General features: G+C 41.5%; 39 protein-coding genes and 3 long non-coding RNA genes across 70 annotated transcripts in view; 18 read left to right on the top strand and 24 right to left on the bottom strand.

Moving 5' to 3' along the window:
* Positions 1-1474, top strand: part of mfsd3 (major facilitator superfamily domain containing 3) — a 23747-nt gene extending 22273 nt beyond the window's left edge. The window contains exon 6 of the mRNA XM_056376934.1: positions 1-1474. This exon is cut by the window's left edge and continues 505 nt beyond it. The gene's annotated coding sequence lies outside the window, so the exon portion shown is untranslated.
* A 66102-nt stretch (positions 1475-67576) lies between these two features.
* Positions 67577-91951, top strand: rorb (RAR-related orphan receptor B). Its single transcript, XM_056376347.1, has 10 exons — positions 67577-67907; positions 83842-83927; positions 84042-84183; positions 84423-84854; positions 85353-85474; positions 85885-86017; positions 86180-86287; positions 86522-86632; positions 86724-86836; positions 87061-91951. Exons 1-10 carry the CDS (start codon positions 67901-67903, stop codon positions 87223-87225), a joined length of 1419 nt encoding a protein of 472 aa, XP_056232322.1. The 5' UTR covers positions 67577-67900; the 3' UTR covers positions 87226-91951.
* On the bottom strand, positions 91268-109337 carry trpm6 (transient receptor potential cation channel, subfamily M, member 6). 2 transcript variants are annotated; one of them, XM_056376345.1, is made up of 41 exons: positions 109081-109337; positions 108872-108951; positions 108617-108655; positions 107835-108024; positions 107290-107503; positions 106833-106957; positions 106548-106719; positions 106269-106443; positions 105990-106113; positions 105830-105902; positions 105405-105505; positions 105152-105286; positions 104417-104470; positions 104153-104287; positions 103914-104033; positions 103170-103441; positions 102670-102898; positions 102224-102370; positions 101950-102105; positions 100957-101085; positions 100454-100705; positions 100187-100361; positions 99482-99596; positions 99185-99381; positions 98929-99061; positions 97939-98377; positions 97017-97692; positions 96647-96744; positions 95697-95799; positions 95377-95423; positions 95194-95252; positions 95049-95074; positions 94893-94943; positions 94673-94738; positions 94275-94573; positions 94048-94130; positions 93767-93972; positions 93594-93645; positions 93345-93457; positions 92650-92710; positions 91268-92573 (listed from the first exon to the last, which is right to left on the bottom strand). In XM_056376345.1, exons 1-41 carry the CDS (start codon positions 109096-109098, stop codon positions 92492-92494), a joined length of 6021 nt encoding a protein of 2006 aa, XP_056232320.1. In that variant the 5' UTR covers positions 109099-109337; the 3' UTR covers positions 91268-92491. The 2 variants fall into 2 exon arrangements, with proteins under 2 accessions (XP_056232320.1, XP_056232321.1); XM_056376346.1 differs by lacking the exon at positions 92650-92710.
* Positions 109338-110785: 1448 nt separating this feature from the next.
* On the bottom strand, positions 110786-112442 carry wu:fa19b12 (uncharacterized protein LOC560551 homolog). The gene is made up of 2 exons (XM_056376602.1): positions 111897-112442; positions 110786-111619 (listed from the first exon to the last, which is right to left on the bottom strand). Exons 1-2 carry the CDS (start codon positions 112293-112295, stop codon positions 111449-111451), a joined length of 570 nt encoding a protein of 189 aa, XP_056232577.1. The 5' UTR covers positions 112296-112442; the 3' UTR covers positions 110786-111448.
* Positions 112443-114294: 1852 nt separating this feature from the next.
* Positions 114295-119341, bottom strand: carnmt1 (carnosine N-methyltransferase 1). Its single transcript, XM_056377517.1, has 8 exons — positions 119205-119341; positions 118546-118741; positions 118255-118421; positions 117880-118020; positions 117536-117714; positions 116896-117009; positions 115217-115320; positions 114295-115129 (listed from the first exon to the last, which is right to left on the bottom strand). Exons 1-8 carry the CDS (start codon positions 119339-119341, stop codon positions 114935-114937), a joined length of 1233 nt encoding a protein of 410 aa, XP_056233492.1. The 3' UTR covers positions 114295-114934.
* Positions 119342-120529: 1188 nt separating this feature from the next.
* Positions 120530-123175, bottom strand: LOC130169718 (serpin A3-5-like). 3 transcript variants are annotated; one of them, XM_056376667.1, is made up of 6 exons: positions 123068-123175; positions 121659-122304; positions 121477-121547; positions 121175-121368; positions 120875-121022; positions 120530-120783 (listed from the first exon to the last, which is right to left on the bottom strand). In XM_056376667.1, the coding sequence occupies exons 1-6, from the start codon at positions 123098-123100 to the stop codon at positions 120589-120591; spliced, it is 1287 nt and encodes a 428-aa protein (XP_056232642.1). In that variant the 5' UTR covers positions 123101-123175; the 3' UTR covers positions 120530-120588. The 3 variants fall into 3 exon arrangements, with proteins under 3 accessions (XP_056232642.1, XP_056232644.1, XP_056232643.1); XM_056376669.1 differs by lacking the exon at positions 123068-123175 and adding an exon at positions 122408-122567 and having other exon boundaries at positions 120531-120783; positions 121659-122326; XM_056376668.1 differs by lacking the exon at positions 123068-123175 and adding an exon at positions 122408-122566 and having other exon boundaries at positions 120531-120783.
* A 3044-nt stretch (positions 123176-126219) lies between these two features.
* On the bottom strand, positions 126220-129383 carry LOC130170121 (serine protease inhibitor 2.1-like). 3 transcript variants are annotated; one of them, XM_056377274.1, is made up of 7 exons: positions 128745-128810; positions 128101-128259; positions 127352-128019; positions 127170-127240; positions 126864-127057; positions 126563-126710; positions 126220-126473 (listed from the first exon to the last, which is right to left on the bottom strand). In XM_056377274.1, the coding sequence occupies exons 3-7, from the start codon at positions 127989-127991 to the stop codon at positions 126285-126287; spliced, it is 1242 nt and encodes a 413-aa protein (XP_056233249.1). In that variant the 5' UTR covers positions 127992-128019; positions 128101-128259; positions 128745-128810; the 3' UTR covers positions 126220-126284. The 3 variants fall into 3 exon arrangements, with proteins under 3 accessions (XP_056233249.1, XP_056233247.1, XP_056233246.1); XM_056377272.1 differs by having other exon boundaries at positions 127352-127997; positions 128745-128809; XM_056377271.1 differs by lacking the exon at positions 128101-128259 and having other exon boundaries at positions 127352-127997; positions 128745-129383.
* A 1781-nt stretch (positions 129384-131164) lies between these two features.
* Positions 131165-134373, bottom strand: LOC130170120 (serpin A3-5-like). 2 transcript variants are annotated; one of them, XM_056377269.1, is made up of 6 exons: positions 134233-134373; positions 132287-132932; positions 132110-132180; positions 131804-131997; positions 131522-131669; positions 131165-131432 (listed from the first exon to the last, which is right to left on the bottom strand). In XM_056377269.1, exons 1-6 carry the CDS (start codon positions 134263-134265, stop codon positions 131238-131240), a joined length of 1287 nt encoding a protein of 428 aa, XP_056233244.1. In that variant the 5' UTR covers positions 134266-134373; the 3' UTR covers positions 131165-131237. The 2 variants fall into 2 exon arrangements, with proteins under 2 accessions (XP_056233244.1, XP_056233245.1); XM_056377270.1 differs by lacking the exon at positions 134233-134373 and adding an exon at positions 133045-133166.
* Positions 134374-134631: 258 nt separating this feature from the next.
* On the bottom strand, positions 134632-136469 carry LOC130170123 (dual specificity protein phosphatase 26-like). The gene is made up of 3 exons (XM_056377276.1): positions 135854-136469; positions 135165-135376; positions 134632-135073 (listed from the first exon to the last, which is right to left on the bottom strand). The coding sequence occupies exons 1-3, from the start codon at positions 136030-136032 to the stop codon at positions 134877-134879; spliced, it is 588 nt and encodes a 195-aa protein (XP_056233251.1). The 5' UTR covers positions 136033-136469; the 3' UTR covers positions 134632-134876.
* Positions 136470-136637: 168 nt separating this feature from the next.
* bag4 (BCL2 associated athanogene 4) lies at positions 136638-140848 on the bottom strand. Its single transcript, XM_056377275.1, has 5 exons — positions 140566-140848; positions 139861-139980; positions 139420-139650; positions 138931-139200; positions 136638-138643 (listed from the first exon to the last, which is right to left on the bottom strand). Exons 1-5 carry the CDS (start codon positions 140653-140655, stop codon positions 138173-138175), a joined length of 1182 nt encoding a protein of 393 aa, XP_056233250.1. The 5' UTR covers positions 140656-140848; the 3' UTR covers positions 136638-138172.
* Positions 140849-141345: 497 nt separating this feature from the next.
* lsm1 (LSM1, U6 small nuclear RNA associated) lies at positions 141346-144671 on the top strand. The gene is made up of 4 exons (XM_056377277.1): positions 141346-141515; positions 141670-141738; positions 141935-142050; positions 143263-144671. Exons 1-4 carry the CDS (start codon positions 141470-141472, stop codon positions 143431-143433), a joined length of 402 nt encoding a protein of 133 aa, XP_056233252.1. The 5' UTR covers positions 141346-141469; the 3' UTR covers positions 143434-144671.
* Positions 144672-146134: 1463 nt separating this feature from the next.
* grk5l (G protein-coupled receptor kinase 5 like) lies at positions 146135-172674 on the top strand. The gene is made up of 16 exons (XM_056377268.1): positions 146135-146614; positions 161428-161523; positions 161619-161731; positions 166093-166170; positions 166532-166629; positions 166808-166900; positions 168134-168197; positions 168312-168452; positions 168584-168774; positions 168906-168943; positions 169087-169176; positions 169270-169478; positions 169572-169709; positions 169937-170074; positions 170184-170315; positions 170412-172674. Exons 1-16 carry the CDS (start codon positions 146563-146565, stop codon positions 170493-170495), a joined length of 1755 nt encoding a protein of 584 aa, XP_056233243.1. The 5' UTR covers positions 146135-146562; the 3' UTR covers positions 170496-172674.
* Positions 172675-176110: 3436 nt separating this feature from the next.
* Positions 176111-178295, top strand: star (steroidogenic acute regulatory protein). The gene is made up of 7 exons (XM_056376370.1): positions 176111-176406; positions 176667-176774; positions 176924-177054; positions 177275-177433; positions 177550-177734; positions 177903-177996; positions 178172-178295. The coding sequence occupies exons 1-7, from the start codon at positions 176343-176345 to the stop codon at positions 178289-178291; spliced, it is 861 nt and encodes a 286-aa protein (XP_056232345.1). The 5' UTR covers positions 176111-176342; the 3' UTR covers positions 178292-178295.
* Positions 178296-182492: 4197 nt separating this feature from the next.
* On the top strand, positions 182493-192024 carry elmod3 (ELMO/CED-12 domain containing 3). Its single transcript, XM_056376369.1, has 12 exons — positions 182493-182629; positions 183466-183537; positions 183646-183720; positions 183807-183876; positions 184248-184310; positions 184414-184502; positions 185018-185141; positions 185248-185370; positions 185640-185770; positions 186499-186575; positions 186699-186826; positions 187896-192024. Exons 1-12 carry the CDS (start codon positions 182594-182596, stop codon positions 188144-188146), a joined length of 1239 nt encoding a protein of 412 aa, XP_056232344.1. The 5' UTR covers positions 182493-182593; the 3' UTR covers positions 188147-192024.
* A 4467-nt stretch (positions 192025-196491) lies between these two features.
* On the top strand, positions 196492-210084 carry aebp1b (AE binding protein 1b). Its single transcript, XM_056375672.1, has 22 exons — positions 196492-197367; positions 198438-198611; positions 198705-198767; positions 199898-200260; positions 202160-202234; positions 202806-202871; positions 203179-203262; positions 204426-204497; positions 204601-204710; positions 205052-205191; positions 205288-205372; positions 205461-205605; positions 205729-205817; positions 206096-206219; positions 206542-206738; positions 206875-207051; positions 207308-207471; positions 207627-208060; positions 208179-208318; positions 208638-208737; positions 208851-209017; positions 209104-210084. The coding sequence occupies exons 1-22, from the start codon at positions 197118-197120 to the stop codon at positions 209497-209499; spliced, it is 3615 nt and encodes a 1204-aa protein (XP_056231647.1). The 5' UTR covers positions 196492-197117; the 3' UTR covers positions 209500-210084.
* pold2 (polymerase (DNA directed), delta 2, regulatory subunit) lies at positions 209822-213936 on the bottom strand. The gene is made up of 11 exons (XM_056375673.1): positions 213666-213936; positions 213239-213471; positions 213021-213142; positions 212787-212910; positions 212581-212695; positions 212294-212492; positions 212084-212164; positions 211157-211314; positions 210922-211049; positions 210726-210827; positions 209822-210559 (listed from the first exon to the last, which is right to left on the bottom strand). The coding sequence occupies exons 2-11, from the start codon at positions 213462-213464 to the stop codon at positions 210399-210401; spliced, it is 1416 nt and encodes a 471-aa protein (XP_056231648.1). The 5' UTR covers positions 213465-213471; positions 213666-213936; the 3' UTR covers positions 209822-210398.
* Positions 213937-214075: 139 nt separating this feature from the next.
* Positions 214076-215812, top strand: nono (non-POU domain containing, octamer-binding). The gene has a single exon (XM_056375674.1). The coding sequence runs from the start codon at positions 214204-214206 to the stop codon at positions 215527-215529; it is 1326 nt and encodes a 441-aa protein (XP_056231649.1). The 5' UTR covers positions 214076-214203; the 3' UTR covers positions 215530-215812.
* A 4860-nt stretch (positions 215813-220672) lies between these two features.
* npc1l1 (NPC1-like 1) lies at positions 220673-231750 on the top strand. Its single transcript, XM_056376454.1, has 21 exons — positions 220673-220851; positions 222425-222586; positions 222748-223659; positions 223984-224277; positions 224369-224592; positions 224708-224808; positions 224908-225080; positions 225415-225543; positions 226206-226388; positions 226489-226603; positions 226786-227051; positions 227220-227309; positions 227402-227592; positions 228917-229044; positions 229162-229291; positions 229376-229431; positions 229527-229677; positions 229809-230040; positions 230460-230573; positions 230730-230892; positions 230988-231750. The coding sequence occupies exons 1-21, from the start codon at positions 220810-220812 to the stop codon at positions 231206-231208; spliced, it is 4077 nt and encodes a 1358-aa protein (XP_056232429.1). The 5' UTR covers positions 220673-220809; the 3' UTR covers positions 231209-231750.
* A 1359-nt stretch (positions 231751-233109) lies between these two features.
* Positions 233110-254546, bottom strand: LOC130169587 (rapamycin-insensitive companion of mTOR-like). 5 transcript variants are annotated; one of them, XM_056376453.1, is made up of 38 exons: positions 254471-254525; positions 254298-254345; positions 252647-252744; positions 249910-249974; positions 249474-249605; positions 249203-249266; positions 248490-248616; positions 248192-248361; positions 247767-247834; positions 247047-247114; positions 246853-246935; positions 245914-246001; positions 245555-245645; positions 245395-245461; positions 245053-245133; positions 244696-244796; positions 244312-244477; positions 243877-243978; positions 243744-243790; positions 243501-243636; positions 243194-243393; positions 242930-243056; positions 242568-242732; positions 242147-242223; positions 241963-242041; positions 241705-241814; positions 241508-241595; positions 241289-241381; positions 241058-241164; positions 240176-240405; positions 238929-240036; positions 238657-238737; positions 237151-237410; positions 236841-237047; positions 236599-236751; positions 235233-235356; positions 234987-235125; positions 233110-234900 (listed from the first exon to the last, which is right to left on the bottom strand). In XM_056376453.1, the coding sequence occupies exons 1-38, from the start codon at positions 254517-254519 to the stop codon at positions 234820-234822; spliced, it is 5280 nt and encodes a 1759-aa protein (XP_056232428.1). In that variant the 5' UTR covers positions 254520-254525; the 3' UTR covers positions 233110-234819. The 5 variants fall into 5 exon arrangements, with proteins under 5 accessions (XP_056232428.1, XP_056232424.1, XP_056232426.1 ...); XM_056376449.1 differs by lacking the exon at positions 238657-238737 and having other exon boundaries at positions 237151-237458; positions 243492-243636; positions 254471-254546; XM_056376451.1 differs by lacking the exon at positions 238657-238737 and having other exon boundaries at positions 243492-243636.
* A 441-nt stretch (positions 254547-254987) lies between these two features.
* LOC130169933 (FYN-binding protein 1-like) lies at positions 254988-260005 on the bottom strand. Its single transcript, XM_056376987.1, has 10 exons — positions 259941-260005; positions 259264-259654; positions 259019-259109; positions 257912-258002; positions 257686-257808; positions 257386-257491; positions 256446-257261; positions 256278-256329; positions 256062-256090; positions 254988-255327 (listed from the first exon to the last, which is right to left on the bottom strand). The coding sequence occupies exons 1-7, from the start codon at positions 259959-259961 to the stop codon at positions 256924-256926; spliced, it is 1161 nt and encodes a 386-aa protein (XP_056232962.1). The 5' UTR covers positions 259962-260005; the 3' UTR covers positions 254988-255327; positions 256062-256090; positions 256278-256329; positions 256446-256923.
* An 849-nt stretch (positions 260006-260854) lies between these two features.
* c5h5orf34 (chromosome 5 C5orf34 homolog) lies at positions 260855-263962 on the bottom strand. The gene is made up of 11 exons (XM_056376722.1): positions 263704-263962; positions 263524-263613; positions 263061-263432; positions 262718-262980; positions 262512-262610; positions 262020-262140; positions 261766-261857; positions 261600-261678; positions 261411-261496; positions 261263-261309; positions 260855-261129 (listed from the first exon to the last, which is right to left on the bottom strand). Exons 1-11 carry the CDS (start codon positions 263908-263910, stop codon positions 260948-260950), a joined length of 1638 nt encoding a protein of 545 aa, XP_056232697.1. The 5' UTR covers positions 263911-263962; the 3' UTR covers positions 260855-260947.
* A 1338-nt stretch (positions 263963-265300) lies between these two features.
* rnf34a (ring finger protein 34a) lies at positions 265301-272188 on the top strand. 2 transcript variants are annotated; one of them, XM_056376191.1, is made up of 8 exons: positions 265301-265445; positions 266072-266290; positions 267275-267661; positions 268436-268498; positions 268858-269059; positions 269264-269293; positions 269507-269548; positions 270179-272188. In XM_056376191.1, the coding sequence occupies exons 1-8, from the start codon at positions 265440-265442 to the stop codon at positions 270364-270366; spliced, it is 1137 nt and encodes a 378-aa protein (XP_056232166.1). In that variant the 5' UTR covers positions 265301-265439; the 3' UTR covers positions 270367-272188. The 2 variants fall into 2 exon arrangements, with proteins under 2 accessions (XP_056232166.1, XP_056232167.1); XM_056376192.1 differs by lacking the exon at positions 269507-269548.
* Positions 272189-272412: 224 nt separating this feature from the next.
* kdm2ba (lysine (K)-specific demethylase 2Ba) lies at positions 272413-283593 on the bottom strand. Of its 2 annotated transcripts, XR_008827838.1 has the most exons (11): positions 283440-283593; positions 279487-279711; positions 279128-279271; positions 278192-278278; positions 277528-277812; positions 276617-277434; positions 276250-276413; positions 275982-276143; positions 275324-275542; positions 274066-274157; positions 273760-273896 (listed from the first exon to the last, which is right to left on the bottom strand). XR_008827838.1 is itself a non-coding variant. In XM_056376190.1 (10 exons), exons 1-10 carry the CDS (start codon positions 283491-283493, stop codon positions 273715-273717), a joined length of 2340 nt encoding a protein of 779 aa, XP_056232165.1. In that variant the 5' UTR covers positions 283494-283593; the 3' UTR covers positions 272413-273714. The 2 variants fall into 2 exon arrangements, 1 of the variants encoding a protein (XP_056232165.1); XM_056376190.1 differs by lacking the exon at positions 274066-274157 and having other exon boundaries at positions 272413-273896.
* A 2696-nt stretch (positions 283594-286289) lies between these two features.
* On the top strand, positions 286290-290983 carry LOC130169900 (calcium release-activated calcium channel protein 1-like). Its single transcript, XM_056376948.1, has 2 exons — positions 286290-286650; positions 287920-290983. Exons 1-2 carry the CDS (start codon positions 286537-286539, stop codon positions 288466-288468), a joined length of 663 nt encoding a protein of 220 aa, XP_056232923.1. The 5' UTR covers positions 286290-286536; the 3' UTR covers positions 288469-290983.
* On the bottom strand, positions 290981-295701 carry LOC130169901 (uncharacterized). Of its 7 annotated transcripts, none has more exons than XR_008827903.1 (8): positions 295429-295637; positions 294533-294950; positions 293637-293673; positions 293367-293488; positions 293155-293255; positions 292899-293030; positions 291517-292779; positions 290981-291353 (listed from the first exon to the last, which is right to left on the bottom strand). It is a non-coding gene; the product is annotated as an uncharacterized LOC130169901 (long non-coding RNA). The 7 variants fall into 7 exon arrangements; XR_008827904.1 differs by having other exon boundaries at positions 294545-294950; XR_008827907.1 differs by lacking the exons at positions 293637-293673; positions 295429-295637 and adding an exon at positions 295649-295701 and having other exon boundaries at positions 294545-294950.
* A 1520-nt stretch (positions 295702-297221) lies between these two features.
* LOC130168939 (histone-lysine N-methyltransferase SETD1B-like) lies at positions 297222-305978 on the top strand. Of its 2 annotated transcripts, none has more exons than XM_056375299.1 (18): positions 297222-297281; positions 297505-297657; positions 297795-297899; positions 298035-298305; positions 298399-298511; positions 298662-299735; positions 299854-300558; positions 300678-300794; positions 300893-300971; positions 301083-301270; positions 301357-301495; positions 301589-302002; positions 302341-303360; positions 304201-304349; positions 304431-304559; positions 305146-305265; positions 305513-305650; positions 305790-305978. In XM_056375299.1, the coding sequence occupies exons 2-18, from the start codon at positions 297520-297522 to the stop codon at positions 305961-305963; spliced, it is 5073 nt and encodes a 1690-aa protein (XP_056231274.1). In that variant the 5' UTR covers positions 297222-297281; positions 297505-297519; the 3' UTR covers positions 305964-305978. The 2 variants fall into 2 exon arrangements, with proteins under 2 accessions (XP_056231274.1, XP_056231273.1); XM_056375298.1 differs by having other exon boundaries at positions 302338-303360.
* A 796-nt stretch (positions 305979-306774) lies between these two features.
* On the bottom strand, positions 306775-311049 carry hpdb (4-hydroxyphenylpyruvate dioxygenase b). The gene is made up of 14 exons (XM_056375300.1): positions 310992-311049; positions 310789-310815; positions 310490-310552; positions 310055-310159; positions 309784-309826; positions 309110-309192; positions 308872-308961; positions 308676-308779; positions 308475-308552; positions 307733-307895; positions 307560-307631; positions 307355-307477; positions 307052-307168; positions 306775-306911 (listed from the first exon to the last, which is right to left on the bottom strand). The coding sequence occupies exons 1-14, from the start codon at positions 310992-310994 to the stop codon at positions 306801-306803; spliced, it is 1182 nt and encodes a 393-aa protein (XP_056231275.1). The 5' UTR covers positions 310995-311049; the 3' UTR covers positions 306775-306800.
* Positions 311050-324338: 13289 nt separating this feature from the next.
* aplnra (apelin receptor a) lies at positions 324339-326643 on the bottom strand. Its single transcript, XM_056376418.1, has one exon. The coding sequence runs from the start codon at positions 326466-326468 to the stop codon at positions 325383-325385; it is 1086 nt and encodes a 361-aa protein (XP_056232393.1). The 5' UTR covers positions 326469-326643; the 3' UTR covers positions 324339-325382.
* Positions 326644-355657: 29014 nt separating this feature from the next.
* Positions 355658-365634, bottom strand: LOC130169865 (TBC1 domain family member 10A-like). The gene is made up of 9 exons (XM_056376900.1): positions 364950-365634; positions 363306-363405; positions 361637-361744; positions 361108-361214; positions 360883-360997; positions 360368-360433; positions 359586-359775; positions 359328-359482; positions 355658-358412 (listed from the first exon to the last, which is right to left on the bottom strand). Exons 1-9 carry the CDS (start codon positions 365129-365131, stop codon positions 357900-357902), a joined length of 1536 nt encoding a protein of 511 aa, XP_056232875.1. The 5' UTR covers positions 365132-365634; the 3' UTR covers positions 355658-357899.
* A 323-nt stretch (positions 365635-365957) lies between these two features.
* Positions 365958-371334, bottom strand: sf3a1 (splicing factor 3a, subunit 1). Of its 2 annotated transcripts, XM_056376332.1 has the most exons (16): positions 371235-371334; positions 371033-371111; positions 370151-370260; positions 369845-370049; positions 369485-369742; positions 369317-369391; positions 369076-369226; positions 368786-368982; positions 368440-368557; positions 368038-368345; positions 367637-367885; positions 367336-367543; positions 367094-367248; positions 366624-366725; positions 366454-366525; positions 365958-366353 (listed from the first exon to the last, which is right to left on the bottom strand). In XM_056376332.1, exons 2-16 carry the CDS (start codon positions 371078-371080, stop codon positions 366252-366254), a joined length of 2358 nt encoding a protein of 785 aa, XP_056232307.1. In that variant the 5' UTR covers positions 371081-371111; positions 371235-371334; the 3' UTR covers positions 365958-366251. The 2 variants fall into 2 exon arrangements, with proteins under 2 accessions (XP_056232307.1, XP_056232308.1); XM_056376333.1 differs by lacking the exon at positions 371235-371334 and having other exon boundaries at positions 371033-371228.
* On the top strand, positions 371298-376521 carry ccdc157 (coiled-coil domain containing 157). 2 transcript variants are annotated; one of them, XM_056376334.1, is made up of 10 exons: positions 371298-371662; positions 371777-371927; positions 372030-372732; positions 372816-372893; positions 373007-373176; positions 373318-373494; positions 373590-373758; positions 373963-374102; positions 374236-374330; positions 374461-376521. In XM_056376334.1, the coding sequence occupies exons 1-10, from the start codon at positions 371298-371300 to the stop codon at positions 374702-374704; spliced, it is 2292 nt and encodes a 763-aa protein (XP_056232309.1). In that variant the 3' UTR covers positions 374705-376521. The 2 variants fall into 2 exon arrangements, with proteins under 2 accessions (XP_056232309.1, XP_056232310.1); XM_056376335.1 differs by having other exon boundaries at positions 374236-374599.
* slc7a4 (solute carrier family 7 member 4) lies at positions 375894-382849 on the bottom strand. The gene is made up of 5 exons (XM_056376336.1): positions 382716-382849; positions 380326-381389; positions 379493-380199; positions 379159-379267; positions 375894-378170 (listed from the first exon to the last, which is right to left on the bottom strand). The coding sequence occupies exons 2-5, from the start codon at positions 381305-381307 to the stop codon at positions 377953-377955; spliced, it is 2016 nt and encodes a 671-aa protein (XP_056232311.1). The 5' UTR covers positions 381308-381389; positions 382716-382849; the 3' UTR covers positions 375894-377952.
* Positions 382850-383701: 852 nt separating this feature from the next.
* On the bottom strand, positions 383702-386028 carry dgcr6 (DiGeorge syndrome critical region gene 6). The gene is made up of 6 exons (XM_056376957.1): positions 386012-386028; positions 385650-385761; positions 385346-385506; positions 385164-385264; positions 384935-385075; positions 383702-384778 (listed from the first exon to the last, which is right to left on the bottom strand). Exons 2-6 carry the CDS (start codon positions 385751-385753, stop codon positions 384701-384703), a joined length of 585 nt encoding a protein of 194 aa, XP_056232932.1. The 5' UTR covers positions 385754-385761; positions 386012-386028; the 3' UTR covers positions 383702-384700.
* A 71-nt stretch (positions 386029-386099) lies between these two features.
* LOC130169905 (rasGAP-activating-like protein 1) lies at positions 386100-401487 on the top strand. Of its 4 annotated transcripts, none has more exons than XM_056376955.1 (22): positions 386100-386180; positions 386320-386483; positions 386986-387042; positions 388571-388684; positions 389057-389118; positions 390592-390721; positions 391310-391391; positions 391540-391680; positions 391849-391940; positions 392954-393071; positions 393268-393421; positions 395069-395133; positions 395421-395533; positions 396169-396361; positions 396577-396714; positions 397643-397787; positions 398454-398626; positions 399628-399765; positions 400040-400175; positions 400771-400891; positions 401098-401177; positions 401287-401487. In XM_056376955.1, exons 2-22 carry the CDS (start codon positions 386458-386460, stop codon positions 401433-401435), a joined length of 2427 nt encoding a protein of 808 aa, XP_056232930.1. In that variant the 5' UTR covers positions 386100-386180; positions 386320-386457; the 3' UTR covers positions 401436-401487. The 4 variants fall into 4 exon arrangements, with proteins under 4 accessions (XP_056232930.1, XP_056232927.1, XP_056232931.1 ...); XM_056376952.1 differs by having other exon boundaries at positions 386320-386682; XM_056376953.1 differs by lacking the exon at positions 386100-386180 and having other exon boundaries at positions 386227-386682.
* Positions 401488-403855: 2368 nt separating this feature from the next.
* On the bottom strand, positions 403856-449359 carry dtx1 (deltex 1, E3 ubiquitin ligase). Its single transcript, XM_056376695.1, has 10 exons — positions 448954-449359; positions 447830-448473; positions 423468-424215; positions 415897-415958; positions 415527-415688; positions 412647-412708; positions 412335-412493; positions 410497-410658; positions 409471-409560; positions 403856-408721 (listed from the first exon to the last, which is right to left on the bottom strand). The coding sequence occupies exons 2-10, from the start codon at positions 448086-448088 to the stop codon at positions 408497-408499; spliced, it is 1929 nt and encodes a 642-aa protein (XP_056232670.1). The 5' UTR covers positions 448089-448473; positions 448954-449359; the 3' UTR covers positions 403856-408496.
* A 279-nt stretch (positions 449360-449638) lies between these two features.
* LOC130169746 (uncharacterized) lies at positions 449639-452730 on the top strand. The gene is made up of 2 exons (XR_008827878.1): positions 449639-450421; positions 451486-452730. It is a non-coding gene; the product is annotated as an uncharacterized LOC130169746 (long non-coding RNA).
* Positions 452731-452851: 121 nt separating this feature from the next.
* slc20a1a (solute carrier family 20 member 1a) lies at positions 452852-459096 on the bottom strand. The gene is given in 12 exon segments (XM_056376696.1): positions 452852-453364; positions 453497-453581; positions 453670-453855; positions 453940-454411; positions 454535-454747; positions 454837-454956; positions 456107-456203; positions 456567-456652; positions 456752-456892; positions 457031-457270; positions 457273-457668; positions 458677-459096. Coding segments are annotated over 11 exon segments (1902 nt in total). The 5' UTR covers positions 457379-457668; positions 458677-459096; the 3' UTR covers positions 452852-453208.
* Positions 459097-463422: 4326 nt separating this feature from the next.
* On the bottom strand, positions 463423-467619 carry vgll4l (vestigial like 4 like). Its single transcript, XM_056376697.1, has 5 exons — positions 467347-467619; positions 465450-465573; positions 465069-465318; positions 464374-464455; positions 463423-464228 (listed from the first exon to the last, which is right to left on the bottom strand). The coding sequence occupies exons 1-5, from the start codon at positions 467411-467413 to the stop codon at positions 463930-463932; spliced, it is 822 nt and encodes a 273-aa protein (XP_056232672.1). The 5' UTR covers positions 467414-467619; the 3' UTR covers positions 463423-463929.
* A 2937-nt stretch (positions 467620-470556) lies between these two features.
* Positions 470557-481514, top strand: syn1 (synapsin I). 2 transcript variants are annotated; one of them, XM_056376692.1, is made up of 14 exons: positions 470557-470814; positions 471077-471567; positions 472508-472565; positions 473725-473816; positions 473973-474129; positions 474239-474328; positions 474886-474948; positions 475044-475186; positions 475330-475404; positions 475495-475597; positions 475685-475834; positions 476407-476476; positions 476607-477141; positions 478023-481514. In XM_056376692.1, exons 2-14 carry the CDS (start codon positions 471218-471220, stop codon positions 478156-478158), a joined length of 2022 nt encoding a protein of 673 aa, XP_056232667.1. In that variant the 5' UTR covers positions 470557-470814; positions 471077-471217; the 3' UTR covers positions 478159-481514. The 2 variants fall into 2 exon arrangements, with proteins under 2 accessions (XP_056232667.1, XP_056232669.1); XM_056376694.1 differs by having other exon boundaries at positions 470559-470814; positions 478061-481514.
* Positions 481515-487723: 6209 nt separating this feature from the next.
* On the top strand, positions 487724-495592 carry unm_hu7912 (un-named hu7912). Its single transcript, XM_056376691.1, has 2 exons — positions 487724-488007; positions 490870-495592. Exon 2 carries the CDS (start codon positions 490922-490924, stop codon positions 494132-494134), a length of 3213 nt encoding a protein of 1070 aa, XP_056232666.1. The 5' UTR covers positions 487724-488007; positions 490870-490921; the 3' UTR covers positions 494135-495592.
* Positions 495593-498411: 2819 nt separating this feature from the next.
* gapvd1 (GTPase activating protein and VPS9 domains 1) lies at positions 498412-527871 on the top strand. 4 transcript variants are annotated; one of them, XM_056376260.1, is made up of 28 exons: positions 498412-498570; positions 504168-504386; positions 505936-506203; positions 506321-506893; positions 506986-507069; positions 507168-507302; positions 508385-508577; positions 509194-509274; positions 510927-511081; positions 511417-511546; positions 511774-511899; positions 512011-512184; positions 514569-514706; positions 515985-516119; positions 516805-516924; positions 517267-517344; positions 518650-518996; positions 519164-519251; positions 520754-520825; positions 520927-521055; positions 521152-521278; positions 521411-521523; positions 522193-522352; positions 522511-522698; positions 523087-523300; positions 524117-524189; positions 524289-524486; positions 524814-527871. In XM_056376260.1, the coding sequence occupies exons 2-28, from the start codon at positions 504202-504204 to the stop codon at positions 524952-524954; spliced, it is 4425 nt and encodes a 1474-aa protein (XP_056232235.1). In that variant the 5' UTR covers positions 498412-498570; positions 504168-504201; the 3' UTR covers positions 524955-527871. The 4 variants fall into 4 exon arrangements, with proteins under 4 accessions (XP_056232235.1, XP_056232236.1, XP_056232233.1 ...); XM_056376261.1 differs by having other exon boundaries at positions 510924-511081; positions 520930-521055; XM_056376258.1 differs by having other exon boundaries at positions 510924-511081.
* On the bottom strand, positions 527700-529434 carry LOC130169472 (uncharacterized). The gene is made up of 2 exons (XR_008827840.1): positions 529231-529434; positions 527700-528893 (listed from the first exon to the last, which is right to left on the bottom strand). It is a non-coding gene; the product is annotated as an uncharacterized LOC130169472 (long non-coding RNA).
* Between the last annotated feature and the right edge of the window lie 24739 nt (positions 529435-554173).

Raw genomic sequence — 554173 nt, 5'->3', positions numbered from 1 at the left:
AACCGGCCTTATGTTTTATTTATGTTGCATTTAGACTGTCTTGAGAAGTCTTAATATTTACGGTAGTTTGATGAAACAGATACTGACGTAGGTAAGGATTAGTAGTTTTGTGGACAGGATGAGACTGGTTCATCCAGTGAGTGTGATGAACTGATGGGGTTTAGTGATGTACAGTCATACTGTACTGAGAGCTGAAAAGTACTTTGGGGGAATATAATCCAAGCTGTTTTTCTCATCTGAGCCATTTTAATGTTTTAAAAAGCCAGCAATAAGAGCTGTAGCCAAAAGCAATATCGCGACTTTGTAATGCTTGTTCTATTACACTGTACTGTATATGAATATGTTAGTCATTCTCCTGAGTTGTATGGTTTACAGTTCTAAATAAATGCATCTCTACTACCTCGTATCAGCATTGTATGGTACGATGCACCAGTAATGCACCAAGTAGAGTATCCACTCATTCACAATGAATAGTTTCAGCACATACACTCTGTTACCTAAGCTACAACAGTTAGCCAATGTAGGTTTTCAGTTACTGGGACTGTTTCACTTTCGAACGGGAAGTTCAGCTGTTGAATGAGGAGCATTTATTCTGTTTGATTAACCACTAGTTTTTAAAGTAAAATCCCAGGAACGCTGTATTTTATGGGCCCCATATTTTCTAGCTAATATCCTTAAAATTTGTATTTAGCTGTAAATAACAAGGATATTTCCAAGAAAAGGCCAACACAATTTGGTACGAACTGTAAGGGAAATGGAGAAAGTGTTTGTGGTATAGTATTCAGCTCAGGGAAATATGGGACCTGTAAAATAGAGCTTTACTATCATCTTTTTCCCTTTGCGATTGCATAGGTTTATCCTGACAGTCAGCTTACTTCCATAAGGAAACCTCAGCCTCACAAACTGCATGGTGCCATCTCCTCTCAGTTTTTCATTGTTCTTTAATGAACTCTGAAAAAAACTCTCCTCTCAATGAAACTTGAAAACCAATGCCACTGGTAAATTGCAGTTGCTGATAAAATTGTATGACCTTTGTGTTTTATGTAAAAACAAAAATGTCTAAAATATGTACTATATGATATACTGTAACTCTCCATGGTACTGTACACTATAGAAGAAAACTTTCTCAATACTTAAAATATGAATGAAACAGCAGCGCAGAATGTTTTTTTTTTTTTTTTTTTCTGTCAGGCTGTGGAAGAATAAAATAAAAACCCTTCATACAGGTGAATGTATCAATAGAAACAAAGTCTTAAAATTGATAATCGTGCGGAGACAGGCAGGTAGGTTTAAATAAAGGCAGCAATCTCAGCAAACAAAATAAAACAGCTGGTCACCTGCTTTCACCCACATATTAAATAAAGGGATGCCATAACATCATGACTGGTTTATCCACTTGTTGCAAAGCACATCTCTTGTCTTTCAGCTACTGCGCTGCCTGTGATTTGCACAAAAATAAAACTGCTGAGTGAAACCTGGAGTCTGTGATTTTGTGTCTCCTCCTCCTTTGTGTTTGTCAAAAACATTTTATCACATTTTCTACCCCCAGGAGAGAGGTCCTGTGTGGTCTGTGAGGGCGCTTCACCTTTGAAAATCCACCGTGGCTTGCAACTGCTCTGAACACCGTCTCTCTGCGGCGCACTGGCTGAGGGCTACAGGAGTGAATAGGGCCCGTGTCACAGGATCCACAAGCCATACAGCTCTAATGACACAACAAATGCTGTGAAGGAGGATTAGGCCAGCTTACATGGCCCCTCAATACACCTCCACTTTACACTTTCTCACCCGGCCTCATTATGTGGGCGTGCTGTTTGTGTAGTGGGATCAGCGATGCAGGGATAGAGAGGGAGGGTCTGAGGAGAGAGGCTTATGTTTTATCCACTCGCCATTCTCAGAAAAGAGCGTGCGTCGAAAGCGATAGGTCTGTTTAGTTTGGTGTCTTTTGAAAAGTTACATGAAACCACAAGCCCATTTAAACCTTTGAGTGTGGTATGTAAGAGAGGAGGGTTTATTTTTCTTTACAGTTTTCTCTGCAGTATGAGATCCTGTAAATCATCAAAAAAAAAAAAAAGACCACCAACCATCCAGAATTACATTAGCCTGTACACAACCAACAAGGTCATCTGCCTCCTGTCAGGAAGGAGCTTTTATTCATCTGCTTGGAAACCTGTAACTGCTGCAAAAAGCTTGCTTACATGAATACTGTGAGACCCTGAGTTTATTATTTGTGATGTGAATATGTGGTACGAGTGAAAAGGGACACCACAAGGTTGCTTAAGTAGTTGTTCTGGAGCTTTTGATTGTATCACACAATCTTCCTCAGTAAGATGGAAGTGGTCATGGAATTGTACATGTTCAAATTTCCTTTTTTTTTTGAGTACTTCTCATCCACGATAACTTAAAACACATTGAAAGTTTGAATTGAACTTTCAACTGGGCAAACAAAGAAGACCATGTAATACAATAAAAAGCTCCAGAAATGCTGCTCAAATGAACCTTATGTTGAGATTATGTTTCGTCCACTACTGTTTCACATCTCTTCATAAACAGTCTCCTGATCACTGTGGATCATCCACATGGCTGACTGTAAATGGTTTCCACTGGGACTGTTTTCTTCCGTAGAAAGTAGTTCCAGTAAAAACATACAATATTAAATGAGAAATGTGTTAACTGCAGGCAGATGATTTTGGAGCCTGCAGTTTTAAAGCTTGTGCAGACAAAAGAGTGAGGAAAGGTAGGTGGTAGGTGGTCTGGATCCTACAGTGCTGATGAGAGTGAGACCTCCTACTGTGGTTGCCAGATTGGCAGAGACCCCCTGTGGAGATATTGCGTGTCTGAGGGCCACCATCCATGCCACTGTTACCATTCGAGCAATATAATGGTGGATTTGATGTACATGTTGCCTCACATGTTAGCCGTCAACTTTGTTAGAATAATAGCAGTCATGGGAATTGCATATGTCTTGTTGCCAAGTGTGAAAGAAGCTGGGTCATTTTTATCAGGCATGTGTTGTGCACATAAAGTCTACCTAAGACTTAAAAGTGTTATCACAGTACCTGGATCAGGCAATTATTTGGTGGATACTTTACTTTGAAATAGCCTGGCACATGGCACTCATGTTTGTCCATGTGTGAATTCCTGAGCTGTTATCGTCAGAGTCAGATTCCCCATATGGAAGGATAAGGCTGGGTATTCTTTTATGTCAACAGCTATTCAGTTTCAGTCAATAACAATCAGGCCGGGGCACAAGTCTGGTCACATCACCAACTTTATACCTGTATCACACAAGGGGCACAGCAAAAGGATAGGCCTGCTCATTCAGCCCGTGCCAAGACAGATCTGCTAATCACAGCGTCACAAGACGCACCAACAATGACACCCAAACAATAGGAAACACCGCAATAATAAGGAAGATTTTATGAGCCACTAAGAATGGAGAGAGAGTTCACTGACAGTTACATCTCTTGCCTGGTAGAGTTACCCCTGGGGAGAGAGGGATAGAGATGTTTTAATCTCAGCAAACAAAGGTGTTGTATCGCTTTTTTTTTTCTCTTTTGTCTCTGAGCACCCCGGGGGGAGAGAGGTGTTGGCTTTTTGCGCTGCTTTTGTCCTGTGGCCGGCAGAATGGCCTTCTGGGAAACATGAGTGGGCAGGTGGAGGAGCGATCAGCAGCGTCAAGTGTCACAGTGTTTCCTCCACTGGTGTTTACTTTTTGTTTATTTGCAGAATGAGAGACATGGACACCTCTCTGTCCAGCTCCTCTCTCCTAAGCCCAACTCATCTCCTTCTTCCCACCGATTTTTGTCCTTTGTCTTTGTTTTCCACCTCTGCTTTCTCAGCTAACTTCCTCATCCACTCACATGAAGGCTCACTAAGTTTGTTTTTTGTTGTTGTTCTTCGGTGGATGGAGGGTGAGTAGCGTGGAGAGACAGTGATATAGTTTTCTTGATGATGGTTTCTTTTAGTTTGGAGGTAAGAGTTGTAATTTTCATAGATATTGGATATCATTCAATTTATTTGCATTTTATTATTGTCATTTGTTCTTTGTGGAAAAGATGATGATACGAAACTAAGCCTGGATTGAGAAAAACATTTTCAAACGCCAGCCGTTACACCTGCTGTTCAGTGGTGGGAAAACTCTAGACTACACCTTTAAAGAAGAAGCTGTTCACATAAAACATTTCTGTTCAAACCATTAAATATAATATGCAGAGGAAATTGCAGGTTTACAGACAGCTGTTATAACATGACCATATACTGTGGCCATATACTATAACTATATATGGTCCAGCCACAGTAATAATATTCACACTATTCACACAGGTGAGAGGCAAAGGACCAAAAATAGAAAGTAGGGCAGAGAGAGAGAGAGAGAGTAATTGAAATCAGATACCCGATGAGAGAATATGCGACAAATCGTTTCTGATAATGCTGGAAAGATCTCAGTATCATCTTACCTGAAAACACACATATAGTACAGATTTTTATTAAATGATGAATGATCAGCACTCACTGTTTGATCGTTCTAATAAAAGCTTTTATTTTGCTGTTGCACTCACATTCAGGCCAAAAAGGTGGAAAGGTGTTAATTTAAGTGTGTAGTTCAGAAGTGCAGCTGCTGCACAGATGGGCCACGTAGACAGTACATGTAAGGAATGATAACAGTAATGTGCGTGAATATCATAATCTGAGCATCATGTGTGTTCATGTTCCCTCCACAGGACGAACTTGAAGAGGAAGAGGAAATGAAACCAGAGCCATGGAGGAAGCATAGGAGAGAGGCGGCTTTAATGCAGGGCGGACAGAGGAGCGCTGAGGGTTCAGTTTGCTCTTAGCTAAGACACAAGGACCGAGCTGTAACTCTAGCCCGCGAAGAGAGCTACGCTAGTGTATTTTCTTTCACTGCAGGCGGGCAGATATCTTTACCTGGTGCCAACACACACCTGAGTGTAGATCACATGACCTGATCACCACAGTGCAGTGGGAACAGGCAGCGGGGTGTAGGACAGCAGAGGAAGAAATGGGGGGGGGGGGGGGGGGGGGAGTTGTCAGACAGCTAACTGAGCTGAATGATTAGTTTATATTTTCAGAGAAAATTACACATTAAGACTATTTCTGTGCATTTATTTTGCTCTATCTGGAGATAGATGTCTTTTATGTCAGATGTGCTACTAAAAATTTACCGTAAAATATTAATTTAAACAGTATTTGCCTGTTTTGTGTTTTAAAATTTGACACACACACACAACACACACACACACACATACACACGCACACACGCACACACACACACACACACACACACACACACACACACACACACACACACACACACACACACACACACACACACACCAAATCTGCAAAATAAATCCAGCACATGACCATTTATCCTGTTCTGTTATTTCAGGGTGTCTGATAATCGTGTTTTTGAGAATTTTCTTTTTGGGAATTACAAGTACTTGAATACAGTTAATTTAAAAAATCACACACATAATCCCCTGCACTTAATTTAGAAACAGCCATTTTCCATTTTGATGAGAGCCTGGGTAAAAATTTCAATTAGTTTCTGCTGAAAATGCCATGAGTTCACCTTATAACAGCCTCTGAGCAATAGCTACAAGCCTGACCCCACTGAATAACTTAACATAAGAATAAATTGTATGTTCTGTACTCATTTCATTAATAATACACAACTAATTTTCATACAGGATCTCTGCTCCCTGCCAACATAATCATAGTTGTCTATTTTTAGGTACAGGGATTTAATTGGCATGAATATTCCAATGAGAGACAAAGAAGTGCGTGTTGAAGATGGCAGCGTAAACAGTGTGTGATTCTCCCAGAAAAAGAGAGAAAGAGTCAGAGATAGAGAGAGAGAGAGAGAGTATTTTATATACAGTACAGTAAACAAACACATGTGCGTAGAGATGAGTTCATCTTCATCATCATCACTGTAGTTTGGCTTAGTTTTGGCCATCCTATCAGGTTGACTGGTTGATTGTCTTACTCATGTGTTTTTTCATCATGTCCACTGAGATCAGAGAAATCCCTGCCGTGTTTACAGCTTTGTATTCTATTTCTTAAGTGCTACTCAGAGGTTGATGTGTGTCGCTGCTCCAGTTACATTTGCATATTATTGGAAAATCCAATATGACATCAAACTAGTTAAAATAACCGCAATAATATCTGATACTGCAATCTATGCAACTTTCAGGTGATGGATAGGTATTTATGTAAATGATGCTTTGTCTTTTCATCAATTGTCTCGGATTAAAATAAAAAAAAAAGGGAATATTTAGAAAACGAGGATATAGTGTTCATTTTGGGCAAGCAACTAAAAGACCAGATCAAACTAAAAAGTGGCACAGTAAAATTCATCTGTGCATCTTTGCAAGGAAGGTGCTGCTAGAGGCTTAGTGACCTAGTGACTACTCACAGAGCTAGCTCACATATGCTAGCGAGTCATACTAGAAATACAACATTTTTCAAAAGATGTACACTATCTACTCACATCTGACACAAATAACCTACAATGGCTTCTTCCATTTTGGACTCTGTCTCTCATTTCCTTCAAAGCACAGCATTGTCAGGATGACTGAGTTTATATAACACACTTCACCAAAGTTTCACTTGACATTAAAAATGTGCACAGACTTATTGAATATACTGATCGCAGCCATTCCATTGAAATACATTAGATTAAATTTTAAGTTTTTAAATGCCGGTGTGACAGCGCCTTTATGGAAATTTCTATAAAAGAAAATGAAATTATCTAAACCACATGTGTGTGTGCGTTTGAAGTGCAGTGAAGCTGCTGTGGTGAAACAGGCTCTGCTATCTGGTCCCTCAGTGATGGGCTGGGATGTGACAAGCTGCCAGCTCATATGGTGTTGAGCCTGAGTCACTTAGCTCTGGTCTGCCTCAGTCTCCAGGCCCAGACCCCTTCAGCCCAACCCTCTCACATCCCCTATCTCTCTCTCTCTCCCTCTGTCACCACACACACCCCCATCCTCTCCTCCAGCCTCATTTGGACCATTAGGGCCAAGACAGGAGAAGCCTCATTCTTCTGCACACACCCCACTTCTTCTCTTTCATTTTCTGTCATCTATTTCCCGACGCCTTCCCTCCATTCCTCCATCTCGCTGCCTTCACATGCAGACAACCCGTCGGGACTAGTTGTTGACGGGGGAGTTAACAGCGCATTGTGGTGGTGTTTAAAGGGTTCCAGCTCTATATGGCTGTCCGTCTAACTGAGTGACTCCATGCCTCCGGGCCTCCTTTATAGGTTATCTATCTATCTATCTATCTATCTATCTATCTATCTATCTATCTATCTATCTATCTATCTATCTATCTATCTATCTATCTATCTATCTATCTATCTATCTATCTATCTATCTATCTATCTATCTATCTATCTATCTATCTATCTCTTTGCTCATTCATAACAGCTGAGAGAAGCTCTTTAAACTGTTCATTGAGGAGTTGTTGTTGGCAGACTCGATCATATCGTATTCCAGGCCTATATTATTTTCAGTATCTCTCAGGGAAATCATTCTTTGGCAGAGTTTGGCTGAGAACAAACTCCATTGTTTCTTAGAGTGCAGTCACACAAGAAAGACTCTCAAGTTTCTCTTAATCCCATATCAGAATGTCTGTGGTATGAAACTGAGGCTATGAAGAAATGGGAAATGTCAAATTTGTCATGCTGATATCATTTACAAGAGTTTTTGATATTGTGCTACATTGAACTGAAACACAAAGGTGCAGGTCTCCAAACAGTTTCCATTCACACTCATATGCAACAGTAATGTGCAGTTTCCACATTTGTGTGAGTTTGGCACAGACTAAAAGACTCACAAGGTTACATTAGCAATTAATTAAAATTCTTTGATTGGAAGTCTCTTTTTGTTCCTATAATTAGTACCAAACTTCTTTTCATGAAGTTATTAGAAAACTATTGGGAAATTAGAGAACTGTATCAGCTTCAAAAACTTTGGATTAAGGTTTTTATAAATGTTATTTGGAGCTTTTTGAGAAAGTATAAAACACAACCAAGAAACAGATGCTGAGATACACTCTAGTGTCCAAAGCTGCCGTAATGTAAATGTAAGTGTAAGCATCTTGAATTGTCCTGATACACACTCTGCTGAGGTTACATGTCCTTATTTTATTTTAGCCATTTCTTCATAGCAGGTTACTTTGTGATATTCGGGAGATCAGGACCAAAATGTTTCTCATGTATAGAGAAAACTGGTCCGTTGATGTATGGTATAAACAAAAATTTGTAATTTATTGCCTCATTAAGAAAAGCTGCAGTGTAAAAGACAAGAGATCTTTAAGTGCACAGCTACGTTCAGGAACACTACCATTAGAGACCAGTAGGTTTGATGAAACTCCAGATGAGAGCAGGCTGTGTTTGTTGTGTGACCTTGGTGAAATTAAAAATGAGGTTCATTTTTACTTTTTATTTTGCTGTCCTGCCTTCAAGGACGCACTGGATGTAATTTTTAGTAAAATGTCCTCTATTTATGTTAATTTCTTCTGGCTGGATTATAATCATTGAAAACTTGTGCTATGGGAGGGGAACTTCTTTTTGTAGCGGATTTTATTTGACAGGTTTGGCAAATAAAAAGCAGAATATTTAGTTTAAGAATTATCCTGCCTTTTTTAAATGAAATGATATTTGTCACCATTGCAACTGTACTTTTGGTGTCTTGTAAACCCATGAGGATCGGACACTATGTGTGCATGAAAGATATATACACACATACAAAGCCAATGTGTGTACTTTAGAAAAGGGAACTTAAGAGTCTCACGTAAAACACAAATCAACATGCTCCACTAAGTTGCAGTTAATTTTAATGTAATCAGTGAGGGGACCCCATGTCTTCATAAATTACCAGCAAGAGTAAGATGAGTTGAGCCTATACATCTCTAAATAAGCAGGAAACAGGAAACCATTGAATTAAACCATGTCTTAAAACAAAGAGGGGAAGATGATTTCCATTCTCACAAAATGTTTTAGCCATACAACACATTAAAACCGATCCTGAGGAGATTTCTCCAACTGTATGTTCAGCTTTATTGATATTGATAAAATAAGAGCAGAGGTTTGGTTTGTGTAGGAATATCTGAAAATTTCACAACGTCCAAATATCTGCCATTTTCCAGAATTGGTGTATGTATGATGGGTGTGTTGATGTGGAGAAAACATGAAGCGACGAGGTGATGGAGCGGAGAGGAAAAGGAAGGGTAGGGATCTGTGGAGGAAGGGAAGTAGAGGATGGAAGGACCAAAGGACAGAGGGGGGAAATACAGGACCATTACTACACTGTTAGACATCATCAGTGATTCAGCCCCAGGCCAGAGCCACTAATGGGGGTCTCTCTGCCTTTCTCTCCTGCTTCCTCTATCACACACACACACACACACAAACACACACACACACACACGCACACACACACACACACACACACACACACACACACACACACATACACACACACACACACACACACACACACACACATACACACACAACAATCACATTCAAAATGGACACTACATGTACAGATATGAATTCATGCATGCTTCAGCGCTGAGAGCTATACAAGCAGACGTGAATACACATGTACACTACTGTGCACACAGACACACACAGCTGAGCCTCCATGTCCAATCCAATAAGGTTTTTCATGCAGAGTTTAAAATAACAAATAGCTGAATCTACACCTCCTTTTTTTGGTACCTCAAACTGTTTCTGTCTTAATTTTGTTGCAAATCTGTACTGTACATATTGTTTTGATGCATTGAAATCGCTTCAGTGATACATACATTCATCCAGCATGGTCCTATACATCTATTTTCCTGCTGCTTCACGGGGAAACTAATCTTGTATTATGATTCACGTAAGTGTTGATGTGTCATCCGTGAGACAAAAGAGGAACAGTTTAGCCCCTCTATCTCACCCTGTACCTTGAAAGCCACGCCACTTGTGCATCTCCGTAGTCTTTGAGGGAAAAAGGCTTACAATGCCACGCTGCCGAGAAAAGCCAACTCATCCCCACCAGCATTTGTTGTGCTCTGCTTAATCTAATTCAACTGCTAAAACCCCTGTGACAGCAGCTCCTATGCTTCAAGCACTAAATTATAGTCTTACAGGGAAACGGCAGCAAAAATAAAGATGAGAGGGAGAATGAGCAGAGTGGAGACAGGGAAGGTAATGCATACCGATAAAAAGGAGATGGATGAGGGATAGAGGGAAAGTGAGAGGCAGAGATACAGCAGAGCAGTGGTGTATCTGGTGGGACCATCACAGAGGCAGTGTGTTGACTGATGTAGACAGCTGGACATGGATTTTTTAATCTGTCTAAATAGGATCTGCCCAATGCAAGCTTTTTCTCCCGAACAGCAGGCCCAACACTGGGGTTGTGACAGCCAGACGACAGCATGGGACCACAGCACTGCAGAGATGACACCGCTGCTGTGTGTGTGTGTGTGTGTGTGTGTGTGTGTGTGTGTGTGTGTGTGTGTGTGTGTGTGTGTGAAGGAGAGAAGGGTGAGAGTCCAACAATAAGACAGGCAGTCAAAATGTCTGCAAGTCTTGCCGACACAAGTGTCAGATAAACTTTGCGGATTTCGTTTCAGATTTCCATCTGATGCCAAACATTTAGCTGTGATGCAGTTTGTTGTGGACAGGCTACGTTCAGGTAGCAGCTGTGATGTAACGCAGACACAATAGTCTGGTTTCTGTCCAAATGTAGCTCAAAGTTCGACCAAATCTACAGAAAAACATCAAAAGAAAATGGGAATTAATGTACGGTTTCATCTCTTACTGTTCTTTGTACTGTTAGGACGCATTGAGATAAACAGTTTGTGGCATTAATTCTCCAGTTGGATGCTATTAAACCATTGAAAAACATGAAGGGGACAATGTGTGATCAAAAGATCATCAGTCAAACCTCAAATGATGGAAAACAATGTAGAAGACGTGATGGAAAGTTTGTTTCATGTATTAATTTGATGATGGTTATAATCGCTCCACACAGATGTTTTCGTCTGCTGCTATTTTTTTGTCTCTTCGGTGGAACCAAAGCTTGAGTGATGTTAAGTCACATATTTAACATGTAATTTTCTGTGTTTCTGTGTTTTTTTTTTATGCACAAATTGAAAATACACATAAAAGAGGTTGAAGTAAAATGTATTTAATGACAGGTATCATGTGCAAAATCAATGCAGGTAATGAGACGCCATTGGGAACATTAATAGTGAGGTTGTATGGGGTGTGAAATGGTTTTTGTGTGTGTGTGTCTGTGTGAGATCCCTCCTTCTGCAGCCTCCACTGGGAAACTGTACTCTTATCTGTAACATATGTATCTGCATTATGTGAAAAAGGAGAAAAAATATCTTTGGATTATTTGCCCGCTCTTCTGTGCAAACCGATGAGAGCCTCAGTTGCATGCCTAAGATCTAGTTTTAATCATTTCATATCTTCCAAATAATTTCTTGTCTTTATTTAAGTCCTATAAACAATTTCTACTGGTGTCATAAGACTTTAGTATGAAATTAAAGTTTGTAAAAAATTTATTAACATGGCAATTTCCTCCACGGTATGTATACTATATATACATGTGGTTTGTGTGTATGTGTGTGTGTACAGTGTAATGCATGTAGTTGAGTGGGTGTGTCAGCCTGGCCTATTGTCAACTCTTTCAGACAGGCTAACAGGCTCTCGGGTTCCTCGGACCCAGAGATGGTGATGGGAACACTGTTTAATTGGGGTAATCGGTGCGCTTTTAGGGACCTGCTTATTAAGAGAAACCCCTCTCACACACACACACACACACACCACACACACACACACACACACACACACACACAGAAACAGACACACTCTCGCCTCAACACAGACAGACAAGGCAAAGTGACAGCTCTGCCTCTTGCCACCCAATGCCTTCGCCCGAATCCCTGCGTCCAAGATCCCGAATCAGGAGGTGGGGATGCAGAGTATGATCATGAATGTGTGTGTGTGTGTGTGTGTGTATATAACAATGACATCTCCGTAACACTAACAATGTTTAACAATACTTAAATGTGTCAGTGATGCCATGCCTATGCTGGAGATGGAGATGTGGTGATGAGAAACACTGAGCTCTGGACATTTTTCACAATTTTTTTCCATATTCAAAAATTAATTAATAAAAAAAACATGTTATTTTGAAATTGATCTATAGTTAACAGATTTTCAGACACAGACTAAAAGAATATCTGATTGATTGTTTATAACTAGTTAACCCTGCTTTAAAATATGTTGCAGTAAATAAATAAGTATGGCATTGTATATCTGATTTCCAGTGAGTGGTGCGCCGCAGCATAACATTACCACTTAAAAAAAAAAAATTCTGTGAGCATGCTCAGTGAGATCTAACATCGCTTGAAATAACAAACAGCAGTTAATTCATTGTCTGAGGCAACAATGACTGAGATTGTTTTATCTTGTCTCATCCTGCTTTATTGTTGTTGTAAGAGAGAGGGAATTGAGGATTAGACACTGTCTGACTCTGCCTAACCCCCAACTGCACGCACGCACGCACGCACGCACGCACGCACGCACACACACACACACACACACACACACACACACACACACACAACCCCACAGAACACAAGCAAACTTTCCCCAACCCCCACACATACCATTTTTCCCTCACGTGTGATTTGCTGCTATGCTGTGATCAAATCATTTTGCTGCTGTCTGACTGGCCAACAGGTAACGAATATGGAATAAAATTACACTAAGATATAAATATGATACTTCTTGCTTTTACATCACCTATAAGCACAGTCTTCTGAGACCTGAGACAGAGAAAAATTGACAGAGACTGTCCTCTAAACATGTTTTGGTCTACTTCAACTTCCTCTCTGAAATATATTCACCTCAGTTTTTCATTAATTTCCCCACAGTCACCTCTTTCAGTCCTTCCGGTTTCATCCCTCCCTCCTCTCCTCCCATTATCCATGCATTCTTAACTTCATGAAACTCCACATTACAGCCCTTTGAGAGGCGAGGAGATGGGAATTCAGCTTTCCTGATTCCTGCTTCCCCTCCTCGCTCACTCATCCTAAGACAAAAGGTCTTTTATGTTTTGTCGTGTTTTCTGCTGGTCTTACATGTGGAGATGTTGCCCCGGTCTGACTGAGGGTCAATACATATTGTTTATGAAAAACAAAAGGATGACGACGTGATGTCATGTCTAGACTCCATGCAAATGAACAAGGTTCATAAAAACCTATCGCAAGCGTGTGTACAGTATTTTCAAAGCCACGTGACGACGCACACACAAACACACGCACATTCAATAAACCACACACACACACACACACAGTGGCAGACAAAGTGGGAATGATTATGGTAATGATAATAATCATGGCTGTCATCACCGTCTCCTCCACCATGTTAAAAATTAATCTGAGTTAACGGTAATCCACGTCTCTTCATTAGATTACTGGTGTGGGGAGGGGAGACTCACAGGCCATCTGTACATCATTAACAGAGTCTCAGTGACAGCCCACTCCTCCACCATCAACTTCCTCCATCCCTCCATCCCTCTGCCCTGTCATACATCCCTCCATCTTTGTCTGCATCCATGTTTATCCTGTACCACTGTCGCTCGGTCTCCTCTTCCTCTCTGGCTTCTCTCTCATTTATTCAGTATGTCAGTCTAGATGTGCGTCACATTTACAAACCAAACCCGGTGACAGAGAGGATTTGAAAATCACGCTGATGTGAGATTCTTTCCTTCTCCCAGGAGTGTCATTATCAGCCGGCGTCATTGTCAGTCCATTATTATTATTATCACATCTCATTTCTGTTATGTCATTGGACATTGTTGCCTCTGATGCTCCTTTAGTTCCTCCTACAAAAGAGCACTGTTGAAATACGTCTGACCAAAAGGTTTCATTTCTGCAGGATAATTTGCTTTTTACAGCAAAGGTCAAAGGTCAGGGTCAGAGCTACAGTACAGCAGAACTGCCTGGAGCTGGACAGGGATTCATTGTCTCGCTCAAGGACGTCGGAACATTGGCTTGAATCTACAGCAAAGGAGTAATCTTTTTACATAACCGAGAGGCTCCTCAGCTGCCAAGCAAAAATGAAAAAAGAAAAAAAAACAAACAGACAGAATAAACCTTGACACATTCATCATCGAATCATGTTGCTCATGTCACTGGAACAAGCACAGACAGGCAAAAAACAAGAGAAATAGAGGAAGATGCTGAGGGCTATGTACAAAAACTGACAATGAAAGGCATCGAAGATACAGGCAGGCAAATAAATCAACAGTTTAAGGACTAGTTCAACATTTGTGGAAATACAATTATTTGCTTTCTTGCTGAGTGTTAGATGAGGAGATTGATGCCACTCTCATGAATGGATGAAAAATATGAAGCTACAGTCAGCAGCTGGTTAGCTTAGTTTAAAGTAAAGACATGGAAACAGGGGGAAGCAGCTAGCCTGTCTCTATCCACAGACAACAAAATCTGCATCAACCAGCATTTGTAAAGGTGCAGATAGGCAGAAAAAGAGAAATACAACTCTGGAGTATCTCTATGATTTATCCAGGGAGTTGCTGCATCAGGCCAAGAATATGGCCACATATAACCGCCACGCAACCTTTCCTTATTTTACATTTTTTGTGAGGATTAAACAAACAAGATAAAACATGTTAATTAGTGCACTTTTGAGACACTCCTGATTTGTGGATTTGTTACCTTTAAATAGATGTTTCCCCTTGTTTCTAGTCTGTATGCTAAGCTAAGTAAGAGGCTGCTGACAGTACCTTCATTTTTACCGTACAAATACAAGAGTGGTTAATCTCATCTAGCGTGGCTGGCTGTGATTTCTCCCTCTGAGTATTAGTAAGCTTTAATAATTTTCTCAGCTAGAGTGATTATTTTTTGTGATTTTTACACTGTTGTATTTCATATAGGCTGTAATAAAGAGTGATATTGATTAATTGTCAGTTACTGTCAGTTAGGCTAGTGTTCTAGTTATCTTTTAAACTAGCTAGCGCCTGGTCGCTTTCAGGTTTAAATTTGCTGATTTAAATCTAAAACATTAAGTAACTTCTGCAGAAATAGAGCCAGGGTGAACAGGAACCTGTTTGCTGGTGCACAGAGCAGGTGAGGACTTCTTCATTGGGAAACACTAAGTGCAACATGATGTTTGCTCGCTGGTCCGCATCATGTCCAGTTATGAATCAGTGTAAATCTCAACACTCTATTTCCGAAAAATGTCGAACTATTCCTTTAACAGGACAGAGTGACTGCAGCCTAGACAGAGTTGTAATTAAGCAAGAGAAGGCGGCGATGAGCATAGACAGTAAATGACTCCAAGGCCTGTGATAATTGATAGCATCTGTGCCTTTATTTCAGTGTGGGGAGAGCCTGCTGTGGGCAAACACCTTCCACAGTCTGCAGCACCTATTTACAATCAGACACACTTACTACACTGTAACAGTGAAATACACCAGTGAACTGTGTTTTCTATGAGGGCTCAGCAGAAGTCACTACCCAGTCATTTTCCGCCTCGGCTTTTCAACTGTCAAGACTCCCAAATCAAAGTGTTATCTCACACAGCACCACAACGTGAAGTCGACAGTGGAGTCCTCAAGTCTCAGGTGTGGCTTCACATCGCTTTAACCTCAGCCAGCACTCCAGCTATCTCATCTCAACAGACGTGCGGGACGAGAGAAGCTCGTCAACTTTTACTGTGACATCTGCCGGAGAGGAAAGTGAGGAAACAAACAGAAAAGTTCAGCTGCTCCTCCTCCCAGGCCTTTTGTCTGTGTCAGAACTCCATTGATTTTCCTGCTGACTTTATAGACAGCTTTGAATATTGTTAGGAGGTGGAGCTCACATCCTTTCGGGTGTGCATGCATGAGTGTGTGTGTGTGTGTGTATTGACAGATGGTTGTCATTGTATGAGAACTCGTTTGCACATTCATGTAATGGAGGCAAAGAAACATAGGAAACATATGTAGTGGACAGCAGGACTCGCTGACTGGAACTAAATGATGCACGTTCACAACACATGCCAAACACACTTTGACTGCATAAATTCCATATATGCTCAGTTGTATATGAACTGTACGTCAGTGTGGTGTGATGCAGGTTGTGTGATTCATGTGTTGTGTAATAGAAGCTGAATCTTTAATGTAAAGATTTTGTTTGGCAGGAATTTTGTGACGTGTTTCTGAAAATGCATTGTTCAGATGAAATTAATTATCATCATGTCAGCACAGGAGCTAACAGACTGAGGGGGATTTAGTGTCTGAGACAGCATCAGGAAAAGACTGACACATGATGTAGTGAATGTCTGAAGGCGACAGGAAGAGGCAGATGTGAAAACAGAACTGAGAAAAACTTAAAAACCATGAGAGGAGCTGAACAGACAGTCCAGCTCTCATGATGAGAGTTGGAGACTCGTGCTCACTTATTACTTTGTGTATGTGTGCGTATGTGTGTGTGTGTGTGTGGTGTGTGAAGGCCCCCGCCCCTCTGCTGGCCCCGCCTCTCTATGCGCAGCAGCCTAACTGTTCCTGACAGCCAGTGGCTCATTAGAGCTGCTGTTCTATGTTCCTACCTCCATCCGCCCGCTCCTAGTTTCCTGGACCCAGCCCCCCCCAAAACAATATGTGTGTGTGTGTGTGTGTGTGTGTGTTGTGTGTGTGTGTGTGTGTGTCAGCTGGCTGCACTCAGGCCTGTGCCGGGACAGGCACGGGGGTCAGTGGGGAAGAGAGAGAGGAGGGAGTCAAGGCCTATTCACCGGCACAAAGACATAATTAACCAAATTGGCAAATGGTTTGAGAAACCGCCTCTTGAACATTGTGTGCTAGCCTTTGGTTGCTATAGCAACTCTAAATTTGTGTCTACATTTTTATGTGTGTGTGTATGTGTGTGTGTGTGTGTGTGTGTGTGTGTGTGTGTGTGTGAGATGTGTCCAATGTCCATAATAAAAGTCACAACATCCAAGCCCCCTACCCCACACACACATACACATGTATGTCTTTTATACAGATTAATTCTGGCGTTTTCAGTTTTTCTCTTGCTGTGTCATCCTTCACTCCGTCACTCACTTCATCATCCAAACAGGCAAAGACTTTTGCTGATATTTGACAAATGTCAACCTCACTGCATGTTATTTTATATGGTCTTTCAATATAATAAATACAACATGTGCTGTAGGAAAGAAGCGCCTCTGCTCACGTCTGCCTGTCTGTTTCTTTTCTGAGGTAAGAATAATTACAGAGAAGGTGATGACAGTCACACTCATAGAGCATCACACATTTTAATCATCACAGAGGTTTGTGTGTGTGTGTGTGTGTGTGTGTGTGTGTGTGTGTCTGTGTGGTCTAGGCATTTCTCATGTTGTGGGGACCTAAATATCTGTGTACATGGTCACATCATGGAGACTTTGTTATGGGGACAAAATTAATTTTAAGGTTTAAGATTGAGGTTAGGGAATGCATTAAGTCAACGACAGGTCCCTACGGATATAGTAAAACAAGGGTGTGTGTGTGTGTGTGTGTGTGACAGCTGACTCTTCCCCCTGTGAGTCAATGAGACATCGATTACAGTGACAATGGGACAGACATCAAGGACAAAGTGCTTGTAGATCAATAGCTGCACAACTGAACTCTGTGTATGTGTGTCTGTGTGTGCGTGAAGCTTGTATTGCTTTCCTGCTATAGAAAAAAATGTTTCATACGAAATCCTCAGCTGCATAAGACATCAACTTATTTATCAAATATAGATTTCACTGCAATCCAAAAGTTGAAGTCGAGTTGATTTGTACTTCTGAGCGGCACTAAGTTTAGTCCATAGAAAGTTGCTCCCTTTCAGAGTTACAGTAAGGTTGCGAGGTTTGTTTGTTTGTTTCTGTAAAGTTGTCTTCCTCCCGCCAACTCCAGCCCCGTTTTGAGGTTAGTTTCTGTAAAGTTGTGCCTTTTGGCACCAAGCAGCATTGTGGTTTGGGAGCTCGAAGCTTGGTTAAAGATAAACTTCAGGTCTGACTGAAGAGTTCACTCTTTCCCGCTCTCTTCCCCTCCCTCTGTCTCTCTCTCTGTTTCTTCCCCTCCCATCCCTCGTTCGGCCCCCAGAGTCACAACAAGAAGCAGCAAACAGCTTGTGCATCCCTCGTACCAGGAGAAAATGCCCCATTTTCATCTGTTTGAATCTGACATTTTTGGCACATTAAATATTGGACATTAATAAATTAAACGTAATGAACTGACATGAAAGAAGAAAAAAGTCCAGTGGTACAATGCAAGAAAGTATAAAAGGCAAGAGTGCGAAAGAAAGAAGCACAACAACAACAAAAAAGAAGGCTCAAACTTTTTTCTTTAATTCCAATTAACTATTGCCTTCTGTAGCCATTGGAGATTATTTTTCATGTTCATTTATTCAAACAAATATTGAATAATTTATAGTAGAGGGAATAACAACACGGGAAATCACAAGCACTTGGTGCCAATGGAGGGAAAGAGGTCTGTCTGTGAGGAGAGTGGTTGAGGAGCACTCTTAATAAGTGTGACTTATTGGTCATTTAATCTAATTAGACCTCCGCTGGGTGTTTTGTAACATTGAAATAATCATAACTGCTTGAAGGGAGCTGATGCAGCTGATCTGTGACCAGTAACGGCACTAATTTACTCGTTGATTAGATAAATTCCAAATTATCAGCTGCTCGGTTTAGTTCGGTCACCGCAGATAATGAAGTTTCCTTAATATATTTGTTGATATAATGGCTATAATGTTCTGTACTGCAAGGCATTATGTGCAGCATCAGTCATGCATTTTTAACACCTGTACCTTCTTTATGTACATGCTTGAGACTATCTGTGTCAGTGAGTGTATGTGTGTCAGCGGCCTGTATGCAGTATGTAGGTCGGTGTAAGCAACACCAGAGGTCACACCCTATGATTATGTTGCATAACACATTGACTTCCGCAGATCCCAAAGCACCCTTCCCTCCACCCTCTTCATCAGTCCACCTACTATGTTTGGGGTTCCTTCAAAACGTAAATTCAGGTAAATACATTGATATTGGATCATTCTGCAAAATCTTGAATAACATTCATTGTCAACAATTTCTTTTTTTTCTTACATCCAATGACAACATTTTTAAATTCTCACTTTCTATCATATCAGCCAACAAATCCTCCAAATTAAACAACAAAATAAATTGTCCATGCCCATGGAATGAGACATGGAACATGTTTTTTGATTAGATGCCAATATTGGCAGGACAATTGGCCTTCCAAAACAGTTACAAATCACTGTTGAAAAATTAATATGTTTTAAACGTGGCAACACTATAGTTAATGCTTGGTTATGGGACAGACACTAATCATTTCGGTTCAGGAAAAGTTTGTGGTTTGGGTTAAAATCCCTGCTTTGTTAAATGATTGTGGTCAAGCTTTAAAAAAACCCAAAAAACAGTGACTATTGGTTAGAAACATGAAGCTAGCAGCAACCTCCTGTGTTAAAGTATAATGTAAGTTTTCTCTGCGGCTGAATGTGGTTTCTTGACAAGAGCTTTGTTGCATTTACAAGACAAGAGGTTATGTTATGCCCTCTGAACAGCGCTACGCCTTCAGGGCAGATTGGAGACTACGGTGAGTCGCTATCGGAAAGTGACGAGACGGGCCAGGGCTGAACTCGTAACCTTTTCTCTAGAATTTTAGTAAACAGCTGTTAATTCTAAAGCTGGCTAAGCAAGAGCAAAACTTACAAATAGCTCGTGCAAAGTGTGATGTTCCGACCAATCCATCCACCTTGCCCTCTTCCATACATGTCTTTTGGGGCTTTATAATAATGCTGCCTGAATTCCTCTTTCGCTCCCCTCATCAATTACTACAGCCACTAAAGACTTTGTCACTTTAATGTTAACATACATTTCAAAGCATTTGTTGAAACGACTGATGCTTTCATTCTTCTTGTGAGGACACTCTCTGTCTGCCCATGAAAATTACAGCATTGATAAAATTAGCGTAATTAGATCGGGTGTGGCATCAGTAACGGCAGATAAGACGTTGGTTAGGGTGTAGTGTGGGTTAGGGTACGGTAAAGATTAGGTAATTAAAACACTTGGTCATATCCTGGGAAATATCATGAAATGTACAAAAGAATCTTTCACATTAAATCTTGAAGTGACTATAATGAATCTGCATTGCCACCAAATAAATCTTTTAGTCGTGATGCTCCCCTCACTGGTGACTGAAAGCAGCCATCACAGTGATAACTTTGTTGCAAATAGGTGACTGCTGAGCTATTAACTTTTTAACAGCGCTTTGGTTTTATACTTACCTGAAACAGGCTGTTGTACTTATTGAAGTGCGTCTGAAAAAAAGTGATCAAGCTACATTGTTGGTAGCTGTCAGTCTTTGAACTGAACTGAGTCAAATGATTCAAATCAGTAAAACAATTCATGATTTCTACTTCTCTCTGCTTTGGCACTGAACGCTGGCATCGTCTGTAAATCATGTGGTACGAAATCGTCCAGCGTGGAAGTAATTCCTGGGGACACTGGGCTGCTTATGTTCGCACTCAGGTGCTGTTGTTCATTGTTCATTCTGTGGTGTAAAGGCACCCACTCACAACTTGAGTAAGCTTGGCAGCAGCACTGTAGGTCTAATATCTTTCCAGTTCCAGAAGAGATGAAGAGCACACCATTTGTTACCAGAACACATTGTCATTTATCAATGAATGAAAACAACAAGTCTATGGTATTTTGCATCTGTTTCTATGGCTGCTCTCCCTGTTGAGCACAGACCGCTGTGATTTATAACACCTTGTTAAAGTGAAGGGGTGTGAGATCTCCTGGTAAATTGCAAATTGAGCATAGCAGCGACTGTGTGCCTGTGTAGCACCTCAGGACCAATTATCTGTTCCTCTCATCTTCCTCTCTAAGCAAAGAGCCCCATTAGTGGTCCATAAAGATATCACAGATAGACCAGAGACCAATTAGGTGTCCCTAAACTAATAACAGCAGGTAGACACAGTGACAACACAGGCGTCCAATCTACATCTCCCTCTCACAGCAGCATGTGTCACAGTAGTAAGTTGTGGCTAACAAAGCCCCAAGGCCCAGCCTGCACTGTTGCACTTAACAAAACTGGAGACAAACACATCTCTACAGACAGCCTGACTGATACCAGTTTATGCACACTTATTAGCAATAAAATAACATTTTACAAACATGAAAAAGTTGATAATGTTTTCTGCAAATTTTTGTCTAAAAATATCATGATATCGTTTCCTCTTGATGTTCTTTTGACGCTATACTTTATTTAGTATTACTGCGATGAACTCCATCACATTCCCAGAGCCCGCTGTGAGTGATTTTTAAAAAATTTTTTCTTTAGCACTCCTGACTTAACTTCACTTGGAAAGCTTGGCTCCAGCTCATATCCAACTGAGATGCCAAAAAGTGGCACCAGAACCCCAAAACACCCCCCACCCAACCATAAGCTCCACCCAAACCTCTCAGTCACCCTCCTCTGGATCGGGCATCTGGAGAGGGTTACACCAGGTCGCCTGCATGGCGATGAAAGAACCAAGAGACGCAAGTCCAACGACCAAACCAGAGGGGAGGAGAGAGGAGAGAGATGAATGGCAGCGGTGGAGAGGAGGAGATAGAGGGGGGTAACGGACTTCAAAAACAACAACAACGGCAAGAAAACAAACAACAGGGAAAAAAACAAGCGAGTGAAAAGAGAGAGGAGCAGAAGAAGCTCAGAGGCACCCAAGGTCCTCGAACTAATTAAGATGATTTGCATTTATTTATGAGGTTTAATGAGCAGCTTTTCAATAGTTTGTTTTCCCCTAATATGAATATTTCCTTTTCATTATGTTACATAGATGGAAAAGCTCATTCTTTCCAATAATCACATCCTTTCTTTTCTGTTTCTCCAGATACAGTAGCTGTTAATGTGTTTGTATGTGTGTGTGTGTGTGTGTGTGTGTGTGGGTGTGTGTGCGTTTTCCAGTTTGTTTGTTTGCTGCTGATGAACTTCCAACACTTTACACATGTCCATACAGAGCAACAGTGTATTTGTTTCCTTCTTAACATTTCTCTTCAGATATACAGTGTCCCAACAAAGACCTGCAGTGTGATGGTCTAACATTCGAATTTCATTTCACATCGGTATGAAACTGTTATCAAGATATCAAGTATCAGCACAATGAGCTTCTCGGATCACCAGCAAGATCACAGCAAAGGGGAACTGAAAGGTATCATCTCTAAAGAGAGTTCCTTGATAGAGACCAAATGAACTGAGTAAACAGCAGAAATGATTCACTGGGTAGAAGGTGGGTGTAAGGGAGTTCAAGGAATTACTCATGAATTATGTTTAAATGCCAGCACCAGTAATTCTGCATATTTACCACATTTCCTATACAAATGGATGTTGTGTAACAATGTTACAGTGTTGTGTGTGATTCTCAGCCATTATCAGCATGGCTCAAGATAGCAATGTCAGTCTGTTGGTCAGTCCACAACTATGGGATGGATTGCCAGAATATTTTGTACAGAGACATTCGTGTTTTCCAGAAGATGAATCCCAGTGACTGGCAGTAGCACAACTTTTGATCTAGTGCCACCAGCAGCTCAAAGTTTTCACCTGTCCTGATGTGAAACGTATCAACATGGTCGAGATGGACACAAAAAGTTTTGTACAGACACACAGAGTCTCCAGAGGGTGAATTGTACTGATTGTGGCGATCCTTTTGATCTAGTGCCACCACGTGGTTTATATTTATGGTTTTGAATTAAATGTCTCAACAACTACTGGATGGATTGCATTGAAATGTGACACATATCCATGTCCCCTCTGACGAACTGTAATCACTCTGTTGATCTTAATTTATCATCTCGTGCCATAACCAGGTCAAAATTGAATTTGCTCACTTCCCATCAGCCCCAGCTGTACTTAGGCTGTGTTTAGGGCTAATTAGCAAATGTTAGCATGTCCTTAGATTAAACTAAGATGGTGAACATGGTAAATATTATACCTATGCTGAACATCAGCATGTTAGCATGACGACGCTCTGCTGCGCCTAATTGTAGCCTAATGGAGCTGCTAGCATGACTGTATACTTCAAAATCATGTAACTGCTGTGAGGTAATGCAGTGAAGGAGTTTCCAAACAGTTAGGACATACAGTACATTGCATTACCATGTAACAATATGGAAACCAGTTGCTGCCTGAAAAGTAAGAAAAGTCTGAAAATGTACAAATCTACATGTGGTAGAAAATGGTTATATCATATAAAGTCATATAAAATACACATGATTTGTAGTTAAGCTTAGTTAAAGCTTGCAAAAACACATCTCCTCTAAATCCCATGCTTTACAATATTCTGTCTTCACATCTGGGACACCAGGTCCACAAATGTGTCTGACTCTTTACGTCAGCGCAGGACGGATTGATTGTTTCCAGCAACATTATAATCACCACCAAAACAGGAGACAAAATCAATGAGTAATTCCCAGCAGATGTTAATCAGAATCCTGTTTACCTCCTGCTGTTGTATAGAGGCACAATTTTCTGATCATCATTAACGAAAGCCATATTATCCAGCCATACTGGCCTGTACGCCGGATTTCACTGGCAGGCCCTGTGGCTGCACACAGGAATATGAATCAATGAATGAGAGAATGAATCACTATTGAATGTTTATTCTGCAGAGTGTGTGTGTGTGTGTGTGTGTGTGTGTGTGTGTGTGTGTGTGTGCGTGTGTGTGTGTGTGTATGTGTGTGTGTGAGCGTGCGTGCGTGTGTGTGTGTGTGTGTTCTCCTCAAAGCTGAACCCTGCCGGCCAGGCCAACAGTCCCCATGGCCATATGGCTGAGTGTAATTATACATAATGTACTTCTCTGTCAGGTTGGGGTTCATCTGGAAACTCTATGTTGGTGAGTATGTGCCTGAAACTGTCAGTGTGTGCAGTATGTTGATATATATATATATATTATATATATATATATATATGTGTGTCTTTTCCTCTTTATATATATGTGTGTGCGTGGGCATGCATGTACATCATGCCAGTGGTTAATATATAGCCAGATGGAGATTACAGTGTTTATACAATTACAGAAAAATATATTAAATTAGTTCTGTGGTGGCTTATTTGCTTTGAATGTCATGTTTCAAATCAAATATATTAGAGTTCAATAACTGTCTATACTATCTGCAGGGCTTAATTACAGGGACGGTTTTAGCTTTATCTTAACTGTTGTCAGTAACATCAATACACAGAGTAGCAGAATGATGGTGCTGTATGAGAATTAGAAGTTTTGCATCGCACACGTCAGTACAGTTTAGCATTTGCGGTTACTTCCCCATTACTCCCCATTTTTTTCCTGCAAAATTCTGTACACAAAAAAATGTAATGTAAAGGAAGAAAAACTAACAAACTGATCTTTTTTTATTTATTGTCAGTTGTACTATGAGTGATTATAACGAACATTTCTGGTGAGATCAACTTCAGTTTCACCTCCAATAAATTTTTACCACTTCTTCTGAAAGTCTGGCTGCATGTGTTGTTTGCCTTTACTGGACTCTAAAGCCCTTTACCAATAGCTATTATAGCCAAAATTATGAAATTAAAATCATTGTATAAAAAAAAAAGCCCACACATCTTCCCCTTAAAAACACACACATTACAGGTGCCTCAGTGGGTCACCTGGTGGAGTGTGTACTGCATGGGCTTAATCCTTACCACAGCAGCCATGGGGTCGAGTCCGACCCACGGCCCTTTGCTGCATGTCATACAAAAATTATAGTGATCTCATATTAGGATGTTAGTTTGTGTGCGTGTGCTTTAAAGGATAATCCCAGTTCATTGCAAATGACGTCTTTCATTTTCATTTATGTTTCATACTGATAGCATCATGCACACCGAAATAATCAATCAGCGGTCAGAGAATCAGACAGGTTGTAAACGTTACCCAGATTATCTAAACCCGTGACAAAACTATAGGAATAGGATTTGATATGTCATAAATCAGAAATATCCTCCTTGTTGACAGTCATGGGACATGTGGACTGTCACTGCCATTATTTGAAAGGTTTTCCTTGATGCCAGTAATCAGGTCTGTCTCAAACTGTTTTTGTAATCACTGCTGACACTTCATAGGGTCTGTCAGCAGTCCACGTCGTCCAGCATTTACCTGGGCTGGACAGCAGCCACCTGACAGAGGGGCAGGAGGGTGACGAGGGCAGACAAAGAGGACTACTGGGTGGTGGAAATTAATTTGACAACCACTCTGCCTCCCAAAACACACCCCATACCCCACCCCAGACCCCCGCTGTTGGACTCCTACAACACCCCTGTGTGTCTTATCAACATGTTTGCACATAACCATGTAAGGGTGTTTCTGAATTAGTGCATATATTTTAAGACTCTGTGTATGTCCATAATGTTTATATGGCTTTGATGTGATTTATTCTGTAGCCTCTTCTCTTTTTCTCAATGCGTGTGTGTGTGTGTGTGTGTGTATGTGTGTGTGTGTGTGTGAGGGTGATGAGTTGTGACAGGTGTTGTGGCCGCTAGTGCTGTTGGAGAAGGCGGAGGAGGAAGAGGGGGAGGAAGAGGGGAGGGAGTAAACGAGAGCAACACAGATGATTATTTAATTACTGTCTAATACTGTGCCCCCCACCCACCCATCCTCCCTCCCTCTCTCTCTTTCCCTTCTCTTTCTCTCCCACTCTCCTTGCCCCCCTCCCTGCACACACACACACACACACACACACACCCCTCCACCTCACTCCCCCTTTTTCATCCTTTCTTTATTAATGAACAATCCGGGCCTTTCTACAAATCCGCCAGGGCTTACTGTACCCCCCAGACACTGTGTGTGTGTGTGTGTGTGTGTGTGTGTGTGTGTGTGTGTGTGTGTGCGCGTGTGTGTGTGTGTGTGTGTGTGTGTGTGTGTGTGTGCGTGTGCATGCAGTAACGCACACAAATATACAACACACGCATGCACACACACATTTCCAGACTAATCAGTGTACTCATTCTTTCTTACTCTGTCTTGTATTTATGTATGCATGCATGTGTGTGTGTGTGTGTGTGTGTGTGTGTGTGTTTGAGTGTGTTTGTTTAGGGGATCAACATATGCATGCATGTCTAGAAAGAAGTAATCTGCATGTACAGTATAGTTGTGTGTGTGTACAGTATCTACAGTCTGTGCCTACGCCTCTGCTTGACACTATATCACATGGACAAGTTACGCAGCAGTGTGTGTGTGTGTGTTTGTGTGTGTGTTTCTGTACATACTCAGGTAACTGTCGCTGTGTAATGATGTCGCCGACACTGACTGAGTGTGTTGCATCACTCCAACCCAATTATGTCCTTATCGCAGCACACAGGGGTAGAGTATTGTCTGGTGAGTGTGTGACGTGGCACCAGGTCCTGCCAGTCTCCCACAGTAACAATAGAGATGTGATCAGTCTGAGACTGTGCAGCGAAGGACAGAGGGTCATTGAAGAGAAGAGTATCACCTTTCAGTGGCATCTATACACTGTGCTACAATATGGAAACAGAATAAACATGGGCAAGCATGTAGACACACTGACTGTTACACATCACGCAAACAATGACTTGAATTTTCTAAATGTATTGAAAAATCTAATCTTTAAGCAAACAAATAAAACCCACTTTTAGAATTGTTTCTCTATTGCTAAAGGAGCACTCCACTGACTTTACACATGGAGGTCTATTTACCCATCATGAGAAGCACTGCTTGGCCTGTTTCTGGTGGAGTGATGATGTCATCAGGGTTATTCTTGATATCAAATATTTAACATTAAAAACTGAGCATTTACTAGGATAGTCTGATGAAAGATGCTGTATGATGCCATTATAGGAAATGTCAAATCCAGGGTGTTAAGCATGTGCCTCATAGTGGAGCTAAAAGTCAGAATATATTATCTTCTGCTATTATTAGTTAACTTTCTTCCAAATTTCAACAGGAAATACATGAAGAAGCCAAACGTCTCACACAAAGCACCTTTGAGTGTGGAAGATCTTCATATTACCAATTTTTTAGGCCATTTACTCTCGTATCTGAGCTCAAATGCTATTGTTTTTAACTCAGTTTCCAAACATCATGAACATTATTTTTATTCTAAAACATAATATATTGCTACAAAGTTTTGGGAACAAAATAATACTGGCTCTTTAACAGGCTGATAACCACCCAACTGGTGGTAGCAGCCATTTACAAGCAGTATATTAAAACTGAATAAATGGGTTATAACACATATAAGTAGTAGTACGCAGATTTAAAGACATTTTGAAGTGTTTATTGATTGCTTTGTAACTATATCTCCTCAATTTTAAACCTGCTGTGGATATTTTGAACATAAATAATTAATAAAGGCTTTAGAACAAACTGTAAGGATTTGTTCACGAGTGACTATATGTCGTCAAATATCAAAATAGTGATGTTATACTATTATCAATCATTTATTAACTGAGAAATCACACGTTGATACTTAATAGAGAAATTAGAGAAGTTATAATTGACAAATACATCAATAAACACTTCAATTCTCTTGTATTTGCTTGCAACTGCATTGTAAGCAATTATTCTATCTATGTATTCATAGATTGATTGATTGATTGATTGATTGTTTGATTGATTGATTGATTGATTGACTGATTACTGTACAGGGAGTTACAAAACAACATTCTTATGCTAATAAATAGACATGCAAACTAATTTCATTAATTATAAAATGAAGAAAAATGTCTGTTACTGTTCTTTGGTGATGATTTCTACTTTCTGAGGTTTTGAGGATTTGCTTCAGCAGTGACTGATTATCACCAACTACAGCTTTAAGGGTTTGTATTGAGACATGAAGTATTGTGAAACCTTTTCACTGTCCAGTCCTCATCCTCAGCCTCCTCTCACCCTTCCTCCATCTCTCTTCCACCTCTCCACGCTCTTCTCACCTCACCTCTCACCTCTCCGCTACATCTCCACACCTCTCCTCCTCACTGCCGCACTCTGAGCTCCCCTCTCACTTCTTCTCTCCCCCTGTGCCTCCTCCTCCTCTTCATCCTATTCCTCTTACCTCCCTCTCCCCCTCTATCTTTCCATCTCCTCCTTCTTCCCTTATCTCTCTTGTAAATAATTCAACAGCAGTGCACACATGAGTGGTCATCGCAGAGCTTCACATGGGGGATCTGGAGGACAAATGAACCATAAGGATGGAGGAATTAAAAACTTCCCCACGGCTCCACTACAGGGCCAGAGGAATCTGCCGCCCGCCTGCCTGCCTGCCTGGCTAAAGCCCGTCTGTGCGTCCTTTCCCTCTCTTCCCCCCACTGCTAAATGTTAGCACGCCTTTTTCAGGGTGGGGTGGGGGGGGTTTTAAATGCTAAGTATGCCCCGAGTGGGGAGGTGGCTGAGCGGGGACCACCTGGTGACATTTTGTCTCTTCACACAGCTTGTTCTCCCATTAGAGAGCTGCAGAGACGCTCTTTGTGTCAGCGAGGACACACTCATTTGTGGATCTCAAAAGACAATGGGATGCAAACACAAAAATGTAAATCATAGATACTAACACATTCCACAACATTTACCCATGTGAATATAACAGCTAATGAATAACTCACCTATTAAAATGAATTTGATAGACATGATATAACCATTGTGTTTCCATTGTTACATCCACAGACATAAAAGTGAGAAATATTAACCTATTTGGATTTTTTTAAAATGATTTTGTCATGTGTCTTAATGAGTCATATTGAGGTTGAAACATCAACAGAATTTGTTAAAAGAGTATTTCTGGCTGAGTTTGTCCTCACTTACTTTTCAGCTGGACCACAACAGTGGGCCCTGTGATCTGCAATGTCACTGACTGACTGACTGACTGACTGACTGATCATATTTCCAACACTGGTCAGACGAATGCCACGTGACTGAGTTGAAGTCTCTGGTGCATACAGTTTCTATTAGATGGGTGTTTACAAGCTGCAGTGTTGCCAACTTAGTTCATTGTCGCTAGAATTAGCGAACTGCAGGGAGCCTCGTCTCCATTACGGCAAATAGACTACTTTCATTACATGTATCATTATTATTAAAGGAGGCAGAGGAATAACTAAACATCCAAGACACCGCACGAGAGAGAGCATGAGAGTGGGAGCAAGAGAGAGAAGTCATCGCTAACTGCTAAAGACACTAGCAGATCTGAATAGCATGTAAACAGCAAAAACACCAGCAACCGGAAATGAGACATTACGTGTAGTGAAACACAGCAATAGAAGCCCTGTTATGGGCTGTTGTGGGTTTCTGCCCACTGAAACACTAAAGGGCTTTTAATTTGAAATGATTACAGGAAGTATTGAGTTTGTAATTAACACATAATGCAGTAACTTTAACACGGCAAATGGGAGTGACTGAAAACGAGGTTTCATACTAAAATACCTCTATGACCAATACTACGATCAGACGGGAGTTAGAAATAAACACCTCCCTCTAATAAAAAGTTGATGTAAATAAACTAAACTATCGTGGATCCCAGACACAGGCTGTGTGAGAGACAAAATAAGAAAGATATTCTGTCGCTTTTAACTTTCTTTCTGAGGGATCATTTTATAAGTAAATATAGCTGAAATCACAGCACAGTCTTAGTCTTCAACTTATGTGTTTGGTGATTTTATCAGATGATGTCACAGTTATAAAATCAGGATTTAATCATAGGCGGTCCAGCCATATAAAAGGTTTTGACCTAGTCTTGTTTCATTAGTTGTTGCTCACCACTAAGTACAATATTGGGACATGCAAAACTATGTTCTGGCTTTCATTCAGTTTCTTATACTGTTGTCGAGCAGGAACATTTCTGTAACAGTCAGGCTCTCTCCTAAGCTTTAATATGACAGAGGATTGAAGAAGAAGGAAGATGCTTCACAGTGTTAGAGTCTAATGACCAAAGTCTTTCTCTGTTACTAACCTCAATAAGAAGTTACACAGTTAACTGATTTTACTTTTTCACAAACTGCCTCGACCAAACTCATTTTTTACTGCAGGAAGACCTCGAGTGTCTTCAACACCTTAAGTGAAGCTTCATCACACTAATTCAACAGTTTCCTTTTACTGGTAGAGGAAATAGACTGGACACATGTAGAGACATGTCCATCTTTCCTCATGAAAGCATGCTCTCATGCCCAAGATCACAGCTCACATCCACATCTGCATTTTTCCCACAGATATATTCCTCTATTATCAACAAAACACATTTCAGCTCAGTCTCGACACTCTTTTCTCCGTTTGTCTCATGAGCAGAAACAAGTTTGTTGTTTTCTTCTACAGGACGTGTGTTTTGAAATGAAGAAATTGACTCAGTGTGAAATCAATTGTGAACAAGTCTCGGGATGTATGGAGACTGCTCCAGTATTTTTTGAGTGCAGAGGTCTAACTACTGTTTGGCACACAACAACATCACCTCAGGATCACAGGGGGAAGAAAATCTGCAGGCTGCAGCTGCCAGTGAGGATGTACACACAAATAAATAGACACTTCCTGGTGTTTGAAGACAAGGAAGCAGAGAATAATAAAAAGTGGTCAAATTACTACATTTCTACTTGTTTCACTCTTGACCTTTTCTTGGTCAGTAATAAAAAAGATCATTACAACCATTTCACATAGGAATCTGGCCTGTTTATCTCTCACTAAATCTTGTCGTACATAAACAGAACAAGGGAAGAAGAGATGAGCGACAGGCCGACTGTCACTCAGAGGAAGGAAGAGAAAGAGGTGTGATTTGTTCCAACATCCTTTGGATTTCACCACGGCAACGGTCCTGTCAGTCAGGGAGCCAAGAAGCGGGCATTTGTCACTGCATAGTCGCTATGGCAATGACAAGCGCACTGATGACTCAGTGTGACACAGGGAAACACAACAAAGACTGCCAGCCCACACACACAGACACACACACACACAACTGAGTCAGTGAGGCACTGCGAGACACGATCACACTGGACAACACAAACAAAAACATTGACTGTGGCATATGCACAGTAACAGAAACACACATACACAGAGGGACAACATTTCATACTATGTGCAAGGGTGGGACACATTCTTGAACTGGCAGCACTGGGAGGCATCATGTGACTTCACAGGGTGGAGCAGACGCAACCAATGACATATCACCAAAGCAACCACATCTTTAAGTCCATCAAATAACTTATAGCTTGGTTTAACAGCCTGAAGATACACACAACTGCACACATGTGCACCTGCACCTTCACATACACCTACAAGCAGTACACGCTATTGTCAATTTAACAGCTTTGAAACAATAACAGTACTAATTTACATTATCTAACACTGTGACCTACACAGGCTGTCGTGAGGCAATGGTGTATAATATATAATTATAATCAAAATTTTCATACTTTGATGTAGTTGTATACTTGACATTATATCACGTGTTTGACAAAATACAAGTTTTGTGCTCTTTTTGTCCAATTTTTCAAGTTTTTTTTTATATACTGACATGGTTTTCCAAATGCAGTTAAAAAGAAATGTAACTGCTTTCTAGATTTTGTTCACTGGCCATGTTTATGCTAATGCGGCAGTATGACATCATGCTTTGAGCTGCCTAAACACAACCATAAAATTGTTCGAAAACAGTTCAGCTTTTTGGCAAATGTGCTTATTCGCCTTCTTGCCAAGATTTGGATGAGAAGCTGAAAACCACTCTCAGATTTGTCTGTTTAATATGAACCTTGAGATGGTCAGCTAAACATGACAGCAAATAATATCAAACAGATCAAATATAAAACTGTTTCTTTCTTTTATTGGTCAGGAGTGGAAAACAAATGAGGTTCAGTAAACATTTGGCAGATGCTGAATGTTTAAATATTTCCTCAATAGCTGGATAGAAATAGTAATCTGGGCAGCATTATGTTTCCAAACTATTCTTGCTGTTGCTGATCAGTTGTATACAAACATCATTTTTAGATGACATGGTTGAACAGTGGGATCATGGGTGCATCATGATGGTGCATTAAAACTCAAAACCCACTACCTTTTCCTTGTTTTTGTCCCAGTGAATGAAGTGTGTGTAACAGCTATGCCAGTGTGTGTGTATGGATACACTTTTTTCTCAATACTTGGCAGCAGCAGCAGCAGGTCTGAGGATAATCTCAGGAGTAATCTAACACAAGACACCTGCCCTATTGTGGCTGAGGTGTAAAGGAGCAAAATCTCTTTTACTTTCCACCACTTCCTGAGTGGAAGTATACAAGAAAAGGCACTTTATTGTCCAAACAACTCCAGAGTAATCTTTTCCCAGAGAGGTGGTTTTACTGTAGATGAGTAAATCAACCACAAGAGCAACTCGGCCGAGAGCTGAAGAGTTTTTAGTGTTCGGTTTGCAGCTGTTTTTAGGGTTTGGTTCAAATTTACACTTCATGCTTGCATCAGGTTTGCATCCAGTAGTTTCTGTGTGTGTGTGTGTGTGTGTGGTCTGTCTGGCAGAGAGGCCCAGCTGTAGTGAGGCTAGACACTCTTTAAGCGGTGCCTTCAGCCCCGCGGCTACAGAGCGCATTCTAAATTGAGCAACCAGATTAAAGCAGGAGGGAAGGAAAGAAAGAAGAAGCGAGAGGAAGGAAAAAATACAATACTTATTAATACTAATACAAAATCTTTTTTTTTTAACACTTTTCAAATGAACATGTTTAGTTTGCAGGTATGAGGCCACCTAACTGTTATCATCAATGATATTTCACCTTAACTTTCAACATCACGCAGATGTGGTTTGAAGAGGAGCTTCATTTAAATTTTATGGCATCTAAGTACAGTAGAGCTCATACTGTACTGATCACAGAGAGAAAGAGAGAGAAGAAAGGGGAGTGAGTGTATGAAAGAGGTTCACATAAGCGCATAGGAATGAGCTTTACATGTAGGTTTGTCTAGACACTCAGGACACCTCTGTGCACAAATGGAGCACTTTACAAGAAAGACCCATCCGTGAGTCTTATCCTCTAAAACTCACCGCCATCCCCACACACACACACACACACACACACACACATTTGCACATACATTTCTCTTACCAAAACACACATCTTCACCACCATGATCTGTCTGTTTGAGACTGTCTCCTCAGGCGACGAGGGGGGAGGGGAGGAAGAGGAAGAGCAGCAGCAGTGAACATTCCTTCACTAACGTGCTTCTTCAGCTTCAGCACTATGTGTTTGTCGTGTCTGATATTTATTTGGCTTGGGTGCCCTCAATGCAGAGTCTTCTCTGCTCTTAATGTTGTGAAAACGTGTTGGTATAGAAGAGAAACCGACTTTAATCTTAATCTGCAGCCACTGTTTTTCAAGTATAGTTCAAATGTTTATGTTTCTGTGCAATCAAAAAGATGCCAGCAGATCTCCAGCAGATGAGAACCACATTATAGCAAGCAGATTAAATCAAATACTTTAAATTCTAGTGGCCACTTCTATTTACCTTAACTGCAAGGAGTTTTGCATGTTTTTTTATTGTATAAGTAAACACAATAAAACATCTCCCTATTTTGTGATCTGCTACTCTTTTGATTTTCTGTTTATGGGGTTTGATGTTAATGCAAACTCAACCCTTTCTCCATGTTAACAGTCATGTCATACTTACCCCTGCTCAGAGTATCTTTATACACATATGCACACACACACACGCACGCACACACACATATATGTCTATACACATATATACATATATACAGTATACATTCATTTATATCCGCAAAATAAACATGCAAAAGTGTAATGAATGGATTAAACAGTGAGTGTTTCTGCTCGTAACCTAAGCTGCCACAGTTAGCATGTTTAGCTAACTACTTTGTATTCATACTACAATTGGGGTATGTGTGTGCCAACTTTTTCCACAAGTGTGCACTAGAAAACATGATGGTGACGTCCTGACAGCAAGAAGGCAGGGTTCTTCGTTCATAGTATTTGGCTGAACAACGTGAAAAAGTCAAAAAAAAAGAAAAGAGTACATGCAACCGCATATAAGAGTAGGACTGAGGATGGGAAATAAACAGTACATGCATGCGGAGCACGAAACAAGTGTCCGGTTTGGTCTGTTTGTGGGATCATAGAGCAGACAGCCTGCAAAGATTCAAATTTTGGGCTGCAATGCGAACGTGGACTATGTGCAGACTTCGATAGATGACAAAATCAAGCAGACCCTTGTGGACATGAAGTCACCATAAAACCATGAATGTTGGGATATTTATAACCAAATCAGTCTGGTCTGACATTTTTATGCCTCTGCGCCAGTGACAGCCAGAGGCATTATGTTTTCGAGTTGCCCGTACGTCCATACACCCATACTCCGTACATCCCATCCTTGTGAACGCGATATCTTAGTAATGCCTTGAGGGATTTCTTTCAAATTTGGCACAAATGTCCACTTGGACTCAGGGATTAACTGATTAGATTTTGGCGGTCAAAGGTTAAGGTCACAATGACCTCACATTCTTGTGAATGTAATATATTAGGAACACCCAGAGGAAATTTCATTACCTCTGGCACACTGTGACCTCACAAAACACATTTTTGGCCATAACTCACAAATAAATTCATAACCTAATTATGACACAATTTAACTCAAATATCCATAAGGGTGAAATTAGAAGATAACATTTCATATCCAAATTGTCAAAGTTCAACTTCACTGTGACATCATAATGTTCTGCAAAAACACTTCAGGCCATTATTAAGTGCTGTAGCTCAGGAAGGGAAGATGTGACCATATTTCCTGCAACCTGGCTGGTTGGTGGAGGCATACAACCACGAGGCGGTAATTCCAGTTTCTTATATCTTTCTTTCTTGTTTTATAATTCTATAGTAATACTAGGATTAAGACTGGCTCCTGGTTGGGCTTTTAATGTTGAAATATGAACTGCAAAGTAGAGGTCTTCACTGGAATCATTAAGTTCCTATCCAGGACCAGAACTGGGATCTAAAGTGTGTTCTCTCTCTATTTGGCGTTTTTCACATGAACCTTATTTTGGATCAAGTTTCATTATCTTTTCGAATCAGACCGTCCTTTGGTTACTTTTGAATCAGCTTTTTTAGTATTTATTCACGTTCACTTTGGGTTCAGGCAGGTTTTCCACAGATCCAATTGGGTCTAAAATGTATTGTTATTAGCCTTGTGTAAAGGTTTGTTGAATTCACTCCACCTGTTTCCTACCTGGTCCTTTGTTCATTCATGCTTGACAAGAACAACTCCTGCCATTATTTGAGTCCTGGTCTTTATTTGAGAATTCACAGTACTTCTGCCGGTAGAGCTCAATTAGTATGTTCAAAAAGAATGATCAATTTTTGTAAATATTTTCTTTCTTAGCAGCCAAAGAAGGTGAATCATGGTGTGATGATGTCTCTGCATCGGGAGTACGGCTGATTTAACGGCAGGTTTAAATTACAGATTGTGGCATAATTGTTTGTGCGTGTCGGGGTGTGCTCGTGCGTGTTTGCCTGTGTGCAATTGTGTGCTCCCAGTGCTGTGATTGGAGTTATCCATTATTGATGATGTCCTGATGAGATCAATCAAGCCAGAGTTTTCTCCTCTTTTGGCTGCTGAAGCTGATAATGCCGTTATGACATATTAATCGTCATGTCATGAATATTTAAATCACAGGGAACACACATTCCATATTCATCATATTCATGACCTCTGAGTTTTTGTTTTGCTTTTTTATTTTTTTTCCCCCTGTCTGGAGTCACCCCCCCCCCAACATACACACACACCCCCCATCATGCATTTCTCCCTTCTCTCCTGCATTTTAGACTGTATTTATAGAAAAATTAGTGTCTCCATCTAATTTTCTGTGAATCTGCTTTTGAATCGTGGAGCTCATTCATACTGATTATAACCGATCAGTATTTTCACGCCTGCGCTCTTCTCTTCAGCCATGACCAGATGTCCACAGAGAACCAAACCACATTTTCTGTTGCATCTTCATCTCTTTTCTTCTCGTGCTGCATTGCTGTTTTATTTACCTCAGAGACAAACACCATATTTATTCATGATTCCCCTCAAAGTGCTGGTAAAATAAACATTTGTTTCTTCCTAATGAAAAGCATGTTTCTGAAATGAGTTGTTTTGTTTCGCGCTCGACCCCAAACAACTCGCTCTCGATAAAACAAGTATGTGTGAAAATAATAAAGCAATAATGTGATTGGTTACAGTGTAAATACATTTGTTCCACCGACTATCCTTTGGAGGCAGGCACATCAGTAATAATTCATAAACAAAAGAGCTAACTGTGTTCATAATTCATGAGAGGAGAAACATATACACTCCTGTCTTTGCTGTGGCTTGCTGGGCCACTGTGGAGGAGATGAGAAGATGCTCAGATGGTGTCCTAAATGAAGGGTCGAAAAGTATCAGTCAGATCAGTGAGACCTTTTTTTTTTAATTCATACATTCACTAAAACCTGGAATCAAAAAGAATTCACTGTTATCAATCGGACAAAATTCAGATTCTTATAATGTAGATCCAAAATATGAGCAATCGTTCTACTAGCTGTAGCTGACAGGTGTGTGTGCGTGTGTGTGAGTGTGTGTGTGTGTGTGTGTGTGTGTGTGTGTTTCCCCTTCTGTGCTGGTTGGCATGAATGTTTCAGTGCTTAAATGGAGGTAGACATATTGAATCTTCTCTGCTCCTTGGGAGAGGCCTCTGGCACCACACACACACACTCACACACACACACACACACACACACACACACACACACACACACACATACACACAGCACGGCTAGGTAGTGCTGTGTGGGAATATTCACACAACATTAAAAAATAATGGATTGAGAAAATGCCAAATATGGCATGTGTGTGTGTGTGTGTATGTGTGTGTGTGTGTGTGTGTGTGTGTGTGTGTGTGTGTGTGTGTGTGTGTACATATTTCAAAATAAAGCACATAAAATGATTTATTACTTCATTGGGATCAGGGACCTTATAACTATTTCAACCTCTTTCTGCGTCTTTGTGTTGGTTTTGTGGGTTTTTTAATTGTATTGCATCGCTGGAGTTTAGTATGTGTCATGCTCACTTTTTTACTGACACTCTTTCATAGAGTTGTGAAGTGGAAGGAGCTATTTCAGTATCGCTGTATCCTTGGTTCTGGAAGTAAAAGTCCTTTTCATTTTCTCCACATGACTCACAGTCGGAGCATGAAACTCTCCCAGTTGAATTAGCAGTACTGAAACGATGAACAGCTGCATTAGAAAATCTCTGATTCTTAGGTTAAAAAGTTGAAAGTACAAACCTGTGTACATAAAAATGCAAGGTGACGTGTGAAATGCGACTCCCAAGGTGCATTTTGTGCAAGAATCATCAAATCACAGAGCTTTAAATTCTGCTATGTGCTGCCCCGAGCTAAAGATGATGAGAAAACTGAAAGAACAATCTGGTGTTTAAAAGAATTCACTTTTGGATTCAGGGAAAATTTGGGGATAAATTCAGTGACTGTGGTGCCGCCTTCTCTTCACAATTTCATAGACTAAGGGTTTTGAATTCACTACTGCTCTTATTAATTCTTCCGACTGGCCTCTTCTCCGTAGCAATGGTGGCCAAGACTCATGGGTATTGTGGTATACTCAGACCCATCCGCCGTGTCCACAATGATCGACAAAACTGATTCTTCAGTTGATGTCGAGAGTCGAAATTATTGAAACTTTTGGTCAAAATATGAATCTACATTCTTGTCACATTATCTGTTTCTGCATTAAGTCACATTGAGGAAATCGTTTTTGTAAATGGGACTGAAGCTCCGTCTGTTTACACTGCAGTCATCCCTGATATGAGTCTTTGCAGAAAATGTAGCACAGCTGGCATATATCCAGCGTCTGGTATATTCTGAGAACAGGGCAGGATTTTCATACATGCTAATGTCACAAATATAAGGCAAATCCTAGGAGAGCATGAAAGGCCTTTGGTATTTTTAAGTTTAACCTGAGCTGTCATTTGGTGTTTTTGGACACACTCAGGTCATTTCAGTCTCGCTAGCTGTCATCTCTCACTGGAATATGAATCCTGTGAGCTGGCAGGTTTATCCATCAAAGGTGGCATTGAAGAAACATGTTTTCTATCCCAATGCTGCACGTACGTCCTCCACTGTAAATTGGAAACCTGTCTATACTTGTTTGCCGCCTATAGTGGCTTCTTACTGTTGTGGTTCAGCCCCGGACTCTGTGGCAAACTGATACCAAAGCAGCTAAAAAATCGCCCACAAGTCCAGAAATCAGCAGGAGACCTGAGCCATGTTACTGTGTTTTTGTTAAAGTGCTTCAGTGTGCAAGTATAGGTTGATCCTCTGAGGCAGGGGATGGGGTGGGGGTGGTTGGTGGGGGTCTAAAAGTGGTGTTCTCTTAGTGGAGCTGTCTAGACCTCTTGGGATCTCAACAAACATTACAAGTGGCTTTTATTCAGACATACATAGACACATGTTAACACAGGCACACACACAAACACTCACCCCGTGACTTTAATACCCATGCTGTGTTTGTGTAAGCTGTATAGGTTGCCTCGGGTGCTGAGGCTTTATGCTGGAGCCCACAGACAGAGAGCTCTCTGGATGGATGGAAGGATGGATGGATGGATGGATGGATGGATGGATGGATGGATGGATGGAAGGATGGAAGGATGGATGGGAGACGTTACATTACATGCTGACTGACCATAGAGGTGGAGATTGAAGCCTTAGGCCCAATAGCTGTCTCTCTCTTTATGTCCGTCTTTCTTTCTCTCTCTCTCCATCCATTTTCTCGTAAACTCCCTTTCACCTAAATCCTTTTTTTGTATTCTGATGAACCACTTTCACTCCTTCACTCGTGCTCATTTGAATACGTTCAGTATTTGATCAGTTTTAGCAGAAAACAAATCACAGTTCTTTCTGTTTTGTATTTTCCTTTGCCAACGTTCATCTGTTCATCATAACACACACACATTCACACACACATGTAAAAACACACACTTTCTCTCTCTCTCACTCACACACACACACACACACACACACACACACACACACGCTCTCCCTCGTACCATCACCCCCTACTCTTCATAGGCCAGAGGGGGATCCATTAGCCCCTACCACCTGCTGTGATACACCCACTCATCCCCTCTCCTTACACACACAAACACACACACACAAGCATGCACTTGTGCAGAAACATTACTGTCCTTACTGGCTCACTATTTCTTTTTTTCTTATGCAGAAAAACAAATACAACGGCTCTGTATTTTATTGCACTTGTTTGTGCATTTCTGTGTTTGTTTGTTCATTTACAAACAACAGTTACTGTACATCTAACAGATTCCAATTATTTATGCAGCCCAAGAAATAATTGCAACAACATAAGGGGAAAACTACTTCATTATAAAATGTAAAAGTTTTAATAACCTTATAAAAGTTGTCAAACTATAAAATCTGACTTATAAAAGTTACAGTATGAAATTATGAGCAGTTAAATGTATCTGACGGTCTCTCTCTGAAGAATGGTTCCTTTCTGTCTTAAATTATTGATGCATTCACCTGCAAGTTATGTTTTAATATTGTAGCTGGTCTGACTACAGAATACAGTGTTGGCTAGTGTAAACTCTAACATTGTATTATATTTTATGATCTTAATGAAGCTTCACGTCCAGAACCTTGGAGAACGATCTCAGAATATCTCAGATAAAGAAAGAAATGATGTTGATAACAAATCTAACCATATCTCCCTGTCATTCGTCATTCTTTCTCTCCCTCTTCTGTCCTTCTTCTCACTCCTCTTCTTTCTTGCTCTAATTTTCATCCTTTCCACATTTAATTTAACATTAAATCTCTGCACCCCCTCCCTCCCTCCTTCCTCTCTCTCTCTCCCCCATCTCTCTCTCCCATGCCCCTCCTCAGCTCAGTAGCCGTAGCGAAGAAGGGGTGATGCGCTGCAATTACTCTAATTGGTTGTGACTTCTTCATTTACATGACAAGTGCGCGGCAGTCCTGGGAACCAACGGCCTGCTTTCTGCACCCTGCTGCAGCTCTGGTCAGCCAGGGCCCGTGGTCCTGTGGGTTTGTGTCAGGGTGGGTGGGTCGGTGGGGGGGCTATGAGGAGCGATGGAGGGAGACAAAGAGGGTCTGGCATTGGATGGTTCATGGGTCCCCCATGGGTCTTGGGGTCTGGAGGTCCCGGACCCATGGGAGAGGGTGGCAATAAAGGGGAGTTTGCGGGCTGATGGGGAGAAGGAGTCTGGAGGTGTTCTCAGATGGAGCATTAGGAGAGTTTGTGTAAAAAGGTGAGGAGGGCGGCAGCTCAGCGTCATCCAAGCGCAGAGTAGTGATGGGAGAGAGAAAGTGCAGATGAAAGTTATTGGTTCGCTCTCTGCGATGAAACAATCTGAGCCACTAAAGTCCTGATGTCCCCGGCTGAGGAGGTCTTGGGAGAATTTTACACTGGGAGTGACAACGTTCAGGGGTTAAGGGTGGTGGGAGTGTTGGATGGACGCTGCAGAACAATATTGTCTGCTTCTCGACATTCCTCCTGCTCATCGTCACGGCGACGCTGCCACCGCGGCCGCCACCCCTGACAGGGCTGCAATCTCAAACAGTGAAACTACTCATTAGCGTGGCTGGTGTATTTGTGTGCGCGCATGTGTGTGTGTGTGTGTGTGTGTGTGTGTGTGTGTGTGTGTGTGTGTGTGTGTGTGTGTGTGTGTTCTGCCCTGTTGGTTTAAGCATTATGAGTGTACTCAGCTGAGCTATTCTTATGGTAATTCAGGAGTTAGGGATTCGTTCGGGTGGGCAGCTCTAATGTTTGCTTTGCAGATAAAAAGGGGTTTTTATTACCAGCTGAAGTTCACTTGTCAAGACTAATCTCATTTAAACAGCTATTCCGCAGGGCGAAGAGGGCGAGAGGCAGCGGACATTTACTCCGCATTACTCAACATGCAGGTGCTATGGAGCAGGTTTACATCCATGAAACACGGGATTATTGGCTTCTAGACTAGGAGAATGTGTGGGCATTCAAAGGATAGGTTCATAGTTTTTCACAATAGTCTGGTGCCTACATACACACTGTAACAACTGTATAACTGTAAATACACTGAAAGATGTTTGGGCTGCTATAATCATTAGAGAATCCCTTCCTAAGGCAATATCAGTGTAAGTGATGGTCCTATGCAATAATTTCCAATATTCAGCTGAAGATAAAATGAGGCTTCAGTTTGATTTTGAATTTTTCCAAAATTACAGTCTTTATAATTAATTCCTTTTTTGTGTCACCCTCCCTCCACCACGACTCAGCGAGGAAACACTGGACTAACTCAGACTGCATATTGGCTTCAGACAAACTTTGGAATCATCTTTGTGAAGAATGAGGATTATGGATTTTGTCCCCTGGGTATTGTTTTAATATCCCCTAATAAGAGAATACCAAAAAGGTTTAGTGCAGGAAAATCCAGTAGTTGGATATTTGAAACAAATTAAAATAAGAATTATCGCCTCACGATTGTCTGCCTCCGCCACTCAGACTAGTTTCAGATTACATCCCTGTCATATAAATTATCAACCATTTGTGTGGAATTTTGTCATGACTGCTGTGTGAAGTCTTGAGTTATGGTTAAAAAGTGTTTTGTGCAGTCACACAGACCTTGACCTTTGACCTTTGACCACCAAAATCTAATCAGTTCATCCTTGAGTCCAGCTGAATGTCTGTGCCAACTTGAAGAAATTCCTTCAAGGCGTTACAAAACACATCGCGTTCACAGACGGACAGACGACCTCCGGCCCTGGCTGCATAAAAAGAAGCTCTCATCAACCGCATTTTGTGAACCTCATCAAGGAATTCGAGATAGAATTTGCATTCATCTCTCTCTGCCCCAAACTCCATCCACTAATGGAGACCTAGAATTGTGGTTGAGAAAAAGCTATAGTAATTGAGCGTGGAGTTACAATATGCAAGTGGGTTCCTTTTGTCTATCAGTGAAACAGCCTATACTCTATACTCGTCTGCATTTGAAGGAGAAACAGCAGGAAAGAGCAGCTACAACTACCAAAACTCCATCAGCAGAAAATCCAGTTGTATCACTGACTTCTGGAAATGCAGGATAAAAACAAAACATATCTTAGTGTCACCAAATACAACAGCTGCTTTAATAGTCGTATGTGACATGTAAACTTTGCAACATATGGATCCAGGTAAGCTCTTGTAACTTGGATACTCCCTCTTACGTGTGGCTCACGTCATGTGTGTAAATCCCCGCTTGTTTTCTCCCCTCTGGTGATCTGTACAGGGGCTGACCTGACGAGAGGTCAATGATGTCAGTCTTGACCTCTAGTTACCCCTACGGGCGACCCTTGACCGCTGATAGTTCAAACAATGGAGCATCTCCCTCAGGGGTCAGAAAGAAGAGAACAAGTGACAGTGATGAGAGATAAAACTGGATTAGGTTAGTTGAACATGACAAAAAGGTTAATTTATACAGCGTGTTTTCAAACATCACTACTCAGTCGTCTGATAAGGTTCCTGAAATGCAGAAGGAGGTGAAGAGACATGAAACATTGTCTGCAGAGCAGCTGGGGTGAGGAGGGTGAAGGCATGTTACCTGCATTAAAAGAAAGTGCTCTTTAGCATGTGATCACATTATACCTCCCCGTGTGATGAATATCTAATTAGACTTTTTTCAATATACATTTTGAAATCCAATTAGTCCACACAAAAGCGGAACATTGCTCTCCCAAGGTGACAATAGATTAAAATAGATTGGCAATTTCAACTGATCCTTTAAAAGATGCTTCATCTTACTTTTTCTCATTACTCTATCACTGTCAAATCAAGCTCTTTAATTCCAGGCATAAAAAAAATCCCCATCACCACCATCAATGCAAGTCCCACTTATCTACTTCCTGCTTTGATTGGAGAGAATTTTTTTCCTTTTTTGCCAAATTGAACAGGACTTTTTAGAATATTTTCGGATATTTAAGAAGATCCAAAGATTTTGTCACAAATGTCCCAACAAAATAAAGGTCTTTGAATTTAATGTGTTATCTGCAGTCGTTAGTGTTACAGTATTGCAGTAATGCTGTGCAAGAAATTTGAATGTGAGTCATTGTCACCTTTGAATTTGTAACATTCTTTGCAGTCGCATTGAAGAAATTTCCACTTAATGAACTTAAGATTTGACATTTTGTGAAGTCAGTTCAGTGGCCTTCGGTGCAGATTAACTTTGCTACAGCAAAACCAGTTAAGCTGCCAGTATGTGCCCATATCAGACCATCAATAAAGCAGAGTCCATAAAGTAATGGCTTCACCATGCTGACATGAAAAAAAAAAAAAAAAATCCGGTTGGTTTGATGAAGAATTCTAAAAAGCTCAATAGGTAGGTCAAGATTTTGTTTTATATTAGTAACTGGAAAAATAGTCTTTGTCTTTTTTTCAAATGAAATTGGATGGAAAAGCCTCAATTTTTTCTGAAAAAACAAAACAAAAAACCCAACAATCCTTAAAAAATCGTCAAACTCTCTTCTAACCATCCGGGTGAAATAAAATATTCCATTTGCTACACAATACGAAGGATTATTAACCCATATGTCAAGATGCGAGTGTATATCCTATTCAGACTATTCAAATATTACATATGGCCTCACTCTGTTTGCAAAACAAGAGGAAAATATCAACCCAATAAAAATGTGAAATATTGGAAAGTAAATAAATAAATATATGACAATATAAGTAATATCTTTTTTTTTTTTTTGATTCATGCTGTACCAATTGAGCAAGGGGACATCATTATTATAGTACGTTACTCTAGATTAGTAGCACACGACTTCTGAGGAGGAGTTTTATCAAAGACTCCAGGTGGTCAGTCTCCTCCTGCACGTACACACTCTGTGGCACCTTCAAACGCTGCAATCAGGAGAGGTTTTCACGCCACAGATCACCTTTGTTAGTAGCTATCTGCGTGCGACTGTGACCTGCTTACAAGGAGTTTGGAGCAGAGTTGCTTTGAGCTTGCATCACTTCAGACCTGCAACTGTGTTTGCGTGGCTTCCTCACTTTGAGCTAATGCAGCTATCAAAGACACCGCCTGAAAAACACGTCCGCTCTGCAGCTCGCTCGCTCACGTGCGAATGCAATCAAACAATTGAGCCCGCCTTCAATCTTATCTGTGTCCCAGTGTACAGAGAACTAACACACAAGGGTAGTTTTCATAAGAAAATCTGTTCTTTTTTCCCCCCCGTTACTTCCTCCTATCCACTCTGCCTCAAGGAATCTGCTCAGTGCTATGGCTGCCATAAACGCCAGTATCACTGCAATATAAAAGAGTGATTGTTTTTTTTTTATTCTCTGAAGGCTTTGTGTCCTGCAGAGATAGTGAGCTAGGTGTGTTCGCAGAGAAAGCTGTGTGCCTGTGTGTATGTGTGTGTTTTTTCTCAGTGATGCTTTTGTTGACTGTGTGAAACAGACACTTTTTAAAGTTGCCTTTTGAAGTTGTGGATCCTCAGAGAGAGAAAAGCAGTGAGACAGAGAGAACCTGAAGATAGTGACAAAGCAAAAGGTATGAGGTGTGTAAAAGGACAGGACACACAAACACACAAACACAAACACACACACACACAAACACACACACACACACACACAAACGGACATGTGATCACTGATACACACACACACACACATACACACTCTCAGTCTCTCAGCAGGCTGCCAGATTCCCTGCTGAACAAGCCAAGGATGAAACCCAAAGCTAACGTGTGTGTTCTCTCTCTGACCACAGCTGCTCCGCTCTCACGCTCCCTGAGGTGTGTCCCTCGCACACACACACACACACACACACACACACACACACACACACACACACACACACACACACACACACACAATCACACACACACACACACACACACACACACACACACACCACACACACACACACACACACACACACACACACACACACACACACAATCACACACACACACACACACACACACACACACACACACACACACACACACACACACACACACACACACACACACACACACACACACACACACACACAATCACACACACACACAAAAGCACACACTACAGGGACAAGATAGTGACTGAAGATACAGAAACACACAGAATTTGATAAACAGAGGGAGAGTTTTTTTTTTCCACTGCCAGTCTTGTCACCTCTCTCATCATCGTATCATTTGGAGCCAGGTCACGACCAAAGAGGCTTCAGAGATGAACTCCCAGTGAAGCCACAGAGGAAGAGCGAGAAAGAGAGGGAGAGGTCGTGACCACAGTGGCACAGAAATGAACCCTTGACTGCCATCAGGAGACTGAGCAAGAGTGGGAAGAGAGAGAGAGAGAGAGAGAGAGAGAGAGAGGTGTAGGATGGTATATTGCTAACAAATTAGTTTTGGCTCGTCTTTAGAGATTGGCCATTTTGATTGGCTCCCGAGGTCTCTTTGGCACACAGCAATTAGGAACCACACAACCCCTGCTCTCCACAGAGACAAAAGCTGGAGACGCCGCTCCTGCTCTGCCATGCTGACTGAACCCTGGCTGGCTTCTGGTGAGGGGGAAATGCAGAGGAATGAGGATGGAGAGAAAGACAAATAAATACACATTTTCATGGTTCGTAGCTAGAAACTAATGGAAAGCAAGAAGGTTCCCAACCAACACAGAATGGGCACAAATTCTTGGTTCACGGGGCTCAACTGCAGCCAAAGTGGCATTTTAAAAATCAAAAATGCAATGTTACGGTTTGGACTGGCAGGACAGTGTCAGCTGTTGCCCCTGGTTACCCAAAGATATGGAGAGAGGATTGTTGGGAACTGGCAGTCGTAAAGGATGTTCAGAATAACACCTTGTGTTTTCGCTGCTTCATGCACACAGCAATCTCGTCTCACACCTTTACAAACGCTGCACTCGACCCACAGGGCACAATTTTACCAAATGAACAGGCAAAACTCATTCCGAGGCACGGGAATATTTTAGATAGGAGCGTGTGGTGTTAAAGCCTCCAAAGGTATCAAAGTATGCTGATTTTTCATAATGCTGAAGTGCAAAATATCTTAAATGAAAAAAAAATGTTGTGACCGAGGAGATGCAGAAGACAGAAGATGAAACGCAAGTATTGCTAAGAGCAGCTATAGGACACACTCAGTGGAGATTTCAAAGATCTCCATCTGAATGGTCGACAAGTCGCTGGTGTGAGTTTTTCTGATATTTTCAGTGTGAAACATATGCTGCACTGTGTTGGAGGTGTGTGCATGTGTGCGTGTGTGTGTGTGTGTGTGTGTGTGTGTGTGTGTGTGTGTGTGTGTGTGGGTGCGTGCATGTTGCAGCTCTTGCTCATTTCCAGTCAGAGCACCCGTAGGGCATCGCTGTGTGGTCACTGTAGGGTGTCCTCCTGTCCTCCCCTCTCTTCAGCCACACCACCCTAACCCAATCTGACAATTTCACTGTCCTACTCTCATGGATATATGTGACTGTGTGTGTGTGTGTGTGTGTGTGTGTGTGTGTGTGTGTGTGTGTGCATGGGTGTGCATACTGTATATGTGTGTTCAGACTGTATTTTATTTATTCATTTTAATTTCATTCTGCATGCAGTGTGGATTAAGTCCAGAATGACTTGGTTAAAGTCAGTGTTGTTTGTATCTAACAGATGTTTTTGTTTGTTTGTTGGCTGTGAACAAGTTTCTGAGAATAGCTGAAACTTTTAGTTGAACAACAGAAAATTGATCTGCAACTATTTTTTGATATTCATTAATTGTTAAAGTCATTTTCCAAGTGAAAAAGTCAAACACTGTCTGTTTCCAGCTTCTCTCATGTGATGGCTTTTGTGACACTAAACTGAATATATTTGGATTTATATATATTATTTTGGATTCAAGTATTTGGAAATTGTGAGATTTGTTTTTCTCCATTCATAGCCCAAATGATCAGTTGATTAATTGAGATAATAATCTACAGATTAAGTGATAATGAACATATTTACATCTGAGCCTATTCTCAGTTGCTGATCCATAATGGACAACAAATTTTGAATATTTGCAGTACATGTTTTTCAGCAGTTGCAGTATTATTTGGTTGATAAATGACCATCTCCAATGTGCTATTTTCCCGGCAAGTTTTGAGGTTGCACACTCCTAAAACACACGCACATACACACACACACACACGTGTCTTTAACAACTTCAACTTTAAAAAAAAATCAAATTAAAATAGACTGAGAAAAAAAAAGTCAGAATTAACTTAGCAATCAGCCTGAGAAAATTAGATGTTTTCATTATCACATTATTTCAGTCTCTACTTTCTCTCTCCGCTCTCTTCCTCTCCACACACGAGGAAAGTTACAGAGGAACTTCGCCCAACTCCTGTGGCTTGGGTGGCTTTTTAAGTGTTCTTTATTCATGTGTTATTTGTTTATGTGGATTAATTATTAAAAATTTGGTGCATTTTACAAAGGTTCGAGTCTGCAGATAATGATTCCTCTCCATTCTCTCCCAATGGGTTGTGTTTGTAATTTTCTTGAATATAAAAGTTGCATAATTCATGTGTATCGGCGGGCCACATCTATTAATTATATCAGTCTTTTAGGTGCTCGCGTCTTTACGACGTCTTCTTCTCCTTTTATTCATCCTCTCTCTTCCTCTCTCCCTCCCTCTCTGTACCTTCTTTTCTGAATCACAACGGCAGTAAAGACTCGGCCGTGTTTTCCCCTCTGTTCCTCTCTCTTATTACTCGGTTCATGAGGGTCAAATGGACCGTGTCCAAGTTTCAACTAGAAAAAGATGAAAGGAAACAGTGGAGGAAAGAGGAAAAAGTTTGCAGTGTTGCTGTGATGTAAATGCCCTTATTTAGTAATTTATAGAAGAGGGAATTGAGCACAACACTGTGGAGATTCATAAACTATTGATGTGTCTAATCTTTCAGATCCTGCCAACATGATGATCATGATCTGTGTTAGCGTGAGATGCTTCACCCCCCACCCAACCCACCCACCCACCCATCCACCCACCACCACCACCCCTTCTCCTTTCTCTCCTCTCTCCCTCTCCCCACAACTCTTGTTTCTGTCACTTTCCCCCGTGTTCTCTCCTCGCCTTCGCTTTCACTCAAAATAATGTGAAAAGTCTTGATCAGGTTTGTAAAATCTTACTCGGTAACATTGGGAATATTTGGCTGGAGTCAACATGAAACGGTGTTGTGGTTGTATTTGTCAAAGCTGGTGATATAAACATGTGTCGTATGATTTTTTTTTTTTTTTTAAGATAACTGATGCTGATTTTATGCTTCACATTTAATGTATTTCATGTCCTCAGAGTGAGGCAACAATCTAATCATGAACTTCCTATTAAAAACCATTTAATGGTGTAGTGTTGTCTTCATTTCTCTATTCTCCTCTGACCTCTCCTCTCACAGGTCTGGGAAAAATGTGACCAGTAAACAGTGGATGTCCCTTTCTCTTTGGACAAAAGAAAGAAAGAAAAAAAGAAAAGAGAAAACACAAAGAGGCCTCTCCTCTCAGTAAAAGATAGGGATACTGTATGTCTGCTTTCTCCTTGTATGAGCTCTGTGACCTCTGACATTCAATTCATCACCTGCAGCCTTATCTCACCCTATATGCAGCTTAAACCCATTCCACTGGTTCACACAAACACAGTGATTGCTACAAGGAACAGATGAGTACGTTTAAGGTCATGTGACCCTCACCTCACCTTCCATGCAGGATTTAGTATGCACCTTTTTCTGTGAAGTGAATGACAACAAAGACCAATTACCAATGCAATCTCATCTAATATAAATAAACATGTAACAGACAACATGAATGTCTAAACGCAAATCCTAAAACAAGTTCTAAAGCACAGCAAACGTTTTGACCATATTTTATGTCGTACAGAAATGTACAATACCCAAACACACGGATCGAACAACAACAACAACAAAAAAAACTTGTTTTCTATGTGTGTGCATCTCAATAAGCTTACTTGCATAATAAACTCTCTCTTCCTTCCATCAGTGAAATAATGTGTGGTATAATCAGACACAGTTAACATTAGCAACAGCAGGAATAGGGATAGAAATCTATGCACATCTAAATAATACAACCATCAGTATACGCCAAAACTCCCAGGCTACAATCTCCCCCCTAAGGGTGCAGGCCTGGAGCTGATTTGTATACAAAACAAATCTAATGTATGCTTTCAACACATATTTAACATATGCCACTCACTGATAAATTATTCAAGAAAGGGGACTTAAATTTTTAATCGCCAATGTTTCGTCTTCCCAGCAAGTAATGAGGAAATGGGAACACAATGGGTCCGAGGAGAGAAGTGAAAATATTTTGTTGACGTTAATTGAACGTAATAGTGATGTTAACGTAATGTAATGTGCACACAGCTGTGTGTAGATAAAGATTCACTGTACTCTCCCTCCGTCTCTAAATCTAATGAATCTAGACGGCGTCACTTATTTCACAACATTTTGACCCAACTTCCGCTTCTCTCTCACTCTGTGGGTGAATCAACACAATACACAAACACACACACACACACACACACACACACACACACACACACACATATATATATATATATATATATATACTGTATATATATATATATATATGTATAGCTACACAGCACAACAAATGTTGCAGCAATTCTGCACATTTTACTCCACAAATAAACACATGTGCCAGAAGACAAGCACACGTGTGGGGGTCAGTCTGAGTCAGTAACCTAGATCTGTGCGTTGACTAACACACGAACTCACCCGGAGGTTGAACCATGAAGGTTAGACGTGTTCAGAAGGTGATTTGTAACACACAGATGATTCATAACGCAGCCATGCAAAATGTTCAATGTAATGAGCATTCGGGTGAATGGCAAAAAATCAACACAGGCAAGCAGACTTGGAACCAATAGGACACACAGATGCAAACACATATGCAAATTTCTATGCATACGTACACACACACACACACACACACACAAACACACACACACACACACATGAAAACACACCTGCCCCCTCGCAGGGAGTCACAGTGAAAATGTTCTGTCAGTCCATCTTTCTTCCAGATGTGTGTTTTTTAATGCCTTGTCTTGCCATGGGCATGTTTACTCACACATACACACTCACTAAAATACTAAGAGACAAATGTGTACAGAGAAATCATGGAAACACACGTCGTCCCAATGTGTGTCTTTGCCCTGAGCACGTTTTTTGTTTCGTGCTATTGACAGGACTTTTGACAAACATGTTGACGTGATGACATGTTGACATTAACTTATTTCAAACAAACTATCCTGAACAATAAGTAGTAAGTAGTAGTAATAAGTAAAATATTAGGCACCATAGGTAAATCTGTTAAAGGGGAGTCACACGAAAAGATAAAAACTAGGGGACATGTTGGAAAATTTCTGTAACATTTTGACATAAAGAAGATCATTATGTAATGAATTGTGTCTCATTAGACAAGTCACTTCACACATGTTACTATAAACCAAAACATCAAAATGATTCTGATTTTTAGTTCCAACTTTCTTAAATTGATTAACAAAGGCAAAAAAAAAGTTACATTGTTATAAGCACCACAAAATCTCTCAGGGAGGAGGTGGAGAGACGGGCGCACAAAGTTTCTAACTTTGACACAGAAAACCCTCGTTTGCATCCTGTTTTCTGTCAAAGTCTGACTTTGATATCGAAGACTACAGTTGGGGTTTGATAACATTTTATTGAATCCAAATCCAGATTTGACTCTGCTTATTGAACCAGAAGCCTTTCAAGTTCTTTATCAAATCTTAATTAGGTTTAGCTTTTAAAATCATATCTGAAACCTTCAACTTAAATCTGCAATCATCTTTTGTTAGCCGAGAGGGCAGAAACTTGAGTGGCAATATCTGCATCTACAAACTAAAGATGACGTGAACAGCATGAAATGTTGATTTAAAGTATGAGAGATGCTAAAATAAAATGTGTAGCCTCAACGTTTCATCTTGTTTTTCACAATGAGCTTTTTCCAAACAGCCGAGGTCCTTGCACAGAAGTAATGGATTGATCAAAACTAAATAAAGTAAATAATAAATAAATTGGGTCAAAGTGAAATATGGAATTTAACCCAACAAGAGTGAACATTTTCATTAGCTGTGACAGTGTCAGTGTTAATCAGCTGTAGGGACGATTAGTGCATTAACACTGGAATGAGAGGCCTGCTGTCTAAATGTTTTCTGCGTTCCAGAAAGAGCTGATCAGAGGAAACTTTTTTTTTTGGGGGGGTTTTTATTAACCTGAACCCGACCAAAGCTCAGCCATAGTGGCGGCAGATCAGAAAACGGTAACTCTGACAATTATTCACTGTCTGTTTGCTTCCAAAAGTCGCCACTGGTTTCTTATAACCATCACCATGGTGATGCCCTAACCTTAGCCAAGTAGATTTTGTAGCCTCAACTTAACTGAACCTCGACCACAGGGGTGGAAGGTTTGATAAAATGCACCTTTTTTATGTTGTGATTACATAGGTAATGGTTTTAGAAAATGCTCATATGGGTCGTTTGGGAAGGAAACGACACAACCTGTTTGATCCTTTAGGCTGCAGGACTTGTTGGGTTATGAGAAGCACACTTGCTGGCCCACTGCCCCAGAGACAACGAGGTGAGAAAAGTTGGGCGGAGATCTGCTCCACACATTTAAACAACACGGCAGACAAACTGAGCACAGAGGTGGGGACGACATAAGGACTAATAATGACCCTTTCTCAACTGCAACCTTTCCTCCTCCTTTTGTTCTTATTACCCACACTCCCCTCATCCCTTTATGATTCTCTCTTTCATTAAATGCTTCTCAGGTCTCTCAATCCTTCCCTTGCTTTTCTGTCACTCTGCTTGTCTCTCTCCCTCCTCTCTCTGGGTAAGAATAAGGAGCAGCAGTGCTATTCAGACCGGTAATTACATTTCTGTCCTTTGTTGGAGCCGAGTGTTATTTTCCATTAATGGTTGGACATATTATATAAGAGAGTCTTTATGGGAGTGATAATGGTTGGGGACAGAGGAGATGGTGAGCTGGCGAGTGTATCAGCGTTGCTCTTTTTTTTTTTTTTACAGAAGAGGCACGGCAGAGCTTTCATTAATCCTTGAAGAGTACACACCTGACCGTGCTGACACTGAACACACATGCACACAGCTAGGCACACAAGTGACACACACACACACATACAGGACACAGATACACTCACATGCCCATATGTGGTTACCCCCTGCACACATGCCCGGTTCACACACAAACGCGAATCAGCCCCACTCACCATTCAGAAAAGCAGAGAAATAGGCCATGGTGATATGCTGATGCAGAGGTTATGCCCACTTTCATGGTATAATTTATTCATCTGTTGTTTGCAAAATGCTGTATGAAATATAGATGGTCTGAGTTCGGCTTTAATGTTTCATACGACCATGACTGTGGGAGCAGGAAGGCTGGGAAACATGGCCTGTGCCACACACTCACATAAATCACACTGGATGGATGGACTGATGCATTGAAAGAGGAAGCAGAGGGTGACAAGGAGGTTAGTCACATGATTACTTTAACATTGTGCACTTATCTCTATATGTTTACTACATGTACATCAAGTTCAAAGTATACATGTTGTATGTGTATGGGTGGGTGGATGGGGAGCAAAGGCAACTACACATCAAAATACACAAAAGGAAAAAAAAAAGTTTGTCTGTCTGTGTTGGCTAATCTGAATGTGTATCTTGAAAAGTTATGGTCCTTTTAGGATAAAGGGAGGTCTAATAAGACATAAATGTTAAAACAGCTATGATATATATATACAAATATGATATATATTATATTATATTAAGTGTTATGAAGGGCCATATATGTCATATTCCCTCACACATTTATGCAACTCCTGAGCACCAGCATGACAAAGACCATTTCTAAATGTTAAATTGAATCTTTATGGGAAATTCTGGTGTCCACAGGTCAAAGTTAATCAGTATTTTACCACCGTAATTTGATGACTTTCCTGTTATTTTACAATATCACATGAGACATCAAATGACATATAATGATGATAATGACATAACACAGGGAGGGATCAGTCAGAGTGTAGACGATGGCAAATCCATTAAGGAGAAAAAAAATGCTTTAATAGCATACATAACACATTTGTGATAGTTTTGATGGTTGTAATTTTTTTTATCTACGTCTGCATCATGATGCATCCAAAAATAACACTGTTTAGGTATTATTCCATCCAGCAGCCTTATTTCACCAGTGACACCCACAGCATTAACCCTCACCATAACCATTGTTAGTCTCCCGGTTGTCCGAACTTTCCAGAAAGGAAAAGTGAGGAGATCGTTGTCATTGTTCATTTAAACATGAGTTTACTATAAAGGATGTGGCAAATATTCCTCGACACGGACTTTTGATGACAGTCTGGAACGATACAGTGAAGTTATGTTTGATGGTGTTTTGTCCATTCACCACATCCTATGTGTACTGGATGGATGGGTATGTATTCAGTATATCGTTTCAGTCGGATGCACAATATGTGTATTCTTCTGTAAGGGACATGAGAGCAGATGTATAGATGAATAGTTAGATGGATGGAGGCGAGAAAAGACTTCTGTTTGTGACTTTTGTTTTTGTCATTCACAGTATATCTACTCCACTACATGGATGACTGGCAGGGATGTATGGTTGGATTGTAAATTGACCCTCATTGATTATCTGCAGCTGTGGTTTTCCCATGAGACCTGTGCACAATGGGATCAATGTGCTTTGGTAAAAGGTAAAACATAACGCTGCTGCTGTGTCCTGTAATGTGGATTACGCACAGACCAGTTCACATGCAACAGCGGTTTGCTCCCTACATGATGCAGATCACTGGAAGTATGGGGGGGAATGTGTAGTAAAAATGATGCCACAGACACCTTTTCATTTTCACTTCACAATAAAATGCAACATAGATTGCAAATAATCTATGATAATGAAGAGTTTGCAGTGTTGTTTGGGGCAGAGAAAACGTACATAGCAACACACAACACAGCCATGCAGCGTCACTTTTTGCTGCCAAAGCAAAGCATGATGGGAGGTGACAGTGATGCCTGGGGCAAAATGGGAGAAAGAGAGGAGACAGAAATGGAAAAGGGGAAGGGAAACAGAGGATGGGGTGAGCTGTACTGTTACATCAGTGTATGTAGCAATGCACATATACGTCATACTATAAGTAAAGGAGGCTAGAAGGACAGATGATCGGCCCGCTGGATCTGCTCCTCTGAGATGTTTTGAGTTAGAGGCGATGACTTGGGGAAAACATTTGGGAGTACCGCACAGGTGGTTTTGAGGTATAAAATGTTAACACGTCAGCTTTGGAGTTGCTGGCTGGTGAATGTTGTGACCACAGAGCTAGGCTAGCTGTTTCCCTCCAGTTCCAGTGTTTGTGCTAAGCTAAGATGCCTCCAGCTACATATCTATCATACAGATGTGAAAGTGGGATGAATCTTCTTGCTTAACTCTTGTCAAGAAAGCAAATAAACGTATTTCCTTCAAATTATTCTTTTAAATTGTCAGCCAGCAGTTTCAGTTCATTTCAATACTTTATGAAAAGCAACTTGACTTGCCCAAGATGAGAAGCATAGACTAATCTAGAATAATCTTGTGTTGTAATGCAGTTTGGAGAAGTTTTCTTTGATGGGAAACTGAAGGAATGTGGATTATTTTTCTAGATGCAACTATATGACGACATGAAAATAAAGTATATAACAATAACAATAAGTATAACTATAAATGAATTGATCAGTTAGTTATTCCATAAAATGTCAAAATGAGCGTCCATCACAAGTTCCCAGAGCCCAGGACCAACAGTCCAAAACACAAAGAAATTCAGTTTACATCCATGAACATAAAGATAAGCATTACATCTGAAAAGCTGGAACACTCAAACTGTAAAATACACAATTTGTAACGAGTAGACTCAAACATGGGGTCACAGTGAGGAGACCAAGGCGTACAAACAGCACGCGCTTGTCAGAAATCAGCGACCTTACGATCTTGTCTCTGACCTCACACACACATTAACACTCCAGTACAAACAAAAAAGAGAAAAAAACCCCAAAACATCCCATATTATGCTCTGAAAGTCAAGTTGTTTGCTCTTGTATCAAGAGGATGCGTGTGATTGATTACATCGTGCTGAGAAGGATCTAACATGGTGCCCTTCAGCTCCACTAATATTACATGTGCCTGCAAAGGTAACATTGCAGAATAATCATAACAACATTGCTGCCCCTTGTAATGCTCTGTAATGAGATTTCCAGCCCCATGTCCATTGATTTCAGCCCGTCTGAACCCTCTCAAACAGAAAGAGGCTGAAATTGGTTCTGGCACCAAGAGGTACCAAAAAAGAAGCCGAGAAAGAGAGAACAGAGAGAAAGCAAAGATGCTTAACTGACATTTTCTCTGGTGCTTTTTAGCATTAAGTTGATGAAGGGTGATATAACGAGGTCTGTATGAGGTGTGTGTTTGTGTTTGGAAAACCATGTTTGCACATTTGCATATGCATGGAGGGCAAATGCACAGCCATCCATGCATGTGTGTATGCCTGTGCATGCATGCATGTGTTTACATTATGTGACAAAATGAGTGTAAATCATAGCTGAATGACTTGAGAGAGGATGTTAGTCTGCATGATCTAAAGACCTGTAATTAGCTGATACTTGGATTCATTATCAAGACGACACTAACGATAGACACCAATTTGTACGTGATCTTGTTGCACACAAACCTTTTTTAGTATGTTGGTGTGTGTGTGTATACCTGTATATAGTGCGTGTGTCTCCCTGTATTTGTCATATTAGGCGAGAGTTGAAAGTGCCAGTAGGTTTTCTCATTAGTGAATAAAGAAAGCTATTTTCATGCTTTTAACCCACGAGACTCTAAAGATAAAGGGAGAGAGACAGGATGACAGACAGGGGCTGGGAGGGGGATTATGGAGAAAGAGACTATGATTGACTCAGTGAGTGACTTAATAAGTTTTAAATGAGAGAAAAAAGAAACTGGAGAGAAAACAGAGGGAAAAAAAATAAGAAACAAAACCGGTGAGGTCGAGACAGAAGGAGGTAGACGGGGCAGACAGCAGACATAACATTATTTATGGGCTGGGAGTAAGGTAACATGAAGCTACATCACAGATTGACTTTGTCTTCTAAAAAGCCATGTGAAGACTCACTTTTCTCCCACTCTATGTCTCGCACTGTGAAACACTCATACATGCTGACAACATACACACACACAGCAGCACACTAACACTCCTCTAATCCCATTCATCTATCAATATTTCAGCGTGGCAGAGTGGGGACGCCACTGTTACCAGGCAGACTAAGAAATAATGATTTACAAATCATAATCATCATCAACAAATGACAAAAGTATTACATCAAAGACTGAAATGAGGAGTCACAACGCCACTGACATTGTGGTGGTGATTCCTCAATGGAGTCATGACTGACTGACTGACGGACAGGTAGGTAGATAGATAGATAGATAGATAGATAGATAGATAGATAGATAGATAGATAGATCAAGAGTTGCTACGTGTTTGCACAATTATTTCAAGTAAAAACTAGATTAAAGTTATTATTTATTGTTTGTTTGTTATTTGTTAGTTAGCGTTGTTATAACGCTAACTAGCCTAGCTTACAGGCCAGAGTGCTTCTGGTGGAATTCTTGTGTTTTTATCTGGTAAAGCCCTTAAATCATATATTTTAATGCATTTAAATAATTATTATTCATTTATTATACTAGCTCCTTACAAATGGACAAAGGAAGCTGACGAAGAAAGAAGAATACATTTTGTTGTATTCCCTACACTCTTCTACCCTGCCCTAGATACTGTAGTACTATAGCTACCTAGCTGGCTGATAGATAGATAGATAGATAGATAGATAGATAGATAGATAGATAGATAGATAGATAGATAGATAGATAGATAGATAGATAGATAGATAGATAGATAGATAGATAGATAGATAGATATTGAAATTGAAATTGCTACAATTGCAGTATTTACAGGCTCATGATTATTACAGGCTCTGTATACCACATATAACTAATGTGCACCCAGTGCATGTTTCCCTCCTGCACCCATCACGCCATTGGTCTGGCTGGCTATAGAGACAGAGGGCTGGCAGGGCTGGGTGGGGGGGACTGAATCAGTATCCAGGGAGAAAGAGGGGCGATCACATCTGGACCACAGACTGAGCAAGAGGAACAGCAGGGGGAGGAGGAGGTGGGGAGGAACATAGACTCAGTTGAATGAATCATTGCTCTAACACACACACACACACACACACCACACACACACACACACACACACACACACACACACACACACACCGTCACCCCATCTACCCTTCCCCACAGCATTTTGCACCCTGCAGCACCCACTGCCATACAGCAGCCGAACGACCCCCCTTTTAAAATACTCTAACACAGACGTAGTTACAGTGTGTTCAACTCACACAGAGACTCAGACAGCTGCACGTGAGCTGCATCCAATTTCATTTACATTTCATATTTTTGGGTTTTAACATCCATCCAACTCAACAAAGGAAACTTCATAGAACGCACCAGTAACACTCCTTTCATCAGCACTGAGTTTGCATTTATGCACACTTGGAAATTTCAGATCAATTTAAAGGAGTGCCTTGTGGTCATGTTTGCCCTGTTGTAAATATCAGCTCCCAACTAATGGCATTTACACTGACATTTCTACCACTCTGTTTTTCTTCACAGATGGCGTTAATGTTTTTGGTAATGCTCAGCGTGGTTGCGAAGCCTCCTTATAAGAACTTTGCCCCTCAGCTTTTTTCCTCCATGCGTGTGTTTTCCACACACACGGACACACACATAGGCACAGTCAGGCAGTCAATGGAGCTCCAGTGTTGTGCGGTGATTGTGCTGGTCAATGTGCTCCGCTGTGTGTGTGTGACTGCATGCCCCCAAGACTGAGGCTGAGTCTAGACACGAGTCAGCCAAGCCGCCCTGCTGACCTATATCCTACAGTAACACTAAGTGAGAGACATAGAGAAATGAAGAGAGAGAGAGAGAGAGAGAGAGAGAGAGAGAGAGAGGAAGAGCAAGGGAACAGATAGACAGAGAGAGAGAGAGCAATGGGAGAGACATGAAGAGAGGATCCAGAAAGTGAAAGGCTGCCATAAAGTAAGAGAGCAAATTGAAGGGAGGGGGAGAAAGAGATGGGAATGAGAGACAGAGAGCGAGTGAACATGCAGACAGGAAAAGGGGGGGGTGGAGAGGGGAAAAGAGGGAAAGCGAGGGAGCGATGCGGCTATGGATAATTCAGAATGAGTTAAAAGGGGGAAGGGATAGGAGGAGAGGAGAGATTGGAAGTGGCAGCCACTAAAGCAAAGAGAGGGAGATGGCTAAGTACAGTATGTAAAGCAAAAGAAACAGAGGAGGGAGCACCGAAAAAAAATCCCAGGAGGAGGACGACAGACATATTAAATTATCACCATGATATAGAAAAGCACCAAGAAGATGTGTCAAAACTTACATCAGGATATTATCATCAAATCCTCTTTAATATGATTGTCATTGTAAACTATTTATAGCATTTTTAAGTAAATAACTATTTTGTTTAGAATTTGTGATTAAATTTTCAGTTGATATCAGTTGCTAGTATAAGGAGGGCAGTCATCAATTAACCATTTATGAACTTTGAAACTTTGCAGCATGTGTGCATAACTAACTATTCTATTGTGTAGCAGTCATAAAATAAAAATGCATTATAACCATAATAAAAATATTATATTTATATTTTATATAACCTATAATAATAGTTTGTTATTGTTGATCAGCATTTGGTAGCTGCAGAGCCAGTCATGGCTGTAAACAGGTTGGCTTTGAATTCAATATATATATCCCTAAAATTGTACTCAGGTGTATGAGGGTTTTATAGTTTTGAATTTTGTAACATTAAATTTAATACAATAAAATAATATGAAGAAAAATAAGAAATCTGTTACAGTATACCAAGATATCAAGGATGGAAATATTACTGTACTTTTGCTTCATTTTTGCCTGTTGACATTTGTTTTTCTCCACTGTGAGTTATTATGTAAAAATGTATCAGTGTTGAAATCAGTGAGGCTTCTGACTTTTATTTGAGTTTTAATGTCTACTGTATATCATGTTATTGTGAATACATGATCAATGATATTGTAAATAAACAATCCTATTATTTTAGCTGCAGCAGCAATCTTTTTGTTAAGGTTTTGTACACATCCAAACTCAGTAAAGCCACTCTGAAGTAACTTGTAAGTGTTTACCATCTCAACCATAAACTTCAATGGACAAATCATCATCTATGTCTTTCCAATTTTTTCTTTCTCTTTTCCCCATTACTCTTCCTCCCATGTATGGGAGAATGAATAGGCCCAGACAGAGGAGGACAAAGACTTAACATGTTTTTCTCTCTTTTCTTCTGCGTATTGAGAGGATGAGCTGGACTGTACTAATAGTCTTTGTGTGTGTGAATGGGACAGAGGGCTTTTTGTGTGTGTGTTCCAGACAGCGGCGCATAAGGCAGGACTTAAGTAGATGTTCGCCAAAGCGTACGTAATGCCAGGGAAATATCAACTAATCCCTACACTCTTCTACCCTATACCCCTCCCTCAACATCCATTCTTCTCCTCCTCCTACTCATCATCACTATCATCATCCTACCATGTTGTTACGTTAAACACTTAAAGTCGTATCTCTCCCTACGTTTCTAAATCGGACAAAAAATTTTAAGGAACAGATGTGTCAAAATCTAAATTCAGACATGCAATCACACACATACTGCACTCTCTCTCTCTCACACACATACACAAGCACATTCGCACACTCCATGGGGGATTGTTGTTGTTTCTTAATCCTGGTGGATTAACAGACTAACAGACTCATTTTACCTCAGCCCAAACAAAGAGAGATGTCAAATCATCCACCCAACGCTAAAGGTGATGATCGTATTAACATGATGAAGCTGTATGTGTATGTGTGCATTTGCAAATCTGTGTGTGCATGTTTGTGGGACGGTGGGTGGGGGTTGCTGGTGGTGGGGAGTTATCTGGCATCAACTCCATGACGAAAAGGGAAAAAGGAAAAGGTTGAAATTCATCACACCTGTTGTGAACATTCATAGTCTCACTCGGACTCACACTCTCTCTCTTCAGCACTAAAACACACCACAAAATATATATCAAGCCCTAGTATTAAAGCATGCCCCTGCACTCTGACTGCATAGGATGTCATTAGCCAATGTGCTAACTCCAATATTCTCACAGAGCTGTGAGTGTAAACTGCTTAAAGACGTAATCTTATATGCTCTGTAGGAAACGCGGTGTTCTGTCAAACAGTGGTGCTGCAGAGTGTTCACTAATCCACATGCTAGACTCCAGATTAACGAGAGGGGATGGGGATGAGGGCAAGGGAGGGGTTAAAAACATGCCGCCCAGACCCACCCCCATCCTCACACCATCATTACACACATACACACACATGATCACAACCCCTCCCTTCAGATTATAGTGCTTAGTGCTGCCCCTGTGCGACAGACAGTAAGAGGATCTCTGGGTGGCGTCCCCCAGGGCTCCGTTATTGGTCTTCTAGAAAAGCCCCCCTGGAATGGACACCTAGAGATAGGGTGGGGGTCAGAGGTCAATGGTTAAGGGTATGAGGGGTATAAGATGAGGTGGTTATAAAAGATGCATCTGTTTGTTTTGATGAGAGGATTATCGTCCATCATCCCAGCGATGCCTCAGGAGAATAAGGTAGAAAAAAGCTTAGAAATCACTAAAGCATGACATTTTAGGGGAAAGGGTGACGTTTGAAATCTGATTATGATTTGACATTACTCAAAATAACAGTCCAGGATGTGATGTGAAATGATTTGTAATTATTCTGAAAAGGGTAAATTTGCACACACACACACACACACACACACAAACGCATACACACTGAAATCAGATACATACAGTTTCGGTGGACCTCTTCCATAAAGACTAAATATCAGGAAGCGTTTTTCTTCAGGCTTGTCTTTCTTAAACCATCAGTGAATATTAAATGAAGATGCTGATTTGCAAAGCTGTTGCTGTATCCTGCGTTAGTTTATATCATTATGAGCCACTTCAGAAAATCAACATAACTATCAAGTAGCCCCGAACATGAAAGCCTCACACAGTCCCAGTTTGCAATTTCCTCCCCATTTCAACATCGACGTTTATTAAGCTCTCCCAAAGAAATCAACGACGACTAAATTATTTTGAGAGAGAGCCTCGGGCTACAGCGGCATATTTGATATGCCTAGCAAAAAAAAAAAAATGTATATATATATATAAATATATATTAAGAGGAACAAGGAGAGAGGAGAGAAGGGGAAAATGACTGACTCAAAGTAAAACTAGATTTAATATCTTAATGGCTTTGTGTGAAGAAAAAAAACAGATAATAGAGAAATCCAATTAAAATCTGATGATTGGCACTGTGAGGTAGAGACATGAAACTGTTTGTCTGAACCGCTGGCTCTATATAAAGCTTTGATTAGATGATGCTAGTAATAGTAGCAGCCAGACTAATAGGTTGTATATTTTTAACTCTGATATACCACAGGCTCTAAGCACTTAACACAGATGTGTAACACTGTAGCATTAAAAAAGGGGCACTGACAAAGTGGCTGAATACCAATAATGCAGTAACTCATTAAAGGAAGACATGAGGATAAATTTTTAGATTTGCATGAAGACTTAAAATTGTACTGAACCATATTCAGAGTGTGTGTCTGTGTGTGTGCATGTGTGTGTGGTGGGTAAGTGTTTCCCCTAATGCCTCTCAAGGTGACTTGGCCTTCCTCCTTCAGGGCTTTCCTTTCAATTCTTTTTGGGATTGAAATTATGATGAAGTAATTTTTCTACAGAAATTGCCTATGTCACTTGTGGTATCTCTTGGCAAATTTCTCAAGTGTATTTTCAATCTCTCCCTCTCCCTCTCTCTCTCTCTCTCTCTCTCTCTCTTGTCTCTTCTCTCCATCTCTCATCTCTCCCTCTTTGGCTTTCTTTCTCTGAGCTCTCACTTGACATGTCAATGTGTCAATGTCACATTACATGGAGGCAATATACGAGAAACAATTTGGTGCATAATCGAAAAAAACGAGCAACCTCTTTATTTTCCAGCAGCAAAACAGCCTGTCTTTGAGCTATACGGTCATGCTCATATTAATACATAATATATATAAAGAAGAACAAAAAGACACATACACAGACACACACAAACACACTCCCAAAGTCAAAGACACATGTGCTCATACCCCCCACACACACTTTATATAGTTTCACAGTGAAAAATCACCTGCTTGTTTCAGGGGAAAATAAGAGGCAGTGTGGAACATGTCGTCAGATTGGAGAGGGAGATTCCTCAGAGACCTGTGGCCTAATTTCTTATTTTCAAGAGGAAACTTATCTAATTATATATAAGTTAACTTCCTAGTGGTCGATTCAAGGGCAGCACTGACTGGTATGAATGAACAGCCTTAAAAGAAACAAGGCTATCACATGTAGTTCTCTTCAGGCGTGTTGTTTTCTCTCTTTTCTTTCAACAAACAATCATATCTCTCAACTGGTGTCCTGTTCACACGTAATGGTAGCTTGGCCATCGAGTTGTTTTGTTGTTGAGTTACTGCATGACTATATGTGTGTGTGTTTATGTGCGTGTGCGTGTGCATGCAGACACACATGCATGTGAGGGTGTTCTTGGTAACTCCCCTAATCAGGGGAGGTGGTTCAGGTTTGGTCCTTTTTTTCTGTGTTTTAGTTGCATTACATCAACAAAACCAAATTCTCTGACATTAATTAAGTGTTAATCTATACAAAAAATGATGCTCAGATTTTAAAACGTAACAAAAATACTCTAAGACGTGCTTGAGTCCTGACATTTTTCCTTGTAACAGCAGCATCAGCAGAGTGTTTTTAAACTCTAATCAGATGTTGACTCTATAGGGGGTAACTGTAGTGGCAATATGAAGTGTCTATCACTTGAAAATCATTTGGCAGCAGGTGGTGGCGTGTAAAAAAAACCCATCTCTGGGACATACTGCCTGGCAGCACTAAACTTAAATATCCAGATGGATTTGGTAGAGGAACATTTCCTGTCTGCTACTCCATCAAAACAACATCTCTGTGTAGAAGGTACAAAGTTAAAAAGATGCATTAATGATGACGAATCTGTGGATGAAAAAGGCTTTGCATGTTGTCATGATATTGTTGAATGAAAGGGTCAAATGTTAACAGAGGCAGAACGTAATGGGTTTAACAAGTGTATGAGTCTGCAGCCACGCAAGCAGCTCTGTGAGGCTGCTGTAGGCAACTTGCACTTGCTAAATGTTGACCATCTTAGTGTAGGATATTAGCACGCTAATTTGCTAATTGGCACTAAAACAGAGTTCAGCTGTGGCTGATGGGAATGTAATAACAGACTGGGTTTATACCTTTCATGTGCACTAGGAAGTAGTTCACATTCAGCAAACCACAATGTAAAGAAAACGTAAAAGAAATCAGTGTAAACACCGTGTAAAAACTAGAATTTCCATCTTGTGGTTGTATCCCTCTACCAACCAATCAAGTCACAGTTTACAAGCCTGATAAAATATATGAAGTGTCGACTTTGAAGGAATTTGATAAAAGATGTCAATTGCATTTTGTCATAATTAGCTAATTAATTCTTGAGTTATGGTCAAAAATGTGTTTTTCGAGATACCAGTGACCTTGCCCTTTAACTTCTGAACATTCAATTTTGATCAGTTCAACCTCAAGCCCAAGTGAACGGAAGGACGGATAAAAAACAACACAATATCTGTGTAAAAAACATTCTGCTAGAAGATTACTTGTGAGAGTATTATGCTGAAATGTTCCCAGACTACACATTGTTGAGATCAGAATTCCCTTCTCTCTGTACTGTAGGTTCACAGAGAAAGTTTTGTGCATTTTCTGAAACGCATAATTCCAGGTTTATCCTGAATGTCTTGCAATCCACTCAGTAGTTGATGAGATATATCACTCAAACCGATGCATGCCAACCTCATGGTGACACCAGCAGGAAAATCAGAGGATCAACAAAGCCGTCAGGATATATTGTCTGGGAATGTTTGTCCAAAATTCCAAGTCAATCCATCCAATAATTGCTGAGATATTTCGGTCGGGACCACAGTGGTGGACCGACTGACAGATCAACAATACCTTCCCTGGAGCCATGCCGCTAGCACGGTCCAAAAAGGGAGGGAAGAAAGGACGGAAAATACAAACTGAAATAAAGAGATACATTTAAATAAGAAAAAACTGGATGCAAGCATGAACGATAAAATACAAGCATGACAGACACGAAACAGATTCACAGTCAATCAGCCAAGCAATTAGTACAGACTTGATGAGTGTCAGTCAGAGAGACAGACAGAGATGCAGCAGGCGATCAGGCAGCCAACAGAAATAGACAGTGAAACGTAAAGGCAGAAGGACCTGAGATCCCATCTCGGCACAGAGTGCTGCTTTCTCCTTCTCCGAGTTCCACCCTTAGGCATGGCCCGGTCTGCTTCTCCTGCTCCCTTCCTCCCTCTCACCACCATATGGACAGAGCAGCCTCCACTCCAGTGTATCTCATCAAACACAACCTCTATGTTCTTTTTTTTTCTTCCCCCCATCCTTGCTCAACAGACAATGCACATATTTGCTCATGTTTAAAGTAATTTCTCTGCTATCTCTGTGGCTTTGGGAGAACAGTGACTAGTTGGCAATGAGGGGTAATCCATCTTAATGGAGTCCCCAGCCCTCAGATGGATTGAAGTCCACGCAGCACACAGATCACATAAGGACAAATTTTTATTGCTTTGACAAAAAGGGATGAAACCTTTATTGTATTTTGAAGAACTAACTACTCCCTTGTTTCAACCCCCCACCCCCCCACCGCCTGTCTGTCTTCTACTGTCTCTTCTTTTCTTTATCTCTTTCTTCTGTCTGCCTGTCTTCAAGAGTGTTTCATCCTGACCAGTCTGGGATTTTATCACGCTTGCTTTGGTCATTACATCACAATTATGGCGCTGTTGGTACAGGAGAAATAAGAGATGAAAAAAAAAAAGCAAGAGTGGAAAAAAGCGACAGATGAAATGTAGGTCAGTGGAGATGTGCTCGGGGCAGTTTCTCTCTCTGTTTCTCTCTGTGTCTCTCCCTCCCTGGGCCACAGCTAAAGAGGCTAAAAGAGACCGGGGGTAAAAGTGGCTCTCACCCACACCTGCCTCTCTCCTACCTCGCACAGATCGACAGAAGCTCTGACAGTGTTATCTCTTAGAAAACCACTCTAATGACAGACGCTGAACACTGGGCATGACGCTAACCGTGTGTGACAGGAGTGGCTCTTTTCAGCACTGAGAGGACCGACACTCACTTCTGCACATTCATGACATGATCAGTTTTTACATTCTTGTGCTTACATTTCACTGGACCTCGCACCAGAGGTGACCAGGAGTTGGTCCAGGGTCAAAGAAGACCTGGCAGGGTTTCCTTTCGTCTCAGTCAGTCAGAGTTTACCCCTGTGATGATTACTGTAGTTATTAATCTGCTGATACACTGCAGTGATAAAACAAGAAGACCATGAAATAGTGTGAGGGATCAGTTGTCCCTCTTTAGCTTTGGAAATTCATTAAATAAGGAAAAAAAGAACACGCTGCTGCCTCATTAAGTTCAGACATGGAGCAAGTAAATAAAAATATGTTACCTCATATCTTAAAACATATTACTCATTATAAGGTGAAGCAGTTTATGGTGCAATGACTGTACGAGTGTGTAAGGTGTGGTGAAATTGTGAAGGATGCGTCAAACAAAGTCAGAAACTAGGACATACAGTAATTTTTGTCAGTCACCCACTTTATGTGTCACAACAGTGTGATCACAAGTAATCCATAGTTATAGATGTAATGTCTCAATCTGGATATGGTCTTAATTTCAAGGCAACGCCCATTAAATACAATGAAGGATTTCCATGGTCCTGATTGTTAGTCCATGAAACACACTGAAACAATTCTGCATGAGAGCAGTGCTGGGTTTTCAGATGTTTTTTTTTTGTTTTGTTTTGTTTTTAAATAACATCAGTGGAAAGAAAATTATTCATCTTCATGATCTGAAATTATGAGTATACTAGGTCAAGGTTTGGCTCAAACAAACTGTAATACATTTAATACTTGCAGCCTGCACTGGGTCAGTCATTGTTCAGTACAGTAGTGGACCTACTCTTTCATTTTCCAGGTCAGTATTTCAGAGCTTCTCAGAGGAAGGAGAGGACTCCACCCTGAAAGTCATCCTCAGGACACCTGAGACAACTCATGTCACCTGAGCTGCTCTTCTTTCTGTGACATAAGATCTATTAGCCTCTATATGTATAACCTCTACAGGACAAATGTAAAAAAGTTTTTTTTTGTTTGTTTTAAACATATATACATTTGTATTATATTTGTAGTGTAGTTATTTACTATAACAACTGTGATTTCAGCTGAACATCAGTGGGAGATAATCAGCTGATGTGGTGATAAAATATCCTGCTTTATGCATTAATCCATCCACATATTTACTTATACGCAATAAGGCATTAAAGCTTCTTCACTGAAACAGGCTAAACAAAAAATAAAACACTCAGAGAATATGGTGCTGGATCATCACGTTAAACCTGCCCAACCATATTTACAACAAACAAACATACAGTATATCTCCAATGCTTCCGTGATTATGTTTCTATGATATATATTGTCCGTCTGTCAGTCAGTCTGTCTATAGATTAGCTTTTTTATCCGTTTATATTTTTTCAGCATTTTTGTCACTTATCTGCAGCTAATATTTGAGCCACAAACAATCACCTTAAATCATAAAATCAAGTTGAAACCATGTAAATCAGTGTTGAGTCAAAGGATCAGTTTGGTCCCTTATGTTTCAACCTTCAAACCAATAAAACTGAAATGGGACAAACAGGAATAAATAACCTCTTCACAACAAGCAGCGTGTTAGATTTCAGTAGTCATATGAGACCGGATTAAAGATGGACTTTTTTCTGTGCATGCATGAAAATAGTCGAGAGGTGACATTAAAAACTTTGTTGTGACTGTATCTGTGTATTGTAGCGGCAGAGAGCGCTCAGGCTATGTGTGTGCAGTGTGTGTGTGTGTGTGTGTATGTGTGTGTGTGCAGTGTGTGTGTGTGTGTGTGTGTGTGTGTGTGTGTGTGTGTGTGTGTGTGTGTGTGTGTGTGTGTGTGTGTGTGTGTGTGTGTGCAGGCTCCGGGCTGGAGGCTGAGCAGGAGAGAGTGGGAGGAGCGGAAAGTGCTCCAGTCCAATCCGGGCCGCCGGGTAAAGCCTCTCCTATACGCTCTTCCCTCCCTCAGCCCGCAGAAAACAGTGAAACTCTCCCATAGAGGTGAGAGCGCAGATGTCATGAGAAAAGCGACCACACGACCAGAGCGCAACGACCGACGCACCGACCAACCTCAGCCCGCCTCCCTGCGCCCCGGTCTGGGATGCTTTTAGCGCAGAGACGCCTCCACTCAGGGCAGCCAGTGGACGTCGTCGCAGATCATCTACACTCTTTTCGTTGTTGTTATTTTTAACCGAGGATCTTCCCCCCAACCCCCCTGCAACCCCCTCCCCATCTTTAAGTGTTTATGTTTGTTTCTTCATGACTGCTGCTTTGGGAAGCGAGCCTCAGCACCAGCTCCAGCAACGCCAACACCATGCGAGGTAAGACCATCCCACTGCTCCAAACACCGCCGCCACTTTTGCCCAAGCTTCAACCCGCTTAACACACACACACACACACATGCACACACACATAGCACGGCTGGCTTTATCCCAGATTTGGCCTTGAAAAGTTTATTCTGGGAGTTTTTCGCTGCAAAGCTGTTTTGTCACTTTTCTCCCAGCAAAGCTGAAGGTGTGTGTTTGGATTTGTCTGCAGCCTGAGCAGCCACCTTAAGCATAAAAGTTTATTTGGATCTCTCTGCGTGTGTGTCTGTGTGTGCGTTTTGAGTCTAAGTGTGTGTTTCTGTGTGGAAGAGGCCTGCAGTTTTTGCAAATTCATGCGTAAAGCCGCCGGAGTCTGTGACTGGAAATTAAAAGTGGCGCATGATATTTGATTAAAGCTTTAATCATTTGAGCTCCACTCCACACCAGCGGAAATTACGGATAGGCAGCCACCAGATCCGATCAGAGGATGTGCGGGAAAACAAACTTTCATTTGCCATTTTTATGGTGATAAACTTTATTGAATGTTTCAGGGATACGCCACTTTTTCATGCGTTCCACTAACCCATTTCCATAACGCTCTGCACCGCGCCGGGGATGTTGAAATTCAACGTCAATGTCGCCCTGTGCGCGAACGTACACACACAGAGACACACACACACACACACACACACACACACACACACGCACACACACACACACAGTCTCTCACACACAGAAAACACACTCACACATACACACAGGTTAACACAGCTCTTTCCACTCTCACTGAGCCTTTCCTTCCACTCATGTTTGAATTCCCTTTAAATCAGAAGAAAATTTCGTTTCCTCTTCATCATCAGCTGATTGCAGTTCATCCGTCGTTAAACACGATATGCTTGAATATTTAACCTGATTATTATCAGCTCTGCGTTTTTTTTCTTTTAGCATTTGTTTTGATTTTTTCATGACAGGCTAATGTTGGGTAATTGTCGCTGAGGCAAAGTTGCAACACTCGTTCAACTGGACGATCTTGAACTGTAAATTATAAGTGGATCTGTTTCTAACTGGCTGGGCCTCCTCGTGCTGCCGTTTGACATTTAAAACAATTAATCTAATTCACAAGTATGTTTGAATGAACCGGTGTCAAGTTGGAGAGGAAAGAGAAAGATAAATTTGATTCACATGCAGAAAGTCTAAACTTCAAAATCGGCGCTATAATCTGAGGAAAAATAAAATGTTAGACTAAAATACAGATGGAATCTGTTTCAAAATAAAACAAACCTTTTCTGACTTTTTATATTGGCTTATTGTAATGTGATGTGTAGTTTTATTGTAATTGTTGTGATATCAGATGATAAATGATTGGTCAGTAGGTTGTTATTATTTCACAAATTCTTGTTCACATTATTATTAACATGATTATGAACAAGAATAATTAAACCAGTAATACTGTTTAATGGCTTCAAGTAACTTCATTTTAATCTAGTGTCTAATTTTAAATAAATTTGCAAACATGTAGCTAAACCATCTATCTATCTATCTATCTATCTATCTATCTATCTATCTATCTATCTATCTATCTATCTATCTATCTGTTTCCTGTTATGTTTTTTGTGTTTGAATGTCATATAAAGCTTTTCTGCTACCTAAACTTCAGGCCATCAAACCTCGGGCAAGAAAAAACATGAGAAGGCCAAACACCCCCCACCTCTCTCTCTCTCTCTCTCTCTCCCTCCGTCTTTCTCTCATCCCATGGCAAACTCCTCTGTCATGCACCTTGTATTTTATCCATATTTTAATGGGCCTCGCGACCACTCTCGTGCATGGGAGGCTTTGGGGGGTATACGAAAGCTCCTGCTTTCACTTTATAGCTGTGGTTGGCAGAAGAGGCCCCTGAAGCGTCTCTCTCACCCCTCTTTCTCCGTGTCTCTCTCTCTCTTTCTCCCTCTCTCCCTCTCTCTCTCCATCTTCCTCTCTCCCTCTGCACGCCCCAAAGGGTTTTGTCAGATAGAATTAAATCAGTGTGGGCCGTGCGGCCCCCACTCTCGACCTGTGTGTGTGTGTGTGTGTGTGGAGTCTCGGCTGCCCTTACACAGAAATGTGCTCACAACCACAAGGTTATAAAAAATAGAGGCCCCTCATGAGCCGTGGTAATTATCATTTAACAATAGCCACAACTCCTGAAGCCCTGACCGAAGATGATGTCACCACATCGCCCGGCCAGGAAAAGCCAGAGAAATAACAGATAGAATAATATCATCAGGGCCTTTTCTTCATGTCAGAAAATGGAGCATCGTGGGGTTTTTTTCCCAATATGGCTCAGTGTTGTGTAGGATGTTGTAAACAGGATAATTATTTCTGTATTTTCAACGGCACCATGATGATGTAGTGCTGTGAATCGTGTGCCCCTTAAAACCAACAAAGAAGTTGCATAATAAAATAACACCAGTAACAGTGGCATTATATTTTGAAGTTCAAAAGTTTTGGTGATCGCAATGTTTAATTTCAGGATATAATCCTATATAATAAACAACTCTAAATGGACAAAGAAATAAATAATCTAAAACAAAAATGATTTAATTCTTGTAGTCTCATTTGATTTGAATTGATATTAATTATAATTATTGCAATTACATGTTATATTTTAGAGAAATAAGTTTGGGTTTGCAAAGCATATCAGAGCCAATCAGCATCATCACCATCCTCCTAGCAAATGTTTCAATCAGTTAGAATTAGAACAGCACTGAGGTCTCTGCTAAATACAATCACATACTTGAATTTACAGAAACCAACAAAACCACACAAACATAGACTGACCCTGTAGACATGTATTCTATATGTCAATATATTCCTATTTTCTCTGTGATCTTTACATTAGTCCCCATTCGCCTGTGTGTATGGATGCTTTGTATTACTGCTACAAGCCTAAGAGCTTTTACACCTCATAGATACACCCGGGTCAGACAGGTCAGAGAGTTCAGCGATGGAGGGAGCAGCAGGGGGAGGACGGGTTCACGGCGCCATTTGATCTCCTCTGTCAGCGATATGTGTCAATCACATTCTTCCACACTCCTTCACCATGGGAAAAGATAGAATGACAGAAATTGGGAGAGTGTGATAGAGCAATAAACGAGAGAGGTGATGACAAGCGGTGTCAAAAGACGAGGACACAGCGACGTGGCTATTCCAATTTCAACCTATTACCTTGGAAGATGGCATGTGCTCACATACAAACGAAGAGAGCACTGACAGACACACACACACACACACACACACAAACACACAAACAGCTGCAATACTATGCATGACGGCCTCATGCCAATAGAATTAGTCCTATCCCGCTTTGCTTTGGAGGCTTGTGTGAGCATTGATTTGGCCGATTCTAAAGCATCCCGGGATCAATTTTTAGTCAGAGCCAACGGAAACAGTCTGTTTAGATAAATCTATTGCACATAACTTGAATGGCTTTACTTTACTTTTAATGCTAAAAGTCTATACCTTTTAGTAATTTGATCGCTTAGCACTGGCTCTAAATATTTATTACTTAATTTATTTCCAGTTTCTTTTTCTGTTGTAATGTTTGTTCCTATTATTGGTTTCAATATGTTGATATTAGTCGATGTGTTTATGAGATGCTGGTGACAGTTAACTTGAAGTTCTCCTATTTCGCATTCATGAGCAAACATAGTAAATCACAGTTGTAATGATATAAAATATATATTCAAATGAGACGTTATAATTGCTGACAAATACAGTACTATAATATATACTGTATATACTGTCTATAAATGGTGATGGGGGGGTTACCAAGATATCCACGAGCAAACCATATAAACAGCAAAAGTTTGTCCCAAAAGATAATTGAAATCATCAGCAAGGAGTCTGTGTGAAGGGCCTCTATTATCACCAAGAATGAACAACTGCACCAAAATATGAACTGACATATTGTTTGGAGCCTGTTTGGAAACAAGTGGGTCCATCCTCAGTCAGAAACAGCAGGTTAGCGAACAGGTTGTATCACCGAATCACTGGTTTCCATTGTTGCCATGAAATCACTCACTGCGCACCACAGTGAGCACCTGGCCTGAGTTGAATCCCTGGTTTGCAGTGTTATCACGGTATGTGTGGTCTGTTGTGGAGCTCTGTGTTGTTGATTGTGTTGTTTTTTGTGTGTTTGTGCTGACTAATGGTCCAGTGTTATGTAAGAAGAGAGGAGAGATTACCCCAAGCCCATGCAGGCCACACTGTTAATCCCTCAACACAGCCCTACTGACTGACTGAGGTACCACCAGAGTGCTGTTGCAACAGACAGACAGACAGACAGACAGACACACACACACACACAGACAGACACACACACACACACACACACACACACACACACACACACACACACACACACACACACACACACACACACACACACACACACACACACACACACAGACACACACACACACACACGCACACAAAGCTTACATTCAGCACTCACAGACAGTGGGAAGTCTGTGCACCTGTTTTCAGACACCCCTAGTCTACTCCTCACCTAAAGTGTCTGCCTGACCTTTTTTCAAGCCGTCTACTAAAAACATCCCACCATGCTGTGTGTGTGGGTGTGTGTGTGGCCTGGATGGCACTTCTGTGGTCCCACTGAGCCGCTATCATAGCCTGTGTTTGTTTAGCATGTGCTCAGCGTGCACTCCATGTTGGTTTTATCTCTCTGCGGCTGTCTGGGGGAGTCTAGGCGAACAGTTTTTCTCCCCTCTCTCTCTATTTCTCTCTCTTTCTCTAATCTTTACACACACAAAGCGTGGGCTATACGGCACGCTTCGGTTTGTGTCTCCACTTTATCTTAGCCGGGAGGGATTTCAGCCTGAACCACTCCTAAACTCTAAATCTGCCTTGAAGTCATAGAGTCCTCTGACAGCTCCTTCTGTTTTGTCAGTTCTACTCATCCATGAAGGCAGCATGTCTCAATGGAGGCACAATGATATTCAATATTCACATTTTCCTCCGATTTACACTGAAGTAAAAACCGAGGGAAGAGGGTGACTGTGCTTGTTAAACGCAGAAACTGATTAATGTATGAACAGAGGGACCAGAGATATCATTGGAGGGGTAGCTTTCATGAAAAATTTGCTCATATAAAGAGCAGGAATTAATTAATTTAATTTTGCTGTCTCATAATCAATCTCGTTTTATGGAGAGAGAGATAGAGAGCTACCGTTTAACAGCTCAAAGAGAGAGAGCATGACAATGTGCACGTCTGAACTCTGGGTTCAGGGGTCACCGACATGTAGCACTGAGAATCTGTGAAGTGAATACATGTCAAATTAAAAGTTAAAGAAGGAGATAAACAGAAAGTGAATGAATGAGTGAGATAAGAAAAGGGAGAGCAAGTAAGGGAGAGACTTAAAAGTTATATAATAGTGCATGCATGTGTGTGTGTGTGAGCATTTGCTTGAGCAAGAGAGAGTGAAAGAGTGAGGGATAACCGAATGGAGGGTGGGTAAAGCACTGAATCTGTGTTTACTTGCACGTTGACACACACATACACACACACACACACACACACACACAACACACACACACACACACACACACACACACACACACACACACACACAGTCCTCATATTACACTTGCTGTAGCTGCCTTTAGCAATGAATAACGCCAGCACCTGTAATAGTAGTATCCAAAGTCCACACAGGCAAACCAACCATTAGACTTTAGCTAACACTCAAAGCAGATTAGCCCATATTCTGTAGGTGTGTGTCAGTGTAACATTCCAACATCTACTTCATACATAATCATAAACATATAGATTAAATGCTCCTTTAGAAAAACTGTGTCTCAGGCTAAAAAACCTAAAAATCACATTTATTCACAGAAAATTGCATTTCTGCAAAGCTTAAAACAAGGCTGTTTTTCTTATTTCATTAAACTCTGACATTCTGGAGATAAATGGTTTTCATCTGGAAAAAGAAAAAGAACAAACCAGATTACTTGAGAGTGGCTGCATTGTTGTTACTGTGACTACTTTTGCATTAAAAAAAGCAGCACTTGTCTCCCCATAGTTACAAGAATAATGTAAAACTGATACTGTGTATGCACATTAGCCCGTCCGAAACTTAATGTTGCTAAATGCCTCCACTCTGTGAAGGTGTTTGGTGCTGGCAGGTGCATAGCACTAACAACAATAAGCCTATAATATGACTTAGCCTACTGCGGCATCTTTTCTTAATGACAAAGATTAGCCTGTTTTAGTGCTTGTAATCTCATTGAAGAGACTCTTATTAGGTCTATGTTTCTTTCTCTCTGTATCTCTCTCTCTCTCTCTTACTGTGTCCAAATCCTGAGTTACCCTCTCTTAACCCATGAGTGTGTGTGCTCACTTGTGTGTGTGTGTCCTAAGCAGTAGCTGTTGACGAGGGGTCCCCTGTCATTCACAAAGAGAATGCAATTATGAAACCAAGGCTGCTGCTGCTTTTGTTCTCTCCACTCAGAATTAATGTTGATAACACATTCTGTTAAATCATCCCACAAGAGAAAGAGAGGGGGAGAAAGAGAGAGAGAGAGAGAGAGAGAGAGAGAAAGAGAGAGAGAGGGAGAGAGGGAGTGAGCGAGAGAGCGAGCAGGTGAAGAGCAGAGCAGGCCGGGTCGAGCCAAGCTGAGCTGTGTGATAGTCTTTGTGATCAATTTGCCTCTGTGAGAGATGCCCCTGGGGCCACTTTGGGGAGAACCTTGTTAGGCTGAGTTAAATTGTTGCCCGAGGCGAGCTATTAGCGGCCATCCCTGGGAGAGGACACACACGTACATACTCGCACACATGCGTGCTCACACACTCGCTCAAACAGGCACGCTGAAACGCACACATACATTCAGACCTTTTGAAAGCACACTTAAACTCAAATGGGAACTCATTCATTCATATGCTCGTGTTCACTCTCCAAGCAGCCAGCCGGTTTCACTCAAAGAGATGCATAAACCCACAACCAGAGGGGCGAGAATATTCACATTAGTGGCAGTAACACTGTGACGTTCTGCTCTTGAGAGGTGTTATAGAAATAAACTTACTTACAAGTAATACCACAGTGTAAGAATAACACAGTTGGGTGTATTGGCCATAGAAAAATTAGGGAATTCGACAATAAACTTTCAAAGCTTAAATATAGTTGCATGGTTGGAGACACGTAAAATGCAGGTAGGTATTTGGATGAAACATGCAAAAATAACTGTTATGGTCGTTTCACGTTAAAGCACAGAAGTATAATTAAAAATGAACTGACAGTATTAAAAGTAAAATGCAGGACAGGCCATTTCAGACATATTATATTATTGGACAATAATGATAGATATGATGCAATGTGTAAACATAATTTTAATGTTGTTAAAACTAATCTTAGCTTCGTTATATACTCTTGGGTAGTTTAATCTATCATGTGCATGTTATTTTATTTGCTGGTCATATGATTTGTATGAGAATTGTTCATCTTCAAAGTAACTACAGTTGCCATATAAATTTAATAGAAGTAAAGTATTTCCTGCTAAAATCTAGTAAGGTGGAGGTATAAAGTAGCAAAACCTGTAAATACTCAAGTAAAATTTCCCAAAAAATGCACTAAAGTATTGTACATAAGTGAATACATCTAGTTATTTTCCACCACTGCACTTTTACTGCATGTACACAAAAGTCTATACATGTCTATACAGCCGATACACTACATGTACAGATGCATACACAGACAACTGCAACAACATCTAATCAGATTTAAAAGGAAACAGTTTCGATAGCGCTTCAAACAACACGGTTTCCATCCTTCCCTCAGTGATTTAATTCTGTCAGCTATTCACACTAAGTGCTGCTCTCTTCATTAATGCTTTAAAGTCCATTCAGCCTCACTCACGCTGGTGTTCCTGTTTCCCGATTTTATCTGATTGACCACCGACCATCATTATAAAGGATGTGACTCCAATGAAGCCGAGGGCAAATTTCTCTGCACCTTATGTAAGAACTGAGAGCAATTTTCTGTCTGTCTCTCCGTGGATGTCCCTCTCTTTCTATTTCTCTCTCCACACTGGGATAGCCACCTTTTCCTCTCCCTTCCCCCTCAAAGACACACACACACACACACACACACTCACACACACACTGTCATCTACAATTAGGCTCAAGAGAAACACCATAGGAGGAGGAGCGTGAGGTTAAGGGAGGATGAGGACATGGCCAACGCCAACAAAACGTTATTTCCTCACTTCAGAGATTTAAACGGCAGGATCTCAGTCAGTATGTGTGTACGTGTGTGTGTATGTCATTGTAAATACATTCTTTTCTGTAATGATTCCCCTCGCCCGAAACAAAACAAGAACACCACGACCAACTCAGCGTTTCACAGCTCAGTGTGCACACATGCATGTCTGCTAACGTGACGGTGAAGGCGTGAGAGGAAAAGAAAAGAAAGATATAAGAGAGAGCGCTTAAAGCACTGTGTGTGTGTGTATTTCTGTGTGTGTGTGCATGTGTGTTTAAGCAAGTATGCCTCAGTGTGTGTGCATTCTCATGGCTGCTCTCAGGACGGTAATGACCAGATGCAGACCTCTCACACTTGGACTCGTTCCTTCCACTCTGATGCATTCTCTCAGTCCTTAAGGAAAGGTCAAAGGCCACCCGGGTCCTACAGGTCACCCAGGGGGTTGGAGTGTGAGCGTACGCCTGTGTGTGCGAGTGTGTACAGTGACCATGAGAGGCAGATCTGAGGAGGCAGATGGGCACACTGTGTGTTTGTGTGTATATATATATGTGTTCAGGCAGGGGTTGGGTTTACCCTGTGGATTTTTTTCCCACGCCTCCCTCTCCTCTTATCCATCTGAGGTCACATGCTGCAATGGGTGGGAGAGAGTGTGTGTGTGTGTGTGTTGGTTGGGTGGGGGGCAAGCATAAAAATCATACATTATAGTCTGCTTTTTCAAAAGCAGTTTGCAGTAATGTATGCATTCAAGCATGTCTGAATGTGTGCCTCTGTCTGTCTGAATGTGTGTGTATGTGTGTGTGTGTGTGTGTGTGTGTGTGTGTGTGTGCATGTGAATCGATGCACTGGATGACAGCCAGTGGCCCCCTTCTGTTCCCTCTCTGTGGCGTCCAATCACACCGCGGCACAATATTCTATGAGCAAACTGCAGCTGATCCCAGACCTGCTATCTGAGCAATTACCCAGAGTGCTTTGGGGCCGCATGGCAAGCTGGACAAGCTCATGCCCTCTGACATACAGCATGGGGGGAGGGCAAGAGCGACTGTTTTTCTGACTGTTTGTACATGTGTGTGTTGGCAGAGTGTGGAGGGGGGTCGATGACGTTACACTGATGGGAAAAGCAGAGGTTGGGGGTAGTGACATACAACATGCAGCAACAGTGTGACTGTCTATATTACAGAGTGGACAAAGACATGCTTGGCAGCGAGGGATGGAGATGGGGGAGGGGAGATGGGCCTGCTGCATGGCATTATGATTATTACTGTAGCATACTGCACAGCAGACAAACAAAGACAGACCCAGTACACAACGTGTCACCTTGTGTTAATGAGGACGGTTTGTGTTTGTAAGTTGCTGTTATGTTTATCAGTCAGATCTGGCCTAGATGTTTGAATCAGGGATGATCATCTCTGGCGTCAACTTCACTGCTGCTGCAACTGATGGTTATTTGTTTTCAATTAGCTGATCAAACCTTTGCTCTTTAGCATAGTGAAAATGTCCATCACATTTTCACAAGCTCCAAGGTGACCTTATGAACATGTGATGTAGGACAGTTGTTTTATTTTGTCCCAAACAAGAGTCCAAAGCTCAAAGAAAATTAACTTTCAATGGAATAAACCAGAGAAAAGCAGAAGAACAGAGAAAGGCCTGAACCAGAGAATGACTGGCAGTTTTGCCTAAATAGTTACCAATTCATTTTCTGCTGATCAGCTAATCAATTAATTAACTTATCTATGCTACTGGTGTTTACAAGCTGTTTCCTAATACACTAAATAAAAGCAATTGATCAGGTAACGGTGATGCTGTCATCCAAAGAGCATGTTTAACATGAGCATTCAACATTGTTAAAATGAAGAGAAAGCACATATGGCTTAGTATTGAACCTCAATGTTTGGTTCCAAACATAAGTTGTCTGTAGCATTGAGTATTGAAAATTCCCAATTATCAAAAGTTGGCATCAGATGCCTGGTCAGATTTTTTAGTCTTATAAGATATTTACTGATTCAAAATCATACTTTTAACTGGATTGTATTTTAGTTTAATCCCATCCCACTGAAGTGTTGTTATGACAACTAATGTTTTGGTATTGTTAAAATTTGATAAGTTTGGCTTCTTTTGTAAAATTGGAAAAATAGGTTTAGCGGAAAAATGATCCATATCATATTGGCACTAGTATTGAAAAATTTTAAACGACACCTTGACCTAAACGCTTGGTGATCAGTGATGACACATATATACATATGATGACATATAAAATGCCTTTATGAGAGAACAGACAGAAGACACAGACAGGAAAGAAGGGGAGAGACTTTGCACTTCAAACTTTGCAACAACACCGTCGACATCTTAAACCATAAGGATCCCACAATGGCCTTTATGATAAATACCACATGCTGGTGTCTGAAAAGTAAAGAGGACGTACAGTATGGAGGACAGATGAAAGTGAGTGAAGTACACTTCTTTTTTTCTTTTTTTTTGGAAGGAGAGCAGATAGTCCTCCACTCTTCAATATCATTTTCAGATGTTTCAGACAGTAAAAAGAGACAAGAAAGAGAGAGAAGTATGACAGCACAAGTCCGTTTGAAACCATATGCAGTGGCAGTGTTTCATTGATTTTAATGGGACAGTATGATGTGAAAACATGACAGGAGACACAGGGGAGGTAACCCAAGCAGCACTGCTATACGCTATTCCCAGCTGTGTGTGCTCATCCACTCAGCGATCACGCCACCAAAAAGTTTTCTCAGTGTTTTTCATCATCGGCAGAGGAAAAAGAAAAACGCTCGTTCCTCTCTAAGCTCTATGAGACACGGAAGACAGAGTTACGCTGAGAGATGGAAATAGATCATGAAATACAGCAACTGAAATGATTTCCCAGTCACACAGCCACTTACAGCGAGTAGGAACACTCAGAGAGAAATGAAAAAGTCAAACAGACTGAAGTGGAGTGGATGGCGAACAGTGATAGCATAATTCACAGTATATAGACATCTAAGACCAGCGTCGGAGTTGTTCAGATTTAATAAGGAGGGGTGGGGTGGGGTGAGGAAGAGGGGGGGGTAAAGTGCTGATCTCCTTCATTTTCCCAGAAGATATCTAGTTAACTGGGAAGAAGCTATGCATATTTTTAATGAAGTGGAGATACCACCCACATTCATCCCCAACAAATCAACCCCTGGGACTGCAGTAGGAGTTGTGTTTGCATTTCTGAAGTGCCTTACATTTGGCAAAAGTTATGCCAGAAAGTGATTTTAACTGTTCCATAAACTGTGATACTACAGCACCAACCTCTAGTGAATACCGCCGTGCTATTGTTACCGCATGACACTGTGTATGTGTACATGTGTGTTGCTTTGGATATGTTTCTGTTGTAGACCCACCCTGCAGGCTGAATGAATGAAACATGCATGTCCAGTCTGCCCCTTTTGAAACACACACACACACACACACGCACACACACACACACACACGCACACACACACACACGTGCACACACACACGCACGCACGCACGCACACAGAAACTAAACATGTATAGCAACACCTAGTGGCCTTCATTTGCTGCTACATTATCAGTATAGATGGAGAGCGCTGCCCTTTTCAATAGTCACTGTAGGTGTTGGCATGTGTGTATTAATGGTACTCTGTGTGTGAGCTACATATGCATTTCAGATTAAGTATTACTAAGATATTGGTGCTATGCTCTGCTTTTTTTTTCTGCAGTGCAATGTAGATAATTAGGCCTCTATTTAGAGAGAGGGCCAGCCCAGGAAATACACAGGAGATCCTCACTTCATTAAAAATCAATTATCATAACACACGTGCCAGTGCAACACAACCCTCATGGCCACCATCAGCTACACACACATGCACGTGTGCAAACTCTCAGTAGTGTGGTGCACACTAAAACAACTATCTGTGCCTTGTTCTTTATGAAATCCACCTCTAGTTCGTTCTCTCTATCTTTTTCTCTCTCAAGAGATTGTGCAGGCCTGATCCTCCTCTTAGCTGAGGAATCGCCAGCGTTGCAGTCCCGCTCTTACATAATAACCTCAGGATAACACTTGCGCTCCCACTGGCCGAGGACACTGTCAGTCACTCTGTTCGGAGCGGGTCAACTCAGGTTAGAAATAAGTCCCACCCTCCTCTGTGAAAGACCTAGGAGCAAAGTAATCTCCAAAAAAAAAACACCCAGAAATGAGTGGCTTTTTTTCCACTAAAGTTTTGTTTGGAAATGGCTGCCTGTCAGAGAGACGTTAGGGGAATAGCTGCATTAGACTCCGTTCTCTGAAGTTCTACTCTATTTTAGGAATTCACTTCTACTAGAGCTTTGAAGCTGTAAGTTTGCTTCTCTAAACTATAACCATGAAATCAAATACCCCAAATGCATTATCATCCATCCAAACTTTGAAAACAATAAGAGCACAGCCTCTTCTGAACAGCCAACAGATAACACTTCTTAATTCTGCTACACGTATAATCCACCAATGCAGCTAAAGTGTAACAAGGCGGCAGGCTTCTATTGTTGACTAGATGTGAAAGTGGGAGTCCTTTGGTAAACAATTCACAAAGCCCCCGCTGCTGAGAGAGGGCGACAGGACGAACAGTGAGTTGGCTGCACACAGCGATGACATCACTTCCTTTAAGACTGTGACAGCTTAGCACATCATCGCTGTGACAGCCAGACGAGTGCAGCGAGTGGGTGGTCACCCTGGCAACAGCAATGCTGTCATGACCGTCTCCCTATATCCTACCTGACAGTCCCCGCTGGCAGTGGGCACAACACACTCTCAACAATGCAGACACCCACACTCAAACGCACATTCACAAACACTTCGTAGAACACACGCAGACATGTACACATACTTTATATTTCTCTGTGTCTTTCTTATAAGTGAAACGCTCACTCAAACCCTCTCTGAAACACACACTAAAACAATGCACATGCCCACACGCCCATGCTCCTTTGGGCATAATTATGTGATACAAAGACGAGCACAATCTCCCATGGGGTACAAAGAAATACACTGAAGATATACTGTAATCACTGGAGAGAAACAGTAAACACAGTCCTCTGAGGTGGGGAAATGTAAAGAGCTTTTTGGAAAAATCAACAGAAATAATAATAGATGTGGATATACACAGTCACATAATAACTATGTATGATAACTATGTATCTCCACATTGCAGCAGCAGCAGGTGTGGGATGAACACATTCAGCTAGTCTAAAGCCATAGAGACTCACTTGTTTCATGTTCAAAACTTCAATCAGGGTTTGACTAAAAGTTTGTGATAAGTGTTAACAACAGCAAAAAATAAGAGGTAACTGTGAAAAGCTAAGAACGAAGGAGATGCGACGTACGGCAGGTGCACTGTTGTCCTGCCGTCTGTTTGGTCTGATGATAACGTCCATGTCCCGGGCCTAACTGACCTGTTTTTATGGACTATAAATAGCGTGTTACAGGCCATGTTCACTGACAGCTCTGTGTATGTGTAGTCTGTGTGGCGTCCCAGTCCAGTGCTCTGCTCTGACCCAGTTTGGAACCAGTTGGCCAGGAATTGGTGGAAATGGGTCACGTCTTGAGCCACACCAGAACGCTCCGCATGAGCTGCGCCACCTTAAGCACAAACAGTCAAAGAGCGTGTCGTCCGGTCCACAGGTCATTCACTCACAGACTGTCTACTGCGGCGGGACACAACGATCCATTGTTGGGTTTTGTAAATTATAATTTGAGATGAATAAGGGCACTAAAGGCCCATTCACAACTATAAAGATAACTACGACAACACATGATGAAAGACGGTGCATAGTCCAGGGTTATGGCAGACTGGAGGTCAGTTTGTAGTTAGTAGACATTTATGCCTCCGAACAGCCACTAGGAGGCAGATAAGCGAGTGAATGAATGAAAAGAAAACCAAATGAATGACTACATGAGCATGTTGCTTTGTGGATCTATAAGGTTATTTGCTCCTCTTCCTGTTCCATCATTATCTCTGCAAAGGGTGTTCAGGTTCACGTAAGGAGAATACAGTACAAAGTAGAGATTCATTTACATGAATCAGCTGCCACCAGCCCACCAGCTGTGAGTATCTGTGTGTATTATAGCAGGGATTTGATCATATATATACTGTGAAACAGTCAAAGTCCCCGAGGTGCAGGCAGACTATACAGTGTATAGACAGCAGAGACTGTCTACACCTGCTCAGTTGCTTGGACAGACAGAACTGTCTCCATTGATCCGCATATAGGATTATCCAATTATATATACTGCAGACTCATTCCTCCACAGACATTTAGTATACCCACATACACTGCACTGTATATATATATATATATATATATATATATATATATATATATATATGTATATATATATATATATATACAGTGCAGAATATATATCTGTGCAACATATACACACAGAAACTTCTCACACTGTGTTAACAGTACATACATTACACTTGCCCAAATGCACAAAAAAATAACTAAACAGAGCACATTTCAGTATGCACATGCATTGATTCAAGACACATTCATACATGCATACAGTAACACAAACACAGACACAATTCTCTTTGTAAATACACACCTCTATAAGCATCAACTCCAATCACATAGTGCAAGTTTTATATTGTTCTTAAGGGGGATCATTTAGGCAAAACGTATGCAAATGTGGAATATAAAACTGAGAAAGTTGTACTTTCTGTTCTGCTTGTCGACCTTGTCTGTTGAGGAACTTCTGGGAAAGTTCATAAAACTTGCAGAATTTCCTACAGGTGGGACTACGCAAGGAGATTACATGTGAATGGCTATTTCAGCTGTGGCTAAGCCACTGCTCAGCAGAGGAGGGAACCTGCTCGTCGGGAAATAATTTAGGATTAGATAGGCTGTCTAATCTCTTTATAGAGAGTGTGCCATCTCAGCAGACATACCTGCCTACCTCTACATCCATCTCATATCACTTAGAAGGAACAGCGGCTTTCTCTTTCCATATATTATGGATAATAAGCTGAAAGACACCACTGACAGGTGCTTCAGTGTGTTACACTGAAATACTTGCAGTTGTTCATATTCCGTGCCTTTGGTTGATCTGTACATGGAGCTACCTATACACAGTGAGTAAAATTTTGACAGAAATGTAAGGTAGTTAAATTAGTGTATTTGTAGATTAGGTAAAAGCTACTGAAACTCAATGTGTGTGTGTGTGTGCATATGTGTGTGTGTGAGAGAGAGAAAGAGAGAGTTGAAGAGCAAGTGTGGTTTTTCAGCGATGCAACCTGTTTTCTCATTACGGGCAACCTTGCTAACCTGCAGGGGTCTCTCCTTCAAGCGCAACACAAAGAACACACACACAAGTAATGTCATACTGTTATTTATGAGTGTGTGAATGTGCATGTACGGTGTGCACGTATGCAGTCCTCGATGTCCCAGTCATTAGAAGAACTCCTACAGGGACATACAGAATATCCAGATGTCACTGTGCCCTTGTGAAATCACGCACACATCCACACACACTGTCACCAGGTCCTACAGCCAACCTGGTTATGTACTGGTTTTTTTTTTTACCTCAATTTAGACCACCAACTGAGGTCTAAGAATCTGTGAACTGACTGAATCAGGTGTTGGAAACAAAAGTCTATGTTCTGTCTAAAATGAGTTTTGTAACACACATCTTTTCTATCCTCTGTTTTTGCTTACAGCCCAAATCGAAGTTATACCATGCAAAATCTGCGGAGACAAATCATCAGGTATCCACTACGGAGTCATTACATGTGAGGGATGTAAGGTGAGACATTAACATTACATTACGTTACATTTGTCTTTATTTTGGCTCAGGAATGTCTATGTTCTACGGTTACCCAGAAGTCTGTATTCATGCTTTTTGTTGACATGCAACCAGGGTTTCTTCAGACGGAGTCAGCAGAACAATGCATCCTACTCCTGCCCCCGCCAGAGGAACTGCCTCATCGACAGAACAAACCGCAATCGCTGCCAACACTGCCGCCTGCAGAAATGTCTCGCACTAGGAATGTCCAGAGATGGTGAGACCCAGTGTGTCTATATCTATATCTATAAAAAAAGAGTAATGATTCATTATCACTGGTCATTTAGTGTAACAACACAAATACATGCAGAACCAGTGCACATTTGTATCTGAGGTAAAGTTCTTTGGATCAATTGTGCTGTTTTTCCCAATTTTTTTACTTTACCTAGAGGAAGTGAAACATTGTGGCAGGTTTTTAAATTTTATCTCTATATGTTGTATTTTCTTTCTATACAGCGGTAAAGTTTGGCCGCATGTCCAAGAAGCAACGCGACAGCCTGTATGCAGAGGTCCAGAAGCACCAGGCACGACTGCAGGAGCAGCGGCAGCAGCAGACAGGCGAAGCAGAAGCTCTGGCACGTGTTTACTCATCCAGCCTAACCAACGGACTGTCCACCCTTAACCATGAGATTGGGGGCACCTATGCCAATGGTCATGTCATTGAGCTGCCCAAAGGTGGCCATGGTAACGGAGGCGGAGTCCCGGGGGGCTACTATGGAATGGATTCCACCCAACCGTCTCCAGACCAGTCAGGGTTGGACATGTCGGGCATGAAGCACATTAAGCAGGAGCCGGTGTACGACCTGACGCCTGTACCCAACCTGTTCAGCTACGGAGGCTACCAGGACAGTCAGCTGGGACCCAGTAACGTCAGCATGGGAGAGCTAGGTAAAGACTGCATGATATTTTGCTCCGTTTGTGAGATAGACAAGGTAGTATGGTTTCACATTTAAAATCTACATGAATTATCCACATGGAAAATGAATGGTTACCCACAAAGTAGTCCTGCTAGAAAGCGTGAGTCAGAGTGCTAATCTGAGTGCAGAAAAGCAGATCAGACAGGCTTACACAGATAGCTGACAAGGTGTCATATTAGTGTATGTACAGCTCAGGCAGTTTGCACATGTTAAGAATTTGTTAAATTTAATCACTTAACACAAATCCAAGGGAATGTTAAATTAAGCAGTAAAAGGGGAGCAACGAAAAAAAAACGACTTCCTCTAAATATTCAACAGATCATAGCACCTACAGTAAAACGTGCAGAATACGTGCTTTCCCTACCCATACACATACCATATACCGCTGTATCAAGAGTATAACTGAGCTGGTAAATGAATGGACCTTCTGTATGGAAAGGAATAAATGAGTATGAATCCTCTCCTCCAGATCGTATTGCTCAGAATATCATCAAATCCCACTTGGAGACATGTCAGTACACAACAGAGGAGCTGCAGCAGCTTGCCTGGCAGACACACTCCTATGAAGAGGTCAAGATGTACCAGAGCAAGGTGAGACTTGATATTGATCTATGATATATAAAATGTCCCATGTATTTCTGCTCTTCTTGTGTTTTTATTATTCTAGTTACTTTAACTTTCAGCTACACCTGCCATACTAGAGGTATAAAATACATCATTGTTGCCGCGATCTTACGTCTGCATTAATGGCCATTTGAAATCGTTTTTTCATCATTTTCATTAGTGAACATTCAAATTCAGCTCGTCTTGTCCCCCTCTCTTAACATGGAAATGAAACACATCTGTATTTATTCAGGCAATGGGACAACATAACATACAGGCAACATAAATATGAAATGAGGGTGACAAGATTTTTAGTTACTGACATGAATACAACTACTATAACTACTATACCAAGTGCAGAATATATAACCATTAAACTGGGTCTGTTTGTTTCCTAGCCCCGGGACGTGCTGTGGCAGCAGTGTGCCATCCAGATCACCCATGCAATCCAGTACGTGGTGGAGTTCGCCAAGCGCATCTCAGGGTTCATGGAACTGTGCCAGAATGACCAGATCCTCCTGCTCAAGTCAGGTGAGACTAGTGGACTGACAATGTCGGGCCAGGCCCGTCCCTTTGTCTTGCCAGACGATGTCGTTCAAAGAAGAAAAAGTCCTTTGCTTGCTTAATTCTTTTTGCCCTTTGGTCAGTCTATCACTGTCAGGCTCAAACTATCTCTCTGCCTGGTTGTTCCAGGTTGTCTGGAGGTAGTCTTGGTGCGGATGTGCAGAGCGTTCAACCCTCTCAACAACACTGTGCTCTTTGAGGGGAAGTACGGAGGCATGCAGATGTTCAAAGCTCTAGGTAAGGCACTACTACCTATGCGTTTTGTCTTGGTATATATGAGGGAAAAGGCCAAATGAAACAGAAAAAAAAGAGGAAAAATGTAAAAAATAAATAAAAATAAATAAATAAATAAAAATCCTCTACCCTGTGAGGTATTTTTGCTCATCAGCACATTCATGACCAGAGTAAGTGTAATGAAAATCTCTTTTTTTTGTCTGCCCCTCCCTGTCCTCTTCCCTGTTTCCCTCCAAGGTTGTGATGACTTAGTGAGCGCGGTGTTTGACTTTGCCAAGAGTTTGTGTTCACTGCAACTGACAGAGGAGGAGATTGCTCTGTTCTCAGCAGCTGTACTAATTTCCACAGGTCAGTGAGCATTCCTTAAGATTATTACAATCATAAAGTAAACAATCTGCATCGCCTTAAAAAAATACTTAAACACTTTTTTTCCGCTCAGATCGGCCATGGCTGATGGAGCCTCGGAAAGTCCAGAAGCTCCAGGAGAAGATCTACTTTGCTCTGCAGCACATTATGCAGAAGAACCACATGGACGAAGATGCACTGGCTAAGGTAGGCCAAGCCTTTGTAGCGAGATAAGTTGTACCAGGACAGATATATCAAACACATACGGCAGCTCCTCTGGCCTCATGGAGAGGTGGTGCAATATGGAGAAAAAAAAAAAAACACAAGAAGCTCAACTGTTGTACAAAAACTGACTTCTAACCTTGTCCCTTTCTGTAGTTTATCAGTCTAAATTTCCTTGTCCTTGACTGTCTCTCCCTCTTGTCTCGCAGCTGATCAGCCGAATCCCAACACTGTCAGCCCTGTGCACTCTTCACACCGAGGAGCTCCAGGCCTTCCAGCAGCTCCACCCAGAAACAGTCAACGTCCTCTTCCCTCCGCTCTACAAAGAACTCTTCAATCCCGACCCCAACTCTGCCATGGCCATGCCCAAGTGACTGCCTGTGGTTCAAATGCAACAAACGGTGCCAGCGCAGGACCAAGAAAATAAGACCACAGCCACGTCTGATGAGACGGCAGTGTCGACTATGTCATCATCGTGGCATCCACATATTCCTGAGCTCCCCCAGCCTCATTTCAGGCTGGGGGTCGAGGAATCATCTGCCAGAAACTTACAGTTACCGCCAACAATACTAGGAATGTCCAGCACTTATCCCATCCTGTTCACCGATACAGTCTGAAGAATGTATATATAAATGAAACGCGCCCCAAGCCACGACCTGAGCGGGGCTTCCTCCTGTCTCCTGAACTGAACTGACTGACCAGAAATGTACAGACTTTAAAACATCTAGGAACAATTTTAAGCTGTCAATCTTTAAGAAAAAAAAATGGGTAAGTTAATTTGTTTTAACTTTGAAAAAAATCTTTTTTTTGTTTGTTTGATTTTTTTTTTTTTTTCACATGAAGACTTTGTGAAGTTGAAGAGGCTGGATGGGGGAGGGAAATGTGGATTTAGAGAAGCTATTGTAGATATTCTCCTAGTGCAGAGCGGATTCCAGTATTATTCTTGTTCTGTTAAAATAAGTTAGTCCTAATTTAAATATACAGCAGCCCACTGTGGCTGACTATACCTTGTCTATGTGTTTTTATTTTATTTGATAGTTTCTTGTGTACAGAATTTGTAAAGTTGAGACTTGTAAAAGAATATTGGGTAAAAACCGGGAGCCGATTCGGGTTTGTTGATATACGGAAGCCTTGTCTGGATTTTGTTCATATGTAAAGAAGGTACTAAAGCCTTCTGATGAGAACTTATAGAAATGTAAAGAGAGCATATGAAGGATTTAAAAAGAAAATAATGGCTACTACTTTTCAAGGTGAAGATATATACATAAATATTCTATTTTGCAAGAAAAAGAATCTGGCAGATTTGCCGTCCTATCAATCATTTTTTTCTCGCTGCAATAATTACGTCCAATAAAAGCTGGACTGCTTTCGAACAATCAACCAGAAACAACCAATCAGAAACTAGGACCTCACAATGAACCCCCCACCTCTTCCCAAAGTCCCCTCAACCTTCCCCATTATTTCTTATGTATTAGGGCCTTGACATGAGATTTCAGCAGACAGAAGTGTACAGAAATTTCACCCACAAAAAAAGATAAAATCAAGACAAACTCACAACTTTCCAATCTTCAAAGTGTGTATGAGCGCAGTATGCCCTCATCCCTCCAATTACTATTTGCACAATCCAGTCCATGGATGTCAATCACTCCGGGCTGTGAATATGAAGGACCCTTTTCTCTAAAGAGCAATAACTTTCACACTGCCTTTCTGATGTTACTCCTTTCCTTTCCTCCTCTTCAGCTGTTCAGAACAGGGTAGCAGTTTTAACTGGAATGCACTATATTTGACGATTCATCATTAATTCTGTCTAACAATCATCTCTATGGATGGCACTCATTCCACCACAGACTCTGCAGTGTTTTCAGTGTGACACAACATGATCTGGGGTTAGGACATAAGACAGAGCACTGACTGAAAGATGTGAAGAAATGCCGATCAGCCTCCAGCGATCTTTAACGGCATTTAAAGCTGCAATATTGCATCAATGATTCATACAGGAAGCTGTGATAGACAATCACTTTTTGCTTTTTTTTTTTTTTTTGTCATTCCATAATTATTAGCACTTACAGACATTACAATCTACAGTCATTTTTTGGTCACTTTTTCTACATTAACATTATGTTGATTTGCATTTGGCCACTATGTAAAATCACACTGGTTTTACTGGGCGTTTAAAACTATCTGATCATGGTGTCGTGATCATCTGGCAGTTATCCCTATCTTCTATGGTGAAGGAACAATCATTGAGCAGACACGTTGTTGAGGTTTGTGCAGTTCTGTGTTCAGCCACTAGATGCTCTATATGCATTGGTTTTGTAAAGAGGTCTGTAATGAGCTATGACAACAACAAAAAAATGAGAAGTTTACCAAAATAAGTGACCCACTTCATAATATTAGCACAAAATGATTCTGCTGGTGGTAAATTTACAGTTTGAAAACTTAATTCTTGTTTGATAAATTGGCACTTAGACTCTTACCTCAGCCTTAATTACTACAATTATATTAGTGGACTTAGATTTAGTGTTATTTATGATGACTAAAAGTGGATTTCTCCATTAGCTCGTCTGATGTTTTCAAATATTCATTGCACAGTGGCCAAATCTCTAAATCTCTATAGGCATGAACACAGTCACAGCAGTTATGCATTCATTAAACACTTGAACCGTTAACGTTTTCACCCCTCCGCACGTTTTCTCCATGTGATGGGCAAAACGTTGTGTACAGCAACGTTAAACATTAGTGTTCTGCTCACATCTATCTGTTCCATGCTGTGTTAGTGATCCATTCACAGCAGTTTCCTTTCTTCAACCACTCCCCCCCACCCTCCACCCCCCCGACCCGACCCAACCTGACCCCAGATCAGAGGCCAGTGACTCTTTAAGACAATCACTTGCTCATTAAGGCTCGATGCACTACACAGCATCTCTCAGGGAGCAGCTCTTTTTCTGTTCGCATTAAAAGAGGGTTTAATATTTTTGCAAATTTACAAAAAATTTAATTATGAAAGAATAACTTTTTAGGATAAAAAATGGCATACTGTACGCTGTCAATGTATGCCTGCAATTGCATCTGCCCAGACAAGGCTTTGATAAGTGTGTGTCTGTGTGTATGTGTGTATAGAGCATGAATTCACTGTCCAAATCTCTTTAGAGCCCAGACTATATAACAAGCATTGTTACGTAGCACAAGAAAAACAAAAAAAATATACATATACATATATATCAATATATATTTACACTATATGTCAGTGTGCTATTGTCACCACTGTACACTCATGTTTACTGCTTATTTTGCTGCTTTCGGGACAGTGAGGGAAGTCCACTAGTAAGCTGTGAATCAAGCGCCATCACAACACCCCTGGGACAGTGAATTCCAACTCTGAATATGAAGTTGTTGTGTGTGATGTTTTTATTTTCCCTTGTTAGACTGTGAATCAGAGGGGTGGGATGGGGTTGTGAAAGGGGATGTGCTGGCAAGAACGAGTGGCAACGCAACACTGTAAGTAAGATACTGTAGCAATAAGAACTGGAGGCATTTACTACTGTCATGTTTGCATTGTAAGATTATTTTTTATTTTATTACTATTTACTATTATTATTGTTCTTATTATGACTACTATTCTTCTATTACTATTAGCCTATTGTTGTTCTGTTCTATTTGCATGACGTTTCATTGCAATGAAACATTTGGGGCTTATTTGTGTTTTCTCTTCTCATGATATTGTGGGTTTCGTGGGAGGGGTTATTGGCAGGGTGGGCGATGGGTTTCAGGGCAAATTCTACGTCAATTCAATCAGTTCAAAGCAAAAAATTTTTTCACAAGCTGAAAGAATTTTTAAATAAAATACTCTTATTTATACACAACCAATTTAAAAATTTCTTGTTGGATTTGAAATGATTTTTTTTTTCTCAACCTTTGAATGTGTGAGTTGGTTTAACCAGACAGTGAACGGCCCTTTTCTGAACTGGCCTTATTGAACCAGATCAGAGACCCTTAACCTGCAGCGGGAGGGAACGATGCGGGGAGGGTCATCTATTCTGAATGTTATGGAGTAGCCTGTTCAGTGTGAGGGGCTGAACGCATCATGCGCCTTTACCACTCCATCGACACGGACTGACATCACAGAGCGCACAAGTAAAACCAGTCGTCATTATATGTGACAACTCGGACAATTTGTGCAGACATTTTTAATACACTTGGTTTGAAATGCATTTCCTACACTTAGTCAAATACACTCCAACCCAAACCTCCTCCTCCCTTTCCTAAGAAAACCTGTATGATCGTGTGTGTTTGTGTGTGTGTGTGTGTGTGTGTGTGTGTGTGTGAGAGACAAAGAAACAGAGAGAGTGAGATGATGTTTGCTCTACCAATGCTTTGTAAACTTTCTTGATGCATTACACATGCGTGCAATTGGAGTAGTGTTGAAAATTGTTAATTTATTGTTTAGAATGTCTTTGCGTCCCAGCAAGAGCAAATAAAACAAAATGTAGCAATCTGTAACCGAAACCTAAAAGGTGCTTGGGCTACAGAACCTCTTTTACACAGGACTAACAAAACAAAACGAAACAAAACAAAAAACACAAAAAAATGACTTTTTTTTTTGTTTTCAAAGTGCCATAGCTAGTGAGGAGACGAGGGATTGGCAGAGTGGGGCGTAGATGCTTTACTGTGTGAGTTTACTTGAGAAACCAATCAAAAAAAAGGGGAACTCCACGGAAAATGTGTATTTGATTACACTGACAAACTGTTTTTACATTTTATGCTTTTTTCATTTGGTGAGAGGGGACTCTGCTTGACTCTGAACTCTGACTCTACTATAACTCCATGAGCTCTACTGTACAGTTTTCATTTTCACACGAGAATGAAAGAGTGCGCGTGTGCATGCATGCATTTGCATTTAAAAGAGCCGCAAACACCCACATTTGATGGATCTGACTGGGTGGAAGTTCAGAGCAATGCAGGGCCCTTAGTGAGTCCTCCTTTGAGATGTATATACAATGTGAAGGTCTGAAGTGATTTTTGTTAAATTCTATATTTTATCGCTTTTGTAGACATTTTGTTGTGGGAAGAAAAAAAAATAAAAGAAATTTTATGGGTGCATTTCTGCCTCGTTTTGTGTCTCATGCATACACATTGTTAGATTATAACATTTAACTTTTTATATTAGCCAAACATGGAACAAGTTTCTCCTGGTAAATAAATCCATAATGTAATTGTCAACAGTAATTGTCTCAATATCAAAACATTTATAAAAGTACAAAAAATTGTCATTTACACTATTGTCAAGAAATCTGTTACTCCTGTGTTTCTTATAATGATTCATGAGTTTTAGCATAAAGAAATAAACTCTTTTTATAAATATACTCTGCAACACATCTGTCTTCCTGACAGTATTTACTGAATAAATTGAAAAAATATATTAGCATCCTTAGTGCAAATTACAACATATTATCCAATCATAGACGGCTCATGATGAAATATTGCTGTTCTATCACCTTGTTTCTACTGTGAAGGAAGAAGGTGTGGTGCAGTTCACCTACACAGTATTTGTATAGTGTTTCTTTGGTCAAACATGTTTTGGTACATGTGAGCGTGTGTCTTTTTTTCCCTACTTCCTGGGTCAGAGGTTACACCCCGCTTTCATAGTCCTCTTGTTCTTCTTTCTCCGACGTCGGCTCTGCCTCGCTGCTGTTCTTGCAGCTGTCCAGATGCTTCCTTAAATCTGAACAACAGAAACATCAGTTAGCGACATGTCGCTCCAATAACACAGTCATTACCACAAGAAAGAGAATACTGACAGGCCTGGGAGGAAGTCCACGCATCCAGCATGAATAATTTGGTTTGATTTGTTGGAGAAATCTTGGAGAGGACACAAGAAGAGGAAGAGGAAATACAACACACCTTTGAAATATCAAAACAACTGTGTCTGAATGTTTGTGTTTGTGTGTTTGTTTGCTAGGCTTGTTTGTTTTTGAGCACAGTTTCTTTCCGAGCAGTTATCCTCTAGATGCCGGTATCATGTCTACCCAGAGACGTTAATTAATAGCTAATCAAAGCTAATGTCTCAGCAGCACATCGCCAGCACAAAGAAATGATTAATACGTAATCAAAGGCCGTGCAGCACAACGCACAAAGCAAGGCCCACCCCCATGCCTCAAACACTACTGTTGTTATAGAAATAAACGAACATTCGTGGCTTAATTAGCTGGCTGTTGGTATGAGCTGTCTTCATTTGAAGTTGTTGGGGATTTATCTCAGAGCCAATGTTGGCCTCCTGAGTGACGACACAGAGGTGACATACGAATACATGCATATACACACATGCACAAGAGAAAAAAAAAACACATTGTGAGAAAAGAAAATCCTATTTAAATGCTAATCAACATGTCACACACTCATTTAGGCACAAATACAGAACTCTGCAAGTATTATGAACAACGCTGACACGCATGTTGTCTTTGTCTCACGGAGACTGCTTTTGTACATTACCGACCTTCTAAGCCCAGTCTGCGGCAGCAGACACTGCAGGAGTGTTTCTGCAGGAAACCGTTGATGGCAGCATCTCCAAGGTTATCGGGACCAAAGAGCATCTCACCCCTGCTACCACTGCAACAGGGTCAGAGACGGCATTGGAGTAAAGACTGGAAAGGGTTGTCTGTCTTTCAGCAATATATATTTGAGATCATTTGAATCTGAAAACAAGATCTCATCAATAATCTTGATGCATAAATGGTCACTGTACCTGTGGTCATCAGCCATAATGACAGTTGGATCAGTCAGCTCCTCTCCTACTCCTGTCAAGAACAGAAATAAATGAACAAATACAGAAAGAAAGAAAAAACATAGATACACACTCAACAACTCACACGTTGGTACACACACACAGGCTTGCCACAAACACACACAAGGATCTACCTTGTATATCGAGCACCAGCAGCTCTCTGCTGGAGTACTCATAGGTCCAGTGCGAGAACGCCAGCAGCATTTCTTCCAGTGAACAGTAGGGGGTGATCTCTTCTCCTGTGTTGTTGTTGTACTTCCTGAAGTCACCAGACATGTTTCTCTCAATAGTCAGCCACTGACCATTTGAATGCCAGAGAACCAGCCATACATCAAGAAATCTGGTCAATAGAAAACACAGTTACTACATGCGCAATCACACACAGATACATACGCACGAGAAAACACGCACACACCTTGGTGAATGGTGCATATCTTTGGGTTTGACCTGATTGAACACTTGCATCATCTTCTGGGCTGCTCTCTGCTGCTGGATCTCCTTCAGGGATGTCAAACACAAAGCAATATGAAGCTATACATACCTAAATAGGAGCAATTTCATTAAATGGCATTGCCACCGCCTCCTAGAAATATCATCAGCAACAATTCAGGAATTCTCTGCCTATGTGCACTTCACACTTACCCTTAAACAAAGCTGCAGTGCCGTGCTACCGTGGAAGTACCTCTGCCAGGCACGGACCACCTCTGGCCTGAAGGCTTTGACCACATATACGTGACCAGGCCTGAGCACCTCCCTTTCCGCCCAAGTACACAACACCCTGCAGCCGAGCCGGAGCCCCCCATCCAGAGAGCCCTCCTCACTGGAGAGGGGCTGCAGCATTGCAGACAGACCTCGTGACGACCAGGAGGAGACTGCGCTGGATTCAGGGTCAGCATCAGAGGGCACTTCCTCCAGAGAGTAGATGCTCACTTCTTCACCTCCTGAAGAAATAAGTCATTGGAAAGGAAAGGAAAGAAATTCATGAGACACGTATATTTGTAAAGTAAACAAAATGAATAAACAAAAAATACTGAAGTTACCTAAAATGGAAACAGGAGTGAAGGGGATGGTATGAGCCAGTCTCATCAGATTGTTTCTCTCCATGGCTGTTAACACACAGACACAACAGTCAACATTATTTGGGAGCTAAAATACAAGTATAATTCCAGGTAGGAGAAGCTTCTGGGATGTAGTGCACCAAAAATGTCGCAAAAATGCCACTGACTTAATAAAACAAATTTTCTGCATATGTTTGAATACCTGAATAGTGTGGATACAAATTTTCAGTGGACTGGAATGAGGAGCTCTTGGCTGCAGCAAACAAATTAATTAAAAGTTAATGTCACAATAATGAACAAATGAACTATATAAACATATTTTAAAGGAAATATATACAAACAGCAAGTTCTGAAATACCTTCAGGGGTAAAACCACTCTGTAAACTGCAACAAAGACATAAATAAGAAAATTTCATTATTTTATTATTACTATTAAATTATTATTAAAATTTCCAGTGTTTTGAAATTCACTGATATTATGGGAGGACAAAAGAAAAGCGGACCTGTGGCTCATGGATCTGGCCCAGCTGTTCCATGCTGAATGAGTGGGGCTCCACACATCCTGAAGGTCAGTGCAAAGATAATCAGACCGATCTCAATGACATTATATGCTCTCAATATTTCCTCAGTATTTTTAGTCTTTCCACCTTATTACAGTATATTGCCACAATTTGCCACAGCTTTACCTGATGGGAAAACACTTTCTTCTGAAAAAAGTCCATAGGTTCAAAATCTGAAACAACATTGATATCACCAATGTTCAAATATTCAAAACAAAATTGACACTGTAGGTAACTTCTACTTTGCATATTTTATAAAGCCATTGTTTGTTGTCTCTTTACATACACTTGGTTGTTTGCATAATGAATTCAGAAAGGCCTTGTATGACAAACGGACAGGCTCTCTTATTGTTCTCTGCTTCTCCATCTCCATCTGGCTGAAAGCTTTATACACTGATACAGTACAGCAGGTACTCAATCTAAATAGGATTGTTTATGGTCCTTACTGAGCTGACTGAGGCTGGTTGAAGCCGACCAGCATGTAGGTTCTCCTCTCAGCCACCGCCACCTTCTCCAGCAGGCATCTGATAAATGGGACTGCATGGTTACCTGTTTCCCATAAGACAAAAAGAGATGTAAACAGGGCCAGGTGGAGAGTCACAGAGTGTAATACCTAGTATATGGCTGGAGGTTATTTGCATCCTGCCTACTGTCAGCCGGTTTCAGCCCTCTGTTTGTTTCTCTCCAACTCTCTGCTCAGATATACAGTATTTTAATACAGCTCAATTCCCAGTAAATTATTTACATGTGTTTCTGTTTCTATTGTCAGAAAACAGAGCAAGTATGAAATAGTCAGTGTAACGTGGCCCATTAAGACTAGGTGTTAACCATCTTATAACCATGATGTCTTCTGACAAAATAACCATTCACATAAGTTCAAGACAAAGACTGTGCTGTGCTTTTGCCTCTATGTTTCTCAGAGAGAAAGGTAAAAACTCATTCACATCAGGTACCATGTGGTCAGCATACAGAGGTGTGCCTGCAGAGGGTAAGCCGTACCTCACGCTTGTGGAATAGTGTATATAGAATATATATATATGTATATATACGTATATATATATATATATATATATATATAATATATGTATATAGAATAATGAATACTGGAAACTCTCTACTGAGGAAAGTAGCTAAGCTAGAAAAGGCACTAGATTTGTGGCTGTGTGCTTATTTGAAAAAAAGTCACTGAAGGGGTCTGAAAAGACAGTTAATCTAGCAACAACGGCACTCAGTTGTCAACATTGCAACTCCAAAACTCAGCCGACTGACCAATGAGCGAACCTTATCAGTGACCTTATTATGATCCATGCAATGTTCAGTGCCTTACTGAACCTTTATGGTAAAATTTCAGTTGTCAAGAATGAAAATCTCGACAGTATGCGCTGTGTCACATTACAGTGTCTGGACTGCTCTCTTGTATCTTCACTGCCTTCCGGGTCTGGGTTTTGCCTCTGCTGTCCAAGACTTGAGTGAAGTCAGAGGACTTGGACCACTCTGAAGACATAAAGACACAAGTCATTAGTAGTTTTTTTAGTCATTAATTAGTAACAAGTTTGTTTTTCTATTATCATCAGGGACAAGACACAGAGATAAGGAATGCTACATATCTAAATAATTATAATATTATAATAATCTATGTCTTTTATAAATGACAAATTCTTATATTGATTGGCGTGTGGAGAAGCGTAAATGCATATTCTGTTGTCTTAAACCATTAACTCGTGATATATGTTTTCTAACATCTGAATTACAAGCTTAAACAATACCTCTGCTCTTGAAGCACTGTAGCGATGTGTCGTCCTTAAAGCCCCTCCCACTGGACAGACTCTCTTTGTTCATCGGTTCATTCAGAGAGGGAAATGATCCCCTCGTTGGACTGAGTGTTGCCCCAGAGAAAGTCATATTTTCGACGCTGGATGACAGAGACCTGCAGTAGCCGTAGGGACGGTCTCTGGACAGACATGCCCACCTGGGGGATTTCCCAGGTCTTACCCACTGGCTGGAAGATCTGGAGCGAGAACCTGGTTGGCTATTGTCCTGAGAAAAGGCAGGATTAACCAAACCCTCAGAGATGTCTTGAGGGTCAGACAGAAGGAGAGCATTGCTAGAAGCTTTGGATACTGCTATGTCCGACAGCTGTTCCTGTGTCCTTTCCCCTTCTTGCTCTTCCTCCTCTTCTTCATCTTCTTCTTCCTCCTCTTCCTCTTCCATGGAAGTCTCCCCTCGACTGGGATATAGGTATGGGTCACATGTCCAGAGTTTATGATGTGGTGACTCCAAGCCTCTGGGAGGAAGAGAAGACGCACTGCAGGACGGTCCACAGGAATCACACATGAAACCGAGATGAACTCCATGAAAGTGAGAGAGAGAAGCATGGGACACAGGTCGAGAAGCTCCCAGCAACTTCTCACTGGGATGTTCAGCAGTGGCAGACTGTGAATCCTGGGAGAAAGATATGTGTTAATATTTAAAACTGTAAAGTTATACATTTTATGTGGTAGTTTTATTGTTCTAAAGCCCTGGTGACAATGTTTGGTATCAAAATTATGATTCTTTACAGTCCATGTAAGGAAATTCTCTTTTGTCTTGGCTCACCTCAAAGGTTGAGGTCAGGTATGCAACATTCTCATGCTTCATTTTCTTTCACTTCCTACAACAGTGTTATTATGAATAGAAATCAGTAAGTACCTCCTTTCCTCTTTCCTCTCCCTCCTCAGCGTGTTCTTGTCTTCCTCCCCTGCTCCCCCTGGCTCCGACATTGCACTCCTGTGATGCCAGTCTACTCGTCGCCAGAGTGTAGCCCTTCAGCAAAGAAGGTGGGGTACTTTTACATGACTTCGCCATTAACCGTCGCATATTAAGCACCTCAGAGTCTGCTCCATTTCTGTGCGGGAGGGTCAAGCTGTGAGGAAGGATGTGCCGGGAAGCCGTGAGGGGTCGACACTGAGCCAGGCGCGCCTCCTCCAGTTGAAGGCTGTCAGAGGCAGAGAGCAGCGTGAGAGTGTCCACGGCCTGCACCGAAAGGTCCTGGAGTTGACCCAGCTGACAGTCCAACTCCGACATGCTGTCCTGAATGAAGTTGACCCTCTCTGAGACTTCCCCCACTACCATGCGCATCTCTTCTGCTCTAGAGGGGAAAAAAAAAAGACATTCATACTGTTCAAACATGTTTTTTCCTTTTAATAATGATCTCACAGCTGACAAAAAACATTCAGCACAGTCTACTATAAGCTCATACTGATGCCACAAGGTTACAGTCGCAAGTATGTGTTGGTTTTGGCATTGAACGCAGGTGTTTGACCTTCCACTTACTATAAGAATTATACTTTACTTCACTACACATAACTAGCTTGTACAGGGAAACAGCACACATGCATGTCTTTAGTTTTTAAAACATTCTTCTCACCTACATTATACTGTATAGAGCCACTGGTACTTCACATTTATATTCAGGCTCACTGTTTATATAAGATGTCACTGACATCCCTGTGCCCTGTGCAAGGATCCAAATGAAACAAACGTATAAGACCAGTAAGTAGCTAGCAATTGTGATTTTTCAGGAGAAGGGAACAGGTTCTGGTGCAGTGGGAACAAGTCATCCTATCTGATAACACAAACACTTTAATTCCACATCCCACACTCCTGGTTTATACGAATCGATCACAATATCAAACCAACCTCTCAGCTGTGGCTCTGATCCTGTGAATTTGACTGCCGTGGAGACTTTCACTCTTCTCATGGAAGTAGGCCTGTACACATTTCTCCTCAAACTCATGGAGCTTTTTACAATCCTCATGGCCCAAGTAGAGCTCTGGTAAAGACATGTAAGGCAGGAGAAGCGACTTTATCACTAGACGTGCTGTGAACTGACTTGTATGATGTGTACAGACAACTGCTGAATTATCTTGCTATCCACACAAACTGTGGTACTCACTAAGTCCAGAGCCTCTCTCCTCCCGCTCAGCATCTCCACTACATCTCCTGTAGACGGCTGTCAAACCCAGGGCCATGTGACTAAGGAGGATAAGGGGCGGAGGCAGCCATGGCCTGTCCTGATACGTCATTATGTAGCGATAACGATTGTACTTCCACAGTTTATTGGACGTTGATGCCATGTCAAAGTAGATGTTGCTGTTGGGAAGACAACATTCAGTTCAATAAAAGTACTCTTTATTGGGGGGTCCTCTACAGTAAAAACTTCATTAGATTTTTTTTTAATGAACAGACTTACTTAAAAAATGCAATAAGAATGTTGACCATGATGATATACTGGAAGAACATATAGACAGCCTGGAGGAATGGCGTGAGAAATGAAGCAGGAGGACATGGTTTACCACCGTCACATTCTGTCAACACACACAAACACACAGACCTTACACTGGTGGCCATCAATCACGTCATTAACAGTGGGAATACACTGTAAAATGTCAAGGGTCGTTTTTGAGTCACAATGGAGAAGTTTTTTCTAAACATGTCTTTCTGAATTTTGATTGAGGGAATGCTTTTGCACAAAAAAAGAAGAAGGATTAACTTGGACTTATACCGAGACTTTTTGTTTAAATTTTCAGTCACTTTGCATCTACATGTATGCATGTACATGATGTATGCATGCAGTATCAACTTCTGCATTAGATAAGGTGCTGAAACAATAGGGCTAACCAACGCATTCACCTTTAGCCTGCAATTGATAAAACACATTGTAATACAAAGTTGAGCCAAGTAAGCATCACTTGAAATGAGGTGACACTCCAGTACCATGATTCACTTTGCTTAAACAAAGTCTTACATCATCTGATCTGTATGTGTCCTCTCATGTGGCGAACAACATGTGGCAGATTCTCTTTGTAGCTAAGCTAAGAAACTTAAGGCAACACCAAAGCTGTCGCAGTTAAAAGCTGGTTAATAAGTATCAAGTGTTTTCTGTTAAACCACTAACGATCTATCTCTGTTGCGTAGACCTCTCCATAGATCATCCAGTAGGGCTGGAAGACAACGTCTCGAGCCAGGCTCCAGGACGGCTCCTCATCTGGTGACAGGATGGCCTTCCTGGAGACCCCAAAGCTCAGCAGCACTATTGCCATCATCACCACGATGAAGAACATATTACTGGTCTGGGCAGGCACAGAGAGAGGAAAGTGGGGTGACTAAAAAAGGATTTTCCACTTTCTTCCACTTCAACAAGTAGTTTCCAGTCTCTACTCACCATCTTAGTGATCATGGTGAGGTAAGGACCAGCATGCTGATTGACAGCCAGCAGATCTGTCACCCTGACAAACCAGAAGATGATGTCCAGACAGTAAGCGATGCGCCCTGCCGTCCGGTAGGGACCAACATGCCAGCGCATTGCCAGTCCAGCCAGGAAGAGCAGGATGGCAACGAAATCTGACATGTTCCAGTACTCTGAGAACCAAATCTTCAGCTTGTGGCTCAGCTTCCTTGGCTCAGACATTAGCACCTATTTAAGAGGTATATATTTTTGTTATAGAGCATTAAGCTATACTGCTCTATCAAACAAGACCCTTTTGCATTGTATTATGTACTTAACTACTTTTATTGTATCGTCACTAATATCAACACTTTTGTAGTGATGCTTTCTGTAGATAATGGATCAGAAATGCACACACAAATGTACAGAAATAGTTAAATAATTACAAAAGAGAGAAGAGAGATAAAAAGGAGAAAATTTCTGTCTACTGGCTCTCTCACCTCTCTGGTTTTTTCCACTGCAGTGGACAAAATGTACGCTATGACCAGCCACTCCTGAACACTGGGCTGATCGCCCATCTTCACCAGGACAACGTAGGAGAACATCATCAGAAAGGCCAAGTAGAAAATCTAAAATGGAGACAGAGCCAAAAATAAATAAATTAGGAAAGAGACATGAAAAATATACATTAAACTAAAATTACCGCTTTGTGGTTGTATGCCTCCGCCAACCAGCCAAGTTGCAGGAAATATGGTCACAACCCCCCCCCCTCCTCCTGAGTTAGAGAATAATAGCCAGAGGTGTTTTTGGAGAACATTATGACCTCTGACCATTTAAATATAAAATGTCATCACTTCATTTCTCCTTATAGACATTGTGTATGTAATTGTGTTATAGTAAGTGTATGAATTTGTGAGTTATGGCCAGAAACATATTTTGTGAGGTCACAGTGACCTTGACCTTTGACCACCAAATTCTAATCAGTTTGTCCTTGAGTTGAAGTGAATGTTTACATCAAATGTGATGAAATTCCCTTGGGGTATTCCTGATATCTTGATTTCACAAGAACATGAGGTCACTGTGACCTTGAACTTTGACCTTTACCCAACAAAATCGAATCAGTTCAGCTTTGAGTCCAAGCGATTGCTTGTGCCAAATCTAAACAAATTCTCTCAAGGTGGCCTTGAGATATCGCATTCAAGAGCCCAAAACCCTGCTTTGAAGTCACCATGACCTTGACCTTTGACCACCAAAAACTAATCAATTCATCCATGAGTCGAAGCGTGCGTTACTGAGATATCACGTTCACGAGAATGGGATGGACAGACAACCCAAAAACATAATGCCTCCGGACCTGGCTGTCGCCGGCACAATAAAACATGTACTGCATTAAGGACAAGGAGGTTCTCTAGGCCCATTCATCCAATTTGTTTTCAGAAAGAGAAATATATTTTACATTCATTCGCAAGTATAACAACACGAACTCCACCTACCGTGTGAAACCAGAACTTGACAACAGGAGCTGTGTAGAATTCATAGAGTCTTTTGATCCAGGAAAGACATTGCGCACTCATAGAGGACAACGTTTCTGACACAGGACCGAGACTTTTGTTATGAGAAGACAGGCCTTGCTCAGCATCCTGAATGCCCTGTGAGAGCAGAGTAGTGTAAGCCAGGAGACGAGAGAAGTACAGTACTAAGGCTATTAGGATTCTGGCTCCAGTTTGAAAACAGTGCTAGTTAAACGCACTACTGGCACCACTTTACCGTGTGATCAGTTCCCTCGTGGGCTGGCTTCACAGAGTCAAGTCCAAACAGTATTGCCTCATGGGACTGTGGTACATGGCACATTTCAGCTTTGCTTTTAAACTCAAGTAGCAAGATGGCAGGGGGCAGAAGAAGGCTCAAAATTATCTGAAAGAATGAGATAAGAAGTGTGTTATGTGAGCTTGCACAACTGTCCAGAAACATCAGGAAACATTAGGTGACTTAATCAATATTCTTGTAACTCAACACAGGATCAAATAAAGTATTGTATCGTGAAGGTGAGGCTCGGAGTGCCCACTCAGAATTATGTTTATTATATGTCAGTGCAAATAAATCATTAACTAACACAAGATGACACTTACAATCAGAGACAAACTTACAGGAATAAATATAAATTTCATCCGGTTCATTTGATTTTGAACTCTTACAATATTTACAATGTTCACCTTCAAGCAGGAGTTTTTTCTCATGTTGAGCGGACCGGTCCAGAGATCTGTGAGGAGGGTCTGGGTGCAGGAGTGTGAGACGAATGGTCTGTGACATGAGGAGACAGCCATCTGCAGACAGGTGAAGTGGCTCCATGCCTCCATCTCTGAAGTCAACAGCTTCATGGCCATCTGCTCGTTCTGACGAAATGCACAGTCTAACACATCCACCGCCAGCTGACCAAACTCACTGAGACACAGAGGCAGGAGACATGCAATCATACTGTATGCGGGTTTTCATACAAAGACCTGCATAAAGTCCAGAACAACTTAAAAGGATATTTATGAACATACAACAAAAACCCACCACAAAATTCAAAATGCAGGACCGAGTCTGCTGTTACTTTTAATACACAGACTCACACTACACGAGAAAAGGATGGACTGTAATTTAAATGGTCATAAATACTGACTGGGTCTTAAATCACGCTACTACAAACACACACACAGTATACACTTACAGGGAATATGACTTGAATCGATCTGCGATGTTGTCGTCCATGCTACTCTGTCGTGCCTCGAAGGCCATGGAGCGGTAAAGCTTGCAGGCTACTGCAGCACGTGCCAGTGCTTCCTCGCCATGTTGCCACAGGAACAGTGCCATCTGCTGCCGCTGCTGAAGCACCGCCCAGACAAACAGGTCGTTGAAGTTGAAGGAAACCAGAGGCGGAGAATCACCAAGGCCGATGCTCAGCGTGATCTCTCGACTGCTCCCGGGTGACGCATCTTGCTCCTAGATGGGAAAGTTTGAGGTGTGGACAAAAGAATAGGCAAGGGAATGGAAATAAAGAATGAGAAAGGTCCAAAAAAAAGAGAAAAAAGAGACCAAAAAAAGCAAAGGGACAAAAAAAGCAAACAGATAGGCAGGATAACACACAGGCTACAATGTAAAAACAAAGTGCTCTTTCAGTACACAGTAGACCTGGTCAATATGCAAAATGTCCGAAGATAACGTCTGTTAGTATTTGGAAGTGTATAAATAAAACTGAACAGAATTGAATTGAAGTTTTAAGATGTTTAAGATGGCTTATGGCTTAGCTAATGGGGATCCAAATCAATGAATGAAGAGGATTTCTCAAAAACATAAAGTATAAATGTAGTGCAAATACATATATATAATATATACACAAAGGTCAAATGTTGAAGTATAGGTTTGAGTGTCTTAAAAAAAAAACATCCCATACTGAAATAAACACCCCACCAACCTTGCGTTTGTAGGGCTGAGCAGTTCTAAAGAAATGCAGGTCCTGCAGACTCCTTGAAGTGTTTGGTATTAATCCTCGTCTCCTTTTAGACAAGAAGGTGGAGCTGTTCCGTCTTCCCTCCTATAAACAATAATGAGGCCAGTGCATTATGTGCCAGGGAAATTCAAGAACAATTACAATTAATAAACACAAGAAAAAAAAGAAATAAAGAGAAAAAAGTTCAAACTATGAACGCTCACTTTATCTTGCAGGCGGCTGTAGGCAGCTCTGAAGTGTTTGCGTGTGTAAGTGCTGCGGTACGCTCCTCCTATGAGATACTCTATCACCAGACCGATGTCAATGAGAGAAAGACGGTAACCTGTGGGGAGAGAAGTCTACTCTCACACACACACACACACACACATACATTAAATACACATATGCTTATAATGTCTAGGTGAGCGAGGCTCCTTGTGGTGTAACTTAATATTTATATGATTATATCCTTTCTCATCCTCACTTACCTGTTTCACATCTTCAACAAGGTGGTGCAGGAAACGATCCGTCTGCCCATGTGGCTGTGGAGAGAAATTTGCATTATTATTCAGAGAGAGAGAGACAAGTAAACAGAAAATAAAACTACAAATTCAAAGCAAAAAAAAACATACTGGTTACTTTTTAACACAGTTGCATATTGCATGTATGGAAGCAGCTCTGGGATCAGTAGCTTGTTTCTTAGAGGGACTTATTATCCCAGAGTTATGAATAAGTAAATAGGCTTTAATACACAAAAGATAAAGGCAGCGTGGAGAAAGCCAAGAGTGATTGTAGTGATGACAAACAGTTTTCAGATCTCAGCAGGATCCTAAAACAACAACCGGAAAAATACCCTGGATGCAACTGACCACAAAACACAGAGAATAATGGTGCAAAACACTTACAGTGCATTATTGTGATTTCAATCAAAGCCACAGTTTTGGAATTTGTGCTTCAAGAGCCACAAACAAAAGATCTGATTTCCTTCTCCTTGTACAGCAAAGTGAGAGCCAAGGGAAAACAAAAGAAGAAATAGCACAGCAAGACAAACAAATGTACTGTGGGGTGAAGGTATTTTCTGAAAAAAAATCTTTTAATAATAACTTTTTTTATTTTTTTGAATGTTGTATATCTATACCCGATCAGTGAGATGAGAAAATCAGAAATTGCAAAGGAGAAAGTGATAGAAATTAGAGGAAGATAATTAAATATATAATAATAACTGTGTTGTAGAGCTCCTCGAGGCGATCCACCGTGAGGAAGCGACTCATAGTCATGCCATTGTCAATCAGCAGTTTGACAAAACTGTCGCGGTCCATCAGCAGAGCATCCAGCATGGCTTGCTCCAAGGAACCCACCTAGATACAGCACATGAAATGAGGACAATCAGTCTGATCCCACAACAAAACAACCTGAGAACGTACAACATTCCTCATGTGCAACAATGGCATGTAATTAGACCACAGTCAGTCACACCTGCCAGTGCTGTCCATACACCAGGACGTCTTTTTGTGCAATGTCAGCCCTGTCCCAGACAAGAGCCATACTCAGCTGCTCTGCAGGACTGGCCTTGGTGCCTGTTCACCATACAGAAAACAAAAAAACAACACAACTTATATCTCTGCATGCCTATGGTAAAACACACATTTTTCGAGGCTGACATTTTGACTTATCATAGCAGTAAAAGCCCAATCATTAGTCCAGGTTAATGATTGTTGTTCACTTTAGGTACACCAGTAAGTCATGTTGTTGAGCAAGTCTGCACAATACCAAGCCTGGAACTGGTCAATGTACAAAGAATGCAGCAATTGTTAATGTTATCAATTACACGTGTGTGTGAGTTTTCCTGCAATGACGTGTCAAAATGTCTATTGTCAAACCAAGAGGAGGAAAATGATTACCCTTAAGAGTAGCTGTCAAGATGGCTGCATCAGGTGTCATCTGGTCCTCTGACTCAGAGTCAAAGATGGTTATCTGTTGTGCAAAGACATATTGAGTGAGTAGTCAGTAGTCCATGTGTCAAGTCACAACACGCACAGTCCCAAATGGTGTTTTACTTACAGACTGTCTGTGATCCATACACTGCAGGAGGAGACTGTAAAGGTGAGAGGCCTCTGCTCTGTCAACCCCAAACACATCTCCAATCTTGATGAGGAAGTCCTCTTTAATGTCTTCATCCAGCTGTCTAAAAAATGCAGTGAATATGTAGGTTATATTTTTGACACGTCTTCTCATTAAAGTTCTTACATGAGACATTACAAAAAATGTAGTTTCATTTTACACAGTTAGGAGGATCCATTAGACGTTCTAATGTAGATACACTGACGTAAGCATGAATACCTGTCAACAGCAGTCTGCTTGTGTAAGAAGGCGAGCAGGTCAGCAGCCCTGCCCGAGCCCTCGAACACTAACACCGGCACAGGGGGCACATTGCTCACATAGTCCAACACTGTGGACACGACAGCAGGGCTTCCCTCCACCACCACACACACCACAGGCACTCCCTGATTCAGTCCTACAGAAGAGGAGAGGAGTGGGTGAAGTGGGTTTCTCACTTCATGTATGTATTACACAATAACACACACACACACACACACACACATACACACACTGACTCACGAGGGTGTATTTTCTGTAGTTGGATGTGTTTCTCCAGCTTCCTCCTGAGGCCTTGCTGGCAGCCATGTTTTCCCAGCGTACCATCATCCACCAACAGAAAGTGGGAGTGGAAACCATTGAGACAGGCTCTCTTACTCAGAGGGTTCCCCAGTGGCTGGTAAGGCCTGAACAGCTGAATCATTTTGAGTGAAAGTCACATCAAGTGCCAACCAGGAGTCAATCATCGTAAAGCAATGAATTAGAATATGTTAAAAAATTTTTGGTTTCAAAAATGTTAATACTTACATCCCTGCCGATAAGGTCCTTGTTGTTTTCAATCACACCCCACGGGGTGATGCCGACTGTGTTCCTCTTCCTCAGGTTGTGGCTCCCGAATGTTTTCACTGCTTCGCCCACATACTTAGACACACCTAGAGAGTATGCAAAGAGCAGCTGAATGCACAGCAAATATACAATTCAACAACATAATAAAGAGTTGTGCTAACTCAAGACAGACATCAAACACACCACCTTGCTGCATAATAATCAAACAGCAAACAAATGGACACAGAAGATCAGACCGAGGGACACTGAGAGCGATGGACTGACGTTTCACACCAGGACCAACACTGATTATACTGAGCCTCATCCTACCATTAAGCTGCCATGCTGGTAATGTGAGTACATATAAGACAGTGGCCCAAGATCCAGTGTCATTTGAGAGTAATAAGAAATACTGACTCACACAATTTGTAACAGCTACCTGTATTAATGCCATCAGTGAGTATCCATGCCCCTGTGCTGAGGGCAGCAGTGATCAGCCCTTTGCTGAAGGCCTGCTTGACTTTAGGAGGCAGGGTGAAGTTTTCTGAGCCTCCCTGGACAGTCAGCAGCAGCTTGGGTCTCTCCATCTGCCATTCCTTCAGCATCAGTTGGAGCAGTACCTCTGCCTTTGAGTCCACAGCCACACGAACATACTGGAGAGGAAACAAGTGGAACAGTTTGTGACTGAAAGGCTCTTTGTGCTTTTCTCAGGTACTGCTAGTGTGATTGTTTTGCCACTACTGGTTAAAACAGATGGTATCTTTCCTTTCATACGGCTCGCTAATGTCTGCTTACATCATAGCAAAACAAAGTTTGTTTATAGACAACCATCAAAAGCCCGATTCCTGTCTTGTTCACTCCAGTATGAGTATTAACCTTAATTTTAGGGATAATACTTTGTCAAAAAATAGGAGTTATCTAAATTTTAAAGTTAATTTATTTCTTTGGCCTGGAAACACACAGACAGTTTGTAGATTCACAGACCTTGGCTCGACAGACGCGTGTGGCAGTATCTTGAAAGTCTATGGTCCCATAAGCGTTGGTGGGACTGGCTTTGGTATGGAGCTCTATGGACCAGTCCTCTTCCATGTCCTGTCCAGGACCAGGACAGAGGGATATGGGAGGAGGCGACTCTCGCCAAGAGTGCTCCCCCATCAGGCGGCCACAACAACATCTGGCCAATGCAAAGATAGGTAACTGATCATAGCTAGCAGGTGGAAAGCGAAACATAGAAATATAAACATCATTCATCCAAACCCTAACTCTAAATTGCATTATTCTTTCTGACCCTTTTGAGCTAAAAAAAAAAAAAACAACTGTTGGTGTATGTTCTGTAAAGCATCTCAAAATCAATGGAAGGTTGTTGGGTATAATTCACCTGATAGGCCTGTGACCTCCCCTGGCCAGGCTGCAACAATCCCTCCCTTTTTCCTGTTTCCCTCCCTTCCTCTTCACCTCTCTTTGTCCTTGGGTCTAATTCTCTGTGTTTGGTTGTGTTCATCATTTTACAGCCAACAGAATTAAATACATTTCTCAGTCATTCATAGATCTTCTATGCTGTTGATACCACTAACTTTCATATGATTCATATGACAGAAATGTTGAAATAAAGGGTGTGGGTGGAAAAAGTGACACACAAAAACAGAACAAAAATCCACACAATAGAAAACAAGAGCTTCATTTGAAAAGGGGAGAGGGTCATTAGGGAGATACATCAGGGTTTGAGGATCAAGACACATACAAACGCATAATTCATAAATGTATACCTGATCAGGCTTTGGCATACTTGACATACTGGAATACATCTGGAAAAAAAACAGGAAATAACATATTATCAAAGAATCGACATGGCCCCTATTCCTGGAAGGATGGGCTGAGTGCCAAATAGTTCTGTTCTCAGAAATATGTTGTTTCCAGTAACAAACCAGTTGTTCTTCTGAGACTCATAAAATCTTGTACTGTAGATATCTTTTTTTAAAACTCTTTAATGATTCAAGTTTACCTGTGTAAGTCCAGTTTACCTGTGTAGGTCCCGAGAGGAAGGGATAAACTTCACACACTCTCTCTTGCAGAAGGTTTCCTCAATCCAAGACTTCCGTGACTGAAATAAGAAGGATTACTTACAGTATACATATCCTGGAGCAGCTAAGCAATATATTCTCAGCTTTATTGTCAAATCCATCCTCCAGCAAGAAAACACATTGTTTCCTGAAAAAATGTAATCAGTGACCTTTTCAGTGAAGCTCATTTCATTACACTGCCGCCAGAAGCCTGGATGCTGGTCCCACAGGGAAGTAATCGTATGTCCCTCCCTGTCGTATAAACCTGAACTGCACTCTTAAAAACACAGACGGGATGTGAGATCTAACAGTCAGCCTCTCATTCAGCTTCACAGAAGTCCTTTCTTTATGCTTTCCCTGGTCTTTCAAGGTCTGTCCTGCTCCTGTGCTCCGTTTCCCATCCAAATTCAACAATGGCCTTGCTGAGAAGAATATTGTTGGTAGGAAACATACACACATCCCCTTCCGGAGATTAGTACACATGGTCGGGGGCTGGTGCACGCCCTCCCTGGGTAGGACTGTGTAAACACTAAACAGGGCTCTGAAGTGTAGCTGAATGCATTTCTTCATAGACAATAAACCTCACTAGTTTACCACGTGCCACAGCTGCAATTTTAGAACTGCCACATGACTAAGAAATGAAACACAAATCAGCTATAGCACCACTTAAAAGGTCATATACCAATATGGTAGTTATAAATACAGTTAGTTATGCTGATTTATGGCAATATAATTTAAGATGTGGGCAAACAAATGAAGCTGCTCTGCCTGAGACGTCCCCTCTTAGCATCCTTGATAATCATTTAAACAAAATATTTGATTGTATACATTATGTCAGTGACCTTTCAGGAGTAACTTGTGTTTATGATGACTGAGACAGATGCCGTGCACTAGATTCTAAGATTGCCATAAGATAAGGAGCTGACTATCTAAAGCTAACAATGTTTTCCGCCGAGATGCTCCCTGAGCAACATAAGTTAACAAAACGATAAGACCACCATAAAGTTACAACTAATTATTATCCAATTAAGTTGAAATGTAGCTAAACAGTATACCGTAGAAATGATATATTATTAATTTTAACTAGATGCTGGAGACGATATTAAACACAAAGTCCAGTTTTAGCTAACATTGAAATAAAAACGAAACTTTGCTAACATTAGCTGAATGCTAAGAGCTAATAAGTAATAAATAGCGTCAAGTTTTCAAACTCTCACGAGTAGCTGAACCTTTTGTCCACACTCGCTGGACACAAGCTGGCCTCTAATAGAAAGATTAGTTACACATAACTTACCATGGCTGTACACTGGCGTTAAAGGGCGTGTAGCGTTTAATATGAATGAGTCCACAGAGATCTTGAGTCAAATCCCCCCACCTCATCATTAGTCCTGACAAAGACTGACTGCCCTTTTATCAGCCGTGGTCCAAAGGGCAGAGAGAGTTTTTCCAAGAAGCCTTGAGGAGTTCATGACCTCCTCCTAACACACTCCGGACTGTTTCACTTCCTGAGCTGGTGGAGGTGCAAGTACGCCCCCCACCCCAAACAGTGGGGGCTAGGAGTATATATATTCTGTAAGGACAGTGGAGGAATTACAGGCCAAATTAAACTACAGCAAACAAATATTCAATAATCAATTTTATTATTTTATTTTAATTAATTTCTTGCTTTACTGTATTTTGACAATTATTGGACAGTTATTTGGTACCATATTAACTTTAAATATCGTAGCCTCCTGTGGCAGAATATATTTGATTTAATTTAAGGATGCATAAAAACATCTGACCTTCTGGTTCATTCAGCTTTTCTTTAAATAGCACTGCCCCTGACAGATACACTAATGAAAAACAGTAAAATTTGAAACCACAAAAGTATAGTAGAGTATAGAAAACTGTTTTAATTGCCAATGAAGACAGCTTGCTGAGATTTATCAGTAACATCTATTAAAAGTGCTAATACATGAGGTGTATTCAAAATTTCCCACATCTAAAAGTCAGTCACATAATCTAAAAACAACTCGAATGAGTTACACCAAGCAAACTCTGACATATTATAGATTATAGAGTGGTTATAATATGAACTGTCAAGTACAGACCCAACTTTTCATACCCAACTCATTTTCAGCGTGAGTTGGGTATGAAAAGTGTAATACAAAAACACAACTAACTGTTGTACACCTACAGTTTTCAGTATTATTTAAAAAAAAAAAAAAAAAAAAAAAAAAAAGAAATTACAATAAAAAAAACATGTAAAATTTGAGGGTAGGTGTACTTCCATCATTTTTACAGTAGTTACAGATCTTGTTGTTGCTTCACCTAAGTCACTGATCTTACACCAGCACAAGGCTCACTTACGGCAGCCTGCATCAATCCTACTGGACTAACGCAGCAGTCTCAACATCACGCTGCTGCCTCTCACCTGGGTGCATTTCTAGCAAACTTAATGTGCCCCTCATCCGCTCAAGAGCATCCCATTATCATCATCATGTTTTCATGCTGATGTTAGCACAGAGTCAAAGAAACTCACTGCACCCATCACATTCAGGTCTCCATGGCATCAGAAGAACAGTCTTTCATTTTTGACTTTGGTTTTATTTGGGAATGGCGATTGACATCTTCCAGCAGTGAGAGGTCAAGCTCAGGTAAGGGTACCCTCCAGTACTGAAAGGAGTTAAAAGTGCAGTCTTCGGTGCTGGTGTCTCCATCAGCGGCCTATAAGAGCGATGAGAAAGAGAGAAGGACTGAGCTCACGAGAAATGTCCAAAGCAGCTAATAGTAACATTTTAGACTGGCACATCAACCAAATTAGGACAAAACACAAGCCACTGAGATTTTGACAGGAAGCGGTTTAATACAGCGGGCTGCACACTGGGTAAAGGATGACATCTAGTGGCCATTTACTGCCATCACACCGAGTCACATTCTCTGGACAGCCCAACCATCTACAGACTGAACATTACGGACTTCTGCTACATTATTAGTAACTTACTTTATCTTTAGCTTTAGTAGTGTCTGGAAACGCGCAGTCCTCTCGGGGTCGTTTCTTGAGGCTCGTGGGTGAACTGGAGCTGCCTCGGTCCTGGAAACTTCCAGAAGTCTGCACCGTCAAAACATTTGCAGCATGCCTCCTCCTACTGTCAACGTGCGTGGCCTTGCGGTAAATAGCTGCTGCTGCTTCTTCTTCTTGTTCCCGCTGTGGGTCTTCGAAGTAGTAAGGCCTCTTTCTGCAGCGGCTGCCCAACAGAGCCAGCAGGGACGGCGGGCTCAGGCTCACACCCCCGGTTGGTGGCGTGCTCTCCAGCTGCATGTCAACACTGCACAGTGCGCGGCAGCATCTCTTCGAGGGAGAGTCGTGCAGCAGCGTGTCCTCAGCCCGTCTCTTTGCCATGAATGTCAGCGCTGTCAGTGCTCTGGTGTACTGAAGTAAACCTAAAACACGTGCTAATGTAACTCCGACACTACTAGCTGCTTGTGTTGAGCATGGATGTGTTCAGTTCTGTGCGTCAGTCGTAAAACATTGAGCACCGGTAGTGCAATTTTTGCGAGGCAGTCCGGATAACCAACCAGAGGAGAGCACTGGTGTTTGTCCCCGCCCACAGCCTTGTACTCTTCCTGTGGCGGCACATTCATACTGCTCCACGCGTTCAGTTTACACATTACAGTAACCGAGGCCTTAGCCAGGATCTTAGACATACTTGACATACATGAGTCCATTTCCTTCCTCTGAACAGATTTTTTCCTGAGAGCCACAGAGTTTAGTCAAAAAACACACGTTTAAGCTGGGCACTGTATTTTGTCCACATAATCTTGCCACTATGCACCAAATATGTATTAAATCCACAGTTGAAAATAGTCCCCAACAATGCAATTAACACTTCTGTTTCAACAACATTTGCTAAAAAACTACAGTGCCCAGGTGTTTTAGGAAATAAATGAGTCATTTTAAAAATGAAACTGTCATTGTCTTTGTCAATCTAACAAGATTTATGTCTTCAACATTAATGTCTACATTTTATTTCAAAGCTTTTATCACACTAGAAGGAATCAAATTCTGATTAGGCTATATTAATTTTGTTGTCTTTAGAAGTAGTAAAATGTTTATTGTGTATAAAAATACTAGAATCAGCCTATAAAATACCCAACATATTTGTTAGGTGTTGTAACACCTAGGACAGGTCCTCAGTGGTAGCTAGCCCTGAAGGTAATGATCTATTTTTTGGCATGCAACTTGATTTTTTGGTGACAACAGTCAATTCACTGGCTCCCAGTTCATGTTACATCAGCCTTTGACATGATACTATTAACCTGTAAAATACTGAATAGGTGTGCCCCTTCTCAAATGTGAAATCTATCACAGCTTTATGCATCCCCTGTTATCAAAGCACAGGGATCTCTTTTGTCAACAGAGTTTAAATTCTCACTGCTGATGTTAGATAGTCTGATTCAATCAACTTAAAACTCCTTAAAAAGCTTAAGGCCCTTTCCTGCAGAGGGGGGCTGTGTCAAAATATAGTTTTAAGTCTTTCCCTTTCATGATTTCAGCTGCTATTGTGCTTTCATGTTAAATGTACCTTTGTTAATTTGGCTTTAATCAGGTGACCACATGACAAACTTGTGGCTATGTATTATTCCAGCAGAGGTATACTGAACACTATGCATAGAAAGGAGGAAGAAATGGTGTTAAGTGGCATTTATCACAACATTTTGACTTGTCATACAAAAAGCACAGACATTTAACATTAACAATGGCTCTGTTGGATTCATGTCCTAGCTGTTGTTTCCTAACACGGTTTTGAACCTATCTGCCGGCCAGGGCCTCTCGCTTTGAAGTTCGCATGCTCTGATTTGAAATGTGACATTATGTCCTTTTTCATGGCAATGTGGGGAAATTTCGTTCAACTGAAACATGTGACATGACAGTGCGACATTAATTTCAACATTTTTTTTCCCCACATCTGTGCTTTTCCTACTGTGGCATCTATTCTGTCTATGCACATTTTTAGAATTATTAAACATTTGATTGAAAAGTTTACATCTATATATCCTCCTACACATCACTCAGTGAACACATTTTAGCAGTTTGGGTTCTCATGCAATTATGCACCATTATGCATAATTGCACCAGTGGGGCTGAACTTAATTGTTTCCACCCGTGCAAAATGTCTGCAGTGAAATCTATGTATTATGGTTAAGGCAGCTTTGTAATCACACGATCCTGTCGAACCTGTTACCTGCCTCCCAACTGATTAGAGATTTTGATGAAGCAAAGAAAATGCTGAAAAACCAGAAAATCCTGAAATTAATTAAAACATTTTTATATTCAGTTAGTGTGTTATGTTCATGTTAAAATTATATCAAATGTGATATAGTAAAACTATGGAGATTCATATTTTTAAAATGTTTGGCTTTATTCCAAAGTGTGATTACAAACCAGAAAAGTCAATGAAAATCATCTCCAACTTTAAAATAACGTATTCCTGAAAAGCAGAAACATGTTTTGATAACATTTTCAGAGGTGACTGATGAGCAATGCAAATGAGCAGATGTTGTTATTGGCACCATATTTGAAAAAAAATAAATAGATCTCAAAAGCAAATGTTCATGTCACATTCTCCATTCACAAAAACACAAACTCTCAGGCAGTGAAAGTCAATGGAGATAAGAATGAGTAAGTCTGCAGGCTTATTGGTTAAAAACAATATACTCTTCATGGTTTGTAGCTGAGACACAAACCACTAAAGCAAAGTAGCAGCCAAGGGTGACTGACTCATCGCACACCCAAGGATGAAGAAATATATAGTATTTTGACGTTTGTCAGATGACATAGTACTATAATATTTCATATTACCTGCGGTGTTCTCCATGAGATGCATCATAAAAATATATATATGACAAAAAAGAAAATTTATGTCCACTGATTTTTTTTCCTTCCATTTCCATTTTTCTTTTTCGTTTTTTCAGTCTACTCTTTTCTTGGTCAATGTTTGTGCTCCTCTAAGTTCACTGTTTTTGTCAGAGGAGCTCTTGTCACGTCAGGCTGTCAGTGCCTTCTCGCCGTGGTGACTTAGCAGCCGGAGGAGAAGTCTGTTGTTGGTCGTCTTCTTGACAGTCAAAGTACAGCTCTGCAGGTTTTCGTGCCACAAAGAAGACACAGTCATAAACGTATCTCAACATAGAGCGGTCGTTCTCTGTGTAGGTGGTCTGCATCGACTCCTTCTCCACCTGCAGGAGAAATATGAAAACTGCTTTACTACTGGAACAAGATTTCTGATATTAAGTTATGAATGATGATTAAAATCGCTGGTTTACCTCAATGTGGAAGCCAAAATTAACCATTGCTGTCCTAATGTCTTCATAGCTGAGTTCAACTGAGAGCTCATTTGCCATGTTCTCAAAGTGATACAGCAGTGGACCTGAATAGACATTAAAGAACTGAGATTTGTTCACCAAGAAAATATCATTTTTAAACATTTTTTCATCCTATTGGACATCAGACCGAGTCATACAGAAGTCCTTTATATTGAATAAGAAAAAAAAAAAATCACCCCAAAACTTGTAAAAAAACAATAACACTGATGTACATTTTCATTTTTATTAATTTCTCTCTATTTCTCTCTCTCTCTCTATAAATATATATATATATATATATATATATATATATATATATATATATATATATATATATATATATATATGTATATATTTATTTGTTTGTTTTCTTATTTGCTGATAACAGGTCAAATATAACTGATTATATTGATGTGTGACCTAATACATCCAAAGCATTGCCACTATTTGAATCAGAAGATTGGCTAGGTTCAGCTCCACAAGAGACACTGGTCCCTCTCTCTCGCATATGAAAATGTTTTCACAGAGAAGCAACGTCTCTCAAGGCTCAACAGATCTTAATAATGCAGAGAATTGCCAATTGATGTGTTTTTATTTAAGTAAATTAAGTAAAATGTGGAAAACCAATAAGGAATAATTAGTTTGATAATAATGGTTTAAAATTGTTGTACTTAGTCTCTTAATTATTGATGGGAGTGTTTTGGGCATCAGGCAACATGCAATAAACCAATCAGAGTGCCATCTCCCATTCTCTTTAAAAGCCAGGCAAGCTTGCACCTTGGCACACTGCTATTATAATAGTGCACTGTTTCACATAGAATTAGATTCTATTTGTGGCATGTTGTGACTGGTCAGTGAGCCCAGTCCCAGCACACGCACTCTGCAGCTCTGTGGGCTGAGGGAATCAATGTGCTGCACACAGCTCTGCAAACAAGCAACGGCACAAATCATGTTATACAGTTTTCATGTTGTAATATTAAAAGTGTAAATACATTTTCGGTTCTTAATGAAACTTTGGTGTTACATATTAAGTATAAGTGATGAATGGGAAATACTGTGGTGGATTTACCAGGTAGTGAGAAAGAAGACTTCTCTGCGGACCCTCATTTATGTCCAAGAGACATATAACACATGGCAATGTTATGCAACACACAACATGCCACAAACAGTGCTACGACCTTCAGAGTGCTGTACTGTAACGTTCCACTTGATATATCCAAACATCTGAAGTGTATTTTCAGCTCACTCTGCTTGTAGGTAACAGGCAGTGTATGTACGTTGAACACCTGCCAATGTAGACGCATATTATTCTCTTGATAATGCACTCTTAAAATAACAGTGAAATACTGTGGCATTAACCTTAGACCAAGTTTTTGTCGCTCCATCACGCAACTGCTTTCCATAGCCTCAAGATAGCAAAGCGCCAACAGTGCCCCTGACCACACCTCATGTATTTGCAATTTAAACAACATGGGCTCTGGACAAGAAAATGACAATTGCGTCGGCCTGAAACTAGCAAAGACACTTGCTTTTTCGTTTTGCACCAGTTTCGCTGCACACGTTGATGATGGTGCCACCACTTCCAAAAGCAGGTTATGTATTCATGAATAGCTTTTTGCTCTCCTGTAGATTTTACTCACCCAGGTTGATCCACACTCCACCAGGCTTCAGAATCTTCCAGATAGTCTCTACATACTCTATGACATTATGAGCTGTGTCAATAAAGAAGCAGGTAGCCACACAGTCCCAGGAGTCTGACAGAGACAGAAATATATTATCTAACACGATCACTTTTAATTAATATGACCAAGGTCCACAATTCACCAATGATCAATTAACTATGTGCTTTTTAGAGAAAATGTTATTATATAAACTTTTCACCAGATGGAGCAGTCTGCTGATATTTATTCATTATAGTAATAAGTACAATATAGTAGAATCTATAAGATGTGTATCCTTAATAAAGCCAAAACATAACCACATGCATTTTTGCTGCCTTTTAGTTATTTTGTAATGTTTAAATGCTGCAAGGAAACTGGGTCAATTACAACTGTTTTGTAGAGCTAACTGATGGCAAAATACAGCCTGGGTGTTAGCTCTGCCTGAACAGACATTTTGAATGGAAATATAGTTAATTCTTCCATTTGCAATATAGCAAATTCCTAGAGGAGCTAATGATTACGTAAAGTTGCCTGAAGTTCTTAAAGGTATATGTCTCTCCCATGCAATTTGACTGCTTGCGACAATGGTGAAAGCTGAATCCCAACAGCATTTATTTACCTGTCTCAGTGTAGACCTCCACAAAATCCCCTGCTACCATTGAAAAGTCCGAAGTTAGAGGTAAGCTCTGTGGGTTGACATCAGGGAATCTGATGGGTCGTATTTGGTCGGAGGATTTCTTATTGTTGCTGAACTGGTGGATCCAAGGGTACAGGGTCAGAGCGTTCACCTTTTCACACCTGAATGGAGCAATTCAATGAATTGAATTGTGATTTTCACTTACAAATAATTAACAGAATTAAGATATATAATTACGCGTGATTAATACATGGTTCCATTTCAAGCAAGCAAAGATATCCCTAAATAAGTGTATGGTTACAGAGGTGTGTTAGTGTCTGTGTTACCTATTGAGAACAAAGTTTGAGGAGAAGAGCATGAAGAGGCTCCATTCATTGCCCTGGCATATATAACCCAGCCGTGCTATCTCCCAGGCTAGACGGCCAAGCCCAGCACCCGGAACCAGCACGCTCACCTTAGACACATCACTGACATAATAAAATGCACAAAATGCACATATCACATGGAAAACACTGAGTAAGTCACATTATCAGAATTCACAAGGAGCTTTGAAACCATAGGCCATGAAAAAGCATTTTGTTTTTATCATTATATAACCATATGCCTTTATTTCTGATTGTTCTATGTGTATACTTAGGCAAAATAAGTATCATCTCTGGTATTGGCATGCATGTATCTAAGGGAGTATGTGTGTTTCCTACTATTGGTCACTTGGGAAGAGTCTTTGGATCTCTTGGATGATGGGCTGGTAGCAGGAGTCCCTCTCAGCCTGGCCTGACTCACTCCAGTCTCTGACAAATTGCTTTACCGTTGACTTAAGCTTGTCCATGTCAAATGTAGAGGATGGGCGAACCTTCCTTGGATCCTCCTGAAGGAAGAAGTAAATCTTAAATTCTTAAAGTAAATCACAATAAATAAACTAGTACACCACAAAAAGCATCTGTATATGCATGTACGTGCCTAGTACATGACTGGGTTTTGTCAAGCCTTACCCTCTCACCATACCCAATGTTCTCAAACATATCAAGGCTGTTGTGAATGATGGCCTGCAACACCTCTTGGTTGTGGTCTGCACACTGGCTGATCCGGGCCAGGTTGGACAGAACACCGGGCAGTAAATTCTGGTGGCGCTGTGGCAGGCTCTGAAACTGACGCTCAGCACGCTTCACCTGCTCCTGGAGATGGACCCTGATAGGAATAGACACAGGTGACAGTTAAGGTTCACAAGCTTTTTCACTAGCACAAGCAGTAAGTGTAAGGACTGATTTGAACTATGTGGGTCTAAACCTTTAATGCAGATTGTTCCTATATTATCTACAGTCTTCAAGTGAGATTTCTACATCACATCATTCCTCTCTTAAGCTTGTTTTAACATGTGAACAGTGTTAGAGGGAGCAAGGGTGGGACAAATTCTGACCAAGTCAGAACACTCATCAGATAAATGACACCGGAACCTAGTTACATACAAACTGATTTGACTATGGGAGGCAACGACCAACGCTTGAATAGAGATAAACTATCATAATTATCGGTTTCCCTCCAAACAGGGGGTTAACTGTCCTTTGCTATTGTTGTTTGCTAACGACATCGTTTATTGACACAAGCTGCCGTTTTTTGTCTCGTTCTTTATTTTAAAGCATTCTTATTCTACCTGTAAAATTTAAAAGCATCGATTATTCTCCAGAAATGCTGCCTTTCCAGTTTGGCCTCGTCTTCGGGGCTGTATTTTATTCTTTCTTTTTGAAAATATGGTCCACCTTGCGTCCCCTCTCCTCCGGTTTCGGCCATGTCTGAAACAAACTTACGGCCGTCCAATCAGAACGCGACTAAGCTCTTCTTCGTGAGATTTATTAATTCAAGCAGATCAGACTGCAAGAGGCGTATTGCTGCCGCCCACAGTCGGTTGATGACACTGCAGTTAGTTGATAGGATGTATCAGTGATTAAACAAATAAAATACAGCCATACTCAGCAGATTATACGAATTATTAGGACAAATATAATGTTTACACTGTGGTTATTTATATTAGACAGTAGGCTATTTGTAGTTAATGGACTAAAACATGTAAACTACCCTACCTTTTCAATCTTTCCGAAGGAAACCCTTCCCCCTCGTGATTGTTACAGAAAACTAAATTACATACATAATTATTCCAGTATCTCCCTTTTGGTACCCCCATATGCCTGGTCCAGTGGCTGTCGTATGAGGTATATGAGGTAATATGGGGATTTTATTAAGTGGGACAAACTACTTTGATTGTGTTGGGCTGCTTTAAAACTAACTCATCATCTAATACTATTTCTTATATGGTGAAGGACCATCTAGTGGCTGTTTGATTAAGTAATAAATAAGCAGGTGGTAATACTTAACATTATTTTGTGTTATATTTGGGCTGATATGACTAATATAAAACCATCTGTTCATATATAGCCAATGCTTACCTTTTCAGTTAATAACCAACCAAGGCAACCTCTGATTTCAGAAAACACAGCAAGACCCTCACATACAGTATGACATGTCAGAAAAAAAGGGTTCATATGTATGTATAGAAAATGTTATATATTTTTGGTTGGCAGGTAATGGTTATATGTAAATATATATTTATAGAAATGGTTGTGTCATATCTAATGAGAAGTGTTTATGTTTCGCTAAGTTAACCAGCTGCAGCATCATCTCATTAGATGTGTCATATCTAATGAGATTAATGTTTTTCTGAATGGGCCGTCTTTATTCACCATCTTAGGGACTGCAGAAAAGCTCCTGAAACTGAAAAGACATTGTTGTAGGATGTATTTAAAAATGCACCATAGTCCCCGAATTTATTGTATTAAATATTATGTTATAACTTTTGAAAATGCCTGTTAATGTTTCCCTGTATTATTTTTACTTCCAAATAAACAGTAAAACTGTTCGCTAAACAATCAGCCATAAAAGAGACCAGACCAAATGTGTTTTTTTTTTTTTTGTTTTTAATTGTTTATATTTTATATCTGATGCAACAGCTGTGCTTGAGCCAACACAAAATCTTTCTGTCATCATTCGTTTGGGTTGGTAATCTTGCCAATGAAGAGGGTTTCTTCTGTGATACGGTCAATGATGATGACCATAAATGGACGATTGAACCTCATGACAGGGATGTATTGGAGGGACAGAGGCATGATGCCGATGCCTGTGGCAGCTGTGGCGATGGCTCCGGCCTCATCCACATCCAGGGTAGCTTGGTGCACGACCTGAAGCACAATACAGGCAGGGTGAGATGAAAGGTGGATGAGATACTGGGTAGGAAATATGCGTGCAATGACATATGCTCGCTGTCCTTACCTCTGACACTGCCAGTTTTTGCCCCTCTGATATGCCACTCAGGTCTGCACGATCACCAAACATGTCTGTCATTCCCATTTGATTCAACACATCATTCAGCTTGTAGGAATTCTTGATGGAGAACTTTGGAACAAATATGTCATATGTCCTATAAAATTGGAAAATAGACAAACATGCAGTGATTGATCTGACAGTGATAATTGATCTGACAGGATGAAGATGAGTCACTTATTCAGTGTCAAATCATGCATATTAGAAACCAAGAATTTAAGGATGGTTATAGGATGATTTCTCCCAAACCTGGATTTCATCCACTTCAGCCATTTGGTGACATGGCCTGGGGAAATGGCAGTCTCCAGTTCTGCCATATTATTAGGCAACATCAGCAGCATGGAGTAGGAGCTGTTGAAGGGAAGGTGGAGGACTGATGTGTTAATTGGAAGGTCATGATAGACGTCAACATCTTCCTCCATATTCATCATCTGCACTGGAACCTGGAAAACGACAATTTAAGCAAAAAGTCCCTTAATAAATACACAGATTGATGGCTGCATGATGTATAATTATTGTAACTCAAGTCCACTCTGAATAAATGATCAAACCTTGGTGTTCTCAGCCACAATGAAATCCTCCTCCTTGGTCAGTTTAGGGTCAAATGGAGTCTGCCACTTTCCTGTATGATGGTGATGAGTGGAAATAAAACCCAGTTTATGGTTGATGCATCAAACTTAAATATGTGACCTCAGAACAAAAGAGAGACATGTAATTACATGATACCTTTTACCTTTGAAGTAGATGTAGCTGATGAGATACATGACTGTGTTTGGAGCCAGATTTTCAACCAACTTGTCTATCTTCCCTTTGGTCTTCTCTGCCACATACGTATTGATGGTATTGGCGCTGTCTGTGGTTTTGGAGAAGTCAACATTAAACCCCTCTGAAAAGTATGACTTCTTCAAGACCTCCAGGAAATCAGGTTGTGGCTTGAAGCAGTTATCCATGAACACAGCCGTCCCTTCACTGGTGTCTTCTTGAGACAGCTTGTTTGACCTTTCGAGGATTGTATGGCAAGCCTGATCTACATTTGCCTGTGTCAGTAGGGAGCTGTTGAAGCCCAGACCGCTGAAAAGCTGTTCGTGGGTCTCCCCCCGTGCTCCTACAGACAGGGCAGCCAAGGCCATGGACACACTTCTTGGTGAGAAGAAGATGTTCTTGCCCTGTAAGTCAGCATGAGCCGCTAACTTCCTGTACAGACTGTAGGTAAACTCTTTGTTTGCTGAAGTCACCAGTGAGACACTGCTGGTACCAGGGTCAACTGCAGTGTCTTGGCATGTCTTTTCCTTGCCATGACCTAAATGGGGATTGCTTCTTCCCAGGCAGACCACTGCTGATAAGATCCAGATACTCAGGGCTGCATGCATCATGGTGAACTAAGAGAAAGGGTCAAAAGCACTGTTCATTTGGGTTACACAATGTTTGCTGGGGCAAATACTCAACACAAGTAATATGTTGGTTTAAAATGACTTTTCTTACTATGAGTTATTGGTTCCTATAAGAACACGCTATTTTCTTCAGTTAGAAGAGTTTGTCATTTCACAAACAGATTTCTTTGAACTACCAGTCAAAAGTTTTACATCATGTCCATTTTTCCAGATGCTATTTAGATTTACATAATTCAATGTCTCAGTGTTTCTGAAATTAAAACATAGGGGGGAGAAAAAAAAAAAAAAAAAAAAAAAAAAAATTGAAGAAAACAATTTAGATTCTTTCCACAATTGAAATGAAACATCGTTCAGAAAGTTTGTCTGAACACGGTTACAGAAGTTGCAGTGTTACACTTGTAGGTTGCTTTGCTTTCATCTTCTGCCCAGTTCATCCCAAACCGGTTCTTCCCTCATGTGAAACTTCTTCTGGTTCTTTTGTTCCAATGTTTTGGGTTATTATGAATCACTCAGTTTCATTCTTGCATGTTTAGTTGAGATTAATTAACATAAGTACAGAAATACATAAGACTTCCAGCAAAGTTTTCAGGGGCTTCAAGTCTAAATTCCTAATATTACACAAACACAGTCATGTGTAACTGTGTGTGCACATCTGTAGGTGGAGCAGTTAAACATGTTATATATGGAAAAAACACATATTGCTCAAATAATTATTGTCTCTAAATCTCTGTAAATCTTTTTAACCACTTACCTCCTTCTGGCCGCTGCTCACAGTGTGTCTCATCAACCACAGACAGTGAAGCACAGCAGAGGGAGATGTCCCATTTTATGCGTTTGATGGAAGCGCGTCCTCGCCTGCTATGCCTCTGTCTCACTCTCCACTCTGCCACACCTCCTAATCAGCCTCATTGTCCTCACCTGTTGAGAGAGAGAGAGGGAGAGCGAGAGAGAGAGAGAGAGAGAGAGAGAGAGAGAGAGAGAGAGAGAGAGAGAGAGAGATCCAAGAGTAATGTGTGGACAGGCTAGTGTTGCTTTAAACTTGATAAAGTGATCAGAGATTGCAGAAGTGACGGGAGAGACAGTCAAACTAGATACCTCTATTCCACGGGATAGGATCAAGTCTAGAGTGTTACTCACTGCAGTGAGTTGGTTCAGCCACAAACTGGGTGAAACCAAAAGTCTCAATAATTGCTTGAAAAGGCTTTAAAGGATCCCAGGCCTTATTCAAGTGAATATTAAAGTCACCAATAATTAAAATGTCGTCGGTGTCAGTGACAAGACTTGAGATAAATTCACCAAATTCTTCCAGAAACTGTGAATAAGGGCCGAGCGGTCTGTAAAGTACCACAAGATGAAATGGTCGTAGTTTGTCATCCTGGTTAATCTTAGCTGAGGAAGAAGATTTCAGTACAAGAGCCTCAAAAGAGATAAAAGTCACTTCCCGTTTAGTTGTTAACCTGAAATCCGATTTATAGATTAAAGCCACACCCCACCTTTCTTAGTGGCTCGAGCAGCATGTGCATTAGGGTCATCAGGTGGGGAAGCCTAAATAAGAGGAAGGATAACATTTGGTTTAAGCCATGTTTCACAGAGACCAATCATATCCAGCAAGTCATTTATTAGTAATGCTTTACTGGACAGTGATCTAATGTTCAGGAAGCCAAATTGGCTGGTCAGTGAGGCTTGTGGTAGACAAAGCCTTAATAGGAATAACACATCTTTTTATCTTATCTCTAAGGAAAAATGTAGAGGGCCTGCACATGTGACGGTGTGATGATACAGTATTGATTTTGTTTTGGAGAAATGTGTCAGATGCTTTGTGAAACACTTCATTGCCACAGGTTAAAGGAATGGTGGCCAATATGTGTGGATTTGCATGTTTAAAGAACTTATGAGTAGTACGGCGGGGGAGGAAGACAGTCTCAATATTATAAATGTGGCTATCAGGCGGATAGTCTATACTATGGAGATTTTCCTCCCTAAACTTAGATTCTTGACTAGTGGACTCCAAAACCGCACTTCTTAAAACCCTAGCAGGCTCTAATCACCTGCGACCTGCTGAGCACTACGTCCCAAGTGTCAAACCTGCTGTAAACACCTGTCTATACAGGTGCATCTCAATAAATTAGAATATCATGGAAAAGTTTTTTTTTTTCAGTAATTCTATTCAAAAAGTGAAACTCATATTATATAGATTCATGACACAGAGTGAAATATTTCAAGCCTTTATTTCTCTTAATTTTGATGATTATGGCTTACAGCTAATGAAAACCCAAAATTCAGTATCTCAGAAAATTAGAATATTACATAACATCAATATAAAAAAACAAAAAAAACTAGGATTTTTAATACAGAAATGTTGGCCTACCGAAAAGTATGTTCATGTATATGCACTCAATACTTGGTCGGGGCTCCTTTTGCATGAATTACTGCGTCAATGCGGCGTGGCATGGAGGCGATCAGCCTGTGGCACTGCTGAGGTGTTATAGAAGCCCAGGTGTCTTTGATAGCGGACTTCAGCTCGTCTGCATTGTTGGGTCGGGTGTTTCTCATCTTCCTCTTGACAATACCCCATAGATTCTCTATGGGCTTCAGGTCAGGCGATTTTGCTGGCGAATCAAGCACAGTGATACCATGGTCATTAAACCAGGTATTGTTACCTATGGCAGTGTGGGCAGGTGCCAAGTCCTGCTGGAAAATGAAATCAGCATCTCCATAAAGCTTGTCAGCAGAAGGAAACATGAAGTGCTCTAAAAATGTCCTGGTAGACGGCTGCCCTGACTTTGGACTTGATAAAACACAGTGGACCAACACCAGCAGATGACATGGCTCCCCAAATCATCACTGACTGGAAACTTCACACTGGACTTCAAGCAACTTGGATTCTGTGCCTCTGCATTTTTCCTCCAGACTCTGGGACTTTGATTTCCAAATGAAATGCAAAATTTACTTTCATCTGAAGAGAGGACTTTGGACCAATGAGCAACAGTCCAGTCCTTTTTCTCCTTAGCCCAGGTAAGACGCTTCTGACATTGTCTCTGGTTCAGGAGTGGCTTGACACAAGTAATGTGACAGTTGTAGCCCATGTCCTGACGCACCTGCACTGACTCTAACCTCAGTCCACTCCTTGTGAATCTCCCCCAAATTCTTGAATGGCCTTCGCTTCACAATCCTCTCAAGGATGTGGTTATCCCTGTTGCTTGTGCACCTTTTTCTACCACACTTTTTCCTTCCACTCAACTTTCTATGAATATGCTTCAGCACTCTGAACAGCCAGCTTCTTTAGCAATGACCTTTTGTGGCTTACCCTTCTTGTGGAGGGTGTCAATGACTGTCTCCAGAAACACCAGTTATCTACAAAGCTATATCCCTGCTCTCTTCAAACCTTTTTGAATGAGATTGTTATTTGTTCCACTTAAAAGCCCCAGATAATCCTCTATAGTAACAGTGTAACAGCTTTTAATGTGAAAACAATGGGGCTTGCCACTGGACCAAGCATATGGGGGAACCAAAAGGGAGATACTGGAATAATAATGTAAGATTTCTGAAACAATCAGAAGAGGGGAGAAAGATCCCCCCCCCCATCAAGTGGAAACTTGCTGGGGTCCACTCTCCCCACATTTGCCACCCAGCATATAGATCTTTAAATAGACAACTTTTGATGCAGAAGCATAACACAGGCCTGTGAAGGCTTGAGGCACACAAGCTAAACCTGCTTAATTTTACTATAATTAATGATTATTACTGTCATTACTATTTTTAAATCAGGAGGAGCACTACAGTTGCCATTACTTTACCATTGCCGTTACCTCCACTATTATTAATATCACTATCATTGCATGTTCTTGTAGACATGTAAAAATGTTTGCTAAACAATCAGCCATAAAGGAAGACACCACAGACTAAATGTTTAAGTGTTTATATCTGATGCAACAGCTGTGCTTGAGCCAACACAAAAATCTTTGTCATCATTCATTTGGGTTGGTAATCTTGCCAATGAAGAGGGTTTCTTCTGTGATGCGGTCAACGATCATGACCATAAATGGACGATTGAACCTCATGACAGGGATGTATTGGAGGGACAGACAGCCGATGCCTGTGGCAGCTGTGGCGATGGCTCCGGCCTCATCCACATCCAGGGTAGCTTGGTGCACGACCTGAAGCACAATACAGGCAGGGTGAGATGAAAGGTGGATGAGATACTGGGTAGGAAATGTGCGTGCAATGACATGCTCGCTGTCCTTACCTCTGACACTGCCAGTTTTTGCCCCTCTGAAATGCCGCTCAGGTTTGCACGATCACCAAACATGTCCGTCATTCCCATTTGATTCAACACATCATTCAGCTTGTAGGAATTCTTGATGGAGAACTTTGGAACAAATATGTCATATGTCCTATAAAATTGGGAAAAAAGACAAACATGCAGTGATTGATCTGACAGTGATAATTGATCTGACAGGACAAAGATGAGTCACTTATTCAGTGTCAAATCATGCATATTAGAAACCAAGAATTTAAGGATGGTTATAGGATGATTTTTCCCAAACCTGGACTTCATCCCCTTCAGCCATTTGGTGACGTGGCCTGGGCAAATGGCAGTCTCCAGTTCTGCCATATTATTAGGCAACATCAGCAGCATGGAGTAGGAGCTGTTGAAGGGAAGGTGGAGGACTGATGTGTTAATTGCAAGGTCATGATAGACGTCAACATCTTCCTCCATATTCATCATCTGCACTGGAACCTGGAAAATGACAATTTAAGCAAAAAGTCCCTCAATTAATAAATACACAGATTGATGGCTGCATGATGTATAATTATTGTAACTCAAGTCCACTCTGAATAAATGATCAAACCTTGGTGTTCTCAGCCAGAACGAAATCCTCCTCCTTGGTCAGTTTAGGGTCAAATGGAGTCTGCCACTTTCCTGTATGATGGTGATGAGTGGAAATAAAACCCAGTTTATGGTTGATGCAGCAAACTTAAATATGTGACCTCAGAACAAAAGAGAGACATGCAATTACATGATACCTTTTACCTTTGAAGTAGATGTAGCTGATGAGATACATGACTGTGTTTGGAGCCAGATTTTCAACCAACTTGTGTATCTTCCCTTTGGTCTTCTCTGCCACATACGTATTGATGGTATTGGCGCTGTCTGTGGTTTTGGAGAAGTCAACATTAAACCCCTCTGAAAAGTAGGACTGCTTCAAGACTTCCAGGAAATCAGGGTGTGGCTTGAAGCAGTTATCCATGAACACAGCCATCCCTTCACTGGTGTCTTCTTGAGACAGCTTGTTTGACCTTTCGAGGATTGTATGGCAAGCCTGATCTACATTTGCCTGTGTCAGTAGGGAGCTGTTGAAGCCCAGACCGCTGAAAAGCTGTTCGTGGGTCTCCCCCCGTGCTCCTACAGACAGGGCAGCCAAGGCCATGGACACACTTCTTGGTGAGAAGAAGATGTTCTTGCCCTGTAAGTCAGCATGAGCCACTAACTTCCTGTACAGACTGTAGGTAAACTCTTTGTTTGCTGAAGTCACCAGTGAGACACTGCTGGTACCAGGGTCAACTGCAGTGTCTTGGCATGTCTTTTCCTTGCCATGGCCTAAATGGGGATTGCTTCTTCCCAGGCAGACCACTGCTGATAAGATCCAGATACTCAGGGCTGCATGCATCATGGTGAACTAAGAGAAAGGGTCAAAAGCACTGTTCATTTGGGTTACACAATGTTTGCTGGGGCAAATACTCAACACAAGTAATATGTTGGTTTAAAATGACTTTTCTTACTATGAGTTATTGGTTCCTATAAGAACACGCTATTTTCTTCAGTTAGAAGAGTTTGTCATTTCACAAACAGATTTCTTTGAACTACCAGTCAAAAGTTTTACATCATGTCCATTTTTCCAGGTGCTATTTAGATTTACATAATTCAATGTCCCAGTGTTTCTGAAATTAAAACAGGGGGGGGGGGGGGTGTTATTGAAGAACACAATTTAGATTCTTTCCACAATTGAAATGAAACATCATTCAGAAAGTTTGTCTGAACACGGTTACAGAAGTTGCAGTGTGTTACACTTGTAGGTTGTTTTGCTTTCATCTTCTGCCCAGTTCATCCCAAACCGGCTCTTCCCTCATGTGAAACTTCTTCTGGTTCTTTTGTTCCAATGTTTTGGGTTATTATGAATCACTCAGTTTCATTCTTGCATGTTTAGTTGAGATTTAACGTAACTACAGAAATACATAAGACTTCCAGCAAAGTTTTCAGGGGCTTCAAGTCTAAATTCCTAATATTAAACTAACACAGTCATGTGTAACTGTGTGTGTGCGCGCATCTGTAGGTGGAGCAGTTAAACATGTTATATATGGAAAAAACACATATTGCTAAAATAATGAATGTCTCTAAATCTCTGTAAATCTTTTTAACCACTTACCTCCTTCTGGCCGCTGCTCACAGTGTGTCTCATCAACCACAGACAGTGAAGCACAGGCTGGACAGAGGGAGATGTCCCATTTTATGCGTTTGATGGAAGCCCGTCCTCGCCTGCTATGCCTCTGTGTCACTCTCCACTCTGCCACACCTCCTAATCAGCCTCATTGTCCTCACCTGTTGCCCCCAGCTGCACTCGATCTCCAATCAGGCCAGTATATATGCATCCCCGGTTCACTTGCTCTTTGCCAGATTGTTCTCACTATCATGCTAGACCTTCCAGCAGTCATCTCAGGACTGACTTCCCGTTATCGACTCTGCTCGTCCCTGACCCGGTAAACGCCTCAGCTTCTGTCGCCGACCACGAGTTCTGCCTGTGCGCTTCCTGGTCCCCGTCTGCTTGTCCCTGTCCCTGTGGCTGTTTTGCGTTCTCCAGTTCCGACGTCGCAACGTGAGTGCTTCCCTGCTGGTTTCCCGATCCTTCGTCTGACTCCGATTGGCCGCCTGCCTGCTTCCTCCTTGTTTGTCTGCCCCGCCGACTGCTCCCCTGGTTCTGATCCTCCTGCTCCCTAACGCCCGGCACCGCCAGCCCCAGCCTTTGGGTCCACGAACTTTCCCCTGAGTGTGAGCTCAGTCACCTCTCTCCACTCACCTGACCCACGGCTCTCCAGCCCCGGACCCCATCCTCTACCCCTAATACCCACCTGTGTGTTCTCTCTGCTGGTTCATTAATAAATCATTGCCAACTATTCACCTGTTTGGTTGTGCTGCAATTGGGTCCTACCACACCCCGTTACACTTTGCCTTTGTTTATTTCTCCATCTACATGGCTGATGGCTTTGCCAGTAAAAAAGTCTCACCAATTCACACTGCAAGACCGGGTGAGCTCAGGTCAATGTCCACCTTCCAAGAGGGGGGTTTATCATTCAAGGATGCAGGAAGTTTAGATGTGTATGACGTAGCTTTTTTTCGCTCGCGGTTGATGCCAGACAGCAGAGTGACGTGACATCAGTGCTATCTTGTCCAGACTAGTCCATTAAAAATATACAAAGAGTTAAAAACGGGGAGGGGGGCGGAACTTCTTACACGTGGCTGTCAAAAAGAAGTCTGTTTATTAACTGAGAGGAGTAGCCTGCTCTAGCAGTGGAGAGAGAGCACACTTGTATTTTGACTCAGACTTGTGCCACTGAAGGTAGAGTGCTTCAGATTTTGACTTGCGCTCCATTCTCCTGCAGGCCTGCTTCAGCGCTGTGTTTCTTCAGCACACCATGGTGTCGACCTCTTTAACTTTCTGGTTTTAGTGGTGAGAGGGGCAACTGAGGCTGGACAGAACTGTGTTTATCTTATTTCTAAGGAAAAATGTAGAGGGCCTGCACATGTGACGGTGTGATGATACAGTATTGATTTTGTTTTGGAGAAATGTGTCAGATGCTTTGTGAAACACTTCATTGCCACAGGTTAAAGGAATGGTGGCCAATATGTGTGGATTTGCATGTTTAAAGAACTTATGAGTAGTACGGCGGGGGAGGGAGACAGTCTCAATATTATAAATGTGGCTATCAGGCGGATAGTCTTCTATACTATGGAGATTTTCCTCCCTAAACTTAGATTCTAGACTAGTGGACTCCAAAACTGCACTTCTTAAAACCCTAGCAGGCTGTAATCACCTGCGACCTGCTGAGCACTACGTCCCAAGTGTCAAACCTGCTGTAAACACCTGTCTATATATACATTACTAGACAAAACAGCAGCGCCTTTTCTGGTGGGATGAAGGCCGTCTGCTTTCAGCAGGTCAGGGCAGCCACAGAAACACCAGTTATCAACAAAACTATATCCCTGCTCTCTTCAAACCTTTTTGAAAGAGATTTTGTTATTTGTTCCACTTAATAAAAGCCCCATATTATCTTCTATAGTTACAGTGTAACAGCTTTTAATATAATGTGAAAACAAAATGGGGCTTGCCACTGGACCAAGCATATGGGGGAACCAAAAGGGAGATACTGGAATAATAATGTAAGATTTCTGAAACAATCAGAGAGAGAAAGAGAAAGATCCCCCCCCCCATCAAGTGGAAACTGTTGCTGGGGTCAACTCTCCCCACATTTGCCACCCAGCGTATAGATCTTTAAATAGACAACTATTTTGATGCAGAAGCATAACACAGGCCTGTGAAGGCTTGAGGCACACAAGCTAAACCTGCTTAATTTTACTATAATTAATGATTATTAATGTCATTACTATTTTTATCAGGAGGAGCACTACAGTTGCCATTACATTACTATCACTGTTACTGCCACTATTATTAATATCACTATCATTGCATGTGCATAATGATTTTCCCTGTATTATTTTTTTCTTCAAAATAGACATATAAAAGTGTTTGCTACATAATCAGCCATAAGAGAAGAGACCACACACTAAATGTTTCTTTTAAGTGTTTATATTTTATATCTGATGCAACAGCTGTGCTTGAGCCAACACATAAATCTTTCTGTCATCATTCGTTTGGGTTGGTAATCTTGCCAATGAAGAGGGTGTCTTCTGTGATGCGGTCAACGATCATGACCATAAATGGACGATTGAACTTCAAGACAGGGATGTGGCGGAAGGAAAGAAGTGTGATGCCGATGCCTGTGGCGGCTGTGGCGATGGCTCCGGCCTCATCCACATCCAGGGTAGCTTGGTGCACGACCTGAAGCACAATACAGGCAGGGTGAGATGAAAGGTGGATGAGATACTGGGTAGGAAATGTGCGTGCAATGACATGCTCGCTGTCCTTACCTCTGACACTGCCAGTTTTTGCCCCTCTGATATGCCACTCAGGTCTGCACGATCACCAAACATGTCTGTCATTCCCATTTGATTCAACACATCATTCAGCTTGTAGGAATTCTTGATGGAGAACTTTGGAACAAATATGTCATATGTCCTATAAAATTGGAAAATAGACAAACATGCAGTGATTGATCTGACAGGACGAAGATGAGTCACTTATTCAGTGTCAAATTATGCATATTAGAAACCAAGAATTTAAGGATGGTTATATGATGATTTCTCCCAAACCTGGATTTCATCCACTTCAGCCATTTGGTGACGTGGCCTGGGCAAATGGCAGTCTCCAGTTCTGCCATATTATTAGGCAACATCAGCAGCATGGAGTAGGAGCTGTTGAAGGGAAGGTGGAGGACTGATGTGTTAATTGCAAGGTCATGATAGACGTCAACATCTTCCTCCATATTCATCATCTGCACTGGAACCTGGAAAATGACAATTTAAGCAAAAAGTCCCTTAATTAATAAATACACAGATTGATGGCTGCATGATGTATAATTATTGTAACTCAAGTCCACTCTGAATAAATGATCAAACCTTGGTGTTCTCAGCCACAATGAAATCCTCCTCCTTGGTCAGTTTAGGGTCAAATGGAGTCTGCCACTTTCCTGTATGATGGTGATGAGTGGAAATAAAACCCAGTTTATGGTTGATACATCAAACTAAATATGTGACCTCAGAAAGAGAGACATGCAATTACATGATACCTTTTACCTTTGAAGTAGATGTAGCTGATGAGATACATGACTGTATTTGGATCCAGATTTTCAACCAAGTTGTCTATCTTCCCTTTGGTCTTCTCTGCCACATACGTATTGATGGTATTGGCGCTGTCTGTGGTTTTGGAGAAGTCAACATTAAACCCCTCTGAAAAGTAGGACTGCTTCAAGACTTCCAGGAAATCAGGTTGTGGCTTGAAGCGGTTATCCATGAACACAGCCGTCCCTTCACTGGTGTCTTCTTGAGACAGCTTGTTTGACCTTTCGAGGATTGTATGGAAAGCCTGATCTACATTTGCCTGTGTCAGTAGGGAGCTGTTGAAGCCCAGACCGCTGAAAAGCTGTTCGTGGGTCTCCCCCCGTGCTCCTACAGACAGGGCGGCCAAGGCCATGGACACACTTCTTGGTGAGAAGAAGATGTTCTTGCCCTGTAAGTCAGCATGAGCCGCTAACTTCCTGTACAGACTGTAGGTAAACTCTTTGTTTGCTGAAGTCACCAGTGAGACACTGCTGGTACCAGGGTCAACTGCAGTGTCTTGGCCTGTCTCTTCCTGGCCATGACCTAAATGGTGATGGCTTCTTCCCAGGCAGACCACTGCTGATAAGATCCAGATACTCAGGGCTGCATGCATCATGGTGAACTAAGAGAGAGGGTCAAAAGTGCAGCACTGTTCATTTGGGTTACACAATGTTTGCTAGGGCAAATACTCAATAAACAAGAGTAATATGTTGGTTTAAAAGGACTTTTCTTACTATGAGTTATTGGTTCCTATAAGAACACGCTATTTTCTTCAGTTAGAAGAGTTTGTCATTTCAACAGATTTCTTTGAACTACCAGTCAAAAGTTTTACATCATGTCCATTTTTCCAGGTGCTATTTAGATTTACATAATTCAATGTCTCAGTGTTTCTGAAATTAAAACATGGAAAAAAAAAAACAATTGCAGATTTTAAAACAAGGAATCTTCTTGTTGAACAAAATTTAATCTAAATTTTTGACTCATCCAGCAGCCGAACACACTTGACGTTCTTTCTACAATTGAAATGAAACATCGTTCAGAAAGTTTGTCTGAACACGGTTACAGAAGTTGCAGTGTGTTACACTTGTAGGTTGCTTTGCTTTCATCTTCTGCCCAGTTCATCCCAAACCGGCTCTTCCCTCATGTGAAGCCTCTGTCTGGTTCTTTCCTTTATTATCTTGCTGTAGGATGAACCCCCGTCCAACCAGCCTGTCTTCCTTTGTTACTTATTTTTTTTCTAACCATTCTGATATCAATATACAGCCCTACTTCCTGCCGTACTGTGTTGTCCCAATAATGCATCAGAGGGTGTAGTAACACAGTTTGTTCCAACACTGTCTTCATACAACAAAACAAGTTGTGTGACCTGTAGGAATTGTTAGCAGTCATTTTCAAGTCTTAATTTACTTGCATTGCTGCAAGAAAACTGTAAGTTAACCAATGTCTTAATCCCTGAAAACGAGGGACCAGTGTGTGTGTTCTAAAACTTTTGACCAGTAGTATACAGTAACCTATATCTTTTGATTTTTCTGTCACTCTATGTTCTTCTTGCTGGTTTGAAGTGGGCGGGGCTCAATTAGATAAGGCAATAACACCTACTTTTGTGAATCAATTACGATCTTCTTTTTGGTTGTTGTCAATCAAACCCGATGAAATCATTTTTATTTCCATTCTTGTATATTTAGTTGTGATTATTCAACATAAAGTACACAAATACATAAGACTTCCACCAAAGTTTTCAGGGGCTTTAATTTTAAATTCTTAATATTACACTAACACAGTCATGTGTAACTGTAACTGTGTGTGCATCTGTAGGTGGAGCAGTTAAACATGTTATATATGAAAATATATTTAAAAAAAAAAAATATATATATATATATATATGTGTTGCTAAAGCTCTGTAAATCTTTTTAACCACTTACCTCCTTCTGGCCGCTGCTCACAGTGTGTCTCATCAACCACAGACAGTGAAGCACAGGCTGGACAGAGGGAGATGTCCTATTTTATTAGACTGATCGATGCCACTGAACTTTGGCTTTGTTTATTCTCTATCACAACCTCTTATTTGCTTGGTCACTGTATTTGTTCTGTGTAATGATTACTATTCAACCCGTGGTATCAAATGGAGATCGCACAGGATAAATGCAAACGCCAAGTTGCCTACATGTACAATAACATGTTAGTGATGATAGCAGTCTCATGCTCATGCCCATGCTCCTTACCATCCATATCATACAGTAGAAACCCATTGGATGTGTTTGTATGTAAGAAGTGTTGATGTGTAAATTAAAATGACTGCCAGACATTCAACAAAAGCTGCATCAGATTTATATTTTTAATGTAAAACTCCAATCCATTTAAACATGTACAAATTGACAGTGTATAAATATTTTTTACCTCAAAGTTCATTGGAATTAAACATGATCTAAGAAAGGATCAGGTGGTGTTTACTCCCTTTTCAAAAACAATCCTAGTAGTCCTAACAGTGAAAACGATAATGAAATCAGTATATCTCATCTCTGGACAATACCTGAGCTGTTGGACCAGTAATACTATCAGACAGGGTTCAGTGATGTGTGCCAAACAGCTGGCCATCTAGTTTGATTAGCTGTCTGAGGAATCCTCGATTAGGGATTACACCACGGTTCTCTTTCACAGCACAGATAGCCTCCACGAGGGTCAGGTTCTGCTTTAGCATCAGGTAAGCAAGGACCAGGGTGGCAGAACGGCTCACGCCTACGTGACAGTGCACCAGTACTTTGCCTGAGAATCAGAGAAACATTACATTACAACATTCATTTCTAAGCAGACACCAAATCCAATTGCCTTTTTCAAACCCCCCCTTCACCCTTACCTCCTCTGCGGAGAGCGCTGTGGATAAAATCTGCCGCTGCATGAAAGTTGACGCTCATGTCAAAGGTACAGGAGTCGTGAGCCTCTATGCCCATGTAGGTGATGCTCATACCCTCATAGATGTCTGGCTGTCCTCTGCGTTTACTGTGAGCTGCGTTCAGGATGTGTGTGATACAGTGCCTGGACAGATCAGCTGTGTTCTCTGCACTGTGTCTGAAAAACACAACACTATGTCTGACAATAGGAACAATATACAATCAAAATGCTGCAGGTGTTTCCTAATGAACCATTTGCATGTAATGTATTCCATAGTGATGGATTGATATTTAGAAAAGTACTTCAGACATGTGAGTTATTACTTATCCGAGACCTGAGACATGCTTTCATGCCCATGCATTAGTGGAAACTCTCACGTATCGAAGCTGTAGTTTACTCAAGTTCCTAAGGTGGAATGCAGCTTGAGGTGGTTAGGTTACTCATCGTGCAATTAAATCTGATTTATGATCAGTGCAGCTCTTTCACACATGTGGACTGAATCCAAGTCCAGACTAGGGTGACATTTGTAAGAAGGACTCAGCCTTCTCTCTCTGTCATAAAAATAACATTCAGAGAGTAAAAAGTTACAAGGCCATGCTTCGTTTTTGTCTGCCAGTCTGTGGGTGTTTACCAAAAGAAAAGAGAGTTACTTACTGGTCACCAACATAAAGCCTTGGCCAAACTTCATCTGCATGGCTGATGATGGCTTTGCCAGTAAACAAGAGTCTCTCCAACTCAAACACTGCAAGACCAGGTGAGCTCAGGTCAATTTCCACCTTCCGAGAGGGGGGTTTATCATTCCAGGACGCAGGAAGTTTAGATGTATATGACATAGCTTTTTCCGTTCGCAGTTGATGCCAGACTTCTGATGTGACAGCAGTGCTATCTTGTCCAAACTAGTCCATTAAAAGTATACAAAGAGTTAAAAACAGAAGAAGAAAAAACTTCTTACACGTGGCTGAAAGCTGAAAGAGAAGTATTCCCAAGCAAGCCCCCTGCAACTGCTGAGTCAAACGGAGCAGAATGAATACCAGAGGTGGTTTTAGTCTCAGGCTTCTGTGCCTCAGATTCACTCACCACAGGGTGTCCCAAGTGTTGTCAGGCCATTTGACCCTCAAATTAAATGTGGCTTGTGTGCCTCAAGCCTTCACAGGCCTGTGTTATGCTTTTGCATCAAAATAGCTGTCTATTTAAAGATCTGTATGCTGGGTGGCAAATGTGGGGAGAGGAGACCCCAGCAACAGTTTCCACTTGACAAAAAGAAAAAAAAGAAGCAATTTCTTATTCTTGGATTTTGCAACAGAAGGTGTTTCTACTTTCTTGTTTATCTGGTGCCACTATCCATAAATTGTTTCACAATTAGAGAAATTTACTTTGTTAACTATATATTTGTACAATTTAATAAAGTGAGAGCAAAAAATATTCATTTGATCACAGGTTAAAAAATATACTGACATTTAATTATTTATCTGTTTTTTTTCCTCACTTGTCATAACTTCAATATTCATCAGGCAAAGATTCCCATCTTGTGTTGGAAACATGCATTACATCTGAAACTGTACAGTTGTGCTCCATCAAAACAGAAAGTTAACAGCACAAAAATGAACACGTATGACAGGTGATTTTTTTTCTCCATGCAAAGCTTGTCATCTTATTTTATTATTTTTTTTCTAATTATATAAAACCATCCCCTGAAATATGGCACTCTTTTTTTTCTAAATCAACACATCAAGAATGGCTGGGGAAAAAAAAGACCTGCTCTACACAAGAATATGGACTGTGGTGCAAATCTGGGTTTGATATAACAAGGATATCAGTACTAGAGTAAACAGAAACAATTATCAAACTAAACATATGATCAAATTGCTGTGATCAACATTGTCCTTAAGCACAAAAAACATTACTGAAAAAAGTACATCCTTTCCTTTACAGCAACTGATTTCTGACTTCTGAAAACAAACACAATTCTCTTGCCTAGTTCCTATGTATGTTCTAAGTGTTGAAAAAGGGAGAAGAGGAACACAATTCAACAGCTTTTCAAGTAATTCATAACCATTTCCTTATGTATCTGCAATAACAGTGGTTCCTAGATTGAAATACATGGCATTCATATGTAGGTCTGATTCTAGGTCCGCACTTAGGAAGCAGTTTCATCCAAAAGATGGAGTAATGGGGACAGTAATCTTCAGGGGGTTTTCACTAATCTGCTACAATCTAGGTCCAATTATGAGCTCGGAGATGTCATGACTGTACTGAGTGCTTATCTGATATTACAGTGCATGCAGGGCTGGGAGCACAATTGAAAAGGAAAGCATTGCACCTATTCCTGCAGAGACATGAAGAAATAAGTATGGGCAAATAAGTGTATGGACCCTGTCAGGCGTGAGGACAATATCGTGAACATGCAAATGGTCTGTGACATGTAATAATTAGTCAGCTAAGGAAGTGCACGTGTTGTTTGATGTAGGGTCAGACTAAAAGCGACCCACGATCCTGAGGGACAGCATGACGATAATCTGAATCTGTATCACAGGTTACAGACAACTAACAGTTGCAATGTTGCACTAAATAAATCCATCTTCCAGTGACTCTGCCCGGCATAATGCTGGCAAAGGCATGACATAAAAAATGAGCTGAGCAAGAGTGTCAGGTTGTGTTGACAGCACAGCCGCTAACAGAGGCTGAAAGTCTTGAGATGGGTACAACCATCAGTCTTGCACTTCTACTACCCCCATGTCACTCATACCAGCATAATTAGGCTTTGAAAGGTTGATTCCATGTACCAGTAATTGCTCTTGTTCTTGGGTCCATGCCATTTACTTCAGGCATTTTATATCATGGTGGTGGGGAAAAAAAACCTAAAGATAACACAGCTCCAAAGAACAAGACTAGACCTTCACCGTGTTCATGGAAGATCTGGAAGAAGAAAAACAGCAAGACTTAGTGACCCACAAACTGAGGAATAAGTCCAGTTCAGAAAGCTTTCCTCTCCAGCCGGTCCAGAATGGCCTGGATCCTCTGTACAGCCTCCTTTCGGGCTTGCCGGACATTCTCCTGTCCCTGAGTCTCCACAGAGTCCAGCTCCAGCAGCTCTTTGGTCAGCAGTTCCTCCAGACACCGGTAACTCTTGTCTGTCTTTTTGCCAACAAACTCATCAACATCTTCCTGAAGCAGCAGCACTCTGGCCATGACGTGCTGGACCTTAGCAAGGCCGGGGTTATCGCTCAGGGGCTGAAGTCCAGCCTGACCTGGAGCTGGAGCTGGAGCTTGGGCCGGGGCAGAGGGCGGGGGCTCACCTTGTGAAGGATTAGGCTCACCTCTCCCGGTTTTGTTGTACATTTGGGGAGGTGAACTTATTTCTGCAGGCTTTCCGTTGGGGGGATTCGGGGATGGGGTCGGTCTGGGTTTAGGTCCCACTTGTGGCGCACGTTGGTGCTGTTGGTCCTAAAGCGATACAAAACAAAAGATTTTTTAAAGATACTTTTTAATCCTCAATCTCCATAACATTTAAGCACAGCATTTGTAAATTGTATTGATTTAGTAAAATAATCACTGCCTATACTGTGGTGAAACTAGACGTGTGTCCTGATATTTATAGCTGATCAATGATTCTCAGTTCATCTCTTGAGGTTGTAATACACTGCATGTTTAATGATGTTTTATACTAGCATCTCCTTTCATTTACCTCACATAATTAACAAAACTACTCCGAAAAAGCTTCAGATTCTTACCTTGGGTTGGTATGGTGGCGGAGCTCCAGTTCCGGTCCCTGGCCACGCTGGAGGATGCGGCGGACGGACAGGATTTCCGTAGTGGTTTTGTGGAGGCTGCTGGCCCGGCTGCCATTGCTGCTGTGAGGCTGCATACGCCCCAGAGTGTGCCCACGCTTCAGCCTGAGGACTGGGATGGAGAGACTGGCCAGTGGGGTATGGGGGGTTTGGAGGCATCGCATGACCACCTTCACTATAGTGAGGGTACGGTCCAGCAGGATATCCAGGAGCCTGAGAGCAGAGGTAGGACAGGTATATGTAATATTTCCAAAAATATTCAGTTTCCTTTGGGTGTGAACGTAACTTTGGTTCAGAGAAAAAGACAAAGAAAATTATACTACAAATATCACTCTGTATGGTATACACAGTCAGAGATAATTTAATTTAATGTTACATTTGGTCACTACTATTTCCTACATTTGACTATGGTGTGTGTTTAAATTAACTCACCCCTTGACAGTGTGGACCCGGATAGTGATGATGTTGGTGCTGAGAGTGTGGCTGACCAGACGGCCCACTGCTCTGCTCCGCTGGACAGCCCTGGTTAGGATAAGGACCTGGACCTGGTCTCTGGGGGTCAGCACAGTAGAAAGGGTTGGATGGGTGGAAACCACTTGTGGAATACTGACTCTGCGCTGGGCTGTAGACACCATGGCCATTTGGATAACCTCCAGGCATTACCTACATGAAAAGCACAAGGATGGGGAATAAATGATGGGAGATAACACTGTCTCTGTGTAAATGTATACGTCAGTGATGTAACACAGCAGCGGACTATAGTAAAGTGTAAGGTAAAGGTGAAAGCACTTAAGAGACTTAAGGTAGTGAGGAGATTTACTCCTACACCATCGGATTTAGAGGGCCAGGGTTACGTTGCATCATGAGCTGTACCTGTGGATTGTATTGTGGCTGAACATCTGATCCCGAGGGATAGGTGTTTGCATAGTGTCCTGTGGAATGAGACTGAGGATACCAGTAGTGTGAAGGGTAGCCTGGATACTGAGGAGCGTCCTGTGAACACAGAATAGCACAAAGGAGAGTTATTTAAAGAGGCGACTTATTTAAAGAAGATATCTTTCTGCTTAAGTCCCAGTATTTATGACCTGAGCTGCGATGGGTAAAAGGTAACAATCAGGAAATCGTATGCTTTTAACAGCCAATGCCGGAAAATACAATAACTCTGTAAACAGTTGCACTGACTCACTCATTACTTGCTAAACCAGTTTTGTCCAAAGCAGACAAAAACTGACCGAGAGGAGGCCATGCTGAATATCTAAAGAAGGGTACTCGCTCGCAAAAACATGTCTTGTGTGTTTTGACCCCACTGTAATAATTGTCGTACCATTAGCGGTGTCGTCACGTCAAGATAAACGTGACAAACTCGGGCAACAGCTGAACTAGCAGGGCAGCGGTAACTATTACATAATGCCAGCTAGCTCCGTTAGCCGTTCAGCTAGCATGGACAGAGCACTACGCAAGCTAGCTGTTTAATAATGTGATTCCGTAGAAACTCAGGTCGTTTGTTTAAAAAATAAGCAAACCCAATGACAGCGAACAAGCCCTGGGGATTTGTCTAAGCTGTATCCGCTTACTTACCATAGTGTTATTCCAGTTCCCGTTATTTCCCGAGTTACAAGTCGAGGGCCAGCCAGACTTCAGATCTGACTGCATTTGATGATGATGCATCAGCTACGCGCGTTCCCCGGCAGCCGTCCTGTCATCTGCCATAGCAAATAAAAAACACAAACCTTTAACAAGCCTGGTGTCACTAATGGCACAAACTGTTAACGTCGACGTTGGTGTTTTTCTACAGAAGTACAGATCGCCTGACTGGAATCAGGAAATGATTGAATGACGCCGAGCTCAGGCAATCCGGTCCTGTGTCTTTAATGAGGGGCACAATTCAAACTACAGATCTCTCACTCTGCTGCTTTTTTCTGGCAGCGCGGAATGTCTGTACAGAGTGAGAGGCGCCAGGCTCTGCTATCAGTTTTGTTTGCACTGAATTGACAAAAAAACAAAATTGTGTAATTGTATGGAGGGTCTAATGTATGCGTGTGTTTCGATGAAATAAAATAAAAAATTGCATAATGTATGGCAACACAAAGAAATTGCTGCGTTATTTCGAATCTGGCACTGTCTCCAACACATATACGATCTTTAGTGTCGCATGTGCGTCAGTAGACGCTATTAGCCAATAGCAAAACGTCATAAAAATATTATATTTTTTCGATAATAGCCACTATCTTAATATTCAAAAACGATCCGTCTTTGGTGCCATATTTATTTAAAGGTGTATAATTAAAGCACCCGCCCTACAAAGTTTACGAACAGAAACTTAACTGCAGTCTGGCGCACAAAGGGTTAAACGTCTACAGGAAGTTTATCCCAGGCGTGTATAAAGACGCTTCCTGTGCTCTTCTTGAAAGAAACATATTTTGAAACATTCATGGCTTAACGTTACATAAAGAAACACGAAGCAGATAAACAGTTGCCCAAGATGAATTACGTACCAGGGACGGCAAGCCTCATTGACGACATCGACAGTAAGTTGGAGAGGAGGGTGGAGGGAGAGGTGGTTTAGTGTAAAAAAAAAAAAAAGATCGTTTCAAGATGTGGCATCGTGACTGACACAAGCTGGATCAACTGTAACCGTCTAATACTGTCACTGAACCCGCCTGTGTTGGTTGTGTCCCGCAGAGAAGCACCTGGTGCTGCTCCGAGATGGCAGGACACTGATCGGATACCTCAGAAGCATTGATCAGTTTGGTACAACTCATTTAATTGTCTCCCACTTGTTTCTCCGCATGAAAAGTGCAGAAGACCAATCAAAACATGTACAGCTCATGTGTAAATGATTCGCACCATTTCCACAATTCTCGTGCATTTGTTTTTGTCTGAAAGGTGCTATTCTATCTTAAATTGCTCTGTATCTCTCTAACGTGTTTCTCTTGTCCCCCCTCAGCTAATTTAGTTTTCCATCAGACAGTTGAGCGGATCCACGTGGGGAAGAAATTTGGTGACATCCCCAGAGGAATATTCATAGTGAGAGGAGAGAATGTGGTCCTGCTGGGGGAGATAGTAAGTGGAAATATCTTCGTTTTATTTGTGAGTGTATGAGTTGGGATAACACAAAAAGGGTTTAAACAACACTAGCTGTCAAGTACTATTAGGCCACGGTTAATAATAATAATGATATAATTTGCCCTCTGGCAAAACGATTAAGTTAACAGTAATGAGTCATGGGGTAGATGTTCACATGAACATGTGGCCAGTTGATGGCTTGTTTTGTATGCAGCCTCCTCTGGCAGCATTTTATGGCTAGAGTCCGGGAGGAAAGCTCATGAACTACAAACGTTGAAAATGTGTGAATCCATCTTGATGTGCTATAACATGGTAAATATCCAAAATAAAAACACAGTTAAAGATGTCTGAAACCTACAGATAAATGTATCTACTCCTGCTCATCCACTTAAACAGGCTCTTACGCACAACAATAGAGAAGAGTTAACGTCCATAACATTTAGTTTTTGTCATCATCATGCATCTGTAGTGTGTGTGAATAGTTGCAAAGATGCCTTACAGGCACATTACAGTGATAGTATAGGACCGCTGAGGCCTGCACACAGCACAAACATGACTCATCAACCCAGACTCTATATCTCACTACTATAAATATGCATCATGCAGTCAGTTCATGTAATCAATGAAGAATGAGCCTAGAAGTTATGGCCATCAGAGAACGTGATGATGTAACACAGATACAAGGCGCCAGTACACTGTTGTCGAGCTCGGTGCTTCAGACGATGATGTTAACATCTTTCGTGGTTCAAGAGGTTTGTGGTAGTCTGATAATTAGGCTCATTTGTAATTTCAGTTTCACTTCATTATTCATTCATCACTCACTAATTAATTTCTATTTTAGTTGCTGCCAAAAATGGAGATGTTGGCAGTGATTTAATGCAGGTTAGGTTTGTGGTTGAGCAGGGCTAGTGCCTTTTCAGATATATCTAGTGAGTTTGGATGATCTGCCCAACAGTGACAAGTCCGTCTCAACAGGAAACTACTTCGATACTGTATGGTAGAAGGTCTTGATGCTAAACCTGAAGCGAAAGTGCCATTACTGTGTGATAAACAGTGAAGACTTAACACAGCTGATCAACCAGAAAAGCACAAAACGGCTCGTATGACTCGTTCAAGTGTATTTGACCTGTGGTTTAATGTACATAATAGTTTGTTACAAGCCTTTCGCAGATATGGTTTAATCAGATAATATGGTCTCTGTCTCTGCAGGACGTGGATAAGCCCAGTGACACGGTCCTGCAGCAAGTTTCCATTGAAGAGATCCTGGAGGAGCAGCGGTTGCAGCAGCAAGCCAAACAGGAGACGGAGAAAGTCAAAATGCAGGTCCTGAAGGACCGAGGCCTCTCCGTCCCCAAAGCCGATAACTTAGACGAATACTAGCACGGCCTTCATTTTTCCATGAGCCTCCTCCTCAGTTTGTACGGGACTGATTTAAGTTTTCTGGTGAATTTGAATTTGAGAGAGCATGGCCGTGTGTTTTTTATGGGTACATGGCTGCATCACAATGGGCCTGTTTACTGTAGTGTACTGTGTGAATTTAATTTGAATTAGAAGGAGAGAAAATGTGATGACTGCTCTCACTTTTGCAGATCATGTCAGCAAAATGATAAATTCATATGTTTGTCTTAAGATCACTATGTTGGCAATTAAGCAATTATTTTACAGCAGCACTTTCTATTCATGATATGGGTAGTCTTATTGTTTGGACACAAAAACTGTCTGTGCTCGATTAAAGAGTTGATTTTTTTTTTTTCTTTATGGAATGCCTGCTTGGGAAAAAAGAAAGTGTGTCCTCACATTATCTGACCATGTTGCTATTTCAGTTTCACTCACACTGTATTTAATGCTTTACTGTTGAGGCATTCAAGGCTGAGATATTTAGGTAAATCTGGGCTCATAGCAGCCAGTGACCTCCTGGTCCTGTGTGATGGCGCCACAGTCAATGCATGCAGACCACCTGGCACTCTGCAACGTTGCATCAAACGTGAGACTGATCATGCATTTGTTTGCCATGCATTAGGAATGGGCATAATTCATTTGGGTAATTCTGTTAAGGCAGGCGCCATATCAGTGCATCAGACAACCTCATGTCCAGTTTATAGAGATAAAGAGCACGGCCGGAAAAATCGATCCTATCTGCTTTCATCAGTCAATAAGAAGCTTGTTAATCGTTTGTCCAGATACAGTGAGTTAATATAAAACAGGCGCCGTGCAAGCGCCCTGTGACCGGCTCAGTACACGCACGCACGCACGCACACACACACACACACACACACACACACACACACACACACACACACACGGTGCAACAGGAGGCAGGGCGGCGGTGTTCTGGGTGCTGTGATCTCCACGTGAAGTAGCCTTCCGCCGAGATTCAGTGTATGTTGATTTTTTTTTTCCTTTTCACTGTGAACACTGTACAGCAGCCTGTAGATGGGAAAAAACGTTTTAAGAGAGATGTCATGTGATGTACAGTTATAAAAGAATGATTTCCGGTTAGGCTTCAAAATAAAACGCTTGCCTTAAGGAGACTAGAGCTTGACTGGGATCAGGGGTTGTAGGTCTTGCTGATCAAGTTGTACCATTGACTTTACCTATAAAGATGCAGTCTTATTGGGCTCGGCTTTCATTCTTAATACAAGTGTGCTTTTTGAGATGTTTAGATTTAAAATCATTTAATTTCTTTCATAAAGCCTCATGCAGCGCTGCTTCCATAAGACCTGGAAATGATGGAACGCACAAACTATCAACTCACAAACAACTAAGAAATCAACAAATTATAATGGAAATAAAAGTGTAATAATAAAGATCAAAATATGAAACAGTGTTATCTTAAACATGGTATGGAGGCGTTTCCCACTTTGCCAACGAAGAACAGGTCTTAATTACCCTCAATGACACATCTTGTTTAGTAGAAACACAAACATGGTTCCACTCAAAAACATTGTGTTCTTTAAAAGTGTGTTGTCTAATTAGTTGTGGAGAAAGAAAAGACTGGCAGCTTAACACTGCAGTCCTCAATTCTGTTAGGAATATATTAGAGCTGCAACAATTAATTCATTTGTTGATTGGAAAAAAGTTGGTCTGCAGCTAATGTGATAATCACTTCAATCTCTTTTCAGACAAAAGCTCAACATCTCTTTGATCTTAACTGCTACAATGTGAAGATTTGCTGCTTTTCTCTGTCATTCTCTGTCAATTTAAATATCTTTTGAGTTGGGAGGAAGTTTGAGGAGTTAGGGTCATGATGGATGGGGCTGGGTTCTTATACATATCTGCTCTCTCTCTCTCAGCTGAATCTAACAATCTTTGTTTTATACCATTTACAAATACTGATTAAGAAAGTACAGTGATACAGAATCAGAAACCACACGATTTACGAAAGCAGCGTCTACTGAGGATCTACAACCATAAATCTTCTCATCCATGTTTATCCATGTCTGCACATATCAGCGGAGGCCAAGAGGCTCCTGCTTAATGCAATGTGTCCATAACTTTATTGAGAAGACAGTTCTAGTTCATCATGCAGATAGTCCACCACCAGAGGGCGACTTTACCTTTTTCCCACTCAATATTCACTACCACAGTATTAAAGCTACTAACTTTACTCTCTTTTGTGTCATTACAACAGCGACAAAGTGAAGTTTATTTCAAGACAAAGAAAGAATGTGCATTTACCTGGCTTTACAACAAGAGTGCCTGCAGACTTGATGCATTTATATCTGGTAATGTAATGTGTGATAGAGGTGTTACAGGGGCTTGCAAATGTGTAAAAGGTCATAGTGACTGCTTTACACGTGGTAAGTTGTAACAGCTTCAATGAGAAGACACAAAGACTGAATTTTAATATCAATGTTTGTTGTTTGTTTTATTTATAATGTGGCGTCTCCTTCAGCTTCTGTTAGAGACAGAAATCGAACCAGTAGTAGGCCTAGTGGTAATTTTATTTTGCAGCCAAATTGCCTGAACTTCTGGTGGAGTTGTTTCTTTCTGTGGCTTGACGCAGCTGTGACAGAGAGGGCCAGCCCATTTTGATTACGCACCAACAGGGGAGGGGGGAAGGGGGGGGGGGGGTGCGCGCTGATGTCCTCTCTGGTGCACTCAGCCAACCCCTGCTGTTGTAATGTAAAGCTGGTAGTATCCTGGTGTACCGCTGTAAAGAATCCGCTGAAAGGACCCGCTTTGAATACATCGGTGCCTCCAACTTAATTATTTCCTGCATCGGAGAGATTCCGCACCCACATTACGCATGGAATGGTTTTGGGGGGATTGGAGTAGAAATGCAGCGCCGCACTTCCAGCCCACAACAAGAACCATGCCCAGCTTACATTGCAAGCAAATCTATGACATCCTGTTTTATCCGTTATGACTTTGATATGAGTGAATTTTGCTCGGATACCGACGAGGAGTGAAGAAGACACACACAGCAGACAAGCTTAAGGACGCTGTTTACGCTGCAGACGCCTGTGTACCGAAAACCTCTGCATTTAGGATTTTTTTTTTTCTTTGATGGAGCTGGAGAACATAGTAGCCAACACTGTACTGCTAAAAGCGAGAGAGGGTAAGTTGACACATAAAGGAGCTAAGTGCAAATAGTAAATAGGCCTGGCCGTGTCACATTTTGCGCTCAGTATGCAGAAAAGGTGGGAATAATCGTAATGATGACGGCACTAGGTAGCCTGCGGACTGCACGGCTCACTACAGCAGGTAAATCCTACAGATGCAACAGAAGAAAAAAAAAAAGTCTTATGCCATATTACAGACAACATCAACACTTCACATTGAACACTGTTCGTTTGTGATCAGTTTTAACCTGAGATCGGTCTCGTGGATTATCTTATTCTCACAGATTTTGACAGCTCATATGCGTTTTCCCACATAGGAAAGGGGGGGAAATCTGCCTCCCACATCCGCTTTCGCTGTCTGTGCAAATGAATGCACTCTTTCGCAACATTATACATGCTGAGGCACACACACACACCGAAGCGGGGAATAACTAATTTCTAGAGAGGGAATAAATGAGTGCAGGCTGGCTGGCATTTGAACGGTGATCTGATGACGTGACTGGTGTTGAAATCTTTGTATGGGGCCTGCACAGAGAAAGACTCAGGTTATCCGTGTGTACGCGGGCAAATGTCCGAGAAGGCCAGCTCATGCAGTTTGACTACATGGTCTGATATAAGAAGGTATAAAGTGTCATTAATAGGTGTTTTTGAGTGGGTCGTGCAGAGGGCAGGAGGAAGGCCTGCAGGTAAACATCATGCGGTCTGACTCTATGATTGTTTCTCATGAATGGGCATCAGTCACTGCAGGTTACACAGGCACTTATATTCCAGTTTGAAGTATTGTCAGAAGTTTGCTAATGCGCTGTAAATGAAATGATAACTATCATATAAAGCAGAGCTGTCTCAGATGTGTTCCCTGGAAGTCATACAAGGGAATATTTCTGTAGCAAATTATCCAAGGGAAGTTGAATTATGACCAAGAAAATTCTGTCTTTTCTGTCTTAAACAGAGATAAATCCCAGTGATTTGAACAAATATGGAATAAAGTTTTTCCTGAATGTACTCTGGCCCTACTTAAAGTCTTCTGGAGATCCCCAAACTTGTTCTGGGAGCCAGCTTGTTAAAAAAAACAAAACAAAAACACACTCCAACATCATACTTCCTTGGAACTCTGTTCTGGGTACTTAAATCTCTTCTTCATAAATTCGTTAATCTTTTACGAGCAGCACTGTAAATGATAAGTGATTCAGTGTTGTAGCGTGTCAAACATGCACACTCTTTCAAGTGCATACACGAGTTTTGTTGCACGCAAGACCTTGTTTCATGTGGCAACAGTCCCTGTGGAGTTGAAGGGTGACGCAGGAGAAGTCTGCACGCCTCCTTCCATTTATCTCACAATGATGACATACGGACTCTACGGAGAGGGCAGAGGGAGTTTCATGGGAATTAATGGAATAATAAAGTGAAACAGGAAGCTGACACTCTGTCGAAATCCTGATGAGGGACGCATTCGCCTGAGCGTCAGACTGGACGTTTGTTTCATGGGAGCAGAGCACGACTGGGTCGGGTGAATTAAGCTTCATGAATTAATAAGAGCAGTTAATGACCCATGACAGATCTCGCTTGTCCCAGCTGCTCCATTGGTGCTCATCCAGTGCCGGCCCTGACTGTGTGTGGGAGAGAAAAAGGCCTTTTACAGTTTCACATTAAGGGATGAGATGGTTCTTTGAGTTAATAGCTGAGGCACGACTTTCTCACCAGCTTGATCAATGGCCCTACAAATGCAGCCATGCGAGACTTATTCAACAGTTGAGTAAAGATTTGTTGCAGTGTGCACACTGAAACATGTCACAGGTTGTTGTGAGCGTGTTACTGGCTGTGTCCTTTAACTGTCTGAATCATTAGAGGTTTTATCTTACACGGCCCAGTGCCAAAGGCTGTGCAGATCCCCGTGTGCCGATGGTACCTCCTCTGCTTCTAGTACAGTATACACCGAGGCTCACTTTAGGTCGCATACCAGCAACAGTGAGAGAATGTGAATGGAGCAAGTAAAGAGTTTTTATTCCTGTTTGTTAATGCGATTGCGTCTCCAGCCACAGCCCGACCGACAGACATGTATCCTCTGTCCCGGGGACGCATGACAGGAAGGCCCAGTTTACACTGCCTTGTCTATGCCAGCGTCCTCACACCTCCCAAATCAGTAAAGCAGTGTGAGCGGCAGCAAAGCTTAGAAATAAAAAGCTATTGATATCCCCACGGCAAAAACAGAAAAACTGGCCTTGAGCCAACCTTGTATCCTCTTTGGCTCTTCTGTGTCAGCAGTCACTGCTCTGACACAACTGGGCTGGGCTTTACTGCAAAGGTCCTGCAAACACTATTCATTGATTATGAGAACTTAGAGGCAGGAGGTTAAAGCCAACTGGAACTTTTGGATCAAAGAGGATTTATGATCAATATGCAGTATCATGATAATCACAGAGTGGAAATAAAGAACACAATTTGATTTCCATAGGAAAAAGAGGCAGCTCTGTCCATAAAGAACCATCTTGTGAGGTGACCGCTGTCTTACATAAAGCCAAATGGTATTATACACTATCAGTCAGATGCAGCCCATAAGCTATTTAATCAAATTGATCGTTATATAACAAACTGAGTGGGCCACTGCCATCCGAGCTCCATCTTCCTGTGGAGCTGCTCTCCGGTCTCTGTGGAAGATACTTTATGGATGATGAGTATGCAGTGAAATGAAACACCCCGGTCTCCAGCGTGGTCATCTGAGTATCATCTGACAGCTACAGTGCTGTTAACCATGTCAGAGCAGCAGGAAATGCTGATGTACTGATGTGAAAAGCTCTGCTGTCTGTGTGATCTCTGTCAGCCGAGGACACGGCGGGGTCACAGCAGATTAAGAAGAAGTTCTTCAGGCCTGACATGCCTCTTTGTTTCAGCGACAACTGTTTGGATGGGGCGTTTTAATCTTAGCTGACACGTTGGTAGACTAAGTGTGCAGGTTTAATACCAGGGTATACTGTAGATTTATGTGTGCGTTAGCAGATGAGGCGAGTGGGGGTGAATTCCTTTGTTTAAATGTAACCTGAAATCGGCCGTTCTGACGAGAGCAACATCAGTGCAGTAGACCCTGAGCTTATTGTGTGTGCGTGTGTGTGTGTGTGTGTGTGTGTGTGTGTGTGTATGTGTTTGTGTGTGCCTCTGCCTGCCTCCCCATTCACAACTCTTGCTGGCAGCAGTCGTAGATTCCAAGCCAGGCGAGCGAACGTCATCGGCTGTCGAAGTGAATGAGAGTAAGGGCGAAAAACTGCATTGCTGCATCCAGATGCCTTACTTGAATTGTGGTAACGGAGCCGGGGTATTTAGTTCGGGCTACTAGACTGAATTCCACTCCACTGCTTTCTGGCTTTCTCATTTGGACTGTCGTGTTTTTGGATGTTGTAGTTACATAAGACAAGATCAAGTAAAAATCACTACAAATTCAATGCAGAGACCTGCTTTATATAGTCGATACAGTACAGCAAAGCTGGTAGAACACATCTATCTTCATGGTAAAATGGCCTGAGTATTAGTTAACTTACATGTAACTAAGGTGAGACATGATGGGAACTATCGGCTTTTTACCCAGAAACAAAAGATTTAAATCCAGACTTGTTGAAAAGAATATTATGGAAGACTATTAAGGCCTTTTGGTCATGATTCGTTTATTTGTTTGTGGCCTATGGAGGAATCTCTTTAAAGAAGCTATCTTTAAATGTTGTTATTGCTATATAGCCAACAATAGCATTAACAGCAATTTACTTAGTTATCATTCTAACCAACTAGCTCCAGCCTGATTGGCCCGTCTTGTCACTTTATAACCTCTTGTATGAGAAATGCAACAAAAGCTCTTGGCAAGACTGGTAAGTAAATAGCTGTTAATACTAACGTTAGCTGCGTACCAACAGCAAAACTCGGAAACTGTTCCTTTAATGAATCAAGGACCTTATTTGACAGCTTATAAATATAAATGTATGCTTTTAAACGTATGATTTAGGTTAAGCAATTAGCTGACTGAAATAAAATGAATGTGCAACTATTAGGGATTCAGCTATCATGTTTTTTTTGCTGCTGATACCGATCATCTGTAAGTGATATCAGCTGATCCACGGCCAATACCAATCATTTATGGCATGCATTGCAGATGGTGTACGTTATATCTGTCTCATATACTTTATAAAAGTTCCACACGGCCCGAAATGTTGTTTTGTTTTGGTGGTCTGTTGCACGCTGGTGTATTGAGCATGGTGGGCGGCGGGCGTATACACCAGACAGCACACAGTGCTTCTCTCAGCCGCAGACACCAGAGTATTAACCACAGGTGATGGAGATTCGTGACTAGAAGCATTCATTCTGATCTACCAATATTTTTTTTTTAATCAAAATTGTCCGATAATGATCAGCAGCCGATATATCGGGGCATCTGAAAAAAGTTTTCAGTCTTTAGCTTCTCAAGTTTGTGACTTTACAGATGTTTCTCAGTTTTAAATCATTGTAAAGTGAGTGTCTTTGGGTTTAGAAGCAAGACATTTGAAGACGTCACCTTAACTAAATGATTAATTGAGAAAATAATCAGCAGATAAATCAATTTTAGCAGCAGTCGCAGTGTGATTACATCTCAAATAGTTGCTATTTGATGAGCTAATTTCATTAATATCTTGGAGATATCCGGCAGTAGTCCAGAATTATATGGCTTTTAATAACTGGACTACATTGTGTGCAAAAGCACAAATGGGAGAAAAGAAGGGTAAACCTTACACGATCAATACCTAACCATGGTGGTATCATTTGACATCTATTTGGGAATCCCACATTCAGATTGCAACAAGCCCTGATTGGATTGTGTTGTGTTAAAAACCAATCCTATCATCTTTTTCTGCCCCATTGAACTCTCAAGAGGATATTTTGATTAGCACAAACATCACCTACCAGCTGATTAGTCAAGAAGGTATGCATGAGACAACATAACATAAGATTACAAGCGTGAGGTATTTGTCTGTACAAGTGATTTGTGTAAGTTCTGAATGTACACAGTGTCTTCGAGCTCCTGGAGCAGAGGGGGGTGGGGGGTGGGGGTGGGTGGGGTGGTAGCGGTTGTGTTGCTTTCTCATGTGATGCCACAGCAAGTCTCGGCAAGCCGGGGGGAGCAGTTGTTGTTACAACTAACAGAATTTCAGCGAAATGAGCTGTGTAACCTGTTTGACAGTGCAACCTCGACCATCAAACACACAACACAGCCCTTTGTTGTTCTGTCTGATCCGCCTCCTGTCAGATAATAGTAATGTCAGTATGAATAATATACAGTAGACACTTTGTTGTCACACACAAACTGTCTCTCCCACTCCCACACAAACAAAAACACTTGCCTGGAGTGCTCCTCCCTCAGGACCCCTCTGAAAGGACGGAGCCATGACATAACGCCGTGGACTTTTATTGGGTAGAGAGCCTTAATGGAGGGGAGAGTAAAATACACAAGAGGGAAACCAGCCTGTCGTTTCCTCACTGACGGGAAAAAATGGGGAGAGTTAGAAAAGAACACTTCTGAAGAATGTCTGTTGCAAGTAGCTGCAGGGCTGTTCGTGACCCGTTCTTACGCATCTCATATTCATCACTTCTCTCAGAGGTGATTCACTTGGATTGTTAAAGCGATAGCTGTGTGTTTTTTAAATGTTTTCACGGCCGGCACACATGCTTCAGGAGCACTCGACCTGCAACATTAGACCCTCTAGACACTGTTTACTGGCTGTCAGGGTTACTTGAGATACTGTTAGTATTAGGTCAGTGACCCAAAAATAAAATTGCACCATCCACCACTTTGATCCAGACTGAAATGTTTCTTCAATACTGTGGGGTCCAAAAGTCTGACTTTCAAGAGTCTGACAAAGGACAGACTTTTAGACCCAACGGTATGTGTGAACTGCATTGCATTATGTTGACAGGTGTTCCTATTATTTTGTCCACCACCCAATCAAATCAGTGAGGGTAGGCTTAACAACGGACAAACCTCTTTGTATAATGCAGTGCACTTTAAAAGCACCACAAAGTGCAGCCTCCAAAATGATCACACAGTTGATACAGCACTTCTTTAACACAGTGTCAAAAACGGAACATTATGTGTTTGACTGCGTTAGTTTTAGCTAGGTGTTCCTAATAAACTGACAAGTCAGTGTGTATATAATACATGAACGCGTGAACAACTGTTCACATTTTGCACACTTTCTTGCGTTATGGATTTAATTGCCCATCAATCTACTCCGAATAACCCATAATGACAAAGTGAAGACACCTTTTTAGAACTCTTTGCAAATTTATTACAAATCAAAAATTGAAACCTGTCAGTATTTGGACTCTTCTGCTTTATAGAAGCCCCTTTGGCAGCAATTACAGCTTTGGATAAGTCTCTAAAAGGTTTGCACATCTGGATTTGGGCAGTTTCTCCCATTCTTCCTGGCAGATCCTCTGAGGCTCCGTCAGACTGGATGGGAACCGTCTGTGAACTGCCACCTTCAGGTCTTATATAGCTTCTTTTCTTTTAAATGATTTCTGACAATTTGCCTGTATTTGATAGTCTAGAAAGAGACAGGACACCAGGGCAGACATGCAAAGGTCCCTCGGCCTGGTATTGAGTACATTGCGATCATGTGGTTAAGCACCTTAACCATTAGGCTGCTGGATGCCCCCCTGCTGAGATATTTTCAGCACAGTTTTAGTTCAAACTGAATTAAAGTTTTCTGCATCAACAGTTAAGTCAGGGTTTTTTAATGTGAATACTTCAGAATTAAAGAGCAAGCTCTTGCTTCTTGGTTCACCATCTTCTACCAGCAGTTCTAAATGGACATACAAAGCAAAGAAGATGCAGAGATACCCATTTCTCCATCGACAATACGCCACAAGGCTCGCTGTGTTTTGAGTAGGAGTGTGACTCATTTTTTCTTGAGTGGAAAAATTCAGCTCTCTGGCTCTTACTATCTCTATTGTTATTGCTGCCTCTACCCACACATACAGTATACGTAACTCAGCTGGATGCAACAAGTTCACGCCTGTTCTCTGGGGGTTGTTGAGTGGAATTCTGGGAAATATAGGAGTTAATTATCTAAAGTAGAAGTAGACAAGGCGGGCAGGGGGAAAGTGGATGCAGAAAAATATGAATTTGAACAGCTCGTCATTTAAGTGCTCCAGGAATGCAATCCATTGTGCAGACAAACTGATATCTTTTTGTCCTCGTGTCAAACATACAGGTGATAACTTATGCAGGGTTTTATTGTGTCTCCATGTGCTTCCTGTGCTGCTGCCATATCAGTCTAATGGAGCATCCGATGAATATTTGATGTGCATTAATCAGGGAATGATCAATACTGTAACTGTTGAAGCTTCCTCCCTAATGTCTCCTGCTGTATGAGGAGCTTAATGCTGGCCGGTGCACTTTTTCATTTTGTGCACATCCCTGCAAACGTGCTGACGCACACACAGCAAGGTCAGACATTACAGAGATTGCAGTTACATGAGGCCATGTAATTTCTTTAAAGTTTAGACAACATCATTTGTTTCACCTTGTCCATGTTTTTAGGAGAACAAAATAGTCACAGTCAATGGAAAAATAAAGCAGTTTATGGCATCTAATCTTGTAAAATCATTATAAATCTCAAACTACCTTTCCTTTAGGATCGTCTGAGTTTTCATCAGTAGAGAAAAACAGAGAAACATAAACAGTTGAATGGGGTTAAAGCAGAAACGGCAGCTTTCTCTAAGCAGTTCAGCTCAGTAAAGACCAAAACACACTCTCCAGTACCTTTTTTTTATTTCGAGGGATGTTGCTATAACAGAGACAAAAGAACATGGAATGTCAACATAGGAGCAAGACGTGGAACAAACATCTTCATGAAGTGTGTGTGTGTGTGTGTGTGTTTGAGGACAAAAAGGAAATGAAGAACAAGCTTGAGAGGATAAAAACAGCTTGAGAAGGGCAATGTAATCACTTTAACCCTGTTTCCGGGATGGGTTTTTGTGTCGCTTGTGTGTGTCTGTGTGTGCGCGCGCGTACACACACAAACCCGTGTTCAATAATATCTATCCACATGCACCACGTTTTCCATCACTTTGATAAGTCTTGTTTTCACTGGAAGCACTTTCCTCCATGTTTGCTCACTTGTGATGTAACTGCCGGGTTTCACTCCGAGCGAGTAGAACTAAAGTCATCCCTCATGGAGATTTAAGATTACATCGCCATAATGTTCGCCCTATCAAAACATTTATGGAGGTGAACAAACACACTAACGCTGTGTCAGAGCGTAGGAGTGTCCTATTATGGCTAGTTTCATGTGGACTATGCTCTGTCCTCCTGGATCTTTATGGATGAGCAAACACCATGCATTACCCGGCATGCCCTGCACTGTGTGTGGTGCTTTGATCGGAAAGCCTGGTGGGTTATATAATTTCAGTCTATTGAATGTTTTTCCCCCTCCCTCACATTCCATATTTTAGATATTTATAGAACAGGAAACTTGTGGCACCTTGCTCTTCCCAGACAGGAAATGTACCCTGCCTTCTGCCGCTAATGTGAAATTTCAGCCCTTGCATGCAAGTTTTCACACCGACTGTCTTCCTGCACATTCACTTAGGAACATACACAGACACAGACACAGTCACTCCAGCGACAACTGTCACAGCTCACCAGCTCTGAGGTCACGGACCGGTTTGACCACCTCACTTTGTATTAACACACTGCTCTTGCCCTTGGGCCGGTTGCTATTTATAGCAGTAATGTTTACAAGGACACCGAGACTTGAAAACAGTCACATTTGATTTTATTTCTTTCTTTTTTCTTAAAGCTTTGTGCAAATGTAGCTGTGGGCAACACGCTGCACACTGAAAATATGTGTAAATCAACCTTTAAACACGTTTAGCTTTCATGCTAAATACAGCTGCATTGTTAAGGTCAAGTTAGATTCAGGTGTTATTGTCAGCTCCATACACAGCTGTATGCTAGCATCAATACTGCTGATAAGATCTCCCTTTTATTGTCTATGACTGATTTTGAGTTTATGACCCCTCATTAAGTGGTTTAACATGTGACCCCCGTAGTCGTCCAAAGAATAGTCGAGTGTTGCCAGATAAAAGGTGGACGTCACAGATGTTTGGTTTGAGCGTGTTAGCAGATGTTACGGCCAGATCGTCCCGCTATTATTGCGATAATGAGGACTACGTGGACAGAGAGGCTCGTTCAGGATGGTAATAAGGCGGCTGGACAGAGGGACCGACATGACATCATGGTGGAACAGGGCAACAAAGAGTGTCTTCCTGCTATAGTCCTCCTCTTCTGCTCAGGTCTGGGCAGCGTTTCCCCTGGCTTCCTGTGGCACACAGGCCACACATATAAACACAGTCGCTGCAGTTAAACTAAACCTGAGGGTATTTACCTTAACATGTCCTCCTTCCAATAACAAGTTATCCGCATGTAGAGATAAAGGTGGAGGACACTACTGCTAGTACACAAGGCCTCAAAAATTTCTATAGAGTGTTAAAAAGTGAACCTTGTGTTGGATTTGTTGCAGTGCTGTTGGCTGAAGCACATTAGCCTGTACTGGTATATCTAATAATCTGGTCAAATATATTGGTGTTTAGTTCATTCATCTTCCATCTTGCATTTCTACATCACCTGTATACAACCCACAAAAATCACAGTCTGAAAAAGTGACTGTTTGCAAGAGATGAATATCTAGTCCTATGTCTTCTAGATGTTTTTGTGATAAAGCAAAAGCGCGTGCTGCTAAGAATCTCACTGCAGGGCTCTGCAGGAAGAGGATGTTTTAGACAGTGCCAATGCAAACTTCTCTTCTTTGCTTGTTGTCTATTTACCACGCAAGTTTTGCATACATAAGAACACCAGTCTTTACATGCAGATTTCATGCAAATAAAGTCCAAGTATTGAACAGCTGGACATTGTGGGAGAGAAGGAAGAGGAAGACATTGAGAGAACAAAGGCGTTTGTTTGATAGTCTGTTTGCTGGTTGGCTTCACTGAGTTGGTACTTCGCTGACCACTGAGGCATGACTCAACCGCGAGGCCGACATTTAACAGATCAGACAAAGGAGGTGATGTGAGAATGAGCAAGAGTTGGATAATCAGAAAGAGATAGGATCAGTTGTTTGTAAACAGGGATGAAATTTTAGGTTCGGTGCAGGGAGGAGGTGAGAGCGAAGAGTCAAAGAAATCTAACAAAATCTTTCTCACTTTGTGCGCACAGTGTAGGTGTAAAGAATAGCACATATTCACAGCACTCCTCTCTGCCAGTGCTCTCACATCACATTCTGTTGCAGATGTTGATTCATATATGCCAGATGCACAGCGTGAGTCTCAGGATGTGGTTTCGGCTGATTGTCCACAGCAGATCTGGCTGCATGGAGTCAATATAAGTGGAGGTGTTTGATAACCTCAGAGACTGTGTGCATCTTTGTGTAGGGTATGTGAGTGAGTGAGAGAGAGAGAGAAAGAGAGAGAGAGAGCGAGAGAGAGAGAGAGAGAGAGAGAGCGAGCTACAAACTGGTTAATGGCCGGGATTCTTTTGTGTGTCAACACTTTATGAATATAACTTCACAGCTAAGCAGGGCTGTTTTTGAATGTGTGGATAGATGGGGCCTGCAGGACTGCCTGAGTCAGTTAAATTGAGCATGAGGACATTACTAGAGAGAGGTCACAGAGGAAACACTGTGTGCACACAAACACACACAGATGTTTGGGATGCCGGTAACCCCCTGGTGTCGCGCCAGACGGATGTCATTCCCTCTCTGACCTTATTTTTGCTTCACTTGACGTGCCTTCATGATGTCAGAGCTGCTAAGCAGAAACATAAATAAAGGGCGGCGACCACAGTACCCGCATGGAACAAATTAGACCGACAAGTTCCTGTGTGCAGCGTACCCACGGCGCAGTGCATATTTCTACTCATGTGTAAGTGACAGGCTCTGAGAAAGCGAAGACTGTTTAACAGAAAAAGAAATAGATGGGGGAGTGAGGACAAGAGGGTTTATGGACAACATTTACGAGCATATTCATACTTTTAATAGCCCAGTTTTGTTAAACAGGAACCCAGAGTTACTGATCTGGACATAAAACAAAACACGTCCAAGTGGAGCTTTTTTCCTGCTGCTTCATACCATGATTTTAAGATCACAGTGCTTCCTTTTATGTTGATATTTACAATCCTTCTGTAAACTTCCCCCCGAGACATAGTTTGTTACATCCCGCCAAAACATTTTCCCTTCAGAGAGCAGATATACAACAGCTGACGGCCACCAACAATGCAACACACATCTTGAACTCCTTTTGAAGTGATTCAGGGTTGTATTTTTATTTTTATTTTTTATTTTTTATTTTTTTAGGGCACAAACATTGGAGATGTCAAAAGCCACTGGGACCAGACAGGAAATTACTTGTTACATCCAGATGGTTGATTCCATTATGTGGAGATGGAGAATAGTTTATGCATAATATTTGCATGTATTTGTTTGTGAAAGCAGTTGGGTGTGTTTGTGTATGATGTTCAGGTCTGTGCACCCAACAGGCCTCTGCTGTTACTCTTATTCCTTCCTGGAATAAGTCCTAATGTAGTTTGTTATAGCTGGACAAATTAAATATGCTGACAGGGGATCTGGTAAGAGACTGGCGAGTGGTGTGGATGTTTTCATCTCCACTAACTTTCCCACACCCTAACACAGTGAAGGATGACATTTAAGATTTTAGCAGCCATGATGAATACACTACATTTGACAAATCGAAGCCCTGAACACCATCTTCACTTACTGTCAGGAACATCTGATCATCTGTAGAAGTGGTTCCCAGAAGGGGTTGGGATGAATAAAGGGATGAATAACAGGATAAAAAAAAAAACCTGTTTCTGCAACACAATAGTTTTATCACTCTAGTTTGCGCTAATCCTTTTTTGAATTGAATTACTGAATAATATTTATGACAAGTGTCCATAAATAGATATAAAGTGGTAAAAAAGCCAAATAGGAAGGGAACCACTGATCTATTGCGATGCTCTGTTCATATGCCCATAGAGCTGAACACTTGCAACCTCATCCAACCCTAAAACAAAAGGGAGTTGACGGGCCTGAAGCAGCAAATGAGGTCAGTCATCGGCTGGCAGCAACTTAGTTGTGATGATGTCAAAGTGATGATTTAAAAAAAGGACACAGGAGACAAAGAAAGAGCTGAAAGTGACGGCAGGAGACACGACTTATAAAAAGCAGGAAGGGGAAGATGAGGATTGGGGAGAAAATGAAAAATAAATAGGTTTAGAGGAATGAAAAGGAAAGCAAACAGGACACGGAGAGAAAAAGGAGCAACTACATTATTTGCGGTTGTCTCAGCATTGTGTAGAAGTTGAATGCCTGGGTGGAGTGCTGATGTTTGGTACAATTATTTGACATGGCGTTGACCCTTCACAGGAAATCTACGCCATTTGGTGGATGCTTTCATCCACAAACGCCTTACAGTAGCACAAGTGCATTCATTTTTAGCATGGTGGGCCCCGTGGGGAGTGACCTTCTCTGCTCACTGTACTGTTCTGCTTTTTGGCAGACATCATGTTTTTATTAAAAGAGATTAAAATATTGGACCACACAGCAACGCAGCAGAGCGCGCTGAGGTTTCCTTGTGGAGCATAACTTTACATATTAACTGTTTTCAGAGAACAACTAGTGCTTAAATAAGGAAGTGTGCCTGTTTATAGCTTGTTTGGTCTACAGTAATGTTGATGAGGAGCAGGTGCTGGGAGTTAATGATTCTCCTGAGGATATTTTGACTTCAGTTATTAATACATTCGTTTTGTCCGTGGTGATATCACTACCACTCTGTGTGTTTGAGCTGTGGTGACGAAGGGTCCTTTATCCAAAAAAAAAAACCCGAGCTGAAGTTATAGTAAGGGTTCCTTCAAGACTTTTTTGTGGAACATAAAAGTAGGGAATGGATTAAAAAGTGTGTTTGTCTGCTCTTACATAAGCTGCAATGTTTAGCATGCCTGGCTAAGTAGCTTAGCTTACTACCTATATATAAAGCCACAGAGCACTTAACTGCATTAACTACAATATAAGTTTACTCAGGTTATATTGTTAAAAAAGAAACCTTTGTGTGCGAGACCTTGAATGATATCAGAGATCATGCTAACGTTAGCAGCTCTGTCCTTTCTTTATTGGATTTGGGAAAGTTTAGACTCCAGCAACTCCAGCCAAACTCGTTATATAAATATGAATTTTCAATGGTGGCAATCGTCAGTTGTCTCAGGTTAATTAGGCTCTACTTTTAATTGGCCTTTCATAGAAGGAAGTTCCATATTGTGAATTTGACACATGAGGAAGGTCAATGACCAAAACAGTCTCTATAATGTCAGTCTTTAAAGTGCTGATAGTGTGCAGGAATTCAACTATTTCATTTGTGTTTACAGTATAAAGTGTTGTGCATCTGTCTGTCCATATATTTAGGCAAAACAAAAAAAAGACATAGATGCCAAATTGAAACAAAAAGAAGAACAAAGCTTCATTTAAGTTCAGGAGACATTTGTAGCACAGTGCACATAACTAAAATGGTTACAATGAAGTTCACCTGTGATGCAGTAGCTTCACTTTAACTGTTATTGACTTAACTGATATCATGATAATTAATAAACAAGGCCTGTATAATGTATTGACTAATTAAAGTCTAAATGTCATATAATATTACAAAGGCAGCACCCTGTGTTTAAGAATCATTTTGAGATAAGTTTCAAACAGCAGCGGGGGGAAGGATGAGGCAGTAATTCAGGAGGATTGATGGGGAAACTGCTAAAGCTTTCACTCAGAGGCTCCAGCATGACGTGGTGCTTCTCACATTCCTGGGTTATTACTTAAAGATGTCTGCTTGTCATTGCTTCTCCTGCTCTCATGCTCTCAATGTTGCCTCTCACATCAGGCGAGCCGCTCACAGCCAATTTCCACTGAACTGAGCGGTTAAAGGAAATCCCTGTCAGTTCATTAGAGCAGTCTTCGCATATTAAGAAAAAAATAAAAACTGAGACGAACATGACGCAGGGCGCAGCAAGCTGGAATGGATGGAAAACAGTGACATAACTTGTGTTTAATCCAATCAGTATTAGAGAGGAAAAGGCAGAGGGGATTTTAACATGGTTTAGATGGGAAATGTGGAGGTGGTCAAATGTGAAAGGCAAGTTTAAGACGGGATAAATTGGATTAATGGATAGCTGCACAGGAAGTTTGTTTTACAGATCTAAAGAGATGATCTGGATGTAAATGATTTTTGTTCATCATGGTGTTACGTTGCTGCAGGAAGCTGATGCATGATTATTCAGAGAGATGGAATCCAGTCTGGCAAAGTCCCGGATTCTGATGGGAACTGAGCCGGTCAGAATAGGCTTTCTGTCTGTGTGGACACACACACACACACACACACCCACACACACACTCACACACACACTCACACACACACACACACACACACACACACACACACACACACCCACACACACACTCACACACTAAACACACACTGTTCCACTTTCAGAAAAACTACCGAAGAAGAAAGTCAGTAGAGAGAGGAGAGATTTACGAAGGAAGTGAGACGTAATCTATGAATTATATATACACACTGAGACTATGATTTCATTCAGGGGAGAGGCCACACACAACCCCCCCACCCCCACCTTGTTTTCCCACCTCTTTTAGCCTATAGGCTTTGGTTTGCTCCTCACTAGTGAGAATAAACTGAAAGCTTTATGAAGCACTTTCATCACACCATTTTCACCTCTTGTTTTTCTTTGTTGCTACAGGTGGAGGAGGAAAGCGGAAAGGGAGGAGTAAAAAATGGAAGGAGATCCTTCGCTTCCCCCATATAAGCCAGTGCACTGAGCTCGGAAACAGCATCGGTATGTGTTTGTGTGTGCTCACCTGCATCTGAAGTGTGTATGTTTGTCCACTGGCTGTGTTTTAAAGCAGTTGTTCCCTTTTTCCCTTGTTGCAGAGAGGGACTATGTCTGCATCTGTGAGAAACAGCCCATTGGACGGCTTCTCTTCCGTCTTTACTGTGAGACCAGACCCAAACTGCAACGATGCATCCAGCTACTGGACGCAATGGTACACACATGCACGCACATCCACTGAGTGGGTGTCTTTTTACCAGAAGTTTGCCATTAGGAATCCCAGAGTATCCCCAAAGGCAACAATCAATCATCTTTTTCCCTTTAGTAATCACAAAGTATTTATGAACAGAGCTTTTAACTCTTAATTGACCAATCATTGCTTATTAACAAGGAACAGCAAGTTTGTTGGTTTTCAATAAGAGAGATACTTGATATTTCAAGCATGGTGGTAGTGCAATGTGTAAGGAATGGATTAAACAGTGAGTAATGGTCAAGCCATTACCTAAGTACATTATTTTGTGGTGTTACATTTGAAAAATAACATCCACCCAACCCGAGGAACATCAACCCTCTGGCTGCCAAAATGGTATTCGCCTATATCATAGTGTAGATAAGTAACAGTGGCTCTGCCCTACTTCTTATTTGGTTTGGGGAAGTTTAGACTTCCACTCCAGTAAAACCTGCATCAGACAGTGCTACATTTGCCAAAGTAACACAATCTAATATGTTAGTGTTACCGTTACCATTTGGCAAAGTCCTCGGTAATCCTCATCATCAAATAAAGTGAAGTATGCTTCACTGTCCTCTACGATATTATTATCAACTCTATCGTGTTGAAGCATACTGCTTGAAATTACAAACACCAAAGCATAAGTCCAAAGCATTAGTCTTCTACATGGATTATCAGCATGTGATGTTGACCTTCTGTCTGGGACATGTAGCATTAGCCTGAGTTTGTTTTAGTTTTTTTGAATTATACAAACGTATATAGTCACCATGTGTTATTTCACATGATCATCATCCTAATGTGAATCATCTGGTAACATTAAAAAAGTTTTTCACCCAACTCGCAAAAGTTAGTGTTAATGTTAGCTTATGCTAGCTAGCTTCATCGGATGAAATATCGACTTGTAACTTTGTCCGATAAAATCCACAGCCGTCGGATAGAAATGGGAAGCCTGCTGCTTTTGTGTGAAATTAAAGACCCATTGTTTCAAAAAATGACTGTGAATTTTGAGCGGTAAATCTGTCATTATTGTAAAGTGCATAGGTACCATCATACGATGGAGACCCTGACAGGCGTAGCAGTAGTAACTAACGGGGAGGGGATCAGCGAATCTCCTATGTTCCCAGGTGTGGCAATGTTAAGAGTAGCGCAAAAAAAAAAAAAACTTTTTCCAGGATATATGCAGGTCTCGAAAACACACAGAGCCATCCACTTTTTCAGTGCACTCACTTTGATTACAACTTAGCCTGAAAGTATGCTGGCGCTGGGTCATGCAGCCAGAGGAGACAATTAAACTGAGTAGTGATTATTCAACCACCCAGATCCCCCCCCCCCCCCCCCTCCACCCAGCTTGCTGCCCTGACCCCCCTTTCCGCCCTCCAATCTCACTCTCTGTGCGTCTAGACGGAATACCTCGCACATGACACATTTAAGTCTTTATCTATGCCCAGAATATCTTTGCGAGCATGCGACAGGGCAGAAAGGACAGCATTGTTTCCCACACTACCACCATCCAATCCCAGCACCCACCCAATCCCAATCCCCCTGACCCCCCTCTACCCCCCCCACCCACCCACACACACAGACTCACACACAAACACACACTCACAGATCCCCATCCCTCCCTTCCTCTGCCCCCCTTCGACCACCCATCCATAAAAGTGACCATCACCCAGGACGAGGGGGAAACCACTCACAGGCGCTCATCCCAAACACATGTTGGAGCTAATTCTGCAGACCATGTGACGAAATCTGAGTCCGCTCTCAGTGTCGAGCATTATACTCACCACTTTACTGACAATAAACCAGGCCTGAGGGTGATTACAACCAGGCAGGTGCTTGTATTTCAAGTGATTAAATAACATGCGAGCCCTGTGCAGTTATGAGGTTTACTAGAAACAGTTTTATTATGTAACCTAGTCACCATACTTTAAAGAAAGTAAGTAAACTAGTTTGTGGCCTCTTAGTTTGTTGATCCAATCAGAAAAATTTTTGAGCTATACAAGAAAAATTTGGGTTGTTTTTCTAAAGAAAACGAAACAAAGCAGAGGTAGCCATGAGAAAGCATGGACACGAACATTCAGGAGGAAGAGGGAGATTATGTGAGTGTTGTGGGGACCTAAATCTGTTTACACAGTCACATTATGGGGACTTATGTTCCGTTTGGGGACAAAAAGCAGGTCCCCATAATGTGAGTCATGCCAGTTTAAGATGAAGACATGGTTTAAGGTTAGGGTCAGGCAAATAGTAGTCACGGTTAAGTTTAGACTAAGTCTCCAGGAAATGAATGTAAGTCAATGTACTGTCCTCTGAAGTCATGGAGACACAACTTTGTGTGTGTGTGTGTGTGTGTGTGTGTGTGTGTGTGTGTGTGTGTGTGTGTGTGTGAGTTTCGGTGTGTGCAGCAGAAGAAGGAATGTGCTTGGGGGTTCCAGTGTTTCCTCTTACATCACGAGAAGGTGTGCGCGCGCGTGTGTGTGTGTGTGTGTGTGTGTGTGTGTGTGTGTGTGTGTGTGTGTGTGTGTGTGTGTGTGTACGTGCGTGCGTGCGTGCGTGTGTGTGTGCAATTTTATGTCTGCTTTTGTGTGTTGGATCCCCTCTGCTTCCAAAAGGCTAAAGGGGCGTCTTCTTTTCCCTTTGGCTGACCCCCCCCCAACTGACAGAGGGTGGGAGTCAGACAGCTCATTTACACTCTGTGTGTATGTGTCTATGTGTGTGTGTGATGTCTCTAGAGCCTCTGATAATAAAGCCTGGGTAAATCAACACTTGGCAGCAATTACAATTTACCTTTTGCCCCCCCCCCTCTCTCTCAGTCATACTCTTGTATATATTTACTTTTGCATATACATCATGTTTGTATTGCCGGACTTCTTTGTGCTTTGTTCAGAAGTGTCAGTGACGCTGTGGCTTTTTAAAGCCTGTTTTCCTTAAGCCTCAGGCTTATGTGTGTATGTACTGTATATATACGTGTGTGTGTGTGTGTGTGTGTGTGTGTGTGTGTGTGTGTGTGTGTGTGTGTTTTGTAGTGGAAAGACGGTGACACTAGTGTGACACACTGTGACACTCCAGGACCTCAAGGAATCCCGCCGTGTTTACTGTGTGGTTGCCAGGCAACACAAGACCCTGTTGGAAAAAAAACACCGATAGAAGGAGTCGGGTCAGCGTGCAGCATGGGAGCCATGTTGCTTCCTCCCTTTTTGAGAAGTTAAAAGTGCTGGCTACCAAATGCATCAGAGTGGTTTTTACGTTGTTGCCTCTGCGAGTCCAACAAGTCCAGCGTGTAATGGCCAAACCTGTTTGTGTCAACAGCTACGTATGTTCAGACACGGGGGCCAAGAGCAGCATATGTTTATCTGAGATTGACAGCGACACACACAGAGTGAGAGGTGTGTGTCTGAAGTGGCCTCATCGCCACTAAGCAGCAGCTTTTCTATCATAAAAATAAAACAACCAATTTTTCATTGAGAAGAATTTGATCCAAATTTGGCTTTTTATTTTTTTCACAGCTGGAAAGTAGAGAGAGGGGGGAAGTTTAGTGTCTGGTTTTAGTCCTGAGACCTGATCCTAAATCATCATCATCAGTGTAATTGATTGCCCCTCTCTTTTGAGCTCTATATATTTAGTTGACTCTGCTTGGCTTTTTATTTGTGGAACTTGGGAGAAGAGACAAAGTTTTTGTTTGTTATTTTATGTTACGTAAATTATGTTTTTCCTAATTCCTAATTGTACTACTGCAGAAGTAGATTTGGAGTCTTATAAGTCCATCTGGACTTATCACTTATCACAAACTAAGAAGTCTCTCATTGTAAAGGATTTATAAGTTGTAAAAATCAATTTTACTGTTATTTCTCTTTATCACTGATAAAGGTGAACTGCAAAGTAATCTGCAGTTACAAATCGTATTGAAGTCATTAGTGTACGCTGATGCTAGTTAATTAGTCTCCAATAAGGAACAAGTTTTTAAAAAAAATTGTAAATAAATAAATCTTGGTCTGGATGCACTGAAGCTCCTTTCCAGAAGTTCAGAAACAGTCTATTGTTTGATCTTGAATTCCTGATGAATTAAAGAGATAAAAAAAGTGTTGTGGTGGATAAACGCCAGTTGATTTTATTAATGTCTGATCTATAAAACAAAACCAATAATGCCCTTAGTTACAACTTATAAAAATGTTATTAAAGGTTATTCATTAGAAAGTGTCAACACATGTACATACTGTAACTACCAGTACAATACGTGCGGCTCTTAAGGCATAAAATAAATCCATTACTTTCATTACATCTGTTCAAATTAACGAGACTGTATAATAGGAAGGACATTGTCAGTGACTCTGAGTTATTTTGTTATTTAGGAAGACTATGAGGTGACACCTGATGAAAAAAGAAAAAGCAGAGGAGACCAGATCATCAAGACTTTTCTCTCAAAACAAGTAAGTTTCTTTATCTGATACATTTACAAACCTCTGAACCTCCTGTATCTCACATTTTGTAGTAAAAGTGTATTTAGTGACCTTTCACAGTGATTAATGTTAAAACCTATGGACAGCAGACAATAATGTTGCATTACAAGGGTTCTCATAAGGGTGTAGTAATTCAATGAACACATTAAATGTTCAAAAATAACAATGTAATCTTTGCACAAAGCATTTGTACATAATGTACTGTTACTGCTCTGTGCTCTCTGAGTTATGTATGTTTCTCCCTAGTTTGATTGGTGTGTGTAATAAAAGGTAATGTATTTGTCCATGTGTGCGTGTATGTCACTGTGTGTGTTTACATGTGTTGATGTAGTCACCTCAGCGTGTAGACATAGCAGAGGTTTTTGCAGACCAGTGCAGAGAGAACCTCGAGCTCAGTCCATGTAAGGAGATCTTCAGCAACTGCCGCAAGTGAGTTGCCGCTGTCTTTATTCCCTCTCACCTGTCTGCTGAACTCTCACCTGTTTCCCCTCTGCCTTTCTTACCTCATGTTATATATATAACAAACAGATGAATTGGATCTGAGCTTGCATCTCATTCTCAGTTGTAACTGTGTTGTCTGAGCCTGCGGTGTTGTGTGTCTGACCAGGGCCGTTCATGACTACCTGAGTGGAGCTCCGTTCGAGGACTACCAGAACTCCATGTACTTTGACCGGTTCCTGCAGTGGAAGATGCTGGAGAGGTTGTTTGGAACTTTTTGTCTTTTTTTTCTAACATTAATTTCATAGCCATGTATTCAACGTATCCAAATGCTGAAAGCACAGAGATGTCTTTTTACGGTTTAATTTATTTATACTTCACATACTCTGATTGGTTCTAACTTCAGTCACTACATTCAAGTCTAAATACTCAACACCAATCATCTCAAGTGCAATTTGTTGAGCCCAAATCAGTCTCATGTACAAATGGAGTATAATATGATTTCTCTGTCCAGTGCTGGAATAAGTATAAGGTAAAAGTAGGAATACAAGTGTAAAAAAAAAAAAATTAGGACAAGAATGATATCTCAGATTCTAAATCTTACCAAGTATAAGTAGTAGTATAAGTATTAAAATCAAAAGTAAAAGTCCTCAGAAATTACTCCTTTTAAATGTTATGCTGTTATATGTAATATTATTTATTATTACAGGTGCATTTACTGTCGCAGTTACTGTCTAAGTAGCATTTTAATGTTGCGGCTGCTGCAGTTGAAACTAATTTTAACTACTTTTTTTTATTGTCGGGCAGTTCAACCTGTTACACTGTGTTTTATGTACTGGTCATATATTTTGTTTGTAAAAATAATAATGTGCAAAATGACTAGTAACTCTAGCTGTCAGAGAAATGTAGTGGAGAAAAAAAAGTACAATATTTACATAATTGAGCTGAAGTATAAAGTAGCATACTCAACTGAAGTACACGTACCTGAATAGTGCAGCACTTCAGTACATGTACTCAGTTACATTCAAGAATAACATTTCTAATACAATTATCAATCAATATTTAATCTTAGAAACAACAAACCCAAGAGCCGTCTAAAAGCATAAAAATAACTAAAACCATTCTGCTCTGTGAAGCACAGATAACTCAACATTGTCCAACATTGTTGACATAAAAACATATATTAACACTTGTAATAAATGTTGGAATAATTCACTCGTTCACTTCAGAGACTCTTCAGAGGAGTGTGATCCCTCCAGACGGGAAAATATTTAGTGCAAAGTGTATGTCAAAGGCAGTTAGAAGCAAACAGCCGGCTTTCAGAGCTGCCTTGATTGTATCCATGTCTGGAAAGTGAAATTGCGTCCAAGATGCCCCACCCTCTATTCAGGAAGCAGACTCAGGATGGTATTAAGTTCCGCAGATAATATCTCTGTCCTAATCGATAATATATGAGCGTCTATTAATGGATTTCCCTGTGTCTGTGTTCTGTCAGGCAACCAATCACTAAAGACACGTTCAGGCAGTACCGAGTGCTGGGGAAGGGGGGATTTGGAGAGGTAGGAGATACAGTTTATGGTGAAAGTGATACACATTGATGATGATGACGATGATGCTTAATATATTTTGATTTGAACGAACAGTAATATTCGAGATTTGGTTTTTCTTCCCAGGTGTGTGCCTGCCAGGTCAGAGCAACGGGGAAGATGTACGCCTGCAAGAAGCTGGAGAAGAAGAGGATAAAGAAGAGGAAAGGAGAGTCGATGGCACTCAACGAGAAGCAGATTTTAGAGAAAGTCAACAGTAGATTTGTTGTGAGTCAACATAAAAGACGAGTATTTGCGGCACAGTACGCTCGGATTATCTTGCAGTTGCTTCTGTTTTGTTGTCTGTTCCCTTGTCTGGCCACTTTTATACCATTTAACACGTCGCTCTCGTCCTCTAGGTGAGCTTAGCGTACGCATATGAGACCAAAGACGCTCTGTGTCTGGTGCTGACCATCATGAACGGTGGAGACCTGAAGTTTCACATCTACAACATGGGCACGCCGGGCTTTGATAAAGACAGGGTCCAGTTTTACGCTGCTCAAATCTGCTGTGGGCTCGAGCATCTCCACAGGGAATGTATCGTCTACAGGTAGCGCCGTAGTTATTACACAGTCTTAAGTACATGATCAAGAACATTTTTTCTTGAATTGCATTTGTGTGAGAATTGATACTGTTCTCAGACAAATTGCTTAACGCACTCACATGCTTTGTTGATCCTAGGGATCTGAAACCAGAGAATATCCTGTTAGATGACAATGGTGAGTTTTGGAAGCTTAGATTTGTGGTTACAGCATTTTTTTGTTTCGATGCTGATACACAATTTCAAACTACAGTAACACTTCATAAACTGCTGAACTTTGTATAAATTCAATGTATCATACTCATCACTGTTTTGCTGCAGGACACATCCGTATTTCTGACCTGGGGCTGGCCATCAAAGTGCCTGAAGGAGAGCACATCAGAGGCAGGGTGGGAACTGTGGGTTACATGGGTAAGAAACACTGCAGTCAACATTTCCATGAGTAAACTTACCTGAGTGATTACAAGTTCTTAACCATAACAAACTGCTTCCCTTTCTCTCTAGCTCCGGAGGTGATAAACAATGAAAAGTACGGCATGAGTCCTGATTGGTGGGGGCTGGGCTGTCTTGTTTATGAGATGACCGCCGGACGATCGCCTTTCCGCGCCCGCAAAGAGCGGGTGAAACGGGAGGAGGTGGAGAGGAGGGTGCAGGAGGAAGAGGAGGAGTACAACGACAAGTTTACAGAGGACACTAAGGCCATCTGTAGAATGGTGAGGCTTGATTCGATGGGAAGATGTTTGTATGGAGGAAATGGATGAATGATATAACAGTTTCATGATTCATCTTTGCTTCTACTCACCCAGCTGCTGACCAAAGACCCTAAGCAGAGGCTGGGGTGCCAGGCGGACGGAGCAGCGGGTGTCAAGGCCCACTCGTTCTTCAAAAACATCAACTTCAAGAGGCTGGAGGCTGGGATAGTGGAGCCTCCCTTTGTGCCTGATGTGAGCGGTTCATATTACTGTACACCCTGCATGTTTCAGTCAGTCCCACTGCTAAAGTCTAGTGTGAAACTCTCAGTAAGGACGTTTACGCTAACCAAAATAATCCAAAATGGCCACTGCAAGAAGTAAACAGCAAGTTCCATGATTAGAAATTATCTATTTAGATAAACTTGTCTCCTGTTTTTCTTCCCAACCCCTTCTTTTCCTTGGTCATTGCCCTCTCCCAGCCTCGAGCAGTGTACTGTAAGGATGTGTTGGACATAGAGCAGTTCTCCACAGTCAAGGGAGTAAATTTGGACCAAACTGACAATGACTTCTACTCCAAATTTGCTACAGGCAGCGTTTCCATCCCATGGCAGAATGAGGTAAGTGTGTGCACTTAATATGACATGTTTAAATGCTCAGTGCAGATTGTATAACTGCTGGAAGAACTCACTTACCAAAGTTCACCAAATTTCCTCTCCTCTCCTCTAGATGATAGAAACTGAATGTTTCAGAGATTTGAATGTGTTTGGGCCTCAAGGGACCAGACCTCCAGATCTGGACTGGAATCAGCCACCAGAGCCGCCCAGACGCAGCCTGCTGGACAGGATCTTCAGGAGGCATGTAAGTGAACGCACACAGGCGTATCATAAACTTGCGCACATTCATACAAATTAACCCACACAAAACTCTCCCTCTCTTGCTTTTCCTCTGCTGCAGCACCAAGACGTGTCTATTTCCCACAGCCGTGTGCAGTCTTCCAGTGTAAACTCTGTGGACTCCATGTCCAACTCTGCCCCCTAGTGGCGCATCGACAGTGTGGGAGCCACACACACAGACACACAAAGGGAAGGAGCTCTGAGGGGCTTCCCCGCTGCTGATTGGCCCACAGGCGGGGGCCTGAGCAGCAGCCGGAGACAGCCTGTCTAAAAGCCTAAATGGTCAGCCCATGGGGGGTGGGTGGGTGGGTGGGGGGGGGTGACCAGGCCCTGAGACCCTGGGCATTTGTAGTGGGATGGTCAATGTTGCGGAGGCGTTTGGAAATATTCGGACAAACCTAACTCACCCTCAGGATTGTTGGACTATAGAACAGAGCCACTGATGTTGATGAAAACAGAAAAAAATAGAAAACAAGCTAATATTCAGGGGATCCACTGTATAATAAAGACCACCACAGGGAATAGAAGATGGGGTCTTAGTGAATTTTCTTTTTTTTGTTTTTCCAGAAACTGAATTTCTTTTTCACTCGCTTTAGGTCCTTTACTTTCTGGCCTGTTATCTTGCACCAGTATCTCTTCATCTAATTACAGCCCTCCGAGCGTCACCATCTGTACAACTCATACTCACTAACTTATTCTTTCTCTGTATTTCCACCTCCCATACCTCAGATCACTCCTTAAACATTCAGAACACATCACCTCAACAACCTCAACACATAATGTACATTGCCTTGCGTACACTCAGGCCAAAGATTACAGTTTAGTTTTGTGATACTGTTGTCATGTCGATTTCCTGGTTTTTGAAGGTTTTTAGCCGTCGTTTAGAACCACAGGAGGATCAGAATGTGTGATCCGTTTTCTACACTTTCTCTAAATATGAGCCTGCAGACATATCATATTGCTTAAAGCACACATACAGTACATACATACGCAGTCAGATAGACGCACACACACACACGCACACACACACATACACGCACACACGCACACACAGACTGAATTGTGAGAATCGTGTTGTGTTTTCATTGCATGGACAAGTGTAAGTATGGACAGCTGTATCCCTTTCGCTTTTGCATACCTCATTCCACTGATGTTAGCATCGTATACACACAGACGTCTCCCTTGGTTTACAGTGTCACTTTATATTTGACATTATGTGGAGTTTGAAAAACGAATTAATATGCTGTACAGAAACAAAAATATCTGCTTTTTTTTCTTTTTTTTTTTTTTGCTCAATTTTCTGCACAGTCCCCGTTGAGTGGAGAGCAACACATGCACTCAGCCTGACTTACAATTTGCACAATTTAAAACAATGTCATGCTGTTTTGTCACCAAATGAAAAATGTTTTTACCTCTGATCATTAAGGCACATTATTGTATTGATATTCTTCACACAGGCCGGTTATTTTCAACATCCGAAACTAAAGTGTTCTTGCTCTCCCTTTGCCTTTTTTTTCCATTTAAAAGTTATTGCTGCATAGCCGCTGTTGTCACGTGTACAGGTTTTTTATATTTTTGCCCCCTTACACTTGATCTTAACGTACTCTTCAAAATGCCTCACAAATCTAAAGGGTCTTCCTCTTGTGTTGTGTTCAACCATATTCAAAGATACAGGGTATCAACGGCTGCGTGGAACGTTTTATCCTATCTGAATTGTATTTAATCGGTCCAGTTCATTCATGTCAGAGCAGATGAGGAGGGGAGGAAGACACCAGAGGATCCTGCAAACACCACCGCAAAGAAGTGGCCTTCTCGCAGCAGCACAGCCATTTGAAAGGGAGGAAGAGCGCGGCCTCTTCTGCTTGTTTTAAGAATGTGGTATTTTCTGTATTTGAGATAGTGAAAGATGGTCCAGTAATTTTAATCATCCTTACAATCTCATGCAAGCCTGTTTTTTTTTTTTTTTTTTTTCTGTGTACTTGATATGGGAAAAAAAAAAAAAAATCTGAATCAGACTGAAGTGCCTCCTTGTTAGCATGATCTCCCAGACAATGCCCACACAGACATCAGCACTTTGTTTATTCTCTGACTGTCATGCTCTGTTTGTTTCACCGGGGAACGCGTCAACACAAACACACACAGACTCACACAGTTTGCTGGAAGTGAGGGGAAGGAGGGGTGGAGAAGGGTGCAGGGAGGAGGGATGGGATGAATGAGGGAGTTTTCTTTCTTATTGTGATGTACAGCAAAGTGCTGAGTGCATGTGAAAGCCAAACCCACTGTGTCCTTCTAGTCCTAATAAACTCTGTGCTATAGTTTGAGTACTCCACAGTTCGTCTGTCTCTTCTTTTTCCCCCCGTCTCCTCGGTCCATGTGACCGCAGGACACTTCCTCCTTCATAGGCAAATACATCTTATTGATTCGAGATATTATGTTCCTACTCACAATTTTATTATAGTTCCTCGTGTACATGGAACAGTAGACGCAAAGCTTTTATCTTTATAGGAATACAATAATGCTATAATCTAGTTTTGCAGTGGTATTGTCATACTGTAATAACATGGCCATTTAACTTTTCTTAAACATTATGTAATTTTCTTCATAATGAGACCATTTAGATGCAGACACCCAGTGTTAAATTATCATTGTCATTGTTATTATTAGTATTAGTATTAGTATTAGTATTAGTAGTAGTAGTATTTTACTGTGACTTTTCAGGGAAAACCATTCCACTTTTATCATAACCATGTTCTCCTACAGCCAAATACATGTGAGCTTTGAATCTATAACTATGGTCCTAAGTAAAGATGTGTTCCTTTGAACCTTTGAAGAGATCCCGTATGCGATTCGAGTGTAAGGGATGTGGTACGAAGTCCACAGTGTGAACCGTGTAAAAAAAAAAACTCACCCAAAGCTGACATGAGGCCTCAGCAGTCAGTTAGTCAGTTAGTCAGTTAGAGAAATCTTTCACAGTTACACTGTTTTTAGTACCAAATTCTCTCTTTGCCGTTACCATCCCTCCACCACAGCTCGATAAAGGCAATTTTACACTAGAAACACTTTAACTGTTTATATATAGTTTGTTTCAGCTGAAGTTCACAATGTACAGAGAGAGGACTGTGGGTCTTGTCCCCTCATCTCTTTCATTGAAATGTTTTGTTTGTTTTTGGTCACTAACGACAGGAGGAACAATTACAGCAATGAAAAGCTGTTTCATCGTACATGTGGGCGTGACAAAATGGTTTTAAGACTAACTTTTAAAGGTGTTAATCCATCCTACTATGAGAGTCCCTCACTGGTAAATCTATTAACTGAATAACTGAACATGTAGTCCAAGAAAATGATATTTTCATTACTTCATTAACCATGGAATTTGTAGTATATTAGACACCCTTTGTGCAACCCCATGACATTGCTAAGGAATGCCCTCACTGCCTGACTCAGATGGAATCATGGGAAAAAAAACAGAGGCACCATAACAGGGAAATATTTGCAAAGGAGATATACACACAAACATTTGTCCTGAAGGCTTCTCAGTACTGAATAAACCTTTATTTAAATGCAATGCATTTGTCATAAAGCTACTGTGTCCCAGTGTGATCATCAACTCTAACAGGTTGGTAAGACTATAATATACATCAACATTCATGACAAAGTAACGCTGACTTTGTCTGGCCATGGACATAACCTTCTTCGGGTTCTTAAACCCTCGCCAGGATCCACATTAGAGTAATACAGTTTGCCCCAGGACTGAAGCTCATTAAAACATAATGCTGCTCATGTCACATAGAGAACCAACAGAAACATATGACCCACTTTGTCTCAAAAAAAAGAGCTTTACAGAACAAGAGCCGTGGCTGAGTTACGGGTCAGATAGTACTAGGCCTGTGTGTTCCCATATTAAATGAGACAACTCACCCTGCAGAAGGCCAAAGGGACTGATGGATAGTTCCTGCCGTCTAGCCAGAGGGATGCAAGGTTGCAGGTTAAGGTGACTTCAGTCATTCTTTGCGATTTATTAATTTGTTCCTGTTTTCTCTGCGCTTCACTAATCGGATGGCCTGCTACACTCTGTTGACTGGTTTCCATTCCTGTGGTCATGTGCACTGTTGACTCTGAGAGCATGCTTGACGTGCAGCTCGCTGAGGCAATATTGCTGTTAGATAGTTTGGATTTTGCTTAGGTGGAGTGAATAAGGTTGTCAAAACACTTGCCCAGCTTGATAAAACATGTTTGTTACGGATCGCACTGCGTCATTTGACGATTAAGCGAGCCCGTTGGATAAACTTCCAGAGGGTGATTCAGTCTCACTGACAATGAGGCTGAAGCAGAATCATGTAGCTGATGTTTGGATGGCAGCATTATGAAATGTGATGTGTTTGACTAACCACCATGGAAAAACTGATAGGGCTGCTTTTGAGAAATATTAACCCCACTGAGAAGAAACTATATTGACTGAGCATATTGTCACAATGCCCTTTTTGCACATAAGAAAACACGAGCAGTATGTGACGTTTAAGTTAGGGATCCTCAAGGGAAGGTGGTTACCAACACTCACATTGGACCTTACAGTACAGTAGTTTCTAGATCCACTGTGTTAACACCAATGTTTTATTAAAACTGGCTTTACTTCTTCCCACAGACCCCACTGTTGTACTCTAGTTGTAATAATGAAAATAAAAATAATGATAATAACTGCAAAATCAATCAATTCTTCCCTTTAAATATTTGGGTTTTTTTCTTCTGAGCTTCTTAAAACCCAATACATAGAAATCTACCGAAGTAGTAAGACCTTCACTTAGCAACAAACTGGTCAAAAGGTCAGAAATTATAAGGCATTGTTATCACACCAAATAAGTACATATTTAATGTTGTTATATTGGCTATGCAGGAGCAAATATACAGTTTATCACTATTATTTGCCAGAAAGTCATTCACTGACAAGACATGCACAGTATGTTAGTGTAAATTGTAATGTGACCCATGTTTGGGGTCAGTTAGACTCCGTGTTACCTGAGCTGACCTAAACTGTCCAAAATAACTGAAAGTAATGTCAACACCAATCACTGATATAAAGCATATGGAAATCCATTGTATCTAAACCTGTTGTTCAGATTATCTGAGACTCTAAATACAATGTCATGCATTCATTTCTGTGGCTGACTTTGGAAACATATGAAATTGTAAGCAACTTTTCAAGGCTAGGGAAATACAATATCAAGGCGATAAAGCAATGTTAAGTTTGTTTGGGTCTTTTTGAGATGCTAACGAGAGCCTACAGTCCCCAGGATGCTAAACAGAACATTATGATTAATGACTGGTCATTTCCACTCAGTGATAATGACAATTGAGATGCATACCTCATACCAAGATATCAATCATTAAGGGGGAAGAAACAAGCCAAACTGGATGGAATTTTTTTTTGCCCTTAAATTCCACAGTGAGTGTTTAGGCTGCAATGGACCATGAAGGGATGGATGAATCACTCAGGGTCTCTCCCTATGACCTCTGTGTTGGACTCTCTCATCACTGAAGAGAGGCTGTTTCTGTCGCCCACTGCTACGGGAATGTGTGTGTGTGTGTGTGTGTGTGTGTGTGTGTGTGTGTGTGTGTGTTGTGTGTGTGTGTGTGTGAGCGAGGCAGTGGGCCTGGGCACTGGACGTTATCTGACACAGTGTTTGTGAGATTCTGAGACAGGCTCGTCATGTCCGTGAAGCAACCTTGGTGACATGGCCATTGGTACAGTGAGGTGATGTGTGTGTTTATCTATGTGGTGATAGCACGGCGGCCTTGTGTGTAGTGCTCTTATATATACAGACACTCTGAAGCGGCTACAGACAGAAATCCAAATTCCTCTCTACAGCACTCTCAGCCGTTCGGCCACTTCTTTCAAGAGCATTTACAGCTCAGCCAGAATTTGAATCTTTGTGATCTACTTGATTTCATAGTTTCTCAGTTCTCTTAAAGCTGCTATAAACTCCTGTAAAAGAAAATGCTGCCTGCAACCTTCAAACTGTGCGCTGGCATCTCCTACCGGCATATGAGAAACATGACAGGTGAGTGAGAGAACCTGGTTTGGACAAACATTTAAACCTGTTGCCTTGGCCTAGTTTTCTCCCTGTTTTACATTATGCTCAAAAATGCACATTTTCCTCATGGAGTTGTGCATGTGGCTGAATGAATGGATAAAGACGGAGCCTTATGCTCTCTTATTATTTTCTTCTCTTGTGATTTTCTTTCTTTTGATATACTTTGTGTGTAATTAATGGATTTAATATTGTAGTAACTGCAAGCTTTTTTTTTCTGCGTCTTCCAGGTTTGAGGAAGAATGCCATGGTGGCCATTCACCATGAGCTCAACAGACTGGCAGGCCCAGGCCCCAGTAACTGGATCAGCCAAGTTCGCAGACGAAGCTCCCTTCTCAGTGAGTTGTCACACGCGGTTATACACACAGATACACATAATGCAAGACTCTATATGACATGTAACACTAATATTTCATCCTAGAAATACAGTAACATAATTGTGGGAAGTTAACAGACATGATTCACTGAGTCGCCGCTCTGTTTTAAGGCTCTCGGATTAAAGAGGAGGATGGATACAGCGAGGAGGAGATGTCTTATGTGAAGCAAGGTGAGGATGCACTGCAGAAGGCCATCGGCATCCTCAGCGAGCAGGACGGCTGGACCATAGAAACTGTAGCTGTGAGTATTGAGACAGCACCCACATAGTAGAATAACAGTTCAGTGAAGTATGAAGTAATTTCAAAAGACATGGCTGTTGCTACTTTGCCAGGTTGATTAAAGGTGCGCATCTCATGATTTACAGTTTGAGTGGGATGTGACACATCTGAATTTGTATGTTGTTTTAAATTTGAAAGAAGACACTTGAAGACTTCCTGTGCTTGTTTCCACCCTCCCACAGGCAAACGGAGACAAAGTCCTGAGTAAGGTGTTGCCTGACGTTGGGAAGGTGTTCAAGCTGGAGGTGATGCTGGAGCAACATCCTGAAAATCTTTATGAAGAGCTTGTGGGGAACATGGAGCAAATGGGCGAGTGGAACCCTAATGTCAAACAGGTCAAGGTAAGAGAGTTGAAGCACCAGGAGTTGGAAAATGAATGGGGATTACTTTTTTTGAAACATAAACTGACAGCGTCTATCTGAGACCATTTATATAATTTCACAATGGGATCCCGCAGATCCTTCAAAAGATCGGCCAGGACACAATGGTGACCCACGAGGTTTCGGCAGAGACACCCGGCAATGTGGTGGGACCGAGGGATTTTGTCAGCGTCCGTTGCGCCAAACGCAGAGGCTCCACCTGCTTCTTGGCTGGAATGTCCACCCAGCACCCAAGAATGCCCGAGCAGAGGGGTGTAGTCAGGTGAGTGCAGGGGAGTCACCAGTAGTGGAAAGTAATTTACCTTTTATGATATGTGTGAGCATCGATGTGTCTGTATGGAGAAATGATTGGATATAGAGCAATCAGGCTATTTGTGTGCAGTAGATGGATGGATATACTGCACCTCATACTGATCTTTGCATTTTCCAGGGCGGAGAATGGGCCTACCTGTATAGTTATGAAGCCGTGTGCTGAAGACCCAAATAAGACCAAGTTCACCTGGTTACTAAGTATAGATCTGAAGGTACATCACTCCCATGACTTTATTTCCCACTGTAACCACAGTGGGATTTGCAATGAAATTTATTCAAGAGCTAAAAGTCAAAACTGTATATATATAAATAAATAAAAAACAGCACCTAAATATTATGGCATCCAATCTAACACTGGCTTTGTCTATGTCTCTTTGTCGTACACAGGGCTGGATCCCAAAGACAATCATACACAAAGTGCTCTCTCAGACGCAGGTGGACTTTGCCAACCACCTCAGGCAAAGGATGGCTAATAATGTTTCTATGGAGATGGCTCATGCCTGCTGACACAAGATGCATCTTGAGCTTTGGCACAGTGCACTCAACAGTGGCAGAAAAGCAACCACTGCTCATTAAAAAATCATATAAATCTGCTTGTAACTGCTGAAAAAAAACCCCAAGAAAATCCAGAGAGTGTTAAGGAGGTCAGATGAAGATGATGCTTGTGTGAGATCTTAGGAAAATCTGAGCACAAATGTTGGTTTAATTTTGCAAATCTGTGTTTTTCTTGCCCCTATGAATAGAAACTCTGTCATGAGATTTTGCATCGCCAACACCAATCTTACACATTGTGTGCCTTGATTGTTTCTGACACATTCATCCACATCACTCCTCTCCACCTTGGAAGGCACACTGAGCTAGTGTGAGCCATAAAACATGTAACACAAATGGCACATTGTTTCCTTCTGATAACACCTCAGTTATTGTCCCCTCCCTGTGCGGTGAAATTGAACTTTTATGTCAGTGTTTTATTTATTTATTGATGTTGCACTGACGGGTTACTTTACAGTGACTGCCATGTGAATAAATGATTGCAATGTCACTGATATTTATGTTTTTATGTTTCTATTATACTGTTGGATATAGAGAGAAGCAGTTTTGCGAATGATTACTCTGTCCTATCCTGATGTATAACAACTTAAATAAAAGCTCATAAAATATTTCAGTGCTTGCTTAACTGCAAAGATAAAGACTGAAAACACAGTCCATATGCACACTTTGAATATGACATCTATTCTATCCCCATAGGAAAAAAATACACAAAAGCAAAACAAAAAACTGAACTGAAAACATAAAACTCACCTTGGAAACTACACAGCAGTTGCACAATGATTCCACTTCAACAGGGAGGAGATGGATGAATTTGAAGGTTATTTTTTAAACCGTGAAAAATTTAGTTCATAAAAAAATGTCTTTTTGTTGCTTCACGGGTTTTCAGACTGACAGTCTGCCAGAATGAGCAGGTGTTTGGCCATTCAGATGTGTGAGGAGTCCAGCAGCGAGCAGTCCAGTGCGAGCCAGCAGCACATTCCCCGAGATCAAGTAACGGCGGATCTCATCCCAAACAGGAAATCTGTCCTCCATTATTGCCAGTTGTGTAACATTTTTCCTATTTTGTGAAGCCTTAATCGATCCAAAATGTTTTGCAACAGCTTGGATGCATTGCAGACTGCAGGGGCCAAGATTAGTTAAGCTGACGAGTTGAGGCCTCACTCTCCATCTCACATGATTTAGTTGGCCGCAATATTTTCACCAGCACTATTTCAGATAAATGTCGCCCAATTATGTCATACCATTAAGGCCTGAAGGAAATTTCTGAGGTGAAATAGGAAGTAATGGCTGGCTGTAACCTGTGAACTGCGGTAGCTGTGTTTTTCACTTTTTACCATAGGCTTTTAGAGAGTTTATGCCCAAGAGAAATGCCCAGTTTGGTTTGAGCCTGACTTAAAAAAAAAAAAAAAAAAAAAAAAAACTTCAGCAGAATAGTTCCAAGAGTTGGCCTGCATAATGCAAAACAAACATTTTTTTCCTTGAAAGAATGTTCCAGAGGGTAATAATCTACATCTGCTTGAAATCCCTCAAAATCTGAACATAAGCAGATGTGAGGAGAGTTGTAGCCACTCACAGATCTTGTTTCGTTATTTATGTAATGAGAGGAGTGGAGAAACTCTGGGGTAGGAAAGGGAAGATTATCCAGTGCAGATAAGTTTACCAGGAAGACAAAACAAACTATCAGGCAGTCTTATTGAATCCTTGGAACTGATGGGAGCCTTGATTAAATTTTTCTATTATTGGTCTTTTCATAATTATCATATTCATAATTTGTATCAAAGAGAAAAAAAAGAGACTTTTTACAGTATTTTGAGCAAAGGAGAGTATCTGTGCTGATAGGAGGTGTAGACAGAAAAGGAGGTCACAGGCAGCTTGCTCTGCGATAGTCTACAATACGAGGAGAGAGAGCAAAAGCAATGACGTAATGAGGCTAGAGTCGGACAGGAAACCACAATTCCCAAGATGCACTTGAAATTACCGTGGCCACTGGACGGGGGAAGGGAAGCTGAGATTGGAGGGAGAAACAATCAGAAACTGAGGTACTTTTAAAATGCTTCATATCGCATAATATTCTCGGACAGGCCGCAGCATGTAAGGTTTTGTAGCGTATTTGATATACCTTAAAGCCAAAAGTAGATTTATCCGTATGTTGCTGTCGTACTTGGGGACAGACTCCATCCCCGTTACAGTTCAATAGAGCTACGGCTAGCCCGTTAGTTAGCCTGACAGCTGGCTTTTCTTGTGCTAGCCAGGTCTCAACTACTTAACTGCAGTTGAAATTCAAGACATGAATCTTTTAGCTGTGTGCCGCAAATGTAGGTCGGCTTGCACGCAGTATGTGCGGGCGTTGCATTGTCGGTTTGAGACGAAGCTGTAGCTGCGTCTTTGTGCCTGCGGGGTTGCTATCTGACATATTGCTAGCTTGTTGGTTGCTACAGATAATGTTAGCTAGCTGACGTTAGGCTGCTGCTGAAGCTGTCAAAGCGGCGATGTGTAACAGTAAACTGTCAACTGACAAAGAAAAGACTTGGTCCCTTAATTTTGCGATTTCGTCTCGACACTGTGCTCGTACTCTGCAGGGCTTTACTTTAACACTCGCGTGCAACGAATTTATGGCATTTTACTTGAGTAAAAGTAGCAATACCACTTATAGAAATACTGTTTTACAAGTAAAAGTCATGCATTGAAAGTGTCGCTTAAATGACAGTACCAAAGCTTGAAAAATAAAAGGTACTCTATTCAGAAAAAATTACCCTGTTAATTATTATTAACGCGTAATCGGCGTTTTATTGTTGGAGGTATTATTTGACTATTTGATGTAGCCTACTGTTTGGTTGAATCTACAACAATGCATCCATAAGCTCATTATAAATTATGTAAGTGAAATAAAAATCATAAAAAGTGAATTGTGCTGTATTAGAAGTATAAAGTAGCATGGTTACGGCAGAGTACGAGTACCTCAAATTTGTATTTAAGGACAGTATTGGATAAATGTACTTATTTACTCTACAACAGTGAGTTTAGGTTGCTGTGCCAAGAAATAACTTACAAAAACAATATTACAAGACAACACTTTGAGGCAATAAAGCTTATAGACCTTTTTCACAGCAGACATTTTGGCTTGCTGTAGTAGGAAAACCACAGGTGTAACTGATAACATGAAACACAACTGCATTCCATTTAAATGAACCAGTTCCAGGGTCCTGATCTTGTGCATGCTGGCTCACTGGCATGATTTACAGGGACACTTGATGGAGCAGAGCCATAGTAACACAATTTGGTTTAGCTTTTCCTACTATGACAAGTCAGAGCGTGTGAAAAAGGTCTATAGTTGCTTATTTAGAAATTTTGAGATTATACCCATATTTTGCTCCACATTTTATGTTTTATGTCCCCATGTAGGTGCTATTTCATTTTTGTTGACCATTTACATATGTTTATTAACTTTGTATCGTTGATAATCGTTTTTGTTCTAATTTTCAGATATTGTGTACACATGACAGTCCCTCCTCAGGACTCTGGTCATACAGGAAGTCTATCCATGATCCACATCTCACTGGATGCCTGCAGCTTTGGATGTGTGCTGCTGTTTCATATGAGGCTGAAGACATAACACAGCTTTGATGCAAGCAAATTAAACTGCACCTGTACTGGTACCTCTAGGTCAGTACTGGATTTGTCTTGAGTGCCAAAGTAATGAAGTGTCTTGGACAGGGAGAACCCAGCCCTGAAAAGCAATGTCATCATCCATCTTCAGTGTACCTCTGATGGGGCTGAGGAGTGAACCCACTGGCCGAGCAAATCTGTGGAGGAGAGGAAGGAGGCAAGTTTCCAGGAAACTTGTGTATTGATGGATAACCATTTCCTCTGGTCAGCACTTGTAGACGGATACCTGCACATTCCTCTCTGTGTACACTTTCAAGGTTAGACTTTGGAGTGGCTAATAAAACCAGTGTCCCATCAAAACCACACAATCACCGCTATTACACAGAAACAGAGAATATGATGTGCACAACATGGATTTCTTTCACTAGTGACAGTTTTGTGATATCATACTGATGACTGTGGACGTTGAGTTCTCTGTGTTTATGAGGAGATAATGAGAAAGTCTTAGATACTTGCAGTCACTGCAAATGTGCACTACAGAAACCATGGTGGTCCTTGCATTAGCTCCTCAGCCCAGCTCAGTCCAAGACTTCAGAAGTCTGTAGAGGCCAGGATCAGGAACACGCTCGCCAACCAACACACTCATATGCAATGGAAGAAGACATTGATGTCACATCCCATACTGAGGTAACATTATTTCACCTTTGATCCTAGCGTTTTAACAGTTTAATCTCATTCCAGTGTGTGGTTTTACAGCAATGTAACACCATTAAAACAAAACAGCAACACCTGCTGTGTTGGTCAACAAAATGGAAGTAGGTACTATCTGACCGCTGTTGCCATATTCATGTAGTCTCCTTCAGTGATAAATGTTCCCTTCCTGCTCTGCAATCTTGTTTAATGTTAAACAATTTAGAGCTCATTTGTTTAAGCAGTTCTGTCACATGTGTTTAACTTAAGACCTAAGGTCAATAGTTCTCCCTCCGCTTTAGCTGTAATCTCTGGTCTGGCTTGGCATGTTTCCATGGTGGCAGCTGACAGGGCATTTCCTTATCCACGGCTTTGTTTTCTAGCCGTAACATTACCTCTTGCACCCTGGCCTCTATCCTACTGTATTACTACTTTTGTAAACACTTGAATAAATATGTCCCCTTCATCGCTAAATGCAACATGACAGGGCAAAGGAATTTTTCTTTAAAGGCAGTGCACCCTTGAATTACCTGATTCTTAATGCGTAAATCTACCAATGCAGAAAGCGTCCTGATAAGGCTGAAGAAGTGAAGTGTTTGCAAGTGTGCAAGTTCTGAGATTTAATTTTGGCATGTTGTACTTAATATTTTTTAACAAATGTGCATTAGATTTCAGACATGCCAAGATTAAAAAAAAAAAAAAAAAAAAAAACAGAATGAAATTAGGTTTGCAGTGATAATGGGTTAACTGTCTTAAATGGAGTGAAAGGTGCACTATTTTTATATTGTGTACATGCCTGACGCATCTGCTCTGTGTGGCTGCCCTTCTGTTAGGGTCTGAATGGTTTGTCCCATGAATGTAAACCATTAGATGAGATCACCAATGGACACTCCAATCATAAGCCTGTGAGTACAGCAAAAAAAAAAACTCTTTTCATTGATCCATTGTAATTTGTTTTTCCTACTAAGTCTTTTATGTAGAAATTCCCCCATAAAGCCTTTTTTTCTTCACAGGTCATGAATGGACTGATTATTGGTCATAATGTCAAAGACCACACCAACGGCAGCGCACCGCTCAGATCCCTGCCGGTAAATACATTTCATTCTTAGTTTACACTTTAACCCAGATTACCTCTCTTTCATGTAAGGTAATCCATTTCTTGGTTATTGTCCAGATTTCAGCACTAAAGCAGAATGGTCTTCTGCAGACCCTGGCAGCTGGAGGGGACCAGCCTAAGCCTACAGGTAACACACACATACTCTCACACAGTCTCTCTTTTGTCTCACATCCTCTTCCCTCAGGAATTTGTTGGTGTATCCTAGATACCAGGCAGCTGTTGCAGGTAAAACCTCCCTCAGGAGTGAAGGTTGTCTGCTTGGAGGAAGCGCAGAGTCTCAGTTGCACTCGGGGTGATGCAGGTCTTTTAGAGAGGAAGGATTTATGACTGGAGAATGAACTGGATGGGTGTCGGCCATTGCACCATAGCTCATTGGCTGAGTAGATGCTCATCCCCTTTGAGTGCTATAGCCAGTGAAATTAGTGTGTGGAAAAGCGTGTGAAACTATTGAGTGAATGACTTTGTTTTCATCCCTCAACTTTGTGATTTTTTTAACAGAGGAAAATGTGGAGTTGGAAATGGCCAGACAGGAGTGGGATGCTCTGGAGAATGTCCAACCAGGTCAGATGCATTTTGTTGTTTCACCTGTTTGCTTCAAAATTAAGTTGACCTGGTTGATTTGTTTTTTTTTCTTCAAGTAAATTTTTTATGTAATATCCCCCAGCTCTCACTGAGGACTCGACCCCAACCCCACTCATCTCCTTCAATGAAGCCCTGCAGTACTTCCAGACCACAGACCTCGGGGACTTGCTAGTAAGAAATGCTACATACCAATAATGTCTACCATACCATGTCTCAAATAATAGCAGTGAATGTGGTCTATTTGCATTACAATGACTTATATGAGAAATTCAGCACAACGTACATTTATTTTATATTAGTAAAACAACATTGTCATGTAAAAATCTCCCAGGGGTGGGAAGGGAACTTTTATTGTGAAACAAACAGAGGAAGTGGAGTTTGCAAAACAGCAGACACAGGCAGCAGGAAATTAGCAAAATAACAGGAAAGAAGAGCAAATCAGAAAGAGAGATTTGACTCAAATACAGATCTGGTGAGTGAGGTAGAGAATTTAAAGGGTTGTATGTGGGTGAGAGAGAGAAATATCCTTTATCTGCGGTGGCTTCCAACAGCAGGAAAACTGCATCCACAGGTAAATCAGTGAAAATCAAGTAAATTAAATGTGGATTTTTGTGGAAGAATTTTTATTGAAAGCCAACTATAATTTTAAAGTTGTATTGTATTTTTGCCATCCCCTCTATCTGTAGAAGAACATCCAGCCAACCATTCGCAGGACAGGTCTGGCTGCTATCACACACTTCCTCTTCGGACCTCCACGACTGCACCGGGAACTCTTGGAGGAGAGGGATCTGGTTTTTGCCATCGCACAGTGTGAGTGTGTGTTTGTTTATGTAATGATCCTACCTGGTGTAAAACTGATGAGTTTTTAATAAACCACTGATTTTCACTTTTGCATCTTTGTGTGTGTTCTCTATAGGCCCTGTGGACAACAGCCAAACAGTCCACATGCGTGTCCTGCAGACCATTTATAAGAGGCTGATCGGCAGCAGGCTGGACTGTCCTCGCTATGGAGCGCACTGGGAAAACATCGGCTTTCAGGGTAAGACACTACTGGTCCTTAATTTCACAATGTAATAAATTGAAATTGTTAAGAAATTTTAAGGTTTACAAATAAAGACTAGTATTAAATGTTTCTCTAAATAAATACATCAATTAATCAAAATAAATGGCTCTGAGGGCATTGAGTAATTCTATTGTTTCTACTTTAGAAAAGAAAATCTATTTATCCAAAATAATTGACAGTTCACACCAAACTATGAATATGTGTTGTTGTATCATGTTTTTGTTGGTTTGTTTTCTGTACTGCAGGTACAGACCCGGCCACTGACCTACGTGGCACTGGTTTCCTGGGACTGATGCATACTCTGTACTTTGTGATGGACCCAGAAACTCTGCCTTTGGCTAGAGACATCTACAAGCTATCACAACACCCTACACAGGTATACTGCAATAACTCAGATCTCAAAAACATGGGGAAAAGGCAGTTTAATGGGGACTGTCTGTGCAAGTTCTCATTCGTCCAGGTCATTGTTATCTCTTTCTCAAATTAAATCGAAGGCAACTGGACTTATATCGGTCTGTGGAAGACGTTTCGCCTCTTATCCAAGCGGCTTCATCAGTTCTTATGTATTGGTCTCTCTAGGCCGCACTAGTCTGACTAGTGCGAAACGTCTTCCACAGACAAATATAAGTCCAGTTGCCTTCGATTTAATTTGAGAAAGAGAATTTAATGGGGAATATTTCCCCCATTAAACTGCCTTTTTTCCATGTATATTCCACTTAATATACACAATATTATCTGCCAACAGAACAGGGAAATTACGTTGCCAAGATTTGTTAAAGCAATTATAAATAAGCGTGAAACAAGTGGTCACCAGGTGCCAGAGTCAGTAAATGTGTTTTAATTGTATGTGTCATTTTGGACAACTGATTCAGGAATCAGATTTCACCAATCCTTCAGAGAGTCATTGAAACTTCTCCCACTCCAGGTGTGCTGCTTTGTAGTTGACCCTGACCTTCGTCCTCACTGCAGAGGGAACTAGAGCAATTTCCCCTCAGAGATCAATAAAGGCGACTACAAGACACGCATGTTTCAGGACTTCTTCTTGTGGTCTTTTTAAGTATTCCATGGGGACCTAAGTTTCCTTGTGTATTTCCTTTGGTTTAGAACTTTCCATTCAGTGTGATGTCAATCAACATGACCCGCATCGCTCTGCAAGTACTCAGAGAGGAAGCCTTGTCCAAGTGAGTCACTGGTCCTCAGTTATTGTTTGACCAAATCTTCTGGAGTATGTATGTGGTATGTTGTCTATTATTCACACGGCATCTCTTCACACCAGCACTCCTCTCTGTCTTTGGTCATACCAGGGAGTGCAATCGTCGTCAGCAAGTGGTTGGTGTGCTGAATGAGTTCTACGTTGCCACGTATCTGCACCTGTACCAATTGTGGAAGACCCAACAGAAGACCATTGCTGACTCTGGCTTTGTACTAAAAGGTAAAGAAAATGGTGGATATTTCTACTATTACTGAACATGTAGAAATCCTTGTTCATTCATTTGTAATGATATCATTCTGTTGCAGATGTATTGTACTGGAATGATAGTGTTTCATTTACTATTTTTGTGATTTGATCAGTAAAAGTGAACTCCAACAATTCTTCAAATTCCAATAAATTCAGATAATCAATCAAATAATAATCAAAGCTTTTTATGGCTCCAGAGTGAGCTGTTCGAAATCTGATAAATAGACTCAAATGACATTACTTGAGTCAGCGGCAGTTGGGTCTAAAGACTCAAAGTTAGAAAATGAAAAAATATGGGACTGTGGAGTAAGAAAGAAGTGAACTTACTAGGCAACATTAACCACTACTAGCATAACACACATGAATCTCCAACTGAACTGTTAGCAGAGGAGTTGCATTATGGGTAATGTTGGTGCCAGATTTTGACAGAAGAATGTGTGGAATAAATATATTATATATGTAATCAAGCTGAAAGAGAAGATGGATACCGCTCTGATATCTGTCCCTTAAATATAAGGCTACATCCAGCGGCTGGTTAGCTAAGATTATCCCAAAGACTGAAAATGTAAAAAAAACGGCTAGCCTGTCTGTCAGCAGGTTAAAAAAAAATCTGCCTAGAAAAACAACAAAACTGAAATGTAAAAACGGTTTATCTACCTGCCCGAGAACGAGACCTGTACATAACCCCTGACACCGTATAGATGTACGAAATATAATGTGATATTAATGAGTGTTAGAGTTGCTGCTAGGCTGATCTTGTTACTATTTTGTTAAGAGCCAGGCTGGCCATTTCCCCTGTTTCCAGTCTTTGTGCTAAACTAAGATAACCAGCTACTGGCTTTGGTTTCATATTTAATTGACAGATATGTGAGTGGTATTGGTCTTCTCATCTAAATCTTAGCAAGAAAGTGAATATTAGAATAGTAGATTTCCCAAAATGTCAAACTCTTCCTTTAGAACATGAGTCACATTGATATGAATTACCAACACAGATTGTCATCCCGGCATGAGTCCCACAATTTCTGTGTTTCTAACCCTATAGAAGTGGAGCTGTTTGCCAAAAAGAACCCCAAGCAGATGCTGCGCCGACTAGAGGTCTTCCTGAAAGAGAGGCGGGCAGGTGGAATCCCCCGTGGGACGTCGTCAGACCCTCAGGCCCAACAGCCTTCTCCCAGCCTGGGGGAGCGAGCGGCCAGAGCCGGGGCGGGACAGGGAAGCAAGGGAAAGGAGATGCACTTCACAGGAGTGTGTGATCTACCGCCAGACATGGAGGGAGAGGCCAGACTCATCTAAGCTAGACTCTGTGTGAGTGTGCGTGTGTGCGTGTGAGCAATCCTGCTTGTGAGTATATCTATTAGTGTATTTGCAAGTGGCTTACTCAGCTAGAAGAAGAACCCCACCAGACCCTGATCTAGGGCCTCCTCTCTAGACCTTTTCAAACACTTCCACTCCTTCCATTGATGCTGGGGTGCTGCACTTTTGATCAGATTATGCTTGGGGGTCTCTCAGAGTTATATTTGACTTTTTTTTTTAATTAATTTATTTTTTTTAAACAGATAACATAGAACAGTCAAATATAGAGAGCTAATGCAGGTCAGAAACACAAGATGTCACAAAAACAACAAGAAAGTGAATGTTTGCACTTTTCTGTGGATTTAGTAGCCAAATCAATAGCTGCCAAATTCTTGTGGATAAACTCTACCTGCCTAGAAATCCAAAACATACACACTTGACTTGTTTTCCAAGGATCTCTGAGTCAGGTTATGTTAGCATTGCAGAGAGGGAGAGAAAGCATGGAGCGGCTTTTTTAAAAGGCTTGGCTATTCCTCTCACTCCAAGATACTGCTCCTTCACATGAGTATGCTTACAGCCCATAATGCAACTGAAAGGCAGCATTGTTAGGCATATTGTTAAGCGCTCTGTTAACTAAGTGAAAAAATTAACCAGTTCCAAGCCCTTCTATAGAGCAAGCATGAGTAGGTTTTCTCTCGGCATGAGTTGGGGGATAGAAAACCGAGAGGGCTTACAGGAGATTTTGAGTGGGGAGTAGAAATTGCAAGTATACGCTGTTGTCAAAAATCTTACTCAGTGGACTTTGAATGCAGCTTGCTTTGAAGGTCTAATCACTTTGCATTCTCTATCAGAGTGTGAAAGAAATATACGTTATGTGAAAGATGTGAAAGATGTACAAGAATGGACCCTCAGTCCAGATGTGTGGAGGTATAGCCAGTTGTTGGTGTACTCATAGTGTCTGTTGCCAGGGGTGTGATAGACTAGGTCCAGAGCTCCCACTTAATATGGGGGAATATATTTTAAATAATTTTAAAAAATAACTATGTTAGTCCTTTCTGAAGGGACAGCTGTCATAACTTCACAGTTATGTATAAAAGCACTTCAGAATTTTGTTGTTCAACTGATGGCTGAGTGACCGTGAGAAGGATTTTTAACACTGTTGAATTCCTCCTAAACATCTGAAAGTCTTCTGACTTCTCAACTTGTCACGGTTAAAGCCAAGGAGACACTTCATAACAGAGTCTGGGTGCTTGGCTTGGTCCCGGCTAAAGTCAAAGGTCTGGTATGAGCTTTCTCTACATTCCGTTACAAAGCATGTGATTGTAATTTTTTTGACCAGTTAGAAATTTATTCCTGTGTGCGTGTTTGGTGTGTGTGTGTGTGTGTGTGTGTGTGTGTGCGTGCGTGCGCGTGTGTGTGTGTGTGTGTGTGTGTGTGTGTGCGTGCGTGCGCATGTGGGTGCGTGCGCGTGTGTGCGTGGGTGTGCGCAAGCTTGCTTGTGTGTGTGGTGAAGTGAATGAGCTGATATTGATGAAGGGTGCCTCTCCTAGGAGATGTATGGTACAGTATGCAATCCCAGCTCTTACTCAATGATAATCAAAACGATAGTGCTGTGTGACGATAGAAATCGTTCCTAACTTCAGGGTTTGTGTGCTTGTGCAATTACGTGTGAGTGTGAGCGTGTGTGTGTCGTATGACAGGAACTGACTACAGATGGGGTGCTTTCCTCTGCACACAATAAGCCAGCTTTACTAAGTACTTGATCCATCAAGCTGCAAAGACGGTACTTTTGTCATTTTAAAAATGGTACATAACATTGCTGAAGATTTGTCTTAAAACAAAGAATACATTCTTTGGTTTGCTTTTTTAAAAGCCAGGTGTTGGTTCTGGACACAGCTGGTTTCAGCGGCTCTGTGGCCTGGAATGGGTAGAGCTCCTCAGCAAAGCTGGTTCCTGCTCTGTGCTAATGTGAAACCGTCTCCCATCGTCGTAGTCTCAATCTGTAGCATGTTCAGGTAGCACTAGTACTGTAGCATCCTATAGCCTCCTCCTCTTCGTAAAGCTTGTTGATGTCATGTCTCAGTTACAGTCTGTAGTGTCAATGAGTGAGCAAACTGTTACTACTATAGCACATTCATGTCATATTTTCATTAAGCCTCCTTCAGTAGACACACGTTAAGGTGGCACAGTGTATGTTTTGCAGAGATTTGGGATAGGCTTGACATGTTATTGAGCTCAACCTTGTCTTCTAAGAAGGTGATGGTAAAAACAGTGCCTACATCCAGTGCAGCCATGTGGGGTAGAACGCTGGTTGGTCCTCGCCTCCCTTTTTTTTTTTTTTTTTTTTTTTTTTAAATTCGTTTGAGCCACCGTGCCACAGTAGACTTCCTCCATTCATGTAACGCAGTAAACAGAGTTGTTGTGACCCCTAAAACATGCAGGCCTAATAGATATATACACAAACAACACAGGCATGTAAATTTTCAATGTCAACATCTTCTCAAATGAATTGTTCTTTGCCATCTCCGTTCTCCACCTTATAACTTCAAAAACGAGCTGATGTAGTTTTGCCAATTGTTTGCGAGTGTTTTGATTGATCAGGAAATTTTGCACTGTTGTAGATCTTTGATAGTATGTGTGACGTATGCAAGAGGAAACAGGCCATCTTCAATAGCCATAATGTTCATTATCGCCCACCTCATGAAACAGGCTTCGTAGAGTCAGATTCCCCTCCTCGCTCTAAAAAATTGCACCATGGATATGATCTCGCATTTAGTTTTATTAAATTTTAAACTGAGGAGCAGTACAGTGTATGTAAATCAGGAAGTTTGTATATAGAGAATTAATGATTGTAACTGTATGATTGTCTGTAGGGCATTATACTGAAACACATTGCTTACCTCAAGACTTGAGACAAATCTCTCCTTTCTCTCTCCTGATGTTTGTTTGGCCTCTCAGTCAGACACCATCTTTTTATGTTTCCTTGTACCTAGGCCTTCTCTCATACCAATTGGACATGTTATATAATGTATATTCAACACCTGAAGCACTACGTAATAACAAACTAACACAAAAGCTGGTCGATGTTATGTGTATTCTATTTAAAGACACATTTATAGACACTATATAGGCCCACACATGCTCTGATGCACATCTGCAGATAAAAAACAAACCCCTTTTTAAAACGACCTATAATTGGCTGATGTTTACCATGTTGAAATAAGCTGGTTTTCTTGTGGCTTCAGTGATAGTACAGTATACTTTTGCTGTGTTTAAGTGTTTGATGTCAGGAAAACACTCAGAAACAATCCTGTCTTCACAGCTACAGTCACAAGCAAACTGTTCAATATATGATTGTAAAGATATAGGCTTGATTAGCAGTCATAATACTGTGTATGCTTTGACCTTGGTATATATTCAGTATCCAAACAAGGCCTGATTTATCCTCTCATATTACCAAAAGTTATATTTTCAGCAGTTGTAATAGATCATATTCTTATGCGTTGATCATCATTTGGAATCTCCTCAGTTGTGAAACCAGAACCAAGAGAGAAAAAAAACAAAAAAACAAAAAACAAACAAAAAAAAACAAAACACGGGTTCTTGCGGGATGTCGTATGCTCTGAGAGGTGTGCTCTGAAGTTCTGCTTCCTACAGCAGCAGCTCGGCAAATACAATCACTTCTCTCAATATCCTGCGCTTTATATGAAGGTGTTTTACTGTTGCTGTCGTCGTCATGTCCCTCAGAGCATTTTATGACTGTACCTTGATTGTAGAAGCCCTATTTTATACTGAGAGTTATTTCAGAATACAGTATGTGCTGTTGTACATTAAATGTATTGTATGGAGAAAGCTAAATAAATGCTGTTTAAAAACTATATGTTCTTCTGTGAAATCACTGAATCCACCTTGACTTTCTAATAAATCTAATGAATAATTGTAGTGGCGTGTGATGTGCCCCTTACATATATACTATTCTATACTACATAATAATTGTACACATACAGATTTTCATAGGATACTTTTTTCCTAGTTAGTATAAAATACAAATCCATGTACTTGACAGTTTTATACTAACAAAAAATGATGCAAGCGCAAAAATGGACATCAGTTAAACAGAGAGGGAGAATGAAATGTTATACTTATTTTTGTTAGTTAAAAGTTTTTCTATTTGAAATAATTTAAAACACAAAAGCATTTTAATTTTACAGATTAATGTTTTTGATAAACTAATCTATTGTTTCCCTTTTTTTTTCCTTTCACTGTCGGCAGCTCCTGCCTTTGTGCGATGCACTGTTCATGTACAACTGCACAGAAACCAGGGGTGGTATTATGCATTATGACATTTTTGAGTACAAAAATTGCTGAGAATTACCATGTAGTTTGGAAATCAGGGCACTATGGTTTGTAATGGGAATTCAGCTTTTCTGTTATTCAGCCACTAGAGTGCACACTTTAATAGATCCACAACTGTGAGCTGTGAGCAAACATACCACATTCTACAGGTGCCACATTATTCACATGGTGTTTATGTATTTCAGTACAGTAAAATACCCTCATGTACACAAATAATCTGTCAACGCTTTTCTATACAGTGGTAAAAGCTCAAATTTGATTTATATATATTACCTTACGCTCCCAACTACTTGCCAGTACTTCCTGTGCAGTGTCAGTTAATTCCTGTGAAATTTAAACCTAATCCTTATTTGTTCTTCCTTTGGTTGTTTAGTTTTAAGTGAACCTCATGAGTTCCTCTGGTACAGCATCATTAGGGCTGAACACCCACACTGGCACTCTGTGTAGACACTGTTTAAACTCCTGGATTTTTTTCAGTCTGTGCTTCATCTTTCATCAGGAAAACAAATTACTTAGACGTAACTGAAACACAACTATAATACCGACTCATTCTAGTACAATGTTGAAATATTTGCAATTGAACAGAGGAAGGGGGACTTTGGTTGTGGGTCAACAAAGTTTGGGATGCCTCAAAAGAATTCTTGGTGCTGCGTGTTTCTACATCTGTGCTTAATCAGACTCATGGCTCCAGTCCCACAGTGCCAGATGACTGTGCTGTGGTGGACCTGCTGAATCATTGCACACACAGGATGGAAAAATATTTCAGCCAACTTTTTTTTATCTCTAATCTGAGTCAAAATCACAGTTCCATAAGCTATTTTTCATAACTGCTAATAGTTTTACACACTGTCTGTGCTTGTATTAGCCTTATGTAACGTGCATGTAGTTTCAGTGAAGAGACAAGGCACAACTTCAGTTATACGACTCAGGAGCCCTTTAAAATGTTAATAATGCAAATGACAGAAAGCGTCATGTATCAGATCCTCCTGGAGTGTTGAGGCGTCTGGGTGCCCAGTGAGAATAAAGAGAAATGAGCAGGACGGAGTTTTATAAATCTGTTTCCATTTGTACCTAGTGAGCCTGCTGGATTACAGCATTTTTCTCTCACTCTCGCCTCCCCTCCCCCAACTCCTCTCTTTCTCTCTCTTCCTCTCTCTCTGATGTCATTGTTTCCTGCCCAGTAGATGCTGACGCTCAGCTCAAGGCTCTGTGTCCAGACCCTAAACTTAATGCATACTGCTCTGCTTATGCTGACCTATAGGAATTTACAGATACAAATAAAAGTGATGTCAGGTCCATTAAAACCCAAGTCTATAAAGTGTACTGGTTGCTGTTGTCTGCATTGCAGTTAAACCATGTGTAAGTGTGTGAGTGGCCAGTGTGAACAGATGTAAGTTACTTTAAGGCCTCTAGTGCACATGGTCACTGTCAATCTTTATCATTATCATCTGTGGTATCTTTTCTGGATTTGCTGACAGCCAAAATATGCTCAATCTTCTTAGAAGAAAGTCACCACGACTCACTCTGATATACTGTCTGAACAGTAGTCATGTGAGTGACATGGGAGGATTGCAGTTTATATCTTCATGTCCTTGATTGGTCATTTTTGCAACAGTTTGTACATACTCCCATACTTGTGCAAAGACGGAAGAAGTATTTTTTACTCAAGTATGAGAAGCAGCACCAAGCTGTAAAAACACAATATTACAAGTTACATTCCTCCATTCAAAACTATACTAAAGTAAAAGTATGAAAGTATTAATAGCAAAATGTAAGCACTATAAGAAAAAGTACTGAGTGTTATAATGTTTATAGGATCAGTGTCAAGTGTATTCTACCTCTTACTTCACCACATTTATTTGACAGCTATAGTTACTTTACAATTCAATATTTTACATACATAACATGAAACATTGTTATAGATTAAACTTCGCAACATTATATAAAATACGTACATAAAATTAGCTTGATATTGACCAACTTCAAGTGTACAATACCACTCACACATTGATGCATCAATAACAATAATCCAGTAATATAATAGTAAAATATTTGCAGGGGCTCTTTACAGGGGCCATAATATATATTTTTATTTTTCAATGAAAGACCTTTATTTGTAATGGGGTATTTTTACAGAGTGGTACTGCCACATTTCAACAGGAAAGAGATGAAAAAGCTCATAAAACACATAAAACACACTGTTGATCAGTTCAGTGCACCTAGACCAGCAGCTAGTGTGGCTAATGTTAGCTAATGTTATCTAACGACTGTTGTTGCTGTGTCACTGACATTCCTGACTCAGCTCAATAACTTTAGGACTCTTCTCTACTTGTGCTACTTTTACACTACATTTTACAATACTGCATTCTACAACTATTGCTTGTATTTGCCACTTAGTGCCACAGTTGTCTGTTCAGAAGAAGGTGATTTAGGATTGCTTTAAAGTGCTTTAAACTACTGGTCATACCAGACCAAATACGGTAAGGCTGTAGTGGCAAAATTCCTGTGTGTACTGAACTGAGCTAAGCTGCATTTCATTGTTTACAACTTTAACTTTTCAATTGTAAAAGGAAGAATGTGTTATTTCTAATTTCAACAGTCTCACTTTAATGTAGCCAGAGATGAGACATTTCTTGTCTTACCTTACTGTTGCTTCTTCTAACTCATGTCCTGTGAGTAAATAATTGAAGTGATTCACATATTGTTTTTTCCATGCATTCATTAGGTTTTATTACTTGGTCTTAGTATTTCCCAAAATTTCTTTCTGTATTGTGAAATAGCTTTGGTGAAAAAAAGAAAAGGCATTTTCCAGCTAGCTCCCCTGTGTATGTCTGTGTCCTTGCCAGCTGAAAAAGGCCTCTGGTTGACCTTACTGTAGTCTGAATGATTTGCTGCATTCTTCACAACCATAGTCATATCCCTCATAGATATCACTGCATGCTGCAAAACAGTTTTCTTAAAATCAAATCCTCCACAGTCTGTTTTCCTTTTAATGGAAAATTTCTGTTTTACTGTCTGAGTGAATGAACTGAATTATTTTACCAGGTATGTGTCTTTGCACGCACTTGGATGTTTTCTCCTGTGTGCATGTGTCTGTCTTGTCTGAAAACGTGCTCAGTTTGAACCCCATTCATAGGGAATCGGTCTGATGACTGAGCAGAGTTAATAGGACTTCAATGGGCTGTACAGTGTTTTGATTACGCGGCTTTATTTAAACATCAGACATTTGTGGATAATAAACCTCCTCTCATGGAAGAGTGCAGGTGATGATGGAGTCTTTTGGAAAACTGGGGCAAAAACTTGAGATGAGGTCATTGCATTTTGTGAAGTGTGTGCATAAGCAGGGTAACATGACGTCTTTTTCTCAGACTGATGTTTTACTCCAGGTTCATTTTCTTCTTCCTTCTTCCATTTTATATGAATTGAACATGTGATAATACACAATCAGATTTTGTTGGATTCTTTGGAGGTTTCACTTAAAATGTTGTAATTTCTGTCTAAAATCTTCACCTGGAGTACAAAATAAAAAACACGTCCAGCATTTGAAGGCCCTGACGGGCTCTCCAAACACCAAATTTTAAAAGATTATAATTCTGTCATATGCTCAAACTATTCTCCCGTCCTGTGAGTGTGTGAGTGTGTGCTCCTCCATGGCCCCCTTGCCTACCATAACTTTTTCTCCAGACAGGAGAAAGTGAGCTACGCAGCACCCTGAGGAAAGAATGACTGAGCACCACAGAGATGAGATGGAAAGCAAAGATTCACTCCCAACCAAAACAAGTCCTAGACTGAGAAAAGAATTTATGTTCTACTCCTGCTTGTTTTCATTTTCTTTGAAATCCTCTCTCTAATGATAAGTACTGTTCAATTTTGTTAACACATACACATACAAAGGAAAATCCCTATCCTCCCCTTTTAGCCCCTCTCTCCTCCTCCTCCTCCTCCTCCTCGTGTGGAATTCTGTGTCTGAGGAGTCACTCCTCTCTCCTGCTGTTCTGCTCATTGGTGAGTCTGCAGGACGAGAGCTCTCCACCGAGGAATTCAACAGGAACTGCAGACGAAAAGGATCTGGCTTCTTTCCCTAACACAGGAGGTGTAAATCCTGCAGTCTGAGGCCTCACCTGGCCTCTCTTATTGTCCCCCCTATCATCTTCTGTCTGAGCCCTGCACCTGTTCTGACTCGTCAGCCAGGTGAGGGGGATCCTCTGGCGTTCTGCTATTTTTTCAGCTGACCATAGCTGCAGGGCAATTAGGAACCCAGTCTATTCATTTGACTGGACTGCTGCTTTGCTCTGTATCTCTCTCTCTCTCTCTCTCTCTGTCTCTCTCTATAACCCACCTCCCTTCCCTCCCTGCCTATCCCTACCCCCCTCCCACTCCATCTCTGTCGAGCTCAGTCTGAGTCTGATTGACACTGTGGCTGTGGGGACTTGTGGAGCCACAGACATTTCCCTGCTGGAGTTAAAGTGTGGATCACATGGAAAGGACACAGGCGAGGAAAGGGTGAAATATAAATCTTGTGGAGGATTGAGGAACTGGGTTGAGCGTTGGACGGCTGAGATAGAGAAACAAAAACTCCAAACCAAAGGATTCTGCAGTTGGAAGAGCAGCAGGTATGAAAAGCCAGACTGTGGTTGTGTCTGTGGCTCTGCTGGCCCTGTGCTGCCTGCTGATACCCAGAGGAGGGGAGAGTGCTGGGGGGATAGTTTCTCTCCGGCAGCCTGAAGGGGAGAATCAGGCAGGGGATCAGCTGCGAGACGAGTCCCTGGATGACCCAGAAAGTGAACAAGGACTTGCAGAGGACCCACACCCACTGGGAAGCAGCAGCAAGGTCAAGAGAGACACAGAGGAGTCTGCGCAGGCAGGTGAGTGGAAAAACTTCACATTTTAACTATAGAAATACAGATATATTACACAGACAAGACTTCACAGCTGTTCAGAAGTGGTCTTGAGTTGTGAAACGACGTGAACACAAACACACACCCATTTGTTCTGTGACAGCTCCAACAGGCATGGGAAAGTCCAAGTGCTCATCTGTCCACAACTACACAGCAGGGAATAAACTGGGCAAAAGGGATTTTACACACTCCAGACAAGAGAAGAAGAAGCATCTTGCAGACAGATTTTTATGATACTGACCTTTTCCCTGCATCTGTTGCTGTAACTCTGCATGATTAATGCTGACTCTGGTGTACATTCAAGCTGAAAGAATGGGTTTCAATGACTAATACACATTAGTGATAAGCCTATTTTCTTTTCTTTCCTTCCGAATAAACTTCACATGTAATACACATCAGTCCAAACTAGCTCTTTAATGAGTCCCACTGATGGGTTTATTCTTTTGTGGTAAGATGTTGCTGAGGTGAGAGTGATATGTTTATTGAATATCTGGACAGATTTTGTCATTAAAACGGAACTGTGGTTCATGGAACACAACTAATGGAAAGAAAGAGAAGTGTTTTCCATGAAAGTGCCTCAGGACTTCAGACAGCCTCAGAAGGAAATACTAATGGACCTCAAGCAACCACTGAAATGCATCTGGCTGTCTGGATTTCCCCTCGGCTGTGTTGCATGTTGACATTGTAGGAAAGAAATAACTGCAAAATCTCAGATGCATTGCTTAGAAAGGATACACACAAAAAGACCATAATACATGAGCTTTGAGTTTTACTTTGGTACGCAATATGAATGTGCTTTCATCGATTAATAAATTGTGATCTAATTGGTATTGGCAGATTGTGACCTGCAAAGACACTGTTGGTTTCTATCACTTGATGATAAGGGACTTGTCTGAGAGGGAATTAAGGAAAAAATAATCATTTTTTTCTGTACACACATACTTTTAGTATATTTGCTTAATTTGATTCGAACCAAAAGTCGACTGAATGAGCTTTGGAAAATGTCTTTCTGTTCTTGTTTTTCCTCATCTTTCCAGGTATTTCAGGCAGAGTGAGGAGAGCACCAGAGGAAGGAAAAAAGAAGAAGAAGGACAAGAAGAAGAACAAAGAGCCAAAGGACCCCAACGCCACCAAAAAGCCCAAAACTGACAAGAAGGGAAAGAAGAAGGACAGGCAGACAACAACCACAACTCTACCACCAACCACCACAGGTGAGGACATGACGGAGCAGTGAGCTAAGTCTGAACTTGAATGACTTGGACTTGAATGAATGTTGTTGACCTTGTGTCTGTTTGGTGCCTCAGCGATCCCGACTGAACCACCCACTGAACCTGAGCCATACACCGACTACCCCTATCCTGATGTTGGTGAGTGACACACACTTAGGAACTGTATGAAAATGACTGGGCTGGGGAGGGGGGTAAAATCTTCCATTTCAGTTTGTAGATTTGCAAGCCTTGTTAATATTCTATTACCCTACCCATGAAAAAAACTGCAACAGTCTCCCCTTAATATCAATATAAAATGTAGTACAGGGTACAACCCTTTCCACCAAAAAGCCAAAGCATGAAGAATTTAAAGGGGCACTCCACCCATGTCACACATCAAAGTTTGTTTACTGGTCTTACTGCTGTATAAAAGTCATATAAAGCCAGTTGTGGGTCCAGTAGGAGCTCCAGATTCAAATCTGATTAAGAATGTGAGTCAGTGTCAGTTGGGACTAAAGACTACAAGTTTGAAAATAAGAAATATGGAGGTGAGGGGTTAGAAAGAAGTGATTTTTACCAGACATCTGTAACCCACTCCTTATGTGGGCTTAAAGCTACCAGCTTGAGTGTACAGTAGCTGCTACTAGCATAACACATCCAAATCTCTGACTTACTTGTGGGTAATGTAGGTGTCAGATTTAATTTAGAAGAAGAATTTGTGGAATAAATAAGACAATATCTCTGGTTCTGTTGCATTGATGTTGTTTATTTTTTTAAACAGTCCATTGTGTATCCAACAATGTTGTACCCGTGTTGTGCTAAATTGGTGGAGTACTTTAAGATGCTTTAATTAAATAAAATCTTAATTTGTTTGTGAAATAATGACCATTTTATGTGCAAAAATAGAAGTGGAATTAGCTTGAAATTTATCACAAACATAACAAAAGGCTGAAGATGAATCATAATACAGTCCTCCTAGTACTACATTTATTATGACATGTAAGTAAATCATGTCCTCTGCTTCTTGCAAAGTACGCCTCCATCAAACCTCCCCTTTAGCTGACCTTCCTTTCACGTGTAGTTTCCGTACAGTGTCTTAGAAATGTTAGGTGCTGTACAGGAGGTCATTCTGTTTGTAGTTTTGAATATTTCAGTCACCCCCCATTTAAAAACATAAATAGTGTAAAATAAAGGTAAATATAAATATAAGCTTAAAAACCATACAAAATATTTTTGACCAGACATTTGAGCCTGCCATCAGTCAGTTTTTCCATCTGTTTCTCCATCAGACAATGATTACTGGAAACCGGACGATGACTACTGGGAGGTTGATCCCACACCATCCAGGCCTCAGCCTCAGCCTGAGACTGAGACCACAGATCTTCCATATGATGACTGGAAGCTAGAGGAGGAAGACCCAGCCGCTCCTGTAACAGATGCCTACGAAGACTACTGGAAACCAGATGAGAAAGAGCCGTCCACCGCAGCGCCAGATGGCTACGACGACTATTGGAAACCAGACGAGAAAGAACCATATCCTCCTGTGACTGATAACTATGATACTTACTGGGAAGAGGTGGAACCAACGCCTCCTGCTCCTGAGGTTGATGGGAAAGCTGGGACAGATGACAATGATTACTGGGACGCCACATGTATGTCTAAGTCTTTGTTTTTCTCTGCTTTGTTTTGATCCAGGATGTTTGTGGGGTGACAGTTTATGAAACACGAATAGGATGTGATGAAACTGTAATGATCTCTGTGGGGAAATCACTGGGGGTCATTGCAACAACAAAGAACAAAGATCTGAGTACAGATTGAATTAGGGTTTAACCAAAATGATGTTTTTGAAATTTGATTTTGATAAAGACAACCACAATTTACTCAACTTTAGGACCAACTACATGTGTCAACTCAGTTTAAGAACATATACTGTTTGTATAATGGAGTTGAGACTTTGGTGCATGCCACTGGCAAGCATACACTGGAAGGCTAACCCAAGGCTAATTTATTTGCTGGCTAATTAGCTAGTTAACGAGCTAAGATAACAAGCCAGGTATGGTGGGTTCAGACATCAAGCCGGACCTGCTAAGCAGTGCTAATATATACTGGAATTTCACTCACCTCACAAAACATCACAGACTTCCTTACGTTGTGAGGCCGCACAGCAAGCCACATTATTAGTACGATATTTGCATAAAAAATCAACCAAGAGGTCACATTCAGTTACTCGAATTAGCTGAGGTGGTGCCTAGCAGAGAGCTAGCCGACTGTGATGGCACCCACCTCTCACTCAATGTGGCCACACCCTCAATTATGAGTAACTTTAAGCCCTAATCAAATTTAAATGTGTGAGTTATGTATAAATTCACCCCCCATACAGTTGTCATGAAGGGGGGAAGTTAACTGTAGAGACTAAAACTGTTTTTGTACTAGCCTGTAAACTGTGCCTTTGGGCATTTTAACATGACAGTCTATGAGAACTTGCTTTTGCAGCCAACCTCAAGTGGCAATTGGAGGAACTGCAGTTTTAGGCACTTCTGTGTTAGCTTCAGAGTTTGTCACTTACTTTCACTGTTTTGCCGACAGCCACATCCAAACCTGAATCAATAGATCCTGGCTTTTTAATTTTGATCAGAGACATCATGTGACTCTGTCGCACGTAGAAATAGTTACATAAACCTTAAATTAGTGGAAAGATGGCTTTCTGGAGAATTTTAACCCGAACACAGTGCATTCTGGGTAGTGGTTATGCAATAAGTTAACAATGCTTCGAACATCTGGATTAATGATCAGCTGGATATTTGTCAACACAATCAGCATGTAGTTTCTAAAATTGGCTCCACACACTAAAGAACACAAGATAACAGAACTGTTGTAACATTGTGAAGAACAGTTTGTGATAAATCACAAATTATTATGATATATGATATATATGATATATATCACTCACTGTTGTTGAAGCAAGAGACTGGCTTGGTTCATTTCCACAACTGAAAATTTTACCAAATTGTTTTTTTTCTTCCTGTGAACAACTTGCAATCCATAGTATAGACTGTCTTTTTTACAGTGAAAAAAAAAAGACAGAGTCTGTGAGTCTGTGGCAACAGAGGGTAATTCATTGACATCCAGTGGCTGAAACTGAAGACATAATCTTCCAAATACAGCCCCCTGATAATCTCAACAGATTGTCGTACCCTTTTCAAACAAGGCTGAATAACTAATACCATGCAGACTTCATGCTGAAAACATTTACGACCGTTGCTATCTCTTCCAGCCTCCGACCACCTGAAGTCAGCAGTGACTTAACAGATTTTTCCACAGGATCAGATCCTGGAAACAGTGTGTCGTTCGGTTCTGTGACACTCGTCTGGACCGGACCGGACGTGCTCTCATTACTCTGTGTTTCCAGCATATGTACTGTACCTCTGTTCATCCAGCATTTCCACTGACCCATCACGATGCCTTTTCTATTACATTCTCCTGTTTCTCAGTCTGCTTCTGACACAAATAATGTCTTTGTTTGACCTTCTCATTTCTTTCCACTCTTGCAGTTGAGGTGCCAGATAATCTTCCATTCCCTGATGGTAAAGAGGTCAGCCCTGAAATCATAGTAGAAACTCTACCAGGTAACTGCTGTCACTCAGACATGTTAGAAATTCAATCAATCAGTGTGTCAATTTTCCCATCAGCCAGTTAACGTGTTAGAAATCTCCACCTAAAGTTGAGATGCACAATGAAATGTCCATACCATCTGTGCCTTTAGGCCGGGAACAGATGAGAAATCATGAGTGATTCAGCACATGGGAATAACATTGTAGTGTGTCTGTGAACTAACCTGCCCTACTTTTCAAACAGGAGTGGATGGGTTTGCTTGGTTCCACACAGTCAACAAAATTTTCCATAGTTTTGTTGTGGAGTTTAAAAAAAAAGCCGCCCTGTCTTCAGATTACAACCGTGTTATGATTCTTGTAAATGTAAATTAAAGGTTTAACAACTTAATTACGTGGTGGGTGTTGCAGTGGCATCCAAACAGAGAACGCTTGTTGTGGTTGAATAAGCCAGGGCTGTACTAACCTGTAAAACTTGCAGATTAAATCATGTAATCTCATAAAATCTAATTTTTAATGTGGCGGTGCCTCTGAGTGACTGGCTGAATCGTCTGACTTCATGTTCGTTTTTTGTTTTTTTTTTACACAGAGGAGCCAACAGCCACTTCTCCCTATGAAGGGACGTGGTATGATGACTACGATGAATATGGAATGAGTATGGACAAACACACACACACACACACACACACACACACACACACACACTCACACACACTCACAAATACAAATGTTTTATATCAGCTCTGCTAGTTAAGCTGAAGTGAGGCCAACAAAGTAAACAGTATAGAAAAGAGATAAACAGCAGCCAGGTCATTTATAAAAGTTCCATTGTGAGATTTTTACTGTTTATGGTTCCTAATGTCTTACGAAAACTCAGAAGTACCAGGATATACACTGCTGTACATGGGGCTGGTGTGTTTATATTGCTATAAAATTGTCCATGATTTTCTTATTTTCCACAGGGAGAAAAGAAGACGAGACTGATGAAAAATGGATAGAGAAAGAGAGAGAGAGAGCCAAAAAGGAGAGAGAGAGGGAAGAGAAAGGTAAGGAAACTCAGATGTGGGTTCTTATATAACGCCACTCTGCACTCTCATGTCAGCCTACATGAGATAGTGTAGTTGCCAAAGCAAAGAACATGGGCTGTGACCTAAGTGCCAAAGTAGTAACAGATAACAGCTCAAAGGTGCTCGCTCACTCCCTTGGATCACATTTCTGTTTATAAGGGAATGCAGATGTGATTTCCCACCATACTAATGTCAGCAGGCCTTTGGTACTTGCTTTAACTTGCATGACAGGAACAAAAGTTCATACTTCCAAAACAAAATGGAGATTAGGCCAGTAAAAAAAAAAAAGTAGAGAAATCTCTTGTGAGCTGGACTGAAAGCAAAGAGGGTGAGAGGGGGAGGTGATGAACCGCATGCAGTGGATTAGTGTGAGTGATAAAGAAAAGAGACAACAAGGGAGAGGATGTTGTAATGTAGGAGTCTTAAGTATTCACATCACATTCAGCTCTTTTTTTTTTTTTTTTTGCCACGTGTCTGCTGTGTGCAGTGAGGTCTGGCTGGTGGCTGAGGAGTCGAGCCTGGAGCCGATGATATATAACACTGTCGGGACTGGTGTCAATAGGGCACTTCCTGTGTGCGCGGATCACTGCAGATCTGGGTTTAAAGTGAAAAGCATTTTTAGCTAACTTTAGAGATGTTTCTGAGGCTTGTAACCTCATGTGTAGCACCGAGGCACAAAAGCAGATGTGTGTCTGCACATACATGTGTCGTGTGTTAATGTGTGTATCTTTATTTGCGCTTGTGCAGAGAAAGAGAGAAGTGCAGTAGGTGGGTGAGCTTATGACACTGTGTCCCACTGTCAGAAAGACTTCTGGCAGTCATACTATAAACTAATAAATAATGATAGCGATAGTTGGGGTTCTTCTTCAATATTAAGCTCTCTGGGTCAGGATGATCTGAGTTTGATCAGAGCACACTCAGACTTGGGAGGAAACTCACAACATCTGGGGGGTGTTTTTGTTTCTTTTACCGCTCTCCAGCTTTCAGGTCCTCTTGAGGATTCTTGGCAAATAACACTTTCATAATAATGATGAGTTCCTAGATCATTTCTGGGCAGAGAGAGAGAGAGAGAGAGAGAAAAATATTCAGCCAAGACAGTGCAATTTATTTGACATTAAGACTGTTTTTCTGATCTCTGCCAGAGAGAGCGCAGAAGCTGAAGGAGGCAGAGGAGCGGGCCAGGAACAGACCACGTGTCTTCAAAGAGCCAAAGAGTAAGTCAACATATTTTTAAATCTGGAGAACATTGTATAAGCTTTGCTAATACAATTAACCTGACGTTTGATTTTCTCTGTCGTGTGTCTGTGTACGTGGCAGAGTGCCCTCCCCTGGGGATGGAGTCCCACAGGATCGAGTCAGACCAGCTTTCAGCCTCCTCTATGTCTCAGTATAGTTTTTCCCCTCAGAGGGCACGCCTCAACATGCAGGTACACAATCAGACAAGGACTCCGCTGGTCTGAATACTTATATACACCACAGCCATCACTTACATACGGCCAGGCCTTGAAATAAACACCAGCCACATGTTGGAAAATAATAACTGCTATTACAAAGTCTGTCACTTCCAGCAGCTGCTTTGGAAGTTTATGTTACAGTCTACTTTTATGCAGCTAAGTAATTAGATCAGCTGATAAATGTTTTTACTCCAAGCTATCACAGCATCTGTAATGTGTGTGCAGAGTATACATTTACACAAAGGTAGATATGCAGTGTGTGTCACTCAGTCAAAGGACCCAGCAGCATGTGCTCTGGCCTCTGTGGTTCCCAGGGCTCTGACGATGAGGATGACATGAGAGGTGGAGCATGGTGTGCAAACTCAGAGGACAGAATCCACTGGTTTGAGATAGATGCTCGCAGGGAGACAGAGTTCACCGGAGTCATTACTCAGGGACGAGACTCCTTGAATGAGTAAGACACACACACACACATATATATAAACACATGAATGCACTTCATCTTCCGTTCCTAAATTAGACATGTTGCCCGCATGTTGTCTTGTTGCAGGGGCGACTTCGTGATTTCCTACTTCCTGGCTTTCAGCAATGACAGCAGAGAATGGACCACCATCCATGACGGATACGCTGACTGGGTGAGTTCAGCAGAAATCATCTCACTTCCCTGGGCACCATGTATGATGTCTCCTCCCTCTTTCCCTGACTCACTTTCCTCTCGTCCAGTTGTTCTTCGGAAACAGTGATAAGGACACTCCAGTGATGAACCAGTTGGCAGAGCCTGTGCTGGCCCGCTACATCCGGATCATCCCCCAGAGCTGGAACGGCTCTCTGTGTATGAGGCTGGAGGTCCTAGGCTGCCCCCTGCCTGGTGAGCTTCACACACACACACACACACACACACGCACACACACACACACACGCACATGCACACGCATACATGCACACACACTAAAACAAACAAAATTAATAATCCATTTTTATTGCCTCACAGATCCAGTTGACGTTCAGTACAGGCAAAATGAAGTGACTCCAGTGGATTACTTGGAGTTCAAACATCACAGCTACTCAGAGATGGTTGCAGTGAGTATCCCTGCACACGGGCCCCTGAACGTCTTCAACAGGAAATCCTCATCTGTTTTTCAGAAGTCTAAAACAAAACAATTTCCCAGGAACAATTAAACACTGAGCCAGCTGCTTTAATCTACTTTAATGTAAAATGATATTAAAACCCCCGCAGAGGGCCTCTCTCTCTTTCTCTCGCAGTTAGGCATTTCAACCACTAGAGGGCAATCCATGAGCCGTCTCATAAATAATGTGTAAATATAATGATACAGTTTCCTGTTTCCATCATCTCACAGCTTATGAAGTCAGTGAATGAGGAGTGTCCCAACATCACCAGCATCTACAGCCTGGGCCGCAGCTCCAAGGGACTGGAAATCATGGCCATGGTCATCTCTGGCAACCCGACAGAGCACGAAATAGGTGAGAATATGTTTAAACGACCATGAAACAGGCAGATAGAACTGATTTGTTAAATTGCTTGTATTGTATTGTATTTCATTATGCACTAACAATAGCAAAATTAAATCCTAAAAGCATGTTTTCATTCCAAGCAGATGTAATACCAGCCGTTTTCTCTCAGACTTTCTAAACCTGAAATGCTGATTGGTTGAAATTTAAACCTGAGGAGTGTTGGGTCTCGGTGGCACCACCCCTGATTCCAGGAAATCCTAATAAACACCAGGTGGAAGTCAGCAGATTATGGTTAACAGACAAACAGCTAGTCTCCTCCATCTGTCTGCAGGTGAGCCGGAATTTCGCTTCACGGCAGGTCTCCATGGAAACGAGGCGGTGGGAAGGGAGATGCTTCTGCTTCTTATGCAGTACCTGTGCAAAGAGTACAAAGACAGAAACCCCAGAGCCCAGCAGTTGGTGGAGGGAATACGCATCCACCTGGTACCCTCGCTCAACCCTGATGGACATGAAGAAGCTTTTAAAGCCGTGAGTGAAACAACTTTAGTTTCTAATTAAGAGGCAAAAAGAGAAACAAACAAGGAAATGACAGTGATTCGTAGTGCACTTGTGGTCTTAAGTGATTTAGCTGAACCTGTCCTTTATCCAATTTCTCCTTCTGCAGGGATCAGAGCTGAGCAGCTGGACCACCGGACACTACACTGAGAACGGCTTTGACATCTTCCAGAACTTCCCTGACCTGAACAGCATCCTGTGGGATGCTGAAGATAAGGGCATGGTGCCCAAACTCACCCCCAACCATCACGTAGCCATACCAGAGAACTTTGAGGCCAACAGCTCGGTAAGGAGAAGTCGCTAATCAAGCATGCTGAGGAATAATACCTCCAGATCTGGACTGTTCAGAGGACAACAACAGCAAAAAATCTATAATATTTCAAAATACACTGTGCTTTCATTTTTTTTTTTTACTATGAAACGCTTCTACAAGACCTTTGATTTCTTATAAAAGTGTATTTGATGGCAAAAATGAGTGTATACTGTTCTTAAATGGGGCTTCCCTCCACTATTTGGGTGATCCCAATCTTCTTTTCCTCCAGATTGCTGTGGAAACCAGGGCCATAATCTCCTGGATGAAAAGCCATCCATTTGTGTTGGGTGCAAACTTCCAGGGCGGGGAGACAATTGTGGCCTATCCTTATGACAGCTTGCGTCTCAACAAGCCTGACCAGAGCCAGAAACCCCACAGCCGCAAGAAGAGACAGTACGACTGAACTCTCTCCAGCTCCCTCTCTGTTCTATTCTTGTTCCCCTGCTTTACACACATTTATTTCCTAAATTCTCACTTTTCCTCCTCCTCCTTTCTCCTGCTGTGGTTACAATCAAGTGAAATAGATCATCTAGAATAATTTCTTACAGGTATGAGGAAGAAGGTTTTGATGTGACGGAGTGGGGAAGGGGCTACCAGGAGGAGCCAGAGGAAGACTGGAGAAGTAGGGGATACTCGGAGCCGGAGGAAGACAGGAGGGGTCAAGGCTATGAGCATGGCTACGAGCACGGCTACGAGCACGGCTACGACCACGACCACGGCTACGACCAGAGTTACAACCAAGGTTACGGCCACAGAGAGGAAGAGGAGGACGACACAGGAAGAAGCGCCGGCTACCAGTACGCTGAGCCTGAGGATGAGCCTCGGGTGATTGCTGATGAATCCCTCTTCAGGTGGCTGGCTGTCTCCTACGCCTCCACACACCTGACCATGACGCACAACTACCACGGCTCCTGCCACGGAGGCAACTCAGCAGGGGGGCAGGGCATTGTCAACCGGGCCAAATGGAAGCCAATCACAGGCAGTAAGTAGAGGCCTGTGGGGTTAGTTTAACTGTCTGCATATGTTTATAACACGCCCTGGTGGACAATTTGTGCATTGCAAGCTCTGAGGTTAAAGTTTGTGCGTGTACTTCCCTCTAGGTATGAATGACTTCAGCTACCTGCACACCAACTGTTTTGAGCTGTCCATATTCCTGGGCTGTGATAAGTTCCCTCATCAGAGTGAGTTGGCGTATGAGTGGGAGAAGAACAGAGAGGCGATGCTCATCTTCATGGAGCAGGTCTGTAGCACACACTTACACTTACTCACAGCATACAGACATGAACATGCTGAAGAATTGCTTTTATTTACCTTCAGCATTACTCAGTTACTCTGCTTTAAGTAACACTTGGTCAAAGGTAACACCTCCTACAGTATGTGTAGTTAAATTTGGCCAATGTGAACAGCACAATAAGACAATCTGACCAGTTCAGTTTACCAACCAAGCCCTTTCATATCTAGTGGGATGGTTTTATGGATGGGAATCTCAGTCCATCCTATCATTCAGCCCGCTGCGTTGACCCCCCCTCTCAGCCACCGCATTCTCCCCCTCTGTCTAGGTGCATCGTGGCATCAGGGGCATTGTGAAGGATCAGCAGGGGAACCCCATCGCAAACGCCACTGTGTCTGTAGAGGGGATAAACCATGACGTCACCACAGGTCTGGAGAAACACCTCCACTCTATTCCCATTCCTGAGGCTCATCATATGTTTTAAGTTATTAGTACCCTCTGCGCTTAAAACGAAATGTTTGTCCCCTCTTTGCAATTGTAGCTCCAACAGGAGACTACTGGAGGATGCTGAACCCAGGGGAGTACCGTGTGACGGCTCGAGCCGAGGGCTTCTCCCCTGTGACAAAACTCTGTGTGGTGGGTTATCAGTCAGGAGCGACCGCCTGCACCTTCAACCTTGCCAAGTCCAACTGGGACCGCATTAAACAGGTAAGGCCTTGCCATCCTGACCTGACCACCCCCTCAATACATGTCATTGCAGTACTTAATAAAGCAATGTCTCAATTTATCTGCAGATCATGGCCCTCCATGGAAACAAGCCAATTCGACTCAGCTACAGCAACAACAGAGTACAGTATCCCTCAGTTGTTAATGGCAACAGGCATGTGGTTGACAGCAACAATGGGTATTCACAGAATTCACGACTCAGCGCTGAGCGGCAGAGGAGGCTCAGGATAGCTCGTCTCCGTCGCCTTCGGCAACAGAGATTAATGAGGCTAAGATCGACAACGACATTACCCCCAACGACAACAACAACAACAACCACCACCACCACAATTCCCACAACACCAGAGACCACCACATCCTGGTACGACTCGTGGCTCATAATGGAGGGACAGTCCTCGACACCTGGCGGGTTCACAGACTCCATCCTGGATTATAACTATGAGTACAAGATCGATGACTATTAAACCAAACACACACACACACACACACACACAGTCTGTTTCTGTAAACAACCATCCTCTCCTACTTGTAGTTCTCACTGCCTTGTTGTACTTGGAGCAGGTTGATAAAAAAAATGTTTAAAAAAATCAAGAGGAGTCCTGTCTTTGTATGACATATAAGCAATGGGAATGTACAGAATATTAACTCTATTAATTGTATAAAGATAGTGTATCTATTACTTAACACTTGAATCAATGCCTCTTCACAGAAACTGACCCCATTAATGAAAGGTATCATTTCAGTTTGACAGTTCACACTGTGTTTTTCTTGACTCATCAGTCTGTCTTTTTTTTTCTTATGAAATGTTTATTTTGGATGCACATTACAAAAAAAAAATGTCATGACATTTTTTTTTAACTTCAGAGCTGAATTATTTACAGTCTTCAACCATGGCAGAAATATTTTTTTTTATAGTATGAACAGTCGCTAAAAAGGTGTGTAAAGCATTTATTAACAGTTGGTAACAGAGTCAGAGGAGGGAAAGTGTCTTCTGTCACACAGCTGGGGTAGAAGAGTTATTTTTCAAATAAAGGCTTGTTAATACAAAACGCTTGTGTTCTCTTTTTTAAGCACTTTCTGTGAACACTGATTTCTGAGCAGAACACTGAGATATCAGTGCTGTTTATGTTTTACAATCCTATTCAGAAAGCTCACCTTAGAAGGAAACATTATAATAAACCTTATAAGGCCATTGTAACAGCAATTTGTTGCCCTTCATGATACCAGACAGCAATAGGACTGTAATTGCTGGCCCCATGTAGGTTTGATTGTCTCTAGTGTTGTCTAGAGTTTTGTCTCTAGTCAATACATGAGTAGTGTCCAAGAAGTCTCAGCATGTTGTACTGTGTGTGGATATGGACCCTCAGTGACTGATGTTCATTTCACTTTCCTCATCCTCGTCAACGGAGAAGGCAGAGAAGCTGACTGGCTCACATTCGAGAGTGCGTAAATTGACCAGGCATGCTGTTTGGGTGCTGTTGAAATCTGGGACAGTAACCAACAGGACTTCCTGGCCATCAGCACCTGGCAGGAACAGAAGAAGTAATACACTGACACAAGAGTGGAAGGGAGGGAAACAGTTCAAATGGAATATGTCTGAAATAATGTAAATATTTGATCCACTTGGAGTGTAAAGAAAGACCATAGCGATCACCCAACAAGTTTCTTAATGAAGACATCACACACTAACCTTTGATGAGCTTGGACTCAAAGGTTGGGGCGTTGCCACTGAAGTAAACATGGGGACACTCTTCAAAGATGAAAGGGTCTTTTTGATAAAATGGGTAACAACCTGACACAAAATGTAGAGAAAGCAGTGTGAATCATTTGAACCAATATCAGCCAGAAAATGTGTGTTTTATCCTGCATCAACCTGTCTGACTAACCGAGAGTATCAGGTGCGGTAGGGGCCAGGTGTCTGAGCCGCAGCGTTTCCTCCAGTATTTCCAGGTGACTGTCCATGCTGCTGTACTTTTGAATGTCAGACACATTCTGGCCTGATGTGCCCAGGAACCTTTAGTGGAAACAAACAAAAACAGGGTCCTAAGCATATCTGCACACTAACTTTAGATTAAACGTTAAATGCGAGAAGGCAGAGTGCATGTGTGTGGTAGTGCTCACCTTACTCCGTCGAAGTTAGCCTGGTATGGATTGGATGCCAGCTGTAGAGTGGGGTACACTGAGGACAGGGGGAACATGCAGCGATGGAGAGGCTGCTGCGGGAGAGTGTAGTTGGTGGGGTCATATTGGCCCGGCATTACATCCACGGGAACAGAGGCCTGGAACAGCATGAGGGAGTGACACATAACATTAGAGACCATAATGTTACCTCAGTGGTACTCTCAACTTACAAGTAAAGTCATATTTTCTGTCATGCCCTAAAAACTTAAGGTAAAGTTTTTACCTTTTCCCCCAGACTCATACTAGCTCTTCCTTAACTACAAACACCACTTTCTTTGCACTTCTCTCATTTCTTTATCAACTTATCTGGCGCTATCTGATTAATTCTTTTGTCTGCAAAACATCCCAAAACTGTCATCTGTCCATCTTGATGTCAACTCATTTTATATAATTCTGAACAAAATTGTGAAAATAAAATGAAAATATACACTCAGTTCCCCCTGGCTAAAACTAATGTAGTCTAATGCAACAGTCCAGTAATAAATCCTCCTCCGTAAAGGTTATAATATTTAGTTTTTGTTGAAACTGTTTCAGAGAGGTGTTGATTCAGCTGCTGGTAATTTCAGTAGCTGCAGTTTATGGTGCTGTTGAACTGTGTTGTGTTATCGGGACAGGTGTTTCCATTACTTTGTCCACCCCATTCATATGAATGAGAGGAGGCTGAATAAGGACAAACTGCAGCCTCCAAAACAACCATAAAGTTAGCAACAAATCAACACCTCTCTGAAACAGTTGCAACACAAACTGAACATTATAACCTTCATGAGAGTTTATTTTATTACAAGGTTTTAGCTAGGTGGACATAAATAAACTTCCAACTGAGTGTAAGTACACACATACAACCTCACAGAGCAGATGTTGACTCACCACCAGCTGAAGCAGCAGCTCATCCAACAGACGAATGGCCTCCACGCTACCAGCCTGAGTCTTCTTGGTGAGATATTTAGCCTGAAAACAGAAGGAGGGTAAAACAGTACTTGATATATTTGTACATCGATATCTGTTCTCTTCTTTACTGAAACAGTAAGACTATAGACATAATCAAACGTGTGTCAAGGTTAAATAAGTTCCAGTCACCTTCGTTGATGCATCCTTGTCTTGGGTACTTTGGCTCAGGAGGTTTCCAGCCAGTAGGACCCTGGAAATTGTCGCTGCACCGCTCTGCTCCCCCTGGTCACCAAGCTGACCGGTTACCATGTCAACCAGCAACTGCAGCCCCAGCATGCTGTCGGCATGAGTACTGCCAAGACCAAGTCCTGAGGCCAGAAGCACAAACCTGAATGAAGACAGACAAGGCCATTAGCATCTCTTATCACAGAAGGCTGGTATTTAAGTTCCGTAGGTGTATGTGTGTGTGGGTTCACCTGTCTGAGCTGAGCGCAGGTCTTGCTGTCTGCAAAGGGAGATCAGCTGTGCAAAAGTCCTCAACTGTGAACTTCCCATCGTTCCTCTCAGCTCCATATATTGCAACAATGCTTCCTGAGGGAGAAAACAGAAAATGGCATGACGTACAAGAGACATGTCCAGAGACAATTTGATCATCATGTGACATCCTGAAAAGAAACCTGACCTGTCACACACTTGTCTCTGTCGATTTTGCCCTGTAGTTTAATCCTCTGGAGCTCATCCTCCAGAATCAGCTCATCCGTTTCACTGATGTATTTGGCTCGTGCAGGCTGGGGCAGCAGGTTGTGCTAAAAGAGAAAGACACATATAAAGATGGTACATGATACTTCCCAGAGAGCTGATTTAATTTCATCTATGATTCAGGGGGTCAGCTGGTGAATTCATCATGTGTGCCAACCTCCTCGCTGATCTCTTTCAGAATAGATGGCTGCAAGTCCATACGCTTGAACAAGGTGCCCACAATGCAACACTGCTCTCCTGTCTGAAGATCACACAACTTCCTGATAAGCACATCTGATCCTGGCCGAGACAGAATAAGACAAACAGATGAGAAAACGCATGAACATAACAGAAAAGGCTCCTGGGGTGTGGGTTTAAAACATGTCCCGAGCTTACCCCACTTCTGCTGGGCTCTCTCTGACAGCAGGGGCCTCATCTGCATGAGTCGTGCTGCGTAAATATGAGCATACTGCCGACTGAAACTTCTATCCCCAATTCTGTAGCGCTCGGAGCAGGGACTGTAAGCCAGCGACGTCCTCTCAAACACCGGCCCCTGGTCATCGGAGGCAGGGCGGCAGAGCAGAGAGGAGCCCTCCTTCTGGGCGCTGAGGTCGGAAAACATGACTGTCCTGAAGCAGCGACAGAGGAGAGATTAGCAGAAATGCATCTTCTTCGTCACATGCACACTTTATAACTGTCCTCTCGTTTCTGAAGTGATTTTAACAAGCTAGCAGGTCCAGGTTTTAGCCCGGCGTAAATGACAGCATGTCAAAACATGTCGACTGTTGGTGTATCGGTAATCAAACAGATTTAACAACCTTACCCTTGAAGGACGAAAGTCAAGCTTCAGCTGTTGCCAGTCTTAAATTGGGATTTAAGTTATATTTTACGCTCGTTCTCTTTCTCTTTATATTTTGTTCCTTGTGAGAGAGCCAAAGACGCAATTCCCGCGAAATCACCCGCTCAACATCGCCGGAGTTTTCAAGGCTATTCTCGCGAGAAGAAAATAGGCTGTTGGAGAACTTCAGCAACCAACACAAAAACCAAAGGTACCCTAAACCTTAATGGCAACGACCTAAGCCTACATCAATTTTAACAGGCAAGGATACATGCTGATCGTGAATGATATAACATTAAAAAAAAAAATAGACCAGTCTATTTTGTTATTTTTCTCGCACCGTCGCACAGAGACTACGTCACGAAGTAATATACGTACGTCGCACAGAGGTGAAGTCACAATAGCGTCGCGGCAGCACGCAGCCTCGCCATTTTCGCAGCTCTTTGTGCGCCACTGTCTGCTAAGAGTTTGCGTCTTTTTATTGAGCGGTTCATCGACTCGGGTTTGAATTCTGTTGCCAAAAATGCAAGGAAACAAAGGCCCCCAGCAGAACCACGGCCTCAACCGCCCGGGTGACCAGAAAAAACCCGGAGGAACAAACACCAACGGCCAGCAACCTGAGCCGAGCGAGCATACCAACATCAATGAGGCCTTAACCCTAGACCTGCACAGCTTCAGGAAACCCGGGGAGAAGACCTTCACACAGCGAAGCAGGCTGTTTGTAGGAAACCTCCCAACTGGAGTAACCGAGGAGGAAATCGAGAAGCTGTTCTCCAAGTACGGGAAGGCCAGTGAGATCTTTGTCAACAAGGAAAGAGGCTTCGGCTTCATCCGGCTGGAGACCAGGATCATAGCAGAGATCGCCAGAGCCGAGCTGGATGATACTCTGTTCAGAGGCAGACCCATACGGGTGAGGTTTGCAACACACGGTGCTGCTTTATCTGTGAAGAATTTGCCAGAGTTTGTGTCCAACGAGCTGCTGGAGGAGGCCTTCGCTGTGTTTGGTCAGATAGAAAGAGCTGTGGTCATAGTGGATGACAGAGGGAGGCCTACAGGGAAAGGAATAGTGGAGTACACCTCAAAGCCAGCTGCAAGAAAAGCTCTGGATAAGTGCAGTGATGGTGCTTATCTTCTCACAGCTTTTCCTCGCCCTGTTACAGTGGAACCTATGGATCAGATGGATGAAGAGGAGGGACTGTCAGAAAAGATCATAAACAAAAACCAGCAATATCACAAAGAGCGTGAGCAGCCACCTCGATTTGCTCAGCCAGGCTCCTTTGAGTACGAGTATGCCATGCGCTGGAAAGCCCTGATGGAGATGGAGAAGCAGCAGTACGAAATGGTGGACCGCAACATGAAAGAGGCTCAGGAGAAGCTGGAGGCTGAGATGGAGGCGGCCAGACACGAGCATCAGGTGATGCTGATGAGGCAGGACCTGCTGAGGAGGCAGGAGGAGCTGCGGAGGATGGAGGAGCTCCACAGTCAGGAGGTGCAGAAGAGGAAACAGGCTGAGCTCCGACAGGAGGAGGAACGCCGGAGGAGAGAAGAGGAGATGAGGATGCGCAACGAAGAGATGATAAAGAGGCAGCAGGAGGGCTTCAGAGGCAACTTCTCTGAAAATAGGGAGCAAGACATAAGGATGCATATGGCCGGCCATGGGATGCCCATGAACAGGAACTCTCTGGGTGGTAATTCTGGTCCTGCTGGTGCTTCTGGCATGGCTGCTGAGAATGCTTCAATGATGCCGGGGCCGGGAAACAACAACATGACCGGAGGAGGTCAGGGTGGCTTCCCCAGAGGCCTTCCTGGGCCTGGAGACTATGGACCTAATAAGCAACGCAGATTTTGAATCACATCTAATTTTTTTCCATTTTCATACTCACTGTATTTTGAAGTTCAGGTAGTGAGCATTACTTTTGAACTTTGAAAACTGTTGCATGTGTTTTTTTTTTTTTTTTTTTACTTTTTATTTGTACTTTTGAATTATGTTTTAGTACTAAAATGTCCAAACTCTCCAAATGAGCCATGTGTTTTACATTATTTCTCACATTAATGTATTTTTCATAGGGATAGGAAATGTTTTTGTCCTGGATATGTTAACTTTTCTGGAATAAATTCGTGATTCCCTAAAATATTTTTGTTTTATTCAGAATAGACAGATACTCATGATCTCTAAATGTCTTTCAAAGCAGCGTTGAGCCAAATATTTCACCAACTCTGTTAGCTCAGTTTATTCATAAAACTGACTAAATCAAGACATTTTTTTCTCCATGATGGTTTCACATGGTGTGTTTCTCTCTTCAGTCAGCGCTCCATCACTGTTCTCAATTGGATTCATGTTGCTGATTCGAATATTGATTTTAATTAATAGAGTGGCAAGGACCTAAAACCTGATTCCAAGGCAGCACATAATGTCACCTAAGAAATTATCTCAGTAGGGTCGGTAAATACGGTGCAGAAATTCATGAAAAGTAAAGTGTAAACAATTCAAACTCATGTCTTGTTTGAAGCTGTAGTTATACTTTGCTTTTCAACACAGCTGCAGCTAATGAAGCGAACCTGGAAGTCTGAATAGGGAAAGTTAATAAGCATAATTTGACAGTAATGTTGGGGTTATTATTGTCAATACCTGCTGATGTGAGTAGCTAAAATTCAGGCCTTTTTTGTAGCTGCTGTGATACATTTGTGAAAAGGTTCAGTTGGCTACACAGTGATGTCTCTTCCATTCACATCTTATGATATTTCACAGCAGGAAAGAACAGGTGTAGTTAATATTGATAATGGCTGTAATATATTAAGAGGTGTATGTTATGGCTCACTGGGACCCAATGGAACAGAGCCATAATTCATGTTTTTAATGACACCTGAGCCACCGCCCTGTAACGCTCCCTGGTTTTTATTGACGACTGACTCCTTGTGAAATTCACTAACTGCCGTACTAGACAGACAGTGACTCATTCTCCATCTAACCCAAGAGGATCAATGAATGAAAAATAAAGCTCATGCCCACACAGAGGGCAGTGACACCTGCATATCTACACAGTGACAACAACCACTGCATACAAGAACATTGTCCTGAAATGTCACAACTCACTGTGACTGGCCCAGATTAATGAGACAAAGAGAAGAGGGTGGACCCTTATATCCAACTTAAAGAACAGGATGGATTAGGCTCTCCTTCAAAATAATACAGGTAGTGTCATATAAGCTGTCAGTCATGCAGAGGGAAGCTAGAGTTTCATGTACACCTCTGTGACTTGCTTAATTTACCCATTACACTTCAAAGGTCAAAGTTCATCAATCGCAGAAGGGAAAAACACAAGTATTTAGTTTCTGATTTCAGTACAGATCCATTGCCATGTCAGCTGTCCATCACGTACATCAGGCTTTCGTGTTTGAGTTTCATGAGGAGACCCCTCCCCCATCCAGTGACCTGTCGAGATGAAACCCAAATAAAAAATACCATGCAGAGAAAGTCTGGTTTGTAAACAAGGGCTAAGCTGATGGAAGCGGACTGAAACTTTTGGCTTGCATAATAACTAAACAGTTGCAGCATGCTTGTGTCAGACTAGTGCAGTTAAAAGACTCAGGTTATGTGATCATATTCTGTGTTGTGAAGGAGCATCAACAGTTTCACATGAATGATTTCGAGTCACTAGTGGTTGAGCTTCTGCTCAGTACAAACCAAACTTCTATACAAAAAGCTGAAGGATGAGATAAAGTCAGGGTTGTGTTAGTGTGAAATAGAAAATCAAAAGCAGTAGCTTATAGTTGATCGTCTTGAATATCAAAACATCCAGCTGTTAAATGCTGTGTCACCCTCCCTATTATGACAGACAGCCTGATGGTAATTGCAGATATTTAAGGCTCCTCCTATCTCCATCACGCCAAGGGTTTATATCCAATCAGGCAGGTTCCAGCTGATAGCCAAGATCTTTCTGAGGAAACTATCCTTCACCCGTGCTGGAGTCCAAAAAGTCAAGATAATCAGCTTGCTCCACTACCCAGCCAGCACAATAAATAATCGTTGACAAGGACTCAGTCATAAAGAGGGAAAAGTGTGTGTTATCTGGAGGTGAGATCAGCAAAAATGGTTTAGATAGGTACTTTTCAAACTATCTGCACCTAGGAGGTGAGACAGCAAGACATTTTTCTACAGCTCTCTTTGTGCAAGGTGTGTCTTTAATTTTATCAATCATGAATCTGAGGCTTTCGAGCCCCCACCCATGAAAAGCCTGATGATTTAGCAGATTTAACATGTAGAATCATGTATGCACAACTGCTTTATAATCAAAAACGTGTATGATTATATAGAAATAATACATGTAAGACTAAATAGATTTGACCATGCAGCATAGTATTGTCAATGTTTGTAATCAGTGTAGATAAAGATTTTTTTTTTTTTCTACCTGCCAGGATCTCTGCAGATAAATTAGTATAGTTTGTATAATATTAAGTCTTGTGTTTGAATCTGTGTTTCTAATTGCACTCACATTCATCCTTTATGTAATTTGAAAGGAGAAAATGCTAAGTAGTATATGCACATAACATTTAACTGGTCATATTTCTGTCCCATTATCAAATAGTACAGTTATAACATACAAATATGCATTGCAATAGAAGTAAAAATCAATTTTTTCTAACAAATAAAGATGTCATAATTATGTGATGGCCTCATGTTGCACTTGGTCTAGGTACATGAATTTAATTGAGTAATAACATCATGAGTTTAGTTTCATGAACCTATAATATGCTTTCCATTAACCTTAATCTAATTACTTATTCTAATTATTCTATTCAATTTTTTGTTTATTTTCTCACTAATAACAATAAAAACTGTGCTTGTGTCTGCTATTCATCCAGCATTCCTTGAAACTCTTGAAAACCCAGTAAAGGATTTGGACTGTGCTCAAAATCTTATCTTGAAATACTTCAGCAACAGTTATCAAATTGTATTTTTTTGATTTGTTTTATACTCAGTCCACTTTGATGAAGATTTAATTACAGCAAGACAACAGGAACAACAATAGGAAGTCCTCTTTCAACTAAAAAAAAATACATCATGAAAAACAGAGCAACCGAAATGACCATAGCATTAAATTCCTATTTCTCTGAACAAAAATGTGACATTATCAGGGTCAACATAACAAATACAGTATTTATGCTGTTTTTACATGCTGTCAGAGAAATATGGATTTAATGCTGTGCTTATTTTTGTTGCTCTGTTTTTAGTCCTGTTTGTATCTGCAAGGCTTTCACATTGTATTCATCAGTCTGGTCTCCTGTCAATGTGTCAAACATCTGTATTTCCTTTATCAGATCATTCAGGTGAGTGGTTCAACATAAAAGGTTTTCCCTCATACACTTTTTCATACTTGTGTCCTTTTTTGTAGGAACAACTGGTGCTCAGTTTAAAAAAGGTGAATTACCATCATTACTTAAAAATATTACAGTATGCATCTAATAATCTAATAAAGCACTGCACCCCTTACAGAAGTTGTGACCCTTGTGTTGTTTTACAGTACATGTTGCTTTTGTGCGTTGAAGAGAGCTGACGTCTAAATTGTTTGCAGAAAACACAGTCTGTTATTTTTGAAGTTGTTCTTCATTCTTGATACCAAAATGTGTGAATAATTTTTTTTTTTTTACCAAAAAGATCATCGTGTGATTTTACAAAAATATTGTTTATTTCACATTTAAAACTATATCATATACATTAATATTAAATTGAAGTCCTGGCTGTCTAATCTAATTAGCCTGTGATATCCTGTCCTAGGATATCTTAATGTAGATCCAAACCTAGAATATGATCCTGGCATATTCTTTCAGACATAGAGAAACTTACTGAATTTTAGCTAATATAAAAATTTTGTTATGAACGGCCCTTTTATAGCCTAGAGTATGTGCAGATAGGCACTCATAAAGAACAGGTGCCAGAACACGCTGTAACTCTCAAGGTTATGTAAAGATGATAAAACAAGAGGGAATATAATAGTTAAGACATGAAGACAAACAAAATATTATTTATTTATAGAAGAGCAGGGTAAAATACCTTGAATACACCTTTCAGATGAATGAAGCTTGCTCATATTATCATTTCAGTTGTGCACAGTCACTGTTAGGGTACTTTCTCCTAGTGCAAATTGATAAACGATAGATAAATAGATACTCGTGCTGATAAACCACATGATTTTACCTCTGGATTTGAATATTGTGAACCGCAGAGTATAGCAGTTTTTGGTGTTACAAAATTCTGTATGTTGCCGTAACTTATCAGTATATGAAAGAACAAAGAACATCACATTATCTGCCCCATTTCTTCTTGTCTTTCTTACCATCTCTGTTTATCACAAATTCAAATGCCCATGCACCTTCGCCCTGATGGCTCCGATGCTCTGATGATCCTGTTGAGCCTTTGCTGTCAGGCTTTATCTCGGCTCTGACCTTGAAATGCGATTAGATGGTAGGAAGTGATCCAGGAGGTGATTAGTCATGTTGTCTTGGCATGACAGTCTGCTACCATCTACATTATCGGAATGAAATTAGTCAGGGACATTAGCAGATAGTCTCTCTAGTAGTATACTCTACTTTACACATTTGTGGCATAAACTGCCCTAACAACAATAAAAAAAAACATCATATTTGCTGCTGGCTTTGATCAGATTTATGTGATCCAGGGCAACCAATCCCAATATGTTCATCTGTCTTTAACAGAAACGCCAACGAGACACACATAAATGAAGAACTGGGTGTGGTGGTTGTTATGGATCTTCTTGTAGTTTCTGCCTTCTGCTTTGGATATCCCCGGCAACCCTATCAGTCTCTCCTTTGTTAATTATCAGACAGAGAAATTGATCAACCGTAGCTGTGATAGGCCAGCCACCACATCAGACCAGATAAGAAAAGTGAGACATCACTGGAGTGGTGACGTTGGGCAAGTCATGATTTTTTCTCATTCCCCAACCCTACCACTGTACCACTGGACAGGCAGACACACGATAGAAGAGAGAGGACTTCAATACCACAGAGCACCTCTGTCACCGTCTTACTTTGTCTAATGTATCTTCCAACAGGACAACACTGATTGATATACACTTCATTTTGCTGTACCTTAGGACCCTCAGGAATCATGGTGTATGTCACAGCTCTAATCGCTTTTCTGACTTGTATGGTAAGTTGGTCTGGTCATTTTTCTTTGTTAGGGAACTCTTACCTGATAGTTCTGTAACAGTGTACTGTAATATGTATATACTGCACCCTTTCACCTAACCTCACATTGCTTCGTTCTCATACTCCAGTAAAATACTTAAAAACCTTAAAACTAGAAAAAACTTTATAAGTCTTTACAAGGATATGATCTGTGACCAGGGTTGAAAAGTAGAGGAATACGTACAATTGCTTTTGTTATTTCAATACTAAATAAATGTAATCACTCACAGATAATATCATGGTTAAACTGTAATTATTCATCCAAATGTTGGTAATTACAAAAGGACTAGAATTTGTTTTGACAGTCAAGAAGCATAAATGTCAAAGCAAAAACAATATTCCAGTGCTTTGCCACACCTTAGTATCCAAAGTCAACGTTATAGGGAAGTGTTCATACAGGAAGTAAAGACCCCAAAATGTGTCAGATAAAGCATGTTCTGTGGGTTTAAGTTCAAAGTTACAGAAGATGTTAAATGCCTAAATAAAAAGCCAATATTCCAATTGCACGTATATTACAATATATATTACAATGTGTGTTGTATTTCACTTTATTTGCTTGCTTTGTGTTTATTTAGGCATTTTACATCTCCCATTCAAAATGTTCTAATGAAATAATACAAATTATATTTGAGTTAAATAATGAAATGTAACCTGGTATTGATCTTTTAAAAATGACAATGCAATGAAAATGGTTTTGGTTGATGTCTAAAGCGTGAACATGACATATAATGTAAATCATACTCAGATTAATGAATGCACACTGTCATAAATTATAAATTGTACATTTTACTTAAAATAAATAATAAAAAGAAATAATTTAATTTAGTACATGTTCCAAGAGTCTACATTGTGGTTGGCTGACCATTTTTCTTCTTAAAGTTTAAGTAATTTTATTTATAGATTACATTTGAACAATTGCCAACCATAGTGATTTGGATGGATGTTACATGGATGTTAAAAAATAAAGCTAAAATAAAAAGTTGGGGTTTAAGTCTAGTTTTAAAATATCAATGGAAGGGGAAGGCCTGGAGGTGAGAGCAAACAGTTGTCCATTTATTTTACTAGTTTAAATGTGTAATTAATTAATTATTAATTATTTTTTGGATATTGTAATCAACCTTGAACATATTTGAAATTGAACATTTTATTGTCCTTGCAAGGTGACATTAAGTAGCTGACATAGCAGGACACCGTGCAGCTATTAAGTTGTTATGACTATGATTAATACGTTTATGGGTTATTACATTAAGGTCTTAAGAGACGTACTGATGGTGAACTAAACAAACTTAATCAAATGTTGTTGCAGCTTTTTTTTTTTTTTTTAAATATCATCCTAAACCTTTTATTTATGGTAATTACAGTGTGTTAACTATACATATGTAGATAGATACAAAGTAAGGCCAAAACACTATACATAATATACATCAAAATGACATGTAAAGAGCTTGTTAGCAGAAACAGCATTTAAATGTTTCGTCCTTTTTTCTAGTTGTCACCAGTGTGCTTAACATTTAACATATCTGTCTTCAACACAGGTGCTGTCGGAGGCCCAACACCAGCCTGGCTACTGCTCTTTCTATGATGAGTGTGGTCGTAACCCGTCGGTAGGAGAGTCCCTCATTCCTCCTATTGTCCCTTGTCTCAACTACAGCCGTGCCCGAGCAGTCACAGGACAACACTACAGGAAACTTAAACAGGTCTGTTTACACTGCTTAATGTTTAACTGAAGTGGTAACAAGAATTAATAAAAGCATTGTAGAGTAGGACTATTCTTAGTCTTCGTCATCTATTCTTGGAAAATTATTTTATGTATTCAGTTCATTGTTTTTGAGTAAAATAGCGCCTGTTCTCGCTGCAGGTGTGTCCCATTCTGGACCGTGGTGAGGGCAACACGTTCGCCTGCTGTTCCCTCAAACAGCTGTCATCCCTGGAAATGAGTCTGACCCTGTCCAAGGCTTTGCTGGTCCGCTGCCCCTCCTGCGCTGAGAACTTTGCCCACCTGCACTGCATCAACACCTGCAGCCCCAACCAGAGCCAGACGGTAAAAGTCACGGAGGTCATGAACATCACCTCCAATAACAGGACAAGGGAGGCCGTGGTTGGTTACCAGGCATTCCTCAGCACCACCTTTACAGATGCCTCCTTCCAGTCTTGTAAAAATGTCAGGATCCCCGCCACAGGAGGCTTTGCCATCGCCACTATGTGTGGTCGGTATGGCGCCAAGCTGTGCAACCCCCAGCGCTGGTATGACTTCCAGGGAGACTCCAGTAATGGCCTGGCTCCTCTGGACATCGACTTCAAGCTGGTAAAAGAGGGAGACACTGAGGGAGTACCAGAGGGTGTGATTCCCTACAATGGACGTGCTCTGAAGTGTAACGAGACCACACCATCAGGAGGTCAAGTCTGCTCCTGCCAGGACTGCCAAGAGTCGTGTCCGAGTGTGCCACCTCTACCGCTGCCCCCCAGCCCCTTCAGCCTGTTCGGGACAGACGGCTTCCTTGTGGTTTCTATCATCTTACTCTGTCTCCTGATATTTGCCTTCCTGTTTTACATCTCTGTCTGTTGCGTGTTGAAGTCTAAGAAAAGAGAGGATGAAGAGAAAGGAAAGAGGAAGAAGAAAGGCAAAGACCAGAACAGTAATGATGTGACTCAGCAGGTTGTTGATCCATCAGAGGTGACGTGGGCTGACAAGAACAGCCTGGCAGCTCAAGCTTTCCTGAGCTCAGAGTTTCAGCGTTGGGGAACCCTCATGGCCACTTATCCTCTAACGGTAAGTATTTTCAACCAGCAAAAGTAGAGTACATGACAGCAGGTACTTCCTATTGTTTTACTTGACGAGTTAAAAGCCACTGTGTGTAGAATTTCTGACTTTGTTGTATGAAACAGACGCACTGATAAGAACAGTCTGAAAGCCGAGTTCACAAACTTCACTGGCATTGTCTCATTTTTCTACAAAAAATAACCATCTGAATAATTTAAAACATAAACATCTTCAAATTGTACACACACTGACTTTAAAAGGTTGTCAGCCAGATGAAGAAGATACAGTACGTCTCAATGGTTAACATTTTATCTTATTTCATCTTCATTCAAGGTGCTTCTGCTGTCGGCTGGAGTCGTGGTTGCTTTCTCTGCTGGCCTCAAATCCATTGAGCTCACCACCGACCCGGTGGAGCTGTGGTCTGCTACCAACAGCCGGGCGCGCCTGGAGAAAGACTTCCATGACACACACTTCGACCCCTTCTTCAGGACGAACCAGCTGATCTTGACAGCTCCACAAAGAAAAGGCCACATTTATGATTCTTTGTTGTTCGGACCACAGAACTTCAGTGGGCTTTTATCGAAGGATCTCGTCATTGAGCTGCTGGAGCTCCAGACACGAATACGGGTAAAGAGCCCAGAATCAGAGCTGACAGTTGACAATGTTTGCAAATTCTCATGATATTGTTTTGTCACACTGATGCCTCTTGTTTTGTTAGGACATCGAGTTCTGGTCAGAGGATCTGAAGCGCACTGCAAGTCTGAAGGATGTTTGCTTCGCACCGCTGAATCCATCCAACCCCTCCCTGACCGACTGTGCAGTCAACAGTTTGCCACAGTACTTCCAGAACAGCGTGGACAACATTAACGCTAAGGTGAACATGACAGAGCTGGGAGTGACCAAAGAGGTGGACTGGAGAGACCACTTGATCTACTGCCTCAAGTAAGGATTCATAAAACATCATTTCAAATCAAACAAAAAAAAAAAAAACCCACAGTGATCTGCAGTTTCTCAGTGACTTAAACATAACTTTGTTCTTCTTCCCTCTCTTCTCAAGCTCTCCCCTGTCCTTCAAAGACATCACTGATTTAGATATGAGCTGCATGGCCGACTATGGAGCTCCAGTCTTCCCCTTTCTGGCTGTGGGAGGCTATGAGGGTGAGTCACTTTCAGCATCATCTTTTACATCTTTCACAATACCTGTACAATCAACACAAAAAGGCACTAACTCGCTTGAACGTGTCTTGCTGTTCCCAGATGATGACTACACCAACGCCGAGGCTTTCATCTTGACCTTCTCCCTTAACAACTTTGCTCGCGGCAACCCCAAGTTTAAAGTGGCCATGCAGTGGGAGAAAGAGTTTCTTAAAATTGTCCAAGAGTACAAGAACAGCCCTGACGCCAATTTCACCTTTGCATACATGGCAGAGGTACAGTAAACTACCAGAACTGACAGAACACATCATTCATGTTTCACATTGTAGAAAATGTTCATTTTCCCTGGTAGCCTAGGATGTAAGACCCTGACTATGTAATCTTGTCTCTGGGTTGAGCCTTTCCAGGGACCTTTGTTGCTATTAGGAGCAAAAATGCTCAAAAAAAAATAAAATAAATAATAATCAGTGACATGCTGATAAAGACCTGCAGTCACAGCTTCTCCAAGGGGCGGGTTAAATTCTCACCTCCTTTTCTTTCTTGTCACTATATCTTAACTCTTAAGCCCCTAATCCTTGACTTCTCTCTCCCCCCTGGGTTTGTCCACAGAGGTCACTGGAGGATGAGATTAATCGGACCACAGCAGAGGATATCCCCATCTTTATGATCAGCTATGCTGTAATCTTTGTTTACATTGCTGTCGCACTAGGGGAGTACTCTTCATGGAAACGCATACTGGTAAGACTTCACACACAGTAATGTCTACCTGAATAATGACACAGTATCTCACATCGCTAAAGTTTTTTAGCCACACAAAAGGGATTGTCAGTCCACCACTTTGGTCCGAATATCTCAACAACTATTCCCAGATGATGAATCACAATGACTTTCGTTATCCTCTGACTTTTCCTCTGGCACCACCCGCAGGTTGACATTTGTGGTTTTAAGTTAAATGTATTGACAGCTACACTCGAAATTCCTCAGCTGCGCTTTGTGTTAAGGTTAGATTTGCTAATTACTCAGTGTTACCATGTTAACATGCTGATGCAGTCTCACAGAGGTAATTAGCATGACTTTAGACTATTAGTCTTGTTAAGCTGCTGTTACATAACTTTGTTTTACTTTAAAACAGAGGTGTACGACATGTGCCCGGGGTATGATAACCCTCCACCAAGAAAGTAAAATTGATGAAACAGCACTTATCACATATATGATAAGGAGAAACTGCAGTAGTATGGCTATCTCAGCTGTATAGTGCTTATCTTGACAGTGAAGTACATAAGGTTTATTGGCCATGAAGTTGTACATTTAGAAGGGACAATACAGCAAAGAGATATGAGGGACAGAAAAGGTTCACTAAGTTGAATTTACATCTGGAGTCTTATCTCTGTGCCCTCAAGGTGGACTCCAAGTTCCTGGTGGGTCTGGGTGGGATCCTGGTGGTCGCCTGTTCCGTCCTGGCTTCCATGGGCTTCTACTCCTGGATCGGCATCCCCTCTTCACTGGTCATCCTGCAGGTCGTGCCCTTCCTGGTGCTCGCTGTAGGAGCTGACAACATCTTCATCTTTGTTCTGGAGTACCAGGTTTGTATATTTGTGTGCACCGTGAGTGTATAATATTAATCATTCTCAAAGATATGGACATCATTTTTAGTGATGTTGCCTAACTCTTCCTTCCTTCCAGAGAGATGTACGGAGGCCTGGAGAGAAGAGAGAGGAGCAGATTGGTCGTGTCCTCGGAAACGTAGCTCCCAGCATGCTCCTGTGCAGTCTCTCTGAGTCTGTCTGCTTCTTTCTAGGTAGGGACATTAATTATATTTTTTAGTCTTTAATAAAAACTACATGAACAAAGTGCAGCAGGTGGCACTGACATATTAAAAGGCTTCACTTCAGTCCAATTCTGTGTAAATACAGTGTGTAGGAAGGGACCACTGAGCTTCCATACAATGTGTTAACTTCTAACCCTGTTCTGCTACCCAAGGGGCCCTGTCCACCATGCCAGCAGTCAAGTCCTTTGCTCTGTACGCTGCTCTGGCTGTGCTCATGGACTTCATCCTCCAGATGACGGCCTTTGTGGCACTGTTGTCCTTGGATGCCCGGCGCCAAGACAACAACCGCTGTGAACTGCTCTGTTGCGTTAAAGTGTCAACCCAGCGTCCCAACAAGCCAAACGAGGGTTTTCTGCTGCCTTTCATGAGAAAATACTACGCCCCTGTCCTACTGCACCGCTACACCAGGATCATAGTGGTAAAGCTAGTAGCATTTCAGCTATAACTTAAGACAGATTGACAGTTATTCTCAACCTGTGACCTCTGAGGTGCCTAGAATAAAATAAAACCCGAAGTTAGAGAGTCATACTTTCTTGTGTTTTAACTGGATATTTGTTGAATAAGTTCTGTCATGTGTTCTCTCCAGATGTTGGTTTTCATCTTCATGCTCTGTGGATCCCTGTTCCTCATGTTTAATGTCAAAGTTGGTCTGGATCAGGAGCTGGCTATGCCTCAGGTCAGTAAGCAGTGCCTCATAAGTATAAACGAATGCCTGCACGCTTTCTTTTTCAAAGTAACCTTACAAACATTATTCTGCTCTTGGTGCAGGGCTCTTATATGTTGGACTATTTCCATTACCTGTACAAATACTTCGAAGTCGGAGTCCCTGTTTACTTTGTAACAAAAAGGGGCTTTAACTTCACCACTGTGGAGGGCATGAATGGAGTCTGCTCCAGCGTGGGCTGTGATCAGTTCTCACTAACTCAGAAGATCCAGTACGCCACCAATTACCCTGAAAGGTGAGTCAGCGAGTTAACTTTTTATGATCTGGACAGGAGAAAATGTAGAAAGTGTTGCTGCTCAACTCTGCATCAACCAGCTCCTCAGTCAGAGGAGTGAAGAGAGATTTTCTGTCTTTGTTTTTTACATCATCATCATTTTTCAATGACAGATCCTTGAACCTGCTGATATCACAGTAGCAACCTCTTGCATACTAGCCAATCAGATTAGTTAATGATAAACTAAGTTACATGAATGCCACAGAGCAGATAAAAGGTGCCTCTAACTGATCGTACCATGAAGAGAGAGCAAACATACAAAGTATTCACTATAATTACTGTAATTAATGGGAGCAAGTAAAAACTCCTAGTGCATTTTTCCAGTTAACTATCCCGCAGTATAGTATAAATCTTTTCCACCAAAAGATAACATAGATATATGAAATATGATTATAAAAATTAAGCTCTACTTATACATACAGTAGGAACAATGATATTACCCAGTGTTCACTGTGACATATCTGAAAACGTTGTCATCATGATATAAAGTATCTCTATCAAATAACTTGAAGGGGAACATGACCGTTGGATGGATTATAAACAACAACACAATTTTGTTTCCTTGAGATAAGCGCACTTATCATTAGTATTATCAGTAGCTTGCTGGCAAACAACTCCTTTCATAAAAGGGAAATTCGGCAGAATTTCCGCATCATATATGAAAGGGTTTAGTGAAAAAGATTTTGCTAAAATCAGTTTTTGTACAGATTTAACAAATGAGATGTATCATGTTAATCAGTGAGCTTTAAAAGGTGCTGGTGGGTGGATTCTGTGACCTTTGGACAGAGACAGGCTAGCTGTTTCCAATCTTTATGATAAGTTAAACTAACCAGCTGCTGGCTGTAGCTTCATATTTACAGCACAGGCAAGAGAGTGGCATCATACATTTGAATTGTCTCCAAATCCCATGAAAACACAATCAAACACTTGTCTGTGTGGCCCAAGCCTGGTTTAGCTTGCGTGTTGATCCACGGCTGAAATTAGTCCCCAGCAAATCCACTATTTACTTATGTTTGAGTAGTGTTTGCTAAAAAACTACAGTTCCTGGATGTTTTAGGAAATTGAGACTTTTAAGGAAATTAAGACTATATAGTGGTGACCTGATTTTAAAGATTTACATGAAGGATTTTATGTAAATATTAATGGACAGATTAATGCATTGTTGTTTTTGGTCTATTCATGAGATTTGGTTATAAGAAAAATATAGAATACCAGTAGTCCCGTCCTTTAACATGGACACTTGTATCCTGGCCTTTCTTTAACCCACTGACGATGTGATCTGTAGATCCTACTTGGCTATTCCTGCAAACTCTTGGGTGGATGATTTCATCGACTGGCTGAACCCTGGATCCAAATGTTGTCGTCTGTACACCATCGGCCCAAATAGTGGAAAGTTCTGTCCTGCAAGTCAATGTGAGAATCACTGATGCGATAACACCACATTAACACAGCTTTCTCTACTGTGAATTTTCTTATCTGATGAAAGACATTACCCTTGCTGTATTAACACACTCTGCTCCATCTCAACAGCTGGTCTTTACTGTCTACGTAAGTGTATGGCTACTCCTCCAAATGGCGTCCTCAGGCCCAGCGTGGAAAAATTCAACCGCTTCCTCCCTGACTTCCTGGGTAACAGGCCTGACCTGCAGTGCCCCAAAGGGTGTGTATCGTAGCCGCACACATACACAGAAAGACATGACAACATGAAAACAACATTCTCACTGCTTCTCTTCTCTTCTAACAGTGGTTTAGGGGCCTATGACAAGGCCGTGGTGAAAGACGAGAATGGAGAAATTATAGGTAAGTCATCTCAAAGCAGTCAAATATGTTACTGGATATTCATTTAAACAGAAATGATGATAGTGAATGAACTTTTTCCCCCCCTGTGTTCCCAGCCTCTCGGTTCATGGCTTACCACACACCTTTAACCAACTCTCAGGAGTACACTGCTGCGCTGCGGATGGCCAGAGAGCTAGCTCACAACATCACCTTGAGCATGAGGAAAATACCAGGCACCTCACCTGACTTTGAAGTATTTCCTTACACGTATGTACTTTTTATTCCCAAACTCCTTCATGTCACCCTCCCTCTACAGCGCTGGGGACGGGTAGTTTCTTATGATTATATGGAATCGGCCATTAAATCTAAGCAGCACTTTGCTTTTCTCCTTCTTCCAGGGTGACTAATGTATTTTACGAGCAGTACCTGACTATTGTGCCGGAGGGACTCTTCAACATCTCCCTGTGTCTGCTGCCCACCTTTGTGGTGTGCTGCCTGCTGCTGGGTTTGGACCTCCGCTCTGGCCTGCTCAACCTGATCACCATAATCATGATCGTCGTGGATACTGTTGGCGTCATGACACTGTGGGGCATCGATTACAACGCAGTGGCCCTCATCAATCTGGTCACGGTAAGGACACGTCTGTAATGGGGATTAAAGGGGAACTCCACCAATTTTAGAAATGAAGTTCATTTAGCCTTTGAAGACAGTTATATAAATGTCAGAATTTTATATTTTTACCATGTCCTGTAGACATGAATCTGAGATGTTATACTTTATTTTTACATATCATCACCATTATGTTTCATAGCCTCATTGTGATTTATTTACCTATATTACGTGCAGATTTATTTAACACTGTCTTATCTTTGATATGCACAAGTGAGATTATAGCCTATCCTCTCAGTGGTAATTACTGCTTATTAAAGTATTATTATAGTATGACAAACATGAGCAGAAACATTGCTTGCAGTGCTTAAACAATAATTGGGAATTCATAGATGGTCATTTCCTACTTAATGAACTTACATTCTCTGTGTGGTTTGCAGGCGGTGGGCATCTCTGTGGAGTTTGTGTCACATATGACAAGATCCTTTGCTCTCAGCACCCAGAACACACATGTGGAAAGAGCTAAGGAGGCCACAGCAAATATGGGCAGCGCGGTAAGTAAAAACAGACACTGTGAAACACTCACAAATTTAAAGAGAAAAAAATCAGGGAATTAAACATTCATTTTTAATGGCACACAGTTAATTGTATAAATATCCACATACACTAACTGCTGTGTGAGTTAAACATTTTTATTTTTTACCCTGAAGGTATTTGCCGGTGTGGCTATGACCAACTTACCAGGCATCCTTGTGCTGGCGTTTGCCAAAGCGCAGCTCATCCAGATCTTCTTCTTCCGGTTAAACCTGATCATCACTCTTCTGGGGATGGCGCATGGACTCATATTCCTCCCTGTGCTGCTCAGTTACTTTGGTATGCACTTTATTTTCTGCATAATTTTCTATGCAACCGAGGGCACCAATGAAATTGCGAAACACGGACTAAATCTACATGTTTTGTTTTCTCAGGCCCTGGTGTGAATAAGGCGGTGCTGCTGCAGCTCCAGCAGGATAAAGCAAAGGCCAACCAGGAGCTGGAGATGAGGAAACAAGCCTATGATAACCTGAACTATGAAGACAATGAGATGAAACAGGATTCAGATTTGAACTCCTCAAAGTACGTCACAGATGCCAGCACACCTTCAGAAATTATGGAAAACCAAAAGGAGGAGAGGATCGACCCTTTCTGAGCACCAGCAACAAACTGTTGATGAGCAAATACCCCTGTATCAAACTGCACAAGGATGGACACAGGAAAGAACAGATAGCAAACAAAGAGTCGGGTATTTGGCTCTTCCATATGGAAATTATTAACTTAACTATGTACCTCAATCAGAAATGGATCGGTGGGACTGTTGACAACAACACAAAGTTGTGCAATATTTCTGAGCAATGCACGAGCGGACTATTGCAATGAGAGTCAAGCTTCCTGTCTGAGCAAATGAAAAACTACACACGTCTCTTCACAAGTGTTGCCGCTGAGCAAGATTTGTTTTGAGGAATTATCTGACAGGACAGGAAGTTGACAGATGTTCTTGAATTTTGTATTTTTTTTTATTGACTGTAATTATTTTGTGTGTGAATACTTCACATTAGTACTGTTTCGAGCGATTTAAAATGACTCACACTCCAGCATTTCATAGGATAGTTTTTTCAAATGCAGTATGATGCTATTGCTGTAAAATGTGCAATCAAGTTTTTATTACGTGAATAAATATCCTTATTGAAAACATTTGGCGTGTTAGTTTTCTGTGATAGGTCTTTATGAATTTGCAAATAGTGAATGCTGGCTGTGTAGAAATATTTACTTGGTCATCATGTTTTTAATTTACTGTTTCAGTGCGCAAATCACATGCACACACTTTATTTATTCAGGAATCCAAAATTATAACTGATTTCTGTCTCCCAACGACTCACAACATTGTAGAATGCTCTCTTTAAAATTTCTGTTTTATTACATTAGGAAAAGATTTTCTTACATACTGAAGAATTAACTCCAATTTCCTCTCTTCCATCAGGTCCCAAACGCTCCTGTCTAGCATTTCAAAGGCAAGACAAGAGAGATCATTGAACCTGAAATTCTCAATGAATCTTACAATGTTATTTTTCTCTGGGTCTAGATCCCTGATTGCCTCCAGCATCAGGGATCGTCGCTGTGCTTGTGGATTTTGACTGCCACCATTTCGGCCGTGATCATGTTGAAACACTTTCAACATCTTTTATTAATGATATTAATATTGAATTTTATATAAATATATCCTATATTCATATATATATATATAATATTACATTATAAAATAATATTAAGTGATTGATTGATTGATTGATTGATTGATTGATTGATTGATTAATGAATTAATAATATCATTATCATCTTATTATCCTCTTTGCTGCATGTCATCCCTTCTGTCTCCACTGCTTTTCCTGTTACTCTCCTCTTAATGATTTCATTTTTTTTATCTCCATGAGATCACTTTGCTTTCAGGCAGATAAGGTCCTTATCTCACTTTGCACTGGGTCTGACTTTATGACAAAAAGGTTTGGTTTTAATCGTGAGAAATATTATCCTGTTATTTTTCCATAGGCTGCCACAAAGAGCAGAGCTGGTGTCTTCTGAGCCTGTTCTTGACTTGGAGCATCCTGCCCGACATGTTCCCACTGTTTGTTTGATCTGGATCGTGCAGACTCTGTACATACATGTACCTACTGTACCAAAGTGGGAGTCGTCACACTACAGGTGTGTTTGGGTGTCCTATGTATTGTTAAAATTGTCATAAAATTTGAAGTCTTGACGTTTTATGAAAGCAGGAAACAATCTTAACAACAAATCTAACAACGTCATAGATACTAAGGGTAAGTCTGTAAGGTGACAGTTTATTGCCCATTTTGCATGTTTCTACGCTTAGAAAGGTTTTTAAATTATGAAATTCAGCATTCCTACAGCTAAAGTAATTCAACTATATGATAATCCCCATCCTAAAAACATCTTGAGCCAATCTAAATGTGATTTTTTTCAAAGCCACAGTTGAAACAGAATATTTCTGCAGTTTCAGACAGAAGGACATCATATCAAATCTTACAAATTAAAAAACAAAGAAGAAAGATATTTCAAATATCTTGGGTATTTCAAATTTTGTTTTATTAACAATGCATCCCTTTGATAGGATTGTATGTTTCTTTAGGTCATCAATGCCCCCCAAAACATACTGTACACATTATACAAGGGAAACCACGATTCAGGCAAAAAAAAAAAAAAAAGAAAAAAGAAAAAAAACTTTTTAAATTATAATACAGTCTTGAGGAAAAAATATAAATAACTTTTTTTCTTCTCTGGTTGAGCTCACTCTATGGTACAGACATATAATAAATAGATCGGATCTGACATCACTCAGCTGATCTATGAATCATCTCTCTATGAGTCCATTTTTGTAGCAGCATTATAGCAAAAACAAGCCAATGGAAACAGAGATCCCTGTTTCCCTGGAAACCTTTTACAAATCCTTAAGTCATCGCACCCCCCCCCCCATCTCAGCCAATGACAGACAGTGATATTGCATTGTGGAAACAGTTGAGGGGGTAATTATATTTCTACAATGTAATGGCAGCATGTAATGGCAACCTATTTTTTTCTTAAAGTTTTACAAGCAAGAAACGCGTTAAGGTGACGTTACAACTTTGCCATGCTTGTTGCACATGCAGTGGAGGTGAAGCACAGAGGTAAGAAGGCATAGAGTCGGGTAGCTGCTGGGCTTATGCAGGTTTTGGAAACGTCTGTGAGCAGAGTTTGGTACTTAATCTGTAATGATTCATTCTACAGATAACTTGTACAACCGAGCATTTCTCCAAAGATCAACCCGCCTCCTGAGAAGCTTACTAATAATGCAATGGCTGAAGAAAAACATTAAAGGTCCTAAGGAAGTAAAGGATGGCATAAACTAGCATTAAATCGCATGCTATTCTCCTCGTGTACTGTGTAAGGGTGGTATAGATAGTGCTTTAGAAAATACAATACTAGTGATGTTTGATTGTCTGAGATACAAGAAATAGAAAAGTAATTGGCTGTCTGTGCTGACAAGAGGCTACAGGTTGTAGGAAGTGGTGAGGCAAGAGAAGCAAAAGCACATATCTGGCTAGAACAGATCACAGGTCAGGGTGGAATATAAACCAGGAAGGCTCCAGATACGTTTTTTTAAAAACAGTAGGACTCCTCTGTAGTGTTTTATTTCGTAAGGAGAAGAGAACGCAGGGTCCGAGGAATCACTGGGTAGACACAACAACATGCCTTATTCATTTCATTACAGGAAAACACCACCTCTGGAAAGAGATAAAATGTTGATAGATTTTTTTCTTTTTTTTCTTTTTTTCTTTTAAAACACAGCGTGAGTCTTTGTCTTAATGATCCAGCTCGTCCTTAAGCATTATGTTGATGTATTATTGAGTGTTGCTCAAGATTGCCAACCCCATCTGAAAACAGTATTTGGTTAAACTGCTCCCCCTTTTTCCTGTTTAAAAAAAAAAAGAAAAAAAAAAAGTCTGAGACAGCATTAGGCGTGTCGGGTTAAATTTTGTGTACAGATACTGACGTCCTTTGTTTCCAGCTCGTAGTTGCTAGAAGAAAGGTGAGCGATGACCACCTCCTCCTCATCCTTGGCTACGGTATTCTGTTTTGAGCAACAGAAGCATGCCAAACGTTTCCCCATCCTAACAGCCATAACTTAATTTCTCTCAGTTTTGTGTCGTCCCATGTTTGTAGGGTGGCAGGACCGGTACTGTGCAGGGAACACAGAAGCAGGGAGGATGATCAGGATTCTGTAGGAGGATCAATATCCTCTTCGACAGGTTTTGGTAGTTTTGTCAGGATTGCCTCTGCTTCCTCATACATCTGAAAAAAAAGGGAAAATGATTGAGTGCATGGGATATATGTAGAGTTTCAGCAAATGTAGGGGAGGAGCTGGTATGATGTCTTACTGGCATGAATTGCACATCCTGGAAGAGTTCCTGTATGAAACGTCTTGAGGTCAAGCGAAACATACAGTGAGCTAAGAGGTGAGAAACCTCGGAGTACAGGCAGATGTCGTCAAACGCATATGAAAACTTCTCCTTTATCCTAAAGAGAGGGGGGAAATTTTAGAGGCCATAAAAAACAACTTCTACTGTTCTGCAACTGGACATGCATCTCAGAAAATGTAAGTCTAATAAGGAAAAGAGCTTTACGTCAGTAGTCCTGTTTCGTGGCCTTTGGTTCCTACAGAGGAGCTGAGGTTGATGATGAGGCGGAGCACCTCCTTCCTCAGCAAGACTCGAGAGGCGGGGCCGTCTTCTGATATCGCTTTTCCACCTGAAGGACACAAATGAATATTCAATATTGACCACAATAAATACTATGAATATTATTATTCTTAGTTTATCTTTGTTTTCTTTCTCATCATAATGGTTTGTTCTTGTCAGGTGTGCGTTACCTCTGCCAAGGAGGTTACGTTTTCACCCATGTCTGTCGTTTTTTTTTTTTGTTTATTTGTGAGCACGATTACACAAAAACTTGAACCACACTTGGTGTAGGGAAGGAAGAACCTATTCAATTATAATGCAGATCCGTAAGAGCTAGATAGACATGTGTAGTATTGTTTGGCCTTGATGGAGGTATGGGCTCCACTGAATACCATTCTACTTAACTCTGTAAATAAAAATACTTAATTTTTCAAAAAATCGAACGTAACCCAAAACAAACTAGTCCGAGGCTGTTCATCTGATGCTCATGAAATTTGGTCTTCATCATCTACTGACAACGCTGATGAAAAGTAATTAAAAGAATTAAATTTTGTTAATCTGTTTTTAACGATTAATGATAAACTTTTAAACCTGTGTAGTTATATATATATATATATATACACACACACACACACACACACACACACACACACACACACACACACACACACACACACACACACATATATATTAATGAAATTAACATGTAAGATGTAACATGATGTAAGACGTGTGTCCGAATCAAGGGGCCGCATCCTTCAGAGGCTTCAGTCCTGCTTGAGCCAAAAAATTCAACAGAAATTCATAAATATAGTATTTAAATGCTCGCAGGCTGCTTGGACCCTGGTAATTGCCGCTGGTAGCTGTATTTTAACTGAGATTTGTTTACTGCACAAGCACAAACTGGAGCCATGCTACTTCTTTCATATTTCAATCATATATATTAAGCCACAAAGTTTGTTAAATTCAAATTTTGTGGCATATTTGGTGTTATCCGTCTTGTGTTGTTGTCTCACGTGTTTCTCTGGTTAAATAAAAGTTAAATAAATTAATCAAATACTAAAAAGGGGACTGCGAGGAATCAATTACACTGATGATGGATTATTCCAATTAATATTTCATTCACACATTTCAGCCTTGTGGTGGTGACCATAAAACTGAATTCAATATGGTGCAAATATTAAACAAACTCATTTTGTTGTGGAACTAAAGTTCTAAATATTGAAAAATTTTAATGAAAAGTCAAGGGAACAGAACAGTAATTTAAGGATTTTTTTAAACATGATATCCTGTGTGTTGTAGTTAGTCTTACCGATGACGATGTCACCAGGTGTGGGCGTGCTACAGATTGAGCCTTGTGACACAGCAGCGTCGCTGCAGCCTGACACCCCAGAGAACTTGGACTGAGGCATCACCTCCAGACGATGGCCACTCTGGCCTCCCCATGACGGGAAGTCGACATAGTCTGTTAAAAAAAAAAGAGCACTTGTTATATTCTGCTCGAAGTTCAGAGTATGTCCATGTGAATGACTGAATGTGTGTGTGTCGACTCACCCGTCCGAGGGTGTGTGCTGTTGATCTGTGGCTGTGTGGGGTATCCGAGGACCATCGATCCAACACAGTAGAGGCAGTTTTCTTCGGTGTGATCCTGCAGTCCCGTCTCCTCTGAACCCACCGTGTGGTTCTGGCTGTCACCTCGGCAAACAATCAGCTCAGAGATACTGAACTGCTGTTTTAGTACTGGGAGAGCAGGGCGATCACCTAAAGAGAGAACAACCATGGTAAAAAACAAACACACTTAGATCAACAAATCTGTTTCAAAATCTCACAAATGTCATTTAATATGACATGAAGTTGCATTTACCATCTCCATCGCCGAAGAGGAAACGTTTTCGCTCTTCAGACGGCGGGCTGATCCTCTGCTGAAAGTAGGCCGAGTCTCTGATGTGGAACATATCGTTGATGTCCATGGGCAGTGCTAGGCCAATGTAGTCATCGTTGCACCCAAAGGTGGCACTAGAGACCATGGAGCGCACTGAAGAGCAGCGGTGAAGGGTGCTTTGGTTGATGGGACTGAGTAGCTCCTCTTTATCCAGAGAGGCGAAGCTCAGAGCTTTCAGAAACCTAGGGAGGGCAAGAGGAGAGGTGCGTGAGAGGATCCGGGGGGAGAGGCTGGGACAGAAAAAGGAACATGGGGAGTAAGTGAAAAAAATGTTGGATAAAAGCACAGAGACAGAGACTTAGTGAGCAGAGAGTGAGAGGGATGTTGGGATCACAACAGGCTCTAGAGCCCGACATACTGTAGCATCAGGGCAGCAGCTACAGGTGAACTCACAGCAGAGGACATGTGTCGATCCAAAGTGTGACAGGTAATGCCAAAATAAAACACCAAATGACCAGCTGTCTATAGCGTCACACTGCAAAACATCAGGCTAAAGGTCAAAGTTCATATGAAGGGTAAAAAAATGATTGTGTTCTTCATTGGGATAAAAAGTTTTAGAGTCTGTCAGTATGGCCTAAATTTTAAATAACTACACATTTTAATACTAGACAAAACTAATATGTATATCACAGTATGTTTGTTTTTTCAAGTCAATCAACATAAAATTAATCGCCAGCTATTTGGAAAATTTACTAATGGCTTTATTTCTTGCAAAAACTCTCAACATTCGCTGGTTCAAATTTCTAAGCTGTGAGGATCCGCTGTTTTATATCAGCTTGGCCTCTACAAATTTGTGACAAACTTTACCGTTTCCTGACACTTTGTAGACACTTTGTAATTACTCCAAACTATTTACACTGTTGGTTCAGACAACACAAACTATTTGAATGTGTTACCTGTGATACATATTTATCACTTTTAATTTTTCCCTCATAATTTCTATGGAATGGGATTTAAATGCCAAGCAAGGCAGAAGCAAACCTGAAATTTTAAGTTATTATCAATCAACTATTATGAGTAAAATATTTCACAGTGAATGTGAAGAGACAATTTAATACGTAGTTTAATATACAGTGAGAGTTAAGAGCTCTCTAAAGCACACTCCACATTCCTCACCATCACTGACATGTTTCCTCATCTTTTGGTCCCAGGTTAATTTCTCTACCCACCTTTTTATTAATTAACAATTAAACAGTATAAACACTATATCTATGGCATCTACCTCTACCTCTACCTCTAAGAAGGGTCAGAACAACCAGTGACCGACCACACTTACTCTACACTACAGTGATACAGGAGTCAGAGCAGTGGCTAAACAACTGTAGGCGTAGAGTTGCTACTGAAGTAAAAGCAGCAAGGACACATTTGTTTGGATTGGTGCTAGAAGCTACATCTCTACTAAGGACGACACTGGGTCAGTCCACCCACCACGGTACGAATGTTCTGGACAGTCTGCGGTATGGGCTTAAGACGTTGGGTTCTGGACACGTGCCCCTCCTATCTGATATCCTGACAGACATAGTAGAAAGTGCACAAAAAAACATGATCACACCTGTCATTGCCGAGGTAGACACAAACCAAAATCTACCCCAGATACACAGCTGCTGAGGCTACAGATGGAGGATGAGTGAACACACATCTTTCTGATCATGCAACAACAAACATTTAAAAAAAAAAAAAAGCTGCGATGGCTGATTTACCTGCGAGGTGTTAATCTGGAGTCCAGGCTGCCGGTCTTCATAGTGATAGTGTCGGTGAACAGCACGTCTTTGGCGGGCGAAGCCAGCGCTTCACTGTGAGACAAAGACGGGTGTATCCTCTGCTGCTGCAGCCTCTTCAACGTAGCATAGCCCAGTGCGTCTCTTGGGCTGGTGTACATGAAGCTACAGTCAGCCAGGCTCTTGATGGTGGTTACTGAAGGAGACTTAAGAGACTGAGCTCGGCGAGGGAGAGTGTGTGAGGAGCCGGGAGGTACCAGAGAGACAGTGGAGGACTTTGACATTGACATGTGGTTGGTCTGAGCCTGGGGGGTGAGGGAGGAGAGCGTTTTGACAGTCTTGGCGGACACCACTGTGTTGAGGCTCACACAGTCAGAGGAGTCCGGTTCAGGTTCGGGATGCTCTGGGTTTCCAACAGTCTCCCTGGAGGGGCTGGAGCTCATGGAGCTGATGCCGCTGGTTGTGGTGTCTGTGTTAAAGCTCTGACTGCGGCTTTTAAATTGCGTACCTCCGCCGCCTCCTCCGCCGCTTCCCACGTTGCCTCCACTGGAAGAGGAGCCACCATCTCCTCCTGCCAGACGCTCTCGGCTGCTTTGCTCCCTCTCTCGGCTGGGGTGCTCAACGGCCCCGTGCCCTCCTAGACCACTGAGTCCCAGGCCTGAGCCTCCTCCCCTAGCCAGCCTTCCATCCACAAGGTGCTCCTCAGAGCCCCCCCTGTTCCCGACAAAGGAAGTCTCCAGGCTCACTGTGGGACTCTTCTGCATTCCTCTGCCATTAAACACAGGGGCGAAGACGTCCCCCTGGTTTGGGCTGTAGACTGACGGTTCTGTCACCGTCCTGTTCCGCCTCATACTCCCCGTCTTGAGTTCAGTCGGGGTGCGAGAGCCCGACGGGGTCTTGGGGTCACTGGTGGAGCGCAGCTTCTTGCTAGGAAGGGACAGGGAATTGAGGAGGCGGGTGCGAACAAAGCGTGTGGAGGCCAGGATGGTGAAGGGGCTGCGGTCCTTGACTGGTTTGGGGTGTAGATATAAAGAGGACTCGTCCGACTGGTCCAGAGCATCACACTTGTCATCGTCCAGGATGTACATGTCTGAAAGCACAAAGAGTGAATTAAGAACACAGAGGTCCATACGGCAAAGACGGCTAATGTCATAATTATCATAATTGCCATCAAAAACACCTGATTACTATAATGGTGGAACCACGTAAACAAAACTTGTCCTACGTACTTGGCTGAGACTCGCTCTCGCTGTTGTGGCGCGAGCTGGTGGATTCAGAGTTCAGACTGAGCGTGCTCGGCACTGAGGACAGTTCAGAGGTCAGCTGTGTGTCGACTTCATCTGGAGTGACAGGCCACAATGTCCTGCGACTGTGTCTGACCGCATCCCAACCGTACTGCTTCAGCACCTCACAGCCCTGCCTGGTCTTAGAGATCACACCCAGCACATAAACACATGTCCTGTGGATGGGAGAGGATGGTTAGTAAACATACCACTGAGTTCTGCTTTTCATTTATTTGTTTTGTTGGAGAGATCTTTGAGGTCAACATAGTTAAATGGACTGCATGTGTAAAGCAGTTAATTAAATCTAGTTCAATAATAGGTAAATATCCTGTTTTAACATTTTGAGGGCAGCTGAAGTCAAAATCTTCACTTCACAATACTTTGGGGACCTTAACCAAATTCTTGGCACTGAGTGAGCAGAGTATTTCCCACAGCACTGTTGGGATAGCAAAGCTGGTGTTAAATTTGCTCTGAATACTCCTTTATATATAATGGAAATGATTTTTAAAATATAGGGAATTATATTTTAAAATGCAGAAATCCAGGTGAAAAATTAAATATTGCTTGCTAATCTACAGCATAATACGCATCTTTTATTGCATTTTTCTCTTCTCTATTTATTACTGCAATTATATTTTGAGCTGCCCTCATTACCAACCTGTTTTCTGTGAACACTGTGTTCTTGAGAAGAAAACAAAACAACTTCTAAGTGCATGGGGACAAAACAATCTGGGTAAACATCAGTTTAAACTTATGTGCTTAAAAAAAAAAATCAAATGTGGGTATTTTTTGGCGACAACTGGTAAAAACTGTAAATGATAATCTTACCCTCGTACTGACAGCACCTCACAGTGCTGAGCCAATGTGAGGATGTCAGGGATGACATTCTCCTCCTGCAGGAGATTCAGACCCCAGTTTGAAGAACCAATGTTGCCCTGCGTGGAAAAAAAACAACACACGTTACCGGGGCCATCTCTTTGTAACTATTCTTATATTATTATTAATAATGATATAGTATGAGGAAAACTGAAGTGACATAAAAAGATAGGTGTTGCTGACCAGTGCCCAGAGAGCAGCCTTCAGCTGTTTAATGCCTTCCCAGGTGTCCAGCATCGGGGAGCGAACTGTGTAGCTGAGGTCAGGAACCACACTCTGGTAAAGACAGAAAAAGACAGAGAGCTAAATATGGACAACCGGCTGCTCCCTAGAGAAACAGGAGAAGGAAATTAAAAAGGAAGAAAAAACGCAGTGCTGCGCGGTTAAAGAGAAAGTCTTTACCTGAGCCTCCAAAAGATGACAGCCTGTCTTATCATGGACCAGCTGACCATACAAGTGCACTGGGAGATATACATTTGGTCTTTGTAACCTGGAGACACAACAAGAGAAATTAGAAAAACACATCTTGTAGCACATCCTGTTGCATGTGAGCTACTGCTGACCAAGAATTCATACAGTCTTTAAGTCCAGCTTCTCACCTTTGGTTGCTGCGTCTGACGTAGTTGTCTCCATCAACAGGTTTGCGGTAGGTTGTTAGTGCTTCGTTGAGCTGCTCCTCTATCAGGTCCACATACTTAAGGTTGTATTCCTGCAAACCATAATACATTTAGGTCACAGAGTAAAACTAAAACTTATGTTAGGTGGTGGACTTATTATAATCTTTCAGATAAATGAATAAAACAAATCATTACTGAGTGGATTGCAAATCAGTAACAATACTAATATCCTGGTAATACCTTCTGCCATTTATCCAGCTGTTTGCTGACGTAACCCCTCTCATTGAGGTAGGAGAAACCTTTAGGAATGGACAGGAACCTAAACAGCAGAAATAAGATGTATAGTGAATTTAAGAGGTGATGTAAATGTGTAAAATACTTTCAGCCATGTGAGGTGAGCAGTGCTGATGCGATGAACACTCACCTGAGGAGCAGCAGGAGGCCTTTGTCTCCCAGGTGGGATAGAGCTGGTTTGAGCTGGATTAGAGCATGAAGGTTGGCCTGTGAAGCAGCACGACATAACAAGTCAGACAGCAGGAAGGATGGACACACAACGCCACATGAAAAAGACAAGAAAACAGGCCAACAGCTCATGTCGAAGTGAATCAATATCCATTAAATTTATCTAAGTAAAATCTGATATTTTTTCTATAGTGTTCTTTGAGTGACGGTTGCGTTTCCATGTGCTGACTCGACTGTCAATTAAAACTGACCATTCATGTACGTTCCAATACAACGCCCTGCTTTACATTCAGTTAGTCTCTCACACTTTCACATATGAGCTGCACAGAAGAGCCACAGCCTTCTCCTGTGTTGACTGTGCTTTTTTAAGTGATGCATGTCACCTTATCCTCGCAGGCTTCGTCCAGTATGTCCAGGGCCTCCATGGACACCGCCTTGCTGTGGTCGTGAAGCTGCGTAACCAGCAGCTCCATGCCCCAGCTACTGAAGAACTCCACGCCCGCACGCAGCAGCACACGGAGGTGTTTGGTGGCATATAGCCGACATGTCTGCTCAGTCAGACAAGAGGCATTGTGGGAGGAAGAGGGGGCATGGTTATTGCAGTTCTTATAGAGAGAAACTGGTTTTCAGTGTATTATGCACTTGCAGCATTTAGCTCAGACTAACTACAGTTTTTGGACCACAGATGATTAAAAGGAAAGTGCATGTTCCAGAGGTGTTTCTAATGTGTTTGTGGCTGTCTTACATCAGTAGCAGCAGTGAGGATCTTGGAGAGGATCACTCTGGCTAGACCATCTCTGCTGTAATCCAGTGTGGATACAGCAAGTTTCAGCACAGCGTCCTGGTTCTTCACAGAGCACAGATTCAGCAGGCTGCAAATACAAAAGAACAAGCACAGACGTCACACTGAGATGTCAGAGGGACCTTAATCGTCAAAAGAACAAACACGTCTGAGATTCGTACACCCGGGAAAGCTCAGAAAAGCTGTCAGGTTTTTCTGTTCACTCACCACTGAAACAGGCCACATTTCTCCAGCAGTTTGACTCCCTGTGGGTGAGCAGAGAGTGTCCCCAGGAAGAGGAAGTAGTGTTGGCTGAGTGTGGTGAGCAGGCCGTTACTCTGCAGACAGCGCTCGGGCTTCAGTCCTGAGGACGAGGAGAGCCATGACACCATGTCCTTCACCAGGTCCTCCAGGTAACCCTGGCCATCCTGAGGGAGAGAAAGAAAGAGAGAGTTGAGAGGAGAGGCAAGTTAGAGAATGACTAAAGTAAAAGCAGGAATGTGCATGTTTGTGTGTTCATGCACACCTCTCTAACCTCATCTGAGTCCATGAGGAACTCAACAAACTGACAACCAACCACAGTCAGTTGTCTGGCTTTTACGTGATCCAGCGCCAGCCCTGCGTACAGTTTACTACTGGGCTTATAAAAGTACAGCAGCCTCCGCACAAACCTGCATCACACAGACAACAAAGAAGTGTTTAAAACAAGATGTCAGAAGAGCACGGCAAACTACTTAAAATGTTGCAGTGGGTTTTTGATGATATGAAGGGGTCTTACTTGTGCATCTGTTCGTCTTTGTTGTTCCTGAGGTTTACATTTGGCCACTGGGAGAGAAAAACAACATTTAAACATTAGACAGGGAAAAGAAGTTCACAATGGAGTCTGTGGTGCTACATGAGAACAGCCTGACCTTAAGGATGGTGGCAATAAGCAACCAGTTCCACTCCAGGTTCTGCTTGTGGTTGAGAATGTGACTGTCTCTCAGGTTCATCATCAGAGCTTCTTCTGTGTCCTGAGGCAGAAAACATTGATTTTACAGCATGAAACACAGGAATACGTAGCTGCTCGCTTTACAAACTTTCCAACCTCCAAACTACATCCAGGTCATTCTTGGATGAAAAACTATAACATGTCAATAAAACCATTTTGAAGGTTTTCTTTTTTCATTTGTGATAAAAGCTACTGTATCTGTTTCCCCTTTTTCAGCATTTGTGCTCAGCCAAGTCAGGAAACAGTAAAGAATGCCTGTGGGTAGGATAGCAAATATACTACTAAACTACTTTAATATTTTGCTGCGGCACAGAGGGTCTAGAATTTAGAATCTGAAAAGCACGTTCATGTTTACCTTAATGACATAGATGTCCCTGTGGACACGCGAGTGCGACTCTCTGCGGTTATGGGAAGACACAGACTTGCGGATGATGTGGTCCAGGTAAAGACTGTGTGGTTTCAAACCTTTCTTCTTCTTCTCATGGAAACGCTTCAGATTGTTGACTGCTGCACTCGCCCGACTGGAACATACATATAAGTTTTTATCCATCAAACATTTGGTTTTGGATTTGGAAATTTTAACTCATTGATGATATTTGTGTTCTGTTTTGTCTTCACAGTTCACAAAGAGCACTACTGATCAGAGAGAGAGATGTATTCGTTTGTACAGAAAATTATTTTTCTTTTGAGAGGAGAAGCAGACGTGTGTGTGTGTGTGTGTGTGTCAAAGTATACTCACAGTCGTTTCTCCTGGGGGATGTCAAAAGAGGCTGCCATGTTGATGAGGGTGGGAAGGCAGTGCAGGTGGTGACTGTGGGAATGAGGAAGGATGGTGTTTGCCTAAACAGCAGAGAAGCGGGTGGAGGAAAAAGCAAAGATGCATTTCGCAATTAGAATCACAGTAAGCAGTAACTCGGTCATAGCAGGCATTTGAAAATACACAAATCTTTAGTTGTTTATTTTTCAGTGACACACAAGCACAAACAATTAGGGCTTTGTCAGTGTGCTAGATTTCAAGAGGCAAAATAATATTTTCTTTTTCCAGTTTTCCAAAATATGCCATGTGTCACAGATACTTTCCCAATGTTTATATTACCATGTGTAGAAGTTCTCCCAACAGGATGGTTGCTCTGATAGCGAGCTGGTCATCGCTACTAGTCACAACTTCAACAAGACCCTACAAAGAGAAGAAGAAGAGGAGAGAGAAGGTTATGGCTTCATAGAAACATTCACACCATAACGCTGCTGAGCAGAAATGTAACATAAAAACGTGGTGTAAAATTGTAATAGAATACAATCAGAGACGCCAGGACGTGGTATACTCCTGAAAAACATTCAAGCCAAATACTGATTGCCACTTTATTAGTAGTTAAGTGCCAACTGTAATATTAATCGTTCCCTTGGTGCAAAGGTCTAAAAAAACACTGTATCAACTCACCTCTAACAGCCCACTGGTGATAAAGGCAGACAGGACAAATCCCAGGTAGTTGTCCATCAGATCGGGCCTAATGAAGCAAACAGAAAAAAAAAAACATTAATGGCTCGTGTAAACGATGGACTGACGGTTTAGTCAAACTGTTCCTGTACTATTCTCTCACCTTGAGCGGGCCCGATGGGGTAAGATGACTTTGGCCTCAGCAGCAACAAACCCATCAGAGAGTCTCCAGGTGTCCTGGAACCTGGCAGGGTCTGAGGTCAAAAAGAGCAAAGATTAGTTTACAATAATAAATAAATAATAATAAAATATGTACTTATTTTTGGGTTCTTAAAGCACCACAGTATTTTAGTGAAAAAAAACTTTGGGGCATGCTTTTAGTCATGACTGTTTAAGGCCATGTAGCCAAACTATAATTGCGTATTAAGTATTGCATGTAGAAACACCCAAATTAGTAGATACTAAAATACTGGGAGGGAGTATAAAAATTAATTTTGAAGATACAAAAGATGCTTCACTTACCAACACTGAGAAGAGCTTCTGTGAAGTCTTGAGTTACAATGGGCACAGGGAGCCTGAATATCTCATATAACACCTCCAACAAGCCTTTCTGCAGGGAAAATCAGATACACAAACGTTTGATATGGCACAAAGTACATTAAGCAGTGCTGGAAAGAGCACTTCCAATATCCTAATGTTACTGCTGTGTAACACAATGCTCTAAAGGTTTAAGGGAGCCTTAAGCTGCTTTCACACATGCACGGCAACCCTGAACCTATCTAGGCATTGCCCTGAGGAGCCGTATGTGAGAACACAAATGTCCAAATCAGTTGGACCTGACATTAAATGGACTTTACCCTGCCAGCTCCCTAGCACAAAGTCTGTGTAATGTCCGATTGAGCCGGTCATTGTCCGAAGAATTCACAGCGCGCGACTTGGTGCATTGGTGACGTTTCTATCCTGTCATCCGTGGCCTAAACCAAACTGAGTGTTTCCAGTAGGTGAGAACACACCTGACACACAAATTCTCCTGTTGTGTGCTACATGTGTGAAAGGGCAACTCTGGACAAAGACCGGAGAGTCAGGTTAACATGAGAAAATGGCTCTAGTTTCCCTCTGAAGCCACAGGAAAGGGAATAGTAATATCTGCAAGCACTAGATTTGTTGATTTGATTTGATCAGTCTGTGCCATGACTAATATATCTCACTCTGTGCTTTGTTACTCTGACTCCAACCAGACACAAGTGAAAGCCTGTTTGGTTACCTGCAGCTACAGTAAAATGAAAGCTGATGGGACAAAAGCTTCACAGGCAACAGATTTACACATCAGTGAAGTCTTGGTTGCTACGGTAGCAAACAAAAGCTGTAAACTGCTTGTAAATCTACAAACATCCTTGTTCTCCAAGACTTTTTTTTTTTTTTTTTTTAATATATTTTGTATGCAGCTGTTTCAATACTCACCCTAACTTCCATATTTGGTATGCAAAGTAAGCCAATTAAAGATTGGATTCCAGGATTTCCGGCCTTGCATAGGTTGATAATCCCTGAGTAAGAAAAAGAGACAAAGGGACACATTTAACTCATGATACCCTCAGAATGAAAACAGATTTAATATAAAACAAACTATTCACAGACTATTATCACTACATCCTTACCAGACCAGGAGCGAAAGGCGGCCACTATGGCCATTCTACTAGACAAGAAACGGGCCTCTCTGTCCTCCCTGAGAACATGAAAACACACACACACACATTAATAACAGGGCACCGTGTTCCATACACACAACATCATTATGATCTCTCTAAGCACTGAAAAGCATTTTACAAAAGGTTCAAACTACACCACAAAGGCAAAACACCAAAAGAAGTCAAAAGAGAATCAATAAAAGATCTTTTTATGTAAAAGCAAATCTTTCAGAGTCATTTAAAGGATTGTGGCGACTTAGCCTGCTTTACCTCCTCAGGCAAGTCATTCTGGAGTCAAGCAGCCCTGATAACAAGGGTCATATCACAAAAACACTATACAAACCCTCAACGTTCTCGACGCATGGTGTTACCAATATAGGATTACAGCAAACAGTAAACAGAGGGAAATGTCAAAACACTATCTTTTTGTTTCTACTGTAACAGTAACACTCTTCATACCCCCCCTCTCCACACACACACACACACACAGACACACACACACAGACACAGACACAGACACAGACACAGACACAGACACAGACACAGACACACACACACACACACACACACACACACACACACACACACACACACACACACACACACACACACACACACACACACACACACACACACACACACACACACACACACACACACACACACACACACACACACACACACACTCACTTGAGTTGCCCTTCAGCCGTGTCTGCATTGTGACGGTAGTGAAAATCTGTGAAAGGGGCGAGGATTTGCTGGAGGATAGAACGGACACACATACACAAAAGATGGATGAGCACAAAATACAACAGACCTATTAAGTGTAATTAAGTGGAAGCATTCTTAAATATTCCCACTGAACACCTTGAAGTGATAATTGACCTGCTATAGATCTCATACAACATGCGGATGCAATGACTGCTGTGAGGAGATGCCTCTGTCCCAGGTGTCTGTTTACAGACAATGAGGCTTTGGAGAAATGTTGTAACTGATTACTCTAAGCTCCATGAGAAAGAGACAGCCAACCTACAGTTAATCCTGACTGGAATGACTCCCAGCACACTGGCTCATTTATTAACAGTGGCTTCCTCTGAACCTGTATCTGTGTGTACCTCCAGCTCGACGTCAATGCGCACGTACTGACGGGTACGTGGGTGGTTGAGTAGGTGGAGGATGGTGGTGATCAGTGCTTCGTTGATACGACTCAGCTGACAGTCAATCACACTCTTCAGGATGGTGCTGAGGCCTCCTCGTTTGGCCACCACCTCTGGGTTCTTCAGGGCTGCACATGCAACAAGTCGGCAACAAAGAAATATTAGAGGCTTTTTATTCTTCTTTCTCCCAAATTACATATTTTACAAGGTTTTGTCTGCAACTGCAGCAACTTCCTGATGGGGGCCAGGCACTCACCTAACTCGCATACAATGGCAATGGCCGCACGGACCATACGGTCTCTCTCCTGTAGTCCATCAGTGCCCACAGCAATTAGAGAGTTTGCAATAGAGGTGGGGAACAGCATTGCATTGACAGTGATAATCTATGGGGGGAGGGAGAGGAGAGAAACATGAGTCATCAAACAAGTCTGGACAAACAGAGGCAAAATATAACTACAATGTTTTTTATGGCAGCTTTCACTTTTTCTAGGTCTCAGAAAAAGGAGGATCAGTTTTAGAAATGCAAAAGCAGTGCCTCAATGTATTCTGAGTATCTCAAAACTTACAACATAAGAAGTGATAGCAGAAATTAATTTTATAAGAGGCCAGGCTATATGTCATGAGCACAGGGGTTATGTTACTGCCTGTATGGCCAATAGTTCTTTCCTGAAACCAGAGCCTGACGCTGTGTGTGTGTGTGTGTGTGTGTGTGTGTGTGTGTGTGTTCGTGTGTGTAGAAGGTTTACAGTAAACTACAGAAAGAGCTATAAATAACCTCGCCTGCAGACTCGTGCAAAGTGACCACACTTTGACACTGCTGTTAACCCAATGATCTTTCTGGTGGCTCTGTTCTGGCGCTAAGGCTGAGCTGTGGGGACAGAGGGTAAATTCCCCTTCGTGATATGACGCTGACTCTACAAATTAATGGCTGTGGAGGAATGATAATTAAAAATATATATATTATCTCACCTTTCGTACTAGTCTCAGAGCCTGAGTCCTCTCCCCTTCATTGCTCTGTTGGATGTCAATGCATCTGAAACAACACAGACATATTATTAGTCATGTCCTTTTCTTTTTACCACAGTAGGTGTGAAAGAAAAAACTAAGTATAACTGAAGCATAATGCTTCAAAGAACCTTGCAAATTTCTGAATAAATCAAGTGACTTGCTGTAAAAAGGAATATGCTTTAAAAGTCAGCCAGACAGCACTTGTCCGTGACTGGTCAAAGCGGGAGCTCACCTGGCTATTAAATAGTCAACCTGCAGTCTGAGGACCTTCTGCAGCACGCTGGTGTCTCTGATGAGGTAGCGGAGCGCCCGCAACCCTGCGGCACGCACTTCCTTGGCCTCATTCAGAAGAGCTAGTCGCAGACTAAGGGTTAAAAATCATACACTTAGATGAGTCCAAAAAATTGACATGACAAAAGATTTACTAACACTTTACAAACTTGTTATTTCCTTAATTCTTTCATAAGCATGATGATTTCTGATGCTTTTCAAAATAAAAAGAATCTAATTAATATTCCAAATGCAAAAATCCCAACCGATTATCCACCGGGCCTAACTTACTAACAGTTTCACTTGGCTGAATAAATAACATTTCAATGAATTGGAAAATGAGCACATCAATAAACACTGTGTACAATCAGTAACGACTGGTGGCTGACAACACTTACCAAACGATGATTTCTTCGTGTGTAAACCCAAAGTTTTCCTCACGGTGGCCAATGCTGCATAGCAGCTATAACACAGAAATAGAGCCAAAAATAAATGATTTGATTCATAATAGGATTGCATTAACATGATTGCATTAACATGACTTTTAGGATAAACATAAGCCAAGCACAGTCATTATAATGCCTTGGTATTTAGAGTGGACTTCAATGTCTCCAAAATAGTACCACCCTTCACCTGAGACACCCACTGTTTAACAATGTTTGAGTCAAAGAAGCACCAAACTAGCAAACAGCACACTTTCCTGCAGCCATGTGTTTGTTGTAGTTTTCCACTTGTCTGTTACACAGTGACGTGTTTAGAACAGGTGAATCTTGAATGGATAATGTTATGTTTTCACTGGTGGTAGATGGAGGTTATGATTACAGAAGCATTGGTACAACACATTCACAGGTCCAGTAGTTGGTGTTGGCTTTCGTTACCTCCACCATTTGTTGTTTATGAGTGCGTGTGCGTGTATGTTTTGGATATATGAAACTAGAGGGTGAGAACACAAGGTAAGCAATAGGTTGACTGACTCTGTTGGAGTCTTCCCCCCACAGACTCACTATTTCCTCCTGTTTTTGTGTACCCCACCAGTCCTGGCAATAGACCCTGTCTTCAGTATATATATCCAATTTTAGCAGTTCCTTCACCACTGGTCCTCCATCATTAACAGGGGCCCACACACAGCTGGTGTATACAAGATTCAAATTTTATATACACAAATGCAGTTCATAATTAACTGCTTTTGTGTACATAAAATTTGAATACGTCTTGTGTACAGAAGTCTTAACTTACAGCTGTTGTCAGGCCAAGACAAGGACAAGGCTAACAACAGCACAGTCTAGAAAACTCATTATAAGCACAAAGCAATGAGCTCTTAGGTAAATGATGCTGCCATTTTGGAGCTGCCACCTTTCCTATGGGTACCCTGAGGCACCAACAAAGCAGCGCTACTCCATCACAGTAGCTCAGCCTACCTCTGCCTATCCCGATGCAGCATCAATAGGAGAGCCGACGAGTAAATTCGGCTGGTAATTTATGTATGAACTGTTTCTTAAAACTGGACATAAATCCTCTCTCTCCTTCATCATAAACCACAGAGCAGAGCAGTAGGAGAGATGGAGCAGGATGGGATGGGTGAACATGGTGAGTAGGGGGTTGTTTTAAACCAGCTGTGATGTCAGAGCCCAGGCAGGCAGGAGGGGAGGGGGAGAGAGGAGATGGGGAGAGGGGCATGTGACACTGTCCGGGGGGGATTAGGTCACCCTCACTGTCCTGGAACCCTTATAAGGAATCGGAGGCATGGTGCTCTAACAGACGTATACACACAGACACACACACGTCATGGCTATTACCCTCCTGTCGGTTGTAAACAAGAGAGTTCGTGTACGGATTACAGACACACTACTCAGGCCCACACTCAGCCATCAGCCCACTACAGTGCCAGCTGCGCAGTTTTCTGAGGGCGAACACACATTGACGACAACAAGTGGTCAATATATGTCCATGACAGTCAGAAGTGGTTTACGGAAGCAGGTTACTCAGCAGAAATCAGCAAACGTCTAAACATCTAATGCCCAAGGCTGGTGAATTGGACAGTGATGAAGAAATGGGCTGGACAATCCACAATGGTGTGATAGTGAGCAAAAAGAATGTGCTCAGAGCACAAAAAACTGTAAGTTTCCCCCTCATACTTAGCTCTGAGTGTCGCAAGTCATTTTCTACACCCCGTTATTTCTGTTCAAAATAACAGGAAGGCTCAAGACTATTCCTGTATGTGTTGGGTCAAAGGCAGAAAAACACCCTGGAGATGTCACTGGACCATCACAGGGCTGACACAGGGCATGTCCACACAAAGAAAAACACAAGTCTAAAAATACTGCTTATATGTTAAAGCAACTTCCATCTGAAAAGTTCTATCTGCAGTGAAACGCCAAAAGAATACAAAAACAATTAAATCTCTTATTTTTCCTTCTTTTTCCATTTGCAAACAATAAATCTGTGTATAGTTACAGTATTATAGTGCAGTTATCAGCTGCTGATAAGCGGGACACACATCACTTGTTCTGAATTTCAGTTTAGCTGCACACAATTTAGTTGGTCTTGTGGCATTTGAGAAATTTGGAATTTACAAACTGTACAGTATGTACCAGAAAATATTCACTTTGACCATCCACATCACAGTGACAAACTAGAATAGAAAATAGAATAGATTTGGAAAAAAAGAGATTTTAGAACTGAGAGTGTCTCAGGTTCATAAGAACAATAACCAGACATTAAAAATCTCAGATTTCAAAGTCAGAGTGCTGCTCTTGATGCACATTAGGTCAGAGTGCTTTCCCATCCCTAGAGCTCCTGTTACATTCACTGTCAGCATCACAATGACAGGCACAGCTAGGCCTGCTGGCAGCAACACCCAAGAGGAGAGGATCAAGGAGAGGTCAGTGGTGACATGACGACAGAGGAGGGGGAGCATGGTTAGTCAGTCTTTGCAGGCAATCTTTGAACAGTGAGTCAACCTTCTTGAAAAGCTGTATGTTTGTATCCACACCTTTAACTGGTTTTTCATGTTGGTTTTTGGGAGATAATAACCTTGCAACTTTATTACTTTCATTAATTCTCAGTCTTGTCAAGACTGCCTCCAAGTAACAAATAAAACCTTGAGGCAAAAGCATCACAACTTGACAGCATTACCTTTATGAAGTTATTCAGGTGGCCCAGTTTTCGCATGTTACTGACTCCGTGCGGTTTGGCCACATTTTGAAGGATTTCACGGAAGTTTTCTGATGGTTCTGCAGGAGAACAAAGAGGAAATACAATGTAACTAAGACAAGCATTAAGCCATATTGCCACAATAACAGTCGATGAACCGTATTTGATATGTTGCAGGAAGGAAGTTGGTTTAGCTGGTCAAACTAAATTAGTGTGTACAGTCAAAACAAGGTCTAGCCAGTAAAAGCAAGACTTGAGCAGGGAAGTGTTTTTCGTTTTCAGTTCCTTCCAGCTATTATGTAAAAACAGAGTAAACAAGCTCCAGATACTTCATTTCAACAAAAAGATAAATGCTGAAAAAACAATGAATACACCAGCTTAATAAATCTCATATAATATTATCTCCTCCTTTTCTAAATTTGACAAGAGGAATAACTAGATTAATTTTCAATCTGTCAAATAAAAGTAGCTAACAGTATTAGTCAACAGTCAGAATATTGGAGTAGAGAGAACAAAATGTACAAATGTTCTTTTATCCATGACAGAAAACTAGTAAACCAGTATTATTTACTCTGTGATATTAAATTTGATCAAATTAAACAAGCACTGACAAGCAATTTCAGCCAATATTAGAGTAAGATATACTGTTGCATAAATGTATCAGCTATAGCCTGAGGTCAATTAATTGACATATACATATGCATTAGTCTCAAACTTTGGACAAGTTTGAGCCTGTGTAACATTTAAGAATGTGCATACGAGAGAAACATCTGACATGAACCCTTCATGGTGATTTTGAGCATGATGATGTTGGAAGTCTTAGGCACAGACATGGTTTAGTCCTCAGTGTTAAGATTGCCAAGAATTCATGTGACAAACCACAATAATGTTATGACCCACTTTCCCTCACCTGAAATTAAACTTTGCGTTTGACCAATATCCTACATATACTATATTTTGCAAATCCGTGATAAAGCAGCTGACAGATTAGGTGCACCCCCATCCACCCCCACCCCATCCCTCATGTCAATGGGACTATCATACTGTTGCCTTTTAATGTTTAATTCAGCTTACATTCTAGGTGCAAAATAACCCTGGTACAATTGTACTTAAACCATTCGGGACAGAGAGCTGGTACTTAGTGTTGCTGTTGGAGGAGAAGCTCTGACCAGCCTGAGCAGCTGAGTATCAGTGCCACTAGAAAAACCACCCTGCGCACCCTGTGTTGTCTAATTGCTACTTAGCTAACAGCCCTGAAACCCAATTTCTCCTACAGCCAGCGATGACCAGCGCATGACTATAGCACTTATGGCTGGTTGGCTAAATAACAGGCTATCTTGCCCACTCACACTAACCAAAACAACAGAGCGTCGTCATGGCTGGTTAGCTGTGGCAGCTAGCTAACGCTAACTCTGCTAGTTAGTTAGCTCGCTGCCGCCTCTTATTATGATATCGCTGGCGATGCTATTACACGAAACAGAATAGGGAAGGTACAACATAGCAACACTACTGACAGGACAAGTGCACAGACGAACTGGATTTTCACTTCACGGGGCTAGTGTCTGCAGAAATGCCCCTCATCCATTTTGAACAATAATCGCTTTCAGGGTGATGTGATGAAGCCTCTGCTTACCTCTGGTCAGATCCAGCGGTACGTTCTCCTCCCCGCTGTCATTCCGACCTGTCAGAAACACACACCGCGCACATGGTGAGGGATCACGCCAAGGTCATCACATGCCTGAGAAAATCTATTTTTGCAATATCCCGCTATTACAGATACTGCTGAATCGAGTTTTTCACGCTTACCTCGCATCCGAAGACTCCGGATAGGACGGCCGCGGAAGCTGGCCGCCATGTTTCCAGGAACATACACAACACCGGAAACTTCGCGGCTTCTCGCGAGACAACAGACAACGAAGGGGGAAGGTTGGGTGTTTGGCGGCACAGGCGCAGCAGACCTCCCGCAGACCTGAGATCAGCTGCATCCTCTTTAATCCCCGCCTTATCTTATCAGACATAAAAAATAAAAAAACATACATCTGCCCTGGCAACTGCATCATGGTCAAAGAGGAGAGAGCTATTTTTTAATATTATACATAATATAAATATTATGTATAATATAATTATTGTATATATACAACACATTATTTATAAGCAGCTCGTCATTGGATAGTTTGGTTTTCATTGCATATATAACAGCATTTAAAATAAAGGTCAAAATAATCTTCACCACACCCAATCACTAATTTATTATTTAATTTATTGTTGAAGAATAAAAAGTAACATTCATTGACAGAAAATGTATGCATGAACAATGAACAAACAACCAGTTACATATAGAGTCAAGTTGCTTAAATAAATGCTGATAACATTTTTGTTCAACCAATTAATCTACCAGCCAACACACCCACTGAAGAGAAATAGCATTTGTCCATATTTTACGAAGCAAGTCACCATTGCACTTGTAACTCCTCTAAAGCTGCAGCTACAACAGGTTGAAACATTAGATCTAACAAAACCATGTATCATCATAATGAATCTTCACTGACCATGCTTTCTGATCAAGAAAATGCACAATAATTCAAATAGTGAATGGTCAATAAAAGGTATGAATAATGATGATCACCGCATCATTGTAGATTAGTTGATCTCATAGATACTGTCTGTAGAAAAATAATATTATTAACATAAGTAAAGGTAGAATTACTTCAGTGCAAAATATACCCCATTATAAAATACTGCATTCAAAAGTAAAAGTATGGCCTACAGAGTTACTACCAATTCAATGTAAGAACAATATCAAAAGTAAAAGTCCTTATTATACAGAATGTCCTCTTTTATAATGTTATATTACTATGAATATTACATTATTGTTTTATTTTTCCTGATGCCTAAATGTGTATGCAATATTTTAATGTTACAGTTCATCATGGTAAATTGAAAATAACTTTAATAATTAAAGTAAGTGATTAAAAAAACTTCCCACTTGTATGGCTTAAAATTAACAATGACTCATGTTTTATAAAATCATCATATGTAATTTTTTAATGTAAAATCATAGTCTGCATAGTGACTAGTAAATAATACAGATGTAAAATAAAAATGTATTTGAATAAAAACTAAATACAGAAGCAAAATGCATTCACATGAGAGAAAATGTTTGCCCTGTTTTTCTGAATTAGTGAGATTATTATCTCAGTACTGAAAAAATGTTTTATCTGTGTTTTCTGTGTTTTTTTCAGAATTTTCAGAGAAAAATGGGGCAAACATTTTTTTCTCATGTGAATGCATTGTGCTTTTGTAAAACATTTCCCTCCCTCAACATTGCAAATAAGTACAATACTTAAGTACATTTACACCACAGCTGGTGGTGGCATTTTGAGTCATCAGAACATACCTTCATTAAAGTTGTCATAAATATCAAGCCTGTAAATAATAATAAAAATGTTAAATACTGTCACACAGACACAGACATTATATGGTGCAGCAGTTGGCTAAAATAATGTATTTGTAGCAAGCCAAAGTGAAAAACTAAAGTAAAAAAATCACTGGAAAGATTTCTAAATCTATACTTCTGAGTCGCAACATGTATTTATTTCATCCACATTATTACCCATTAAAAGACAGTGGAGGACTCTGGGAATCAACATCAACATACAGGTCATCTAAAGGCACAGAGACAATTAGTGTTTAGTGTCACTGTGACACCCACAGTGGTTTGTACAGCATGTACGAGCAAAAATATATTTGGTAAAAAGGTTCAGATAACGGACATATTTACCTCTATCTGTGGTTAGTTGTGGCAGAAGAGAAACTCTGATGAGAGAAGAGAAAAAAAAAGCTTTACGAAGATGCAGTTTGGTGTGGTTTAAACAGGCCTGAAGAATGTAGTTTATGGACAGATTATCATAAATAATTGCAAAAATAGTTTGTCTGACTCCCAGCCTCAACAAAAAAGTGTGTATTATAAGACATTAGGTGGAATTAGTAGAAATGTATTATGTTTGATCAAATTAGTTTACACAGATTTTCAAGGCTTCAACTGTAAAACCAGCATAAGTTATTATAGTTACAATAATCACATTAACAACTAGGTGTCACCCAAACGATGACTTCTTTTTACTTTCAATACATCCCACTGTGATCTCCACTGTAATGGCTGCACAAATCCAAAACATAGAGAAATAGTACAACCTTGATTTTGGATTATCCAGCTCATCATAAAGGTTATCGTCCTCAACTATTTCAAAAATGGGAAATCAACAGTCAAGACTACATGGAGGGCTTATTATCATATTCATATATATCAATCGATGAATTAAATGACTGAAAAGCAATATAAGAAACTTGCCATATTGCTTGTTTAGCTCACTAAAAAATAAGACAGTGTGTAAAATCAACAAAAGATAATATGTGTGACTGATTCTATCTTTCAAGATGTACATGAAGTGTTTGAGAGACGTAATGTCATACCTATAAGCTGGTGCCCCAATGTCATCATAAACCTCTGACTCATACTGGTAAGACATAGACCCAGGCCCCTCCTCCTCTTTGTGAGGATAGACTTTATCAATAGACTCAGTCCTCACATAGTCTTCTGAAAGAAAATATGAGCACATATCAGCAGAGCTCACTGCTTGGACTTGTTAGTGCACCATCACTCCTCTACATATTATAACTGTTAGTGAGCGCAGGACATCTGTTAGCGACTTATTTCCCACCTGTATTCTGAATGATCCGTCCTTTATCCAGAGGGAAGTCAGATTTTGCTCTTTTAAAATCAAGATGTGCCTTTCCCCTCTTGACTACAGGAGCAGGTCCTTTCATCTAGTTGAAGATAAGGAGATCTAAGTTATGAGTCTGTTGTTTTTTACGTGATCTCTGTTACTAAAGTGTTTGCGGTTTGCTCTGCACAATGCATTATATTACTGGTGTCACAATGGCTATGTATCTACACGTGTTGGCATATTCATTTTAAAAAACTAAATCCAGTGTGCAGGTTTTTTTTTTTTTGCTTTTACCTTGACCACCATCATTGTGTGTTTGTGCCTCTGCTCTTTCGCTTCCTGTTGTTTCAGTTGTTTTTTCTCCTCTTTCTTGGCTCGTCTTTTCATTTCCTCTGAGTTTATGGTTCCTTTTGGCTCCTGATTAACATAATTATCACTGGATCAAAACCTATATCAAATACACCATTTTGACAGAAAGTATAAACTTTATACAATACACACATTTACTGACACCACTTACTGCTTGTTTCTCCTCTGTGACTTCACCATGGTTTGTGTCCCCTTCTCTATTTCTTTTTTGATGTTTTTTAAATCTCTCTGATTGTTGCATCCTTTGGAAAGAAAAAAATGATATATATGAATTTTGTCAATTACAAACATTGTTAGGTTATTCACATACTACACACGAACTGCATCAAGGATAAAATTAATCAGAAATCCTTCCTTTTCTCATATAAAATAATTACATTATGCAGGCTGTTATGTATCTTTGTATACATGTGTCTTAGATGAGTCTGAGCCAAGACAACCCAAGCCGACTTGTAAACTAACTTTCAACTAGATACACTATACATGTTTCAGTTACTTAACAGAAGTGACATTTCTGAGTTGTGATCGTATAAAGTAATATGTTACTCTAAACTGGAATAAATTAACAGAAGTAAAAATAAATACAAGGATAAATACAAGGCCTAAACTTAACAAATTAAGCTAAATTAAGCCTGAAATTTTGAGTACTTCAACTCTGACAGCAGGCTTGGAGTTTTTTTCAGACAGCCTGAACAGGGAGACTGGTCAGAATTAAGGTAAGGATGAATGCAGCCAAATACAGAGAAATCCTTGAGGAAAACCTTCCCCAGAGTGCACACGACCTGAGACTGGGGTGATGGTTCACCTTCCAGCACGACAGTGACCCGAGGCATACAGCCGAAAGTGGCCCAGCCAAAGCCCACGCTTAAACCCTGTGGAACATCTGCACAAAGACCTGAAGATGGCAGTTCGCAGATGCTTCCTGAACAAACTGACGGAGCATGAGATGATCTGCCAGCAAGAATGGGATAAACCTAATCCAGACATGCAAGGACTTACCCAAGAAGACTAAGAGCTGTAATTGCTGTTAAATGGGTTTCTGAAAAAGTAGCCAACTCAATTAAGAGTCAAAATACTTTTGTAATTAAAATATTTCAGATTTAGATTTTTCATAAATTGGCAGATTTCTAAAACAATGTTTTCAGTTTGTCATGATGAGTTGTTGAGTGTGAGGGCAAAATGGCAGTTTTATCAATTCAAAATTAAATCAACAACACAATCAGCATTATAAAACAGTAGCTCTAATATGGACACTTACAAAATAGCTGCAAGGTTGGGTGGTGGCTTCAAATGTAGAGGTCGAGGGGTAGGTGAAGGAGCAACATGATGTGGTATCTTCATCCTTGGTCCTGCCACACAAAGATGTCATCTTAATTTAACTCTCTATTACGGAGCATTCTGCCACTGTTTCCAAATTTTTAACATTTTAATATTTGAAGAAGCAATAACCATGTGGGAATGATGATTTTCTTAAGTCACATTGCATTTAAAACTGTGTCTCACCGTCATTCAAAGCTTTTCTGTTCCTTCTAAACCGATGAATGTCAACATTTGGAGGTCTCTCAGGTTTCTGAGGAGGGCTTCCCAGAACGAGCACAGGAGGAAGCATCATCTTAGGAACACAGGGGTCACTGCTCTGTCTTTCAAGTTTAATTTGGGTTCTTACGGGTTTTGGTTTCTGTGTTTTAAGGAGACTTCCCTCGAAGTCAGGCTTATGAGTGTGGGAGCTATGGGTTATGATTGCAGCACCTGATAGATCTCCCATCAGAACAGCTATTCTGGATTTAACAGAGGATTCAGCGCAGACCTTTTCTTTGAGTGCCAGTCTGCTGGTAGCATCTGGCATAGCGCTGCGACGTAGAGCCATGAGACCACACGTGTGTGACTGTCTTTCCTGTACAGAGGATGATGAAAGAATTCCTGTTCAGAGCTTGTTCTTACTTTCACTCTTTTCTGTTACCACTTATTTGGAAAGGGAAAAAAGAGGAAATCTGTCATTGCAGATTTACATCACATTGTTAAAAAGATTATTAAAAGACAAGTTACAACAAATGTTTGTAACATATATTAACATAAATAATAAAATTGAATGCATACTTCTGGATGCAAAAATAACCTCACAACAAAAATGTAAGAATTTTTCATAACATGGCTTGAAAAATTTGTCAGAAATCACTCACCTGATCTTTGTGCGCAAACATAAGCGTGTCTCTGTGTGTGTGTCCTTCTAGTTTGTGTGCCACAGGAATGCTCCACCTATAAAAGGAAGTATTTGACACTTAACTGAGTGAAAAAAGGCAACACCTGTCTGCACGGTATGATTAAAAGACTGTAAGACCCACCAAAGAAGTAAAGTTATACTGTTTATTAAAGTTATATGATTTAAATTGATAGATCAGATTTCTTAAACCCTGTGTCATTACTGACTCCACAGGTTTTGGTATTGGTGAGACTTTGTGTCTTTTTCCTGAGGAGGAATTTGAACATGGATGTAGGTACAGTTCTCTCCAGCTGCTCTTTCTTTTGCTGTAACTTATTGAGAAATTTGCCATTGGCCAAGTAGAGTGTATTTACATAAATGTTCTTCCCTCCTTCATCTTTCAATGTGATTTCTGAAAACACAGGAAGGTTCATCAAAACTACTGTCCACTGTTATTTAGTAACTTTTAGGAGCATGAAATAAAACATTTCTAGCTCTCTCTGAGCTGTCAACACTGCCCTAATATACATACCTGTGGCATATGGTTAAACACAAGACCACAGCTTGTATGAATAGTGACCTACATTCCACCCACGCACCTAAACGTAAACCCAATTTTTAATTCAGTAAGATCGAAAACTTTGTCACAGCAAGAATTTTTCTTATCAGTCACACCCTGTACACAGTAACCATGCACCGTATTCGTCATAGGTTTAGGAAGGAAATGTCAAAATGTTAAAGTTATTTTGTGCCGCTGCAAATTCTTATCTCAGACCTTGACAGGAAGGGACTGTGTGGTGATAAAAACGTTGTAATGGCTTCTGTGTTTGTTCATTTGGCAGGTAAATACGACCAACTGAATTCAATTAAATGACAAAGAACTTTGTAACACCATTACATAAAGATACATTTTTATTTGAGTATCTGTACATAACGGTAAACCCGATTTATATTTTTACAGTCAAGCTCATATCTCGTATCACTCTTTCAAGTGAGTGTGGTTGCAGAAATGAGAGCATCAATGTCCTGTATGGCTCTGGATGTCCTCTGAAGAGCCTCATCAATGGAGCTCTCATTCACTGGTTCATGAGTCTCCTCTTCTGCAGAACTATGTTGCAGCTCTGCCCACCGTTTCTCACCTCTTTGGAGTTGGCTGTTCTCCAGAAGAACTGGGCACAGGATGTTAAAGAGCATGCAAAATCATCCTCAACATAAACGTGGCTAATTTGCAAAATCTCACAACAAAAATCACTATTCATAGCCACAACGTTTTCGTGCCGTCATCTACATGTTAAAGGATACAGTTGAACCGTTTTATCTTCTCCAGTTCCGCAGCTACAAGATCTGACCTGAAGTGAATGGATGATCACATGGACATTGCATACAAACTGTTAATACAGCATCCAACTTTCAATAGTGTAATACTAAAGGAGTGAAAAACTTTACTGACCGACTTTCTACTGTCATGTGATGCACGACAGGTGCAGGATTGGACAAATATTCCTCAAGCATCGGTGGTTTAGAAAAACATCTGCCCTGCAAACAAAATAATACATCATTATTATTATCATCTTAGAAGCATGAATCCTGTACAAATACTATAGATATAAACAGCTATAGCAATATCAGCAGGGACTACTTCTTTGGCTTCTTGCAAGCAGCTGGGTGTGGCAGGGAGCTTCAGCGATTGCTTCGTCTGGTCGTAGCAAGTGAGGATCCTGTAAAACAGTGATGTGATGACTGGAGACTCAAATTAACTAAAACCATGACATTCATCAGACATCGCGATGACGGTGGTAGCTTACCTGCTTGCACGACTCACAACAGAGCATATAGAGTAAACCTGTCCGCATACATCCGGTGGAAGGCTGTTCAGATGGTACGATAGCTCTTTCACCTGTGAGATGGACACAATCAAATACTTCGGCATTGTGCACTTGTGCATGGAAGAGACAAGATTGGCTTTTTATTGTAGTTTCCAAAAGACGATGACCTGCTTTTCTTTTGATGTAGGAGATTATTTTATGTGACAGCTACAAGATGAAAGACTTAAACTGACCCGCCCTGACTGGAGCTCACGTTGGTGATGGGTAAAATAAGTGCTAAGGACTCCGTTAGACCGGATCACTGAACCGTCTCCTGGGGAAACCTCTATGACTGAGACTGCTCCGTTCAGTATCCTACACGAGAGAGGATACTGGTACAGGTTATAGGTAAACACAGTGTAGCTGTATATATTATTCATCACTCAAATAAGTAGGTTAACATAAAACAAAAATCACATTCTATACATGACAAGTTTGAAAATATGCACCTAAAAAAGGACTTTTCCTCCTGTTTTTGCCTTCACAAAATAAAATATAGCTAAATAAAAAATGACTTTGTATGATAAGTTTGCAAGCTTATTCTGTGTATCAAATATACACAACTTTCAATGCTTCATTTGTAGAAAGCGATGAGTTCTACTGGCATGTTTTGAAAATAACATATAGAACAGAGGTGTTCTTTTAGAGTCAAGATCTTTAAGGTGCTTGAAAACTTGCAATCCTACCTGTAAGTGATTCCTTGACACCACATCACTTTCACCAGCTCTGTTGCAAGGTCTTGATCTGACTGTTCTTTTTTGGTCAGGGGGTCTTTACTCTTCCACCTTAAAGTAAGGAAGTTTGGGGTTTAAGTCATTTAAGTAAGGAAGCTTAAATCAGTCACTGAGCATTGTTAAATAGTGCCCTATGTGCTTCTTATTAATCAACAAACCTGTGCCTGTGAGGTGATGGACATGTGAGAGGCAGCGCCTGAGGTAGGTGAGACCTTCTCTCTTCACTAAATATGTCAGACATATTTATTCTCCCACCCACCTGGGCAGAATCACCAGTTCCCTCGGGTGCGACAGCTGTAAGTTTAGAGAAACATGCCGTCCAGTGATGACGAGCCAAGGAGAGAGGGTAAGACCACATGGGGGCGTAAGCAAAGCAGGAATGATGCTGGACCACTGTGGTGGATTGGTACATCTCCCCTGGCTGGGAAAGGAAGAGATGAGAAATGAAATAGTTCATCAAAGATGAAATGTTAGCACAGGAATATTTCTAAGAAGGATTACCTTTGGCTGAGAAGTGCTGGTAATCCGAGGAGAACAAGACCTTGATCTAGTCGACTCATTCCATCTTTCTCTTCCCCGATGAACCTCTTTGGTCTCGTTATTGGTGGTCTGACGGATCAGATTGTTTACCTGCTGCTGACTGCCCGGCCCACCATCAGGATCTCTGCCGGAACACTGCACGCTGCTTTGCTGATTCTGAGTCTGACTGAGGCTGCACGTGAACTCAACGGAGAATTCTTCACCTGATGGCGAGAGCATCAGCGCAGCTCGGCCCTCCTCAGATCTGATGATGGTCTCGCCACCAGGCCTGAGCTCTGCTTCACAGGAAGACCGCTCAGGCCACTGCACGTCTGAGTCAATGCTGAAAAAAGGCTGCAGGAGGAGATGGAAAAAACTATTTAGATGCAGACATCTTTGCACAATTTGAGGGACTGACGGTGGACTAGGAAGTAGCTCTTAGTACCTTCCTGTGTTCAGCAGGGATGAGTTCCTCTGGCAGATATGGTTGACTTGCATGTTTGTTCCTAAAAGCCAATGCAGCTACCATCAACTCCTGCAAAATGACATCAGCGCGCTGAATACAATGGGGTTGCGCTAATGCAGTTGCTGTAACTCAGAAGCCAACCGTGACAAGACACCATACCTTGTATGTGCTGATGGTGAACCTCGTCCTCTGTCGGACCCTCTCCCTTGGCTGCAGAGGATGGCCGGAGGGGTCCGTGGCTTTCACCAGCAGGAATTCACAGCCGCACGGCGACAGTTGCAACTGGGATCCGTTTACGTAGCGAACATCCACCGACTCGTCCTCATACATGATCATCAAACTGACACCGGCGTCGGTTTCCATCATCAAATGGGAACAATCTACTTTTCCTGGGTCGCGCTGAAAAACTCAAAACCTGCGTCGGTCAACGTCATCACGTGGAGACGTTTGTTGTTGGCGCGCTCACCGAGAGGGAGAGGGAGAGAGCCGGACCGGAAGTGCCATTATCATTTTTTTTTAATAATCATATTCTTTGTTGCCAGTGTACAAACCATGTACACGTACAATGAAAACATTCAATTGTAAGGAATACAATAAATTAACACAGGGTAACAACAAAAATTAAAAGTAAAGTAAATAAACGCAGTTTTCATATCCTAACATTTTTTTAAAATCATCTTGTATTTAGCCTATGTATATAGAATCTGACCTTTAGAAAAATATGATCATAAAATATACGCTTTCACCCAATATGAGTGTCAAACAAAGCACAGCACAAACATTAGATATTGTAGTGACATGGGCAGAATTATTAGGTTTTATATTTTGTATGACAAAAAATATATATTTAGTTTTAAAGCATTACAGATTGAGCTCTTGCTATAGAACATGGCCTGGTGGTTCCTGGGGCTTGGGTTTAACAAGATAATGGCATGGGGAGTTGAAGGTTTGTGAGAAAGGGGATAGCTGCAAAATGTGAGAAAGTTATAATTGTTTTTTGATGTCTGGTTTTGATGTGACTGGGGAAGTGAAAGAGAAACATGAGTCATAATGCTGTATATGCCGATAGGATCCATGGCATGACCCAGCATGCTTCGTTTAGACTATATATTGCATGAAGCTAATAACCAGCCACAATCTTTTTGTCAGATGGAAGAAATCACATTGATATTATTTTTTATAATTATGCTTATAAGATATTTTGGTGAGGGATGGGGAATGACATGCATCAAATGTCCCCAACTACACTTTAACTGGGATCATTGCAGTTCAAGGCACCCTGAAATTATTCTTTTAAATCTATACACAGTTGTTGAACAGGCAATAGCAATGATGTTAGAAACATGAAACCCCAAATAGGAAGTTTTATTTGGATTTTTTATGTTGCACTTTTATTTCCCAACCTGAAGGACTAAATGTTAATGTTTCAAAACCTTCCAGTGCCAGGGATTGGTGGAAAATAGTGAAACCTTTTTATTTTGTTTGATTAAAAAATACTTTAATCTTAGTATATTGAATCTACAAATACTGAAGGCAAAAATATTCTAAATCAGTAGTTTTTACTTTATTTAAAACACTCTTTAAGGCACCTTATATAATGTAACTATCCAATAGCACATGACCTCAATATGGTCCCCTGGTACTGGGGACTGGGAAGTGGACTGCACTCAGTTCTGTATGTGGCCTGTGGGGGCAGCAACTCAGTGCCGCTGAGTCGAGACCACCGCAGCATCAGAGACAAGAAGAAGCAGTAGCAGTGGCTGTGCTCGGGGCACTTTCGTAGCTCTCGTCACACCGAGACGCATTCAGGCAGTTCAGCGAAAATAGGAGACGGTCCGTATTGCAATGGTTACACCGTCAGTCTGTTCTTTCACAGTAGACACGCCGGAGCTGCAATGAAGGTGCATTTTTTTCTTTACATAATCTCTCTTCCAATTTTTGTCCTGCTTAGTGCTATAGCTGCCAGCTAACGTTAGCTAATATAACGCAAGCTTCTTGTTGCTGTGTCTCCGGAGCTACCGTTATGTTTCCCAGCCTGTGTTAGCTAATTATCAAAACGGCAACTCTGACAGCGGTCTGTCACCAAACATCAACTTGATATTAATGTTCTACATGAACTTATTTAGGTAAATAAATTTTCTTATTGAAGATTTTGTTTATTTGTTTTATCCGCTCTTGCAACGTTAACGTTAGCTGCTCATCTAAATATTTTAACTATGTAGCTAGCTTAATTATGTGTTTGTGTTGTGGCAGTTGTAGCTGCTTGCTCCTCCTGTCTGCACATCTTGCTTTGTGCTTTATTGTCTTAAACTAGCACTGTGGGGTGAAGGCTTTTAATAATTTCATCTATAATTAACACCCATATTTAGTTTCTATAGAGAACGCAGGGTATGTTTCTGTGGTAACCATCAGTACAAATGTTGCTGTTGCACCCATTCATGTTAAATGTCGTGTCAGTAACTGCTGCATCAACAACATTAATGTGAAGAGGGGAAATACTGAAGTGAAGGTGTTTTGTGACTGTCAGGCAGGGGCCTCGTCCATGTGGGCTTCATGCTGTGGTCTGCTGAATGAAGTCATGGGTACTGGGGCCGTCAGAGGCCAGCAGCCAGGGTTTGGGGCCGGTGCTGGACCCTTCAGATTTGCCCCCAGTGCGGGATATTCCACATACCCGCCCACCAGCTCAGGGAGTCCCGGTCTTGTATGCAAGGCCTGTGGCCAGGCCTTCTCAGTCTTCAGGAGGAAGGTAGGTGCCTGGGTGCTCTGTGTGATGCCAGTACATGTCAATAGGTCTGCTCACTTAATGAGGAGGAAAAAGGGCATGTGTTGAAGCAGAGGGGGATGTTAAATGAATATTTTAGTCAGAAGTATTAATTACTGACTGTACCTGGCTGTGGAGTAATCTAGTTTTTGGCATGTAGATTGACGGAATATCATAATGCACATCTACATTTGTAATCAGTCTTCATATTTTTTAATGCTGTTTGGCCAATGGACTTAAAATAAAGAGTGAAATGAATCAAAGCCCATGTCTTAAACCATTTTTTTTCTTTTTTTAGAGTATCCTTGAGTCTTGTAAATTGTAAAGAGGTTGTTTTCTTGCAAAGTGTAATTAGCCACAGTTTCTAAATTGCTGGAACAATATTTAGCTGTGTGGAGAATTTAATTTACACCCAGAGGCAAGTCATTTTTATTGAAAATGCTGTGCCGTTCTAGCTGATTTCAGAGACAGATGGACAACATACTGGTTCTGTGATATCATCCTCACTGATGTTCATGTATGGCTCACAGGGTCTCATTCTGTCTGAACCCTGTGCTTCACTCACTCATCGTGCCAGTTTAATCCCACGTCTTGCATTTATTACTGTTTGATGTTTGTCACTTAAAAGAAATGAGCTGTCTCCTGTGTCTGTGCCTGGAGAGGTAGAGCAGATGTGAGTGATTGAAAAATGCAGGGAAGGTCTATTGGCATGGATATGTTTTCCAGTGATATATTAAATGTTGTCTGTCCACTTAACTGTCTTCCTGTTTTTTTTTTCTGAAATATCACAGGTTATTGTCAAAAAACTATAAATAAAGGGCAGATAGATATTTGGTCACATTTTTCAGTCTTATGCATCATTCTGATACGAGGGATTTTTGGCAGTAACACATGGTACAAGGTATGCATAAATCACTAATTGCCTAATTTCCATCATCTTGTTTTCTTTTCACTCTATTTCTTCACTAGTATATTTGCTGCGACTGCAAGAAGAGCTTCTGCTCGCTGTGCTCCGTGCTTCAGGAGAATCTGCGCGTTTGTGCCACATGTCACTTGCTGAAAGCGACAGCCTTTCAGCGGCCTCGGCTCATGCGTTTACGAGTGAAGGACCTGCGTCAGTACTTGCTACTCCGTAACATCCCCACCGATACCTGCAGGGAAAAGGAAGACCTGGTGGACTTGGTGCTCTGTCACCAAGGCATTGAGGAAGAGGAGGACCCTGACACGGGCAGCCTCCACTCGCGTTCCCTGTATACGCCAACCCCTTCTACCACACGATCTGCCTCTGAGCTGTCTGCTTTCGTCGCTTCTCAGGAGGAGCCGCTCAGCAGGAGTGATAGTTCTGATACCAACCAGGTCAGGGCTGACTTTGAAATATGTAGTATTTTTAATAACATCACAATCAAACCGTATCCCTGTAACATATGCTGAGATACAGACGTATAGCTGCTAGCCTCTCAGTTTTGTGGCTAATCATTACATGGCCCCTCTTGTTTGCTTGTAAAACTCAATTTGTGGGTAAAATAATTAACATGGTTGGTGAAAGTTTGGATTTTACAGATTTACTGTAGATCATTTACTGTCAGAGCTGTAGGCACAAAGCTTGGATTTCCGAGGAGTCTACTGTGTTTTTCCACAGCTCTTTTGGTTGTTTGGGGAGATTTTAGTGCATTATGTCATCAATTGAGGGAGACTATTTGCTGAGCTACTATAAATGAGTCTAAGGGAACCACTTGACATGTCACCACACACAAATATAGAAACAAAGTGTTGAAGTGAGGTTTATTTTTCACCTTTTCAGACTGGCTTTACTACAGTTTGTTAGCCAGCCAAAAGGAAACTGATTGGGATTCTAGAAAGCATAGAGGCAATAAGTAAAAGAAAGAATAAGTGCCGCAACTGGCGATGAAATGGGAGCTCAGTTCCAAACAGCCAGGATCCACTATAAATACTTGTACTTGGCCTGCTTAGGGAGCAGTAAGCTTTTCTATGAATGGAAGGGACGAGACATTGTTGTTCCTAAGGTATCAATGAGCTGTCTGAAGTGCCTAATCCTAATCCTCAATTAGCTGGCTTGTTCTTTGCATATAGTGCAAACTAATGTTTGTTGTTGCTGTTGTTGTGTTGCAGGATATGGGCGACGCCACATCGGTGTCTCTCCTCAACTTGGATCCCAGTGAACACACTCCTGAGGTGATCAGATTTCCTGCAATCATTTTGAAATCATTTATATATTATATTATATACATTTCATTTCTGTTGCTGAATGTTGATGCAGTGCAAGGAATCCAATGCAAGGGTTGAAAATGAGATGCTAATGCTTAGAACTTCTTGGCTGGATCTGAAACTGCTTTCTCTCCTCCTGCAAAAACTGCAGTTTCTTGCAGATTGCAGGATTCAATGTACTTCAGATTTTCCAATTACAGTCACAGTGCTTATTGTACAAAAGAAGCAGTAATAAATAAAACCATCTATGATAGGGAGGCTGAAATCCAGAAAAAAAGAGTTTTCTGTACAAAAAGTATAATTTAGTGGTTCTTCTGATCCTTTAGGTGAGTCCTCAGACGCGACGTCGGGCCAGAGCGTCTCTCTCAGACATCTCCAGCTTGAGGGACATTGAGGGCCTGTCTGTCAGGCAGCTGAAGGAGATCCTGGCCAGGAACTTTGTCAACTATTCAGGGTGCTGTGAGAAGTGGGAACTTGTGGAGCGTGTCAGCAGACTGTACAGAGAGACAGAGGAAAACAGGAAATCATGTGTGTATTGAATACTGTGCATAGAGATGACTGTTGGCAGTTTTCTTATTATTTATTAGTTGATAGGTATGAAAAATCTAAATTTTATGATAGAATATGTGAAGTCAAGTAGAGAGTGTATATAGATATAAGTTGCCATTGAAGTATTCAGTACTTGCCTGTATTTACTGTGCACTCAGTGATAGTCTGATTTCTCTCTTGCAGTGGAAAATGTGAGCAGTACTGTAACCACAGGTAAGATGTCACCCATCTGTTTGAACTGCCCTAGATGTTGGTACTGTATGCCACATCCTGTTTTTACCCATATAAACCTAATATCTTTCTTCTTCTGATGATAGTGCCTACACTGATCACATGTAGACACAAGCAGACTCATTCAAATGAGTTTATTCATTCAGTGTGATGATCCAATTTTTTCTCGCTTGCTTTACTCCTCCCACACTTAAGTGGTGACCTTCCCCCCTCCAATCTGCAACGGTGCCATCGGAGGTAAGGCTTATGGATTCCTCGCCACCGTTGCCGTGGTCACACATAACCATCTGTGACACGCCTCTCCATCGTATGAACAGTATCACATCTACATCACATCTGTCTTCATCATGAACCTGTTCTCATTCGTTATCCAATCCTTTCTTTGTGAAAATCCCTACATGTGCTGTTTCACTGAAAATGAATGTACTCCACTTAAGAACTCAAATATTTCAGTTTCATTTGTCATGCTCCAGGAATATTGATCCACCGTGAGATCAATCTCCCAAGGTCCTCTGTTCATGTGTTCAACATGTGAAGCTAATTATACTGAGAACTGCAGTATGTTAGCTGTGTACATTCACACATTCACTCCCTTACCAGCATGCCCTCAGTGATAAAGACTTTGTGGTTGCCATAGAAACATCTTGACACATAGCCACAACAGGCATTGACATTTTTCAGGAGATTGTGTGCATGACCTGACCAAGATAAGGCACACTGGATAAGATGAGGTGTTTTATTAAGCTGTTGGGTATTTTGCTGCCCCCTTGTCTCTCCCCAGTGCATGTTTTTTTTTTCTCCATTGTGTTTAAAGCAGTTCTTTAACATTTCCAGTCACTTCTCCGTGTCTCTCTCTGTCTCTTACAGACGGTGAGAAGGGTCCGCTGACGATCCATGACGACAACCTCTGCAGGATCTGCATGGACGCCATGATCGACTGCGTTCTCCTGGAGTGCGGTCACATGGTCACCTGCACGAAGTGTGGCAAGAGGATGAACGAGTGCCCGATCTGCAGGCAGTATGTCGTGAGGGCCGTGCACGTCTTCAAGTCCTAATGCACCAACTGCAACGCCACAGCACCTGCTTCAGAGCAGCAGCAGCTCAGATTGAGACTGTACCTTAATTCAACCATGCAGCTCATAACTTTGGAATCCCCAAAAGACTTATTTTGTGGATGTTTCATGTTTGTATTCACATTATTTGCACATTGAAATATTATGAGAAATGTGTTTTTCTTAAGACTTTGACTCTTTGGTTTAACCAGTGGGCAGAGCATAGGATCGTACCCTCCTGTGAGTCATTCCTCAAGTAAACATATCTCTAATCTGTCTTCATTCCTTAGTGTCTATTTTGCTTTTCTTACAGTTTTTCAACACAAAGAATGTGTGGCATTCAGTCACGTGCAGTCTTATTAAACACAACACATCACCCTCAGATCTGCCTATAAACTGTAGCTGGCACTCGACTGCTGAGTATTATTTAGAGCACCTCTCTTTACAACTGCTGCAAGTGAATACATATCTTAGTAACACAGAGGACGGACACATACTGAACCTGAGCACAGGAGAGTTAGGTGCCAAATAATGGGTCACGCACTCATGCTTCTCACCCATCTTCTTTTTCCCTCGACTGTGTTGGCCAGTGTGTGGCTGGTAATTGTTAGCACATTTTAATAGAAAGCACTTTGTTCACTGTGTGTGTTAAGGCACCACTGCTCACAACCAAATTCAAACCAGTAATAGTGACTAAGGTCTGCTACTGATTGAAAACTTGTCCAAACCTCAGCTTGACTGATGGGGTTTTGAATGCCAATAACTTTAAGGTTAGTGAGAAAAGCTAAATAGAAATCACTGAACTTGTTTTCTTTTGAAGTTTAACTCAGTGTTACTCAGCCCACAGATGAGTAAGTGCTCTGCCGCTGTGATTCAAGGACACCGATGACTGATAATGGTGATTTATGATGAAAGTCGATGTGTGATTTATTTCACCATATTCACATATTTTGTTATAAAAAAAAAAGAGCTTATTGCAATGCATTACACGTTGAAACGACCATACAAACTCTGTCATTACAGCAATAGCTGACCTCTGCTGTCACCTCTGTCTTTCGTGGAGATGCAAGACAAAAACCGGTGCTAACTCATCCAACCATCTTCCCTGTTTCCAAGCTGAACTGTGGATGTGAAACTCTGAATGTTTTTGTTTTTGTTGTTGTCGTATATTGTTGGGAGTGGAATGAAGTGTCTTAATGCGTTTTAGTTGATTTTCTCACATGTAGGAGTAATATATTGAACTAACTATTCAAAGACATAGCGATGAGTTTACTGACACCTGTGGTATAGAAAGTATATAGAAATAATGACTTGCTAATGTACATTTGCATATATTGATCCATATGAGATGTATATATCTATATTTTTTTCCATTTGATTTAAATTGCGTAATATCAGATTATTGAAATGTCCCTGGGATTTGGGTTAGTTTATTATTACAGAGTTACGTTTTCCTGTCAAGTGGTTTCAAATATGTTTAATCTGCATAGTTTTGCTTGAACTATCTGTCCCTCTTGAACCAGAGCATGACAAGAACCTGTATGACACTGGTTATGTTATATCCTCCATCTTCCCCATCTCTAAAACTCAATTTGCTGGTTTTTATTTCACCTAATCCTGCTCATTTAGAAGTATCCAGCTCTCTACTGTACCCACACAAAGTCAACATTGCTGCTATCACAGTAAAGACGTCCTCTACAATCACGAATAGTAACGGAGCAAGTTGCACTTTTCCTTTAGAGAGGGTGTAATTGTGTGCAAGGTTTTGTCTTTGTATTTGGGAATGTTGAACTTTTTATTTTGGTAATTAAAGATTTTAATTAAAGTCTGTTTTTGTATACTCATGCATCCCAAACAGTGTCCCTGTATTATCTTGGATAAATAATTCATAGTTAGTGCAGAAGAGATCATTTGATTAATTTATCAACACAAAATTATCAGTTTTGCTTTTTTTTTTTTTTTTACAATTTAAAAACTTTACATTGGGAAATTGTGTGGGGATTTCTTAAAGGCAAAATACAAAAAATAGGGAAGAAACCTGCTAATTGGTATACATACAGACACATAATTTATTTGGTCCATCAAGCTCTTATTCACACTGAAGCCATAACCTATGACGAGGTGTCACACGGCTCATTTTAAGCAGTTACAGGACAAGAAAACATGACTCCTGGCATCTTTCACTTCCATAAGAATATGACTAAGAAAAGTGAAGACTCAGTGATAGTACAAATGAAATTCTTTTAATGCATATTAGCACTTAGTTTTTGGATTTACAAATATAAACATTATCACATTCACTTGAGGTGATAGCAGATTACAGCACAACACCCAAAATACACACAACACCAAGTGTATGGAGTTTATTTTTAAATGTATGCAAATGAGTTATTTGCAAAGGTCTTAATTAGTTGCTTATATAAACCTGTATAGAGGACCAGATATGCTGGGTTGACTGCATTATACAAAGTCTGTCAGGTAAGTTGTCGGTCACGTTTGCTGTGACTGTCAAATTCCTGCTTCTGGCTTTTGGGTGTTAAAGCCACCGACTGGGTGCTGCAACAGGCTCAAACCACCCCGATAAATTATTGGCAAGCATTTTGAACCATCTCTGAGACATCCACGTCAAATTACTGAATAAATGAATAAATACAAACTGGAATAAAAAAAACAAAAAACAACAACAATAAATTAATGTTGAAATGCTGATGAAAACCCCATCAATTACCAACACAACAGTTCATAAAGGTATTAAGATAACTGAAGACATGGGGGTGTAACAGGAATATGAAATTTGTTTACTCTGTTTTATCATTGTTGAAATACATTCTAAATATTTGGGAAGTATTTATGATAATTTAGTCAGATATTTATTACTGTACATGTTCTTTTTTTTTTCCTCTGATACTGAGGTTACATTGATGTCCAATACAGATTTTGGCACATAGGAGACACTTGTATGAAGGCAAACTGAGGGAGGTTCCCATGCCGTACAGTCTCTCTGTCATATTTAGCTCCTGAGACACTGTAAACTCATGAAATGGTGCTTGTATAAAAATACTGTGTTTTCAAATATTTAAAGATTAAAAATAAACAACCCAACCATCAATTACAAGCACGTCTTTATAAAAGTAAACTCTCAACACAAGTACATGCATGACGTTCGCTCTTTGTCCGTCCAGTGAATGTTTATCATCCATCTAAGTTCTCCATCCAGAAATCCGCCTCTCATTTCACTTTGTCTACCGTGACACTGACTCAGAGACTTATCATAGGGACCAGTTTAAAAAGAAAATAATTGTTCCATTAAGTGCAAAGACAGTTTTTCAATCATATTTTTCCTGTTAGAAACTAGCTTGTCTTCTGCAGCAGTTTGTCCTCTTTCAGTCTAAATGGTACGCTCACAGACATCTCTGCGATGAACCTTTCGCAGGCCGTCTTGGTCACCTGCTTGCAGAAGCGAAGGTCTATCTGACAGATGCTTCCACAGCGCTTGAAAAAGTTTAGGGAATGGTCTGTGACCCGGTTGCAAACTAAAATAAAACAGAGAGAACAATAATCAGTCACAAGTCTGATATCTAAAAAGGGATGTGCATAGAATAAGACACTGCAAATCATTTAGTTTTCACGTCTTTTCTTGATGCATAACGTCAAATACAAGATCTCAAAGCATGTAGATTATGTAAGTAGGACACACTTAACTCTTAAACAGTCCTGTCTTTTCATGGGCTCTACTGAACCCGGCCCCAGTCGGCAGACTCGGTTCATTTACAACTCACAATGATGGCAAGCAGCTAAAAAATTACAGAATTACAGAAAGATTTTAAAATGTGTCAGCATTTGAAAAAGTTTAAAGTAGGTTGGAGCTTGAACTATTTTAGAATTGCCTGCAAAAGGAAAATGTTATTTTTCACTTTCTTAATTTATTCCCCCAAAGCAACCCACACAGGTATTTTCAGTTATTATACCTCTTCTGAGGACTGTGTGTGATTGTCAGCTCTCTGTCAGTCATTCTTATTGGGACCTTATAGCTCCGCCCATCCTGAACAGATGTCTAATCAACCAAAATACTGAAAACACATGTGTGGGATAGAACACTTCAAGAAGTGATTTATTAGTTCAAAATGTCCTGAAAAATGTCCAGTGGCGTTTATATTCACTCATCTTTTTGGAATTTATTTATTTGTCTTAATCTCAGAGTTCAATTAATTTCTGTTTCTGATACGTCATCAGTGTCGACGTGTAATGTTTTGGATCGGTGAAATATTCTGTGATTACAGTCAGATGTGATATACTTTCTTTGCCTTCAATGGTCAATTGTGCTTACACTGTCTATAGTGAGACAGTGCTCCATGAGATTAAATGAGCACAGCCTTGTACTTCTTCTCTCTGCCTATCCAGGAACCAGACTGTTAATTAGTTGCCCATGGCAGTAATTTAACTACCATCTGTGAAACAGCAAGAGCCCTTCGTTCGCTTGTCTTTTGTGGCTTTTCAGTGGAAGACGTTTCAGGGTCCTGGTATTGTGTATGCTGGCTCTGTATCACACTGTCATTGCTTAGTAAGACACTTGAATAGGACATTGGATGTTATTAGTAACACCTGCACTTTTCCTAGTAAAACAAGATAAAATCTCTTTTGTGAAAAATACCTATTTTGTGTGGCCTTTCCTTTTTCTATTGGAAACTGAGGTACATGTGGCTTTTCAAAAGTTTACATTTGCAGATTTGCTTTTGGTCTCTACACTCTGGTTACGACACATTATCTGTTGCAGACTGCAGACATTACTGAAGATGTCATTCACACTAACTGATCATTGGGACTGGTTTCCTGCAAAGCCGTGACTTGAGTGGCCACCCAGCAAAAGCATGTAGCTTCACACTGCGTCACATCTGTATGTAATTACAACCCAGAAACTCTCGCAATTGTGCCTGTGTATTCTTAAAGTCCCAGTTCTCACCAGAGAGGTTGATTTCTGTGAGAGAGTCTCTGGTCGTGGTTCCTGCTGCTGTCAGTAGGTTGACTGACTGGTCGTTGATATGGTTGCAGTAGCTCAGGTCGAGTCTGGACAGCGAAGGCATCTGCCGACTGATCAGACGTAATGACGTGTCGGTGATGTCCAGCCCCGCCAGCCGCAGGTCCTCCACATTCCGCAGCTTGCAGCGGTTATCCAGTTGACCTGTCAGTCAGTCGCATAAAGAACATCACATTCACTTTATGTTCTTACTTTATGCTCTTACTTGCAATCAACTTTATTTTTAAAGCCATGTCTTAGTCCTAAGACCTGAAAGCTAAAGGAGGTATGAGGAAAAATAATGTTGATGCTCGTCTTTGACTAAAAATCATCTCTTTACAGAAGAGGAGCAATAATGAGTATGAACTGAGTAGGTAATGTACAAAGTTATCCACTATGACTGATCCACCACCTACACACACAAACCTTAACTGAGTTTTTCCCCAAAAAATATTTTGAAGTCAGTGAATTTATCACCAAGGATTTTAACCCTTATGTAACCAGTAGCTACATTAATGTTACATGTTATATCATAGCATGGGGGCTACAGTGGGTCTACAAAGCACAAGTGCTACCACGGATGGAGGTTTTATTCCTGAGTTACCTGGTCTGTTGTCTGTGGGGGGTGAGAGGAGGTCCCTCATCTGCGCGTCTTTAAGTCCCTCCACCCACTGGACATCCAGGGTGCGCAGCAGAGGGCAGCTGGAGGTGCAGAGCGCAGATACAGCAGCCCAAGAACACCCTGATAACTTTAACACTCGCAGACCTGAAAGACACAGCAGTACTTTAAAAACTGATGCAGAATGAGCCAAAAAAAAAAAAAAGAGCAAAATTTTCCTTGTTAATGGCTCAAGAATCACCGAGTTAGATACCTGGCAATCTATTAATAAGCCAGCTTAATTGCTTCTTGGAAATGTTGGTCCAGCTGAGGTCAAGGGAAACTGGCTGTCGGCGGATAATCCCGCTTAGCATGAGCGGAGTGATGGAGGTGCAGCGGTTCAAATCGATCCTCATCCAAAGTCTCTTGTCACAACACCTAGACATCAGAGACAAACATTTGTGTCGCATGTTATAAGCTCACAAAAAAAAAAAAACAAGCTCTAATTGCTCTTTCACACTTAAAAAGGAAAAAGGAAAAATTTGTGCATTCTGTGCAGCAATATTTTTCTTTTGCAATGTCTGTGATGTTGAACATAAAAAATATAAACATGCTATTTTACGTGTGTGCTGTGCATTTACCATCTGTTCCACGTCTTGCAAACTCTCATGCACACACACAGCTCCTGGTGTGTGAGATAGCCAAAGATCTTCATCCAGACCTCGCGCTGTATGACGTGTGTTTTACCATCTTTTAGAGGCAGTCTGTCGGGAGGCGGGCTTATCGGAGGCGGCCGAATGACGTGCCGCTCCATTTGGACACACTTGGGAGGGGAGCGTGGGGGCACCGGCCGGTTGGTTGGGGTGCTCCTGTTGAAGCCTAGCGGAGTGATCTGACTCGGGTAGAAGTGGCGCAGCTCCCACGGGGTCCCATTCATCTCTTTGGTCTTGAGGTGAGGCCTCTGATCCCCGAGTTCACTGCCGTTGCGAAACAACCTCTTGGGTTCCTCGTTTTCCGTCTCCGGCTCAACCTTGAGGGGTTGGCGGTTCTCGTTGGCCAGGCAGTCCTCCGTCTTCTGGATTTCCTGGTTCAGTGCTTTGCTCAGTTCTCGGCTCAGCTCCCTGTTAGGTAAACGGCGCTTACGGCGAGCTTTTGGACGAGGACCTTTTTCCTGGGTCTCGCTTCCGCCCTCACTGCTGGGGCCAGCCTGCGGAGAGCTGCAGTGAGACTGGTCACTGTCTCCAATGGGTGTTTTAATGCAGGGATTCAAAAGTTCATTCTTGGAATCCTTGTCATCCCGTTCGTCTTCAGCATCTCCAAAACGCCCTTTCCTCTCTACACCACTCCGGAAGTGAGGCTCCCTTCCTTCTTCATCCTCCTCCTCATATGCGTCTTCGTCCTCCTCTTCTGTCTTGATTTGATGCAGAAGTTTAGAAAAATAAGGATCATCTGACTTTTCCTGGATGAAAAAAATAACAAGTTGTATTAAACCAAAACACTGTTTATTGATTTAAAAAAAACATATATGAGGTACTCTGTAAATGATACAAACCTTCTTCCTCACACTGAGATCCTCTTCCTCATCATCCTCAAACAGCTTCCTCTTCTTCCTCAGTTTGTCCTCAGGCCTGGGCCTGGGCAGGCTGCTTGGGGAGAGCAGTGGTGGCTGTCGGAGAGACTCCTCAGGTCTGTACCTGGGTGTCTCCTCTCTGTCTGGTCTCCTCTTGGCTGCAGAAGAAGCGTCTCCCTCCTCCTTCACAGGCTTCTGTTCCCTCAGCAGAGAGCCAGGGAGGTTGGAGGCGTACTTAAAGCCTGGACCCCTTTTTTGCTTCAATACCAAAGGGGACAAAAATTGCGAGACAACTTTATACCTTTTGTCTAAAGTGACAAGGAAAACCAACTGTGCTCAATGTGTAGTTACGGTTTAATAAACTCATCACTGGAGCCAAAACAAAAAAAAACGTGTAGTATGTATGTGGTTTCCTGCTCAGTCACATGTGAATTACTTTCACAAACTACAAGAGTATAAACAGGAAGTGGCTGAAGACACAAACTGAAATAAAGAAAGTAATAGTGAAATAACAAAACAGCTATTATCTATGATTAATACCCAAACTCTTTAGTAGTAATTCTGTCTGAAAATACACATAAAACACACACACTTATTGAGCTGTTACTAAATCCAAACACTCTGACTCACACATATCTGTACTCACTTTTCCACTTTTCCCAGCATGGTTGCATTTGGGACATTCCCAGCAGTTAGGCAGTTCATCGTTCACCACTCCAGACGCATCGCTCACCTGACAAAACCACAAAGAAAATGAGCTGGATTTCAACGTGACCAACGAGCTTTAACGGATTCCTATGTACAGTTTGTTTGACACAAACAAGACTAGGGAAGTGAAAGTGAATGTTGTGACGTGTGCCTGTTAGGCAGGTCAGTTCAATTTAACTCAGCCACTGGCAACGTACAGACTCTTGCTTCATACAGTGAGTAGAAAAGAGAAGTAAAGTTAAAGACTCCCACTTGAGGATCTTAAATATGCACCTCTGAATGTTTGTCTCAATTCTTATACGTAATGTATAGATCTGAAAAAAAAGATTTAGAATATTTTAATTGTTGCATGATGCAAAACTAGATGGTGCATGTTTAAAAAACTGGTTTGACTAAGCCTATGCTAGCAACGACCTGTTGTGTTTTTGACATAGCAGTTGCACACAGGGTGTGTGCTGCTTTACATTTTTTTGCCTTTACCTCATGAAATGTCTTTAATGCTGAAACTAGTAAAGTCTATGTTCACACATCCTTTCAGGACAATGAGTTCAACTTTTGCTCATTAGTAAATGTTTTTATGCCTGATGACTCATTTTCTTCAACATGTGGTGGGAGTCAAATCCTCAAACATGATACCGTCATGCTTGAGCCATAAAAACTTCTGAATCACAGTGTATTCAGAGTTATATAAACGACAACATTCCCATATCCAGTTACCTTCAGTGACTACAGTCCAACTGTCTGAGTCACTCACTCACATTATGTTTCAATGACCTGGGATTGCTGACACAATGCTTAAACACAGATGAGTCAGTGTGTGAATGACTTGACTGAGGTCGAGTTGTTCAACTATTCCCAGCCCAGCCCTCTGTACCTTGAGGCAGTGTGGATGGACAATCTCGTTGCAGATGGAGCACTCCATTAGCATGAAGTTGAACTTGTCCTCTTCCTCCTCCAGTGTGTCCTCCTTCCCTGCCTCTTTACACACCACACACACTGCCGTGTGGGGCAGGACGGGCTGCATGGAGCAAGACCAAACCACAAACAAGGAATAAACACATTTAACATCAATGAACCATGTTATGAGTTATGTGTATTTTTTCAGAAGAGACACTGTGATAGCTAATACAATTTCAATTTCTAAATCTTTCTTTAAACTGATAAATGTAGCATATGCTTTCTAAAAATAAAAACTAAAAAATTGTAATATCTACAGTTCTACTACTGACTCACCGCGATGCATTGTCTCATAATGCAGGACTGTTTCATGCGCCCTGGCCCTCCAAACTTCTTCATGTCCTTGCAGAAGTGACACTCTCCGCACTCGGTTCGGAGGCACGCCTCGCACTTTCGGCAGCGTGTCCTCCTGCGTCTGGCGCCAGATGAGCTGCGGTTGGACGGCAGCTTAACGGCTGACGACGTCCCCATCTTGGGCTTCGGTCGGTTGGCAGCCCGCTGCTGGAAGACAAATAGTGAGAGTGAAAGTGAGACAAAGCTGGGAAAATTAGGAGACCCTCTGTCTGTAGGGGGGTGACAAGTTTGTACCTGGAAACAATATTTGTGTCTTTAAGAAAGATAATGAGTGTAATATACTGTTTATAAGACAGCTTGTCTGTATTGAGGTGCTGCAAATTATGCCCGAAAATGTTGCATCATAATAACAATTTTTTTTTAGGGCATAATAAGCAGGCTGTTCCTGCTGCTGTGTGACAAGTCTTAGAAACTGGCTACAACTAGGAATTCAAAATTGGCTAACCCTTTGCTAACCCTTGATAAAAAACAAAAAACAAAAAAAAAACAGGGAAGCTCTCAAGGATCCACCCTCTGGGGAAAATTAAAGATCAAACATGCTTTCTATGTTTGAGTTGAAGGGATTTTACAACTCTCCCAGAGAATAGAGACACAAGGAAACAGGTACTAAGTCAAAGTGACATCTCCAACTGTTTTGTTATGTCCAACCAATGGCCAAAACCATACCAAGAAGAGTATCAACATTTCAAACATTTAAGAAGCTGGGAACAGCAAATGTTTGGTATTTTTGACAAAAAAAAAAAAGAAAAAAAAAAAAGACTCAAACAATTATTTTTAGTATCAATTAATCTGATGATCACCTTCCCAATTAACAGATTAATTGTTAAGACTGTAAAATATCAGAAAATTGCGAAAAAATAAGCTAAGCTCAAGGTGACATTTTTAAATGTTCAGTTTACAAAGATACAAATCAGCGGATAGCAGCAAATCTTCACATTTGACACGCTGGAACCAACAAATGTTTGATATCGTGTTCTGAAAATAATTTGTATGGTCAATCAATTATGAAAATAATCAATTAATCGACAAAATTTTTCAGCTATGAATATCAGAATCTAAAATGGCATAAAATGAAACCATTGTGGAAATGATCAGATCCAAACCTGACCCACAGCTGCCACTTCTTGTATTCTACTTCTAGGTGAATTACGCATATATTGTATGTGTGACTCATAGGAGTAAATGAAAGAAAAGGTAACATGATGATTAAACTCATCTTACAAATTCATAACGGGAAAAGACACTCAGCACCCCCACACACATACACACGTGCACACATGCGCACGCACACACACACACACACACACACACACACACACACACACACACCATCACCAGTCAGCTTTGAAACAATGACCCTAAATTCACATTTGTAATTTTCTCACATTTATTTTTACTCTCTTGCCTGTTGCCATGGCAGGATTGTGAAGTACTGTGAAAATAAGACAAATCATAGACCATTACAGTGATTCTTGTTCTAGTAGGAGAGGTTACCTTGGCAACACATTGGCCTTGCTGGTGGCAACTGTTTGAATATAGGACTGCAAGAGATGGATAAAAATAAGCTCACAGTGGAGGTTATGATTTAGTGTGAGCCTGTGAGCACTTTCCCAGTGTCATTTATTCTCATTCCACAACTGGTAAATACACGGCTGCCCACATATTACTGATAAATGTAGCTCTTTGAACAGTTATCACTCAGTTCATATTTATTTAATTTATTTATTTAACATTAGTATTTCATTAAATAGCTTTCAAGCACATGTTGATTTCATTTCTGGATATAAGTGCTGGAGCTCTATGGACATGTGAAACAGGCAAAACAAGACGGATATAAAACAAGATATTCCAGGCTAACGACAATCTAGACTATTGCTTCGTGAATGATACTACCTACAAAGAGAGGAGAAACCAGCCATTAATCTGTTGACTGTGAAAAAATAACCTACTCGGTATGTAATAATAATAAATTAATGTTGCCCTGATTTTGTCAGGACATCCTCATAACAAGATGTTCCTTCATGTTTACCACAAACTGTCCTAGCACCTTTTTCCTCAGGAGGATTTTTGAAAGGCTTGTTTTTGAAATCTACAGTTTTATATCACTGAGTGTCTTTTAAATTGTATGTTTTTTTTGTCTCCCCAACACAATAGGTTGTTCATTGTCTGCTGTTGCTGATAGACAATTTGTTCAAAACATGGCTAAATCCATCTGACAGCTTTCCATAAATCCATCTGACTATGGAAATACGGGAGGTTGACATCAAAGACAGGACTGGTGCTGCTGCTGCTGCAGAGGTAGCTGTGACTGTCAACGTCACACTGTGTTTTTTAGTTCAGCTGCCTCATTATTTTCCTGACCTTTGTCTGACAACTGCTTTTGTAATAGCTTACCTAAGTCAGGTTTGCAGTGCCTCTGAACAAAGCGTCCGATGAATTAAAGTGGCTATGTAAAGTTCTGATCACAACAAATAGTTGACGTTTCGTTCACTCACTTAACACCTCTGACCTCAGCTGGTGGCATCAAAGTGTGGCTACACCCAATTCAAAGCAGTCACTCTGCAGAGCGGGATCGCAAAAGCAACTACCACCTGACCCGTCTTTACTGTAACTCGGTGCAGTAATATGTCAGGAATTTGGGATTGGTTGCTGAGGCCTGTGAACAAAAACATGGCCTATATTCTGAGCGCAGTCTTCTGACTCAGCTTCAACGTGGATTTCAGTGGGAGGCGGTCACAAGGCTCATCATCTGCTGCTCATGTACAGTGGTCCTTAACACAGATAAAAGTGTGTGTTATTGTCTCTGAGAATGTGTCACAACACAAGGGCCCAAAATGTCCTCTCTGATGAGGAAGTGTTAATGGATGTTGTGGGTATAAACATTGTGTAAGAACAAGGAGCTGACTGTAGTGTCAACACTTCTCACATTTCTCCTGAATAGTACAGGCTAAATGTCTAATGGAGCTCAGTTAGAAAACATTCATGCTGTGGACCTTACTTATAGATGGACGTAATATCACATGCAAACTTGTCCTTAAGAACCTCATGATAAAACATGTTGAGTGTGACGTCTAACTTAAATCATCAGCTTTCTATAGTCCTCCTTCTGGTGGGAAACATGTGGACAAAACACAGCTGAAATCATACCAACCATAATTTTGCCAGGGGTTTGAGGGGGTCACTGGACCCCGGTTTGGGAACCCAACAGAAGCAGAGCCACTTCATTGTTCCCTCTCCCCATCCCCCTCCTCAGTCCCTGCTCCAACAACATTTTGCCTAAAGCCTCCTTAAAGGCACAGAGTGGTGGGGCAAGTTTAGGAAGTATGAGGAAATTAATCGCAAGCAAAGCAGTTATGGGACGTTAGTGTACACGAGTAAATCACAGCTTTTTACCAGCATGAAGTTGGATGGCCTTACAGCTAATGGAGTACACTGAGGTTCTGGCCACAGCCACGGATTTGTAACATTACTGGATGAAAGTGCTCTGTGTTAAGAGGTGGTCAGTACAAAATGGGTCAGTTGTGGCTAACATGATAGATGGTGTCCAAGGAGGAGAGGACACGGTGTGTTTGGACAATCAGGGTATCAATTCAGATAAGCAGTCCGACTCTATTTAACTGTAATATGTATTTAATGTTTAGCTAGGTGTTCATGTCTATAACCTGGTTAACTGTTGAAGAAGGTTTAAAGGACCTTTCTCCTTTCAACTCGACTAAAATACAGAGAAGAAGAGAAGCGGGTGAAAACCAAAACGTTAACCTGAAGCAACTGAAGGAAAAAAAACGTTCAGCTTATAAAAGGCTTCCTTTCACATAGCTCACTAAAACAACACACGCATACAGAGAGGTCACATTATGAAATGTAAGAGCTCTGACCTGCTCAGACTCTGAATCATATTCCTCGTCGTCTCCGCTCAATGACAAGGCCATGGTTCCTCTCTCTCATCGTTTGTGAACAGCACAGAAAACTAACATGGCTGAACAAGGCTCCTCCAGCTCACCCCCCCCAACCGTCCCTCCTCCACAACGACACAAGCAGCTGCTAGCTATGCTCACTGTGCCGCCTTCATGAACTATGGGAAACACCATCTTCCCGCTTACTTAATCCACCGACAGCATTCAGTCTACCGAACATCAGTCGAGCGTGAAAGCAATACGAGTCATTAAACTCATCCTTGAAATTAAAAATAGTATTTTAAATTAACAACATAAGACAAAAGGTGCGGTATATATAAAGTTTTGTCACTGTATAGCGTCGCAGAGAACTTGCCGTACGTTGCAACGGTTATTGACTTGGGTTTTAAATGCAGCATCAACGCAACAGGAAATGAAGAGAAGCAGGCAAGACAAGAGCGTTCACTCCTTCGCATGTCTGTATTTGTTTCTGCTGTTTTTTTGTGGGACTTGTGAGTGACAGTACCGGTTACTTTTTTCAAATGTTAATTGTATTTATTTAAAATCTTAATCCCCAAAGGCTCAGTAGGTTACTAGTTGTTTTATACTCAAGGGCCCCCCCTTTAAAACCTCTGGGGTTAGGTTTGGTGTCAGTAATGATTATTCATGCTTTCTACATGTTACAGCTTGATGGCCAATCAGTGAAGTGACCTTTGACGGGCAAAGGACAAAGTCAGTCACCTGATCTCATTTCACCTGAGCAGGTGTTATAGGTGAGGTCAAGGCCAAGAGCTGAAGATGGCTGCAGCACATTTATCATAAGTAGGCTATTACAAGTGTCTGCTGATGTCTATGAGTTACAGATCTCAGCATTGATTGCATGAGATTTGCCACCAGATATTAAACATGTTGATATTGGTTTATAGTCAAATATATTTTATTTCTGTGAAAATGAAAACATTTACAATCAGCGCACTCACCCTGTTCATCTGATGTGTATAAATACTCTCAAATTAAAGGCTACAGTCAGCACTTTAACCTTGTTTCATTTTAGATCTAATGCACTTGAGTACAGAGCCAACATACCAAGAGATGTGTCACTGACTCACTCAGGGCTGGACTGTATGATATAATGATAGTGATTTAATAGTGAATCATGTAAAAGCCAGATGTCAGAAGATGTCAAACTTTGGCGGCATCTGGTGGTAGAGTATCAAGAATGAGACAAGCAGCTTGTGCAGTGGAGCAACTACATTGCAACCATGTCAAAGAAATGTCCATGTAAAGGAGAATTTAATGTTTATTTCATGAAAAGTGATGTGAAGTGATATTAAAAGTTTTTTTTTTTTTCCCTCTAAATTTGCTGCTATTATTTTATCTAATAGAGGGTATGTTGATGTTACACACGCTCTCTTACTGCTGCACTGTGCTTGTCGGAAGGGCCCATTAATATTTCTGCCTCTGACCCCTTCAGATTCTGGTGAATCTTGACTAAATCTAAACTGTGATAGATGGTTTGAACTCACAAGAGGAATTGCAATACATTATATGAGAGAGTAGCATATCTCTTGACAAAGTTGTGTGTGGCAGTGAGATCAGATTTCAATGTGCTTTAAATTAGAATTGGAAATTGTACACGTCTGGTTTCATGAGGGACAGTTATATGCCTGTTATGGTTAATCTGTGAATAATACATAAAATGCACTTCTTCTATAGGCCTATCTCTGTAGTGAGTGGGGTTTTTCCTAGGGTAATGGGAAACATGTGCATGCATCTGTGTTTGCAAACACAGAAAAGCAAACATAAAACACAACGTGTTTTCTATGCTTTTTGATATTATACTGTAATCATAAATTTTCATCTCTGCTTCTTCTTCTATTTTGTGCTTGTCAATCCTCATGTGGTGAAGGACTGCTATGATTTTCTACTCCAGCTTTTGTCATTTACTGTCTCCATAGGGGCACCAGAAGCTTCTTTATTATTCAGCCACTGTCCAAACAGAACTGAACCAGATTATAGAGAGATGCTTATTAACATTAAAGTCTGCATGTATTCTCTGCTGTTGACTTGTGGGATTAAGAAGTGGTTACTTTGTTCGTTCTGTTGCGTCTAGTGTTCAGAAGTGTCAACTTACACAGGAAGGCCTGCAAAACCTCATCAGTAAAACAACCTAAAAGTAACAAAAGGACCTGCTAGTTCTGTGTTTAGACAGTTCAAACTGTCTTTTAGCTTTATTGTATTTTTAACTTTAATTGAATGGTATATCTGGGAGTTGGTGCCTGCAGTCTTGTATTTACCTTAATTATTGTCAAATAGATATATTGGCGTATTTTAATGAGGAGACAATTGATATTAATGATCTATTAAGTAATATCACAATATAATAGAAAATAGGCACTAATAAATAATTGATGATGTCACTATTGTGGTGTACATAAACACACTATTTTGTAACTTTTTCTTTCTCGATGGCGATAACAACTAAGAAAATGTACAGCGCCAGACTTCACATAGATTTGTGTTTTGTTTTTGTTTTGTTTATTTGCTTAATTTCAACCTCTGGTCTGAGATCATTTTCCGCAGTTTCATTAAAAACTGCTGACAGTAAATCCAGGAAACACTGTCACTCAAACATATACAACTTTGGGCGTCAGTAGCAATATGACACGAGATGTTACACTAAAGTGGATTACGCACTTTGGGTCTATGGATTGGGTTGACATATTATTCGTATAGGGAAATACTTTTCAGCTTCATCACGAACATTGTCTGTTACTGGCGCAAGGAGGCGAGCTCCTGCGGCTCTTGAGCAGAGCATTGGATTGTGGGTATCTTGTGTTTCCTGATAGACTCTGACAGACAGTCAGCTGCTGCGGGAAAGTTTTGACATAGTTTGATAGCTCTCTGTATCTACAGATAATTATATGTTATCGTGTTGGAACCTCATTCCCTCTGTGCGCTTATCATCGGACATCGATTATCATACTGTAAATCAATCCGGTTTATAGCTTTATGTTTATTTAAAAAAGAAAAAAAAGAAAAAAAAGAAAAAGACCGGTCACTTGGAAGAACTTTCGGAATGAGTTTGAACGAGCACTCTTTGCAGGCTCTGTCATGGAGAAAACTCTACTTGAGTCGAGCCAAATTAAAAGCCACCAGCCGCACTTCAGCTCTGTTGTCGGGCTTCGCAATGGTGAGTTCGCCTCGACTCCGCTGGTTCTTGTTACAGTGTTAACTGCATGAATACACGCTCAGTTTAGGCCATCGGCATGTACCGCAGATACGTGACGCAGATTATTGTTTTCAAGCGCTGCGTCGCTCCTGCACACTAAAACAGGCCTAATGACGGCTGCTGTGCGCTGATATGAACTATCAACGACGCGTTTGTTTCCGTGAGGACACTGAGCAGCGAACGTGAAAACAAAAAGGTCACAACATCAGAAACAAAGGGTGGTCAGTGGGTTTAGTCAGGTGTGCCTTTGCGTGAAGTATCTCTCACGATGCAACGGTGCAGCACTAACGGACCGAGTGAAATAAGCAGTTTGTGTAAACTTCATAGCGCTTGCCACACGACTTCAAATCCGGTTTTATCTTCCGCGATAACAATTAGACCACACAGCAGCACTGCTGAGGCATCCACACACATTTTTCAACATACACATCAACACTACTTTAATAGCTTGTGCAAATATTTTTATTTGAAATTGAATTTAAAAAAAACAATGATTCCAATGCCATTACAATAATCAACAGTACACATTAAAGATTTATTGTGTATGCATTTACACAACATGTCATGCATTATCATACAATATAATGTTATAGTAATAATTTTCTCAGCCTTTAAAAACCTCTTACAAAAAGGTCTACATGCACATTCTTTCATTTACACCTACCACTGTATATACCAGACATTATATAATATAACAGACACAACTCAGCTCATTAGAATGACAACTAGGTCTATTTGTGAAAAAGTCTGTACTCTTTGTCATGTTTGGATCATCAGATGTTGTTTAATATTCAGTAAAACACCACAGCTGAGAACATTTTTATTATTACTTTTCATTTGGTTAATAAACTGCACATAGCTGCCTTTGCTGTATGGTGGAGATAGGGACAGATAGGGAGTGAGAGGGAGGGAGGGATCAAAATGACTATTGTTTGTGTAAGGTATTTTACATTTTACAGCATTTAGTGAAATCAAACTGTCCCCACTGAGAGATCCTTGGTTGGCCTTGGATCTCATTGTGGAAAGCAATGCACATTCACAGTGCATGTACTGTAAACATAACAGTCTTATTTACTGTATTACTGATCCAGAACAGTACTACAGTACAGGATTATTTGCACAGTTGATGGTTTATATTAAGCTATTAGGTGGAGCAGAATAGATTTCCAGTGGTGTATTAGCCCTTGACAGTTGCTGTGTTGCAAACCCTTTCCTGTTTGATTTCCCCAGGTTGCCATGGTGGAGGTGCAGCTGGAGCGGGATTACAAGTATCCTCCAGGGCTGCTTATAGCCTTCAGTGCCTGCACCACGGTTCTGGTTGCAGTGCACCTCTTTGCCCTCATGATCAGCACCTGCATCCTCCCTAACCTTGAGGCCGTCAGCAACGTTCACAACCTCAACTCTGTCAACGAGTCTCCCCATGAGCGCATGCACCGCCACATAGAACTGGCCTGGGCTTTCTCCACAGTCATCGGTACCCTCCTCTTCCTCACAGAGGTGATGCTCTTGTGCTGGGTGAAGTTCTTGCCCCTCAAAAGCAACAAAGAAGAAAACAACGGCACCATAAGTTCTGGTGAGGCCGCAGCCATCGCTTCCACTTGCATCATGGTGCCGTTTGGAATTGTTTTTATCGTGTTTGCTGTCCACTTTTACCGCACACTTGTTAGTCACAAAACGGACCGACAGATCCGAGAGCTGGAGCAGGTCATTCGGCTCCAGAACCAGCTGGATCACAGGGCTGAGAATGACGACCTGAAGGCGGCTGTTCATTTCCCTTGATTATAGCCAATCAGCATACAACTACAGTGGACATTCAGCAGTGCTTTTATTGTGAAATCTCCTCTTAAAGCTTTATTTTTAATGTTTATAAACTGTGCTCAGATGCCTTTTTTTTTTTTTCTTCAAAATTGCAATCTTCATCTATCGAGTGTTGCAGCTTTCGACTCAGTCCACTTTTGGATAATGCATGTTCACCAACTGCTACACATTAGATATTAGTAAAATAGTTTTACTTTCACTTGAAAGTAAATCATTTGCTCTCAGGCGCTAACATATAAGTGGCCTGCAAAATGACACATCATATCATATTATAAAATTACACATTTTAAGGCTGAAGTCTCTAAAGAACTTTGTAATGTGAAAAATGTACTACATAATAATGAATAATAAGTTGTTGTTTAGTTGTAAACAACAGTACAAAACAGCACTTAATTTCTTAGGACTTAAAATCTTATTAAGATCCAGGTCTTGATCCAAACAATGGCCCTAAATTAAAGGTGCACTTCCTTGTTTGAATGTGAGTTAACACGGCCAGAACTTCTTCACAATATTCATGTAAAAGACGTCTGGTCTAAGTCCAGGTAGATGCTTCAGTGGTGCTGTTCTTTCTGTGGTTTTTATTAATTAACTAGTCTATTGAAGCCATCAAACTTAAGTTTATTCTGTGCTGCTGATGGAGGTTTACTGTAAAACTTGTCGCCATAGCAGCATCCACCTGAGGCTTTGTAGGGAGCATTACCAAGCCTATATTGTCAACACAGATGTTCATATTCAAGATGTGAATTGTCTGAATGAAATATCAGTTATATTAGAATCACTGCTTCCTTTAAAACCAAAATTATGGCACAAGTTGCATCATTTTAAAATATTTATTAGTCCTTAGTGCTTTGATTTGGCTGATACACGTGTCTATCCTCAATGGACTTAATGGTTGCTTATGGGATATATTTGTATTTTGCCCTAGTTTACAGTTTTAGGTTGTGTCAAAGATTTGCAACTTTCCCTGTCCTGAACCAAGATTTTTCAGTCAGCATAGGAAAATTAAGCTTTGAGCAAAACATTGTTTAGATCTTTAACAAAAGAAATATGACATATTAATGTTAACATACATCAGTATTCATGTGTTATCTGAGGCAAAAGGAACTTCTCTTAAAAATAAATACTGGTCAGGGAATGCTTTTAACCAAATTGTGGTATTACAGTGCACATATTTTTATAGCAAGGTTTTGATGGGAATCAAAGTGAATATTTAAGGGCAGCATTTTGAGCCAGATGGTTACGTCTGTGTTTAAGACTCATTGTTCTTTTTTCAGAGGAGTCATTCTCTAGGAAACACAATCTCGGATAAAAAAATTGAGAAATTTGCTCGATCTCATGTTGCTTTTGCAATTATAACATATTGTAATCCAAAGAATAGTTACTGGTTTTGAAGAAGTATTTTTAAATGTGTTATTACAAAGCATGTGTGTATTGGAACTGTGTCTAAATTTGTATGTTTTGTACCTTTCATAGTTTACAAGTTTGAGCATGATCACTTTTAGGTTGTGGATTTTTTAAGGTGCGGAACATAGAGTGTGTTGTTTTTGTCCTGTGGCACATTGTTGAATTGTTCTACACGTGTTTGACAGTTTTCTTAACTTTTCTCTTGTAGTTAGTTTAAAATTAGTACATAAACTCAAAAGAAGAAATGTGTGCACACGGCATGTGTGATACTGCCATGATATATGAACATTTTCATATCCCAAAATATGAATCCCTAAATATGTTGAATTAGCAAAACACAACATGAGAATATGTTTTGTCTTTTGGTCAGCAAACACAGTACAACCATTTCTAATCTATGCCATGAACATGAGTTTGAATATGTCTCATGTGATTTATATTGTAACATAATACCAAGGTAATGCAGCAGTCATTAGTGCCATGTCAGTTTTGTCTGTATTAGCCACCCCCTATACGTGTTTCATGATGAGTCATGGTAATGTAATACCATCTGTAGACCACAAGCTCCCTAAATTTGGATTCAAATTCTCCTGTGCAGATAGTAACATCTCTGGGACACGTAGCAGAGAACAAGGAGCCACGAGGGGTTGGTAACTCTCAGACTGTTTAGTAAAATGATCATTACCCTTCTCCACACTGTTGTTTGTCTTTATGACTTTGTTACAGGAACTAAATAGACAGGTTAATGCAGATCGACTGCACACACTCTGGTACACTTGTGATAGGAATATTCTCTATGTGCCTTCTTTAAACACAGATCAATGCAAGCAAAGGCAAGTTTCTTTGGTTCATTATTGTGGTTTATTTATTTAACCCAGTGTGTGGAATTGTATATAGACAGGTTCCACTGCTTGTGTGAATACACAGCTTCAAAGTGAATTATCAGCAAATACTGTATTTTGAAGTTTTACTTATGTGTGGTGTTAGCAGCTCAAGAAGCTGCAGCTTTTTTCACCTGGTAAGTCTCTCCAGGAAATTTGTTGCCAGTTTGAATAAAACACATTTAAGATGATATGTCAGTGTTTCATTTTTATTTGTATATTTGCATTAATAGAAAACAAAAAAAGTAAAAATAAACAAACCTACTGTATTTTCGCAGACAAATGTATTTTAAACCAGGAAGTCAAGAGTGAACCCACACAGGAAAAGTGTCCGATCATGCACTTTCAGTGTAGCCTACGCTTGTCAGCCAGTCAGAGCCATGAGTGTGCATCACAAGGGACAAGGGACACAAACTCCCCGCTGTCTGACTTTTTCCTGTGCTCTTGTGGCCATTAGTGCTTGTTTTGTTCCTTCTCTAAATCAGTCGTCCACATTTCCCCGGTATTTGGCAGAGCCTCCAGGTTCAGCACAGCACAGATTTTCCTTCTCGCTTCTTCACCCTGTCAGAACAGAGTTTTATTCCCACAGATATGTTACTTTCCAATGATTTCATCCTGTGATTACACACTAATATTGCTTCACAAAAGTAATCCTAACTACACATAGGTAACAGCAAATGGTCAGTGACAACTGTACAGTTGCACTCCACTGTGAGTCTCTCACCTCTGGAAAGACTCCTTTAGTGTAAACTGTGAGTAGCAAGGTTTTCCTTTCTCCAACAATAACAACCTTGAATTCTTCTTGCTGGCTGGTGTTTCCTCTGCTTGCTCCTTATCCTTTCCTGGTCATGTTTTTTGGAGAGACAGATGGTGATGGATGCTTCCAGGGAACTTTTGGTCCTGGCAGTGTATATTGTGTGCTGTAGAGATAACCCAGCAATAAACTGCTGTAGAAGCCCCGAAGAAAGGCTGCATTACTTACAAGTCAGTTTAACACCACCATGGGGGAGGGTTAGGGTTATCAACAGATGAAAAGTTTTGGAAATGCTTTCTGGGACATCACACTTTGAAACACACACAAACAAATAGTCCCACCTTCTCCTAATGGACTGCTCCAACTCCTGTCTGAATATCTCAAGTGTTTGAACAGCGTCATATGAACTTGTGTTAGCTACAACACTGCACTGAATGTCTAATCATTACATCTATAGCTCTTAGCTATCTATAGCTATCTAAAGCTGATTATTATTATTATATTTAACAACACTATCATATCATATAATTTACTATATATATTGTGAATTATATTGTTTTAAATACATTGTATTATTATATAGATATACACATACTAATTGATATGTAAATAGATATTCCAAATGTATTGTATCTACTGTGACTCTTTGAACTGGATTACCAGACACTACACTATGCAACTCATCTGCAACCCTTTCCTATGGAGACGCTAAATTCCAGTAAGGTGACATTTTTTATCTTGTGCACACAAAATAATTCATGATAAATTCGTATGAAGCTCTAATGACTTAAGATGCACACAGTCACCACATTATGGTGCTGTTTGCGCCTCTTAATGTTGTGAAATCAAGACATTTTAGGTAGACATTTTATTTGTGAAAATGCAAAAAATTTAGATTTCACAGCTTTTTTCATGTCACGACCACGTTGGACCAGGTCCGGGGTCAAAAACCACGATATATAAACTGGTCAAATCTGGTAAAAAAATTCAAAAACTTATCTTGTATGTTGTTTTGCCTCCAAGGTCCCATTAGCATATCCAGTCCTGCTGAGATGGAATAATACCATTCGTGTTAGTTTGTGGCAATTTGATGAAATGCAACTTTTCATTCATTTTTATTGACAGTCATATTTGATATTTCATTTCATTCATCCGCTCTCCTTTTTGTCCTTTTCTTTTCTCATCTCTTCAGTCTCTCTTTCTTCTTTAATTGTGTCTTCTTCTCTCCTCTTACTGAAAAAAACAAATACAGACAAGGGAGAATAATAGTTAAATCCTCAGAGAATAACAGTGATCAAATTGATTATTCACAAGTATCATTTAATGTATATATGAAATCAACTGATATTTACCGCGTTGACTGAGAGAATTCACGTCATGTTGCCCTCCTACCTCCTCTCCTCTCCTCTCCTTTTTTTCTCATCTCATTAAAATGTATTTTTTCTTCTTCTCTTCACGTCTTTTCTTCTTTAGTTGTTTCTCCTCTGTAAAAATAAAAGGCAGATAAAAGGGAGTAATAGTTAAAAACGTCAAATAACTTATGAACAGATCAAGAGAAATCTGAACTTTATAAAATCTGGTAAAAACATCAGATAAACTGATATTTACCTTTTTGACTGAGAGGGTTCACACGTCATATTCCCTCCCACCTCCTCTCCTCTCCTCTCCTCCTCTCCTCCCCTCCTCTCCTCTCCTCTCCCATCATCCCTCTAAAAGGAAAATTAAACACAAGCAGATTGTAGTTAAAAACTGTAGAGATCAGGTAAAAGGGGGTTTAATTGATCACTGCATAAAATCTGATAATAACATGAAATATTTACCTTTACATGAGAAGGTTCACTCTTCATGTTGCCCTCCCTCCTCCTCTCCTCTCTTCTCCTCTCGCTTTTTCTCATCTCATTATAATGTCTTTTTTCCTCAGTTCTTTAGTTGTTTCTTGTCTCTATAAAAATAAAAGGCAGATAAAAGGGAGTAATAGTTAAAAACTTCAAATATCTTAAGAACAGAACAACAGAAAACTAAACTTCATAAAACCTGGTAAAAACATCAGATAAACTGAAAGAGGGTTCACATGTCATATTCCCTCCCACCTCCTCTCCTCTCCTCCTCTCCTCTCCCATCATCCCTCTAAAAGGAAAATTAAACACAAGCAGATTGTAGTTAAAAACTTTAGAAATCAGGTCAAAAGATGTTTAATTCATCACTGCATAAAATCTGATAATAACATGAAATATTTACCTTTACATGAGAGGGTTAACACATCATGTTGCCCTCCCTCCTTCTCTCCTCTCCTCCACTCCTCTCCTTCACTCCTCTTCTCTCCTCCTCTCCTCCTCTGTTCTCCTCTCTTCCTCCACTCCTCCGCTCCTCTCCTCTCTTATCCTCTGCTCTTCTCCTCTCCTCTCCTAACTGTTATTGAGCACCCCTGCTCTGAAGTCCCTGTCACTGGAGACTCCTGTTGGTCGAGGGTGGGCGTCGACAGACATATGAACCCCCTTGACATGGTGTCGCCATCCTTTTCTTTTTCCGACACAGAGGAGCTTCACGCTATCCCTCCCAGAAAACACTCGCTCCATGCAGATTCCCTGCCTGAGTCATGGTGCAGCAACAAGAACATCATACTTACCAGAGCACTGACCCTTAATCTAAAGCAATATAATATCATTCAATTTCATTCAAATCAATTAAATCAATGAAATAGATTCAAAGCAACTCAATTAAATTCAGATTAAACTGATACAAAGTAATTAAATTTAAAGCAATTGAAGTCAATGAAATTCAAATTAATTCAAAGACATTCAATTCAAAGAAATTCAAAGCAATTCAATTCAAATTGATAACTGATTCAAATGCATTCAATTCAGATGCATTCAAAGTAATTAAAATCAAATTGATTCAAAGAAATTCAAAGAAATTATGACACATTTGATTCAAATGCATTCTATTCAAAGAAATTCAGTTCAAATGAAATAACTATGGCGCTTACCTTGAGACTTACCTTGAGGATTAGCCTCAGACTGTAAATAAAACTTTTTAAAAGGTCTCTTGCGCCCCATGCTGTCATAAGGCTCCCTCCTTTCCATAAGAAGCCTGACGTTCCTCGCCCAGTCCGGCTCAGGGTGGCTCCCAAACAGCCCAGGCTCACTGGATGACTGGGGTGACTGAGGTCCTGCAGGAGGGCACGCCGCCAGAGGCTCAGTGGGTGTCACAGCAGCCTGGGAGGATGAGCCAGAGTGTGAGGGTGCGGGGCCAAGTGGGGATCCAGGGGAGGAACCAGATGGGGAGCCATGTGGGGATCCACTGTTGGAGGCTGGTGCTGGGACCCTACGGCGGATGATCCGTGGGATGTTTGGCTGGGTGGGGCTTTGAACGAGGTCCGTTGTCGAGGTGTATCGGTGCTCCATCTGAAGGTGGAAACAAATACAACCTTCAGACGCTCCATATCACATAAACAAACCATGAACTGTTTAACCATAATTACTTAATGGAAATGTCATCACATCATTGAAGTAGCACAATGCATTAACACTCACAATAAAACTCTAAAAATAACTTATGCATCAAATTATACCCAGGACAAAGTGCATGAGTACTTAAAGTAAACACAAATAGGTGAGTGTTACTAGTGAAAGAGGCCTTAAAGTAGGAGCACCAATAAAGTGTACACAACACAGTTTATTGTAACATGACTGAATACATGTTAATGGCAAAATTCAATCAGGATCTACTTGTGAAAACTGATTAAACAGATTAATTATTTATCATTAATAATAATTAATAATAATAACGAATGTTTTAGTTCATATTTGCGCCTCATTTGTAACTAAACACATAAATACGGCATAAGTTAGCCGTAAACAACTATACATAACGTTATCTCACGTCTTTCTTGAAAAAAGTCCTCTTGTCAGTGACAGTAGGTCGTTAGGTGCAAAAAGTCGCAGGTGGATTTCTCCTTTTCAACGAAACTTTCGAGTGAAAGTCGAAATGCCTGTTTTTTCTGATTGTTGGACGGTTGTTTACTTTCAAATTGATGATGTGGTCCAAATGATGCACCTGGAAACCAAACAGGGCGACCATGGAACGTTCACGTTCATGTTACCTGGACAGGTTTCCTCCATCAACATGGCGACGTCCGGACAAAAAGGAACAGAGTTCAAACCCATATTTAAGTTTACAACGTTGACCACTCCTCCCACCAGTAGAAAAGATGATCTTGTATGTTCTCTTGCCAGTTTCCCATTAGCCCATCCAGTCCTTCTAAACTGAAATAGGCTAACACCATTTATGTTAGTGTGTGATAATTTGATTAAACACATCTTTATTAGAAACATCATAAAGCATTTAATGTAGAAACCTGGTCTAGCATGTGCACAAAATTAGGCCTAAAAATTATGTACATATGTGCAAAGTCCCATATACTGAATTTATTTGAGACACATGACCTTGCATAGGGATCAACAACAAACAAATGATCCGCTCATTGCGGATCATTTGTTGGAAAGATAATTGCAAATAATATGTTAGATAATATAAACAATATGAAAATAATGTATGAATTGAGTTATGTTAATTGGTGTCAGGATGTGGGCACTGACCTGGTCCTATACAGCTGTATGACATCTGGGCCAGCTGTTTTACAGTTCTTCTCTTGTTTTGATGCGTTTTTATGAACAACAGGCCCAAATTTGAGGGAAAAACACCACTGAAAATGAAATATTTTCTGCAGTTTGTTTTCTCCATATGAGCACATCATAGATGGACAACTATAATCTCTCTGCAGATTTTCCCAACTCACATTATGCACAGCCTTATGTGAATACTTTTACCTTTACATTACCTACAGCATATCTGCATTTCATATATACTCTCTTTACCCCTGTCTTTTGGCAAATGCCAGGTAAACAACCTGGTGTGGTCCTTCATATGTGACTATACTGAGTATGGAGTCAGCAGTTATCAAACCTCTGTGAAGTCTGTACTTTGTTAGATGTTTTACAAACTGTGTTTCCTACGTGATACTTGTAGGAAAAGTAAAGGGAACTGTGCAAAGAGAATATGAGTGTATTTGAAGCTGTGATCATTGCATAACTGCATTTGCAGAAATGCATCAATTCAATGGAGAAATATTGTCTCTGAAAATGAACTTACTCCTTGTAGACAAGTTCAGCTTAAATTAAATGTAGTTGAGCTTTGTTGCACTTTATAACACTGTCTGTAAAGCTTGTTTTTGTCAAAGAATAGTGACCAAGATATGTACTGTGTGGGCCATTTTACATTTCAGTGCATTTTCATGAACGAATTGAAACATTCATTCCAAATGATCGTAGACTTATTTTTGACAATTCTTGCTTCTTACTTCTCATCCCATGGGTCAGTAACTAGGGTCAACTATTGGCCAGTTTTTACAACCCTCTTCAAAGGGGGAGAGAAACAATTAATTTAATGATAAATGTTTTTTTTTCCGATTTTAAATCTATCTTGTCTAATCTTTAAATCTCTGAACACTGTTATTCTCATCAGACATAGGAAAAACTCTTTTGTTTTAGGTTACAACGCCGCCTCTTTTCAGTACAAACTTTACAATTTGTGTGCTCTTCCGCCTCGCCAAAGGATCTATATTTCATCCCTGTCTGCTGGCGGATGGATCTGTCATCCAACCTGGGCGACGTCAACGAAAATCATAACAGCTTTTCCACAATGTTGCTCCATCAAAGGATAAAACTTTGGTACAGGTGAGCGAAATACAGAATATTTTTATAGACTTAACTTGGATTAATTGGATAATGTTTCATTTTACAACCTATTATATTTTAGAGAGGGATAACGTTACAGGTGATCCTCTCCATCACCTGTCGGGGCGTGTTAACCTGCGGTGGAGGACTAATGTAAGCTAGCTAACAGCTTCACCTTGCTACTAAATGACAGCGTAGGGGTGTTTATCTGTTTTATTTACAGGTTTTGACGAATGTAATGGAAAGCGAAAAACAAACTACTGAGAGAGAGACGCCGCCTCAGCCCTGGAGAAGTTGCAAGTTGATTATTGACCCTGCATTGACAAAAGGACTGTACAAAGTGTACCGTTATGATGGACAATACTTTAACATACCCGTGAGCATTTTTAAATATCTCTTTATTGTCTGTCTCTTATAAATAATAGCGTTTAAGTATATTTTCCAGCTATAACGTTGTGCCAAACAGGCGTATATCTTTCCCATTATAAGGATGGGTGTTGTTTACCTCAACAGGTTGAGGACTTAGGTCTGTTTCCTGTTGATACTGTCAGAGATCCTCGCATCTGCCGCCTGTGGAGCAAAAGCCATAAGAGTGACCTTTCAGTGCCTAAATTTAAGGTAATTTTTCAACATAATGGTAATAATGAATAATTAATAAAATACTACTACTACTAGTACTAATAATGATATAAATAAATAATAATAAAAAAAAATAGTAATAGTTGTTTTTGTTGTCCACCTATGTCTTTTCAGGTTGATGAATGGTATGTCGGCCCTGTTCCTCCCAAAGAAGTGACATTTTCCAGGTTGAATGACAATGTCAGGGAGGCCTTCTTGACTAATATGTGCAAAAAATATGGGAATATTGAAGAAGTGGAAATATTCTACAATCCTAAAAACAGGAAGCATTTAGGGATTGCAAAGGTTATCTTCGACACAGTGCGGGCTGCAAAAGGCGCTGTCCAGCATCTCCATCAGACGTCAGTGATGGGAAATGTTATTCATGTCGAAATTGATCCTAAAGGTAAAGCTGATATAAGGAATACCTTGCATTTATATATGGTGAAAGTGCAATAGTTGAATGTGTTGACTAACTGTAATATGTAACCTTCCTCAGGGGAAAACAGGGCGCGATATCTCCAGCTCCTCTTATGTGGCCTTTATACTCCTTGGACGTTGCCAGTGGGCAGCAGTGAACAAGCTCTTCAAAGCTTGATCAACAGTTTGCTGGTAAACATTTTAAAGCTGCTTGTAGTGGTTTGAACATCAAGGTGGTTGTCTATTCAGTATTTATAAACCAGCTGTGAAATGAATGGGTTTTTTAAGGATAATATTTCCCAGTTGTTTTCATGTTTTCTCTGTATTATGTTTGTCCTACAGGGCAGTGCAGCCACACAGCGACAGGGAAGTGTCTCCAGCCCCACCAGCATTGCTACACCTCTCTCTCTGGACACAGCTTACTCCAGTATTTGGCAGGATACGCCTTGCAGCTTTGGGCTTACACCACATTCTCAGGGAACCCCCCACACTCCCTGCTTGTCTGCGACTCCTCTCTCCCAGGACTCTTGCTACTCCAGTCTTCAGGCGACTCCGGTGCTCCAGTTGGAGCCTTCAACCTATAGTGTTCACAAACCTCTAAGACGAGAGCTCTGCCATCGCACACCCGCGAGGTATCATAGGAGATCTGGTGAAGTCTCAGATGTCAGCTTAATTTTGAAGCATTGCCAACCACAGCCACCGCACACCCTCTCTACCCAAATACAAACTAGCAGCCAGCAGCTTGCACTGTGGGGTCACAGTGCACAATCCTCCACTCACAATGATACAGAACCTTCCTTTAACCTTGCTTCCCCCGGTAAAGAGTCCAGAGACGTCGTCATTGATGCCTCTAAGACTTTACCTCTGAACTGTAACTCTGTCAGCATCCTGAGCATTAATTTCACATCTGACCAGCAGACAGCAGCGTCCTTCCCCCCTGACGACCACGCATGCATAACAGACTTATCTCCATCTGCTGTAAACTGTTTCTCCAGCAGCCCCCAAGCAGAGGTAGAAAGTTTGGATTCCCGCATTGAAAATTTGCTGATAAACAGCCAGAGCACTGACCCCTCATACTTTGATAGACAGACTTTGCAGGCTGATGTGCACTTTCAGGACAGCCCAACTTCACCTTGCTCAGCTAATAACTCCCCTCTCTCAGATGACTCACTTGTTTGCACTTTGATTTCTCCTGGACCACTTGCAGGCAGCAACCAGCAATCCAACAATGATCTGGTGAATGTCAGTCTAACATCTCTCAACGAAAATGAAGATGATGAAACTACTCAAGCTGTTTTTTTTCTTAAAAGAAACTCCCTATCTCCCACTCCATCTTATCCCACGCATTTCGAAAGGAGGGCGCACATAAGCAACGAAAAAGATGCAGAAAGGTTCCAGTCATTATCTGTTCCAAAGGTAATTCCTCTAGATCTCTACATACATCACAATAAGAAAAGTAGTAGTTATTGTCTATTTAAAAGTGTTTCTGTTGTGCTATAATTCACCCACTGAGATTTCTCTGCATCATACTCAGGAGCATCATGCAGCAGATGAGGATGAGGAGCAAACAACCAACAGACAATCTGGAGCTCTGACACCAACAACAGACATCTCTCTTCCTCATTCCTTGTCATTTTCTTCTCAACACCTTAGACCCAAAGCTCCTCCTGCCATTCCACCAGTCACCCCTTTCCCTTTCCCCATCCCACCCTTTCCTCCATCTATTCCACCAGTCCCCCCTCGCCTTCCAAATGGCACCATCCCCATCCCACCTCCAAGCTGGATCCCCCCTCCTGGCCATCACATCCGCATACCCATTCCTCCTCCTCCTATTCCACCTCCTCCTTCTATTCCTCCCCCACCCCTTTTTCTGGGACCCCCTCCACCTTTGATGGTGCCGCCCTCTGTTCCACCTCCCATGCACTCGTACCCTTTACCCATGCAGCCCGAAGGCCGTTTGGATAAGGGGAATCCTCCGAAGCATGGCAGTGCACCTTTACCATTCCCTCGACCACCCTGGCCCGCTCCACCTTTTCCCAGGTTTAACCCCTTTGTGCCACCACCAGACTACACGGTTGTGCGGGAAGACCCTCACAAGGTCACAGCAGAAAAAGTTTTAGAAGTCCTCATGGATGAGCTGAAGTCAATCATTAAGAAGGACATTACACGTAGAATGATTGAAGGAGTGGCTTTCAAGGCATTTGAGGACTGGTGGGACTGTCAGGAGAAGAAGACAAAGGTAAGTTCTTCACATTGGTCAATGAAACCACATGTATTTTCTGTGTCCGTTGCCACATTTTAATGGCAGTACACTTTTGGACTCAGTAACTTTATTATTTTTGTTGTTCTATTCATAAGATACAAGTTTCTCCTTTGAAAAGTGGATCAGGAAGTGTGGAAGAGACGAAGAAACAAACAAATCCCCTCAGTCACATCAGTGGCCAGGGCCAAAAGCCTCCACTACCGTCCTTCAAGGTAAACTACTCTGCTCAGTGTACTATGAAACACACCAGCATTTAACTTCTGAGAGACACATAATTTAATGTAATGTAAAATAACTTATTGTTATGCAGGTAAAAAGGAAAAGAGCCGATGATAGTGCTACTATAAAAGAGACAGAAAATGTGTCGTCCTCTACGCATGAAAATTCTGGTCAGTGTTTTTAATGCTCCTGACCCTCATATACTATATATTAACTTCTTCACCTGTCTATTCTCAACTAAAGCTTGATCAGCTATGTTTCTCTCTTCCATGGAGCTTTAGATGTGAAACAGGGGGATGACACAGTGAAACAGAAACGCAGACACGCAAGACCACACGAGCTTGACAGTGATGATGATGATGATGATGATGTTGAAGGGAAAGAAGCGGCTAACCCAATTCAAGATGAAGAAATGACATCAGATAAAGCTGAGGATATTGTGCCAGATGACGATGCTCCTCAAAACCTGGTGAATAGGAATTTTTTTAAACTCTGAATTGCATTGTGGTGCCTCTACTTTGCTATCAGTTTTTTAAAAGAAAACTTTTTATTTAGTGTGACAGAGATCATGATGATGATGATGATGATGACAGTAATCATCCCGAGGAAGAAAACACAGTGGCACAAAAACACTTGGAGGATCAAGTAGCCGTCATCTCCCACATTAGTGATGGAGCGCAGTGCTCAGATGGCGGTAGGTCATGATGTAATTTAGTTGAAACGCTGAAAGTTAATGAAGAATCACGTACCTATTAGTGAATATTTTTGTTTCTGTTTTCAACTACAGATAGTTTTTCAGAGAGCTGCTCCTCAGGGGAAAGCGAGTACTCGTCAGACTTTGACTCTTCGGACTCGTTATCCTCAGAGAGCTTTGAGGACTCGTCCTCCTCTAACCTCAGTCCCGAAGATGAAGACATGGAGAAGGACGACGAGGACGACAGGAGTGTCGAGTGTATCGTGATATTGTCAGATGAAGAGTCAATGGAGCTTGGGCCTCCCCTTAACTCTGCCGCCCCGCTAACCCCTGGTGCTCAGCTAGATCTGTGCATGCAGGACTGGTCAGACCCGTTTCAAAGGGGGGAAAGAGAAGAGAGCCAGTACACATCCTGTCAACAACACACCTGTGACATGGATGCCTTGATGGAGCTCCAACCAAGAGAACCCCAGGACCTACAGCCTCCGTCACCTCTAGGACTTCCAGGTTATATGTCCAGCATGCTGTAGATCGAATTAGTTGACTGCAGCATGATTTTCCAATAATGTTTCATGTCGGTCAAAGTTTATGAAATTGCTGTGCAAAAATTCCCTGTGATTTTCCCAAATATTCTGGCAACTAATGAGGATAAAAATAACTATCAAAGTATTAACAGATGTACATCTAATGACTGAACATTCAGCATGCAGGATTTTAATGTTCACAGATTACCCTTGAAACATTTTTAAAAAGCTGTATGTTCTATACATAATTTAACAAAACCATTGAATGAATGATGTAAATAGGATTTTGTAATAATTCTTTGTTATTTATCTGTGCAGCAGTGGAGCCAGACCTTGATGTGGAGATGGAGAGCCCTGAGTGGACGGTGGAGTCTCTAGAAACCATAGAAAATCTGAGGCCTCTCACTCCGACTGGCTGCCTGGTGGACAGTGACCCTGACCTTCTGATAAAAAGCAAACCAACATCTCCTGCTGTGGAGGAAGTGGAACGGCCACAAACACCAGGGAAGGGCATAGTGGCTGAACTGGAAAGTGAGGACTCAGATGAAGTCTTGTCCCTCTCTCCAGTGAGCAGTGAGCTTGTTCTAGCTCCCTCTGATCTCCCAGCAGCCCCATACCTATTCTACCAGGATATACCTAAAACCCCTGGCAGAGAGGAGAGAAGTGGATGGCCTCAGCAAGGCTCTGGGAGAGCTCCAGCAACACCTGGCAGAGCGATGACAATGTTAGACGGTAGCACAGTGATGTGCCCACCTCTTAGCAGTCCTCCACCTATTCCATCCCTGTCCAGTAATCCTTATATAACAGCCCCAAAGACTCCTGGAAGAGACATTATCTTAACCCGAATAGCAGACGCCCACAGGAGGAAAACGCCAATGGTGGCCTCCTCCTTGTTGTTTGACGACTCTCTCGGAGGCTCTCCCATCACAGTGTCCTCTCCATGCAGCCTTACTGAATCCGCATCTGACATTGATGATGGGAGGGGTGTGTGGATCAGTTCATGTGTGAGAGCGAAGCCCTTGCAGGGACTGGAGAATATGCCCGGCCTTTTGGATGAGGAGAAATCCTTATCTAGGCGAAAACAGTGGAGGAGGCTAAAGAGGAGATGGAGAAACCACCATCAGCAGAGATCACGTAAAAGAATCACTGGTTCACTCTCCTACCACAGTCGTCCTCACAGGTGGCGTTCACTGTATGAAGAGGGGAGAATCCTTCACAGTGTTTGGAAAGAGGGTCTGGATGAAGAAGATGCAAGGCTGCTGCAGAGTACATATGAAAGGCTGCACGAGCAGGATAATGGCTTTGGGTGGCTCAGTGACACTCTCTGGATACCTCACCCTCATATCCTTTTTAACAGAGTCTCATTTTAAAATGAAATTAGATCAGAGTGAGTTTACAGTAAGTGAACTAACTGATAATGTATACATAGTTTTGTTTATTTTATAGGTTGCACTGTATCGTGCACAAATGACTGCGATTAATTCCATAATGTTTTATATTTACTCTGGAAAAAATATTACGTTATATTTAAATCCTGATTTTTTAGAAAAAATATTGAAACCCCTAACATTAAAATGCTTAAGGTACTGTTATTAAAACATTCATTTACAAATAAATGATGAATTCTGATAAATCAGTAAGTGATTGATACAGAAAAGTAATATATGACACATATGTCCCTGTAACAAGAGTCATGTTGCCATATAAACATGTAATCTATAAGGGGATATGTTATTATCACATCCATACATCCTCAGGATTTATGAAGTTATGAAGTTTATAACATATATGAAAAACCTATGGTAAAATTTATATACGTACATATTTAAAAAAAATCTTTATGATGAATTTTTATGTTATTATATGTTACTACCACATATGTTAACAATATGAATTCAATTCATATCTGCAAGTTTATTTAAACAACATACATATAAAAAATTCTATATGCTCATGTGTGTTTCTTCTTATTAATTTCTCATTCATTTTAAACTTGTCTATCTCCCCATTCTAGGAAAGTGGTGTCAGCGTTTGGAAATATATTAACAGGCTTTGGGATGGATATATATTTACGTAACATACGTGTAAAATATATCATATATGGAAATTCAATATATGCACATATACTAAATTTGCATTGTACTGTTAGTTCTGTGCTTGACATCCTTAACTGTTGCTCACTGACTAAAGTCCTCGTAGAAAAAAGTGAGGAGCACAAATCCTGGCAGCGAAATCACAGGACCGGCTCTGCTCGCAGCGAAGGCTTCTATAAAATCAGCAGGAAGGACAAAATGAAATACCTCAACAACACAAGGCTGCTCAGTACTCAGGTATTAAAGAGGGAAAACTGTGATGATCTCACTGCCCGGTTTATTCCATTCGGTGTTTAATGTCAACATTTATTCCTGCAGGGAACGTCCATCCCCGCCCAACAACCGACCTCCCTGCTGCGTGCTGGATCTGACTTCAGGTCTGAACAGCGCCGCCTGCTGTCCTCGTTCAGCTGTGATAGTGACCTGGTCAGGTTCAATCAGCTGAAGGTAAGTAAGGTGTTAGTATAAAGACAAGCACACTCAGTTGAAAGCCCCCATGCTTTCCACTTGAAAGAAGCTTATATAAACCTTTTAAATCCAAAGAATTTGATAGTAATTACTTGACAACTGCTAGCATTCCCAAACTACTTATTATATTGTTAGGAACAATAAAGTCTTTCATCAGTATGTAAGTCCTGGACCGCTCTCATTAGATATGTATGTTTGTATGTAACTTGCTTTTTATAAGTGCACGTCCCCATTTGCATATATGAAAAATATTAATACCAAAGCTAGGCTCAGTTTACCTATATCACCAAAATATATATATATATATATATATATTTTTTTTTTTTCTCTAAACCCTGGTGGTATCTAGCCATTCTGATATTAGATTGATAGATTTAAAAAAGGGTCAAAAGTCTGTCCAGATGCACAGACTGTGTTGTGGTCAGAATTTCCACCCAAGGTAGAGCACAGTTATTTGAATGATTACCTGAAATGAGTGAACTGTCATGTCAGTGTCTGCAGCAGAAGGAGCTTGTTTCTCATTTTGACATGAAACTCTTTGTCTAACTTCTTTTTCTTATATCAGTTTCGAAAGAAGAGGATTTGCTTCAGCCGGAGTCACATCCATGAGTGGGGGCTGTTTGCCATGGAGCCTATAGCTGCGGATGAGATGGTGATTGAGTACGTGGGCCAAATCATCAGACAGGTGAGACGAACATAAACTAATGACGAAAAATTCATAGATGCAAGCATCTCCGCCATCAAATGCTGCAGACGAACGTAAACAAACCACTATCCCCTTGACTGTTTCTGTGAATTGGCCCAGTGGCCCACTGGGACCCTCTGGTTGTTCTGGGTACTTTCCAGGTGTGTGAATAAGAGTGTTAGTGATAAACAACCCTATAAGATAAACACAACCCATGAATAGGTGTATCTGTTGTTTTTTTCCTTAGGTCATCGCTGACATGAGGGAGCGGAGATATGAGGAGGAAGGCATTGGAAGCAGCTATTTATTCCGGGTGGATCAGGACACCATCATTGATGCCACTAAATGTGGGAACTTAGCCAGGTTTATCAACCATAGCTGCAATGTGAGTACGAGCTCCTAGGGCTGTGGCTGGAGATTGAAGTGATTCTGAATAAGATCAACATTTGTTTAATAGGATCCTAAATGCTAAATAACTTCACATTCTTATGAAAATGTTTGCACTTACTTTTTTTCTCTTGCAGCCTAACTGCTATGCTAAGATCATCACTGTGGAGTCTCAGAAGAAGATAGTGATATACTCCCGGCAGCCAATAAGCATCAATGAGGAGATCACATATGACTACAAGTTTCCCATCGAGGAAACAAAGATTCCTTGTTTGTGCGGAGCAGATAGCTGCCGCGGCTCCTTGAACTGATCTCTAAGGAAGTGTCCTGATTATGTCATGAGAACAGAGTTGCCTGAGGCACTGTACAGTATGAACACAGACTGTGTCAAAAAAGTCATTTTCACACAGTAAATCAGAAAAGCACTGCAGCATGCTGGAGAAGGGCTATCAGGCAATCATGAGTTTTATAAACTGCCCTAAACAGCACTTAAGACTGGAATGGGACCAAGCACTTGGAGCTTTGCTTTTTTTTTTTTATCAACAGGGGTCTGACATGGAATGATAATCGCAGTTAAAACAAAATGTTGTGGAAAAAGCTGCATCATAAAACACTACATTCGGTTGTACATTACAGTTTATTGCAACCAATTTTTCACACATTGCAATTTTTGTCTTCCAACATTGAGGGGGAAAATGGGCACACCAAACATCATGCTAAAGGCCTCTGCTACAATGAAATGTCCAAATGATAACATAAATGTATAGTTAAATGTTTTCATTTATGAGAGCTTAAATGGTGTTTTGCTTGAGTCAAGCTTGTATCAATAATATTGGTTGTGTTTTTAATATTTTTTAATAAGAAAGCGTGGCATTATGAATGTTAAGCTGTGATGTACTCTTCTTAGTAATGAAGTAATAAACTCTTAATACTAATAAAACATGCAAGTAACAAAAATATCAAAGCATAAAAGCATCAATAAACGTGTGCGTGTGCACTCTTACTGTCTATCGCAATATCAGAACGTTGATGTGGCACATTATCAGTATAATACTCTTAGGAAGTAAACAGGACCCTCGATGGACAGTGTATTTTCATTAATAGATGTTGAGATTTTTCAGAGGTAAAACGTGAATATAACGTTGGCTTCACATGTTCTTGGAAACTCCATTTGGTGTAAGGATAGTCAGATTTCCTCTGGCGTGTTGATCGCCTTCAATGGCCTCAAAAAGAGATTTGAAGTTTCCTGCGCCAAAGCCCTGTGGACAAATCATATGTTTAAATTACCGCTATTCTTCACCTAGAACAGATATTGTCTTGTCAAGACACTGAATGTCCTGTAAAATGTAAAACGTGTCTCCCTCTGTAAAAGAGTTCATCTATCCAGCGGCGCCCTCACCTGGTGGTTGTTTCTCTGAATGACTTCCAAGAACACCGTGGGGCGATCCTGAACTGGCTTGGTGAAGATTTGAAGTAAATAGCCATTGTCGTCGTAGTCCACCAGGATCTTCAGCTCCTGTATATGAACAAGGTGACAAGATAATATTTGTCTCTCGGGAGGAGTTTCTCCATGAGGTTGTTGAAAAGTAGTATGTGCACATTTTGCTTTTAAAATCACTGATTAGAAAGTAAATTCACTTGTCTTAAGGTTTGACACAGCATTGTTCCTCCAAGTATGTTAACATATGACAATAGCTCTGACCTGCAGGACATTCAGGTCCTCTGTGATTTTGACCTTTGACTCTTTCAACCTCTCCCTGAGCTGGTCGTAGTAGGTGTCCGGCACAGACATGAACTCCATCCCACGCTCCTTTAGGTTACGAATCTGCACAGACGGGATTCATCTGATCATTACTGTTGCCACTGCATCCACATACAAAGCCAAAGAGAGCGTTTCATGGACTTACCGCAGTGATGATATCTGATGTGTTCATGGCTATATGTTGCACTCCTGGACCTCCATAGTACTCCACGTACTCCTGTAAGTGCAAACATAGAGAAAAGATACTTGCTGTTTAAAAATGATTTTACAAATAAGTTGTGTCTAGTCCACATATTGTTTAAAGTGTGAGGAACATGCCTGGATCTGAGACTTTCTGTTCCCCATGGCAGGCTCGTTGATGGGCATCTTCACAGTCTCCTCGTAGTTTGCCACTACGATGGAGCGCAGGGCACTAAACTCTGTCTGAAGCTGCTTGTCATCCACTGACCAGAAGCGGTGAAAAAGAAGGTTCCTCTGATACCTGTAAGATCGTGAACCAGAGAGCAGACAAACATCATGCTGGGTCAAACACCTGTGGTGTAAACGTATATTTACCGTATGTTACATAATCTGAAATGCTTAGTGTTTCTGCTTTTCACTGGTGTCTTGAATTGATTCAACCATAGAACCAGAATTACAGAATTGCAGCCTGCTAAACATGAATGAGTGACAACTGAGCTGGCTCCATGAGGTTCACATGTGAAAACCTCCAGGGTCATGTTACACCCCTCTTTACAGGATCAACCAATGAGCTTGCTCATTCAGAGAACTGCCTTTCCCTGCCTTTTCGTGCCTAAATGCCTATGATGGGTTAACAACAAAATCCAGATGTGGAGGGCCACTGGAGACCCAAATTAAAAAGTGCAAAGTCACGCTGATCCTCCAGTCATGCTAAAAAAAAGAGTTATGTAAGAATCAGACAGCCTTTGACTCCACCCCCACCCCCCAACCCAGTCCTCCTAACCACCACCACTGTTACTGTTGTAAACTGCATCACAATACAGAGGCATGAACAGCAGTTTTGTTGTTGCATGTTTTAGACTCGCTTTAAGTCCATTACCATTCCACTACTGGAACCATCTCATCGTCTGGTTGGTTTCCCACAACGTGATCAATAAAGTTCAGTTTTCCACTTGGCCTGTGTGCAAGGACGAAAGCAAAACCACACAAACACATCATTCATTAGTTGGCATTCAAATGGAAACAGGCACTTTATCATCTTATAAGTGTAGCAACACCAGAATAACTTGTGTTTACTCACAGTTTGGCTAATAAAGGGTCCTTGAACAGAGAGGGTTGGAATCCCGGCAGAAACAACCCACTGTATCCTGTCCTCTCCACAAATGTGTGTGTGGTGTCACCGTACTGCAGCGAACAAAACCAAGTCGCCTCATTACATAGTGCTAAATTGAAATAGCAACTGAAATGTTCAATGTAAATTCATAGGTTTCTATTACCGTTTGAAGCACGGCCAGCCTGACTTTACCGTACTTGTCCTCCAGAGTGCGAGGCTCTTTTACAATAACTGCACCTCGCTCACGGGCTTTCTGCGAGTAGAGAAAATGTGAGTGCATTGAAAGCAGAAGCATTCATCTAATAGAATTCAGTGCCAGCGATTCAGTGTAGTCTCAAAAGTGAATGTAGTGTTACTAAGTAGCTGAGAATGAACCTGCCAAATAAAACCTGAAGCATTACCTGCACGAGGAGGTCACAGTCCTCCACTGTAAATGCAACATCCTTCACTCCATCGCCATGCTTCACCAAATGATCTCCCATCTCTGAGAAAAAGCCAAACATAGTCTCTTCTTGATTTGGCCAAGTATTTCAGTATTTGTCGGGAAATGTTTTGCACAATTCTTCCTTCTTCAGTTGTTTTTACTGATAATTATGGGAGCTCAGTGTTCTTCTAGCAGACCATTAAGGTATCAGTAAATTTATGTGAGGTATGAAAATGTGTATTTTTATTAGCCTGTAATCACAATTTAAGTATCAGAGAACACAAGCCTTGAAAGGGTGAAAGGTCATTTGTAAAAAAAAACAGAAAGGTTAAACAAAATAGGGAAGAATAAATTCATCACACGTGAGAAAAAGTGATAAAGTTCAGTGGCCCATTTCTCAAAATAGGTACATGAACAGTGAATTGCATCATAGCAGCTCCTCTTTTTGTTGTGGCAAACCAATGCATTTATTACTCCTGTAAACTGTGTCACTCTTTCTTTGTAATTGCTAAAAAAATGGCTCACAAAATTAAGGTGAGTGAAAATAAATAATATTTTTTCTTATTCTTGGCTTAAAATTCCTCATCATATTATCATCAAATCATAATCATCAAATCATATTATGAACCCAGCCCCTGATCAATGACGTACCTTTGTTTCCAGGATTGAGGGCAGATGAGAACACATAAATGATCTGTCAAATACAAAGTGAAAACGTTAACATGTTAAAAGTGAATCTTTCCCGCATGAATCATTTAATTTACTCAGTACAGAGCTCAAATCTGGACCTTTTCATATCTATATATTGACAGTATAATCAGTATAAAAACAGTGTTTCTCATTTTTGTTTTGTTGTACTACAGGAAAGCTTCTCATTTTCCCGCTGTGTCCTTCCAGGCTTAAAGCGCTGACGGGTCTTTACCTTTCCTTGTTTGACTGCATGGGACACCACTTCACGGCTGCCTGTCTCCAGACCCTGGTAAGCCAAAGGTTCAAACCCCAGCTTGTTGCAGTAATACGATGCAGCCTGTTGAAGACAGTCATCACAGGAGATGTTTCATTTCCATGCTAAACCATAATTAAGAATGACTACAAAAGGTTGGCTTTAAACTGTCTGATAGCGCCATCTCCTGGTGACTAGGGAGCTTTAACTGACAGTTTTTTGCTGTGCTACTTGAAGGTGGGAAAATTAGTATGAGGTCTGGGGTATTGCATGCTGTGTCCCCTCCACCCCTCTGGAGAGCCAATAGCCTGGCTGAGTGTGTAGTCTACACCTTCATCTGTGAGAAAAGTTGGTCAGAAAAAAAACATCATGTACCCAAAAAAGTGGAGAGTGAGCAGGTATGAGTTAACTTACCTGTTTTGCATTTCCAACCCAGAATGTTAAGTGATCAAAGCAGAGGAACCTGCCCTGCTCATGCTAAACACAAGAAGACGTAATGATTTAATAGATTAGTCACTGATGGATTTCGTTTTTAGGCTTTTGTTGTAATTAGTTAAATCACATAGTGAAGTGTCTCAAGCGAAATGATCTCTAACAAACGTTGGATTGGTGACATGACATTAAAACCTTTGTTTTAGTGTCCTCTGATCATTAACAGCGGCAGTTATTTAATAACATCTGTTCAGGGAAACATATATGATTAGGTTACCTACCTTTTCGCCTTTGTCTGTGTATGTTGTCTATAATCCAAGAGCATGTCACAAAGTCATTATATTACTATGAAAACGAATAGCCATGCAAAAAATACACTGACAAACATTCTTATGTCTTTTTAAATGTAAAGGTGACACGTAATAATGAATCTCATAGTGTAAACAAGCCGACTAAAATTATACAACAGTAACTGGTAACTTACCATCTTGCGCCCTGTGACTTGACTGATTGTCAGAGTGAAATCCACAATGAACCTCTGAATTTAAAAGCTGAGAGGGAAGTTTCTAAATCAACGCCCACCAGTGAGGAGGGGGTAGTGGAGGAAGACGAGGAGGAGGAGGAGGAGGAGGAGGGAGAGTACTGATGCTTGGTGCGCTTTTGCTGTTATACAATGATTACTTGGGGAAAACATGTCAACATACCACAGGTCCTATTATCACTTAATTCATTCAATTAATGAATTCAGTTTAATGTCACTGACTGTGATGCTTACAATAAATTACAATATTAAGAAATATGTCTGTCTAGAGACTTGAGGTAGATTTAAGTTTGCAAATTAAAAAAATATTTTTTTCCCTGCTCCATAATGCATCATAAAGATTTAGATATGAATAAATCCTGACTTTTTATCTGCAAAGTGACACCAAAAACTGTTTGTAAAAACAGGTTTAGATTTACAGCTGCATTCTTCCAGAAGAAGAAGAAGAAGAAGAAGAAGAAAGCCCATATGTTAGCGTTTAGTGGCGAGAGGAGGCTCACTCATGCAGGACTCTCATTGGCTCAGTGGTGTTGAGCTAAGTGAACCCCTTGAAATACCCTCATCCTCATCAATCATCCTCAAAATGTTTCTGGAGTATTCCTTAATTGTGATTTACTCCAGTTATAAAGACTATTGTTGAGAAAAGGTTATCCTGTAATAATGTTTGTGAAAATGGTATTCAGCCATACAAACATCTCAAGAAAAACTGTCAAAATCAAACTGATCAATAAATACTCTGAATGCTCATTTCAAATTCTATAACTGTGAAGGATAGTCGTTGGTGTGAAGAGAAGACTAATTAAATCAAACTGCTCTTAAACCACAGTCCAAACAGGAAAAGACTTTTATCTTCAGTCTCAACACCAAACAACCACACTCTCTTTCCCTAAAAGAATCCTGCAACACACAGATGCAATCACAGATACGGCAGAACCTGCCAGCTGTGACCCCACAACACAAAAGAGTTGAGATTTCTACAAGGACAGAGCATTCATCAATTATCTCTGCCCTAAAACTTTACTTTATGGTGCAAGGAAACAATCAGAACAACCTTCAAGCCGTCTGAGACAAGACTGCACTACATGCGCACGCAAGCACACACACACACACGTGCACACACACACACACACACACACACACGCACGCACGCACGCACACACTCACACACACACACACACACACACACACGCACGCACGCACACACACACACACACACACACACACACACACACACGCACGCACGCACGCACGCACACACACACACACTCACACACACACACACACACACACACACACACACACACACTAGGATACACACATCCCCACTGTGACCTTCTGCAGTAACAGGCACAGAACCAAGACCCACCCCCCTGACTTACAGACTCAAAGACAGTATCTTGTTGTTAAATTGCAGTTTTAGATAAAAATGAATGTGTATAATATATTAATAGTACATTATAATAACACATCATTTTAATGATGCCTCTTTAGTTTTTGCTCATTTAGTTATTTATTTATTATTTTGTTTTTTGTCCCAATCAGCAGGAATCTGTGATTATATCAGCATCCTTATGAAATCTATTTTTGATAACATGTTAAGTTGCACATATTGATGAACAGCCTTACGTCAGTGTTACAGTTTTCTACATTCCAGTAACAGCTCACTAACTGCTAATGAGAATTCGGAGCCCACCCCTCGGTGCTGCTGCTGCGACTCTCCCCGAGGATCTTTGTTTTTCATGCTGCTGTTACCAGGAGGCCTGCTGTTGTCATGGGAAACAACTACACACAACAGATTTGTTTCTTAACTGTAGCTGTTATAATTTAATAGAGTGATATGGGAGGTGTAGTTTGTTGTTGTGGTTTAAGTGCCACTCGAGTTACATTGACATTACACTTGAGTGCTGCTTTACCAGAGAGAACTTATTCCAGCCGTTTAATCTCATCTGCCTGTAAATTCTGAATGTTGATAGATTTGGTCATTTAACTGGTTTAACTTGCATTCATTGCTGTTGCACCACCAGTGTTTTCCTTATACATTACACTGCATTACACGAGACTGGAGGCCTAAATCCCCTGATGTTCAGTCTCCCTAAGGACACACACCTCAGTCAATTAGGTCCTTCCCACGTCAGCACTTCTCACATAATTGTAGTATCTCAGTTCAAGATACAGCTGTCGAGACAAGGAGCAAAAATGAGTGAATTATCTTCTGAAACAAATCCACAGATACTGGTGAACGGTGAAGAACAGGAGCAACAGCGGGGCGCTGAGGCTGCTACAGTGGAGGAGCAGATCTCTTCTGTCACTCTGGATAATCAATGCTCGCATGAAAAGGAGACACAAGCCAAGATGCACTCTGTTCTCCAGCAGGTACGTCAGCACATCAGATCACAAGTGGGTGCGAAGGCTCCGAAGAGCAGCATACTGGAGCTAGTGAAAAGAGTCAAAGACAGGGAAATGGAGATGGCACAGGTGAACAGTGAACCTAAGGGCGAAGATGTCAACAGTGAAGAGAAGAGGCAAGCAGAGATGTCGACAGATGAGAGCAAAGATGAGACGGATCTGAAAGAGCAGGAGCTGTGTGCACGTTTTGAGGAAAAGCTTGAGGCTAGTAAAAAAGCCTTGAGGGATGAGTTTGAGGAGCAGATTTCACAGGCGCGTAAAGAAATGCAGGACTACACTGTGAAGGCTCTGAAAGACTTGGAGTGTAAGATGAGGAGCTGGCAATCCCACAGTCAAACACACACACATCTCAAAGAGCAACAGGAGAGCAAAGGTGCAGACAAGAAACAGAAGCCTCCAGTAGCTCTTTCACTGGCGTCCAGAAGAGGGAGAGTCCTGACTCGGACCATGACCACCATCATCCCTAAAACATGTGCTCCCGTCATCATCGGCCCACGAGCCAAATCAGAGACACTGGCCTCCTCGAAGGGCGTGAGCTCTCGATTTCTACCCAGAGATCCAGCTCGCTCCTTAGCAGGAAATAAGCCGTACCATAGCCTCAAGCCACTCCCCCCGGCTTGCCCCCCACTGACTCAGCGCAAAAAGTCGGTCGGTGCCAAAGCTAAAACAGGAAACTGAATCACCTCTGGAGATAGAGGAAATCTTGATCATTTATGCAACTGACCTGACCAACAAACCAAAACCATCACATCAGAATGGTCACATATATAAAGAAAACCTTTGATATTGCTATTACCTTTGACTGTTATTGTACCTGTTACCCTATTAAGTAAGTTTGACAATTGTATTTAGAATTGTGAAAATAATAAAGCATCTTGTGAGAGTTTGAAAAGAGATTTCACCAAGCAGTCAATGCACGTTTGTGAAATTATTAAGACAGTGGCTTGATATAAAATCAAGGCTCTTTAACAGAAAAGTCTCATGTAATAGTAACTGGGCTTTTACAGTGGTATGTTGCTGTTGTTTGCAGCAGCAGATGTGAATTATTCTTAACAAGAGAGCAAGGGTCAGGTATAGCCTACTATACAGACTTTTTAATGGAAGACATTTTGACATAGGAGAAGCACCACTGGTCGTGTTGTGGGCTTTCTTACAGTCAACTATAAACACCTTTGATTATGGCTGCCTATATGAGGCTTCAGCAGTCTGAGTTAGACAAAATCAAGAAGATATTTTCCAAAGTAATATTGTTTTTAGGAGCTCAGCAAGAAAACACTGTCCATGGAAGAATGAATTTGATACTAAAAAAGACTTCATATGTCTAACTTTTGAGCATTTTGTCCTCCATCATGTACGCCGAGATCCCTTTAGCCCTGTGAGGATTAAAATAAAAATAGTGCAAAAAAGTGTGTAAATTGTGCAAAAAGTAATGTTATAAAACTGCAACATCACTTTTAGCCATCCTAAAAGAAGATCCCTAAAGACCACATTTACATAGTCAGCAGGTCCTATTGTTTATCCTCGCAATGCTATTGGATAGAATAGGTGTTTATAGGTCTGGTCATCTGACCATGAACTCACACTACTTGTGAACTTTCCTCGGAGCTCATCTCCTTGTTTCACTGGCCTGGATTTGTCGAGATTCAAGTAAGTAAATTACCTGAAATATTTTTTATGTGTTTATTATAATGTAGATGTAGATGTTAAGTTATTGTGGAAATCATTCATCAAAACTGATTTTGAGCCTGTTGTGTTGCAATTTTGCAACACTGGGTCAGGGTGGTAGTCACAATGGCCTCTGACCTGAGACATTACATGAGGACATTGTACTTCTCACATGTTCACATGGAAAAACAATACCATTAGAAATATAATATATGCATTGATTCACTGTAACTAAGTGCTATATGTGTTTGTCTGTTTATTTTTCTAGTTTAGACCAGAATTGAATAAATTAATTCATTGTTTTCTGTATTTAAAACTTGATCCGTATCTTATCAGTTTAAAAAACAAAAATCTTTTTATTGATCCTGGGCTTTTTTTTTTAGCTTTGTGTGTTTGCCCAGTAGCTGCTTGTTGTATTATGAGGCTGGAAACAGGTTCTGAATAACCTGGGCTAGGTTGGAGGATGCTTTTTGCTTTGTTCACGCCCACATTGAAGACCATTCTCACCTGTCCCTGAACAACACATCAGGGTGAGTGGTCTGGGGGTGGATGAATTCTTTTTAGTGTGATAATAGAGGACAGAATAGGGCAGACAGACAGTATTATGTGGATTAAGATTTGGATCTCCACTCTGAACACTTCCACTACTCTCTCTATTCTTTCAAGTTATTTACTACAAATAATACTCATATGTATATTGTATATGTATCTTATTATTTTTTACTTTTTCCATTTCAGAATGCCACCAGCACGGAGAGATCGTCTATACATGGTGAAGGATGTGATCGCTGCGGTCCAAGATGGAGTAAGTGATTTTGAGAAGCGGACAAAGAAAACCACCAACCCACTGACTGCCCAGCCGATGATTATGTGGACATCGAGCCACAACCAGCAAAACACATAATGCCTCGTGAACGGTATCGCTGGCTGAAAAAGGATTTTATTAGTCCCCATTCTGATTTTTCTGGTTCAGATATCACCAGTGATGCCATCTCCCTCCACACACCGCTGGAGTACTTCCAGAAGTTTGTGTCAGAGGACATGATTCAGGCTCTGGCAAAAAACACAAATGAGTACAGCTTTCAAAAGAACGGGACGTGTATTAACACCAATGCAAAGGAAATTGAGAAAATGCTTGGCATGTACCTGAAGATGGGCCTAATGCAAATGTCTGGAGTCTGTATGTATTGGGAGACTGACACACGGTACACCCCTGTCTCCGATGTGATGCCACGCAACAGATTCCAATCTCTGTTGACATCATTACATTTTGTGAACAACCTGACAGTGAAAAAGACAAACTCTGGAAACTCAGACCGTGGCTCGATTCATTCAGGGAGAAGTGCCTGCAGGTGGTACCTGAAGAGCACAACTCTGTGGATGAGATGATGATTCCTTTCAAGGGGAGATTCAGCAACGTCAAGCAATACATGCCCGGCAAGCCGCACCCATGGGGGTTAAAACTGTATACACCAACACGCTGTGCAGCAAGTGTAACGTCTGTCTTTGCTTCACAGAGGAAAAGAACTGTCTTTTGGATTATCACTGCAATTAACATGGCTGAACACTGAGACACAACATTCACGAAAGGAGCCCTGTGATGGGAGTCTCCAGAACAAGAGGTCATCTGTGGACTTTGACAAAATTTAGTTTTGTAAATGGAACATGTGGATTTGTAATGTGAATTTTATCCTATGTTTTAATAATAATATAAATAATAAATGGCTATTCATAAAAATATGAGTTGTGTTATTATTTTTCACAATGCACACTATTATGGGGCTGAATAAGCAGTCGACCCTGCAAATGAACCCTGAGTTCTTCTTTATGTTTGTTCAGACAATGTGAGTACAAATACAGAAATTCTTCTCCCACTTAGGCCCAACGTTGCAATATTACAACATTTCCTTAAAAACTCACTAAAACATAAAAAAAAAATAGAAAACCCTTTAATTTCTACAACATCTGGAAGGTGAAAAAATGTTTTGCAAATTTTTTTTCTAAGTCAGGGTTTTACAGTGGAAGGGATTTCAGTGACCCTGAATACTTTTAAAGTCTATGTGGGCAAGTCAGTTTGTTTAGAGAAAGGCTCGAAAAAGGTGAACCTACCCTTTAATGATCATCAAATAAAAAACTTTTACTTACTGTGTTTTGGCCTTGAGCCTAGAGGAAAAACAGTTTGGTAATTGTACAGCATGACCAGCAGGTGGCAGCAGTTCATTTATACAGACTCACAAGCACTTCATCCAGATGAATAAGATTTCTGTGTCACTTTCTTTGAGAGAGCAAAGTGGCACTTCCACAACTCGTTGCTGGGGTGGAGCAACATAACAAACATGTTGTTTTAAATTGATTTTAAAAAAGTAGATATGTAAGCACACATTCATACATACTCCGTGTATGTTCCTCCATTACAGCTGACTTTGTATAGTGATTGGAAAGGCTGTTGTATTTGACAAAAAGACCAGCAGGAGAGTTGGGTAACCCCCCCCCCCCCCAAGATCTACAGACTGCTGCTGCTCCCCAGTGGCCAAACAGCAGAGGACTGCTCTGAACTGATCAGCTCCCGGGACAGAAGATGTGTAATTATGTCAGTGTAAACAAGGCAGCGATGAAGGACAGCTTCCAATCTGCACAAAAGCCCTCTACTACAGATTCAAGATTTAAATTTGTTTGACAAAATGGCTTTCATTCCTTGTCTTTGAATACTTGGCACAAAGCTCACAGATGCAGACAGACTAAACTTTTAGATGTTTTGATATCTGTCTATCTCCTTCATACAAAAAAGTTTCATGATGTCATTTTCTACCTTCTGATCAGGGTCAAAAAGGTAAAAATACACATTAGCAACATTTCAAAACTGACATCCTACCTTTTATCTATCTCCAAATAGTGCTTGCCTCCTCTTCATGAGGGATCACACCCCCTATAGTATAGATATATTCTGTGCAAGAAAGGTGATCTGAACCCTGTCGTTTACCTCTGACATGAATTTGTGGAGATCTGAGCACCTGAGTGCTTCCAGCAGCTGAACTGGCACTGGGACCAGCCCGTGACAGGAGATGCATTTAGTCCTGAAGCAGGCTCAGGAGCCGTGTGCCTCGAGGCAGGCCCTCCACAATGGACGGGATAGAGAAGGATGTGAAGAGGAGCTTTGTGTCTAAGGGACGATGAGCCCTGAGCAACCATATCCGGAGGGGAGGAGAGCCCAGCACATTCAGGTCTGGCCAAGCCACGCTGTCCTCGGAAGCAGCATCTCTCGCCTAACGATGTCCACCAGCAGCGAGGCTCATTACTATGCACTGTGCAGCAGGAGCCTGGTCTTTCCTTCAAATATTCATCATAGATAGATAGACAGATATATATTTCCACATATGTGCCACATATTATATGCCACATAACATTATTTTTTCAGCTGAGTAAAATCCTCTCATACACCCGATCAGAACCAGTTAGTGCTGTAATGGGTGGAGTGGACATGACCCTGAATCACAGTGAATACCAGTGACTGGGAGGAGGTGCTGGGTGGGGGTGGTGGTGTTAGTGGTGGGGGTATCCATTTGAAAGCCCCGATTTCCTAAGCACCTCTTGAAACGTGCCAAAAGATAACGACATTACCATGAAAACACTGATCTCATGTAAATGATGTATTTTTCTGGTCCATTGTTCTGCAGGTCTGGACAATTACAGTGAGAGGCCACTTCCAGGTTACACTAGCCAGATTACTGAGACAAGCTGATTTCAATAGTGATTCCTGAGCAGACGTGGTAGCAATTTACAGGCAGCATGTGGGGAAGAAGTAGAGGAGGGAGACGCCAGCGTTGGTGTGTATTGGACACTCAAATGGCCACTTTTGTGAGGCATGATTAGACATGTAATACCCCATTATTTGTGAGACCGTATTGATAAGATTTACGGCGGTTTGGCTTTGTTTGCAAAGTCTGTGGTGCTCCATTCATTACTATCAGCACGGATTCGGGCAAAGGGAAAAGGATATGAAGATAAATGAGGCAGTGAATGCAGGGATGGTTGGGGGGGCTTTAGTTTGTTTTCTTTACACCAAGAAGCACAAACTGCAAAAAGATCACAGGAGAAACTCTGAGAGACATGCCCATGCATTTACTCTACTTATATTTATATTAGTGCAGAAAATAATGTGAAATTAATGTGACAATTTCTGTCTTGGTTAAGCAGGGTCCATCAACGTTTTCCAGATAGAAAGATGACATCTGCACACGTCTTGTTTTGTCCAAAAACTCAAAGATATTCAGTTTTACCATTAAGAAAACAAGGAAATATCCACATTTGAAAGAATGGAACTAGAGTAATTAGATTTTTTTTTTTTAATTTTAAATAATTTTAATTTAATGCAAATTATTGTTTAAAAATGACTTAAATTTCAAAATAGTTACTGATCAATTTTCTATTGATCAACTAATTGATTATTTGACTGGAGAATGTAGGAAATGGGTTTTTATTTGAAAGGATCTCACACTTCAGGAGCAGAGGGGAGGATAGAAGAGAAGAAAACAAAGAAGGTGTGCACACTGTAAACAGGTATCAAAACATGGCTTTTAGTGGGAGGGGCCGGCACCTTTGACAGAGGGAAACTGCTTCTTTCCAGGTTTCTGCGTCAGGTTGGACCGACTTGTTTTGGTGGATCAGAGGCTCTGCTGTCTAGACTGGTGCTGGCTTCATACTCCGACTCAGACACTTTATGTTATTAACAGTACAGTGTAAGCCTTAATCCTGCGGACAGTTTCTCACCACAAAGCTGTCAATCCCTCAGTGAGCATGAACAGAATTTAAAAACAAGGGTCCTCATACAAAATCCTAACTGTTCACTGACTGTACATTTCTCTTCCCAGTTTACTCTGGATTTGTTACGACATGTCTGTGCATTAAAAGCCTGCGATGTGGTGATACATAAGATGTGTGTAAAATACAGTTGGCATTTAAACTGTGTCCAAATAATGCTCTTTATGTAGCACTTACCAATAGCTCATTTTTATCAGTGCAAAAGGGAGAGTAAACACTGTCCTGCAAATGACAGATTCATCCTCCATAACATACTGCTGGAGCCACAGCCACACATTAACAGGCTTGAGAACTTACATGGCAACAAGACATTTTTAAGGAACATCTGGAAACTTTTAATTAACTTTTATTTAAAGCAAAGTTCAGCACTTTGGGGAAATACCCATTAAGTTTTGGGCTTTGAAAGTGCTGGTAGGAAAATGTTGTTACATTTGGAGAGAGCAGATCTTTTTCCCTCTGTTTCTAGTCTTGATGCTAAGCTAAGCTAACCACTGCTGCCTCCAGCTTCATATTGAACAGACAGATTTTAAGAGTGTTATCGATCTTCTTGTCTAACTCTTGGCAAGAGAGTGCATGAAAAGTTATTTCACGAAATATCAAAACTGTTCATTTAACTTCAATAAGAAATTAGATAAAAACGTAAACAAAAAAAGGTTGTCACATTTCGTTGAGTCACCTTGCTGTATGACTCCAAATGAAAAAATAAAACTCAAACATTTTGAAACCCTTGAAAACGTCTTTGTTTGTAACTTTAAACATTCAACAGCAAAAGTTGCAATTTGGAAAAAAAAATCAGTTTATCTGCAAATTGAGGTTAACTCTGATTGGTCCCACCCACTTCAAACCACTGAGAAAAGTACAGAGAAGAAAAACATGAAGAAAATATAGATTTTTAAAAAAGTTCAAACTTTGCCAGAAAATTGTGTCTTCATGTAAAACCCTTATTGCTTATAGTAAAAATGTTGACTGAGAAAATGTGTTTGGGCCTTTAAAGAAATAAGAGATACTTTCAGAAAAGGAGAGAGGAAGAGAAGAATACACACAATACCACACACACACTGCTCACCTACCTAACCACCCACCGACACACACACACACACACACACACACACACACACACACACACACACACACACACACACACACACACACACACACAGGAACAAATGCAGGCCACACTTGATCACCCTCATTGCCTTCACAAAATCCTCTTTCCTGATTTTGGGGGGTTCTCGTAGACCCTCTGTGCTCAATATTCACAGGTAACACAGACACGCAGGCAGGGAGAAGGACACCCAAAGGTCCTTTTGATCTTTCAGAGAAAAGTTTTGGGGGATAATAAGTAATACTCTCCCCCTCTCTCTTCTCCTTCACTCTATGTGTCAAATCAACTAATGTATGGATACTTTTGCTAACTGCATCTCGTGTGATACGTTTCCACAAGCTAATGCATATTAGAATGGGGAGCTGATTGTGTGTGTGTGTGTGTGTGTGTGTGTGTGTGTGTGTGTGTGTGCATGTGCATGCTGTCATTGGCCAACAGGTGTATGAATGCTATAGAGAAAGTAGGGTTAGTGTTGACAAGCCGTGGAATGTGTCAGATCTCTGTTTACATGTGCATATGAACACACACACACACACACACACACACACACACACACACACACACACACACACACACACACACATGCACACACACGCTATAGAGTGCATTTGTTGCTGCTTGGGTGGGATGGAACAGCAGGGAGATCTGAGGAGAGGCGAGCAGTTGCGTTTTGGTTCAGATGTCCCATTTGGGTGTGGCAGCTCACACTGACGACAACACTCAGGACCAGACACCTGTGTGGGCTGCTTTAATGTGTTTATGTTCCCAGTGACATTAAAGGAGGCTGCTGATATTCTATATTTCCCTTATTGCCAGCAATAAGACCAACACCATCAGTGAATTGATCGTACTGTCAAGTCTGTGTAGCCAAAGCCAGGCAAGGGAAGGAGGGAAGTATTAGAGACAAACTTATATTGTAGGTTTTGGTGTATTCATGGGATTAGTTGACAATGAGAGAATATCTCCAGCGTTATCCTTTAAGATGGAAGCCTAGAGGAGCCTTGAAAATACTCATTTTATCTTAAGTACATAAGCAAAGTGCCAGACAGTGAAACAAATCCATAACTTGAGGAAAAATGAATTAGGAAACGCCCAATGACTTCAAGCTCATGCATCTCACATTCATTTTTTATCAATTTACTTGCACAATCAAAAGCATGTAGCAGTTTTGAAGTAGAGTGTGCAAAAGGCTCCAGGGTATTTGTTTTGTTTTGACCAGAGGCGGCAGCTGTTGGTCAGAAAAAACTGAAACCACTACATTAATGGGAAAGTTCATGCTCTACTCTCCTGAAAATGTAAGGGGCTGGTGGATTACCATGCTTGACCTCTCTCTAACAATACTTTGAGAGCACTGTAAAGCCCACACCCAAACATCCGTACACACAAACAGGTCACACAGGCCACACACAAACATTTATGTGCATTTTGAGGCCCACACAACTGTTGTTTTTGTGTTGGCGGTGTAAAGCTGAGCAAAGCACCCCCGGTGCTTTGCTCAGCTGGTATTCTGGATGAGTTATCCCAAAGTGGACTTGCTGGCTAACAGCATCAGACAAGCTGTCAGCCCAGCTCATCTCAATAACAACAACAAGTCTGGCCGGTCCAGCATGCATGATTGACTCCACCCCTTCCACTGTCTTACTGTCAAGCGCCATCAACTGTCTAGTGTAAAGACGAACCAGGTGAATGTTAAAATCTTCTGTCATGATCCTATATGATTAAATGATGCGGTGTTGTGGGTTTGATTCCCTTTGGATCTGAGATATTAAAACTCAACTATACTTATAAATCTCCACTTGTAAATCCTTCAGAGTGGCTTCTGACTGAACGATATGAAGAATAGCTGTGTGTTTAAGTGATCCTGTTTCTGTTTGTGTGTGCGTTGAGGCCTGCACATCCATCACAATGACCATCCTGTGATCTGCTTCAAGCTCCACCGCTGTCATATCTGCCCCATTTCGCCTGGACGAGCAATGAGTAACATATGATCTGTCTCACACAGAAAGACAAGATGAATCACGCGGCTTCACGTCCTCGTCGTTTCACACATGTTGTTACTTTAAGACGTGATGCAAGACGAACTCCCATGGCTGTGAATTTTCCAGCGAGTCTTCCAAGCTAAACGACCGTCCGGGTTGCTGGTCCCTGACCTCAGATACGAGGAGCGTGTAGGCTACCAGTGGCAGGCGTACCAGACCTTCGTCGTCATGGTGACAATAATAAACACATGGTTAAGGTTGTGGAACGGACATGGATAAAAGAAACAACATTTACTGTTGGTTGTACACGTGAAACGAACAGTGGACTCTTGTTCGTCCACCCCAGCCTCCTTGGAACTTGGACTACGTCACCTGACCTCCTCCTTTCCTCCATCGTAATTACTACAGCCACTAGAGGTCGGCTAACAGGAAAACGTAACCATAGGTCATAATAAGCTGCATGCGCAGACGACCTTTGAGATCGTTTTTTTTTTTTTTGTACATACTTGATTTTTCCTAACTTCCTCACCTCTTTCCCAATTTCTGCTCAGTGTGTTGGAGCATCTGCAGTCAGCTGCCCTCCTACTCCCTCCCCCCCGACCCCCCCGACCCCCCTCTCAGCCTCAGCCCCGCCCTGCACCCAAGCAACCGCTCTAACTGCAATCTCTTGTCAGCCGAGACAAATATTGACTTGTTCGGCGGCCCGACCTCTGCCAGGATTAGAGCCCCACTCCCCCCCCCCACTCCTCCACCACGGCCGCCGCCGCCATCTCTAAACGGTGATTATGTCCAACAGAGCTCATTACTGTCAACTCACAGGATCCCTCAGAAGAGTCACTCGTTGGTAATGACCCTATTATTCAGTGAACATGTGGGGCTTGGTTAGCTTTACCTCCTGTGGATGGACGGCGGTTTTGTGACAGTAAACAATGACACTGTTTTACATGAACTTCAGGTACTTTAAAACAGACTTAGCTCGCATGCTTAACTCAGAGTACATCACTCGGAACATGTCTGTCTCTCATAAATAAACACATTGTGTTTCAAATTCAAAGACCTTTGACTGTGACCCACAGGACTGTGTCGTCAACCAGTTAAAGCCCCACAGATGACAGAAGTCACAACTGAGTATCGAATACACACTCTCAGGATGGCCGGCACTTTGCATAATCCGGTTGCAGTCTGGATACTGGCTGTGAATCAATAGAGATTAGAGATCTATTAGTCTGAAGGTGCAACACAAATGCAAGGTACTCATAACAAAGCCTTAAACCTCTGGATACTCAACCCTGAAATAACAGGATGGTGTAATGAAACTGATTTGAAACTACAGGTTTAATGAAAGAGTTTCCAAAGGCCCTTTTTAATGCAAACATTTACATTTGGGATCAGAGTTTTTTTTTACTTTCTCCTCTTCACCTTTAAAATCATATAACTTTGGTTGTCACACACTCTTACACACACTCTCAATGAATTTAAGAGATCTAGGTCATAGAACACATCTTTAATGCAGTAGTTAGTTACAGTGATGTCAAAAAAATAAAACATATACATCAGATTGGAACATTTATAAAGTTCCTTTGTCCCTCTTTAGTGCCGTGGCTACACTGTGAGACCCCTCCACCCCGCCCCACCCCGTTCCTGTTCCCCCAACATTTGTCAACTGCCATCTGCCTGTCTGCCCCCGTCTCCTCTCCACAAACTATATAATTAAGCCGCAACACCTTTTCTCCTCTTACGCCCACCCCCCCCACCCCCCCAGACTTCTACCTTCACAAACAACAAGCTTTTAAGAGGACACTGCTCTGTTTGATTTCCCTGCTTACACGTTTTTCTTTATTTCATTTTAAACAAGTGCTTCTAAAACAAAACAGCAATATATCTGAACAAAAAGAAAATGCTATGGTATGAAAATACTGTACAGCTTTATGTTTCCTCCAGTGTAAACAGATGTCCATGCAAATCACAATTCTTAAAATCAGTGTATGTTTTTCAAATCAGACTTCTGCCCCGTCTTGTGATACAAATGACAACTTTTGCAGGGCAGGACAAAACAACACACAAGACGAAAAAAATAGACTTTTTCTCTGAGAATTTGAGGAACAAAAGCAGCTACGGAGCTCAGCCCGCTGGCTCCAGCTTCCCAAGTCCACACAACAAAGAGAGCATCGCCGCCTCTCACTGTAGAACAGGAGGAACATATAATGGATTTCATGACTGTGAGCAGTGACAAATCAAAAGTTCATCATCTCATCTTACCAGCTTTCAACAATGGACACATAAGGTCTGTATTTTTACAAGTGTTCCAGTGGTGGGAGCTGAGACCGTCCCGCAGCACCGCTCCACCTTTCCTTTTACTCTCTACACCTTTGTGGCCAGAGACTGAATCTCTGACTTCTGAGTCTGGGCGCTGAGCGTGGATGACATGGAGCTCATCTGGCCATGCATAGCCTTCTTCAGGTTGAGCAGGCACAGGCACTGGGAACGGAAGCGCAGGTCAAAGAAGGCGTACAAGAACGGGTTAAGGCAGCTGTTGACGTAGGCCAAGCAGGTAGCGTAGGGGTGGGCCAGCAGCAGGAAGCGCAGGAAGCCGCAGGAGTTCGGCGCCAGGTTCAGGTAGGAGAGGGCGTCCATGCTTTTCAGCACGTGGAAGGGAGTCCAGCAGATGGCAAAAACCACCACCAGTGTGGTGATGATCTTCAGCAGCCTCTTCTTCTTTTGGTCCTCCTTGCGCAGGTTGTTGAAGTGACGCGTGACGGTGCAGCCGATGAAGCAGTAGAAGATGGTCATGGCCAAGAAAGGCAGGAGGAAACCCAAGGCGGAGGAGGACAAGCTGAGTCCTGCGATCCAGAGGTACTCGTGCCTCTGGTTCATGGTCACTAGGCTGAAGTCCATAGCGCATGTGGTCCGGTTGCTGTTCTGGTCGTTCAAGGTGGTGCGGAAGAGCAGCGTGGGCACGGCCAGCAGGCCGGACAGGAGCCAAATGGCGCCCAAGGACGCCAGCATGGTGCCCCGCGAGCGCAGCCTGCTGCTGGACAGAGAGTGAACGATGGCCAGGTAGCGGTCAAAGCTCAGGCAGGTGAGGCAGAAAACACTGGCGTACATGTTGACCAGAACAACATAGCTGCTGATCTTGCACAGGGCCACACCAAAGGGCCAGTGGTAGCCCAGCGCCGTGTACACAGCCCAGAGAGGTAGGGTTACAACAAAGGTGAGGTCAGCGAGGGCCAGGTTCCCTATGTAGACGTCTGCAGCCCGGCGTTTCGATTTGGATCTCCAGACTGTGAAGATGACAACGCCGTTACCCGACAGGCCCAGGATGAAGATGAGCATGTAGAGGACCGGGATGAGGGAGTAGGACGGCTCCCACTCTGAGAAGTCACAGGCAGTCTCATTGTCATCATAATAATCATAGTTATCAACATATTCCCCAGTGGTGGTCTCCATGCTGCAGTGGCACGGAAAAAAATCCTTAGTCTTTTGAAAAGAAGAAGAAGAAGAAGAAGAAAAAAGACAGATAATCCTGTACAGTTCCAAGGCTTCAGTGCTGAATCACAGGAGCTGCTGGTTCTGCTGCTGCTGGCGGGAACTGGAGGAGAGAGAGAGCGAGAGAGAGGACAGATTGTTGTGTGTGAGAGTGAGTGACTGTCGGCACTGCCTGCCTTTTTAAACTCGGCCCTCCACACCCCTGGTTCCCTCCCAGGACGACCCCCCCCCATCCCATCCCACCCCACCCTCACCCCCACCTCCCACCCCGACCGCTCTTCTCTTTCCCTCCCTCCCTCCACCCCCAGTAAGACATCTATCAGCCCTCCCTCCCTCCCTCCTCCTCCTTCTCCCCTCTCTCACCTCTTGTGGCAGGACGTGGAGCCAGTAGACAGGTCAAACCCTCACTCTATGAGTGAAGCATGTTTGTGAAATTAACAACAAACTTTTAGAAGTTGCAGTCAATTCATCAAGTTTTTTCCAAGCAAATATTCAATTTACAAATTCTCAACATTTCAGTTGGAGACTGTGGACAAGTTCTCTCCTCCTCCTCCTACTACTACTAATAATGATTATAATTATCATAATAATGTCCTCAAACTTTTAATTTAATCAGTTACTGTCCATCAATAAATGGCTACGTGTAAACAGTTGTAAACAGTGTAACGGTTGATGCCGTTTTTTCTTGTGAGAACTTAATTTTAATTGTAATTTTTAATCGGAATAAAAACGTACTTTTCTGTGTGCGTCAGTTCCCCAGCGAAAAGGTGAATTCTGGTGACGCGCGGAACAAGTCGGGACATTTCAACTTCTCCTTTTCCACACCACAAAAGGACGAAGAGGTGTTAAGGTGGGTCACATTTCGTCTTTTTTGTGGTCAAAATGTTGGAAGTTCTATACATGGAAAAAACGTGTATATATATATATATATATATATATATATATATATATATATATATGTATATTTGGTGTTTAATGAGTTGCTTCGGAATAGGGACGTAATTAGATCGACAGTGAAATGCAAAGCGTTTGAAGATGAGATGAAATGTCAGTGGGCAGTGTGAATTCAATTCTCAAGTCTGAGGATTAATTTCCATGATAAAGGGAAAAGCAAACACACCGGTTTGAAACAAAAACAAAAGGAAACTTCACATTGACACCATCATTTCTAAATCCTTTTCACTGCCTTTTCATTTAACTTCACTGCTGATTGCATCATGTTGGGAGATGTTGCAGGGCAACTTTTAAAGGAGCAAATAGGCAAATTAATCTTCATGACGTTTTTCGCTTTTTTGAGTTTAAAAGTTTCACTTACTGCAACATGTTGGTCAATCAACAAAAAATCGAACATACACAGAAAGTTTTGAAATGTTTGCATTAATAAACCCTACTACATTTTGACAAACTATTCAAACAGTAAGACTCCTAACTGGCTCAACTGATTTACTATCAGTGCAACAAAGAGTGGACAAGTCTGAGCAGTGCTGAACATTATTTACAGCAGGTTGAGTTTGGAATATCTGTCCAAAACAGGCCTCCTTGTGGTGATAACAGGGAGCTGCTGGATTATTGTACTGTAAATGCACCGGCTTTGAGAGATGTGTCTGATGAAAGGAAGGGCTCTGTGGATCATAGCTTATCAGCCTACAGGGAGTGACTGGTGATCGTACTGTACTTGGAGCCAGTTGAGGGGCCGAGACTTCATCCTTCTTTCAACAATTAGGAGACATTGGCGCCCAGTTTCTTTTCTGTGGAGACACAACTGTAGTGCTGCAGATCAGGCGAGAGACACCTGATCTCTACTTACATGATTTTGTTATCATGTATCAAACATTTCAACTTTTTCTTATAAAAGTGAAAGTGCATGGTTTTGCATATCTTCCTGGCTATGGTAAAAAAAAAAGAAAAAGTGCACCATGCTTTTTTTGTGCTCTCAGTTTATCCACAACCTTAGAAAACCACACACACACACACACACACACACACACACACACACACACACACACACACACACACCAGGTGGGTCCCACCTCTGCTTCATTCCCCAGGGAGAGGATTGGGCGCCTGCTGCTTTGCAGGCCCGGTATCCCTTAGACAAATAAATTTGCAAATTTAAAAAATAAAGGCGAGTAGATAAGAAACAGATGGTCAGATTAGACCATCGTCTTGGATATCTTCAGAGGACCTCCTCACTTGTATCATAGTCTTTATAGGTGCCAAGATAAAGTCCCACTGCTGATCCTGAGCTCAGTTTTAAGGGGGGGTAGGGGAGGGGATGATTATCAGCTGAGTGAGAGGACTGACTTACATTTCTTTCCAAATAAAATATGGGTGAAATACATTCTGTATCATCTTTGGCCATAAGTCATCGCATACTTTTATTTCGGGTCATATTTTCTCTCCATCCTACACAGTATAACCAACACTGTACTTACCTAAAGCTGCAGTGTGTGACAGGGTTTCCTCTCTTTAGGCCTGGACCACACATGCGTCCCTGACACAGCTGTGACTGCTTTTGATCTGCTGCTGTAATGGCCCTGCTGCTGTGATGGGACCACTCCTGTCTCACTCTGATGTTATTGTGTTGTTATATGGACAAAATGTAGCCGTGTTGATGATATCACATGCTTTGAAGAGAGGGGTGTTGCGTGATATTCATCTTTCCTGAAGTTCAACCATGACGTCAATGACAAGCGACTTGGGGGACATTTGTAATGGACGTGTGTCAGCTCCAGTCTGGTCAGAGGAGGAGATAAGTGATTGAAGGAGGAATCTGAGACCTGAGGTTTGTTTGAAGTGTAAAAAATTGTTGGCAGCACACCAATCCCCCAGTTCATTGATTTGTGGCCAATATAGCAGACCCCAGGCCCCACAAATCATGAGGATGGACCCGGGGGCTTTGGGGCAGGCGGGGAGGGGGCCTAGGGTCACAGTGTGGTGTCACTTGAATCGCCTCAGACACAGGATGGGTCCTAAAGTGCATACTGCTCCTGCTGGAAGCACTTTATGTGGAATAAAGACTATAATTCATAGTGAACCCTGCGTGGTGTGTTCATGGACCCACTCCTCTGCTGACCGCCGGCCTCAGCCGCGGACATTTCACATCGGCTTGTTAAGTGGCGACTCTGCTGTGTCAGACGACGTCGCACTCCTGTGCCATGGAGCCAGCGCCACACCCTCAGATGTGCGAGGGCACAGCTCCTGCAGAGGGGTTTGCTAATTGGCAGAACATATTGTCAGACTGCAGGTTATCTGAGGATCTCTGGCTGCTTGCGTGTCTGCTATTCCTGCGTCTGAAGATCTGCTTCTGCACGTCTGAATAAAAGAGTGAAACACACACTCACTGTGTGAAATAGAAAGCACTGTAAACAGCTCCCAGAGGCCATTGTACTGCGCTATACGTGGCTAATTAAACCCTTATGTTTGAGGTCAGCCACATCACTAAGAGCTATCTTTCCCCCCATCTGCCTTTTGACCTCAGCATTAAACTAAATACAGACCTCCACCCAATCATAAAAAAGTGTTTGTGTTGATAAGGCTGCTCTATTGTTTCATTTTTGTCGCTCTAAGCACTTTTTTTATAATGAGCAATGCACCTGTTGATAGAGGGCTCTTGAAAATGTCATCGTGTGTCCACGCTTGGATTGAAACAGCGGATGCAAATAATTGTTTTGTTTACTGTAAGTCTGGAATAAATTTTCTCTTGTTAAGAGATTTTGGTGATTTTATGTGCCTGTACTCCCTCCTTGTAGTATAACCACACTACTGTCTAGGGACTGTCCAAAGATTATTAGTGTGGGGAAGGGGAGAGAAGCAAGTCCCTTATCAGCATAAATAAAAATTTCTTTGGACCCTCCCTTTGAGTTAGAGAAAAATTGTCAAACACTCCTCACTTCACACTCAAGTAATATAATAGTACAAATTTGGCACAGTGTTTTTTAATCATTAATAACATGCCTAACCAAGTTAAGATGGTGTAACCAAATTAAATGTCAATGGAACAATAATTTTCACATAGTCAACAATGGCATGAACTATGACAAACTTGTTTTCCATTGAGAAACACATGTTTATGACGTGTTGCATAACACGAACCTCCATTTTCATGTGATAGATCCGTGTTTTGAAGAAGAAGAATGCATGGAGTAAAAGAGACAATATCTCTGGCTTTGCTGGATCAAGTTTGATGCTTTCTTTTTAACTGCCTATCGTTGAGTTTAAAAATGTCATAGCATAATGCTAAATCCATGGAGTACTTAAAGGCACTAAGAGCATGTATGTAATTTTGCAGAATGAAGACGTAAACCCACTATGATTTACTTCTTTCAACTTTCATTGTGTCAGGGAGCTGAGCATGTGTGCGTGCATCAAAGCATAGTTTTCCTTGGATGGCTGAATTGGCGCAAAGGCTTTATCTGCAGTACAAGTCATGCTGTCTGTGCCTGGGAGACAGTCGAGTTTGACATCTGTATCAAAACCCAAACATGGCCCAGTCACGGCCAAACTGCAGCCGTGTTTGCCAGTCGATCGCTGATGTTGAAACGAGAAACAAAATCCTGACTGTTTATTTATTACTTATCTGTCTTCCTTTTTGTACATCTGCCAAGAAATGACACACACACACACACACACACACACACACACACAATGAGGACAGGAGCATAATATGTCCCACTTGTTTTTATTGGAACATTTTAATTCATTTTCAGCCAATACTATATAATTTGAATTTTTTCTAACCCCAAAAAAAAGGCAACAAATCGGAGCAGGTTATTATAATGATGGATGAAAGCCAACAGCTGTCCAGCTGTTTTCTCTGCTCGACCATCCTTGTTGTCTCCACACCTCCTCCAGTAGCTTGGTCAGGAACAAGGGGGTCACAAGGTGTTTCCCCTCTTCCTTCTCGGGACCCTGGACCACCTCCGCACCCATCCTCTATCTCCCCACCACACTGTGTGTGTCAATGGACAAAACAGCAAGCACCACAGGATGTGCTATAATAGGACAGTTTATCCTCTCCAACTGAGATGCTTCTGTCAGACTTTTGTTTTATAGCCGCTTAAGGTAAGCTATTTATTTAGTAGATGGCGTGATTGAATGATAATATAAATATTTCTTTGTCTTGCCACATACATCCCGGACAGTTGTTTTTGTACAGTAGAACTGTAAAAATAGGTCAGAGCAGTGGTTTTGTGATAAGATGTGACACAAACATTTCTCATATCTTCTCATTCTTCCCTTGAATTAAAAAGTTTCTATAAGACAAGACATTGTTTTTAATGAATTGCAGGTGAAATCCTAAAGATTTATGTCTCACCTGCGCTCACAGGGACCGTCAGGAAGGAAACCTGGCAGAAAATGTAGGAAACAATAACGCATGAGAAAATAAAGAAGCATGAAATGAGTCTAATGAAAGAGAGGATGTGAGGGAAGAAATAAAGGGACAAAGGACAGGGCTGATGAGAGGGTAGTGAGCAGCGGGCAGGCCGGTTTTCTCTGTGTAGAAGAGTTAATGACAGGGATTAAGGAGCCGGGGGACTGCTGGGATCTCCAGGCTCTACTAGACTCCAGCCTGGCCCTCCCATCATCCCAGGAGACCTGCGGGAATCTGACTCCATTTGGTCCTAAAATCTCCTGACAAAACAAAAACCCTTTGCTCAATTAGGAGGAAATTAGTCTCTCCCTTCGTTTTACTGACTCTGCTACAAGAGTCTCTTCATTGCTTCTTCACTGCGTGCTACTTCTAAAACAGGTCGTATACAGTACGTGACAACAGGATATTCAAATTCAGTTATCTGGACTGATTTTAGGAAATCCTGGCTGTTACTTTAATGTTTGATGCTTATTCTTAATGGTTGGACTAAGAAACCTCTTCCAGAGTGGCAGGAAATGTCTGGATCTCATAATCAATAAGCGCTCCGTGCCAGCATGGTTCTGGTTCTTACCTGTTTTCTTTTAAACTAGAGACACAGAGACCCCAAAAACCCTGTCCCTGTTATGAGAAGTCTAAGTGAAAACCCAAACAGTGGGAAAACCAGGTGCTTTGCAGACTTTCCACCCAAAGTCTCACAACGTCTGAGCGGAACTTTTGTCTGTTATACGATCATTACCTTCAGCACGGGAATGAAAGAGCCGTCACAGACATGACTGACGCTGAGAAAGTCCAGGAGGGAGAAACTGCTTAGTGAGGAAACTGCATTTTACCCCAAAATTAGTCTTTATAGGACTAAAATTTGCTCCCTGCAGCCAGGCACAAAAAGCACAAACTGGTTTATGGCTAAGTGCTGAAAGTTCAACCCAGAACTGGAGCCTTGCCAGGGAGAAATCTTAAAGAGCCTTTTATAAAAACTGCTAAAATCAGTAGCAAGTTGTCTCCCACACTATGGGCATGCCAGGAATATTGTAAAGTATTTATATCTCAGACGATTTACAGCCAAAATGATGATTTCAAGACCTGCGTTACATTTCTGTGCTTATTTCAGTGCCAAGCAGGACCATGTTTTTCTAAGAGTTTTAAAAAGCCCTTTCAGATTGGAGCAGCTGTGTTTATTTACCGTATACTGTCGATACAGTGCCAACTGCTGCTGAATGCACTTTAGCTGCAGCAGATCAGCCCTGCAGTCACCTCTGTTAAATATCTTTTTTCAGCAGGTTCAATGGTCAGAACAGGAGCAAAGCAATTAAATGTATGCTCAACTGTTACACGTTTATGGCCGCTGTTAACCTTCCCATCAAACTTCAGGAGCGGTGCTCAGCATTCCTGCCACCGCTGACACTGCCAAGCATCTAACAGTGGCGACAGTGTGGCGACAGTGTGGCGGAGGCTGCGCTGTTTTCCCCATCTGTCAGCTGTTTGACAGACAGCAACAAACTGTAAATCAGTCACCTCAGAGACAAGGCCGGCCCTCTCGCCGCTCAGAGCAAACAAACCACAGGGAGTGTGTGTGTGTCTGTGTGTATTCAACCTGCGTATTCTTCCTCCTGTATTCTTCCTCTTATGAATTAAAAAGTTGAATTCATGAGCAATAAAAAGCACCATTGTTAATTTTAATATACTTTAAACTCTGTAATCCTGTTTGGTCTGGTTGGAACAATAGCTTATAGTGGCTAATGTTAACACACTGTAGACACTGTGTGCGTTTGCTGGCTTTAAACAATTAATTTTAAAGCGACTCAATTTAGAGAATCTCAGGGAAATTAAAGCTCAGTCTTACATATCCAAGTGAAACGGCATGAATATGACTAAAAATGTGGCGGGATGACCAGAGATTTTAGGAGCTGAAACTTGCGTGTGCATCAGTGCCTGAGTAGATCCCACTGCTTGACATTGTGTCTTTCCAGGGACGTGTCTATTCCGAGGCTGTCTGGGCTCTCACTGCACAGCTCCTTTAAAAACTGACAACTGCTTTAAGGAGTCAAACAATAAAATCAACTTTTACACTCTGTCGACAACTTTGATCTGCAATCACATGGTGAGAGAAGGAGAGGGGGGGTGTGAGTGGGTGGGGGTGGGGGGTGTGGGTGTGGGTGTGGGGGGGCGCAGAGTGGGAGTAAAAACATCCTTCGACTTGCCGTAATTGTTTCAGCATCTGTTTTGCTGTTGCTATCACCCAGACAGGCTGAAAGCACAACTGAAAACACTCATTCAAAGTTTCCACTCAGTCCATTTCCTTTAATCAAGCTGCCCTCTCTGTGACTGATTGCCAGACCAGACCCTGGCCTTGTCCTGCCTCTCTCCATCTCTGCTTACTGTACAACTCCTGTTAAACTCTTCAAGGCTTTCCCCTTAATAACACTATTCTTCTCTACTCAGCAGACAGCTGATAATCACATTAACCTAATACAACTGATGATTATTATCATAAAATGTGACTGGAAGAAACGGGGAGCGTGCGCACAGGGTAGGACTGTGCCAGCAGGGATAGATTGTGTTTGAATAAGAGTCCGCGGCCAGAGTGTGCTAATGAATCGAGACCAACTGGCTGTGGAACGTGGCCTTCCCATTATACACGTACTTCAGGTTTCTAAAAGAGGAAGCGGGACACTGTTAAAACACAAAAGGTCCAGATGTGAGGCCCCCTTGAAACACATCTCACTGTCTGCCTCGTGTTGAATGCTGACAAATTGGCCTTTAACGATCCCAAAACAGGCCTAAAGTCAATGTCAAAGCCATGTGTCACTCTGCTGAGCCCCGTGTGGGAAGGCTAACTGCCTCCAAAAAGAAGCTGGGACTGTAAGAAAATATTTGGACAAAGCCCGGCACTATTTCAGCCTCCAAAATGGGTTGATCTGCATACTCGGCACTCAGCACATGTTGTTGCACTTCGTCTCGCTCAAGGATTGAGGCCTTCAGTAAGACTTCTTGCATTATTAATGAACAGGGAAGACATTTAAGAACACACTTTTTTGACTTTAGATTGCATAACACAGGTGGGAGGGGAAGGAAAAGATGCTATGGCCTATGATAAAGTTGATAACTTGGATCCACACTCACATAATATGGCATGTGGCCTAATCCTTTGAGCTACCAGGATGTTTCATACAAAGATGTAGCAGGATGGCCATGATGCCAGCATATGTATTGGTTCGCAGCACAATCCCTTATGAAGCCAAATGTTTGCACCTCACACTCATCCAGCTATGATTTAGCTGAAGCAGACAGCTGCAGACCACATCCCTCCTGCTCCAACACCATCCCTCCTTTTATCTGCTGCTAACCATCACAGAAAACACTCGCAGCATTTAGCTTAACATCACTCAAAAGTGACAAGCTTCCATACATATGGGACTAATCCATATACAGTACCAAAATATGATACTGCACATGAATCAGTGGTGTATAAGTGCAGGGTAAGGGATAGGTGCAATAGCTGTGGCTAATGCTGCCCTGGATATGAAAAATGATTTGATCTCATGCCTCCTCAAAAATCTTTGCAGCGACATCCTTCATCGCATGACTTCCATATGGTCATAATACTGTGGAACAATCTGGAAGAACCATCTCGAAACACGATATCTTCTGTCCAACTGTGACAGCCAGGCACACTCACAAAACTGTTGAGCAACACCGTTGAGTTTCACTTTGTCTGCGACTGATCACATACACCTACACTGTGTTATAATGTGCTGGTGAACACTTCGGCTAGAGTCTTACAGCTGTGGTAGCAGCGATGTCATGCTGTACTTATGATCTCCAAAATGGAAATCTGTATGAAATTCAATGGAACTCCTTCCAGTAGTTGTTCACACGTTTCACTAAAAACCAACCATCATGGCAGATGTCATTCGAAGTCATTCAAATTCATTCTGCTGGGACCACGAATGTCTGTGAGAAATAAAAAGGACCATTGTTAATTTTAATACATTCAAGGATTATGCCAATATAAGACAGTTTTTTAAAAATGTAATCATTTGGGGGCGTCCCATTGGCTCACCTGGTAGAACGTGTACCACACAGGCTTAGTCTCAACCGCAGGGACCCAGGTTTCAATCTCACCTGTTGGGCCATTGCTGCACGCCATCCCCCCTCTCTCTCCCTGACTTTGCTGTCTCTCACTGTTGCTTTAAATAAAAGCAAAAGATACCCTAAACCTAAAAAAAAAAAAAGTATAGCAACCAAATTTAGAGAATCTTGGAGAAATTAAGAGGAAGAAAAAAAACAATGAAGGATGACAACAGATTTTAGGACCTGAAACTGTGAATTTGTGCCTGAGGTCTCATCGCTTGACATTGTGTCTTTCCAGGAACTGACTGATTTCACTAAAAGCCAACATCATGGGGGGATTAACAAAGTCATTAGAATATATCCTCCTGGGACCATGAATGTCTGTACAAAATTTCACAGCTATCCACTAATCCAAACCAAACTGCGAATCACCGCCGTCCGTAGGCTCTCACCACTAAAGTGTGGTTTAAAACCGGGACCCTCTCTCCTGTTTTCAGCCTTCCTTCATTTGATGTCACGGAGAACAAAGTGTATGACAATGGCCAAAGTGTAAGACAATGGCCTCGTCCACCCATTAAGCAGCTTGTTTAACTCTGTTTATTCACACTTTCACATTTTTGATGTCTAAATATCCACATCAGAGCCATTTATTGAGAGTGTTTACATGCTCCAGACCCAAAGTGCTCTCAGAGGGGGAATCCTTTTAGAGGGAATAATAAAACAGGAAAAACAGTCTGGGCTACCCATCATACTCCACTGACACTCTATGCATACGATGGATGCGGTGGTTTGGCCCGGGTGTAGGGTTCACTGGCTCAGCCCTTCCTGCCTTTGTTGGTCTTTGTTTAGGGATGGTACGTCGTCATCAAACAGGGGTGCCCTGGTGCATGACCCTTGCTCTACAGGTTCCTCCTGAAAGATCAGACTTTACGTTACATGTCAATGTCAGTTGAAGTTTGAGGCATTTCATTTGTAAATTGAGCAGAACCTGAAGGCACTTATGTGCCTGTTTTTATGAGTATCATGGAAACTGAGTTTTTGTGTGTTTTGACAGAAGGCTGAGGTGGGTACAACCCTGAGGGTCCTTAGGATTACGACTGAGAGGGCAAGCCCAAACCTGCTCTCTTACCTTTCTTTCATGAGTCTGTGCAGACCACTAACTTTCCAACACATGATGCAATGAATGAAATGCAGGTGATATCCCAATCAACAAACCACCTAATTACAAAATGAATCTATGATGTTAAAGTGGAAACCTCGGTCACACTGAAACCTCCATATATAATTTAAGGGCGGCAGAGCCTCCTCCTCACATCTGTGCAAGTGTGACTGCATGGGTCTATGTAGAGGGCAGGAGGCTGCTTGACAGCAAGATCAAGGTCAGGGAGTTTGAGAGGAGGGAAGAGAAAGGAGGACACCCAGGCTCTTTTCAGGGATAATCTCTGCTACCACAATATGGAGTGACAAGCTTTCACGGGCCCAAAAGGCAAACAGCTCTCAGCATTCCAACATGGCAGACAGACCGGTCTATTCATACGCAGAGCGGATGGCGACCCATTGCCTTGCTCATCCTGACATGCAGGGGGGGGCGAGGGATAGGGGGGTGGGGGATTTTGGGGAGGATTTGTCTTGCAGGAGAGAAGCCTCACCTGTCAGAGGCAGAAAAGCCCTTTGGCCAGGACACTGAGTGCATAACAAAATCTGACAGGTGTGACTTCCTGTAGACACACATGAAGAGGAGGGGCTTAGCATGAATATGCTACATATTTAACCCTTGTGCAGGTGAGTAATCACGGTATGAACTGAGGCAGGAAAGAAGTGGGGGGGGGGGGGGGGGGGCGCTGAACTTCTCATTCAGCTCTTGAGAAAGCGAAAAAGTGTACAGTATATCCCAAAATTTCAAACCACTGCTTCAAGAAGAACAGAATGCAATGGGAAAACAACAAGTCACACATTCCCAAAATAGGTTTTTGGCAATTGTTTCCAAGGCAATCAAGCTCCAGTTTACTGTATTGTTCTAGGATGCCATTTGGCAGCAGGCCTGTAAATCATATTCTGGTTAGTGAAAAGTGGACAGTCTGCTGATTTTCTTTGTAAAAAAATAAAGGAGAATCCAATTGTTTTTCGCCTCCCTCCCCCTCTCCCTCTGTGGCTATCAGCAGGTCTCTGGAGAAGTGCTGGTTTCCGTAAACGTGATGGGGAGATGTTTCCTGTGGCAGGCCTGTCTGCCGCTGATTAGAGCCCATCCATCAGCCGGACCTCCTCGGTGCAGAGAGGAGGGCACTGGTCAAATCTGTCTCCCAGTCCAGACCAGCCTCTCATGTAGAAAGAGGGTCGCACAGGTCCACGCCCTGTCCCTCCACCCTGGACAACGCAGCCTGATAAACCCCATGGTTGGTACATATTTAGGGCAAGATGATTCACTGATTCAAATTTGGAAGTCAGTGTAAGAGCATACAATAAACAATGTTGGAACCTCAGCCAAGATTTCTTTTTTTAAGTTTAATTTGACAGGTTTCCAAGTGACTCTCAACACTAATTGGTCAACTCGAACCAAATAATACTGGGTATACGCCGAAACTCACACATGCATGTTTGTGCATTCTGAACATCATGAATTAACTGTCTTGCTGGGAATGTTTTACAGTGTAAAGCAGCTGCCTGGAGGTTCACAGAAGTTGGAGTGCCTTTTGTTTCTCCTTTGCAGACATGATCCTTCATCAGCTCCGGCCTGCAGGCGCTGATTGCCGTGTGCAGCGGTGCAGTGGGGTTTCTTCCCCTGTCGACTTATGTGCCGCTCTTGGGTAAAGCACCCACAATAGCAGGATGACTCCAGTCTAAAAACAGGCTGCTTGTGCGTGCCCCCTGCTGTGTCAAGGCATTTTTCTCCCAAGTCCCATCACTTTCTTTGGCCCCCAATGTAAAGTGTAAACAGGAGGTAGTGAAGTATCCTCCCTGGCCAGGCAGAGGAAACCACACAGGGTCTGGGGACTGAACTCTCCTGTGGTCAACTGGTCAACTGGAAGGCAACACTGTGAGTCTGAGAAACTGTGAAACGGCTACAGTCCATTGTGTTGGACATTGTTTGTGGATAGATGTCAAAAATGGCGTCAGCTCGCACGAGAATGAACTTTGCTCCTGTGTTGGCACTCTCGACAAAACCCCATTGGGAATCAGTTCAGGGCATTAAGACGCAAACAGGAAAGATTTAATTTAACAAGTGAACACAAGAGCAGTTAACGTCTCAGCTGGTCAGGCTATCATCTGTGCTGCTGTCTCAGGAGCGGAGGAACGTCCCTCACAAAAACAAATCCCAGAGGTGATAAAATTGTGCTTGCATGCAAAAGAAAGACCAACACTTTCCGTGTATGTTTATCCTTTCAACACTGTATAAATCAGCACATATGACTGTGTTAATGCAGACATACAGCAGGTTACTCACAGTAAAGCCCTCACACATTGTGTAACACAAATTCCTTTGTAGTACAACTGCAGCGACGTAGTTGACCACATCAGAAGAAGGAATTTAGTAAAATTTATGCCACACTTTGACTTTAGACTCTTTTGCTTTTAAGGGCCCCTTCCAGGCATGCATGTGTACGGATGTAACATTCCTCAGAGAGCAGTAAGTGACAGAGCACCGCTGACCGTACTCACCTCAACCTGTCAGGCTATTGAACCTGAGGCTGACTTAGACAATGCCCAGGTCAACAGGTCTACACTGCAATCACTACAGGCTATAGATTCCATTACTCAGGTTTGACCTCTGACCTTTAAGGGAGTGTCTAAATAAGATCAATAAAAGAAGGTGGAAACGGCGTCAAAACATCAGTCAAAGGACCAATTACAGAGTGGAAGGTATTCAAAGAGTCTTTAGCCATGCAAGTGGCTCTGTGAGGCTGAGGCGTGGGCTAACTGCTAATGTCAGCATACGAACACGTTCATTGTGATCATGCTGAAATACTGATGTTTAGAAGGTACAGTGTTTCACCATCAGCTGGTGCTAATAGTACTAAACACAGGACAGCCGAGGTTTATGGGAATATTATCACTTTTCGGTAAGGTGACTTCTGAGATGAAAGCCGACATTTCCAGTTCAGTGGTCAATGTTTCATTAAAATGTCCAATGTTTTTATCTATGAAATAAAAAGGGGACGGTTCTGGTTTCATGTATTTTCATCATGGTAACGGTTGCACTGTAATAAACTTTAGTGAATGCCAGCTGATGAAATTGGATCACTCTTTGCACTCTTAACAGTTTAAGGTTAACTTAACTAATAAGACTTGACTGCTTCCTGTCCAGTCTTTAATAATAAATAATACACTGTTAGATACAATACTTTGGTCAACAGATTCCCATTGCCTGTCTCATTTTTGTATTTTATTGTTCAGAATAACACATTGGAAGTCTCTTTAATCCTTTCTTTACTTTTCCTCCTCCCTTACTCTTGCCCTTTCCCGTCTTCCTCCTCTCCTTCTTCTCACCAGTCTTTTTTTAATTTAAAGTTAAAAATGGGGACATTTCTGGGGACAGCTCCAGCTGTCACGAATAGAAGAATAAACTAAAACTAAAATTTGACCTGATATTGGCACTAAATAGAAAGTCAGGTGATCTCCAAAGTTTTAAAGATTCACCCTGAAGGATGAAAGAATCTTTATATCAAATCCTATGACTGAAATAACTGATATTTTACCAGAACCCCCAAATATCAATCTCATAGTGACACCACAGGAAAAGTCAAGGCATCACTTAAGTCAGTAGGAATCCTTGTTTGTTGAAAAAGAATGTCTGCACAAAATTTCATGGTAATCCATCCAATAGCTGTTGAGATATTTCAGTCTGAAACAAAGACTGATATTGCCCTCCGCAGAGACATGCTGCTGACATGTCTAAAGGTTCTGTAAAAGGTCTTCTGAGTACGGCAGGATTAAATCTTATCAGACTCCAATCTTGCTTTAATTGCCATTTGCATGCACGGCATGCAGAGAGCAGAGTTAGTTTACCTTTACCTAAGCACAATGTAGTTCAAAAGAGTGTCACAGCACAGTGGAGGAACATCAGAGAAAACATTTTGCTGGTCTGGCAGAGGGAAAAGGGAAAGAGGAACTGGATTCTCCCCAGCTGCAATGCTAAAAGGGGAAATGCGAGGTAGGTTTGGAAAGATTTATAGTCTTCATAATAAATTTCACAGGAAGGATTACAGCATTACATTGTAAGTGTGGATGTAGTAGAGGAGGAGCACGCACCACTTGGCTCAGGCAGGGACAGTTCTGTTAATAGCCTGGCCACCGCTGCTGTTATTGTTCGGTAGACGCTACGCGAGGCAGACTCCTCTGCAGATCATATCCAGAAAGTTGCAAAGGCAGACGCTGAGATTTCCCTCTCTGCCATCCAGCTGCTGTCTGTCATTACTGAGAGCCTCTGAAGTTACAGCCAGCTGCCCCCGCAGATCAACTCACTATATTCTCACTCCAGCTGCATATGAAGCATTAAATTACAAACAGAAAGCACAAAATGTAATTTTAATGCTCCACAATGCTGCTGGGAGGGAACTCACGCACCAAATGATCACAAATCTGACATTACTAGAAACTACTGTACATCAACCTTCAGGTTTGTCCTCATCTTTGCGCATTGGCTCCTCTCCCTCTGCTCACATCTCTGCCTCCCATACAGGAGACTTTCCTCATAGCTCTCATTCCATTTCAGCATCTATCTGACCTGGGTTGTTCAGAAACACACCCACCAAATTCCTCAGCTAACAAGCACCGTGGGGCAGAAAATGAGGGAAGTATGTTGAGTTTCCACAGAGGAACATCTTATCAGACGAAAAAATACCCCCAGCATGCAATTAGCTAGTAAGCTTAGTCATATAATCACGAAATGCTGTTGGTACAGATTACATTTTCTGTGATTCCATCCTCCATGGAAAGGTTGTGCAACTTTGCAGCAACTGGGAGACGCTACGTGCAATATATTTGCAATGAAATAGCTCAGAATCACAAAACAAAATCTGGTGATAAAAGCTTCCCAGATTGTAATGAAAGGGCCAAACTGATACGGTCCAACAGCACTGTACATGCAGAGAATGCCCTCCCTCTTTTCTTTTGTTGTTCAGGCGTGGGGTTGTCAGATCCCATGTATGCTAGCTGTCGTACAGTGTGTGAGAGAGGGGCATGCTCGGTAGAAGTTGCAGAAGCCAGCGGTGTGACCTCACGCTGGCCCCTGACCTACACCCAATGGGAGTGAGGCTCAGCGGCAGGACGCCACGGCCGGCATGACAGCTCCTGCTGGGAGGGGAATGGGCGAGGCACAGCTCACCTTTAATCCCCCACCAGACCAGGGCTTTGACAGGCTGGTAGTCCGCCTGCGATGCTGCTCTCACATTCCTGCACAACTCAACAGTGCAGGAGCCCCTGCTAGACCGCAGGAAGAGACCCTGTTGAGCCTATTGCAGGGAATGAAGCTATAATGCGGTAAATGATGTCAACAAGTGAAAAATGTCCATGTGAGCAGGCAGACAGATAGATAGGTAGTGCTCACACTTTTCATGACGGCTGGTAATAGGGTCATGTGTGAAAGGCCTACACGCAGCGGCATGTTTCAGATAGGATGCCATGTACACAAGAGTTAAGATGTGTGTGTGTGTGTGTGTGTGTGTGTGTTTCCTAAGATGTTGCCTTTGGGGCACAATGCCCAAAGCAAACACTGCAGATCTCTGAAGAGCTGAAGAAACAAGGGTAAGGCATTCAGAGGCTCCCTGAAAGCAATTATCCTGGCATGCACACACACACACACACACACACACACCTACACACACACACACACACACACACACACACACACACACACACACAAAGACTACGCTTAAGTCACTGGTGAACGGCTTGACTCCTCAGGCTCTGGTTCTCCAAACACACCCTCTTCCTGTTTTCATAAGGAGAAAACGGGAGCAGCCGTGGAGAGGAAGAGAGGAGATACACAGCAGGGTGAAGGTGAGACTCCAGCCTCATTACAATGGCCAGAACAGAAATCTGTGTGATGCATTATGTCTGCTTTAAGTGGAGCTGACACGATTATTACACAGAGAGAAAAAACTGCCACTACTATAATAATCGGGTAATAATTTCAGTTATATTTCAAGAATTATGTCAAACTTTCTCTGGTCCCGCCTTCTGGAAGAATTTGTTGTTCTCTTTGTCATACATGGCAGTAAACTGATTTTCTTTGGGTGTTAAACTGTTGCTTGTACAAAACAAAGCATACAGTGTGAAGATTTCACCTGGGAAATCAAAGTAAAATCAGCATTTTTTACTGTTTTCTGCCATTTCATAGAAAGCACGATTAATCAATCAATAGAAATAATAATCTGCAGATTAATTAATGAATAAAAATAATAATTTGTTGCAGCATTAGCTTTACCTGAGCTGGGACACAAGACGTTCAGATGTCTGCAGAGCACAACTCTGTAGTGACTTTACCAATCTTTTAATATATGAATGAAGTTATAAATTCTCGTCACTTAACCGGAAAAATGTGAAAAACCTGACAATACAAAGTGTCAGCAAAGATATAAAATAGTTTTATAGCTTAAGGTTAAGAAGCAGAAAGGGAGGGAATGTGTAAATCACCAGTGTGTGAGTCTACATGGATGGGGGTGATAGAATTCATGAGCATTACATTATGCCTGAGTAATGGTCCCAATACACTTGAGCCAAAGGTCGGACATTCTAAGCCCATAGTTTTTCCACATAAAAGCAGTAAAAGAAGAAAACACTGGCTTTTACCAACGAGGCATCAGAGAGAGCATCAACTACAACTTCCTTGTATTTTACACTGAAAGGGATTCAACAAGACAATTCGAAAGCTCTGCAAGCTGAAGTACATGTAGGAGAGGGGGACACACTGTAGGGTTGTTGATGCCCGACAGTGTGGGAAGTGAAAGGAGGGACACTTCAAAAGCCTTTCACGTGAGACGCTGCGTCTCTGTGTTGTCGCTCTCTCAGGAGAAAAACTCTCCCTCTTACCCAAAGATTATTAGCTCCTCTCATGAAAAACACTGGATTAGTCATGGTGTGAATCAGAAGAGCCACATCGTCTCTTTCTGGACCTTGAGAAAAAGTCACTACTGTTTTCTCAGTTGTAAGTTGTGGGGACGCGCAACTTTTTATTGTTGGGAAATCCTGTCCAGAGGGAGCTGCTGTAATGTGAAACTGTAAACTGGAGCTCCGAGCAGAGGAGTAATCAGCAGAGTACAGTGCAGTATTCAGCAGCGAGAGCGTCTTTCACAGGCGGCTCCTGTCGTCACACCGAATGGATTCCCGGTTCCTATGACTTCCTGTGGGGCCCCTGCATCTTTAGAGCAACGCTGATGAGATCCTCTACAGGCAGTCATCATCACACTTTCAGCCGTGAGAGCGCAGCTTTGCATCTCAAAGCACACCCACCAGACACACAGTATCAGCTCTCGTATGATGCAGTTTACTTATGTTAACACACAGCTCTCTCTGAGTTGATTGCACAGGAGAATGCAGGAACAAATACATAGAAAAATTACACTTTAATAACCTGGAATCCTCTCGGTTAATAAATTAATTTTGGAGCAAGGAGCAGAGCTGACAAAAGGAGCCTGGGTGCATATTTCTTTTTCTCCCCCACTCGGCTATCTGCAACCTGTGATAGTTTCACCTCCTCTCAGAGGTGACGAGGGCCTCCTGGTCCGACCATCGCAGCCCCTCCCATGACATCAGAGAGATATCTGAAGCACGGAGGTCAGGGCAGCAGTGATGTGGAGCCGCAGCTGGACCACTTCCACCATCTGGGTTTGGGCCTTGTTACACACACACACACACACACACACACACACTACACACACGTGTGCTGCAGCCGCCCCTGGATCCATCCAACCAACACAGGATTATTCATACTTGATTGAGCCACTGCATTTTGCACATTTTGGCCCATGTATGACTGTGGAACAAGTGGTAACTGATGGGTTTTTGCCAGAAAGGTCAAAGTTCATGTTGATGTGACTCTAAGTGGAATTTATGATAGTTAAAGGATACTTAAGTGTGGCCAATTTAGTAAATCCCTTCACGTATCATATAACACACAACTAAATATTAATGCGTTTTTCTCCCTGCAGTGTTTCCTTTGCCAGAATTAGCTGAAGTGATTACTCACGACCACAGCTAATACGTCCTTGAAAATAGGATACTTAGTTGACGAAGTTCTTTGTCTATTAACCATTTGCTAAATTGCAGTTTCAAACAGCGACTTTTCAATAGTTTAGCAACCATAACACAGCTGTGAGCTTTGGATTTATCCGTATGCCTGAAGTGTATGAGGTAGCAGTAAAAGCGATTACTCAATATACAATGAGATTGATGAGGGCAGAGGGGCTTCCAAAACAAATGCATTAAACATTGTTTGCATGGCTGGCTAACAAGGTTATCACCAGAGTAGTAACCTATCCCACTGTTACTTAGGCCAAGCATCATTTACAAGCCGCATCTAGAGGACAATTAAGCATAAATCTATTAATCGCTGTCTCGTTTGTAATGTGTGAGTTAGAATACACTGAGAATAAGTGAAATAATAGTCTACTGTTTTATTTTTCCTCATAATACTTATAAAACTAGTAACTAACTAACTAGTACCACACTACAAGAACAACTGTATTTATGTCCACATCTTCTATATGGATCATCTGCTAGTGAGGATGCTGATTTTGTGTCTGGCACGTGCAGCTGTAGTTGCTGTCTTTTGTCCATCAGACTTACTCATACAGCGAATGAGCATGAAACATTAAAAAGTCAGTTAGAGATAGTGTTTTAAACTAACAAATTACAATAGTTGAAAAGTCTGCTTTTGTCTACCTCGGCCCGTACTGTTTCAAATGATACTAAGAGTTTAAATGGTAAATCTGCCACTCTTTCATTGTAAACTGAATAGTGTCCCTTTCAGGTAGGCGTAGCAACAGTAATAAAGGAGGTTGTGGCTTAGTGTGAAGGGTCAATTCTGGGTAAGCGATCTTGCATTAACAGCTTACTTTTAATATGGGCTCTGTCCCATCAGTTCTGTTACAACTGACTAATCATGGCCAGTTGTGCTTCCTCTCATCTCAAAGGACCTTTGCCATTAGACTTCTTTCTTCAAGCATAACTTCTCCTGGGTGGCAACCTCTCTATGGGATATAATTATTCACAGCAGGCCGGAGCTGGATTCAGGCCTGTGAGATGTCACCTGTTGCTCACACAGCCAAACATCTATACCAAGCCTGTTGCTCCCCCTTACGCTTCCTGTTCCTACGTCTTTGATCAATAATTCTGTGGCCACCCATCAGCCCTCAATGCACCAGAGAGAGGCCCATTGTCATCTAATTACAGACCTACTACTCTCTGTGACTGAGCCAGTGCCTGGGTGAGTGTGATTAAAAGTCAGCTGGGGCATGCTGTTGGTTCTTGCGGCTCTTTCAGCTGGAACCAACAGCTTGGAAACACAGCGCAGCCAAACAAAGCTTTCTTCAGCAGTTGGGGCTGAAACTTTAAACACTATTAGTGGTGACGTTTCTCTCAGATGGGGGTTCACAGGAGCTCAAAGTAACGTGATTGAGCATCTAATTTGTGATGAAATTGAGAGCACCTGTGACATCTGAAGAGGCCAAAGCTGAATCATGAGTTCCTCTTCGGAGCGAGAGCAGCGGAACATCAGGACAATGGCTGAGAGCATCATGACGGGGACAGCGACTATCTGAGGCAGTGAGGAGCCAGGACCATTGTTTGACTCAAGGAGGTTAAGGATAGCAAACACAATAGGATCTTGAGTGCTTCGATGTGCATGTGTGCGTGTGTATATGATCGCCCGTCCATCTGTGTGTACAGTAAGCACTGCCACCGCCTCCTTTCCTGTGATAGAAAAGATCAGTTAAGTTTTATTTGATTTGCAAGCCTACACAGCAAAATCAGTTCAAGATGGCGACCAAGACTTTAGCCTGCACGTATAGTCCACAATAAAGCTTTGTGGTGGATGGAGGAGGACCTTTGCTGGGGGGGGGGGGGGGACGACTCGCAGGAAACACCTTCTGCTTTATTATCTTTCCTGCTGTTATCACTGGCAGCGCCTGCTTGCTCTCGCCTCCTCTCTAATCTCTATGGCCGGCGTGGTCTGCACGCCATCCCGGCATAACTCCTCTTTCTCAGGGCCCTACTCCCTCACACATCCTCCGTCTTCCAAGGCCAAATCTCCTCACATAACCTTGCAATTCATTGAAAAGCTTAGATCAGATAGCAGAAATGAAGGACTTGGTACACTGAGTGCAATCACAGTTGACCCTGTTCAGTTGCTAGTTAATAAAAACATTGTACTTTATCTACGTGTTAGTACTCCTTATAATTGCATTTAAATGGAAAAAAACAAAAAAGGCATCTCTGACTCATTCGTGTGTTCATGCGTTCCTCAGTGATTAAGAATGAGTGCTTTCTTCTCATCTGCAGCAATCATGTTCTTACATCTATCAATGATCTAAGGCTCGGAGCAGATGTAAGTCTGGGGTTGAGTTTAGGTGACAACAGCACACACACACACACACACACACACACACACACACACACACACACACGCAATCATGGCCATAGCAAGATTTATGATATGGCATAATGAGTTCATATTAATGCATGGACAAAACCTCAGCTGAAGCTCAAACTCCAGATGTTCTCTTATGTGGCTTCATTGACTCCAGTTACATTGAAGATATTTTGTCCTGTGAGGAGTCGGTTTATTTTCATCATGGTGAAGTTCAAAAGTCAGTGATGTCGTGCATTAGAATTACATTTTTACATGGCTAAACTAGTCAGGAATTACTGTATCAAAGGGTAATCAAACATTGTAATTACACATTCACTGATTAGATAATTAGTCATCATTAACCTATCATTGTTAATTATTGTTTATCTCTTGAAATAAATCTTATAATCCATCTTAGTATGATGTAACCTGTTGTAATTTTGACACTGCTTTATATGGTATGCCTTTAGTTTCCAGTGTACAGACTTAAAGTAAGTCAATATAAAAAACAACAAAGTTTTAGTGAATAAAAGTGGGGCTGAACTGAATGTAGCTAAATCCCTATAATTATTGTTTTTCAGTCTTATCCCTCTCTGAACCACCATCTCAACTAACACCTTTTGCGCTAGACAAAGAAACCTGTGTTGCATTTAGTGTGCACATATTGTGAATTGTGCTGATATTTAGGATTAGGTGTTTAAAGAGTTGTGAACTGTCCTGCAGCTGAACCCATGTGCACCTTTATGTATTTATGAGAGTGAGTTTGCAGAATAGAATTAGTCAACAGTCAATCTTTTTGAGTCATAATCTAGATAAACCAACAATATTTTGCAACCAGATCCAGGTCACTGAAGCATGTAGCCAGCAGTCTGTAACAGCAGGGCTAACAAGTCCCACCGCTGTGCCCTGATCCTCCTCAATCATACCCCGGCCTGGAGATGAAGGAGCTTTGTCCACGCAGCCCTGAAGACACAACACCCTCTGTGCTGATACATGAGCTGCTGTTTCATCCCCACAGCTCATTGTAAATAACAGAAAAACCAAGCTCGAGCTCTTTCCATGTGAAACAAGTCCCGCTTTGTGTTCCTTAGTGTGTATATTTACCCTGCTCAAGTACTGTACGCCTGTCTTACTTACAGTACTGGACCTCTCCACGGCCGGTTCTTTTAGAGGGGCCCCGTCTACACTGCTACACATCAAAATTGCTGGTTCAGTTTATGGTTCCTCCCCTGTAACGCTCAGGTTTCTCCTCATCTGGTCCACATAACACTAGCGCTGTGAGGGGGTATTCTCATCTCCAGCTTGAGAATCTCTACTGTCTGATTTAGGAGGGACCAAGAAGTGGCTGCAAGACTCCACAACTATTACAACGCTTCTGTTTCATCAGTCCATCGGTAAATCCACAAAAAAAGAGAGCTCAGAGTGACATAAAGGTAGATTGTTGTTCATTTATTATTGCTGTGATGAGGTGTCAGTGAGACATTGAACCCTCTGCAGGAGCGCTGACCTGCCTGACCTTTGACTCATTTGGAAAAGAGGGTTGGTGGAGAAAGGAGAGCATTTCACTAAACAGAGCATCACCCCATCATCATCATCAAAAATAGAAATCATTATTTAATAAAAGATGAGTTACAGATTAATGGCGAAATAGTTAACTAAAAGTAATGGATAAAGAGTTGCAACAGCTAAATGTAATGGAAAAACAGTTAGTTCTCAAGAAGTAATTAATTAATTATTTTATTATTAATTAATTAACAGTTTTTATTATGAAGTGAACATAATTTGTAATTTGATGGGTGGTGTGGATGAAGGTGTAGTGAGCTCATCTGACACTGATCTAAATGCTTCAGCAAGGAGGGTAAATGATGCTGCTACTGAAGTAGATTATGCACACCCCCTTATGCTCTGTTTCCCTGCAGCTTGTCAGCAGCCCTGCAGTGTCCTGGCACAGCTGAATACTTTATCTGCTTCACTGTCTGTACCAGTCTCCAGGGGAAGGCCCGGGAGACACTTTTCTGCTCAAAGTTTTGATAAATCATCTGAATGGTGTGTTGAAAGTCAGAATTTATCTATTGCGCGTTTGTATTTTAAGTAAAAGTCAGTGATGTTACACTGTGCATGGGTCAGTGAGTATGCACAAATCAAACATGGCCATATTTCAGGTTTGATACCTCATCCTAAAATGTGTTTCTTCATGATACAGTAAGGCACTTCGGATGAGAACTTAAACCATCAAACAGGAGTGTGTTTGCGTAAATCTTTAAGTGTCGATGGAGACCCATCAGTCCAGCTTGACAGCGTTGACAGTTTGAGTCATCAAAGAGACTTTACTGCTACTGCATCTCACAAAAACCCCAAACAATGGCAGGAAAAGGGGCTGCAAGTCTTCAGGAGATGAGCCACACACAAACATCTTCAAGCAGGATTCATTAGACTGGCGCTAAGGTTGGGGGGGTCCATTCATTTCCTGTTTTTACCTCCCAGCTAAACGGTGATGAGGGCCTGCGTGTGCCAACACCCTGATGACTCAAAACTTGAGAGCTGCTACAAACACAATCATTCAATACTCTATTATGCCCAGAATGGAAGTGGTGCAGACCAAGCATCCCTGGGTCCACACATGTGTATTGGCAACAACATCATCTCATCATTAGTGGTGACCAGAAATGATGCCAGTGCCTGTGTGTCTCCAGCTATGAACACAATGGTTTATTAAGAGCCTCCTAACACAGAGGACATCCTCCCCATATGGTTGAGGGAGCCTGGCTCCAGTACTAATCTGCTCCCACTGTTTATAAAATAAACACACCCCCGATGCTAACCTACAGGCTGCCCAGTTTCCCCCCCTCCTGCGGCCTCTACATTGCATCTGGCTGACCTTTGACCTGGACTGTTTCAACTATGCTTCCTGTCCAGTGCAATGTGAATATGGCTTAATGGCAAAATTTGCACTGTAGGTGTTTTTCATGCAGCGGAAGAGGGAATTACCAACACATCCCCATGGAAGGTGCCATGTGCCACACACATGAGGCCATAGAGGGTTAAAGCCAATAACTCAGTGGTTAATGAAGACACACCTAAAGCTCAACACCTAGACGCCATGCTATAAAGGAGAAAATGTGCATACATTTAGATAAGGCTCCATTTAGTGGTGTAGAGTTACTTTTAATTACAAAACCTGTGCCACTTAGAGGCAGCAGCATTACCTTTTCAAAACAAGGCTGTTTTCACACAGACATCCCCACCAGACACCCCCGCCCCTTCTCTCTGGGAGCCCCGAGCCTGCTTGGCCCACTGGTGGTGGAATGAGACGAGATAAGCCCATGGTCGGCCTCCGTCAACACATGAGGCTTGCCAAAGTGAGTAGAGTTACAGACAGGCCCTCCTCTGGGGCTCAGTGGGAGTGGGAGCGGGCTGGGACGGGGCTGCTCAGACATGGGAGGCTGCTAATCTGCCCCCAGCCAGCCTGCTGATGCCCACCATCTGTGTCTGTAACTCATCACCCAACGGCCAGGAGCCTCCGCAGGCACACACGCGAGTAAACAAACACCCAGAGAGAGAGAGAGAGAGCCATTTAACAGCTAATTCTCTACCTGGCTCTGTTAATTACTTATTATCAGTGCTGGCTGAAAAGCAGAGGACAGGAGCCAGAGGAGGGAGGTAATCAGGAGCAAGCTATGAATATGGCCCCAGTAACTTCAGGTTGAAACTTCAGGTTTCACAGTCCTCATTACAGAGGGGATTTGTGTCAGACAAATGAGGAACAAAAGCTCAATCAGAATATAAAGATGTGAAAAACTATCATGACAGCTTTAATTGCCACAAGCAGAGAGGGAAGACTGACTGAAGTCAACAGACGTCAGCAGTGTCAGGAAAAATGTGGCTGCTCCTTATGCTTCATTTACTTGACAAGATTTCACAGCCGTAATTGCGCAAGCCTCTGGCTCTACTGGGCCAGGGGATGTTGAGGGGTTAAGAGGTCAGAAGGATGGGTGCAGAGAGGGGGGAACAACTGATGGAGATTAAATGAAATGCCTAAAACTCCTCAAGGAGTATGACAGCCACGCAGGTGTGCAGCGCTTACCCCCCACGTAAACCCCCCCACCCCCCCACCCACACACACACACACACACACACACCCGTCATTTTAAGCTAAAATGTCCTGTAGGCGTAGCAGCCTGCAGGTGATTAGCAGACACTATTACTATGCCTCACTTACCTTTTCACCCGCATGTTTGAATCTCACTTGACAGACACAGCCTTGTTGCTTCATGTGATTTGAACCCCTTAAAACCAGTAAGTGGCTGTAGTTTTCAATGTTTTTTTCACATCTGCTAAGCTGCTAAGGGAGCGTATGAAAGTCATTTTGTGTGTGTGTGTGTGTGTGTGTGTGTGTGTGTGTTGGACCTGGGGGTGGTCACAGAAGGGGTAGGGGTAGGTTTAATTTCTTTTTGCTTTAGGGAGAGTGGTTTCAAATTTTTGGGAGCGCATGGAAGGGTTTAAATTTTTCCATGCGCCAAATTTGTATTTAATTTCAAACAGTCACCTTCACTTTATTTCGCGTCATAACAGAATTATGCCAAAGTTAGATATATCATATAATGTTAACCTACAATATAATGCATATTCAACACAACCCAAACTGGGTGTAGGGAAAGTGCTGAAGCCCCTCAGCCTGTGAGCCATTAGCTTATTCAGTCAGAGTGGTCATAATTGTTCATTTAGCAGCTCTTGGTTCAAATATAGAGATCCACAAACAATGTATTTCTGTCCCACCTCAATAATTTTCATACCCTCCCTAATGCAGTCCGGCCTGTCCACTGGGAGTAGCTGGAATGAGAACTGTGATGACATTTAAAGTACTTCGCTAAATGCACCCGTGAGAATTTTTGAGTGTTATTCTATGTTAAATTTACCTGCTGAGTATTTACCATACATGTAGCCATCTGTGGAAGCAAAATGACACAATGGAAACAACCTAGGTGCCAAAACTACATTTTCCAAGATAGACAGACCCTTGTATAACACATGATGGAATAGTTGAGGCTGCAGGCACTGCTCCAGATTTAAAACATTAGCAGGCATTTATAACATTATTTTACAGTAGTCTCTGTTTGCGGTGGACAGAAATAGCTCAGAGGAGCCAGAGGACGGAGAATATTTACAAAGCTATGTCTGGAAAGAGACGATATCCAAGACGAAACCTGCAGGGCTGGAGAGCAGACTGCAGACTATTAGTATTCATGACATACTGTATATACTATACTGTAAAAATAAAAGGCAGGTACGCTGTATGTCATTCGGTTTAAAGGTCTGGATGTGGAAAAGAACACAGTCATCCAAAATGCTAAGAGAGGGAAAAGTGAGGGCTTTTCCTTTGGCAGATGAACTTAAGAGGTCCACACAGAAAAAAAAACAACAACACAGGGATGATTCAATTATCCACCCCGGCCCCCCTCACAGGGATCCCCCCTCTTAATGCCTCTTGCACTAATGTTTTCCCTCAGTGCAATAAATAACTTTTTATTCCCACTGCCATGGAGAGTTCACCTGCACAGACGATCACAATGTCTGCCCTCATATTTGTTACAGCGGCCTTTTAATTTGACCTGAGCCAACCTGTCATGCTCCATCAAACGTGGGAATCGGATACCTCAGGAACACAGGCGCCTTTGCTTTGCGTTATGCCACCCCACCCGCCCCCCTCACCCCCCTTCCCATGCCTTAACACATTGAGCCTGGGAGCAGAAAGAAAGTCACCCGCATCACATGAATCAAGCACTGTGACAGGGGTCCGTTGGGTCTGGGATCACACGGAGGATCACAAGTCTCTCTTTTTACTGCTCTCTCTCCCATCTCTATTAGCTGGGGATGAGAGAGGCGGGATGGCTCTCTAAAGGCATATATTTCCGTTGATGAAGAGATAAATCAGATCATTTCTGGAGTAAGGAAGGGAGCACAGAGAGAGCCTTCTTGGTCGTCCCCCTTTGAGATGTAAATGGCACGGTGGCACTGAAAGAGGGCCAGGTGTCTGATGCAAAGAGGGAAAGCGTGACGGTGCATGCATTCCTCAGGGACCTAGACCATTAACTGTTGCTGTGCCTCATGTGGGCAAACATCAACAGACCCCATAATGGTCCATAATGGCCTTGGTGGAATGACATAAGGGGTTGGTATGATTAATAGATATTGACAGGTATTCCCTTTCCAAGGAAGATGAATCATATCTACACACACCTTGCCTACCTACAGTTATATAATGACAATGTAAAATGTATTAAATAGTTATTTTAAAGACAATGACCATTCTCAAATTACCTGCAAGCACCCTTCTCTTTTAATCACTACGCCTAGCCCCCAATGACCAGAGGTCAACAGCTGCAGCTCACGCCTTGCTGGACGATTAGAAATGAGTTAGCAGGCTCACTGAGGTCATCAAGGTAGCAATTTACAATGAGCTCTTTAAAGCCTAGGGCCAACTTCAAATATCCCACACCTCAAGGTGGAGAAAAGAGGCATTTGGCAAGTCAAACAGTGAATTAAGAAAAGAATAGTAACCTGTCATTAGTCTAAACGAGGAGAGGGAGCAGGGATGATCTCTTCAGGGGGGGAAGTTGTTCAAGCCGAGGTGAAAACCCAACAGGAGAAAGGTTAAATACTTCTGTCATGAATGGATACACACACCTCCTTCGCATAAACAATGGGTCAGAGAGGTGATAAGCGGAAAAGCTTAAATATTTAACTCTGGGATCTGTCCAGAAATTTTTTTATGTCTGGCAACCATTCTTGGGTCATTTTGATTCCATTTATCCTGCTACAGAGTAAAATGATCTGCCTGTATTTTCTGTTTCCATAATGAGATTATGATGCAAAGCTTATGAAGTAGCTATTGTCTGTTATACGAGTTTTGTTTTTTGTTGTCTTCAGGTCTCTGTGTCTTGGTTTGGTTCATGTATTTAGTGATGATAGTTTATGTTTTTTTTTTTGTTTTGGAAAAGTACAATAAAATCATTTGAATAATAATAATGAATGGATACACTCCTACAGCTGCTTCACAAATCTTCTTTTCATTTCCAGATGCTCAGAGAGACAGACAGACACCAGACCATGGACTTGATAAGATTTTGTACTGTGGCGTCTGATCTGAGATGATAGATTTGACATAGTGCAGAATTACTATCAGTGATAGTGAACTTTAACTAATCTTCACTGTATTTAGGAAGCTTTCAAATCTCTGTAACCCCACTCAACAACTGCTTTACCAAAGTAAAAAGTTCCCAAACTTTTGTTTTAAAGGAATAGTTTGAAAAATATGCTTATTCGCTTTTTTTGCAGAGGGATACAGTTTTGAGGAGGTTGATACGACTGTCATACCTCTACGTTTAAATATGTAGCTGAAGCCAGCTGCCGGGTAGCTTAGCTTACCATAAATACTGGAAACATGGGGAAACACCTCTCACTACACCTAAAGCTCACTGTAAGGCAGAGAAATATTCCAACACATTACCAAGTGTTTTTGTGTAGATAATGAGATATAATGTGCTAATCAGTCTACAGTGCTAAGCTCAGTCTAACCGGCTGCTAGCTACATATTTAGCATATAAGTACAAGAGTGGTATTAATCTTCTCAGATAAATAAGCTCATCTCACAAAACATCAAACTATTGCTTGAAGCAGTGACACTCCCTTTATAGGTATTTGTTTTCATGGCATTCCTCATGTGCGCGCACACACACACACACACACACACATACACACACACACACACAAATTTGCAGATTAATACTAAACTTAAAATAAACTAACAAATATCAATGCTTGCTGGTTAAATAGTTTTCTATATTTTCGTTTAAAAGTGGAGCAGTTATGTCATTTTTTCACATGCTTTACACAGTGCAGCATTATTAAAAATGTACTATAAAAAATGGAAATGAGCACATCTTGGGACACCCTTGGCCTTTCCTTATGACACCCACATTGGAAAGCACCACTTCATTTCAAGGTGATGACTCTGGTGCCCCATCTGCTGGATATTGTAACACATTGCATACAAACATGCAGACAGATCAACCTGTCAAAATACATTAGCTCAGGTTATATGACAGACTGACAGTAAAAATGCAACAGCAATGATGCAAGTTTGGTTTAAACAAAATTTTATTTGTAAAATTTAAATTCATGATGATGCATACTGCCCATTGGTTGTCAAACATCTCTTTTATAAACCTGTTGTAAATGGTAAAATACCAATCCGTCATTTTAAGCATCAAAGGTCACCTCCCAAATTCCAGATGAGCAAGTTTTTTTTTTTCTTCTCTAGTGTTACAAATGCTGATCTAAAATATATCGTCAGAGACTGCAAATGATTTAAAGATGTCCCCTCTGCAGTTTCTGTAACTGCTCAATAAAATATGGCATTAAACATTGAAAAATAGATTTCATTACAAAACAAATTGTTATTTTACATGTCGTATCTACACAAACAGCATTAAATTAAAATATAACGTCAGCGGAATGTGAGGTGTGTAATACAAGCAACTAAAGAACTATTGCATACAGGCGAGTGACTGCTTGACAATGTGTTATCATCTGAAACCCCATTTTGTTTTTATAATAACTGACCTACACATGCATTTGTTTAAGCAAAGACTTTTCTTGATAATGATACACACAAACACTTCCCACACGTGTGCATATGCTTGTCAAAACTCCCTTTGTCATTTACCATTGTGATGAAAGTGAGAAAACAAACTTGGACCATGCAATAAAGATTGTCCAACATGTTTTGAAAAAAAAATTTTTTTAAAAAGGCCTCAAACCCCCACTTGTCTCCACCTTTCCCAAAGAAACAAGGCAAGTTCTCTTGAGAGAAATGCTACAAACATCCCAATAAATCTTGAAATCTCATGATCCCTCAACTGTACTAATGGAATAAGCTTGGTCACAGGTACTGGTCGAAGATCGTCTCAAAACAACAGTCTTGATTTGCTTTGGAAATGCTAGCAAAATATATATATTAAAGAAATTACCCAACATACTACACAGCAAGATCTGCTTGGCCCCCAACTGGATACTTGAGCTATGCCAAGTGGAAGGTCAGCACCATTAGGTAATTTGCAATCACTCACTGTCCCAAATTGTGACAGGAAACACATAGACAAATACTGTACATCGATTACACAGATTTGCATTTGGCAAGAGACAGCTTTCAGACTGATTAGCTTTTAAAAAGGCAGGAATGTGTCATATGGTGAGGAATGTCCAGTGTTCTCCTCTCTGCTGCCCAAGTAACATGAATTAATGCTGCTCTTAAGTGGCTGGAAGTGCCTGGCACAGTGAGTATTATATTTCATACAGAGTTTAACCACATCAGTTAAACAGACTCTGAAAAAATGTGACCATTTGTGCACTAGCAGCACATGCACAAACAACAAATTTCATGTTCGAACTGTTCTTTAAATAAATAGTGCTTGTAGAAAAAGACTTGCATGAACATAATGTGGCGTGACTCAATTTCACTGATTCAGAAGATTATTTTCAGTTCAAATGTAAGAACGTGAAACATGAAATGCAAGTTTTCCTACTGGAATGCAAAAATGCAAACTCCTCAGAAAAATACCTCCCAAATTGAGCGAATCCTCCCTGCTGTGATCAGCTTAACTAACAAGTAATGTAACAGGAATTATGGCTGGAGCCTCTGCGAGGCTGCCCTCTAGTGCACAACACTCCTAATGAAAGATAATGGCTTAAGAGGCTGAAAAGCATGGAGTTAGTATCAGCAGTTTATAGTCACTGCTGCACAGTATTACAGGTGAACTCAATAGTGTTGAATTAGAGTGGAAATGTATAGAAAAACTGCAGAAGCTGTGGCATCTCATTGTTCCTTGAGTTTCATTTAAACCACAATTGTCTGAAGAAATGTCTTTGCTCCCAAAAACTCAGTAACGTGTCTCCCTGGTAACAGATACTAAGACTAACGGTCTAAATGAGAGCATCAAGCATTAAGAGGAGGTAACATCAGCTACATGTGGAGAAATGGCACAAGCATCAAAGTAGTTTTACACTCAGCAATGTTGCTTTAGTGTATACCAATAATATCATAGGCAAAATGGTGTCTAAAATGAATACAAAACAGTCCAACAGTAGAATAATAGCGATGCTGGCCAGTCAGAGACCTTGGCAAAGCCAGTTGGTTGTTGGCTGAGGGTGCTGGTGCTTCGTGTACACACACACACACACAGACACACACACACAGACAGACAGACAGACAGACAGACAGACAGACAGACAGACAGACAGACAGACAGACAGACAGACACACAGACAGACAGACAGACAGACACACAGACACACAGACACACACACAAACACTGCTGTGGAGCTACAGGTATGTATCCTGCTCTGTGCTGCTAAGGCTTTGTGTGGATCGCTGAAGAGGAGATTCTTTGGCAGGGGGAAGGTCTGTAGGAGGCGCTTGCTGCTGGTGAGGTGAGTCTGTGTCAGTTTGTGGCACGGCCTCTGGTGTCTCGTCCCTGACAGGAGGTGGAGCAGGTGGATCTGAAGGTGGAGGAGGAGGAGGAGGGTCGTTTAGAAGAGGGTAAGGGTTAGGGATCTCCATAGTGGGCTGGGATTTCTTAATGCTCTTCTTCTTCTTGCTTTTCCTCTCCTCTTTGCCCTTTTTCAGCTGCGCGGTGGGCTGAGGCACCTCTAGTAAAATGGTGGGGTTCTGCTGCAGGTCCTGGCGTCTGGGCGGCTCAGCCAACATGATGAGCCGTGCGCCGTGCATCCTCGGAGGCGGCTTGAAATTCAGCTCTCCGCGGTTCTTCTTCCAGCGTTTCAGCTGGGTGTGATGCTCTCTTTCCACATCTCGTGCAGTCACTTGCACCTCCAGGATCTGCAACAGGAAGAGACACGTCATCAGGCTACAGCTGGAGTCATACAGATCATAATCAGGGAAATGTGAAGCAACAAGACCAGCCCTTGCTGGAAAATATGTTCCTTCCATGTTTGTCCATTGTGTTAAAAATGTGAACTTTGTCAGTAAATGCCAAAGGGCCTTGGGGCTGCTGTGGATGCACCGTCACTCACGGTCAAGACAGCCCTGTGTATAAGAGGGGGTATTGTTAACATGCACAGACATTCACACAAGACTCACACACAGAAAGCAGACACTGGCCAGCCAGCGCTCTGGTTGACTTAATTCACTGTCTCAGACTCTGTGCTGTTCCCTTGGCTACATTTGTGAACATTTATTGTTCTCTATCAATTCCATCTCCTCAATGAGTGACACAACCCTCCACTACATCATTACAAGATCATGCCAGCTTAATATGACCTTTTGTACATTGCAGTCATACACGTGCAATGCTAAAACACTTCACTACAACCTACTGAACTTTGTAGTTATTTGCATGTACTACCGTTTCCATGCAAATAAACTCCATATACCACTCTGTCTGTGCATAGTTCTGGCTGGACAGGCTATGAACGAATATTTAACCAAAGTCTAAGCAAGGCCAAATATCTTTGTAAAGCCAATAAAAACCCCCAAAAAACCCCAAACTACATGATGTAGTTTTATTACATGACAATTATATCAGATTTAGGCAGTTCATGTGAGTGAAAAGCCACCAACATCTGAAAGAAAAACATACTAAATATACAATATATGACCTTTAACAGGCGATGAGTCAGTTAATGAAAAGCCTGCACCCGAAGAATGTAATTTGAATGAATCTTGTTCAATTAACTTAACTCCTCATGTATATTTGTTGAAGGATTGTTTCCCTAGCGGCTCCTCTGCTCTTACCTCCCGGACGAGGTAGCCCTCCTGCATGTATCGAGGCTCTATGGCCCTGAGAAGCTCCATGGTCTCATACTGGCCCTGACAGGCCTTCAGCTTCTCCCGGGTCCCCAGCATGCACTTAAGTAGCACCAAACCCACACGGAAGATTATCTTTACTCCTGAAAGAGGGAGAAGAGTTTCAGTAGTTAAGAGGTTCTAATGTACTGCTTGTCTACAACACCTGACACCACTGAAAGTACAGCTCTGTAAGCCACTGTTTACCGTCACAGAGGAACATGTCCCAGACACGCAGCACTGAGGCCCAAGGCAGCGTTCTGGAGAAGGCACACATAAACCATTCAGTCATGTAGAGGATGGGGTCAATCTTGTGTTTCTCCAGATGGCGGAAGGCTAGCGGGGAGACACGTCGCAACAGAGCGAACAGGATCTCTCCATCTAACTGTATAGCTTCCTGAAAGAGACACAGGTAGGAAAGCATTAACAGAGGAGACAAAAGCTATTGTACTTGTGGATTGTCTGGGCAGAAACCTGATATGCATGTGGATGTTCATCTATTAAAAAAACAAAACAAGTCCAAATGCAGCATGTTGCTCCAAGTGTAAACTGTTTCCCACTATGCATGACTAATCAGATGATGTTGTAACATCTTCTTTTGTAGCTCCGTGTTATTCTTTCACTAGGAAACATCTTATCCCTAAATATATTTTCCACAAAGAATTATATAATATGAAAACAACAATGTTGAACAATAACCGTCAGCCAAAATTAATTACACAAGATAGTTTACTTGTGTTGCTGGGCAAATATGTAACCCAATGTTAAACTATGGTCTAACGACGCCTCACTGGTTTCATCAGTAACTTATAACCACAGAATCCCTGTGTCTGCAAAAACAAAACTGCACTGTAATCACAGAGAAAGCCCTGTTAGTTAATGCGGATTATAGTTCTTTTAACAGAAGTGTCAGGTGAAGTCATATTCTCTCTGCATTTGCAAAACCTGGTTATCTCATCAAGCGTGCTTGCACGTGAATTCAGTCTCACCAGGCCAGGACTGTAGTAGCCAGGAAGATACTTCTCACAAATTTGGACCAGCCCCCAGAATGCATCCTGCAGAAACAAACGTACATGATGTCAGGACACTGACTGTTCATTGACAAGACATTTCTGTCTTCACATGGAAGTCACATAATACCAGAACTTCTGACTTATGATGATAAAACCGGCTGAGCATTAAGTCAAAAAATCTGCATAAACCCTTGTTAGGTCACCATGGCTGCTGTTGATCTATTATTCACTCTCTGCAGCAGCTCCAGATGACATCATCTGTGAGTCTCTCTGCTGTTCAGCTTAAAAATAGACTTGTCCAAGGTCACAAATTAAAACTGAGCAGTATAAGATAACGCACACGATTTCTAGTTTAAAGATCGAAGTAATAACAAGCCTTCAGAACTGGTGCAGACAACCAATAACTCCACAGTAAGCACTGTATGGTGACAGCACATTTACACCAAGGGAGACAGTTTAAATGTTTGTGGTGGAGGGAAAGTAAACAGTACCTCAGCAGGCATGTGCATGAGCAACACAGCAGCAATGGGAGCCTGAGCCTGGCAGTATCCCTCCTCTGGTCTGAAGAGAGTGTAGGCCTTAAGAACACGAAACAGGTCCTGCTGCCTGTGAAGAATCAAGATACAGACGCACAGAGCAGTTAGACAAATGAAATGCCAAACAAGTCACGGTGATCAATGCCAGTCTGTAAAGTCACATCACGTCTCACAGCTTACCCGTGTCCTCCCCGTGACACAAACATCTCATGGAAAGGGAACTGTCGATGGAGGTCTTTCTCAATCACATCAAGCCATTTGGGGTCCCCTGGCTGACTATCCAGCTCCTTTCAAAACACATGGACGAGACGTGAGATCTCTTTAGTGCACAGTAAAAGCAGTGTGGCGTTTCAAATCAAAACAATTTAGAAAGTGGACATCCTACGAGATTCAGTTATAACAGGAATAAATATAGTGTTAAAAGAATTGTAATTTATTACCCTGAAAAGGTTGACCGAGGTTGAAAGTTATAAAAATAATGTATTATAGGCCATTAAACAGCAGGTCGTTTCCCATTGTAAACTGATCTAAAAGTAAAATGCCTCCAGCCCTGTGCACAAAACATCAAGGTTCTCAACAGAAGAAGTAACCCTGGTGGCACACCCACAGTTTCAGTAACAAATTCAAAAGAAATTTAAAAATGAAATGACCCCAAAAATAAAGCATAATGGGAGCTGTGAGGAGGAAGTGAAAGAAGAAGCTGTCTCACCTGAAACTTTCCTTGGTTCTGCTCTTTCTTCACCTTCCCCCCTGACAGATAGAGCCATGCACGGCCTCGGAGGGCAGGAGGGATTCCTTTCTGGCACCTCAGCCTCACCTGTGCCACAGAGAAACCAGGGTTCACCAAATACAGGAAGACACAAACGGAACAAGTGTGACCAAGGCTTACTGCAAGCCAAGAAAGGCATTATGCCAGCTGGTATGTACAGTATACCTGACACTTGGTCTCGGTTCCTCTTCCTTCCACCTCCTCAAAACACTAACGACTCACTGTCATGTCACTGTCATCTATGGGCCTTGCTCACAGAAGACATTTTGACATTTGACAGTAAATAAAAATTACTACAAAGTTCTTGCACTCCTGAGAGAATCTAATAAGTATCTATAAGTATAATAAGTCAGTATTCCTGGGATATCAACATTATTATCTTATTAAAGCCTCAATTGTACACATCCATTACAAATCTGTCATGTGATGTATACTTTGGTACTCTATTTTGTTTCAGTCCAACTTCGCTAAAAGCTATTAGCCAAAAACTATTGATAGCAGCAAACAACACACCTTATGTTACAGAACATCTTTTTTTTAACAATGTGTAGCTCAATAAGAAGGGCTTCACAAATAAGGTATGAATTCATATATACTGTAGTAAATAGGAGTTAATCATGTTCAGCCAAAGATACCTAAACACTACATCATTTATGTAAACACTATACACAGAGATGCTAATTCAGGAAAACCACTTTTTGCATGGCACTGACTCTGAATGGAACAGGAATACAGCAGCCTTAATGCACCCAGTGCTACACGACTAAATATCAACTTGTAAAACCTTAAGCGCAAGTCATGTGATGTGTCAAAGTAGGGATGCAACTCAGACCTTTCGTGCATAGTGACGAGACACTGTTTATACAGTGGGCTGATTAAACTGAAATAAAAATTGTTTATCACATAGAAGTTAGCTCCGCTTGCCGAACCATTTCTGGTCATTTTTGTTTGCTTTGTCTGATATGAAGCTGGCACACTTCCCCAAGGAGAGAACCATTTCTGCTGTGAAGCTTGTGTAAAAAAAAACAAAAGGGTCACAACGAGGGGTAGGATACCCTGACCTTCCCTGCATGACCTTTGAACCTACCTGCACAACATGCAAGTGAAAGCTGGCTTCTTCTCAATTCACTGCTTTTCATTCTGAAGAGCTGACTTGCACTTGACTACAGCTATAGTTTATACTCACAGCACCTTTATTATAGTTGTCTCACAGGAAGTCAGTAGAGCCCCACCCTGAATCTGAGGCTGTGAATTTGTCACACAGTGCATGGGATGTGTCGTGTCCCACCCTGCTGCTGACTCATGGAAATGAGGTGAAGTTACAGCTCTGTGTTGAATTGCAGAGAGCGTTTCGCACAGACCAGCTAGACAAGTGAAGCTGCAAACAATGTGTCCACAAAAGTCTCATCCTTGTGCAATCAAATACTTGAGCAATGCTATTTACTTTGTCTGATCATGTGTTTGAAAGACCGCTATGTGTGGACAATGGTGTTAAAGCTCAGACATAAACCTTAGAAAACTGTTAGAAAAATATAACTTATTTAAATCTGGCCAATCAAAACAAGCGACTTGACGTTTTGTGTTACTTGAGTGAACACTTCGGGCTGACCTTATCGAATCTCTTGATCATCCACTTGTCCCAGTGGTTGAGCATGTCCAACCACTTCACCTCCCTTTGCCTGAGCACTTCTGGAGGCACATCCTGAGCTCTGGAGACACAACGGAGAAATGACAGGAAAGATACATTTCATATTTTGCACTTTAAAATCAACATCAAAACAATTGAGACTGGACAACATCTAAATCTATTCTTAATTTTGGAGGGAAAGCATGTGTCAGGTGAAAAAAGGTGTGTATATTTTTCAACTAGGTCAGATAGAAATTAACCTCAAATTTGATAAACATTAAAAAGTAGTTGTTAGCAGCAGGCTCTTTACATGATGGGACAGTGTAACAAAAACATGAAAACAGCAGAGAGGTTGTTCATCTTTCTGCATGTGCAATCAGATCTGTGTGTGGGCATCACTCATATGAAGCCAGTAAACTGTGCAATGCCTCAAAAATAACAACTGCTAGACGTCTTTTGAAGAGACTATAAGACTAAAGATACAAACTCAGATGTGGCCAATTTAATGGTAAAGCCTGTTTAACCCCAAAGTGCTGCAGTCAAGGATTGTCTGCCTTATGATGTTATTTAACTGCAAAACATTTACAGGCAAGAAAACTTAAAGACTTCACATTATATTCTCCTGCAGAAAAAGAAAATGCAGTCAAGTCTAACCTACATTATGAGTGAGATCTGATGCTTTACTAAGCTATGCAATTATCTCATCAGCGCAAGCCTGTAATTGTAGGGTTCAATTGTCTTCAAAGAGGGTTTTTTTTTTTACTTTGGACAGCCCTCTTTCTTATAAAAGAAAAAAAAGAAGATGTTGTGGGCTGCTTATGTTTTGGATCAGGGCAACAATATGTTACACTCCAGCTTCAGCTTCCAAAGACCTTAAAACACTGATGAGTTACTTTCACTGCCAAATACTGTAAGTTAAATCCTGGATTCGTGACTACCTATAAAACTGTGAGCCAAAAGAGGCCCTCTAGTAACGGGGCACCGGAGCTATGGCTCCAAGCCTGCCAAAACTTCAGAAAACAGGAAGCTCCCAAACAGCCAGTGCTTGGCAAAACTTTCTCTCACTCCTACCACTATTTTAGCGCTGTAATGTAGGCTTTGGGCCCCTAGTAAAGAAAGAAAGAAAGAAAAAAGAAAGAAAGGCCTTCATTGAAAAAACACTGCAACTCGCCTCAATGGCTATGAATAAATCCATTCATATGATTCAAATGAAAACCTGGCAAGAAGAACATTTTTTCGGCTTTCTCCACAAATAGTGTGTGTGGTAAATAATATCTGTATATGAAATGGTTTGCGTGACAGAATGAAGAAGAAAGCTACTTGTTATTGATCCAGCTCGATCGTCTTGCCTTTATATTTGCCATGTTGAGGGTTAGGGTTAGGAGGCAAACAGTGGGCATGCAAACACACTGTGCCACGCAGCTGGTTGGGAGCTCTGCTGTCCAGACAACAACACTAGCACAACTTGTGATATGTCATCACAGCTAGATTAACTGCAACACTACAACCTTGTTCTCAACTTTGGCTCAAGTGGAATAAAATGTAACTGGCCACATTTTAGTTTGCCGAGAGTACAATGATGAAGTCAATGAAAATTAATGACTGTGAGAGTTGAAACAAACTTACGACTGTTCCGAGTACTGCTGTGCCCCACCAATAAATCCATATTTATCGGTTTGTCTGTCGCTGGTGAAACCGTTAATCTCTGAGTCGGATCCCAAAGAGCTTTCATCGTCTATGTGGGTGCTGCTAATAGTCCGGATACTCCTTGTGTCCACTGATTGACGGCCGTTTTCTATTTTGGCCATGTTAGCAAATGAGCTAGCTGGCTAGCCAGGATAGCTAACGTCAGCGAGCTTGTTGACAGCCCAAAGTCAAAACTGCTCCTCTGCATATGTTGTCGAATCAAACAGCATCGACGCCATGATTTCTCGACGTGATTTCAACTTTCCAACAACAGTTTTCTCAGTAAATGTTATCTAACCTTGGGCTACAACTGTCAGGCCACATCAAATAGGTTAATGCGTTAGCAAGCTGTGTTAACTTGAAGGCTTAATCAGATTTAACATTAGCTAGCCAATGGTTGGGTTGGTAACGTAAAGTTAGCCTTAACTCCAAAAGTATTTCTACAATGATCCTACCTTCAACTAACTAACGCTATGCTGCAATCTTGGTTTTCATAGTTAGCCTTTAACTAACTCCGTTAGCTCGTTAGCCGGCTGGTTTCACGCCCTCGGGTTAACGGTAGCTTGGCTCGCCGTTCTGTCATCCCGAGTGTACTTTGCTGTACTGGGCTAGTGAGCGACCCAGTCTGTCGTCCTGGGCTGGTTTCCGCGTCTTAATGCCACGGCTACCCCTAGCGGCTGCCTTGGGAAGTGACTCTTATGTTTGGAAAAAGAAAACTCACTAAAGGCAGTGCCTCTCTCCTGCACTAGAATACATCTAAATCTAAGTCTACCACAGAGCAAATTTCCTTGTAAACCAGGAATTTAGTCAACACTATTTACCTACCAACCCTGGGCTTTTTGTGCATCACACCATGTGGCCTACATTAATCAATTTTCTGTTTTTTTTAATCACATTATTAACCAGTTTCTCATCTAACACATCCTTATGAAACAACAAAAACAGATCTAGATGTTTTATTTCTTTATTTAAATGGATAAACATTATGGGGCTCTACAGTTACCAAACTCCATATATCATCAAGAACAAATCAAGAGTTGAAGCCATGCCTACCAGACCGTGTATAATTCTTTTTGCAATCTGAGTAACAAGGTTAACATTTAAGAACAACATGCTCTTCACACAAAATTGTATGAAAAGTGCAATATAATATTCTGATAATGATCATTTAACTAAAATGACATGACAGGACTGAGTGACAAGTCACCCACGAGAAAAATCTCTTCCTCTTTGCTGCATGGCTCACTTCTTTCTTCCACCTCTTTCCTTCAGAGCCAAATGAATGATTGAACCGTTGCTCATGTTGTAATAAGCCAGGGAGTTTGAATCCTTGATGAAAATGCCCTAAAATCGAACAAAAAAACATAATATTATTCAATTAGTCAGTTTTGATTAATGCAGATGAGACATCACGTGTTTAAATAAGCATAAAAGGAAAGTTTACCTCATACTGTAACTTCTGTTTTCCTGCTGGCATGCCCGTCGCTTCATGGATTTTGACTTTAATAACAGACACCTGTGGAGACATTGCATTTGAACATACATGAGAATGAAGTATGTGAACTAAAATACACTCACTAAAAAGAGAGAGACAACAAGCCAACATCTGCATACCTGGTCTGTGAGTGGGACAGTGAAATTCAGTACTTGGCCATTCAGCTTCCATTCAGTCTTGTCCTGCATGTTGGGAACCTGTACTTTAACTGCCACAGGACCCTGGAAAGGAAAAAAAATCTAATTAAGAAAGAGCAACTTGCAGCAAGACAGTAGAAAGAACTGATAAGGTTGGCTTATCAATGAACAGAAATCTCAGCCATCACAAATATGAGTAAACGCATCTACTTGTGTGTTCACAAACATTTCTCATACAAAAACCTGAAACAATTCACAACTTTGATTTGGTTGTTGTCTTTTCTTATTCTGTATATATAATGTATGTATTTTATGTATACATAAGACCTGCCAATAGTCTGAGCTATAACAGAAAGTTTGAATCCTGCATTTTGAATTTTGCCTAGATGCAGATCATACATTGCGATTACCTTTAGAAAGAAACAAAATTATATTACACTGCTCTAACAAACCTTATTTCTACGAAGAAACTCCTCCTCTGGAATAAGGTTATCCTCTGTCTTCATCTTCTTGGTGACTGGCTCATCCTCATGAGGTGGAGGTGGGTGGGACGGTGGGGCAGGAGCAGAGCTTGGTGGTTGTGGTACTGGAGGAGCTGGGACAAATGCTGGAAGAAGGATATTTGAATTTAAAATGATAAAAAGAGGAAGCATATGTTAAAAAGATTCAGTTACCAAATTAGCAATTAGCTTACCAGCTGGAACAACCATGGGGGGTGGTCTAGGAGCCATGATATGGGGTGCTGATGGTGGCATGGGGACCACATTGATGCGGGGAGCAGGAATCATGGGTGGCATTGGTGTTATAACTTGTCCTGGTGCAAGTCGCACCACAGGAGCCACAGGTGGTCTTGGAATCACAGGTACAGCAGACAGGAGAGTGGTGCGCACTGGGGGTGCCACCTGTTTAACAAGCACATTACTGGTTCATGAGTTACATATGTACAGACAAAATGTTATTCACAATAAAATATTATTTTAAAGATAATAACTCACAGAAGAGGGTGGGCGAGGAACTGCAGTGACAGGAGGACTGGGTTTAGGCAAATTGGATGCAGAGGAGGGGATGGGAGGCTGGTGATGAATTTCACTCGGCTTGCTTGGGCCAATTTTCTCCTTAGTATCATCCTCTCCCACCAGTCCTTTGGCCTTGTGAATTGCTTCGATCTGCTCTTGCAGTGTGATGTTGGCCTGTGCTGCCTGCTGTGTACGAGCCATGCTTCCAGAGTGGCCATCCCAGGTAACCTGGTGGGGGAGGAAGAACAAAAATGTTGCAGGCACAGAAATACAACATTAATGAAAACAAGCCATTGGTATTGCATTATGTGTAATCTTTGATTATCAAAACTGTACTGACTCAACAACAAGAAATTCTTTTGATCCATAACTGTTCTCACCTTCTCCTCTGGCTTCTGTATTTCTTCTTCACCGATCTTCTTACCGATGGCTGTCTCTTCCACACCGAAGATATCAGTACGCCTCTCAGCCAGCTGTTTCAGGCTGCTCTCGATATCCAATCCAGGAGCATATACTTCATCCTCTGTCTGCCTCTCTTTGATTATGCGGTCTCTTTGCTCCAGCCAGCGCGGATCCAGCAGACCAATACGCATGTGCTCTTGCATCTTACTGGCCGGGATCTTCTCACCAGTAATTGGTGAGATGAGGTACTCATCCGGAACTGCAATCGAGGGCTGAGGCTTGGAAGCTGGGAGGAAAAGATAGCATTAGACCAGCACACATTGTACATATTGATAGCTTGTTATGCAGAAGGTTACCTTCTCTAAGGAAGCATGAGTTACCTTTGGGGTCGTAGTCTTTGCGAATAATAACCTGGTCTGGAGTAGGGGGCAGAGGGGGTGGCATAGGGTTGTCTGGTGGCAGTGGAGCCTTCATATGGTCATCATCGTCATCAGATCCCTGAAGAAATCAGGAGGTAAAGAATGATATGTTTTTACCAGCAGTTATTGTTTTTATTCATTTTCCAGCAGAGCATCAGCAAACATTGGTTGGAAATCTAGTTAAATGGAAATTAAAATAATAATAATGTCCCTATGAATTAAAAGTATACAAATAATTCAACCTAAAATTGGTCATCTGATGGATAGTTTACAAGGTGTTGAGATGAATTCCTTTATCCGTTCTTACCTCATCCATGTCCTGCACTTGTGTGTCTTGATCAGGTTGTGAGGGATGGCCCTCGTCCCGATCCTCCCGACCATCCTCTTCATCCTCACTCTCAACCTCCATCTCTACCTCCTCACTTTCTCCATACTTCTCATAGCGCTCTTGGATCAGGATGCGAGCGCCAAGCTCCTCTGGTGTGGTGGGTGGCGGGAAGTGTCCTAGGGAAAAAGAGTTACCAATAAAGATACATTTTTCTATCTACATTTATGGGCTCACAGATTTTAAGATGATAACTATTGTGGTAATATTACCTTGTTCGTTGGGCTGGAAATCCACCGTCTCAACCACTACAAAGTCATGCCAGTCGATTTGGGCATATGCCACTCGTTCTTTCTCTCTTTCTTCCTCCTCTTTCTTTCTCTCACGCTCCTGGAACTTTGCCCACTCAACACGGTACCTCACCTGATGGTTAAGCAGTGGGACCGCTGATTAACATGGGCAACATGCTATTAAATACTTACACTGTGAAACAGTCACAATTAAAAAGATTACCTGGTCCATAACTTCTCTTGGATTCTCCGCCTCTCTCTTCAGCTTGGTCAGCAAGCCTTTGGGAGGGATCAGAATCTAAAATGTTGAGAGACAAGATGAAGATAGAGTTTAGCACCACACAAAAAAAGAAGAACATTAATACCAGAGAGGCGGTATTTGTTAGGTCACCTTAGTGTATTGCTCAACCAGTTTGGTGAAGTAGTTGAAAAGGCTGTGCTGCGGTCGCAGAAAGTCAAACTGGTAGTTCCTCTGTTCTTTCTGCATGAGCTGAGTGAGAAACTGGCGTCCATTGCGAGCAACAAACTGGGCAGTGAGCTTGACAACATCCAGGTCAAATGCTGAGATTGACGGAGGATCCGCAATGAACTCAAACTCAGGTGGTGGTTCTTTGGGGACCACTGTCTCCTGAATCACCTGTGACTGCACCTATTGACAAACACAACATATTAGTTGTTATGATCAAATAAATCAATGAATATAATCAATGAAAGAACTAAAGAAACAGCTGACTGAAATGATACATCATACCTTTTGAGGAAGCTGCTGGGCCTGCTGCATGGCCTGCTGCATAACCTTAGGCACCGCTGCAGATGGCTCCTGCGCTTTGCCCTCCTTAAATTCATTGACCTTGTGACGGTAGTAGGCATGGTAGGGGTCGTTGGGGTTGAGGAAATTAAACTTTGGATTGTTGATCTCATTTTGACGGATTCTTGCTTCAAACTCAGGCCCATTCCTGTGAAATTACAATAATTTAGTTATATCATAGACATAAAATCCAGTTAAGATTACAGCTATAAATAAGATTATAGAATTAACACATGTGGAGTAACCAACCTGGCAACAAAACTGGCTGTCTTGTCAACTATGTTTCGGACCTCAGGAGGTGGATATATGATGCCAACGATGGGCTTAGTGGCTGGGGTTTCTTCTACTGCTCCATCATTCTGTTGACAAAATTCACATTTTACGTTATGAGACTTTAAACAGAATAAAATTCAACCAAATTAGCACATTATCATCCAGGGCTTTACTATAGCAATGTTATAAAAAAACAATAAATCTCATGTATTATCTCTGACCTGCTACACATTAGCTTTAGGTCACTCAAAGTCAGCTCACCCCAATCACTGCATTTGTATCTGAATATTCTGAATAAAATCCTGTGACCATCCCAATACATTAGAGGTGAAAAGGACTCGGTTTGTGGGTCAATAGCAGGAACACCAGCAATATTGTTGGTGTTGGTTACTGTGAAAATAATCTTCAGATTCTGCTGTAAAAGTCGTGAAGGGGAACTATTGTATACTTATGGCACACGGGAGCTGCTTACAAGTAAGTCTATGTATTATCCTTGCTAACCACTGGAAAGAAACATCACTGCTTTGTTTTTTACGAATGTCCGTTTTTAGTAGTTTTTGCAAACAAACCAAATTGCGCTGCTCTTCTGTTCTGTTGAGGTACTGACAAAAGTCTCAAAGGCTATCTCACCATTAACTTGTGTGTTTGGTTATTTGGGTGAGTTGAGCTAACGACAAAACTATCAAGATTTAGGTCTTATGGTGGTTATCCAAAATAGATGATAACTTCTCTAAACGTTGCACTCACAGCAACGTTTCACAGTAAAGGAAAGTGTAAGTTAATTGTTCATTAGTTTTCCGCAGAAACAGTATGTTAGCTACATTGCTAACATTAGCTAACTCTGAGCGGCGTTGTTACCTTATTGTTGGCCTCCGGTTGAACTATTTGAACAGGCCCAGGCGGCATGGCTGCGTCTTTCTCTAACGCAGGAAATTACCTGCAATCACCCGGCAAGAAGAATATATGTATTTAAAAAAAAACACTTATTATACCAGATATAATTTTAAGAACGCAGTCTCTATAGTCTTTAAGCCTAAATTTACTGTAGTTGAGCACTTACTGCGTCGCGGTGTCGTTGACCCAATGGAGGTGTATTACTTCCGGAAACAAGCCGCAAAGCATTATGGAACTTGCAGTACTTTTTTGTGGAGGTTTCCAAGGAGATTCGATGTCAACAAGCGACACCCATTCACCCTCATTGCTGTGTCAGACAGACAAAATAAACGCTAGTCTGGCAGACATGAGTGAGCTCTTGGGTCGTCAGGACTGTATCGAAAGCCTCCGAAAAGACCTGGTCGACCTTCAAGGTGCGATTCTGGACGTCTTTTCTAGAACCGGACCAGTCCGCTTCCCCTCCTGGAAGTTCCCCGATAAACTCTCCTGTAATCTGGACATGGTGGCTCTGCTAGGGCAATATGACTTTGTGGATGGGGAGGATGCATTCAATCAACACTCCCATATTGTCTTACTGGAGCTCATGATTGACAGGTAATATATGATGATGATGATGATGATGGTAATGATGATGATGATGATGGTGATGATGATGATGAAGATGATGATGATACTAATTAATCCTTTCTCCCTCTCTCCCTGAACAAGACTACTGCTCCTTCTACAAAGCTTCAGTTCTTATGTCGAGCAACTGAGGAGCAGCCAGAGGAGAGAGCAATCCCAGCAGAAAGGGTGCCTGTCAGTTGGTCTTGTAGTCAGAACCTACTGGAGTAATTTAGTTCAATTTACCAGCTTTAAGGTAGCCAAAGAGGTTCATTTAAGTTAATATAAAAAAATATTAAGAAATGCCAAAATGTAAACAGAGAATGGATTGATCTCATTTATTTCTTCCTCTTTTTAGGGGACCTTCCAAGGCATCAAGAAACAGACAAATCCAAAGACATTTGACAGTGATGAGATAGAGACAGTGTCATCTGTTTATCCACAAATGAGCTCAAGGAGTGATGGTTGCAGACGCTGTTTATCTACCTGTTCTTCAACAAGCTCCTTTAAGTTTTTGCCACAGAATCATGTACCCTCCAGTCCTACCCACAACACCCCGTGCCATCTTAAAGCTGACAGTCACACTGTAAGCTGCCAGACAGTCGAATCATCCCTCATTCCCTGTGATGCCTGTCATCGAGTGCAATTGGTTTTGAGAAAGACAGGAGATGCTTTGGTAGAACTGTTTCAGAGTGAGGGCCTGCCGTCCTCTCTGCAGCCACTCTTAGCTGCTGTGGAGGAAACCCTGGAGCTGGGACACATGACAGCAGGGGATGTCACCCAGTGGGCCAACGAGCAGCTCAGAGACATGCGACGGCTGGCAAAGCATTTGCAAGATGTGCGTGGTACAGTACACCCTCTTAAAGATAGACTAGCAATAGCAGAGGCAGAGCGGGAGAGATTCAGGTCTCAGCTGGAAAGAGCACGGAAAGAGTTCAAGCAAGACATGGAAAAACACCAGGCAACCATAGTCCAGCTGGAGTTTTCACTGCGGAAAGCACAGAGATCCGTGAAAGAAACAGAGCAGAGGCTACAAGAGGCGCAACAACAACTCAAGACAGGTGCAGTAAACTGACAAATGAATGTGATGGAAAATCACTGACATCACAGTCACTACTATATTTTTTAAATATTTTTGAACCAGAAACTTTGTCCTTGGAGGAGAGTAATTCCAGTCTGATGGAGAAAGTAGCAGTGCAGCAAGATACATTACAAGCACTTGGTATGGACATACTACACTATGAAATTGACCTGGCTTGGTTACACACAGAAAATAAATGTATGTAATATGTAATAAGTGTATGCTGTATGATGGATCATTGTATTTTGTGGTAGAATGTGAAAAGAAGGCGCTGCAGGAAAAAGTGGAGTCCTTGCACTTGGAGGAAGAGGCCTGTTGTAAACTACAACAAAGGATCCAGCAACTAGAGAGTCAGATCTCTGAAACTCAAGTCCTTCTTGACAAGGAGAATGCCAAGTACCACAGCGCTTGTCGTCAGCAAGAGGTCAGTGTAACGACAAACACTGGATTATTTGTTGTTTTCAGCTGGAGACCTTGTCAGTCTCACTCACGGATCACATAACAATATTCAGACAGATGTATGCAAGTGTTAGTGGTTCTTTTTTTGTTGTTGTTGTGCATCCAGTCGATGCAGGCAAAGCAGAAATCTTTGTTGGAGAGGGTGGATGCTCTTGATGAAGAGTGTGAAGAGTTGCAGAGGGAGCTGGGAGAGAGAGAGGAGAGACAGATCGAGCTACACAATGGGCTGCAACAGATGTCAGAGGAGAAGGAACAACTGCAGGCTCAGCTCGCTCAACAGCAGGTGTAATGTCGGAGCCCTTACCCATAATCATACACATAATAAATACTTTTAAACCTAGTAGCTCATGATTATATGTTTTTTTTTTCCCCCAACAGGATTTGCATTTAGATCTTCAAAAGGAGAAGCAGACGCTAGAAACAAACATAGGCGAGCTAAAGAACAGTGTGGCTGAGCTGAAGGAATATGTGCAAGCTTTAAAGGAGAGGGAGAGGCTGTTGGTGGCTTTCCCAGAGCTCAGCCCCCTGGCTCAGGCCCAGCCACAGAGTAGGCACTTATTTAACCTTTGTTTCTAAAAGATACTGACTGGCATAACCAGAATGTATGTACATAAAAACACTACACTATTCTATCTTTGGAAAACGTTAAATGTGGATCCTGTATCCATCCATTTATTTGCTAGCTGCCTGTTGTTTTTGAGTACTGTCGTCACTTTGAATGCTTACATATTGTTCTTTGCATCTTCACAAGGTACAGGAAATGTGCTCTTGGATATGGAGCAACAACTGCAGGCAAATTGCATCCGTATAAAAATTCTGGAGCAGGAAAATACCACCCTACACAGCAGCCTTGAGAGACTGAGGGAAAGAGCACAACATAACACTGCAAGGGTAGGCTGGGTGGAAATTTTTAATGTTGTAAAATGTGAAAATATGTGAACTGATGTCTGTTACACATGTTGATTTTGTGGATGTTATTGGGATTATTGAAAATTGTATTAAAACTATGCATTTACATCAACAGGAAGCCTGGCCTCAGCAGACATGGAGCCCCTCTCTGCAAACCACACCAGGGGAAAAACAACAGAATCACCTGACACTAATACAAAACAGCCCACTGTAAGCACTCTCCATTCTTTAGATTTGTTAAAATGTTACATTCTAGCACAAGCGGCACTAAGCACACATTTTTATAAATGATTAATCATAATACTGTGTTTCTATTGTTGCATTCCTCCTCGTCCCTCAGGCAGAGCAGCAGTGCAGCACGGCTGGGATACAGTAACAGAGGGAAGGATGCAAGAGGAGGAGAAAGTGGTCGGGAGTCAGAGGATCGCGTGTCCCCTGCCGCTGCCCCCCCTTCGTCCCTGCAAATTCACCTTCAAACCCTTAACCTCAACACTCCACACTCCACTGTTGCTAAAAGCTGTACAGACACACGCAGTGCTTCTCTCCTCTCTCACTCCAGAGGCTTGAATCAGAGGAGAAAATAAAAGCCAGAGGGCACAAATGCACCTAGACAGTTTTGCAGTCGAAGAGAACGCAGCTTTGTGCAAGGATTTTTGGGCAAAAACAATGTGGTTAATAAAATGATTATTTTTTACATGGTGTCTTATTGTACATTATAACACATTGATGTTTTTGAAATTTCATTTTGTCATTGTGTACACTTATGAGAGAGGTATGTATATAGAAGGAGGACTATTTCAGTGCTATTAAAACTAGGTGTATGATGGCAATTGCATATCAGGTTACTGGATACACGATATGCTTCAGCAAACAAAAGTATCTGAATAGGAGGCCTTCACAGCAGATGACTCAAATGCTCCTGAGTAAATGGGCGGTGTGTACAACCTTTAATGTCGCCACAAACAATGACACGGAGACAGATGTGCAATCTGAAAAGGTTGGGGAGTGGGAGTTTCCATGGAAACACAAGTGCCTCCAGGATTCACAGCATTCACGCTCTGCTGAATCACTCCAGTACTTTTGCTCAGTCACTTACATAATATAATCTATCACTTAGACTACACACTGTAGATGGTTGTCAGTTGTATCTGTTTATGCACCCCACATCATGAGGCGTGTTTTGCAGTGGTAATTTTAGATGCCGTGAGCTCAGTTGTGTAATCCGAGTGTAGTCCGAGAGACTGGTGCTTGTGTCAGAGCTGTTATAGTCAATACACTTGCAAACACCTGATTAACAATAGTAATCATCTTAGCACCAACACTCTGATCTCTCAGCAGCACCACCTGAATGAGCACCTGCTCGATCATTTCATTCACTTAACAGAGAGTTCGTGACCTGAGCGTTAATCCTTTAATTGGGTTAACGATACAGCTGTGTCATCAAGCATGTAATCAAAGTTGATCTTAAGCTCTCTCCACCAGGCCACACATGCCAATGAGAAATATTAATTTAGATTAACTTTAAGTGGTTTTATCCTTGTGTTATATCCTTCCTTTATTATCTGTGTGTACAAATTGAAATTATGTGTCCTTCGTTATAGTTTTCTCCTTCTTCGTTTTGTGAATATTAAGATAAGTGTGTTACACCAACTCAAAGCTAATGTGATGATAAGATTTTCTGCAACAATTTAGAAATTATTTTCATGATTGATGTTTTCTAAATTTGAGATGATCGGTTCTCTGAGAGGAAACTTCAGTCGGACTACTCCACAATTTAGATTTTTGTAAATGCTGCTTCAAAACATTTATTTTTTATTTAATACCACGGTCGTTGCATTTTATACAGACATACACAATAACAGAAAGATCAGAGACCTTAATGTGCAAGTACAATGCTATTCAGTAGTAAGAAAAGAACTGGATCGTTTGTAACTGTGCGTCCTGGCACAAAAAAGACAGAGAAAGAGGTGAGAGAACGATCAGCCTAAAAAAAGCACCACAGTATTTATATCTGTCGCTGGCCCTGACATCAAAAGCATAACTGTGACACAAAATTACCAGACAATAGTTTTCAAATGGTGTGCAAAGTTGTACAAAATTCTCCTGAACCCTACTCCTTTCTGTAACTATGCCAAAATGCCTCTTACGGTACATTCTCCTCTGTGTTTGTGTTTTGGTTTCATAATTAGAAAGCATGACGTCCTGTATAAGAGTTTTTATCTAACAGACACATAAATTAAACAACTAAACCATTCAGACTACTTTAGCTTTGGAAGTCAGTCTGCATTGATTACAACATGTTTAAGGCCATTGGTTTCTTATGTAACACATGCAAATACAAACTGAAATGAAAAAAGGTGAGAAACAGAATAAAAATGTATATTTGTGAAAAAAAAAAAAATCCTTGTGTTCATTTTTTGTCACTGCTGCTGTGGGAATGTTATCTGTATAATATGAGCTGTTCTCATGTGTGCCTTTCTCTGATCTAGGTCAAACTGCAGACTGGCGACAGGGACTGCTCCAAATCTGCTGGGATTACGGAGGCCCATCAACGTCTGCCTGCCTGCCCATATTTTACCCTGTGTGTGAAGAGTCCAGTCAATCAGTAGGTTTGTGCTTGACTTATATATCCAATAATCTAATTATCTCTCAGGTTATCTCAGGAAAATCAGTCAATCACAATAAAATAAAACGATATTATAAAACCTCAATAATCCATGTGCTTTGACATCTCATAATCTCATGACAACAGAGAGAGAGAGAGAGAGAGAGAGAGAGAGAGAGAGAGAGAGGAGAAAGTTTTGGTGTCTAAAGGTGCGTGAGAAAAAACCTGCACAAGTGTAAGATCAGTGACACAAGAGAGAACAGGGTCACGGGATGAGATTTAGATTACGTGAAGCACTGAAGTGTTGTTCAGCCAACTAAAAGCTGAACACAAATGATTTACGGAGACTAATCCTACACTAAAAGTATATAAAACGTAGTGCTTATTCATATAACACAAACACAAGAACAGGAACAGAAAACACAAAAAATAAAGCTCATGGGATCCATATAAGAGCAAAAACACACAAAAAAAGAATAGTAACAATAGAAAAATAAATACATATATTAACATATTGGATTAAATAACTTGACAGTAGAAACTATAAGTAGGGCAGTCTAGGTATAAGTGGATCCACATTAAAAGAGCCTGCAGTTTCTCCTGAGGCGGCGGAGGAGAAGTAAAAAAGTGAAAATGTAAACTCACAAAAGTCTGTGCATTCGTCTGTTTAACTAAAAAAAACATGCAACAAATGGATGCTTGCTATACTCAAGATGATATCGTGCAGTGGGTTGTCTTTTACCTTGTTAACAACAGAATTATATTTTTGGTGAATGGTGATTTTCCAGCTCCAGGTTTGTGTTAAAATGATTTCTTTTTAAATCATTCGCTGAATATACAAACTAAAAGTACAGTTTGTCACAAAGAAAGCACCGGATATAAGCATGTGGATTCTGACAAACTGGCAAGATTGCAAGAAAAGAGCTGGTCTTAAAGGATATATAACCCAACTTTGATGCAAGAAGTTTACAGGACAGTAATAAAGCTCTCTACTGTACATTCGAGTATTACAAGATATACAAATATGCTTCACGACGAGACAGAGAGCGTGCATCCCATCCTGTGGTGTGCTTACATTTGCAGAGCAACGAGTACAGACTGTGGCAGGCCAGTCACACACTAAAAGGAGTGAGATACGGAGAGTACACTAGTAATAGTACAGCGTTATGAGTGGGAGACAACAGATGAAACCAGCCGGTTGTAATGGTGGCCGCCTTTGGTCACACATCATCTCTTTCCTTCATAGTCCTCGGCTGTCGAGGCGGTGGAGGCGTTGATGTGGTGCACCGGGGTGTCCACTTGACCTTCGGGCTGGACAGACTGCACTGTTTCTACCAGGCTGCCGCTGGGTAGCACCACATACCGGGCGGCCATGTCTTTGGGCTGCAGCTCCCGCATGCCTTCCTTACTGTGCCAGATCCCATATCCGAAATACACAAAGAGACCTTAAAAGAAAAGGGACGGCACGGCACACATGTGACTGAGATGACTCTGAAGTAAAATCAGGACACACTGTTCACAGTAGAGTAGAGAGAAATGCGTCTCAAAGTGAGTATTGTTTTGTGTAACTCTTAGTGCAGGAAACATCTTTCATGCAGCAAAATAAATGTATTAGTGTAATAATAACCTATAAACATGCTCTTCTAATAGATTGATGTTACCATTTTCAAATTTTTGAGATCTCAGACAACAAGAGCAGTTTACAGCCATGCTACGCTGGTGTAATATTCATTACTTGGCTTTAACTCTGCCTTTACTCTGATTCGAATGAAGAACTCCCATGCTTTTTTTTTCTGCGTTGGCCATTATGGAGGGTAAGTAGGCGAGAGCCCCCAGCCTGTCAAGTGTAATATTCCACGACTGTGCATCTTGTTAACTTGCTGCAGCCAGACAGTGGGGTTTAAATGGTTTACTGGTTCAGAGAAGCCTTAAGCTAATGCAGCTAATCACAACTCCCCTGTGACCCCCCCCCCCCCCCCCCATACCCACCCACCCACCCACCCTTCTCTGACAGGGCTTTAAAGCTGTTTGACCACCATCATCAGAGGGTTGCTGACAAATGGGGAAAAGTTTTTGTTTCCTTAAAGGACTTAAGGTGTTTGTTTCATCTGATGATGTAACACTGACATACATTGCCTTCACTAGCAACACGAGGCAGGTGTTTTATGATGGTGTATTCAAACTACTTACTGAGATAACATTCATTTCATGTGATGTGTGGATTCAACTGCCTTCAAGTAACCAAAATGACACTAATAATATCAAGGGCCTGTGTTTGTGTAGAGAAGAGGCTGTACCTGATGTTTACTGAAACAAATCCATTTTAGTGGCTTTTAAGTTGAGCTACAAATGTGTCTGGTTTTAAGGAATATATTTCACATACTATAGAAAAGCTGGGAAGCTGTTTTCTACCTAAATCCAGCGCCTTCTTACCTATGGCGATCCACACGGTGAATCGAATCCAGGTTAGAGGGCTGAGCTTCATCATGAGGAATACATTAATGAGGATACTGGCACCTGGAGTCAATGGAACCAAAGGTACCTATACAACAATAAAACTCCCGTCATAGTCCAATCATACAAATGGCTTAAAATGAAACAAAACAAAAATGAATTAATTGTTTATTTGAGCATAATTTAAGTGTATGTAGCTGCCAGGACGAGCAAATTCAAGTTCATCTGAAGCTCCAAGTGAAAGACAGCAGCGTTCAATCAACATATTACACCTAGACTTATATAATAAAGTAAAATCCATAAAGGAGCTCACCTGGAATGTTTTGCTGTCGGTCTGCGGCTCATGAACACATATGAGCGCCAGGCTGAGGACGTAAGCTAAGCTAAAAATCACCAGCAGCATGGTGAAGCTCCAGAGCGGCAGATGCAGCTGTTTGGTACCGAATTCCAGCACAGCACAGAGGGACACTGAGCTCACTATCAGAGTCAGCACACAGAAGGCCACCACCTCGCCCGGCTCACAGTCCCCCAGCAGCTTGCCCAGGTACGGTTCCCAGTAAGCCTTCAACTGCCCCACCCCACGCCGTTCTCTTGTCTTCTGCCTCTCCACCAGCTGGAGTTTGTCAGAGAAGGACTCGTACTGCTTCAGCTCCCCGCTGTCCTCAGTTATGGTCTGAGACTCTGAGGGGGCAGGGGAAGGCTCAGCGTTGGGGTTGGGAGATGTGGAAGCGGTTCCCTTGGAGCTGGTTTTGTCAGGCTGGAAGCGCAGCACAATAACACTCGCTGCCACGAAGGTGTACGCCAGGAGTGTGCCGATGGACAAGAACTGAACCAAGGCCTCCAGGTCGAAGATGAGAGCCATGGTGGCCATGAGGATTCCAAACACCAATATAGCATTGACAGGGACTTTGGTGACGGGATTGACGCGTGCAAAAAAGGAGAAGAACAATCCATCCTCTGCCATGGCGTAAACAATCCGAGGGAGGGAGAAGAGATTACAGAGCAGCACAGTGTTCATGGCTGGAAATGAGAGAAACAGAGACTCATTATCAGAAGGTAACACAAGATATAGCAATGTGCAGACAATGCTACTGCTAAACATAATGCACAAACAGCTGTATTTCTCAATTTAAGGTTGACACTCACCACAGATAGAACCTACTGCCACAACCACTCCAGCCCAACTGTAACCACGGCGGAAGAAAGCATCTGCCAGAGCTGAGTTGGGGTCCAGTGTATGCCAGGGTACCATTAGTGTGAGCACTGTGGAGACCAGGATGTAAGCTGTTGCTGCCAGTCCAAGAGAGATCGCGGTGGCAATGGGAACAGCTTTCTGCGGATTCTTTGCCTCCTCACTTGAGGATGCGATTACATCAAAGCCCACAAACGCGTAGAAGCACGTGGCCGAGCCTGCCAGTATTCCAGACAACCCAAAAGGTGCGAAGCCTCCTTCTTTCTGGCTCCAATTGGCTGGTTCAGCCAGCACAAAGCCGAACACCAGTATGAAGACGATGACACCCATACTAATGGTGGAGAAGATGTGGTTGAGGTAAGAGGACACTTGAACTCCAAAGGAAATGAAGAACGAGGCAACTACTAGAATCCCTGCTGCAAGTACGTCAGGATAATGGGCAAGGAAGGGCACATCCCACTGCATAATGTGTGTTTCTGTGAAGTTCTGGATAGCATGGTTAAAAATGGAGTCCAGATAGCCACTCCAGGCACGTGCCACAGCAGCGCCACCGATCATGTTCTCCAGAATCACATTCCAACCAATGAGAAAAGCCCAGACCTCTCCCACAGACACGTAGGTAAACATGTAGGCAGATCCTGTTTTGGGAATGCGTGCTCCAAACTCTGCATAACAGAAGGCAGCCAATAGAGAAGCAAAACCTGCAAAAAGGAAGGATATGATGACAGCAGGCCCAACCATGTCTTTAGCCACTGTTCCTGTCAGGACATAAAGCCCAGAGCCCACCATGCCACCAACACCCAACATAGTCAGGTCCAGGGTGGAGAGGCAGCGTTTCAGCGACGTGGCCATCATGTCATCATCCAGTGTCTTGAGTCGGTTCAGTCTCTGACAAAGGCGCACCGCTGGTGCGCAGCCTCTTGGACAAGTTGCCATAGCTACAGAGTTATACAGGCCAGCTGGGCAGGATGGTGTTGTAGCAGTCACACTGGATCCATTACCTGTCTATGAAGATGACCTGCAAGAGACAGAGAACAAGCATGGTGTTGACACAAGTGTCAGAACAGGAAAAGCTCCGGCAGCCAGACTTGTTTAACCTCCATACTGAGTGTACTGTGTGTGCACATTCAGGACAGAGCCACAGGATGATGGTTAAATTTAATGCATTATACTGTGTGTTCATAATTTGGTTGTATAGTTTGACATATTGTTGTAAGTCTGAAGTTGGGGTCTGGTGTTTGGCTTAAAAAAAAATTATTTAGAGCTGTTGGTGGACATATAGGCTACTGTAGTGTAATGTGAAGAATCAATCTGTACTAGTCACTCTGCACAAAGAATTATCTTCCAAGCGTGGCCTCCATATTTAAGAATATTATGATTAAATAATTGTGTAATGACAACAATGACAGCATGAAAATGCTCAGTATATTAGTAGTAGTTTGAAATATTTTCATTCTTATAGCACAAAGAAATAAATGCACATTTTGTTAAGCTTTAGTGATAGTCATGGACATAAAGGAAATAGTAAGTCAGTTAAATAGGATCTCCTGAATTCTTACAGTAGACCCAAATGCTGCTCTTTGTAACAATAACACAGCAGTAACATTTAACTTTGTAAGGAGGTCCCACGGGTCAATTTGTGATGTGATTTATTTGGCTGTTCCCACCTGTAAATATCTGTTTTATCGAGATTTTGCATTGAGGCCTTAACGTGTGGCACCGATGGACACTCATCACTCAGTGTGAAGCCAGACCACGTCATCTAAAAGGCATCGCTGATGTGTAAATAAAGCTGGAAATGCACTAACGTTAGAGGATGCGATGCAGATTAAGATTTATTTTGTTTGTTTAACTGTAAAACAATGTGGGTGGTCTTTTCATCAGGAACACCTAGTATCCATCCTCCTGGTCCGGGCGGTGCAACATCTGATTCCTGCCCTCGATAGGCATATGGCGACAACAGGATGCCTCTGTTATAATTACGTAACGCCTTATTCCCCTCTAGAAATAAACCCAGAGCCATAAAATAGGCGAGTCGTTTACACTGTTATATCTATCTTAAGTATACCTATCGGTTACCACATGACTGACCGTGCACACAACAGAAGAAGAGCGGAATAAGCGTCGTTTTAAAGCCAAATTAATATTTTATAACAACATGGAAACGGACGCAAAGTGGAGCCCGTTAGTGCATTACACTTCCTCTCTCCTGGATGGAGCCGAAGGGAGAGCGGCATCGCACTTTTCGATCGTGGGGGATGAGTGATGATTTAACATGATCCGCTCTGCATCCACTGGAGGAGAAACGTCGATAATAACACGAGAAATCAAATGATCGCGTTACCTTAGTAGTCCAGGGTGTCTCATGTGTGCGGCAAGTCCGGTGCTGTTAGAAGTTACCGGGGTGCATCGTCTAGTGATGGAGCAGAAGGTGCGCCGAGGAATAAAACTAACATGCGCTGCCAGGACTGCTTCTTAAAGGCGCAGTCACCTTTATACTCAGCTGAAAGGGTTTCCCCACTGCGCCCCACCCATATTACAGCAGAATAGGAGATTATCCGGAGCCGGTGGTCTCAGAGGGGGTCCCTGCGCCCTGACTACATGAATATAAATGTGAACGTGTTTGAGAATCATAAGTATGTAAGACAAGCATGAGGCTAAAGTAAGAAAAAAAAACAAAAAAACCCAAACAATTTGCTGTATATTTAAACAGTTTAAATGACAAATGGATGTCATAGAAACAACATTAAAATCGAGCAGTACGAATGTAACACAGAATTGGTGCCAACCCTGAAAGATGTGAGAGGCAAGCATGCTTGATCACCTTTAGTTTTTGTTTCAAGGGATAGCTATTAAAACCATGCTAGGAGACCCAAGAGACCATATTGGGAATAGAGGTGCAATAAATCACAATCTTGTGACCGTGGGGCCTTTACATGTAATCATAAAAACCTTGCATTTGGTAAGTAGTCGGTGTAAAAAAAGATGGATGTGATATGAGACCTGCTCTTGGACCTGGTCATAGGCTTGTAACAATCTGGACCACTAACAATAGGTGTGTGTATGACTTAAGGACGTATATAATAGGGAAATTAGTCAGAGTGGGATAAGATTAACACACATATATCATCATATCTGTCTCAGTGTGACACTCAATAAGCCTAACTTTGACAGTGGTCTTTAAAAACCAGGAATGTGTTGCCACTCCAGCCGCCTCCCATTAAAGTGAAATAATTTGGAACACAGGACTACACAAATTATAGTGGTGAAAAAATATTTACATCAGTGTCTGCAGAACTAAATCCTTCAAATTATTTACAAAACACAATGATGCTTTGAGAAACGTTTAATAACATTTGTTTTATGAAGGCAGATATTTGTGTAATGGAAAATCACATAAAAATATTTAATGCTACTTTCCATATCAGATTTTGTTCACACTGTATATCATAGCAGTAATGAATTGCTTATTGGTATTTACTGAATTGTGGATTGTCAAACAGTTAACATTAACCAACATTTACATTTAAAAAATATCAATGTAAACGCACTGAGGTTAGCTCAACAACTAACCATGAATAAAGTCTGTTCAGAGCCAGAACACAACTGACACATTTCACACCTTGTTTCTGTTTTACACATTTGAGCTCAACATCCTGAGGTGAGGCAAGTAGGAGTTGGTCCATTTTTTAAGTGTCCAGTGGCTGCTTTAAATTAACAGCAGGTTCACACACAACCTCCCAAGACACTTTCACCATTGCAGAAAGCAATGACATGTGGAAAGTTACAGAATTCAGCTTTATACACTGCTGCTGCTCAGAGTTGGGTCTGTGTACACACAAAGGATAAAACTTTCCTTTTCACCTCAAATGTCGCCAACTGCTCCAAAGGTATCAAGAGGCACTTGCGAAGAGAACATCTCAGTGCAGAACGGTCACAGCATTACCTGCAGTTACAGCCATCTGTTCATTTCTTTGTGTCCTTAAGAAGTCCTTCAACGTGTCTTCAAAGGATTTGTAACAAAACAACTACCTAATTGCACAATGTGTGACATGGTATTTAAGCGTTTTATTTTGTCACAACCTGCTACTGCTCTCCTTCACTTCTTGAAACTTACTTGAATACATTAGAACCAGCCTTGTCTTACAGGTTTATGATGGTGATGCCAATTCGACTCGGGACAACACGTGTTCAACTTTTTCTCAACTTGTTGCTTCTTACACAACAATGTTACACGTCAACTGAAGCACAGTGAATCTCACAGTCATTGGATCATGAGCGTACACCGTCTGTTTCTTTTGGCACAATTGAGCTTCTGTATCATCTTTCTCATAGTAGTCCAGATTGTGACTCCTTCTGCTGAAGCTTGAGGATCAATTCAAGTAGGTTCATCTGCATTGTCAGCTCCTGAAACACAAAGCAGTTGAAGAGCAGTGAAGACTTACATTGCCACCTGCTGGACATTTGTCTGCATCACACAGTGCATGTTTGCTATGCTATCCTACTATTTGTGGTCTTGCTGGGCTCATTCAATACAGTAAGTGAACAGGTATAGAGGTCAACCTGAGGATTAGTGGTGATGTAAAACCCCGGGACTCCTGCCTTCTCCAGGGTGTTCTGCTGGTCTATCACTTTTTGATCCATTTCCGCTACAATCTTCTTATCCATCATTCTTTGTTCTTCTCGCACACGAATGTCCAGAGCCTGATGACACAACACACAACTATTAAGAAATAAAAACGCATATGGCAATAACAACAGCCTTGTAAGTGATCAGAGGTAATTCTCTTACCTCTAGTTCCGTTTGTTGGTTTGATTTAAGAAGTGCAAGATTGTGGGACTTGCATGACTGCAGAGCGTCTTTGTGTTTTCGTGCAAGATCTTGCTTGAGTGCTACAAACACACAGAAAAATAACCAGTCAAGCAAGCATAACCATTAGTCACTGCATGTTTTCTGTTAAGCAGAGCACTGACCTTGGTGTTCACAGTGCAGCTTTTGCCTCTGGTTGTACAGATTTTTCTCTGTCAGATGCTGAATATCCAGGAGCCCCTGCACAATCTCATAAACGGTCCCATCTATGAGTGCTAGAGCCAGGTCACTCAGCGTGTTGTAGGACAGGCGCTGCTGGAAGGAGCTAACCGTGGAGAAAAAAAAACAGTGATCATTAAGATGTAGTCAATAAATCAATCAATAAAGCTAAACCTGAGACATTCACTGCTATAATCATTTGTCTGAATTCTGTGAAGGAAGTCCTCCCTGAAGGTAAGGCAACATTACCTTGGTAAGTCTTTGACTAATGTTTGCAGTTCAGACAACAGGTAGTAATGTCTTTCTTGTTGTTTTGTAGAATCACCGCCAATGACTCCGGGATAACCATCCATCTCCTTAACTGGAAAGACGAGAACAACAGCAGGACGCTGCTAGTCAACACACTCGGCTAGCTAGCAGTAGCAGTTTAGGCTAACTTCACTGTTTTTATAGTTAACAGTTCTCAGAGAGAAGACAATGTGTTATCTTTTGGAGACTAGCCTGCATCTAACGATGTCCGTCAGTTAACGGTTAAAGTGACAAAAACAAGTTGTAGGAAAAAGGTGATGTTTTTAAGCTGAGCGGTTGTAACGTTTTGTTTATTAGCTTACATGCACTACAATGAGGACCCCGAGCAGCTGCCTGCTAAGGTGCCTGTCTGTAAAGGTGCATGCAGTAGCTCAATATGCTCGCAAGGTGGCGCATTGTGTCAAAGAAGAGACGCTCCTGAGGACCAGGTGTAACAATACATTTACGGGTGGTACAAATTAGTGCGAGAGGGTATGTATATATATATAAATGACAGGGAATAACGTCAGTTACAAATAGATTGGTGAGCAATGTCAGATATGAATGTAAGCGATTTTAAGTCCTGTTGAATGTAATGTAGGCTATTAATGGCATGTCGCGTGCATTTCAGAATGGACATGTCTGATGCTTCATCCAGGCGACACGTTTAAAAGAAGAAGAGCTGGAATAAGACTGACAACGCCAGAGCGCAGTGTAGCTGCCCACACCGTGGCCCACAGTGTTTCACCTGCTGGGCTAACTGGGCTGGATGCGCGCCTGTGTCGCGCGCTACTGGTGAGCTGCGCGCCGTCACGCGCTGAAGGTGCCATGAAATGAAGAAAACTCAGTTACGGAGGGGAAGAGCACTATTTATAAGAGCGCGTATGGGAATATAGGAGAAATTGGATTAATAGCTCACTCGACTCAAAATGGCCAAAAACACGTCTCTTTATTTTCGAATTGTCGAGGGCAGGAACCTCCCGGCCAAAGACGTGTAAGTAATTCCTGATTGGCATGTGCCGCTGTGCGCAAGTCTCAGCTGGCAGCATATATACAACTGCAACATTGTTTAGTAGCTACTTATCAGGTTGGTTAGAAAAGTAAAAAGTTCAGCCTACATTTGAAACGGTCTCCTGTAAATTAGTTGAAGGAATCAGGTGTGAGATAGGGCTATGTAATCAAATTAACTCAGCATATTTAAATACAGGCAGCTGAAAATAAGATGAAATTTACCATCAGACAAATTGCTTGTCCTAATATGTCTCATGCTGACATTTATTTTTCTTGTCATCTGAAGCTCCGGAACCAGTGATCCATACTGCATTGTAAAAGTTGACAATGAAGTTGTGGCCAGGTGAGTCCCCTCAGATTATAAATGAAGATGTGCATAATATGTTCATGAAAAAATGTTTTGGTTAATGTAGAGCTACAGCTGGAGGATATTGAATATTCTTCATCACAGTTTATATATTTGCATAATTTCGTTTTCTGGCTGTGCTCCCGCTACTATACACATGTAAACCGGGGTGAAGTGTGTGTGATCAGGGCGGTGGTGCCCACAGCGTGGCCCCTCCAACATTGAGAACCTGATACTGGTCTGGCCTTTAAAACACCCGCAGGTAACCATGGAGAGGGCGCATCAATTATTGCAGGGAGCTCCCGGTGTAAGCAAGGAGAATGCTGAGAGCTGGGAGCAGAACAGTTCAGAGATGTTCTCCATATGAGTGCTAAAGTACAGATGATTTCATCCTCCAAATAATTCAAAGAAAATGTGCTTATTTTCAACAGCATCTATACTATACAACACAGTACATTGTCTCCAAGTGGTGCTCTTTGACAGCAACCCAGGGAGCTTTAAAAGAAATGTTTGTTGTTGTCTCTAACAAAAACATGGGGCGAATTCAGTGGCTATTGTTCCATCTGGCATGTTGAGGGAAAATGGCACAATGATTCACTGCAGACACTCATGCTAATTATCTTGTACTTGTAGTGTTACTGGCCAACTGACTCCTGGAGTGTGATGTTCATGGATGATGTAGCTGGTAGATTGTGGTGGGAAATAATGGCCACACTACACTATTACAAACTCAAAACCATACAGAGATCTAAAATTATCTCTAGGGTAGGGTATCCTGAAAGCTTTTGTTACTATTGACAATACAATATACAGTATGACTGGCACTGACAGCATTGCTTTTTCAATACTTTACTCGAAGGAATGTAAAATAGTTTTTGTATAAAATCCTTAAATCTTAAAGATCCTCCTTAAAATCCTTAAATTATAATCCTTATCCTGTATAAAATGAAATATCCAGAAAATTTACTGAATCCTACCAGGAGCCTAAAGTTTTTAAGCAGGACCTTTTAACTTGATGGTGTAGAGCAGTGATTCCTAACATTTTTACCAAGTATGATATCTGAAAATGAAGCAATGCATGTTTACACCATTGCATATGTAAGTAAGTTGCGAGCAGATCCATCAAAGAGGAATTTTGCAGAACGTTTCATTTGCATAATTTTAACAGCCAAGGCAAGGGAATGAATCCAGTATATCGCAAAGCAAAAATTAGATAGAAGTCAGAAAAATGAATATTATTTTGTGTAGCAGCCTATGTTTTTTATTCTTTCCTATTCCATTAATCAATTTATCTTGCAATCGCTTGCAGAGATTGTGAACCCCAGTAGTTTTTACGCATTAGTTGAAAAGCACATGATCTGTGTACCCTCAGGTACACTTAAGATGCGGGTAAGTGAGGGCTTATACTGCTGCCGCTTTAGCAGTGGTTCCTGACTCATGCTATTAATGTACTGGTTGCTATTGCATACGTTCATGTGATGTGCAAGGTCTGGTTAAAGCTAACATTTCAAACCTCTCTTTTCAGGACTGCCACAGTGTGGAAGAACCTCAATCCTTTCTGGGGTGAAGAGTATACACTGCACCTCCCCACGGGTTTCCATTCACTCTCCTTTCATGTCATGGATGAGGACACCATTGGGTAACACTGTCATTCAAAGCTGTTCCAAAATGAGTCCACATTCAACCATTGCTCTTTACTGAAGGAGCTTGGCAGTAGATTTATGGTCCTCCAAGCCATCGGTGTTTGCTTAACTTGGTTCATGAATTGATATATTTGGGTTAAAACCTAACCAAGCTTTGAATAAACAAACATCATCAGACAGATGGTTGCTCAGATTGACTGATTAAAGGTTGTTTTTTTTGTTTTTTTCTCCTTTTCTCGTGACCACCAGTTTTCTAATCAGTGTGTCTTCAAATTCACCCCCTGTTTTACTCCAACAAGATCAAACAACTGTGATAATGTCTTCAATAGCTTCTGTCTGACAATCTCTTCTTTTATCTTCTTCTGCAGGCACGACGATGTTATTGGAAAGATTACTCTGAGCAAAGAAGCCATTGGATCTCAAGCTAAAGGTATGACTGAACAGATCTGCGTCAGTCTGTGTCAGGATGGGTGCATGACCGGAGCTCAGAGGTTAAACTTACATGGATTCCCATGACCGAGTCAAAGGTCTAAGCCTAAGGCATAGTTTTTTTTTTTTTAGACAGAAACTCTGGGAACGGTTCTTAGAGAACTCTCACACATTTACTGAGATTTGCACATATTTGAACATTTATCAGTCACTTGGAATCTGCTTCAGTTGTGTAAACTCTAACTCAGAGGCAGTGAAATCAGCATTCACACCGATAAATGTGTTATTATGTTGACGCTCCTGGCGCTTGTCAGCATAAACTCTGGTATTTTTCATTGTGCGTGATAAACCATCTGTTTGTGTGGAAACCCACAGCGCTGTAAAATGAGGAGAACAACCAAAGCATTTCAAACGGCCACAAACCGTTTAATGTCTGGCTCTCTTACTGACGCCTTCACATTCAAGAAATTAGACACATTGTTTACCTCGGCATGAACTCAGGCACTTGCTTCGCTGTCTCGGCCAGACAGAGGACATTTAAAATATGGTATTGCTTGATGCTGCTGTAGTTTTATTAAATTGCTCAAAGCGTTTATCAGGGTATGTTTGCTGCATAATGATGCCTCTCTTGAAAGCCACCTGGCATGGCTTCGCGTGATTCATGCGGTGGTACTGAGTCAGTTACTCCCTCGCAGGAATCTTCACACAGTCTGCCCTTGACATCGTGCCCTCGCTTATGTCTGATTTTTCTGAAAACGATGAAAACAGAGCACATCGAAACGTGACATGTAAACGATATCACATAATTCAGACTATCAAAACAATATTGTAGTTTTTTTTGACGGTGCATTTCTTCACCTTGTCATGTAATTGTTAGCATTATTAGACATTTTTTTGCACAAAATCTGCTATTTTAAAATGTGAACTTACTCAAATGCATAATTGTGGTCCTTTATTATTTGATTAGACCATGAAATGTGAGAATTTAGTAAAAGAATGGCCAGCAGAATTTCTTAAAGCTCAGTGTGATGTCCATCAAAACTCTGAATCCTAAAAATATTCAGTTTACTATTGAATAAAGAGAAAAGATGAAAATCCTCAAACCTTGGACTAAGGAATATTTTGCATTTTTTTGTTTGAAAAATAATGTAAAACAGTGAATCAGAATTGTTGCAGATTATTTTTTGTCAATAGACTACTAGACTATTTAATCGACTGATTGTTTGAGCTCTAATGAATTCCTGCCATAGGACATATCTAGGTTTTACTTTAACTGTCTTTATTAAGTTTAGAACAATGTTACTTCGACATTACGGCAGAAATGAATAGTTTCCCAATTGACAGAAAACAATTAATTGAAAAATATGATTTTCATCCCTAGTTTCTGTGTTCATTAGCCTTTCTTAACATTTAGTGCACTAGAATTGAAGATTGTTGTTTTGATTATTAAAATCTCTCCGTGTGGTATGGTCAGGGTTAGACAGTTGGCTGAACCTGACAAGGGTCAACCCTGATGAAGAGGTCCAGGGGGAGATCCATCTGAGTCTGGAGCTGCTGAAAGATACAGAGAAGATCAGTCTGCGATGTCAAGTCATTGAAGCCAGGTAGAATAATTGGGAGCTTTAAATCTAGCCACTGCGGAGAAAATGTCATTTATAGATAACAAAGGACAGTAATGACCTCAACATTAGAGCAGCAGGCTTTTCACCAGGAGGTTAGATAGACTATAAAAGCATGTGTACATCTACAGTAGTTGCATGTGAGGAAACTATATACTTTATATGCAAATTTAAGATGATTAAAGTGGTGATTAAAGTTAAGTTTCTGCAGCTTAGACCTGGCAGTGCCATCATTATTTCTGAGCTGAAATGTTATTACCATCACCCCGCAGGCCTCCACACTCCCGTCCTGAGTCATACTGCCACTATCACACCACTCACTGTCCCATCTGTGCGGCCCAGGCTACAATCTCTCCCTCTCAGACAGGGCACTAATGAGCCTGTCAATCAGGGCTTGACATGGCATGCTCCCATGAATGTGAATTAACTTTGAAAGAATAAGGTCAAGTGGAAAGTGGTGGTTTGGTTGTTTTTCTTTGCAGCACCTCACCGACTAATTTGATTTGCAGAATTTGTTGAGTGTTTTAGAGTATTGATCAGTTGTGTTGTCTTTTGTTCTGGTGATGCCCACAGAGACTTGGCTCCAAGAGACATCTCTGGCACCTCTGATCCATTTGCGAGAGTTATTTTCAACAACCACAGTGCAGAGACCTCGGTGAGCTCTCTGTGCATTGCATGTACAGTATGTATTGGTTTCAGTGGAGCTGTCTGTCATTTTATTTGATGTTACCATATTTATGTGTGAGCTGAGGTGACAAGAAGTGAATTGTGGATTTCTTATCATCCCAAATGCTGCGTCTTAGATTATCAAGAAAACTCGCTTCCCTCATTGGGGAGAGACTCTGGAGCTGGACTTTGATCCAGAGGAGCTGAGTGAGGAAGGAACTGTCACTGTGGAGGTCTGGGACTGGGACATGGTGGGAAAGAATGACTTTCTGGGAAAGGTGAGGATGCCATGAATATAATAATATTACATATCAGATTTAGAGATTTCATCACAGGATTACTTAAAAAAAATGTTTTGTCTGTGAACACAGTATCACCCACAATGAGATTCCAAGTTATTTTTCTTACATGATATTGTATCCTTGTTTGTGATTTTCTTTCCACAGGTGGAAATCCCTTTTGCTTGTTTGCACAAAACACCTCTGTTAGAGGGTTGGTTTCGTTTGCTTCCCTTGGGAAACAATGAGGTGGATGCTGGGTGAGGATTATGGGTGTGCTTATTTGTACAATGTGATAAGTTTGTGGTGCTTGTATAACTCAGGCAAGCATTTTGTTTTTGGAAACCTCTCAAGACTCAAACTGAGTAGCAATCGCTGTGTGTGTTTTATTTTAAATGCTTCCAAGGAAAGTATTTGTTCTCCTCAATGCTCCCTTTCATGCATTTAAATGAACACTCGCAGGTGTATAGCCAGGTCTGTGACAGCATCTGTTCCTTGAGATAATTTTAGAACAAAGAGGGCTGAGTGAACTGCGAAAGGATAGTGTCAAAGTGAAGCAAATCTCAGAGGTTCATTAGGAAATGACTCACAGTTAAAGCCTTTTTTTATTTAGGACTGCACACTACTGTGTAGAAAGTGGTAGGTAGAGACCTACTTTCACAAAAAAGAGACGTAATAGCAAAAGATATTTCCTCTGGGACAATTTGATTCAACTGATGTTTTTTTTTTTTAATGTTTTTTTAAAATCATGTGGACTCCTTAACATGTGTTTAGAGATGTTATTCCCACATTGATAAAAGTCTGTTATATTATGAAATCTGACATTTGCCAAATGACCCTTTTATCTGATATTATCAGTGTTTCACCTTGCAATAACATAGACATGTTACAAGATCATTTAAAAGAGTTTCACTTACACTTTAATCATTAATAAGGTTCCAGCCTTTTTATTTACAATGTCCTCTGGATTTCACACACACAAAAACATGGCAAATTATATTGCAGTTTGTAGACAGAGCCATGGAAAATCAAGTGATTGGTTATTTTCACGTACAGAAAAACAAATTCAGGAGCAGTCCATTCAAAAAAGCCATAAAACTTCTATTTTATTTTAATTTTTTTTAGAATTTACTATTTAAAATTGGTGCTGGGAGCTGTCAGACACTTTTGCCTTCTCTACCAGGAGATCTTTAATGGAGGCATACCTCAGCATAAGATCAAAGTGTGCAGGAAAACTCCTCTTTCTCAGACTCTATTTTCCTTCGCTTTCCAGTGGCAAGCTGGGAGCGCTGCGTCTGAAGGTGCGTTTGGTGGAGGATCGGATCCTGCCATCTGTGTACTATCAGCCTCTCATTGACCTTCTGGTTGAGTCGGTCATCTCCCCTATAGAGGTCAGTCTCACCACTCCTCCTGAGCACTGATATTCATGTGCTCAACTGTATGATGAATGCTGTTCTTTGTCAGGAGACTGCTGTATATATATAGTGTTTTGACCTAATCCACAGAGATCTTGTCTCATTTATCCTGTGTTGACATCCAAGTGAGACAGATGCTCTGCCCATAACCTGAGCCGTCCTCTCTAACCAGGTGGAGGATAGCAGCGCTCTGACCATGCTGGAGGAGGTGACCACTGTTGAGAGCCGTCAAGATGTGGCAATGACCCTGGTGAAGATCTACCTGGGCCAGGGCCTGGTGGTGCCCTTCCTGGATTACCTTAACACCCGGGAGGTCAACCACACTAGTAAGATTAAAGGGACAACATGTCAAGACATTAAAACTGTCTTCAGTGACAGTTCAGATATTCATGATTTCAAGGGCTGCATTGTATTTATTATATGAACAGATAGAATAGATAAGGAATAGATTAATGCATACATATCTGTGACAACTGTGACCACACAATACACATTCGGCATAAGATCTTTATTTATCTCTTTTAGTCAGTATTTGTATTAGTCAGAGTTTGGGACATGCCAGTTTGCTGTAATTGCTCCACTCTGGAGAGCACTTCTGAGGGCTGCAGCTATTTATCTCTGAAATGACATTAAGGTCTCTGAACGCTGTGGTCTGTGTGTGGGCATTTAAAGCCCACCAGCACTATATTTACTACCCCAATGCCAATTATTTACTCACCCTACAGTCTTTTCATGGCTCCTCTGTGGTCTGGATTAGTCACGTTTTTGCCTCCGCACCACATTCCCATGATTACACAGAGTTGTGCTCTGGTCTTTGGGTTCTGTTGGTGTAGTTTGAGATAATAAGCATAGTGCCTAAGTTTCCATAGCAACTCCACACGATCCTATAACGGTAACTGCTTGATCAAGAATAGATGCAGTGAGCAGCCAGACATTAAAGTTGTGCACATGTACTGTACTCCCATTGGGTTGCAATGAAAACTCAGCCTTTCTCATAGGTCCTCATCATTTAATATATTACATATTTTACCTGGAAACCCAGTCCTGTCACCATGGATATTTTAGCATTGCCACCTTGAAGGATTTAAGCATTGTTGCAGCAAGGTCAGTCTGCCCTGATGTGTGGCTCTGAGCTGTGTGTCTCTGAAGCAGATCACTTCATACGCATCCAAAAACATTTACGTCGTGCACCAGACCAGACGCCTGAACTGAGGTCAGAAACAGACAAAGGATCCACACACTGTATTAATGGCTTCCAATGAATTTAATGAGGCGATGTTTCAATCTCAGAGATTCTCATCAAGCACGATTATGTGCCTGATGAGGGTCTCTGTGAAAGCTGCTTCATTACATTCATTGGGAGCTATTAATACAGTGGTGGGATCCTTTTCCTGTTTCTGCCCTCACATATACATCAAACTCAGTGTGTTTTTTTATGCATTTATTGATTGCCTTTGTTAGACAGACAACAGTAGAGAGACAGGAAATGATGAGAGATGCAGATGGGGAATGACATTCAACAAAGGGCCTCTGGCCAGAGGCAAAGCAGGAACATTGTGGTTCATGTTCAGCACCTTAACCCCTGTTTCTTCTTCTTATTTTTTAATGTGGAGAAAGCTGACTCAGTGAACTTACTCAAGTAAAATCAAGTCAAGTTTAGTCCAAAAGATTTTTATTCCAAAATCACACAGACAGAAAATGTATTGTGGAAGATTTTCTTTGAAAAAAATAAACAAAATAAACATTGCAAAGAGTAGACATACATGTGATAGATGTTACATGAAATGAGCTTTCTGTACAACAGACACTTTCCTTGTTCTTTAAATTGATCATATTCATGTTTCCCTAAATTCTAAGCTGCTGCATCCCTGTTATAATTTAATATGTAGTATTATATAATGTATATTTAGGTTAAATGAAGTTATTATTTACTATAAATCTAACCTAGTCTCTTTTCTGTTTTGCTGTCACAGCTGATCCCAACACTTTATTTCGCTCTAACTCACTTGCCTCGAAGGCCATGGAACAGTTCATGAAGGTGTGTTGACGTAGCTCTTGTTTTGTTTTATGAGGAATTGTAAGTAATTGATTTTTCAGCATGATATGATATGTTTTGCAACATTTTGGTCAATCTTTTTCCCCCTGAACATTCCCTATCGCTATTAAATGTACACTTAGTTACTGACATGTCTTATGCACCCCTCCTGCATCACACTGCACCTTGTTTACTCTTTGTACTATGCAGATTTATACATTTAGAAAATAATTGCTGTAGTATAGATGCAAATGAGAAGTATTCAACATATGGTATTGTTTTGCTGTCAGGCTGTTGGCATGCTGTATCTGCATGAGGTGTTGAAGCCCATCATCAACCGCATCTTTGAAGAGAAGAAATACATCGAGCTGGACCCATGTAAGATCGACCTGAACCGCACAAGGTAAAACACACCTCAAACATAATCCTCCTGGAGCTCACATTACTACAAACATATTCTGACTTAAACCAGTCCAGATCTGTTTCACAGATGCTTGTCTTAAGCCACAAATGACTAGTGTGGATTTCGGGTTGTAGGTTCACCTGTGTAGTTCACAGTCCTATGTGTTGAAATGGTCAAATGGAAATGCTGCCACAGGAGACTGCCCACTTCTTTTACACTTCTCCCCTGAGAGGAAGACATTACTGTGATAAAAAAAATTGAAAAAAGGAATGTGAAAAGGGGGAAGGCTGTTGCTTGGCAACTGCCATGAGCCCCCTGAGATGTCTCTGACATGGAGGGAGATCCAGGATCTAACATCCTCTCCATCTGCAGTACATCTGCCTGCCATCACCTTATTAGTTGTCGCCACTCCCTGTCTATACGCTGTCCAATTAATGAAACTGCATGCTCTAACATGCGACTACATTATCAGTTATATTAAAAAACACGCTGTAAATTTGAGTATATTTGATTAATATGCTTAATTGAGTATGGCCCTTACATGATTCAACCAAATCTATATACAACATGGCTGGTACCTTTTCTTAGGACTGTGTACTGACAATGACTGACAATATCTTTCTTTGTCTCCAAAGACGAATTTCATTCAAGGGTGCAGTGTCAGAGGCAGAGGTACGGGACAGCAGTGTGGAGATGCTGCAGGGCTACTTAACAAGCATCACTGAATCAATCGTGGGCTCAGTCGATCAGTGTCCTCCCGTCATGAGAGTGGCCTTCAAACAGCTACACAAGAGAGTAGAGGAGCAATTTGCTGAACCTGAGAATGAGGTCAGTCTGGAGCAAAACACACTGAAAATAAAAGCTGGAAACACCTTCTCTAAACCTGACAGTATATTTGTATGTATTTGTAGGTCTTGCATATTTTAGATTGAATCATTTTTACTTCACCTTTGCATGTTACACATTCAGCTACCACTTTTATCCTAAGAGCCAGTCCTAAGGTTCATTAACTTTCCTGTCAAATTTACCCCCCTTTTTTACAGGATGTGAAGTATCTGGCCATCAGTGGGTTCTTCTTCCTGCGTTTTTTTGCTCCTGCAATCCTCACACCTAAACTGTTCCAGCTGAGAGACCAGCACGCTGACACGCGTACAAGCAGAACACTGTTACTACTGGCCAAGGTACGATGCACAACACAGACATACACGCAGACACTGCTATGAATAATTTATTAATTTCCAGACATCACAGTTAAATGAAGGAAAAACAAACAGCAAAGAGGTGGATGCAACTGGACGGGACGCTGCATGTTTGCCAGCAGTGGGGATTTTTAATTTTGTGCAAAACAAATAAATATGAAGCAGGAATACAACATACAGTGTTTATACTATGTGTGTAGTAAATTCATGACAACTCAAAATCACACACAACACACCTTGCAGTGGATTGTTTGACTAACTACACCAGGTATGCAGTGGTTTTCAGTGTGATTGTCTGTCATAATTTAACAATACCTGAAGAAGACCTTCACACATTGTGACATGCTCAAACATCCTGCTACAACCGGAAATAGATCAAATTGCAAAGGAAATACACCAAAGAAACATTTCCTTGTTCCTGGCAAGAAAGGCCAGTAACAAGGAACAAAGAGCTCACCATGCTTTTGAACTGACGAGACCACCAACTGTAGAAAACAACCTTGATGTCATTAAAAGCAACGGTGTCATGGTCACATATAAGAAGAAAAGTGAAACCTCGTTCCTCTCCCACGTGTGGCTTCTGTGGTTGCTGTCCGTGGTGCTGAAGGGCTGTTGCCATGGGTCCTCTACAGAGAGAGGGAACAGGCTATTTTTACCTTTGTGTGTACTGCGACCAGACTACGGTTCAAAGCCGAGCATCAGAGAGGGGTGTCGAGAGGGACTTCCTCCTCGCCCTAGGCCAGGTGTGGGCCGGACAAAGGGCCTCACAGCATGCTTGGCCTCATGGACCCTTTTGATCTCTGACTTTGAGATATGCAGTCACTCACACTGAGTTCTGTCACTTGCCAGAGAGTTGATGTGCTGAAGGTGTGAGCGTTGAGTGGGTGTCGTGTCTTTTTGTGGTTGCCAGGCATTACAAAGTGTCGGGAACTTGGGCCTTCAGCTGGGTCACGGAAAGGAGCAGTGGATGGCGCCTCTTCATCCCATCATCCTTCGCAGTGTGGCCTCTGTGAAAGACTTCCTTGACAAGTTGATCGACATAGATCATGACATTGGTAAGGCTGATAACAGTGGATACACCGTTAAACTTGTAATCACAAGGAAAGTTCAGAGGTCAAGCTGTTGAGGTAATCAACCACAGGCCAGCTGCTAGCAGCTTCCAGCTGATATCAGGATTAGGCAAAACAATACTGTAGCCCTGTGATGAAATATTCATAAGCAGCTTGGAGTTTAGAAAAGAAATGATATGGTTAATGAGCTGGCGGGGAGCTGGAGTGAGAAGCTACAGGCGCTTGTACACGCCACACTGGTTGCCCAACTTGTCTGGGCTGCTTTCTTAGCGTCATGTGTCAGTGAGGTGGTTGTTGTGAAACATCTTCCCCCTCTGACATATCATGTTTCAGCCTCCTTCTGCACATCACACCCACTCTTTTTTCTTAAAGGCCAGTTTGACATTTAATGCTCTTCAGGTGGATTTGTTAGACAGAAGTGGATGCTTGTTATTCCTCTTTGAAGCTGTCCTTCATGTGGTGATGGAAGGAGGGCTGAGGTGCCATCGATAGCAAAGTGCTGAAGATAAAGACATGTATTGTAGTTAAACAACTCAGTGTATTCTTGTTTGCTTATTGTCACAGCACCACCTTGTGTCTATATGGATGAACATGCCTTCACATGTACATTACAAATACAGTTCTTCTTTACATTTCCTGTTCTCCCTGCAGTGTCCGAGGTGCCTCAGAGGGCTGTATTCATGCCCTCTGTCACAGTTAAAGAGGGGTACCTCCACAAACACAAAGCAGAGGGACCTCAACTGTTGTCCCGCTTTGCCTTCAAGAAACGCTACTTCTGGTTGACTAGTGAGACACTGTCTTACGCCAAGACCCCTGATTGGCAGGTTGGTACTAAACCAGTAAGCTAAAAGCCACATTCCACCAATATATATTGATGTGTGATTTTTTTTTTTCCCCACTTTACCAGCTGTGTTTTTGAATTTGTCTTCTACTGCATATATGCCATATATATGATTAATCATTTTCTTTCTCTTATATACAGGCCACAAAATAGATGAGTAAACTTGAATCAAAGTCATGTGAAAGTGACTCATCCATTATTAGAAGCTGATCTGGTCTTGTGATGATGAATCAGTCACTGTGTCTGCCCTTTGAAGGACGTTTATCAACTTGGCTCATAAAAAGAGGAAACATTTTAGTCATCTCCAGCTTGCTTTAATGTATTTGTGTTGATCTCCTTGTGAGAACATCATTAGTGTTATTACCATGTGGTGCCTAGCCTTGTGATAATGATCTCCTCACATTCACCAACCAGAGACTGAGAGAGAGAGAGAGAGAGAGAGAGAGAGAGAGAGAGAGAGAGAGAGAGAGAGAGAGAGAGAGAGCGAGAGAGGGAGACAGAGAGAGGGAGACAGAGAGGGGAGCAGGCTCTCCCAGTAAAAAGCTCTCTCTTTGAGCCAGTCTCTGCTTTGTGCGACTGGAATAAAGGCGAGGGTTAATTGAAGGCTGTGGATATTCATGCTAACATTGCAAATCAGATTGCAGACAATGTCCTGGCCCCTTTCCTCCATGTTGGAGCACTCCAGTCTCAGTGAAGCGAGCTCCCATTGGAAGTGGCTGATTTACACTTAAAAGTGGCCTTTGCTGCCACGCTGATCTCATCTTCACTTCCTCCTTGCCTCACACTGTTCTTCTCTGGCCTAATGTGTGAAAAATATTTCAGTATCAGTACACTGCTCAAGTAATTTGCCCTTTGATCAAATGTCTCTTTTATTTCACTTAGACCTCAGTCTAAACTGCCTGAGGCAAAAAGCATGATCCCTCATCACTGGCCTATGCATACTTGTGTTAATTGGTGCTGTGGTTTGTGGCTGAATTGTTGCAGGTGCGCTCCTCAATCCCTATTCAATGTGTGTGCGCCGTGGAGAGGGTGGATGAAAATGCCTTTCAGCAGCAGAATGTAATGCAGGTCATCTCCCAGGACAACGACGGACAGCTGCACACCATGTACATCCAGTGCAAGGTGCATTGGTACTGACACCAGCCAGTCACCAAACAAGTTCATGACCTTTTTCAGTTTGAAAAAATTTGAAAAGCATCATTGACTTGATTTTGGTGACAGTTTGCTGGGTTTTTAGATTAGTGTTATGATCAAATAAACACTGATGATGATTGTCTTTTATTAGAAAAAGTAAAGGAATTGCTTTATTTTTCATTAAAATGATATATTTCCCCCCTGCTTTGATTTCAGTATGACTTTCAGGGGCCACTAAACTCATTTCCCCCCCTCTGAATAGAACGTTAATGAGCTGAACCAGTGGCTATCAGCGATCAGGAAAGTCAGCATCTACAATGAGCGCATGCTGCCCTCTTTCCACCCAGGGGCTCATCGCAGCGGCAAGTGGACCTGCTGCCTGCAGGCAGATCGTCCTGGTAATCCTGCTTTTATTACTTCTGACGCTGCACAAACTTAGAAATCCCTCTACAGGGACCCAGTGTGTGGCGAAATTATCTAGCCAGTTTTTATTGTGCATTTTGTGGGTATATATGAAAATGTAGCTCAGATTTGTGTGTCGAATGTGTCGAATTACACCCGAGGCGCCCCCAGAAGGATGCTCGTGAATTGAAAGCATCCCAGAGCATAAGCAGTATTTTCCATGAACATGCGGGTTTACATCTAATTCACAACATTACACTCTCTTACTTTACTTGTAGCTGGTTTCAAAGAGTGAATGAGCTCCTGGCGATCCATATTTAATGAGTAAACCCTCCATTTGTAGCTGCCATGTCTTTGCTGCTTGAGTGGAGAACGAGCTCTGGGAATCATAATGTGATTTTGTCTGACATTTAGTCACTGTCTGAAAGCTGCATGATTTTATTTCTTGAATGGCATTTTTTGATTGCGACTGCAACTATTTGCACTCAAACTTGTAGTACTATGAGACCTCCATCAAATTGTCAAGTTGAAGGATATTTGTTTGAGGTTCATATGTAGAGCACCACTGCTCAATAAAAGGTTGGTTCTTAGTTACAGGCTGCAGTCGAACCCACTCAGCTGTGACTCTGGGTGACTGGAGTGACCCGCTGGATCCTGACGTTGAGACTCAGACCATATACAAGCAGCTTCTCCAGGGCAGAGATAAACTCAGGTCAGTAGAGGAAGTAGGCTGGGTGTAGTTCAGTAACCTGACACTAGAGGGCTATGTTGCAACACGGGAGTACACTGCTCGACTGCTGCTGCTGATGCATCTTGACATTACTATCAAATGTTGAACTGTCACTGCGTGAAAATACAAAGCAGCTTTTGCAGAATGGTGAGTGATCATATGATTAATGTCTCTGACTATTACTGCAGGAAAAAATATCTGGAGGTGCCAGACACTGATCAGACACCGAGCAATAAAGAAAAGAAGATCAGCTCTGACAGTCGCCCAGGTGAGGCTGCAGCTGCTGCGTCTAAGCTGTACATTTTCAGATCTGTTCGTGTTATCGTCATGGTTACATATATTTAGTTTGATAACACTGCACACTTCCTGTCTCGCAGATGGTGCAGAATGCAACGTTCAGCCTCTGAAGCCAGGTCAGAGTGTCGCTGCTCGGCTGCTGGCGGTCACAGAGGATCTGGAGCAGGCTCACGCCACATTCCAGTGCAGAGAAAAGGAGGACGCCACCGGTGTCATTCTGAATCCCTAGACTCGACATTGGACAAGGATCCACTAATGCCTGGGGGGGGGGGGGGGGGGGGGGGGGCAGCATCCTGTACCAACACAAGTGAGCATCAGATATTCACTCTCTTGATAGTCAGGGAGAAAAAGTGGCCACAGGGTGCAACCTCTTCCAGCCTTTTAGTCCATTCCCTGCTGTAAAGAGCACAGGAAATTCCGCCACTTTGAATCTTTTTGTATTCTCTGAATGCCACTGACTTCAATAGCGCCAGGGAGAGATTATAATACTTGACGATAAAGGGGGGCCGAGGGACTTTTAAAGCATGATCTGACTTCATATTTTTTATGTAGATAACAAGCAATCTGTTGCATGGCCTGCATCCACTTGTTGTGAAATGTGAAAAGAAGCTTTTTATATTTTGAGATACTGTACAGGACCTCGGTCACACATTTTTATGCAAAGAGCTTGTTGTAGTGTCATCTACGGTACCTGAATGTAAGCTGTTTTGATATTGCTTTTATCAACGTTTTGTATTTTATTGAGGCAATTTATCCCCGTGGCTGTAATGTAGCAGTGACATTAACATTATAGGTCATTCCAACATGAGTTTATGAAATGCTGGTGCACATGCCACAGTATAACGCTGCCTGTACAGTGAGCAAAATGAATATTATTTTAAGTGTTGCTTTGGTCCCTTTATACAAAACGATGTGCTTTTGTTCGGTGCTATGGCCAGTCAACTTAAATGTTTGGTTCTGATGTAATCTGCATATTTAAAAACACTTGATGTAGCCATACCTGAAGTCATATGGGTAATATTTACCTGTTTGAAAATATAATGTCCATACACATAAAAGATCAGTCTTTGATATAACTGAGACAATAGAGGTAACAATTATGTGAGATAGTCCCATTTGATGAGTTTATATTTTCTCGAGATTTTGGTGCCACTACATTTGGCTCGCATGTGTCAGGATATTTTTGAGATGCCAAATTAGTTTTTAGAAAATGAAAAAAAGTAGAATTTTGAATCAATTTTCTGTATCGGTGAGACACACAGAAACTGTACACAAACATGTTGTAAAGCCATTTCCCATAGAGGGAGTAGTGTTCAGTGTCTTTCCCTGAAACACAGAAGGTCACTGAGTGTAATGGCGATCAGATCTGTGATCGCTCAGATAGCCTCAGCATGTCACCCTGCCTCTGGAGCCGTTTAGATTTTATTCTGGTCCAGCTGTATGGAGTAAACGTTCCTCCCACATTAACTACAGTACACATGCCAGACACGACAATCAATAGGCTACATTGATACAGAGTTATTTCCTAAGTGTTTTTGTATTTGCTGCTTTCCAAAATTGGTTTTATTGATTTGCCACTTCACACATCAGCTGTTGTTTGTGAACTTTATGTTCCCTGAATGAGGGCTCTTATTATGACAAAAAAAAAGGAAAAACACACTGCCTGTAATTTTTTTTGCAAATACACCATGATGGTTTGTTCCAAGTGGATTGTTACTGTGAACTAAACACAACTGTATTATTCAGTAAACTCTTATTTCACCTAACAAGTCTAGTGTCAAATTTGTGCCCAGAAAAAAAAATGTCCCTGCACAGTAACCGCAGTAATTGCTTTTTCCATTCTAGTTAACCTGGGTTGAATGAAGTGCAGAAATTATTAATACTAAGTATCTAATTTTCTGTATTATGCCCATTCCACTCTTAGTTTTAATGTGGAAGGTCTGAGTCAGTGCATGAAGTGACATTCATTCATTCACGATATTACCGGAAATGTCATTACGTGTCTGACAGATCCCAGAGCAGCCTCAGTGTCATGGTTACCGCACCACCCCTTTGTTCAAATGAATAATTTAATCAAACCACCATAACCGCAGACTGTACAAACCAACAGGAGTCACAATCTAATGTTAAATCGTGCCACACAAACAATGTTTGCATCTGTTCCTCCTCCCGGCCTTATTTAAATGCTAATGAGAACAGACCTACCTGCAGTGATGCAGCACAGTCTCCCTGGCTCTCTCATTAGGGATGAAAGGTGAGTGATGAGAGGAGGCAGAGCAAGGTGGGGTGGTGGGTGTGGTGTTGGGGGTTAGGTACCAGAATTCAGAGGAGACTGACCCCTGAGCTGCTGGGTCAGTGCTGGAAGGAAGAGGGGTGTGCTGAAGGGGAAGCTCGGTGAACAGGCTGCTTTAGTATGCGCCCACCACAGCTCTTCAGCCACAGCACCAACATACAGAAGCCACTGACAAAGAATGACCATAAAACAAATTTACTGGCAGTGAGAAGTGTTTCTGCTGCACTCCACAGCTCAAGCAAAGCTCATTTATATCCATATAACAAGGCGCAGAGCAGCTGCCCAGGGAGAAGGAAATGGTGGAGCTGAATGAAGGAGTGGGAAACAAAAACAGGAAGAGCCAAGGTGACAAAAGGTCAAACAAACTACCCGTCGGGGGCACATTTATTTTTCCACAAGAAACACACAAACATGCAACAAGGTCATCACAATTCAATAAAGACCAATAGATTAAGAAGCCCTTTATAGTTTAATCAATGTCTCTTTATATCTTACTTTTTGTTTATCTCAGTTGCTCGTTGTGAACCATTTTAAATAGCAATATGTAGACACCACTTCAGAGAAATCAAACCACACAAATCATGATTTGAAGATGTCAATTAAAATGGGCACTTAAAATGCAAAACATTCAGATGTTTTACACGTTTTCAAAAGAGTGGGGAGAGCGGCCAAACGCTGTCTCGTCCCCATCCAGATAAATCAAATCTGATTGAGGAAAAAAATCCTTCCTAACTAACTGGAGTAAGATGCAAAACCACAGTGCTAAATCACCAGAAGACCTAGGTGATGTTTCTAGAGTAGCTATGATGTTTTCATACACAAAAAAAGCTACACATTGTCAATAAACTTGCTCACAGTTTGGTTAACATGCACCTCTAGGAGAACATTACTGTATCTTTAAAGGACATGAACCTAAGCTTCGTCTACTAGACACTTGCTCGGCACACACTCACACACACTCGCACAGACAAACAGACACAAACAAACAGTATAGCCACACACAATGTTAGGGTATCATTTAGAGAGAGAAGTACAGTTTGCAGTGGACACTACGAGAGAGTACAACTGTAAATACTTCATATGTGAGGATAAAAAGTAATTTCGTCCTTCATCCCACTTCTAATCAAATGGAAAATAGTATGGAATGAGTTTTAATAATAGTAATACAGCAAAATGTTATGTAATAGTTCTTTTAGAGACAATCATCATTCAAAAAAAAGACATCAAAAATATATGTTTTCTAATACATAGCATGTGAACATCCTCAGATCGCAACCCCTTTGTTTAGAAACAAGGAGGCAGCACCCCTACAAAGAAAACATCTGTTAAACCATAAGCCAGCCTTCTTGCTACACAGAAATCATGTATTAGATCTTAAAAATAGTAAATTGCATAAACACCATCTCTCTCTTCCTTAATCAGACAAATACCTTTTTTTTTTTTTTTAAATTCGTCATTCCCATATAAGTCTGTACACACCTGAAAAGTCTAAAGGGCCTGCATCGTTCAAACTACAAGACCGGGACGTGGAAAGAAAAAGTCGAAGAAGCAAACATTTGGATTTCTCTAGTAATTCAGTCAACATGGAAGAAATTCCCTGATAGATCGGAAGCATCCTCTCTTGCCGTCCCACTTTATAAAGGATGTCAAAAAGGTGTGAAGGAGAAAAACAGGAAATGGAACAGGCTAAACAATGACTGTTTTCAACACCTGAGTCAAAATCACACTCGCAAATACTTTTAGTGGTTTGTTTTAGCTTGTGTAGGTGCCAGAAAGGCGAGAGAGAAAAAAAAAAAAACTGAAAAACTAAACAGAAAAGTAGTTGTGCACTTAACCCTGCATGAACTGATGTTTTTGGCCACTAGGGGGCAGTGGAAACAAGTTGTGATAGTTGTATCCAGAGTTGTTTTTTGTGTTGACTACTTGTAGCTTCTTGTGCTGTTGTTGTCTCTATTTAGACTATTGTTGTGTATGTTTTTAGCTAATTGTAGGGTATTATCAATTGTGTTGTCTTTTTTGTGCTGTTTTTGCTATTGACAGTTTTGATTCCATTACACATGTCGAGAATTAGCAATGGCTATAAACTCTCTGTGCAACACACAGTTTCATACCCTGCTTTGAAACTATGTTAAATTGCATTGCCCCTATCAAATAAATAAATAAACTTTACGAAAAAAAAAAAAAACACAACATTGACCTATCACTACCTATTAAAAAAATTGACAGGGTGGACTTGACAGCAAACAGTTGCTTATTTAGACACCCAGCTGTTATGAAGCAACATCCTCATTAATTTGGAGCTGGGGTAAAGTAGCAACATAAAGAACTCGCTACGTTCAGACACTGGCTGTTTGAGACGAATCAACATGGACTGCACTAACGTCCAGTGGTGGAATTTACATGGATAATGAGCGGCGAAAATCCACAACATGAAAAAAAAAAGTCATGTTAAAGAACCACAGCAGTTCACACTTTTCGAAAACAACTTTGACTGTGTGTTGATGTAACAACATAGTGAAGCTGATCAAAAAAAACACCTGCTGATTTGAGTCGAACCCCACCAATCTGTTGCTTCAGTTACTAAAACAAACTCTATGAATATTTGCAGATAATATTTGACCCAGGTTGTTTTCATCTTCTGACTGAAAAAAACAAAAAACAAAAAACCTGCTGACTGCATCCATTCCCATGTTCTGGACAAGTAGAAAAAGAGAAATGGCCCATTCGGGGGGAGGGGGCGGCCATCTTCATGCTGCTAAGGCTCCCCCACCAATAATAAAGACACATTTACTGTATTTATTGGAGTCCCACAGGAGATCAACTACACAGATTCTACATTAAGGTAACGACAGCAGCATACGCTAAGACTACTTGTAATATAAGACGTCCATAACATGTCATACATATTTCAACAGTCCCTGACATACTGACAGATTTTGCCAGATTTTATGTATTCATGTTAATATGTGCCTGTGTATAGATATTTGGGCCAGTCTTTATATTTTCTATATAGAAGAGTATAAAAATAAATTAAACTTACACCATTGACTCAAAATGAGCTTGAATTTAAAGGTATATCACATCTGCAAATGTATATCATATATATATTTTTCAAAGCATTGCAAGCCAGTTTATAAACATCAACTTAAAAAAGACAGATTTAGTTGCAATTTAAGACATTTTCCTAAAAATTAAACAACTGATTAAACAAAACTGTTGCCTCAAAGTGCTATGGAAGACTATGATTCACTCCAAAATCAAGCCCACAGCTGGGCGCCCACACGATAAACCCAACATCAACACCCCCGCTCATTAAAATTGATCAGATATATTTATGGAGAATTATGCAGCACTGGCTTATCTTTTATCTCAGAGTAAAGAAACATCACAAGATCTCCACCAAGGACCTTCAAAAAGTCTTCAGCTCACAGGCATAAAATCTGGGGGTGGGGTGGGGGGGCATTTCCCAGTGAACCACAAACTAGACCAACATTTGCATGGTTCCTAGAATGACATGCTCTGCTGCTGAGTAGGTGGAGGAGGAGGAGAGTTGTTGAAGCAAGGCCATACATCAGGATCGGCCCAAACAACTCGGAGTGAGCTCACGCAGGACATGAAATGTTTCACTGCTCACTATACAAGCAGTAGAGCCCAGCGCACCGCCTCACAGCAAACAAGCTCATGAGAGACTTGTAGTTTGCAGGTGAGCAGGAGTGGAGCCACAAGGTGGATCTCCACTGGAAAAACTGTTGGTGTTTGAAAGGGGAACGTCCGTCTGTGAGACGCGTTTTTTCAGCTGTTCCCCTCACAGACTTGAAGCCAGTGTATTAATGCCTCAGAGCACTCAATCACACACTCACCGCTCATGTTTGGTCAGCATAATGGATCACGCCAATGCCTAGGTTTACTCCAACGGGGAGAATAATAATGTGGGCTTTATATTCACGAAGGTCAGCATCATCCATGTGTCAACTAAACAAATGAGTTTAACCTTGAGAGCGCAGCAAATCCCGCTCCACAACCGCAGCCTTTCAAGCTACAACACCTCGCAACAAGCGTCAAACTGAGCGGTGAGATGCTTGTTTTATCTATTTCATGTCTCCTCTCATAGACAGTCCACAAGGTTAACCATACAACATACATTTATTACCAAACACTAATATTTCATAGCTCTCTGGAATCCACTTCATGCACTACATCACGCACTTCCACTTTACAGAACAACTGATCTGTAGTGTCAGAGGTGGGAAACGTCCAGTGCAGCCTTACAATGACATCACCAGAGTCAAAATCCTCTCCTTCAAATCACAAAACCAAGTGCGACCACTCGTTGCAGGGCCACGATTCATTATTAAGAGTAAAAGGAGGAAGCAAACAATCAATTCATTTTGATTAACTCGTAAAGCTGAAATTCTCTTAAATGTATCATCACAATATCAAACAGCAACTGATCCATTGACAGCTCACCCCATCGCAGATATTCGCTCAACATTCATTATGCAGCGTTAGTCTGGGCCATGCATTCTGGAGTTCAGCATTTACAAAGATGCCTTTGTATAGTTGTGGCCCCTCGTCATTTTACTCCAAGTGCAGAGGAACAGCTTTAGTTTGAATCTAAAAGGGGTTAAATACCATTGACCTGCAGCCAACATCAAGACAGAAACCACACCTTTTCTTTACATTCCTCAAACCTCTGAGAAAATTTGGCATCAACACAACATGCTCAAGGCATGGATCAAGAGATCAAGAGACAGCACGGAGGGGTGGGGGCGTGTGGAGGGGGGTCTTAGCTTATACAAATCAAAATGTTGATCATAATCAGGTCATCTATTCTGCCTCCGTTGCTCTCGTGCCACCACTTCTGTCGGATATTTTTGTTTTTGTGTTGGAGTAAAGAGTTGTCGGCTGCATGTTGGCCCGTCATGCAGTGTCCCTGTTCTCTGGGAGATGGTGGGGCATGGTAGGGTTGTGTTCCTGTGCACCAGCTCAGCCGGCCATCAGTCCTTCAGGTTGTCCTCGCCGACCCCCTGGGCCGACAGCTCTGTCAGGACGTTGTCCAGGTAATTGGGGTCGGGGTAGCCGTGGCCGGTCAGGTTGGAGCCGAATTCTGTCTTGTGATGAATCTCGTTCCACACCACTGTGTCCGACTCACCCGTGGTGCTGGACGTGCCGATGGTGAAGATGAGGCGTCGGTCCCAGGCCATGATCAGAAGCTTCAGGACCTGGAGACAAAAAAAAAAAAAAAGAAAAAAAAAAAGAGAGGAAGGACGGGTTATGACAATCTCTCTACCGCAAGAAGGAAGCAACAACCCACATGCAGGACTAGAAGGTATGAAGCACATCTGGGTGAGTAATGTCGATAGTAATTTATAATAATGTTAGTGTTTCATAATGTCTTTCATTGTTTCGATGCCTCACTGTTGACTGGTTAGACATCTCATATGTGCTACTCTGAGAACTCGGGTTAGTAAAAATAATGAAACAAATATGTGAACATCAGACCGAAGTTGAGTCATCCAGTTTATTTGTGTCAGAGAAAGTAGAAGTCTGTGGAAGGACATTTTATTTCACTGAAATGAAGAAATACAATAATGCTGGGCATCACAGTTCCTGTTCCTGAAGGTAAACAAAGCTTTAACAGCCGATTTTGTGGTAATTGTAGATGTAGTATATAAACATTTTACCATTGCTTACAGAAAGTAATACATGATTGTGTTACTTTAATCCATTTAATGATATGATTTCCTATGACAGCAAACCAAAACAGTCATGGTCCAGTGACAAAACGTCAGTGGTGAAACAGCCTTGATTACAACATCAGCAAGCAAAATCTTTCAAAGCACAAACAGTTCGTGCAGCACAGACTGCAGAGACAGTGAGAAATCTTCCTCTTTGAATTAAGAAACTCCCAGCATGTTTTTAACTTTCTCACCAGCTCACTGTTTTCCGGGAGAGAGGCGTGAGCGCTTACCTTCCTGCCTTTCTCGTTGTCAGGGAGGTAGCAGTGTCGAGGGAACCCTCGCGCACTGAACTTCTTCCCGGGGTTGGGGTGCTCATTGGTCTGGAGGAAATGTCAAGAACAAAAACAAATGTTACGACTGCTTCTCTTCCAATTATGACTTCATTGTGGGAGAAATGTCAACAGCAACCACAGGGAGAGCTTTACTCTTCATGTTGCTTGCAATGATCCTTTGTTAAAAATCATTGGAGAGATATGCTTCTGTAAATATCCTATTACATCGTTAAATACTGAATCTTGAAAAGGGGCTTTGTAACCAATCAACACATCCCAATGTTATTTTGCTGTTGTCCATCAAGCCCACTACCCTGCTGTACCTTTTTAAACCTGGCTAAAACTGTTAGGATGTATAATGTGGACTGAGGAATGAGAGGAAAATAGAGGCAGGAGACCTACAGTAATGCTCACTGACAATAGTGTTGCTGTGCTGCTGTGCTGACCTGCATGGTCAGGTGACCCCCCTCCCCCCCAGTATACTCTTCCCCCTGGGAGAATAAGCCTGCTCCTCTGGTGGAAAAGGGTCAGTTTATTGACTCTATTAAAATATGTAGCACTCTCATCTCCACCAACACAAAACCAGACTGCAAAACACCCTCTCCTCTCCACGGCACATGTGGCGTAAATTTGAAGCAACCTTTATTGGATTAAGCTCGGTTTTATTTATCTATATAAATGACTCTAAAAAAGCAAATGAAAAGATGATGAAAATGACCTTATATGGTCATAATATCTCTCACATATTTCAGATCCTGAATAGTCTGTCTTTGCTCAGAACCACTGTGTGATCCCTGAGAATGCTGTTTCGTCAGTGACTCACACACCCCCGACACCTCGCCTTCCTGCACAAATAACCGTCCATCAGACTTAAGCAGATAAGCGGCAGCAGTTGTAGAGAGGGCACAGATTTAGAGAAGGAGAGACAGTGGATCAGGCCACAAGAGCAGCATGGTAGATGTAGTGAAGTGAGACCGTTCTGACCTGGATCCCGGCAGGAATGTCGTAGACGATTCGGATGGTCTTGGAGTCTGGGTAGCCGGGCAGGCAGTGGGGGATGACGTGGTATTCCATCTTCCCAGGAGGCTGAGTGCCCGTTTTCTCCCCATAGATGGTTTTGCATGTTGGGCACTGAAGACTGCCATCCTAGTTTGAAGGAAAAAAATAAACAGATTTGCATCGCATTAATGACACAATAAGATGCATCTGACAATGATTACTTAGATAAGTTTTGCATTGCATTAAAGGGCTAAAAGATTTCACTTACCTCTAGTAACATCTAGCCATGCAGACAGTTATAGTTTTGTTTGAGATAATCTTTTATGACATTTCTGCCTTTATCCCAATAAATGGTCATGAAAAATATAAAGTTTATGGTGTTTGAAGCTATGAAGACTTGAATAAAAGCCCCTATCAGTAAGTTTGTATTTACAATGGGTCAAATGAGTCTGTCCAATATGAAAGGGGGCAATCATAGTGAGCCCCCCACCGCTTTACAGATCTTTGTTTGGCCTGTTACTGTCTGGCCCGCAATTGTAATGTTTTAGTTCAGTCTCACTGCTCTCATTGTGTTGTTTTAGGCCGCAGCAGGCAGCTGCTTTCAAAATAGACCCACTGTAAGCTAACAGCCCTCTCCACACTGCAGACAAAGACCGAAACTAGCAAGAGAACTTAGCAGCTAAAGAGCCAGAGTTGGTGGTGACCAAAACAGCGAAAAGGAGGGTGAATACTGGACTTACATTTCTCAGTTATGAAAAAAAAACTTAACAAATTTAGCACAGCACAGTTACAAAAAAGGATAAAAATCGATGCAGCAGAATCTGAGTTTTTTTTTTATTTCATGCCATTTTTTTTTTTCCTCCCCTAGCAAAACCTGTCACCTACATTTCCCACAACATCAGTTGTTGTGCTCGTAGTGGCTACTGTAGCCTTGAGCAATGAGCCTCAATCAGAGATGAAGAGCGGGATGCAGAGGTCTGGTAAGTTCACTTCTTTCTCACTCCTCGCCCTCAGGTTTGTTTCATTTTCAAACTTCAGACCAAACCAACGCAGACTGAGGCAATTTCATACAGCTTCCTCTGGAGCCACGTAAGGCTTTATATAACTTTTTTCACATATACAGTAGCACTTTACAAGGCCTGTAAACAAACTTTGATGAATAAAATCAATGTTCCCTTTTCCAAGGTGATAATCTGTCAGTGTTGTAGTAATACGTCTTATTTCCACTGACCCTAGGATCCATTATTACAGTTTTAAGAAGCGTCTTTCCAATAACAATGGTTACTCTGACTTTCCACTGAAAAAAATTGTCCCAAAGAAAACTATTGACAGGGAGTTGGGGGCAGAAGAACATTTCAAAACCAGGAAAACTAAAACCAAAACTATCTACATGGCCAGATACCACTAAATGTGATAGAGAAATTTGTTTTTATATTATTTGTGTGAGGTGGCCTTTTAATTGTCATTGATAAATTGATTAAGTATTATCAGATGGGCTGTTGTTGTTAATAGTAAACTAATGCTTGCTGATTAAATACGCCTATACTTGACTCTTCTGCATAAACAGGAAGCACATTTGTATTTACTGTAAGTGAATTGAAGAGAACAGAATCTATGATGATTTCAACAACACATTGTGCTTTCAAGACTGACATGACTGATCTGACAAGACTATGTAAGCTCCCCATCTGTGTACAACAATACGAAGGGCCTGATCATCTGCCAAGGCCGTGCAACCCAGTCAAGCTGTAAGACATCACAAGTTTATAATTTGAGCCTAGAGTGACATCATAACAATGTCTGGCTCAGAAGCTTTTACCCACCTTATTGCCATTGTTGTACATGGCCACCAGGCACAGCAGATGGTACATGTGCCCACACTTGCCAAGCTTGCCTACCAGCTCTGGCTTGATGCCTTTGTGCTGCAGGACGCCTTCATAGCCTGACGACATGACCAGCCTCTCCATGCAGATGGTACAGTCCTGGAATAGCCAACCAAAACACTTCAGCCATCATTCTCGATGATTGTGTATTTATGAAGAGTTTCACACTTGGTTAGGAAGTGGTGACAGACAAGTCTTGGTGGGCGCAAAACTTTTTAAGTCCTGCACACTTTTTTGTGTCTTTTTTCTTACCTCATCTGGCACCACTTTAATCCTCTCTGTGTATCTTCGCACAACATCCTCTGGGTTTTTCCCTTGTCATAAAATAAAACAGAGATGAGATGACCGTCAAAGAAAAGCCAAACTTGCCACTTACTTACACCTACATATTACAAGTAAATATGAAAAACAACCCAAGATGGACCACTGGATGGCATGTGCTTGTCATTTGAACACAAGAGAATAACAGCTAGATCTTGATGGATGACAAACTTTCATCCCTTTCGTCAGCCACTGTGGTCTCGCTGCCATTTTTTTTCCACAATAAAAATGTGTGAGTGTGCATGTGATTATAGTTTGCGTGTCTGTGATGTTGAAGAGGTCACCTTCAAACTGGCACATAACAACCAGCCATCCCCACACTCTCTGATAATCCCCGTGTGCAACCAGGCTAGCATGGCTGAGAGCACACCCACAGCTTACACCCCTAATACGCTTACAGGCAACCTCTTTTTTCCCTGGAGCCTTTGTTTGTTCATTTGAGGGACAGCCAGCGAACAGAACAGAGGGAGGGAACGCAGTGGAGAGACTGCCTGACTGAGCATAAAAAAAAAGTTAAGGTATAAAGCGTGGGGAAGGCAGAGAGGGAGGAGAGAAAACCGAAAAAAATACAAGGAGAAAGACAGGAGAGACTCAATTATGTATTTTCTGCTATTGCTATTTGATGGCTTCATTAGCCGGATCAAAAACCTCTCTGACCTTTTTTCTGTACAGAGAGCAGAGCAGGATAAGCCCAAATCTCCCTGCATGAGTGAAACCACATCTCCATTCCCCTCACAGGCCTCCACTAGGCCTGAGTTCATGCTCTTTCTGCAGACGGCGCAAACAGGTTGCTGCCTCGTTCCTCAATCTACAGCGTCCATGGTAGCGCCTTTTAAACATTATTTCCTCATCATTTCCAAAGGGTTTTCCTGAAAGAACAATGTGATTTGGCTCCAATTAAAGGGGAAAATAGAGACAGGGTTCGAGTTTTCGGCCAAATGCTACTAACACGGCTTAAGTGATAGCAATGTTGATCTGTCAGTGGATCTACCATCTTGATCCAGACTTAAATATGGAAATATTTGCTGATCCCATGAATTTTTCTCTATCACCACCAAGAAGTTGACATTTGTGGTTTTTGATGAAATGTCTCCACAGCTATTGGATGGGTATTAATAATTTGCTACAGATGTTCATGGTCTCTAGTGGATAGATTTGGTGACTTTTTCCTTTCGTGTTAATAAGCAATGTGCTGTTAGCATGCTAAACTAAGATGGTGGACAAGGTTACCTGCTAAATAACACCATGTTGTATTGTAATTTTGACCATGTAAGCATTTAGCTCAAAGCCTAAGTAAAGCCTCATAGTGTCACGATCTTTCTCCCTTTATCTCACACCTGCCATTTTCCATCCACGCACCAGATGCACCCATGACTTTCTTCCTGTCTCCACACCCACCTGCTCACTTTGTTCCTTATCTTCAACCACCTGAGCTTCCCTGCCCACTCACACACCTGTTCCCAGTCACCTCAGCCACTATTTAAACCTGCCCTTGTCACCAGCTCCTTGTCGGTTCATCTGTTTTTGTTCCTTTGCGGTCTCCTATGTGCCTGCTACATGCGTTTTAGTAACCTATTGTCTGTGTCTACCTGCCTGAGTACCTGCCTGCCTGCAAGCCTGTTTTTTCATCCATTAGACCCACTTCACTGAATCAGCCTGGCTATGTGTGAGTCTGCATGTGGGTCGTCCCTACCTGTGCTGTCATCAGCAAGTGTGACACATAGAGCGGCTAGCATGACTGTAGACTCGAGGTCTTGTTTGGCTTTAGTTAATTGTATTGAGTTCAGAGGATTTTCCGTGAATTAAAGAATTGCTCCAGTTAAACCCAAATAAATACTTGGAAACTATGGTCTTGGAAACTTTATTCTTCAATTTCAATCCTGTAGACAGGCTCTTGGTTACGCTACCAATTAACTGGAATTCCAAGTGTACCAATTGAACACCGTCTCTATTTTCCCTATAATTAGTACCAAATTATCTTTTCTTTTGCAGAAACATTCCTATGAATTTAGTCAGATATCAGGTCTTTCCTAGGAAATTATAGGAAATAATGAGACCTTTAAAATTAATTGTTACCACATCATCTCTGCACAACTAAGTCTGTGTGCACAGTAATGGAGAGCTCTGAAGGGCTGACTGAGAGGACAAGTGTGGTGCAGGGATGGAAACCCAGCAGCCTCACTGATCAATTAGGACAAGGACTCTCTTGGGAGGCCGGTGGTTTCCACGGCTTCCATCGACCAGCACTTACTCAAGCCCAGAGCCGCCCAAATAAACACCAGCTCTCCTCTCAGACCAGCTCAGTACAACAGTCCCTTGTTAATTACTTTCCTTACAACTGCCTCTGTCGATCTGCATGTGGTGTAACATCTATAAATTGTTAGTTTCACTGCATTTACTCATAAATCTGAAACCAGCCATCATCATTACATTTTATAGGACCCGTTACAAACGTACAGGAATGCTTCCTTAACTAATTATCAGCAACGCTGAGCTGAGTGAGGTTGGATTTATTGTAACACCCTTATGGAGCTTAAATGGGAGGCATTTGAATAACAATTAGGGACACTTGATCACAACAAAAAGAGCTTTGGTTTTGTTTTCACACTCAACAACACTTACAGACAGCTGACATGAAAACATCCTGCAAAGCTTGGCAGGAAAGAGAGAGTCTGCTGACTGTCAGTGGTTGGTCTGTTCCTCTCCTCAGTGCATTTCCCATTTATTCATTAACACAGTAAAAATAGATTTGCTAGCATTTCCACTTCTTTATTTGCATATAATTTCCTCCTCTCCTCTCCTCCATCTTACCTCTCCTCAGGTGCTTTTTCTTGGTTTTGCGGCGCATGCCATTGATCCCTGGCACAGGCTTCATGTCACTCTTGTTGATGGGTGGTGGGTGCAGTATAGGCTTGGGGGCCCGAGTCAGGCAAACGGGTAGACCTGCAGCGCACATCAGGATACCTGTCATACCTGATGCATATGTACAACACACACATCCACACGCGCACACGCACACACACACACACACATAGAGGAGTGGGAAAGAACACCAATTGTGAATGTCTTTCTAGATAAATAAGAGTAGACATCTAACTCTGAACAAAAACAGGAGTTTTCTTAACAAAACTGATTTTTAGCTGATTTCTAAGCAGATTCTGCACAGCAGATGTTATCTGACCTGCTAGCGCTGGGTGCACTGGTCCAGACCCAGTCAGGTTCTTCACTGGGAGGGCAGGAACGCTAACACAGGAAAGAAATAAAGAGCGAAATAAAGTAATAATAAAAAAATAAAGTGACCTGCTCACATCATAACACTTCCTCTACTGGCCATTTGGAGACACAGAGGCTGCAGAAAACACAGATTATTTGAAAACACTCATCTCATCTATGTGACTGAGGATGCTTCTTGTTGCACCAGTCTGTTCTTGTTCTTTTCGTAAAGCTAAATATATATATTTTTACATTCTTGAAATGGCCCGGTGACCTCTAAAATGGACAGTAAATTATCCTGATTGTGCACCACAGCTGAGAGAACTAAGAACAGCAGCTAGTTCTGCTCTGCATGACATGAAAAACACTCAAGTTAAAGTGTCACATGTGCTTCGCCACAGAGACAGAGACAACTGCAATGGGACCAGACAGCTTGACTCATGTACAAAGCACTGCAGCAGAGCCTGATTCAGGATGACATTTGGAGCGGCTGGAGTTCATGGCAAACACAGACAACAAAGACAGTTGACTTGCGCTCTCTTCAAGATCTGTGGAGCAGAGCGGACAAAAGCACTTTGGGCATTAATATGAGCACACAAGTCAGTGAGTCTCTTTTCGGAGGGCCGGAGCCTCGACTCAACCAGCATCCCACAGCAGGGGCCACAGAGCGGCAGAGCTCAGAAGCAAGTTTCTTTACCTCAGGTTTAACAGTAAAACTCAAGTCACAGCAAAGTTAAGTAATTTGATAGAAATGCTGAATTCATTAAGCCTTGGATTAGAATCAAAATCTTGTTTTAACTCACATCACACATCAGCAAAGAAGCAACACACCAGATGTGGTCTGGAAGTGAAACAGCTGGACAACCAAAGAACATCAAGTCAAATCATTTCATGCATCTTGAGCATCCAGATTAAAGCCGCTATGTGTGGTATTTCTTATGTTAGCATCCTTCAATTGGTTCTGTAAATGAATGCACTCTATGGTCAGAATACTGTTTTAAATGAAAAAGTCTTAATCACTGATGAACTCTCTGTATTCTCTCCCAGCAGACAGACAAAGTTAGCAACTAGCTGGTGAACGTTGTTTAGCATTTAGCAGCTTAAGAGCCAGATATTTTTCTCAGGAGTTGGGAGAGACCAAAAACAGGGCTAAAAGAGAGAATACTGGACTTTCATTGGCCAGCTGGCCTGAAACACACCTCCACGTGAATGCTCATGTTGCTCTGTGTCTGCTAGTTGTGTTAATTGGCGACTGTTTGTTAACATTTTTCTTTTTAAGATTAATATTTTAAGATCAAAATGTGTAAAAAATTAAATATGGTCATAATATTAGCTAACTAGTTGCTAGCCAAACTTTAATTATCTATTAGTATATTCATATTGTAAATTGTTTTAGCAGTGTTTTGATCATTTTGTAAATCTCGGTTCATTTTGTTACCATTTTCATCCCACTACATATTTGCATTCTCGTCGTATGCAATCAGCATAACGTGTATGGTGTCAGTCACTATCTTGTGCCTGTGTTAAGTATGTGTATCCTTATGCATGTGCACAAGGAACAAAAAACAGGGACATGCTCATGAAAAAATTGCTCAACGGCAACACTAGTGGTCAAAATTATAATGAGCTAAACCCACTTAAAGAGATAATCTTAGACATATTCTAGCAATATCTTTTCTGCTTTTATTAGATAGAGACATGTGACAGGAAATGCAGGGGAGAGAGAGGGGACGACATGCAGCAAAGGAACCGGGCTGGATTTGAACCTGGGCCACACGACAACACCCTTTTAAATGCAAAACATACATGCAACCACAGTCATCAGCTAATGTATCTCCCTCTCTAAACCTAGCACTAAAGATGGCATCTTTCTCTACATCAAATACAATAAACAAAAGGGCATGATTAATTCGACTGTGGACAAAGCTATGGTTGTCAAGATGGTGAGTTTGCTTTTAAATGGGTTAAACATCAAGCGGATATGGGTAGCAAAATTTAAAAATAGTTGGTAGAAGTCACATGAAAAAAAAAACAGGTGTAAATGGGCCACTGCTCACTGAGTCACTTGTTAGTTTTCTCACTTTATCAACCACACACACATACACACACACACACACACACACACACACACACACACACACACACCCACACCCCCCTGCACATGTACTTCTGAATCTCTGTGCTCTTTGACCATGAAGCGACTGAGGTCTCTGGCACTGCAGCTCCCAGGCATTTCACAAATCCGCATCAAGAGACTGCTTTGATATTAGCGAGAGCCTCTGTTCCTGAGCCAGGGGAAGCCCTTCAATAAGCTGAGTGCAATAACACGAAAGGACATGGGCACTGGCTGAGGCTGCGTCCTATCGCATCTCTGATAGAGACTGTGTCTCACACCAGTGAACCAGAGACTGGGATGAGCTGACTCCTGTGGTGTGCAAGGTGATGCGGGTCCAAATAAAAGTACAGGGATGTGTAGTTGTGATAAACTCTTTAAGTCAGGAATGTGGAATTCTAGGGTGTGAAACCAAGACGGGTTTGATTTTGATTGTTTTTCAAGCTACAGTGAGCCAATTCAACACCATCAACCACAGCACAGGGATAGAACTCACCTGCTGCCGTCTGTGCTTCTAACAAAAAACTAACCAGTGTACTTCATGGCGGACAGCTGCCCATCACTCAGTGAAAATACCAGTTTGGGTCAGGGGTTGGCAGGCTATTCTGTCTATCTGGAAAATGAAGGCAGTGTTTGCTTTCACTGCGGGAAATGTGGGAGGCAGAGGAAGTGACAAACACGAATATCAAGAGTAAAAAGTGATCGAGAACAGCACAGTTTAATAATAAAAACAAATTCCTGTGGGTGCTGCCCAGTGGGAGAGTTCGTCCTTGGTTTAAACATGCACTTAGGCCTGAATCAAATCAAAACACACTGTGGACAAGACGCCCGCCTTTATGAGTGCATGTATAATTTAGGTTGTTCACAGAGAGTGCTGTGATCAAACAAATAATTCTCATTAGGCGAAAAAAAACGGGACGACACACCACAAGAGCCTTTAACACCATCTCATTGTGCGCCGGCTGCACATTTTGCACAAACTACACACTCGTAGAAGCATACAGTACAGAGCATCTGTCAAGGATCTGTAACATAACATTAATTAGGAGTGCTTTTCATCGTTATTGCTTTCCAAAGATCTCACTATCAGCCAGGGAGCGTATTGCATAATAAATGTGTTGATGAAACAGCTGCACAATGAGCGCTTCCACAACCAAAAACAAAAAATACCAAAATAAAACAAACAAAAAAAAAATCCAACTGTTACTGTTGATCTTTATCTGTTAGAGTGAAAGAACCTACCTGACACACTTATCTACTCTGCGTTTGCGGTTTAACTTGTAAAGACGGATAGATCCACATCTTGCAAGCTAGTTTCCATTGTGCTTTATCTCATTATTTTCATAAAGCTTGCAAGTACGTATCTATGCACTGCAGAAACTGCTTTCATACAAGGCTGCGCCCTTCACCAGCCAGTCAACCTGTAGCCTGTGTGTGCAGCTGCCACCCTCTATCTCATCCAGGACACGGCTAAGCTCTTTTCTCTTGACTTGTTTTTTTTTTTTTTTTTTTAAGAGATGTGCACCTCTGGAGACACTGACCCTGTCTGTCCTGCCTGCGCCTTGAACTCTGGGGTTCAAGACACATGCCACCTCTTCACGCTCTGGTGAAAATCCCTAATGCTGGATGACTTCCAGGGTTTAACTCTGGCTTTAACTCTTTCCTGTGGCTACCCCCCCCCTTCTCTCGAATCACATGCATCTTAAAAAACCCTCCTCACTGTTGTGAAAAATGTAGGAGTGCACCAAAATCCTTTGCCAGTACTAATCTCTAATCCCTATGCTAAACAACTGAATCCAGACAGTGTCCTGAACAATAGGCTCAGTTGGCTCAGATCTTCTGAGCCATTATACCTCATCATCAGTGTAAACAAGCGCAGATTTTTCGCCTGTCCACCGCAGCACTGCGGTTCCAGCCCTCCAGTTTTGACGAGGCACATTCAACAAACCAGACTGAACCTCGTCACCTCTGCATTTCTTTCGCCCTGCCAATTCTAATTTCTCTCTTCCTCCTGACCCCTGTTCACTTCTTTGCTCCCCTCTGTCCATCTTGCATGAAAAAAAAGAAAAAGAAAAAGAAAAATGCCTGTCTCCGCCCAAACCTTTGATTGAGGACAGTGCTAAAGAATTTCCGATGGCGCTATTTTTCAAATCTAATGCTGTAATTTCTGACCTAAAACCAATGCAATTAAGTGATAAATCCAGCCCCTTCATACCTAACCCATTAACACCACATTAATTACGGGCCTTGTCAGGTCAGGGCATGAGGGTCGCTATCCCTACTCCGACTCCTACTCAGTAACATCCGTCCTTTCCTGAGGGAACCTCCAGCCTGCCTTGAGGACTCAATCAGACTGAGAGTGATGCGATTCCCCAAATAGAGAGACCACATTAGGCCTAGTTAGGAAAGTGCTGACGGAGGACTAATATCTCCTCATCTGTTTATTATGCACCATAAAGACAGTGAGAGGCGGGTTGGAGGGAGAGAACTCCACGAGTGCTTTATTGCATATTGATGTGGGTAGCAGGAGGTAGCAGCAAACCCTTCCCCCTGCTACAACTGGGGGGATACAATGTGGGTAAAGCACCTGAATTGCCCTGAGAATAAGCAACAATGACACCAAGCATTTCCAAATTGCATCAGTTTGGTCCAGATGAGATCTCATGATTAAGTCAATAATTTCAATATTCATTTTTATCTTATGGGGAGAGACATAGCAGAGCAGTGAGGCAGCCCAGTGAGGGATAATGATCTGTGCACTCGACACTCAACCCTCCAGACGAAACTCAGTCTTAACACGAGGAGCTCGTAACACGGCCGATGGCAGCGTCCACGCGAAAACACAATCTATTCAAAAGCTTTCTTTTTTTTGGCTGACGAAGACTGGACTTCTTCTTCTTCTTCTTCTTACCTTTCATCTTCCTTAAGGCTATTCACACAAAGCAATGCAATACAGTTATTCTGTCATAGAACAAGCAGTGAGGGTCTTAACTCTGAGAAAAGGCAGAAGAGGATGTGGTTTCACTGACAAAGAAGAACTGAAAAAATGAAAAAAAAAATCCCCAGAGATCGTGCGAAAGTCTTTTCTCTGTTCATACCACCACAAAATTATCAGTCTGTTTATTCTTAAACAGACAGATAATTCAGTATCATCACTTCTCATCTCTCATATTATCACATCAACACAAGGATTCACATATTCAGAAAATGTGGTTCACACGTCATGTCTAGACAACACATGATAGGTGAGAATTTACTGACAGGGTGGAATATTTTACTTTAACACTCCGAAAACCAGTTTCATATCATTGTAAACTGAATATCTCTGGGACCTTTTTTTTTTGCAATTTCCTGCTGCTTTGTGAATCAAACAATTAATCAAGAAAATAATCAGCAGAATTATCGATAATGAAAATAATCTTGAGGACACAGTAGCTTCTCACCATTCCTGACATATGCAACATGACGGTGTAGCATTCACGATACATGGCCTTGCCTCACTGAGCACAGGTCTTCAGCTTATAGCAGGTTAACATGTAAAGGCAGGTGGATATAGTGCGGCTGTGTTGGCTCAGTAATAAGATAAACTGATGTGTTGACACAATCCAGCAGATGGTGCCACTTCTAATATTTGTGCTCGTAAGACACATGCATGAAGCAACCCCCCCCCCCCACACACACACACACACACACACACACACCTGCAGCCTTCATCATCAATGATACACAGGTCATACAAAAAACACATTCTGTGCTGTGTTATCTTATGCAAAGATGAAATCAATCACATGCCAGATTATTGTTTTTTGAAAGTCCTCTTTGTATAAATCTAGCAGAAACAGACCTGTAATCAGAAATAGCATAAACTCATGTAAACAAGCCACACTGTGCCTAATACCTTCCTTGCACCCAACACCAGTTCTATTAGGGTGTAGGTGTGTGAAAAACAGATCTGATGTTTTAGATTTTGTGTGGGTTCCTCCGTTATCTGTCTGTAACACGCTTGTGGGAATATGCGAGGGAGTTCACATTTCAGTTCGGGTGATTGTGTGTGTGTGTGTGTGTGGTGTGTGTGTGTGTGTGTGTGTGTGTATGTGTTCTCATGTCCTGCTGTGTGTATGTTAACCACACTCATCCTGTATGTCGAGCCACTCGCCTGGGAACCAGCGCACTCTGTCTCACCCCCCGTTTCTTCCTCTTGTGCACTCTCTCTCTCTGTATCGCTCTCTCTCTCGCTCTCTCTGTCTCCGCACAAAAACCCTTTGTGCTGCAGGGTGAAAAGTGCGCAACTGAGCTTTCACTGAATTGTTGAAATACAGAGGAAACGTCCCAGAGTAACGTCCTATCCTGGCTTTCCTTTGTCACATATACCTTTGCACAGAGACACAACATTTCCCATCTGCTCTCTGTATGAAACAAGGTCATGGCTTGCTGTGATGAGCACAGACCCTATACATTTCCTTTCAGTTACACAAAATCAGGCCACAGAAAGCAGAAGCATGTGTGCCTGGGTGAAGGACAGTATTATTCAAACATGCAGTAAGTGTGTCTCTCCCCATGAGCAGTGAGAACAAAATGGAATCAAATTAGATCAGGAGTGGGTTTATTTTAGTAAAAGAAAGCAGGATAGGGGACTGAAGTATCGGTTACAACGCCAGACACACTTCTTTTCCTCGGCTCCTTTCGCTGAATTGCTCTGAGGTCAGAGCGCTCTGCTGAAGCTCCCATTTTTCCTTGATCCATTATTCATTCTTCCCCAGTGGAGCTCTGCCTCCATGGCAAATAGGTTTCCACAGCTACACCAGAACCCTGCCTCATACACACCCACACCATAAAACAAAGACACACACGTGCGAGATACACACACCGATCCAGATCATCCACGTGCGACGTCATACTTTTTCCGCATCCCATGACACAACAACCACAGCATCATGTGGTAGTAGCAAATTAGTTATAAGCAGAAGCAACCGAATGATCTAGAAGAGCTGCAGTATTTCACGCCTGCTGGGGGCCAACATAAGCTCATTATGGAGCTGTAGCCATGGCGGGCACACATATGGAAGAGAGGCGTTCTTTTTCCCCAGTTAAAGGAGACGCCGCTGGACCAGAGGATTTTTTCCTCAGATCCACTGGTCAGCACGTTAACGAGAGCTGTCATAAATCAGCGGAGAGATGTAGAGAAAGACAAAAAATGACAGAGTACAATACACCAGACACATGCAGGCTGAAGCTTTGTGAAGCAGACAGGCAGAACCTGAGATTGTCTCTTTTTATATCCACCCATTGCCTCAGCTGAACTGTAAATGCAAGCAAATCCGAGCATTATACCCGCTCTGTAACTAGTAACAGGCCACTGCAGATTCCACTGTATTCAAATTAGAAAACAAGGCGAATGCAATGATTGAGTTTGCAAACATCATTACCCTGGTGGGATGGCTCCTCTGGCTGTACCCATGGATATGCGCTGGGTGCCCGGCCGGTTCAGGTTGTTCTGTCCGTTGATGGTGAGAGCGTGGTGGCCATGGGCGGATGAAAGAGATGGCATCACGGGGGAACAGGGGAAGTTGGCAGTGGACAGTGGCAACTGCACCTGTTCAGCTTTGGCTTGCCCACCTCCCACACTTATGTTATTGTTGTTGGTGCCGGAGGAGCCGGATGTCGGAGACCAGAGGGAGGTCCCAGCAAAAGTGTTGCTCTGCCGCACAACAGTGAGGGTTCCTGTGGCGCCATTGTTGCCCGCTGTCCCTCCGTAGAGCTTACGCCGCTGAGAGGCCAGAATAGCGTTGGAGGCGGCTCTCGTGCTGTTGACCAGGATGCACTGCTGGCAGGAGCAGGGCTGGCCGGAACTGGCTCCCACGGGCCAGGACTGCGACTTGGGGATGGAGCCCATGATGAGCGGGTAGGCCAGGTCCATGCGTCTCCGCAGACGTCTCTTGCGCTGGCTCTGCCTGTTGGTCTGAGACATGCTGTTGAAGTCGATGAGGTAGCAGAAGCCCAGAGAGGTCAGGTCCAGCCAGGGGTGCTGCTTCTCGTAGGCGTTCTGGATGGTCACACAGATCTCCATGTCATAGGGCGTCCACGAACCGTTGTCGTTCTCCCACTCCCACACCACGCCTTTCCCTGGGGCAGACGAGGGCTCGTAGAAGTTCCTCTGCACTGGTCTCATGGTGCCTGAAAGCAAAGAGCAAAGGAGAGAGGGAACATGAGGACAATCACTAAACTGTATATGACTAACTCCACCTGTTATGCCTTAAGGTGGATCACTAATGATTAATGTGCACAAGAACAGAGAGCAGCAGATTGTGTATGTTCTGGTGGCATCATAGTAGTTAATTAACTGACCGCAGAAATATAAATGTTTCAGTCATTAAAAGTGTACTCCAGCAATTTAGTGTGTCACTTCCATAAAGATTTAAAAAAGGAATATGTAAACCATGTGTAAAATTGTAAAAATCCCTTTATTTTATTTGAATTAATTGATTAGTTCATAGGCAGAAAACAAGCCGATTCTAATTTAATGTGTAATAATGCCAGATATTTCCGGGGTTCAGTTTTACAAATGAAGAACGTTTTCAGCATTTTATGACATCAAAACTTCTAATGAGGGTTTGTCATTATATTTGACAATTAATGGAGCAAAAGAATAATCGTGTAAATGATCAACAAGAAAAAGCATCACCAGATTAATCACTGGTGACATTAGCCTGAGGCAAGATGCAGTTTTAATGTTGCTTCAGTTTCAGGCTCACCAAGTGAGCTAACAAGTGTTGAGACAGCAACTCGACCAACTGATGGAGATGAGGCGTAACACTCCACCACCTGCCTGAGGGAATATGGTTGCAAACTGTAGCATTAGAGCGGTAGTTCAATAGCAATGCAAACATAGATCGCAACAAGCGGCGGTGCCCACACTAGAGAGATTCCTCACCTTCAGAGGCTCTGATTGTGTATTAAACTGCATGAATGGCCTTTCAGAATACCCACAATGCCCTGCTGGCTTATTCTGCACTCTACTGCTCCGTATGGTGACAGGAAGGGGAGGGACATGGAGTCAGTAGCTTGTACCTCTGTCCCTCTACTGATGGCTCCCACCTCCATTATAGCACAATTACAGAAGTCACGTGGGAAATCAGGACACCTTAGCCAATCCATCTCCTCGCCACACGTCAGCAAAGGTATCCAGGCACTCCGCTGGAGACCGCCATCCCCTCCTTCCCCCACCTAATTTAACGGGTAAATGCCTCCTGCTAGGGAGGACCACGGTGATAATGGAGGGATGGGAGTGTGTGCAGAGGATGAATAGGTGTGGGAATGAGTAGAGGAGTTGGTGGGCAGCGGTAACCCCTCATCCAGCAGCCTGGTGCTGGCTCCAGAGAATAAAATGCATCAGCAGAATCAGCAAGTCTGACCTTGAGTCACTGCTGCAGACGGCTGCTAAAGGACTCGGCTTGACGGCTAATTTCATTTAGAGCTGCTGAGAACCACCCACACACACACAAACACACACACACACACACACACACACACACACAGATGACTGCTCAGTGAGCCAGCTGCCTGTGTCTCTCACATCTTCGGTCAGTCAGCCATGCACAACTTTCTTTGCCAGTTGCATCCGTGCCTGTTCACAGCTTGCTCATCTGATTTATGATAGTAATGAAAATATTAATGATTTCCCTCAAAGGATTTCAAAGTAAAACACAAATTGATTTCCTGAAAGTCAGTAATTTTATCTGTACTTTTAGCGCAGCAGTGGAAGGCTCCGTGATGGCGAGCCACATGACGCTTTATGGCTGTGTCTCCTGAGGAGCGCAGTAGGTTCAACACTTTCAGCATGGCTGCATGTTTCTGGCTACGATCAATGACAGCAACAGTCTCCTCACAATCTAGATCGTCTACACATCTGAATTAAAAAACTTTTCAAACATAAATAAATATTGATTTCTCTGAAAATTTGATGCTTAACTCTGGAACCCGAATGAAATGGTAACACGAGAGGCACAAACTCTGCCTCCTTACTTGGTTTCATATGATACAACTGTGAACAAAGCAGACATAACTCATCATATAGCTTACAAAAGGATCATTTTGGCCACATTCAGGCCTTTCTTTCATAATTATGCATTGTATCAGATAACATTGTACTCACAAAAGTAATTACTGACATCGGGGAACATGGCGATATCACTAAAATTAAGTCTGATGGGACAAATAAACATGAGTGCTCCGTTGACCGGGCAGGTTGTAAAGTAGCTATCAGTGTAGCTCAGAGATTATACTGACTTTGTATTGACTTGTTTGTACTAAAATCTAAAGAGTGTGCACCCATACAAGAAAGAATACTTTAACAATTGGGGAAATGCACTGATTTGCTTTCCTGCCGATTAAATTGATACCTCTCTCATGCTGGCAAAGTGACTGCCTAGCAACTAGCAGCTGTTTGCAAAGAAAAAGCTGCACACAGGGTTCTGTGAAACCACAAATTTCTGTTTCTGTTTCTGCATTGATTAAACAAACAAGAGGCAACATGTTCACTAGTGAGCTTAAGAGGTGCTGTTTTTTTTACTTTGTTCCACCTGTTTGCAGCCTTCACGGTCGAGTGGCGCTTGCTTCATGACAGTGCTATGAATAAGTGTAATTATTTCTTAAAATAGTGAACCATTCCCGGAAGCGGTCTATAAACTTTAGGATGTTTACAATGTTTGCCTTTGTTTTCTCTTTCAAATAATTTTGGCTAACCTGAATGTATCTTTAAAATGTGTGTAATTGTCTGACTGCTTTTTTCTTTCTGGCGAAAGCAGTGAACGTAATAATTAAAACGTTGTTGTCACTAATAGAAATTACAGCCAAAACTATAAAAAAACAGAATTATTCTTTAAATATTTGCATTCTTTTGTAGGGACTGTCCAAGCTGCTGCTCAGGGACCTTGAGAGGAGAGAGCAGAGGCCACAACAACAACAACACGAGTCCTGCTGTCCCCCTCGTGGGAAGTTTTATTCAAAACATACAGCCTGAAACTCTGCTCACTGCCTCCAGTTCTGCTTTAATTTACTGCTGTATTTCCTGCTTCTGCCAAAAAGCCGGACCTGTGTTGTTGAAGCTCTCCCTGCGACACGTCATGCTCTTCCTAACGGGAAACTAAGCAAAAGTGGCCACTTCCTGTCTGACCCTGTGTGCCTTTGGCAGCCATCTATCCTGCCCTCCCCTCTCATCACTTGTCCTCCCACCCACATTGTCCTCCAGCTGTCCTCGCCCGACAACAGTGTGGTTCCCCTCGGGTGAGCTCTAGCTGTGTGATGCATTGCCACGTCAGGCCTCGCTGTGGGACTCTCACCCCACTGTCACGCGGGGCCAGGTGGTTTCAGGGTGAGCTTGGCTGCCCTCTCACATCTTAGCTGGGAGGAAAACTTCAGTCTGTTCGCCATATGAAGCCATGCCAGTCTCCATCCCTTATAGCGTTGTTTTCCTCAGGAAGTGAAGGAAGGCCTGCCTGAATCACTCTTAATTCGAAGGACATGCAACATTAAAAACAGAGTGCTGCAGGAATGAGTCCTAAAACATGGACATTTTAAAGCATTTTAGCCTTTCTGGTTCCTTTGCCCCAAAGTTTTGGTGGTTTTTTGAATGAGTTCTTGCCTCAAATAAGGTCTTTGTTCAACACAAGCTCAAGACATTTTCACTTTTTATTCTACAACATAAAATACATCAGTAAATACCCCAGTCGTGATTTCTTTAAGCTTTTATGTGTATTAAGAAAGGGTGCTTTCTAACAAGTGGCTAAATGAGACTATGAGATTGTCGGGGAACGCTAAATGTCATTGTCAAAATGTCAATCAAGTTAGACGTTTAATGGTGGGGACGTTGAAGTCAGGTGACCCTGCTGCAGTTCGTTTATAGTCTAACATTAGCTTTTTACTTCTGGCGATTATATCTAGGCTTCAAAAATCATATAAGTGGTGTTCATTTGTGAAGATTATCCCGCTGAACAAAATGTGCAAGTGTTTGTCAGAGTTTATTCTCTGCAAAAATCAAAAAGCCAATGTAAAACTCCCATTGGCTTTTTGTCGAGGGAACCAGGGTGATGCTAACTTCTGGGTTGGCGTACAAAAGTACATCATCCCTGCAGCACTGTATGGCAACATCCTTGACTGCCCTCAGAGTCCCACTGCAGGGGCAGATAACAGACTGGCAAATTGATGCTTTGTAGTAAATATTGGTGGATGCTTTTATCAGAACTGTTAACAAATGCAATTCATATACATATTGTTGATTTTTTAAAGACATACAGTGCAGCCTGAATATGTAATTTAACTTCAAAGGAGAACTCCAGACAACTTTAATAAGTCAAAATTAATGTCTTTTGACATTTTTTGCTGTACACAAAACTTGATTGTTATCATCTACCCTTGTACGCTGCATTTTCATAATGACATAACTGATAAGGAAAAAAAAGGAGTGAAATTGTGGCTTTGACATTGAGGGACCAAATCCACTCTCACTAGGGCTCATCTAGGGAGTAAAATTGCTTCACTCCACACAGTGAGCAGTAAATCCTATCTAAATCTGTCACTGAGGTTATTGATGTGTGTGTTCCTTCCACACTAACACCTCGGTGGCCACCCAGGAAAGTGTGATGAGAAACCTTAATGGAAACTGTCGGTGACGAACACCTGATGTGTTACCAACAGGTAACACCTGAGCAGCTGCTGGAAAACGCAGGAGATTCAAGCTTAGTTGTCACAGAAACACTGAGGAAAGTTTTTGTTGTCATGGAAGCCGTCCCTGGAGTAGGAGGGAGGGTTGCCCATATGTGAACGTTCCTACTACTCCTTTCCCTGAGCACAGCGCCAACAGAGTCAACTCCTCCTCCACTTGCTCATCTCATCTGCTGCTGACGCCAGCTTTCCCCTCGCTCTCCACCGTCTCTCCTGGCTCCTCACCAAGGCTGTCGCGCTGAGCCATTCTTCACATTTTCCACTCTGTCACTCACTGGACCCCATCCTGCTCTCACACAACGCTCAACTCTTGGACAGAGTAGTAGAAATCTGTGTTACTGAATTAGAGCCTGCATCACCTTGTAGTCAATGCTCTTCCTCTTGCTGCTACTGTGGGAGGAAAGGCAAGACGAGAAGCGCCAGGATCAAGCTCTAGAATATATCCTTATAATTGACAAGCCTTTCCAATTTCCCCGGGGCTGCGTTGAGCCTATTAAAACATAGTGCTGCATTTTTCCTTTTAACTACAGAAGGAGAGAGGCCAGTAACAGGTCCAGCATCATACAGCTCAATGCTGCCTGAGAGGTATTTAAAACTAACTAATCTATGATCTCTGCTGGAAAACAGGCAGACCTGCACACACAAACCGAGAAACTAATGTGAACAGTAACATCCCATTCATTTAATATTACCTTTATATCTATGTTACTATTAAATTATAAACACTGGTGTTTGAGTAGTGAAGAAAACCACCTTAAACTAGGGCTCCTTAAAACATTACTATTAATGATTTCTTCCATTTAATTAATAGTGAAAAACACCCACTGCATGTGTGCAGAGCCCAATGTGACTTCTTCATATTGTTTGTTTTGTTCGCCAACAGTCCAAATTCCAAAAACTATTCAATGTAAAATGATATGACAGGAGCAGCAAATCCTCACATTTCAAAACCAGAGATATTTATCTCAACAATTATTTCAGAAATCAACATTGCTGTTTATTAACTATTCTGTCCATCAAGTACCTGAGTAAAGGGACAATCCATCAATTTTACACATCAAATAAGGTTTATTCATCACAGACAGACAGTACTATTTAGCCTACAAACACAGTTGAATGATTTCAAACCCTGTTGGTGTGGTCAGGGTTATTTCAACTCAGGCTTGGAGACTACACATGTTTTAGCAGAAACCCTTCTAATGAAAGATGCTGCTGAGTTGCATTATGGGAAGTGTAGGGTCCATTGCTTTAAAGCCTTGACCAACTAGGAAATCTCAAGCTCTGCTGCTTCAATTAGGCAGGTCTTTGTTAAATCTACCTGGTACATTGATACTGGTGACATACAGTGTATCGGTGGCATTATGGTATGTGGTATGTAGGGGTGAACAATCAATCAAAATATTACCGAAATCGCAATATGGCCAAGTGCAATAGGCTATTCAAATCGCAGGAGCTGCAATTATTTTTTGTTTTGATTAAGTTAAAATGTGTCACAACCTACCATTAATGAAGCGTTGTGTTGCTATAGAGACGCGCTCGGCCAACAAATCATATTCTCCATAAATTAGGAAACATGGTTTTTTTGCCCAACAAAAATGACATCATCACTGTTATATTTATGTTTTTAATTTAATGAAAAAAAAAAGATTTTCTCTGCACATCGTTCAGTCCTTGTTGTAAACGATCTTTTTGTCTCAGACAATTAGTCAGACATGGATGACATGAGGCCTGTGTCCAGGACAGCCGCAACACACACTCAGTGTGTAAGAGCAAACACTATCTCCATTGAATCTGGATTGACAAAGGAGGTGGTGAAACAACAGAAAATGTAAGAGCTTCCCCCCACTCTCACTAATTTGCAGCATTTCTCACCAATCACACAAGGAGAGATTCATCACATGAGACATAAGAACATCAATATCTTCTTGAGCTCCAGCTGCAGAGATGCAGCCACAGCTTGTCGCTTCTGTGAAACACGACTCCCTTTTCAGTGGCTTTTTTGTTTTGTTGAACAACAAGGCAAGGTTCACCACAACACTGTTCCTGCTCTACACTTTTAGCTTACCAGAAAACCTTTTATATAGTTGTTGCATTGTTACTGATCTCTCTCAAGCTACACAAAGCAGACGGGCAAACCTTCTCTAAAGGGCTGTTGAAAGTCGTTCTGGGAAACACAGAAAATTGCTAATTTAAGTAGAAGTGAAAGGAAAAAGAGTACAACTAAAAAAAGACATCAGAGTGTGAACTAAACTTTACAAACAGATGACTAACTGCAGTTTACCAGTATCCGAGAGTGGACTTTTCCTTTTAGGACAGGTTCACGGGGACAAAGGTCCTCAATCTGGGGATACTGAGCAGGACATTTTACAGTTAATAAACTTGTCGGTGCTCTCTGGTGGAGGAACTATGTAAAGGTGACACTGTCTTAATTACCTCAAACCTAGTTTGGTATTCCTGTACTGCAGTTTCTTGTCACTTATCAGCTGCTATATCTGTAATAAGATAATACTGGTCTAGATCTAATTGCCATGAAATTAATCATAACTTTGGTGATCCCCAGACTTTTCCTCTTTGTTGTCCTCCACCAGCAGATCAAAGTTTCCACTTATCCAGCGAAATAGCTAATCCTCTTCAGACTGGCTCAGAATGAACTGTAATAACTTTGGTTGTTTTCATATAGCGCCATCATCAGGTCAAAATGTTTCTAATTATCGAATGTTAGCATGCTAACATGCTAAATTAGGAGGGTGAGCATGGTGAACATTATACTTGCTAAGTATCAGTATGCTAGCTATGACAGTATTAGCATGTTAGTATGATGAAATTGTAAAATCCCATCTTTGTCATGTTTTGGGATTTGATGAACTGGACTTCCTGGATTAGATCTCATTGTTTCACTGTTACCTAAAACAACACGCCTCCACCAACGCAGCCCCCTGCGCTGTTTTAACACAAAGCTGATTTTGGTCTGAATTCCCGCCAATTGTCGCGTGTTGAAGAATTTTTCCATCTTGATCGCACCTCCCTCTCAACTTCATAACACATTTAAACAGCACAGGCATCCACAGACTCGCTTCCTGTCAAAACATGATTTGGCACACAAGTTTTTCTTTTTCAGTCAGTGGAAGTTGTTCTTCATTTCATTTAATAGTTAATCAACTTCTGTTCAAACAAAAGACCTACAGAGATGTAAGCAGCACAGCGTCAGTGCAGGCACAGGCCGGGAATTAACATCATACAGCCTTCATAATATCCTACATATGAATAGTGAACGCATGATGAATATGCTAATAAATTCTACAGTATGGGGGAAATAAAATAATTGAAGCGCGTTTGATCTTTTCACATAAACCCTAGAGCACAGCATGAAAAAAAAGGACTTTCATCTCTCAAAAAAAGGCCTTCACAAACAATAAACCCTAGCTGGCTATTAGAGATGATAAAGAGACAGAATACTGCAGAGTGGTTGAAAATGCACCACAGGCGGAAACATCTGGCTCAAATCTGATTTTGTATGAATATGATAAGAAGTGAAGTCTCCGTTTAAAACGCATGTACCACTGAGGCTTTAGATGTAAAAGCTCTCCCGCTCCAAAAGGTGTTGTCATACCTGTACATCAAAGTCTGAGACATCTATAAGAGCATTATCTGCTCATTAACAACTACCCAGAGATCAGAGACCATAATAATGAGGATGACAGTCTGGCATTAAGCTGGTTTAACAGCATTATATGTTACAATATCGCGGCTCCCCTGCTCCACTCTCACAAAATCACACATTGAAGCTCATTTTCTATACCGAGATGACACTTTCGTTTTCCCAGAATGCAGTTCTTTATAATGAGCTGGAGTAGTGAATAGCGACTTGGATTCCCCTAAGAGTCCTCGTCTCTTTGTAGGCAAACGTGAGGGATGAACAAAAGCGGAGGAGCAGCCACTGGTTGGGAGATGGAAGGAGAACCTGATGGAGGAGAGAGGAAAAGGAAGTATGGGAAGGAAGAGAGGATAGGAAAGGAAGGAAAGGAGGAAGAGATGGAGAGAAAGAAAGAGAAAATGGGATTAAAAAGGAAGAAAGAAGGTGGAAAGGTAGGGAAAAGGACAAAAGGAAGGAGGAAAAGATGAAGAGGGAGGAAGGAAGGGAGAATGGCAGGCACTGATGAAAGGTGGGAGGAGAGAAAAGAGAACGAAGAGGGGGGAGTAGACTGGGGGATGGAGAAGAGCCAGACAAACGGGAGGAGGGAGAAAAAGAAGAAGAAACACTATGGGAGTATGCAACGAGGAAGGGAGTGGATACTGAAGGACGCATGTGATGAGTGGAGGTTTTCTGCCAAAGCACAATAAAAAAAAAAAAAAAGAGAAGATGTCTCACTTCTGCCTGAGCTTAGAAAGTGAACACTGCAGTAAAACCGGTCCCACTAATACAGTTTTGCTGCCAGCAAGACAAAGTGGTGAGGAAAAGTGGCTGAACTCCCACTGCAACCATCCTCATCCTCAGCCCCTTCAACTCTCCAAACTCTCCCACACCCCAGCCCGGGGAGCTGGCCAGTTACTGTGCACTTGTGCAGAGTTAGCAGTTACTGAGGTAACAAAAAAAAAAAAAAAAAGACAGAGTGGATAAAAAAATCTTGACAAAATGAAGTTATAGTCCTGTCCACCTGCCAGCTGCCGTACTGCAATGAAGCAACAGCCCCTGAAACAACCTTCTGAGTCTGTGGATGTCGTGACCGTCCTCAGCTGAGGAGCTGCCAAGGGTGCTCTCTGACTCACTCCGTGTGCGTACAACTATCAGTTCATGCACAGGTGAGTGTGTATATCTGTGCATGTGGGACACGCTGTAGAGGTGAACGCAGGGCGCGTGCATATGTGTGTGTTTCAGTGCACAATCGCTTCCACTTCACACCACTTCAGCCTCATCAAGTCCAGCAGGACGCTCGTTAGCGTGTCAGCGCCGTGCCGTGTCGTCACTAGGGCAAGGGAGTAGGAGGCACAGCTTCAGGCATGGCTACAACACACACACACACACACACACACACACACACACACACACACACACACACACACACACACACACACACACACACACACACACACACACACACACACACACACACACAAAAACGTGCAGCCTTGGCTTCACATGGCACAGGCCAGCACTGCCAAGGATCAGTGTCAGGGTTACAGTAAAACAGGTTTCTCGTTAGCAGACTCACTTTCACACATGGACAACTAAATCCTGCTATGTGAACGTCTCCAGTTAAGACAGCAGATCTGTCTCATGAACTGAAAAAACTGAAAACAGAGATGTAATTTGGTCGATGCGGCTTTTCACAGTGTTTCAACGTTCCCTTCTAAGGTATGACACTTGTTAATTTTCTGGGATTTTTGCCTGCTTATCCCCCGGCACTTGAGAGGCTTATTATTTTATCACAACATTTCTTCCCATCTTTGACAGCCGCCAACTGATGACTTCTCATGCCTGTGTGCTATAGAGCTCTTTTATTTTGGCATCAGTCCAATTTGAGCACAGTGCTGCAAGGAATGCTGCATGTTAAAAAACTTTAATTAAAAAAAAAATCTGCACTGTGAAATGTTAAATTTACAGTTGTCTGATGCACTGCATAATTTCTCTTAAATGTTTAATGCAAAATTTGCATTAAACATTAAGCTAATATTACCCATTACTTATTTTCAAAAAGTAGATTGACCTAAAAAAAAGTTTTCATGCACATTATAATTACGCCACCCAAATCATCATAGGGTGTAGAAAACTAATAAGTACCAACTTGACCAACAACTACAGTTTTATGACCACACTTGTATTATATGTCACTGTAAGCAGAATTCAGTTCATATGAATGTATTAGCTAAGATTTCAATGTGGAAAAAATGTTGTGGACTTGGACCTTTCAAGTACAATAGTCACCGTTTTCATTTTGAAATAATTTTAAACACGTACGTTAAAAGTGCCAAGAATCATCATTAAGAAATTTCTTCTAGAAAACCAACAACAGATTTGGGTGGCCTATACTAAAATACAAACAATTATAGTTGCTGGGCAAGATCAGATCTAGAGCACTCACATCTACTTTTATAAAACTCTGCTACATCCGGTTATTCTGAGCTGAAGAAAATTGTTATATACAGTACTTTGTAAGTTTACAGTGTTGCTTTGCTTAGTTTGATTTAGTCTGCTATGATATAATTTTATCATGTTATCTTTGTACCAATTTCTGATTCTGAGTATGCTTTAATTAAAAAGATAATATAAATACACAATATAATATGAATACAATAAAAATAATCAAAGTTTTTGTTGTATAAAAGGTCAGTCTCATGTAATGCCACCTCAAATAGTACAACACAGACCATTGCTTTGATAAGTTTCATTACTTTCTACGTGATTATTGCATATATATCCCATACAGTACATATACATAACCACTGGAAAATATCCGATATATTGTATTGCGACATCAATGTGATATCAGTATAGATATTGCAATGTTTGTGAATGATTCTAAACATATCACTTAGCCCTACAACTGACCTTGCATCAGACCAAACCGCATTGCTCCTCCCTCAGCTTAGCAGGAGAAAGTGACACACACACACACACACACACACACACACACACACACACACACACACACACACACACACACACACACACACACACACACACACAGTTCTCACACTCCAACATGATGCAGTATTTATCCATGACAACACAATATCTCATGTCAGCCGTCACACTGCTACGACAGACTGTACGTCTGTAGAACCATTTGGCGTGCTCAGCAGAAAGCTGATTGATACCACGTCAGGAGGAGACTTTGAGGAATAGCCCATGCGGTTGTCCACTGGATGACCTCTGCCATGCTGTACATGCAACACTAACTGCTACATGACTCGATCAAGAATAAATCACATCCTGTGAGGTTTATGTATTCTGCACAGTCACTGAACTCAACCTGGAGTTACCAAACAAAGGCAACATAGGTTCAAACCCTAATCAACTTCTATCTCTTATTGTGTCATCAAGGCTGTTCGAGAGGCACCAAGAGGGAAAAAACTGCTCAGAATATTACATACGACAAATAAAGGGAGTCTGACTCATTGAGATGAACAGCGTGCATTAAATGAGTTTGCTGAGACAGACTTTTACAACCCACTTCATGGCTGTCTGATGCAGTCAGGTCTTATCAGAGGAAACGTCTGGTTACATTAGAGCAAACTGTCACTGTGCCAGACTACACTGGTCAGCTCTGATCAACAGTAAAATAGACATGGTGTGAGAGAGGTCAGGGGGCATCTGACCACCCTGCGGGGAGATAAATGTTTTATGAAGCACACACTGTGATGAATTTACCAAACACAACTTCGCCTTAAGTATGTTCTACTTTCCCGATGAGTTTTTATTATTAGGCCCAGCTCTTTTCCCTGCTGAGTCACAAGTGTAATCACATCTCCTCTGTGTTCATACCTCAAAATGAATTAGCATTAATAGCTCATCTTCATAGCTCAGTTATTTTTACTGTCATGTTTGCATGATGTGCACTTTTCCTAAATTTGACTATGCAGTCTATTAAGAGGAACAGAGGATATTCAGGGAAACAACTCGTGCTTGTCGGGGCTAAATGTCAGAAGCTGGAATAAAATCAGGGTCGTGTCCTTATTGCAAAGTTGGTGTTGGATCACTAAAAGCCTTTATCGAGCTTAAAGCCTGAACAAAGGCCCAATAAGCTTTATCAAAGCACAGAAGTGTACTACAGAGGTATCACAGTGGTGCGTTGACTTTGGGAGTCAGAGCCTGTAGATAAACTCATTTCACCAATCCACTTCCAAGGAGTCATCAGCTCCGTTGTATTGAAGGAGGAGGAACAGGAAGCTGCTGAAATATGAATAATGGTCTTGCGGGAAACTTTGCATTGTGGGTAGACACCTACTGTTGCCCTACTGATATCGCGACACAATGAAAGGTTGTTTACAGTGTAGTATCAGTGCAAGCAGATGACTTCGTGCTCTCCAGGCTTTAATAGCTGCAAGACATGTACATCATTTATATGGAACTATGATGAATAAATCATTTATGATTTTCTGGAAAGGCTTAATCATTTTATAATACATGAGGGTCAACACTGAAACTGACTTTGTGGGAGGGATGGGATTATGGGGCTTAAAGTGATACACACATTACCCAAAATCAGCTGCTTTCAACAACCTACCCCAAAGGTCCAAAGCTCTGAGGCTCAGCCAGAGTCAGTGCATTTAGCCGTGTTTTGGCAAAATGATGACTGTTTGGATCATACTGACCATACAACCGGATAGCAGAGAAGTAGATTATGCTGCAGGAGCAGTTTGACAAGTTTCAGTTTATGCTTGATTTTTTTGGAATCTACTGTAACTGGCAGAAATTCAAGCTGACCGCAGGACAAAACTACAAAACTAACAGCCACAATTCAAGCCAGCAGGGGTGAGTGTTTGATACTTAAAAGCTTGTGAATCATTTTAAAGCCCCCCCCCCACTCTATAAATGTGAATTGCATATCATTACTTCATTCGGATGTTTTGAGTTTCACTGCGCAGAATGATGCATGCATGTCTGTCGTTTAACACCAGAAGGTTTTTACATGAATCTGCTGAAAGGGGAAAGTGCCTCTGAGTTCACCTTAAATCTGAATTCAGCATGTATGTAGGAGCCAACACGTCCTACAACCTACCATCGGATACGACCCATAGTAGTACCTGACCTTTGTCGTCATGGTAACAACACAAGTTTAAGGTTGTGGAATGGTCATGGATAAAGGAAATAACATTGGTATCACATGGTGTCCAGTCTCCTGCACTGTCTCTCAAATGTCAACAGCAAAGCTAAGACAAAGCAGAGAGACTAGCAACTAGCAACTGACAACAAGGGGTGGAGACATAAACGCTCCATCTCGCCTTTTTTTATTTATTTTCTATTAGCTTGCCACTTAACCACATTAGTTTTCAAGCTTTCAGTGAAGTGTAGCACACGCTGTCAGTTGGAAACCTACAGCTAACAAAGTGCATCTGGACGCATCTTGGGTTTTTAATGCACAGAGCTAATCACAGTTATTATTCCTGCAGTGAGTCTGTAAGTACTGTCACACATAACTGGAGACAACTGTTTATACTTAATGAATGAGATGAATTAATGCCTAGCATTTTTATTTCATGTTTTATCATAATCTGAAGGAGGAGGAGAAAGATGAAAACTTGTTTTCACATCTGTCAGATATACATCAGAGTTTTTTACAATTTTATATTGGCAGACTGCTTCTTATATGTGTTATGTCTTTCAGCTAATGCAGTTTGTTGTGTTGACAATTTCTTTGTGTTTTTGTTTTCCTTTTTATTTTTTTCTGGAATAAAAAATGTGTTGTTATCAAAAACACAAAAAGTAAGTGGTAAGAGTGTGGCACCTTTTTTTTTATTCACTGGTTCACACTTGACTGAATGCATGCATGCATTCAGCCAGAGAGAAGACATTGAACTCTGATAAAGATTCACCTGGAAGCAGATATAAATCCTTAGAAAGTTTGTAAGTTCTCATTAATAATGCAACGTCTGAAAAAGTGATGGTGTGTGAGCTGCTGGAGGTTGGAGGGGTCTCTGCCAGCCAAGAGCAGCTGGCAAATAATATTCAGCTCACAGGCTACTGCAGGATGTTCCTCACACCGACCAGTCACAGGACCCGGACTCTCACCAGGAGTCATGATTTAGAGGTGCTTACAGGTGACACAGAGGAAGCAGAAGAGGGGAGGAGGGTGAGACAGAGACTCACATTGATATTCCGTTGAGCAGCCGGGCTACGGACAATCAAAATAAGTGATTGTTTTGCATGTGTGCACATGTGTGCTCGTCCCATGCCTTGTAGCAATAATTCTTCCTCGTGTTTTCATCAGTTCAGACAACCTGAGACCGCAGGTTCAGAACACAGACTGCTCTGTACAAAAACCGGAGGAAAGACAACACCTGTACCTACAAAAGCCCCAGGTTTGCTCAATATCATTTGGGTCTATTATGTAATATAGACCCCTTATATATTTAAAAGGGATCCTGTGTGAAAATCTAATTTTAAGACCTGACATGTTTTAGTTCATAATGTGGTTGTTTGTTGTAAAGTTTCATCCAACTGTCTTGTTTTTATTTCTGTCAATTAATAAACAGAAAACCTCATCAAGGTAGTATTATTCTATCATAGAAGTACTATAAGGCTGCAACCAATTATTCTTTCATGAGCAACACCTCTGACAATTACCTTTACCTTACTAATAACGATTTTTCAGTCAATAAAATGTCAGAAAATTAAGAAAAATGGCCATCATTATTCCCTGAAGCCTAGGTTTTTGTCTGACCATGTAAATCTCAAACATGTGGAGTTTACTCGGCTCCTGCGTGCATGGGGAAATAATGAAAATGCTATGTATAGTGGTTTATGTGGCCATGGGCACTACAGCTGCAGTTAGTACTGGACCACCTACTGCATTACAATACAGCTGACATACAGTGTAAAGGCTGCAACTGCTGCACATATTTATTATTAGTAATTAATTGTTTACTCAATTAATTGAAAAAATGTCAAGACGATTACAAGGTGTCCTCCTGAAATGGCTTGTTATATAGATATTAAATACACAATAATATCATAACTCTTTGAGAAGCTCTCATCAGAAAATGCCTGGCAGTTTTGCTTGATAAACGACTAATATGATTGTTTTGTTTCAGCCCTAACTGTGACATACAGACCTGCAGTCCATAGCCATGCTGGCGGCTCTGTGAGCGCTTGGGCAGACACAGTAGAGAAACCGTATAGAAACTGATGTGGCAGGTATCTCCATCTTAATTTATCCCTACATATTTTTTTATGATTGACAAATTAGAATCAAATTACATAATATGGCATATCTGTTCATCTTTTACAAAGGGTTTAACCTGAGCCATGCCAGACAACAATTATAGCATCATTTCACATCCATACAAGGTCAGTAGTAAACAGCTCGGAATCAGAATCATATCGAGAAGGAGAAGATGGTATCGTAACATCTCTAAAAAGTACGATTACAGCTGATGGGAATGTCATTAGCATGCAGTCCTGCAAGATAACCTTCCCTGTCTCATTTAGTATGCGTTTCTATTCATTTTAATTAAACTATGTGGAATAAATAAAGTTGTGTTGTAGACAGCAGAGAGCAAAGTCTCAAAAGTATTGTGCCAAAAATCCCAAAATGTAATGAAAGGAAAGTTGCAGCAAGTGACTGTAAGTGTTTGAGTAAAGGGCTCATGGTGGAGATATGACTCCTACTTGTGTGTTCAGTCTTATGGAAGATCTTTTTTTTTCCATTACAGTAGCTTAAACTGGAACAATGATGACTGTCTTACCACTGAGGTGCTTTTGAGCAGGCCACCCCAGTTTCGGCTTTAGCGATCCGTCATGCCTCTGCTGTGCTAAAATGGGGTAAGAGTCCTTTTTCTTTTGTAAAGTGAGGGGGAAATGCTGAGACCAAAACACAAAGTCTCGCACAGAAACACTGTGTTCACTGAGACTGATCAAGGGAGCTCTGAGCTTGGCTTAATGCAACCGCTGGCAGCCGAGTTGCGTCAGTGCAGCTCTGGACTCAGTCAAAAGATCTTTTCAGTAAATGTTAGGCCACATTCTCCTGTAGATCAAAGACACCCCCCATTTGCTACAACAGGAACACTCTGTCCCTTTGCAACACGACAGTAGCTAACATCTGGTTTGTATGCTGAAGCGTCAGGGTGCTATAAAGCTAGGTACAATAACACAGCACACTGATCAACAGTCATTTCTCACACTTTGCAACAGCTCTGTTGATTTGAGTGACGGGGACATTATGAGTGACTTCTTACAGGCAAAAGCAAACAAGATGAGAGCGAGGATACTTAAGAAATAGAGTTCAACGTCCTGGTGAGACAGATTTCAACATGAGACCTGTCTAATGTAAACAGGAGATGCAGGATAGTTTACCTAAAACAGTGCTGTGATGATGTCTCATTCCTATTCCAGCAGCGGCAGGCTGTTCGGCCGAGGCAGACGTCAGCCTCCGATCTGAGCGACTGGCCTAGTAAGCAAGCGGTGCCGAGAGCAGCTTTAAAGTTGCTTCCTCGATGAAAGCCTAAGATATCCACTTTAGAATTTAAAAGTGGTGACTCGCTGGATTAGAAGTTAAAAGGAAATGTGGAGAGACGCTTCTGCTAACAACGCCAGAGGCTGCCAGAAGCTGCAGAGCCTGCTCATCACTGTAACGTAATAAGGATGTGGACAGAGCAGACCGAAGCACAGCGACCCTGGAAACAAGGTCACTCTGAGAGGGAACGACAGCCTGACGCTTTACAGGGATGAAAGTAAAGTCTGAACAAAATTGAATAAGTACAGTGCTGAAAACATTATTCGATTAATCAATGGACAGAAAACCTATTCCAAAAATTATATATCTGTTCATTAGTGTGACTTGAATATCTTTGGGTTGGGAAAAGCGGAAATTTGTGTTGGGCATTTTTCAGCATTTTCTGATTCAATTCACAGATGAAAAACTGAAAAACAATCAAAAGGTTAAGGCTTTTTAACTTGAGATATTTTAGTCATTGCTCCTTAGTTTGAGTAAAAGTAGTAGTATTTCGTGTCAACATAAAGAATAAATCTTAGTGTATTGTTTCTTTTGTCGGCTGCTGCTCAGAACAAATAAATGACTTTGGCCCCCGGTAGCTTGTGACAGGCATCTGCGTCTGTTCATTACAATCTATAAACAAAATATTTAGTCAGATAATTGACAAAAAATATGGCCAGATTAAATTCATAATTATAATCATCACAGCTTGAGGCCCTGGATGGGAGCCTTCACAGTACTGACACAAAAGCTGTGTGAAAGTGAAAGAGCAGGGGAATGTGCACAGCAGAGGGTCTTTCCAGTGTTATTATCCCTCCCTCCACCCTCTCTGTCACTTTCCATCAGGAAAACGCTCCACCTCTCCTTCTGTTCCTCATCTCTCCTCACCTCTGTCAGGCCAGCCCCCGCCCACCCCCTCCCCCTTCCTTCCCCCCACAGCGCCGCTCCAATCCCTTTCCTGCCGACATCCAAGTGGAATTCAGCCAGCTGGTTGGGGTTATAATGGACCCCTGAGTACAGTGACACCTTAGCACCACCTTGGCTAAGCACCATTTTGATTTCAGCTAAAGACCTTCACTGTCTAACTACGCTAATTACAAAGAGCTTTAAGAGAAAAAGAATTTGGTCATTATGTCAGGTCTGTTTATCTTTAGTCCACATGATTGTGAATGCGGCCAGGATGTGACTTGTTGAGTACCTGCGGAGATTCATACAGTCCTTATTTGAAACTGCAATACATTTCATCAAAACAAGTGTCTAAGCTGTTGTATAACAACATATACTGTGCTACAAACCGTAGCGTGTCAGCCAACATCACAGCACTGCTGATGTGTGCACATCTGCTCTGCTTGTTGACACATTCAAATATAAAAGCACACACGCGATTGTAGCACTAGAAATTGCCTGTTTCTATTTCTTTTCAATTCTAAATATACAGTTTAGAGCCTCTGGGCTCCACACTTTGCTCATTCTGTTTTCTTCTGACGCAAGTGGGATTTCACAGTCAGAGCTGATGCATACACCACATGACCTTTAGCACGTACACAGCGGGAATCCTTTTCACTGGTTCCTCCCACAGACCACCAAAACGGTTCCCACACGCTCTTACTACATACTAAACTACATCAAAGAAAAGACACTAAAGCATTTCTCTTCTTCAACAATCTGCAGCATTGTAGATGCTCAGCAAGTGTACAGACACATTTCCAGACCACAACCACAGTGACTGTTGTTTGTCAGCTTCAACACAAAACAGACATGAGAACATGGCCGTCTTCCTCTTTGTCTTCTGGCGTTTTTCACCGTAATTAGTTAGCGAGGGCATTTAGCCGAGGGAAACGGGCCAGAGCAGAAGAGATTCTCACGCCTGTGGGACCAAACCAAACAAAGCCCCGCTCCGGCAACACAGCAGCCAACAGCCGCTGATAGGGGTTATCTCTGCAGTCACACATGGGCCATCTCACAACAGGGAGCGTCGAGCAACTCTAATGGCCCTTACAACTCCAGAAACACATTCAGGACAGATACAGATGTTAAATGCACACTAAAAGCTGTCTCTTTAGATTTTAAGGGGTGAATAGAAATTTCAATTCCTTTGCACTTTTTGTGTTTGGAAATCTAAGTTATAATGGTAATGCAGATATTGTGCTTATGCGTTTTGCTTGTGCTTTTCAAATGAGGATGAAACTTTTTTTTGGACATGTAAAAAAAAAAAAAAAAGCTTGAAGCCTGGATTTACCCTGGCTGTGATTGACTGATATCTGCGGACACATCATGTAAAGCCTACGAACATCGATACAAGGTATTTTACCCCCTTTTTAACAAGCACATATCAATGACTAGCAACCATAATGATTTAAACCTGCAATAACTGATTTTTTCTGGACACATATCACCTTTTAGGTGATCACAGCCAACTTGTTCGTGTCCAGTTACATCCAGCAGATGTGGAGGAACATCAGCTGTCCTTTGGAGTTTTGTTTGTGTCCATCTGATGAATTCAAGTGTAATATTGATTCTCCTTGTAGCTCTGTTTTACTCTTTAGCTGTTAAATGCTCTGCTATGTTCACCGGCTAGTCACTTTCTGTCTGCTGTTTGTTACTGGGCAGGTAGCGTACAGTCACATTTCAGAGATTTTTTTTTTTTTAATGAATGAAAACATCTTTTGTCTGTGTCACAGATTGTCTTGTGATGTCTAAAAATGACTAGACCTATGTTATATATTCATATTAAGTTGTGTACTTACATTATCCCAAATGTTTCTAGCAAACCTGGCAAAATTATTGATTTTAATCATGGTAAAAGTCTGTTTCATTTGGTCGCCTCTGCGCATGCATCTGCATTATGGGTGCCCGCCAGAAGTGTCAAAATTAACTTTTTATCCAGTTTTAAGCAACGTTTTTCTGATGCACATTTTAAACCGTCAGAGAGTCATGAGAGAAACCAGCCAAGCAAACGTAATGCAGTCTCAGCTCCCAGCCCCGTCCTGATACCCTGTGTCTGTTTCCACATAGCAGCATCAGTGAACACGGATTTGTAACATGAAACAGCTCTTTTCGATGTTTCTACCACTTTTAATCCCCTAGTCCGTTTCTTATGGACAGAAGCACAGCTCTGAGAATAATTTGGCCGTCGGTAAAAACCTCCTGAATGTCTGGATCATAAGTTATCAGGGAAACAATCAAAACAAAGGTTAGCAGCTCACATCCCCAACTGATCTCTTGTGTCTGCCGTACAATGTTGGTGAAAAACTGACTTTTAATGTGAAACTGCCTTATTCAGTGTTTATACCAGTTCACCTGCTGTATTTGTTTTAGGGAGGAGGATAATTCAGCTCCCAGTAGAAACCTCCAGAACGACTGACACTGAAGGAAATCAAACTGGGAGAAGCTGATGGCAATGGAGGTGAAGACAAATCCCATGATCCCACACTTCTTCATGACATCACCAAATGCCATCTTTTGTTATTGTTTTGATTGAGAGACCCCTGTGCGTTTAAAAGCCGGGCAGAAGAAGAAATAGCTGCAGTGTGAAATCCATCAGACAGGCCACAAGTGTTGGTATATGATGGAAATGGCAGATAAGCCCATGTGTTTTGCTATGGGAGTGGGTGTAGTGAAAGGGGATCAGTCCACAGCAGTGTTTAGATGTTCAAATGCCCCTCTGGGGAGGAGATCGGATCGATTCTCCTTGGCCAGGGGCCAATCCTCTCCCTGCCCTCGGCCAGATATTCATCCACACTATATATAACCCTCTAAGCCCCCACTCATACTGTATATACAAAAGTACCGGGTTCAGGATTTCACCACAGACTGGTGTTCTTCACCAGCAGCTGCATTAAGATGAACCCCATGCACTGTGTTTTCAAATGCCAAATACATACAGATGTGTTTAGGCTGCTCTCCACAGAGAGGGGCCCTGCCGCATCGTCTGTGGTGTGTGCGTTGCCGTCATGAGGCTCTGATTAGAGGGAACCATGGAGATAAACTATAGCCGCTGTCTCATTAGTCGGAGTAACTCTGCCTGGTTCCCACCCACAGGAGCTCCTCCCAAACCCACAGGAGAGCAGGGCACCCCTACACAGCCTGCAGGGACAGGACACAAACACCACAGCTGCCACAGCAGACAGAGTGCACCATCACACATCAGCAAACTCACACACATGTACAGACACAAGGACACACACACACACACACACACACACACACACACACACACACACACACACACACACACACACACACACACACACACACACACACACACACACACACACAGGGGACAGAAAGCACGCTCAACTCTCTTTCCAGCTTTGCCAAAAAAGAGCCTCAGAGGACGAGATCACTGGCTCCATGACAAAATGGGGTTTCCCCACAGGGACACTCCATAAGCCTGCAACACTGCAAATGGCTGTGGGTGACCTGCTGAGCTACAAATATAACAAACATTCGATGTGAAACAGATGCATCGCAATCCACATTAAAACAAGCTGAGGCCCTTTGCGTAAGCTTCGGTGCAACAACATCACAACAGCCTGGAAGCTAGCTGGGGCTCATGGGAGCTCGGATTGATGGCTGGCGGAGGTTTGCCAATATTTGGGGACAGGAGCAGAGAGTGCAGAGAATGAGGAGAGAGGGAGGGAGGGGAAGAAGCAGGTGTCTGGGCCGCTGTCCGTCAGGCCTTGCAGTGACAGGTTTATCCCGGCCGAGAGGGAAGGTAACACACTGAACGGCACAATGAGGAGCGATAAACGTCAGGCCTAGCCCCAGCGCCATGGTAATGGCTGACAAACGGCTCAGTGGCTCATCTCGCAGCCAGTCAACCCCAGACACACTCGCTGCTCTGCGTTATGTTCCATCAGAGGGGAAAACACCAACAAGCTCCTTCTACTACAAACCACCTGAGAGTCATGCAGGAATACAGCCACACTTGTATTTAGCATTTCAAACATTAAAAGAAAAACATTTTCTTCATAAAGAATGAAAAGACACTGATTTAGTGCAACATATACTATATGCTGTACATAGCCAATACATGAAGTGCTGTTTCAATTTATACATTTTTCATTTGCCCTAAATGCCTTTTTCACGCCTTCAATAGCCATCACACCAGCTTTCACTAGCCCTTCTGTTAGATATTAATGTAACCAAATAATACTATGGATCAAATATTGAATACATGTCTGGTTTCTACATGTTGGTGTTTGAAATAAAAGCTGGTTTACAGTTTAATGTAATGTGATGTCAGAACAGCAGAGCAACATGTAATTTTGTTATTAATGTTCATATTTATTTTTATAGGGGGCAAGTACACCACTTCGACCAGAGCCACATACCACAAAATTTTACGGCCTGAGGTAGTTTGCAACGCCCATCTGTCCGCGGGGTTTTATAAAAACACACGCAGTGTAAAAAGAAAGCGCATATACAACTGCTTATTATAGCTGCTTTCATGACATTTTGACATTTCTTTCCATAATCAGGCAGTAACTGCAGGGACCTTTACAATTTTGAGCCGTATTCTGTTTTTGCCTGCATTCTGAATATCGCTGCCAACCAATGCAGCTCCATGCACAGTGGGGTCACCTTCTGTATATCCCATATGCATATTTTCCCCCGTACCTCATGTGATGCTCTGATGTTACATAACGCCTTCAAATAAGAGATTTGCCTCTGAATTAAAATGAGAGTTTCACTATTCATGCTTCACGTGTCAGTGACATCATTTTTCAGTGCAGATATGGCCACCCCACAGCATCTATCACAGTCCCAATCTGTAGCTTTTGATTCAACAAAGTGATGTGCAGCTGAATCACACGTTAAAAATAATTCAGAAAGCTGAGATTTGTCCAGAGCTGGTTCTAACAGATGTCTATAACCTCCCCCATATCTTCACTTCAAACACTGGGACAGCAGGAAGGTGAATCCACACACAGAGACAAACACAGAGTGTGTTGAGCTTTAGTGGAGTACAGCGCAAACATCTGGCAGCAGTCATCAGAGAGAATTACAGTCGACCAAACAAAGCCTGTGTTGGGTGGATTTAATGCAAAAGTAACACATACTATGTGGTGGGGATTTCTTATGAGGTCATTTACTGTTCGCATGCTGTAACCAGAATAAAACCAAAACTTATGATTTAGAATCACTGGTACTTTGGACACAGCGGGCAGTTTATTAAATGTCTAAAATATAACATGATTTTTCCATATTCCGCGTATTCTTTCCATTCTTGTGAAATGACATAAATTGCAGTAATGTGGCAGAAACTAGAAGCACTTCCTCTTTCCCAGTAATTGTGTAGGCTACAGTAACCAAATCACCAGCCACTATTGTGATTGCCGTTCTCACAACAGCATGACAACACATTTTAACGAATACAATGAGTTGAGAAGAGTGAGGAGTGCCGCACTGAGCTACAGCACTCATTTGCCTGATGGATGCACAGCCCCTCGAACATGTTGACCTTTGGCAAGGTCGTGGCATTCCAGCAGCTGCGTAAAGACGCCCCCTGAATGAATAAATTATCGCCACACTTTTGTCATCCGGGTGCTTTGTGTCCTGTTTGTCGAAACGCCTCTCAGCTCAACCTGTGGCTCATCCACTGTACGTGAGTCCCAGAGCAGACGGGACATTCAGGACTCTCATTTATTCCTCTTGGAAGTTACATAAGATTTGTGTAGCAGCCACATCAAGGCGGCCTCTGTTCTAATCATCCCCAATGTGATAAGATGACATCATCTGCGGTGATGACTGCCAAACATGATTCATCTATTTATGTATTCAATCATTAGAACTTCTGGGTAAACATCCACATTATGACCTCATAACTGCTGTGTTTGCATGATGTGGTCTTTCCTTGACAAAGCTATCTGTGCCATCTGTGTACGCAGACAGGAAACTGCCATGTCTCTTACCTGTGTCTTGTCGAAACTGGTGCATGGACTGCAGGTCGATGACGTAAGGAGAGAGCTGGGCATCCACCTGCCCCAGAACAACAGTACCTCGGGCATCCCCCTTCAGCACGTTCTCAATATGGTGGCAAACCGCTGCGCTGTAGGGCCTCCAGCGCCCATGTTCGTTCAACCACTCCCAGACCACCACCCTGGCCAGGTTCTGAGGGGGGTATCCCAGTCCATTGACGGGCACCAGCAACCCTGATCCTGGACGAGCCATCTCCTTTGTGGTGTTTGCTCTTCAGCTGCTGGCTATGTCCCGGGCTAGAACACCACTGCTACCCTGTCAGTCAACTGACACACTGGAACATTTTCATCAGCCCCAGGCAGGAAAAAAAAAAAAAAAAAGCTTGAATCAGCAATTAGTTTGGTAGTCCTCAATTAGCTCATGCTGCTCTCAAGCAAGCAGCTCTGCTGGAGTCATGGTCTACAGGTACTTTCTGACTGCTGGCGTTTTGATCAGTCAGTCCTCTGTCCTCTTGTGTCTTGTCCCGTTTGAAGTGGCAGATGTTGATGTTGATGATTATGAGATCTGCAGCTGCAGCAGTCTCAGTGCTCCACAGCCGACCACAGCAGATCAGCAGCAGATAGACAGGAGACGCTCTCTAAACAGAAGACGAGGAGCAGAAACACACTGGTAAACAAATGCTGTGATTTGTCCCATGAGTCTGCTCAGCAGCCAGGTACTGTTTAAGAGGAGATGACATAAAGCTAAACCAGTTCTGTGCTACTGTCCCATCAGTGGCCTCTACCTCTTGGCAATTGTGTTTACCTAAAGTGTGGCAACAAGAAAATGTATATGAGCCTGTGAGCTGCCTCAGCAGCAAAATAACTGTGATTGTCATCAGATTTGTGTGGAGGGGACAGAGCAGTGTGCACTACCATACAAATGCTATCATAATCCTAGCACACACACAAAAAATCACAGAGAGAGACATTTTCCACAGAGAAAGCTGCTCAGAATCCGAGAATGCAAAGGGAGGAACATTGTTTCTGTTGTCTGTGTGTTTTATGAATGTGTTCAATCTTACGGCTTGTGTTGAATCTTTTTGTGTCATGCTTGAATTGGATCTGGCGATACAGACCTGTAGGTTGCAGTTGTGGTGCCACACATCTGTCAGGTAGAAGCTGCATTTCCAAGGCTCCGGCCGAATTGAAAAAGAAAAAAGAAAAAAACGAGGTGAAACGCACCTGCCTTTTCACATCTGTGACTTGTTCGCTTCCCTGTCCCCTAAAACCTAAAATCTCCCTTCAAAACCCACCTCCTGCGGCTCCAGTAATCCTGTGTTATTGCAGAGAACCAAGCCGTCGTTTTATTCCCGTGAATCTGCTACAGACTACACCAGCTTGTTGGTCCGCTGTGCTCAAGTGAACGCGTGCCATTCCGCTGTAGACGCGCGTTCCTCTCTGCAGTGCCAAACATCACGCATTCACATAGTAAACACGCAATTCTCGCTGGCCGCAAATTACGCACTAATGTCCAGGCGCACCTGTGTGGACAACCGCTGAAAATCATCCAAAGTGTCAATTACAACGATATTAAAGTATACAACTTCCGGCTTGTGGTTTCAAAATAAAACCCGTGTTGACACCATAGGATCGACACATGATTACACTGCTGGATGATGATGATGAGGTGTAATTGCACAGACATTGACAAGAGAGAGGGAGAGAGAGAGAGAGAGAGAGAGAGAGAGAGAGAGAGAGAAACCTCTTCCAAAACATTCTATTCAGACATTTGGGATACATTTTTAGTATCTTGCAAAAGCATTCAGGGAGACATGTGACATCCTTGTGACACTTTGCCCCTGCAAGTTAGCTAGAGAGGGACAATGGTTACACTTCATAATATCCAAGGGCCCAGGGACAGTTATGCCGCATGCACATCACATGCCTCTTAGACCGTAGATCCCTCTAAAACTTTTCATCAAATCCATAAAACAAGAGTTAAACGAGAATCTCAATATCGATTCAAAATCCAAAAGTTTAATCCTTGTAGTCATAAAATTGCCTATGATAATTGTTTTGTATACAGATGAGTTTATTAGATTCTTTGGTCTTTAACACCTTTTCAGTGTAGGGACACTTTTCTCTGATTCTGACTACTTGCAGATGCTTTTAAAGTAAACAGAGAGGTCAAATGTCTGAATCAAGATGATTTAATGGATGATCCATAAGGATGCTTGTGATTACAAAATCTGTGGTAATTTCACACCTCAAACTGATGCCAAGGTTTGCCAGTACTCTGTGTTTACTACGGTTGAATTATGTTAATTTTCAATCCTGCTAAGTAGAACAACAGTGCCATCTGCTGCTAAAATAATGTTTCTGCACTGGGTAGAAATAAGGACATTTTGGAAATCCTCAGAAAAAAGAAAAACACTGCTCAGATAATAGCTCTGCCTCCCTGGCCCTTCGGCTGGATATGAAAAGTATTTTATGTAATAAAGGTCACTTCTTCCCAGAAATGTCAACTTCCTGCTCTTGTGACACAGGTTCTTTCAGCTATCTGCTCACACCACCTGGAATGGAGTAGCTTATCTCAAAACTCAGGTTGGTTTTTAATGACTCAAGCATGGTTGAATGTGATTAGTCATTTATGTAATGTCAATCTGCAATAATAATGTTTTATTGTCAGATTTGGATCTCCTCATTATCCTTTTCATTATATCGAAAATGTGTTGCATAAAATACATATAATAACTGCATAAATTGCATTTTTACAAAGTGTCATCCAATCCACATTTTCTCTATGTGTATTGAAAACACGTTTAAAAAAAAACTACCTGTTGTGCATGAATCCAGTCAATGAAGACCTTGCCATTGCTAAAAAAATATATTACTCGTTTCTGTTTTTCTCCCTGAAAACAGCGTATTGTTTATATATGAAATGTATAACACTATTAATAATGTTGTAGTGAGGGAGGCAAACCTGTCTGTAAATATGATCCTCTGTCCCAGTCCAAATTCACTGACCAGGGGATTTGTACATCAATGTGGAGTGCTTTAATTCTGATCTCAGTGCAGTCTGACTGATTTGAGATGTGGAGGATCAGAACTATAGAGAATATGTCTTTTTTTAGGAAATCAAACGGGGAACACTTAAAGAAAATGCAAAAAAAACATTCATCCACTTCAAGCCCCACTGGTGGCATCAATTATGTGGAGAACACCTCCATCATGTGGCCTTTTGGTGTTCCTACAAGAAAGTCATCTCCGTAACCATAAGCTAGTTTTCTGCTTCGCAGTTTTCCAGAGCTACTAGACAGTTATTGCACAGCGCAGGGACTTGGACTGAAGATATATCTTTATCATAAAAACCCTGCCTATAGCATCAAGAAGTGAAGCAAAGTTACCTCTGGAAACATATTTATAACTGGCCCAACTAAAGAACAGAAGGGTCTTTCAAAGAAGCGATATGTTGAACCACCATGAAGCTGCAGAACCAGATGTTGACCAGGTGTTTGGTAGTGCTGTTGGCATTCTTGTCTGGAGCTGTGTACGAAGTTATCCATGGCCACACAAAGATGTAATAGTCAGTTTTAGTCAATCCTGCCCTTACCTGACACTGCTGTAGGGGAGCTGCTGCTGATGTAAGGTCAATCCCTTCTTCACAGGAGCTACATTGAGAGGCCATCTTGGCAACACCTCAACCAGAACTCCCCAGACCAATGCTACTACAGAGCCTTCGCTAACCCAAAGTGGCTCACTCCCACCAATACATGGACAAGCTGAGGGACGTCGGTAAGTAGTTGCCATTGGCAATGGAGGCGGTTCATCCTGTGAGGCTGGATCATTGGGGCTGGAGCGCTGTTCTCTCAGGACTCATTGCCAATACTGCTGCCCATGCCGTGTTTACCAGCATCCACCTGTGCTTGGACAGAGGTTGAGAGAGGAGGAGAATCTTGGCTCTGCTCACGGTGCACCCTGTGTGTTTCCACGTATGTGTGGAAAACTGTGCACTCTGTACCAAAGCAGATTGGCACATCTGTTGTGGGCTCCCACTTCGTCAGCAGGTCCAAACATTGCAGGGGACTTGCATGTTAACTAGCCAGACTTAGTGGTTGATGACATGACCAGTGACCCTTTGTATTTCATATTGGGATTTTGTAGTGTAAGATTGTTACATAACAATTTGTAAACCAGTGGTCTTATAGGCTATCAGTGCCAGACCGGGTGCTCAGGAGGAACAGGGAGATGAGAGCCCTCATGTCCACCACTGCTTCACATGTTGTGCCATTAAGGACTGTCTGTTCGGCCCAGACATCCATACTGCTGTTGTGATTTGGTGAGGGGAGGCAAGGTTTTATGTGGGTTGCAGTTCCCCCATGGCTCTAAATAACACCCTATCAAAAACCTTTGCGTACACTCAAAATTGTGTAACAGCCTGTGGCTTGATCAGTCATTCCTGTTAATTAATCTAAGCTACGACGGCACAGCATGGCAGTATCACTGAATAATGTAATACCACATACCATAGCATCTATAGCCTGGATTATTTACAATGGTTGTTATTATAGGCTATACAAAAGCAAAAAGACAAGAAAGTAATTTGAATACAACCCAAATTAATTTGTTGTAAGCAGCAAGTTTATATGATGATTTGGAAAATAAATTACATTTGATTTACAATTCACATTTTATGTTTATTATAAAATATATCAAGCCTATACAACTTCTTGCACAAGTTGCAAAGTATAGTATTGTACAGTACAGGCATAACTGAAACAGTGGAGAACAACATTAAACTTTTATTTTCCCCCCAATACTGTATGAAAACAGTGGGTGAGGAGGGTATTAACCATGTGTTTGTTATTTCATTTATTAATGAATCTGTTATTAAATATTTCAAAACAAAACAACCTCATGATCGTGTTGTTTTTGTTTTGTTTGTTTTTACTAAGCTATTCGTCCCTCGTGCAGACCCACTAAATAAGATTCAGTGGGAAATGTTTCATAATGAGTAAAATACATTGAAATCCCTTAAAATCAAGCAGGTCCTTGTTTTATTGTATCCAAATACACAAACATTAAGATATAACTGTTATTTGTTCTTTTTCAGTCACAACTGAATAATATGATTTTTAATACATATAGGTTTTGTACAAATATACATAGGGATATACAGTATGACAGATGTCAGTGTTATTAGATCCTACATCATTCATGGACACATCGCTGTGAGATGACGTCACTGGTCTGACTTTGAAATGACACTGAATGATATAATATACATCATTAATGGAGAACAAATGGAACATGTTCACTTGCACAGCTTTATCCGTCATTCTAACAACCTCTGTTGGTGGCAGTCTGTTGCTTGAAATAACAGCGAGAAGCTCACAGAATAACATAGGTGAAGAGCGCCATGATGGCAGCACTGATCAGCCCAGAGATAGGAACTGTGACGAACCAGGCGATGAAGATGTTCCTGAACAGATGCCAGTCAACTGATTTCCTGGAGCGCAGCCATCCCACGGCCACCACAGAGCCCACCTGTGTTCCCATGATATGAGTTAATCAGGAGATGTGATCACAGCGACAGTGGTTTCAAGAACAGATAGCACTTTCACAACATACGTATCCTCATCTACTGGGTTGAAGGTTCACACTCTTGAGTTTGATTACCTTGCAGTGGGTTGTACTGACAGGAAGGCCAATATTCGATGCCACGACAACTGTGATTGCTGAAGCCAGTTCGATGCTGAAACCACTAAATTGGAAGAACACATGTTAGTGTGCTTTGATTATCAGGTATATCAGATTGTTTTGCTGTTATAGGATGTAAATATGTGGCATACCTGGAGGGTGTAATTGGGGTAAGGTCTTTGCCCAGGGTCTGGATCACCCTCCGGCCCCACACCCAGAGGCCGGTGCAGATGCCAACGCCGCCATACAGAAGCAACCAGATGGGTGTGGGTGAGTTGGACACCACGGAGCCACTCTCATACAGAAGCCAGAGAGCAACCAGTGGGCCAATGGCATTGCTAATGATGAAAATAACTTATGTAAATCCTCTTGAATGAACATCAAACACATACATTCCTCAGACAAAAGACCCCCTTTCCTACCTGACGTCGTTCCCTCCGTGAGCAAAGGAGCCAAAGCACGCCGTGAGTATCTGCAGGAACTGGAAAAGCGAGGAGACAGCTGGTTGGTCGACCTCCAGCTCATCCTCCTCCACGGCGAGGTCCCTGACAGCTTCCTGAGTCACACTCCCATCCTGGACTGTGCTCCCGCTGGTCACTGCTGAGCTGTAGCTGCTGTAACTGTCCACTCTTGATCTTCTCTGTAGCCCACCATCCAGGTCCTTGTATTTAGGATCTCCTTGGATACCATATATGGCCATTGTGTAAGAGGTGTAGCTGTTGTTCCTCCTGATGGGACGCTCCTCTGTGTCACCGTCACCAATACAGTCACCGACTTTGGCCATGTGCAGCTTGTGTAGCAGGTCTTTGTAAAGGCCAGAGTCCTTGTGGATCGTGTGGGACCGTCCACTGTGCGGGTCAGTGATCACCATGGGGCCAACAGTGCCATTCAGACCTAAAACACATTTTTGATTGTGATTAAATGGCTGAGAATTACTTGTGATTATATCTCCATTTTGAGATTTACAAAGTCAGGTAACACATTAATTAGGGGATTAATTACACACTGATTTCTCACCATTGCTGATATCCAGGTCTTTGGTTTCCATATCATTGTTGTCCAAATCAGCCTCCTCTGAACCTCCAAGCTTGAAAGCCACCTTCTCACTGTCTGCTGGAGGGGTCTGGGGTCGAGGGTCACATGGTATTGAGGGCTGCTCTGCTTCTTCAGGTTTGCTGGAGTTCTTCTCCATTAAGGGAGTTTCACACGGGGCAGCAGCAGCTGTTTCTCCTTTTGAGATCAAGTGTCACATATAAGCTTGTGCAATATGCATAAAGCTGGTTTTCTATTCAAAGTCCAGAGGTATGAGATTTACTCACGTTTGATTTTCTTCTTGAGGCGTGGGCAGACAAGGAACCAAACGACCACAGCTGTGATGAAGGCACAGCCCAGTGAGATGCACAGTGTGCCCCACCATGGCACTCTGTCAAAACCCAGCACTGTGCACGCAAGACAGGGACATGAGAAAGAATTGTGTCTTAAATGAGGAGAAACAGACACTGAACTGCTCCTTTCATTTATTCATAGCTCCCTCTGTCTGGTCCTTTGAAACCAGTGAGCAACAAATGTTACTACTTATACATACACTTTAGCCAGGTTTATAAGTATAGTAATATCTAATACTTATCATTTCAGGATTCCAAGAAAATTGCCTCTTCCTGTCTCATGAGTTATGGTCATGTGATTTATTGGAAATTATATAAAACGTCTCTCAATATGTTTTTACAGACAACAGTATCAGCGAGAGTACACCCTCATCCAATCAGATAGCAAGAAAGAGACCGGTCTTGCAGCACAATGATAAAATACTCACAGTACACTCTAAGGGCACGTCTAGTATTTCACTTTTCTTTTATGGGCTTCACAGAATAGCTAAAGCGTTGTTGCTGCTAGAATAAGACGGCTTAATGCAGGTTATTATGACAATATCAAATTTCCCCCTTACAACTTACCTGATAGCTCGTGTGGACAACGGCAGGTTTTTACCACAAATAAAAAACCAAGATAGTATTAAAGCAGTGGCTTTCATCAACAACTACGCCATAATGGCCACAGACATTAATAACTGCATACACATCTGAAGTGTGTAGGCAGAAAAAAGAAAAAGAAAAAGGTTTTGTGTATCCAGGCCGGTTGACTTCTCGATAAATTCAATCCTGCAAATGAAACAAAAAGGAATGGAAGTTTTCCATTTAATAGTTGTATCTTTTTCAGATTCTTATTCAGCTAGTTTTATTTTATTCCTGTTGTGTTTGCCTGCTTTAATCCTGTTTTTAATTAGTGTCTTAGCCTTTTAAGTTTTGGTATAAATCACCAAACAGAAATACCAGAGACTTTAAGAAAAATTTGTTTTGGTTGATGAAATAATGCCCCAAGTGTCTGAGAATAATCCAGCATGCTTAAACATTTATGCAATGGTCTCCTAATTTTTTGCCACCTACTTTTGTCCTGTCATCAACTCTCCTCTGTGTCTTCAGTGACACATTTATTCAGACCTCATCTTGCTCCAGGGATTTCAGCAGCTGCTGTGCAGTGCATTAAGCAAGCGTAAAAAAAACCATGGGTGTAGTGTGAGGATGTGATACTCACATGGTGCTCCTGTAAACATGATGGAGAAGAGGTTGATGCCCATAGTGATAGCATAGAAGATAGGAAGAGCTCTGAGGCCGTTGGGTACAGGGTCAACCTGTGGAAATGAGTGAAACTCTGTATGAGTTCCACTGGTGGAATCTAACTTAGCACATTTACTCAAAAACTGTGCTTAAAGGGAAAATTCAACATTTTGGGAAATATTTGGGAGTTAAATGAGAAGATTGACATCACTCTCAGGCCTGTTCGGGAAGCTACAGTCAGCTAATGTAGCTTAGCTCAAAGACAAGACTGTTCACGCTTTTACACTTCAGTTTTTGTACAGATTAAACAAATAAGACATAACCTTTTGTACTTGTAATGGCGTTTTACACTTTGGCACTGGACCTGAATACTTCCTCTACCAATGCTGACTTCAAACTATACGTCTTAACCATGTTCACTGAAGGGAAGATCCTACCTTGTTCAGAATGAATTTGCGAACGAAGTAGAAGAGGATTCCTGACATGATGCCTGATAGCACAGGTGACAGGAACCAGGACGACACTTTGGATAGCAAAAGACTGATCAGCTTTTAGCTACACTTGATTTCCGGCTTTAACAGATATTTGTTTTCAAAAGTGCAGAAAAACAACGTATATTCACCAATGCGCAGTAACTCCAGCCATTTGACCCCTTGGTGACCTCTGGCTACCATGGAGAAGCCAATTGTAGCTCCAACAATACAGTGGGTTCCAGAAATGGGGAGCTTCAGGAATGACGCAGCCAGCTGCCACACAGCAGAGCCTGAAGTACAAAAACATGAGTGAGGCCTGAGCTCACAATCTGAATATACACTGGTCAAATATCTCAATTATTATCTTTGAATCGTTGTTCAAGCAAAATAAAAAGGAATTTCTATGCAACATACGAATGAGCGCTTACCAAACATCGCACTTATTGATCCTGCCATCAGGACATGTTCAGAGCCGTTGTACATCTGGACGTCAATAATGCCCTGTCGGATGGTCTCGCTCACTTTGGCCCCCAGCAGCACTGAGCCCACCGTCTCAAAGATAGTGGCCAGGATACAGGCCTGCCGCAGGGTGACCACCCCAGAGCCCACTGCCGTACCAAAGGAGTTGGCCACGTCGTTTGCCCCCACAGAGAAAGCCAGGATGAAGCAATGATGAAGCCAATCACCAACAGCCACAGGTAGCCTGACATGTCAGACTGGGAGGCCACAGCCACGGTAGTGGCAGAAGCCAGGGTTGCTAGTGTAGTTGTATCCATCACTACTTGCAGTTTAATTAAATTAAAATGATTAGAGTTATACCAAACCAAGTTATTGTGGTTTGACAGTGACTTATGAGGTAATAAGTATATATAAATAAATTTCGACCACAAAAAGGATAAAAAAAAAAAAAAAACCCTTAGTCCAGCTCTGAAGGTGCTAATGGGAAGCAATTTAAATTTATTGCTAGCTAGGTATGCAGGGTTTGTGTGCAGGTTTCATCATAAAATGACAGGTCATAGAGATGGCAGAGACATCCATCATGACGGTGAGCTTCTGATGATACACACTGCAAAAACACATAAGTTCATGAGTTAGTGGTTAATATTCCTTTTATACTGCTCCTCAAGAGTAAGTTGAGTTCCATATGTTAGGAGCCCAAAAGTAGCTGGCAAGACCAAACAGCATGCGTCACTCTGTTCTGCAGGAATGATTTAGTGCGCTATGGCAGACAGAAGTGGTTATGATAAAGTGTTTTATATCAGTTATAAGTCATTACTGGTGTGAGCTACATTCAAGTTTGGCTTAAATTTACCAGAGCACAACATTAGTGTAGCTTTATCTGTCTGAGCAGGAGGCAGCTGAGTTAATCATCACATGAGTTGGAATTCAGTGTCTGAAGTCACTAATGCAGCTTAAAGTGAAGTAGGTTCCACTTTGTTTAAGCTATTCATGAAATAATTTTCACAACAGGAAGAAGATTTTATGAGCATTAGTAAATACAGTCATAGTTTAGGGGTTGTTCATTTAAATATGTTGTTATAATGTCTATTGATTCCATGTGGACTCATACTGGACACAGGCTGTAGTACAATCGTGACTTTCTAGTAACATGTGTATTTAATCTCCTGGGTTGTTTTAATGATGTTTTCTAATATTTTAGACCATTAATAGCCAGTAGGCCTACTTAAATTGAAATCCATTTATGAAATTAAATCTGTCACCGTAGTCCTTTTTCTGTACGACTTCTCCAATATATCCGAGTTACACTTAGACTAAACCTGCCACAGGTGCACAGAGAGCGTTACATAATAACAGTCATCCGCTAAAACTCCACTTGCATAGTGAAAATCACAAATAAATCCACTCCATACTTCAAAAAGGGACTTTAGCGCCGGAGAGAATAATCGGCCTATTCACCGTCAATGTGAACTGCTTCAACATCAGTATAGAAATTAGCGGTATGTTAATCTCCTTAGCTGCTCTTGCATAATTCAAATGAAATGACAACACAGCCACAAAAAAAAAACAAAAAAAAAAAAAACGAACGAAATAGAAAATAGAGAAAATGACTTACATGTGAACCCAAAGTGAACGTGTCCAGTGCAGCGTGTGTCCTGCTCTGTGTCCTGCTCTGTGAGAGGATGTTGTCAGCCGCTGTCCGAGCACAGACCAGCGGAGTCCAGCAGCCTGAATAATGTTTGCAGGTTCCTGTTGGAGGTTGGTTTATATATTGAGCTGGTTGGAGTTGACACGCCTTTCCAGTCTGGTCATGGGACCAGTGCTGTCTGAAGCTAATGTTTAGCTGCTCTGTTGACAGGGGGCTGGGGCTGGGGCTGGGGGTGGGGGGGGGATAATTACAGTTGTCTTTGATTATGTTGCTTTACCGTATATGAACCCAAAATCCCCAAATTATGTTTTTCCCCAACCACCATGGAGAAACACAGATATCTGTTGTTTTTGCCTAAATATATCCTCTTCTGGTTCCTAAAGAAAAATAAAAATAAGAAATATTTCAGGCCTCAGTGTGTTTATGTTAACTAGGGTTTATTATTTTTATATTATCAGTGTCATATCCCTGGATGCTATGAATAGTTTGACTATAGTACAAATAAGAAAGACAATTTGCAGCTTAGACTGATGACCAAACTCTATGCATGAGGAGCCATGTGTGGGTTAAAAAGGACCTGGGAATGAACTTGTAATTTAAGTATCGACATGGACTTAGCTCTGGTGCCATCTACTGGACAAACTTAACATTTTAACCACACTAATGTTAAAAGAACAAGACATGTTTCAACTTTGCATTCAAGTGTGTATTGTGCAATATGAGCTGTGTCCACTAGCAAGAGTTTTTAGTCTTGTTTAAAGGGTATTACGTTTTTTTTTTAATGTCTCTTTCTGTTGAATTTCGACCACGGAGAAATGTCTTCTGCCACAATATTCTCACACTGAGCTAAAGTTTAGGCTGTGGGGAATCAACTATAGTGTGTGTAGCTCGTTAAGCAAGTGTAGCTGAGCAGAGCGTGAAGTATCAGTCACAAACCGTGTTACTAATCAACCTTGTTAATCACCATGAATAGCCACTTTCCCCGAGAAGCTTCGCTGGATTGTCAGGCCGCCTTCACTGTCAGCAGAATTGAGCATTGTCTGAAATGCTACACTGCCTCCAAACCTGCTGATAAGTTCCTCTTCATTACTCATTTATTTAGAGCCTGTTGCTTGATGTAGTTTGGATCGGTTACATCTGACGAGTCAACCCTTGCTCACAAATGCCACCCATGAGGAATCTTTTGACCTCTCCGAAGCATGTGACAGGTCGAAATGGAAGTGACTCACGACACCACTGAAAAGAAATGTGAAGGTGGTGGAAACAGTCAGGACACCTTTAACCTTCACTGTATCTGAGCTGTTTAGACGTGTAAGAAGGAAAAGGACAAAAAATCAGCCTTGTACTCTGTGTGGATATGTGCCAAGCCCACACATACACATACCTGTAACCACACTATTATGATACAACACAAGTTAACATCATATCAGGTGAGTCACATACATCTATAGCTTATTAAGGAAGCGCTATATGCTCACCCATACACACACACACCCATGCAGACAAAGCATATTTCTTTAATCAGCCAGAGTATCCTGGGTAAATGACCACTTGGATCATGCTACACTTTCAACAAGTAATAGCACAGTTTTCATACATTGATGCAGGTTCACTATTTGGCAAGATCAAGTTAATGCTTGCTACTCGTTAATCTTTCTAATGACACTTTATAATAACGCTCCCTTTTGCGGCTGCTGATAGCATGTCAAGGTAAACAATATGAAACAGTAAGAATCTTGTCATTTGATACAATAATTTGATATAATAATAATAATACCTATGTCATAATTTATATATGTCATAATTTGATCTGCCAAATGAAAATTTCTGACCATACTGACGGTGGTTAATTGCTAGTAACTTAAAAACTTAACTTAATATGTGGTTAAGCAGCAGGTACAAATGCTGGATGATGGAGAAAACAAAGAAAGCTCAGTAACTATTGAGATATGAAGCTTAACAGTACAGATAAATGTGGGCTCACTATTTGGCAAGCAACAGGTTGCTGTTGCCCTTTTTATCTAATGTGATACAAAAGCTTATAAATGATTTATAATTGATAAACTAGTTGTAAACCATTCATAAATCCTTTATAAGGGCAGTCTTATAGTAAAATGGTACCTGTTTTTTTTCAGCTGTAGTAGAGATATTACTCCTTATACCCACATCATATAAGAGGAGGTTTGTCAGACTTCCAGTTCCCGAGTATTAACTGTTATGCTTTTCTTTGAGGATCAGATATATCGATATCCAGTAGTAATATTCTAAATACAGAACAGAGATACAGAGAGAGAGTCCAAAGACCAGAGATGAACTAGTGAAGCACAGGAACAAACAGAAGAGAAACCACATTGTTACATTAAACACTACGGTTGCCATACCTTACATCCCTAAATAAAGTTTCCACACTCGTTAGTATAATGTGTCATTGGATGTATAATTTAAACCTGCCAAATCCTTATAAGCTTATTCTTGTGATATGCGCTGTGAGCTGTGTTTGTAAAGGTTTATTCAAATTGTTGAGGTTACATGAGACGCAGCTGCATGGAGATGCATGTCCTCACACGGAGAAAAACTTGGAAAAAGCATATAGCTGTTTTATTAGTTTCATATCATATTCTCTTGGTACTGTGGGTTAGATCAAGCTGCCAGTTCAGGAGCGTGAACACCCAGCCTCAAGCAATTATCCTCGATAACTATCATTTATATACAACGAGGTTGAACAAGAACTTTGAAAATGAATCATACGCAGCAGATACACAGTCGTCCCATGCAATCATATTCTCATGAGATTAGAGCTGTAATTTTGACTATGTACATAAATGCTGCCTGATTTGTTGACAGTGCTCTAACTTTTGACAGACCAGACAAAGTGCAAGAACTTTCCCAGAAGGCTTAGCCGATCTTCTGTATTGTGATGCATATTTAATTACTACTGCCACGGTACAATAGAGTTAGCCTAAATGTTGTTTTCTGTCGTGTGTGAGGTATTCAGGATTGTAATTATCCGTCACTGTCGTCTCAAGCAACAATGTGCATTTTGTTTTTCTGCAGCATGAGAAGTTTTCCTCTTCACATTCTCATGGCCGTGTTGTGTATATTGCAGCTGCCGTTTACAACTGCATGGACAACAAAGCACAACAGCTGGACATATTTCATTTATCGTAAACAGTGAACTTCCATAATGCTGTGGTTGGTGTGTCAAATACAGAGTGTATCTATAAACACCCTCTAACTTTATTTAGTGCAAAATAATTACTAATATAACCTCACAGAATTATATCATATGTGATTTTCTCTAGCAATGTCAGACACATAAACGTGACACTTTGATGAAAAGCATAATCCATGTTTAAATTCTTACTGAAAAGCTTTGTCAAAATAATGTGTGAAGTGGATTAAAGGCTTATGAATGAAGTGTGATATGCAGGAGCAATAACCTTTCATGGAGACGCCTCCTAGTGGTAAGATGAGCAGAGTCTTTTCTCTCCCTTTCTCTCTCTCTCTCTCTCTCTTATTTCCGAGGGTCTCTCTGTCAAACCAGATCTCCCATACTACAAGTTTACCCACACAACTCTGCTTGCAGTTGTTTGTGCTTTTCAACCTGCAACATGAGACCATTTGTCATTGACAATGTCAGACCTTTAAGGTTTGTCTAAGAGCCTGTAGATGGCGTCACTGCCCCAGTTCAGGTTACACTGGCTAATGAATATACTGCATGTGGAAATACCGGTTTAAAAACTTAATGAGGGGAAAGTAATGATCAGCAGTGTGATGATTTTTTGGCTCTGGTATGTATGAATTTGGTGCAAGACATGTTTGATGTGAACTTTGTGTTATTGTGCAGTGGATTTTACGAAGTTTTGTGCAGAACTCAAACCATCTAATGACATTAGTTTGTTCATTTCTAATGGTTAACCTCAACTATTTTTAATGTAAAATAACACTCAGTTCACATTCTCCCTTCATCTTCTCCTTTCTTTCTTCTTTATCCTCACCCCTGATGTCCCAAGATCTTCAACTTGTCAGAACATTCAGGTTATTTCCCCACTTCTTCAAACCTTGACCAACTCTGTAATTTCAAGGACAAAAGTTTTGGAAACTTTTTTAATGTTGCATATCATTTTTTTTTTTTTTGTTAGACAAGATAGGACATGCAAATAGGTAACCGAAGCGCACGGCGGGTTCTCATGCTCAGGCGTATATTAGCCCAACCCTTACTTCCCCGCTTCCCTCCCTCCTATCCCTTGCCAAACAGGATCTGTAGGATCTTACAGAGTCATTTTCTCAGGAGACAGGAATGTCAGAACACAAGGCCTGGTGCCTGCTGGAACATGCACCCTCACATTCCCTCAAACTTACAGGAAAAAGTCCCAAATGTATTGCTCATATAGTGCATTTCATTTCCACTCAGTGTGTGGTAACAGTTCTGTGTAAAATGCTGTGTGTGCGCCAGACGTGTTGCAGACACATACTGACTCACTACTGAAATCAGGTTGTCTGGTGCACCACCCTGTCCAGTTTTTACAAGGTGTACGTGAGGCTGCGACCTTGAAGTTTAAAGGGAGTTTTATTCATTTTGTGACATCCTCAGTTTCATTTTCTGAATAAATGAACAAAAATAAGAGTTTTCACTTGTTATCCAATGTTTTTTTTTGACAGACTTCTCAGATGACACTTTAATATGCTTTTACAAATGACACAAACAAAAAATTATTAAAGGATCTTTGAGATTTTTTATTTTTTTGAAAGTCTTTTCAAAAGTTGTTTTGTGTACAGCTCATAAGCATAATGTTACACAGCAGATAGGCTAGTCATTTAGACTATAAGGACCCCAGGTGTATCAGAATATAAATATAATACAGTGAAATTGTGGCACTCAGGCTGCATTGAAAGAATGACACAAAATCAAAGAAATGTAAAGGATTACTTGGCTGATTTTTCAATCATCCCACATCACCATCTACAGTATCTCAGGAATGCAGAGGCTATCGACAAGCAGAGGACAAAAATGTAACAAAACAAGGATTCATGCTACATTTGTCTGCATCAATGTGTCTTGAGTTCGGACACGCAGAGGTCCAAAGTGACAGCTCTCCTGCATCTGTTAGCTTGCCCTCTCAACACTAGCACTGGCATTTGCATCGCTCAGCAAGCAGAGCTGCACGCAGTGAAATGTCAAACGTCCGGTTTCCTCTCGTATCAGAGGTCATTTACGCTTTAATTGACGGACCAGCGGCTGCAAGTCGGCGATGAGCTGGTGGACTCTTTGTGGGACTGATTTGGGCTGTGGCTGTGGGTGGGAGAGTGAGTGACGCTTGGACTGCTGGGAGGTGTGGAGGAACAGGAGGAAGACTTGGATTTAATCTGCAGCCACTTGTCTCCCAAAGCCTTGGCAAAGTGGTCATCGACGGACACGCTGATGGAGAGCTGCTGGGAGTGAGCTTTCTGGTAGTTCACCCCAAGGCTCCTCTGGAAGTGCTCTTCAACCACATGGTCGTAGTTGCATTTGGAAACCACTGGGAAAGAAAGGACGATTGAAAGGCGTCAAACACACACCTCAGTGAGTCAGTAAAAGTGAGCGGATATCCAAATTATGATGCATATGTGAAATTTTAGGGAGTGACCGTCTGGCGGATGAGCTCACTCAAGAATATGACTGACCTGATGAGTGGCTTCTGTGGACCTCAGATCTGCAGGTGGGGTTTCTTACTGAGGACACACAAGTGATCACAGAGGGGCGCATCTAAAAAGCAAAACAAAAAAAAAGAGATGGGTTATTAATTAGATCAGAGGAAAAACACAATACAACACAAAAAACACTTTCCCTGCTTTTTCTTTCCTCTTCATCCCACAAAATTTGTGTTATTATTTTAATATTACCCTAAACCTGCCTGTGCACCTAATCCCACTACAGGTTAAACAGTGTCCTGTTTGGTTTAGTTTGAAAAATAAATGATTTCAAAACCGATTAAACTGGTTGGGTTTGCCCATAAGAGTCAGATCACTCCCAGTGTGTGTGGCATAAACAGGTCAAAGAGAGAGCAGTCTGTTTGGTCTTGTTGATGGAATTCCTCCCTCCATTGCTCACATTTTCTTCCTCAATCCGGCTGGATTGCATAGCTCGGACAAGCTTAGGCCTGCATGCACTCCGCTTGGAAGTGGAATGACTGTGGAGATGCATTCACAGACTACAGATGGGAGATGTACCACTGCTGTGGGTAGCCTGGAGCTACACTGACACTACAAAGAGACATACAGTACTGCCACTATTCAGAAGTTAATGCAACCCAAACACCCCCGAGCTTTGAGAAAATCACACTGAACATGATGAGGACACAAGCAGCATGGTGAACTACCTGGATTTGAGTGGTAGCGTTGTCTTTGGACTTCTCCTCTGTGTTTTCAGGGTCCTTTCTTGCTTTCTTGATGAGGGCAAGTGGTTCATCCATGACTGGTGTGTAGTACACATGGGTGGGCAGAGGGCTGGTGGGGCTGGGTGTTGGACTCCAGGTGGATGTGGGGCTCTGCGGGCTGTTGAACACAGCTGGTGCTGGTGTTGTTCTCTGGGCCTCTTTACCACTGCTCCTGCTCAGCGCTCGCTCTCGCCTGAAACAGTTGTTCATAAGAAAATGTCACATCTCTCTGACAGAATTTGTATTTCATTGATCACATTTTTTTTTAGTAGGCTATTGGAATATTATTATTATTAGAAGTGCGAGGAAAGCAGTTTCACCAACCTCTCCTCCAGTGTCAGACCTCTGTCATGGCTGCGCTTGCGTTTGACTGGATACACTGTTGGGGCTCTGACCCGGTCATTTGCGATGTGTCTGTATCTGTCTTCACTTCTGAGGTGGGGCTGACCTGATGAACAGAATTAAAGTGCAGGATTATATTAAGATGCTGTCAAAAAATGCAATCATACATTTTGGGCATGGCTTATTCACTAGAATAAATAAATCCAGTAAAAGAATTAAGCCTTTACTGGCACTGATGATTTTACTCCTACCTCCACTTTTACCATTGATAATTGTGTGTGACACTCAAGTGATGAGTAACTGCTTGTTTTGATCCATGACATCAACCTGCATGACTACTATTCGTGGGAAAACTTTTTTTTTATTTTATTGTCACCGTTAATTGTAAACTCCGTTAAGCTGTAGAACTTGATCTACCTGATCAGTGAGGGGTTACCAAAGTACGCAGCTGATTCAGTGCTAACGGTAAATGTTGTTTTTCTGCATAATGTTGGCGTTCAGCCCTGTCACACACTCTCAAGGGCACAATCAACACGTTTTGTTATCATGGGGTGCCAGAATGGTTACTGAGGACCCTGATATGGGCGGCACCCATTTGTGAAAGGGCCATCCAGCTGCACACACACAGACACACACAGACATTGGATTTTTCCAATTACACAAGTTGAAACACATCAAAGTGAAGCTGGTGATGTCACCGATGTGCTGAATAAGAGGAGTGCACGACTTGTGAGCTTGAACTCACAAAATGATTTGGAGATCACAGTGTTGTTAGTTTTCATACATGCAGGTTTATGTCTCTCACTAACATTTTCAATCAAAACAACAGGAGTATAACTCAGCCAAACCAGTTGGCGCTCCTGTCTCACATCAACACGTTCACATGTTCAAAACAGTCATGCATACAGTCAAAACACAGAGCATTGTTTGAAAACGTGACGGCAGCATAATTACACCCGGCCCATTGTTTGACAGTATGCTCAGTTAACACTTGAAAGTCCTCACTGATGGGGAGCCCTTTCAACTATATTCAAATCAGTGCTCGAAAAATCACCCACTCACAACGTCTTCCACTTTACTGAACTGAAACAATGGGTGATTAACTGCTTTGAAGTGTAAACCCCCGCCCCCCCCCCAAAAAAAGAAAAAAGATTTGTTCACAGTGTCTTCACGTTCAAACTGCTCGCTCCAATACACATTTCCATTTGGCTAAACACTCCAACACCTGTGAGCTACTCCTTCACGCACTGAGTGCCACTGAGAGGGAGAGAGGGGGGCGGGGTGAGGAGGGGGGCAGGTATAACCACACCTATGCTGATTTTCTAATGCCTCGGGCATAGATATTTCTTCCTTATTAGCAGAGGGAATATGTCGCCTGACCTTCTGCTGTGCTGAAGATTTTTATTGAAGATCCAAGAGAAGCGCAGCACAGCTGTGAGTGACAACACCATGTATAGAGTCTCAATTCAATCTCAGAATGAATAGACAGCCTTTTATTCTAAGTAGATTTCCTGTATGACATATGCTTATCTTTTCTTTATGACAAAAAGCTGAACACATTTTAAAAAGTATATTTTAATAGTTGCACATCCTTGTCAGTATCTAGCTTCAATCTGACTGTCATCACATCTGACTGTTTCCATTCCAAGCTGTATTTACATGAACATCATGCGCAGAACTAAGGTAAATGCCACTTTAACAAACATAGATATTAATAAAGGTTGTGACATCATATAACATCTGAACATGTCAATATATGACACTGAAATATTTAAGGATGAGCACAGGAGAGACTTAATTCCACTGATCAAAGTAAAGCAAGTGTTCACAGTCATCAAGCAACATGCGGCAATAAAAGAGAAGTGATAATAAAGCTTACCTTCTAAAATGTAGACCTTAAAGCCGCTGCTCATCCGAGTAATGTAGTGGAAATTAGCCACAGCCATGGCTCCTTGTCTTTGTCTGAGTGGAGCCAAACACGGAGGAACACCTTGACTGCTGGAGCTTACAGGACACAATGCGCCTCGGTTATAGATTGTATTGGAAAGGTAATGAGATGCTGGGTCTGGGCTCAGCCAGGTTAAGTATCAGGTGAGTGCAGATAGGTGCAGTGGCTTCCCTGTGACTCACTTCCTGCATTCAGATTGGCTGCCGCCGGAGCCAATGGAAAGCCCTCATTCACTCAGTGTTGTTATTGTCCTGCAGGCGGAGTGTGTGCTCACAGATAGGCCTGTCTCAGAGGTAGAAAGTGAAGTTTCAAAAATGCGATCCACAGAATTCACACTTTTGCGTCATTCAACATTTTCTTCAGTAGGTGGATATCATGAGGAAAAACAGCTCTTTTGGTCATAAATCAGTTTTACACACAACCCATTAGATTCCTCCCTGACCCAGGAGGAGAGTGAAGTGTGCCTTTTTGTTTCCCTCCATGGAGTCAGCACCTGTCCCACTCCCCTCCTTCCCTCCCTCCTTCCCTCCCTCCTAATCTGCAATCTCACCAAACTGCATTTTTTCGAGCGCTTAGCCCACCGGAGCTCCAGTCATTCCACTGACCTGCCCATACACGCACGCAGCTGCACTGTGAGCCTGCCTTGCCAGTAATCCAAAGGCTTTTGTTGATGGCCAGACAAAGACTCCTAAGTCCTGAAAACGCTGCTGCCATGAGAACAATCCCGCCCGAGCACACTGAGGAGTGTGGCCACACGTAGAGAGTCTTTGGAGGCCGTTCACTCAGATACTTAGTGACATTGGTCGTGTTGAAAATATTATTTAGAGTGTAATTAATTTGTTTTGAGACATGTTTTTCACATTAGCACATTGAGAATTAATAAAAAAGGATCACCTACGCTGCCCTAATGTGATCTGATATATTAGCCTGTTTCAGTCCATCTAATACTGCTGGTGATTATACTGAAGAAGCCTGGTTCAGAAAGAGCTTCACATATAAAGGTCTTGCTGTGAATACATGCATGAATAGAATTATGTTGAGTTTTTAAGATCAACACTGCCTCCCTAAGCCGTATACTGCAATAGCATGTCATCAAATCCTACATCAAGACACTGTAAAGTGTATATGCAGGACAAAAAAGTGTTTTTTATTATACAGATATATTGAAAAGCATGTTTCCACACTGCCAGATTCCACGCAGTCTTAACATTTTAAAATGTGAAGAATCAGATGTTGAAATGTCAGGAATCTGTGAGTGTCATACCGAGTTTTTCTAGTTTAGTAGCATAAATTGCTTAATAATTGTCTGTCCTTCAAACAGCTAAGAATGCGATTCTCTCTTCTCATTTCATTTTTCTTCATGCTAGAAAAGTGAGGTGATTGTCATCGCAGAGCACAAATTTGCAGTTTGAATAGCCACAATATGATTGTGTGCTTTTGAATATTACTGTATTTTAATATATATATATATATATTAGTGTAGTACTGGTGTAATACTGGGGTATTCTGTTTCACTACACAGGAAATAGTACCAACCCCTATCTAAACCAAATGTAAACATAATCTCCAAGTTAATGTAATACTCCCATATACTCCCAACTGTACCGCTGCAGTGGATCTTCACAACAAGTTAAACATGAAGCAAGCAGCTGCTCAAAATGAACATTCAGCTAATAATATCAGTAAGAAAGAAAAGTTTATATAATTCTATTTTTTTTATTAGATGGGGACTGAAACTACCATTAACACTGACAAAACATAACCTATATATTGATTAATAATGATAATCATGTAGTAAATAATGATAATAAATTATTATATAGCTAATGCAAATCAACAAAGAGGGAACTTAAAAACACCCATTGCTGAAATGACCTGGATTGGTCTGAACGTGGAAGGTGTAGAGTTAAATCAGTTCATAGATACCGGTAAATAATTAAATATCCTGCATTATAAGTCAAATATCACCATCTGTCTTGTTATGTATCTAAATCACACTTATTTACTCATGCAGAAAAGGTCATTAAACATCTTATTTTAAGCTCAAATATCCTACACAAATGCTATTAGTGCTAACAAGCAGACATATTGGACCAAATATATTTTCTAAGCTACAGGCCTGTTTCATCATCAAATAACAGCAGCACTAAGATAGGCTATACATTTTCATTAGTTTCCATTATTTTGTCAGCATACAGTAGGCTATGTATCAGCGGGAGGAGACCTTGTACTTTAAATAGGCTAGTAGCTGTCTCTACCAGGCATTAATGATTTAGATACGCTCTGTTATGTGTATCTGTGTCCATTTTGAACACAGTTCAGTTACCATTGCACGGTGTTGTTTCCAGAGCGGGGCCTGGGACTCCCAGGGGGTCCGTAATGATGGTGTTGATCTCTGACTCTGGGTATCACCAACAGATGGCGCATCTCTGGTCAGGGCGCTGAGAATCAAAGGTAACACTCTGGCAGTGGCCTGAAGGCCGCTGTTTTATTGGACACAACAGGGCGCAATATCACATCAACACCCATAAGCACCCTGTGGAGTCAACAGCAGGCTCATGTCTGACAGAGAGCGACGCCCCTGTCACCCTGCTCTCATCAGCACCACCCTCAGATCGCAACACGGCGCTGCGTCAAGTCACACAAACACAGAGCGAACAAAACAGGAAGTTTATCTGCATGCCCTTTAATAGCCTAAAGGTACATCACAAAAATGTTTGGTATTTTAACTGTATGTATTTAATAAAAAGCAAATCTAAATATATGTTGATTTCGTGTTGATTTCGTGACCACTGGCAAATTGCTTTACACAATGTGTATGAACATGAGCAACAATACCAATTGAAAAATATAGGATTTCAAAATCAAGTGTTTATGATAGTAATAATAATAATAATAATAATAATAATAATAAACTGAACACTTTATTACCAAAAGAGAATTCCATTTCCTTAATTGGAATTCAATGATGTTAATATAAATGTGTTACCTAAATATCCGATGCAGCTTATCCTTTGACCCACCCTTTTGCTGCAAAACCTGTGTGCTAAGAATACAAATAAAATTCAGCAGAATCCTAATTAACATGCGTTTATTTTGAAAGCAACACCCGGAAGTCGTGGTCCGCACACTGCCTACCTTGACACTAATCCAGTCTTGCAGGCTCCGTCCTTTCCCTCAGGATGACTGGGAGTGACGCAGGGCGGACGGAAAAAACCGGGGCTTGAGGGAGAGGACAGGGAGAACAGGTGGTGATGCAGGAAGGACTGTAGCTTCTATTTCACAGGTTCAAGCCCGATGCACGGCCTGCCTGCCTGCACAGAGGACATGAGAGTCACATCTATGCTTTCCTGTGACAGATATTAAGGAATTATCACCTCAGTTTGGACACACTCGCAGGTAGGTTTCATCATACCTTGTTTGTCATGTTACCACAGTGGGGGGGTTGATAGGTTGGTTGAAATATATTAGATATATATATGTCAGAATGAATGATTTGATTGAAGTCAGTCGTGTGGATTAATTTCAGCTTTCATCAGGGGGCTGTGTGATGGTTTCCTTAAGCCAGTTCCTTAAGCTGTACAGTCACGATCTCTTACTACTGTGATCAGATATTGAAAATCTGCTCCTAATTAATAACGCAAGACTTGTTTCTCCTCAGGTAACATTGGTCCCCGTTTCTGCACATGGGGAAGTAGCCTAGTCATTCCATTTTCTTACTGAACACCAAGTTCTAAGGCGCATTCAGTGGGAGGAGATATTTGGAGCCCTCACTCCGTCATTTTAACAACATTTCTCCACCATGAACTACCTACGCCGTCGACTCTCGGACAGCAATTTCATGTCCAACCTGCCTAATGGCTACATGACCGATCTCCAACGCCCCGACCCACCGCAGCAAAGCCCCGCAGTGTCGCCGGGGCCGTCGGAGAGGCGCCAGTCCACCAGCCAGCAGCAGCAGCAGCCGCCGCCGCAGCAGCAGCAGCAGCAGCAGTCGGGAGGTGGAGGCTCTGGGTTCTTCTCGTCCATATCCAATGCTGTCAAACAGACCACCGCCGCTGCGGCTGCGACCTTATCCGAGGCAGCGGACCGGGCAGGAGTCTCCAGCAGTGCCAAGATCCTCCTGGTTATCGATGACCAGCAGACCGACTGGTAAGAACAGTGCGCATCGCCAGCGCAGGTGCTTCGTCTAGACAGATATGTGTGCCAGAGCGTGGGTTGCGGTGGCCTAACATCTAGAAGGTCATATGATTCACACAGTGCTGTGAGACGCATCAACATCTTCGGCTTCTCGCTCAGATCAGAAACACCTTGCAGATGCGTCTGTGTGCCATGGCAAAGGCGCAACACACTGACGACAGAGAAGCCATTTTCATTTGACGATTGGCTATTGCTTGTGGCGAATTCCTCCTGCATTCTGCCATTAAAATGCTTCCAATTGCACCAAAGCACTGGGTGTGGGCCAATGCCACCACGATGATGCAGGTATTTTCAAATCGAGGTAAAATTTGGCACAAGAAAAAACACATAGGCTACACCACGTTAGTCAAGCCTCTTCACCAGTGCACGATATGCATGCTTATTAGAGCCTTGTGCACAAGGCAAAGGGGGTAAAACACTACACTCCTGTGTCAAAATGACACCCTAGGTGATAATAAACTAAGCACATCTGTGCATCAACACACCAAAAACCCTTCCACCCCTCAGTATATAACAAATAAGGTTTTCTAACTCTGCCACAACAGGCTGTGGTGCATATTTATACTTCATAGGCAAGGACCAGTACTTATGTCCTCATGTCCAATTCATATGTGCTTATTCATCAGGTAGATTAAAATAATGTTACAGAGGCTGCTTAAGTCAGTTTCATGCATTGCCAACAGGTAATAGCAGCATTGTGTTCCATTGATGTCGGCTTATTTCATGTATTTGACATCATGTTTTCTATGTGCCAGGATTACACTCAGAATTGTGAAATGTTCTGCAAATGCTGCAGGAAATGCCATCTGTCAATCACAGGAGAAATGTGTAAAAGCAAATTCATGTTTTTTCTGGATGCGAACAACAACTGGATTCCTTGTTCTACATTCAGGGTGAAGGTCTTCAGAGGAAGAAAGATCCACGGTGAATTTGACATCAAGGTAGAACAGGTAGGTTTCACGTGTGTAACCTTTTCCTTTGTTCTGTGTCATTGCTCTTCTTTACTCCCTACCAGGAGGACAGGAAACTTATATATATATATATATATATATATATATATATATATAAATCAATCATGAGGAATCCAGCCAAGCTTTTCTGAGCCTTGTGAGCAGACTGTGAAGTCGGAGGGATGTTACATCATTCTTTCATAAGACATTAGTATTTTGTATTTTGTTGTTGGATAAGACTGTCTCTGATCTATTTGTGCCAAGACCAGGTAACATGGTGCATATGGTTTACTCTTACCTGTAGATGAAAGCATTACCATTGGCATTATTACAGGATGAGTTGATAGTATTTATCGCTGGTCATTATTCTCTCTCTAAACAGCTATACATCTTCTGTGGAAATTTACCCCCGCTTGTATAATTCATCCTTTGTCTTCACTTTGATCCTATTTTGGTTTCATATCTTCATTTTCTTGAGGCAGCGTCTTGTTTGGTAACTCTTACTAATCTGTCGACGCGCAATTTAGGTGCACTGAATAAAACGAAAATCATGAACAGCTGAATCATGCAGCACAGTGCAAGCTGTTGCTTGTGTTCACAGAGAGCCCCTTAGAATGACAAATGTAATGTCCCAGTTCACTGATGAGTGAGTATTGATAGGGGAGGGGACTGCTGCATTCATTCTCACACTGAAGAGCTCTCTCCTGACGTGTGATTAACAGAAACATATTGTGTTTGACAGATGCCTCCACAGTCACTCTGAGGGATTCAAACCTTTAATTGTAATCTCTTATTAAAAGGTATATGAGCTGTTTGTGTAGCCTAAAAACTGAGCAATAATCGTTTTGGTAATTGTGTGAGTAGTAATGTGTAGAATATTTATTGATACAGTATATGTCTGGCTATTTATACTGCAGTGCACCCAGCACCCTAAGAATACAGCAAATCTTTTTCCCTGTTGACATTTTACTCTCTTTTTTTTCTTATACTTTATATTGCACTGGCGTTGTCATTATTTCCTCTGTGTCCTCTTAACAGGGAGAACTCACTTCAGATAAAGACTGCTCTCTTATGATTGTACCATGTTCAGCCTGGTTTATGCTGCCCCCTGCTTTGATTGTGATCACAGTGATTTTTTTGGCGTTTTTTTTCCTTTTAGGCAGAATTTTCTGAAATCAACCTGGTGGCAAATGCCACAGGCTCCTACAATGTGGACCTTGACGCGATCAGGAATGGACATAAGGTTAATAAGTAAGTACTCTGTAAAATATCCCAAGAGTTTGCATCATCTGCAGTTGCTGCACGTGAGATACAACTTGGATTTATGTTGAAATCTTTTTCATTAATAACCAAACAGTTTGTCTTGTACAGTGTGGTTAAATATTTTGCTGATGTCCTCTGTTGCAGAACTTTTAAGCCAGACTTTGTGCTGATCAGACAACATGCCTTCAGCATGGACAAGAATGGAGACCACCGCAACTTAGTGATTGGACTGCAGTATGCTGGACTGCCAAGTGTTAACTCTTTGCACTCTGTCTACAATTTCTGTGACAAACCATGGGTGGTAAGTAGCCTATTATTTAATCAATAAGGGAATTTGAAACCGTATCGCATATTGAGTTCAGCTGCGTAGACATACAAAGCTGCACCTTAAACATTTGTGTCCCTTTCAGTTTGCTCAAATGTCTAGACTCTACAAGCAACTGGGCCCGGAGGAGTTCCCACTGATTGAGCAGGTTTACTATCCAAACCACAAGGAGATGGTGAGTTCTGAGCCATCTGCTCTCATCCTCTATCTCCTCCCCCCTCACCACTTGCCCTGGTGGGTATGTCTTTATGGTAAACAACCCTTAAAGACACACACACACACATACAAATACACGTACACACACATGCAGACAGGTAATCCTTCTGCAAGGGTCACATGTTAGGAGGGTAATTCACTTTCATGTCAATAGTCCATCTCATGTAGCAGCTGAGACCAATCTAATTTTCAGGGGAGTGTCTTGTTGTTTTTGTTCCCAGTAGAGGCCGAGTTTATGATAATTTTTGTGCCAAGTCGGTGTCAGTACAGTTAAACTGAGTCTGTTGCTGCAGAGCAGTCATCTCCACCCCTGCAGTCACAGCCTGACAGTACTGGGCTGGTTTTCAAGTCATCCATGTGAATCAGAACTTCTTGCAGAAGCAGAGAAGGAGTGCTACTGTCTGTGTCATTTCTGCTTGATTGAAATGGTTTGAAAATGGGTGTTTTTGTCATTAGGGTGCCATGTAGAAGTCCATTTATCTGAAATCTGAGTATGTGATGATGCTCTTGTTACAGATTACCTCCTCGCGGTTCCCTGTAGTGATAAAGATGGGCCATGCTCACTCAGGAATGGGAAAGGTAGTGCTGCAATGCTCAAATATTTACTCATTTCAACATGAATGCCACATTTTTGGGGACAAATATATGTAATTGTATTTATATCTCGACTCCAGGTGAAAGTGGACAATCAATATGATTTTCAAGATATTGCCAGTGTTGTGGCACTGACCAAGACTTACGCCACATCTGAGCCTTTCATTGATGCAAAATATGACGTCCGCATCCAGAAGATTGGTAACAATTACAAAGCTTACATGTGAGTGAAATAAGTGTTCTACACACATTTTGTTACAGCGAATGAGATTACAAAAACCTCTACCAAACAGCCAACACACTGGCATGTTATGGCAGACGGAAATTGCAGAACATGTAACATACATTTTTTGCTTTAATGAACAGGAGAACGTCAATTTCTGGCAACTGGAAAACCAACACTGGCTCATCTATGCTTGAGCAGGTCGCCATGTCAGACAAGTAAGAGCACATAAATGCAGATGAGAAGAAATTGTAAATTATATAATGTCTGGCTGCACTATTAAAGCAGTGTTTGACACGCTTTTGCAGGTACAGAATGTGGGTGGACTCTTGTGCTGACATCTTTGGAGGGCTGGATATCTGTGCTGTGGAGGCTCTACATGGCAAAGATGGCAAGGACTACATAATAGAGGTACTAGAAGGCAGTATGAGGATATTGAGGGAACATTTTTCTATGATCGTAAGGAATATATATTAAATTCATCTTTTTTTTTTTTAGGTTGATGACTGTTCGATGCCACTGATTGGAGACCAGCAGGACGAGGATCGTGTACAGATTGCAGAACTGGTGATCTCTAAGATGAACCAGACTGTTCCACGCACTTCAAGCTCTTCCATAGTCCGTGCCGCATCAGGACAGCCACTACAGGTGCTCAAACCACAGATGCTCTATACTTGCTCCTGTAATCTTGCACCTTTTTTTTAATCTCCCCTCATATTTATTAGTAATATGTGTCGAGTTGGGTCTGGTTTTATTTAGAGTGCACAGTCACACACATGGTCTCCCAGAATATCTTCCTTTAAAAAAGGCTTTGAATCGCAAAGCAAGGCCCTTTCAGTCAGCTGTTTGTCTGATGAGTGTGGAATTTGTGTTCTGTGGTTGACTTTTGAACCGTCCACTGGTGGAACCATTGTGAAAGACAGCATTGTAAAGACAATGGTAATGTTACAAAAATTGGAAAGTAAATGTTATTGATTCAAAGGATGGAAACAAGTCCAAAGTAACAACAATATTTTCAGCACTCTGACTCTGTGAAATCCTAGCATAATTTAGCACCCCTGCAATATTCTATGAGTTAGAAAATAATTATCTTTTAGGCTTTTTGGATGACTTGTGGCAGAAGATATTAAGCCAAAAGATTTTTATTTTTCTATCATTTTTTCCTTTCTCGTAAGATAAATACTTACTTTCTGCCCTTTTTACTCCTGTGTGTTTTATAGAAAGCAATGTCTCCTCAGCCTGTCTCTCAGCCAAAAGTACCACAGGCTCAACAGCGCCCCTCACCTCAAGGCAAGAACTTGACTGTTTTACCATAACAAAAGACTAAGTTAAATATTTTTGTTTAGAAATATTTTTCTTTATTTTCAAGTTTAGACAAGGCTATTTGGAAAGTGTCTGAATCTGATTCTGCTTGCGTTAGGTGGTCCTCAGCAAAGTCCCCCATCTCAGCAACGCCCGCAGCCTCAAGGCCAACCTCCTGCACAGGCTCAGCAGTCTGCTCCCAGCCCTGCTACAGCCGACCCCAGTGCCCAGGCTAAGGCTACCCAAGGACCTGCAGCCCAGCCAAGACCACCAGGTCAGGGAGCTCCTCCAGGCCAGAGACCTCTTTCTGGTCAGGGCTCTCCTCAGAGAGGTTCCCCTCAAGCTCAGAGGCAATCGTCTGTCTCCCAGCAGCAAAAAACATCTGCAGGAGGCCCTGGCCAGAAACCTCCAGGGGGCCAACCCCAGCAACAGAGGCCTACCCAGCCCCCTAGACAGCAGTCACAGGGGGGGCCACAGCAACAGAGGCCTCCTGGCCAGCAAGGTCGTCCTGGAGCGCCCACCACCCAGCAGCCCCGACCTGTTGCTCAGGGCCAGGGGGGCCCAGGAGGACGACCCCCACTGCAGCAAAAGCCTCAGCCCCCACAGAAGCCCAGTCAGGACAACACGGCTATGGGCGGCTCTCCACAACTAAAGTAAGTAGCTCTGTATGATAAATGACTTGGAATCAGTTTCCTCTCATTTTTCATAAAGTGAACCTCACAGCTGACCTGAACAGAAGGTCCTCTCTTACTTTTTGCCTGCATTGAGTTATGCATGACACATGGGAAATCAGTTCATTCTCTCTATTGACAAATGATCCACCTGAATGTGCATGATGTATTGATTCTTACATTTTTTCAGTCCTGCAGCAGCAGTTTCTCTGGACTGACTGTGATACATTAGAACAACTACAAGCAGAAGCTGGCTTGTAGTTGTTCATAAACATGAGTCTAGCACATCTGCCACAATCCATGTTCTGGGACACAAGTGAAATTATGTACATATAAATATAAATATATATATATATATATATATATAGACAGTAAGTCATTTATTGGGGTGTATATAATCCAAAATAAGCAGAAGGATAATGCAAGACTGTACAGATTTTTGTTGTACTTTATAAATCATCTGTATGATTGCTTCTATTTTAGCGGTCAATACGTTCCCCAGCTGATGGTTTTGGTTAAATGGATAGATAAATGACACATAATCCTGATCGGATTATATTAATGAGATTACATTTTATGCTCATAAAACAAGTTTCATCAATCAGTGATAAAAAACAAAACATGCACCACTTTGCATCCAGAAAAGTCATTCACTATTCATATCATATCAAAGCCAACTTGAAATGAAAAGGTAATACTGAATGACCATAGACAAGGAATGCGCTTTTATCATCTTTTACCGAGCCTTTTCTCTCCTGTCTCTCGCTCTGTCATGCCGTGTCCAGTCTATTCATTCCATAGGTTTGCTGCATGACTTTAATAGCCTTTCCTTCTCCTCTATTGCCATTTTCCTCTCTTTATAGCAAGTCCCAGTCTCTTACCAATACCTTCAACATTCCAGAAACCCCAGCGCCACGAGCCAGCCTTAGCCAGGATGAGGTGAAGGCAGAAACCATACGCAATCTACGCAAATCTTTTGCCAGTCTCTTCTCAGACTGAGACGGCATAAGACCCTCCCACACCTCCTCCTACTGACAGAAAGCTGGACAGGCAAACTGAAGGACAGTTCCTTCTTCCCCCAACGAACAAGGACCAACAGGATGCCGTCTCCAATTCACGTACATTGACCCTGATGTGAAAATGTACACACCTGACACCCACTGCCTAAATAGTTAAAATCTTTTCAAATGAACACATAGTAGAATACACAGTAAATTTAGGCTCTAATGTCTGAAACATTCCTTGCCTCGCCTTGAGCTTAAGTAAGTCACCTATTCATCGTGTCACACAAACTGACACATGCCTGCTCACACACACACACACACACACACACACACACACACAAACGCATACACACAAACACATACACACAAACACATACACACAAACGCACGCACGCACACACACAAACACACACACACACACACACACACACACACACACACACAAAAGCCTGTATATGCATGAGCATACACACGAAAATAAGAAACAAAACAACACAATACTGCTCCCACTTGTTTGTTGGTGCCGTAAAGTCAATGTGAGCTTTATGTTCAAATTTCGGTTGGCTTGCCAACCAACCAAATGAATTAAGGGACTGTACGGAAATTATTAGGGTGGGGGGGGGTGCTGAATCTTATATTTCATGTTGTAAAAAAGCAAGGCCCTCTCCAGTGTCATTCAATAACTCAAAATAATATATTTATAGCAAATAGAATAAAATAGTGAAAAAATAGCCACTCTATTTTTGAATAAAGACCTGATAAATAAACTGTTTATAGCCACAAAATGGAACAAGCTACAACAATGTGCTGAAGGGCTTGTGCACTGCAATATTTTCCCCCACCCGACCAAATCTGCTGCATACGGTTAAATGCACTTCCATGACACATATGATAACCATCTTTTTGATGTAACTATACAACTCCTTTTTGTATAAATAATCATACAAATATAAAATACGTAATAAAATAGTAATATGGAGTCATAAGACCATCCTCTGCTCTTCCAAAAAAAAGTTAGACTACCTTCCCTGTGGCAAAAATAAAAATGACAATACCCTCCCCCTTTTCTGACGTTCTCCGCCCCTAATAGTTTTTGTACAGTCCCTAACTCAGCACAGCTGCACACATAGGCTGTCCAGTGTTAGCTAATGCTAGATCTGTACGAGCTGTTGACCGCTCATGGTGATGTCTTAGCTGCATGTCAACAGGAGGCAGTGGTTGCATTTTCCTTCCCCTGACATTGGTGCTTGTAACTGTGTCGTCACACGTAGTTGAATTAGTTCGTAAAGTAGCCTAGTAGGTGTTGTGCGTATGTTGTTGCTGCCACTTCTTCCTGTGTTTTTTTTATTTTTTATTTTTTTTCGCACAAGAACAAAAGCCCAAAAGCTCTCCACCTTCAAAGCATGCCTTACACAGACAAGAACGTCAGATCAAATGGAGCTGTCTCAGGGATGTCCAATTGATTGTGACACTTGTGTGTGGGTGAGGGTCTTCCATTGCAGTTTTTATCGTGGTTGTTTACCAATAATGAAGGAAAAGCATGCATCTTAATGAGGTAGAATGTTTTTATTATTTCGAATGCATTTGCACACAGAGTATACTGCAACATTATACTTGAATACAGTGACACAGACTGATGTATGAAGTCTATATTTTCAGGTTTAGTCATCTGCCACTCGACAAAGCAACAACTCCCTGTTCCCACTCTGGGTTGCTGTCGTGTCTGTGGCCGGTGCGGTATAGTAGGATACAGCATAGGCAGGGTTGGCAACTGTTCAGGTACATTTAATGAAAAATTAGATTATTTACAGTTTCATTTCATATTCCCTAATTAGAAAAAACCTATGACTGCAATCCAACCATTGAATTTAGTGAATGCTCAGTACATTAGTGGATTACTTCAGTTTGATTTTAGGGTTTAACAGTTAGTCAGTGCGTTGCGATGTTGCACTCAAGTAACTCCCACCCTGAATTGGTGCAGCAGAGTTTCTGCTTCCATTAATACCCCTCTGTTCTCATCGGCTTCATTGTCTGAGGCCATACTCCAAAGCATATACAGCCAAGGAATGTTACATATTTGCAGTTCATCTCTATACAGAAAAATAATGTAAAGGTGTAGGAATGTCAACTATGGGATGCACCTCTGCAGCAGATTTAGCACTTCCTGTCACCCCTTCTTCGCACTGACAACCCTTTCTTTTCATCCCTACTCTGAAGATTTTTATCACCAGGCACTGAAAATGTCTTCCAGAAGGAATGATTTCCATTCGAATGTCGATGTAGTATGGCAATATCAAGCTTTTTAGAGAAGACCCAATAGCCAAAAGAATAGAGGAGTCCTGGTTCCACTGCAGATTGTCCACGCTGCCTGTGTTTATCAGCCTATTTGTGTAGCCACAGTGACCCCTTGTGCTCAATGGTGCATAAATGTGTGAATGTTGTTCTGTAACTGGTGAAACCAAATAGATGTGTTGTACAGAGCTCTGAGTGATGCGGATTGTGACCTTTATCCCCTGCTGCTATTTGTGCTTGTTGATATGTGTCTCTAAAGTTTTTAGCATTTATTTTGAAAATCTGTGCACTTTGATTTCAATTACCTTGTACATGCTTCTATGAGGCAAGACTATGTGGGACTCGTAAGTTTATGCGTTAGTGGTTTAGGGCTTTATTTTGAAATTTTACTGCGACTCAGTGTCAGTACATGATTGTCGGAGTTGTCGTGGCACAGCATACTGCCAGGAGAATCATTAAGAGCAGCCTTGTGTAATTGTTACACTGAGTGTGCAATTTATGAAAATGAGCCATTATAACTAGCATGGATGGTTAACTTTGAAAAATGTCATTCTGTCACTCAGAGGCATCTTGGCCATATTAAGACATACTATTTGCCGTGGCACCTCCTGAGACTGACAAGATGAGCTGTGACAGCCATGCAGAGAAGTAGTTTATTGTATTTATGTTTTTGATATTCACAGATGTTTTCTTTCAAACGTTTACATTATTTATGGTGGAAATATTTGACTGTGAATGTAATTTTCTTTTTGTTACAGCTAGTTTTATTGTTTTCTAAATGCATTGTATAATCATTGTGAAAAGATGAAATCCTTACAAATTTGAACTGATTGTCAGTCAATGCCTGCCAGAGTTAAAAATCATAAATGTAAGTGCAAAAATCAAAAAGATTAGGTTTTTGTTAATCAAAAAAGATACTGCATAATGTAAATCATGGTGGATTATTGAATTAAATGTAAAAAAAAAAATATTTGATGTTATATGCAATGTAGCTATATTATGTGAAAATGAGTATGTTCTTAAAACATGCATATGTCTAATAAAGTCTATCAACAATGACTGTTTTAGTTGTTACTGTTGACCCAATATTGAACAGTCACACAGTGTTTTGGTTTCAAGTCTGACCTTATCACACCTGCACATTTAACATATTTCTCCTCTGTTTTTTTTTTCTCCATGTTGAAAGTCTAAAGATAGAATCCATCCACATGAAAAAACATTTCTCTGGCCTCAAAGTGACCCATGTGAAACAGGTAGGATTTGTAGTATTAAGTTGTGCTTGTAGTGCCTGTATCTCTGTGTGTAACACTGACTGTTTTATGATTAGGTAATTGTTATTTAGGAATGTGAATGTTGAATAAAATATCTAAAATGTGAAGTTGGGAAAGAGCTGAAAAAACGTTTTTCAGACTCTTTCCATTTCCGTTTAAACTTTTTTTTTTTTTTAAAACAACAGAACACGTTATGAATTGACTGAATGCATGTTGCACATTTGTTTTGCACAGTAGTTGCAATAGCAAGCATATGAATGTGACCACAAGGTGGTGTGGGCCTGCAGTCTGACTACTGTAGCCTCCAGTTCTGCACAAGATTAACCAGGGTTATATAATTCATTTCACACTGGTGAAATGAGCACACCATTCAATTTCTCTGTGTGTTTGATCAGAACTATTTCATTACTCTACACATCAATCTCGGAAATGCTTTTGACCCAAGAGGTTTACAATATGTGCATCAACATTTGATAAGAACCAGGGCTATTTATTATAAAAAAAATTGGAAGTGCATCCCTGTCAAACAAACTAGCAAACTAGCAGTGCTTAAGATTTATTTTTGATTAATTTTCTTTGTATAAATGAGAGGTAAGAAGCTGATGACTATTCCGTCGTTGTTACATTTTAATAGCTGATATGTTGGTAATGCTGCAGAGTTTTATAGGAGTTTTTTCTCCTACGGTGTTATGAAAAGCAGAGGTCTCATTTTCATTGTCTTCTGAGACTTAAATCTTAATTACACAATTCTGAGTCACAGAAAACACAAATGCCAATGTGTGCATAATCCTATTAAACAAAACCGATCTGGGACATATGAACAAATGGCTCCCTGAACATTGCTCATCATAGTTTAGCCTATCTTTTCTTCTGAGAATAATGACCTAATTCAGGGTGTTTGAGGGAAAACACATGTATTATGTTCCAGTATCTTTTGGACTATCATTAGGGCTGCAAATCTGAATGCAGCAGCTGCAGCTGAGAGAGAAAGAGAGAGGCCAATAGTCTTATGCACCCCAAGTCAAAAGAATGACTGTGTTTCTTTGCCTTGTTCTGTACAAATCAATGACTGCATCTCAAGCTGAAAAAAATACATTAAAATTGAGATATTTTACATTCCCCCCATCCAAGTATAAAGTGACTTGTTCTGTCTAAATATTTTGGCTGGTAGGTTTAATGCAGTGTGGAAGAAGGTTCAATTTTAATCACCAAACGAATCAATTTCTTTTTCCCTTGAAAGTTTTCATTGCAGACAAAAGTGTCTGGAGTGCAAAATCCAATTTGCAGGCAGGATGTTATATAGCGACTCATGAAAGGTCAGTGTGTTTTTTTTTTTTTTAAAGCTCTGTCTGCTTGCTTGCATTTCTTATCTGGCTGCCCGGCGGGCCGTACTGTTCTCTCCTAACAAATCTGGGTTTGGTTAGCAGTTAAGATGTTCATCCGATCAGGAAAGATATGATTTCATGTTGAACATGACATTCAACTTTTCTTTTGCCATGTAATATTTGTAAATCATTACCATTTACACATAGCACTTCACATGTTGAGGCTACGCTAGCAAAAGATAGAAGACAACAGGCCTGTTATCTGTTATTGGACAGAGGTTATCACTCATCCATTCACAAGAAAACAACACACACTGTGATCTTCTCCCACCACACAGTCATACACTTACGATGCTGTGTAATCATTCTGATACAACTTTCATGACTTTGCAGGTCACAAATAAAGGATTCAAGGGTATTGCCAGCAATAGTCATCACTCTGTTACGGACAGGGAGAAGACAAAAGGGGATGGGCACTCACGACTTCTTCTCTGAGCCAGGATATTTCTAGAGCTGACCCATTTAAACAGCCTGGAGAATGTGCGAGCACAGGTGCATCTGGATGGCAGCTAATGCCAACCAGAATGCGTAATTATATACATTACGATGCTATTAAATCGCAAATTGAAGCGAGTGTCAAAACTGATTTCTCACATGTAATTTGATGGGGGGGGGGGGCAAACTACACAGGATTTGAATGGGAGAAAGTCCTGGCATGGCCAGTGCTTAAATAGAATACATATAAGGGTTCTCAATTATTCTCATTCTTTTATAAAGGAAAAAAGAAAAGCTAATGTTAGTCTACAATTCAGTTGTTTCATTCAGCAATCAGACCACTCTTTGAATGGGAAACAGTGGCTGTTAACGGCTATTATACATGGCCTACAGCCTTGCACAATTAGTGCAACTCTGTACTGCTTTGCATTGTGCTGCTGTGGGATGGAGGGTGAATGATATCCATATTTAGAAGGACCTCATTGATTCTTCCTAAGAGAGGCACAAAAGATTTGTTGTCTGTCCAGTCTTGAATAGCGGGACCTTGATGACAGCCCTGCTTTATAAAACCTCCTGCTGGCCTCAATCACTGTTTGAAAATCTGATGAAACTCAGAGCGAGGGCAGCGTTCTCAAAATGTAATATTACAGCATTCTGCCTCTATGTTGTTACATAACAATATGATGGTGACAACGCACAGCCACAAATAATTCACACCATCCGAAAGGAACTGCAACCACCGAGGGGGCACGTCTTTTTAAGTCCAAATGTGTTTCCCCTTTAATAAACTTGCACACATGACTGAGTGATTCTTTAGCCAAAATGGCAGATGATGAAGGATGAGAGAGAGGAGTATGTAGTAAAGATTTAATTAAGCCTCACCATGGGATGTCTTACTGTGACTCCAGAGACCAGGACAGAGGAGTTTGTGTTTGCTCAGTGCAGCTGTGAATAATATCTACACTATTCTTACTTTGACCTACATGCACTACATGAGAGGAGGATCTGAGAATATGCCCACGAGTGCAGGTCTCACATCCTTTTCTTATTTTCACCGTGAAGCTGCCAGAGGGGGGGCGGGCAGGGGGTCTCCTTATGTTGAACCTTATGTTAGCTTTAAATTGTCAATCTCTGCTGGAGATAATCTGGGACAGGATAGACATCTGTGCTGTATGTCTCTCCTGAACGTACAGTCGATATGAGGCTGCACGGCTGAATCCCTCCCGCGGTGCATTTTGCAGATTGTTGTAGCTTTACGAGCAATTTTCACCTCCCTCCGTCTTATCCTGGTGACGTAGATATTCATGGTCTCCATGGACGACTCCCATCAGCACTTTCCTTCATTCCCTTTGAAATCGAATCAGTCTCTTTTGCTCCTACTCACTGTGGGTTGCCATGGATACTGCTCCCAAATAGTTTGGCTTGCACATGAATTTGTTTATGAGTGTGACTTGGAGTGGATTGGAATGTTCTTTTTTTGTGCAGCCAAAGTAAACATGATTTGCTAATTGAGCATGAGATTTTTTTTTTTATCAAATGATTTTTCTATTCTGTTCTATTCTATTCTATTCTATTCTATTCTATTCTTCCAGATGAAATATGCAGAGCACTTCAAGTGATCATGAAATCTCTTTTACTTTTACAGCATGCAGTATCAGCTACCTGAGGACACTAACCCTGGTTTACTTGGGGAAAAGCCTAACAATCTGCTGAATATAATCTAGTCTGATCCACCAGGGATCAAAACTACGCCAACGTGGATTCTTTGGTTCCCTGTTGAGCCAAAAAAGCATCCAAACACTTCACTTGGCTACTTTTAAATCCTCACAAGAAAACACGTGGCCTGAGTGAGTGGTGCGCGCCCTATATGAACCGCCACAACTGTAAATTATGTCTGGGGCACGAAAGTTGGACGGAGAGGATTGAGTGGTTTAATTTGTTGAGGACTTAATCAGGGTTCAGTTGGAATTAAGGAAAGACTGGGTGCATCTCCTGCTGAGTTCCTCAGATTCATCACTGCTGCACTTCACTTTCCTTGAGGCCGGTGAATCTGAGAATCTGCATATTTCATACAGGCCACGAAAAGGTTCTGTAAGATCTCAGGGAACCACCCACGTTCAGACACATGTCTATCTAAGAGGTCTAATTCTGGCTGTATGAAATATTAACCACTGCAGGGACCGTAGAAAACATCCCCAGCTTCCTCAGGGATTTCCTTTTGACGCAGTCCAGCTGAAATGTGTTTAATGTGTTTTCCGTGTTTCCTCTGACACAACATTACGGTCCAAAATAAGCGAGAGTGAGACTTGCTTTGTATTAGCCTGCCACATTGGCTATTTTTGGGCTGGACTTTGTAAGTAACGGGGGTTTAGCTTTGAGTGTGCATCCCCACATCTCTTACGTAATTCCCTCCAATGGGAACGCAGAAATCAGAAAGAAAGTTTGTAAACTTAATCTCACACAGAGTCAATTGGAGACAGCTGGACAACTGAAGGTTGTTTGGTGTGCCAGCATGAGTGGAGAACAGTGTAGGAACAAAGCAGAATGGCCAGATTCTTCCTTATGGCGCATTACAGCTGATATGTCCGAGCAGCATGAGAGCTTGTTTTTGAGGCAGAGTGAGGTGGTGTTCAGCCTTAATGCTGTTACTTTGTGGTGGTACAAGCCTGATTGATCCCTGTCAGGGGGGCCTTTAATCAACAGAGAGCCATTGATTTCCTCTCCACAGAGCGTACGAGGTGCCGAAGACACCTGCTAGCAGCCAGCTGACAGACACTTATGCCTGCTAACCAACAGCTGACACAAACTGATGCCAATGCACTGTGCTGGAGAGGGTGACTCACACAAGCTCAGATAGATCCCACACTCACGGATGCTGGATGCCGCACAATGTGAGATCCACTGTACTGTCATTCTGAATCATATCTAACACACGTGGTATGTCACAGATGGAGTCTCGGTTAGCTGTGGTGTTTTGTAACCAGGATGCAGGCAGGAAAAGAACCACAGATAATAGCAACGAAGAAGAAGAAAAAAAAAAACAGGTCACCATCTACTGTGCTCAAGCATTGGAAAGCAACAAAATGAGCTCTGTCAAAGCTAAGTATCATTGTGATCTTCAGCCTGATCAGCAGAGTTCATCTGTGGTGATTTCTATCTGCCGTGAGGGTGCTACAGTAAGCAGTTTTCCTGCGGCAGTCACATGCTCTGGGCTGGGGCTCACAGCCAGCTGTCCCCATCATCAATTCAGACAATGCAGAAGGCTGTGGTGAGGTGAGACTTCAGGCCAGATGTGTGTAGCACCGAGCAGACTGGGAAAGGCATCATGTAAATGATTTTAAATCTTGCAAAATTGCAAACAAGGATGATTGCTGTATCAAGGAAATCCACGTGTACAAGTTCTCAAAGCAGATTTCATCAGTCTAAATAGCTCATTATCAGAAAAGCAACAAGTTTCCATACACAGTCTGTCACACTAAAGCTGCAACGATTAGCTGATTAATCAGTTGATAAACAGAAATGTAATCGCCACTATTGCTATAATCAAATAACCTTTAAGCAGTTTTTCAAACAAAAAAAAAACTGAATGTCTGTTGGTCAAAGAGAAGACATTTGATAATGTCACCTTAGGCTGTGGGCAATTATAAGCTGCATTTTTCACAATGGTTTCATAGAGCAAACAATATATTCATAAATGGAGAAAAAAAAACATAAGTGGCACATTCATCAGTAATGAAAATATTCCCTCCATCTACTTCCTCCACAATTAAATAAAAAATGACAGTGTATTGGCACAATACTGCTTTTACTCATCACCAAGTCTAATGCATATCCAATGGTGTAGGAGGGACACCAGCAGTGCAAGTGTAGGAGAGGCCTGCATGCAGTCTTTTAAATGTGTGTGCAGACTTTCTAAAAATGTAATTGTCAGATCTGCTTTGCCTCCTGATGGAGAAAGCTGATTACAAAGCACCTTTACACTGCAGGATGACCAAACAGCCAGCACTTCTCCCGGAAATGCCATGCAGTTGTCTTTAGGATTCCACATTCAGAGATGAACGGAGAGACCGCATTGCTGCTCCGACTTAACACCCACCCAACCCAGTATCCTTCACCACCACCACCCCTCCGAACCCCCCAGCCCCCCCCCTTTCTCATAAAAACACGCACAACCACGCCTCCAGAGACACGCGCACAAGCGCAGGCTCACAGACACACCTCCTCCTCTCCATCCACCACACACAAACACACGCACGCACGCACACACGCGCACACACGAAGAGAGAGGCGAGTGTGAGAGCATCGCTGGGTGAAACAGACAACATGTAAGGCAGCATGAAGGACGAGTGCTCGGCTCCGGGAGGCTCACAGCAGGTGCGGTAGGGCTGAGGCTGCACCTCGGGGAGAGCAGGCTGCTGCTTCACCATGTCCCCCGCATCCGATCAGCTCACTGACGAGACGGTAAGGCCCCTCGTTCACTCCCGAAATCGTACATATCCAAACTTAGCCGAACTCATTCTCCGTAGCTTTCTGCTTCCCGGCGGTGCTCTGTCCTGATTTGAACCCGCTGCTTCGTTTCTCTCTCCGCAAATGATGTCACTCCGGGCTCAAAGGCGTCAGGTCAGCCACAAAAGGATGGAGGGCCGTCCGTGCCGCAGCACCAAAATAAAACAAGGGGTGCCCAAGTGCGTTGGAGCAAGTGTTTGGTAACGCTTCAAGGCTGAATGCGCCTCGGCGTGGCCCCGTGGGGAGTCTTCAGGCGAATCTGCATCACATTTGTTATTGTCTGGAAACCCTTGCAAAAGCGTAGAAAAGAGTCTTCGAAGTTGTTTTAGCTGCAAATGAATATGAGCCCAGTTAGTATCATAGCACAGGAAGATGCAGCCTTTGGCTCCATGATAGGCCATTACAGCAATTCATACCGACTATGAGTTCATTTTGTCAGACTGAGATTTTGCTCACAGTATGCAACTCGAGGAGTGCTTCGTGGTTTCTTTGCTGTGTGCTGTAGCCATGGAGACAGTATGTGGCATGTGGGTTTATACTAGAAAGTGTAGTCTCTGTGGAGGAACAGCCTCAGACCATGAAGATGAATAGAGGAAGGGATGCATCCGTTTAGTTAGTCTGAGCATCTTGTCCTGTCCTCGAATTCTGAAACAACAAAGCTGCAGTGTTTCACTAATCTTTGACCCAAGACCAGAGCGATCAAACACTTAGATGGAGGAGAAGCATTAATATTTCTACAGGGACTTAAAGTGTCACTGTGGTGGTCAATAGCAATGTAATGGTGACCTTACTGAAGACCTACATAATTAATTCTGATATTTTATTCATCTCTTGTGACATTTAAATACTGTAGTATACCTTGCATAGTAGCTGTACAGTGCTATTTTTCAGTACCCTTGAAAATCCATTCATATCTCCTTCAACAACATTATTTGATACAACTCGGTGGGGAGCTGATAGCTTTTGTTCGTATCTATGAATGTATTAAAGCGGTGAACCACTCACTGAATGTTCAACCTTTACATCCTGCACCTCATCAGCTCTGTTTTTTTAATACTGTATAATACAATGAGGTCTAGTCTAGGCCCTTGTTATCTTGCTGATACCTCACCTCATTCATTTAAACCTAGAGGGATAAGAAGGCTGAAAGTAAGATGGCTTTAAGTAGCCTATAGCTTTTTTCCTATTTAGTGGCATAAAGTTTAAACATGATTTCCACATTCATCACGAATAGGATATTAATGATGCATTGCTTTCTGCTGTGTTGGCACAAATGAATTAGTTCCAGATTGTATTCGTGTTATAATGACATTCAGACATAATTTAGACAGTGACCATAGTCCCAGTAGTGATAGAACAGCTGATAATTGTATAGTATGTAACCTGTAAGAGTTTTCACAGGCTTTCAGACACCTAGGAGAAATTGCTATTATACTACAAAATTTCCTTCCTACAATGTTATGCAGTTGTTAAATATAGCATGAAAAACGGATACCTAGAATATCTGAATTACTTGTTCAGCTGAACCACTCGCAATGTAAGATGAATACAGTAGTATTTACTATACAGAAGTTAATGTCATGATATATGCAAGGAAAGGCCGAGTGTAAAACTGATTATTCTAAATTCAAGTTATCCTTTGAGACAGTCACTTTTTAAATAGAATAAAAAATGCTTGTACGTAACTATAGCTGTTTGTTTATTTTTATGAAGAGCAGCAAAATACACACACAAGTACACTACAATATGACTTGGAACAATAAATTCTATCAAACCAAGCAAAGCAGTGAATAATAACAGCACAGGTTTGTCTGTCGAGGTTTGGTCGTGTGTGAACAGACGTGATGCCGAGGTGTGTTGTGGAGACATGACAGGGAGATGGCTGGTCAGTCCTCTCTCATCACGATGAACAGATGGTAACTCAGGGTTAGCTCATGGGTGAGTGCCAACAAGAAAGCCCATGTGTGTGACATATAAAAATCCATTGTTGAAATTAGCGTTTTTCTTCACAGAACTAAAAAAAAACCTTTGGGATGTTCTTAAGTTTGAGAGCAGTTGTCTGTATATTATTTATTGATAAGATGTGAATAATTCAAAGAGTAGAAAACCAAAATGGTTTGTTGCACTGAATTGGTTGGTGGTTACGTGATTTAATGGTAACCCAATACATGCTGCAGTAATCCAGTATAATTACTCCAAAATGATCTTAGGTGACATTTTCATCAGGAATCTCAAGTAGTTGAAAATAACTTAAATGTTATTGTCTGACATCATATTTAATGATTAATCTTTCAAACAAGTTTATAAGTAAAACAAAAAGTAAAGACTTCTTCTTAACAGCATTTTGGTGTATAAATGTGTACAATAATTTTTGCATTTTCTATAATAAAAAAACTGTTGAATATTGATGTGACTTGAACAGCTTATGTTAGTATACAGTGTCTCCAGTCTATAAAGCTCATGTCTTGTTACTTTGGTTTGATTACATACACACTGCCACCTCAATTATGCACAGTTAAATCAAGTTTTTAAAATAATGACTGGTTGTCAAGTTGCTCAAATACAACACTATTGTTGCGACTGTTGGCTTAACATCTTCTATTAACCTGGTTAGTAAATGAGCAACTACATCTGTTAAATTTATACCCATTCATCTTGACAGGAATCAGACTGAAACAGATGTGTGTAGATTTGCTCAGCTGACTGTAAATTAAATGTACTAAAATGATTTCAACATATGATCAGAAATTTGTTTCACAGACTAAGCAAATATTAACCGTGGCCATTCAGTTGTATTTGTTTTATGTCTTTCCACAGGCTGTGTTGATCTTGAATCACACTGAATGGAGAGCACTGAAGTTCCTTTAAGATGACACGGACGCATCCCCCTGATATACTGGCATCGACTCTGTATCGGGACATTACTCTAAATCCTATCACTGACCATTCAATTTCTCTCCACTCCTCCCGGCAATGTGACTTGAAAATGATTGATAAACCAGAAATCATCAACAAAAGACACTGCCGTAGCTTTGACTTCATTGAGTCACTGGATGACCCGCAGTCTTTCTCTTCCTCAATGGAGTACCCTTACAAGAGGGCTGAGCATGAGACATTGAACAAAGATCTAATGTGGAATGGACTAGATCAACAAGGTCATCTTCGCTTTTCATCTCCTGATCTGTTTAACACCAGGCAGTTCCAGCAGCACACCAGCCAAGACAAAACCAGCCATCTTACATGGTCGGATTCTAAAAAGAGAACAAGATCTAAAAGTGCTCCAAGAATTAAGGCCACTCTCACTCCTGTGCCCATCTCAGTGTCTCCACCAGGAGCCAGGAAGGGGAGGGATGCACTTCAGGCTGCATCAGATACCCTGAGGACCTCTGAAACACATCGAGAATCCTACTCCTCAAACAGGGCTTTTTTGAATGAGGTGCATCCTATCAAACTGCAGCCTCACTCTCCCCTCTATGTCTCAGACTGTTTTGAGGAGCATAAACCTGATAAACCAGCCATAACCCCTCATGTCAGGTGCCGTGTAGACATTAAACCAGATGCTGCTGTACTGCAGCACACATCTAGGCAGGTTCCCAATGTACGGACTGAGCATCTTTGGCAGAGATACTCCCAAGCCAGTAGCAGTAGAGGCTTGTATGTACCACGGCAGATTGTCTCCTCGCCAACGCCCACTCCAAGCGAATGCTACAGTGGAGATTTTAGACAAGGATACCACTACACCACCAGCATGTCTCCCATCTCTTACCAGCATCTAGACATGCACAGAATGCCGTCACCAACAGCACCATATCTGAGTCAAGAACAAAGAGCTTACTCAAATCCTAACATACCAACCAAGTTTTTCTATACAGAGGACCCTGTTCGGTATCCAGTCCATCCTTATTCTAGAACATACTATCAGGATGATCGGTCCAGTTTAACCAGCCACGGTAGTACATTGACTAGTCAATATGATCCAAGGACTCGATGGGTGCACACCCTTCCTGTCAGGTCGTATTACACGGACCACCTGTCCAACCGAGAGCCAGCACACTCTGTATATAGTAGGCCTTACTCCACAAGCGAGGCAGGATCATACTTTTCTCAGACTCCATTGTCTAGATCTTACTATGGAGAGGACAGCCGCTTCAATCCGTACCACATGAGTAACTCAAGGTTGTTTTATTCCAAACCGTTCAGCTCTCCTGAAGAGCAGTACTTTCCATCAAGGCCATATCATACAGAGGGTCGTCGACGCCCTCGAATGTCCCAGGCCTTTTCAGATGACTGGTATCGCTCAAGTATATCTGGTTACTCTAACCAGTCCTCTCAACACACACCACCAAGAGTAAGGCAAGACCCCAGTATACCCCCGTGGTTTACTAGCAGCTGTGTGGAGACAAGTAGACTAGGAGCAGAGGTTAAAAACCACTCCAAGTCTTGGGACAATATTCTATATCCACGTCATGACAGAGAGCAAGCAGTGCCTCGTGGACGAAGCTATGAAAACCTGTTTTACCAAGCAAGGCAGGGAGCATCCTCTGATATTACATCTCAACCTGTTATTCTTAACCTCTCAAGCTCGCCAAGGCGCTATGCTGCACTGTCACTCTCCGAAAACTCATTAGAGAGGGGCTCGAGCAATCCGTGGAGGAATACCAAGAGTGGGCACTGGTTTGTAACACCTGAGATCACCATAACAGACAATGATATATGTGCAGCAAACAGCAAGCGGCGCAATGTGCACTCTGTCAGCTGGGATACACTGGACGGTGAAAAGACACCATCTCCGAGAGTAATGCATCAGAAGCAGCCATCCACAACAGCAGAAATAACCAAAGACAGGAAACACAACAACTTCTCCCTCCAGCAGAGTCTAGAGCAACTGGATGAACTCTTAGCCGATTTGGTTGTGGATTACAAACCACCAACTAGCAGAAAGTCAAGTGAAGACCTTTTGGACCAGCTGAAACAACTAATTACTGAAGACGATGACAAAGACAGAGGATCTGCTGGACTTGAAAACTTAGGATGTCTGAACACACAGCTCCTATCCTCTAAATCCAGCCCTGACACAATCAAAGACCCTGATAGTGGTTTTGATGCTTTACAAAGGAGTGCAGAAGAATGTTCTCCAGACCACAGCACAGATGAAGATGACACTATGGTGTGTGCTAACAAGAAGTGCAAACGGATTGAGAGTATGTTCAACGCCTGCTTGTACTTCAAATCATGTCATAGTTGCTACACCTTTTACTGCTCACGTAACTGCCGCAGGGATGATTGGGAGACCCATAAAGAGACATGTCTGTACGGTCGTGTCAGCAGTGTGTGTCGACACACTCTTAAGTTCTGCAGAGAGAATTCAGAGATCCACAAAGCCTTCTCTCGTGTTGCGAAAGCTGGCTACCTCTCCAGAGGGAGAGGAGTTCTCTTTCTGGGTTTTGCTAATCCAGAGACAGCTGACAACTTCCTGCAAGTTGGGCTTGAGAGCCTCCTCATGTCTCCCACATACTTATCTCTCAGAGAGCTGGATGGTTTCAAGGACAACCTAGGTGAATACTGCAAGGAACTGCAGCAGGCAGGTAATGAGTATGACCCAAATGAATGTTTCCTTTTGAATGTATCCATAGCTGTTGGTGAACTAGTGCCTAATAGACCTTCACCAAGGGTCCAAGCACCAACAGTTCGAAAATATGCAAAGGTGTCCTTGGCCTCCTCGAGCCCTGACAAAAAGGTACTCAAGAAGGATAGTGAAATGGAAACGCTCATCCTCACTCCACCTCCAGGCACACCAGACATTGACAAGGAGGGGGAGGAGGGAAGAAAAGCCAGAGAGGTCTGCTTTGTCAATATCCAGCGTGAGCTCAGGACCAGGGGAGTCTTCCTTCGTCATGAGTATCCCAAAATTTATAATCAGCTGTGTGAGTTTGTGGAGACCAACAAAAGGTTCACTCCTACTACGATTTACCCAATAGATAAGAGAACAGGGAAACAGTTTATGTGCATGATCATGGCTGCATCTGAGCCAAGAACACTGGACTGGGTGGGTACTCCTCATCTTTTGGATGATATTATATAGTATAGCACTAAATAGTAATGATAATGATGTCAGTACACTATGTACATACTGTAAATACATGGTGTGATTTAGCAAATTGAACACTGATATGGAAATATGTGTGTACATATGTGAACAGTCTCCCTTTCTGTCTTTCTCTTATTTCTCTTTGTTATCATACACACACACACACACACACACACACACACACACACACACACACACACACACACACACACACACACACACACTCTCACACACACACACACACACACACACACACACACACACACACACAGTATACAAACACACTTCTAAAAGTTGCCCTATGATGTTTTTGGCCTGTTTTGATCCTGTTGCACTCAGAAGAGTTAATAGCCTGCATGTAGACTAGGCACAAACCCAGTTATCCAGGTGTTTAAGATGTGAACATGTATGATCTGTGCAGTTTCTGCAGCCAATGTATGAAGCACACAATATTTATGAAGTACACATCTCATTGCCTCCACATTATAGTAGGCACAGCCAGGTCTCGTATTGTAACAGTCACCCACTTTTGATTTTTCCAACTAATGTTATATCAGAAATTTATATTATACCTTGTTACAGTGGTTGTAATATTACAACTGTTTATTAGTATTTAAGTATTATTTCCTAAGTATAGTGTAGTTGTGTGGGTATTTTATTTTTATTATTGCTAAATTAGTTATCGTTTGATAGACAAAGAAGTACAATCAAACCACATATTTGTTTTCCCACTTCATTAAGAATTTTTGTTGGAACTTATTCCATCTCGTGATAAGACTTGATGTCATCCTTGTATAAATTGCTTTGTTTGAAAGTGGCCTTCAGTCGAAAGAAAAAAAAACTGCATTTGACACAAAGCAATGTATAGGTTTAGCTATTTCTAAAGGCTTGACAGCTGTTGACTTAGGTTGTTTGAACTACCATTGTAAATGAACAATTATTTTGCTCAAAGCATGTTATTTATATTCAGGTATTTTAATATTGATATTGCTTATAATTAAATTTATTATGTTAATGAGATACAATTTGATGCATAGAAATGTAAGAGGTATATTATATATATTGAATATTAGATCATTTGAACATTGCGACCTTGAGACCTTATTGTAACTAATACCACAGTTTGTTCTTAAACAATATGCAATAAAAGAGCAACCTTAACATCTATATTGTAAAACCCTATTTTATTATTAATATTGAATTCCTTGGAGCCAAGAGCTGCAAAGACTTTGTTTGCACTAAAACATAAATTATAAAATAAGAATGTTCCTAACATAGCTGCAGCACTCAACCCTGATATGATGATATGCCTGCTTCCATTGCCATTGCTGACTAATCTAAGGTTGCTCTTTTACTTGATTATATATATCTTTGTGCAAGACCTTCCTCGACTTTCTATTTTGTGATGTTTATAACCTATATATAAATATATAATAAATGGAATTTAACGAGTGACCTTGTGGCTTTGCATTTCTCCTCCAGAGTTCTCCTTATTAGGCATTTGAACAGAAGGGTAAAATGATATAGTTTCCACACTATGTTTTGTGAAACACATGCAGGAATGTTCAAACAGAAAAACAAGAATCAACCCTTTCACTTAAAAAGTAGAGAGAGACTATGTACATTACAAAAGAAACCAGAATCACAATTTATTTAGTTTTGCATTAAGTACAAAACATGTATCAAAACACAAAATGCCAGTAGGTGGAAATCTTTTAAATTTTATTGATCAAGTGCCCTCTTTTAAATGATTTTAATACTCTGATCTACTGATTTCAAGATTTTGACTGTATCAGCATTAATGCAAAGATGAATGTATGACATGGACATGTTTATGATGCCTGTTTACAGTCATCATCTCAAATATACAAGTTTAAGATCAGGATAAGGGGGATGAGGTATGGAGCACAATGTTATAGTTAAAGCTTTAAGGTAGATGTGGCAACTAACCTTTCAACCAACATGTAAATTTCCATGGGTAAATCTGCTCTGATGAAGACATACATGCTGATTGTCAAAATATAAGTTGCTGCTTAATAAAAGCTTGAACTATAACCGTGTGCTCCAAATCCCACCCCTCATCCTTTTTATTCTATGAATGTGCTATAATATATTTGATTAACACTACTGTGTTGCTGACACAAGGATTAGGGTTTTCTTTCTTTTATGTTATAAGACCACCACCTAGTGGAATAATACATGTATTACTACCACTGAAAAAAAGTTCAGCTTTTTGTTTTGCCTGTGTTATTGTATGACTATATATTATTACAGTGCCCTGAGCAGGGTTCCCACTCTTTTCTAGAGATCATTTTCCAGGACTTTTCCAGAGCATTTTCATGATGATCAAGCTCATATGACAGACAGGAATCACGCCATACACCAATATGTTCCTATCTGAGGAAGTCTGATTTAAAACGTGTGAAGTCTATACTTGGCTATACTTATCTCTTAAATCATCTCTTACATGCTTAATTAATTATGAAATTATGACAAATTGATCGCAAGAACTTCAAGTGCTATGTAAATAAAAAATATCATTATCATCATTATTAATTAATGACCTGACACTTTTTTCTTATGAATTATATTAAACATTGCTGCCTGAACACTGATAACTAGATAGTAGCCTACAATTTTCCCTACTGACATATCTATACTGAACTTTACAGCTAAATGTACGATTTCAAAGTTGAATTTGCTGAGATTATTTACTGCTGCTGGGTCTCATCAGTTTATCACACTTAAGGGCCTTTACTACTAATAGGAATTGAAGTTTTTAACAAGGTTAATCACAGCCACTGTGAGCCACCACTACAAAAGTTGAACATTTCACGTCATATTAAGGTCTGTTTTTCCTGAGCAACACAGCATTGGGTATGAAGTGATGCCACCAAAGATGCTAGCAAAGTCAAAAGTGCCGTTAGTGAGTATTTGGCCAGTATTTGACTAACATATGGTTAGGCTACCATTCACTGTGTTCCTTGGTTTGCTTGCTTGTTTGGATTAATAAATCCCCAAGAAAACGCAATGGCTTTGTTTGGACAATCGATTCTTTTGCCTGTGTAAACCTGTGGTGCATCAGTGGCCTTTTGATTTTATGTTGATTTTTATGTTGAAGTGTTTGAGGGCAAATAGCCACTAGAATGTATTTTCCATGACTGGAAGACTGTGTAACCACAATGTGGAATATGAATGACTTACTACAAAAATGCTGTAGATCTAGATGCTAAGAGAGTTCCCCTCAGGTCAGTGAAAAAGTTTGTTCCAATCCAATTATGAACAAGCCTATATCTTTTAATTAACTGTAAATGTATAAATCATTTTGACTGATGTCAGACTGTTGCATTCAAAGGTGTAAGTAATGTTTTGCATTTGCTGAAACTTTGAACTGCTTGAATATATTCCTGTAATGATCTCATTTTGGCACTCTATAGCAGCTGAATCCAGCAGTTTCAGTGTTTGGCCATACAGTGAAATCACGAGTCAAGCCAATTGTTTTCATGAGGAACATATTGTGATGTCCTAGCACTGTACAATTTCATTACACGAAAGCAAAAACCTAGGAGACAGTAAAACATTAAAATGATCATGAATCACCACACACACACACACACACACACACACACAACACACACACACACACACACACACACACAGATGAGCTATGGTCTTTTCAGTGTTTCACCATGGGATACGCCCCTGCTCTGCTTAGTCTCAGAAGCATTTATTTGATTGTTTTGTCAGCTCTGAGTGGTTGGCAGCATCATCTCAGTTCTCAATATCATAGTCATACAAAAGAGCACAGTTTGGCCAATACATTCATGTTTATTCAGGTGATATTAATACATCAAGGTTTGTTTTTAAAAATCAAATAAAGTAAAACAATAATCCAGTGGTGCAAAATTATTGTGTCACACAGGGTCCAGACAGATTCACACTCAGATATATCAGAAATCTCACTAAGTATAGATTGATATTTCAGAAGGAATATGAAGAAGGACATACTGCTTTATAACCACCAAACATTTGTTATTTCACCTAGTGTGTACAGCAATTTTCTGTACACATATACAAAAGTTAGCATAAGGACTTGAACTGATTAGATCAATAGTCAACTTGTAGTTTTCCATTTAAAGCTGTGGTCGGTTTTGTAAGAAATTGTAACAAACTCTATTATATTGCAGAAATAGCATGATGTGTAGGCCTGTTTTCTGTTTTACTTTGAAATTTCCCTTTAACAAACCTCTCCGCATGCGCATTGGGCTGGTCTCCTCGTGATGACAGCAAATGACAGCAGTGTTCGCTTCTGCAGAACCCAGTGTGTGAGACGGCTAACCGCCAACAAACAATTCCTTTGACTCGAGAAATCTTTGGATCAGCTGTGTTTAGAGAAACTGTGGACAACCAGGACACGCTAATTACGTTGGGTAAGTTGCCGAATTTACGTTGGATGGTTTTCTGAATCATATTTGGCCATCCAGGAGCTTGCAGTATCAAGCTAAGCTAACGTAGCTAACTAGCTTATCATTAGCTTACCCTGCTTGGCGAGCAAACGTTAGCCAAGTGTAACTTGGTTAACGTTAGCACTCTACTGCTAGGTTAGCCCAGTTCACCAGTTTGCTGTCAGAGCTCAAATCACTGCAAACACAAGACCTTATTGGCTATTACTAATGTAACATCTGTGTGTCTTGTGTCAGTTTTCCTTAATAGCCATTAGCTGACCCAGCGTTAGCTAACTGGTGTATTTGATATGATTCTCAGTTCGTCAAAGCCACCTCAGTCGAACAACCAAGCGGTGACAGACATTAACTTAACCTCTCTCATCTCAGTTTGTCGGATGCCTAGCTAAATCCCTGTTGGCCACTACACCGTCTTAACCAAACCAAACGTTAGCAGCACATTAAACTGCTTCAGCTTTCTGTGTTCAATGTATCCCCACCCCACCCCTTGAGCAGTGAAAGGAATGTCTAAAGTTTTAGCCTAATAACATAGCCTAAGTATTCAGACCTAGTGTTAACATTATAAATATTTAAACACTGGATACTACTGTTATCTCTTTGTAACAGAAGTAATTATCTCCCCCATTATGTCCAACATTTCTGTAGTAATCCGTTGTTGGCAAAAATGTCAATTGTAAAATGTGAGGCTTTGCTGCTTTTCTCTGTTTAATGTCACCATAAATTGAAGTCAAACAAATTAAACCTAGCTAGTCAAAGACCTAAAGGCTCAGTGACCTTAAATCTTAAAAGATAAAGGATACAATTAAGGATTAATTACAAACCAAATATAAAGTCATTACCTCCCACTTTATTGTCCCCTGTGCGCCTCTATAGCAGTAACATTTCCCCCAGAGGGTGAAGCCAAATGTTGACACATTACATTCATGTGTGATTGTCATGCCCTTACATTATAGCTTCAGTGGTCAATTTCAGTAACTTACCTTTTTTAATGATTAAGTGTTAATCAGCCCATATTCAGTAACAGTCAAATGACTTTATTCCTCTGTAGTAATGACTGTGTTGCTGGGAAGTGATGTCTACTTTATGGTTTGGGAGTGGAATGGTTTGAGAGTGGAATGAGTCTGACCAAGGGATCACACGCTTTTTTGCTTTGGAACTGGAATTCCCAGTCTCATTAATTTCTTAGAAGTGTCTTCATGTTTCCTCGTCAGGGTGAGTGATACTGAAAGTTTTGCAGATAACTGACAACAGATGATAACGTTGATATCACTCATACAAACATGGCAATACCTCCATCTATGTCCTTTCCTTCCTCATTGGTTAATATATGTTAAAATCGCTGCTTCATTAGTTCCTCTCCTAATTTATTATTACACTGTTTGGTGTTTCTTAATATCTGTAGTCACAAGTGGATTAGTACAAATTGGTGCAAGTATATTTAATTGTAGAGTGTATCTGTGCATGTGTTTGCTTCACTTTGCAATGACAGCTGCTGTATAACTTGAGGATTTTGTTATGGGTACAATATTTGCGGCTTGGTATTACACACTGTTAATCCAGTGTTGTCACAGTTTGCTTAAAGCCATCTCACTCAAGACATGATTCAACCCGCCATTATGGGCCTTAAGACTAGGTGTAACTCGTGCCTTCTCCCCAACAGACACCAAAACTGTTAGTGCACTCTGGTGCTCCCAGAGTAAATAAAACCCTCTAAAATGACCACCCTAATGTTGCCCTCCAGGCAGCAGATAAAGTGTCAGTACCTGTGTGAAACTGGGTTAAGTTCCATGTTAATGGTGAATACTGTTTATCCATAAAACTTTCATACAACACCCAGTGATTAACTAAATATCCAGGTTGATAACAATAACGATTCTTAGGAATTCCTGCTTAAACACTATTTTCTTGGCACAAATTGGAGGAGCCTTTGAAATGGGACAGGTCTTGTCTGCCCCTCATGCTGTATTGGGTCTAAAAACTTGGATTTAAGAAGATCCAGCCACAGAATTGGGACACCACTACAGCTTCTTGTGTGACAGACATGTCATGCATTTGAACATTCTGGGTAACAGTCCTCTGCGGCAGTGGTGGCCTTAAGACTACATGCATGGGCCAGAACATTGCTTCTTCAGTCCTGGTAGGAAACATCTTGATGGGGAAAGTGAAAGAGTAGTGATCTTTCACATCCACCCAGTTTTCATTTCTTGACAGTTTTCGATAACTGATGTTACGGAAATGTTATGGTCATTACTCCAAAATGCATTAAGGTTCAGTAACCAGCCCTAGTAGTGGGAAAGGTTACTCATACACCTCGTGTATGTAGTACATGCACAGTATTTGCTTGCTGAGCAGTATAAGAAGTGATCTAGAAGGGAAGCGTGAAGAGGATGTTGGCTTAGAACTGTGAATACCTTTTGTAGAAAGTGAAATCCTTTGAATATCTATAAAAAGCATTTTGTTCCATTAGTGTGTGTTTGTGTGTGTGTGTGTGTGTGTGTGTGTGTGTGTGTGTGTGTGTGTGTGTGTGTGTGTGTGTGTGTGTGTGTGTGTGTGTGTGTGTGTGTGTGAGAGAGATCATGTAGTGGGAGGAGTGGGCTGTGTTCCAAACACCTTTACTCTCGTGCTGTGATGTTTATCTACATGTCTTAATAAATATAAAGTAGTGTTGTTTTTTACTTTGAATTTAACAATAATTTTGAACTTTCAAACGTTTTTATTAAATAACTAATGTGGAACTTGCCCTGGCATTTTATCTCTTTGCCTTGCTGCTTGTCTCTTGTGCTACCTTTTTGTTATAATAATGACGCTCACACAGTTGCTATGGTTGAACAATTGGTCCTCTTGCCACTCATGTTACCAGTATTCAGTGGCTGTCCTGCCACAACCACGATCATTCTCACACAACTCAGAAGTCCGAAGATTCTGCCTGACTTCATCCTGTCTGTTGTTTGGTTTCGCTTCTGCATTAGAGTTCCTCAGTGGTCTCCATGAGTGACTCACCAGGTAGCTCTATGTAGTGGCTTGTGTTGGAGCTGACGGGCACAGCAGACCACGGCCAATGGCAGTTAACCTTTCTGCTAGCCACTTAGTAGCCTAGTTGCTTTTTCACTTCCTTTCCAAGTATGTTAGGAATGTGCTTATTGAAGAACCTGAGTGTATACGTGGAAGTGCACCAAGAGTGTACTTGTCAGCCAAGATGTAAAATGGAAACAAAAGAAACAACAGAAAATTCTACTTTTTTATTTGCCCTTTTTTTTGATATCCAGATCTGTTACTATAGACACATCAAAAATATAGATCAACAACATCTTTCTTTTGGATAGAAGATTTAAAATGAACTTGTTAACTTGATTTTTGTTGATTAATTGTTTCAGACAATTTTGAATTAAAAAAATGTCAAAATGTCACAGTTTCTAAACTCTCAAATGTGAGTATTTGTTGGTTTTATTAGCCTTCTATGGTTGTAAGACTTCACCTTGGGCTCTGGGAAATTATTGATGGACTTATAGACTATACTGAACCAGTTGATTTACACAGAAAGTAATCTGCAGATTATTCAATAACGAAAACAGCCGCAGCTAACAGTTATCTTGCTAAAGTTTTATATTAAGTGCCCCTTATTTAGCATTTATAGGCACTATGTAAACAATGAATCATAACACACTATAAGGCAGTACACAACTAAAAGGACATTTTTAGGTGTTAAGTCATACATTAACAAATACATAAAGACTAATATTTACATTATAGCATGTTAAGCGTTCATTAAATGTTTATATATGGATTATAAATGCTAAACCGGGTTATTTAAAGTAAAGTGTTGCTGTTATTTTCATCAAGTCAGCTGTTGATTTTTTTTAATTGAATTGCTTAGTCTTAAAATGATAAATAAAATAATGATAACTAGTGCCATAAGAAGTAAACACAGTGGAAAAAAAATTGTGTTATAATGATGGGAAATGATAAAAAACAACACATTTTAAAAACTGTTATTAGCAAATGTTTGATATTTTAGTTGATATATCTTGAGAAAGTTTGCAGTAGGCGGTAGTCACGTCGCGCCTCATGAAGAAATTCTTCTAAACACTTTCGGCATTTTCTTCTCAAACCACAAAATAGCACACTGAACGTTTCTTTGTATTGGAATGATATTTGACTAAAATAGGTCTTTAAACTTGGCCTGTTTTTTACAAAAACGATGACAATCTATCACTGTAATCATAAATGGAGGAATAAATCACTGTTTATTCTTGGTTTGCCAAGGGAATTCAATGTAAAGCCTATCATTATGTGTGTAAATCCGCATAACCAATTTGATTTGTCAGGCATATCAACTCTAACGCTGTGGTTGTCTGTTAGTTTGTGAGCAATGACACTTTCTTGCAGTCATTCCCACTCTGAGGTAGTTTTCTCTAGTCTAGTCTCATTCTCCTCCCAGAGCCCTAACTCTACAGTTAAATCTGTGTTTGCTATGTTAGCTACCAGCTACAAAGAGGCTTTTGTGCAAACCATTCACCAAGAAATCACTCAAATTTCATGCACTCTGCTTGGATTGTATGTCTTGGCTATGTGTATCTGGAAAAGCAAGAGTGATTTGCATATCCTGCTGTGGAGCGTCTTCTGGAGCTGGTGAAAAAGCATGCTTTTGCTATTGTTGTTGCACCAGTGTTTGCAACACTCTGAATGCAAATGATCACTTCCCTTGCATGACGTGAGCATCATGTGTGAGCTTGTGTTCAGCCAGACCTTTACAGAAAAGGGAACCATTTCCTGTTTTTCTTTTGAATAATATTTTACTTTTAAATGCAGTTAAGGAATACTGATACTGTTTGCAAAAAAGTATAGTAAGGATGTGGTAGTAATAGTAAAAGTCAATCATTAGTTCAGAATGCTAACTTTGTTGGGTTCATTGGAGAGTTTGTTTGCTAAGTCACATGTTCGCCAGTGCCACAGAATTGTTACAAGTCTCATGCCAGAAAGTAACCATGACATGCACAAGAAAAATGCAGTTTCTCCTCTCTGATCAGTGGAGCCTGCCCAAAAAAATCGTTGCAGTTATTTCGTAATTCACTCCTATAAAATTGGTCTGTTTACAGGAGACAGATTAAACAAAAAAAAAAAGGTTAAATTTGAAGCATCAGATACCGTCTCTAGTATGGGTCAATCTCCAGAAACACTGCATCCTATATTTCCCATAATGCAGCCAATAGCATCATTTTATTAGACCCTACTTCCTGGTAAATGGCCACTTCTTTTATACTCCATATTCTGTTATAAATTTGTCATCTCAAAGCTAAAGACTATTTTCACAGACTTTTCTCCACAGCCACAGTGGACACGACACCACTGTATCCACATGCTGAATAGTACAATCTATGACAAGTAAATTGACTTTTATATGTGAAACTGGTGGAGTTCCTCTTTAACACAAGTTTTAACTTTTATCTTGCTAATGTGACTTTGGTCTGACGTTTGATGAATGATCATCAGAGCTTTTGTTAAGTTTTTATGTTCCACATCTTGTTTACCTGTTTCCATTCTATCTTGTCCCCTTTGTGCTTCAGTCATTTACCTCTCTGCCTGTGTGAGCTGGTTAAGATGGTGAAGCCAGACATCCACACTCTGGCCCACCACCTGAAGCAGGAGCGGCTGTATGTGGCGTCGGAGAAGCAGCTGATCCAGAGGCTCAACAGTGATGTGCTGAAGACAGCTGAGAGGCTGTACCGGGCTGCATGGATCGCCAAGCAGCAGAGGATCAACCTCGATCGTCTCATTCTCACCAGGTCAGACCTACCATCATGATACATGACACTCTGGCCTTGAAAAGGAATAGCAAAAGGAAGTACAGACAGGGAGCCATGATGTGGTCAGCGTAGTTTAGCCTATAGACTGAAAAACAGGGAGAAATGGCCTGCTTGGCTCTCTGACTTGTTTGTTTAATCTGTACCTGAACACAACTGTAAAAATGACAATTTGTGGTGTCAGGGGGGTTATGAAAGTTCTCATTTGCTGCTACATGCCAGTGATTTGTGTCACTCATGCCAGCAGATAGCATTAATGACTGATCAGTGTATAGTGGCAAGAAAATGTATGTGAGCCCTTTGGATTGACCTGGTTTTCTCTCATAAAATATGATCTGATCTTCATGTAAGTCACAAGTTTAGACAAAGACAATAATAACACACAAACAATTCAATTTTTTTGTGTCTTTATTGAACACAGCCATTAAATATTTGCAGTTTTGGTGGAAAAAGTTTATGCACCCTTGAATTTAATAGCTGGTTCAACCTCCTTTGGCAGCAATAACCTCAAACAAGTGCTTCCAGTCGCTGCTGCTCAGACCTGCACCATGTTCACATGTAGCCTTAAAGTTATAAGAAGGAAACGACTAATGACATCACAAAAAGTGCAACAGAGGTATATACTTCCATGTAGTCAGTGTTGAAGCAGCTGTTTAAATTGCCAAACATGGTGCCAGACCAATAGTGTGAAAATATACCTTTTAAATATCTTGAAGAATATTTAAAACTCTTTGAGATGACTTTGTAACCCTTTCTAGCTTTATACATAAATAAAGACAACTCTTGATCATACGTTTTTGAGATCTCTTTAGCGAGGCATGTTTCAGTAGAACAAAACAGCAAACTCAGGATATTTGAGTGTCACAGTTGCACCTCCAATCTTAATTTCATCAACTTTACTCCTGACTCCACTTAGCTTTTGTTGATGTCATTAGACTAGCTCACATACTTTTTCCAACCTACTATGAATGTTTGAATTATGTTTTCAACATGGACAAGAACAATACAATGATTTGTGTCTTACTTGGGGAAGTAAATGGTCTTTGTTGATAATTGTTACTTAGATGAAGATGTGAACGTATTTTAAGACAAATTTATACATAAATGCATACATAATTCACTTACTTTTTATTGCCACTGTATGTTGTCGGGAAGTGATATTAAAATACTGCTAAATGCAAATATTTTAGTACGGGTTCATATGCTGAAACATAAATCTGAGAATGTCTTGTGCATTTATCAAATGCTAAGATAGCACCCAAGAACACAAACACAAGCTGAAGTCACTACAGTACAGTAGATCAGTTGTCATAAAAGGGAGACTACAGAGCCAGAGCAGACTTCTGATCATTGAGCATGTCATGTGATGTAATGGATGTACTTTATTTTGTAAAGGTGGAATTAATGTTTGTCAGTCAGAACTATGTTGATATTCTCTTTTAGAGCCACTGCCTTTGTAAAACGAAAGCAGTTGTTGGTACAAGAGATTTTATATGATACATATTAGTAATGAAACAACTCTTGTCCACAGTGCGGAGGCCTCTCCAGCTGAATGCTGCCAACATGCCAAAATGCTGGAGGACACACAGTTTATTGATGGCTACAAGACTTTGGGCTTCCAGGAGACAATCTATGGCGAGTTTTTGGCCCGGTTGAGGGAGAACCCCAGACTGGTAGCTTCCTGCCTGGTGGCAGGAGAGAGGCTGAACCAGGAGCACACCCAGGGGGTCATCCATACAGTCTTCACCTCACTTTATGGCAACTGTATCATGCAGGAGGATGAGAGCTATTTGCTACAGGTCAGAGGTCCTACCTGTCTTGTGTCACACATTAGAGAAACAGTTTAATAGCTTCTCTCGAAGATGAAATGTTTTTAACTGCTAACATGTGCGTGTCTGTTTCTTGCCAACTCCCAGGTGTTGCGGTACCTGGTAGAGTTTGAGCTGAAGGAGAGTGACAACCCTCGCCGTCTGCTGCGACGGGGAACCTGTGCCTTCAGCATCCTTTTCAAGCTCTTCTCTGAGGGCCTGTACTCAGCCAAGCTTTTCCTCACTGCCACCCTCCATGAACCCATTATGCAGCTGCTGGTGGAAGATGAAGACCACCTGGAGACGGACCCAGCCAAGGTTACAGAGCGCCTCACTCCAGCCCAGCAGGAACGCTTTGGAGAGAAGGGCTCTGAGGGCTACAAACAAAGGGTGCAGGCAGCTGTGGAGGCCAATGAAGCCAAGCTGGTAGCTCTGGTCAACAAATTTATCGGATACTTGAAGCAGAACACCTACTGCTTTCCCCACAGCCTACGCTGGATTGTGTCCCAGATGTACAAGACGCTGTCATGTGTGGAACGTCTTGAGGTAGGTGAGGTGCGCACCATGTGCACAGACCTGCTGCTGACCTGCTTCATCTGTCCCGCTATAGTCAACCCGGAGCAGTATGGTATCATCTCTGACGCTCCCATCAATGAAGTGGCCCGCTTCAATCTAATGCAGGTATGTGGTCATTAACTTTTCTCTTCTTCACACTTTAACACGTGAAAGTCATCCTACTGTGGAATGACACTGCATCACTTTTTGTTACACAGGTGGGGCAGCTTTTGCAGCAGTTGGCCATGGCTGACGATGATGCAGACCCAAGGCGGAAAAGCAGTTTGTCTAAATTTGATAAGGTTTGTGTGACCAGTGTGATGTTTATTTTCATTGCAGCTTAATTGCCTGAGATTTATCCTTGTTCTAAGCTCCCTTTCCATAACTTTTTTGTTTCTAGAGTTGTGTTGCTGCCTTTCTGGACGTGGTGATTGGAGGAAGGGCAGTCGAGACCCCACCCATGTCCTCGATGAACCTTCTGGAGGGCCTCAGCAGAACTGCGGTCTATATTACGCATAATCAGCTGCTAGCACTGGTAAGCGCTTCTGCTGTTGATATCGAAATGTAACATTAGTATTTGAATTCTTATGTAACGTGAGAACAATACGCAGTAACACTGCCAAGCTGCATCATAGGCACTCCCTACAGACCAGGTCATGTGATAAGATTTTAGAGCACCATGCCGCATACATTTGCATATTTCCTTGAAACAACTCAAAGTACTTTCAAATGCAGAGTTCATGTACAGTGGGAGGACAAAATAACAAAAATTAAGAATACAAGGCTCTGCATTAAACTTCCTTTTAATAAAGATCAGGATGTTTAGATTTTTTTTTTTAAGACTCAGGTTGTTGTTTTTGTTCCATTGTTAATATGTTGTTACAGCACAGGTCATCCCGAGTTATTTATGACATTCTTGTGACCAATTACATTGCAACTTTTCTGTGTTTGACATATATGTCTTCATTTTTGAGACCTTAACCTACAGTGTTGTCACTTTACACCGTTTGCATTGTTTAGAACTAATGCACTAGCAGTTCAGTCATCATTATGTAAGTCACATTTAAAAAGGAGCTACATGAGTGAGTCAGTTTTACTAGAATGCCAATAGCAGGATGTGAAGGCTTTAATAGACATGTGACAACACTCTTGTTGTAAGTGACTTTTCAAGGTAACCCGCAGAGATGAAAAAAGACCAGCTAGTCCCCTGAATTGCTGATCAATTGCTATCACAGCAGAAATGTGACAGGAGGAGGGTTGTATGCATCAACATATCTCATAACCTTAGTGTGACCTCAGCATGCGGTGTATGTACATTGTGATGTTTATGTGAGGACTTAAGGGCAGCAAAAGTGACTTCTAGTTAATCATCATTTAAAAGCTGTTTGTGGCTTTGGTGCTGATTTTTTTTTTTTCCTTCCACTCACTGCAAAATACCTTTTTGGCAGTGAACTCAAATAGCCATGTGCAATGCCACATTTTGTTTTAGATTCACAGAGAACAGGAGCTTGGCAAGCTCAAACCTGTTATCTCACACACTTCCTCAGAGTAACTGCTGACTACCAAGGAATGATAGACTGGTGGTCTTAAGAATAACATCTTTCACTTCCTGCGTAGGTGGACTTTGTGCGGAGTGTGACTGCAGGGGACCACCTCCGGGAGGAAGAGCACATGGCTCTGGAGAACCTTTTGGCCAACGTGCCCCAGTCGCGAACTGTGAAGAGCAACAGTCTGGAGCTCACTCCCTCCAACACCCCCCAGCTCTCTCCGGCTACCACTCCTGCCAACAAGAAGAACAGGCTCCCCATAGGTACCTACCTCCACAGCCTCTAAGCCTTCCTGCCACTCTGGTTTCAGAATAGATGATAGATGTATTGATGTTCTCATCATGATGAAACCTCCTGTAATTTCCCAAATGTTCCGTTCTGAAGGATATTTTTCCTTTTTAGGAATATCACAATTTGAAACCAGAACTAGAAGATAGAAGTGTAATATTTTGTGTAATGAGAAGCAAAATAAACAAGTAGAGCTGAGTGGTGATGGCTAGTGAAAGGCCCGTGTGTTATAGGAAGCTAATGAGCTTCTTCTCAGCTTGTTATAAAGATAATTAGCATGGCCTGGATTGAGGCTCAATTACAGAAATGACAACCAATTAAATTACCAAATATAAATGAACTCATTTTAATTGGAATGGATGGAAAAGATGCATAGACTCCCTTCATTAGCATTTTCAAGATAAATGATTCTGTAGCAACATCCTCTTAATTAGAACTGAACCACTTGTGCTTGCATCTCTGAAATATGACGTTTATATACACAATCTTGACTTGACACTTGAAATATTTTGAATTCTGAGATTTCTCCTCTTTCTCCAACTCCCTACCTTGTCCTTCTCCTTTCCTCCTGTGCTGCCAATGAATGACCAGGACAACACTTAGCTGCTATTACATCCTGGGACCCCACAACCACCACTCTGTCTGCTCACATTCCATTAGTAACCCCTTTTGGTGGGTAGCCTGTCAGTCCTGTTAGAGCTGGAGAGAACGTAACCCATGTATTTGGTGTATCACGCAGTTAACACTCATCTAGTCCATGCTCCTAGCTGCACAGTAACCTCCCTGCCTCGCCACTGTTAACTAGCACTGTTCTTGTCCATATGCACTCACCATGCTTGCTTTGCCTTGCACAGTTCTTTGGTTCATTATTCAGTTATCCACTCATTATGTTTTCTAAGTTTTCCCTTTTTTGCTTCCTCATTCAGCGGATTATGGCTATTCATTACCAGGTAGAGTGGGGAATAAAATCAATCTTCCACCTTTTTTCCTTCTGCTCCGTGCTTGAGTTGTGGTAAAAGATGAAGCAGAGTGTAGTGTAATAACTTCATACAATGACGGTGGCTGTGATGGTGTAGTTGTGTTCTTGTCATCCAAACCTTTCTCATTATTTTGATAATATCAAGGATTTCAATCAAATTAGTGCTTCATGATTAACAATGAATTAAAGGGTACAGATTCAGATATCCTAAGTTCCTTGTTATCGAAGAGTGTAACATGGAGTATAGCCACCATCATGCTGAAAATGTTAAGTGACTCATGCACTTATACTTTGATAGAAACATTGTTCATGAAAAACGCTTACCCAGAATGAGTGTGATGTGGTCGCGTGTACCTGTACTTAGTAGTTCTTTTTTATTTCTTGAAATATATCCAGTGGATGGAGCGGATGGAGAGTCAGTGCAATGTGCTAGAGCCCCAAAAACATAGGGTTAAAATACGTCAGAGCTGTCTTTAGAGTGGTATGAATGTCACATGCTGCTTAAGTGCGTCGCCTTCGTCAGGTCTACCATCTTAATCCCACAAACACTGTGGAAGCAGGTCACTTAGTATTTAAACATGCACAGAGCACCTTGTGTCAACGTAGGTTATGCAGAATGAGTGGACTTAAATCTTGTTACATGGTAATATTTTAATGTGCAGTGTTTTCATAAATTCTATATGCTACTTTTGCTAAAATAATTTTGTTCAAATGATATGGTAGCTATGGCATCTTTTGTTTTCTAGACACCTATGGCCAAGCTCTTTATGTGCTTTTGTGTGCATCTGGTTTCATCTTAACCATTGAACTTTGCGCAGTGCAAATACGAGTGTCGAATTTGAAAAACTTATTTTTTGTGCTAAAAGAAAACTAAGCCTTTATTATTGTTAACTAACTACCGTCTAACATGTAGAAACAAGAGGTAAACTCGCTTTACTGTCACACCAATGTATAGCTACAAGAGGGAAGAATTCAAAAGGTTTTTTTTGACATTTTGTTTGTGAAACTGATAGTCATTGTAACCTCTATCTTATTTGCAATTAGAAAGCTTATAAGCTACTCAACTCATTCTCATTATTCACAAATAACAGTTATAAGCAACACATTGGTGTGACATACCAGATGAGCGTCTTGGTTGTCTAGTTTCAAGCTTTGTGTTGAATCTATTCGTTTTCATAAATACTGTTTGGTTGTTTGATGAAACATGAATTTCTGAACGTATTGCTTAAATCCAACAACATAATTTAATTTAAACCAAAGCAACACATGTTGTTATTCAGTGAATGCAACAATTACAAAATAACAGTGGTTCCCTACTAATTCTCTCCAACCCACCAACCAGCAGCTGCTCGTAGCCGCAGCCGTACCAACATAGCCCAGGAGGGGGAGGCAGAGGCCAGCTCCCAAGAGTCCCTACAGGAGCTGATGCCAGAGGAGGTGCTGGTGATTTCACTAGGAACTGGTCCTCAGACTGTCCCTGGGATGATGTCAGAGAATGAGGTAATGTGACTTGAATTAATATACTCATTTGCAACAGAGATGATGATGTGATAAATTCAAAACCATTTTTTTTCCTGTCAATGAAGGGGAGTAAGACTTCTTAGAGTCAGTGTCATGCATTTTGTTGTGCTTTGTATGTACTGGCAATGTTATGCAATTGATAAGAAACCTTATATCTCATATAAAGCTCCCTGACCCAAATTTAATTCTCTCCTCTCGTCTTTGTTATTTCGTCTAGCAAGAATGACTCATGGCAAAGCAAGTTTGCAACCAACCTTAGGTGATATATATACACCTTTTTTATGTATGCACTTCCTCTCTCTACCACCCTCTAGGTTTTGAACCTGCAGATGGCTGATGGGGCCCAGGGGGATGGACATGCTGATGATACCAAGCTGCATGGTAAACCAGACAAAACCCTGCGCTTTTCCCTCTGCAGTGACAACCTGGAAGGCATCTCAGAGGGTCAGTCTGCAGTCTGATGACACATAAAGCTTAAACATGAGGGAAAAAAAAAATTTTTGCTATGTTTTTTTTTTTTTTCTATCTTCAGAGTTATGTCAGAAAAGCATCATTGTGATTATGAGTCATTCTCCAGCTGCTCTTTTGTCTTGCCATACACAGTTATAAGGACAAAAAACAAATAAACAAGCAAACAATACATTTTTTTCCCCTACTCATTTTTTCCTCAGGTCCATCCAATCGTTCCAACTCCGTGTCGTCTCTGGACCTGGAGGGAGAGTCTGTTTCTGAGCTTGGAGCTGGACCATCAGGGAGCAACGGGGTGGAGGCTCTACAACTTTTGGAGCATGAACAAGGTATACATCTCTAAATGTTGCTAAAACATTGAGTTGGAAACTTATTGTACCTTTCTTTTTAGATAAAACATATCCACAAGCAAGGCTAGTCTAACATACTGTCTCCTTCAGCCACCACTCAGGACAACCTGGATGACAAACTCCGCAAGTTTGAGATCAGAGACATGATGGGTCTGACCGATGATCGGGACATCTCTGAGACAGTCAGTGAAACCTGGAGCACCGATGTGCTCGGCAGTGACTTTGACCCCAACATGGATGAAGATCGGCTGCAGGAAATAGCAGGTAGGTGCATGGCTTTGATAGCTGTGTTTGTAGACATTGTAGACACACTTCCTAAGCAAACTGATTGATGTACACAGCATGTGTGATCATTGCACATTTTATGAGATGAATTTGCTTCACAGAGGGACCTTCTCTGACTGTTGATGAAGTAGACTTAGTGAAATGTCATCACCTTGTGGTATGTGGGTGAAATAGCATCAAAAATCAGGTCTTCTATTCAGCACAGGTTCTAATACACATGCATGGCCCAGACATTTTCTTATGCAAAAAAAAAATTTTTTTTTTTTTCTAATTTTTCTAATTTTAGCTTTTAAAAAGTGAACATCAAAAGTAAAAATGTTCCCTAATCGAAACCAAAATAATAATTTAGACCAGCATTATTTTCAGATTCAATACAATGTTTTGCATTCAGATAAATGTATGCCGTTTGCAAGTTCAAACAATGCATATTTAGACTAATATATCTCAATATTTATACTTTGGCTGTTTAAGAAATAACACTCATAGTAGTTGGTTTTAGCATTTTGGACCCCACTATATATCTATATATAGTTTGCATTATCACAGTGGCAGAAGCTAATAATCCTAATATGCCGATATGTAAGAGAAACATTTTCAGTAGACTGTGGAGGGCAAGTTCAGCTTCAACACTGTTGAGCCAAACTGTGACAGTAAGACATGGGTTAGAAAAAAAAGGTTGAAAAAAGAAAAAGAGAACATTTGAGTCTTCACTTTATTCACACTCCCTTCTCTCTGTATCCTCTCCCTCAGTCTTTTTCCTCACAGCCATTCCCCTGCCCGTCTCTCTCTCTTTCTGTCTCTCTCTCTATCCCTCTCTCTCTCTGACATTCATTCAGTCCCTGCAGTCTTATTGACCTTGGTTCCTTCTCATTTGCATCCACCATTTTTCATTCTTCGGAATATGGCGTTGGGGGACTTTTCCATCATTAAGTGAATTTACAGCGATTTCCTTATGTGTTTTCTCCAAGGGATTGGGTTATGAGATGCACATTAAATATCCATTAATACCTCATTATCCCACTGATAAGATTACCATGATAATGAGGCAGAAATTCTAATTGTTTCACTTCTTGTTGTGCCACTCATTTAATCATCCACCTGAAAGACAAGTGCTCTGCGCCCCTACCTTGAAGACTGTAAACATGGACAGCGGGATAGAGCTCTCCCACCGCCAATGAGAGCCCTGCCCCCGCCAACATCAGTACACACTGTTGCCTGGGTGCTGGCATGCGTGTGTGCTCATGGCGTGTGTGTGCCATGAAGTGGAAGCATGATGTACCAGGGGGTGTGGCTGCCACAGGTCGACTTTTTGGTCCTGAGCCTTGGCCACAGATTCCCACTCACACCTGCTAGCTCTTTTCCCACTCCTCCACATTCTTCTGCCTTGTTAAGCCACAACTTCCTAAGTGGAGATAGAGGGACACTGTGCTGAGGACTTTGGGGGAGGGTGAGCGATTCAGTAATTTGGTCGTGAGTAATGCTTGGCTTAATCAACAGATCAAAGTCATGGCCCCGGAGGCCAGAGCAGGGTGAGATATTACCATTAACCCCTGACCTTTGGCACAGTGGTATATGTGCCTGTGGGTCCCAGCATGAAATGCATGTGACCTCCAACTTGCTGCATTTCTGTATGCAAAGCTCACTGTCTCTGAAACCCCATCCTCACAACACCGAGACACCATTTAGTATTTTTGCTGATCTCTGACCTTTTCACAGTGTTGTTTGAAAGTCAGACATGAAGGCCTAAAACTGATGTAACAGTTTAATTTTTAATTAAGATATAACACATAAAACTAATATAAGTTCCATATTGTGCTAAAACTGATCGAAAGGAATTAATTAATTAGTAATTCAACAGTCATTCAACAAGCAAAAATGTGCAAAAACGATCATGTACTGAATGTGGTGAGGATTTGATACTTTCTGAAGATGTCACTTTGCTATTTTTCATCATTCTATAGAAAAAATGATTAGATGAGGAAAAAAACAGCTGTCAAATTAGCTGATAATGAAAGTCGCCATTAGTTGCAGCCCTGCAAATGAAACAGAGCGTTAAATATGAACATGCATGTAACTCCAAAATTTCAACCTCTCATCAAAGGCATCTTTTTCTGAAATAGCATCCTCAAGTTCACACATTGCTCATATTTAAGTTCTGAATAATTTATTAGAACTAATTACAGAATATGAATCATCAGCATTGCAGTAACAACACACACTGTAGATGCTTAGAAAAGGACTAAAAGGTGCCTTCAAGATGACTTTGCCACTACAGAGGTGACTTTTTGCTGGTCTGACGCTTTTCCAGATGAAAAAAAGTTCTTTCATGCCGCTGTAAGTTTAACCCTTTGTCTATGTTTCAGGGGCAGCTGCGGAGAACATGCTCGGCAGCCTGCTGTGTCTTCCTGGCTCAGGTTCAGTGCTGCTGGACCCCTATGGCTCCACCATCTCTGAGACCACGAGCGAGGCCTGGAGCGTGGAGGTTCTGCCCAGTGACTCAGGTGGGGAGGCAGTTTTATTCTGCTGATGCAGACACCATTTGACTGTTCTTTTGGTTTGGTTGTTGTCTTGATTCTTGCACTTCATTCCCATGTTTGTTTGCATGCACATGTGTGTATGCATACATGCATATTTATGTTTGTTCAATAAAGCGGGGGTTGGGACACCAGGTGTATTTGCACTGCATTCCATACCAAAAATGTGTGCATACATCTGTCGTCATATTTGTGTGCACTGTGTGCCTGTCTTTCAGGGCAGATCTGCCTGTGCCAGTAAAAGGCAGCTCAGGGTTTCCTTAGAGGGACCACCAGGTGTGTTTGCACCTGTGGTGGAGCAGTGGGGAGGGAATCACAAGGAAAGCAGCTGTCCTCAGTCACTTTACATGGTGTCAGTTTTTTTTTTTTTATTTGGCTAGACTTTGCATTGCATTGCACTACATTGTATTGTGTACGTTTTGTTTGTTATGGCAGTAATCAGTCAAGGCATTACTTGTCTAATTGTGTCACTGCAAATGCAATTACAGTGTTACAGTATAAAAAAAAGCAGAGTATACTTTGTCTGTTCTTGTAAACTGAGCATTCAGTCCAAACCTTTTATTAATGAGAGATTACGTGCTGAAGTCCCCCTTTTGAAAACCAGTGTTTTGTGAAAATCGGTAGAGTGCTTTATTAACAGCGTTAAGTGTTTCTTTGAAAAGCCTGGGCCTTATGTTAATTGAAGTAGTACACCATTTCAATATGTGCAGTGCAGAAATGACATGCATGAGTGTCTTGATTGCTTTTTGTTCCGTTTGCTGCCCCTGTTCTGCTCAGTAATAGCGTGATCGGAGGCTTGCTTCGAGTACAGCGCTTGTTTCATGGCTAGGCAGCAGAAAACTACACTCTGAAGAGCACTTCACCAACACATTATTACTAACGAGCATGCAAATGAGTACTGCTGTTAGTATGGAGCCTCTGGGTTCGACCCAACAGCTCCATTGGGTAGCCAAAGAATTGGCCGCACTAGCTTTATGGTTTGGTTTGGCAGTTTTAAGACATGGTAATGTATGCTTTGTTTGATTTCATGCATATGTGTGCACTTGGTTTCCCAATAATCGTAACAGAGGAGGGGCTGGAGTAAGAATGGTCATCATCTGTAGCAAACTGCCACGAGTATGGTGGATTATGAGCTTCTTTTTAAATGGTACTTTATCTACACTTCAAGTGAGGAAAGTGCACATGGTGTCTCGGATGTCTGTTTTTCTAAAGATCAAATTTTTTCCTTTTTGGGTTTGTTTGCAGAGGCCCCAGACCTGAAGCAGGAGGAACGTCTGCAGGAGCTGGAGAGCTGCTCAGGGGTCGGCAGCACCTCAGATGACACAGAGGTCAGAGAGGTCAGCTCGAGACCAAGCACACCAGGCCTCAGTGTTGTCTCAGGTATAAATCTAACTATCCCATCTCTCCCCTCCCTCAATACTGCTCTGTCTATGTTTTCGCTCTAAAACAATCAGTTGCACTTTTGTTTTTTACTCTGTAGTCCTTTTGTCTTTTATAAGTTGAAAACTCATTAACTTACCTCCATTGTTAAATTCAGGTTAAATAAATGGACTACAACTCCTTGTTTCTGTACAGAGCGGTCATGTCGCTGGGAGGGTTGTTAACCAGTGTACTGGGGTCAGTGGGAATTTTTCTGTATGACACAGAGGTTAATGCTGGTTGTCTTTTCCATGGGCTCAGGTGGACATGCCATGTTGACATGCATGAAGCAGTATCCTAGATTAAGAAGCCAGCGGTGACGTTCCTGGCTCAGCTCACAGGAAAATGTCCCTTGGGATCCAGCCGATGGATAGTCTGTGTCTGATGATCACTCTTTTCTGTGTCTTTCCCCTAACCCATGGGAGCTTACGCTACCAATTTAGAGTTCCCACTGGGTTCCCATCTGAGAGCTACTATACAGCAGAGTCTAAAGAAAAAAATATCCTCTTTTGTTTGAGAAACATTGAACATGCACATTTTCTATCCTGACTGCAGAAACATCTCACTGTAAAAGTGATACTGAGTTGCTTTTGTCCTGAATGTCAACAAAACTCATTTTGAGGTTGTTTGTTTTTCTGTCCTGCAGGTATCAGTGCAACCTCAGAAGACATCCCCAACAAGATCGAGGACCTGCGGTCAGAGTGCAGCTCAGACTTTGGAGGGAAGGACTCTGTGACCAGTCCAGATGGGGAGGAGTCAGGCCACGGTAGGAGAGTGTCACATCCCCGCTAGGCTAGCTAAGCCATCAGTCCAGTGTCTATCTGCTCAAAACAGCGTCGGCCAGAGCTATTAGTCCCTGTCACTTCTACAGCTGCCACCAAGCTAAATCACTGTTTCACTCACTACACTTGTAGTTGTTAAAGTTATACTGGCAAGTTAACTGTTCTTTGTTAGCCTGGCTGGGGAATCATGTTTGGAGACAAGGCTATTATCTTTTTCACTTTGCGTTATAAGCCATTTTTTAAACTAACAGCAATGTGCTTTTGCATATTAGCAGCTGATTTAGTAAACGCTGTTAATTGTCTCATATCCTCTTGTGTTTTTACAGGAGCACACCATCTGACATCTCCACCCTCCCAGGCCGATTCCTTACTGGCCATGTTCGATCCCCTCTCCTCTGGTGAAGGTAATTGGCACTCCCAGAATGCTCTACAGCCAATCAGAGCTAGAAATGAATATCATTAAATTCCCACCCTAATGTCATGGATACACAGAACAGCTTGAGCTTTGCGAAATTAACCAAAAGAGTGTCTGTACCCCGCAAACGAGCCTTACTTACCTAAGCTTGAAAGTGCAAGTGAAATGTCACTTCATTTGGCTCATTTAGTATCCCAGATTATTCTTAGCAGTCTTTGTTCCTGCTTCTGTGCGTTTTGTTTGTAGTGCAGGTGGAAAATGTTTGCGAGAGGAATGGTGGTGACTGTGTGTCTGTGGCAAGGTGAAGGGATGACAGGTTGAGAGACCTCACCCCAGGCTCTTTGGCACTGTCCCCTTGTCCCACTGTGCTCATGGCACGAGTCTGCCATTGGAAGCTTTTCAGGAGAGAGAGTCTACCCTTGGAACAGGTGGCCTACCTACACCTAGGGCTCATCTCCCACTAACATCTCTCTTTAGCACTCTCCCCCACTTTCGAGGTGTTTTTTTCCGCTGGTTTTATTATGCCTCAGCGCCGGCGACAGCAGTGGCCGGACACAGCCATGGCCGGAGACACTGTGTTTTCAGGTTGTCTGTCCGTCTGTCCATGAGTCTGTCAGTCCATCCCATTCTCATGAATGCGATATCTCAGGAATGCCTTGAGGGAATTGCTTCAAATATGGCACAAATGTTCACTTGGTTTCAAGGATGAACTAATAAGATTTTGGTGGTCAAAGGATAAAATGATGAAGTGATGACATTTTATAGCCAAATGGTCAAAGGTCAACTGTGACATAATCCTTTGCAAAAAAGTACATTTCACTTTTGGTCAGATACTGAGTTGGTGATGGTAATCTCGGGGGCTCATTATGAAACTGTGGTAATTGTATAGATCTTCTGTGCTGCCAGGTTGAAGATGGGTTTTTTGAGTTTGCAGCTTTTTCGTTGTCAGAGGCACACAGCCCTGAGGTGGTAATTCTAGTTATATTACGTGAGGTGTTACGGTACAGACCAACACCTGTGCACCTCGTAACACCTCGGAATAAATCTACTGGTAGAATTTCAGTAATATATAAACAGTTTTAAATGCAGTTTAATACAAGTAATTACTTAGAAAAAATTCACTCAATCTTCAGAAAGTCTTTGCAGTGGGCTGTTTAATGAGCCATAGAATGTTAAAGAGACTGTTATGAAAAGTATTAATACAAAGTGTACAGCGGTATTTAAATATTGTCAAAATTCATTCATTTAATTTTGTTTTTATATATATATTTATATATGTCTTTTATAACCTCAGGCTCCTCCACTGGTACAATAGTGAGGCCCAAAGTGCACTATGCCCGGCCCCCTCACCCTCCACCCGACCCTCCTATCCCAGAAGCCAGTGCCCTGGGGCAAGAGATGCGCCACTCTCTCTTCACACCTCACTGCCTGGCCCAGGCTGAGCTGGAGCACACCAAGCAGCGCCACTCCTTCCCTGACAGGCTGGTCCGCAGCCGCAGCTCTGACATCGTGTGCCCAGGCCGCAGGCCCACAAGTGACCCTGGCCTTAACCGGCGGGTAGCAGTTGAAGAGCGCGACCCTGCTGGGGCCTTCGCCTTAGGACCCTCCTCATCCCCCAGCAAGGACTCTCTGAAAGGAGAGGTAACCAGCTGCAGTAGTGCTCTGGGTTAACGCCATAGGCAGTTGTGATATTGAGAAATTAAACTTAAAAGCAGCTTAAAAATTGTTTGTCTCTTAGTTGGTTTCACTTGTTTTATTTGATAAAGTACCAGCATGCCCAGTTGTGATATGTTTATTTCCATTCAAAGGCTGAGGACAGGAAAGACAGTGATGACGAGAAGTCTGATCGCAACAGACCATGGTGGAAGAAACGTTTTGTTTCAGCCATTCCCAAAGGTAAGCAAACAGGCCATTTGGTCATTTTGAACATGTTGTCTCTTCTAAACTGAAAAATGAAGTTTTGTACATTTAAAAGTGATCAGTTTGATTGCAGCGCTCATTTTATGTTTTGTTGTTGGGGAAAAAAAGTTCTCTTAATCACAACTGACAGGAAATATCACACTTTAAAGAGCAGAGCGAAAACCAATTTATAATATGAGAAAGAGAATGATGATCCATGTTGTCCACTCCATTGCTGATGTTCCAGTTGGAAAATGATGTTTCTTGTTGTTTGAAGTTACTCCAGAGACGTGTCCAGTCCTTTTTCTCTCACGTCTCACTGGCTGCAGATTTATATAGACTTTTCAAAGCTAATCAGTCATCAGAGGAGCTTTAGCTGTGTAGATTGTTTGGCTGTAGCCCTCCCAGCAGTGCTGTCAGCCAGCGGCTAATGGTCATTAGATAGACCTCTCTGTCATCAGCACTGATAGATGACACATCTCTTGTTGCAGTTCCCCTCTACAACCATCTCTCATACATCTGTCTGGGAAATAATGAGCTGTGCCCACACGGAATGACTGCTTATTACTCTTTGAGATAATGATGTTTTCTTAAGTAAACATTAAATTGATATTCATAAAATGGAGGACGGTGTGCACACGGTAAAGTAGAGAACCGTGAAGCTTAGACCACCAATCTCCCGCCAAACCTCTGTAGAGTCCATTGTGTTTGTTCTGTTGCTCTGCATGGTGACGCACAGTCAGTTGTCCCGCAGAGCGGCAGCCTGTGTGTGAAAGGCCAACCCTGTCTGTTGTGTTCCTCACAGTGCTGTATTGGACGGCTGAGAGTGATGTCCCAGGTAACGCTTCCATGCTGTCATCATTGAGCTAGCTTTCCTGCCGGAGCCAGCGGCTGCGTGCCCATGCTGCTTTGTAGATGTCGCCTTAGAGCTTTAGAGCTGTGATGTGACATGGTGTAGCCTGAGTTCACGCGCCCACACTCCTCATCCATGCATCCGTTTTAATCACCCTTTCCTTTTTTTTTTCTTTTTTTGCTACAGTACGTTACCATTTTACTGTATGGATAATACAGAATATCAGTGTAGATACTCCACCCAATGTTCCCTGTGTGTGTCATCAAATTGTAGACTCTGTGTCTGTCTTGTTTGTCCTGTTTTCACCCTCGTGTTAACAGGATGAGCATCAGTAGGATTATTTACATCTGTATTGACTGGACTTTTTATAATGAGTTACAGTGGACCTTTGTGATATTCTGGTTTAATTCACCATTTCAATATTTTTTTGCTTTTTTCTCAGTAAAGTTCTGCGACTAGACTTTTTTGCCTCCTGTATGATACCATACATCCCACATTGAGATTTTTAGTCTCAATAAAACCCATGAAAAAATACCAAAGATTTAAAGTGGCTGTCAACAGCTGACTCATGATCAGCCTGTCATCCAGTGATAGTGGAAGTGGTGTCACTGCCCCAAGTCAATCATCACATGTCTCTCCTCCACAGCTCCAATCGCAGCATTTAGGAAAAGGGACAAACAGGAGAAAGATGACATTTCCCAGGAGCGTATCCCACAAGGTTAGTCCCGGTTTGGTTTAATTTCACTCCTGACGAGCTGAAACAAATCCACCGTTTTGGGTTTCATTTTAATGCAACCTGTTTGTTGGTGGGTTTGTCAGAAGACCCATTGCCCAGACACAGCAGTCAAGCGCAGGCAGCTGAAGACATCCTGGACAAGTATAGGAACATCAAGAGGCCCAGCCCGAGTGATGGAGCTGCAGCTGGAGCTTCCTATGATGGTACAGGAGGTCAGTAAAAAAAAAAACAACACATGCACATGAATATTACACACACTTGCATTACGGTTAAAGATTTTAATTTTGTATTTTTGGATATTTTCACAGATCTCTGTGTTGAAGACAGCGTGCATGACTCTCCAAGAGAAGATACTCTGCAGAACATTTCCACAGATGACCTCCCAGACTCAGCCAGCCAGACGGCACAGCAGCATGACTCCAAGTTCTCTTTCAGGTCGGGCGTTCACAACCTTGCAGGAAACCACAAAACTCACTCAACAATCACTCAAGATGCTCTCGTTTTCTAAGCAGATATTGCTTAGCCATTACTGTTAATTCGATTTATTTTTTTGTTTGTGTCTACCAGTGATGCAAAGAAGAAGTTGAGGTTGGCATTGTGTTCTGCAGACTCAGTGGCTCTGCCCATCATGGCCCCTGCAACCACACGAAATGGGCTGCCTGACCACATGGATCCTGAAGGTAGGAGTTCTTGAGCTTTTATGCAGAATTATAGTACTTGATGTATTCATTTAGAGCTATTGTAAAAAATTGGTCTTATCTATTAGAGTTTAGGTATCTTTGTCACAAAGCTCCACAGGGAGCAGGGTACAAGCCTTTAATGTTGGCAAACATCCAACTAGCTGAAAGTGTCCTTAAGCAAGACACCAAATCTGTACCACCATCACCGTCTGACTCACTTTCCAAGGTTTAGGGCAAGGTTGAAAGAGTGGGGGCTGTTAAAATAGAATCCCCATATGGTGTCAGTTAAATATCACATTATTAAACCATGATAAATATTAAAAATACTTGTGTAACCACATAGATTAATATTGGCCAAACATTTGATCATAAAGATGCCAGTGTTCTGACACTGCACAAAACTATTACTGACCTGTTTAGCTTTGCTCATAGCAGTTCTGCAAGGTACCACCTTCACATCCTGAAGGCACGACAATAGCAGGCAGAGTCAAGCGACCTCCTGTGAAATGGTTAACAGTAAAACCATAAGACTCCATCTTTGTGCCCATCAGTCACATTGTCATGTGGAGGCGGCAGCCTGATCAGATTACAGCAACCAGGCGTTCCTTTGTGAGCTGCGAGCAGTGTTGTCTAATGCTGTCTCCCTATCGTCCCCTCTCTCTCTCTCAGACAATGAGATCGTCTGCTTCCTCAAGGTCCAGCTCGCAGAGGCCATCAACCTCCAGGATAAGAACCAGATGGCCCAGATCCAGGAGACCACGCGCTGTGTCAGCCGCTTCGACGCACGCACCTGCAGGAAGCTGCTGGCTGCCATTGCGGAGGATTACAGGTAAATCTGGAGGCCTGGAGAGACGAGGGGAGCTCACTTAATGCACCCCATGGGTCTTTCATTCTGATATCTTTTCTTTGTCCAGTGTATAACCTTGTTTCAGGGAACCGCAGAGAGTGATAAATAATAAGATACAACTTTTGTGTATTTCCTTTTAGAAAGCGAGCACCATACATAGCTTATCTAACCAGGTGTCGTCAGGGCCTGCAGACCTCTCAGGCCCATCTGGAGAGGCTCCTCCAGAGGGTGCTGAGAGACAAGGAGGTGGCGAACCGCTACTTCACCACTGTCTGTGTGAGGCTCCTTCTTGAGCACATGGAATCCAAGATGCTTGACTTTATCAAGGGTATGTCTACATTTTCATATTTCTTTTAACTAATCCCTACTTGACTTGTTTGTTCTTCAGCTGGCCTTTGCTGCTACCCTCCAAAGTACATTTTTACCTCTCTATTATCCTATTGTCTGCCATTTTTTGGATATTATACATGATTTTTAATGTTTTTGCTGCTATTACTCCACAACCAAAAGAGAGGCAACTGTACATTTAATGATGTCAAGGCATTCCCCTGTATAATATTAAACATTAAACTCCTTTTTTAAGTATTTGATGTGGTTATACACAATGTCACTTCCAAGTTCAACTTACCTCACTTAAAAGCAATCAACAAACAAGGTTACTGCATGTATCCCTTTCTGGTGTTAAGTCTGTGATTTTCTGCTGATTCCCCCCCCAGCTTTCCAGGGGTGCACAGCGGCGGATGACAAGACGGCAGCAGTGGAGGATTTTCTGCGCTACTTGTACGGTGCCATGGCCCGTGATGCCATTTGGCAGTATGCAAGTGAGGACCAGCTGCAGGATGCCCAGATGGCTATCGAGCGCAGCGTTATGAACCGCATCTTTAAGCTGGCCTTCTATCCCAACCAGGATGGAGATATTCTCAGAGACCAGTGAGTAGCTGGAATGTCTACAGCTCCAAAAAAAAAAAAAAAAAGAGCTTTAGTGTTATGAGGCTTTAAAACTGTGAAAGAATGTGGAGACAGCAGAGCTCTGTTCTGGCATTTAACACCGGAAATAATGTTAGTCATAACAGTATATAGACTTTGATACGGTACATTAGTGGTGAAAAAAAGTTCTTTTTAATTGTCTGTGTTGGTTGAGGACCTCAGCAGAATGGACAAGTACTGAGGTGGATAAATGTGAAATGTGAGTTATAAAGCAGCCAGTGTGTTTTCTGTGTGGATGGTGGTTTGAGCTCTCACTCATGTATTACTTTTCTTTTGACTTGTGTGTAAGTAAGAAAAGAGTAAGTAAGTATTTTCTCATGTATGTGTGTATTTATGCAAATTCATTGAAGTGCTTTTGTACTGGTGTAAAAATGCCCTTACTTTAACATAGCTTCAGAATGGGACACTCCCCACCTTCACACCTCACAAAGGTTTTGCCCCCACAATTGTCTTTGTATGCAAGTAATTTGAAAGCATGTCATATATTCAGAATATGCTGTGATGCTATGATGTGTGACACTTTATCTGCTTCTTTATACGACTGGAAAAATGTAATTTAACTTCATTTCAGCTACATTAACTAACAAGTCAGGTAGCTTAATTTCTACTGTAACCTGCTTAAAAGGTTGGAAGATGCATTGAAAATAAAGTGCTTAATATTAAGGTTAAGATTAAGTTTTCAGGACAGCTGCACTGCTGGATTGGACAGAATGTGTGCTCTATCTGTTGTCATATACTGAGTTGTTTTGTCTCACACAGACTTTTCCATGAACACATCCAGCGGCTCTCAAAAGTTGTGACGGCCACTCATAAAGCTCTTCAAATCCCAGAGGTATGTTCTTTCACTTACACACATGAGAAGAGACATTCAAGAAGAGACTTGTAAGTTCAGAGAACTTCAAAAAGTGTAGTTGAACTTTTCTGGTTGCAGGTTTACTTGAAGGAGGCTCCCTGGCCCTCTGCACAGTCTGAGATCAGGACCATCAATGCGTACAAGACGCCACGAGACAAAGTCCAGTGTATACTGCGCATGTGTTCCACCATCATGAACCTCCTCAGTCTGGCCAATGAAGACTCCGTCCCTGGAGCAGATGACTTTGTCCCTGTACTTGTCTTTGTCCTCATAAGGGTAAGTCTGTTCTTTCTTCATTCCTCCATACTGAAATTAGACTCGCTACTCAGCTGTATTTTCTTAAACAAACTCCTCAATTTCTAAGAATTTGTACCTTCATTATGGATCACTTATTGAATTCTTGTCAATAACCATTGAAAATAGTCATCAGGAAATGCTTTCACAAAGCGACTGTAATTGCAGTGCACCATAAAGACTGCTATCTGCTAACCTGCGTGGATATATTTTACATATTTCCATATTTATGATTATAATCTGTACGGCGTTGCGTGAGGTTCTTTCAGCGGTTAATGTGGGCCCATCCCCACATCTCCTCCCCTCCAGGCAAACCCGCCCTGCCTGCTGTCCACCGTTCAGTACATCAATAATTTCTACGCCAGCCGGCTGAGTGGGGAGGAGTGCTATTGGTGGATGCAGTTCACCGCGGCGGTGGAATTCATTAAGACCATCGACGATCGCAAGTGAAGCAGAACAGCCACCTGTATGGGCAGACTGCGGGGGAAGGAGCCGGGAGACTGGGAGACTTCCCAACCAACTGCTCCCTCTGCACAGCTTATAAAACCTGGCCCACAGCCTGCTCTTTATTTGTATAGCTTGTACATAGCCAGAGACGTTGAAAGATTACAAAATATATATTACTGTATGTATGTGGACAAATCCAGGTTTTAGCCGTGGTGAAAAAAAGAAAAAAAAAAAAAACGGCCTTGGGGAAAAATTGGCAAGATGTTAACTTTGAACCTGATTTGGATTTTTCCTTTTATCTTTGTCTCTTCAGTAATGTTTCACTTTTGGGGTCTGTATTAGGAATTTTATATACACACAGTTACCAATATGACATTAAATCAACGTAAAAGATAATCCTATATAAAGGGACCAGACTTGCTTGATGTGATCACTGATCTTTTTTTTTCCCCCGAGTGAGAGGGAAGGGCTTCCAATTAAATTACAGTATAATGTTCATTAAATGCATTGTAACGTTGGGATTTACAGTGCATGATAGTTACTGATGGGATTTAGTGACTCATAAACACTGAAATCACTTCACAATAACCATACTACTCATCAAGGTTAGTGTATCAAACAGTAGGGCAGCTTATTTCAGGAATTGTTTACTTCATCTTATTCCCAAAAACACGTGTGTCAGTGACAATTTGGACATAAGGGCCCACATATTTATATGAAATAAAATGTATTTATTTCTGTAATTCTATTTAATGCTTTTGTTTATCTAATTTTAAAAAAAATGAAAATGCATATCATGCCCATTCGAGATGTCTGAGGCAAGTGGTGTTATTATAATAAACTTGCAAGAAAAGCTTGAGTTAGGAAGGCACCTTAGCAATGAGTAGCCCTAAAGTGGGGATGCTGGACGGTGATGATACAGGGTCAGTTCGTGCACAGAGAAGTGGTGGCATTTATGGATATATTGAAAATAGTGCCTTTGGTGTGGGGCGCTCTGTACAGGTAGTTATTTTTGAGTTTTTCTTTTTTTTTTTTCTTTTTTTTTTATCCAGCATAGACATTAATACCCCCGCCCACACACACACAAACACACTCCAATGGGCCAACCACGTCCCACTGAGACACCTTTGTCCAGCCCTCGCCGCAGGAACATGAGCATCACCACATCACTGATTGTCATGGCTCTGTCCCTTTAATGCACTTGAGTTTGAACAACAGTCCCCTCTGGTTTTCTCGATCCTACCTCAGAGTTGAAACCAATGAGCCTGATATTGGTCTGTATACAGTTAACTGTCCTGCATTGGTTTACACCAGAGTACTGGATCATTTTTGCACTGGTCAAAAAAAAAAAAATAGTAAAACGGTGACGGGGAAGGGAGGAAAAGTTGGAAATTGACCTGCTGTGATGCTTATTGTCGTCACATCACCCTTAATTAACACAAGCCTTCTTTAATGAACAAAGACATTTTAGTTTCTAATCTTATACCTGAGATGCCACATGTTTCCGCATGGGCTGACTAGTGAACTATTGGATATTAGCTCTACCTCCTCATAAGTTCAAGAAAGGGACTCGTGTTTATGTGCACTTATATTTCTTTCTTTTTTTTCTTCCAATTTGGCGTGCTGTGATATCCCAGTGTCATTGTATCTTTCCGATAATAGTACAAGCATGTCTTTAATTATCCAGAAATAACTAAAACTCCTTTTCTCTTGAAATCCTCTGCTTCATTTTTGCGCACAGAAGTGCCACATGTATTATAGTTTTCGATAATCCATTTCTTTTCATGGTAAATGACCTGACAGCACAATACACAGTAGGATAGAAGAGCAAATAATCAACACTATTGACTTGTTACTGACTTGCAGTTTATGCTAAAGTGGTTGGTGTAGTACATGAGTGTGGTTTTTGTCTAGTGAGTGTGTGTGAGACGACTGCGTGATTGGTTGACCCTCTGCCTCCTCTTGCATGAAGTCATTGAATGGTCTGTACATTCTCAATCATGATAAACAGTAGAATAGGATTAGTATCTGCCACAGGCCAGTAATTGAACCTGCAAGAGGATGCAAAGCCTCTCTTTGTGTCCGTGATACTTGCATATCAGAACTCGATTTATTTTGCACAAAACAGACGTCTTTTCCTGGAAAGATTTGACAGGGAGCAGTGCATTTTGAAATGTCTTTACTTTTGGCATTTGCAGTCATAACATAAACATATTGTGATTAAAATGATATTTGAGTAGCGAAGTTAAGCACCTGACTGTTACTCTCTCGAGCTGATGAACATCCATGTTTATGAGCAACATCACAAATGCATTTTTATATCCACCTACAGTAGCACGTGCACTAGATTCGTATGTGCAGTGCACTTCCTTGCAGGGTCTGTGTAATCAATTTGATGAGAAAACCATGCACTGGAAAATCAAGTTGCAGGTTGCATCTATACTAATTAGGTTTATGTGATGTCACTTTAATTGGAAATACATACTGCACAAATCTGATGAAATTATTTGGACCTGGCTTATGTTTCAGTGTTTCCTCAGATAGCCGGTCACAGCAGCTACGAATGACCCCAGTGGAGGACTGATCAAAGCAGCAAGTTATTTACAGACAAACGCATATGGCTGTAATAGCATCTGTACGTTTTTATCCCTGATCGTATGCAAACCACCGGGCACTGGTGTCAAGTACAGAGACTAAAGAGTTGGTCCGTTCTTCGAAGCTTTACTGCTCTGCTCCCTGTACAATTGAGTTGAAAGGCTGAGCAGAGGAAAAAAAAAAACAGAAGTTTTACATCTTACATCTAATTTTACATTTAATTGTAAGCTTGCACAATTATGACATGCGGGGAAAGCCGGTTTGTCTTTACTGTGATTAATGCATTATGTAATTCTTTAAAAACAATAAAAGAAGCAGAAGTTTTTCCTTTTTTTTCCTTTTATTCTTCTTGCTCTGTGCCTCTTGAGATACATTATGCATTTTCTCCGCAGGAGTTGAATATCATGTCTACTGTACGCGCACGATAATGTTTCATTATTCTGTGGCTTCTTGGACAGTTGTAGGTATATCTGGCCAACAGTTCACAATACAAGAGATGCTAGGGAAATTTATGCATGGAATATAATTGTTAGTGGGGGCAGTGGAGCAGCATCATCCAATCTAGCAGCCACAAATAGCAACCTCTCAGCAAACATTTCATTACTGCTGACAAGTGTACGGTGGATTGTAATTGGAGATATCCCCTCATCTAAAAGCCCTCCTTACTTCACCGATTGCCTTCTCTAATACTCATCTTTTTTTCATCATAAACTTCTTCGTGGGGTGGTTTGTGTCCCCTGATGATATCTTGCAATCGTTAATTTAAATTCAAATTTTGGTGTGTGAAGTTAATTAGCTGCGTAAGCCAATGGCTAGATAGGCCAGATTTGAGATCGGATCTTTTGACTATGTGGCACTTAGCTGATGTGTGATAAAAGGAGACTTGGTTTTATTTTGTATTAAACTGCACCACATGCTGTATTATTATTGGCTAATACCTGCCTCAGCAGTGAAATAGAGGGAACATGAGGCTCACTTTCATGAGGTGTTACTGTTAACTTCAAGTTTATAGAAGGTATCAGTGCAGAAGAGTTTGTTTTTCAGGTGATGGCAGATGGATCAAGCAACGAATAAGACAGGTTTTGTTTGACTCTTCTGAGTTTTATATTGATGTCATTCCTGTTGCTTGAAGATCTAAACAGGCCTGGGGTCTCACCCAGATGGCTGTGCAATAACAGATGATCAGTCCAGCGGGGCTCATGCATGACTTCACACTGTTGGTCTGGTACCTCCTGACTGTAGGGGAACAGTGGAGGAGAGCTTCCCCCGACCTAACTGTAGCCTCCATCTCCTCACATTCAGCCAATGATCTCTTGAAATCACACAAATTCCTCTTAGGTTGGCTTCCTGTAGGGTTGTGTGGAAATACAAGTTAAACTTGTTGAAAATGTGAAAAACCATGATAACAACATGTAGATTTTTACAGTGACACAATAAAATGATCAGTAATGCCTTGCTGAAAAATAATCAATAACCAGTTGTACATTTTTGTATGAAAGTATAGGGCCCTAAATTCAATAGATGGAAGTATAGTTTAGTAAGATCAATAATCTAGGTGTAGAAAATAAAATGAAGTGCAATAAGATGACAGAAGGTGTATTATTAGATACCACAAAATGCAGAAATCCCCAAATGAGCATTACAATTTTACAGAGATTCCAGCTTTATTCCAAAGATCCATTACCCTTAAAGCAGGTATTCGTAGTAACCACATCAGACCGTCACAATGCAGTTGTAAGAAGCACAACAAACATCCCCATTGCTGTCTGATATCAGTGTACTGCACGCTGTCCACAGCACTGGTGCATGTTTTACCCTCGGTGTCCGGCAGATGGCAGACGCACCATTCCCGACGACGGTCTGCAGAGCTGATCTGAGAGCGGCTCAGACAAAGAACACCACGGGGCACGACGGCTTGACATTTTAAAACCAGTGGGACCTGCTGTCTGGAACTGGATCTGTTTTGTTTATTATGGATATTAGACAAATTAAAAATGTATTATTATTATTATTAATAATATCATTATTATTAGTAGTAGTAATAGCAGAAGTAGTAGTAGGAATGACAACACACTTAAAGATGAAAAAAAGACAATACTTTTTAATACTTAATAATAATTCATAAGAATGGCTATTGTTGTGCAAAGTTCCTCGTGGCATTTTCCATGTTGTGAGAAACTCATACAAGCGCGCGCCCTCTTCCCACCCGTCACGTGCATATATATATAGCCTATATATATATATATATATATATATATATATATATATATATATATAGGCTATATATATATATATAGGCTATATATATATATATAGGCTATATATATATATATATATATATATATATATATATATATATATATATATATATATATACTGTGTGTACTCCATGCTACAGATCCATATGTATAGTGGACTAATCTGCGGTTAGTGGCGGGAAATCTTCACAAAGGACAAAATAAACAACACAAGGCAGCAGCACGTCAATTAAATTAAGTGGGGGGGAGGGGTCCAAATGAACAAAATGTCAAATACACATATTAAAACTTAAATGAAATAGCCGCGAGGATGCAGGCAGACGAGGAGATTAAAACTCAAAGGGATACCAAGTCTCTGTGCCCTGAAGTGGTGATACTGTAAATATATGCAAATAGTAAAAGTGAGCACCATTCTCTGCATCAGTTTGTAAAAAGCAAGAGACAAAGGGTTGAAAAGGAGATTTGTGTCTTGCAACAAATGACAGAACAGCTCTGGTTCATTAGAAGGTTGCTATAGAGAGTCAATATTAAACCACGGAGATGCAGTAATGCTAAGACACTACCAATCATGTTAGCTATAACATCATTCCAAAGCAGACTTTATGTGGACTAATGCACCCTTTTGCACTTTTATTGTGGCATTAAACCAACGAGGATTTGGTCTAAAATATTAGACACAGGGATAAATGACATTCCCCATGCTTTCCTTTACTGCTCACCACAAAGCATATCAGCTAGGCAAAGGTGTCAATTACAATGGTGCTTCTGATGCTACCGCTCCTTCCTTATATTGTGCTTATATCATTAAAAAAAAGAACAAATTTCGCAGGCTCGGCTAATCACCTGTGAGAAAAAGAGTGGGTGGTGACATTAAATTGAACCGTGGAAATGGAACAGGAATTAGATGCACTTAGCCATCACATGTTAATGGCAGCAATCAACAGCCAATTACCCAGCGTACTTGAGTACCTTGACAAGTGCAGGTGTACCCTACAACTAACACAGGACTCTTTCGAGCATTTCCATAAATTCGACAGTAAACTCCCTCTGTGATTGAGCATGCATGTTTCATCGAGGTTGCAATTAAACAACATTGTTAGGCAAGTGTCAAGTGTGGATCGTAAGGAGAGAAAAAAATCCCTTAAGGGCAATAATAACATGTATTTTACCTGGATGCATGTAAATCAATAAAGTTGTAATTTGTTTATATTAAAATGACCTTTGTTGTAATTGCCAAGAGAAATGCTCCTGGTGCTTATAAATATGTTTGCTGATTTAAACATTGCTAAATCAATGTTCAGAAACGTGTTGGCAGACAGCAATTTCTTGTACAGCTGGACAGTGCAGTGGTGTCTCTGCCTGGCGAGGACCTCACTGTGAACATGATCCAGGCTGAAGATCTGCTGCTGATGCTGATGATCTCTGTCACTGGGGTGGATTTCAGGGCTCAGCTCTGGCTGCTGCCCTGACAAGTCTAGGAAAACACACACACACACACTCAAACATGCATAAGATGAACACATCAGACCTGTGCACACTGCAAGGCCAGCGTCCTGGTATGACCCACTTTGATTATTCTGTCCTTAAGCAACAGGTGACGGGCTTCCCCGGATGTCATCTGTGTCGTTGGCCTCTGTTCAGAGACGGCATTCAGGACCCAGGGAGAGCTGGCTGGCAACATGCCCGATCTACAAGTGAGCTGTCCTATCATTGACATCAAGTAAGCCGAAGATGTCATGTCTTCATCTTGTGAGAGTTCAATCCCCCTTTCAGGATGGATCAAGCTCTCTGTCGCTGGAGAGAGGCTGTGCAGATAAGTGTAGCGGCTCATACTTCCTCCTGGGAATGTCTAGAAAATAACCCTCGGGACACAGGCATGCTTAATAAAGCCTGCTTTATTGGTGATCATGAAACAATACATTGCACCAACATGTGTGTCCTCCCTTCATCTTAAAACGTAATATTTTAAATGTACAAATACATACATACCCTGATTTACAGTTGAAGTATATACTGTTGCACGAGTGTTGGCTGCTTTTTCTGTATGTCCGGGCACAGAAATGTGCTTTGTAAAAGCTCTGCATGGCCTGATATTGAGGCTGCAGTCCATCTGGTGGATATCACTATAAGCTGCTGCAGTGCTGAGTACTGATCTGAGCAGCTGGTGGACAGACTCCACTCCACCGACTCCGCAAAGGTTACCAAGAAGTAGAAAAAGACATAAAAAAGAATTAAGGAGGTGTATCAATAATTCAATATCGATTGAAACTAATAACTGAAACCATATTTTGGAAAGAATAATAATATTACAATTGGAAACTCACTGTTTAATTAACATTATTCAACTATAAATATATAAATTGAATTCATTCCTGTTTTGCTGAGATGTTTTTATTATTGTTGATCAATAGTCTCATTTAAATAATAGGCAGTCAATGACTAATAGTGCAGCCTTCACATGAAGCAAACATATTTTAGAATATTCAATATATTACGATATGACCATTGACAGTCCATTAGCTTTTAAGAATGACCTGTTCACTCGCTCCTCTTTCTCTCTCTTTTGTCTGCCCTCGAGCTACTTGACTTGTTCTACTTGACTCCTGAACCATTTTAATATCAGGCTGCCATGGGTTTCCTTCCTGTAAGCCAGCGTCTTCATATTTGTGTTTCTGCCCTCCAAGAACGAGAGATAAAAACTGGAGTAGTGAGCGTACTGCTGGTATCCTCTACCAGTGTATATTAAAAGCATTAGTGACCCTGTTAATGGCCCCTTTAAACACCATGGAGAGTGTGCAAGGAGCACAAATGTTGAGAAAATATTTTGGATTCACTTGACTAAGATATTTGTGTAAATATTAAAAAATGAACACCTGCCTCCTCATGCTGCCTCTGATAAAATGCAGAAATGTTGATTTCCTAAAAGATGTTATTAAAAAATTCATCCTCAAGTGCAGAACACTGCACCAAATTTTTTTTATTCCATTTGCAAAAACATATCATATCATTGTAGTTTGACATATTACAACAACACATTTTTGAATTAATTTCATCAATGTACACTGTTAGAAAAATCAAACAAGTCAATAGAATCCAACACGCCAGTTCAGTTTTGTTTAGTGCTAAATGCAACAGCTAGTTAAAAGTTCATATTAATCACTTTTGAAATGACATCAATAAAGCAGCCCAATGGAAAAATGGCAATTAAGCATTTATTGGCCCAATGTGATCAGTGTTGTCAGAGGTCATGTGCAGACATCATTGGCAGAGTGTATGTGTGGTTGAATGCACATGCAGAGTGTGTGCTTGTGCATGTGCAAGTCCGGCCCAACTTTCTTTTTTATTTCTTTTTATGACAAACATGCCTCTATAAAAGACACAGCCTCTCTCCCTGCAGCAAACCTCTTACGCTCCGTCTCTCTGTCACTGGCACCTCATTTCTTACTCACAGAGGAGTCCACAATGCTATATATTAATTAAGGGTTTCAGAAACAATAATGGTGACAATAAAGACAGTCCTCCCTCTTTGTCCTCCGCGTTCTGCCATCAGACGACATTAGGAGGCATGTGAGAGGAGATAGGGGAGGAGGAGGGGATGGAGGAGAGATAGAGCTCCTTCTCTCCAGAATGTAATCTCCCTGATGTTACATGGTGCAGCCTAAACTGATAAATTGCAGATTAAATGGCGGCCACACTCCACTTCACCCTACAGCCTACACCACACCCCCTTAGTTCCTCACATTTTTGCTATTCACTGCCTTCTTGGCCTGTCAATTCTGCCTAATCGTGAGAGGCACTAAAACACCAGGTCTTGACAGAGCCAGATCAAGAATGATGAACATCTCTCAATGGCAAAAGACTCGTGCTCCTAACTCTACTAGAAGGCTCGCATCACTTATGCAGAAATCAGCGGCGTGCCAGCATCCAGGAATTATGCCTGCTGACAGGAGATGCATGAGGTACGCATTGTGCGGCTGGAACAGCCTTGACAAGTTATAGTTAACTGCAGCAGTGGCGACCCCAAACACAAAGGATACAGGGGCTTATTAATGGTGTAGCATCCGTGTCAATAATCCCTGCTTTTGGGTTGTGTCCAGAGTCATGTATCTTGCCACTACAAGTGGCACACATACTTGGTTTTACAGCATAAAAACACACACACTGACACACACACACACACACACACACACACACACACACACACACACACACACACACACACACACACACACACAGAGCACACACTTCCTCAGTCCCTTTAGAGTTATGGGCTGGAAAGCTTTTTTTTTTTCCCTATAGAATGAATGGCACAGCAGCTGGAAAAAATGAAAGGTGAATATAAATATCAATATATACGTCTGTGTTTAATTATTTATGTTTCCCTAAAAACCCTGCCTGGGGGAGGGGTGGGGGTCCTAAAAGCACGAATACAAAGAAATAAGTCATTAAATTCATAACCGCATGTTGCTGATGTCGTCTATGGAAATATTTGTAATGTATATTCTAATTTTTTCTGAATAAATTAGGCAGAGATGCATTTCCATGTAAATTTATTCAAGGCGAAAGGAAGAGGAGTGTGGGGGGTGCAGTAAGATCTGCCAGATTATGCATAATTGTAGTATTGTAGCCCTCATTTCTACATCTAGCTCCGTATTGCGTGGTCATTAAATTCTAAAATAATGGCAACCTCACAGCTTCTCTGTCCTAATTGCCCCTTCCATACAATTGCCTTCTCAAGACAATATGATGAAGTGTGCTGAAGGACGTGTTAATAAGATGGCATTTCTAACTGAGGAGGACAGTGCTTTGGAGTTGTACTCTCAGGGTATACCAAGTGGAGTGACTTCACTCACTCCCTGTCTTTCTTATTTGCTCACCTTTTTGCTGTTTGATGCCTTTGAGGTGGCAAACAACTGAGCCGACTGTAGTCCTGACATGTCAGGAGGAAACTGGGATTTCAGCTTGTCTCCACTCATCTCAATATGTGGAGAAATCAAAGAGGGAAAAAGGCTCATTAATAAAAACTTGTCTCTAATCCACTCAGTGGTCGGGGGGGAAATTTTTTTAATGAAATGCAACACGTTACCTAATTGCGCATCTGCATCAGGAGCACAGTATACATTTCAAAGGAAAATCTGCATGAATTTCAAATGTAGTATCTCTCAATTGAGACCAGATAGGAGTGAGAGGAAGGGAAGGAGAGATCAATCTTTGTGATGATGTGTGAAAAGGGCAAGCTCCTCGCCCAGCTTGTACTTTTCCTCATTACCTTTCATTTGGCAACTAAGCATCTTCCACTTGATACAAAATAAACAACTTGAATGCAGTGTGTGTGTGTGTGTGTGTGTGTGTGTGTTGGTGTGTGTGATGATATCCAGTGGAACCTGCGTGTCCTCATCTGTGCTTACATGTAAACACACATTTCAGACTGGGAGCTTTAGTTGCACTTGCATGATAGAAGGTTATTATAACCTGTTTAAAGTGTCCCCCAGTGGACATTTTGTCCATGCTGAGACTCGGTGGACTTATCACCAGCAGTTGCACGGGCCCCCGAACTGTCTGTGCCGCAAGCCCCTCACACACGCACAACACCCCAGAGTGCTCTCCTCGTAGCCTAACCCACCTAAACATCCTCTCAGCTCATTCCGCCTCTGACGTTTAGCCATGCTTCATCTCCACATCCTTAAAAGCAGAAATTAATGACAAGCACAAAGCTGCTCATTTATAATTGCTTCATTATACTGTTGTGTTCTCCTGACAATAATGGTGTTGCTGGTGTTTTTCTAATTATATGGCATTTTTTTTGCTCGTTATCAAGGACTTCAGGTAATTGTGGAGAAAATAATGACTGTCTGCCTGCCTGCTTCCTCTGTCTCTCATGGATTGCACATCACAAACAGTCTCAGTGCAACCCAGAGCCTTATCAAGGAGGCTGTTGGGTTGCCTTTTAAAGCTGACTCCACTTACCCTGCAAGTCATCAGTGGCCCAGTGGCTCAAGCATCTCTAATGAGCAACTTGTATTCAACTGTTTGACTCAAGGTTTATGACAGATTACAATTAGTGATTATTTTTGTTGCACTTGAATCACAGACTTTCTTCATTATTCTCTTTTGATGTATTTGTTCTCCTCGCCTTCTTTGCTAACACCTCTGTTAAGACTCGAGGTGACTGGGACAACTCTGGCAAAAATAAAAGCAGTCTTCACAAACAATTTAAACCATAAATGAAAAATATGAAGCAAAAAAAAAACAAACAACAAAAAAAAAAAAACATGCATCAAACCCCATTCTGTGACCATACACGTCTCATATGAGGAGTCTCAAATATGATTTGCAACAGTGACGATAACATCACTAATAATGCTGTATGTGTAGTGTGATTCCATTCAACTGTGGGGACATTAGTGATTTGCATTTAATACCCGGTGTGTTCTGCTGTTCCTTTTTCATGCAACATTGCCGGATATGGATGATGACATTATAATAATTAAAGAACATTATGGACAGAGGGCGCTTTGCTATTTGCTACTGCTACTGTGCGTAATGGCGGCCAACACTGTTATTTCTATTTGAAGAATGCATCCATGTGTGAAATAATAATACTCCCTCCAGGAATACCATTGTCATATTTTATTCGTCAGTATAAAAAGATGAAACAGAAAAACATAATAAAAAATGAACTCTCACTCTTCATTTCCATCCTTCTTCCTTTTGTTTTTTAATTCTGCTGTTGCAGCATCCAGCACCATTGCTGTCTGAAAATCTCAGAGGCGGACTTAATTAGTTGCTAAGAGAAAGCTGCCAGTGGTGGGGAGCTAAGAGAGTGGGGCAGATTTTAGTTTGCTCTGAACTTTGCTAATTATCAGGTAGGATGTAATTTTCTCCGCTCCCATGAGGCGCCCAGTGGAGAGCTGCACCAACTAAGAGGAGAGAAACAAGGCTGAGCCCTGAAAGAAGTATGAAATATCGACTGTTCTGAACGAATCCTTTTGTTACTATTTTTTTTCTTCCAGATCACTAAGAGTTTTTTTTTTTTTTTTTTGTCTGCCATTTCTGGAGGTGTGATTATAGTCTAATACAGTGACACGTCGTGAATACTACCTGAGAAGGTGTGGGAGAGAACGTTTGCACAGAGCAGCGATCATGGACATGTGGAAACAGGATGTAGTATGGCTCAGAAAGGGGAAGGCAAGCGCTGGGCGTATATCATTTATATCCAGCAATGTCTGAGCAGTGACAGGGACTGTGTTTAGCAGGTTCCTATCCCACATGCATCACATTATGATTCTGAAGTGCCTCAAACGAAAGAGGAGGTTGAATTGCCGTTGACCTGAGTGAGCTAAAATGACATAGATTCAGACAAATAGAGCACTGAGCTAAGCGGGAAAACAAGATGGATGTCTAGTGGCAGCACATCTGCACAGGCTCCCTCTCCTTGGCTGTGTGTACGCGCGCGTGTCTGTGTGTTTGGTGAGCCCAAACTTTTTGACATTTTCCCCATAAACACCACATCTAAAGCCGTCTGGATGCACAAGTAATAGGCTTGCATACATGTACATGCAATTTAAATCTCGCAAACACACTTTTTTTTTTTTTTTTTATGTTGCCATGACTCAGAGAAGATCGTTTAACTGCACACAGCCTCACATTAAATTTCAGGACTATTCAGAGAGAGATCTCTCTGTGTTCTAAAATGTCAATGTGAAGTTTTCAGAGCGGCTTTTACAAGCTTCCCAGTTTAAATCTTGGCAGACTCTTCTGTGTGTGAGTGTATCACCATGGTTGCGGCGTCTAATATGCACGCCCCAGTGCATTGAGAAAAGAGAGTACTTCTTCCTCACTTGGTATAATTGTCCCTCAGAGACCTATGGAATTGGAATCTAAGTGGAATACCAGTCTCTTTCTCCAGCCTCCCACCCCCTCACCCGCCACCCCCCCGACACCACCCCCACCCCCACGCCCTCTTTCTTTCTCTTCCTCTCTCTGGGGTTGGATCATGCGTTTGGAGACTCTTGATTTGGCCCTGTCTTTATTTCATCACAGGCATCTTCTCAGCGTACTCCTCGCCGTGGAGCTTGAGCGCCACAGCGTTAGGCTTTATTAACCCCCCTAAGCAAGAAGTACCTAAGGGAGGTCAGACACTGGTCGTTAAAAATCTATTGTGACTTGTCTGAAAAATGAATAAATGAGCACATTATTTCCCCCTGTTCCACAGCCCCGGTACGCTGTTTGTCTAATCAAGTGCGGGAGCAGGCAAAGTCAACCAGGGTTGACATGCACATTTTATTTAAGTTTTTGTCTGTCAGAGGAGTTTAAATGTGTAATGAACAAAGGAGTGGTGATTTGAAATATAATCCCATTACACTGATGAAATTACAAAGACGGCGAGAGTTCACAAATCATGCTCATTGTTTTCTATCATGAGCGATGCCCCTGTTGAGGTTGTGGCGCGAGGAGGAAGGGCAGACTGTGAATGAATAGTGACAGCACTGTAAGGGGATTGGGAGTGCAGCGCGGCCCCGGCCTCGGTGCACCTCCCTGTACTGCGAGATGCTAAAGGGCTTTGTTCTTGCCTCTGCCGCTGCTCAGGATGAACCCATTAGAACGGGCCAAACGCAAAATTAGAATACAGACAGAGCTGTGTCTTGGTCAAAATAGAGTTGAACATATTTAGGAAGAAATTCTTGGATTCTTTTTGCAAACGACCTGCTGACAAAGTAAGTTAAATAGTTTTAACAGAGCTGAAGCAAAAAGAGGGTTATGGTATCTTTTTTAGTTGATTTTTAAAACATGTCTGAAGCCTCAGCGACTGTACCGCAGTAACGTAATGAGCAAAGAAATCAACTTTGTTTGAGTGAAGATAGCGCACAGCATTACCAATGCTAAGATTTGTTTACATCTACGCGAAGGCTATCTTCAAGCTACTTTGAGTATGGGAGTATGGACGACATCAACGGCTCATGATTGAACTGTTCATTTCTCTTTTAGAGTCAAGCATGTAAGATTTTGTCTTAAGGATTAATATAGCTGTGTGTGCAGAAGCTGCACAAGTCCTTTGATGTCTGCCTTTGATAAGGAGGGTGCTAACAGTTAGGCCCATGGCTTAGAAAAAGTTGAATCTAACTCTAGGAAAAAAATATATATTGGAGAAACTTCTGTTTAAGTTTTCTACAGCTTTAATTGGAGGCCTCATATGCCCCTTAAACAACATCATCTGAAGCTAATAAGACTTAAAAAGTACATCTGGCTCTAAAATGCTTACCATTTTTAACACTAATGAACTGAGGCGTGCAGTAGAGATCGCCAAACTGCGGGGAGATGTACAGTATATTCTGGAGAATTCCCCTGCTGCACAGGAGCTCATAAAACACATCTGAAGACAGGAACTTGTATCTGATTATTCGTGTTTAATTGGAGGCGCTGAGTGATGCAAACTAGGTTTTAATGCCCTCCCCTGCTGCCTGACTACAAGTAGCATCAGTGTTGCCACCCTCCTTTTCCATCTATCCTCGCAGAAATGACCAAACATACTGCTAACAATGTCTGCAACACACTCTTACGAACTCGCCTCTAAATGTGGCAACACAACATGCAGATATGAGACGCTAAATGCATCTACAGTAAATGCCACAGCTTTTTTTTCATTTTTTTTATTTCCTGGCACGTGAAGAAGTGCAAAAGTATCTGTGAAGATCTGGACAAATATCCAGTGTTATGACTCACGTGGGGACTTTATTAAATCAAGTTTGTTTCAGATTATTTTTGGCCATATTAAGGTGCTGGGATTTATAACGTGATACTTATGTCATCAGTCCCAGGAAGTAGAGTCTTGACTGCCGTCTGAAGCTCGTAGCAGAGGCAAAAAAACCAACATGTAAAGTGAGAAAGCTGGGTGTCATCCGCATGATGTATTAAATCTAGACCAGTTGACAATTACATCATTGAAAACACAACGACAGGGAGGCTTCACTAAACCTTCTGACTGTAGGGGCCATTTGATATTAATTTTTTCCAACCGTCACACGTGCTCTCTGGCGAGCTTTGTCGAATGTCCGGTTTTTGTTAAGCGTTTGACACAACCTTGTGTCTCGCGCTGTTACGTTCTCTTCGAGGCTTTGATCTTCTCCATGTACAATATAATAGCTCATCCTGTAAACATGAGAACAGATTGAATAAAGAATACTTTGCTTTCCCTTGGCTCTGGAAAACATTTCTGTCATGTGCTGTCCACGCTCATCTCAGCTTTGGGCTGGCTGCGGTGCCTTTATTCAATGTGACAGAGGAGAGCTGGGGACTCTTTCTCCTGGCACCCCGGTACGCGCCACACTGACACTCTCCTCTGAAGTGCCACATTAATTCTAATAAAGCGCTGCCTTACCAGGGCCCATGAAGACCAGGGCTGTGGGGGGGGGGTAGGCGCTAGTATAAATACCAGGCTTAATGAAGGGAGGCAGTGGTGGCGCAGGTGGTGTGGCAGTGCAGGTGGCACCTCTTGCCCCCAGGCTCCTGGGTGAGTCCGCTGCCACTGCCACTCCAGGGGGCACAGCAGCAGAGATTGCATTTTAATTACCAGGTACACCTTGTCCTCCTGATGGGTCACCGCCTTGGTGGGAGTGAGTGTGCAGACGTGCCTGTTTTCAGACCAGCTTTATCTCTACATGCATGTTTACAATGAGATACTCCCCTAAACACTGTAACGTAATGCTCGAGCGCGGATAGGGATCTTATTGTTCATGCTTGGCCTGTCACCACTCAACATAACTAATTCTGTATATGGGAGAGACCGGCATCTTTCCCTGAATTATGTGCCCCTCTCTCCCTGTGGGGAGGCATCCATCCAGCCCCAGTCATTGCTTACCCTCCCCATGAGGAGCTCTATCCACAGGGAGGTCCACACCTGTTTCCTCCCCCTCCTCTCCTCACTCTGGAAAGATCATCTCTCTCCCTCCTCCAGTGGTAACTCAAAACTCTTGACATTTCAAAAGCTTCTTTAACTGAGGATTCGAGTTTTGTGCAAGTGGCGTACCTGGGTGAGAAATGGATCATGGTTTCACGCCACCCATCCCCTCCGTGTGTCAAGACCCTGTACAGATGGGTGATGAGAGGGCTTGGATGGGGGAGTCAGGGAGGGAGGGAGGGAGGGAGGGTTGTATGTCCAGGACATGTGAAAACCCCCCAACCCCCCGGCAGCCCCCCCCCCTCGCTCTCTATCTCTCCGGGGACGCTTCTGTCAGCACACACCAGCACTCGGCAGCACAGATGTTGTTGCATTGTCTGGAGCACCAAAGCCCAGATCAGCCCAACTGGGAGCTTCTACTCATTAGCTATTGTCTCTGTGTGTCTGACTAGTCCTTTGATGAATGCAGCAGTTAGCCGGAGATCAGACACCAAACAGAGAGAACAGAAAAAGAACCATCTATCCATCTGCAAGATACAGTTCAAAAGATAATACACTCCGATGTTCAACATGTTCAAATGACCACTGCCTGTTTCAACATTTTTAAATGCAGTTATATACGTCCAGGTGGATCTTTTCCTTCATCGTACAATATGTCTGCAAGCTTTTTCTCCACTCTGCAAACGTACTATATCATCTTAAGCTTTGTATTTACCATAAAGAGCACGGACTCTAAGCTCCGGAAAATAAAAGGGCACCGTGTCTGCCACTTGAAAACTCTGCTTCTCTCTTTGCTTACTCACCCAGAGAAAGGCCATGCTATTATTTATTTAATTCCTCCTCCTTCTCCTCTTCTCTCTTCCCCTGCATTCATCCACCCAGCCACCCAGTCAGCCAGCCAGCCAGCCAGCCAGCCAGCCAGCCGGGCTATGAACACATTGCTGGGCCTGAGGGCAGTACTGTGGACAACCTGCGCTGTGTTCACATGGCTGAGCAGAGAGCGAGTGAGGAAGACTGGCACGCTGAAACCAAACAGGTGTATGAGTCAGAGGCGTGAGCTGTGAAGGGTGAATTTCTTATACAAGTCAATGTTGCTTTTGGAGCAAACAGCGGCTTGGAGCTGTCCCAGGAAACATTTACATGCATTGTGACTTTTTCCCTCTCATAAGCCAAAATGCGTTTCTATTGTTTCATGGCAAGCTTCTCAAAGGCTACACTTTTATTACTAGGATTAAAGTACCTAGAGTAAATATTGGCCTAAGTCACATCCATCAACATGTCACGAATGATATAAATAATGGCATGTCATTTAGCTTTACGGTGAAAATCTGCATGACACTAACGTGCCAGTGCTGTTTTTAAACAGAAATGTCAGTTTTGTAAAATCTGATGAGATTTTCTCTGTGGGATCTCGGCTTGTGTAGGTGGACTTCTTTTTTTACCCACAGACTACATCACTACTTTTGTCACAGTTCTGTATATTTATTTTAAACAAATCCCTGTTGCAGCTGTTGTTAAAAAGTCATCACTTCTCATGCGTCAGTGTATTATTCTTTGACAAGATCCAGACTATGGAATATTACTAGAGCAAAGGCAAAACATTTCATAAACTGGATGATGAATATTGTGTCATATTCTTTGGTAATTGAAGCTATTACATATTACTTCAAAACATAAATCCAACCATTTTCATAATTATTATCGTTTCTGATTGATTCTGATCAGTGCTCTCCCAATTCATCGCTCTGGAACATGCAGCACCATAGTTCAATACGGTACTGCAACACAGATGGTTCACAACAACATAGACGCAATGTAACTGACACTAGATGCTCACTGAGCTTTGCTGTACTTCAAGGGAAATAATACAGGAAGTTGCAGGTTTAATCTTTAAATTGCACTCATTAAACAATTATTACACACTTCAGTTTACACTTTAGCATTGCTCACACAATGTCTTGTGGTAGCTGGTGGTTAAAGTTTGCAATGCCAAGTGCAGCAAATATAGTTTATGAGCAGAATGTGCATCGATGAATTACCATAAATACAACTGATAATTCTATTTAGCCTTGAACAGATGGTGAGCTCCCTGATGTGTTTACAATTTGAGATAACTAAATTCTGATTTCTTTTACGTACATCAGCCAGTAAAACAATCCCACATACCAACACTGAAATGCCTTTTTTTTGTTAGCATTCAATGTCAAAATAAATCATGACATGAGCATCACAGTCCTTGAATCTTATACAATCTAGCTAGCTAATTAGTTAGCCAATAGGATAATTACTCTTTTTGTCATATTTTGATACTTTTAGACATAATTTATCTTGATTATGATAAACTTGTACTCACCAAAAGATACTGACATCTGGTACACATTGGCATTGCTACACACTACTAATATATCCTACTTGAAATGCCTTTTTCCTGTTAGCGCTAAAAGTAAATCTGACTGGAGTGTCAACAGTCCTTGGTTCTATTAAAAGCTAGCTATTGACCCTGATAATTCCAGCAACTGTATAAGGATTGGATAATTCCTGTGTATTACAACGTGAGTCTTATTTTTGTGCTTTTTGCTACCAAAATCAAAAATCAATTCTCTTGAGTACACCGAAAGGCTGCTGAGATCTGGGAACATCTGGGTATATTGTCAGTAATAATCTGTCACTCAACAAGAAAACTGTTATCAAGAGTGTTGTGAATCAAAGTTGAAGAAATCAGTCTGTAAACTGTGATGGGTGTTGATTGACAGGAATATTGACAGCAGTATCGGGTAACAGTGATAACAGATTAATTTTGTCAATAAGGTGTTGGTAACCTGGGGTTTGTTTAAATCCTCTAATCGTCTTACTGCTTGTGTTTCTTGCCCCATGTTGCTGCAATATCAGCAATTATCTTGGTAAATACAGTGTTATTATTACTTATAGGAGCACAGTGATACAGTCATACAATTTAAATGCTGCTTAACTACCTAACTTATAATCAGTGACTATCGGACGAAGTTGGGCTACGGTACATTCAGTCATTTCATACCCTTGTGTTTAATAATGTGGTTACATGAAATCAACAGACCTCTCCACACTTTGGAATACAGAAATGACACAACGTCCCGGAGGAGTCACTAAGGAAGCGGACATAAATCTCTTCGCAGTCAGTCCTCCAAGGCTAGACCTTGGGGTTAAGATAAGAGACCATGTTAGTGGTTATTAAGTGAAAGTTTCCAATCGATAGCCAGAGAGACGTAATCAGGGAGGGTTTAATTGCAGAGGGGAAGACATCTATTCACGTTATTGCAGCAGCTGTCCAGAAAAGCTTAATTTTTTGCCCCAGAGTCTCCCTCCCACCATCTGACTCCAACTGACCTACGGAAAGGCTACTGCTCCGACTGTGTAGAGGTGGCAGACATTCAGTGATATCACTCTGGTTTCATTTTGTGACATTTGCGTGACTCATGACACAGTAATACAGCATATTACTGACGTCAATACACTGTAAAAAAAAAAAAAGACTTGTCTACATTTTTTTTACAAAATCAACATCAGTAACTACATATATAATTATTTTCAAAGTAAGTTTGTCCATGTACTGCTTTTCCCCTTTTCCAAATAACACAAAGAAATAATACATTTTTTCAAACACAGTAGTTTTCTTTGTCACAAAAGTAAGAATCAAGTGAGCATGGGGAAAAGTTTATCAGCTTTCCAGAAGGAAAAGGAAAAGTTATGAATACAACTCCTTTTTTCTATGACTCAGAATTCTCTAAAGCATTAACCTTTAAAAATTAGATTTACATCTGCATTTGTCAACCTCCTCCGGGTAAACTGGCAATAAACACCTTAGAGACTTCAAACATCTCCCCTGACCTCAGAAAATATTTGACTCTAGTTATAATTCAACCATCAGTTACCACTCATGCAAAATGAATCACTGAATAGTCCTTTGCTACATAGGCTACTGTCCAATACATCAGCAGAGGAAATAAAGTACATTGATATGGTACAAACTGAAAAGAAGGATTTTTTAAACAATATTCCAACATTAATCACTTGAAAATTCAATGTATTTTTTGTTAATGGGGCTCTACTCAATAAAGAACTTAAATATAAGGATTCAGCATTACAGATAAATTGGATTCTCACAAAGGAAATTGGGTGATTATTCAGAGCAGTGGCTGTCTCTTTTCTTATTTAAAGAGACTCTGCTACATTATGTTGTATGATCATAATAAGCATAAAAGCCCATTCATTTCTACACCAGTCCCTGTTCCTGGTTTTGCAGCAGCCTGTTCATTTCTGGCTCCATGTGCTGCTTGATCACCAAAATCCAAAGGCGACTTATTGCAGGGAATTTCATGCCATGAAATGATGATGATGTGAATGGATGGCTGATGCCGCGTCAAATCCAGTAGATGTCAGTAAATTGGAACATATGTTACTTAAACTATAACATCATGATAATTCTCCTCCAAGATGGCTCATAAAACTGGAATTTATTAGCCTAAATCTAGGGTGATGATAACATAGATAATTTTTAATGGAAGGTTAATGCGGGAATCAAAAGATAAAAATGGACCCTTTGGCCTTGTATCAGCTGGATCCTATAGTGGCGTGCTAAAATCTGAACAATTTTTATGCACTGTGGGGTGTTCCCCTTTCATTACATTTTATAGCTTAAAGCATAAAAATATACGGAACATTTTCATGGCTAATAAAATCCCAGATCTTTACATGATAAGCAGAATGGAGACACAGTTTAAAGGAAATCTAGCTGGAGTGAAGCTTCTGCAAAATATTCCCTCTGCTATTTGTCCCAGTGCTGTCCCACCAGAATGAGAAGTGTGTTCAGCGGCTCAGGAGCCATACCTCCTCCCAGCGGGGACCTGGAAAGCCTGCTCTGACACAAGCGCAGAGCGCTTCCTCTATCCCCACAGACGCACTTTTAAAATAGGCCACATTGGAGAAAACATGACTTTTCACTATTCTAATAAATGGGAGCCTGCCTGTTTATTATTAATGACATCCCAGCACACTTTTCAGATTTGGTTGGTGTTACGCATGTGAGTAATTTATATTCATGCCAGCGTGAGAGCCTGCGTGTGTATGCTTACTGTCTTTTTACTGTCAGCTATGTGTAGTACTTCCATGAAATTTTAATGTTTACCAGGTCAGTCCTGACCTTCTTAATCCTCCTGGTTATTAATACGGTAAAGCCAACACAGTGGAACAATTAATCAAAAACACCTCTTTTCTTCCCTGTTTCACCTTTCATACATATTAATTATATTCAGCCGCCTTGGGCTGAGGAGTACATTAACATGTATGTACCAGTGCAGAGAAATAAGTCAAAAAGCAGAGCGATTCTGCCCCTACAGCGTAAGGTAGTTCCCCAGGATTAGCCTTATGAGGCTGAGTGGCAGGAACTTGAACATGACAGAGCACTGATACACTTTCTTGTCCAGACAATTATCCGTGCCCTACTTTTAAAGCTAATTCTACACGGGCCCCCCAGGTTGTGTGTGAAGCATCTTGGTGGGGGGGCAGCATTGGAGGGTGTCAGTCACAGGAGGACCAGACTGCCCCGGAGCAAAGCTGCCGGTCTCTTCTCAGAGGAAAGGGGGGAGGGGGGTGGGGGGTGGTGGTGGGGTGGGGTGATTGAAATAGAAGTTGAGATGTAGGACACATAAATAAAGCGATTTTTTTTTTTTTTTTTTTTTTCCTGGAATACACTTCCCTCTCCTCACATTTACATAATACTCCACCATGCACACCATCACTTCTATCAGCCCCAAGGTTTATGGAGTCATGTGATGATGCATGTAGCAGCAGGACTGGCCAGTAATTCACATCAGAATCCAAAATATTAGCAGTACAACTCAAAACATCATGTTTACTGCAGGTAAATATGTTTGTATTTTCATACCTTTGACATATTTTTTGTTGCATTACCTGCCTCTAATTTCTCACTTTGTGTCTCAGATCTGAATCCGTAGCAGCATGTTAGACTGAGGATGAAGGCCTGGATTCACTCTTCACGCTGTTTAGGCTATTGTACTTGCACAGCGCATGACCTCCAAGGAGAGATGGAAGACAATGCGAGCGTGCTGGATGAGAGGGCATCAGAGAGCGGCCGCGTCCATGGGTGGGGGAATGGGGAGGATGGGAAGCAGATGGCAGTGGCTCTGTCCCATCAGCACAACAGAAGGGGGACTCAAGATGGCCACAGTCCCCCCCCACCCCTCTTCACATTAACAGCATTCAGGGAGACGCCTTATCATCCCGCCAGCGAGATACGTTTTTAACAACATCCAAACTGCCCCCCCCACCCCCCCCACCCCCCCCCCCCACCATCACACTACCGGAGATGCTGAATCAATCATCTGGGTACTTACAGTATTACATTAAAGTCAAAGGTAGGGCTTATCGCCTATAGCCAAAAAATGAGATCTAGATGAGGAAATATATTCCTCAAAATGAGACAGAACAAAATCAGGTTTAAGATGACAGGGCACGACCTGCCCGACGTGGCTCGTGGTCGACTATGAATGAGGCTGCGGCGTCTCTGAGCAGCTTGTCTGGGAGATAACCTTCAGCAGCCTCCCAGCCCTCGCCTCTCCTCGCAGTGTGAAGAGCATGTACTGAATAGGTGCTAATTAAGCTTTGTGAATATAAAGAAGCTGCCATACTGTTGCAGCCAAAAAACAAAACAAAACAAAAACAAAACAAAACAAAATACACACACACACACACACACACACACACACACACTTTTACAGTGCATCAAGACATCACAGTCCACTCAGCACATCCAGTACTACTGCACAAATTTGTTTTAGTGCAAGTTGAAAGGGAAAATTTTGCTGGAGAAATATATATGTACATAGCCACAGTAAATCAGAGGTTGAATCTAAATTGTTCATCTGATGACTTTTCCCCACGCAGCATAGTTCATCATACAGGCCAGTGACAGAGCTGCAAAAAACCAAAGAATCATGCATCTTTGCGAGTAGAAATTAATAAAAACACTATGTCAAGGAGCCAGAAAAAATGGTTCCCCCTAATGGATTCTCCACAGAAAACAGCTTTTAGACAATCAATCTTTTCTTTGAAAGCCCAGTTATTTAAGTAATTGTTCCTTACAACTGCCACAGGAATTTGTCCTCTGGACGCTGTAAAAGTAAGCATCTTTTGTCACTCGTAAAATGGCTCACACCAATTTTATTGTACTCATTTAATTTCTTTGCCACGGTCCTACTTAACACCCTTTGTCTACATTTATAAAACTGTTCATTCTCTATTTGTCAAAGTACACACACACACACACACACACACACACACTCATACACACACTCACTCACAGGGTTTGCAGTATTATGGCATAATCGAAAGTCATACAGAGTGCAGTGTCAATCAGAAGTGGAGCTTTGTTTACAGTCTGCTATAAACACCTGTTGACTGACACGTTGTCATTTCTACAGTAAATGGTAATGAATATACAGCATGAGATCTTATTGGGGAACTGACAATGTTTGATTTAACTGTGCCATCATTCATTCACACTTGATGAAAACACAAAACATGGTTACAAATTGAAATTAAATGACAGTAAATATCACTTATCAGTTATTATTTGACCGAGTTTTAGATTTTTACAGCTTTTTACAATTGTTACTCACATTTTTCAAAAACAATGCTCACTTTTTAAAACTTGGCAGATGTTTCTAAAATGTATCAGGACTCTGTTTTAGAGTTATATTATTAATAGAATAGTACTTAATTTCCTCATCTCAAGTTGATCTAAAGAACACAAACAGCATGTTACACTGACATTTAAAAAAATATATACTCTATGGGATACACTACAGTAAACAATTATTTGCATGCAGTAATTCTCAGACTAGATTATCAACTAGGCCTCAAACCTCCGAGTGGCCTCCAAAAGTCCTGGTTGGTTTGGAACTGCAAATTTATTACCAATTTGCACTATTAAAATGTATAAGACCAATTAAAGCAGGTCCTTCATTACTACCTGATGTCATAGCTCTGTGTCAAAATTGAATTATTACTTTTGAACAGTTCCTCCAAATCAATCAAGAAAATGCAATTTGTCAATACCCTCCAGAATGACACATACAATGACATGATTTCATTGTGCATTAAAAATAACTGTCGAAAAGTGAATCTTTTTTATGATGAGGTTTGGTTTAGTTTAGGCACTAAAATGACTTAGTTAGGTTTAGGGAAACATGACCCATCCATACAACTTTGTCTCTTTCTAATAAAGTTACCCACCAACTAATTTGCACACAGAAATCCTACAGCCAGGTTCAACACGGCCCCCACAGCAATTTTTTCATGAGTAATTCCACAATATATAATAGAATATAGAATTTCATGATTATAATCCAAAAAAGTATATGTATGGTGACATGCTGCCAGCATTCATTACACCCACAGGGGACATCTGACCATGTGGTCAATGGTCTTAAACGTTGTTCCTTAATGAGAGAAATAAAAGAAATAGAAATAATGATGTTGAAAAAGTGGGTAAGTAAGAGTAAAGTGGGAGGAAGTTGTCAGTAACTTTCTCTTTCTCTTCAGATATATGGTAATGAAACTAAAAAACACAGCAGGGTAGCTCTTGAGCTAAGAGTTGGAATATATCACAGTATTGCTGTAGAAAAGTTTAGATGTTTTGTTTGGTTAATGTTAATCCTCAGATAATAACTAATCTAAGATATAACTGTAATATAGAAAAAAGGTAAACTTGAAAAATTGGCTGTATATTGCATAGGAGTTTGCTGGTAATTGTGTTTATTGTAAGTAAGAAAAGATCCATGAATTGTGTGTTCTGGCAGAAAAAAATTTAAAATCCACATTTTTCCATATTCTACATACATATACTATAGCAGAATAGGCTGAAAAGGTACAAAAGAATCCAGTACATGTACAAAATCTGAAGACAAAGCTTCATATACATGCTGTCCACTGATACCAGCCCCGAGCAGATATGACACATGAAATCCTGGTTTGGGAAGTCAAACAAGAAATAAATAATTACAAGCCTAGTACATTTTTACCTCTCCCAGAAATATGCATTTTTGGCCAACAGTAAAAGACTTTACTTGCATTATTATTATAATTTTGTTTTGCTTGTTAGTGTCCAGGTTACTGACAGGCTGCAAAATACTGTTACAATTAGGCCTGGCAGCAGTGCCAGATGTTTCTCTGAGAGGAGAGAGGGAGATGTCAAAACACCTGTCTGATCACTATGGTGCACATGCTGGTGCAACTAGCAACAGTGCAACCAGTCCTTGTTAGTTTAGTTTCCTCTTCAAGGCCCAGTCTGTGACTACACAATGGACACCTCTGCTAACAAAGACTCTGCAGATTCTTTTTTTCAAATGCACATTTGCCAGAATTAGCCCAAGGGACTGAATTCACCTCATGATTTATGTAGATCTTATCCTTTTTCTCACTTACAAATGTTCTTTCTCTGTGTGTGGTACAGTAATTGATAGAAAATATAAATAATTTTGTGACAGCAGATGTAGAATCATTGTTTCACATTGTCCTTGTCAATTTTATCATAACAAATATAGCTTAGGGTAACAATCACATTAGATGGCTTGATGTATATGGGAGTTGTACATTGACACTGAATTATTAAGTTGATTATTAAGGACTAAACATAACTAAAATGTACATGTTTTACTCTGTGCTATAGTTGCTTTAGCTGAGACAAAAATCCACATTTATAGTTGTAAAAAGAGAAATACAAAGCAGTGAACATTATAACCTCATTACCCCGACATTACATTTGGCTTTTATTGGTATGTGTGTTCAATAAATTCTTCTAGTAGCTAGTGGGCCAATATATACTGTAGTGTTACTCATCCTTTCAAGTGTTCAGGTCAGTTACTATGGCAACCTGCACAAACTGGGGATGAGATAAGGGCCGGAGCCGTGGCCTTGAGGGAGTCGTTAAGCATCTGTCTCCTGACTCCCCCCCTTCAGTCTGTGTATGGAGGAGGCTGCCAGGGAGGCAGCACATAAACAACAAAGGTGGCTCACCCTTGCTCCCTCTCCAAGGGCTGACCATCATCATGCTGAGTTAACAGTGCCACCCATCACTGCTGAGTCTGACTGGGATGAAGGAGATGATGGTGAAGAATCAGAAAGGCTCTGTCCTGCCCTCGTAAAGTGGAAATACGTTGCTTTTTAAAATAAAAAGATCAAGTTCACCCACAGTTTCTACAACTGATTTCACTCAAATACACTCATTCATTATTTTCTACACCTCTTAAAGACTGTAATATATAAACTAGGGAAGCAGACAGAATAAAGACAGAATAAGGATGTTTTTTTGTCTCACATGAGGCTGTTTTGTACGAGTAAAAAGTGTGACTTTTTGTAATTACTTTTCAAAGTGAAAGCAGGCGAGAGACTATCGCTATGGATACATCGGGCGGCCGGGATTGGTGGTTAACTGTTCATGAACCCGTACCCGTAGGTGTATGTGCTGAAAAATGAAATACTGCTTTAAATTATTCTGACTCCATCGTGGTACAAGTGTGAAGACAAGAGAGATGTCAGAGGCTAAGTTCATCAGTGGATTCTGATGAGGTTGGTGCTGCTGCTACAGTGAGTGAACACGCCTCACTGAGTTTCAATGCAGCTGCGCTTTTCAAGATGTTCCAATCAAGATGTTACCGTCTCCTTAAGAAAAGTGAGTTTTTAAAACCGGATACAAGAGCCCACATTTGTGCCAAAAAGTCTTAATAGTACGGTTTAGGACAAAAGATTTCAGAAAGGTTGTGTTTCATAAAAGCCTATAGAAATGTGACATTACACTCTTTACAAATGGACTTTAACAATTTGTTTTATCGGTTTTATTGTCATCTTTGAGAAAATTCTGTAGCAATCCCATAACCCACAAAAAAAAAGAAGAAAACATTTAACATCAGCCTGTAAATATATTTTATTTTTTGTATTATATCAAAGACTTTTGACAGAAAGGCGATGTATACTTGCGCTCACAGCCTTTCTTTTTCGCTCGTCAGCATCTGTCTGTGGACTGAATCCAGCTATTCTCCCTACTGAATGAATTAATCATTCTCTAAACACACAAAACAGCAAGAGTCAGCTAACAAGAGGCCCCTGCTGGTTGACCACAGCATGTCAGTGTCAATAACAGCAACATTTACTGGACTCAACACCACCACACAATGAGGACAACAATTTGGAGGCCTGATACTCCTTAAGATACTGCCACTCAGGGTTTTACAGGGGTACCTCTTATGTTAAAGTGTCATGTTGCAGCCTTGCTGCTGTTTAAACTCTGAGCACAGAGCCCCAAGGCTACAGTCCACCTACAGCCTCACCTAGCAGTGTGTGGACCTGGAGCAGCCAGCCTTGCTTTAGAAACAGATGATAAATAAATCAAAGTGCACTAAGCACTGCTTCCACATGGCAATCGCCTCCTTCATAGCGTCTGCACCTCATCAATCACACCATTGTCTGCTTGAAAGGCGAGCCTTGTAAATGTCATATCCACTCAAACCCAAGGAGAGGCGGATCAGAATGCAGCTCAGTTTTTTTTTTTTTTTTTAATTGGATAGTGTAATTAAACTAAAAAACCCTGCTAGGCTGCCTTTTGACAGGACAGATGAAGACCCCTTTTAATAGGGCTATGAAACATATTTGTTAAAAGGATGAGGCAATATGTACCATATGATTGGGTGCCCTTATGTGTCATACTTTTCATTTATGATTAAAACAGCAAAAAGGTGTCTTTATGAAAAAAGAGATTCTTAAAAGGCCTCGATATATAAGAATAATTAATGAAATTAGCTATCGAAATTATACAATTTCTTGGAACCAATTGAAAAAGAAAGCCCTCGTATATTATATACACCAATCAGATGCATATATCAAAGCATATGTTCAGCAGCATTTGTGAAACATTCATCTTGGGACCAAGCGATTAAGAGAGGTAGAGCTTGTTCTTGATTAAAGTAACAACCGGGAGAGGCCAAGCTATAATATTGATTACATGCGCAAACGGGATACGGGTCACTTTGCTACCCACACATGCTTTCTATTTAATTTCATTAGCCGCGTTCTTTCCTGATGTACTAATGTTACACAAACACTAGAGGAATACATACACGCATACACTAAAAAAAAAAAAAAAAAAAAAGAAAAAAAAAGAGGAAAAAACAGCCACTCGCTGTGTCACATGTCCTGGGTCATAAAAGCAGTGATACATACATGCACATGCACACACACACACACACACACACACACACACACACACACACATGCACATTCAATATCCCGGTGTGTTAGAGTTGATTTTGATGGTTGCCGGTGAGAACCTGGCTTGAGAGGTCTCTCTTGAGAGGCAGAGTAAGGCCTCCATACAAAAGATCGATAGGACAGGGGTGCACAAATAAATCAGCATGCTCTGGTGACGTCTGTCATAAAGCTCCCGCCACAGTTGCAGCTCTTAGGTTTATGGCGCCGTTGAGTGTTATTGCAATCTTTTGATAGCTTTGGTTAATTTATCTGATTACAAGAGCACCTAAAGAACAAGCTGCAGTCAACCTTTCACAAGTGTTGCATCTAAGCAGTTCTGGGGTGTTTGAGTATACACAGCCATCAATGCGTGGTGGTTAGCAATAAGATATGACATCCTCTCTTGCCTGTTAATACAAAAGGATACGACAAGCTTGCTTGGTGAGAGCACCTATGTTGTAGAAGTTAAATTTAAAGCTGCTATAATCAATATTTTCATGTAAACAATGTGCAATATGAAAGGAGTGGCTTTTGATGAACCCACAGAAAATTGCCACAGGTCTCTGCAGTTCCCCTCAGCTCTATGTTTTAATGTCTTTCGGCTCATTATTTTGGTTTCATGGTCTGCAACTAGAGTTGGTTCAATCTTACCATTCAGCAGAAATAGTTTTATGTGACAAAAAGCTTTAAAAATCCACGGTACTTTACCTACCTATAGCTCTAAATGGCAGCCAGATGAGGTTAGCCGCTAATTAGTGGATATTGCTGAAATTTCTTGAAGGAGTTGGTGGAGACCAAAACAGAGTTATAAGGAGAGTGAATATTGGACTTATGCTCATTAAGTGGCCAGAAACACAACTATAAATGAATGCTAATGCTCCATAGCTGCTGGATGTGTAAATACTGTAATTCCTCAAATAGTAGCCTTGGCTTTCTATTTGCCTCCACTTCAGAAGTTAACAGGCCTTTATTAGAGGCAGGTCTTTATTTCTAGTTACCTCTGTTTGAAGTATAATTGGTCATATTTTAGCACAAAAGTTCTTTTTGATCCGGACCGTTTACCCTGTTAAAATACTGCATTATGCTGTTAATACAAACTCAAGGCTTCCTGTAAGTGGTTCACATTAAAAGCCATCAGTGGATAAAAAATCTTCATTTTTTTAATAGGGCTTTTA

This window comes from Seriola aureovittata, chromosome 5 (genome assembly GCF_021018895.1).
Source record: "Seriola aureovittata isolate HTS-2021-v1 ecotype China chromosome 5, ASM2101889v1, whole genome shotgun sequence".
Taxonomy (NCBI): Eukaryota; Metazoa; Chordata; class Actinopteri; order Carangiformes; family Carangidae; genus Seriola; species Seriola aureovittata.
This window is presented reverse-complemented; position numbering and strand designations above follow the sequence as displayed.

What these genes read in the sequence shown, in the direction of transcription:
- rorb (XM_056376347.1), top strand. An exon ending in TTACATGTGAGGGATGTAAG is followed by an intron (nt 83,928 to 84,041) that starts GTGAGACATTAA and finishes ACATGCAACCAG; the next exon opens with GGTTTCTTCAGACGGAGTCA. An exon ending in ACGAAGATGCACTGGCTAAG is followed by an intron (nt 86,837 to 87,060) that starts GTAGGCCAAGCC and finishes CTTGTCTCGCAG; the next exon opens with CTGATCAGCCGAATCCCAAC.
- trpm6 (XM_056376345.1), bottom strand. An exon ending in GTATGGATCACAGACAGTCT is followed by an intron (nt 105,903 to 105,989) that starts GTAAGTAAAACA and finishes TTTGCACAACAG; the next exon opens with ATAACCATCTTTGACTCTGA. An exon ending in TCAAGTTCTGGTTTCACACG is followed by an intron (nt 101,086 to 101,949) that starts GTAGGTGGAGTT and finishes TCTCCATTTTAG; the next exon opens with ATTTTCTACTTGGCCTTTCT.
- wu:fa19b12 (XM_056376602.1), bottom strand. Translation starts at nt 112,295, where the DNA reads ATGGCAAAGAGACGGGCTGAGGACACGCTGCTGCACGACTCTCCCTCG. An exon ending in CTACTAAAGCTAAAGATAAA is followed by an intron (nt 111,620 to 111,896) that starts GTAAGTTACTAA and finishes TCGCTCTTATAG; the next exon opens with GCCGCTGATGGAGACACCAG.
- carnmt1 (XM_056377517.1), bottom strand. Translation starts at nt 119,341, where the DNA reads ATGGCCGAAACCGGAGGAGAGGGGACGCAAGGTGGACCATATTTTCAA. An exon ending in GATGCTTTTAAATTTTACAG is followed by an intron (nt 118,742 to 119,204) that starts GTAGAATAAGAA and finishes TATTCCTATCAG; the next exon opens with GGTCCATCTCCAGGAGCAGG. An exon ending in ATTTTGGCTTCCACATTGAG is followed by an intron (nt 115,130 to 115,216) that starts GTAAACCAGCGA and finishes TTTCTCCTGCAG; the next exon opens with GTGGAGAAGGAGTCGATGCA.
- LOC130169718 (XM_056376667.1), bottom strand. Translation starts at nt 123,100, where the DNA reads ATGAGACACACTGTGAGCAGCGGCCAGAAGGAG. An exon ending in TTGTGGCTGAGAACACCAAG is followed by an intron (nt 121,369 to 121,476) that starts GTTTGATCATTT and finishes GTCGTTTTCCAG; the next exon opens with GTTCCAGTGCAGATGATGAA. An exon ending in CTGAAGTGGATGAAATCCAG is followed by an intron (nt 121,023 to 121,174) that starts GTTTGGGAGAAA and finishes CCAATTTTATAG; the next exon opens with GACATATGACATATTTGTTC.
- LOC130170121 (XM_056377271.1), bottom strand. Translation starts at nt 128,777, where the DNA reads ATGAGACACACTGTGAGCAGCGGCCAGAAGGAG. An exon ending in CAGCTACATCTACTTCAAAG is followed by an intron (nt 127,241 to 127,351) that starts GTAAAAGGTATC and finishes ACCATCATACAG; the next exon opens with GAAAGTGGCAGACTCCATTT. An exon ending in CTGAAGGGGATGAAGTCCAG is followed by an intron (nt 126,711 to 126,863) that starts GTTTGGGAAAAA and finishes CCAATTTTATAG; the next exon opens with GACATATGACATATTTGTTC.
- LOC130170120 (XM_056377269.1), bottom strand. Translation starts at nt 134,265, where the DNA reads ATGAGACACACTGTGAGCAGCGGCCAGAAGGAG. An exon ending in TGAGCAGCGGCCAGAAGGAG is followed by an intron (nt 132,933 to 134,232) that starts GTAAGTGGTTAA and finishes CCTCTCTCTTAG; the next exon opens with TTCACCATGATGCATGCAGC. An exon ending in CTGAAGTGGATGAAATCCAG is followed by an intron (nt 131,670 to 131,803) that starts GTTTGGGAGAAA and finishes CCAATTTTATAG; the next exon opens with GACATATGACATATTTGTTC.
- LOC130170123 (XM_056377276.1), bottom strand. Translation starts at nt 136,032, where the DNA reads ATGTCATATACATCTAAACTTCCTGCGTCCTGGAATGATAAACCCCCC. An exon ending in AGGCTTTATGTTGGTGACCA is followed by an intron (nt 135,377 to 135,853) that starts GTAAGTAACTCT and finishes TGTGTTTTTCAG; the next exon opens with ACACAGTGCAGAGAACACAG. An exon ending in CAGCGCTCTCCGCAGAGGAG is followed by an intron (nt 135,074 to 135,164) that starts GTAAGGGTGAAG and finishes TCTGATTCTCAG; the next exon opens with GCAAAGTACTGGTGCACTGT.
- bag4 (XM_056377275.1), bottom strand. Translation starts at nt 140,655, where the DNA reads ATGCATCATCATCAAATGCAGTCAGATCTGAAGTCTGGCTGGCCCTCG. An exon ending in GGAACTGGAATAACACTATG is followed by an intron (nt 139,981 to 140,565) that starts GTAAGTAAGCGG and finishes CTGTGTTCACAG; the next exon opens with GACGCTCCTCAGTATCCAGG. An exon ending in CGGGTCCACACTGTCAAGGG is followed by an intron (nt 139,201 to 139,419) that starts GTGAGTTAATTT and finishes CTCTGCTCTCAG; the next exon opens with GCTCCTGGATATCCTGCTGG.
- lsm1 (XM_056377277.1), top strand. Translation starts at nt 141,470, where the DNA reads ATGAATTACGTACCAGGGACGGCAAGCCTCATTGACGACATCGACA. An exon ending in CAGAAGCATTGATCAGTTTG is followed by an intron (nt 141,739 to 141,934) that starts GTACAACTCATT and finishes GTCCCCCCTCAG; the next exon opens with CTAATTTAGTTTTCCATCAG. An exon ending in TGGTCCTGCTGGGGGAGATA is followed by an intron (nt 142,051 to 143,262) that starts GTAAGTGGAAAT and finishes CTGTCTCTGCAG; the next exon opens with GACGTGGATAAGCCCAGTGA.
- grk5l (XM_056377268.1), top strand. Translation starts at nt 146,563, where the DNA reads ATGGAGCTGGAGAACATAGTAGCCAACACTGTACTGCTAAAAGCGAGA. An exon ending in ATCTTCAGCAACTGCCGCAA is followed by an intron (nt 166,630 to 166,807) that starts GTGAGTTGCCGC and finishes GTGTCTGACCAG; the next exon opens with GGCCGTTCATGACTACCTGA. An exon ending in GGAAGGGGGGATTTGGAGAG is followed by an intron (nt 168,198 to 168,311) that starts GTAGGAGATACA and finishes TTTTCTTCCCAG; the next exon opens with GTGTGTGCCTGCCAGGTCAG.
- star (XM_056376370.1), top strand. Translation starts at nt 176,343, where the DNA reads ATGCTGCCTGCAACCTTCAAACTGTGCGCTGGCATCTCCTACCGGCAT. An exon ending in GGACCATAGAAACTGTAGCT is followed by an intron (nt 177,055 to 177,274) that starts GTGAGTATTGAG and finishes ACCCTCCCACAG; the next exon opens with GCAAACGGAGACAAAGTCCT. An exon ending in GAGCAGAGGGGTGTAGTCAG is followed by an intron (nt 177,735 to 177,902) that starts GTGAGTGCAGGG and finishes TGCATTTTCCAG; the next exon opens with GGCGGAGAATGGGCCTACCT.
- elmod3 (XM_056376369.1), top strand. Translation starts at nt 182,594, where the DNA reads ATGGAAGAAGACATTGATGTCACATCCCATACTGAG. An exon ending in GACACTCCAATCATAAGCCT is followed by an intron (nt 183,538 to 183,645) that starts GTGAGTACAGCA and finishes TTTTCTTCACAG; the next exon opens with GTCATGAATGGACTGATTAT. An exon ending in GGAAAACATCGGCTTTCAGG is followed by an intron (nt 185,371 to 185,639) that starts GTAAGACACTAC and finishes TCTGTACTGCAG; the next exon opens with GTACAGACCCGGCCACTGAC.
- aebp1b (XM_056375672.1), top strand. Translation starts at nt 197,118, where the DNA reads ATGAAAAGCCAGACTGTGGTTGTGTCTGTGGCTCTGCTGGCCCTGTGC. An exon ending in CCCGACAGAGCACGAAATAG is followed by an intron (nt 206,220 to 206,541) that starts GTGAGAATATGT and finishes ATCTGTCTGCAG; the next exon opens with GTGAGCCGGAATTTCGCTTC. An exon ending in ACTGGGACCGCATTAAACAG is followed by an intron (nt 209,018 to 209,103) that starts GTAAGGCCTTGC and finishes ATTTATCTGCAG; the next exon opens with ATCATGGCCCTCCATGGAAA.
- pold2 (XM_056375673.1), bottom strand. Translation starts at nt 213,464, where the DNA reads ATGTTTTCCGACCTCAGCGCCCAGAAGGAGGGCTCCTCTCTGCTCTGC. An exon ending in ACAAGGATGCATCAACGAAG is followed by an intron (nt 212,165 to 212,293) that starts GTGACTGGAACT and finishes TTCTGTTTTCAG; the next exon opens with GCTAAATATCTCACCAAGAA. An exon ending in GCTAACTTCGACGGAGTAAG is followed by an intron (nt 211,050 to 211,156) that starts GTGAGCACTACC and finishes TTTCCACTAAAG; the next exon opens with GTTCCTGGGCACATCAGGCC.
- nono (XM_056375674.1), top strand. Translation starts at nt 214,204, where the DNA reads ATGCAAGGAAACAAAGGCCCCCAGCAGAACCACGGCCTCAACCGCCCG.
- npc1l1 (XM_056376454.1), top strand. Translation starts at nt 220,810, where the DNA reads ATGGTGTATGTCACAGCTCTAATCGCTTTTCTGACTTGTATG. An exon ending in CACTTGATCTACTGCCTCAA is followed by an intron (nt 224,593 to 224,707) that starts GTAAGGATTCAT and finishes TCTCTTCTCAAG; the next exon opens with CTCTCCCCTGTCCTTCAAAG. An exon ending in TGTGCTGCTCAGTTACTTTG is followed by an intron (nt 230,893 to 230,987) that starts GTATGCACTTTA and finishes TTGTTTTCTCAG; the next exon opens with GCCCTGGTGTGAATAAGGCG.
- LOC130169587 (XM_056376453.1), bottom strand. Translation starts at nt 254,519, where the DNA reads ATGGCGGCCAGCTTCCGCGGCCGTCCTATCCGGAGTCTTCGGATGCGA. An exon ending in TGCCATTGTATGCGAGTTAG is followed by an intron (nt 248,362 to 248,489) that starts GTGAGTGCCTGG and finishes TTGCATGTGCAG; the next exon opens with CCCTGAAGAACCCAGAGGTG. An exon ending in TTATTGCCACCATCCTTAAG is followed by an intron (nt 243,791 to 243,876) that starts GTCAGGCTGTTC and finishes TTTCTCTCCCAG; the next exon opens with TGGCCAAATGTAAACCTCAG.
- LOC130169933 (XM_056376987.1), bottom strand. Translation starts at nt 259,961, where the DNA reads ATGTTTGCGCACAAAGATCAG. An exon ending in TCACAGAGGAGAAACAAGCA is followed by an intron (nt 257,809 to 257,911) that starts GTAAGTGGTGTC and finishes TATGTTAATCAG; the next exon opens with GAGCCAAAAGGAACCATAAA. An exon ending in ACGGATCATTCAGAATACAG is followed by an intron (nt 257,262 to 257,385) that starts GTGGGAAATAAG and finishes ATTTTCTTTCAG; the next exon opens with AAGACTATGTGAGGACTGAG.
- c5h5orf34 (XM_056376722.1), bottom strand. Translation starts at nt 263,910, where the DNA reads ATGATGGAAACCGACGCCGGTGTCAGTTTGATGATCATGTATGAGGAC. An exon ending in CCATCACCTCACAGGCACAG is followed by an intron (nt 262,611 to 262,717) that starts GTTTGTTGATTA and finishes CCTTACTTTAAG; the next exon opens with GTGGAAGAGTAAAGACCCCC. An exon ending in GAAGATAAAACGGTTCAACT is followed by an intron (nt 261,130 to 261,262) that starts GTATCCTTTAAC and finishes TCCTGTGCCCAG; the next exon opens with TTCTTCTGGAGAACAGCCAA.
- rnf34a (XM_056376191.1), top strand. An exon ending in TCTCAGTCTTCAGGAGGAAG is followed by an intron (nt 266,291 to 267,274) that starts GTAGGTGCCTGG and finishes TTTCTTCACTAG; the next exon opens with TATATTTGCTGCGACTGCAA. An exon ending in GAGCAGTACTGTAACCACAG is followed by an intron (nt 269,294 to 269,506) that starts GTAAGATGTCAC and finishes CCCACACTTAAG; the next exon opens with TGGTGACCTTCCCCCCTCCA.
- kdm2ba (XM_056376190.1), bottom strand. Translation starts at nt 283,493, where the DNA reads ATGGCCTTGTCATTGAGCGGAGACGACGAGGAATATGATTCAGAGTCT. An exon ending in TCCATCCACACTGCCTCAAG is followed by an intron (nt 278,279 to 279,127) that starts GTACAGAGGGCT and finishes TGGTTTTGTCAG; the next exon opens with GTGAGCGATGCGTCTGGAGT. An exon ending in ATGCTGGGAAAAGTGGAAAA is followed by an intron (nt 277,813 to 278,191) that starts GTGAGTACAGAT and finishes TTGTCCCCTTTG; the next exon opens with GTATTGAAGCAAAAAAGGGG.
- LOC130169900 (XM_056376948.1), top strand. Translation starts at nt 286,537, where the DNA reads ATGAGTTTGAACGAGCACTCTTTGCAGGCTCTGTCATGGAGAAAACTC. An exon ending in TGTTGTCGGGCTTCGCAATG is followed by an intron (nt 286,651 to 287,919) that starts GTGAGTTCGCCT and finishes TGATTTCCCCAG; the next exon opens with GTTGCCATGGTGGAGGTGCA.
- LOC130168939 (XM_056375298.1), top strand. Translation starts at nt 297,520, where the DNA reads ATGGAAAGCGAAAAACAAACTACTGAGAGAGAGACGCCGCCTCAGCCC. An exon ending in CTCCACTACCGTCCTTCAAG is followed by an intron (nt 300,795 to 300,892) that starts GTAAACTACTCT and finishes ATTGTTATGCAG; the next exon opens with GTAAAAAGGAAAAGAGCCGA. An exon ending in TGGGCCAAATCATCAGACAG is followed by an intron (nt 305,266 to 305,512) that starts GTGAGACGAACA and finishes TTTTTTCCTTAG; the next exon opens with GTCATCGCTGACATGAGGGA.
- hpdb (XM_056375300.1), bottom strand. An exon ending in ACACAGACAAAGGCGAAAAG is followed by an intron (nt 310,553 to 310,788) that starts GTAGGTAACCTA and finishes TCTTGTGTTTAG; the next exon opens with CATGAGCAGGGCAGGTTCCT. An exon ending in CATCAGATATCATCACTGCG is followed by an intron (nt 307,478 to 307,559) that starts GTAAGTCCATGA and finishes CCGTCTGTGCAG; the next exon opens with ATTCGTAACCTAAAGGAGCG.
- aplnra (XM_056376418.1), bottom strand. Translation starts at nt 326,468, where the DNA reads ATGGAGACCACCACTGGGGAATATGTTGATAACTATGATTATTATGAT.
- LOC130169865 (XM_056376900.1), bottom strand. Translation starts at nt 365,131, where the DNA reads ATGGCCAAAATAGAAAACGGCCGTCAATCAGTGGACACAAGGAGTATC. An exon ending in AGAACCAAGGAAAGTTTCAG is followed by an intron (nt 361,215 to 361,636) that starts GTGAGACAGCTT and finishes GTGTTTTGAAAG; the next exon opens with GAGCTGGATAGTCAGCCAGG. An exon ending in AGGGCTACCTCGTCCGGGAG is followed by an intron (nt 358,413 to 359,327) that starts GTAAGAGCAGAG and finishes TTCCTGTTGCAG; the next exon opens with ATCCTGGAGGTGCAAGTGAC.
- sf3a1 (XM_056376332.1), bottom strand. Translation starts at nt 371,080, where the DNA reads ATGCCGCCTGGGCCTGTTCAAATAGTTCAACCGGAGGCCAACAATAAG. An exon ending in ACAGCCAGTTTTGTTGCCAG is followed by an intron (nt 370,050 to 370,150) that starts GTTGGTTACTCC and finishes GTAATTTCACAG; the next exon opens with GAATGGGCCTGAGTTTGAAG. An exon ending in AAGTGCAGGACATGGATGAG is followed by an intron (nt 368,558 to 368,785) that starts GTAAGAACGGAT and finishes TGATTTCTTCAG; the next exon opens with GGATCTGATGACGATGATGA.
- ccdc157 (XM_056376334.1), top strand. Translation starts at nt 371,298, where the DNA reads ATGGAACTTGCAGTACTTTTTTGTGGAGGTTTCCAAGGAGATTCGATG. An exon ending in GCAACAACAACTCAAGACAG is followed by an intron (nt 372,733 to 372,815) that starts GTGCAGTAAACT and finishes TTTTTGAACCAG; the next exon opens with AAACTTTGTCCTTGGAGGAG. An exon ending in GCGCTTGTCGTCAGCAAGAG is followed by an intron (nt 373,177 to 373,317) that starts GTCAGTGTAACG and finishes TTGTGCATCCAG; the next exon opens with TCGATGCAGGCAAAGCAGAA.
- slc7a4 (XM_056376336.1), bottom strand. Translation starts at nt 381,307, where the DNA reads ATGGCAACTTGTCCAAGAGGCTGCGCACCAGCGGTGCGCCTTTGTCAG. An exon ending in GGCAGTAGGTTCTATCTGTG is followed by an intron (nt 380,200 to 380,325) that starts GTGAGTGTCAAC and finishes TCTCATTTCCAG; the next exon opens with CCATGAACACTGTGCTGCTC. An exon ending in CACCGTGTGGATCGCCATAG is followed by an intron (nt 378,171 to 379,158) that starts GTAAGAAGGCGC and finishes TTTTCTTTTAAG; the next exon opens with GTCTCTTTGTGTATTTCGGA.
- dgcr6 (XM_056376957.1), bottom strand. Translation starts at nt 385,753, where the DNA reads ATGGATGGTTATCCCGGAGTCATTGGCGGTGATTCTACAAAACAACAA. An exon ending in TTAGTCAAAGACTTACCAAG is followed by an intron (nt 385,507 to 385,649) that starts GTAATGTTGCCT and finishes CTCCACGGTTAG; the next exon opens with CTCCTTCCAGCAGCGCCTGT. An exon ending in ACCAACAAACGGAACTAGAG is followed by an intron (nt 385,076 to 385,163) that starts GTAAGAGAATTA and finishes TTGTGTCATCAG; the next exon opens with GCTCTGGACATTCGTGTGCG.
- LOC130169905 (XM_056376952.1), top strand. Translation starts at nt 386,618, where the DNA reads ATGGCCAAAAACACGTCTCTTTATTTTCGAATTGTCGAGGGCAGGAAC. An exon ending in TGTCAAGTCATTGAAGCCAG is followed by an intron (nt 390,722 to 391,309) that starts GTAGAATAATTG and finishes TGATGCCCACAG; the next exon opens with AGACTTGGCTCCAAGAGACA. An exon ending in CGGTCATCTCCCCTATAGAG is followed by an intron (nt 393,072 to 393,267) that starts GTCAGTCTCACC and finishes CTCTCTAACCAG; the next exon opens with GTGGAGGATAGCAGCGCTCT.
- dtx1 (XM_056376695.1), bottom strand. Translation starts at nt 448,088, where the DNA reads ATGGCTCGTCCAGGATCAGGGTTGCTGGTGCCCGTCAATGGACTGGGA. An exon ending in CCAGTTTCGACAAGACACAG is followed by an intron (nt 424,216 to 447,829) that starts GTAAGAGACATG and finishes CTTTGCTTTCAG; the next exon opens with GCACCATGAGACCAGTGCAG. An exon ending in GAAAAAGCACCTGAGGAGAG is followed by an intron (nt 412,709 to 415,526) that starts GTAAGATGGAGG and finishes TTTTATGACAAG; the next exon opens with GGAAAAACCCAGAGGATGTT.
- vgll4l (XM_056376697.1), bottom strand. Translation starts at nt 467,413, where the DNA reads ATGGCTGTGGCTAATTTCCACTACATTACTCGGATGAGCAGCGGCTTT. An exon ending in TAAGGTCTACATTTTAGAAG is followed by an intron (nt 465,574 to 467,346) that starts GTAAGCTTTATT and finishes TCTGTTCATCAG; the next exon opens with GTCAGCCCCACCTCAGAAGT. An exon ending in ACGCTACCACTCAAATCCAG is followed by an intron (nt 464,456 to 465,068) that starts GTAGTTCACCAT and finishes TTTGCTTTTTAG; the next exon opens with ATGCGCCCCTCTGTGATCAC.
- syn1 (XM_056376692.1), top strand. Translation starts at nt 471,218, where the DNA reads ATGAACTACCTACGCCGTCGACTCTCGGACAGCAATTTCATGTCCAAC. An exon ending in CTCACTCAGGAATGGGAAAG is followed by an intron (nt 474,949 to 475,043) that starts GTAGTGCTGCAA and finishes TCTCGACTCCAG; the next exon opens with GTGAAAGTGGACAATCAATA. An exon ending in CATCAGGACAGCCACTACAG is followed by an intron (nt 475,835 to 476,406) that starts GTGCTCAAACCA and finishes TGTGTTTTATAG; the next exon opens with AAAGCAATGTCTCCTCAGCC.
- unm_hu7912 (XM_056376691.1), top strand. Translation starts at nt 490,922, where the DNA reads ATGACACGGACGCATCCCCCTGATATACTGGCATCGACTCTGTATCGG.
- gapvd1 (XM_056376258.1), top strand. Translation starts at nt 504,202, where the DNA reads ATGGTGAAGCCAGACATCCACACTCTGGCCCACCACCTGAAGCAGGAG. An exon ending in GGATGATGTCAGAGAATGAG is followed by an intron (nt 511,082 to 511,416) that starts GTAATGTGACTT and finishes ACCACCCTCTAG; the next exon opens with GTTTTGAACCTGCAGATGGC. An exon ending in GGTTCTGCCCAGTGACTCAG is followed by an intron (nt 514,707 to 515,984) that starts GTGGGGAGGCAG and finishes GTTTGTTTGCAG; the next exon opens with AGGCCCCAGACCTGAAGCAG.